At 39.1% G+C, this 546,199-nt stretch overlaps 1 protein-coding gene and 1 pseudogene across 2 annotated transcripts; both read right to left on the bottom strand.

Moving 5' to 3' along the window:
- Window positions 1-62,929: 62,929 nt before the first annotated feature.
- Window positions 62,930-340,892, bottom strand: APP (amyloid beta precursor protein). Of its 2 annotated transcripts, XM_029213881.1 has the most exons (18): window positions 340,640-340,880; window positions 283,327-283,494; window positions 262,358-262,487; window positions 227,865-227,977; window positions 225,594-225,787; window positions 185,713-185,906; window positions 168,392-168,559; window positions 165,834-165,890; window positions 154,671-154,804; window positions 149,523-149,597; window positions 148,658-148,816; window positions 131,355-131,483; window positions 130,385-130,484; window positions 91,023-91,244; window positions 82,241-82,294; window positions 75,281-75,381; window positions 72,376-72,522; window positions 62,934-64,161 (listed from the first exon to the last, which is right to left on the bottom strand). In XM_029213881.1, exons 1-18 carry the CDS (start codon window positions 340,694-340,696, stop codon window positions 64,060-64,062), a joined length of 2,304 nt encoding a protein of 767 aa, XP_029069714.1. In that variant the 5' UTR covers window positions 340,697-340,880; the 3' UTR covers window positions 62,934-64,059. The 2 variants fall into 2 exon arrangements, with proteins under 2 accessions (XP_029069715.1, XP_029069714.1); XM_029213882.1 differs by lacking the exon at window positions 82,241-82,294 and having other exon boundaries at window positions 62,930-64,161; window positions 340,640-340,892.
- Window positions 340,893-382,973: 42,081 nt separating this feature from the next.
- LOC114890441 lies at window positions 382,974-383,852 on the bottom strand (annotated as a pseudogene).
- Window positions 383,853-546,199: the final 162,347 nt, after the last annotated feature.

Below are 546,199 nucleotides of genomic sequence, written 5' to 3'. Positions count from 1 at the left end.
GCAGGTGGACTCTCAACCACTGCACCACCAGGGAAGCCCGGCAATGATTTCTTGTATATGACACTAAAAGCATAGGCAAAAAAGTAAAAATGGACAAATTGAACTAAATCAAAATAAAAAACTTATTTATATCAAAGGACACAATCAACAGTGTGAAAAAAGCAACCTATAGGATGGAAGAAAATACTTTCAAATCATGTATCTGATAAGGGATTAATATCCAGAATATATAAAGAACTACAATTCAACAACAATAACAAATATAATCCAATTAAAAATGGGCAAAGGGGCTTCCCTGGTGGCGCAGTGGTTGAGAGTCCACCTGCTGTGAACATTCCTGTACAAGTCATCTTAAGGACATGTTTTCATTTCTCTTTGGTGAAGTGTAGCAGTGGCATTGCCAGGTCTTATGTAAAGCGTATGTCTATCTTAATATGAAAGTGCCAAATTGTTTTCAAAGTCGTTGTACCATACTATATTTAAAATTTTTCTTTTCTTTAATTATGGTAAAATACACATAACTTACAATTTACCATATTAATCATCGTTAGGTGAATAAAGTTCTGGAGTGTCAAGTACATTCACATTGTTGTGCAACCAGTTTCCAGAAGTCTATTCACTTTGCAAAACTGAAACTCCATATCCATTAAATAACAACTCCTCATTCCCCCCTCCCCCAGACCCTGGCAACCACCATTCTACTTTCTGTCTCTATGAATTTGACTATTCTAGGTACCCCTTATAAGTGGAATCACACAGTATTTGTCTTTTTGTGAAGGGCTTATTTCACTTAGCATAAAGTCCCCAAATTTCATCCATGTTCCTTTCATTTTTAAGGCTGAATAATATTCCATTGTATTTATATAACATATTCTTTATTCATGTGTTGGTTGGGTTGCTTATACTTTTTTGCTATTGTGATGATGTTACTAAGAACATGGAGTACAAATATCTCTTCAAAACCCCGATTTCAATTCTTCTGGCTATATACCCAGTAATGGAACTGCTAGGATCATATGGTAAAAATATTTTTAACTTTTTGATGAGACACCATGCTGTTTTCCATATTGGCTGTACCATTTTACATTCCCACCAACACTGCACAAGAGTTTCAATTTCTTCACATCCTCATCAATACTTGTTATTTTCTGGTTTTTGATAGTAGCTACCCTAATGGGTGTGAGGTGGTATCTTATTGTGATTTTCATTTATTTGCATTTCCTTAATGATTAGTGATGTTGAGCAACTTTTCATGTGCTTGTTGATCATTTGTATATCTTTTTTAGAGAAATATCTATTCAAGTCCTTTGCCCTTTTTTTTTTTTTGCGGTACATGGGCCTTCATTAATAGCCCCAAAGTGGAAAAGGCCCAGGTATCCATCAACAAGTAAATAGATCAACAAATTGTGAAATTCACAATGAAATACTTATTAGTAATAAAAAGGACTGAATTATTGATACACATAATTTGGATGAATTTTTAAAACACTAGGCTGAGCCAAAGAAGCCAGACCAAGAGCGTACTTACTATATGGTTCATTTATATGAATTTCTAGAATAGACAAGACTAATCTATAATAGTGGGAAGCAGATCAGACCAGAGGGAAGGGACAGAAAATTGTGCAAAGGGACACAAGAAAACTGTTCAGGGTGATGGAAATGTCCAGTATCTTTTTAAAAAATTTTATTTTATTGAAGTATAGCTGATTTACAATGTTATGTTAATTTCTACTGTACAGCAAAGTGATTCAGTTATACATATATATATATTCTTTTTCATATTCTTTTCCATTATGGTTTATCACAGTATATTGAATATAGTTCCCTGTGCTATACAGTAGGACATGTTGTTTATCCATTCTATATATAGTAGTTTGAATCGGCTAATCCCAAACTCCCAATCCACCCCCCCCCCCCCCCCTCTCTCTTGGCAACCACAAGTCTGTTCTCTATGAAAACGTCCTATATCTTAATTGTGTTGGTGGCCATATGTGCAATTAGTATTGGAGGAATCAGGTAACGCTCTTTCTCTGTCAAGTAAGTGAAAGTCAGTTCCACAGATTCTGATAAAGTCAATGAGAGAGTGTAAGAAATTTTCTTCCATTTTCTCTTAAATGCTTGGTGTTTTGTAAGAATATTGATTTGTTCCCTGACATTTTCAGTGAGGTGCTTGAAGACCTCCCATGGAAGCAATTCACAAATGTGAAACTTCAGGGTTTGTGTACGGTTTTCCTGGGTATTTTTTGCTGTCATTTACCCTGAATCATGTTGTAATGGTCCAGCACGATGCCCATGTTCTCTGTAATCCTTATGTCCTTTTCCCCTTGTCTTCTTATCCACTCCAAACCTTGGATTCCTGCCCCTGTCTTCAATTGAGCTTCTTAGTCCAGAGTGACACCAAGGCTGACATAATTCATTACCAAATCCAAGTCCGTTGAAAATTCCCATTGTCTTGCTTAAAGTTCATCCTTCTGCACCTCAGAAAAATTTTAATTCATCTCTTCTGATCCCTTACCACAATCCATGCAGTGATTGTGCCAGGCATCCTTTCTCTCCCTCTCCTCAAATCTTTCTGCCAGTGACTTTGCTTCCAGTGTTACTGAGAAGATGAGGCCACCAAATGTGACTCCCTCGGTTACACGTGTTCAATCCTCCCCTTTTTTGCTTCTGCAGTTCCAGCTTTGCCAGCAACCTAGCACTAGGTAGAGACCCCTTTCTCTGTATTCACTCCTGGCGCCGTAGTTGTCAGTGGGATCCATTCCACATTTATGTTATTCATTGTCATCAAGGTTTTTATTCCTTTTTAAAAATCTTATTCCATACAAAGATATTTTGGAACTTTTACAGAAAGCCACTGCTTCATTTTACCAATTGTACCTATTACCACAACAACTGCGCCAATTTTCCTGCCCACCAACAATATGTGAGAGGGAGTCTCACTGCACCCAGCAGTACTATATTAGTCCATTCAGGCTGCTGTAACAGACTATTATAGACTGGGTGGCTTATAAACAACAGAAATTTATTTCTCACAGTTCTGGAGGCTGGAAGTCCAAGTTCAGGATGCCAGCATGGTCAGGCTCTGGTAAGAACCCTCTTCAGGGTTGCAGACTGCCTGACTTCTCACTGTGTCCTCATATGTCAGAAAGAAGGCAAGAAAGCTCTCTGGGGTCCCTTTTATAAGAGCACTAATCCCATTCGTGAGGGCTCACCCTCACGATCTAAATACCTCCCAAATACCCCTTCTCCTAATATCATCATATTGGGGGTTAGGATTTCAACATATTAATTTCAGGGGGACACAAACATTCAGTTCATTGTAAGTATTCAGAAAGACAGTCAAGCCTGGTGGTAAGAGCCTGGGCAGGGAGCCCAACTATTGGGCGTGGAGTCTGGCTAAGCCAATTACTAGCCACATGACCTTGGTTAAATTACTTACATTTCTGTGTCTCAGTTTCTTCAACTGTAAAATGAGGATAATAATAGTACTACTAATATTGAATTGTTGCAAGAATTAAATGATTGGCAGATGTAAAGCTGTATAATACTGTTTAATAAGTGCTACATTCACACATTAAATCTGTGTCCAGTGATTTCTGTTGTGGATGTCTTTGACAATAATGTTGAATATATATTCACATGTTTTTTTGTCATATTTTTTTTCTTTTAGGAAAGCCTGTTCAATCCTTTGCCAAATTGTAATGGTGCATCAATATTTTCTCATTGATTTTAAGCTCTTGATGAACTAAGACTCTTAACTGTTTGTATTTTTCTTTGTTTTATTATTTGAAAACTTCTTTTCACTCTGCTATTTGCCTATCAATTTGTTTATTGCATCTTATATCTTATTTTCTTCTATGCCTGGAAAATTCTTTCTCATTATTATATCAAAGTTTTTACTTTCTGTATTTTCTTCTTTTCCCCACCTCCAATCTGAACTCTATTTCAGAAACTAATATAAAGTTCTTTCAGCTCTTTGGAGGAGGGTCGCAGTCTGAAGAGTGCTCATTACTTGGTTTTGGGATTTTTCACATAACGGTAATGTTTCTAAAGAGAGAACTTGGAACTACACCTGTAAATCAAAGAATTTGTTATCCAGTCTCCTTAAAGATGAAGATATTACTAGAGAAGTACCATAATTGTCTGAAAAATATGTACATTTAAAAAGCCACATACAATGAATGTTAAAAAAGAAGCCTACTTCCTATGATCAAATACTGCTTTATGTAAACTTCTTTGGGGAAATCAGCCTCTAGGAATTGTTGCTGTTGGTGCCTTTGCTTCTCTTACCATTTGTAAAGCTGAATTGAGTGGAGCTTCTGTGTGATGTCTTATCTGTCTGACAGGAGATTCCTCATTATCTCCCTGGCCCTGTTGCAGATCAGTGCCTGGAGACAGACATATCACACATTTCTTCTAAGCTCTTGCTGTAGGTTGTCTCTAGGAAGTAATGAAAGTCCTGAATGTTCTCAGTGGGCAGGCTCCAGACCTGCAGCCCCTTGCCTTGAGCCCTCAGCAGCTGGCAGTGGAGTAGAAGCCATTATCCAAGAAATCTGGAAGGAGTTCATCTGTACTCGGGATCGTTTGACTTTTGCAAGATTTGCTAGCGTTAGCTAAGATGTTTTTATCTGAAAATCCTTTCTGTCTTATAATTCTGCTTCCTGAAGACTCTAAAAATAGCAAACACTGACAAATTATGTTTTTGTTGTGGTCTACTTTCTTTTAATCAGCTAAAGGGTATTTTGGGCTTCACCTGAGACTGTAGCTTTGCAGCTTTGTTCTCCAGAGCTGTTTCATCCTGGTGTTTGGGATATTCTTCTGGCCTTTGATACGAATCCTATTCTTAAACTGCTTTATCATGAAAAGTGTTCATTTTGCCCAGGTTTAGTCAGTTTAAGTGAATAACAGGCAGAAATGCTGCTGTCTTCAAAGAGAAATATTAGAGCAGAATGAGAATGAGGAAAGCCACCTTGCCAGAGCCTTTTTAATAAAAGTATTCTTTTGTGTGACTGTGAGCTGCTGGGTGACCTTGAGAGAGAACTGAGTGCAGAATAGATTATTCAGAGGTGACCTTGGTTTTCAAATTAATAATCAGTTAGTTAAAGAAACATACTCAAAACCCTTGCTCTTAGTAATCTTTAGATTGCAAATCTCATTATTCTACTTATAAGTCTAGCAAACTCTAACAATCACTCTTAAAATGTGTAGTGGGTAGGATAGTGTCCCCTCCAAATTCATGTCCACTCAGAACCTCAAAATGTGACTTTATTTGGGAAATAGGATTTTTGCAGTTGATATTTAGGTAAGAATCAAGACGAGGTCATACTGGATTAGGGCTGGCCCTAAATACAGTGAGAGTGCCCTTATTAGAGACAGAAAATACACGGAGAATAGGGTCATATGAAGACAGAGGCAGAGATTGGAGGGATGCTGCCACAAGCTGGGGAAAGCCAGGAGCCACCAGAAGCTTAAAGAGGCAGGAAGGATTATTTCCTAGAAACTTTGGAAGGAATGTGGCCCTGCTGATATCTTAATCTCAGGCTTCTAGCCCTCAGAACTGGGTAACAATAAATTTCTGTTGTTTTATGCCATATAATGTGTGGTCATTTGTTACAGAAGCCATAGAAACTAATATAGTGGTTTGATCCTTGGTTTCATTTACAAACTTAAACTCCTTTCAGCAGCTTAAACCACAGTTTACATATTTGATTACCTTTTAAGATACTTCAATTATCAAATAAACCTCCAACGTACTTAAATTCTTATAACTCTCATAATGGACTTGGAGGGCATTATGTTAATTGAAATTAATCAGGCAGAGAAAGACAAATACTGTATGTTATCACTCACATGTGGAATCTAAAAAATACAGCAAACTAGTGAATGTAACAAAAAAGTAGCTGACTCACGGATATGAAGAACAAACTAGTGGTTACCAGTGGGGAGAGGGAAGTGGGAAGGGGCAACATAGGGGTAGGGGATTAAGAGGTACAAACTATTAAGTATAAAATAAGCTACAAGGGGGGGGTCTTCCTCGGTGGTGCAGTAGTTAAGAATCTGCCTGCCAGTGCAGGGGACACCGGTTTGTTGCCTAGGATGACAACTGGATTGATTCTTCTCCATCCCAACTGCTAAGCAAAGCACAGTCACTGTATCATGGTTCCAAAGTTAGAGAAGATAGTTATCATTTCCCTGGTGTATTAGGGTTCACCACAGGAAAAGAACCAATAGCATATACCTATATGTCTATATCTATAAACATGTATTATATATATATATATATATATATTTATTTATTTATTTATTTATTTATTATGAGGAATTGGCTTATGCAATTATGAAGGGTAAGTCTCAGAATTCACCATATGCAAACCGGAGAATGAGAAGAGCTGATGCTATAGTTCAATCTACATCCAAAGGCCTGAGTACCAGGAGAACCAATGGTGTTAAGTCTCAGTCCAAGGCAGAGAAGACTGATGTCTGAGCTCAAGCACTCCTGCCGAAAAGGGGTAAATTTTCCCTTCCTCTGTCTTTTGTCTATTCAGATGCTAGTGGATTGGAAGATGGCCACCCATACCAAGAAGGGCAATATACTTTACAGGTTCAAATGCTTAGCTCATCTGGAAACACCTTCACAGACAGACCCAGAAACAATGTTTAGTCAATTCTCTGAGCATCCCTGATCCAGTCAAGTTGACATAAAGTGAAGGATGACACCTGAGATTGCCTGATATCTTTATCTTTTCCTTCCAACTACGAATAAAAGATTGCAGCTCAGACCCAGGACAGTACTTTACTTAATTGAATTTTACATTTCTTTGGTGCATACTATACTTAAATGTTTTCCCAGCTAGATCCAAAACACTTTGAACTTGAGGGAATTCCTCACCCTCTCCCTAATTTCCTTATCTTGTAAGGTCCCAACTCCTACTAGATACTAAAATGACATCTAATTGGATATTGGATATTCCCTCATGGCCTTGTTGGATAATACGGTCTCAACTCCTAAAATCATTCTAGTGCCACTTGAAAAGAAAAGCATTAGAAAATGTTCAGAAGCAATAAACTTTATCGGATGCTACAGAACTAATCTAGAGTGAAGGAAACACAAGAGAAGGAAAAGACCTACAATAACAAAGCCAAAACAATTAAGAAAATCATAATAGGAACACACATATCGATAACTACCTTAAATGTAAATGGATTAAATGCTCCAACCAAAAGACATAAACTGGCTGAATGGACACAAAAACAAGACCTGTACATATGCTGTCTAAAAGAGATCCACTTCAGACCTGGGACACATACAGATTGAAAGCGAGGGGATGGAAAAAATATTTTACATAAATGGAAATCAAAAGAAAGATGGAGTAGCAATTCTCATATCAGACAAAATAGACTAAAATAAAGACTATTACAAGAGACAAAGAAGGACACTAGACAATGATAAAGGGACCAATCCAAAAGAAGATATAACAATTATAAATATTTATGCACCCAACATAGGAGTACCTCAATACATAAGGCAAATGCTAACAGCCATAAAAGGGGAAATCAACAGTAACACAATCATAGTAGGCGTCTTTAACACCCCACTTTCACCAATAGAGAGATCATCCAAAAGGAAAATAAATAAGGAAACACAAGCTTTAAACAAGATGGACTTAAATGATATTTATAGGACATTCCATCCAAAAACAGCAGAATACACTTTCTTCTCAAGTACTCATGGAACATTCTCCAGGATAGATCATATCTTGGATCACAAATCAAACCTTGGTAAATTTAAGAATATTGAAATCATATCAAGTATCTTTTCCAACCACAGTGCTGTGAGACTACATATCAATTACAGGAAAAAAACTGTAAAAAGTACAAACACATGGAGGCTAAAAAATAAACTACTAAATAACCAAGAGATCACTGAAGAAATCAAAGAGGAAAGCAAAAAAGACCTAGAAAAAAATGACAATGAAACCACGATGACCCAAAACCTATGGAATGCAGCAAAAGCAGTTATAAGAGGGAAGTTTAAAACAATAAAATCCTACCTCAAGAAACAAGAAACATCTCAAATAAACAAACTAAACTTACACCTAAAGCAATTAGAGAAAGAAGAACAAAAAACCTCCAAAGTTAGCAGAAGGAAAGAAATCATAAAGATCAGATCAGAAATTAATGAAAAAGAAAAGAAGGAAACAATAGGTAAGACAAATAAAACTAAAAGCTGGTTCTTTGAGAAGATAAATAAAATTGATAAACCACTAGCCAGACTTAACAAAAAAAATGGAGAAGACTCAAATCAATAAAATTAGAAATGAAAAAGGAGAAGTAACAACTGACACTGCAGAAATACAAAGGATCATGAAAGATTACTACAAGCAACTATATGCCAATAAAATGGACAACCTGGAAGAAATGGACAAATTCTTAGAAAAGCACAACCTCCCGAGACTGAACCAGGAAGAAATAGAAAATATAAACAGACCAATCACAAGGACTGAAATTGAAACTGTGATTAAAAATCTTCCAACAAACAAAAGCCCAGGACCAGGTGGCTTCACAGGCGAATTTTATCAAACATTCAGAGAAGAGCTAACACCCATCCTTCTCAAACTCTTCAAAAATATAGCAGAGGGAGGAACACTCCCAAACTCATTCTATGAGGCCACCATCACCCTGATACCAAAACCAGACAAAGATATCTCAAAAAAAAGAAAACTACAGACCAATATCACTGATGAATACAGATGCTAAAATCCTCAACAAAATACTAACAAATAGAATCCAACAGCACATTAAAAGGATCATATAACATGATCAAGTGGGGTTTATCCCAGGAATGCAAGGATTCTTCAATATATTCAAATCAATCAATGTGATACACCATATTAACACATTGAAGGAGAAAAGCCATATGATCATCTCAATAGATGCAGAAAAAGCTTTTGACAAAATTAACACCCATTTATGATAAAAACTCTCCAGAAAGTGGGCATAGAGGGAACTTACCTCAACATAATAAAGGCCATATATGACAAACCCACAGACACCATTGTTCTCAATGGTGAAAAACTGAAACCATTTTCTCTAAGATCAGGAATAAGACAAGGATGTCCACTCTCACCACTATTATTCAACACAGTTTTGGAAGTCCTAGCCACAGCAATCAGAGAAGAAAAAGAAATAAAAAGAATACAAATTGGAAAAGAAGAAGTAAAACTGTCACTGTTTGCAGATGACATGATACTATACATAGAGAATCCTAAACATGTTACCAGAAAACTACTAGAGCTAATCAATGAATTTGGTAAAGTTGCAGGATATAAAATTAATACAGGAAATCTCTTGCATTCTTATACACTAATGATGAAAAATCTGAAAGTGAAATTAAGGAAACACTCCCATTTACCACTGCAACAAAAAGAATAAAATACATAGGAATAAACCTACCTAAGGAGACAAAAGACCTGTATGCAGAAAAGTATAAGACACTGATGAAATAAATTAAAGATGATACCAACAGATGGAGAGGTATACCATGTTTTGGACTGGTAGAGTCAATATTCTGAAAATGACTATACTACCCAAAGCAATCTACAGATTCAATGAAATTCCTACCAAACTACCAACGTCATTTTCATAGAACTAGAACAAAAAATTTCACAATTTGTATGGAAACACAAAAGACCCCAAATAGCCAAAGCAATCTTGAGAAAGAAAAGCAGAGCTGGACGAATCAGGCTCCCTGACTTCAGACTATACTACAAAGCTACAGTAATCAAGACAGTATGGTACTGGCACAAAAACAGAAGTATAGATCAACGGAACAGGAAAGAAAACTCAGAGATAAACCCACGCACATATGGTCACCTTATCTTTGATAAAGGAGGCAAGAATATACGGTGGAGAAAAGACAGCCTCTTCAATAAGTGGTGCTGGGAAAACTGGACAGGTACATGCAAAAGAATGAAATTAGAACACTTCCTAACATCATACACAAAAATAAACTCAAAATGGAGTAAAGTCCTAAATGTCAGGCCAGACACTATAAATCTCTTTGAGGAAAACATAGGCAGAACACTCTATGACATAAATCACAGCAAGATCCTTTTTGACCCACCTCCTAGAGAAATGGAAATAAACAAATGGGACCTAATGAAACTTAAAACTTTTGCACAGCAAAGGAAACCATAAACAAGATGAAAAGACAACCCTCAGAATGGAAGAAAATATTTGCAAATGAAGCAACCAACAAAAGATTAATCTCCAAAATTTACAAGTAGCTCATGCAGCTCAATATCAAAAAACATACAACCCAGTCCAAAATGGGCAGAAGAGCTAAATAGACATTCCCAAAGAAGATATACAGATTGCCAACAAACATATGAAAGAATGCTCAACATCACAAATAATTAGAGAAATGCAAATCAAAACTACGATGAGGTGTCACTTCACACCAGTCAGAATGGCCATCATCAAAATATCTACAAACAATAAATGCTGAAGAAGGTGTGGAGAAAAGGGAACCCTATTGCAGTGTTGGCGGGAATGTAAATTGATACAGCCATTATGGAGAACAGTATGGAGGTTCCTTAAAAAACTAAAAATGGAACTACCATACAACCCAGCAGTCCCACTACTGAGCATATACCCTGAGAAAACCATAATACAAAAAGGGTCATGTACCACAATTTTCATTGCAGCTCTGTTTCCAATACCCAGGACATGGAAGCAACCTAAGTGTCCATCAACGGATGAATGGATAATGAAGATGTGGCACATATATACAATGGAATATTACTCAGCCATAAAAAGAAATGAAACTGAGTTATTTGTAGTGAGGTGGATGGACCTAGAGACTGTCATATTGAGTGAAGTAAGTGAGAAGGAGAAAAACAAATACCATATGCTAACACATACATATGGAATCTAAAGAAGAAAAAAAAAGGTTCTGAAGAACCTAGGGGCAGGACAGCAATAAAGAGGCAGATGTAGAGAATGGACTTGAGGACACAGGGAGGGGGAAGTGTAAGCTGAGACGAAGTGAGAGAGTGGCATGGACATGTATACCCTACCAAATGTAAGATAGATAGTCAGTGGGAAGCAGCCGCATAGCGCAGGGAGATTAGCTCAGTGCTTTGTGTCCACTTAGAGGGATCGGATAGGGAGGGTTTGAGGGAGATGCAAGAGGGAGGAGATATGGGAACATATGTATATGTATAGCTGATTCACTTTGTTATAAAGCAGAAACTAACACACCATTGTAAAGGAATTATACTCCAATAAAGATGCTAAAAAAAACCAACTCATTTCAGCAAGGTAAGAAATGCTTTGTACAAAGTGAAAAGAAAGGCGTCAACTGTGAAATAAATATTTGCAACCCCTAAAAAAAAAATAGAGTTTTCGTTGGTCATATGATGAATTGAGTGTATGATTGCATAATTATATGCCGAGATCCTTCTTTTCTGCCTCCGCCAGAGTCTTTTGGTACAAATGGAGTGCTGTCACATTATTCACCTCAGTTTTCTGGCTTATTCACTCCCCTGGCAACTCACCACCTCATAGTTCTCACTGCCTCCTCACAAAATCTCCCCCTCCTCTGGAAAAAGACCACTCTTTTCTTTAGCTTTGGCATCCTCACTGAAGGTGGCTTCCCCAGAGGCTGTAGTTCATCCCTGCCCTAAGGAAGAACATGATTCTCCTACTAGATAGTTCCTTAGGTTTTCTTGTCAGTTGTAACTCTTCTTCTGGTGTTCCATGCAGATATCAGTATGCCTCTCTTCCCACTTCAGGGCTCCATTTTATCATCTGAGACCCAGAGCAGTACTATAAGCTGCTCTTAAAATCCCTGCTGGAAATCATTCCCTTCAGGAGTGTTCTATATGGGATCAGACATATCCCTGGGACTGGAAAAGAGTGTGTGATCCTGTTGCCCTCTGTCTCCGCAGGTCTTCTGTCTCCGTCCCAAGAAACTATGCCTCAAACATCACGGTCACAGACGAGATCAGCGTGCCCTGCTCAGCCAATCTTAGCCAGAGCCACCTAAACTATGGTGATGTGGATTATATATATATATATATATATATATATATATATATACACACATATATATATTATTTTTTTATTTTATTTTATTTTATTTATTTTTGGCTGCGTTGGGTCTTCGTTGCTGTGCACGGGCTTTCTCTAGTTGCAGCGAGCGGGGGCTACTCTACATTGCCGTTGCGTGGGCTTCTCATTGTTGTGGCTTCTCTTGTTGCGGAGCATGGGCTCTAGGCACGCAGGCTTCAGTAGTTGTGGCTCGTGGTCTCTAGAGCGCAGGCTCAGTAGTTGTGGTGCACGTGCTTAGTTGCTCTGCAGCATGTGGGATCTTCCCAGACCAGGGCTCAAACCCATGTCCCCTGCATTGGCAGGCGGATTCTTAGCCACTGCACCACCAGGGAAGCCTGAGATATATTTTTAAAAATATGTGATTATCCACTAAATGCTAAGGTCAGTAGACGGACGTTTAAAGAGATGCTGAATATTTGCATAGCCTCAATTATTAATAATAATGGGGAAAATAATAACTTTATGGTAGAGAGACCTGGCAGATACCAGCTTAACCAAGTGGATCACCTTTATAATAAGATATATTATCAACATACTATACCAGCTGATGTGATGCAATAAAAAGACACATCACCACTGTGTTTTACTTCCTCAAAACATGTAACTTCAATCTCATCATGAGAAGATATCAGACAAACTCAAACTGAGGGATACTGTGCAACTATCTGATTAGTACTTGTCAAAAATATCAAGGTCATGGAAAGCAAAGGAAGACCAAGGAACTGTCACAGATGAGAAGAGACCAAGGAGACGTGACAATTAAATGCAATGTGAAGTCCTGGATTGGATCCTGGAACAGTAGAGAAACGTTGGTGGGAAAACTGGTGAAATCCAAGTGGAAAATGTAGTTTAGCTAAGAGTCTTGTACCAAAATTAATCTCCCGGTTTTGATTCATGTTCCTTCATTATGTGAGATGTTAGCATTAGGGGAAGCTAGGTGGAGGGTATAAAAATATCTCTGTACCATTTTTTTTTTGCATTTCTTCTATAATTATTTCAAAACTAAGATGGTAAGATAATTGTGATTACAATAGCAAATTAGAATTTAAAGTAATATATTCTTGCTGCTTGTGTTGGTATCTAAGTAGAAATATATTATAATTAGGCTTATGGAACAGGACAGTTGTTCTCAGTAGTGTCACAATCACCTGGAGGTCTTGTTTAAACAGATTACTGGGCTTCACCCAGAAATTCTGATTCAGTAGGTCTGGGGTGGGTCCTGAAACATGTGCGTTTCTAACCAGATACCAGGTGATGCTGACACTGTTGGTCTGAGGAACCACACTTTGAGAACCACTGAAAGAACATTAGCTATCTGCTTCAAGTAAATAAATATGGGTGCGACAGAGACTCAATTGCTGGTCCCTTCAGCTCTTTCCCAGGCAGGTGAGGTATGGACCGGGGATGAGCCAGTGGGGCAGAGCCTGTATCCACGCTCTAACACAGATAGCCTTGAATCACAGGCTTGGCAAGGAGAAGCTGCCCGGGAGCTGGGAGGACAGAGACATGTGCACAAGATCTTTTTATTTTATTTTATTTTTTGGCTGCACTGAGCAGTGGCTTGCAGGATCTTAGTTCCCCAGCCAGGGATGGAACCTGGTCCCCTGCAGTGGGAGCACGGAGTCCCAACCACTGGACTGCCGGAAAATTTCCAAGATCTTTTTTTAAACAACAGAGCATCACAAGTATTTAAGACAGGAGACAAATATGCATTATTCCAGAACCCTACTAAAAAATGGTTGTGTATGCCCTATTAAGTAAAGTCACCATGTGATTTTTCTGTGCTCTGGAGCTATGCAGATAGATTTTGTTTTCTTCTTTTCAAGAATTCTATTTTGATGAAGGAGGACAGAGTAACTCTGTGGATTTATACCTCTAGTCATGGTATGGCTCCCATTTCTGAACTTTGACAAGAGCAGTTAGTAGTAAACCAAGGCCAGCACATAAAACATTACATTTTCTTCCTTTCAATTTAAAAAGACATAGCCCATTATAGAAAGCTAGAAAGGTATAAGAAGTATCATAATTTCTTCACTCTGATACAATCTTGACCTCTTTTTATTTTTTGTGACTTTCTAGTCTTTGGTGCTTTGATAATTCATTTAATTATAAATATAATTCACGCAGTTTTATATCCTATGTTTTCCCAATGAATTCAAGTCACAAATTGTATTTCTGTGTAGTCTTTATATTATCATTTTAATGGTAGCATTTCTATGTAGTTTTCTATTATCATTTTAGGGAATACATAAATTTCCAAATGATTGTGTCCTAATTTAATGCTAATTGTTTGATGCGAATTGTTAACCTAATGCTATGCACATTTCCTGGGAGAGGTAGACTCTGCCACTGAAACTAACAGCACTTGAGCTGGTCCAGAAAGCTTGGTTGATGAGAACACAGTGCCGATGAGACAAAGCTACCGCATAGCTCTAATGAAAAAACTGTCTCCCCTCGACCAGATTAGAACTTTGGATCCACTTAGCATGATTCCAATGCATGCCATCGGGTTACCAGGTTTAGACACACCCATCCACTATTGCTCCAGGATAAAAGTCAGTGTATTAGTTTGCATCTCTGATGATATGAAATTCATTTTCCTACAGAGAACATTTTTTACAATAGTAGCTGAAAATGGCTGAAACTTTATTCAGACATCAATCAATCCCAAAAACAGGAAGACCAAGACTTATGACATTTCCTTACAGGGCCATGGCAGAAAGAGATACAGAATGGAGTTTTAACATTCTAAGTCTAGATGGATATTCTAGAGAGACAATTCCTCTATATTTGACTGCTCTTTTTTTGAGGACTAAAGTCACTTGCCTAATAACACATCTTTTGGATCTGCCCTTTACCATAGAACTGTTCAAGGAATGATATATGATCCCAGGATCCACTGCTTGAAGTGAGCCACTGGTATAACTTTCTATCAGAGACCTTAGATTGCTTTGAACTTATATATTCACTAGTCAATTTATGTGATTATCATTTAAAACTGAACCTCAGTTTCCTCATCTCTCTTTTTTTTTTTAACATCTTTATTGGAGTATAATTGCTTCTCAGTTTCCTCATCTCTAAATTGGAGATAATAGCAGTACCTACTTCATAAATTAAATTAAATGAGTTTAATATAAGAAAATGCTTAGAACAAGGCTGAAACTATAAGCACCATGTAAATGTTAGCTATTACCTTTTTTTTGAGCACACTGCACAGCTCGTGGGATCTTAGTTTTCTGACCAGGGATTGAACTCGGGCCCTCAGCAGTGAAAGCGTGGAGTCCTAATCACTGGACTGACAGGGAATTCTCTAGCTTTTACTTCTTTAGGACTGTTGGCAGGGAACATATCTTTTTTGTGCACCAATATATCCCCGGTGCCAAACTACAGTGTCTGGCAAATAGTGGGTCTCAATAAATGTTTGTGAATGACTTAATAGCAACAGAATATATACATGGAGTGGCTGACAAAGCTCTTGTTTTGCCTTCTTGTCCTCTTCATTTCTTGTTTTCCCCAAACTCTGTAATTTAGGGATTAGGAACAGCTGGTTGCTTATGTTCATAGCCCAAACACAAAAAGAACTCAGCAGGTCTTAGAAGGAGGGCCACAATGTCTTATAACCACATAGCTTAGACGGTGGAAGTTTATTTCCACATTAGCTGTTTTCATCAATGAAAATTGCTTAGAACATTATTTTTGGAGTGTTAGACACTGAAAAGATTGACTGGAAATCCGTAATTTTCACAGCCATGCTCTTCAAAATTTCCTTTACTCTTAAAACTGCAGAATGAAAAGAAAAACAGGAAAATATCCGTATGTGTATAAGAAGCCCTTGCGTTTGAGAAGTATCCAGTCAAGAATTCAATACATTTGTTACAATAACTTATGATTCCCTTCTCAGGGTTAACTTCCTGTTTCTCCTAAATTGCAGGCACACTTGCAAGGTAAGAAAGGGGAGGTCAGTGGCGTTGAACTCTCACCCAGATCAACAGTCTTATTTCTGCTCGCTGGGACGGACGCCCTTGGTTCCAATAGTCCAGCTGCAATCCGATGGTTTAATTTGCAGTGAATTTCCCTAGAGTAACAATGTTAGGTTTCACAACCAGATTAAGGAATCCTATTAGTCTTACTCAGAAGGAGAATTCGATATGAATAGTGCTAGAAAATCCAGCCATCATTTGTAATGATTGCTGTATGGGAGGTTTTTAAACTCTCCATTTAGGGAGCCAGAAATGTATCTTTCTTTTTTTGTTGGTTTTTTTTTTTGCGGTACGCGGGCCTCTCACTGTTGTGGCTTCTCCCGTTGCGGAGCACAGGCTCTGGATGCGCAGGCTCAGCGGCCATGGCTCACGGGCGCAGCCAATCCGCGGCATGTGGGATCTTCCCGGACCGGGGCACGAACCCGTGTCCCCTGCATCGGCAGGCGGACTCTCAACCACTGTGCCACCAGGGAAGCCCTGCTGTAGCTTTAACAACAGATTCTTGCAAGCAAGCCAATAAGCACTTGCTCTAGGGTAACACACATGGACAAGCGGTTGGAGAAAGACCCTTAGGACTTTTCTCCCTTTTCACTTTTCCCTTCACATTTTGACCTGAGTGGTGAGAAGTGGGTTCTCAGTTGGAGGAGACTAAGTTATCTAAAAAGGAGTGAGGAGAAATGAACATAGCAGATAACTACTGATGGAGAGAAGCAATGTCCTGCCAGTTGAGAAGGTGAATAGAGTGTTCATTTATAAGATTAGTGGTGGCAGGAGCAGATACATTGGGGGATGGCCTTTTTTTTATTCTTGGTAGACTTAACTTGAGAAATAAACATGGCACACCAAAGGCTCCCTGCTTATATCCTACTTGTACATTTTACCCACTAGAAGCTTAAATGGGTTGATAATTTCTACTCGTGGTATGTAAATAGGCCAGAAGTTAAAACAATTCCAGAGATACTCTTATTGTATTCCGAAGGAGTTCAGGACCTGTTGCCCCAAAATATGCCACTTTGGTATATTGATTATTTTGAGCTATAGGCACTTGAGAAACAGTAAATGCAGCAAGAGACTTTCTCTGAACTCCCTTTCTCTGCCTAAAGACAGATCCTTCAAAAGGAATGCAGTTATAAATCTCCTCTCTGAGAATTTCTTCAACCAGGGAAGATCTGCTCTAATCACAGGAGAGGAGAGTAGAAGTGGAAACCACACTCAGACAAACTTTATCAAAAATTATCAGGTCTCCCACCTGTTTTTCTAAGGGCTCATTCATCTTTCCTAAAAATCATTTACTTTCCTTAAATGGTCTACATCACCCCTCCACCTATTAAGACAATATATAAGCTCTCATATATCACTCTTTTTTGGGGTATTTTTTTTTTCTGTGATGCCTCCATACATGTAGTACTAAGTTAATAAATTTATAAACATTTTCTCTTGTTAAAGTACCGTTGTCAGTTTATTTCATAGGCTCAGCTTTTGGACCTAGGAAGGTAGGGAAAGTCTTTCCTCCCTACAGTTCTACAGAAATGATTTCCTTTCACTCTCATTTTGTGTGACTAGAACCCTCTGGACTTGTACAGCATGGGAGCCCTGTGTGTAAACAACATAGAAGAATTAAACCTATTGGTTACATATACCATGATGTCAGTTATTTGATCAACTTTTTTATCTTAGTGATATTAACCCGTGTGGAATAGAGCTTTGATTGATGGACTAGGTAGTCAGTGCAAAGAACAATAGTGTAGATCAATCTTATCTGTCTCGACTCCCATTTTTAAAAAGCTTTTAAATGAATTTTTAATTGTAGTAGAGGTTTGGATTTACAGAAAAGCTGTGAAGGTAGTAAAGAGAGTTTTTGTCTATCCTCCACCCAGCTTCCCCTGTTATTATCATTTTACCTTAATATAGTACGTTGGTCACAATTGGTGAACCAATGTTAATATATTATTATTAACTAAAGTCCATACTTTCTTTAGATTTCTTTCATTTTTCCCTAATGTCTTTCTTCTGTTCCAGGATTCCATCCAGGAAACCACATTACTTTCAGTCATCATGTCTCCTGAGGCTCCTCTGGGCTGTGACAGTTCTCAAATTTCCCTTGTTTTTGATGACCTTGACAGTTTTGAGGGGTCTGGTTAGGATTTTGTAGAATATCCCTCAGTTGAAATTTATCTGCTGTTTTTCTCATGATTTGACGGGGGTTATGGGCTTTGAGGGGAAGACCAGAGAGGTAAAGTACCATTTTCATCATATCACATCAAGGTACCTACTATCGACACAATTTATCACTGTAGTTGTTGAATTTGATCACCTGGCTGAGAAGTATTTGTCAGGTTTCTCTCTTGTAAAGTTACTCCTTATTTTGACCCTTATTTTTTATTCTGGGAAACGATGACTGCAAAGGATACGATACGTTTTCTGGAATGCTCAATGGCTTAATCCATGTATTGAAGCTACTTTACTCTGGATATGGCTCTTAAGCTTAGCTGGCCATAAAAGTTGCATTGCCGTTTTTATTTTCTTTTAATTTTCTTTGGCCGTGCCACACAGCATGCAAGATCTCAGTTCCCCAACCAGGGATGGAACCCTTGCCCCATGCAGGGAAGCCCAGAGCCCTAAACGCTAGACCGCCAGGGAATTCCCGCATTGTCATTTTTAAAAATGCACACTCCCGGGTCCTACTCCTGAAAACTCTGATTCATTTGGACAGGGAGACCTTGGGCAGGAACCCACATTTTTAACAAACAGAGGTTATTTTAATATAGTGGTCTCTAGACTGCATACACTTTGAGAAAATAGACCTACACTGTAAAGGGAAATTAAGAAATTCTGGATATACTCAGAAATAGCCATTTCCATTTACGTGATGCTGGAATAGAGGAAAATTTCATTCTGAGTTGCCCTTTTTGGCATCACCCCAGGGCATAACATGCAATCAGGATCTAACCCAGTGCTTTCCCCCTCTTTAAAGCACATTTGTACCCCCGCTGGATGGGCAGTACCACTTTCCAACGTGCTGCGAGAGCATTTTGTTAAAACCAACATCCTATGTTAATGCAACTATTTGTGGGCTTACACAGCAAAAATAGATGAAGAAATACATCCTATATTTCAGTGGGAAGAAAAATATTATTATTAAAGAAAAACCTCAACTGACTAGCCACATTTTTATTCTGTGGGGATAGCAGAATTCACCTCATGGAAAATCATATGCTTTGCTTTAGAAAAACTACTTAGTGGGCCCTTTGGTTATAAAATGAAAAGGCCTGAACCAAGTCTGGGCTTAGAGAGGAAGTAACAGAGCAATTAAAATGGTGTCCTCCCTGGGGATGGAGAGAGTGACCTAGGATGGCAGCTGCTAGGTGGGCTTCCAGAAGGAGTAGATGTCAGATCCCTGGAACTTAGGGAAGAGGGAGAAGGAACCGGCTGAAATGACATGATGGAAGAATGGGAGGTTAGAGGAGAAAAAGTCATCGAGAGATGCCCTGGGGCGGGGAAAGGTAGATCAACTTTAGCATCAGGGTTGCTGATTCTACCTGCTGCAAATTATTCTCTTTTGAGAAAAGATAAACTGAAGCATAAGAAAAGTTGTAAGAGTTTGAGCAAAAGTCAATTCGAATTGGACAGCATCCAATGTAGCAGATAGAAAGGAGCTCTGACGAGCTGTACAAAATGAGAGACTTATTGGCAGAAAGGGGAGAGGTCAAGGAAGTTAGACTAGACAAAAAAGCGGGTGGGTTATTGCAAGGTCACCTTCCTTTAGAGGATGGCAGGGTCTATCAGGCAGGTGACCTCAGTAGTGCAGATCAGGAGATTCCGGATGAACTGGCTTAAGATTCCATTTCGAGAGAGCTGAAATTGTAATTAAGTCTTGATTTCGTGATGTGGAGCTTAGCATAAATGACTCTGTTTTGTGCCTGTTATCTTGTTTTTAACAATCCTAATCCTTCATGCCCTAGAGCCTCATGTTAGTAGGTCACCTTCTGGGGCTCAGGAACAGGGCAGATCAAAGAGACCTAAAGCAGCATCAGGAGGTAGATTCAGAGAGCCAGCCAATGTTGAGGATCCTGGGTGTGCTGTAGCACCCACATTTATGCATGGGCTTGGAGTTATTTGATCTGGACCCATTTAATGACTGGAAGACTGAAGGCCTTTCAGTTATGAGTAAGAGATACCCTAAAGGCTCCCTAGTTTTCCTGCAGATCTGAAAGAGGACTCTTGAAGGAAACTTTGGTAACAGATGGATATCTCCATTTCTTCCCTCAGATTATATTTGCTTAGTTCTCTGCAATTTTTATTGTCAACCCAGTGCTAAATTTTCAAATAAACTCGTGCTCATGAAGTGGATAGTATTTCATCATATATGATTTTGTTCAGTTTCATCTGGTCTAAATACAAAGTGGATAGAATTTATTTTTTCTATTGCTGACAGCAAAATTCTCTTGCACGAACCTATTTCCTGATACAGACAAACAGTGTTGAGTAAGGCCTGGTAGTCTAAGTATCCCCACAGTTGAGAGGGATGGATAAAATGACTTCTGCAATGTAAGTAAGTAACTAAGATAAAGGGTAAGGCAAAAGAAACCGATCTATCAGCTAGCAAAAACAAGATATAAACATGGAAATGAAAAGATACTTCTTTCCCTAAACCTATAGTGCTATGTATTATTTGAAAAGAGGAAGTAGCAGGAGAGGCAAATTTGTTTTTAATCCTTTGGGAAATGTTTGTGCATTTTTGTGTGTATGTGGGGAGAAGGGATAATGAATAAAGGAGAATATCACATTAGAATAACGTCTCATAAACTGGTTGCCCTATTACTTTTAGTCTCTAATAGCTGACAGGGAAGCTGGTGAGAATTTTGCGAGGATAGAAGTTTGACAGAAAGCAACAATATTCTCAAAATTTAATGTTTTTATTTTATTGTTTTAATGTTTATCTCTTTGGGTTTTATATTAGTTTCCTATTGCTGCTGGAACAAATCACCACAAACTCAGTGTCTTAAAACAACATAAATTTATTATTTTATAGTTCTGGAGGTTAGAAGGGTCACACTGGGCCAAAATCAAGGTGTCAAGAGGGCTGTGTTCCTTTCTGGAGGCTCTCAGAAAGAATCTATTTCCTTTAATTTTTCCAGATTCAAGAGGCCGCACACATTTCTTGGCTTACGGCCCCTTCTTCCATCTTCAAAGCCAGGAGTGCTTTGCATCACTTGGTCCTTTTTTTCTGTAGTCACATCTCCTTCTGATTCCAGCTGGGAAAGATTCTCTGCTGTAAGGACCTATGAGAGATCAGATTGGGTATACCCAAATAATCCAGGATAATCTCTTCACCTCAAAGCCATTAAGGTAATCATACCTGGAAAGTTCCTCTGCCATATACGGTAACATATTAACAGGTTCTGGGAATTAGAATGTCGACATCTTTGGTGGGAGCGGGGTAGTTATTCTGCCTACCACAAGTTGGGCATAGACTTCACCGTCCATCTCATCCCTTTTCCCACCAAAGTCACTGAAGAAATTTTTTAGTGCCAAGCCATGGACAGGCTTGTAGCAAATTAGAATTTCATGATTCCTTGCATTCAGTGGGGAAATAAAGTTAGGGATTGAGTTAAATTGGGATTTCTCTTTCACCAGTTATTCAAATCATCTCATCAGATAGCTTGGAGTATTACTGATGTTGAATAATTTGATTCCTCATTTAAATCTTTTCCTTGAATTAATCACTTTTTTTTTTTTTTTCGGTACGCGGGCCTCTCACTGTTGTGGCCTCTCCCGTTGCGGAGCACAGGCTCCGGATGCGCAGGCTCAGCGGCCATGGCTCACGGGCGCAGCCAGTCCGCGGCATGTGGGATCTTCCCGGACCGGGGCACGAACCCGTGTCTCCTGCATCAGCAGGCGGACTCTCAACCACTGCGCCACCAGGGAAGCCCGAATTAATCACTTTTATAATTGTTCTTTTCTACTTCAGCTTGAAATGCATACAATAGTCATGGCTAGTGTCTTGTGAGGAAGATTTGGGGTTTTTTTTCAACCTGTCACTGGAAGATACCTTTTGAGCTATCAGACCAACAAAGATCAGGGAAGAAGCACTCCTGGTAAGTTCTTCCCAGATTTAGAAAACCACAACAACCAGCATCCTCAGGAGAGGAAAAGTTGACTTAGAGGCAGGAAATTAAGGACTCTCTTTAGAGAAAGAAAGGGTCATTCAATAATCTAGAGCAACACAATCCAACAGAAATATAGTGCAAGCACATATGTAACTTAAGACTCTTTAGCAGCTATATTAAACACAGTAAAAAGGAATAGGTTGAATTTTTTATTATATATCCAAAATATCATTTCAACATGTAATCAACATAGGAAATTATTGATGAAATTAAAAACTTTTTTTTTTTGTATTAGAAATTTGGGATCTTCTGTGTACTTTACACGTATAGCACACCTGAATTCAGACTAGCTACATTCAAGTGCTCACCAGCTGCATGTAGCTGCTAGATAGAGTCTACCACACTGGACAGAGCCAAGTAGAAGCTTCTTTCATTTAAGAAGCATCTTTGAGTAAGCTTGTTCATTGAGTCTTCATAGCATTCCCTACTCTTCCTCCGATTCAAAAGCTTGACCCCCTTAGATCATATGGTGGTCACTACTGTCTGTTTCAACACGGATGTCCCACAGCTTTCTCCCCTGCCAATATTCACTAGAGAAACAGGAAGACAAGCACTCACTTCCCTAGTCTTCTTTGCAGCTGGAAGTGGCCATTTGACTATTCAGGTCAATAAGAGGTCAGAAGAATTACGATCAAGGGTCTCTGGGAGCTGGTACTGTTCCTTCCTTCTAGATGCTCTGAATGCCATGCCTGGAACTGTAACATCCCAGAGAATCTCCAAGACACATGCCCGGACACCATTAAATAACTGAACCAATGCTCACAGCCATCCCATCAGCACCCCGTTTCTTTCTACTGAAAAAAATCAATCCTTACTTATTAAAGTCACTGTTCATAGATTTCTCTTTAATGTGCATCTTATTTCATCCCTAAGTGATACAAACTCCTCTCTGGATCCTGCTTTGCACAAACTGCACTTCTTTGCCCCTGGCTTCCCACTAGTTCTGACAATGAGGGGCGCTAGAAAGAGGCTGAGAAGTAAGGGGAAGGAAAAACGACTCCTTTTTTTTTTTTTTTCTCCAATTAGGATCATCCTGAAATACCTAGGGTGGTTTCTATTTCCTGAATGAATAAACCCCTTGCATTCTCTTCTCCATGTGGCAGGAGGAATAATAATTTTAAAACATAAGTCAGATCATATCTACAATGGCTTCTAGTATCAATAAAAATAAAATCTAAAGTCCTTGCTCTAGCCTGTGAGGTTCTGCATATGTGCCTTTGTGCTCCATCCCTGACATTTCACGCTGCCATTCTTCCCCTTACTTTCTCAGTCCAATCACTCAGAGCTCCTTAGTCCTTCAAGTCAAGCCATCCTGACACATGCTGCCCTCACCAGCTCTGCACTGGCTTTTCCATCTGCCTGGAATTGTCTTCTGCCAGATCCTCACCTGGCTGCATCTCTCACTCGCTTCAGCTCTCTGCTCAAATACCATCTTATTGGCAAGGGCTTCCTTCAGCACCCATATCAGACAAACCTGTCACTCTTGATCCGTTCACCCTGCTCCATATTTTTCCTCCAGCACTTCCCCCCACCCTGATGTTTTCCATGCTTAATAGTTTATTATTCATCTCCCCCAACTAGAATACAAGTCTGTAATGTTAGGAGCTTTGACTATTTCATTAGCTGCTTTATCCCTATTATATGGAACAGTTCCTGAGACAGGAATCACAGGAAAAGGATGGGGGGGAAAGTGGAGATAATGTTAAATTTGGATGTGGTGATTTTCCGGTTGCCTGTTGGATATTCCTGTGGACATGCCCTGCTGACAGCCGGGGACATATGAGTCTGGAGCTAATAGGAGAGGTGAAGTTAGTTGAATTAGATTTGATTAAAGCCATGGGTTTAGAAAACATCCAGGAAGTGTTTATAGAAAGAGAGGGGAGCCAGGACGAAATTGCACAAGACACAAATATCAAAGAGAGATACAAAGAGGGACTTTGCAAGGAGATTATGAATGAAGGTCAGATTCAGATGGAGAGAAGTGGTGACTCAGAAACCACGAGAGGAGAAATCATCCAGGGGAGAGTGATGAAATGCCTCAGTGATATCAAGAAGAGATCCCAACTAAAACTGCCCTTTTGGTTTGGTATCTTAAGATGCTGGGTGTCAGTGCTGGGTGGGAGCTTTTGTGGAATGATCAAATGAGAGTTTTTAGAGAGCCAGATTGCCATGGATTGAGGAATAAACAAGAGATGGGGAACTATGGGCTTCCCTTTCAAGAAGAATCCCTTTGAAAGGAGAGAGAGGTTTTCTAAGTGAGGGAGAGACTGAGCCAAAAAAAATTGCACTTTTTTTTTTTTTTAAAGATGAGAGATGTAGGGACATGTCACACAGCATTGGAAATCAGCAAGTGTCGCTAAGAGCAGAGGTCAGGGCCAACTTAGGATGCCTCTGCACTCTGCATGGGACCATTTCCGGGCTCAATGTTGAGCAAATCTGGGTCCGCGGAGGAATCTTTGCTGAGTCTTTGACACCAGTGATGACAGAAGAAGCCTTTTGAGGAAGTGTCCTTTTGAGATACCTGTTCAGAGAGCCTTTGGACTTCCCTGCTGTTCTCCGAGGCAGGGCTGACCCCTGACACCCTTGTTATTGGGTGGAAACCGTCCCGCCTTCCAATTTTGCAGATATAGTGTCTAAAGAACTTGCAAAGACTCATATTTTCCTCTTTTTATGTCCTCCGTACGAGCTTCAGGTCGCATATTCAAATAATCTTGGAACAAACAGATTGGTAAAACCAGAATCCCCCAAGATAAATATGCAAACCAAGTTCTAGTAATTTCCAGAGTGGTGGTTAATAAAAATTGTTAAACGAGTGAACCTTGTTTTGTTTTAAACTCTTAGATACTCATCCAATTTGAGACCTGATAACCGTCTTAACCCTTTTTTATGAATATTGATGATATGCCTTGATAGAGAGTACACCATGAGTGTATAATAATTTCACAAATCTATAGTGGTGAGAAATATCTCTGCATAATGTATTGTTCACTGCTGATTTGAGGCCGAAGTGCGGTAAAAATCAGTTAGAGTGGTTGGCCCACACTTTTTTCCCTGGGCCCTTGCGACCGCACCCTGTGTGCGTTAACATAAGAACAGGGAGTGTGCATCTATGATCTTACTGGTTCGTCAGCAATCAGGTAAGAGAGCTCTGCTTTTCATGAGAGGAATAACAATTCCTTCCGAGGACTTTGCTGGAAGTGAAAACCAGCTTAAAGCCAAAACAAAACAAACAAACAAAAACAAACCCCCTGCCCCCCAGAGATCTAATTATGAAGCCATCCCTAGTAGAAGGTATATTAATTTCCTAGGGCTGCCAGAACAAATTACTACAAATGGGGTGTCTTGAAGCAACAGAAATGTATTCTCTTACAGTTATGGAGGCTGGAAGTCCAAAATCAAGATGTCAGCAAGGTTGGTTCTTTTTGGAGGCTCTGAAGGACAATCCGTCCCTTGCCTGTCTCCCAGCTTCTGGTGGTGGCCAACAATCCTTGGTGTTCCTTGGGGTGCAACTTGATCACTTCATTCTCTGCCTCCATCATCTCATGGTTTTCTCCCTGTGTGTCTCTGTGTTCCTGTGTCTTCACATGGCTTTCTTATAAGGACAAAAGTTATTGAAATTAGGGCCCATCCTAAAGCAGTATGACCTTCTCTCAACTTGATTACATCTGCAAAGATGTACTCTATTTCCAAAGATAATTTGCATCCACTTGTACCAGAGGTTAGGACTTCAACATATCTTTTGTGGGGGAGACTCAATTCTACCAACCACAGAAGGCTATTGAGAAATAGGTATTTAGATGAGCTCAGCAGAAGAGTCCACACTTAGCGTGCAAGGAATGAACTTTGTATACTAAGTAACAAATTATAACTTTTGCACATTCAAGCTTTGGTCAAAGCTGGGATCTCTCTGGGAAAATTAAAAATCCCACAGATTTCTTATATCCTGAAATTGTGGGTAGTGGAAAACAGATTTGTCCACTCTGTCTGGAACCAATAGCACTTTCTTTTCTTTTCAAATTGGATAAGTCTGCCTTGGAAACTGGAAAGACCAGTGAAAACCACTCTTAAAATTTCACAAAATTCTTAAAATTAGTCAAAATTGTAGCCATTTTCAATACACTGCACCTCGGGAGAATAACATCTTCTGAATCAGAATATCCAACTCTCAGATTGCCTTTTTATGTGCACTGAGGTTACAAAGCATGTTCCTGATGACCCCCATCCTCCGTGGTGCCTGAAACTCTTCAGAGTTTGTATAGCTTATTTTAGGAAATTTGCTTCGCCTCAGCCTTTTGCATTTGTGCCACTTACATGATGAATAGTATTCTGAGTGTTAAGGTCTTTCAAAATCAACCAAATATTTCTTTCCTTACAGTTAGAATGATTTGGCTCTCAGAGTTATGCATTACATTAGTTTCTTTTGGCTGCAGTTCATTTTATAATTTTTAAAATTCTTTACAATATTGTTCATCTGTGCTATTATTTTCCTTGAGTTCAAAGATGTCACAGCAGACAGAACTCTTTCCTGAGCTGAATTTCTGTCACTAGGGACCTGCATGTTTTTGGAGCTGTCTAGGACTAATAATTTTCACCGTACCAGCTGTCACATATAATTCAGTCTCCTAAATTCCAATACATTGGCAGAATGGGTGAGCAGTCACTTGAAAGAAGACTTTTCAGTATCAATCTTTTCCCTTTATATCAGCATTCAGAAATTCCAATTAAAACATTTTGGGAAGCAGAAAAAATTGGTAAGTAATGGAATTAGATAGTGCTTCCCACATTCCCCTTTCAATTTGATCTGCATTTAGATGGAAGTTAGGACTCAGTCCTTATTTCCTTAAGACTTGGTATGTGCAGAGCAATGCACTGGAAACTGTGGAACTGACAGAGGATCCCTGCCCTCAGGGACCTGATTGATTCAATTCCCAAGAGTAAACCAATGGTAAGAACAGCAGAATGTTGGTGAGTGTGTTAGTTTCCTTTTGCTGCTGTAAAAAAATACCACAAATTTGGTGGATTAAAAAAATTATTATCTTACAGCTCTGGAGGTGAGAAGTCTGATATGGGACTCGTGGGGTCTAAATCAGAGTGTTGGCATGGCTGGATTCTTTCTGGAAGGCTCTTGCCTTCTCCAGCTTCTGAAGACTCCTCACATTCCTTGGCCCATGTCCCACTTCTGTCTTCAAAGCCAGCAAAGGCTGGTCAAGTCTTTCTCATGTCTCATCACTGACACTGACTTTTTCTGTCTCCTTTTTCCACTTTAACAACTTTTGTGATTACATTCAGCCCACCCAAGTAATCCAGGATAGCTTTATTTTAAGGGCAGCAGATAAGCAACCTTAATTTCATCTATAATCTTAATTCCCCTTTGCACGTTAAGCTAACACATCTGTAGGTTACGGGGAATAGGACATGGACATGTTTAGGGGACCATTCTTTAGCCTACCACAAGGAGCAAAGGTCAGTTATGTGTCCTCTTCTGATCAAAAAGATAGGAGGCTTTGTTCAGAACTGTCCTGCTTAGTAAATATATTTTACTGAGTCATTCTGGCACTGGGTGGAGTGAGAGACAACTCAAATCTCACACTATGCCCAGTTTTTGCCTTATTATCTATCTCCTCCATCCTCCCCTAAATCTGAGCATGGAATTGTGTAGTCTTTTCCTTTAGTTGGTCAATCTTTGATTTTTACCTAGCAAAACTAAAAATTTGAAGAACGGGTATATTTCAAGTGGAAATATGATTAATTCTTAGAAATAGTTGACCCATTTGGATGGAAATGAACAGTGGAAAGAAGTTCTTTCAAATGTATTGCAAGAAAATACGATGCAGTAATGACATCCTCTATATATGTAATACCATTTTTACGAAGATCTCTGGTTGCTTTCTTATATATGGTTTCATTTATCTTTCTGCGGTAGATCTTCTGTACAAATACCTGCCCAGCAACCACGCTACCTATCACGTACACAGCCGTGGCCACAGTCCCACTTCACAGAATATGTTCTCAGCCCTGCTGAGTGGGCAACAGACCCCCGTGGCCTCACCCCCTGGGGGGGTGAACACCTACTCCATGAAGCCCATTAGATTTGCTCATCTAGGAACTTAGAATTGAAATTCAAACACTCTGTTTATCCAACACAAAGAGTGTCTTAATCTATGAACTTTGGTTAATAATAACGTATAGGGCTTCCCTGGTGGCACAGTGGTTAAGAATCCGCCTGCCAATGCAGGGGACATGGGTTCGTGCCCTGGTCCGGGAAGATCCCACATGCCACAGAGCGGCTAGGCCCGTGAGCCACAACTACTAAGCCTGCGCATCTGGAGCCTGTGCTCCGCAACGGGAGAGGCCACGACAGTGAGAGGCCCGTGCACCGCGATGAAGAGTGGCCCCCGCTTGCTGCAGCTGGAGAAAGCCCTCGCACAGAAACGAAGACCCAACACTGCCAAAAATAAATAAATTAATTTAAAAAAATAATAATAATAACGTATAAATATTGGCTCATCAGTTGTAACAAATGTACCACAATAGTGCAAGCTGTTAGTAATGAGAGCACCTGTGTGTGTGGGTAGGCAGGTAGGAGACCCGGGAACTCTCTGTACTCCCTGCCCAATTCCTCTGTAAACCTACAACTGCTCTAAAAAAATAAAATCCATTCATTGAAAAACCAAAAAGCGCTGTATAGCCAGCTTCTTTGAGGCTCTAGGTATGGGGATGACTTAAATTCGGGCTATGTGACATGAATGGAAGGTATAGGGAGCACAAAAGCTGTCAGCTATAGCAACACATGCTTCGAGGGCAGGAACAGATCCCGATTTCTGAAGCACATACAATGTAGGGTCCTCTTCTGGACAAACAAACCAACTAAGCCAAAATGGAGTGTGAAATAGAATATCTATTTGGAAGAGGCCCTGCAAGTGAGAGATCCTGCAGCTTAAGCTTCCCAAACTTTATGATTAACCTTCCTTGGCTTGTGTGTGTGGCCAGGGTTGGGGGCTGGGGTAGGAGAGGTGGCTGCAAAGAAAGGAGGCCTGGAGAGGGAGGAGGGGATGGAGAGAGAGGCAGAGGCTAGCCTCCCTGAGATATGGAGAGAAAGTGCATGAGCTCCACTTCCCTGTCTACGTTTCATCCTCTAATGAGACCCAGATTTGCTACCATCAACTCGTCCTTTCTGGTTTAAGTTAGCCTGTTGGAACCAACCAAGCAGCAGACCCAGAATCCCCTGGGAAGAGGGGAGAAGGCGGTTGGAAGTGGCTCCATTTTGTCAGTAGCCCAACTGAGGCAGAAGGCAAAGTGGGGACTGGCCCAAGGCACATACTTGTCTCCCCCGGAGCCCGCTTCTCCGCCCCTCAGTCCAGGCGTCCCTTCTGTCTCTTCCCAGTGGGGGTGGCACCTCCTGAGAGAGCCAGTGCCTTGGGATCTCATTACTTATTCCCTGCCCAAGTTACTCGTTCAGGGAGCCCTTGAAATTCAATCCTGTCACCTTCGGAGACTGAGAATAATGCATTTAGAGTGAACAGGGGTAAGTGTCATAAGATGACACTTTTGACAGTATGTCCAGAGGCGGCTGTTCATTACGGTTGGTTATTGAGACCCTCACCTACCTTCTACTAGAGTGATTTGCAATGAGGGTATTTTTTGAGACTTTCCCTCCAGGAAGTTTCTTTCACACTTTGATATGACAAAGGAAGTAAACAGCCTTAATGTAAGCAGATTTCAATTGTAGGCTCCTGAAGCCCCAGATTTAAGTTACAATTGGACAGTGTGGCAAAAGACACGTTAACACACATCGGAGACTTGTTAGAAAGAATGCATGCGGTGAGTGGTGGCCAATTATTCTGGCGTTACCCTGGCTGGGGCGTTTGCGTTTTGTTTTATGCTGTGGTGTTCTCGCTCGTGATGGCCACTGTGTATTTGCTGTTCAAATCCATGGAGGTAGTTTAATCCCTTTTCACTACGTGTATCTTGGCAGCTGCTAACTGCAGACTAAGAACAGAATCTCCAAGGGTAGAGGGAGAAACAATTTACATGACCATTTTCTGTGTTCTCAACGCACTGTACATAATAGTAAATTTGAATAAAATCTCACTTTTTTTTTTTTTTTTTTTTTTTAAGCAATCACAGTGCTTTCAGGTCAGTGCTGAGAATCTTCTCTATGCTAGCACAAAAGCCCGGAAAACAATCCTGCAAAGGAGGAATAATCTCTTTCCAAATGGAAGCAAGGGGAGATTAAACAATGTGCATCCAGTTGGAAAGTGGCAGACCTAGAACTCGAACCCAGGTCTCTCTGACTGCAGGGACCTATTGCCCATTCTGTTCAACCCTCCATCATAGTCCTAACCATTGCCTTCCCAAATGGGGTCCTTGAGCACCTAGACAATGTAATTCATCTTTGCACCTGTAATATCTATCTCAGTGCCTAGCTGTTCAATAAATGTTTCTTAAATAATTGTTGAATGAATGAATGAATGAATTTTAACCCCAGCTCTGACTGAGTGGCTAAGACTGGCCTCAAAAGTGATCATCTGGGCATTTTGGTGTCCTTTCTTGTGCTGGAGGTGCTTCTTTTTCTTTTTCTTTTTTTTTTGGAGGTGCTTCTTGAAAGTTAATGCATCTCTGCACAGAGCCCCAAGTAGCTTTGTGGCCCAGATCCTCCTTGGCAAGGGCCCATCTGTAGGAGTCAATGTTGGGCCTATCTAGGGAACAGATTAGTCTGATGTCACTGTCCCTTTTTGAAGGTCAGGCTGTTGCCTCCTTGTCAAGAGTGAGTAATTTGCTTTTCAGCTTCCCTGCTTTGGTACAGAGTGATTTGGATTTGTGGGTGAGTGAGTCAGCATTTGGTTAATCAACTATTCTACATGGCATCAATGTTTTTGAATTTTTGAAATAATTTTTGTGGATTATTCCCTGACTCTCTCCCATTTAGCACCTCCTACACCTTGGTAACTTCGTCTTCTGGCACTGGTTCTTCTTCAAGTTCTCTTCCACGTTCCCTTTCTGCCACCTGATAAATCTCTGGAGAAAAACTGCTTCTCAAGATTTCTCTGTCAAATGGTCTCTGGTAATGAGAATATAGCTGAGTTTTCAGACCGTTGCTATGGAGCAAGTGTGTCTTCTCATTGCTCTATTATACTTGAGCATGTTTCTAGTCTGGAATCTTAGGGTGACACTAAATTTGCACTCCCTAAAGGAAGTCTACTGTCTCTCAATTATATAAGCAAGCTTAATTGTGCTTTTTTTGGGTTTTATTTTTATCAGTTTTCATGTCCTGCTTTTGTCGTCCAGTATAACAGGTGGCCTCACATCTGTGGTTGAGATCCAAGTCCTAATTTCTCTCTTGCGTCCACACTGACTGTACTCTACTGCCTTTTATGTGGAAAGATGACACTCCAATCTTAGACTGATTCAAATAAGTAACACTGAAATGACCAGTGTGTGAAGATCACTGGTTCCTGCCATACTCCTCACATTTAGAGGCTGTCCTCTGCTTCTACTTCTAACTAGTTTTTATTTCATTAACATCATTGAGTGCTCGGGCATTGGTAGATTCTAGAACTCGACTTTTTTTTTTTCAGCAGAATCCTTTCTTCAGTGGAAATGATATAGAAACCTAAGAGTAAAACCAAATAACTGAGGTGGGAGAAAGGGGCTCAGAGCACTCCACTTCTCTCCTTCCCTGTGGGTGTCCCTCGGGCTCGCCAAGACAGCCCCTTGGGCTTGCAGAATTCAGCTGGAAACCCACTTTGAAAATTGCCACGATGATGAACAGACTACACACTGCCTTCCCTTTGGGAGCTCACAGTTGAGTGGGGAAATATTATGTACTTAATGCAGAACTAGCCGTCGCACAACTTGATAGTTGCTTTTAAAGGTAAGGTAGACCCTGGAAGGTGACACAGTATGGCAGATAAGACAGTGGGCATTGGACACGGGGTCACCATCCTGGTTCTTCAATTCTCTCAGTGACCTCAAGCAAATTTGCAAACCTCTCTAAATCCCAATTTCTGACCTCTAAAATGAAAACAATACTACCTATTTACTCTTCCCAGCGTTCTTGAAAGTCTTAGGAATAGAATAAGGTATAATGACTGGAAAGTACTTAACTCAGTGCCTGGCATGTTATAGATGAAGGTGTTGCTGAATATAGTACTCTTGAAAATAATAGTTAACGTTGAGTGATTTCTATGTAGTAGAGCTAGCTTTACATGAGTCATCTCAGTGTCTTCACTAAACTTGTTTGTGGGTATCTTACAGATAAAGACACTCAAAGTCTTGCTTAATGTTTTATTCATTTGTGCTTCTACTCATTCATTCAACAAATAGTTTTTGAGAACCTCTTAAATGCTACATGCTGGTCTACTTCTGGGGGACACCTCAGTGATCTCTGCTTTCATAGGCCTTGTGCTCTCATGGAGGAAACAGACAATAAGTAAACAGGTATATTCTTTGGATGGCAGGCCAAACAGAAGTAAATGTCTGAGAGGATGATCAGGTTTTAATTTTGATGTTTTTACCTGACCGTCAAGGTCTGGCTTGGCTCAAGGCATCACTCCTCTTCCATCCTCTGAGTGCCGAGATGATTAGTTTTTCCTGGAGTCTCTGGCTATGTCATATGTGCCACATTTATCAAGAGCTGTAATTTGAGCTCCCCACTTCAGCTCTTCACAAAGGACTTGCTTGGAGATTCTGTACTTGTCACCGATTCAGTCCATCCATATAAACCAATGTCAAGTGTCTTCTCCTCTGGGAAACTGCCCTAACTCCTCCAGGTCTCCCCTGCACCTAGTAATTAACCTTCGCTATTGCAATTATTTGTTCACATATCTCTCCTCTACTATTCTCTGTGCTCTTTGTGGGCAAGGGTTATCTTTATTTAATCCATATTTATATCCCCAGATTCTAGCACACATAGCACTGAGTTGTTTTAAGCTAATTAAGACAAACACCGATAGAAGATCTATAGATATATGTCCATATCTACAAATGTCCATACTACGGGAAAAATTACAGCTGAATCTTCCCATATGTTTATTTTTCTCCATCCACCTCCCCACATCCTCTGCCTCTGGCAACCACCAATCTATTCTCTATCTATAAGCTTTTTTTTTTTAAGGTTCCACATATAAAATAAATCATAGTTTGTAAGTCTTTCTCTGTGTGACTTATTTCACTTAGCACATTTCCCTTGATATCCATCAACATCACAAATGACAGATTTCATTCTTTTTTATAGCTGAATAATATTCCATTATATATAATACATATAATAATATATATATATCACATTATATATAATAATATAATTATATATATTTAACCACAATTTTTTATTCATTCATCTATCAGTGGATACTTAGGTTATTTCCATGTCTTTGCTATTATAAACACTGCAATGAACACGGGTGTGCATATATGGACATTTTAAGAATATTGATTCTTCCAATTCATGAGCACAGAGTATCTATTTATTTGTGTCTTCTTCAGTTTATTTCATTAATATCTGTAGCTTTCAGTATACGTATTGTTTACTTCCTTGATTAAATTTATTCCTAGGTATTTTATTCTTTTTGATGCAGTTGTAAGTGGGATTATTTTCTTTATTTCTCTTTCTTTATTTTTCTAGTTTGTCTACTTGAGTATAGAAATGCAGCAGATTTTTATGTATTAATTTTATATCCTGCAACTTTACTGAATTTGTTTATTAGCTTTTGCTTACATGTTTTATTTCTCAACATGTGTTTTGTCACCTGCTGTTTAGATGCTGAGGCAGGCAACTGAGACTCCTGGCTCTCTGTGGCTGGTAATGGTGGTGGTCATTTGGTATTACTAAATAAACCTTTGTTTGTTGCATTTATCTATTTGCATAAACTGATTATTATGTGCTATTAAGAAATATGCTCATTATTTCAAAATTCTTGCTGTGGAGTGTAAACATCTTTATTTAGATATAGATGATGACAGGCAATGAAACCTGCCCTAAACGAATTGGTTAATCAGTCTTGTTTCCCCTAGAGAATTATTTTTTTAGTGCTCTACTTATATCTCCTTTCTTCAGTTCAGCTTAGGATTGCTCTGATGAGATTAGTTATAATAATGACTAATTTAGATCAACCAGCTGAATCCCTACATACATGGATCAGGGATTATTTACTTGCTCCCTGAGCTAGTTTTGGAGAACAGTTTTGGAGAACACTGGATTGTTCACTGTCAGAATCTGTTCTTGGTTGAGGCAGACATAATGTAAAAAGTGCCCTTTGCCTCTGTGATGTTTGCTTCCCCAACCTGTTATGCGTGTTTCATCAAAAGAGTCATTTTGTATCTCCTATGAATGAAGTGCATTGATGATCTCTGTTTCAGACTGTAAAGGGCCAGGAAAGAGAGAAACTCTTCAGAGTTTACCCAGCTCTGTGTTGGAGTAACCCATAATGGACTTAAAAATGCCATTTGTCTATGAAAGCAAGCTACCACAAGTCAGAACCAGATGCAGATATGTGTACTACAGGCAGAATAATAAATCAGGCATCTTTGTAAACAAAAATTCTCTAAATATTTTCCAACATGGGTAAAGAGGAGAGTCCAAGAGCTGTGAAGAAAATAGGTGGTGGTGGGGGAGGACGTATGGAAGTCTGTGCTCAGTTTCTTTTTTTTTTCTTGAATTTTATTTTATTTATTTTTTTATACAGCAGGTTCTTATTAGTTATCCATTTTATACATATTAGTGTATATATGTCAGTCCCAATCTCCCTGTGCTCAGTTTCTTTGCTCTTGCTCCAAATATCTCAACTTTGGCCCCAAACTTATGTAACTCACATCACTAAACAAACTGAAGATTACAGAATTCTCCCTCCTGAGAGGGTGGTTTCTGGGCCTTGTCTCATCCCTCACCCCATCAACAGCAGCTCCTCAAATTATTCTTCCTCATCACATGCAGCATCCTCTGAGATGTATACTATTTAGCAACCCCTTTCTCCATTTCAGTTCACATCTGGTAAGGTTTTCATTTCCTGAATCATGTTTCAGTGCCCCTTATAGATTACAATCCTAGAAGAGGTCTCATGGCTCACTTAATCTCTCTCTGGATAAAAATCTCATTTATGTGATATATTTTATCCTTTAATTCTTCAAACCTGTATTTTTCACATTAAGCTTCTATCAGAGTAGTTGGTACTGAAGTCCTGAAAATCCTATACTCTGTCTTCAGTTGGCTCATGGACCCCCATCTCTGAAACACAGCAGACAGATCTCATCCTCTGTTGGCCCCATCTATACTCCACTGGGCCATAGGCCTCACATTTTCACTATGCAATATGGTCCACATGGCCTTGCATCCACAGCCCATACCCCCACCCTCTGGGATAACTTGTCTGGCTATGGGGCCATGTGACATAGCCCTGTTTGGACCACACACTTGTCATCTCCTCAAATGACAAAGGGGGAGCCTTTGTCATCCCCTCCTGTGGGGCTAGTTCTTCCTGCAGCTGAGCTGGATCCTCATAACAAGTTTGTATCTTCCTCTCAAACAGGGAAGCTTTACCCAAAACACTCCACACAGGCCACCTTCCTGCTGAGGCCTGCTGGAATAGCTGTCTTCTTCTCTCACAGTATAAACCATCTCAACTCCTTCAGCACCAAACCATGGACTTACTTACAATTATAGGACCTCCCTGCTAGGCCCATGTGCTCACCATGCTGCTTCAGACTCCAAGGACTAACTCCACCAAACCCCACACCTCTGTTAAACTCTATCTGGTTAGTCATATATTATCTCCCCAAATCTTAGTCTATTCTGCTTTGTTTACTACACCATCTCCTCACCACCAGATACAACTCCCTGAACCTATTTATTAAGTCCATGGGAACTCCACCTTAGGCGGTGACAACCACTGTTTATTCTCAAACTCTTTTTGCCTTTATCTCTTTCTTCTTTGCACCTCTCTTATCTCATTCTCATCTACTACATATCCTTCGTTTCCTCTCCCGAGCATGAACTGTGTCCTCTAATGATATTGCTTTATTTGCATCCCTCTCAAGTACAAAATATTTATTTATTCACACCTCACACTTCAGGTTAGAGTGCCAAGTCACTTGCTTCTTGCTTTCCAATGCCTAACTCAGTCCTTTATTCCTCTGCCCATTTATTAAAATCCTAGCTCCTTTTCGGCCTGTGGCATCTGGCTTTTCTGCCATTTACCCGCACTTTGCTCTCACTTTGGTTGGTTGTTAATTTTTCTACACTTGACACCAAAACTTCTTCTCTAATGCTATTTCTGTCATCATCCTTTGTGATGTCAACATGCCTTTAATTACTCTAACTTCTTAGTGTCTTTACCTCACTCTTCCTAGTACGTTTTCATCCACTCTTTCTTAGCCACATGGCTAGGAATGGTCATGATTTGAACCTTGTCTTCAACAGAAACATTGCTGTGAACATTACAAGTTTGAACATCCTATTCTCCAACTATAACTGTTTATATTTCTAGCTCACTTGCTTAAAATACCCCATGGAAACAATTATTTTCTCTCATTAGGATGTAAAAGTTAGTTTTCGCTACGTAACCAACTATTCCAAAACTTAGTGGATTTGAACAAGAGCCTGTTATCCAGCTCATGATTCTCTATGCTGACAGCCTGGGCTGGGTTCAGCTGGGAAGTTCTTCAGTTCTTGGCCGGGCCCAGATGACCTCTTGCCTATACTTTCTCATGCATCTGTGGTCAGCAGCTGTGATGACTATGCTGGCTGATTTATTATGGTCTCAACAGGGAAGACTGGGGCTACTGGGATAACTGAAGTCTCTCTCCATGTGGTCTCTCCTCCAGCAATGGGCTAGCTTGGGCTTGTTCATGTGTAATTTGAAGAGTTCCAAAAGCAAAACAAGAAGAAGCATTCAAAGCTCTTGAGGTCTAGGCTTGGAACTCACTTGTTCCTCACGTCTGCCACACTCTCTGGATCAAAGCAAGTCATAACGCTACCTCAGATTTAAGGAGTTAGAAAATAAATTCCACCTCTTGATAGAAAGAAATGCAAAACACTGTGACCAATTTTCCTATATAACATTTGGATCTTTTAATTCACTGACTCTCTTTTTATCACTTCTTGGTTTCACTTTCCTCCTTACCAGCTTATATGTTTGAATTCATCATTGTAATCACTTTTTTGAATCTACACTCAAATGACTTATTCCCCTCTCCATCCAGTACAGCCAAGTTCATAAAGCTACAGCCCTAGAAAACCATTCCCTTTTTCCTTGCCTGCATACATGATGCTGAATATTACTGGGAAAAAAAACCCAAACATGTAACTGGGCTAAATTTAGTATTTGTGGATGGAGATCTGCGTTGCTTTAATATTCACTCTTCTTATTTTCTTAAATAATCCATGGACCAGGGGGATTTGACGTTTTGTTTTCTCTCTCTCCCTGTTCTTCTCTACTGTAATAAAAAAAAACTTGGGCAGCATGAAAGGAAGCTGAACTCTTTTATCTTGTATCACTTCAACGTTGCCACGCAAGTTTCTCCAGAGGCATGCTGTAATTATGTTTGATTGGTTGATAATTTCTGAAAGGCAAAATAATGTTTTCAGCTGTTTAGATAAGCTTAAAAAAAAAAAAACCCTCTAAAATTTGTTATGTGTAAGGCCTGTCTTGGACCCGTGACTTTCCTTGGAGCTGACCCAGTGAGCAATGACCCTCAGGATGCAGGCAAGTTCACCACCATCAACAAGCAAATCATTCTTCTCTCTCCTGTGCCTTCAATCTGATATTTCATTCTACTAGAGAGTAAGAACATCTAGTCTCAAAGCTTATAGAAGTTGGTGGTTGCCTGGCAACATCATTCCCAGCACAAGTTTGTGGCTTTCTAAGCAGAGGAGAAAGAGGAACTTCCTTTCTCTCTCAGCTCCCTGGGAGCCTCTTGTTTTCTCTTATTATGCTGATCCCTGGCTGATTGAAAGCATATAAGATGATACATGTAAAAATCCTTTCAGACCGTCAAATGCGAATACAAATTTGGATTATTATCTCTCATTAAAACCCATTCTAATCCCCAACTCCTTAGTGCAGTATCTTTGCAGCCAGGATATGAATCACTGGTCTCCAATTTCTGGTATATTCTTCTGCTGCAGACGGAACTGCAAATGTCTGCCCCAACAAGCAAGTGAACTGCCCTCTAAATTCTTTTGTTCTTTCTCCTAGACATAAGTAGCATCTGTTTTTCAGCCTGTTCTTGGCCCCCTGTTTCTCACTTCCCAAAGCACTGCAAAACTGGTTGTTGGAATCTGTATTTGTGATTGCCCCTCTATTTCCCAGTGAGTTTGATCTAGCTAGTTGGCTTATTTTAGCTATTACTACACATTCTATTTGTTGAGCCACATTAATTCTTTCTCCTTATGTTGCATGCTTTTAAAACCTTTGTGTTGTGCGCTTGCCAAGCCAAAGCCAAGAGTTCTATAAAGTCACCTGAAAATTATAAAAACATTGAATTGTTGGGAGACAAATCTTCATAGATCTCTCACATTTCTACATGTCTTGTGAGCAGAGCTGCCTTTGTTCCAGGCTATCTTTTCAAAAATATTTGTCTTGGAAGCTAAAGATAGTATCTTCCTTTAAGGGAAGGTTTGCTTAATGCTCGTTGTAAAATATATGGGTTTCCTTTGTTTGGGGTTCTTCTTTAACACACTCTGTGGCTTATATAGGTACCACCTGGCTCTCTTCACATTGTCTTGTGGGAACTGGGTCTCCAGGAACTGATGCAAATGCTGATACTGATGCAAATGCAATGGCTACTGCCATTGCTCTGTGTAGTAGTCCTTTGTCTCTGACCCAGGACTCTTGGGTCTATTGCTTGCATCTGTGAAATTGTGGCAGGATAACTTGGCTGGAAAGTGGGGTAAATATCAGACCCTTTGCAGCTCTAGTGAGGATCTTAGTAGCTTGATGCTCATTAGTTTAGGAGATATGTGTGTTGGAACATATTTAAAACTGGTCTGAAGATACATTTCTTTTAAGGAACATGTTAGAGATTTTAGAAGCCTGAGATACCACATGAGTTTCTACCAAAGGAAGAGCAAATCTGCGGTTCTTTCCGTGCAATTATGGTCATAGCATATTATTAAAAACTTTTTTTTGAGATTTTGGTTTCCAGTAAAATTAAAATTCCTTCGCTGGTATTCAGTAACCAAGAAAATACAGATTTGGCTTACCTTATACTTCTACATATGCTCAAAGCTCCAGAAAACTCAAATGTTGAAAGTAACTAATCTACTTCACCAGAATAATATTTCTATCAGTGGATGACATGCTAACCTACTGGCCATCCCCCCAAACCCTGGTATTCTGTTAATCTTTCCTGTTCATTATCATCCATATCCAATCATTAGTGTTATAAATATCTCTAGTCTCTTAAATATGTTCCCTATTCTCAACTCCATCAGAGCTCTACTCATTGAATCATTGCAATAGTTTCTTAATTGGTTTCTCCAATTCCTGTTTGTATATTTAAAATCCATCCTCCAAACTGGGCTCAGACCATTGTGATCCATACAAAACACAAAACTAATGCCATTTAAAACGCTTTAGCAGGCCCCCTACTACAGAGAATTGAGTCCTGCACCTTTGGATGACCTCCATGACCTGACTCTATCATATCTTTGGCCTCATGATCATTTTATGTTCTGTCAGGGCAGTATGGCTAGTGAGTAAGAGCAAGGGCTCTGGAGTTGAAGTTGTATTCTGGTTGCTTCATCTATGAGCTGAGTGACCCTGGGTAAATTTAACTAATGTTCTATAATTTAGTTTCCCATCTGTAAAATGGGACTAAAAAGAGCACATACAAGTAAAAACTACAATTTTCTTTTTCTTTTTTTTGGCTGCGTCGGGCCCTCATTGCGGCTGCGGGCTTCTCTCTAGTTGTGGCGTGTGGGTTTTCTCTCTCTAGTTGTGGTGCCTGGGCTCTGTAGTTTGTGGCATGCGGGCTCTCTCATTGAGGCACGCGGGCTCAGTAGTTGTGGCATGCGGGCTTAGTTGCCCCGCAGCGTGTGGGATCTTAGTTTCCCGACCAGGAATGGAACCCGTGTCCCCTGCATTGGAAGGCGGATTGTTTACCACTGGACCCCCAGGGAAGTTCCCCAAATAAAATATTTTAAATAAAACATTCTGTAAGGTGTCTGGCACATAAGAGATGTTCTATAACTGGACCATTTGTTTCCATCATACGTCATGTTATTTTTCAACCCTTTGCCTTGCTCTGTTCTGTTTTCCTTTGCCTGAAATGTCCTCTCCTTCTTCATCTATGGCATAGTGATTTAGAGCAGAGGCTTTGGGATGACATTGAACTAGGTTTGGATTTAGGACACTTTTGTGTATTGTGTGACATTGTAAAGAGCTTAGCATGGTGCTCGAAAAATGATTATTATCTTATCTTACTTATCCTTCAAGATCCAACTCAAGGGAAATCATTCATGTGCCAGTTATTTGGCTATTTCTTTTAGCTCCCAACTCACTCTTCTGTAGTTGGCTTTGTGATGCTGGACCAGGACTCTGCTTTGCCTGCAGGCTCCCTGTTAGACTCTTCCTCTAGGGGATGGGAGAGGGAGACTGAAGGGCTGGAGGAGGAAGAAGGGACTGATTCTCCCTGTTTGTTTTCTGGGTGCTTCCCTCAGGCTGTCTGCTCCTAGGAGCCAGCAACACTCAGTCACCTAGCTGTGATAACTTAGAGTTCTCTTTTTCTTTTAATTTATTTTTTATTGAAATATAGTTGATTTACAATGCTGTGTTTAATTTCTGTTGTACAGCAAAGTGATTCAGTTATACACATATATGTATTTCATATTCTTTTCCATTATGGTTTATTATAGGATATTGAATATAGTTCTCTGTGCTATACAGTAGGACCTTGTTGTTTATCCATTCTATATACAATAGTTTGAACCTGCTATTCTCAAACCTCCAATCCATCCCTCCCTCACTCCCTCTCCCCCTTGGCAACCACAAGTCTCTTCTTTAAGTCTGTGAGTCTGTTTCTGTTTCATAAATAAGTTCATTTGTGTCATATTTTAGATTCCACATATAAATGATATCATATGGTATTTGTCTTTCTCTGTCTGACTTTCTTCACTTAGTATGATAATCTCTAGTCCATCCATGTTGCTGCAAGTGGCACTATTTCATTCTTTTTTATGGCTGACTAGTATTCCATTGTATATATGTACCACATCTTCTTTATCCATTCATCCGTCAATGGACATTTAGGTTGCTTCCATGTTTTGGCTATTGTAAATAGTACTGCTATGAACATAGGGGTGCATGTATCTTTTTGAATTATAGTTTTGTCTGGATATATGCCAAGGAGTGGGATTACAGGATCATATGGCGATTAGAGTTCTCTTCTACATTTTCACAGGGCAGAGACCAGGGTGAGGTCAGTGAGTCAGCTGCCTCAGGCATAGAATTCAAGGGGGCATCAAAATTCTCAGGAATCTAGGTAAACTATATTTGAATGCAATACTTTTCAAAAATCAAAATTAAATGTACAAACCATGATGAACAAAATATCAAAATTTTAGAGATCAATGTCGTGCCGAGGCATCTTAGAGCCTGAGGCTAAAGGAAAAAATGTGCTCCACTGGCTTTAATAGACACAAACTCATCAATAGTATCTTTAAAATATACCTTTTTGCTTATTTCAATTAAAAAAATTATTTATTTTATTTATTTATTTTTGGCTGGGTTGGGTCTTCATTGCTGCACGCGGGCTTTCTCCAGTTGCGGCTAGCGGGGGCTACTCTTTGTAGTGGTGTGCGGGCATCTCATCGTGGTGGCTTCTTTTGTTATGGAGCACCTGCTCTAGGCGTGTGGGCTTCAGTAGTTGTGGCTCGCGGGCTCTAGAGCGCAGGCTCAGTAGTTGTGATGCATGGGCTTAGTTGCTCCGTGGCATGTGGGATCTTCCCAGACCAGGGCTCAAAGCTGTGTCCCCTGCATTGGCAGGTGGATTCTTAACCACTGCGCCACCAGGGAAGTCCGCTTATTTCAATTTTTATTGAGAGAATTACCATGTTTGACCATTTCTCCTGTCCAAAGGATAATTTTGAATTAGCCCAAGCTGATATGAAATTGTAATAAATTAGGTCTGAGTATAAAAACAGCATTTAAATTTAAAATAATATTGTGAATTTTAATACACCAACTTTTCAATTTTTCATTATTTTTTCAAGCTACTTTAATGTTCTGGAAAAATTCACCATTTAGAAAATACATAAAAGCATGTATATTGGGGTGCACAAGTTTTCCTTTCCTTTTGCCTCAGGCTTCAATATGGTTCATACTGAATATGACTAATACTACTTTTTCACTTATCTGGTTCAGAATTTTATGTTAGTTAGCTATTTTTTTTTTTTTTTTGCAGTACGCGGGCCTCTCACTGCTGTGGCCCCTCCCGATGCGGAGCACAGGCTCCGGACGCGCAGGCTCAGCGGCCATGGCTCACGGGCCCAGCCGCCCTGCGGCATGTGGGATCTTCCCGGACCGGGGCACAAACCCGTGTCGCCTGCATCCGCAAGCGGACTCTCAACCACTGCGCCACCAGGGAAGCCCAGTTAGCTATTCTTTATATTAACTTCTCTCTGTTAAAATAGCTGATGTGATTTATCTTTCCTGAATGTACCCTGAATGATGCAGCCTCCAAGTATGAAATGACTTCTTCCTGTTCTCTTTCTCCCTTCTGAGCACTTTTCCACATTTGTACTTTGCTCACTTTCTGCATCACATGAAATCCAGTTCTCCCTCTCCTCCACATACATTCATCTCTTCCTGTCCAAATTCAATCCATTCTTCAAGATCCGTTCACATGTCATGAAGTCATTCTTCATCCCCCACAAAATGAATATGTTTTCTCATTCTGTTGGATCTTAGAGCCGTTTGGGCATTCATGCCATCACATTCTGCCTTGTCTTGTTGTTATTTGTGCATATTTCTTATTTCTCTGCCACTGCACTTCTGAATTTTAAATCTTTGAGGATCAAGGGCTGATCTCCTGGTCTTATTCATTTTTGAGCTTTGGGGCACTATGCACAAAAAGAGTGGGAGACATAGGTGGGTGATGAGATGCTGGGCTTCTGCACAGTGGTGGGAGGCAACATTATGAAGGGGAGCAAAATTTGCCACCCCAAAATGTGTCTCTTTGGTGCGAAGATTAATTGAGGCTGATTATTTTTTTTCTCTGTTTTGTTTTTGGCCGTATGGCTTGCGGGATCTTAGTTGCCCAACCAAGGATCGACCAGGGCCCTTGGCAGTGAAAGTGCCAAGTCCTAACCACTGGACCACCAGGGAATTCCCAGAGGCTGATTTTTTTTTTTTAACATCTTTATTGGAGTATAATTGCTTTACAGTTGTGCGTTAGTTTCTGCTTTATAACAAGGTGAATCAGCTATACATATACATATACCCCCTCCCTCTGAGGCTGATTATTTTTAAGTCCCAACAGACTCAGGAAGAACCTTTGACCTTCCCCCTAACTGCCTAAAAGAATGTGGATAGAAAACCTGTTAGATAACTATAATATGAACTAGGTGTGTAGACAGGGAGGAACCTAGCAAATTTGTTTGTTAAAATTCCTCTCTGTGTCAGTTGTCTTTGCATGGCCCAGCGAACACTTGTTTACCAAACATTTGCTTTTTCCTCTCCATGTGAATTGCTTTCCTCCCCTTCAGGTCCCAAACCACTACTCCAACGTGCTCATTTGTCTTTAGCATACAATTGTATTTAAGGTGAGGGTTCAGTCATTCTGGCAAGATACTCAGTTTTCCTGGGTCTCTCCCATGTATACATGTTATTAAACTTTTGTTTGTTTTTCTTCTGTTAATCTGTATCATGTTAATTTAATTCTTAGACCAGCCAGAAAAACCTAGAAGGGTAGAGGAAAAATTCTTTCTCGTTGACAACTATTAGATGTTTAATTTTTTTGTTTGTTTGTTTTTAACGTTCCCAATGCTCTAAAAGCTTTCTTCCTTTTTTTGCCATCTCAGTCTCGGTGCTCAAGTCTGATCCCTAAAAGGGGTAATTAACTCCTCTTCTTTGCTTGGCCTGCTGAGTAGAGAGTGCCATTTAAAAGTCAGGAATAACCTCTCCCCGGAGTTAGGAAGACAGTGATTTCTAGGAAGTAGAAGATCCCTATGCGACATTTATCTATGGGAGCCAACTAGTCCTGTCATAAATGCATTATGAACACGTCATTTTCCTCACAGCAGAGATGGGGTGTTAGCCAGACTTATTAATGAAGGGGCCAGTGGGGATATTCTGCTCACTTCTATAGCAATAAAAATACCTCCCACAAAATTGAAACATTAGGAACTGTCCATCCCCAGCCTTCTACAGGCCCCAGTTTTGTTCTTTTAGAAAAGTCAGAGCCCACTGAGACTGGGGGTATCATGTCAGAACTTTGTTTATTTATATAGCCTAAAGATGAGATCTTCAAAGTGGAAACTGACTGATTTCAGACTACAAAAAGAATTTTCCAAAAACAAATCCACAAGGTCAAGTTTCAGAGTCACAGAAGGGGTAATTTAGACAAACTTGGCCAACCACAATAGAAGATGGCATATTAAATTACTGCTGTGGAAAAGGAATTTGCATTTATAGACCTCAGGCAGGCCTGGAACCTCAGATGTAGTTTGAACTGAGAGCTTGCCCTGAGAAGCTTGCATCTTCATCATACTATCTGCTGACCCACTTCAAGCAGCTTTTCCCCGAACGGTGGAGGGAAGAAACAGAGTAATACAAATGGTGGAAGAGACTCTAACACCTTGGTGTATTTATGTACCCCTAAATGTGCATTACTTTCCCTGACGAGGGCCATGGCTGATTTAATTCTTCTTCTTTTTTTTAATTAATTAATTAATTTTTATTTTTGGCTGTGTTGGGTCTTCGTAGCTGTGCTCAGGCTTTCTCTAGCTGTGGCGAGCGGGGACTACTCTTTGCTGCGGTGCGTGGGCTTCTCATTGTGGTCGCTTCTCTTGTTGCGGAGCACAGGCTCTAGGCACACGGGCTTCAGTAGTAGTGGCTCGCGGGCTCTAGGGCACAGGCTCAGTAGTTGTGGTGCACAGGCTTAGTTGCTCCGCGGCATGTGGGATCTTCCTGGACCAGGGATCGAACCCGTGTCCCCTGCATTGGCAGGCGGATTCTTAACCGCTGTGCCACCAGGGAAGTCCCTAATTTAATTCTTAACCTGGCAGCATTATTTATTGCAGAATGGATGAGAGACCCGAAGTAACACAGTGTGTTCCTGGCCCTTTAAATTACAACTTCAGAAGCTCACTGGGATTTTCTTTTAGAGTAAGCACTTTAACCTTCCTTCATCACTAAGATGCTCTTTGCGTACCCTGGTGTAGTGTAGGTAAAGACAACCAAAGAAAATAAATCCGTACCTCCCTACGTTGATTTCTTTCTTATTTCACTTTTTCATTCATCTATTCATTCGTCCATCCATCCATCCATCCATCCATTAAAGTACTTACCAGAGCATACTATAATGCTAACACCATGCCAGGAACTGGTAAGTAGCACAAATAGGAAACACATAATCTCTGCCCTCCCTCTCCAAACCTTCAAGCCTGGTGCAATTAACATATTCACAGACTTTTGGAAGGCTCTCTTAAAGTGATAGGCCCTCAAATGAGAAGTTTTAGATTTTCTCCATGAGCTAAGTCAAAGCATCAAAAATTTGGACCTGAGAGTTTCATGCAAAAACTAAAGGTGCTTTTAAGTGGCTCCTTATCTTAAAAAAAAAAAAAAAAAAAAAAACAGCCAAAAACAACAGTGGTTTCAACCAGGTGTGATTCTGCCCTTCAGGGCACATTTTTCAACGTATGGAGACATTTTGATTCTCTGGACTGGGGAAGGGGTGCTATTAGCATCTAGTGAGTGGAGACCAGGAATGCTGCTAAACATGCTGCAATGCCTAGGACAGTACCTGCAACGTAGAATCATGTCTGCAGTGCTGTTGTAAAAACGGTCTTTTAAACCAATACAGCCATAAAAATTCATGTTTTTTCCTGTTTCAAATCAAGATGGATAACTTTATTTTGAAAAACAATGTTACACTTGCTAGGTTTATAATTTATATTTCACTTTCACAATGATAAGCCATAACTGGAATTTACGTAGACCTCGACTACAGAACTTTCTTTTTTTTCAACAGTCTTTTACTTACCACATCCCATGTTGGAAAAGACAGAATGTTTTTTTGTTTGTTTTTTTGTGGTACGCGGACCTCTCACTGTCGTGGCCTCTCCCGTTGCGGAGCACAGGCTCCGGATGCGCAGGCTCAGCGGCCAAGGCTCACGGGCCCAGCCGCTCTGCGGCATGTGGGATCTTCCCGGACCGGGCACGAACCCGTGTCCCCTGCATCGGCAGGCAGACCCTCAACCACTGCGCTACCAGGGAAGCCCATACAGACTTTTTAAACGAATGATATTTTCATACTTGGAGAAGAACAGCAACAGAGCTTTTAAAATACTTGATTTCCTTCCTTGTCATCCTAGCTGAAAGCTTTCTTCATTCTCCGTAGAGGTTGGTTTTAAAGGATATAAGCAAGTATAAATCACCTGCCTGACTAAACTTAACCTTCACACACTTAGTGGACTCTAGGTGATGGGCATTTCTGATTTACATTCTACATTTCCCCTGAGGGGTTAGTGAGTAATGAGCCAGTGGGGGAGAGGCAGAAAGCCCAATTGCGATCCCTGCTGGGTGACCTTGATTAAGTCCTATTTTTTGGTTGCAGGTTCTGTAACTCTCAAGTAAGATAGCTATACTCCCAGGACTTTTCTGAGAAAGAGGCAGAGAGGTGACTGGGGCAGAAGCACAGAATGTCTGCTGGGGCCATTAGAGGCAGGAAGTTGAAGATCAGGAGTCACCTGCTCACAAGCTAGTGCCAGGCAGAACTGCGGGGACTCAGAAACATTCCATCGGGCTTCCCTGGTGGCGCAGTGGTTGAGAGTCTGCCTGCCGATACAGGGGACACGGGTTCGTGCCCCGGTCCAGGAAGATCCCACATGCCGTGGAGCGGCTGAGCCCGTGAGCCGCGGCCGGAGCTCTGCAACGGGAGAGGCCACAACAGTGAGAGGCCCGTGTACCGCAAAACAAACAAACTTGACCTAAGTAGCAGTAGCTTTTATGTTAGTGACCCCCCTGAGAAATTGAGATTGAGATGGTTAGCTTTTTTGCAATGGCTTTGTTTTTTGAGCACGACAGAATACTTGCTTGCAATTAGTGTAGTAAAAGGGGATGTGGACTAGTCTAAAATCCAATAGCTTAGTCTTTGATGATCTTCACCCTCTTCACCTCCTCCCTCCACCTCCCCTTGGCACCTGGGATTGACCTGTGTTCTCAAGGGAACCTGACTCAGAACTAAGTTACGTGGTCTTTCTGGATCATCAGCTTTTCTTTACATTACTTTAAAATGTAAATGACTTTTTAGTGGTGAATAAATTTGATTTAGTGGTAAATAAATTTCTTCTGCCTGGGTTAAGGAAATCTGAGTGCCTACTTTCGTGACAAAACAACTCAGCAACCAAGTATGTTTGTTATCCTTTCATCTGAATGTTGCCTGCCCTAATTTCTTATGCTAAAAATGACATATCTAGTAACCCCAAGATAGGCCTTCTAAATGTGGCTCTCCCGAAAGCTAAATAACTTAATGATGCTTTTTCTTCTGGCTGAAGCCAGCGTTCTCTCAGGGCAATTCGTAATTGTTTTCTGCTAAAAAGCATGACTTGGTTTATTAGAATGGAACTTAACCCAGTTTAATATGCCAAGGCATGGACAGTCAATGGAATATACAGAATGATTCAACAATATGACTCAAAGAAAACAAAGGCCAGTGGGTTTCTGTCTTTATAAATCATACGTTAAACATTAGCATTCCAGAAGACAGCTCAGTGGTTCTTTGAAATAACCTGGAATTAGCAAACATAGCCCAATTTTTATCTGTCTGTCTCTTGTTCTAATAAATCAATGAATTATAGGTTCAAAAAACAGAGCAAAATCTCTGAAATCTCAGAGGTCGTGGCAACAATAGTCACAGTTGATATTGAAATAAACTGAATCGTATATATATGTTCATACATGTTTCTTTCTTTTTATTTATTTATTTTTTTTTTAAAGAGAGAAGGCCTACAGTTTCCAACACATTCTCAAGTAGCCCATGAACTAAAAGATATTTAGAGCCACCTCTCTGAGCATCTGTGTGATAACTGATATTTACCATTCTAACACTGGAATGTAAAGTCCACAAGGGCAGGCGTTTTGTCAGTTTTGTTCACTGCTCTCTCCCCAGTACCTGGAACATAGTAGGTCCTCAATAAATGTGTTAAATAAAGGAACAAATCACACAAAAGCATTGTAAGATCTCACTGTTCTATTAAATAACTAAACAAAGACCAGATTTTATTCAATAAGAATCAAATGTTGTTGATTGCCTTTTTTTTTTTTTTTAAATGGGTGATCCAAATCTGATTAAGGTCGGTTAAGCAGAATATTCAAATAGCTGGAAACTCTCATTTTGCAAATATTTGGCTAATTGGCAGTTTCTCCGCTTTTCATTCATTCATTGGCTCATGTTTAAGAAAATCTGTATTTTTTTCCTTTACAATTACTTGCTCATTTGTCACTTTTCTGCAAGTTTGGACAAGGCTAAGCAGTTCAGTCAGCCCTTCCCTTTCCCATGGCCCTCAGAGTGCCTCCTTGTGGCTGTCGACTGAAAAAAAAAAAGCACAACCTAAAAGTTGAGAATTATGTTTTATTTGGCAGACTTTCTGAGGACTTCAAGCCCGGGAGACAGCTTCTCAGATAGCTCTGAGGGACAGCTCCAAAGAGGTCATGGAGGAGCCAGGATAGATAGGAGTGTTTGCAACAATGACCAGGTAGGTAATCAAAACATCAAAATATTACTGTTCATTAAAGAAAACCATGTATATCAGTTAAGGAATGTACTGCTTTTCTACCTATGGGAAGATGCAAGAGTCTGGGCTCACTGAAATCATTCCTTTGATATGCACCTTAGCTATCTATGGCCAGTACCCACTTCTTTCTCATCCTGAGTTCCTTCAGGGATCACTGTAGGGACGGCTGTACTGGTTTGATGGCTGTGACATTCTTTGTTTACTGATATGGCAGGCAACATTTTCCATTCACGTGGCAAACCTTTTGAAATTTCACTCATTCATCCATTTATTTGTATATTACCTGCAAAGGTGTCAACAAGAATGTAATGATCCCTCCGCTGTTCAAGGATTTGGAAATGCTATAAAAGAAAATTTTTGCTTTTCTCTCCAACTTCTGCCTCCACTTCTTTTCTGGTTCCCAGATGAGTTTTGGTGCCACAGTTTTGGGCAACGGAACATGCATTTAGGGTTAGTTATAAATTTTAATAATTAGGGAATAATTGAGAATGCCAAGATATATGGTATGTCTGTATAAGAGTATTTAGAATAAAATGTATTTGTTTTCTTAACAAATACAATTTATTGATTTTTTTATTTTAAAAATCAAAGGATAAAAGATACAATAGTAGAGATGATAAAAGATTAGTAGTATAGAAAATTAAAAAGTTTATGTTAAAGTACTCCATGCAAATTGTTTAATGTTATTGCCATGCTGTAGACATTAATGAAAGTTCAAAATTAGTGTGTTGAGGGGAAATGAAGGGGTAGTTAAAAGTAAGCAAACTGTTAAGAAGCATATTACAAAGAGCATGTAAAAAGTGTGGACTTAAAAAAAAACGCACAACGTAAAAGCTGTGAGTCAAGTTTATTCATTGTCTTACTGAGGGCTATAGCCCAGGAGACAGCCTCTCAGTGCTGAGAAACTGTTCCAAAGAGATAAGGGGGGCAGGTCCGTATATATGATTTTAGCGAAGGGGGTAATGCAATCAAGTACACCTCTAGAAGACTGCTGCGAGTCGTGAGGAACAGACATCTTAGTTAACGGTTCTAGTGCTTTTCTAAGTATGGGAAGATGCAAGAATTGGGGTTCATAAAATTTTCTCTTGAAATATCTAACACTCTGAAGGCCTGTTCTGCCAGTTTTCCCAGAGTACAGAGTGCTTCATTCCTGAGCTCCGCCCTGAACTCCTTTCAGGTTGTGTTGAAGGTCGACTGCAGTGGCTAGTGATTTCATTCTTGTATCAATAGAACCAGATGGAAAGCAACTTTTTTTTAGTTGTGTAAAGTACAGGGAACCAAAGATGTCTATTTCCTTCCATTTTTGCCAAATTAATTTACTCTTACAAGCTGCTAATAAAATACATGCTAACAGTGAATCTAACTTTTCTTTCTCAGTCTCTGGGTTATCTGGTAAATTTCGTTGTTCTCCATCAACTGCTTCTTTCTTACTTTATGTTTTGTGTCATTTCAGTTTAAATTGATTCAAACTGGGACACTTTGAGGTTTTCATTGGCAATAGCTATTGCATCTCCATAAGAGTATTTAACTTTTTATAAATAGTGTCCACAAGGTTTATTATGATAATCATCCAAAAGAGAGACCAGCTCATAAAGACTCTGGACTTCGATACACCCCTACTAACTTCTTTTAAAAAATCTTGTATCATATAATACTGGTTTTTAAAAAATCTTTTACCTTGAAATAATTTTAGGCTTACAGAAAGTTGCAAAAATAAGAAAGAACACTCCGTATACCCTTCATCCAGCTTCCCCTAATGCTAACATCTTACATGTAATCCTAGCACAATTATAAAAATCAGGAATATAGTGCTCTTTCAAATTTAAAATAACGTGTCCTAGCTGATGGTGCCATTGTTACTCTTTTCTTTCTCATTGCATTAGATTTACACTTTGCCACCTCAGAAAAGGTAAAACCAAATTTTGGAGAGGGATCCACATATAATAGGCAGTCCTGGGAAATAGACTCATTCTCTAACCCTGTGCTTCTTTTAGCTGGATTCTACCTTCTCATTAGCATGGGCCTCCGTGATGTAGAATGCCACTGTTTTAGCCTGGAGCTCAGAATCTTGGCTTGTTGTTTCTGTATTAAGAACTCTCAAAATCTTCTCATGGGGGCTTATATGAATCACCTAAATCTATCACATGCCCATGCATATGCTCTACTTAATAAGAGGTATAGCTCCTTTTTAGTTAATACCATTCCTTTATTTAAAAAAACCATATATATATATATATATATAAAATGGAGAGTATATATGTATATTATATATACATTACATGTACATTATATATACATATATATGTATACATTACATTATACATTATAACATACATTATATAATGGAGATAATATGTTCAGCTTGGATATTTATTTCAAGGTGGTTCCAAACTCTAGCCTCTGGTTTGTTATAGTGATTTTCACAATGCTTAGATATGGTGACTATTTCAAATGGAAGGCAAAGAGAAATATAAATATTTCTTTATAAAAAAAGTCCAAGAAGATTCATATGAAGTGTCTCATTTCTAGCTCATGGGTTCTTGTCAGTGTATGTCTCCAGCTTTGTTTTGCTGTGTGTGCGTGCGTGTGTGTGTGTGTGTGTGTGTGTGAGTGTGGCATCTTACAGGGAGCTGTTGGTTTGGGGTCAGTGCCATCCATCCCTGTCGTCTCCCAAATCAGTGGCAAACACACAGGAGTGGTTTCGTGTTCTTCACGACAATAGACAAATCCTTCCTGGGATGTTCTTCCCTAGGGAGTACAAGAAAAATCCATTAGAAGTTTTGTGTTGAACTTTCTTGCTTACAGAGGTTTGTTGGCAGAAAATGCCTTGATTTTATTGACTGAAGAAATGAAGGAAAAAGCCGAAGGTGAAAAGTTCATGGATCAGTTTGCTATTCAGGGTGGAAAAGATTTATTTACAAGAGTCACTTATGGTGTCTCTAAGCTCTCTCTACTTACTTTACCATACTGCTCCCTCCTCACTCCAAAAAAAAAAAAAGGAGAGAAACCCTTTGCGGTCTGTTGTCCGGTTGTTTAAATACCCATTGGACACTCACAGCCAGTGAAATGATTAGAAATAGCTGGGTTCTGTATGTCAGGGGCAGTCTGAGCCTCTGGCCCAGCGGAATTTAATCTGAAAGGGCTCCGCGCTGGTAGTTGAGAACGGATAATTACTTCATTAACTTCTGGAAGGTCTACAGCATTTGCGTTGCTTTCTGAAGACTCCACTCCGCCACAGGGAGAGAAAAGACAAGATCTACCCAGGCCATTGTGCCTGCCAAGCTTTCCTTTCTTTCCACTACAGGAAACATTATACTGGTTGTGGGTAAGATCCAATATTTTATCACACTAAGGTGGGGAGACTTACCTGCTGGGCAGCCAGAGAAAATATTCTCCAGCCTTGGCTGGTCTGTAAGCCCAGAATTTTCATTCTATTCCCCTCAAACTTTTGCCACTTTTAACCAAGAATTATTTTGATCAGTGTTATGTTATTTTCTTTCCTTCAAGTGAATCCACTCATATATGAAAGTTAAATAGATTTATGTGCAGTGAACCATATATATTTGCCAGACTTCTCTGTAATTTTTAGGGAATTTTAGGAAAGATTTAGGGGATGGTACAGAGAAAAATATTATTCAAGAGACATTGGATTGTTTGGGAAAAGTCTCTGTGCAACTGAGGTCTGTTATTGTCAAAGTGATTAAACCAGCAAAGGCAACATACATTAAAACAAAAAATCATGTAATTCTGTGTCTGAAGCTAGCAGCAGGATGCTTTTCCATCCATTACTGTCATTGAAATATTTTCATCTTTTGCCGCTGGACATTAAAATGCGACTAATCCACCACCCACAAAATCCATTAGCATAAGCAATAAAAAATGAATGGTCAGATGACTCAGTGATAGCATTGAAATTAGTTTAATAAAATGTAGATATAATGAGACTACTGGTGTCAGAGCAGTTTGCATCATAATGGAATGAACTGTTTTGGACTTTAATTCTGGGTTCTTTTATATATGGCTATTGTGCTTTTTTTTTTTTAAATAAAACATCTGTGTTCTGTTACTTTTTTGTTCTGTGGGGTTTTTTTTTTCTTTTCCTCAAAGTTTTCTGATGTTAGAGTTTTGTCTACTGTTTATTACAGGGTAAAGAAAAAACTCCCTCAAGCCCTCTTTTGAGTGAATGAGAGAATTCTCATTGCTTCTCCTAGGAAAGCACAGGCGTTAGGCTGTCTGCCACTGTGGCTTTGCCTCTGACCTTCTAGATAACTGCTGAGAACCAAGCCCTTCCAGTCTTTTTTTTTTTTTTTAACATCTTTATTGGAGTATAATTGCTTTACAATCGTGTGTTAGTTTCTGCTTTATAACAAAGTGAATCAGCTATACGTATACATATATCCCCATATCTCCTCCCTCTTGTGTCTCCCTCCCTCCCAACCTCCCTATCCCACCCCTCTAGGTGGTCACAAAGCACCAAGCCGATCTCCCTGTGCTATGTGGCTCCTTCCCACTAGCTATCTATTTTACATTTGGTAGTGTATATATGTCCATGCCACTCTTTCACTTTGTCCCAGCTTACCCTTCCCCCTCCCCATATCCTCAAGTCCATTCTCTAGTAGGTCTGTGTCTTTATTCCTGTCTTGCCCCTAGGTTCTTCATGACCTTTTTTTTTTTCCTTAGATTCCATATATGGGTGTTAGCATACGGTATTTGTTTTTTCTCTTTCTGACTTACTTCACTCTGTATGACAGACTCCAGTCTTGACATCTGAAAGGCCAGACCAAGAAGGTAAGCACCTCCCAGCAGGGCAGGGACCCACAGCAGCTAAGACCCATGGTGCAGCTGCAGCTTTAACTGAGTGTCACCTACAAATTGGCTCTTGCCATTGGTACTTGCCATCTACCTCTACAAGGATTAAATTCTGAGCCGCTGCCGCTCCTGGCCTTCAACACCCCCTGAAAGTAGTTCGGGGTGGAGAGCAGAAATGAGGCACTCTGTGCTCTGGGAAAAACTGGCAGAAGAGGTCTTCAGATAGTTAGATATTTTCAGGGGAAGATTTTATGAGCCCAATTCTTGTATCTCCCCATATCTAGAAAAGCACTAACATCCTTCATGGTGATGTCCACTCCTCTTGACTAGCAGTGACCTTTACTAGAGTAGCAGAAACTTCTGCAAAAAATATGTACTTGATTGCATGTACTCCCCATTCACCAAAATCACATATATTCTGACCTTTCCCCCTACCTCTGTAGAGCAGTTTCTCAGAGCTACCAGAAATGCTGTCTCCTTGGGGCTTCCCTGGTGGCGCAGTGGTTGGGAGTTCGCCTGCAGATGCCCCGGTCCGGGAGGATCCCGCGTGCCGCGGAGCGGCTGGGCCTGTGGGCTGCTGGGCCTGCGCGTCCGGAGCCTGTGCTCCATGGCGGGAGGGGCTACAGCGGTGAGAGGCCCGCGTACCGCAAAAAAAAAAGAAATGCTGTCTCCTGGGCTCTAGTCCTCATTTTGCCCCAAATAAAACTTAACTTACAACTCTCATGTTGTGCAATTTTTTTCAGTCGATGTGAAACAACAAAGTTCTTCCTTTAAAAAAGTGGGGGAGAATCCCACCACGATATGTAGTTTCTTTCCTTACTTTTTCTTGAGTTTTTGCCTTTTAGACAATAAAACGGTTAGAACCAGATAATTTTTAAAAAATTTCTTCTAGTAAACCATCATTAGTGATTTTTAGTCCCAAGCTGGCCTCTTTGGCCCTTTCAACAATCGTATGCTCTGCTGTACATCATAGTGAAAACTAGGAAAAAAACCTCATTCTTTTGGCTCAACAAAATCATATTGGGATTGGGGTAGGGAATTTCACAGCATGAAGATAATATAGGATAGTTATCTCAGTCCCTATCTGTGTGGCCTATTGAGAGATGACTTTTTAACTTATTAGCAACTTGAAGTTGGTCTTATTCTGACATAATTTGAAAACAATAAATAATGTATTTAATGCCATTTTGCTGTGATTTAACATGAAATTGGCCTTGGCAGTCCAACATTTGCAGTTGTGTAGAGTAATGCCTCTGGCGGGTGATCTTTTCCTAGCAGCCTGTGTTTTCCTAGGAGAAACAGTGAGAATTCTCTTACTCACTCAAAAGAGAGCTAGAGGGAATTTTTTCTTTACCCTGTAATAGACAGTAGACAAAATTCTAACATCAGAAAACCGAGCAAAAGCAAAAATAAAACAAACCCCAAAACCAAAAAACCCAGAAAACCAGAACAGAAAAGTAACAGAACACAGATGTTTTATTTAACAAAACAAAACAAAAAACACCATAATAGCCATATATAAAATTCTGTTGTTCTTCATTTATTTTTTAAAGACAGCCATAAAATCAAGTGGAATGCACTCCTCTTCTCTTGGAGGTAAATATGCAAAATCTTTAGCTGGAAACAATTTTAGAGACTCGTAGAAGAGTCCCAGGGCCAGGCCCTGCATGCACGTTGGCCTCGGTCAAGGGATGCTCACAGAGTATGGTGCTGATGTCTCTGCTGAGTGTCCACTGTTTTCTGGATTATCTTTTGGCTTGAAGAAGATTCTCCTTCCATATATGCAGACCTTTTATGACCTAAGTTTGAAATGAGCCAAGAGAGACCAGACATGTGCTTATAAATCTCCATTGAAATTGGCTAGGTGTGATCTCCAGTAACTCATCTTTTTTGGCCCATTTCCTTGTACACAGTTTTGCTTCCTCAATTCCTAAAGCTTATTAAAGATTCTATTGAAACAGTTATACATATACATGTTAGAACCTGCTATCTTCTAAAGACCTTTTTTCTGTTCTTAATTTGGCACTGTACCCTGCTGGTGTCTTATACTGTACCAAATCTTATCTAATTTTTTTGTCTTATATCGTCCATCAAAGTTAGTATTTTAGCAGAAAAAAAAAAAAGGTTCTATACTGAATATTGCCTTTGGTTGGATCCTCCCAAGGTGTTTCTATTTCTCTGAGTTTGTTGTTTTCATCTCTCCTATTAAATATCTATATTTCATGGTGCAATTCACCAAAGCTTTTATCATAACTTCTAAGCTGAAGTAAAATTCTTCAATAATAGGTGTAATTTTCATCAAACAATTGCTTTCCTTTTCTTATTGTTGGAGCTCTATCACTTGATGTGAAAAGATTGCTGGCCGGAGATAAAACCCTCTGGTTTGGAAAAATGAATAAAAACGATGGAAGCAATTTAGGAGCTTGTTTTTTGACACACAAGCTGATGAGAAGCCTATCTTCTCTGCCAGGCCCTCCCAGCCCATTTCTGACATGGAAGAAAGTACCATAGGAAATGGACACAAACATAGACATTTTATTTAGACCCAGCCAACGTACTATGAATAATACTTAAAACTATTTAGTCTCCGAGCGTATCTTGAGAGAGCAAAACAAGATATACAGCTCTGCTGTTTCTCTCTAGTTTTTATATAATATTTGAGTAAGTTTTCCCCCTTCCTCTCATTTCTCCTCCTCCTTGCTCCTTCCTCTGTGCTAGTTGCCGAAGTGTGTCAACTCAAATTCATACATTTTTTTTTTTACATCTTTATTGGAGTATAATTGCTTTACAATGGTGTGTTAGTTTCTGCTTTATAACAAAGTGAATCAGTTATACATATACATATGTTCCCATATCTCTTCCCTCTTGCGTCTCCCTCCCTCCCGCCCTCCCTATCCCACCCCTCTAGGTGGTCACAAGGCACCGAGCTGATCTCCCTGTGCTATGCGGCTGCTTCCCACTAGCTGTCTATTTTACGTTTGGTAGTGTACATATGTCCATGCCACTCTCTCGCTTTGTCACAGCTTACCCTTCCCCCTCCCCATATCCTCAAGTCCATTCTCTAGTAGGTCTAAATTCATGGCTTTTTAAAATAAATACTCATTGAACAATCATCACATGTGAGACCCTGTTCTAGGCACTAAGGATTCATCAGTGAACAAGACGGACAAAAAAATCCCGCCTTTGTGGAGTTTCTATCGGAATGAAACAAGGGCAATAGCAAATAAAAGAGTAAAACATATGAGTCAGTACCAAGAAGAAAAATGGTGGTGGGAAGGGGTGTAGGAAATGCTGGGGGCAGGGAGGGAGTGTAGTTTTAACTGGCATGGTCAGGCACAACATCATCCAAACAATAACATTTGATCAAAGACTTAAAGGAGACAAGGAAATAAGATGAATCGTTAACCAGTGGCTTTTGACCTGAGCAACTGGGAGAATGGAGTTGTCATTTGTTGAGAAGGGAAATGCTAAATGAGGAGCAAGATATCTGGAGTTTGACATTGAATGCAACAAGGGTGAGACGTCTGTTAAATGTTCAAATGGAGAGACCAGAGGACAGCCTTGATGAATTGGGAATGACAGACGCAATGTCATGGAACTTCTGAGAGACGAGGGCATAAAAGGCAATACAGTTTCTGCCCTCCTATCTGGGTCGTTCACCCTGGAAACCCTGCCGCCATGCTATGAGGAAGCCCAGGCCGTATGAAGAGGCACCAGTGGAGGGGAACTGAGGCTCCCAGACCAACTCCAAGCTGAGAGCCAGCACCAACTCACCAGCCATGTGAATGCGTCATCTTGGAAATGGATCCTCCAGCCTTCAGTTGAGCTGCCCAGTTGATGCTGTGTGGAGGAGACCAGAGCCTTCCCACTGGGCCCTACCCAAATTACTGATCTGTGGCAAAGTAAAAATTGTTAGCGTACAAGCCATCGTTTGGGGTGGTAATGGTTGCAGACTTAAGAGTGGGACTACTTTTTTTTTAAAGCATTGCATCCCCCATCTCTGGCATTGTCTGAGTGCATACAGTAGGCACTCAATAACTGTTTTACATGAATGAATGAGCCAAATGAAGCAGCTGTGGCCATCTCACAAACAAAAAGAGGGAAGTTAGAGATCACTTTGAAAGATTCCTAGTTTGGAGAAACAAAGTTCAGTTTCAGAAAAACTCAGTTCATGGTGGTTAAGAATTGTAGTATGCTCTGAGGTGTGTAAAACACGTTATCCAAGAATACTTCGTTATCTAAGAAAACTTATTGACAATTAAAGTGATTTACTTTGGAAATTAAAACCTGAGTGATGATAGATATGAGACACTATGTGCTGGTTGCAGGAAGAGGTGGAGAACAGCTTCTGTTGTTTAAATAACCACAGTGGAGCGTCATATTCTGATTTGATCTGCAAATGTATTCTACAAAGTAAATATATATAATCAAAGCAAGGGATTTAATAAGTGATTTCTGCTCCAATTTTTCCTACATGCAGAAAATCTTACTACTATAGGGCCCTTATGCTTGTGAGTTAGGGGACAGAGAATAAGAGAATGGCCTCAGGGACCTTTCAAGAATTCTCTACAGGAGAGTTATCCCTGAGTGACCAGCCTAATAGGGAAATGGTATGTATGATGTGGCCAAAATTAGTCTCTCTTTTTTCATTTCAACTTGGTGATACATGACATTACCCAAGTCCCTTAGTCTTGTGGTATTTTGAGAGGGCACTCACATACTCTACTGATGGGAGTAGGAATTCCTTTTTTTTGGAAAGCAATTTGGTATTAGACTAAAGAGATAAGAATTAAAAATACCCTTCTACTGGGGAGGGAGAGAGGGAAGGAATGGACTGGGAGTTTGGGGTTAGTAGATACAAGCTATTACATTTAGAATGGATAAACAACAAGGTCCTACTGTATAGCACAGGGAACTATATCCAATCTCCTGGGATAAACCATAATGGAAAAGAATATTTAAAAAAATGTATACATGGGTATAACTGAGTCACTTTGCTATACAGCAGAAATTAACACAATATTATAAACCAACTACACTTCAGTAAAAAAAAAAAATACCGGGGCTTCCCTGGTGGCGCAGTGGTTGAGAATCTGCCTGCCAATGCAGGGGACACGGCTTCGAGCCCTGGTCTGGGAGGATCCCACATGTCGCAGAGCAACTAGGCCCGTGAGCCATGGCTGCTGAGCCTGCGTGTCTGGAGCTTGTGCTCTGCAACAAGAGAGGCCACGATAGTGAGAGGCCCACGCACCGTGATGAAGAGTGGCCCCCACTCGCTGCAACTAGAGAAAGCCCTTGCACAGAAACGAAGACCCAACACAACCAAAATTTAAAATTACTAAAAGCATATATGCAAAGGTATTAACAATACTTTCCTCTGGATGGTGGGATTATGAGTGAATCCTTCTTCTTCCTATATTCTGTATTTTCTGCAATTCACATGCCTTGCGTTTATGATCACAATGCATGTTATCAAAACAAAAAATAGGAATCTGGGCCTGGGACTCAGGGAAGGGGTCTAGGTTTAAGCTATTGCTTTGCACGTGAGGTATTACCAATACTTTCCAGGTGGCTGAGATTACTCAGAGAGAGTGTATAGGAAAGAAACCCGAAGACAGAGCTTTGGGGTCCACCAGCAACCAAAGCAGTGATTTTTATGATCTTTCCTGACTTGTGTAGTCACTGTAGGGGAGGGAGTGATCATGCAAAATGCATGATCTTAATTTGGTCTCAGATTTCTAAAAATAACATACAAAGCAAGGAAACAGTGGTGCAGCCTTCTCAAGAAACTTAACGATAAACAAGCTGCACTTCAAATTTCAAGGTCCTAGAAAATCGGTTTTGAACCTGCTAGAACTCCAGGACACTGTTCCCATGTGCTCCCACTGAGGAACTGACTGGAGGGTAAGCTCCATCCTACCTAAAGATGTCTGGGAATAAAAGACTGATGGAGAGATCCACATACTCAACTGCAGGGCTAAGACTAAAATGGGGGGCAGAGGTCATGGGCTGAAAAAAACATGTCAACACTTATGTACCGATAAAGTAGAACAAACACAATTAAAAAAATGGGAGAAGAGTGAGAAAAGGGGGAAAGGAGAGTAAGACCACTGATTGTTGTATAGATAAGTGGGAGGCAAAGAATGTCATTTAGAAAAGACAGGTAGCAAAAGGTTAAGAAAAAAGGGATTAAGAGCATTGGAAAAAATATAAATGTAACAGTAACTACTAGAATAAAAATACAAAGCTTCCTATAACTCCCCTCTGCCGACAGGCTAAGAGTCCTTCCCTCATAGAAGTAAATATAATACACTCAGTAACTATAGGAGATATGAAAGAATTGAGAGCAAACATAGCAGGCATATCATAAAACTGAATGGGCCTAACTTGTGTCTTAAAAGATTTTCAAACTGGCTCACATAGCAAAAACCCAACCCTGTGCTGTATACAAGACACACACTTAAAGCGCAGCAATTGAAAAAGCTAAAAATAAAAGCTTGGGCAAAGGTTTACTGGGCAAATGGAAACAGTAAGACAGCAGGGGTTGCAATCCTGATAGCCAAGTAGACTTTAAGCCCAAAACAAAAGAGATAAACAGAAAATTCAGAGTTATTAAATGGTCATTGAACATATGAAAGAATTTCCAACTTCACTCATAATAAATACATATGAATTAAAATTATATTGAGGGATTTCCTTGGTGGTCCAGTGGTAAAGAATCTGTCTTCCAATGCAGGGGACTCGGGTTTGATCCTTGGTTGGGGAACTAAGATCCCACATGCTGTGGGGCAACTAAGCCCGCACGCCACAACTACTGAACCCGTGCGCCTCAACGAGAGAGACAAAACCCGCACACCACAACTAGAGAGAAGCCTGCACGCCCCAATGAAAAGATCCCACACGCCTCAACGAAGACCCCGTTATTATAAAGAAAATAAATAAATAAAAAATAAAAAAAACCAAAACCAAAAAGAAAAAAACCTACATTGAGATTCTGTTCTTCATCCATCAGGCTTGCCAGGCCAAACTCCCTCAAAATCATTGAAATTTGGCCTGGGCAACTACTACTACAATTTTATTTTGTAACACTTAGTTTTGTGTAAATTATCTATGGATTAATCTCCAGACCATCTGGAGAATTCTTTCATTATACCTTAATTTGAGAATAAGATTATAAGGCATTATTCTTTTCCTCCATAATTATATACAGTATATGTATACATAATTGTGTGTGTATATATATACATATATATGCATATATATACTTAATTTCTTTTCATTAGCTTCAAAATGATCAAAGCTAAAGGTTGCAACTACTGGCATTAAAGGCTGGCTTGGGAGTAACATCGTATGTTTGAGAAGGTTTGGTTTCATTTCATTACTGTTATTTCATTACTGTTATATTAGGACTAATTTCCCCCCATTAGCTACCTCTCTTTGGGTCAGGCAAAATGGAACTGTTGCTTATGCACGTAAACTGTCAAGTTAAGCATCTTCATATAGCAGTCATGTCTAATTGCCCTGAACAGCAAGAGGGAGCTGAGTATTTTGTTCTCTTCAAAATAAGACACAGTCAGATGAGTTTTAATTGAGTCTGTTCATACTGCATAGTGACATGATGAAACAATTCTGATTAATTTTCTGTGCTTAGTGTTTAAAAGGTTGCTACTTAAGGCTAAAAGGTGCTGGCTGGTTCTCATGTTCCTGTTATCAAGCACAGCACAGCAAAAACACCAGGGTCAACGTGTTCTTAGACCTTTGGAATAGAAGTTGACCAGGCTTCTCCAATTAAAAATCATGTACAGGGCTTCCCTCGTGGCACAGTGGTTGAGAGTCCGCCTGCCGATGCAGGGGACGTGGGTTCGTGCCCCGGTCCAGGAAGATCCCACATGCCGCGGAGCGGCTGGGCCTGTGAGCCATGGCCGCTGAGCCTGCGCGTCCAGAGCCTGTGCTCTGCAACGGGGGAGGCCACAACAATGAGAGGCCCGTGTATCGCAAAAAAAAAAAGAAAATCATGTACAGTACACATGACATTGTTTTAAAATAGATATAGAGCAGAGGTTCTCAAATGGGGATGATTTTCCCCCCATAAGGGACATCTGGCAAGGTCTGGAGACATTTTTGATGATCATAACTGGGGAGTGCTACTGGCATGAAGTGGGTGGAGACCAGGAATGCTGCTGAGCATCTTACAATGTTCAAAACAAGGAATTACTCCCTACAAAATATCAAAAGTGCCACAGTTGAGAAATCCTGCTTTATTGATAGCTATCAGCTGGTCTTCTTTTATTTCCCTAGAGCTTTTCTCTTCATATCTTATTAAGGGCTGTTACAATCTGTCGGTATGTTTGTGTTCCCCCAAACTTCACATTGAAATCCTAATGCCCAATGTGATGGCATTAGGAGGTCGGGCCTTTGGGAGGTGATTAGGTCATGATGGTGGAGTCCTCATGAATGGGATTAGTGCCCTTGTAAAGGAGGCTCCAGAGAGGCCCTAGCCCCTTCCACGTAAGGACACAGAAGTCTGCGACCTGGAAGAGGGCCCTCACCTGACCATGCTGGCACCCGGATCTCAGACATCCAGCCTCCAGAACTGTGAGAAACCCAGTAGCTACCCAGTAGCTTATAATTTTATTATAGTAGCCTGAATGGACAAAGACAGGGACAAACTTGAGGACGAAGATATGGCAGCAAAATAGTTTGGACCAAGTAAAAACTGAATTAGGTCTATGAAGTATTTTACTAGCACTGGGAGTTGCCTGTTGGCCCCGACTTCCTGCTCAGACTTACAGCTAAGACACCACAGGTGTGGATGCCTAGCATTAGAATGTTCTTAGCAGTCTTCCGATGACTCAAGGATCAGAAGGTTGTTACCATGGAATCATTCACACCAGCACAATGGCGCTCCTCCAATAATGTATTTATTTACATGAAAACACCGTTTTATACAAATTGAAGACAAATCTCAAAGGGTTTGTCTAGGCTTGCCTTCCGCATTCCCTGATTTTGTCCCTTCCACTTTCATTTTTTGTTTTTTTTTGGTATCATAAATAAAGTGTTTCAGACTGGGTGAAAGAAACTGAATCTACCTCTTCTTCCCCACCCAAAATTACTTTGAATATTTAACATCCATAGTCATTCTTCAAAGAAAACTCTTGCCCAGCATCATTTTATTTAATTTATTTATGTAATACAGTGTAGAAAGCTATCATGGTCATAAGCAATGATCCTGTACAATCATCCTGCAGAAAATTTTTGGGGAGAATTCTTGGTAATTGGAGACCAGCAGAGCAATCCCATCCCACCCTCCCCCACCTGTAAAAGTGCTTACAATGAACAGGGATTCTTTTATTTATCAAAGATCCGAAGATACGTGGACAAAAAAAAGTTTCAATTCTCAATGCCTAATGTGTGCACATAAAACAGGCACAAAGAAATAAACGTGTATCCTCATAATTCCTATATAACAAATATAGCAGAAGCAGCAATCTGTACAGTAAAATGCCATTGTGGAAAAAAAAATCCTCTAACTCATTTGGAATACATAAAAATGTTTAACTTTAAAATGCATAGTGATCAGGAAAAGAATACTTAGGCAAGAGAAGCAGCTAAACTCCCACGTTCACATGAAGCATCCCCCATCGATTCTTAAAGCATATTTCAAAGTAGGACTTAACTGGGTCACAAACCACAAGAATAATATACAACTGGCTAAGGGGCTATGTGATAAATAATCAGGAGGGAATATATTCATGCACTAGTTAGATACAGCTAAATTCTTTACAGTACACAAAACCCATTAATAATGTAGTGGAGAGACCGAAATATGAAGAGAGAGAATACATTACTGATTTGTATATTAATTCAAGTTCAGGCATCTACTTGTGTTACAGCACAGCTGTCAAAAGGCGATAATGAGTAAATAATAAAACAGAAGGGTTTGTTTCTTTCCACATTATTCTCTAAATGAACACCGATGGGTTGTGAAGCAATGGTTTTGCTGTCCAACTTCAGAGGCTGCTGCGGTGGTGGTCTAGTTCTGCATCTGCTCAAAGAACTTGTAAGTTGGGTTTTCGTAGCCATTCTGCTGCATCTTGGAGAGGTGGCGCTCCTCTGGGGTCACAGCAGCGTCAACCTGCAAAGCAAGAACGAGGACAAATGCGTTAAGAAAAGCAATCTTTTAAGAGTGCACACGGAGAAGCAGTAAAAAGATAAGGGGCACTGTACTCTTTTCTTGCCAAGATTTGAGAACACCCACAATTTTCCCTCTTTCTTCACCACTTTGACATAGAGCAGAACGCCTGTGCCCACCAGTTATGCAGATGCTCCATCTATCACTAGGTGGCGCTTAAAACCTTGACCTGCTGGCTTTGCTTGGGAAGCGCTCATTGGTTGCTTCCCCAACTGAATAGTAACTGGATACATCTAGGGCAATAAATATTTTTTTCTTCCCCTGTTGGCTCGAAAAAAGACAAAAGGCTTCCAGGAAAGACTCCCTTACTTGAAAAGTGTGGTGTTAAGCTAGAAAAAAAAGCCAACAGTATTACGGAGAGAGATTCAGCAAAGTAGAAAGGAAGACTGCTGAATATCTCCCCGAGCTCGTTTTAGTTTGTCTCTGTGTTCACTAAATTTAAGATGTTAAAGAAAGACTCTTTTAATTAAAATAATGATATAGGTATATCAAAAGATATTAAAAGACACAGAAAGAACATGCTGTTCCAGATTATTATTTTTTAACGTAACACTAAGATTCTAAAAGTATGTCATCCGAAGGTTTAAAGAGATTCCCTCTGTGATATGGTGGTTCCCCTCCAAGATCAGGCCAGCAGTTGTAAACTTGTGTTCCTCCCCTCAGTGTCACTGTTAGGCCAGAGCTACACTTATTTACTCTATGCAGACTGGGCCAGGTGTGTGTTGGGGTGTGTGGGGAGATGTTTAGGTTTCTACTATATTTGCTGTACCTCAAATAGTCCACAGACGAGAGGAAGCAAATACTTAACTCTTTGCTGAATAAATGAAGGCTTAGTTTTGTTATAATTGCTTTAAAACTTCTGTAAAACCAGTGGAAGATGGAGAAAATCAACACAAATTTAATCAGAGTGAAGAAGCATGTCTTCCACAGGAAAGGGTAAGATGTGCTGTCCAGAAGTTGTTTTTTCTTTCAAAGGGATGTTTTCTATTCTGTACATGATGAGATCGGGGTCCCTTCATCATTTCCAGAATGCCGCAGGCCTGTTCTCCACTGTCCAGTGCTGCAAAGTGACATCTAGCTCCTGAAGCAGCTTTTCCCCCTGAACCCGACGAAGGACAAACACCAGAGAGTGGGTGTGTTGGTGCTAGGACACTAGGTCTAGGGGATGGAGGGCGACTGATACACCATGACTAAACCACACCAGCTAATGAATAATTTAGACCAAAAGCATGGTGCAGTCACTATGGAGGCTCCTCAGTAAACCAAACATAGAACTACCATATGACCCAGCAATTCCACTTCTGAGAATGTATCCAAAGGAAATGATATCACTATCTTGCAAAGATACCTGCACCCCAATGTTCAGTGCAGTATTATTTACAATAGCCAAGACATGGACACAAACTAAGTGCCCATTAATGGATGAATGGATCAAGAAAATGTGATACACACATGACGGAATATTATTCAGCCATAATAAAGAAGGAAATTCTGAAGTTTGCGACAAGATGGATGAACCTTGAGGGCATTATGCTAAGCAAAATAAGTCAGAGAAAAAGACAAATACTATAGGACTTCACTTATATGTGGAATCTAAAAAAACCCAAATCATAGATACAGTGAGCAGACTGGTGGTTGCAGAGTTGTTGAAATGGGTGAAGATGGTTGAAAGACACAAACTTCCAGTTATAAGTTCTGGGGATGTTATGTAGAGCATGGTAACTATAGTCAACAATACTGCATTGTATATTTGAAAGTTGTTAAGAGAACAGATCTTCAAAGTTCTCATAACAAGAAAAAAATTGTAATTATGTGAAGTGATAGTTGTTAACTAAACTTATTTTGGTAATCATTTCACAATATATACATATATCAAATTATCACGCTGCAAACTTAAAACTAATAGTGTTATATGTCAATATATCTCCATAAAACTGGAGTAATCTGGTTCCCCCAAGGTTACTTTGTATGACTCCACCTCATGGACCAATTGACACCTTTCAGTATGGTCATGAGTTGGAATGATCACCTTGGCTAATCTCAAGGCAGCTGGAATAAAAAGATGTAAAATTCCCCTCAGAGGACACGGCTCAAATGGATGCTGACCATCGCTGGCCCTGGGGGAATAATCACTGGTGTTTTCTCATCCCTTTCTCCTCCTTTGATCTGCTCTGTTGTCAACAAATGAGGTCACCTTGCTTTAACTGGCAATTGTGTCATTAGCCACTAACTTGTAAGTTAAAACGCCATCATTAAAGGTCAGCACCAATAACAAGAGATTTCATTCATTCTCCAAATCTGCTTGCAGGAAACAGCCTGTCTGCAGCCCTATGCCATTTGAATTTGGGCTTCTTTTCGCGCTGTGCCACCTCTTAACTGAGATTTCAAAGAATGTGGAGATTAAAAAAAAATCTTGCCAAGGAGATCTAGCACAAAGCTGCTATGTTTCTGAGTGTAGAAGAAAACATAGCGCTGCTTGATTGTTGGAGTATTAAACTTGTATCTCCCCCTGGAGCCAACGTCAACCCTCATACTGGCTGCATTCATCAAGGACAGGGGAACACCTGGCAACTTAATAGTTGATCTTCTCTTCAAAGGCCAAAGCCCAACTCTTTAAGAGAGCCCTGCCAGTAAATGCGAGGCTCAGAGGCTGTATGCAAGTCAGGCAGCTAACTTTCCTGTCTTTTCTTGGCCTCTTTTCTACTTGCTAATCCTCAGGACCCTTTGCCGCTGGGAGGGCAGCTGTTCTGCCAGTCCTGCAGTGAGGCGGCTTGGCCCTCAGGCCTCAGAGGGCTCAGGAGCTACAGGAGAAGGGACTGCCTTTACAACATGGCACCCAAGGAGTGTGGATTGCATCTTTTTATTCCCAACCCCTCGAGAGCTAAAAGTTAAACACAGTACTCATGTCCATGGATAAACCTACCACTGAAGGAAGGGCAGCAGGTAAGGGGGAGCCTTTCATCCCAACAAGGCTCAGCCATCTGTCACTCACTATTTCCCTTCAAACGGAGCTGGGGGAAGATGTAGCCAGTGGTGCTTATTCTGGAAGAAACCACAGAACAATGGAGTGGGGGACAGGATCCCCATCTGCTCCCTGGGGCAGGAACATGTGTCACTTGCTGAGATGAAAACCCACCCGGCACAGCACCTCTGAGCGTCCCCTCTCTGGACTTTCTGGACTTGATGGGAGTAATGACTGATCTGAAGTCTTCATCTTTGTTAGAGACCCCGGGCCCCTGTGCTGCACCCCAGCTTGGACGTCCACGGTCACTGCTGCTGACACACACTGAGAACTGAGCCCAAAGAGCCTGATTCATCTGGTCCTAATACGACCTTGAGTAGAACTTTTGACTACTGTTTGGCTAATGCCCTCTTCCTACCCCTTTCTCCCTGAACTTGACTCTTTGGAGCTGTTTATTCCTTCACTATATCCAGAAGAATTTACAGCTCAACCACTAGACTGTAGACATAAAATCTATTTGGGTCTCTCCTTAATTTCTAGATACCCCTGCCATCCCGTTTCTCGCGTAGGTACTTTAAGCTTGGAGGAGGGCCAGTGGACACTGTATTTTAATTTTATTATGTATAGTAATCAGCAGGATGTGTGTTGATGGGTGTCCCTTTATGCACGGCCCAACAACAGAATCCCGGCCCCTAAGACTTTCCATTTCAGGTCATCTAGGTGGACAAAGAATGGAGGATAAGATAAACTAAACATGCAAAATAACCGGAGAGTGTAAGAACATCAGAAACACCAGGAACATGGGAAGGAAAAGCACAAGCAAAGAGAACAGCAATGACGTTTTCAAGCTAATGGTTTATCCCTTCTAGTAACCTTGCAGTATTGGTTTTCTACTCTACAGTATACATGTTCATTTTCTTAATTATATTTCCATCTCTTTATAAGTAGTTCAGTGATATTTAGTGCCTACATCAAGTAATTCTTCAGGCATGCCCTGGAACTCTCCCGCTATGCTGAGGACTTCCTTTGACCTTCCAATTTCTCCTCCTGCAGTTCACTTCCAGCCACCTGAAGATTTTGAGTCCACCTTCACTTTTTCTTACCATTGCTTCCAATTGAACCTGACCAATCTGTCTGACTGCTATAGCGGTTGCTAGGTGCCTCCACTAAAAATTGACTTTTTGCCAGGAAGAAAGGACCCATAAGGACCTATTTTTATAATGTCACCAATCTGATAGCACATTCATTAGAAAGAGTCATATGCCATATCTCCATAAAAAGCTAAATAAGCAACTCTCTTCTTTAGATCATTCATGAGATGACTGGGGGTGGGGATGGGAGACTTCTGGTGTTCTAGTTATCAGATCTGTGAAAGAAAAATTTTTTTATGTCCTTCAATAAAGAGAATTTGTGCCCCCCTTCTTATTAAAGATGAGAAGTAGTGGACATACTACTCCAATATATATTTTAAAATATTCAGTGTCAACTGACACCAGTGTAGAAAAGGCCTGTCTGCTACTAAACAGAACCTGGGGTCAATGGGCTTTGCACAACCTGATTGCAGCAGGACAATGGTGGGTAATTCAGCAGGTGCTGGGACGCTCAGCCACCAGAGATGGTGCACACATTTGGGAAACAGAGCAACAGAAGGCTATCTTGTCACTGCTTGAAGCACAAATGAAGCACTGTCATCTCCTTGGGAAACCGTGGCTAATGACTTACAGACTGAATCTCTGGCCCTATGACTAAGCAAGTCATTAAATCAATATTTATTGCTTAGTTTTTCAAAACAAAAACTAGCAACTGCCCATTTCCACCGGGTAACGATTCTATTAATAAAAGTACTGGGCTTGCTTTCACTTCCACACCTCTGTGATCTTCTGCAGGAATCTTTTCCTCTAAGAAGGAGCGATTTCCTGGACACCAAGGCTTTTGTTGTGATTTCTCCTTCATGCACGGATGGCGTGAAGTGTGACTGTATTCTGTTCTGACAGACTTAGACCCATCCATTTGGGAATACCCATTTACTCATTTTTGTTCTTAGTGAAATAAGGTTACTCATTAATGAAATGGGTTAACCAGAGCTGGCAATAAACTTATTTCCACGTCCTTGAGGGTGACAGCCTGCTAAGACAGGCAGAGAAATGTGTGTGGGAGGATCACTTCGTTCGGCGTAGATTCTGAGAGCAATCATGTTGAAACCCCCCAGCACCCTGCATCACCCAGACCACATGAGGCACCCTAGGTGTCTAGGCTGGGTTGCAGCTCTCTGTGTCCAAGTGCAAAACCACCACAGCTAGACTATCACCTTCTTGAGGGCAGGGATGGCGACGAGCACCTTAGATGAAGTTAGCCTGAAGTTCCTCAAGCTCCGTGTTGAACACTGGCTCAACACGGAGTTTGAGGAAGGGTTACCTAAGGAATGGAGAGAAAGGAAGGCCTTTCTAGGGAAAAAGGGATGGTTTCCCGGCTCTTGACAACATCGTTACTTTAAGGAAGAAGGAAGTGAGAGGAAATGAAGAAAAGAAACACAAAAGGAGGTGGGGCAGTCACTCTAGAGGATCCTAGCTGCTCTCAAGTAGCTAACAAAATAAATACCAAGAGAAGGGCTGGTCGACTGCCTTCCCTACAAGGATGCCTTCTGGTTTAAAAATTTATTTTTCTTCAGAACTCATGTTAAAGCATCAACTGCTCTAATATTCCAAAACCAAGGAGACTTTTCTTGCTAACTAACCAAAAGAAACATTTAACCTAGGCAGCTGTAAGAAGGCTTAAAAGGTGACTAGTGAGAGACTAGTGAGCTTGGAGACAAGGAGATACCATTTTCTACTCCCTAAGGTTTGCTTAGACAACAGAGGCAGGAGTGGTAATACTATATATACATCAGTGATTCTCAAAACTGACTGCATGTCTGATTCAGCTGCGAACATTTTCTACACTCAGATTTCCAGCCTCTTATTTAGAAATTCTGTTTTCCTAGGTCTGGGGTGGGACCTGGGGAATGTGTCCTTTGAAATCAGTACCCGGTAAGTCTCATGCACAATCATGGCAATCACGGCAAAGAGCCCCTGAGATGCCTTGTTTTACCGCCCAGCATCACTGGCCTCTGTTATGGGCGGGACTGTGCCCTCCCCAAATTCTGATGCTAAAAACCTGATCCTTAATACTTCACAATATAACTGTATTTGGAGGGTCTTTAAAGGTGAAATTAAGGTTAAGTGAGGTCATTAGTGTGGACCTTATGCAGTTAATACTGGTGTCCTTACAAGAAGAGGAGATTAGGACACAGACCTGCACAGGGGAAGGTGATGTAAAGGCACAGGGAGGCCACCTATGAGCCCAGGAGAGAGGCCTCAGGAATTGTGAGGAAATACATTTCTGTTGTTTAAGCCACCCTGTGGCTTTGCTATGGCAGCCTGAGCAAACCAATATAGGCTCTTTGTCCTTTGGCACCAAAGACAGGCACTTTGATAAAAAGGAAGCCACCGCTTGGGTAGATTCATCAGTTCAAGGCCATTAAAATGTATGATTATATTAAAAAAATTTAAATGGGCTTTTGAATTATTCAAGTATGAAAACAGGTTTTGTTTTTTTTGCTCAAACATGCAATTAAAATGAAAAAAAATTGTTTTTTTTTGAAAAAAAATTGTTTTGAGTAGATATGAGATTACTGATGCTAATAACGCTACTAATAATACATCTTATACTGTTTCAAAGGACAGAAGCTCAGAAATACTATTATGAAGAGCAGTGCCCCACACTTCATGACGTTGTCATCGCTTATTTATGTGCTCACCCTCCTATCTGTCAATCATTCAGTTCTTATACATCTTGCCACCTATTTCCTGAATTCATTAATTTCACTGTTCTTTAGCACATCTACACAAGGATGGACATGGAGAACAAGACTCAAAACCAATTTCCATCAGCAGCTCCTGTAAACAAGGAGCCTGGATGTTCTAAGTGCTGAACTAAATGAGGTTTCTGGCTTTGCCACAAACTTAATTTATTTAAACTGTTCCTGCCCTCCTATAATCAAGAATGGTTTGGAGCACATTTCCTTGGGGTTAGTGAGAAGTTCAACTCACTGGAAATATCTGAACTTTGCTCTGATGGAAAAAGCAGTGGACAGGATGTGGGGAAATCTGTACTGTGAACTTGGCTCTACGGAATTTGACATTGAAAGGACATGTCTTCTGTCTGGGTCTGTTTTCTCATCTAGAAAATGAGAAGATCAATTAATTGATTATTGAGATCTCTTTCAGCTCTAAAAATTCTAAACTTCTCAAGATGTATTAATTCACTTTCCCTAACAGTTTCCTAAAAAATACAGGTACTGTGAGGTTCCTCCCTTAAACCCTGCATTTTAAATGCATATGAAGAACTTATTTGCACATTTAATTTTATTTTAAAATATTTTGTATCATGGGTTTAAGGCATCATATTTGAATCCCGCAGCTTACTCTATTTTGTTGGTGTAACTCGGTACCTCTGTGCTGTACATACTCTTGTTTCTCACAGGTTGGGGTGTTTGGACAGTCTCAAGTAGATGTAATTGTCACTTTGTGGGTCTTCTCTCCACCTCCAGTGCCACTGCACTAACACCTTGAAACTAAGATATTTCAGGTGGATGTGCAGGGTGACAGGTTAAAGGTCTTGAACAACCTTGTATATTTCACTCAGCCTTTTGGTACAATGTGATTTTCTGTGAGACTTTAAAGGTAAGACTCTTTACTGGAAATTATTTACTATTACCTGGCTTGAGTTAGAAATGAAATTATTTAAGATAAAAAAATCCAGGAATAAACGTGCTTAAATTTTTTTTTTTTTAAAAGCAGGCTTCCACTTCCTTTTTCATTTGTGACTTCTGCTGTTATTTTTTCTTTTAAATGTCTGTAATCACAATATCTGTAATCACAATATCCGTAAGCCAGGCATTACCATTAGCATTATTTTGATATTTCAACCCAAATTATAAGAAGTTGAGATAGCAGCATATATCTCCAATGTCTTGATCACAGTAGTTATAAGTTGGAATGAATAAAAACCAGAAGCAAGAAAATAGCTGCAACTTGAGCAGCAATATGGATTGTTTGTTCAAAGAGATACTTGGATGATTCTTCGTCTAACACCCAGCAAGATTTTCTTCATAGTCTTTAACTCCCACCTGCAAACATGCAGCCACGTTTACCTACCTCCACCACACCATGATGGATGGACGTGTACTGTTTCTTCTTTAGCATCACCAGGGTGATGACAATCACTGTTGCTATGACAACACCGCCCACCATGAGTCCAATGATTGCACCTTTGTTTGAACCCACATCTTCTGCAAAGAACACCTTGAAAACAAACGCAAGAGAAAGGATTGTAATTGCGGGAGATATCTGGATGAGGTATGTGAAAAGTTTCAGTATATTCGGTATATATTTTATGCCGTAAGTTTGAGTTGTTGGTCACTCAATTATTTGGTGCGTACTTGAAAAAAAAAAACACGTTCTACTTACTAAGAATGACATCTGTAGTCTATAGAATGATGTACAACATGTGGCTTCCCCAGTCCTAGGAAGTCCACTTCCCTCCATCCCCCACATGTCTCTAGAAAGGCAAAACAGAAGCCTGCAGGGACCTGAAACCCTTTGACAGATGGAACATTCTGTAAGAGGGGGACGGCAGCTCTTGGATCTATCAAAAACTGGAAAGGCACGGATCGTGATTATGAAAGGAGGTCAGTATTTTCCCAGTCACAGCAGGTTTAAACTGGGAGACCTGACGCATGACTGCTATGCCTTAGGTGCTTTTCCAAACTATAGATGCCCTCATTTCCTTAGAGGGACATTTTAAATACATAGGAACAAGCATTCTGAAATAAAGGCGTTAAACAGAAGAAAAAATGCATCTTGTTACCTACTTTCAGCCACAATAATTCAGTAAGACACTAATTAACCTTGAGAAGCATAATGCTTAAAAGGCACTTATTTCAAAGAGAAGAAGTAGTAGGCAACAAGATAGGAATTTTAATAGCCACACATTAACACATGCTTTCTTACTATGTTGTCCCTGGCAACTCAACTAAAAATGTTGTTTTATTCTTGATGTTTATTTGTGTTAAACATGAAAAGAATTTAGAGAATACTGTAAAGAAGAAATTTATTCAGTGATAAATTTATTACACTACATTCCTTCATACTGTTTATAAATGCAAGTCATTATTTTTTCAACTTTACTTGAATGGAATTATAAAAACACACTGCAACTTTTATCATTTTTTATGTAAGGAGATGATATTATGACAGATCATCTGGCCCAACTACGACTGAACATATACCACATTTGCTATGTAAATTAATAAAAACAGCTCCCTAAATAATTCTTTTAGTATAATCTCAAGACAGTAAAATGACGGACTGTCATGGCTAGAACTAACATCCTAGCAGTCTGAAAAGGCAACATGAAGTACAGCAAATAAAGCGAATTTCTAAGAGTTTTACTTATGGTATATCTGCAACAAAATTAGAAACTGTTCATAATTATTCCCCTTTCTAAACAAATATGCTCACTCAACATATTTATAAAAAGCAAATCATTAATTAGCTAACGATAAAAGTATGAGGTAATCAGAAATGAATGCAAGTCTAGACATCTTCCTATGTCTTTAAGAAAATACTGTAATTCTGTAACATTCATTGCACTAATTATAGTACATTATTTCATCAACTAGTTCAGTAGAGGGAGCTGATTCTCTCAATTGCTGCTTCTGCCATTAGTCACGGTCGTATTACAGGAGTTAGTGTAATTGCGGAGATGGGTTTTTATGACACACGCACCAGAAAACGCAAATCCACACATTAATCTTCAGCTGTCTGCCCCACCAGCTCCCAAATCCTCAACAGATTCCACAAGTTGTTATTAACCTCTTCAGCATCAGCCAGATCAAGAGTGCCCCTGATTCTATAATAACTGACACTGGATTAACTTGCCAACGAAAACCGCACTTCAAAAAGTTCACTGTGCTTTTATCAAAAAGATTATGGGAGTTAAAATGCAAATCTGAATCTCAAGTCAATTTTGAACTTGCCTCAATTGTTCAGAGTGAAAAGAGGCACACACTATACTTTATAGGGGTTTCTGCTGGAGTTTAATACTTGGATTTACAAATTTTATTTAGGAATAGTGGAAAGACAGTTTCTCCTTGAAAGGGAAAAACACATGTATACACACACACAAACAAAAACAAAGTAAGTGCCTGAGAGAGTCCTTCTCAAGTATTATTACTGATTTCAGAATTTGATTATCACTTTTGTTCACTACTGAATGTGCAACAAAATTGTCTTCTTTATTAGTTTAAGCCACTTACTGGGCTTATTTACTCTTAAGATGGGAGGACCCCTAGCATAATGCAGGATTGATTTATCTGAAGCTTTCGGTAAAGGTTTTTATGTAACCTTAAGGGAGATGGGTGCCTTTTGATTTACTCCAATTCTAACATTTGGGGGGAAAAAGGGTAATTTTGTCTGAAAAGGAAGCCACAGTCTTTCTTGGCCAAGCCTTCTGCTGAACACACTGCTGGGAACATAATGCAGTCTGGCTCACCTACCCCTCTACCTACCTCCAGGGAGTCCCAACCATCCCACTCCCGAGGAACAATTTAAAATGTGGGGAGGGGACAGAAAGGAGGGGTGAGAGAGAGGCGACGAAGCCCAGGGGAAGAGTTTACAAATGTGAAATTAAGCCAGCGGCCGTGAAGCTGTTCTGTGAACCCAAGCAGTGTTTACACGTGTTTTATTTGAGATTTCGATCCTTCACACAAGCCTATTATAAACCTGATTTCCTAGAAAACAGACAGGAAGTTAATTAAAATGGCTGCTAGAATACAAAGTAATTCCACTTTAAGCCCAACGTGGGCTCAGCTGCTTTCTAGACCTAAAGAACTACTATATAAAGAGCCTCTTTTTCTTTTCTTCACGTTTTCATGATGATCCTATAGGCAAGTGTTTTATTTTCATTTTAATCTTTTCCTTAACTGGATTTCTGACCCAAGAGGAACGAAAGTCATTTGACAAGACAGAGTGGCCTGAAGAGGTAGATTATGTCACGTACCAATTTTTGATGATGAACTTCATATCCTGAATCATGTCGGAACTCTGCATCCATCTTCACTTCCGAAATCTCTTCCGTCTTGATATTTGTCAACCCCGAACCTGCATGATACCATAAGCATTATACCATAATCAAAATACGCAGGCCAGTCCATTTGTTTTATCTATAAACAATAACATTACAACACAAAGCCTACCAGAAACTTCTTTCTAGGCCTGAAGTTAGAGGAAAATGGATTAATGACTTTCTTCCAGAAAATGACACCCTATATTTAAATCCTTAACCACTACCTATTTTAAACAAAAATAAATTAAAGATTAAAGAAATTTGCACTTCAGGCTTCTATTGCCTTTAAACACATGCTATATATATATATTTTTTTTTTTTTAATGGGGAAAAAGACAGAAGTTAAATGCTAGTTGGGAGGCTGGAAGGGATTTGCTCCTAGAATATACTCGCTTGGTTTAGGTGCTTATTGTTTAGCCTATTATATGTCTTTTTTCATGTGCTCTCATTCCTTCAGAAAAAAATAATAAAAGGCTTTAAAAATGAACATTAATTACCTGGCAGAACAAAACTGCTACTTTAGGACTTTGTTCCAATTACAAATAAATTATGTTCATGCATCTATGCAGTGAAGCACTGTAAAAATCATATCATTTATTTAGTTAAGTGATTTAGTTATAGATACATAATGTAAATGGTTCATCTGCTGAATAAAGAACTGCAGTACATAATGTTTGAAAAATGCTTCTGTGGGACTAACAATTTCTAACATGCTAACTCTTCTTTCTCTATAAATTGCTATATGATTCTTACACTAATTGTTATAATGAATTTAATTTTTCAGATAGTAATTTGAAGCTTAAAATCAAAACGCAAAGTAATTTTTAAAACAAAAGGTGAAATGACAAAGTATAAATATCGTTTCCACGTTGCAGCATTTAAGTATCAAAAGTCAGAATTTTAGGATGAGAATGGCTTCTAAAATCATCTCTTCTCCGGTGTTCCCACCCAGGGGTAAACTCTCAGCTCTACCTAAACAGAGAGGAATTATCAGTTTGCCTCCATTTTTCGGCAGCTTTGTCTACTAGAATGGCCTTTCTTACATTAAGCCAAAATCAGTTTCCTTATAACTTCCACTCTGTTCAACATAGAGCAAGCCTAAATCCCCCTTCTGCACTATAGCCTTGAACAGATCAGATACCCAAGGAGAGGCATCATGTTCCTGCTGATTCTTCTCTTACTTGGGCTACATGTTACCAAGTTCCTTCAGCTCCCATGGGACCTGATTTCCTGCTTTTGGTCTATCAACTCTTACATCTTGTCTACAAGGTGCTGTGAACCTTGTTACACATCTTGCTGAAATTGAAAAGCAATGTCCACAGCATATGACGTGCCAGTCAAACAGCACAGTCTACACAAAGAGAAAAGAGGATAATTTTACAAGATCCAGGGAACCTATGCTGGTTGTGACATATCACTGATTCTTGGTCAACTATTCAGAAAGCTTCCATTTAATAACCTATGTGAAAATGGACCCAAGATCAATGTCAGTCTCCACCCGGCATGTAGATTGTGATGCTGTCTTCTCTCCCTTCAGCTTGTCACAACTACATTTTTTAATCCCTATCTTCCAAGTCCACAAAGATCAGGGAGAGGGGTTCTACGATCTTGCCCTCAAGTTCTCCCAGCCCATGATTTATAGGAACTTGGACTTGAGTAGAGAAGTGTGGTAGTTTAAAAATATATCCACAAATTTGTGGATGCTCCTCCCAGCAAGAGGTGGGATTGGGCTTCCCTGGTGGCACAGTGGTTGAGTCCGCCTACCGATGCAGGGGACACGGGTTCGTGCCCCAGTCTGGGGAGATCCCACATGCTGCGGAGCGGCTGGGCCCGTGAGCCATGGCCGCTGAGCCTGCACGTCCGGAGGCTGTGCTCCGCAATGGGAGAGGCCACAGCAGTGAGAGGCCCGCGTACCACAGAAAAAAAAAAAAAAAAAAAAAGAGGTGGGATTTAATTCCCTTTTCCTCAGGTGTAGACCTGATATAGTGACTTGTTTCTACTGTTAGAATATGGCAAAAGTGATGAGGTATGACTTCTGAGACTGGGTCATACAAGGCAGCTTCCTTTGTATTCTCTCTCTTGGATCACTTGGTCTGGGGAAAGCCAGCTGCCATGTTGTGAGGACACTCAAAAGTTCACATGGTGAGGTACTGAGGTCTCCTGCCAACAGCCATGTGAGTGAGCCATCTTGGAAGAAGACCCACCAGCCCTAGCCAAACTTCAAGCCCTCAGATGATTGCAGCTGTGGCAGATGTCTTGATTGCAACCTCCTGAGAGACCCTGAGCCTGAAGCACCCAGCTAAACCATGTTTGAAATCCGTGAAATTCATTATAAGAAGGTAAATGTTTGTTTTTAAGTTGCTAAGTTATGGGGTTATTTATTGCATAGTAATAGATAACTATTACAAAGGGCTAGTGCCTTGTTTTCTCATCTTCACCTGTCTTGGACTTGCCTTTCTTTTAACAAAAGACCATCCTGTTTAATATACACATGAAAGACAGAAGCACAATCAAAGCGGGACAGTTTCCCATTCTCTCTCATCTTTTAACTGGTCCACTCACTGACTGTCCCCTGATTCCTAACCCCATCCCAAGAGCTGTAGGGCTCTCTATTCTTATTTATGTTCTTGCTTTAAAATGATTAGCATTTTCTAATAAGTTTCATCTTATTCTGACCTCTAATCTTCCTGATACAAATGTTTATTGGGCTGTGACACTAATGCTCTTTTATTTCTCATTAGCTGTATACTTTTATCTTTCTACAAACCCTTTTAAATCTGAGGTCCCTTTAGAACCAAAGTGATTTCTTTATACCTTACCCTCTTTCTGTCATCGGGATCTAACAGTGCAATAGTTAAAATTATATTTCTGAGATCTTAAGAACACTCTCTTGAATAGTCTTTCCTTCTAGAAAAACCCACACTCTTTCTGAAAGGACATGAAGATTACTTTTAATAGTCAAAAAAAATTCAAATTCATGTAGCAAGTCAGAACAACAGATAATTAATTATGGCACAATAGTTTGCAGGACTCAGCGGAAAGAGCTCTCCCTAGTTCATTTTTGTACAGCATGTATAGTCATTCACTGAAAAGCATTTCTATATATTAAGCAAATGTCATTAAAAGGGGAAAAAGTTAATAAGCTTTGCACCAGGAAAATGTCATTGATAATAAGCTGAAACTGCATATAGTGATATGTGATGAGAAGCTTTAAATAAATCGCAGGGACCTTCACTTACAGTTTTACCACATGCATTTTCCGAGTTGTCCTGATTCCACTCTAAGCTCTGACACCAGACTCTCATTCTCTAAGCTCTGACACCAGGCTCTCAGTAAGAAGGGAAGCATGTTCATTTGAAGAAGGAAAGCATGTCCTTCAGGAAACCTTTCTCAAAGGATCTGGTTTCCTTTATTAGGACTGGAGAAGCGTGGTTAAAATTATAGAGGAAAGGGTAAGTTTTCCACCCTGTGAAGAGTCTGCTAATGTACAGACATAGCTCAGAGATACTGCAGGTTTAGTTTCAGACCATCGCAATAAAGTGAATATTGCAATAACGTGAGTCATACTATTTTTGGGGGGTTCCCAGTGCATATAAAAGCTATGTTTGCACTATACTGTAGTCTACTCTGAAGAACAATGTGTGTACCTTAATTAAAAATACTTTGTTGCTAAAATATGCTAACCATCATCTAAGCCTTCAGCTAGTTGTAATCTTGCAATAGTAACATCAAAGATCACTATCACAGATCACCATAATATAATAACAACAAAGAAGTCTGAAATAATGCGAAATTACCAAAATGTGACACAGAGACACGAAGTGAGCAAATGCTTTTGGGAAAATGGCGCCGATAGACTTGCTCACTTCAGGGTTGCCACAAACCTTCAGTTTGTAAAAAATGCAACATCTGTGAAGAGCAATAAAACGAGGTATGCCTGTATTTGTCTCCTTTATTCTGGTCAAATGGTTTTACTTGTCCTTCAGAGTCTATTTCTCTCTGGAAATAAGCCCAGGGGAGTAGCTGTAATGGTCACCATCCCTAGAAATCACCACTGATATTAAAGGTGTTCCTTCCTTGACACTACATTCTAGAAGTTACTGTACCCTGTTATTTCAGATATGGAAGTCAAGGAGAAGTCATTTTCCTCAGTTGTGATTATACAAAAGCTCTTTCTTTACTTGTTTCAGAGTGACAGCAGTGATTATTTAAAAAACAATGACATCAATTGAATAACATGATGTGACAATCCTGGAAAGGGTTTCTAAGTTTGGAAAATCTAATGATATAATTGAGCACGTTAGACTCAAACATGTGGTCTCATAAAGTGCGATGATGAAGGACCGAAAGTAATGCTAGAAAACACAGGGGGAAACTGGTCCAAATGCTCAAAAGACTCACTACAAGCACAAAAATATAGAGCATACGTATGTCTTAAGACATACGCAGCAAATAGGACTGTTCATAAACATACCTTAGCCAGAATCTCCCTCACTTCCTATCTGAGCATTCTTTCCCCACTATGGCCCTCTTCTATTGGGGAACCCAAGCCTTACAATAGTATAAGAAAGGAAGTTTGGCCCAGGCCATTCTCTCATCTATCTGTATAGAACATTCCCCTCTTCTTTGACAATGCACGTGCCCAAAACCTATCTTAAAGCTCATCTCCAGCAAGTGCCCTGATTAACGTACCCCTTGGTTAATGTCCCATCTGCTCAAATCACAAACAAACATCACAAGGTGGTTTACACTTTATGTTACTTTGTATTTCCGTGCCTTTCTAATTCCATCTCATCTTTCTAAATACACAAAGTGTGGTCTTTCTATTCAAGCTCCTGAGAACAGGGGCCTTATTACTTAATTTCTTTTGACCCTCCAAAGCAGTTGGAGAGTCTTTGTGAAATATCAAAATGAGCTATTGCTATTGTTACAACAAAGACTTTAGAAGGAGCTTCTTCCCATCTGTATATTACCTCTAAGTATTCTCAAGCTCTTCCCTTAAAACAAATTGTTTTTGTTTAAGAATGTATGGAAAAGTCCTTTTCATTTTAGATTTTTTAAAAAAGGAAAAAAATCTACTTCAGTGGTGTTACCTCTTCCTGGGTATTTCAATAGGAACATAATTGCCCAGTGTGCTCAATGTAGCAACTTAATAAAATTGGTTGAATGAGCGCTTCTAATTCACATTTCATGCTTGTAGATGAAAAGCATCTCTTCCTTCAAAAATAAAGTAGGAAGTGCCATAAAAATAGGCCCAAGGCAAAGGACCAACCTAAGCTGGTTATCAGCTGCAGTTAGAATGGAACGGACCCTCACTCAGCCTTGGGCCCTACCAGTGGGCTGAGCAGGCTGGGGATGTGTCAACTGCTGGTTCTTTGAAATTTATTTGTGTGACACTGGCAATAAGGAAGACGTTAGAAGAGCTGAAACTGGGTCTGACTTACTATAATTTAGATTTCTCTGAAAAGCCCTACAGAAAGAGATTCATAAAATCAAGGAGATTGGCTGTCAAGATGTGTCACTCCACGGCCCCCGCTGCCCTATTAATTAGAGCGCAGAGGCATGAAGGTGCCACAAGGCAGACTCTGAATTTCTCGTCAGTGATTGTGGTGGGAAGCAGATGGAACCTGAGCCTGTACTGGCAGAGAGGGGCAGGGGCTGCTCCTGGCCCGGCTGCTGACTGCATCTCAACCTGGAAGCAAAGGTCAAACTCCTTGTGTTAACATCTCCATGTGAGGTTAATGCCCTGTTCCTAGTACCGCATGGGGACATTACGAAGATACAGAAGAAAACATTTATGGATACGTTTGCACTGTTGGGAGTAAAATCTCCCCAGAGTATATATAGATTTGTCAATTCAGTAACTTCTCTTTTTGATTCATTGAAAGCAATGGGTACTTATCAGTTGGGCGAGGTAGTGCACGGGGTCAAAACCAGTCATGTATGTGCTTTTGTTGGGTGTGACATTATTCTTAAAGCTAAATTTGAGACATAGGAAGGTGAAAATGTGTTTCTTCTTAATGCTTGGGAAACTACCAAAAAAAGAAGTGTCCACAGGGAGATCAGCTCGGTGCTTTGTGACCGCCTGGAGGGGTGGGATAGGGAGGGTGGGAGGGAGGGAGACGCAAGAGGGAAGAGATATGGGAACATATGTATATGTATAACTGATTCACTTTGTTATAAAGCAGAAACTAACACACCATTGTAAAGCAATTATACTCCAATAAAGATGTTAAAAAAAAAAAAAAAGAAGTGTCCATATCAGTGTTAATGGGAATTTTAAGTAGTATAAAAAATAAAGAACTTGTATGGAAAATTAGGCACATACTTCAGCTGTGTTTTAGACACTCATCAAGAATAAGTATATATAACCCACAAAAGATAAAATGGAAATACTTCTGGGCTCTAAAGATATTCCAATTCTGATATTTTTAGGAACTCATGTCTACTTGAGGAACTGACTCAAGTTTGAGCCCAGTTCAGTTAGAAATGGACCATCCGGATACCAAACAAGAAAGAAAGAATGAGATGTTCCAGCAGTAACCAGGTCGTCACCAGCTAGAGTCTGCATCTGTGTAGGTTTCCATTCTTGAGGACCAACAGGCTCTACAGAACCCTCTCCATCAGAAAAACAAAAGAAAAAACCAAACGTTGGAAGGGCTCCTTTTTATTGTTTCAAAAGGAACGCTCAGAAAGAAAAAAAATGATCACCTAATTAGGAACTTGGGAAATGAAGTGTAAGGGAAAGCAAAGGGGAGTTTTAAAAAGTTTGGTTTCCATGGTCATTTCAAACCCTGCTTCTCCATATCTGCAATTCAGAGGCTGACCCCCAAGAAAGGGGCTGCGTCTGCGCAAGCGCGAGATGCGGAGGGGCGGAAGGTCACCGGGATATACCTGGTCGAGTGGTCAGTCCTCGGTCGGCGGCAGGGCGGGCGTCAACAGGCTCGACTGGGCACAGGAAGCAAGATACACGGAAAGCAAACAAGACAAATCGAGATGGTAAGTCGTGGCTCCTGAACACAGCGCAAGGAAAAGCATGTGCAATACACAAGTTATATATATATATAAAAAAAAAGCAGCTAGAAAAGAACCACAGTGAGTTAATCCTGAGCATCAAGGATGGGAGGGGTACCCCTTCAAAAGGCTTATCGCTATTGATGTGCCAATCCTACTCCTTAGTTTTCTAATAAATGTGCTCACCAGGATAAGATACGCGGCAACATCAAAGAAGAGGGGGTGGGAGTGTGGGTTTTCCTCTCAGCGAATTTAGAAATAGTTTCTTGGCTTTTGATTAGAAATAAAATACATTATGCCCAGCGCAGTGGAAAATCTTAAAGATACCTCCTTTTACAACTATCCAATCTTATCTTTTTTTTAAATCTTATTTTATTTTACAGTTAATTAACTACAAAAGGACTCCATTAAATCGCCAGGAGAAATGCAAATAGGAATTTATCAGGAGAGGAACGTTTCACCACATAATCTGCCATTTAGCGAATCAAACTTGTTCCCAGTTTGAGGGTAGAAGAGGTAAACTAGAGTTTCCTCCCCCTCTCTCTGTATTTTTAAAGACTGGTTTCTATTTAATAGATGACATAGAGTTGAAATGTGTGAAGTGCAAATACTTCCTTTCATATTTGTCGACTTTCACAATTTTTCCTTTGCGAGTATTCTGGGTCTGACCCAAAGAAAACATTGCAGTCAGCACAATAGTGCCCACTGTTGTTGACCATTAGCTGGTATTCCCAAAGTGCTTCTGATTCTCAGAAAATATTAACTTGAACTTACCCTGGTCTTTGAAGAAACAGGCAAGGGAAAGAAACAAAGCTTTTAGGATAAATAATGGACAAGGGGCCAGTGAAGCCATGAGGGAGGATAAAGCCTCTTGTGTAAGGTCTGGGAAATATAAAAGTAAGAAGGTAAGGAAAAGTGAGCAGAGGTGTCCATGGGAAGAGAAGGTGTGCTCGATGGGATGGCATTTGGATCAAAAATTTCAGTAAGACCATACAGCTTACTCATGCACACAGCCCGGGCATTCAGAAATGGGATTATAAGCCCAAGTCGATTTTGAATGCCACACGTTAGCAGGGAACAGTAAGGGAGAAGAAAGTGGCAGCAAGCCAAGTCTTCAAAATAGGAGAAAATAATGTTGCTGAGAATACCAAGGCATTTGGATGTATCCAAAGAAAAAGGTGGTTTGGTCCTTTATCATGCAGCCTGGCAGCACCATAGAGGAGAAAAGGAGGGCGGAGGCATCTAAACCCAACATTTACAATGTAGGCGACTTGCGGCAAATGATCACATCTGAGGCTGTTTCTTCACAAGTAAAATAGAAATAATAACTTATCTTCTAATTGCAATGAGGAACCAAAAATTTTAAAAATCCATTTCAAAAACTCTCAAATACTATAAAACTCCATTTATTAAATATCCTATTTATGAAATATTCTATGACAGCTATTGTGAGGATGAGTAACACTCTATTCGTGTATCAGATTAAGACATACTTCCTTCTGCAACTCACAAATATATTTGAACAATACTGTTTCTCTGTATTTCATCCTTTTTCCCATCCGCAACAACGTATGGTGAGGGACTTTATTACTCCTTATAAAATGGTGTTAACTGAAGGATTATTGTACTTTTTGAGAGCTTCCTGATGACAAGAGCCCCAAATGGTGCTTCAGTTGAAGGTAAGAATGTACCAAAGCAAACTCACAGAGCAAAAAAGTAACTTAAAGTGATTACCTTCATCAATGGTTAAATCATTAGAAACTGTATTCCACTCAGGGGAAAGCAGTTGAGTTTGTGGTTTAAATTTGGACTGAAGATGTGGTGGTCAGGCTAGTCTCAGGGTCCATTTTAATGCCACCACTTGTTTTCTCTGCGCTCTTGGGCAAACCTCCTTCTTTCTGAGCTTCTGTTTTGTCACAAGGAAGCTGGGTTTTTCCAGGGCTCAAATGTGCACACATATGCCAAAGACCCTTACAAATGATAAAGTCCTATTCCATAATTACTCAAGGGAATATGGAAACACATCACATGCGCATAGATAAAGGTCTGAAAGATATTACCACAAAAAGCTGTCATTAGTTTATTCTGGGTGAGGAGATCATTCCTAGAAATTTCTCTGCCTTTCTGTTTCAAGGTTCGTGTATTATTTGAAAACAGTAATAAAACTATATTTTTCAGGAAGATAAACAATAATAATTTTAGTGACTTAAACTGTAGTCTGCTTTAACAGTGTGAGGCTGATTTAATATGAGTAAATATTCAAAAAATAAGTAACTCGTGTTCAGTGATCAGACATCAATAATTTAAAGATAATTTCATCACTGCAAAAAAGAATATACATTGACAAGAAAAAGGAGTGCATTACTCCCCAATCCAAAATAAATACTTTCTAATTTTTCAAATGGACCATTACTAGTTGAACCAGCAAGTAACTTCAATATAGTGTTCAAAACATGTTACTTTGGCTGTTTAGTAAGTTAAACATTAGAAACAGATTGTCTTAAAGAGTTAAAATAGGCAGAAATATGTTATTCTACTGCCATCAGCAGCTCTGAATCAAATAGTCCCCTATAAAAAGAGAGAAACAGAATGATGGAAGCGCTAGCACTTTTGAGTTTCTTAGCTCTGGCATTCCTTGTAATAGACCAGTTCTAAGCTAAATGCTGCCCAGCACAACCTCCCCTCCCCATCAGGCCTAAGGTGATGGAGTAATCAGCAGGAAATCAGTTTTACTCGTAGATAAGAGGGGCCTGAAAAGCCCTGGCTTGCAGGTTTGATGAAAGACATTATTTAATCTCAATTTCCCCATTTAAAGTGCTTTGTTCGTTGCTGCTTTATGGCTAAGTGAAAATGTACGAGAGGGCAAATTCACAATGCAATTACACAATACAATGTTACAAGACCTAGTGTGCCTCATGAAGAATATTATAGTGTTTTGTGTATGTATTATATACACAGACAAGCTGACTGCTGGCCGCAAAAACTTTCTGGTGGCCACTGCATTCTTCCTCATCTTCAGGCTGTTCTGGTCAGGCAGTCATGAAAATGCAGAGCAAACACAAATGCTATCAGCACAAAAGCTTTCAGCCAGATGATTTCACAATCCATGAGAAGAACTGTTTTTTAAACAACAGCTTCACTTCAGTTTAGCCATTTCAGTTTTGTGGCTCAACCGCAGAATAAAAATCCCCGAAGGCAAATCGCAGCTGGTCAAAGAGCCTAAAATATTGGAAAACTGTGTTTGTGATATGCTTATATTTTCAATATAAATTCACAGAATCCTTGAGTGTCTGACCCCCTCTGTGGACTTGACCGATTGTTCTTGAGGAAAACAAATTTTTGGTAAGCGTTCGAAGCTCTGATGATGATAAGGGTTGCATGAACAATGAAAGGAAATCCTTTGAGAATTTTAGATATTTTCAATAGCTTTGTGTGCAAGCACATGTCTGTAAGATTAACAAGGAAAAGGCTCTGGGGAGAGGGAGAAGAGGAAGATGGGGAGAAAGGGTAAGATTTTAGGACTATTATACGGCTTGTTATATTCATTAATTTTAAGGATATACTGTTTGGGTGATAGGGTGACTCTCTGAGACAAGCTGGTAAAACCTCTCTAATATGATCCTGGTTCTATTTAAAAACAAACAAAATAAAACCAACCAACCAACAAAAAACTACCACTGAACATTTACTACATTCTAGGCACTTTGCTAAGAGTTTTCCATACCATCTCATTTAATGCTCACACCCTGTCTCTGAGTTAGCAATTATTACCAACTTTATTTTACAGACTAGGAAGCAGCCCGAGAGGCTCTGTGACTTGCCCCAAATCACGTAGCAGCACTGGAATTTAAACTCTGATGCACATAATTCTGTAGTGTGGGATGTTGGGGAATGTGAAGGTGTTTTTGGTTGTCACTATGATGGGAGAAGGAGGGTGGACATTATTGGCTTTTAGTGGTTGGGGACCAGGGATGCTAGATGGCATGCACAGGGCAATCCCACACAAATAAAAATTGTCCTGCACCCTACACAGCTTCCTAAATTCCTGTTGGACATTTATGTATTTACGATTATGTGAGTCCAAAACCTAATTCAGCTTTATATATAAACACAATGCAGTTCTGCACAGTTCTTACTGTAGATCTTCCTGGAGCTCACCATTGGATAAAATGAAGAAAGAAAAACTAATTCAGGGCCCCTGTATCAGTCTGCATCTGTATTTGTCACATCCATAAGGGGGCAAACACCTGACTGCCATTGTTTCCACTGGTAGTCAAGCCTGAACACTCGTTGAAACACTTACTATAAATTACATCCATTGTCATGGACATATACACACTAACAAACGTAGTAAGGTAGATAGCTAGTGGGAAGCAGCCGCATGGCACAGGGATATTAGCTCCGTGCTTTGTGACAGCCTGGAGGGGTGGGATAGGGAGAGTGGGAGGGAGGGAGACGCAAGAGGGAAGACATATGGGAACATATGTATAACTGATTCACTTTGTTATAAAGCAGAAACTAACACACCATTGTAAAGCAATTATACCCCAATAAAGATGTTAAAAAAAAATAAATAAATAAATTACATCCATTGTATTGACTCCCCTACCAAACTCTGTCAGTTAAGTTTAAGATTCATTGTTAGAGAGACTTTTCAAAATGTTATAAAAGGAGTGGTGGTCTGATGATGGTGAAAACCAGAACTCAAGCTCTGAGATCTTAAATATTATTGCCTCCAATACTCTTATGTAAGATTTTGCTGTTTGTCAATAACATCCTTATTTAACAAGAATATTAGCTCTTTTTTTGTGTGTGTGTTACGCGGGCCTCTCACTGTTGTGGCCTCTCCCGTTGCGGAGCACAGGCTCCGGACACGCAGGCTCAGAGGCCATGGCTCACGAGCCCAGCCGCTCTGCGGCATATGGGATCTTCCCGGACCGGGGCACGAACCTGTGTCCCCTGCATCGGCAGGCGGACTCTCAACCACTGCGCCACCAGGGAAGCCCTGAATATTAGCTCTTTTGATGAGGCCTAGGCAATGTAATAGCTGTATCTTGGTCAGGGATCCAGAGGCACTCAGTCACGGACTTTGTCCAACTGGGCATCTACCTTGGCAATACTCAAGGGCCCTGGGGTATGTGTTCAGTCCATTGCTGTTCTGGGGTATCTCCAAAACATTTTTGTTCTTGACCTTCCAAAAACTGATCACCTTGGGGAAACTGATCACTTTGGGGAAACCCAGGATAAATCCAGTTTTTTTTGGATTATTTGGCAAGAGAAGGAGAAAAAAAAAAAATCACAGCTTGCTTTCTAACTTGTACCATCACTTCCTTGTTTCTTGTTTGATTTGAGGGAATTCTTACGGAGCAGAAGAACAGGAAAGCAGTTGAGAGTGCTGACAATGGCATCAGGGGTGGGATTTCAGGAAGTGGCTCTAGTGAAATGAAATAGTTCCTTTTTATATTTCTACGTAAAAGGAACAGTCAGTATTATCCCATTTTTTTTTCTAAACAAAATGGATCAGTTTGGCTACTATTTAAAAATTTTAACATAAGAAGCATGTTTAAATATTGATAGAAGGCGTATAATTTTTAGTGGAGATCATATATATGCCTATGAGTACACATAAAGTCAAGATAAAATGCTTAGGGCGTATAAGAGCAGATTTATTTAACTGCGGTATTACTTATACTATTAATATGATAAATGCAAAGCTAAATTTAACTCATTAAAGACACCAAGGAAACATGTAGGCTGATATTCATATATAAAGCAGTTGAGCTCTCAAGATTTGATAGAGAAAGGGAAATTCTGAAATTCAGGAAGTGAAGCACCTTCTGGAATGTTTATAACGTTTTGCTATTCTCTATTGTGGTCTGTGGTACCAAGCTCATTGCATTTCACTGTATTCACTAAATTTGAAGAGTTAACATAAAACAGGGGCTGGAGTGTCTTTTATCTTCATTAAACTTTGCACAGTTCACAATTCTAAAGGAAATACCAAATATGTCAACAAACATCCACATTAATGTCTGTAAATTAATTTTACTCTGCTGCTAACTTAGCTTACGTTGTTAGCTTTCTAAATCCCTTTCCATAAATTTTACCATAAATAAATTACAATTCGCAGTACAAATTCGTAGTACAATTTGTAGTACAAATTGTACAAATTACAATTTGTACAAATTTATCCTCTATTATTTGTGTGTGTGTGTTCATAAAAATGATTAAGGTAAACTCTAAAGTATGTTTTATCCTACTTTTCCAAAATCAATAAATAATGGAAAATATTAAATGGGAACTTTTCATTTATGGAAAATATATATTTAAAAGACATGTGAAAAGGTCTTAAATTATAAGAAATTGATATTTAATTCTTTATAAATTATAATTTTAGAATCACATTGGAGATGAACAAGTTCTCAATGGCAGAGGCAATTTTTGATAAAAATGGAGAATAATCTATGTGTTTAAATTTTTCCATAAAAAGCTAAAACTTGGACATAAATGACAAACTACACATTTAACATTATTTGGTATAAAAAGGGCATTCAGGACTGCAATTTTCTACCAAACAAAGTTTGTTAAGACTCCATACATGTTACCTATTTCTCCATCAATTAAACAACACAGTATCCTAAAGGAAAGGAAGAAATCTTGTGTGTGTTCAGTTTACAAAATGAGATTGGACATTTTTCACAAAAAATTCTCATTAGAGACTGACTGATGAGGATTTTAAATGACCAAAATGTATTTATCTTAAAAAATGACAAAACTAGCATTCTAGTAATAATACAATTTAATAGGGAAGTCACCCAGCTCTTTGATAACTAAATATCCTTAATTTCTTTTCCTCTATGTTAGAACCATTTTTATAAATGGTAGTCTTAATTATTTTTATATGATAAATAACACTGCTATTTATGGTCTGATATTATTACTAGAAGGTACCTTTTTCCAAATTAATGAAATACATTTGGGGTGATTACTCATGTTATGAAAACAGTCCATATAAAGATTTTCTGCAATGGTTCTTTAAAAAAAGCTTCTCGGGCTTCCCTGGTGGCACAGTGGTTGAGGGTCCGCCTGCCGATGCAGGGGATGCAGGTTTGTGACCCGGTCCGGGAGGATCCCGCATGCCGCGGAGTGGCTGGGCCCGTGAGCCATGGCCACTGAGCCTGCGAGTCCGGAGCCTGTGCTCCGCAATGGGAGAGGCCACAACAGTGAGAGGCCCGCGTACCGCAAAAAATAAATAAATAAATAAATAAATAAATAAAAGCTTCTCCAGTGTACTTATGGTCTAATATTGGATTTATATTTAGTCTGAGGAGTAAGTGATTGTATTTTGAGGTATCCATACTACATATATCCGTATTTATTACTGTCAAAATATTACCGTCAAAAGTTGCTTCTTTAACAAAGAAAAATCACAGACAAAATCCTATGTGTTCTCGGGCTTCCCTGGTGGCGCAGTGGTTAAGAATCCACCTGCCAATGCAGGGGACACGGGTTCGAGCCCTGGTCCGGGAAGATCCCACATTCTGCGGAGCAACTAAGCCCATGTGCCACAACTACTGAGCCTGCGCTCTAGAGCCTGCGAACCACAACTACTGAGCCCATGTGCTGCAAATACTGAAGCCTGCATGCCTAGAGCCCGTGCTCTGAAACAAGAGAAGCCACTGCAATGAGAGGCCCGCATACCACAATGAAGAGTGGCCCCCACTCGCTGCAACTGGAGACAGCCCGCGTGCAGCAACAAAGACCCAACGCAGCCAAAAATAAATAAAAATAAAATAAATTTATTAAAAAAAAATCCTATGTGTTCTTGAAAAACAAGCTCTTAGTATCTCGAAATCAAGGTGTTCCTATGTTCAAAATTTTATACTTCTGAACATGTAAAATGATATGGAATAAGAACTAAAAAATTCTGTCTCCTAAATAGATATTATTTGAAAATTTCTGCTAAGAAATCCCTGTGAATGAAAAGTACATAATCCATTGTGCAAGTCTGTTGACAGAGAAAATCTTGCTTTTCTGAATTATCATAGGAAGAAACGTTTAGGTCAATGTGCTTCTTAATTTTGACAGCTGCCTATATTTAACTTTCCAAACACAGAATTGTGTAACTCTTAAGCAAAATTACTTTTCATGACATAAGTGGTTCTTTATCTTTGCCTTTAACATTTAGTGTGATCTGAAACGTAATGCACTAGAATAAATAACCAATGAAGACTATTTTGGTGGCTTTCAAATCTCCATTTATGCAGGCCCCATCGAAATTTCTCTCTCTGGGAGTTCCCTGGTGGTCCAATGGTTAGGATTCTGTGCTTTCACTGCTGAGGGCGCAGGTTCAATCCCTGGTCGGAGAACTAAGATCCCGCAAGCCTCTCAGTGTGGCCACAAAAGAAAAAAAAATTTTTCTCTCTCCACTGAGTGAACTGTGATTTCCACAGTTTTATCACATGTCTGTTTTCTTCAAAGGTGTGCATTCTAGGCCACTGTCTCATAAACACTAATTGAATATTGTGCTTTCATTCCAGAAGCAACAAAATACCTCTCAGTGAGAAAGCACTTTTAAAAATTCATATCAAAAGTCACCTCTTAAGAACATGAGAGAGATTATACATACCAGACCGTTCTTGTTCCCTCCTGGGCTTCTTACCTTCGTTTTCTGTGTTGGCGGGCACAGAGTCGACCCCAAAAGGATGCCAGGGCTGGAGATCATCCAGGCTGAACTCTCCATTCACGGGAAGAAGCTCCACAGTGGTTTTGGTTTCAGTCAAAGATGGCATGAGAGCATCATTGCCATAACTGATCCTTGGTTCGCTGATCATGTTGGCCAAGACATCGTCGGAATAGTTCTGCTCTTTCTGAAGCAGCTCATCTAAACAAAACAGAGCCATGTCTTTGGTGAGTAACAGCAACCATCACAACAGAAGGAGCAGCAGCGGCTACCAACTGCTGTCTACCAGGCACAAGTGTAACTACTTGACATGCATGATCTTATTTACAGCCACAAGGTGGGTACCATTATCATCTCCATCCTACAGATGTGAAAACTGAAGCACACAGTAGGTAAGCCACTTACACAAAATCATAGCTAGCAATGCCCAAGGTGGGATTTGAGCCCAGGTAGAGTGGCTTAGGCCAAGGCTGATGCTCTGACCCGCTGCACCACTCCCCCCAGTGGTGAAAAACCTTGAGAGGTCAATGGCCATTCTCTCCTAGTCTGCTGTGATCACAGAGGAATGGAGAGCATGCTTTGGCGGGGTGTTTGCAGTGGAGTGGCAGCAGTATGCAAGGTACAGTTTCTTTCAAGCTGAAGGACATATCCAGCGAGTCCCTAGTCTTTCCATGAACATGTGTAAGGACAAGAAAAGCGTGATGGGACGCCTGCCTGCTCCATTCTTCAACAGTTCTCATTGTTTTGCCTTGAAAAAAAATCTGTCTTTCTCAAAGGCTCCCAGGTGCTGCACGATATATGTTCTGAGGCAACAAAGAAGGCCAGTTTTGGCTTTGCAGACGTGAAGCTCTGCTCCAGCCTTCTCTTCTGTGGGATAAACAGCCCCGCCTGCCAACATTTCTCATGGGCTCTCAAACCAAATATCCTGTCTTTCTCTGCTATGTCTTGTTTGCATCTCGTTTCAAAAAATACTATCAGTTACCCCTTTTTAAAACTGACTAAACAAAATCAACTTTATGGAACATAATCAACCTATCTGAAGTTCTTGTAGACCAGTGAAAATTCCCAAATTACACATTTCATTATTGAAATGCATTTTTACTGGAAAAAAGAGCTGGGAACATAACTCTGTACTGAGTGCAACTGCAGTTTTAAAAACTGAGTATCGCAAGATCTGTGATTCTCCTATTATGTTGCCAAAGATTCACCAGGTTTTTCTGTGTGACATATTTTTAACATTAGAGACTTATAAATAGCATGTGTGCTATCAACAATAACATTAATCAGAACTTTTCACTTTCCAATCATACCTCTGTCAAGAGTTTACTGTATTATATATTTCAAACCAATCACTGGTTAGTATTATTGATGTAGAAAATGAAAAAAGTAAAATCAGGATTTAAATTTGATTTGTAACATCTTACTATTATCCTTCACATTCTCTTCTAAATTCACAAAAAATTTATCTGAAAAATTAAAATTCTGTTCAAATATATCTATTAAAACAGTCTGACAGACTAGCATTAAAGTATGAGATTAATGTCCTTCTATGAAGTCAGTTTTATTGCAAGATATTTTAAATGATAAAATCTCAAGCAAATCAGTCCTCTTGAAGCCTAATTTGAGTTATAATATATATCTATTTGCTGGGGTACCATTCTAAAATTCAATATTTGATGCTTGCAATGACCTTTCCCATACAGATAAAAGGCCCGCATTACATTTCTTCCAATTTTTTCATGTCTTACAGAGTCATAGGTAATGGCTAATAACTTAGCCAATGTCTACTTTAATACATTAAATGGGTCTTTTATAGAAATCTTATGCTTGTGACTGTTAAGTAGTTAAAATGTAAAGAGAGGATCTTCTGGAATAATTATTGGTGCTTACATGTTCATCTTGTGAGGGAATGAATAACCTTTGCCAGCGGGATCAGCTCCTGGCCCTACCTGGCGCCATGTTGTTCTTGGTGTCTTTGTAGCATTTACCATCACTTAACCTCTTCCTCCATCTGGAAATTTTTTCTCTTTGCCTTGTATACTCAGTACTGAGCTTGTTTCCTGTGATTTCTCTGAGTAACTCTCTGCTCATTTTTTCTAATCTCTTCGTCTCTGTCATTTTCTTCTTGTATCTCTTTCCATCTCTTTCTTCAGTTCTTCATTTGGAAATCCCATCCACTCTTGAAATGCTAAGGACCCCCTACTTTTGGTTGAATCTGAAATGTATTTCCCCGGCTCTGACTTCTCCCTCCCACTCTAGTGTATATATTTCTAACAGTTTGCTGGAACTATTAACTTAGATCTTCCATGAACTTAGTATGTACAAAACGGGGGGGCTTCCCTGGTGGTGCAGTGGTTGAGAGTCCGCCTGCCGATGCAGGGGACACGGGTTCGTGTCCCGGTGTGGGAGGATCCCATGTGCCGCGGAGCGGCTGGGCCCGTGAGCCATGGCCGCTGAGCCTGCGCGTCCAGAGCCTGTGCTCCCACAACGGGAGAGGCCACAACAGTGAGAGACCCAAGTACTGCAAAAAAAAACCAAAAAACAAAAAACAAAAAACAAAAACTGAGCTCAAGGCTCTCCTCCTGCCTTCCCATTTTCTAATCATGGCAGAACTATTCTCCCAGCCACAGGCTTGAAACCTTCAGCACCATCTGTGACTCTATATTTTTGTGTCCCATACTTGAATTACTGACGGCTCCTTTTTAATTCCATTTTTGGATTCTCTCTTATTCATTTCTTACTCCCCTTTTCCATTACCCACCTCCCTTGAGCCATCATTACTTTTTGCCTGGATAATTGTGATAATTCTCTCCTCAGTGCTCTCCCTCCTCTAATTTTTATCCCTCTGTTTCCCAGATCTTTTCCTGATATTAAGGAATGGCTCCACCCTATTTCAACGGCTTCTCAGTTTCTAACGACTTAATCCCAAACTCCTCTGCCAAATGTTAAAGGCCCTCTGGGATCTGGGCCCACCTCATCTTTTTAGCCATGAGGCTCACAGCTCTTTGCTGTATACACCTGTGATATTGTGATTTATAATAAGAAATATTTACTTGGTCTTTATAGGCACAGAGGTACTAAAACCCTTGGAACTTCTTAGGTGATGTGACCTATAAAGGTGTCTTTTTACATTAATGAGGTGACTTCTGAAAAGCTCCTAGGTCACCTAAGGATGGGGGCTTGTCACCAGGGGAACTAACAACATGCTTAGAAGGTTAGAACTTTCAGCCTCACCCCCAATGGCCAATGATTTAATCAAACATGCCTATGTAATGAAGCCTCTGTAAAAACCCCAAAGAATAGGGTTCGCATTATTTACAATAGCCAAAGTATGGAAGCAACCTAAGTGTCCACCACAGGTGAATCGATAAAGAAGATGTGGTACATATACATACAATGGAGTATTACTCAGCCATAAAAAAGAATGAAATTTTGCCATTGGCAACAACATGGATGGACCTATAGAGTATTATGCTTAGAGAAATAAGTCAGACAGAGAAAGACAAATACTGTATAATATCACTTATATGAGGAATCTGAAAAATACAACAAACTAGTGAATATAACAAAAAAGAAACAGACTCACAGATAAAGAGAACAAACTGGTTACCAGTGGGGAGAGGGGAGGGACAAGATATGGATAGGGGTTTAAGAGGTACAAACTACTATGTTTAGAATAAATAAGCTACAAGGATATATTGTACAGCACAGGGAATATAGCCAACATTTTATAATAACTATAAATGGAGTATAAGCTTTCAAAATTGTGAATCACTATGGTGTACACCTGAAACTTATATAATATTATAAATCAAGTATACCTCAATAAAAAAAAGGGAAGAAAAAAATTAAGTGAATTTAGCAAGGCTGCGGAATACATGGTCAATATAAAAACTCAGCTGTATTATATACTCACAACAATTAGAAAGTAAACATTTAAAAAATATGCTATGTAAAAAAAAGAATAGGGTTAGGAGAGCTTCAGCATTGGTGAACACGCGATGTGGAGATGTGGGAGCATGCTGGGCTGGGAGGGGGCAGGAGAGCTCTGAGCTCCTTCCCACATACTCTGCCCTAACCTTCTCTTGTTCCTGAGTTAAATCCTTTTTTAATAAACCTGCTAGTTTATTAAAAATCCAGTAAGTAAAACATTTATCTGTGTTCTGTGAGCCATTCTAGGAAGTTAATAGAACCTAAGGAGGAGGTGGCTGGAGTCTCTGATTCACAGATGGCCATCAGAAGGCCAGGTGACAGCCAGGACTCGAGACTGGCTGTGGAGGGGAGTGGGGTGGGCAGTCTTGTGGGACTAAGCCCTTGCTTGACCTGTGGACTCTGACGCTACCTTCCAGGTAGTAGTATCAGGATTCGGTTGAACTGTAGGACACTCAGCTAACGCTGGAGAATCGCTTGTTGGTGTGGGGAGAACTCCACACATTGGAATTGGTGTCAGAATCACAATACCACATCTGAACGGTCTGGAATACTCTCAGATGGGACCATGCATTCCCCTCAGGACACCTTTGCTCTCTGTTCCTGCTACCTGGGAAGCCCATCTCTGCTTATATAAACTATAATGAACTCTTCAGGGCCCAGCTCCAATGCCGCCTCTTCTACAGCTCTCCTCCCAATAACTTTATGAGGTAGGCATCATTACCTTTACAGAACATGAATCTGAGGCCGGGAGAGGTGAATGGATTCTTCAAGATTCCATGGCCAGTAAGCATCAGTGCTGAAATCCAAGTCCTGGGCTACATAACACCAACCTCCCTGATTTAACCCCTACCTATCCAGGGTCACTCTTATTCTCATCACTGGACTGTTCATTTACAGAGTAGATGGAGAAACCAGGCATTATAAGCATGACTTCCATAATGTCTTCCACATTTACCTTGTAAGCTGACTTAAACACCATGAGCCCTATGGAATGGTTACTGCTTTTGTCCCCTCAAATAGGCATTTCCCAGGCATGGGAGCTGGGAGGAGTCCTGTACCCATCTCAGCCATGGCAGTAAAAAAGATAGTGTAGGGAACTGTCACAGTGGAAAATCTTACATCTGTGCTTCAGAAAATAGGCACGGCATTTTAGATTGCAGCAAATCATGGTGTGCCCCTTTTCTCTTTTACACTGTTGGCAGGAAATTTCCTCCAAATGGCTGCTAAAATGTAGAGCCCCATGGTGGTTAATTTTCCTGGTTTATTATATTCATTTTCAGAAAATGAAAGAACAAAACATTCAACAAACATTACATTTTTGGCAGACTAAGAAGCACTTAAGCTTTAAAAAAACTTTTGGTACCAAAGCAGAAATCCACTTTCCTATCTCTCTTTAACATAGGAGATTTAGAAACAACCACCTTTGGTCATCTCACTTGGAACAATGAGGTCAGTGTTGGGTTTAAGGGAAGAAAAGAGGGTGGAAATGATGGATTACTGTTAGCTGGAGTAGGATTCAATTTTCTGACCATAAAATGTCTAAGATGGCCACCTACTTCTTGACATTATTAAGGGCTCAGGATTTTACCAACTGTTAACACAATTGGCACCAGGCAATTCCTCTTATGATAAAAAAAAAAAAAATTCAAAGCCAAATATCATTTCATTGTTCATTCTGAGTGGGACTTAATCTTTGAATTTTGTGGCCAGACTAACTACACAGAAACCACACTTCTACTATGTTGGTGGCCCCGATGGATTATCTTTTTATCTGAATTAATTTAATATTTTATTACAATGCTTTGATGGCATATATTGGGATGTCAAAGCTTTTAGGCATCTACATTTGCCAACTGCTGTATTAAACTAAAAGGCACATTCCCCCCAAGACTCTTTATTTTCTTAAAGGCTAACTGATACTGCCCAAAATTGCAGCAGTTACCTCTGTAGTTAAATATTTTCTGTAATACCCAAGCATATGAGCCTTGCAGTTAAAAGTGGAAATATTTAACTGAATTCAATGGTGGTAATATTTAAACTACAGTGTAAACAATAAAAAGATGTTTAATTTCAAATATTAAACATGAAATGAACCCCACTGTATGTTGCCCTCTTAAAAATGTTTCAAGGATGTATATCAAGCATACTTATAGTAAATAAGAAAAAGAAAATGAAACACCTCACCACTTAGCTATCATTGAAAATATTTAAAATATTTTAAAGAAAGCAACATCAGGGCTTCCCTGGTGGCACAGGGGTTAAAAATCCGCCTGCCAATGCAGGGGACACAGGTTCGAGCCCTGGTCCGGGAAGATCCCACATACCGCAGAACAACTAAGCCCGTGCCCCACAACTACTGAGGCTGCGCTCTAGAGCACATGAGCCACAACTACTGAAGCCTGTGCACCTACAGCCTGTGCTCCGCAACAAGAGAAGCCACTGCAGTGAGAAACCCGTGCATCGCCGCAACTAGAGAAAGCCTGTGCACGGCAAGGAAGACCCAACGCGGACCCCCCCCCAAAAAATAATAATAATAAATAAATTTATTTTTTTTAAAAAAGAAAACAACATCAAAAGAGATCCCCCAGTGGTGATTTCAACTTCAAATGACTAACGTATTTTGTTTTTGTAGAAGCAATAGACTTCCATGATAATTCATTTTGAGAGAAATGGCCTCATAAAGGACTATGAATGGGAAACAGATGAATCCTAGATAATTCATCTAATGCTCTTCTTTTAATTATTAATCCACTAGGCAAACTCCTTCTAAAAGTTTAACTGCCATATTTTAGGTTTCAAGAAAATGAAGTTTATAAACATTAAATCAGTTCTTCTACAAGCTTCAGCTGTAATTACTGAACTACCTTTTCCATCCTTTAAACACATTTGGGGTGGGTGGGAAATGTCCTTCACATAGAGGAGGTCCAACCTCAGTCTTTTCCCTTGTGAAATACGGCTATTAAAGGTCTGACCTGGAGACCAGTGAACATGCTCAGGCTTGCTGGTTTTTCTACTGTATAGAACTGACCCTGCATCGCTATCTTCATTTTTCCCCAATTTTCTGATTCTTCTGGTTCCTAGTGGAAAAATACACATTTATCTGCAGTCTCTTCCCCAAGTGGAAATTTTCTATCAACTTGTCTAACAGAAGAGTCTCACATGACCAATTCTTGTATTTTAACAAATGATTACTTATGCATTTAAAAGCACTGAGGGTTACACCTCTATACCATGCATCCCTCCACCATGCCACCCCTGCAACTGCCACAGCTGCACTGGACGTATTTATAAGAGGGATGTAATTTTTTCCCCATCAAGAAGCTCTACTATAAATCTGCTGTCATCCATTCTAGGCATTTTGCCCACACCAGGACGATGAGATCAGATTTAATTTTCCAATCACAGTCTGTGCATGTCTGATACATGGCTTAGCATATAACTGCCACGCTGTTCATTATACTTAACATCACCATGGCCTCTGAAACTCCCTAAGCCTTGGTTCCTCATCCATAAAAATTAGGGGAAGTTGGATGGATGGTCTTTGTAGTTTCTCCACTTTGAATCCTGTTATCTATAATCTTGCTGTGTGGGCATCCCCTGAGAGCTTGTCGAAATGCATAATCTCGGGTTCCACCCAGAGCTAGGGAAACAATCTGCATGTTTAACATGATCCCCAGGCAATTTTTAAAAAACTGAAGTATAGTTGATGTACAATATTATATAAGTTACAGGTGTACAATATAGTGATTCACAATTTTTAAAGGTTATACTCCATTTATAGTTATTATAAAATAGTGGCTATATGCCCTGTGTTGTACAATATATCCTTGCAGCTTATTTTATACATATTACCTCTTAATCCCCTACCCCTACATTGCCCCTCCCCGCTTCCCTCTCCCCACAGGTAACCACTAGTTTGTTCTCTGTATCTGTGAGTCTGCTTCTTTTTTGTTATATTCATTAGTTTGCTGTATGTTTTAGGTTCCACATATAAGTGACATCATACAGTATTTGTCTTTCTCTATCTGACTTATTTCACTTAGCATAATACATCTGATCCCAGGCGAGTCTTAAGCACATTACAGTCTGACCACTGCCACGAGGTCTACAAAGGCATCAGTACAAAATGGCCTGTTATCCCCTTCCTACAAGACAAGCCTCAAAACAAAAACAAGGTGTGAAAGGTGAGTATGGCCAAGAAACAATATTGCCAGAAGAAACCTTGCTGCAAAACACCTCAAAGGCATGTTCATAAACCCAACCCACCCTATGGCCTTGAAGCTGTCATTCACGATAACATTTTTCTGAACCAGGAAGCCACAGGAAAGGAAAGACTAGTTATGAATTTCCTTTGTTTTGCCAGACTATTTGTCAGGCAGGAAATTACATAGGAGCCAGAGCAGGAAAGTGTTCAGGAAACAAACAGGTCATTGTTATTCAGACCCTGAGAAAAAGAATGCACTTTAAAAAGTAGAGGGCACCAGAGGACATACTTCACTGCTGTGCTCTCCCCTATAAAGACTGAATTTACGTCTTAAGCATGGACTGACTTATAGTTCAATGGAGCAGAAGTTGTTTGAAATGCTGATTTGGGGGAGAACCTATGTGGTCTTCAAGTGATTACTGCACACGGCTGGGATGTTTCTATCAGCGTGTGACTGGTGCGACAGCAATACTGTGATGGAATTGTGTCATGCTATGACATCTTGATAGCATGAGATCAACGGCACCAATGACGCCTTCCATGCCTGTGGCCTTTACATAGCTGTTAGCTCATTTGATACCCACATCAACCTTCATAATGGGATTACTACCCCCAATGACAGTTGAGCAAACTGTGACACCAACCTTGAGAAATACATGTAAAGTTATCAAGTAACTGAACTGGGATCTGAACATAAGTATCCCGATTCCTAGTGCAACCTTCTCACTATTCCATTGAAAAAAAAAACATTTTATGGAGGACGTGGCTATTTCACTTTGATTAGTAACAAATATTATAAAAATACATCCACATCTATCATCACAAGCGTCCTGTTCTGCATACATTATTTTTGATCGATTTGGAAACTGATGAATGTAATGATATCTTTTTTACACGTGAAGAAACCAAGGTAATCACAGAGCCGGCGTCCAAGGTCACAGAGTTTCTTGATGGTGGGGCAGAGCTGAAAGGCCAGGTGTTCCCAGCTACACAGCCATGCACTGCTCCCTTCTCTAAGTGAGGCTTACCTGTCACTCCTGTTTTGATGGTCCACCCTCAGCAGCAGTTTCTCCTCTCACCCATCTCCCACTTCTTTAGATTTCCCTTTCTCTGGTAGACTGGTATAAATATGATGGCCACATGAACTGTCATTAGGTTTCACCGATTCTGAGTCAAATTTAAGATATTTAGACTGCTTTGGATTTTGAGCGATTTAAATTTACAAGGCTGCCATATTTTCCAACATGAGGAAAAAATGAGATATATTATCACAAAGCAAAACTGTTCCACAAATCTAGTTTTTATTTTGACCTCCCAGAAAACTGGGTCAGTCCTCTTATTTTTAGCTACACTATCAACCCTGAAAATCTCTCACCGTCTCAAAATTCAGACTCCACGTCTGAATCTGGGTTTATTTTTCTTTAGCAGTTTCTTGGACAGAGATTTTAAATGGAGCATGCTTTGTCCACTTATGGCAACAAACTATCCCTGAAGGTGATACAAACGTGGCTACACGTTACTTGTGAGAACATTCCTTGTTGCAAGTGACATTCTCCTGAAGCATCGCTTGGCTCGCTTAAAATGGAGCATACAGAAGAAGTTCCTTTTCAAGACAAATTTCGTTTTGACTTTCAAACAACGCAGATCAAACAACTTAGACCTACCAATGGCCATCAGAAATCAAGATAAAAGTCAGTCAGGCTCCCTGGTTTCTAAAAACAGAGTAGAGTTCCTACTTCATGTTTACTTGTGGAACTTGAGCCAATGACCTGATCTTATTTCCAACCACAGTAGGAGTCTTGGTACCGCCTGGGTAGTCAGGAGCCTAAGCAATCCTGAGGGGAAAACTCTTCTAAAGTTTAAGCTAAAAACCAAGTTTACATATTACAGAAAGAATCTCAAAGTATGCTGTGTTGAGGGCATAATTCACATATATAAATGTGCCCTAGTTTTGAAGAAACAACGCATAGTGAAGAATTTCAGTGTAAAGGGCTGATCTGTAGTGCCAGCTTTAGCCTGTATGTGTATGGATGTTTTCCTCTGGTTAATACATATAGTGAAAATGCATATATGTCCATGAATGTAAGCAGATGCAGACTAAATGTCCTCTGCAAACTAAATTAAAATAAATGTGATTTTTATGTCTTATATCCCTTAAACAAAAGTCAATGATTTCTTATGGCCTTCAACCTAGCAAGACAGTTGTCTCTTCACATGTTAGAGGAAAAACTGGCTGTCTGGGGGTAGTTGAGAGATGTATACTTTTATGGCTAAGCTCAAGGAGTTTCAAAGTAATTATGATTATGTAGAATTTTCTCTTCAAAATTGTCTTTAAGAGCCTAACCCCTGCAACATCACTTCACTGTGATTCCTCCTTATATAAAAATGTAGTTTGGTGCTAATTATGAGTCATATACATTCAGTGCAAAGAAAACAAAAGAAACAAAAATTCACTTGCCATCCCACCAAAAATAATTTTTAACATAGTTTTATCCTTTACGGAATCAATTATTTCATCTCGTCCCCTCATCACTTTATTATCTAGTTGTTACGACTGTGGTCAAGGAGACAGAATTTTGTGAGATTACTGAAGAAGGCCCCTGGAATTGGAGTTATCAGATTTGAGGACACAGAGAGATGCAATCACAAGAATCCGTATTTCTCCAGTGCCATTCCAGAGTATGTATTTCTTTGTTCTCTGGTAGGTTGTTCTGCATAGTTCGTACAGTTTATTGTTTGTTTCTTTGTACTTGTAAGTTCTCCGCTATACGGTAAATTGGAAACATGAAATAAAACCTGAGGTTTGCTCTATCTGGGTCAGTATCACATTTCATTTTTAAAAAATTGCTCATGCTTTTAGTGAGCACAAGAAAGGATAATGTGGAAGATTATTTTAAAAAAGGACTCAAATGACTGTTTAACTGCTCTTGCATACATTTTTATAAATGCAAAGTCATTCTGGCAGCTGTATACAATCTGAGCACATACTCCCCTGGAGCCTTCGCTGTGGATGCTGGGGCATTCTGGGCACCAACCCACAATATCCCCCCTTTTGCTCCACCTCAGCTCTAAACCAACTAAGAGAGAGCAGCTGGAGATTAAAACATCACCTTTACTTCTGATAAAGGCCAGGCCCTCACCAGCCCACAGGATGCGAGTCACATATAGGGCACATGGCTTGTCAAGCTCTGTGCAGACTGCATTTCAGCTTCACCCTGTACCCCCAGCTGCACGTGACAAGGGGGGGAGTCTGAGTGATGCCCCTACCACTGTGTCCTGTCCAACCTGCGTACTGTAAGCAGTGGTCCTGTCTGATTGGCACCTTCTCCCAAACTTGTGAGAGAAGTCTTTCTTACCTGGGTAAGAGACACCCTGTGGGCAACAGTGCCCCTCTCAACAGCTAGTAATCATTCTCTGCTATGCTATGAAAACAGTGCACACTAATTGATTCATATCTGATAAATGCCTAATCGACGGAACTCTATACAGGCATACAATAGAAGCAATACTTCGCTTTACTGTGCTTTGCATTTTTTTACGGACTGAAGGTTTCTGGCAACCCTGTGTCAAGCAAGTCTATTGGTGCCATTTTCCCAACAGCATTTGCTCACTTTTTGTCTCTGGATCACATTTTGGTAACTGTTGCAATATTTCAAACTTTTTCATTATTATTATATTTGGATGGTGATCTATGATCAGTGATTTTTTTTTTTTTTTCCGGTACGCGGGCCTCTCACTGCTGCGGCCTCTCCCGTCGCGGAGCACAGGCTCCGGATGCGCAGGCTCAGCGGCCATGACTCACGGGCTCAGCTGCTCCGCGGCATGTGGGATCTTCCCGGACCAGGGCACGAACCAGCGTCCCCTGCATCGGCAGGCGGACCCTCAACCACTGCGCCACCAGGGAAGCCCGATCAGTGATTTTTGATGTTACCAATGCAAGATTACAGATTGATAAAGGCTCAGATGATGGTTAACATTTTAAGCAATAAGGTATTTTCTAGCTGAAGTAAGTACGTTGCTTTTTAGACATAGTGCTGTTGCATACAAAAGAGTACAGCATAGTTTGAACATAACTTTGACATGCACTTGGGAAACCAAAAAATTCACATGACTAGCTTTATTGAGATATTTGCCTTATTCTGGTGGTCTGGAACCGAGTTTGCAATTATCTCTTAGGTATGCCCGTATTTTGAAGGATGTAAGGTATCGGTTACCAAGGCTGGCTAGCTCATGGTAGAAAGTAACATTTTCAACATCCATACATAGGTGTTTTCACTCAAGGAGCCTAAGATTTATGCTGGTAAGTACAAGGGGTGCAGGCAGGGGTGGATAAGGTCAGCGCGAATCACAAGCAAGCATGCTCCTGTTCCTGTAGACAGCGTATCATGTTTGTATGCGTGGCAGTGCACCTGAAAGTTTATGCAGGTTGAAAAGAACCACATCAACCCTCTATGCTCTTCTGCACACTGGCCTATGTTTGTTTTCTTTAACACAAAATGGTTCTGCAGTGAACGTTTTTAGAACAGCAATGGTCCTTTTTCTTCTGCAGTAGTGGACTCACGGGATCCCTTAACAATATAGGGGGAACCAAGCCTGGCGATGGAAAGTGCTTGGCATCTGAAGCTTGGTGATGGATGGAAAGTGTCTGTCTTTGGGGAAGCATTAATAGAGCAGATGTGGAGAGGCTGAAAGGACTCACTTTAAGAAAATTAATCTGGAGTCAAGAAAATTAGAATCATTTTATTATTAATTAATGAGCTCATTCATTCATTCATTCATTTATTCACCTGTTCAGCAATCCTATGTATTCCAGGCCAGGGCAGGAAATAACTAAGGCAGTTTCTTTTTACTCAAAGCTCACGGCCTCAGATGGGCATAAAAGTAATTCCTATACAAATGCTATGGTAAGGGGTATAGACAGAGCAAGAAAGAAACAAACTGGGACTTTGGGGTGGGGGAGATAGTGATATTACAGCTTCGCTAAGGAAGACAGGCTACTGTTCTAGTATTTACAAGTGCATGGATCAAGGCACAGAGGATGGGCTGCCCAAGAGCTGGGACTCTTCTGGTTCCTGGGACACAAGGGAGGTGAAAAGGGAAGCAGCTTAGACAGAAGCTAGGGGCTTTACATTTGTGGGATACACACAGGGCGAAGGAATATACTGACCTGCATGAAGAGTAGGCCATTCGCAAAATCCAGACTATGGTTATTCCATGGGTTGAGTGGCCCGCAGTTCAGTAATAAGTAAATTATAAAGAAAAGAAAAGGATAGAGGGGAAATCTGAGGATTATAAAATCCTAAAGAGACATGTCAACATTAAAAAAAAGGGGAAGAAGATAGTGGGCAAGGATGTACACTAGTGATAAAAACTGAAAGATGTTTAAGGAAGTGATACAAAGAACAACAGTGTTACTTTGGAGGTGGTGGGAGGTGCACCAGGGAGGTTGTGACTGGGATAGGGTGGAGGTGCTATTGGGTGGCTGGTAATATTTTTATTCTTGACCTCAGTTTTGTCCATCAGAAGAGCAAATATGGGGGGAGAAAGACAGGTTCTATTTGGACACATTGAGTTTGTGATCATGGTGGACATCATGGTGGAGAGGTCTGGAGCCCCTGGAAATATGGGCCTGGAGAGCTCATGGAAAGACTGAAACAGGCCCACTGGGAAGCACTGGGATGAAAATGGGACTTTTCCCATTTTCCCAGGTATTTTAGTAAAAAAGCCCACATTAGATTCCCCCAGGGGATTTATCATACGTTGAATTCTGCTAGATAATGAACAGTTCCATCCACAGTGAAGTGTCACATCCTCACTAAAAATTCTTTACAGTGTTGAACTGCTGTGCTTAACAATAACATCAGATTGGTGGTTACTGTTAAGAATGACATGGAGCAAAGTATTTTGCATCCAGAAAGTGTCACAGGTCTTCCCCTCACCCCCTCTTAAATCCAATCATTTCAGTATGAGCACCCATGAGATGATGAAAAAAAAAAGAAAAAAGCAACCTTATTTTTTTTTTTCTGCAAAGAACACATGAGAAAACTGTGTAGGAGATAAAAAATAAAGTAGACCCAACCCTTTTGCTAATTTACCTTTGAATATGCTCTCCCTTCAGACAATGACGAAATGAAATGGGGGTGCTGTCATTGAGGCCAGCCATCTCTGCTTCAAGTTCCCTGTAAGCCACGAACCCTGGTGCCAGAGGTGTGTTCCACTGAACATGGTGGAAAATTACCCCAGATGACCACTTCCTCACCAAGAATGGATAACCCATTTTGCTGCCTGAGACAACTGTTTCCACGATATACTCCTTGCTGCCTTGTAATAGGGATCTTGCCCTAGTCTTTCCTTCTAAACTGTTTCTAATCTCCGCACTTTCCAATCTCAGCCCTAGACCTCGTCCATGCCCCTGATGCTTTTCCTGTTGAAAACTTACATGGAATTCTAGTAATTTCCCTTCTTCAAAAAAGTTGCTTAAAAATGTTATTTTCATCTCAGCAGAGTCCTCCTCCACCCTGCTCTGAAAAAGTCTCAACTCAGAAATAATAAAACAAAAAACAGACTTCATCTTAAATTATGATATACTATATAAAGAGTTATCAGTTTGGTCTCAGATTTCTATTCTTTCCCCTTTTACACAATCAGATTAAAAATATAACTAGCTTTCTCTGAATATACAGTATCAAAACATGATCATCTTCAATAATATGTAAATAATTAACCTCAAAATTTAGAGCCCTCTACACTAATTACCACAGGGCTCCAACAACCTTTTGTGTGTGTGTTTGTGAAATAAGCAGTCTTTATTCGAACATACTATAAGCTTCAACAACAAATTAAAAAATGATTCACCTTATGGTGCATTTATCCATGTCTTTTCATCTTCCAAGTGTAGTAAACATTAATTAACCTTGGCTAATTAAAACAGTCATGGTTTACAAATTTACTCATTAATCAGCCTCAAGCAAATGCAAAGGATTTAAAGCCTTTCACAATTGGAACCAGTTAAATATGGAAATTATTTTTTTTTAAGTGAAGAGGTCATAAAAAAACATGCAGTCCTTTGACTTAAATTTGATAGTGTTTTGGAAAGAAACTTGGACAATTTTTTGGATTTGTAGAAGTCAAAGGAAATTAAAAATAAAACTGCCTGGGACTTCCCTGGCAGTCCGGTGGTTAAGACTCTGCGCTTCCACTGCAGCAGGGGGCGTGGGTTTCATCGCTGGTTGGGGAACTAAGATCCCCCATGCCCGTGCGGTGTGGCCAAAAAATAAAAAAAACCTGCCTGGTATGGGTTGAATTGTGTTCCGCCTCCAAAATATATCGATGTCCTAACCGCCAGTGCCTCTGAATATGACCTTATTTGGAAATGGGATCTCTGCAGATGTAATCAAGTAAAGATGAGATCATACTAGAATAAGGCCCTCAATCCCAGATGGACCCTACAGGAGGCAGGTGGGCTCTTGGTCGTATTGAAAACGACACACAGGCAGAGGTTGGAGTGATGTACCTACAAGCCAAAGAAACGTCAGTGATTGTCAGCCACAGCAGAGGCAAGAAAATGGAATGAAACAGATACTCCCCTAGGCTCTTCAGAGGGAGCATGACCCTGTGGACACCTTCATTTTAGACTTTTAACCTCCAGAATGGTGAAAGCATAAATTTCTATTGTTTTAGGCCACCCAGTTTATGGTCATTTGTTCTGGCAGTACTAGGAAACTATTACACTACCCGTATAAGTGAATATTAACCATCTGCTAATGAGATAGCCATTTCTGACTATAAATAAATATGCAAGAGTAGAATGTAGATTTTTAGTGGGCCCTTTATTCAAGGCTGGGATAAGTGGATTGGAGAGGAGTGAAGAGCTCTATAATCTATCTAATTTGGCGCCATCAGTGCAGAGGTGTTTTCCCTCTGAACACCAGAAAGTGTTTCAATGGAGACCGAAAGGTTTCTCTGTTTCAGCTCTCAGCATCTCTATTCCCTTCTACAGGGAAACCATCCACTTCCTTTTCTGGACCCTCACTGGCTGCACGGGAATTCTGGGTACCAGTGTCAACACAAGCTCAGCAAGGCAGTGGAAGGGCCTCAGTTTCAAAAACCTTGTAAACACAGAGGTTATGTTATGTTCTTTCTAAGAAGCTGGAAGCTGAATTGTCCTTGGCAGCACAACGCATGGCAAATGCCTGGCAGGTTTCAGGTTTTATTAACTCTAGGGTGATGAAAGCATAACCATCTCTCATGCCAGAACTGAGTCTGCATATGCCAGTATGACGTAATTCATATCTCCATTCAGCAGCTAAATGGAGTGATGCTCAAATAGCTGGAGTCATCTATAACATTCAGCATATCAATTTTAACTTAGAGTCCATTCAACAAGCTGGATCTTAATGAAACTTCTCCAGGGGCCTAAAGTTTTACTTTTATTCTTGTAGGAAATATGGATGATTGGAATAGAATATTTTACAGAATTAATGTTTACTACAACTAGGTTATTTGCGACTTTTGGCTCAAGACATGAGAAAAGATGGCTACCAATACCTGGTTGTGGATTTATCCTGCTCTACTTTGTTATCCTATCTGGTCTGTCCTTATGCCTCAACACTGGGAATGCTTGGCTTTCGTCACTTAGAGATGAAGAGAAGAATATGGAGAAATTAGTAAAAGCACAACATTTAAAAATCCATCAAATCAATCCATGTCAAGTGTATGCTTTTTATATATCAAAGAGGTCTGTATTTGAAGTTCACAAAGGGAGAGTAGAAGGCTGCTGACATGAAAGCTGGTTTCAGTGACTTAGGGTAGAGAAGCAGGAAAAATGTCTTTCATGGCCTCCCTTGACTTTCTTTCTGAGGATGAAAGAACCCACATGCACTAAATAGATGATGGTTGCGGAATACTGAAGACGGGGTACACTGGATCTATCCAAAAACATGGTGTAGCCAACTATTATGGACTGGATTGTATCCCCCCCTCCCCCAAATTCATATGTTAAAGCCTTAAGCCTAATGTGACTGTATTTGGAGACAGGAGCTTTAAGGAGGTAATTAAGGTAAAATGAGGTCATAGGGTGTAGCCCTATTTCAACAGGCCTGGAACACCTCTCTCACTTGTGTACAGAGAAAATGCCACGTGAGGACACAGCAAGAAAGCAGCCACCTGCAAGCTAAGGAGAGAGGCCTCAGGAGAGACCAAACTTGCTGAGACTTTGATCTTGGACTTCCAGCTTCCAGAACTGTGAGAAAAAAAAATTCTGTTGCTTAAGCCACCCAATCTGTGGTATTTTATTATGGCAGCCTGAGTTGACTAGAATTCCCACCTAGTCATACCCAGATCAAAGGAAGATCAGTCAGAAGAGCTTTTTCAAAGGGATTTTGTTGCTTTCTTCTTCTTCTTCTTTTTTTTTTTTTTTTGGAAAGGTAATGGCTGAAGATGAGAAGAGGAGTGTGAATTACCAGTGGGTCACCAGGGATGTGCAGTGAATTTTATGTCCTGCCCCTTTCATAAAAATGACAAGGAAGTGATTTCTTCCAAATGTGACCCAGTCCAAGGTTGGAAAGTATACTTGACCTTTGGGGCTTTTCATTTTCCTTACTTTTTCTGGTCATTTGCCAAGAAAGTTCTCAAGTGCTAGCTGCTCTGCTACCTGCCTTCACTACAGGCAGAGGGAAAATTCCAAAGGACGATTTCCTCACACGTCTGGGACATTTCCAGTTACGTGGTCTACTTGCTTTGGGGGAAAAAACAGATGGTGTATGATTTTTATGCCAAGTCTCCACAGGAGATACTTTAAGCAGCAAAGGAATATAATTTGCATTCCTGTATAATCAGAGAAATACGTACACTGTTGCTTAACAGAATGAGATGCTCTCAGGTCTGGCACCTGAAGTTGGTACCCAGTGTGCCTTGTCTTGGTAATTATTTTTTGTCAGTTCGCTATGGAGACACACACTTCCTGAGCTTAATGTTAGGCTCTCTGACAATCCTCCAAGATTAAGCTTTTACCGTTTGTCATTTACAATGCTGACAACTCCAGGTGTATTTTGTCAATTTTCCCTTTTATCCCTTATTAAAATAATATCGCTTTCGATTTGAAGAATCGAAACTACTAAATCAGTAGTTTCTTTGAGTAAAATGTCAGTATCAATAATAGAAAGTGAAGAACCTAAAGAGGGAAGAAAAGATTCTGGTAGGTAGAGTAGTAAATTCACAATTTCTGAAAGCAATAAAAGAGCAAATGGGGGGCTTCCCTGGTGGCGCAATGGTTGAGAGTCCGCCTGCCGATGCAGGGGATGCGGGTTCGTGCCCCGGTCTGGGAAGATCCCACATGCCGTGGAGCGGCTGGGCCCGTGAGCCATGGCCACTGAGCCTGCGCGTCCGGAGCCTGTGCCGCACAGTGGGAAAGGCCACGGCAGTGAGAGGCCCGCATGCCGCAAAAAAAAAAAAAAAGCAAATGGGGAAAACATTAAGAGAGACAGCATTTGCTGACTGAAGCCTTCCCTATTCTTGTTCATTTCTTTTAGACACAGTTAATCAAAGTTAATAAGCTGTTTATGCCAATCCCTTTTCATAACTAATAAGAAGTCTTAACGTGGATAAAGAAAACAGCCACCAACCCTGTCACAACTAAACAAATTCTCAATGAATTTGAACTTCAAGGTTAATAATGCTTCACTTTAATATTTTAGATAGTCACTGCTTTGGAAATAAGCACCACTAGAAATCCACATGGCTAATTTCAATGACAGCAACTGCTATTCTTCGATGTTTAAGACCAACAGAAACATAATCTAAGCCTGTAAGAATCCTTGTATTTTTGGTACTTCATATAAACATGAGTTTTAAAACTTTTGAATATTTAAGAATCACCTGGGTAGGGTAAGGAAAATGAAGATTTTTGTAAATCAGAGGTGGAGCCCAGAGATCTGCATTTTTAACAAGAATGCCCCAACATTATTGGGCATCACTTGGCCCCAAGAGCACATGGCTTCCAGAATAACAACTTCCACAGGGAGTGCACTGGATAAGTTCTCAGGTGCTTTTCACATCCAAGGACTTACAGCAACCAAACCAGCAAATGCCCGATACTTTTCTCTGTCCATGGCAGATGTACAAAGGTGCAGAAATCACACAGGGCAGTGAAGGAAGCCTAAGCTATGAGCTGTTGAGTCAATACACTCATCACACTAGCCTGCTCTGTTAGTGTGGACCCATCTCTTTATTTTACATCAAAGAGATCTAGAAAGCAAGCAAGGTCTCTCTCATACATTCATACAATATTTGACTTACTGGACAGGAAATTAGGCCTTTTTTTTTTTTTTTGGATAACTTTGTTTCAGTAACTCTGCAGACAGTCTCAACTTAATTCCTCTCTTATACCCAAAAGAGGTACTTCAGGTATAAGAAAGCTTCTCCATCAAGATGGAAAGAAGGAACTGAAGTGTTGAAAATTGGTTTTCTGCCAAAAGGAAGGCAAGAGAAATAAAGCAGAGACTTAGCCTATAAACTTGAAATCCATTCCGGCAAGGCCTGAGTACTAGATTAAAAAGGTACTTCCCCCAGACCTCATCTATTCCTACTTTTCTTGAAACAGCTTCTGTTTTCTGTTTTCCTCATGGTAACTGCCATTGCCAACAGCAATCTGGAAACTGTTCTGATTAATTCTTAGCAGAAAACCGAGAGGCTATTCCTGTAATTATTATTATTATTCTCAAAACACTTAAATTTGGTTGGTTTGCTTCAAGTGTTCATTCTCAGTATTAAAAAAAAATTGCCAAGAACTTGTTTTGACAGATGACAACACTGTAAAAAACAGGAGGAGGGCAGCAATAGTGCTTTAGGAAGTATTTCTGTTCTTTATTTACAGAATAGCATAGAAATTGAGATCTCTAGGGTTATAGTAGACTATAAAACCTTGGAAGAAAAAAAACAGAGATGGTCTAACACTTTCACTGATCATTTAGACTCGGGATTTAAAACCATTTCCACCTAAGTTTCTTGAAATGCTACATTGCCAGCCAACGTCACGTACTGCAACTTCCCTACAATTTTAGGGGCACGGAACACCAAACTGAGAGAAATATAAACTGAAGAGGAGTCAGTTTATAAATATAAACTGAAGGGGGAGCCAAGTCTGCTGCATGTCATTTGTCCTTTCTTTATAGTTATTTTAAAGGCAGTGATGCTTATCAAAAAATATAAATAGTCCTGAGGGGTTTCAAGTGACAGTAGAAATGTCCCTCTCTTCTCCACAGGTGGGCCAGGATATCTGGAGGGATATGGTGTCAAATTAGAGAAGACTGTACGTTTTAATTTATTAGGGAGAGGCAAGCAGTTCCATAAAAAGATTATACCCATCTAATGATCAATAGCTTATGAAGTTCCTTTTCACTTGCCCCCATTATGACAGGGTATGACAGATTTAAAAAATTACCTATTTGATAATTAAAAAAAAATTATGTTTTGATTTTTAGTATTTAATCATGAGAAGTGTATCTTTTCATCTAAGACTATTCAGCAATTATGTATCTTTTTCTATAAATGGAGCTGTTATATTTATGAATTAAATACATTAACTTCATTTAGGTTTTCACCTTAAGTACTTTTTGTGGTATATGGTTTTTTATCATGTGGATTTAGGACATAACAGTATGGGTAAATCTAAATGGCTTACTGGTGGGCTAGAATAGATCCTCACCTATTTATTAACTTTTTGTAAGTTGAATACACTCTAAATCAGTAATTCTCAAAGTTCTGCATGCATCACAGTCACCTGGACAGCTTGTTAAAAGCTAGGCTGCGAATTCCTCAACCCAGCATTGCTGATTCAGAAAGTCTGGGGTGGGACCAGAGAATGTGAATTTCTAGCAAGTCCCCAGGGGACGCTGATGCTGCTGATCCAAGAATCACAAATCTTCTAACTGAAGAATTCCTTGAAGACACGTATTTGTAATACTGGCTTGTACCTAGTAATTTGTTTCAGGAGAAATGAATGCACAAGAAATTTGATTCACACCCTCAAAGAGATTATAATTAGTACAGGACAATTAGTTGACATGTACACATCAAAACAACAGCAGACACATGTAATATATAATGATCATTATAATGATCAGAGTACAGATGCTTTGTGTTAATTAAAGAATTAAAGGGAGAGGTGACACGAGAGTTGGGGTTTTGGAAGCTCAAAAAGATCTCAATAGGCCAAAACTGGGCAGGGGTATTGCAGGCAGATGGAGCAGAATATGTAAATGTATCCAGGGCTGTGGACGTAAGATCAGCCTTCTTGGAAGGTTAGGCTCATGAAGGAGAATAAGGGGAACAACTATTTACTTTGCCTGTCCAGGGTTATTTTATTATTATTTAAAAAAATTGAAGCATAGTTGATTTACAATGTCACGTTAGTTTCAGGTGTACAGCACAGTGATTCATATATATATATATATATATATATATATATATATATACACATACATATATTCTTTTTCAGATTCTTTTCCCACTATTTGCTTTGCTGTTCAGGGTTATTTTGAGAATCAAATGAGTCTTAAACAAAAAAGAGAAGAAAAGAGAGCACCTACCAAGCACCGGTGCAGTACCACGGACACCTAAGGGGACAGGAGGAACCCCCAGGGACCGGGTAGGAAGTGGGGCGAGTGAAGGGGGAGGAGAAGTGGAGGCGGGACGGGACTGGTGTCCCTGAGGGGCGGCTGGGAGAGGGGAAGGGATCCCACGTCCGAGGTGGAAATTGGGGGACCATTGGGAGGGCAGAGGATCAAAAGGGAGCATGGTCACGTTTCCCCTGCCCACATGGGCCCTGGGGAACCTGCTGAGATCCCGGGCCGGATCCTCTGCCCACCGAGGCCCCCTCTAGCTGTCCGGGTCCTGAGGAAGTGGGAGGGAGGGAAGGGGGAGCAAAAGTAAAGGCCGGACCTCCGGGACCAGCACTCCTGAGGGGTGGCTGGCGGAGGGGAGGACGTCCTACATCCAGTGGGACCAACCCATGGTTAGGGGTCCAGCAGGGACGGTGAGGGAGGGGTGCAGAGGAACAGAAGGGAATGGGGCCAGCACTTTCCCTGTCCACTTGGGCACCGGGGACCTGGCTGGGCTCCCGGGCCTACTCCTCTGCCCTCGGACCCTCCCTCCCGCAGTGCAGAGCCCAAGCCCTGCCCCTACACCCCAACCCGGGGCCCCACCTCTACACTCGGAGACCCCCTCTGAGACCCCCTCCAACCGCATTGGGCCTAAACCCCACCCACACACCCTCACCCAGGGCCTTACCTCCAAACTCCAGAACTCCACACTCCAGAGGCCCTCCTTTGGACATGCTGCCCCTCCCTTTCTATGCAGGTCCTAAGCAGAGGCCCCACCCCACACTCAAATGTCACCCCCCACCCACCTAGGTCCCGCCCTGCCCTAAACCCCGCCCCTGCCTAAGTTCCACCCCTGCCTAAACTCCGCCTCCATAGCCAAGGCTCTTCTTTTCTTTTTTTTTTCTCTTTTCCTCTTTTAGATTGGGGTTCTCTTTTACCTTGTTGATTCATTGTTGTTGATTTTTTAATATTTTTATTTTTCCTAATAAATCTTTTATTTTTCTAATTTTATTTTATTCTTTATACATTATTAGTGATCACTCCTTTTGGCCTGTTGCCCCCCCCCTTTTTTTTCTGCTGTGGTTTTATTTTAGCTTGTTGCAGTTGTTTCAATTATAGTTTTATTTTTTCTAATATATTTTTTATCTTTCTAATTTTATTTTGTTTTTTATTCTTTGTACGGCTCATTTTTTTCTTTCTTACTTCCTTTTTTTTTTTTTTAACCATGCCATGAAGCTTGGGGGATCTTGGTTCCCAAGCCAGAGGTCGGGCCCGAGCTCCTGTGATGGGAACTCCGAGTCCAAACCAATGGACTAACAGAGAAACTCAGATCCCAGGGAATATCAAGCGGAGTGAGGCCTCCTGGACGTTGTCATCTCAGTACCAAGACCCAGCTCTATATAACTGCCTGCAAACTCCAGTGCTGGACGTCTCAGGCCAAACAATCAGTTTGGCACGAATAATGCACCACCCATAAAAAAAAAAAAAAAAAGAAGAAACGGAAAATTAAAAAAGAAACGAAAAAAAAGTTACAGACGAAGGAGCAAGGTAAAAACCTATAAGACCAAATAAATGAAGATGAAATAGGCAACCTACCTGAAAAAGAATTCAGAGTAATGATAGTAAAGATGATCCAAAATCTCAGAAACAGAATAGAGAAAATACAAGAAACATTTTACAAGGATCTAGAAGAAGTAAAGAGCAAACAAACAGTGATGAACAACACAATTACAGAAATTAAAAATACTCTAGAAGGAATCAATAACAGAATAACTGAAGCAGAAAAACGGATAAGTGACCTGGAAGATAAAATGGTGGAAATAACTGCCAGGGAGCAGAATAAAGAAAAAACAATGAAAAGAATTGAGGACAGTCTCAGAGACCTCTGGGACAACATTAATGCACCAACATTAGACTTATAGGGGTCCCAGAAGAAGAGGAGAAAAAGAAAGGGTCTGAGAAAATATTTGAAGAGATTATACTAGAAAACTTCCATAACATGGGAAAAGAAATAGTCAATCAAGTATGGGAAGCACAGAGAGTACCATACAGGATAAACCCAAAGAGAAACACTCCGAGACACATATTAATCAAACTATCAAAAATTAAATACAAAGAAAATATATTAAAAGCAGCAAGGGAAAAGCAACAAAATAACAGACAAATGAATCCCCAAAAGGTTAACAGCTGATTTTTCAGTAGAAACTCTGCAAGCCAGAAGGGAGTGACAGGACATATTTTAAGTGATGAAAGGGAAAAACCTACAACCAAGATTACTCTACCCAGCAAGGAACGCATTCAGATTCGATGGAGAAATTGAGACCTTTACAGATAAGCAAAAGTTAAGAGGAGTCAGCACCACCAAACCAGCTTTACAACAAATGCTAAAGGAACTTCTCTAGGCAGGATACACAAGAGAAGGAAAAGACCTACAATAACAAACCCAAAACAATTAAGAAAATGGTAACAGGAACATACATATCGATAACTACCTTAAATAAAAATGGATTAAATGATCCAAAAGACACAGACTGGCTGAATGGACACAAACACAAGACCCGTACATATGCTGTCTACAGGAGACCCACTTCAGACCGAGGGACACATACAGACTGAAAGTGAGGGGAGGAAAAAAGATATTCCATGCAAATGGAAATTAAAAGAAAGCTGGAGTAGCAATTCTCATATCAGACAAAACAGACTTTAAAATAAAGACTTTTACAAGACACAAAGAAGTACACTAAATAATGATCAAAGGATCGATTCAAGAAGAAGATATAACAATTGTAAGTATTTATGCACCCAACATAGGAGCACCTCAATACATGAGGCAAATGCTAACAGCCATAAAAGGGGAAATCGACAGTAACACAATCATAGTAGGGGACTTTAACACCCCACTTTCACCAATGGACAGATCATCCAAAATGAAAATAAATAAGGAAACACAAGCTTTAAATAATACATTAAACAAGAGGGACTTAACATATTTATAGGACATTCCATCCAAAAACAACAGAATACACTTTCTTCTCAAGTGCTCATGGAATATTCTCCAGGATAGACCATATCTTGGGTCACAAATCAAGCCTTGGTAAATTTAAGAAAATTGAAATCGTAACAAGTATCTTTTCCGACCACAACACTACGAGAATAGATATCAATTATAGAAAAAAAAAACTGTAAAAAATACAAACACATGGAGGTTAAAAACAATATGCTACTAAATAACCAAGAGATCACTGAAGAAATCAAAGAGGAAATCAAAAAATACCTAGACACAAATGACAATGAAAACACGATGACCCAAAACCTATGGGATGCAGCAAAAGCAGTTCTAAGAGGGAAGTTTACAGCAATACAATCCTACTGCAAGAAACATCTCAAATAAACAACCTAACCTTACACCTAAAGCAAATAGAGAAAGAAGAACAAAAAAACCCCAAAGTTAGCAGAAGGAAAGAAATCATAAAGATCAGATCAGAAATAAATGAAGAAGAAATGAAGGAAACAATAGCAAAGATGAATAAAACTAAAAGCTGGTTCTCTGAGAAGATAAACAAGATTGATAAACCATTAGCCAGCCTCTTCAAGAAAAAAAAGAAGACTCAAATCAACAGAATTAGAAATGAAGAAGGAGAAGTAACAACTGACACTGCAGAAATACAAAGGATCATGAGACATTACTACAAGCAACTATATGCCAATAAAATGGACAACCTGGAAGAAATGGACAAATTCTTAGAAAAGCACAACCTTCTGAGACTGATCCAGGAAAAAATAGAAAATATAAACAGACCAATCACAAGGACTGAAATTGAAACTGTGATTAAAAATCTTCCAACAAACAAAAGCCCAGAACCAGATGGCTTCACAGGCGAATTCTATCAAACATTTAGAGAAGAGCTAACACCCATCCTTCTCAAACTCTTCCAGAATATAGCAGAGGGAGGAACACTCCCAAACTCATTCTACGAGGCCACTATCACCTGATACCAAAACCAGACAAAGATGTCACAAAGAAAGAAAACTGCAGGCCAATATCACTGATGAACATAGATGCAAAAATCCTCAACAAAATACTAGCAAACAGAATCTAACAGCACATTAAAACGATCATACACCATGATCAAGTGGGGTTTATCTCAGGAATGCAAGGATTCTTCAATATATGCAAATCAATTAATAAGATACACCATATTACCAAATGGAAGAATAAAAACCATACGACCATCTCAATAGATGCAGAAAAAGCTTTTGACAAAATTCAACACACATTTATGATAAAAACCCTCCAGAAAGTAGGCATAGAGGGAACTTTTCTCAGCATAATAAAGGCTATATATGACAAAGCCACAGCCAACATCATTCTCAATGGTGAGAAACTGAAACCATTTCCACTAAGATCAGGAACAAGACAAGGTTGCCCACTCTCAGCACTATTATTCAACATAGTTTTGGAAGTTTTAGCCACAGCAATCAGAGAAGAAAAAGAAATGAAAGGAATCCAGGGGCTTCCCTGGTGACGCAGAGGTTGAGAGTCTGCCTGCCGATGCAGGGGACATGGGTTCGTGCCCTGGTCCAGGAAGATTCCACATGCTGTGGAGCGGCTAGGCCTGTGAGCCATGGCCGCTGATCCTGCGTGTCCGGAGCCTGTGCTCTGCAATGGGAGAGGCCACGGCAGTGAGAGGCCCGCGTACCACCAAAGGAAAGAAAAAAAAAAAAGGAATCGAAATCAAAAAAGAAAAAGTAAAACTGTCACTATTTGCAGATGACATGATACTACACATAGAGAATCCTAAAGATGCTACCAGAAAACTACTAGAGCTAATCAATGAATTTGGTAGAGTAGCAGGATGCACAAGTAAGGCACAGAAATCTCTTGCATTCCTATACCCTAATGATGAAAAATCTGAAAGAGAAATTAAGGAAATACTCCCATTTACCACTGCAACAAAAAGAATAAAATACCTAGGAAGAAACCTATCTAAGAAGATAAAAGACTTGTATGCAGAAAACTACAAGACACTGATGAAAGAAATTAAAGATGATACAAACAGATGGAGAGATATACCATGTTCTTGGATTGGAAGAATCAACATTGCGAAAATGACTCTACTACCCAAAGCAATCTACAGATTCAACGCAATCCTTATCAAACTACCAATGGCATTTTTCATAGAACTAGAGCAAAAAATTTCACAATTTGTATGGAAACACAAAAGACCCCAAATAGCCAAAAGAATCTCGAGAAAGAAAAACGGAGCTGGAGGAATCAGGCTCCCTGACTTCAGTCTATACTACAAAGCTACAGTAATCAGGACAGTATGGTACTGGCACAAAAACAGAAATATAGATCAATGGAACAGGATAGAAAGCCCAGAGATAAGCCCACACACATATGGTCACCTTATCTTTGATAAAGGTGGCAAGAGTATACAATGGAGAAAAGACAGCCTCTTCAATAAGTGGTGCTGGGAAAACTGGACAGCTAGCTACATGTAAAAGAATGAAAGTAGAACACATCCTCACACCATACACAAAAATAAACTCAAAATGGATTAAAGACCTAAATGTAAGGCCAGACACTATCAAACTATTAGAGGAAAACATAGGCAGAACCCTCTATGACATAAATCACAGCAAGATCCTTTTTGACCCACCTCCTACAGAAATGGCAATAAAAACAAAAATAAACAAATGGGACCTAATGAAACTTAAAAGGTTTTGCACAGCAAAGTAAACCATAAATAACATGAAAAGACAACCCTCAGAATGGAAGAAAATATTTGCAAATGAAGCAACTGACAGAGGATTAATCTCCAAAATTTACAAGCAGCTCATGCAGCTCAATATCAAAAAAACAAACAACCCAATCCAAGAATGGGTGGAAGACCTAAATAGACATTTCTCCAAAGCAGATATACAGATTGCCAAGAAACACATGAAAAGATGCTCAACATCACTAATCATTAGAGAAATGCAAATCAAAACTACAATGAGGTATCACCTCACACAGGTCAGAATGGCCATCATCCAAAAATCTACAAACAATAAATGCTGGAGACGATGTGGAGAAAAGGGAACCCTCTTGCACTGTTGGTGGGAATGTAAATTGATAGAGCCACTGTGGAGAACAGTATGAAGGTTCCTTAAAAATGTAAAAATGGAACTACCATATGACCCAGCAATCCCACCACTGGGCATATACCCTGAGAAAACCATAATTCAAAAAGAGTCATGTCCCACAATGTTCATTGCATCACTATTTACAATAGCCAGGACATGGAAGCAAGCTACGTGTCCACTGACAGATGAATGGATAAAGAAGATGTGGTGCATATATACAAAGGAACATTACTCGGCCATAAACAGAAGCAAAATTGAGTTATTTGTAGTGAGTTGGATGGACCTAGAATCTGTCATACAGAGTGAAGTAAGTGAGAAAGAGAAAAACAAATACCGTATGCTAACACATATATATGGAATCTAAAAATTAAAAAAAATGATTTTTATGAATGTAGGGGCAGGACAGGAATAAAGACACAGAAATAGAGAATGGACTTGGTGACACGGGAAGGGGGAAGGGCAAGCTGGGATGAAGTGAGAGAGTAGCATGGATATATACACACTACCAAATGTAAAATAGATAGCTAGTGGTAAGCACTAGCTATCGTGCTAGTGGAATCTTAACCACCGTGCCATCAGGGAAGCCCTACATATATACTTTTGAAACCCTGTAATATTCCCTTGATATTATTAGAGTGGTGACTGAGAATTAAGGCACTTACCTAGTGATATATCAGTGGCAATGATAAAGTTAATTTTTTTTTAATTGACTAAAGCTGTTTGAGTAGAAAACTATAACTATTAACAACGTTTCATACACAAAAAGTTTAGAAAACTGCTTTTTGGTATCATGGAAAACTTATAAACAGCAAGAAGCTTATGTTATCTGGTCACAGTCATGACTAAAGAAAAAGTTTTAGTGTAATAGAGGAAGGTTACATTATGAATGATTATGCTTTCAAGTCCAGCTCCACACATGATACTCTCCTTATTGTGTATGCCACATCAAAAAGGGCATTTTGGCAACTTTCCTTTCTATCAAATATGTTGACTATCATTTGAGAGTAAACTCATTTTAATTATTTCAAGCCTCAGTAATCATCAACAAAACGAAGGCAGGTTTTTGCAAAAGAGTCACTAATTTAGAATTTCAAACACCAATTTCTCTCTCCACCTGTCCTGTCCTCTGCCCAAAACCTAGAATGTGAAATTTGCTTTGTTTCTAGAAGGTACCTAAATAAAAACAGCATAAGACGTTAATAAGTATAATCATATTAATATGATATGTTCCCTTTTGCATTCCCAGCTCTCCACTGTTCAGGTCCCAGGAAGTTCCTTCATAACTTGGCAAAGCTTCAGAAGCAACTCACTACAGCCCCAGAACTTCCCTTCACTATGCTAGCCTCTGAAAGAGAAGAAATGTATCATTTGCCAAGACCAGGCTGGCTCAGGCTCTTGCTTCTGAGAGGCATGAAACTTGCAGCTGGCCCTTCCTCCTGCTCTCAGATGACAATGCCTCTGGTCTCTACTGGCCTTAGGAGAAGCTTTATCAAGTTTAATGTTAAAATGGAAGCTGAACACACAGTTCCTCTATCTGCTCTCATGGGATGGGCAGACTTTTCTAACTACCACCCAGACCAAAAGCAAAGATACTGAGACATGCATAAGACAATACAAGTAGTCACCATTTCCTGTTCCACAGAAATAATAAGATTTAACTCATGCTTTTATGAGCACATGTAAATAAATATATTTGTAAAAAATTAAACACATTAAATAGGCTATTTTAAATTCACTGTCTCAGGTCAATGGATCTAGCAACAGTAGTTGAAATTAAGTAACACCCTAACTTTGGCCTTTTGACCACCTGTTTTTCACTCCAAGTCCAAAAGATTGTTTCTGAATAGTGTTTTGATTCATATGATGTAAACACTCCTTTGGACACATGCCTCATAATCTGGAATGGGTTAATAAATTGATCTCCTGTTTTTGATGAGACATTATACCCCAGTGTCTATGACTGATTTTCTAAAGCAGGCCATGGTATAGATGGTAGGAGAATAGTTAACAAAGAGTAACAGAGCTTACTCAGGGAGTACATTGCAAAATTTGTTTCTGAGTTGAAGAGCAAGAGGCAAATTAACATTCCTTCCAAAGTCTTTCTCACATGCAAATACATTCATCTCTCTCCCAGTTAGACTTTGTAGAAACAGATTTCAAAATTAATCTCAATTTGAATGCATCTCTATTTTCAGGGTGGCAAATATCACTACAATTTTTTTCTTCTCTTTAAAAATATGAACCTTGAAGGCAGCTGGTTGTGAAAAACAAAATAACCAGCCCTTGTTCCCCAGCGTAAAATCACTGGTTGCTCCCCAGAATCTACCAAAAAAAATCAGGATACATCTGTGGCAGGGTTCCCTGCCAGAAGTAGTCTAGGAGTTCCCATTGTGGTCTGACTTCACCCCCCAATCATTTTAGTTAGGATTTGTTTTTGGATTTTGATTCAAATTACAGGGCCATGTGCAAGAGCTGTTGAGTTAAGGAAAAACTCTGGAACTGCACTCGATCATCACAGGCACCAGCAGAGCTCAGTGTGAGAGGCACTGCCTCAGCCTTCACCCATTTGGTCAAGGTGCACACACACACACACACACACACACACGCACACAAACATATCAGACAATGGCATGAAAATAGACAAAACCCACCAATGTGTCACAGTTGTCATGATTTAAGGAAGAGTTCACAAAGAAATTTCCTTGAATCTCACCAAAATTTTGAGTAAAGGGTGACAGTGTGCTAAGTCAATTTTCCTGGGACTTCTAAACATTTACCCTCCTGAATGGGGTCAAAGCAGAATCATCTCATAGCGGATATCTCTTCAAGTAGTGATACTGTTTTCAAAGTTCATTTAAAAAAATTACAATAGAAATACTCCCTGAATTGATCTACAGATTCAAGGTAATCCCTATTAAAATTCTGACTACATTTTTAGCAGAGATGAGGAAAAAAAGAGTTTAAAATTCATATGGAAAAGCAAGGGACCCCAAATAGTCAAAACAATCCTGAAAAAGAACAAAGGAGGAAGACTCACATTGCCTGATTTCAAAACTTACTACAGAGCTACAATAATCAAAATAGTGTGGTATTGTAATAAGAATGTATATATAGAACGAATAGAATTGAGAGTCAAGAAATAAACCCATATATCCCTGGTCAACTGATTTTTGACAAGGGTTCCGAGACCATTTAAAGCAGAAAGAATAGTTTTTTTCAACAAATGGTGATGGGACACTGGATATCCACATGTAAAAGAATGAAGGGGCTTCCCTGGTGGCACAGTGGTTGAGTCCGCCTGCCGACGCAGGGCACACGGGTTCGTGCCCCAGTCCGGGAAGATCCCACATGCTGCAGAGCAGCTGGGCCCGTGAGCCATGGCCACTGAGCCTGTGTGTCCGGAGCCTGTGCTCCGCAACGGAAGAGGCCACAGCAGTGAGAGGCCCGTGTACCAAAAAAAAAAAGAATGAAGGGGGATCCTTATCTCACATTACATATAAAAATTAACTCAAAATGAATCAAAGATTTAACTATAAGAGCTAAACTATAAGACTCTTGGAAAGAAACACAGGTATAAGTATATTTGACCTTGGATTGAGCAATTGTTCTTAGATATAATACTAAAGCATAAGCAACAGCGAAAACAAATTGATAAACTGGACTTCATCAAAGTTTTACAATTTTGTGTGTTCAAAGGATGTCAAGAAAGTGAAAAGAAAACCTACAAAAAGGGAGAAAATATTTTCAAATCATATATTTAATGGGAGTTTAGTATCCAGAATACATAAAGACCTTTTACAACTCAATAATAAAAACGCAGAGCACTATTAAAAAATATGCAAAAGATTTTAATAGATACCGCCTACTTATTAAGACTGAAAACATAATCCAGAGAGCCACTGCAATGGTATGAAATAAACAATGTGGTTTATATGTAAGTCATCTAATGACTGCCAGGGTACACTGGGATCGCAAGAAATAAGATCAATATACCACTCTGAATTATATATATATTAATGTCTATAATCTATCTGCCAGAATGGCAGAGATTATGCTTATTTGTTTTAAATTAAACTTTTTGACATTCATTCTTCCTAGAAAGTGTATACTTTTTTAATAATGCTAAACGATTGACTTTTCCTTTAAAATTCTGGATCAGAAAATACAGAAAAAAACACATCTGTTTGCCAGAAGGGAATATTATAAAAATTACCCAGGGAAACTGATGTTGTTTCCCTGAATAATTTCCATGTCAATAATTTACATATGTCAAGTTATATACATCAACTTTTTTTTAATATTAGTCAGCATTTAAAAATATTTTTTTAAATTAATTAATTAATTTATTTGTCTGCATCGGGTCTTAGTTGCGGCACGTGAGATCTTCGTTGCCGCGTGTGGGATGTTCGTAGTGGCACGCGAGGATCTTTATTTGCGGCATGCAGGAATCTTCCCACTGCAGCATGTGGGATCTAGTTCCCTGACCAGGGATTGACCCAAGGCCCCCTGCATTGGGAGCATGGAGTCTTAGCCACTGGGCCACCAGGGAAGTCCCTACATACATCAAAAGGACCCTATCACTGACTTCCACAGATCATCTGAATGACATACACTATATTTATAGATTCAGTCATTAAACTCCTAAGAAAAGGACAGCTTACATATCATATCCAAAAAAGGTATAAAGAACTAAATGTCTGCAAAGCACTAAACTAGACACTATGGGTGAGTTAAATGCTTAAGGGCTGTAACCTCCTAAGACTATTTACAGACCAGTGGGGTTTGAGGTATGAACTCATTGGCATCGACACATCTATGTTTTGCTGTTTAGAGACATTTCAACATGGCAGGCAAAGCATCAGAAAACTGGGTTGCTGTTGTCATAGTATACTTTTCCGTTTTGAAGATTAATATGCTTACATGTAGGTCACTTGACAACGCAGTTTCATTTTCTCATTTATAAAATAAGTTGTACTATTTTGGAAGAGTAAATGTCTTGCTTAAGAGGGAGACAAAGATATACATTTAGAGGGTAGGCAAATAAACACTGGTCAAACCTGTAATTCAGGTAATAATACTGGAAAAAATACTAATAAGGAGCTCTGAGACTACTGTAAAACTAAAGGAAGAACATGTCTTTGGCAATTTATGATACAAATAAATGTTCTTGTTGCCAAATACTTAAATCAGTTCTAAAATGTAAAATCTACTTATACTTAAAAGCCATTTCCTATGGAAAATAAGAGTGGAGTAAGTTAATAGTTCTCTCACTTTATTTACTTTTATGATTTTTTTTTCTTCCTGATGCCCTCCCCTGACTAACAATTATACACAAGGATACTTAAAATTCTCAGTAGTAATGAATGTTCCATTTTGTTGGTCTGGAAGTGCCATAGATATTCTATTTTAAGTCTAGACTACTTTGGATTCATTAAATCCAAAAATCAATAGGTTTACTAGGAACAGAGAATGGAAACACTGTCCTTGAAATAAACATGCTGTATTTTTCCCAAAGAGCAGAAAAGTTTATCAGGAGGCCACACTCAAATTGTAATAAAAAATTATAAGCCTTCTTTCATTAACTTGAGTTTCTTGATCTCCTGCCACATATTTCAATCCCACCCCATTCACTATGGATTTGTTCCGCCAGAGATCCTTCCAACATCTGGTTTACAATAATTCATGTTTTTACTAATTTTGAAAGCTAAAAGAAAAAAAAAAAAAAACCCAGGGTATGAAACAATTAGGCCTTCCTTCCCCCTTTCCTTCCTCCTATCTTTCTCATTAATTGATCATTACAGCGTTCTGTGAAACAGCCAGCCCTGAGTTGAGAGCTGCAATGTTTTTAGCCTTGAGGAAGCTGTAAAATGAAGTACTCTGGTGAGTGCTGATAGAAGAATAGAATCCTTTTAGCACAGATTTAAGGAAGATTACAAAGGATAAAAAAATCCACTCATTTTGAAACAGCAAATTGACAAAGCAAAGCCGAGATGAACAATAGTAGAGATGAAGGAATTCTGCTTTTTTGAAGGGTTAAAAGATGATTAAGACAGAATATGGACATTGAAAAGAGGCATATTTTCCTTAAATTAATGATTATATCATTTGCTGAATAAAAAAAAAAAATGTCCTAAACAGCTGTTTTAAATGAGGAAGGGATTCTTTCCCCCTCTACAAACACCTTACGTCTTTCTTTACAGAAAGCTTCATAATTTGTATGCAAATACATTTTTTAAAAAAAGGAAAACATTAAGTAATAAATGATGTGCCTGGGAACTTGCACATAATAGTAATTCAAACTAAACTGAAAAATTATTATAAAAGAATAAACAGCAAGCTTTTATAAAACTAATAGAGTAGTTTTGATAATTCATACTTATTGGTGGAGCAAAGCAAATAAATAGCCTCAGACTCTGGTTGATGGAAGAGTCAAACCAGACAACATATTTAATAAATCAAGTGTCAAAGTATATAAATTGGGCAGAAAGCCAAATAGCAGAGGGTCATGGATAAGATATAGTACAATATTGTAAAATGTTATTAGTTACAGTCCTGAGAACTCTGCTTTATTCTTTATTTTGATACCTTTGCCAACGCACCCATTTTGTTGGCTTGATAAATCATAGCGTTAGAGAATGCTGCGGCCGAGGAAAGAGATTTGTTTTGTGTAGCACTAGCTATGCTAGGTGCTAAGGAAGGAGCTCAGGGTGGGTCTTTAGGGTTATGGAGGAGATCACCTGAGCCACCTAAGTTAAGGATCATCTACTTTGCAGCCTAGGGATTTGCTTCAACCTAGGCTATGATGACTAATACTACAGAGTACCAGGTCCTCTGCTGGATCCCAAGGATACAGACATGACCAAGACATGTCTTGGAAGATCACACAGGATTGGGGGCTGGTGGACATGTCAATAAACAATTAAATACAAAGTAGAGTATGGTATTAGAGGTGGATACATGGTGCTTTAGACACTGAGGTTTAGTAGAAGAAAATTCTACTGAATTGAGAGTAGGAAAGTGGGTAGCAGAGAGAGTATGAGCTTCGGACTCATGCAGACCTTGGCTCCAATTCCACTTTCATCACTTTACTATCTGTTAAGGGCAAGTTAGTTGAAGGTGCTGTCACTGAATTCACCAGTGTTGTCACTAGCGCATATGTTGCATTTGTGTGAATTATAAGAAAGCTCCACTTCACGTGGATGTGGCCCCACCCCAGAGGACTTGGCTTCGTCAGTGGGATGTGGAATGAATGTCAGTCTATGCTTTTTCCCTAAACCACCTGTCACATCTATATGTGGTGGCCCTGAACCTCAACATGGGTGAACTTTCATAAAGAACTCAGGCCAGCAACATCATCAGTAAGAGAGTCTCATCAGTTCGCTATATAACTGTCACTCAAACACCAGCTCTTCCCTCTGGCTCCCTACGCAAATTAGTCAAGGGCTTATGGGAGTGTGGACATTTCAGTTGAGTATTGAAGGATGCTGCTTTTGAAGCAAGGAAGAACCATGTGCAGGTTGTATTTTCATTTTAGCAGGGAACTCAGCCCTGAAGAGGAAGAATTTGGGTAGGAGGGGACCAAGAGGCAGGATGACTAGTTGAGAGTCCAGTGAAACTCATGTGAGAGGATAAGGATCTGAGCTAACAATGTGGATTTACAGAGCAGGGATTCCACATGAATATAGGAGGTAGAATATATAGGATTTCAGATTAATAAGCAATCATGGGTGGAGGAGAGGAAGGCATCATGGATATGTATAGGACAACTGGGATAACCCATAACTGAGATTGTAAAATGGGTCAATTTCAAGAGGGACACAATGATTTCTTCCTTGCACACATAGTTTGGAGTTTGAGAAACAGGTGAAATATAGGCATACCTCGGAGACACTGCAGGCTTGGTTCCAGACCACTGCGATAAAGTATCTCAACTTTATATCTCAACAAAGCAAGTCACATGAATTCTTTGGTTTCCCAGTGCATATAAAAGTTACGTTTACCCTATACTGTAGTCTATTAACTGTGCAATAGCATTACGTGTAAAAAGACGATGAACATACCTTAATTAAAAAATATTTTATTGCTAAAAAATGCTAACCATCATCTGAGCCTTCAGCGAGTCACTATCTTTTTGCAATAGTAACATCAAAGATCACTCATCACAGATCACCATCACAAATGTAATAATAATGAAATAGGTTGAAATATCACAATAATTACCAAAATGAGACTGAAGTGAGAAAATGCTGTTGGAAAATGGTGCTGACAGACTCACTCGACACAGGGTTGCCACAAACCTTCCATCTGTGAAAAATGCAGTATCTGCAAAGCGCAATAAAACGAGGTATGCCTGTGTTCTGAGTCTGGAATATGTCACTGGGACTCAGCAGACAGGTTGTTGTTATGGATATGGGATTTACTGGAGTTAACAGTAGAGCAGCATAAACAGATGGCTTTCTCAGGAAAGCACAGTGGGTGAAAACGGTCAGGGCTGGAACTCATGGCCCTGACGAATTCTAGGCTTTAGTCAGTCACACTTTACTGTTCTCACAAATTTGATGCCAGTTCCCACTTTCGCCCTTTTCTTTCTGGTGTGACTAGCTTCTTCCTCAGTTTCACCCATAATAGAGAATTCTACCCTCGTGGGAGCATAAACTACCTGAAGCAGATAAACCTATGTCACGAAAGATACTAGCAGTTCCTCAGGACTGGTGAAAACCCTTCATCTCCAGAGCAACTATTACCCTTATTTAACAAAACTATTGTATTTCTCTCCAGATGGTTTATTGTATTAAACATATTCTAACTGCCTGCATTTATAAGCACAAACTTTTATATAAACAACATGCATTTGTAGGTTCTTTTGGATCTTCTCCTTTTCCCAGCAGCTCTGAATTTTAGTATGCTTCTTACTTACACTGAACTGACTCCAAATCTAAAATCTGATTACACACAGAAAAGGCAGATGCATGCAAATCAGACTAATGACAAAGCATTTAATTAGAAATTAAATGTACAGGACATACACTGGAAGAAATCTGTGCAGATTCTATTTGGAAAGTAAGCTAAAAACCAACTTCTATTATGGAAAATTTCAAGCGCATACAAAAGTTAAGAGAATACTACAAAGAACTCCCGCTCAGCTTAAACAGCACTCAGCTTAAACAATTGGCACTCACAGCCCATCTTGTTTCATCCATAGTCCTACTTTAAAAGTAAGTTATTTTTGGGCTTCCCTGGTGGCGCAGTGGTTGACAGTCTGCCTGCCAGTGCAGGGGACACGGGTTCGTGCCCTGGCCCGGGAAGATCCCACATGCTGCGGAGCGGCTGGGCCCGTGAGTCGTGGCCGCTGAGCCTGCGCGCCCGGAGCCTGTGCTCCGTGGGAGAGGCCACAGCAGTAAGAGGCCCGCATACCGCAAAAATAAATAAATAAATAAATAAAAATAATAAAAAATAAATAAAAATGGAGGCAAGAAAGATTTTTTAAATGATTATCTTTCAGGATTCGGTGTTCGGTATACTCAGAATGACAAAACTATTTTTAAAAATGACATGCTCTTAAGCTTACTTAACAGTTTTTTTTTAAAGAAAAAAATTCTATGATTCTAGTTATCGGAATATTCTCCCTGCCACTGAGATTTGAAGTTTAGTGTGTGGTTCTACTCTTGGGGCATTTTGCAACACTCAAGACAGCTGAATCACCATCTGTTCTGTGGAACTGCGACTTATTAGTGGTCATTGCTTTCAGTAGTATTTTGCTGAATGAAAACGTCTGGTAATTTAATTAGAAAGAGTCAACCATAATTACTGGCTGAGAGTGAAATATTCTAGTCCTTTGCAATGGCTTATTCCTCTATAGTTTGGTATTACTGGCAACACCTCAGTTGAAGTTCCTTATGAAAATAAGCTTGATAAGATGGCTATAAGGCCAAAATACATTCATCTAGAAGATTTGAGATTCAGTTCATTAAGAACGTGATTTTTCTTTGATTTTGTCCCTTCTACAACTTATTGGAGGCCTTTCTTATACTTATTTAATACACAGTATTTTAAAGGTTCCTTACACATGTCTATCCTAATATATAACAAGAATATTCGTTTCTTAAAGAAAGGATCCTGTGTGTTAATACACAACACTGAACAGACCATTATTACCTGATAAGTGCCAAATACTTGGTAGTAATACAAACAACACTTGCAAGGTATTACTAAGTTAGAAAAAAGAAGAGTAGAACAGCACTGTTATGAAATGTAAAAATCGAGCCAAGCCGTGTTTTGGGCGCTTCAAAGCAGGAATTCCTGCAACTGGTACACCATCTACAACATCCTGGGTGTTCTGTTTTCAGATAACCTGCATCTGTTTTAAACCAAATTAAGCATCTATTTCCAACCCAATTAAGAAAGAACAGGACTCATTATGGAGAGGGATCCACCACACACATATTGCTTATTTACAGATGGTTTATGCACCATGTCGCCCAGATTCATACATCTGCTTTATGTTGAAAGATGCACTAGGGTAATTGCATCTAAGTACTTCTGTGAGGCAAAGTTAAACAAATATGGGCATTTTGGGGGTTTGTGGAGAATTATGTTATGCGATACTTCACTCCCTTTCCAAGAAAAACAGAAAAGGGAGAACTTACTCATACGAAATATTAAAGATGTCATTAGGAAAACTAGGGCCATAGGAGACAGTGGGCACACAAGGTCGGTTTCCTGGTTTTGATAATGCATGATGTTACGTAAGATGTTACTACTGAGGAAGGTGGGTGATGTCTACCTTGGACTACTCTGTATTATTTTTCCAACTTCTTATGAGTGTATGATTATTTTAAAAGTTTAATGAAAGATAGCGGGCATATAGTTAATTAAGTTTAAACAACAACGTGGTCCAGAGAACACTCATGGCTATGCAGGGTGCGGGGTATGCATCAAAGAAAGATGCACTACTGAATATAATAACCCAAAGTCAAAAGTCAGAGTTTTGTGGTTTTGCTGTGCCCCTTGAGATATGCGTGACATAGGCAAGTTTCTTAAATTGTAAGTTTGGGCTCCTTCATCTGAAAAATGAGGATATCATGGCACTCATAAGATTATGACAATAAAGAATTAAGAGATGAAGGGTTGTTTCTATTAAACTGTAAAGTACCAAAGCATCATAAGATTGACTAAATTAGAAAACTGTTGACAAGTATAATCCAACAACAAGTGGCTCATTATCACACAAATAGACCAAAGTCAAATTACATCCCCCTCGGCTTTTGTCAGTATGCAGTTAAGACCTGATGCAATTGCTAAGATGAGAGCAACTTCCACTCCCCAAGAGTTTCACTGTAGAAGGGAATCTGCTCTTTTTCCTTCCACATATTAAAACACTGATGATTCCTGGTGCAGATGAACTCAGTTCCCTGATTTTCTCCTACAGGAGGAAAATATGTTTATATGCACAGAACCAAAAAAAACAGCTCACTCACCAACTTCATCCTGAATTTCCTCGGCCACAGCAGGAACATTGTAGAGCAGAGAGAGAGACTGGTTCATGCGCTCGTAAATCACGCGGAGGTGTGTCATAACCTGCAGCAAAGGATGATAGCTCCAGGTAAACCATCTCTGGAGTAAGGAAGAGTTATTTTCCTTACCAAGCACTGCAGACAGATACAAACTTCCCAAATAAAACTGACAAAATGCTGCTGGAACTTTGAACATGAAAGGGCATCTTTATTTTTCTTATTCCCTCATTTTTTGTTCTCTAACTTTGGAGCTGCTTTAAACTTTCCATTATATTATATGCTTGTAACCATAAGATATAAAGCCAATTGAAAAGACCATTTCTGCCCAATTCTGATTCCTAATATTGAGATTCCTAAATAAGCTCTGATGCTCCATATATATATGTCTTTGCAAAGTTTCCAATAGATGGGATCATATGGATATTTAACATGAAACATAGATATTTCAAAAAATTCTTCTGTTTAAGGAAATGTAAAATTTCAGATTTCCAGAGGTAGATCCCAGTTGTCAAGTTTTGAAAATGGCAGAGTATAAAACTTATCACTACCAAGTTTCATTTAGTCTCACATTATCTCCAAGCATTACAGTAGAAATGGAGTTTATGATTGTCTTCTATAATTTAGTTGAACCAAATTTTAGCGGTTTTGGTTTATACAATTTTGTTTTCATTTTAGTCATCAGAGTTTGATGGTTCCTTAAGAATCAGTAGCAGTAGACACTCAAGATTTTTATATTCTTCGTTATTTTCATAACTCAGAAAGTGCCAAACCACATGTTGCCCTAGGACAAGCCTTTAGAATTTACCAGGTATTAAAGAACTCTTGCTATAGAGGTCCAACACCCATGGCTATTCTGGGAATACCTAAAGATCCAACTCAAAGGGCAAGAACACTGAATTGTCCAAGTTGCATGATTACCACATTCTGTGCTTACCTGGGACCGGATCTGAGCAGCTTTCTTTGGATCCACCATGCGAACATGTTCAAAATGCTTTAAGGTATGCTGTCTATCTTTCTGTTCGGCACGGACATACTTCTTTAGCATGTTGAACACATGACGAGGCTGTAGGGGAAAAAAAAAGTTCAGGTTTGTCCAAAATATTGCTTCTTCCAATGGCTTTGGGTCAGAGGTCCCGCTAATTCATTCCATGATGTGAAAGCACTGTGAGTCACATTTTTGCAATTCTCCATTCCCTTCTTACTAGGTAATTCTTATTTGATTGGTCACTTTTCATTTCTGTAACAGCATTTAGCATTCGACACATATCATGATGGCTATCCTTGTTAACATTTTCTTTTAAAATAGTGTCTTCTGCTACTGAAGGACAGTTAATTTTGGATCTGTCAGATTTAAGTTAGGTACTTTCCATTTTCCCACCCAAATATACAGGGGCATATGAGACTACAATTCTATCTGCACAGTCTTAATGGTCGTCTCAGCAGTAACTGTTGCACAAATAATCCCACCATCAGTAGTATGTAATAATCAAAATGAGAAAAATAATAGATAACCACTACTAACTTGCAGGCCAAGAAATAGCTGATAAGCTCTAAGAGACATCATATTTTTCTGGGAGAAAGGCCAATGTATTATTTTACTTTGGAGTTTAATTAAATCCTTTCCATGCCATCAGATTCTAATTCTTTCAGCAACAATTAAGTTGCTTCTTAAGTGCTTCTATTTTTTTTCTAATTGATTCCATTTCATTTTTATTCCAGTCTTACTTGAAAGCATTCATCCTCATAAAAAAAAGGGACAAGGTCTGCTTTCTCTATCCTTAACAATTCTCTTGCTACATGCATTCTACTATGTGATTTTTAAAAATGATTTCCAAAGACACATGTTTCTTCTTCATTAAAACAAACAAAGAAAAATTACCTATGCAAGTTCATATCAGAAATAGAATTTTGGCCATTTGGGTCTATCTAGTTATTATTAACCTGTGAGTCATGGGCACCTTGAAAACCAGTTGGAAGGTACAGAATTTATTCACAGAGATGGTGTATGTGTTTTCCAATACCTTATGGACTGTGCCTCCCCTTCTCCTGTTGCTTAGCTTAGGGCCACCTCCCTGACATGCCAGGTGGAGGTGGTACCCTTTCTCTGTGCTCCCATGAAATGCTATGCAAACCCTCATTATTGCATTTCTGACTGCTCTCTTCAACTGTGAGATTCTTAAGGGCTAGATTTTGTCTTTCTTTATCAGGAATCACAAAATATACAGTGCCTGACTCAGAGAGGGTGCTCTGTACTATACCTTCCATAGGCCACATTCCTATACTTATGAAAAACAAACAAAGAAATACAATGAAAAGAAAGTAAACCTGAGTTCATCTGCCTTATTTATTTCTTTTATCCTTTTATCCTAATGTGCTTCTCCATAATCTCCAAAAAAGGCAGATATCACAGCTTGAAACAGTTTTGGGCAGCACATCATTACAATTCTCACTGGTACTCTGAAATCTGGTTGACCCTACAAATCAGGGAATGGCCTTTTAAATCTGAAAAGGAGAAACGTAGTAAAAGAGATAAAAACCGACGAACTTCTTCGATAATATACATATTTAAAAGACAATAGGTTTTAAATATATATATTTTAAAAAGGTGATTTTGGGGTCAGAAATCAAAGGCCGAGTATTGTTGAATGCAATGGATATTTTATATGCAGGACTGTGCAATCAGGATATTACATACATGCTTGTTCCTTATTCAACACCAAGTCCTAAAGAAGTCCCTCTAGTTCTACTGCAATTATGCTTCCAGAATTGGAGACTGCAACTAATTGCATTCATCAAAGGTATCCCAGCCGACTGGCTGAATGTGCTTTCTCAGATGCTCTATTTCATTTCTTTCCTCTTGAAAAGGCTTTGTGGTTTTAAAGAAAACGGAATTTTTTTTCTTTAAGAGCTCAAATAAGAAAAAAAAATACTTCAATTGAACATAAAGATTGTTTTTCATCATAACTTTCTTTCCTTCTTCTTTTTCTTTTTTTTTTTTTTGTAGTCAGTCACCTATGTTTCTACAAGGCATGTTGTCCTCAGAGGACTGTCACCTCCAAGCATGGGCACTAGGATATAACTGCCCCAAACTGGCCTTGGCATTGCTGCTCTAAGCTGAATTCTGCCAACTGACACTTGGGTCTCCCCCCACTGCTTTTTTCCACTATCATCACAAACAGTATCGATTCCCACTTGCTATTATTAATGTTAACATTAATTTAAAAATAAACACGAGTCACAAAATATCTAAGCCTCATCTTCCTCATCTGTACCATTCAGATAACGATCTTTCATACGGTGTATGTGGGAATTAAAAATGTTGTTAGTTACTCACACAGCTGCTGCATCCACAGCTGCTACTCAGTACACGCTGATTTCTTCTACTCAGTCCCTACCTCCATCCCCTCCCCCTTTCCTTTTCTTCTAAGCAATAACAGTTCAGCACTTATTCACTGCTTATATGAATAAGATTGCGTTTCAAGTGCTTTATTCATAGTAACTCATTAAATCTTCCTATCAACCCTGTGACAGAGGTGCAGCTGCTTGCCCCACTACATTGATGAAGCAAACAAGGCACAAAGGAGGTTTAGGACTACGAAGCTGGTTCCATTTCGTTACAGAGCTAGTCAGGGGTACAGCAAGAACAGGTAGCCCAACATTGGCTCCGCAGCCCGTTCTCCTGATCGCTATGCGATCGTGCCTTTCAAGGAAACTCTAAAATGGACCACACCAAAGACATGTTCCACAAAGTAACCTATAGAACTGGAAACTGAAAGAAATCGCTGAATAGTTAGAAATGAGAGCCTGTTCTAGGAGTCCTTGCCTGGATTTCTAGCTTTCATAAGCTCAGATAATATTATTTTGGGACACGCTAATATCCGCTCTTTTAATTGTGCTGAAAATCATCCAGATTTGTTCAATCTTGGAAATACTGTCCTTGGTTTTTGGCATTCCGCTGTGCTTTAGCTAATGCCTCGGATGTAGGGAGGAGAAATAGCAAGATAGGAAGGTCCTCTTTCAATCTGTTTAGGATTACTGGAAAAAGATTACAGGTATTAATAAAAAGTTAGGCTTTTGTGACATTCATGGATTCTAGTTCTAAATCCATCCTTTTCTTCTACTAAGATGGATAATTAAATGGTGAATGTGTTCGAATGCTGAAAATAGCTTATCTCCTTTAATACCGACATTTCTTTATACGTTTCAGAAGTATATTCAGAAATATATTCCTAACTTTCCCCCCCAAATCCCTAGAGCTTGACAATGAAACAATAGCACACCAGGCTCTCGTGATGGCCCAGGCCTCTCTCTGCTGGGGAACAAAGCTCCTGTGAGGATAATAAGCCCTAGGAGCCCAGCGTAAGCCATGACCTCATCACTGTTTATGTGAGCTCAGATACACACTGCGTGTGCATCTATACAAACACCAGCCTTTTCTTCCCATTGACTACACCTCAGGACACCAGAATTCAGGAAGACACTCAGAAAGACACTCTGACGTCCCTCATTAAATGAATTACAAGGTTCTGTTTGGTTGACTTATTCACGTAAACATATTTCTAACAATCATGCTTAGAAATGAAAAATAAAAGAAATCAGATTAGTTTTTACGTTGGAGTAGACAGACAAATCACGTCAAAGGAAATGGCAGATGAGATACCTCATAAACAAATGCTATTTTAGTTAAGAAAGAAAAATAGATAACATTCCTTTGTACTTCTGTATATTCATTGGCTTTAGTTAAACAAAAAAAAAGAGTTCTGCCTTTGGTATGTGATTCATGCGTGTTTCATTCAAATACAGAAATAACTGCCTTTACAATTTTTAGCCAGAACGCAGAATTTCCAAGGCTTAAAACTATTTCTAGAGCTATTTCACATATCACAGAATAACAGGGAACCTCCATTGTTTCGGGAATTTTATTTCATTATGTTAGGACAAAGATGAATTTCTTAAAATTGTAATTAAAAACTCAGAACATTCATCTAGAAATGATAGGAAAAATACCTGCTATCTCTATAGAAATATATTCTCTTAAAGTAACTGCTATTCTATTGTCATGATCCTTACATTTAAGACAGGATTATTCAGGCGATTAGAAAAACAAGCTTAAGAATTCAGTGGCTCATTGTAAGCATACTGGCAGTAAGCAGAGATTAGGAAACATTTTAACCTCTATGCATATAATTTCAACCTTTCTCAAGTCTTTAACATCTTCTGTAACTAGTAATAACATTTTTTTCTGCCAAATTCCCCTCATTTCGCAATATTCTATGCACTAATACTGAAATCTAGTTATATTGCCATTGAATGGCTAATCTTATTATTAAAAATTATAGCAAAGAACAGAGATAATAAAAGGAAAAGATCTGCCCCAGGGGGACTAATTATATCCAATCCTTTTTTTATTGTCATTATTGTTTCCAAGTGTTTAGCCCATAATTACAAAGTATCTATTTGCATCAGATGTAGCACTTTTCAGTACACATTAAATTCACTTCACAATCACACTGCATTAAAAAAAATCATTTCAAAAAGAAATTTCGTAAAGGATTAAGAGTAGGCCCTACTAAAATGGATTATACTGAACCTGAAAATAGAAGATTTACATTTTGGAACATTAACCATTTCCCTCTCTTGGAACAAGAGTGTAACATATCGCTAGCTCCTGGCTCAGTTCCTGGCATAATTTGGTTGTCAGAAAAATGTTAATTAAATTAATGAATAACCTAGAGCTAAATATAACTTACACAAGTAGTTCCAGGGGCAAAATACATCCTTCACGGCATCTGAGTTGAAAATAACCATCTCTCAACCAAGAAGAGATGCATTCCCAATTTTTTGATACATACTGATCTATCCACCCAGTCTGTTGGGGTCCTTTAGGGAGCTGTTTTAATGGGGAACTCTTCCCAGAAAATATTTCATAGGCTCTACAGAATGTTCAAACCCCAGTGTCCACAAGATTCATATCCTTAATTTCAAAAGATGTTATAGTTTGTCTTCTTGTGGCTTGGGTTTTGATGTCAGGCTGATGCATGGAATTTTGAAAGAAATTTCACAGCCTTTCCCTCTAAAAGGTAACTTTAAGAAATTAATGTTCCCACTTCTCAGATGTATTGCCTTTTTCACTTGGTTCTTTTATGCAATTTCATAAACTTGGTGTCCATGGACTTTGGATCAATCAGACACATTTGACTGACTCAATGCCAATCACGTCTGAGTGGGTAGCTTTCTATTCCACAGTTCACTTGGAACTGTGGTACATTAAGACACAATTGTTCAGCTCCACTCTGCCTCTCTGCAGCGTTATGCTTGATGTAGAAATCTGGCATCTCATCATAACAGACACTTGTGCCTGAAACCATCTCCTGATGGGAGGGAATGATCTGTCAAGAGCCTTTAAAAGCCCTAAGCATAATCTTGTCAAGAAGGAAGTAAATGAGTCACTTTATGGGGAAGCACCCTAACCTTTCTAGTTCACAAGGGACGTATTCAGAAAACCCTCTCCTAAAGCATTAAATTGAACCCTAGTGGTTTCCAGCCCTGTGACTGGGGAAGTTAATCACCTACCAAGAAAATGCAATTCTCTCCTGTTTTCATAAGTAGGTTCAGGGCCATTATTTTCTCAGTTCTACATCTTGGATTTTGAGATATCTTGAGCACACAGATGTACAACGTACAAAATCTCTGTGTGCAGGTTTAAAAAACTCCCTTAAGAGAGTTTAACCTCTTTCCGCTTGAGATGGTCTCTTGGATGAGTTTATTTTGCCACGGTAGACCTTCCTCGGCATTTCACATGCACTCTCACGGTTGCAAGAAAAATCTGAAAAAAAAAACCCATTTGGGGAAGCTTCCACGGGAAACTTTGATCACAAAGGTTTAAAGCTAGGAGTTGAGCTAAAGTCCACTGCATATTCCTTTCTTCAGAAGAGCACATAAGTGATTTTTGTAATAGTTTAACATGACTGTAAGAAGGCAAATGACAATTCTATGTCAGGTTGAACATAGAAGTGTTGAAGAAGCAACAGAGGAAGTGGGAGTAGGTTCTCATGCCCGGCTCCATTCAATGTTCCTCCAGCTTTGGTAATATGGAGGCATTAGATATATCCCTTCCCAGCATATCCAGATTACTATTTGGCTCTGTGACACAGCACAGCTGTGCACAGGCAAAGCCATCTCCCATCCCATCCCTCCTCCACAAGGAGGCAGATGGCTTCCTAATAGGGACAAGGCACCAAAGCCTCTACAGTCTGTCCTAACAATCGTTCTCTTCTCAGGGAGGAAGATATCTTTCTACTTCACAGTCTCATCTCAACCTTCGATTAATCCTTTTGTTTTTCTAATTATGGCTAACAAAAAGCTAGACAATGCTAATTACAAAAAAGTAGAATGGTTAACCCCAATTTGCAAATACAGGAGAAAGAATCCTTGTAATTAAGTCACTTGTTCCAAGTTATAAGATGGCAGACTTGGTAATTAAAAATAGGTGTTTATACTGTACTATAAAATATGGAAGATAAGGGTGGTTTTAATCCTGTCGCTCACAAATTAGGGACCTCTGGACAGTTTGTCAAATCTGGTAGGTTTTAGTTTGTTTCTGGGATATTTTGCTAGTTCTCAGCAATAATTTATTTTGGTTACCGTGACATAAGAAATACATGTTTCAGGCTCCCCTGGTGGCGCAGTGGTTGAGAGTCCGCCTGCCGATGCAGGGGACACGGGTTCGTGCCCCGGTCCGGGAAGATCCCACATGCCGTGGAGCGGCTGGGCCCGTGAGCCATGGCCGCTGAGCCTGCACGTCCGGAGCCTGTGCTCCGCAACGGGAGAAACCACAACAGTGAGAGGCCCGCGTACCAGAAAAAAAAAAAAAAGAAATACGTGTTTGGTCTCTGACCCCAGTTCCTGACACAGAGCTCCTAAAACAGTTATAAAATTTGGTGGCAGGAGCATGTTTTGTCATAGTATTTGGTCTTAGTCCTTGGTTCCAGACACAAGAGCTTATCAGACCCTTAGAGAGATAAGAGTATCTTTTTGTATGCTAATGAGGTGACTCTTGGAGGATGGGAACTGGTTGCTAGAGGAACCAATATTTGGTCTTAGTCCTTGGTTCCAGACACAAGAGAACCAACCAAATGATTAGAGGGTTGGAGCTTTCAGCCCCATTTTCTGATCTCCAGGGAAGGGAGAGGGGCTGGAGACTGAGTTTAATCACCAATAGCCAATGATTTAATCATTCATGGCTACTTAATGGAAACCTCCCCAAGAAAACTCCTAAGCAATGGAATTCAGAGAGCTTCCCAGCTGGAGAACACATTGGGATGCCAGGAGGGTACCATGCCTGGAGAGGGCATGCAAGCTGCACACCCCTTCCCCCATACTGTGCCCTACAGTCTTTTCCATCTAACTCTTCCTGGGTTCTATCCTTTACAATACATTGCTAACAGTAAATAAGGTACTTATTCTGTGAGTTGTTCTAGTGAATTATCAAACCTGAGGAGCAGGTCATGGGGACCCCTGATTTATAGCTGGTGCATCAGAAATACAAGGTGAAAATCTAGGATTTTGCGACTGGCTTCTGAAGTGAGGGAGGGGGCAGCCTTGTGGGACTGAACCCTTAACCCGTGGCGATCTATGCTAACTACAGGTAGTTAGTGTCAGAATTATTTTATGGGAGGGAAAACCCCACACATATTTGGTGTCAGAGTACTAAAAGCAGAGGGACCGGTTCTTTCTTCAGTTACACAGACCCCAGCTATACATCAATGAAGACAGCATACAGAACTGAAATTTAGGATCTGGCCCAAACCCCATGATTTATGCTTTTGGACCAGCTCAGCATCCATTGGATACAGAGCTTGGATCTGCTGACCTGCGAGGAAAAAGCGCCAGAAAGTGTTTGGACTTGTATGTCTTCAACTCTCGTTTAGTCACGCAGTGAAACATGCTGAAGCCCTCAATGATGAACAGGATTATTAACGCAACCCAGATGGCAAAGCCTGCAGAGTTGAGTGAGAAATCGTAAACAAAAGATGTTTTAAGATACCACAGACCTTCAGAAAGATTTGTCAAATGGTCTGATCATCTGACAAATGCCAACCATGCCATACTCTTGACTTCTTAAGAGAGAACTACAATATGCTTCAATTTTGTATATTCATACTTAGATTTTGGCATTTTTGCTTCACAAATCCCCCAAGTGGCTACACCATGTTCAAAGATATGCACATTTATATTTCTTTCAATTTCACTCTCTTCTCATACTCTACCTAACCACAGTGCCTTGACCTCCTAGAAACAATATAAGGAAATTCAAGATAAAGCTTATGTCGGGAGAAAAGAAATTTTCCTCTAGCCTTCTGACTGGTCTAAGAATTAAATTGACGTGATACAGATTAAGAGGAGAAAAATGAAACGAAAGTTGAATAACATGGGAGAGACCCAGGAAAATTGAGTAACTCACCAAAACGGCTGAAACCCTCACCTTAAATACCATCTTCAGCTAAAGACAAAAGAGGATGTTGGGGGTAGTGGGTTGGGACTTCAAAGGGGAGGAAGGCAATTGACATGGAAAGGGAAAAAAATCAAATGTTTGATAAACAAACGTCAGCTGGGAATTGCAGAGACAACGGGACATAGAGAAGAACTTTTAACAGATTTTCCTCCCTGTCTACACACCTAGTTCATACTATAGTGATCTATAGTAACAGCTCCTTCCCTGGAACAGGACCTCTGTCTACATTCTTTTAGGCAGTTAGGGGGAAGGAAGGTCAAAGGTTCTTCCTGAGTCTTTTGGGCCTCAAAAATAATCAGCCTAAATTAATCCTCATGCCAAAGAGACACATTTTGGGGGAAAATTTTGCTCCCCTACACTTACAGAAATCCAAATATAACCTAGGATCTTTAAACTGATCCGTGGATAAGCTGCAGAAAATGAGTGAACTCCTTGAAACCTATGTGTAATTTTGTGTGCACACACACACGTTTCTAGGGAGAAGATCCCTTGTTGCTATCTGCTCTGTAGGGCAGATATCTGTAACGCCAGACAGTTAAGCAACCACTGGATTATTAAATAATGTGCTATGCATTTGTCTAAAACAACTAAATATTTATGTTTTCATAATGGGTTTTCATTTTCAAGAATGAATGAAAATAGATATTGACATATAAATATGTATGTGCAACCTTTGCTAGAACGAAATATGACATCCCAGTGCTGTATGTTTGACAGCATCAGATGGAGAGCTATTTCGACTTTGAAGACAGTGACTAAGTGGGGCTCTGCTGTGGAGGGAATCTGGGTGAGGAATAGGGTCTCAGAGGCACAGGACAGCTTTCAAGTGGATGCCTTGCCTACATACGTCTTAATTTTCTATTTAACTTAATTCAGTTAAAAACAGAAAACACTAGTGTCTCTCATTACACACTTCCTGCTGGTCTTTAGTAAGATCTGTCTATTCAGCTAGGTAAAGATTCAAAGCAAGGTAAGAGGTAATACTGAGAGGCTTTTCCGGAATAGCATGCAAACCACACAGCACAGTTTATAGGACTTTGTTTAATAAATGCAAATTCTCCCATTTGTCTTTCCACCCACCATTTGATATGGGGTCTGTCCTTAAAAGCTCTCAAGTTAACAAGTCCCCTTGTGCTCACCAATTTTTACAAACCTCAACTAAAAATAAATGAATGATGAATGAATGAATAATAAATATATAAGGTACAGGATAATTATATTCCTCAAAGATGATTTTCAAGCCAGTAGTCTTTCAAGTACATTCTGATCAGCTTTACAAAATTTTGATTATATTCAAAACTTGGGGACTTCCCTGGTGGCGCAGTGGTTAAGGATACGCCTGCCAATGCAGGGGACACGGCTTCAAGCCCTTGTCTGGGAAGATCCCACATGCCGCGGAGCAACTAAGCCCGTGTGCCACAACTATTGAGCCCGCGTGTCACAACTACTGGAGCCCATGTGCCTAGAGCCCGTGCTCTGCAACAAGAGAAGCCACTGCATTGAGGAGCCTGCGCACCGCAACGAAGAGTAGCCTCCACTCACTGCAACTAGAGGAAGCCCATGCGCAGCAATGAAGACCCAAGGCAGCCAAAAATAAATGAAATAAATAAATTGAAAAAAACAACAAAAAACTTGAGGGTAGGATGTTTGAAACTTCTTAGTACTCATCTCCCTCAGTGCCTTCACATATTAAGATGTCAGCAAATAACTTTTAATTTATTTACCATCCATTATATTGAGGTGTAGATGCAGTATATTTACCTTGGAGATATATATTATCTACATATATTCTATCAGTGCTTCCTATTTCTTTTGCAACCAGAAGTGATTAGCAGAAAATGAAGAACTGCAGGGAGAAGGGCAGTTAGAAATTATATAAAAATGAAAACAGTCAAGTTTAGCACCTCAGTTTCCGTTTACGTTATAAAACATATAGTTACACCAACATTCATACTGGCTAAAGACTGATTTAGGTGGTACCTCCTCATGCTGTCACTAGTTTGCCTGCCACGGCATACCAACTAATTGCTGCCCTTTATTTTCTCCAACGATTTGCTACTTTTTCTTGAACACGTATTGCTCTGCTGCTAGAATACACCTAACAGCAGTGAGCAAAATCTCAATTTAGGGAAGAAACCGTGCTCCTTCATGGTAAATCCCCCAAATCGTTCTACTAAAGAATTGTATGAAGACATTTTCAGGAATCTCAAGAAAATTTAACATTTGGCTGAAGTAATCTAGTATACTGTTGGTGGGAGTGTAAACTGGTAGAGCCATTATGGAAAGCAGCATGGAGATTCCTCAAAAAATTAAAAATAGAACTATCATACACTCTAGCAATTCCATTCCTTGGTATTTACCCAAAGAGAATGAAGACACTAATTCGGAAAGATGTATGCACCCCAACGTTCATAGCAGGTTTATTTACAATAGCCAAGAAATAAAAGCAACCTAAGTGCCAACTGCCAGATGAATGTGTAAAGAAGATGTGGTGTAGGGCTTCCCTGGTGGCGCAGTGGTTGGGAGTCCGCCTGCCGATGCAGGGGACACATGTTTGTGCCCCAGTCCGGGAGGATCCCGCATGCTGTGGAGCGGCTGGGCCCGTGAGCCACGGCCGCTAAGCCTGCGTGTCCGGAGCCTGTGCTCCGCAATGGGAGAGGCCACAGCAGTGAGAGGCCCGCGTACCACACACACACACAAAAAATAAGTGTGGTATATACACTTGCAACAGCATGGATGAATCTGGAGAGTATTATAATTAGTGAAATAAATCAGACAAAGACAAATACTGTATGTTTTCACGTATATGGGGAATCCAAAAAATAAAACAAATGAACAAATATAAAGAAACAAAAACAGACTCACAGATACAGAGAACAAACTGATGGTCACCAGCAGGAAAAGAGGGGAATAATGGGTGAAATTGGTGAAGGGGATTAAGAGGTAGAAACCTCTAGTTGTAAAACAAACACGTCCCAGGGATGTAATGTACAGCATGGGGAATATAGTCAATAATATTATATAATAATTCTGTATGGTATGCAATCTATAAAAATATATAATCACTATGTTTTACACCTGAACCTAATATAATATTGTAAGTCAACTATACTTCAATTAGAAAAAAAAAGAAAAGAAAAGAAATGAGAAAGGAAAGAGTGCAGGTGCTAAAGAAACTGCCCCCCAATTTTTCTGCTCAATTAAATGTTGAGAGTCTGAGTGTGAAGCATCAGATACAAACATGAAATTAATTTTAGTACGGATAAGATGGCTGCAATGCAGTATTTAGTATCCAAATTTTGTATGGATAAGATATCTCCTGAGACACTGGAAAAAAACCAAAACAACACTACTGGCACACAGACACACAGACATACATGAAAATGTTTCTTAATTCTTTCTTCCACATAGAAAATTCTTAAAAGTTGTTGAAGTCAGGATAGTAATTAGGATGTTGTCTAATGGAGATTTAGACTGAGTATCTGTAAAGACACCAAAAATCCCAGAATTACATAGAAAGCTTTGGCTTTTTGTCTCTTATCTTTAAAACATTTCAGTTCTTACTCCAGCTCCTAAATTTTTCCAGACCTAAGCCTACAATGGAAAGTTTATTTTAAACAGAAATTCCTATGCAGCCTTTGGTTTATCTATATGGGATCCCACTTAAGTATAGTTTCTCTTCAGATTACACAGAATGTTGAACAGTCAGGCAATAGCATAATCTTTTCTCCATCTATGAAGTAGACCTTGCCAGTTACAGGAGGGAAGGCTCAGATAGTATTTAACTCATTATTTCATGAGTTGCATCAATTTGAGCTCTGTGAAAGTAAGAAGCCAAAGTCCTGTGTTTTGTGATGATAATTTAGTTTAAAGCAGTACTTATGTTTAGTAGCTTAAAGGCCTCCAAGGGTGATAGAAGTTTAACCATGTGTGATGCCACTTTGGAGAAGACTTTAACTTTTCTGGAAAAAAAAAAGTGTAACTCCTTTATTTTTCCAAGGAAACTTTTAGAGAAGTGAAAATTTTGAAGAGCTGGTCCTTAGAAGAGTTACTAGCCCTCTACAGATTAAGAGTTTATCCTAGTGCAAAGACACAACTGCATTCTAATTTTTTTATTCCTGGGGGTTGAGAGAGGGGGGAAGAGGATGGACGGACATGGAGAGACTGTTTTAACAATTGTAATATGTGAAGTATATACGTATATAAAAATTCTAAATATGATTCAAACAATGCACTTCTAGGTTGGCCATTCAGTGTATCAGCCAGTAGGAATGTAATTCATCAAAAAGGAAATTTGGAACATAAAGCACACACAGACACAGGGACTCACAAATGAAATTCGTGGTAGACCAAGGAATTCCAGCTGCACAAAAACATCATCACATCATACTTCCAAGCTTGGGTTTAAAAAAAAAATGAAAGCATGGATTAAACCTAAGCTTCAAAGAGACTGTATAAACAATCCACGTTGCTCCAGATTCCTGTTTGTGAAGTTGGGGACTATTTGGCAAAAGTGGTCAGGGTTAAGGGGATAGTTGTTCTGACGTGATTATCAGCTACAGAATCAACAGAAAAAACACCTGACTAATTCATTTTCTTATATTCAGCTAACATTGAGTAAATATTTTGTATTTCCGGCACTGTGTAAGTATGAGGGAGATTTCAGAAATACTTATTTATGGCTCCAATACAAGACATGACCTTTCTCAGAGAGCTACTGGCAAGCTTCTGATTTATGTCTTTCAACAGCAATATGTAAAAGCCCTCAAGAAGGGATTTAGAATTTTCTCGCATTTTCCAAAGTGTGGAGCTAAGTGCCATGTCAAGCTATACATTAAAATTCAAATAAAACCCACAAAGACAATAACTTAACAAAAATGGCAGGTAATGCCAAGATTGCATGCCTGTAACTACCCAGTCCCAGTTTTTATTAGATGGGAGAGTTTTATGCATTTCTAGGTAAGAATTCAACGTGAATCCTTGGATCAATCAACAAATATCTGATTTTTTGACAGTTAAATAGTTCTTCTTAATCCAATTTAAAATTTTTATTTCAAATAAACATGTTGTCTAATTCTACACGGCGTGATCACCTGACTCTGGGCAAGCATGATTATGACCAAATCTGAAATTATCCCCTTTGATAACACAAGAAGCTTTGGCAAACATTACTCTTGTCACTGTCTTTCCTGTGATGGCTGATGGGACTGAACTGAAAGATCTGAAATATGCATTTGTTGAAGACTCCATTCAGTCCTCATCTTACTTTTAGCTCTATCAATGCCATTTAGCAAAGATCTTACTTCAGAAATCGGACTTTTAGCTGGAACACTTCACTAAATGTCAGCTGTTCAGATTCTGGTCTCAACGCCCACCACCCTGCCTTGCTCTGGCAAATGATGCTGATGGCCCCACACCCCAAAATAAAGTCCTGTTAAAAAAAAGACAGTAACCAAGGAACTCATTCTCCAGATACATAAACATAATTTTACTGAACAGTGCCAGGACAGATGTTTTTCTGAAGAGAAAATGAAAATGCTAATGTGAATATTCTTTTTCAAAAGCTTTCTGTTCCGAGAGGAAGCCTGGTCTGGTAGAAGGCCCTGCGGTGGTCACCTGTGACTCACAGCTCCACCCTGTCCATTACTAGTGGTGTCACCCTGAACTAGCCACTCAATCTCAGTGACGTCATTGGTAAAACAGGGTCAATACTATTTCGCCATCTGGAAGAGTACCAGAGCTCTCTTACGGTTCCTCAGAGCTTTCTGCTCTGAACCTTAGTATAGAAAGAAAAATCAAAATGATGAGGAGAATCAGTGCAAGTGGGTGTTTTTTTGGTTTAGTTACATAGTGTACACACAGACTGCCACTTCCAGCCAAGATAAGTAGTGGAAACTAGATTAACCCTGCTGCCAGTAACCACCAAAAAATGGACAAACTATACAGGACTATATTTCTGTAAGATATCAGATGCCAGGTGAAGGATAGACCACTGAGAAATAAGAAACAAATATTGTGAACTCTACAACTGCCCAAGCTTACTGCCTTGAGTTTCCAGGCTGTGGCTCCAGGCGTGGGAACCCAGTCAGAGCCTGGGAGATTCCAGAGAGCTGAGGATATGGGGTGAGAGTCTGAAGAGACGGAGGTGGCTGGCAGTCACAGGAAAAAATACTGGAGAGGAAGGAGTTGCTCAGAGAGAGAAACTGGAGATGATACCCTATGAGAACACAGCTGACTAATGATCAATGCACACACATGAAAGAAACATGAGGCCATGGGAAAAAAATCACCTAAAAGGATTAGCGGTAACAGTGTCTGGTGTTCACACAGGGTGAGAAATAGTACTTGTTTCCATGATCTAGATGGAAAAACTCAACATTCATGGTAGATTACTCAGAAGGATCTTGCTTCAGGATTGAGGAATCACTAGCCACAGGTTGATAACTACTCTGTTTCCAAGTAATTTACTACATTACAGAACAAAGCTCAGGAATAGTAATAGGTATCCAAAAATACTCAGCACTCAACAAGGTGAACTTCACAATGCCGGAAAGCCAATAACAAAATTCCAAAAGTTCAAAAATTAAGTAAAGATATGGAAAATATGAAACAAACATACAAAAATCCAGATTAAAATTCTAGACATGAAAACTATAATGTATGATATGAAAAACAGCCAGAGGGGATTAATGGCAGGTTGAAATATACCAGGACACATCATAATCAAATTGCTCAAAACTAGTGATAAAGGAAAAAACCCTAAAAGCAACCAGATAAAAAAAAAGATATATTACTTACAGAGACATAAAGAAAAGGATGATATAAGTATTTTTGTTGCAAACAATGCAAATAAGAAGACAATGGAGCATCAACATCAAGGCAATTGAAGAAAAACTTCAACTCAGAATTCTATCCCAGTAAAAATGTCTTTTAAAGGAAAGGTGAAATAAGGATATTTTCAGGCATACCCAAGCACAAAGAATTCTTTACGAATCTAAATGCATTAAAATAAAATCTAAAGGAAGTCCTCTGGGTAGAAGAAAAATGATTCCAGATGGACCTACACAAGGAACAAAGAACACCAGAAATGGTAAATATATAGGTAAGTAAATATTTTTCTTATTATTTAACTCTTTAAAAGATAACTGACTGTTTAAAAAATAACAGTAATGTAGTATGGAAAAAGTATGACAACAACAGCCCAAAGAGTAGGAAACGGGAAATGGAAGTACCTTACTGTAAGGTTCTTGTAATATAAGGGAAGTGGTATAACATCATTTGTACTGGTATAATACCAGTGTGAAAAGTTAAAGATGTTTTCTACAAACTCTAAATCAAACATTAAAATAATAAAGAGTTAAAGGTAAAAGCCAAAGGACACAAAATAGAATCATAAAATATATTCAGTTAATCCAAAAGGTAGCAGAAAAAAAGGGGGGAACGAGGAACAGACGAGACAACTAGAAAACAAATAGCATGATGATGGATTTAGGCATAATCATATCAATAACTTCATTAAATGGTCTTCTTAATTAAAGGGCAAGACCCAAGTATATGCTGCCTAGAAGAAATGTACTTCAAATATAAACAAATAGGTTAAACAAAAACACAAGGATGGGGCTTCCCTGGTGGCGCAGTGGTTGAGAATCCGCCTGCCGATACAGGGGACACGGGTTCGTGCCCCGGTCCGGAAAGATCCCACATGCCACGGAGTGGCTGGGCCTGTGACCCATGGCCGCTGAGCCTGCACGTCCGGAGCCTGTGCGCCACAACAGGAGAGGCCACACAAGGATGGAAAAATGATACACTATGATACATTAAAAGAAAGCTAGAGTAGCTTAATTAATATCAAACACAGTAATTTTAGAGCAAAACATATTACTAGGGATAAAGAAGGACATTTCATAATGATAAGGGGGGTAGAGAGGACATAACAACACTGAATGTTTATGCACCTAAGAACAGAGCCTCAAAATACACAAAGCAAAACCTGAGGGTATCACATGAGGAAGAGTCCAATCCACAATTATAGTTGGAGATTTCAATATTCCTCACTCAGTAATGGATAGAACAAGCGGACATGACGTACACACACTCATGCTCAGAATGTTCCTTACATCCAAAGTAAGCTCTCCCGTGAAGCCTATGCTTGCAGTGCTTGGTAAGCCTTTCTGGGCATTTATCCCTGAATACCACAAATAAACCCCTTTGCTGTGGACGTCATGACCAAAATAGGGCTCCTATCCCCAGAGAATATGGCTGCTGCTCTCAGCAGGAAATTTCAGTTCTAGTTCCTATTTTTCCAGTAAAAATCCTTATAACCCAGCCAAATCTCAGCTTTTCTTGATCTCAGTCACATCGCATGATAAGGGGGCTGGGCTAGGTTACACCTAAATTCCTTCCAGCTCTTGTGGTTCCCCGACTTCAACTATATCATGAACTGTCACCATCCAGGGATATCAACTCAAATCAGGTCTTGCACTGTGAGTCCCCAGGAAGCCTGTCTGACTCCTCGGTGGAAAGGTGTGTCTACTGTGCAGAGATGGCACTATGGAGGCAGCTGCTCTGTGACCCTTTAACCTTCAAGATAAAACAGACTGAGGTTGAACCTGTGAATAATGGTGCTCTTAGAAACTTCTCCCGATTTCTTTCTTATGGCCTTCAGTCCCCAGTGTCCCCATGCCTCCTGGCTGCTGTGCCCTGAGCTGTGAAGGGAAGCCTACCCGAGGCGGCACAGCCTGCAGAGCGGTGATGTAATTCTCCAGGGCCAGGCGGCGGCGGTCATTGAGCATGGCTTCCACTCTGGCCATGTGCGTCTCCACCAACTGCTGTCTCTCGTTGGCTGCTTCCTGCTCCAGAGATTCCACCTTTTCCTGGAAATGCTGCCGTCGCAAACAGAGGCACGTGACAATCGGGAACCAGACAAATAGGACGGAGCAGCAAATTCAAGTCTTTTAAAAGGGATATCATACTTTGTTGTGTTCAAAGACTTCAGTCATTCCAACATTTTGACTAATTCAGCATGTTTTATGGGTTCCCCTCCATTTCCCTGCTTTTCATCCCCAGACCTAATTTCTCAATGTAAATCATTATTTTATATGGTCACTGAAAACTGATTTGACTAACCGTAAGGTAGAATAAATGTATATCCTCTTGAAACTCTAAATTACATGAATATTTATGAAAGTCCTCTCTTACTCAAAGAACTTTAAGAAAATGATCATGATAACCTCATGGTTTACTGAAGGTAATTCTCAGAGTGGTTCCAGTCAAAAATTCAAATTATCATGTAAATTTGCCACGGGGAAGAAGTAGCAGAAGATTATGGCAACCAGAAAGATATATTGCTGATAAAAATTAGACTTTAAGTAACAATGTGAGTTTTAAAGAAATGAATTATAATGAGCTAATTGGGAGCAAAAGTAAGGCAGGGTTTAAGCAACTGAATTGTTAGACAATGATGAGCAGTAGTCCAAGTTGAGAGAAATATGAACGATCAGGCATGCGGTTCCAGCAGATGCTTGAAAAGGTGCAGGCACTACATCAACGAGGGTATGATGCTTGGTGGAGGATGGACTCAGGGTTTACCTGGATCACTGCTTTCTTATCAGCTTTAGGCAAGTTCTTTGCTTGACGCTCTGCCTCTTCCCACTCTCTCATGACCTACAAAAGGAAGAAATCATTTAAAACCATCAGTTCTTTCTTCAAATATAGATTTAATGAGCTAGATCACGGTGTTTTTTTTTTTCTACATTTGACATTTTAAACATGAAAAATATGATCACGTTCCATTCCTAGCTCAATAATATTTGACCTCTCACTAAGATGTATGTACTCTACCACAGCAGCACAGTAAACATAAATGTTCACCTTTATATGGCCCTTTGAAACCAAGTTGTCTTTCTCCTTTTCTATTACTTTCAGAAATAGCTGAAAGTCATTTTATTTGATGTGCACAAATGTCAACGATTCATAAAAGGCATATATTACCTGTACAAGTTCTTCCAACATTAAATTGAACACGTTGGTTTTAGTCTTTTGTGAAAGCAAGTTATAAAAATTCAAACAGTACGAAGGGGGAAAAAGCATATATAACACTTTATGCATGTGTAAACATGCCATGAGCACAGTACCAAGAAGTATATAATAGAGGAAGGAAAAGAAGATTTCAGTTGTCAGAAATCCTAAGATCCACCCCACTGAAGAACTGACGGGCAATTAGAACATTTTGCTTGTCAACTTGCCTCGCCAACAGCAAAGAATACTCTAAATTCCTCCAAAAATTCCAAGACAGTACACATTATAATGTTCTGAATGTAGCAAAAAGTATTCTTGGTAAGTAACACTAATTAGGTAACCAGGCTAATCTGTTTTGTAGGAAAATAAGACGTCCTCTTCTCATCCATGATGTTCACTCAGGATTTCTCTGAGAGAAGTTCACTCACTGATCTGAATGCAAAGAGGAAAAGTCTGCAGCTGTGGATGCTGCTGAAAGGAAACGATATTTGATTCTTACCACTTACAGCTTCCTTTTCCTTTTCAAGTGTACTACTCACTATCAAGTAGTTTTTTTTTTTTAAGTGTAGCTCATACCTGAGCAAGGTAATATAAAGAACAGAAAGATCCAGTAAACAAAATAATGGTCTGTTGACAGCTGTTTACTTGCATACTTTGTGGACATACAAAGCGCAAGAAACCCTGATTTCTGTATTATAAGAGTCTGTTATTTACAGGTATTTATTCCTAAGGAACTGATTGTTTTCAGACATCCTTGAAGCTTGGCATAAGTAACTACTGATAGAGAAGTTCTGTGAGAATATCACATCACATCATCATGTCAGTTTTTAATTAGATACTTCATTGTCAGTTAGCATCGATCCACTGTATAAAGTACAAGACAAGCCTCCCCATGTTGTGTGCATGAAATTATGGAGAAAAAAGAATGGAATGAATTCTCTGTTACAAGTGAAGAGCAAATAAGAAATAATCTAACACATTCACAGCAAAATTGGGGAAAATGTGCAGCTGCTATGAACAAGAACAGGATATAGAAGGAAAAGAAACATATTGCCCCAGATGCTTCGGTGGGTCCAAGAGTTAATGAAGAGCACCTGTGAGATGGGGGCTACTGAAGACTATTTTTGCTTTACAGATGTGATAAGCCTTGAAATAAAAATATTTGAATTTCCTGCTTCGAAAATGTTCATAGTGGCGGTATTCTACCACAAATTCTTCAGGTAAGGAATCTCAAAATTAGTTTGAGACAGAAGTCAGATGTCTTATTGGAATGTGAAAAACTGATTTCCTGCATTACATTTAAATCTTTACCATCTTCCTTTGTATATTCAGATCTTTCATCTTTGAGCAGGGGAATCCATGGAATAAATTAAGGAGATTTATTTAGCTAATGCATTGAAAATAAGCATTCCTATAGAAATGAAATAAAATTTTGATTTTCAGAGCAATTTAATAATATCCTCCATCCTTCCAAATAAAACAATTCACCTACACCATCATGCTAGGCCTACTTACTGAAAGATAAACACACACTGTGGGCTCAACATCTCCCTTTGAACAATGGCTTCCACTGAGGTCCACTGATAATAGAGTGCATCACTTCTGACCTGCTAAATACCAGATCCAGTATTAAGAGCTTTCCAAAATCTCTCTCCTTTAATTGATTTCTCACATGAGATTAGCCTTGGCCATCCCCATTTTTTTGTTTGTTTTTGCGGTACGCAGGCCTCTCACTGTTGTGGCCTCTCCCGTTGCGGAGCACAGGCTCCGGACGCGCAGGCTCAGCGGCCACGGCTCACGGGCCCAGCCTCTCCACGGCACGTGGGATCCTCCCGGAACCGGGGCACGAACCCGTGTTCCCCGCATCGGCAGGCGGACTCTCAACCACTGCGCCACCAGGGAAGCCCGGCCATCCCCATTTTTATGGATCAGGTTAAGTTACCTGCTCAAAGTTATGCAGGAAAAAAATGGAGAAGGAAGGATATAAACCAAGATCTCTGTGGCTCTAAAGACCATGCTTTTGTCCCCTGTGGCCCAATTAGCCATTATAAAATGGCAAATCCAACAGGTGAGCTAAGTTTATTTATATTTGGTGACAGGAGAAAAGGCCATTCCTAAGATGTTGATGCTTCTATTGTAAAAATAATAAATGTAGAGAAAGGTCAACTTCCATTTTGAAGAACCTTACTTTAAGGATATAGTAAAACTGTTAAAATCATATGGAATAAATGATCGTGCACCTTCTTGTATTTGCTAGATACTATTCATAACATAGAACAACAGAAATCTGTAAGTTCAGAGTTATGAGCCCCAGCAACAACAAAAGCCCCAAATTCTCTGTATCGTAAGAAAACAAATAATAAAAAAAACTGTAATAAAAATCATTTTAAAAGATGAAATTTTTAAATTAAAAATTCTCAGGATCTAGACTTCACAGTGGCCCCATATAGTCTTATAAAGCAATTTTCCACTGCATGCATGAAAGTATCAGTATCATCAGGATTTATATTCAAAGACTTTGCTGTTTCATGCAGAGAAAATGACAAGTAATACAGAGAGATTTAAGAGGCAGGCAAGTTCAAACAGTCTCCAGAATTCAGTACCATAGATTATGATGGTAAATGTTGATCTCAAGCATCTCATACGTCTATGATCCCTGGAATCTAAGAGACAACATTCTCTGCTCCAGGATAACATTCTTTAAATTATCTCAGATATAGGTAGTAACTAAAAGGTGAAGAAAGTCCATTAAAACATATATGAACTAAGTCATGGCTTAAATAGGTGCACTAAAATAAAGTTACTATTCTAGGACAGATCTATAATATCTGAAAGAGTAGTTAAAATCAGTGCTATTAACAGGCTCAAAATGACCAATAAATAATGGAAAAAATTCAGAATCTGTATTTTTTAAAAAAATAATGACTAAGTGGGTTCAAGATAGAAATGCAAGGTTAGGAAGGTACTTATATAAATGTATAGGGACTAAACGTTTACAATCCAGCTGGAGGAATAAGACTGGTGAGCAAGTATTTAGTTAAATGCAAAAGAGCAGTGACTGCTTGTCTCACTCTGAGGACTACGTGAGTGTAAGGAATGGCTGAGATGTGCCAGCGTGAAGAAGAGTGGGACACCTTTCCAGAGATCAATGCTGAGAGCAGAGAGAGGCCGTGATGGGTTTAGCATACGTTGAGCAGAGTGGTTTAAGGCTGCCCTTAAACCACTGACGGTAGCAGTTGAGGTGGGAGAGGAAGTAAGATGACTGGATTTGGGGTGCAGGAGGTTGGGTGAGGGGGCAGGCACTGGAAATGCCAAGCTGAGCGTTCAGTGTTTATTTTGCTATTTTTCTTTTTGGGGACTTCATTGTCCCACAAATGGATTTTGTGGGCAATAACAAGGTTCTGAGAGCTTCAGAAACAAGTAGTGAGACAGGATTTAAGTTTAAAAGATGCCTTTTCAGTGGCAGTAAGTATGGCAGCTGATAGCCGTCCTACTCCTTCTCTACAGTGATTACATATTGTGTGTATCTTTCCTAAAGGAAAACCCTATTTTTCTTTCTTCATTCACTCAGTTATGTTTCCTTGAATCTGACTTTTCCTATTATTTCTTCATGTTCACTCTTCAGGGTATAGGCTATGAGTTGGAACGGTGATTGGCAAGTAAGTGATGGATACATATTTGTTGAATGACTGAACGAATGAATAAAGAATCTGAGAAAGGGAACTTCCCTGGCAGTCTAGTGGTTATAGACTTCGCCTTCCAATGCAGTGGGTGCGGGTTTGATCCCTGGTTGGGGAGCTAAGGTCCCACATGCCTCAGGGCCAAAAAACGAAACATAAAACAGAAGCAATATTGTAACAAATTCAATAAAGACTTTAGAAATGGTCCACGTTAAAAAAAAAAAAAAAAAAAGAATCTGAAAAAGGACTAAAATCCTCAGTATTATCTACCTCTAATACAACATCTAGCACCTGGTAGCAGGCATAACTTAAATTGTAGTTGGTATTATTACATGTAAATTAGTTGTTTTGGAAACAATTTTTTGTTTCATAAAGAACATGATTTAGAAAAACAGGATTTGTAGCACAATGTAGTGAAAAGAGCATTGTACTAGGAGCAAGAAAGGCTTGGGTTCCAAATGCCTCTCTGTGTTACTTATATTGCTTTGTTCTAGAGTGGGAAGCTAAACGCTTGAAAGTTTACTTCATTATCTGTCATTTATGGGACTAGATGAAATGATCATTATGGTTCACTTTGGTTTTAAGCTCCTACAGTCCTATGAATTAACTCGGTAAGAAATGTTAGGTTCAAAGTTTTCATAATTTGGTATTCCATACAAAAATATTCATCTTTGCTAACGAACATTTTAAGTGATTTTAATTTACAACACCATTACAGGACTACGCTAAACAGAGTGACAAAACCATCAAGAAAGGTGTACACACAACTTAATTTGTGCTTATCAAATCTTACTATACTTACTATACCTGGGTCTTTCCTAGGTGGCAAGTTCAGGGAGAATGCAAAAAGCCCCAAATCGGTGCCCTTGTTTAAAACATTTACAATTAAAATGTTATGTCTTTAAGATCTGGATAAAATTAGAGCCTTACCCACCCCTAGGCATTCATCAACCATAGGGCCCCTGGGGAGACTCTGAGGCAGAGGCAAATCCAGATTTCCCCAGTATTGTACCACTGAAGGATGGAAATTCACATGTACCTGGGACATCCTCTCGCGGTGCTTGGCCTCGAGCCTCTCTTTGGCTTTCTGGAAATGGGCATGTTCATTCTCATCTCCAGGTGTCTCGAGATACTTGTCAACGGCGTCAGGGGTGCTGGCTGCTGTTGTAGGAACTATAAAGTAGAAGGAAAGAAGGCTTGAGGAGAGTGACAGACTATCCAGTCATTTCAAAGAAAGCCCTATTTTCCGTTTATTCCAGAACAAAGAACTTAGTAAAGAAGCACATACAAGATGTTAATGCTGTTTAAGAGACCACGAGACATTTTGCAGCACAGTAAGGATGTCTTTCCCCCCTTTCAAGGATAGGGTGAAGGAAAATCTTGAAAACAGTCCATTTTGCGATTACAGTATTATATTTAAAATTCTTTGCAAAACAAGCATGCATAGAGTAAAAACAGTTGGTGTTTAATACACACATGTTGCACCAAATACCTATGCCTTGCTAGATTAATGTTTGTAACCTTTAAAGTAAATGGTGGTATCAATATCACACCTTAAGATTCCTGAAAAACCCAAAGAAATCTCGAAATTAGCCTATGCAGAATAAATGCACTTCAGAGTAAAGATAAATCCTACACTATATATTTTAGATAGCTGGTGAGCAGTATTTGAAACAGTACCAAAAAACTCATAAATGTCAAGTTCATTTATGAAATTACAAAAAGATCTTTCTGCCTTCACAAATTTGGCAATAGTCAACCAATTCATTATACTAGTTGTCAAAAGGAAAGTGATTTCTATTTTGAATTCCACTAATACTGCTGAGCAGTATTACTGAATTGCAGCATATACTGCTATATTATGTGGAAAAATAAATACCCATACAACTGAAGAGCGTACTATAAAGCAAAAATGTCTGAAACTCATGAGCCAAGTGATTTATAATGCTTATACCAGCAGTTTTACAAAAGATCAGTAATGACTAGTGAGAATTCAGAGCATTTATGAGCTTATTAAAAAAAAAAAACAACAACATGAAAAGAAAACAAGATTTTGATTTAAACAAGAATGTCTGGGGACTTCGCTGGTGGCGCAGTGGTTAAGAATCTGCCTTCCAATGCAGGGGACATGAGTTTGATCCCTGGTCCGGGAAGATCCCACATGCTGCAGAGCAACTAAGCCCATGCGCCACAACTACTGAGCCTGCATGCCCTAGAGCCCATGCTCCACAACAAGAGAAGCCACCACAATGAGAAGCCTGCACATCGCAACAAAGAGCAGCCCCCGTTCGCCACAACTAGAGAAAGCCCGTGCGCAGCAGCAACAAAGACCCAATGCAGCCAAAAAAAAAGCATGTTCAACCAGAAAAATGAAATTAGGTGTTTGTTTTCACTATGTTCTCAGGTCGAATCAATTTATGTGTTTTATTCAAAAGATTACTCAACTATCTCCAGTGTTCTAAGTATTCTTCTTCCCTAATCTCATCTAAGATATCTGAGATACAATAACCCCAAAAGAACTTAAATGAGAAGAATTAATTGCTAGGTCATTTTGAAACTAAACGGTAAAGATAGGTGTCTTTTACGCATGTTTCAAGAAAACATCTGAAAATTCCCAATCTGAAGGCTCCAAGATTTGAACCAAAACGAGAAAGCTTTCTTGTTATATAATTAAATAATAAATTTAAAGAGAACTATTCATTCGGATTTCTTCCCTTCTACTTCAATCACTGTTTAATAATTCTTTCTTTACAAAATAAAAGCAGTTGTCAATGCAGACGTTGCTCTGAAGTGGAAGGATACTTCACTTCAGGGCATATTCCTGGAATTGCTTTCAAAATACCAGGGGATTTTGAGTCAACTGGTCTGGGATTGGCACAGGGCATACCTATTGAAAGACATCTGCTCCCCCCCCCCCATGGGTTCTGTGAAATAGACAAGGGGGAGGTGTATTTCAGCAGCACAAAGAAAGAAAGAAGCAAAGAACATGAACTGTGTAATCAGGCACACCTTGATTTCAATAACATCTTGATCTTAGGTTAGTTGTGACCCAGAGCAAGGAACTTAAGCACTCTAGGTTCCAGTTTATTCATCTATCAAGTGGTGACAACAGGCCAACATACTAGGAGTGCTGGGAAAATGAGAAGCTACACCATGTGGTAGTCACCCTGCAGAAAGGGTGGCACACATGGCACTTCATTCATGTTAGCACCCTTCCCTCCTCCTTTGCTCATTATTGCATCCTAATTCAAATCTCAGCACTTATCCTAACCATAGGAAAAATGAGCTACTTTTATTTCACATCCACTGAAAATGACTTACACACAGTATCATGAAGTACCATGGATAGGAAAAGTAATAGGTACTTTTCTAAAAAATTTTGGTATGACCTGCATAAAAGGCTGAAATTATTGAAAATGTATCCTAATATTTAAGACTGAAAAAAAATTTTCAATTAAAATTTTCTTTTGTTAAAAAACAAAGGTAAATGTTTTTCTGCATCAGCTTAAGCAACTCAATATGCATGTATTTTTAACTTAACCATGTCCACACTTGAAATGGAAGTGGTATTTAGCATTTTTCCCCATGATTTTAAACATTTTCTCATCTTTTCTGGTAGCAAATGAGAACAAGTTAAAGTTCTTTTGGCATAGGACAATCTGGCAGAATGATATAATTAGGCAAACTATATTTCACATTTTGAACAGATGAAAAGGTATAAATGTTTGGGGTCATATTTACAGATCAAGGTAACTATCAAGTTGCTGTAACCATAGCATGGCACACTCTTTGGAAAACTGAAATTGTAGAAGTTACTGTATAAGTAGAAAGATTCTCCAACTTTATGGTTTTCTCCGACTCCTGTGATTTGCAAATCTACTGGTTTATGGAGAGAAACACTAAAATCCTAGTCACTATAATCTCATTAGTCTAAGTTGAAATGTAGCTTTGCAATATTAAGAATAAAACAATAAGAAAGAACCGAACAAGCGAGGTATATTTAACAGGATGAAGAATATTTTAAGTATTAAAACTTACATTTTAGGAACAAGGAAATAAATACAAATCTTGTATTACAGATTTATTCCATTTAATTGAGAAATATTTCTCAGTAAATCCTTGTTAGTGGCCCCTGATACTTTCTTTAGTTGAGGACTTTAAGACAAGCTATCTCTATTTTTTTTTTTTTTTTTTTTTTTTGCGGTGCGCGGGCCTCTCACCCCTGCGGCCTCTCCCGTTGCGGAGCACAGGCTCCGGACGCGCAAGCTCAACGGCCATGGCTCACGGGCCCAGCCGCTCCGCGGCATGTGGGATCTTCCCGGACCGGGGCACGAACCCGTGTCCCCTGCATCGGCAGGCTGACTCTCAACCACTGCGCCACCAGGGAAGCCCTCTTTTAATTTTTAATTCAAACTTTGTAGTCATTCATACTAGCCCTCCATCTCAATTGGTTTAAGTAATTGAAAATTTCCCGTATTCATACCAATCAGCAAATTAGATCACTGACCAAAGAGAGAAGAATGATGGTATTTCTTAATACTTTAAAGTGAATTTAGTATATTATCACTACCTTGCAGCTGGTGAGGAGAAAGGGGAAAACGTTTTAAGTTTGTGCAGAGAGCTCAGCTTCTATTTCCCCGAATTTTCCTACATCCTAAAGACATGGTCATAGCAGGACTGGCTGCATTTTGTGATCATGACCATGGTAGGCCAGAGACATGATAACAAGGATGGGTGGGTAGGGGCAGGAAAACCTGTGCCCTAACGCCCTTACTCTTTCAAGGTGCATGCTTTGGGGAAAGGAGCAGCTCAAGGCATGTCAGGAATGTTCCAGGGCACAAAGGAACAGGAAGCTCTATATCATGAGTCACTTAAACTGCTTAGAAAGCAGAAACAAATCGAGTTTTAGGAGGGTTTATTTTTGTTGTGTTTTTTAAACAAAAAGCACAAAGCAGTTATCCTGTTCAGAGACCTTTGAGGTTCCTTAGAAACTGTGATACAGGCTCAGATTTCCAGGTTGGCCAAATAATAATACCCTCCCTTCATTAGCGTCTACTGCGCTAGGCACTTCACATGTGTTCTCATTTAACAGGTGGGGAGGAGAAAACATTACCCTGTTATATACATTTATTGTGTAGTAAGGAAATACTGTCACTTAACATACTCACATCCCCAGACACACACAAGTAAGTCTGAATTTAGGATGACTAAACCATGAAGAGGCTATAATGTTAATACTTAGAGCAGTAAGGGGCTAATCCATCGACATGTCTGGGGTACTGGAAAGGGTTTGGTTTGTTGATGACCAACCTGTACAGGCAAAAGATATGCTTTGTTATGATAACTGCCAGCCTATTTTCTAACAAACAGTTTCCTGCCTTGAATGCTATCTGGTAAATGACCACCAACCAACGTTTCAGCGGCAGAAGTAGGGTTATGAAGCAGGTCAGGAGAGAGAACCCACTGAGCTCGAATCTGAATGATCTTTTGGCCTCTGGCCTCAGCTCAAACATGTTCCTTTGTACCTCCTGCAAGCAGGCTCACTGGGTCTATTCACCCTTCCGCAGAAAACCAGACTTCAACATCTTAAGCTCTATGTTTTGACCTCTTCAGCTGGCAAATAATTAGCAGCAGTCTCACCATCACGGTGCATGGGCTTTTGACTTTTAAATGACCTTCATATTGATTTTCTTAGTCTAGTCTCATAACAGCCTTATGGAATATAGTTAAGACATAGACCTTTTAATACTGAGAATGGGTGTCTAATGTAATACCAAATGAAAACATGCAACAGAAACGCAGTTCCAATTCATAGCACGTTACTGCCTCAATGTGAACTGGATGACTAATGCTTTTGATATAAGCCTCATCTCTTTTGTCTTTTTTGCAATGCTGGGAGGTCAGAGGTATCTGAGGAGCTGCATAGCAGCTTGGATGTAGACTCTGATGCCTCGAGTGTGCTTGTTCATTTCTTTATTCCTCCTTTCACCAAATCAACAGGTATTACAGCCCCTAGCACCTGTGAGGCATATGGCAGAAACCAATGAGTGAAACAAAGACACTTGTCCTGGTGGAATTATATTCTAGTGAGAGAAACAAACAGGACACACACACACAACACACACACACGAAGACAACAATAAATCACATTGTTAGAATGTGACTTGTGTTATGGAGAAAAAGAAAGAAAGATCAGGGTTAAGAAAAGAGTGCCGGGGAAGGAAGGGGGACACTGCAGCAGTAAGTAGGTGGCCAGGCTCAGTCTAATTGAGAAGGTGACGTTTAGACAAAGAGCTGAACTGAAGCCTTACTTCCCAGTTACCTGCTGGAAGAACAGGCAAATGAAGAAACTAGCACAAAGGCCTTTGGAAGTGAGTATGCCTGGAAACGGGAAAATTCCAAGATGAGCAAGGTCTGTGTGACCAGAGCAGAGGAAGCAAGGGAGAGAGCAGTGAGACAGGCAGAAAGGAAATAGGGACAGATCATGAAGGGCCTTGAAGCCATGGTAAAGGCTGTCAGGAACCCATAGGGATTGTTTTGAGGAGAGAAAAATGTGATGTGATGTGTTTTAAAAGGATCGTTCTGTCTGTTAAGGGACAAAGCAGAAGATGATCTTTTAAGAGTAAAAGATGAAGATGAGCGTGGCTTGAAAAAGTAGCAGGAAGTTGGTAAGGGGTTCTCATGGAAGGTACCCCCCAATACCCACACAAAGAGACATGAGAAAGAGCACAGATTTACTTTTTTTTCTCACCCCAAAATTCTGTTTCCTAAACCACAGGGTAACCAGATACTAAGGGAGACATTGTTTTCACATGTTGGTGAAGGTTAATTTCAGTTTTGATAATGATGCATCAATGCCTGTCACAACATTTCCACTTCACACTATCATCTCCTCTCTTAGTGTCAGGCAGAGCTCTATTTTTTGTGGGGTGAGGATGGTGGGAGAGGGGAGCAGATTTGCTTTCAATTTGTTAGCAAACATACAAAATATACCACCATCATTGGCGACATGGTGCCAATGAAACCTTTTCATTCCTGTGTTTCCCCCAGAAAATTTAATAATTGTAAGGGGTGTTACATCAAATAAGGTAGAGACGGTTATGGTCTTAGAATGTGGTAGAGAGCACTTTTTTTGGCACGGATGGAGAATCTCCGTACCAGGGACACCATCAAATTTAACTGCAAATGCACCAAATGCTCATTTTAGTTCTGATTCTGTAATCACTGCATAGTGCCCCTTTCCTATTCATATTAAAGACAGCAAGAACGGGGCGTCAAAAGTAGGGACATGGTGAAAAATTGCCGCTATCATTTTGATATCCGTTTGTCTCCTCAATCTCTAGGGTGACATATAATTTTAAGGTCATAACGGGCTCAGGATGCAAAAGGAGAAATAACCACATCTTCAAACAGTAACAACTATGACTACCTCTCTAAACAGAGGCCATGAATGGCATGTAGTCAATATACTAATGTTAGAGTCTAACAAGAAAATTTGGTTGGTCTCCTGTCATCAGCAAAAAGGCAATTTATCTCTATAGCATTGACAACAGAAGATAAAAGTAAATTAAGACCCATACAGTCATTGCCTCATCATTGAAAATCCTATTTTATACAGAGCTAGTAATGCTGTCACATGAAATGGCTGTGATTTATATGATGGGTGGCAATGAGGATAATTTATATACAGGAAATACAAACCTGTAAAGGAAGATTTGATGCAAAAATTTCATCTCTCCACACGGCAGAGCTTATAGACTGACACCCCAACTTCAAAAAAGAGAAAAAAAGTCTCTCCATTTCTCTAATTGCAAAATAACTAAGATCCCTAATGCATTCTAAACTCAAGTATTTATCAAGTCCCAGTTAGATGAGACATTTATAAGGTGAAAATAGTCTGCGATCCTTATATGTGGTACCAGACTCTACAAAAAAAAGAACAAAGGCACTTTCCCCTGACATGCCCTTGTAACACACTTATTTTATAGTCAGTGCAGTCATAGTTGGCAGACTATCAATGCATCGTGTGGACATAAGTTAATAAGAATGTAATCTATGCTGCATTTACTCTAGTCAAGCTACATTTCTTTTTTATGTCTTATGGACATATGTACTGATGTGGGGATTTTGTCAAATATGTGAAATGAGCATGAACGAATCAATGCTGGTGTTATTTTTATTAATGTCTATATCCTATTTAGCACAATGAACCAAAATATAAGAGCAACTTCAAGTCTGAATCTAAAAACCATATGTGAGGCCATAGCAAAAATCACTGGCATCTAGGATGTCTTAACCTTCAGTTAAGGTTCATTGTTTTCTGTCAATTTGTCAGAGCTATGCTCTATTTCATTAATGGTGGATCATAAAGGGATGACCTGCCACCGTCACTTGATGCTCAACAGATGAGTTCAAAAAGTCAAAATCTTCAGTATTGTCCACTTTCATAGAAACTGTAACCATAAAAGTCACATGGAACTGTTAATCTCTATGGAGGTCTTAAGGATAAAACCAATTTCATTCTACTCCAAGCTTCCACAGCCATGTTCCCCTCCACTTGTGCATTTTAGTTTATATTGTTATTTAATTCCAGCACATAACTTGAGTCTCATCACATTGATAAAACTGTCAAGTTATTGAAAGTAGGGTATCTGGTTTAGTTTGCTGGTGTCCCTTGAAATACCTAGCTTAGTACCGGCATGTCCCAGGCTCAAAAGTAACAGCTTTATTAAACCAGGGGTTGGCCTACTGGTCTCTTTTGGTAAATAATGTTTTATTGGAACACAGCTGTATCTATTCATTTACCTATTGTCTGAGGCTGCTTTTACACTACAACTGACGAGTTGAGTACTTATAACAGAGACCATTGGGCCTGTGGAACTAAAAAACTGACTCTTTGGTCTTTTACAGAAAATTGTTGTTGACTCTTTTATTAAACTATCTAATTACTCTTCTTTGGAAATATTGTAGCTAAAGAACAGAACATATTCATAATGAGCAGTTTTTACTGTTCTTAGTAAATGAACTTTTTTTTTCTTTTTTGTTAGATGCTGGTTTGCTGAGCAAATCAATTCTTTTCAATCTTAGGGTTTTTCACTATGGTAGCTTGGTGGAAAAAAAAACATTATTTTTATCCTGACAATTTCTGGATACAAAAGATGTGGCTTCTCATACTTGTCAATACAATAGATTGTATTGGCACTGATGTGACACGTAATTTAATGCACCACCGCGTCTTTTAATTGTTTTTAATAATGCTTGGCAGTTTCATAAAAATATCAGAGTTCTATTAGTATCAGAGAATGTGTTAACGGGAACTAACATTTGCTCTTTCACAATCAGAAGAACAAGTATAGTTAAGAACAATGGTTCAAGTCTGCCCAAAGACTAGATGGCCTTGGTATTATGATAGGACACTGCAACTCTGGGACTAAGGTGGCACATTCCATTCAAAGGACACACAGTACGTTATTCACAGTGCCACAACTCACTGCAGGTAAAGGGGTCAAAGTCATTGGTCATTCTCTTTGGCCAGACCCCTTGGTGCAGTTGGCTGACTTGAAATTGGCAAGATGCTCTTTGAGATGAAAAGCATCTGTTTACCTTTGGAGATGCAATCTGATGAGAAGAACACCAGGGGAAAAAAAGATCATACTCTCATGATGTTTATGTTTCAAACATAAACTTATCAATAAATATTTCTGTACAAATTTTATTGTTCACAAACACTGCACTGGGCCAAGTGAATGTGAAACCTTTGTATCATCCTAACCCAAATGGGCAGACACAAAATTCATGTCAGAAGCAACTCAAGTTTCATAAGATTTTTAATTCCAAATGGGAAAGGGATTTTTGTAAAGGATTCAAATCCATAAATTTATGAGTAAAATGAAAGCTCTTAGCCTCATGTCTCTACCCTCTCTACCTGTAGTTTAGATTCTTACCTATGATAACAAAACCAAAAAAATCAAGTGTCCCTTAAAATTGCAATGCTCGAAATCGGTTTTTATGACAAAGATTTAAAATCTAGAAATGCCTAATTATAATAAGAAGTCTTGACAGGAAAATTATTGTATTTATAATGTAGACCATCACACATTTTCTCCACACAAGCAATCTTATTATCAGTTTAACTGAAGAGCTTTGTCTAGCTCATTTCACATTTATTATTTGACCAGAAGCAACTCAGACTGAGAAACCTAGAAGACCACCCACCTTTGTGAAAAAAGATATCCTCCGATTAGCCCTAGGTTGTGAAGCAGCCAAGGGCAAGCTCCAGCTGTCTAATCAGATGGGCTTGCTCACCTTTCTCAGTCTGGCTCATTTTCTCCAACGCCAGTCTGCTATCTGCATTTGACCTCCAGATGACTATGACTTTTTCAATTCAAATGTACAGCTTTGCTATAAATAAGAAAGCATAGCTGCACAGGCTATAAATAACTAGAAATTATATGCTTTCTCTAGTCTGTTTGTACTAGCATTGCAAAACCCTTCACTTTCTGTGATTGAACAGTCTTTGCAGGAAGACAAGAAAATACAGCTGGCAAAAATCACCCTCACCCTCCTATAATGGAAAGGTGTCATGATCCCACACACACTACAAGTAGATGGAGAAACTTACCGGGAAAGAGAAAATTACAAGAGATTGTCAATGTCTGTTTTGAAGAGTTGAGGACACAAGTACAGTACCTCACGAAAATAAATTTATCAAATGATGATGTTCATTCCCAGTAATTAATAGAAACAGACAATTCTTTCATATGCTTACAAATGACATAAAATGAAACAAAGTAAAAATAATGACTGTTTTGTAAAAGGGTGGGAAAGATTTAATTTACCGATACATGCTGTATTCATGGCATTTAGGAAAAAATGTTTTTAATACCTGTCATCCACTTCCCATGATTTTCTGTATTCTTAAAATGTGCTTCTGAAGCTCAAATGTAATTTTTCTAACCGGGAAAAGAATATCAGAACTAAATAGTTGGCCATTTGGAGCGCAGGGCATAGCCACACATGTCATTTAAGTCTCAAACCTGGTCCTGCCACATTTGTTGGCTGGGGACAAGTCGCCAAGCTCTTGAAGCCTCATTTTCTCGTATGCACAAAGGAAATGAGGAAAATGGCCACAAAATATTCTTGAGAAAAAGAAATGATCTATGAAAAATGCCTTGTAAAAATGTAACACGCCATGCAGCTCAATGTACTATCAAGCCCACAGTATAAAATCTAGAGTTCTCCTTAATTCTTCTATGTCTGCCCACTTGCCATACTTTCAACTATAGTTTATCTCTTTTAAGAAAAGATTGTTAGCTTCATCAATTGTGAGACTAGGTTTTTTTTCCCCAGGATGATATAGATAAATGCTAATTTTCACTATACCTAAGCTACAACTGAAATTGTGTCTCTTCCCCCAGAAACCATAAGCATCCGTAGTACATATCATCCCTAACCTAATGCTGGAGGAATCTATTCTGGGATATAATCCACATTTCAAAATGAGTATTTGTGTGTTTGACAACACATTTTTAAACAAAGCTAGACTGATAGGCCAACTGAAATCATCACAATGCACAGACGTTATAAGGTAGGTTAATATAATATTTCTTTAAAGGAAGCTCTTTCCCTACATTTTAATGATGAAATCAGAAGATGGGCACTTCCATCCCACTAGTGTGCATTCAGGGAGGGGACGGAGAGGTCTTGACTTCTAAAAGCGACCGTTTACTTCCTAAAGCATAACAGCTGTCTTGAAACACACCCAACTGAAGCCTTCGCATATGTTACTGGTCCATAAAGTTAGTATCATGCATGCACATTAAATATTTTTCTGGGAAACAAGTCACTTAGACACACAGGCTTTTGCTAAATCGTGCCATCTTGTGAGCTTTAGGAAATAAAATATTGATGCCAAATGAAACACAAAATAACATTGTATATACAATATTTTATAGAACCACATGAAATAAAAAGGAAGCTGATCAGAAATAGAAGAAGCTTAGTCAAAGCTCTTAGCCCAACAGTGGAAGCTATCTGGCAAAATTAGATGTGATTACAAGCAAGGCAATGGAAATAAACATTTGGTTAAAAGACAGGTGTTCAAGAAACATAAAACCATGCAAAGGTGAGGAGGCTGGAGCTACAGTCCAGCCATGCAACGTTCTCCTCCCTCCTCCCCTCCCTTGAGTGAATGACAACATACGTTTAACAGGATCTTGGGGAAGAGGTTCCTGCGTGGTCTTGAGTAAACTTTGGGACACTATGGAGAAAATAAGAGAACATAACTAAAAACAAAAATGGAAACATGGGAATGATGGATGAAACTCACTCACACGATTCTACTGACCAAAGGAAATAACAAAAACGAAAACATTGAATTAAAAACAAAAACTAAACAAATATCCTGAGCTTGGGCCCCAGCACGGAACCACGGTAAACACACAAACAAAAGATACTTTTCCACAAACACATCTTGGATTGTGGATATTCTGTCTCTGATAGTACATCCCATTACCCCGTGGAAGGATTTCTTGCTCCCATCTCCCTCCTTAGTGCCAGGATCACCAATTCCCATCCGTCCCGTCTTCATGGTATCTCTATTCTTTTCACCCATTCCAAGGGCAGCCCTGGCCGTCGGCTCTGGTTACTGATTGAAGCTTTTACTCTCCACTTACACCTGTCCCCTCTTCTAACTGGCCTTCAGCCTCCCGTGTTTGCTCTCTGGATACATTATTCTATAACCCACCTCCCCTGAAACTAAGTACTGACTGTTTGTCCATTACACCTTTGTTGGGAGCATCTATCTTTGGCAAATTTCTTGGCAAAGGGTGTGCCATCCAGAGCATCTCTAGAGGCTCCATCTGATCTGTGGTGCCCATGGCTCTTGCTCCCAGTCTGAGTCAAATCAAACTAATCAAATGGAGGGGGTGTGCAGTGAGGGTAATAGTGAGAGTTTTGGGAGGGCGGAGGATAATTTTTAATTTTTTTCTTTTGGCAGCACTGCGGGGCATGCAGGATCTTAGTTCTCTTGACTAGGGATTGGACCTGCGCCCCCTGCAGTGGAAGGGCTGCGGCCTAACCACTGGACCGCCAGGGAATTCCTGATAATTTCTAATTCTTGATGCAAATTCATCACTGCTAATAACTTTTAAAACCCTCTTTCTTATTATATATATGTATATATTTGTATATATACCCACACATACATATTTATATTTCAAAACATAAATCCACCCCAGGGAAAAGGAGAAAAAAGTTGGAAATCTGCCAGGAAATCTCCCACAGCAGCGAAACCAGCGAGAATCATTATAACAAAAGCCCTTTGTTTAAGAGGCTCTGGGCAACAGAATCCGCCACTGTCCTCCAAGTTACCCAACCTAATTAACGTTTTTGTTTGAAACTCAAGAAAGGAGTCTTTTGAGCTGGAAGCCACAATCTTCCCATCAGAGCCAGAAAAGAAGCCCTTGGGGTTACCAGTTCCTAAACCTGTTCTCACACAGGGTAGAAGTGGAGTCATCTCTCACCCAAGAGACCAACAGGAACTTTTCCAGTAGATTCCACTTAGATACTGGGCTTCACAGTAGAAGGTGTTGATATTGCAGACCCTTTGTTGTTTAGCTTAATCTTATGATCACACTGGAAAACAATTTATATAATCCCTGGGAATCCTAGGCAGGAAATGGTGGCTGTCGCTCTCACCAGAACAACTGGAAAAAGGCAGGAGTCTCTCAAAAGAGAAACATGCAATTATTGAGTTCAACCTTTAATTTATCAAGTTGAGTAACTATTCCTTGAGTAGATCCCACTTCCTTCTAGTGGAATAGATAGATAGATACATAGGTAGGCAGGTAGATAGATAGACAGGTAGGCAGATAGATAGACAGACAGATAGATAGATAGATAGATAGGGGATTTAATGTGAAAGGCTGTTAAGAAGAACAGAGGTCCCAAATGTTTGGTGTGTTACCTCTGGAGAACTATCTCTGTGGAAATAGTTTCAACTTGCATTTAAGTCATCATGACTTTATTTATTCCCCCTGAGTTATGAAAAACTTAAAGTGGAAGAGAAAAAGGCTTGGAAAATTATATTTCCTGAGCCTTAGTCACTAACGCTAAGTGAGGAGTTTTCTTCTGTCCATTCCAAGATAAGACACGAAAACTCGCCATTGCAAACGTCCCTGTGTGAGCTCAGGTGCCACTGGGGCATTTCTATTCTCTGGCATCTGAAGTACATGTGCTCAACTCAAGCCCATTCCCTCGCCACCACAATAAACGTCACGTGTTATGAAATGATACTCATCACGGCAGTACGCCTTGCCAGTGGCACGGAAGCGTCATCAGCCAGGCTTCCGGTGGTAACCCTTATTTACACGTGGAGTGCACATGCAGAGGCCCGAACACAGAGGTACACGGACAAACACGTAAGTATACATTTGCAGAAATAGCTGAGAAGACAAAACAGCAACTCCAGCTTGGCTTAAAGAGAAGCACTCAAAAGTCCCTCGAGACTGCAAGACGGATGCACCATAGCTAGTACAAGAACACATCCACGGCCATGCTTTATCAGAGAAAGACGGAGATGTGTGCTCATGATCGAACGTCCTGGAGGAGATGCCCGGCAATTAGAGACATTGACAGAAACGTGGTTAGTGGTAGCAACAGACCCATTCCCAAGAACCAGGAAAACCAGTCTGTTACAAAGAGCAGAGTCAGTGGCGAGAAAGATGAAAAGGTGGCCAGGCTGGAGGAAGGTCCACTTACTGACGCTGCCACACACGGCCATGCAGTACTCCTCTGTGTCAAAGTTGTTTCGGTTGCCGCCACATCCGCCGTAAAAGAACGGGGCGCACTTCCCTTCAGTCACATCAAAGTACCAGCGGGAGATCATTGCTCGGCATGGCCCCGTCTCGGCTTGTTCAGAGCACACCTCTAATCAGAGGAGATGTGGGGAACCACATTTAGCATGAAAAGGTACGGCTGGCTGTTCATGTACACATGTTTACTATTCTTAACGCGTTAGTCCTCCCAGTGGTAACTGGGCTGGGTTTATCCGGCAGCATCTGACAGACATTTACTGAGGAATTTAATTATCTACCAGGACTTTGGAATTACTTCTGAAACAAAGCAGTGCATGCTCGTCTGGTTTAATGAGTGTAGCTCTCAGTAGTAATAAAAGGATTCCAGCTTGAGGTGAACAGACCTTTTCGGTGCTTTCAGATAATATTAAATGCCTGAAGATGTGCGCACATCGAAATATTTCTTCCCTATAAAAAATAAACTTCTCTTTTAAATAATTTCAAGGCAACTTTAAAGGTAAAAGGATTACGTCTGGTTATGATGCAAAAAGTTTAACCTGTTGCAAACACCTGATTGTTTTCCTTGAATAAATGACTGCCTTGACTTAAAGTATAAACTAATTATACATATTCTGAATGTGATCCAGTTTTCAGAGAGACCCAGCCTGTCCACTGACTATATTTGAAAACACACATAAAACCTGTGAAAGTGGCTTCAAGTCGATTACGTTAACTCTAATTAAAGACAAATTCTTCTTTGAATATTTGTCCCTTGGCCAAAAATGTTTCAAATAACAAAACACAGTCAAACAACTCCCATTTGTTAATACATACCATACATTGTTTTACATTATAACACAGCTTACCTGTCAACATGCCTTGCCACCCTCACCAAAATCAGGTTCATAATCCCTGATTGACTGAAAGTGTAGCAACCTGTAGGATTCCATTCGTAAAGTTATTGCAATTAGAATTAGAACTCTACCTCCCATGTATATTCCATTTTTGTTAGAAGTCAAAACGATTTTCCTACTCGGTTTGCGTCCCACCCTAGCTAGGCTTACAGAGATCCTTCTGATACCTCAGCGCACTCAGATGTCTTGCTTATTCTTAGTTTTATTAACATGCCAGGGAAAAGCATCCTTCTAAAAGACAAAAATCCATGCATAACTCAGAGCTTCCTATTAGGAGTATTCAACAGACTACTCTAGGAAGAGTCTCATCAATCACTCACTCAAAGATCCACAATGTTGATGTAAAAGGAACTACCATTTTGCTTTTCTCTACACATACCACTCATTGTTCTTTTCACTCAAGGTCAAGAGGTGATGGCAAAACCAGAAGCTGCTGCCATCGTGATGATGTCAACAGAGTAGGGAGGGAGAGTCAGCACTGAGCCCAGAAGGCGAGTGTCAAGCTCTCTGCAGGAGAAGTGTCCTGTGTAATAGATGTCTAAGATGACTCTGGCTCTCTTTGGATGGTTTTAGGATGGAAACAACTGGCTCCAAGAGCATCAAGCTCAACATCACCCATCATTCTGGTCATCTCATTTGATAGTTACTTTCAAAGTCCATGCTTGCCAAGCCATGATGTGTTTCTAGTTAGTTTTCTTTATGGAATTCTCCTGTACGATAAAAATCTGCCAAACGGTTGACACAGCGTCCCATCCAGCTGGTAATTTGATTTATTCCCCAAATTAAACGACTAGCATTCTAACTTACAAAGGATTAAGTTAGTTTTGGTGTGTGTGTAGGGGGGTCTGATCACCTCTGAGTTACTGACAAAGCAGCTTCCGGGCTGCAGAGCTAGCAGCCATGCGTGCCCACATGAGGAGTCCCTGCAAACCACAGCTCTCAGCTGTCTCCACTCCTGGATGGTATCTTCCCTCTCTTTATCTCTCTCTCAGTTGTAAGAAACATGAACAGGTTGGCTTTACCCTCCTTTTCTATACCTCCCTCACCAATCTGTACATGTTCACGTGATGTGCTTTCCTGTTTCTAACACATAATGATACTCATCCTTGTACCGATTCCAAAAAGACTGCCAGGCAACCGTGTCTACACTGTGGTTGAAGTCAGACTGAAGTTGCAAGTGGCTTCTGCTACAAAGAAAGGCACAGAAACACGACCCTAAGTCACAGGAGCGTGGGCAACAAACCTCACTGTGTCTCAACGATTCATGCTGCTGCTCATGTTTTATACCTCTTACAGCATCAAATACGTATCTTCTGATACTTGCCTGCCACAGGTCCATTTATACATCACAGCTGTGCAGGGGCAGAAAACGTCTTTATGCTACAACCAATGTACTAAATAAAACTGGTAGAATTTCGGGTGGGTGCAAGTTAAGTAATGGGATCTCAAAGGAGTTAATCCATGACAGATATTTGCCCTTGTATGTGACCTAATACGATTTCTTACTTTTCACGAAAGCAAAACTTCCTGGTCTAGAACCCAGGTGATATTACAATATATTGTCATTTTCCTATACTACGGGTGAAACATTCATTTTGATTTTATTCATTTTTGTTTTTCTTCTGCCTCATTCTAAATGGCTCTGAAACCCTCTGTTACAGCTAATTGGTAGAGCCCCAGTGAAGAAGAAAAAGGATTCAGGACTCAAAATTCATTTATATATCAACTAAGCAAATAAAATAAACTACCTGAGGAGCCTACAATTCTTGTTGGAGTTTCCAGTTATAAGACCCTTGACTAATCAATCCCTAAAGGCAAATAATCTCCATTTGGAGTGTTTTGTTGGTTCTCCCTGACATTACCATGGCTGCTGGCACTCCTGACTTAAAATGGGCCCAAATACTTTCATGACTCTGGTGTGTGTGGACATAGTGGGGAGTAAGAATCAATCCCACGGTACTCACATACAAGAGGATATTCGAGATAACGTGGTCAGGAGTTGGTATAATAGCATATGATAATCAAATGTCATAATATATGCAGCAACAGACATATCTGAGCCTAGAGGAACAGGAGTGCGAATGTACCTGTCACTTTGGAACCTCTGATCTGCTGACACGGAGGAGTGTGCTCCAGATGTGGACAAGTGATAAAGGGTATCTCATTGTGATCCCTCCAATTATCAGCATTGCTGATCAGCCATCAACCTTGCATTTCGTAGCACTTTCTTTCTGGCAATGAGTAGAACATCAACGTCCTAGAGCAGTAAAGCTGATTTCAGAGGGAATTCTTTTTTTTTTTGCGGTACGCGAGCCTCTCACTGTTGTGGCCTCTCCCTTTGCGGAGCACAGGCTCCGGACGCGCAGGCTCAGCGGCCATGGCTCACGAGCCCAGCCGCGGAGCAGCATGTGGGATCTTCCCGGACCGGGGCACAAACCCGTGTCCACTGCATCGGCAGGCGGACTCTCAACCACTGCGCCACCAGGGAAGCCCTCAGAGGGAATTCTTGAGTGGGATGGATCACTTTTCATCTCTCACTCGTAACTGTATTTCTACTCTACTGTAGAGCACACAAGTGTTTGATCTCTCTGACCTTTTCTCTAACCCTTCTCTTTACAAAAAACATTGTCCATGTAATTTAAAAGAGAACCTTTCATTAGTCTGGGAGAGGTTGAGGGGTAGTCATGGGGTCAGCACTGGGGAAGCATTATGTTAATGCCTTTACACACGGTATTAGTAAGTATAAAGGAGATGACCAATGACTCTCCCAAGGGAGTGAGAAGAAAGAGCACATACTTGGGCTGAAGAAGTGTTAAGTGGTCAATGTCAAGTTCACAGCTGTGATATTATGCTATAAATGGGGAAAACGGGGTGAAGACTATTCAGGATATCTTTCTATTAATTCCTTCACTGCATGTAAATCTACAATTATCTGCAAAAAATGTAAAAGAAAAAAAATCTCACATTAAGAAACATATAAGAGGAACGTTGGTAGTTCAGTTTGCCTTGGAATTCTATCTTGTCTCTTTCCCTGAATCATTTATCGTTTCAGAGTAATTTCCCTGAAGGGCTACAAATTTCAGTTTGAGAAACGTTCCTTTAAATTCCTTTCTAGCACTAGAGAAATTACCAGGAAATCTATCCAATCAAGATCCTAACAAAGTAAAACAATTTTAAAGAGTTAAGCCTGAAATATATAATTTGAAAGTTCCATGACTAGATTCAGAGAAAAAGAAATCTTGAGACATTTTATTATTTTTTCAAGATATTTTAAATGCTTATGTTTACATTATTATTTTTCTGAATAGAGAAACTTTTTCCTTCCTAATCTTTCGGAAACACTGAAAAAATTCAGTGAAAAACATGCTTCATATTCATTACTATAATCAGCCAGTGGAAAATTATTTACAAAACCATCCACTAAATGTAGAGCATGTAAAATTAGACCTTATATAATTGTAACTTCAAACAGAATTCATCTGAAAATTAAAACTGCAGCTTCCTTTTCTCATCTTCATTCTCTTCTCAAAATCTAAAATAATAAATGAAAAGATGAACATTTAAAAATTATTTGCTAACTTTATTTTTTGAATTCCAAACCACCTTTGTTTCTATTCAAAGTAAATGTTACATATAATAATGAAGGAGAAAATTTGCCCAGAATTGAAGTAGGGATACTTCTCAAAGCGAATGTTTCAAGTTAGATAGAAACACAGGCAAGACTTAAACATCTAAGGAACTATGATCTTTGTTTATTCATATTTAATTCTTAGACTCTTAAGATCACACATAGGTTTCCTAATATTCACCTAGCTGAATTCTTCTGGCAAGGAAGGCTTATCTCTTCTTTTATAACAGCTCTATTCACCTTTCAAGACAAAGACCATTTAATAAACTGAAATGCTAGTGTACACACAACAGTATGAAAGTGTTCATGTGCTTAAAAAAAAAAGAGCATTAAGCATTTTATGTCTTTTAAGGTAGGTCCTTACTGAGATCTGTGCTGGTTTCAACACTAAATTCCATTATCTAAACATCAATACTATACAAATACAATATTTAATATTTTATTAAAATATCAATATATTATTAAAATATATAATATTTCCTACATTATATAAAATGATTATGCAATTCACTGTTCCAAATGAAATGCTTAACCACAAAAAATTAACTGAATAGATGTCAAATTGGAGCAAAATTTTTTATGGACCACCAAATTTAGAAAGCTAATTTTACACTTAAAAAAAAAAATTCAACATAAAGACAGCTGCGAAAGTGGCAACTAGGATAAGGAGAAAATCCCCATTTTCAAGAGTACAGTTATTATAATGCCTTCTTAAAAAGCAGAGCTAACAGAGTAGCAAGTAATTAGCTTTAAATAAAGCACTAACTAAAGAATAATCTCATACTGTAAAGCTTTTTATTATTATTTCATTTAAATAACTGAATTTCAATTATTCTAAGACTATAGGAATGTATGTGAAATAAAACCGTACATTATATGGAATGCATAAAGTTTAAATTTACAAATTTTGAGAAAGTAACCACTTGAATAATCAAACCAATCAAACTAGAGAGTTACTTATAGAAACCTAGGAATTATATATTCTGATATTGTTTAAAAAAACAAAAAAAGCATAATTCCTCCTATAATACAAGACTATGTACACAATTAAGGTTCATTTAGGATAAAAATGACTTAGCTGGCAGTTTTAAACTAGAGTAGAAACGGCAAATGTATGAAGACAAATATAATTTGGTCTTGTGACAAATCACTTGTTTAATATTAACAGTAAAATAAAATGAAACAATGACAGAAGTACAGAAACCTACTAAATATGCTTATCTTTGATATTTCAAATAAATGTTGATTTACCTGCCTAATCATTCAATCTGTTAATAATGAAAATGGCTGACCTCAATGCCGTTTTATAACTTCACTTTTCAGCCTCATTAAATCATTCCAACATGCTAGAAAACCAGTTATTTTTTAAGGATGTATTTTTTGCAAAAATAGATGCATGTACTTTTAATGGGTAAGAGTATTTATAATGTGCTTGCAAATAATAGCAAACAGTAATAAAAAAACATGTCCAATAGAAAATTCCCCTAATTGAACAATTGTGATCAGATATTTATTACCTACTAATCCTATTTTACTAAATAGAGGCATGTAAAATTAGGCAAGCAAATTTGAACTAAAGTCTTATGACAAATCTCACTTAAGCCCCAAATATGGGTTGAAATATATAAACAAATGATGGGAACAGATGTGCATGGTAATGAAATCACTGACTCAGAATGAAATGACGGGTGCTAATTTGTCACGGAAGTCTCTAGAAGATATCTGCAGTTGGCTTGCCTTTTTACTGAATTGTGTTGATTCTCTAAGGCTATCCAGTACATGTGTCATTCGAGTTACACCTGGCCCGATTCTCACTTCTCTCAATGATGAAAGATTACTTATAAAAAAGCCACCTGAAAAAGTACTTGTAAAGTGTTTAGACTAACCATACTCTCGTGTTGGTGATGCTGGTCACCAGCATTCACAAAAGGACACTGCTATTTTTCCTAATACCTTTGTTTCCTGTTTGTTATGGGAATAAACTTATTTGTCATCAAGCTGTGTGGTTAGTCTGAAGCACAATACAATATTATAAGAAGCTCTAAACTCTGATAAGACAAGATATCACGTCCTTTGCTGGAAATAAGAGGAAGAGGTTTTTCTTCTTGATTGAGAGGTGAGGTATGCTGGGATATCTGACTGTGTCCGGAAAACCACAAAAATAAAACTCTCTGATTTATACTGTTTGCTGACTTCCATGGTGTAAATACTCCCACCATTGCTATTTCAAGCTACCAATGGTAGTGGCTCACAAAATTCCTCAGTACTTGAATAATCAGCTTTTACAGGCTAGCAGGAGTCAGCTACACCATATCTATGAGAGGAAATAGGGGCACAGGTGAAACTAGGAACAATTATATAGTTTGGGAAATTGTAAGGATTTTCTAATTTGCTCAGTCATGAGAGTTGAATTTTTACAACATTACTCAGTAAGTAGACCTATCAGGATTCTTTCATACTTGGTGACGTTTGATACTACAGTAAGAGCAATGACACCATAGATAATGATGGTTTCACCACCATAGATAAGAATAATTTTCCTTTTCAGTTTCTTACTCTGTCTCAATCTAAATCTGCACAGTATGGGGGCATGTAATGATACTAGAGACCATTCCTCAAAGTGTAGCCAGCCAGTGGACCAGTAGGACCGGCATCACCTGGGACTCAGGACCTACCCCAGACCTACTGTCTTAGAATCTGTGTTTAGGAAGCACTTCAGGTCCCTTGTATGGGCATTAATGTTTGAGAAACACCATGATCAATCCCATCTTTTACAGGCAGTTAAAATGTCAAAAGTATCTATATATATATAAGATTCAATCACTTTCTAAAAAAGACCAGCGGGAAAGGATTAGTAAAAAGTTGCATAGGTTTTAGCTTATTAAAAGAAGGTACACATATTTGGGAAATGAGGGGTATAACATATTTTAATAGAGCTGAGAGATTCAAATGTATACATATACCAAAATCTTAATTTTAAGAGATTATCTATAAATATTTCTCTTACTCTGAAGTGCTGTCTCATGCAAAATCAAAGCAGCTTTGATACTTCTGCCTTAAATTTAACACCAACACAATATTTTTCTTACTCATATTTAAGTCTATGAAAACTCAGACTTCTCAGAAACCCAAATTTAAGTGATATTGTTCTTGTAACTTGTCAGAACGTTAGAAATATCAAATTTTTTATTTTTATTGGGGAAAAATAATTAAGAAAGCTGACATAAGATCGAGGATAGATCACTGAGCTTGGAATTTGCTTCCTTTGCACCACTTCTCTGTAAGAAAGAATTACATGGCATTTCTGTTACTGCAAGAAAACGATGTTTCTGGATATGAGAGTCAAGGATTGGAAAGATGGTCCTTTTCTGGGGTTCACCAAGCATGTCCGCCTCACCATGTTAAACTCATCCCTGTCATGGTACCCAGCAGAAAAGAATGGGTGGCTTCCAGCTGAAAACAGCAGTAACCCTGTTTGCTCTATGGATGGTAACCACCATTTGCTATTTTATGACAGGGGACCAGGTGAGAGTGAAGTTCTTGTGGAAGAATAAAAAACGAAACCCAGAAGGCAGTTTTCCTCTACCTCTCATTTGCCTACATGGCAAATATGCATACGTAATATTTTAAAAATAATAATTGTATGTTGATTTGTCTGTAAATATAAACTATGAGATTGTACATGACACATCAAATATGTTTTTATCTTACTAAATGAGTACTTATCAACTTTTTTAGCATATGTTTTACTTTACTTTTTCTTCTCAAATAAAAAAAAAGTTCACTGCTACCTACAATGTGCAAAGCATGGAATGAGGTGTTACGACTGACAGTAACATGAGACACAGTATTGTAGGGGTATTTCTCTGCTTGTGTATTTAAAGCCAGATATCACTGTCGACCTCAATGTCATAGCCCAGTGGTTTGCAACCAGAGAGATCCTGCCCCCATCCCCTCCCAAGGGACATGCATCAATGACTAAAGACGTTTTTGGTCATCACACCTAGTGGGTGCTACAGACATCTAGTGGGTGGAGCCAGGGATCCTGCAAAACATCCTACAATGGACAGGACTGTCTCCACAACAAAGAATTGTCTGGCTTAAAACATCGATAATGCTGAGGTCAGGTAACCCTGCCATAGTCCAAGTAAACACCAGGATTCATGCTGCGTTTTAGTAATTTCGCCCAATCACTCGACCAAAGCTACTGTGCAGCAGTCACCAGCAAGTCAGAAATCCTGGGTAACAAATGCTATGAAACTCCAGAAGAGATAGAATCATAAGAATTAGCCAAGAAGGTTGATCGTTTCTTCTATCACGAAACATCAGGAACTTAAAGTCACATGCAAGCAGCATGAAATTCCTGTCCATATTCTGTTCTCTGAAATTATACCCAACAAGAACATAAGTAAATTTAAGGGACAGAGACAACCCCACCCTCACAGTTAACACTGGAACTGTCTTACCACTATTAACTCAATATAGTGCACTTTTAACAAAGTGAACTATTCTAAACTCCTTTTACTGTTTCAAGAGTCTTCTAGTTTTGAAAATTTGCACTGCTGTCTTGAAGGCCAAGGGGTTTTCCTGAACATCGTTTTAAAAAATGTGATTTTATTCAAGTGTAGTTGATTCACAGTGCTGTGTTAGTCTCAGGTGTACAGCAAAGTGACTCAGTTATACGTACATATATATATATATCTACTTTTTTCAGATTCTTTTCCCTTATAGTTATTGTAAAATATTGAGTAGAGTTCCCTGTGCTATACAGTATGTCTTTATTGGTTATCCATTTTATGTATGTAGTGTGTATATGTTAATCTCAAACTCCTAATTTATCCCCACCCACTCCCTTTTGCCTTTGGTAGCAGTAAGTTTGTTTTCTATGTCTGTGAGTCTGTTTCTGTTTTGTATATATGTTCATTTCTATCTTTTTTTTTTAGATTCCACATATAGGTGATATCATATGATATTTGTCTTTGTCTGGTTTACTTCACTTAGTATGACAATCTCTAGGTCCATCCATGTTGCTGCAAATGGCATTATTTCATTCTTTTTTTGTGGCTGACTAATATTCCATTGTATAGATATACCACTGAACATCATTTTTGTATGAGATTCGTTCAGTCTTGCTTCCTCCTGACTTCTTACTCTTCCACTAACAGAATCCCAAAAGGTCAGATGTTGGAAGAGGTGGTAAGTTTTTATGGGGGCAAAATGATCCAAGGCTGAGAGAAAAAGGTGTTTAGGTTGAAATCCACCTTGCTTAAAAACTCCAGAAAGCATTTTTCTACAAGGCAACTAAATATTTCCATTAAAACGCACACTGTTACCTGCCCAAGGAATCAGAGTCCCTACTCAATCGGACATATGGATTAGCTAAAAATTAGCTGAAAATGACATGCATGTTTAGATGAACTGTTCTCCCATTTGCTGGATTTCTTTTACTAGGTTTGATGTTTTTCTTAATTGCAAACTCTGTGCTGTGGAAGTACATACAATTGTCAACATTTGCATATTTTTTTGAACAGCAACTGATTTGGGGAAAAGCATAAAAAAGACTAGAATTTTTAAAAACCTGGTTTCTGGACTTTAATTGAATTGGGCTAGAAATTTTTATTTTTAAGAAATTTAGACATAATTGTATTAAAATACCTTTAGCTGATTATTTCCTTTTCTAACATTGAATTGAAGAAGCTTGACACAAATAAAAGTGTAGAAGGTAAAACTAACTAAGCACTACTAGCCATGTAAAATTTCAAACAAAATTAAGTTCAAAAATATAATTTTCTAGGTGGCAATGCAGATCTTTGTGAATATACTAAACCACTGACTTCTCTACTCCATGGTATGCAACCTATATTTCAATAAATTTGTTACTAAAAATAGAAAATTATATATATATACACACCACACACAGTTTTTTCTATGGCTCTGTCTCTCACTCCTACATTTTAAGCAAACGATTTGAGTGGGCTTTCTAAATTGGGACCAATAAAATACATGGAAAGAAGCTTGTTAATGCCGCGCTTCACTCTGCCTCTACCAAAGCATATATCAAACACCTCAAAATCAATGGCTGTGGTGCCATGGGGCACAAAATAATAAGGCTGCCACCTGTCACATCTATACCCAGTGTTGATACTAGTTCTCTCAAAGTCATTAGAAAGGATGCTACATTCTGGTCCAGGAACAGGAGTGGATCTTACTTGCCTGTGGTCATAACACAGTGAGGTAAAGACTTCCTCCACAGGGAGCAGCCATTATCCCTTTGCCCTGTTCACAAACCCAAAATGGAGCTTAATTTTTATTTTGGGCCAGTGCGCTCCTATGAGGCGCCCAACAAAAGTATGTGAGTACACTTCTATGTTTGCAGCAAGTCAAGCTCACAGTTTTCTCCAAACTTTGTGAAAAGCTAAATATGAATGATAAGCAAGGATCGTATTTGTGAATTATGGGATACCTTGCAAGAGGCACATTCATTACAGATGGGTCACACCGGAGACGTGAGAATCAGGCTAAGCTTTGTTTGCTCTACCCTTGAGATCAATGCAAGTTGTTTTGATTTATTTATGGTACTTCTTGGATTCGTTCTATTTGGTGCTCCATTAACTGGCAAATCCCTATTCTCCTTTAAAAATCATTCAAACGACAACTTCTTGGCAATGCTTAGTGGAAACTTCTGTCCCTGGGTGAGCACTTTCCTTTCCCTGTGTGCCAAAGTTCTTCCCCAACCAGGTCAGAGAGACTGATTTCTCCCCAAGACTGAGTGTACAGCTATGTCTGGAAGCAACCTGAGTGAACCACCCTCTTCATATCCCTGTGCCCTCAGGAACCGGTGCAATGCCCAGTACCTAGGAGTGCCTGGTCCACGTGGGTGGAATGTACAGCAGCAAATCACATGATGCTTCTTAGAGATTAATGGTAACCAGAGGGAGAAGAACAATAGTTTAATTCTGTGGGGTCAGTCACCCCGCCCAAGGCAAGCAACATTTAGATCAAACTTTTCAACTTCATCATCATATGGTATGCTTAAATTGCGACCTCTATCAGTGTCTCTGTCCATTTAATAGATGAACTTCCAAGAGGTTTAAAATACCCTCAAGAAATGAAACTCCATCTTGAAATGCAGTGGCATTTAATACTATCTTGGTTCAATTTTCAGCCAGATATAAAATTTAACTGCAGATACTTAAATATACAATATATTCACAAAAGATATTTCAATCAAGAAACCAAGTTTAAGCTGGGTTTTTCCTTAACATATGTCCATAAATATCAGCTCTATGATACCAATAGAAATGGATACATCACAGTTATGCTTTTTATAATTACAAAAGACAGTCTGTTGGCTTACCTTTGGCATTCCTAATTAGTAGTAAACATTAGTTCTCTGGAGGATTAAAATGATGTGTATAACCAGGGCAACTACAGTAGCTTAGGTTAATTGAGCACTTACTGTCCACCAGGAACAGTGCCAAGTGTTTCCTGTGGATTACTTCATATATTGCTCACAAAATGGTTAAAATTAGGTAGGTATTATTAAATCCCATTTTCAAGAGGGAAGCAATGAAGCATAAAGGTTATTTCACTGATACAAATATACTAAGTTAGTAGGTTGTAAAGCCAGGATTCGACCCTGAGCAGCCTGTCCTTGTAAAACAAACTGAACACTTAGAATGTGCCAGGCATTATACGGTAAATACTTAACAGGAATCATCTAAAGTAATTCATATAAAAAACATGCAACATCATATCAGCATCTATAAAACACACATGAAAAGACAGACTTACCAAGGTTATGTAACTGGCCCAAAGCCAAAAAACTATTAAAAATTCTCTTTTTAAACACTTTACTAGTCTGTCTCTAACCATATGAAAACTACCTTAATGAAATTTACTTGGTATGGTAAAATATGAAATATAAAAACTTCTTAGTATGTTTCTAATGATCAGTATCAGAGGTTTCCTATAAAGGCTTGAAAAGTAAATATTTTCAGCTTTGCAGGCCACATGGTGTCTTTTGCAACTATTCAACTTCACCTCTGTAGCATGAAAGCAGCCATAGATAATATGTAAACAAATGTGATTGGTTGTATCCAATAAAACCTTTTGATTAGAAAATAGGTGATAGCCCGTTTTCAGCCCATGGCCACAGTTTGCCGATACATGGGCCATGGCCATAGCTTGAAATATTAATAATAATATCATTATTATTTAAATAAGAATTCTAAAATGTAGGAAATGCTCAGAGTGAAATAATAGTAAGATGAATATATGCTATAGCAAAGGAATACACATTTACAAGGGAACACAGGTGAAACTGAGCTAGTATGTATTTAAATATAAAAGGAAAAACAAAAAATTGACATTAGGGTGGTAGAAATACTCTGGTCCATCTGGGTTCAAATCGTGGCTTCACCACTTACCAGCTTTGTGACCATGGATAATTTTTAAAAAATTTCTCTCAGCTTTAGCTGCCTTGGCTTTAAATGGGCAAGTAAAATTTCTACCAGTCAGCACAAATTAATCAAGGATTAACAGACAGAATCACTGCCCTAAAGGGCAAGGGGAGTGGTGCAAACACAAGAAATTCCAGGCTGATCTGCCACAATACTGTAACAGTCAATTCCTCACCACACCTTCCACAGCAGCAAAGCGCTGAGCCATCAGCAGAGATGTAATGAATATGTATTTGCTGAATCAATGAACATACGGAAAAAAACAGTGTTACTCTGGATGGACAAAACTGGCTAGCTTAACTCACAGACTATGTCATTTATTACAATACTCATGTTTAATCGGAGTTTAAAATTCACGATTGAGTCACAGATTACCTGGATGTCTTAGGTTTAGGAAGTGCAATCCCTTCTCAAAACACAGAAAATTAGGAGTAAGTGTCTAAATACACTATTATTGTACTCAAATTGGTATTGGCTTATTCCACTAGGTCAAAACAACAGATCCAATCTTTCTCCTCTGGAATCAGTAACATAGTCAGAACTGACATCTTCTACTTTGGTATCAATGATTCTAACACAATATGGCATGCTGAAATGTCCTATATTTTTCTTCCCTCTGCCTATTTCTTTCAAATTTTAATGGGTTACAAAACTATTGAGTTTTTTTATGAAGTACATGGAAGACTCGTATGAGTGGCAGTATGTTGGTAATGAAGAATGTTCATTATTAAGTATGGTTGTAAATCACATTTTCTCTCGGGCACTGAAACATTAACACTGGACACTAGAGGGTAAGCCTCTTTTCAATCTCTCTGCTTTGCAAGTCATTTCCAACTTTTATTCTCAGCACAGGAGCAGGCTACTCGTAATTAGAGTTTTACAAAGTTAGCAATCACCTATTGGCATTGACATTGTTCTTCATCAGGGAAGAGCTGTAACTCACCTCCTACACCCAGGGTGTGCAGGGAAAAGGCTTTAGATGACTGGTCGCTTTAATGCTACCAACAAAAACTTCTTCTACTCCTTTATCAGAATTAGCTGGGAACACAGAAAACTCTCCGACATGGATGCAATATACCACATGTTTCTCCTCTTAGGTCTCCTTTCCCAGAAAGACTTGCTTCAATCATAGCTTTTGCCCATTTCAGGAGTCTTAGATGGATGCATGGATTCCCACTAAAGGCTCTTCTATCTCTAGCAATAACAGTTGGTACCTCTAAATGATCAGGTATTTGCTTTCGTAGGTCACTTTTAATGCTCTTCTTGACATCAGCATTATTAACTTATCTTTTAAGGCTAGTTTCTTTTATTTTTTTAATCTTTAGCCTGGAGATTTTTTTCTAAATTCTCTTTTAATTGCCTTTGTCTTTCTATAAAAATACCAAAACATATATGTCCCTCTATGTTCTATCTTAATACCTAATAATGCTACACATAGAGAAAAACTGAAACAAAAAGAACTGGACTTTTTCAGCATGTAACAAGACCATATTATCTCAAGAGAGTTCTGTCTTGGTTTGGAATACAGGCATAAGTTTATGTGACATTCTCTCACATACTGAATAAATTATGTCACTCCCTGTTCACCCATCCCCTCAATAGCGGTAACATAAAAACAAAATCTCTTCATTGTTTCTACTAGAAAAATCCTTACCACATAGCAGGTCCTGAATTGATCACCCTCAGTTAATACCCATACTTGCCAGCCTGTCATTAAAGGTCTCCATATTGTAGGCCCAACCTAATGTCCTGTAACCCTCTTATGGAAGATTTACCTGCTCTAGTTTAAACTGGACTAACCTTGTCTCCCAAGCATGCCACCTACCTTCCCAAGGCACCATACTGACTTTGTTATTCCTACTGACTCTAAAGTAGGCTACGAGAAAATCCATCAGTAGCTCTACCACCAGCCCTTCCAGTTCCCCTTCAAATGCCATCTTCTTCATAGACCCTTCCCTGATCAATCTCCTATTCTTTGAAGTAGGCTCTGGGCTCGTAGTGTTTTCACAGCACACTTTGTATTTCTTTGACTTATGTTTCCTACTAGGCTTTAACATCCATGAGGGTCAGCTATCCTGTGTATTCTCATCTCATGATTGATCCACTGAGCCCAGAAAAATGGCTCATCCCAAAGAGGTACTCCAAAAATGAATGTTGAATAATTGGACAACGATTATTATGCAAACAGCTATCTTGATGGAGAGCACAAGAACTTGAGTCCCACAGCAGAATACTAGCTGCTGTAATTTGTAGTCACACAACTTTTCGGTTTCAAGAAGAAGTAGCCCTGTAAAATATGTCTTTCCCTGCTAGGAAAATAGAAGCTAACAAGTTCATATAGCCAGATCTGCCACAAATCGTCCTAAGGGGTACACGAAAAGCATCCTGAAAAACAGTACCTCCAACAAAATATGCATTTAGTTAAATGTGTATCTACTCTACATGCTAAATTGAATAAGAAGTTGTCATTACGTAGGGAAGGATAAAGTTAAACAATCTATCTGGTACTATATGTATATTTTTAAAGAATATGTGATACCTTCAGTGGATTTTAAGCTAACCCTGAGTGTTCAACTCAGAATAATCTCAGTTTTAAAAGCTGCAAGTTAGGGCTTCCCTGGTGACACAGTGGTTGGGAATCCGCCTGCCAAGGCAGGGGACATGGGTTCAAGCCCTGGTCCGGGAAGATCCCACGTGCCACAGAGCAGCTAAGCCCGTGCGCCACAACTGCTGAGCCTGCGCTCTAGAGCGCGTGAGCCACAACTGCTGGGCCCACGTGCCACAACCACTGAAGCCCGTACAACGCAACGAAGAGTGGCCCCCCGCTCACTGCAACTAAAGAAAGCCCACGCACAGCAGCGAAGACCCAACACAGCCAAAAATAAATAAATAAATTTATTAAAAAAACAATAAAGCTACAAGTTAAAGAAATGCGGAACTTCGAAACTACTATGTTAAGTGAAAGAAGCCAGACACAAGTGACTACGTATGACCTCACTTATATGAAATGCCTAGAAAAGGTAAATCTGTAGAGACATAAAGTGGATTAATGGTTGCTGGGGGCTGGCAGTGAGAACAAGAATTAACTGTGAATGGGTGTGAGGGTTTGTACTGGGATGATGAAAATGTTCTAAGATTGGATTATGGTGATGGTTTCACAATTTGGTAAATTTATTAATGCCATTGAATTATACACCTATACACTTAAAGTGAATGAATTTTATATGTAAATTATACCTCAATAAAGTTATAAAAAATGCAGTGAAGGGAAGAAGATACTACAATGATCACCAGGAGTCTACTTGAGGCAAAAAAGTAGCCCATTTTAAACTCCAATTTAACAACAGAGCAGAAATCATTTTACTTTAATAAAAGTGAGAAAAAGACCTACAATGTTGTAGCGTTTGTGGATAGACTTTAAAAGTATTTGCAATACATTAAAACAATAATTCTGTCCACACTCATTCAATCTAATCCTAGGACCATCTTTTACTATTTGCAAAACAAATGCATACGCTTTAAGAAAGGCAACTCAACAGTTCACTAGCTTTGGTTGTTTAATGTAAACTGAATCCTTGCTTTTATTTCATGGAGACAAAAAGGAAGTCTTTTAGTTCATTCTGTTTACGACATTTCCAATAGGAGCATTAATGAAACAGAAAAAGAAAGTCTAAGATAGTAACACTACATCTACCCCTCACTGTCACTTCCCCCCAATAAAATACTGTAAAGGCAACACAAGTCATCCAAGTTAAATTTCACAGCAAAAAATAATGTGATACCAAATAGCCTTCTTTTGCTTTAACGAAATCTAATTGCAACTACTCACTCAACCAAAATTTATTGAAAAGTTTCTATAAGGCAGGCACTCTGCATCATATTAAGTAAAGCCCAGTCTTTGACATCAAGGACCTCACAGTCTAGATGTGAAAGTGGGTGTAATAAACATCCACTGTCAGGAGAATACCAAGGAGGTTGCCTAACTCAGCCTTTGTCAAATGACATGGTCCCCAGTTAGGTGGAGTTTTACAGAACAGTGTACCAAGTAGCATACACAAGGCACAGAACAGACTGTAAAATCAGCATTTCATGTTATTTGAAATGAACTGTTAGACTGCTTGTTCAACCAAAAAGAGTTCAACAAGCACAAGACAACTTGTTCTTATGAATTTTTATTTTTGGTTGGGGGACGCAATGGTGGTAGGGTGGATAAAAATTTCAAACTCTGGTGTGATGCTTTCCTTTTCCCCAAGAAAGAAAATCCAAGTAAACAGTGGATTACCTCGGACCACCTCTTCCACAGACTCCGTGGTGGTGGTCGTGGTAGTGGCGACGCTGGTGGTCCTCTCCGTGGCCTCTTCATAGGGCTCCTCCGCTTCTTCCTCTACCTCATCACCATCCTCTTCATCCTCGGCTTCCTCTTCCTCAACATCAGCCACCTCTTCCTCCTCTGCTACTTCCACGACTTTGTCTTCACTGGATCAGGAAGGAGAAATAACAACAATAGTCATTTAAACAAATTTCAGGAGAGGAAAACAAAAAATCAATGACGAGGAATTTTGGACATCTGAGAGGAAATTTGACATTGAATAAAAACACACACAAGGTTTGAAGCCAGCAGGTCAGAAATGAATTCCAGCTCAGTATAACTGCAACTTTTTACCCCTGAGCACAGCTCTTCTTAGTTTCTGCAGTTGCAAAAAAGAGAATACCCGGATTCCAACTGTATGACATTTTGGAAAAGGCAAAGTTATGGAGACCATAAAAAGACCAGTGGTTGCTAGGAGTCTGGGGTAGGAAGGAAGGGATGAATAGGCAGAGCACAGGGGATTTTTAGGGCAGTGAAACTGCTCTGTAAGATACTGCATCAGTGGATATCCACTAATACAGTGTATGTACAACATCATGCATTTGTCAAAACCCTAAGAACTGTACAATACAAAAAGTGAGCTCTAATGTAAACTTTACTGTAATAATAATGTATCAATATTGGTTCAAGCATACAATGCTAATGCAAAATGTTAATAATGCAGTGGGGAGAGCTCTCTGTACTTCCTGTTCAAATTTTTTCTAACCCTAAGACTGCTCTAAAGAATAAATCTATTAAAAAGGCTGGGGTGGGGGGAGACCAAAACAAAGTTTACTGTGTTACCAGGATTACTTCTCCTCCTGTATGTGAAAATACCCCACAGCACCTGCAGAGTAGATATTCAATAAGGGCAGGTGGAAATTCGTTCAAAATTACTATTGAAAGTTTAAACTGGAAATGAAAGGGGAAGAAGAAATTGGCTTAAATAAGCCTGTAAGCTCAATGGTCAGGGATGCCTACTGAAACTACACCTATGCTCCCTTTTGCTAGTTGTGTAAGCTTTCTAGAATATCAGATATCTCTTTGGCTCCCAAATTTCAGTGAGCAACAAAAGGGTGCACCTGAAAGGCTTATTAAAACACAGATCACCAGGCACCACCCTCAGATTTCTGAATCAGTGGTGGGACAGGGCCTGCGAATTTGCCTTTCTAACAATTTCCCAGGTGATGCTGACACTGATGGTTGGGGGACAATATTTTGAGGACCACTGAAATATGCAACACTGAGAATAATGGTAACAGATAGGCAGTAAGTCACAGTAAAATTGGGAAGGGGATCAGAAATAATATTTATGGCATTAAACATGTATATACTTAATCAGTGGCAAGTAATAAATCAGCAAATTTGGATGGCCAAAGAAGAGTATGTCTAGAACAAAATCAGAAGGTCCAAGTAAGATATTCTTGTGGCAGTCATATACCTGCCAGTACAGACATGGTCAAGAGCATCTGGAAGATGATAAACGAAGATAGGAATCTAGGTGTTAAACAGTGACAGTATCTCATGTGCCATCTGGCTGGAGAGGAGAAATAGATATTTCATCCTTGATCAGATCACAAAATCAATACAGGAAAAAGATCTAGATGTGTGGAGGACTTCACCTCCCCAGAGCATCTGCCACAGTTCTATTTAACAAGAAGCACTAGGGGAATAGGATTGAGAACTGCCATGTTGACATTTAAATTTTACCCCAGAGTTGATTCTTGCCCACAAGGAGAAGCTCATTGTTTGGGAGACATGACAGGAATCTGGAGAGTTTGTGTCAGCCACAACCTGGAGCCTTGGGATGCTAGTGTGAGTTCGGCATTGTACAGAAAATCAGATTTCAAACATGTTAGGGAAAGAAAATGGTAGGATTCCATGGTGTACAGGGACAGAAAGGAATATGGCAAAAGGCTTTCAAAGACTGAAAGTCTGACAGGAGAGCCACAAGTACTGAGGGTGAAAAAGAGAAAGATATGTAAAAAGTTGAATATAGCACTAGAAAGAATTCCCTCTGCGATGACCTAGAGAGGTGGGATAGGGAGGGTGGGAGGGAGGCTCACGAGGGAGGGGATATGGGGATATATGTATGCATATGGCTGATTCACTTTGTTGTACAACAGAAACTAACACAGTATTGTGAAGCAATTATACTCCAATAAAGATGTATTAAAAAAAAAGAAAGAATTCCCTGATTAACTCAGGATTTGAAGGACTTTTATAAGTTCTAAAAAAGTGTGTATAACCCCCCATCCCCCAAGTGGAACGCCTTCTAAATTCTGACTAAATATGACTTACAGATAATAAATGGACACATCAAAAGCAGTTGAAATATGTGGTTAAATAAGAGAATAAGGAGAAACCTATTTGGCAGAGTAAAATCAATAACTTATTTATAGATAAATTATTATTAATTGAACAAATGAAGTGTTAATACAGAGAAAACCCTAACCAGTTATTTTAACACTTCCATGAGACCGTGAAAAATAGGTAAGAAGAGGAAGAGAAACATTCGCACTGATAATCAGATGGTATAAGCCTTCATCTGCTTAGAGATAAGTGGGGTATGATCATTGATTTCTTGATTGCCTGATTTCCTGCACAAAAGTCTACCACTTAAGACAACATTTCAAAAGAATTCTAAACTCAACAGTTGCTTAGACGCCAATTTTACCCAGGATACTGCCTCTCTATTTTTCTACAGAATCTTGATGTTGTACTGCCAGTGAATAAAATAAAGATGACCTAATGCATGCCATCAGCCAATTTCTTGTGTTTGAGCTCTCTTCTGTGTTCAATCAAATCATAGGCACCAATATTCTTTAATTATCCAGATTAAGTAGACAATTCAGGTAAAACTAGGGAGAGAAATCAAATCCAATGAGTCTTCTCCTTAAATCATGACATGTGCATGCTGTCCTGAAGCACGGATGGAGTGACAGGGTCCAGGTATGTGACCCAGGGTTAAGACAGCACTGTGCTTCCAGGTGGGATGGTGAAAACATGACCCTGGGTCCCAGACATCTCTGTTATGACTTGAATGTTACATTTAAAACTCCAAACAGAAAACATGTGTATAAAAACAGCTGTGTTTAAAGTGATCTGAATTCTAGTATGTGTGGAGCCATGAAAAAGAGTGAAATAGATGCCCACCTTCCATCACTGCATCTGCCTGAGCAATTTACTGGCATCATAACAAGGAACAGAGACATATAATATTTCAGCTGGCTGAGGAATTAAATTACTTGGCCTAAGAGAACTCGCGTCCAGTTCTTATTACCATAGCTTTGATTTCTGGAATTAAATTTAGATGTCCACGAATTCAATGATCTATTTGGACACCATTAAAACAGTAGCACACAGTTATGTTTTAAAGATGTGGCATCTTCCCAAAGAAGGCGCAACATGCCAACATTACAACTTCCAGCTGCAGTTTTCATAAATAACTGGAAACACAGAAAGGGGAAAAAATATTTTCCACCTTTTTTTCAACTGCTGGACAGCTTTGTTCTGTGATGTGACCAAGGTGAGCCGGTTTTAGAGAGGTGATCGCAGTGGAAGAAAATGCGAGGAAGGGCTAGTTTATGGAAACGTGAGGCTGAGCGTTTCCTTACAAAGAAGCCACAATAAAATAGTCCCTTGAGAACACGGTGGAATATTCATTCACTCACACATTTTAGCATCTGTCAATTTAAAGCAGACAGCTTTTAAATTCCAATAATAAAAAATACTTCTAAAGCATGAGGGAACTATCTGAAAATGCTCATCATCTCAGGAGTATCTGAATTAAATAAGAAGGTTAAAGGGTCAAAGGGACATTATTTTGAGGAAATAAATCACTGATGCTAAAACTTCATGTGTCAGCACACAAGACTTCAGTTTGGTGAAGGATAGACTGCATCACAGCGGTAGCTCTTCTTGTATTTCTAAGTCAAGGCTGACCTTGATTCCACTTGCCATTGCCTCCCTGATAATCCCTTTAGATAGTCAAAGGTTTTTATTCATATTTTAAGTCCTTTCTGTTTAAGTATGCAAAACAATTCACCATTTGCATTCTCTAAAAAAGCTATATTTATTCTTTCATCATCTCTGTTAAGACTGATGTTTTTTTCCGCTTTGTAGGACAAAGGAGAGGAAATGGCAGAGAGAAAGCTGATTCCCATGGTTTATGTGAATTGGACAATCACGAGACCTGAACTACTTCAGTGATGAGGGGAGAGTGAAAACAGAACAGCTGTCAGCTCCCAAAATGTAAGGACCACCTGGGGGCCAGAAGGGCAAGTCTCAACAGGAAGACACTCAGACACTTCCGTGTTGATCTAGAACGGGGAAGAAAGAGTCTCCCAGGGCTGGAAATAGAGAAAGAAAATAAAGCAAAATTTTGAAAAAAGGAAACAGACAGTTCTTTCCCACCCATTCCTCTCCAGGTCTTAGTGCTGCCAGTTTAGCCTGGAAGGTACAAAGGCTGGATAAGTCAGTTTGTCCCAGGAGAAAGCAGTCTCTGAAATTATTGCTGTTAAATTAGGAAAATTGGAAGCTGCCAGAAAATGTGAGAAAGTGGGAAGCATATTCTTCCTGGTTCTGAGTAAATGTTTCAAGACGGGGGACAGCTAAGTAAGAAAAAGCCACTCTCTCTCCCACCTAAAGGCACCATTAGAAGCCAAACATATAAGACACAAGACACACCGCCTGATTCCATTTATATAAACTATGAAAACACTTACTCCTCGCCACTGATAGAACTCAGAGGAGTTGTTACACGTAGGCAAGGGGAAGTTTAGTGACTAGGAGGAAACAGGAGACAGGCTTCTGCGGGCTGGCAAGGCTGTGTTTTGATCTGGGTGTCAGCCATCTGGCTGTGTTCAGTTTTGAAAATTCATCGAGCTGTACACCTGTGTGACGTGCACTTCTCTTTATGTACATTACAGTTTAGCAAAAAGGGTTAAAAAGGAGAGGACACTGCTACTGTAATGCCTCACTCTTCTTAAATACTCTCACGACTGGCCTAGAATAAGAGCTTGTTAATTAATAAAATTGTTATCTTCAGAGCCTCCAAATCTGAAAAAATAAGCCTCCACTCCAAGCCCCCAACCCCCTATGGGCACAAATTATAAGGAGCTGAACACACACAAAAAGAGAAGATTATGATGCTTACAAATCTATGGCTCCTTCAGTCATGGCCTCACTGAATTAGTTAAGTGACTAATTCCCTAAATTAATTCATCAGTTTAGATATTTCGTAAATGAATTTGATGCTCATAGGATTCAATCCATCATATGTTGATGATTACTAAAAAAAAAGTTATCTACCTTGAATGTACTGTCCGAATCTCTGTTACCTATAGGTAATACCTAAAACTGACCCCCACTTTAGCAGTCTACTGAATTTCGGTATAGTTGTTTTGATGGCATTCCTGAGGTAGTGGGTATTATTAATTTGTCAATGAAAGGATCTCTGAGAATCTGATTCATCTCTCCTGAAAAATGCCCTGCAGCAGAAACTGTTTGAAACCTACCCCAAAGCCACTCTTAACTCCTTTCTCCATCCCTTTTTTGACCAGAGAAAGTAAGAAACCAAACACTCCATGCCCTTGGGGACAGGGAAAGGCCATGTGACCGAGATATTTCTGGATAATCAGATGCCAGAGGATACCTGCTTGGACTTTTAGGTGGGGCTTTTAGGAGGGTTCTTACTTTCCAGATGAGAAAATTCCTACTGATGATCAGAGCGCTTTTGTTTCTTTAGCCCCTGCTCTTCTACTTAGTCTCCGCCTGGAGGGGCAACAGCCAGCTGTCAATTGTTAGGTGATAAACATTAGGACGCAGAAGCTGATTTAGGATGGTGGGGTGGAAAGATACAAAAAGGTGGCATCTTTGTATCACTGCACCAGCCCAGCACTCCTACAACCAATGACTGGGTTTCTGTTACTTGCAGCTAAAGGCATTCCTTGCAGGCTGTTCACTAGCTTACTCTGGACCTCAGGTCACAGACTCCTGCTTTAGGAAGATAAGGACCAAATTGAGACACCAAAAATTCATGATTCAGGCATTAGGGGTGAGCTAGATAGGTCACAACCTTAGTCTAAACTAGGATGTATCATCATTCTTACACATTTAATGAATCCCTATTCCAGGAGAGATAATCTACACTAATTACTGAGTAATAGACGTACTGCATACTAAATGCTTTAGAAATTCCAAGGGGAAAGTGATTCTCCTGAGCTAGAGGTGTTGGATCTGGTAGGACGTGAAAAGTGGGTGTGAGGATGAAGAAGAGATATCCTAATAATGCACGAGCAGGAATAACAAGTACCTAAGCCTGACTACAACGGAATTTTACACAGGTTTTGGGTTTTAACAGCGATGCATGTTCAACTGCGGAGACCAGGTATTCAGATATTTTTTCTTCAGTCAGTGAACAGTTGGGTATTTGAGTTGAGAGAGATGTGCACCGATTGATAATCAGCAAAAAACAAAAGGGTAATGCACTAATTCGCCCATCCATCTGACCATTCCATTAAGTGCCTCTCAAAGCCACACACCAGCGATTCAATCAACAGCACTGACTGTGCTTTTACCAAGTGCCAGGTGCTATTCCAGGCACCGGGGGTAGATGAATGAACACGACAAAGCCTCTGCTTTCTCGGAACATATTTTAGTGGGGCAGGCACAATATGAGCAAATAAATAACAAAAAAATAATGCAAAGAAGTTGATTGAGAAAAGAAAGGCTAATGTGTTAACCAGTGGCTATAACAGATGTGTGTGTGTGGTGGGGGGGGCAGTGTAGGGGGAGCATTTCAGATAGGACAATCAGGGGAAGGCCACTGAGAAAGTGTCGTGGGCACCGAGACTTGGAATGCTGAAAGTCAAGGTGGGCGGATGGCTAAGATAGGAGTAAGAGAATGTGCAAAGGCCCTGAACGCAAGGGCAAGCTTAGCATGATCATGAAAAAAAAAATACAACAAAAAGCCAGTGAACCTGCAGGGAGTGAGGCAGGGGGAAGAAGCGTACGTTAGGGTGGTAGAGACAGACAGGTGGGGCATGACCCAGCAAGGCCATGCTGGTTATGGTCAGAAATAGCATGTTTATTTATATGCAATGGGAATGACTAAATCCGATTTGCTTTAAAGATGACTCTGGTTGCTGGGTGGAGAGTGGGCTATAGGGAGGTGAGAGCAGAGCTGGGAGCCTGGTTAGGGACACATGCTGGGAGCCAGAGATACACTGGGGCGCAAGGGTAAATCACGTGGGCTAACAGCCAAAAGGACAATGATATCATCATCTGTATAAATGTAAAATTGCTACTGTGATAACAATTACGGAGGGCTAGGAGACCCAAACAAATGAGATCTGAACAGATCTGGGGGTGTATAACAAGGCATCCACGAGGAAGGGCCCTGAAATGTGGCCTAAAAAAAGCCCCAAATTAATGAAGTCCAGAGGCTAAAGACAGCTGTCGAAAGGCAGAGTAGGTAGAACATGTGCAAAGGTCCTGTGGTAGAGGGGAGAGGAAAACTTGAGTGCCTGAAACAGAGCAGCTGACAAGAACACAGAGTGCTCAAAGAAGGACAAATGAGCAGTGGCGTGGAGCAGGGGGTGGCAAACTATGGCCCGTGACTTGTTCCTGGACATCTTGTGAGCTAAGGGTGATTTTCACATTTTTAAAGTGTTATAAGATGAAAAGGAAAAAAAAAAATCACACAGAAAAAAAAATATGTGGCCCTGCAGACCATATGTGGCCTGCAGAGCCTCAAATATTTATTATCTAGCTCTTTACAGAAATACTGCTGACCCCTGGCATAGAGGGTAGGCTGGGCTGGGGTGGAGATGGGAAGAATGGGAGGCTGTGCTGTGTCCTGATCTGAGGACAAAGGAGATACAAGAAAACAAAGAGAGAGGCCTCACGGGCTCTAGGGTGTCCAAGTTCTAAAATTCTACAGCAGAAGCAACGTGATCCCTGCCTCTCACCTTCTTCAGAGAGGGCAGAATGCAGGCTCCAAGGAGGCGAGGCTCTTCGGCACGGCAGAGTGGTTCAAAGTATGAACTCTGGGGCCAGACTGCCTGGATCTGAATCTCAGCTCTGTGACCAGGAGCAAATTACTTAACCTCTCTGTGCCTCCTTATCCTTGTTAAAACTTGCAATGTACTTAGAAGAGCACCTGACCCACAGCAAGTATCACATAAGAGAGAAATAAAGCCAAGGCCACAGGCACAGTGCCTTGGCATGGCATGTGGCTCAAGCGTATAAATGAATGAATGATGTCATGACTAAATCTCAAGGGGATAGTCCTCCAAAACACTCAGAACTGAAATAATCTATGACAATTACATGAAGAGGCTGACTTTCTTTATTAGAAAACATAAAAGAGTCAGATGTTAGGCAGTCCTAGGAAAGATCTTAAGAGAGGGAATACAAAAGTACTTAATCTTTAAAGTTAAGAAAAACGCTTACGCTACAGATTATATTTTCAGAATTCTATTATCACTTGGCACACTGATATGAATAGAAGACTATAGAATCCAGTGTTAAATTCATGGGTGTATTAACTACTCAGGTGCTTGCCAATTCCAAGAATAAAACTAATGGTATTAACTGTAAGATGCTAGACAGGAAAGAAAATGGAAGAAAGGTTATAAAAATGATAGTTTAGCATAAAATCAACTTTTCTTCATACCAGCTTTTAAATGTTACCCTGCTTAATTTAGTGAATGTCTAAAAAACAAGAACAGCAAAGAGATAAGAGAAGCATTAAAGCAAGGTCTGGTGTAACTTACAGCACTTGTTTAGAACATTTGAAAAATAATTGATCTTTTCTTCATTTTCTCAGTACATACTCATCAGAAGAAAAATATTCCAGGAGGGCTTCCCTGGTGGCGCAGCGGTTGGGAGTCCGCCTGCCGATGTAGGGGACTCGGGTTCGTGCCCGGTCCGGGAGGATCCCACATGCCGCGGAGCGGCTGGGCCCCGGAGCCATGGCCGCTGAGCCTGCGCGTCCGGAGCCTGTGCTCCGCAACGGGAGAGGCCACAACAGTGAGAGGGCCGCGTACCGCAAAAAAAAAAAAAAAAAAAAAAAAAAAAAAAGAAAAATATTCCAGGAATAGAGAAACAACTTAAATAATACCTCTAGGACCTAAGACAAGTCAAAGGATGGGCAATTTCTAGGAAGACGGGTACAGTTTCTTTAGTACATCGATGTCATGATATAAAAAGGGCTGCTCTGAATCCTAAGATTTAAGGATGTAAGATGCTAGGCCCGGTCCTGCATGGGATATGGTGTGGAAAAACAAGCAGGGGAGGTCATTCCTCAGGTTTAGGGAAAATATGACTACCTGATGATATTTTAAAATTATTGTTAATTTTGTGGGTGAAATGGTATCATTTGGGCTCTGTAGAAAAATGTTCTTAGATTTTCAAGATATAGTCTAAAGTACTTACTACACTTGCTGTCTTACCTTTAAGTCATAAAAATATGTTGCAAGGGAGAAAATGTTATTCTGGCAAGACTTAAGAAATATTAAGTTTGGAATATAATTATAGTAAGAAGCTAAATTGCTTTTTAAAAGACTATCTTGGAGGCAAGAAAAGCCATATATAATCAAAAGCAGGTTCTTTTCCTGACAGCTTCATGAACCAAGTAGGATTAAAGAGAAGCACCTAAGGTGATAAAAAACTTTCAGAGTCATTTTAAAATCTTGATACATGAAACAAAATCTTGGTTATTCAGATGCTATGCCAGAAAACTTTGAATGAGCAAATTCCTCATACCCAAAGATTAAGGTTGCTGGTACGTATAGGTGATCTGTGTACATTTTGGGTGAAGAGTTGGAAATATATGATCTTTAGCCATCTAACATATTTGAGTGGGTGCTAAGTTCCACAGGGTCTGTTCCAGACACTGAAGTTATTGCTGGGAATAAAACAAAAACTTCCCTGTCCTCCTGGTACTTATATTCTACTGGGGGGAGAGGTAGAAATATAAGAAACCAAAGCAAAAATGTTATCCCAGCACATGCCAGGTGACAACTATTATGGAGAAAATGAACACAGGAAAGCTAGGTAAGGTACACTGGAGTTGGTAGTTGGAGGACTGTTAACGTTTTTAGAGAGTAGTAAGTAAAACAGAAATAGACTCACAGACATGGAAAACAAACTTCTGATTACCAAAGGGGATGGGGGCGGGGAGAGATAAATGAGGAGTTTGGGATTAATATATACACAGTACTATATATAAAACAGAAACAAAAAGGACCTACTGTAGCACAGGGAATTCTACTCAGTATCTTGTAATAACCTATAATGGAAAGGAATATTAAGAAGAGTATATACATGTGTATGTCTAACTGAATCACTTCACTACACACCTGAAACTAAAACAACAATGTAAATTAACTATACCTCAATAAAAGAAATAAAAATAAATAAAGAGAGTAGTAAGAGAATATGCCCTGAACAGGTGCCCTTTCAGCAAAGGTGACGTGCCTAGCATCCTTTTCCACTGGATCTACATACATGGGCACTGATATAAAGCTATAGATGGTTTCTGCACAAAATGGCCACAAAGCCCTTTAGAAAAGCCACAAAGCAAGACACCAGCCTAACCTTTCTTTTGGGGACACCTTGTTAAGTACCTGCTCCTTAGAAAGGAGAGAAGCTCCCCGATTCTGTGGCTCCCCCCACCATCTCTCCTGTGAAAAAATAAGCGGTTCTACTTGGGAAGCAATAACAAGCAACTCTCCTCCTCTCTCCAGCACAAGCAGAAACTGCCTGGATCCCTCATCCTGCCCCAGATTCCTGAGATGGGGGTGGTGGTGGGGATTCCCAGGAAGAAAGAGAAACAGGCATACCTCGTTTTATTGTGCTTCGTAGATAATGCATTTTTTCACAAATTGAAGGTTTGTGGCAGCGAGTCTCTCGGTGCCATTTTTCCAACGGCAGTGGCTCAATTCACGTCTCTGTGTCACATTTTGGTAATTTTCACAATTTTTAAAATCTTTTCATTATTATTATATTTGTGATGGTGACCGGTGATCAGTGATCTCTGATGTTACTCTTGCAAAAAGATTATGGCTTGTGGAAGACTCAGACGATGGTTAGCGTTTTGGGCAATAAAGAAGTTTTTAATTAAGGTATGCACATTCTTTTTAAGACAGTGCGACTGCACACTTAAGAGACTACAGCACAGTGTAAACATAACTTTTATATGCACCAGGGAACCAAAAAATCTGTGTGCTTCCTTTGATTGTGATACTTGCTTTATTGTGATACTGTGGTGGTCTGAAACCAAACCCACAATGTCTCTGAGGTCTGCCTGTACATCTAACACCAATCACCAGGTGATACAAAGTGCCATTTATCCCTAAGGGAAAACAAGCCACAAGGCTCCCTTGCCTCTTTGTTCTGAGGGCTTGAAATAAGTATTCATTTTATTTTTGAAGTGATGACCACAGTACATTCAATTCACGCCCATCCTCTCATATAGATACAAAATCAAATAGAAAAAAATGTTTTTCTTTGAGATGAGAACTCTCAGGGTGTACTCCCTTAACACCTTTCCTGTATAACAGAGAGCAGTGCCCATTACATTACATCCTTAGCACTTATTTATTGCAATAAGTATTTTAAATTATACGGGAAAGACAAAAGGTAGAGCCAAGTATAGCCTGGCTTTCACTTTTCACTATTATGAAAGCCTTGATGAGCCCAAAAAAGGGCTTCTGAGAAATAGCAAAGATAATTGGTTTTAAGAGCTTATTTATGCCAAGGAGCTTCATATGGAAATGTCTATCCTATGAATATTTAGATTCCTGAACCCAGAGGCCATCTGGGCCTGTTTGTACTGGTACCTTGATTAGGCAGAGGAAGAGGGAGGAAAAGTACTACTTTGTCAACTAATACCAACGACAGAACAAAAACATAGTGTCCTATTTAGGAGTCATGGTCAAAGATCACAGATGTTCTAGATATAGTATTCAAGACAGAAATTGGACCTACAGAGTCAATTTACCAACGTGCATGTTGGGGAAGAACATTGCCACATGGAAGGAAGTGGGAAAGCCTATCTTGTTAAGAACGGCCTGGGCATAAGAACTGCTAAGTGTGTTTCAGCACCGATAATGCCTTGTATTTGAGGTTGGACGCTAAGTGGATTAGGTACATACAGATGCTATGAAAGTGTGGTCTTGGTATCCCGCTCCTCTGTGATTGGTTCTACCATCATTAAATTACTTCAAATGCAATGCTGCTGCCTGTGACTACTTTATAAACAATTCATAAAACCAAAGTGCTTCATTACCACTTCAACATGTATATGACTCCTTGGTCCCAATTTTCTAATAAGCTTTTTTTTTTTTTTTTTTTTTGCGGTACGCGGGCCTCTCACCGCTGTGGCCTCTCCCGTTGCGGAGCACAGGCTCCGGACGCGCAGGCTCAGCGACCATGGCTCACGGGCCCAGCCGCTCCGCGGCATGTGGGATCTTCCCGACCGGGGCACGAACCCATGTCCCTTGCATCGGCAGGCGGACTCTCAACCACTGCGCCACCAGGGAAGCCCTCTAATAATTTTTAATAAAATTCTCTTGAGAACTACTTGAGGTGAACCACCTAATACTCAAAGGAGGTACAAACACTTAAATGGAAAATAATGAACAGCATGCTGAAGGAAGAAAAAGATTAAAACCTTGATATATATTTTCCCTTATTTACCAGTAAAGTTTGAGATACCATAATTCTTCTGAAACTGTTTCTGAAACATAATTTAAATATAAAATTGAAGGTCTTCAAATATACAGAAGTTGAAAGCAAAATGATTTACTGCTATTTGAACATCTATTGAATTTTTATTTAAAATGTACAAAAGAGCCCAAATTAATCTACATTAATTTTTAGTCATTTTCCAATCCTAGGAGATCATATTTACTAATAGTTTTTGCTTCCCTAAAATAAAAAGGACTCCTGCATATTTCAAGTCATAAAATATCATTAGTTGTTTACTACCAAAATTTATTTTAACAATGTTCTCAATCTCATCTAGGACAGAAAGTACCTAAGTCATTATCTATTATTTTTGATTATAATAATCACAAGGCCTACACTACTTTCTAAAGACCTAATTAAAAAGGGACATGTTATAATAGCCATGATTATCAAACCAGAGGTAGTAGATTAGTCATTACACCCTAAGGAGAGCTCTTCTCTTTGACAGTGTGAGTGTGAATTGATTAAGGAAACACCAGCCCCACACTGGCCTGCCCGTACAATTCCAAGCCATGCATTACAAACAAGTTAACTGTACATTTTGCAGTTCAACATGCATCGATATCTATTCTTTAACTCAGTTCTGAAAGCAAGTACTAGGATACAGGTTATTCTAATTTTTCCCATGTTAGATGTAAAGAAACAGGCCCAAGAAAGTTTTATTAGGTTCAAAGCACACTTTAAACCTTCAAAGACACTTCTGAAGCAAAGATCATCTTATTCACTAACAAGTCCTTTCTTTCCTAAACTACTTGGGTGCATCTATTACTTCAGATTTCTGTCTCCACACAAAATGTTTTTTTTTCTTTTTTTAAATGCGGATTAGTTCTACCATCATTAAATGACCATAAATGCAATACTGCCCTTTCCTTCATGATGATTATCTCTTTTCCAGGTTGGTAGCTAACATGTGTTAGCATTTTTAGTATCTAACACATTAATCTCATGACTACTCGTGTTGGAACAGCTGACATAACAAGATAGCAAATTTCCACTGCAACCTCTACAACCACAGTAAGAGCTCTTCACATAGGCCTGGCAACAGGTTGCTAAGCAGAACACATTGGAAGACAAGTTCAACTAACAGTAAACAATGGTCTCAAATGCAAAAGAAAACTTCATTATATGCTACAAGGAGATACAATAGCAACTCATTTATATAATTTGAGTTACTACTGCTCTCAATAAAATGGTGCTCTCCTATAAACAGTTTTTCAAGTAACTTCTAATATAATGCTCTATTTTGGGATATCCACTGGCAAATCTTTTCCAGAATTATACATTATACTTTACTAAAACAATTTAGTCAATACACAAGCATTTATAGCCCATTATGTGCTCAGTGTTCAGTTCTCTTTACAACTATTTATATGGCACAACGTGTTTGGTAAAAGAGGAGATAAATTACAACAATGAATATCCATCTGTTGTATCTTCAAACGTGTAAAGATAGTATAACCAGATTGATGGTCTGTGTGTCCTTATTTTTTAATTTGATGACAAATGAAGAGAAATTAATAAAATGTAGAGCTAAAGAAACCACTACTGCTAGGATTATTTTAAAACATATAAACATTCATAATTTGCACTTTAGCTACCTTCAAAAAGCTTATGAAGATGCTATAAAATTCTATGATACTAGATTATGTATACAATTAAGAAACTGGGAAACCAGCTGGAGTCAATAAAGTATTACACGTATAATGTTTTTATTTCCTACCGGAATCTTACTGATTAAAAATAACCATAACATCTGATGCAAGTAAAATGATACCCATTTAAAGGTGTTTAAATATGATCAGTGATACAGTTTTAAAAGAGACAAAAATATGCTTATCTTTATGTGACGTGTGTGTTTTTTAAGTAAATAATGTTATCAACACTAAGGATATGTATAATGTACTCACACTATTTGGGTCAATTACAAACAAATAATAATTTATTTGTATAAATAAATATATATAATATAGAACACATACATATACAAAATAATACAAATGGTAGACCAAAATATTACTACTCATAATGTGAATACGAAATCATTAGTTTGAGCTACTATATTTATCTGGTAGTAATAAATTCATTGCTTTCAAATATTGTACATTCTAAAGTTTTAACTAGTGAATACTGTTCTTCTAATGTCTCACTCCATACAGGAAATTTGCTACAGGTTAACTGAGGAGACAATTTCATTTGCAGGTAAGTGAGGCTATTTTTTTTTTATTATTGGAGTACAGTTGCTTTACACTGCTGTACAGCAAAGTGAATCAGCCATACATATACATATATCCCCTCTTTTTGGATTTCCTTCCCATTTAGGTCACCACAGAGCACCGAGTAGAGTTCCCTGTGCTATACAGTAGGTTCTCATTAGTTATCTATTTTATACATAGTAGTGTATATATGTCGATTCCAATCTCCCAGTTCATCCCACCCCGCCTTCCCCCCTTGGTATCCATACATTTGTTCTCTATGCCTGTGTCTAAGTGAGGCTATTTCTGAAGGAAGGAAAGGATACTATTCCTTTAGGATCATTTCAAAACAAATGAAGCATCAATAAATCATGAACATTGAACACACACACACATATACTTCAGGTGAACACTGGCTTCAACTAAATGGAATAATGCCACCCTCTTCCATTTACATACAGAAAACACCGAAAATGTTACTTTGTAAATATGGAAGGTGAAAAAGGAAGCTGAAGTTAGTTCTTACTTGGGATAGATTTTGTTTACCTCTAATCAAAGGAAATAGTTTTGAGTACAGTCAGCTCTCAGTATCTGCAGGGGTTCGGTTCCAGGGTGCCCCCCAACCAGGATACCAAAATCTGTGGATGATCAAGTCCCTTATATAAAATGATGTCTGGTTGGCCCTTGAACAACAGGGGTTTGAACTGCATGGGTCCACGAATAACCGGGTTTCTTTTACTAAATGCATACTACACGATTCCAGGTTGGTTGGAACGGACTGTAAAGTTATATTGGGATTTTCCACTGCGCATAGGGTCTGTACCCCTAGCCTCTACCCGCCCCCCCAAGTTGTTCATGGTTCTACTGTATTTGCATATAACTTACATACATCCTCCATTATACTTTAAGTCATCTGCAGATTACTTTTAATACCTAATACCATGTAAACAGTTATAAGTACTAAGTAAGTGCTATGTAAATAGTTGCTGGTGCACAGCAAATTCGTTTTGTTTTTTGGGAACTTCCTGAAAACAACTTTTTTGTGTGAATATTTCTGATTCATGGTTGGTTGAAGCATCAGATGCAGAATCGCGAATATGGAGGGCCAACTGTATCTGGAAATTATTTTCCATATGATTGACTTCCTTCCAAAATAAACACAGGGTTATGAAAGTTTCACTAAGTTCTTTGTGAATGGGGTCTTGGTACTAGTTTAGATGGAGTGAGGGAAACCTCATGTACTTCTATTTTAGGGCTCCCAGAAGCCGACTTACATGTAACTAAGTTCAAGATAAAGTTCCAACATGCAATTGTTAGTTACCAGGGATTTGATGAGCCACATGGCTCAAGTGAAGGAAACATTTCTAGGCATAATATGCTGTTATGTGGATCTTGAGGCCAAAAGAAAACACACAAAAAAATACATAACTTTAAGGGCCCCCTAGACATGAACAATGGTGAATCCCATCTAAACTAGGGGTTCTACACTGAAGACAACAAAATCCAAATGTTGGTTTTAGCAAAGAATTAGTGTTTGGGGGTTACTACTGCCAGAAACCTGTCATAATCATAAGGATTCGTATTTATTTCTCTTCTACTGTTTTGTAATCCAGGAAATCTGGACAGTTTAATTAAAAGACATTGGGAGGATATATACCCAGGAGTGGAACTGCTAGGTCATATGGTAGTTCTGTTTTTAGCTTTTTGAGAAACCTCCATACTGTTTTCCACAGTGGCTGCGTCAATTTACATTCTCACCAACAGTGCAAGAGGGTGCCCTTTTCTCCACATCTTCACCAACATTTGCTCTTTGTGTTCTTTTTGATGATGGCCATTCTGACAGGTGTGAGATGATATCTCATTGTGGTTTTGATTTGCATTCCCTGATGATTAGTGATGTTGAGCATCTTTTCATGTGCCTGCTGGCCATCTGCATTTCCTCTTTGGAAAAATGTCTATTCAGTTCTTCTGCCCATTTTTTAATCAGGTTGTTTGGTTTTCTGAGTTGTATGAGCTGTTTATATACGTTGGATATTAATCCCTTATTTGTCATATAATCTGCAAATATTTTCTCCCATTCAGTAGATTGTCTTTTTGCTTTGTCTATTGGTTTCCTTTCCTTTAAGTTTAATTAGGTCCCATTTGTTTATTTTTGCTTTAATTTTTTGCTTTAGGAGATGGATCCAAAAAAATATTGCTGTGATTTATGTCAAAGAGTGTTCCACCTATGTTTACCTCTGGGGTTTTATAGTATCCGGTCTTACATTTAGGTCTATAATCCATTTTGAGTTTATTTTTGTAAATGGTGGTAGAGAATGTTCTAATTTCATTCTTTGACATGTAGCTATCCAGTTTTCCCAGCACCATTTATTAAAAAGACTATCTTTTTTCCATGGTGTATTCTTGCCTCCTTTGTTGTACATTACTTGAACGTAAGTATGTGGGTTTATTTCTGGGCTCTCTATCCTGTTCCATTGATCTATGTGTCTATTTCTGTGCCAGTACCATAGTGTTTTGATTACCAATTCAAAAAGATACACGTACCCCAATGTTCGTAGTAGCGTTATTTACACTTGCCAAGATATGGGAGCAACCTAAGTGTCCATCAACAGTGAATGGATGAAGAAGATGTGATATATATGTGCATACACACACACAAACAATGGAATACTACTTAGCCACAAAAAGAACAAAATTTGCCATCTGCAGCAATATGGATGGACTTGGAGGGCATTATGCTAAGTGAAATAAGTCAGACAGATAAAAACAAATACTGTATGACATGAGAATCTAAAAAATACAACAGGAAAAAGGAAGCAGACTCACAGATATAGAGAACAGACTACTGGTTATCAGTGGAGAGAGGGAAGGGGGGAGGGGAAATATAGGGCTGAGGGAGTGAGAGGCACCAACTATTGAGTGTAAGGTAGGTGCAAGGATGTATTGTACAATACAAGGAATATAGCCAATATTTTTTAACAATGGTAAATGGAAAGTAACCTTTAAAACTTGTATAAAAATCTTAAAAATTTTAAAAATTAAAAAAAAAATACATTGGGAGGATAAAGAGAAACTGTCCATGACTCAAAGGCATAAAATTCTCAGCACCGAATAATCCAACTATCCAAATAACGATTACAAATGGATCATTCCCCAGCACTTCTCATTCAGTGATATCTGGTTACTGGGGCAGCTTGCGCCATTAGGTCCCAGTAAGCACAGTGATCACTGCCAGATGTAGCTGGGATGGCAGCAACCCAACCCTGAACTTCAACGGTATCTCCTCTTCCAGCCATCACCTGCTTAGAAACCAAAACAAACCCCACTGGTTTGGCCAAACATCTATAATCTAGTTAAGGTTATTAAAGGCTTTTGTTTTTGACATACATGCGGGTCCAAGATTATTCAATACAGAAATTCAGCATTTTTAGTAAGACCTCAGAGCTGGCAGCCAGTTCCCTCAAGAGAAAATGCAAGCTTCTGCTTCTCTCCTATTCATCATTTTCAAATTAGTTTCCATATTTCAGTACAAGACTCGGTGATACAGTTACAGCCTCAAACAGTGCTAGATGCTGCCAATCCATCACTGTGAGAGTCATTTCTCAAAGCCACAGACTGTTTCATCAAATCTAGTCTTGACTCATCCACTGGCAAAGATTTAAGGCTGTAATATATCATTTGCATGATTCACTTTGTGACCCTCTTCCAAAGTTGTTAGATTTTTTCCCCCCTGTCAGCACTTACTACCACCTTCTCAAAATGCAAGGCAGTAAAGCAGCTGAAAGATTATATATTCAAAGAATTTTAACTCTAGACATCCAAATAAGATATAAAGCCAAATTAAGCCTCTCTCTCCCTCTCTTTCTCAGAACCAATTTTAAAGACAGAGAAAGTACTGATCCACTAACAGACACATTCTCACAACAGCCTGAGATGAGGTAAGGCTATGAATGTTTCCACATCCCAAGGTAACTGGAAGACAACATGGGCATAACTTACTCCATGATTCAATGACAACTTTTCACAAACCACAAATAACGTGTTTGTGAAATGCACTCTCCACGCTACCATCTGGTGATTATTTTCTGAGAAAAAGTTCTTGGAGCACACAGACCATAGGTAAATTGACTTTCAACTATACCTAGCATTGTGCCACCCACAAATCAAGCCTTAATAAGAGCTTTTTATGCTGACTGCCATAGTGACCATGATCAATATTTTATCCCTTATGTTCGAGCATCAGCTTGTGTCGGTCTCTGCTCAAGTTTCTGGGAAATGACTGGAAATGGTCTGTACCCAATGTTATTAGCAATTCTCTCTGCTTCTGGAGCAAAGGTGAGGGAGTCCCAGGTCCCTAGAGGGCTTAATAAATGGATTTTTTAAAAATCTCATAATCGTGCTCATGTAGCGGGTACAATAAAACACTCCCAGTGGTTGTGTCTAGGTCAACGTATTTCATGTGCCACATATTCTTACAGGAAAGATAGATCAAGACACCATGAAATCATATTCCTGTTATTTACACTAGAACTCCATTAACAGCTTCAAATGAAGCCATGGACACAACTGTCCTCAATTCAAAGTAAGCTTACCATCATTATGTTTTATACTTTGACATGTTACCTTGGGTTGGGGTTACTGGACTATCATTTCCCCCTCCATAAATAGTCAGTTTTAACATGATGGGCTCACAAGCTATATTATCAGCTCCATCTCTACCTTATTTGAATCTAATAATGTGACCAAACCAACTGAAAACATCAATAACAACATTAAAATGGCCTAGCTATTGATCAAAGGGAGATGTTAATTTTAATGTATATTTCTCTCCATTCATAACAATCCCATTCTTTATAAAATAGACATATCTCTGTGGAACATTTTACAGAGAAATAAGATGCTTCTCCTTTTAAAGGGAATCAGATTGAAGAGACCTCTACTAACCTAGAAGTAGAGTCTATAAATTCTCTGTCCCTCCATTAATCTCCCCCTCCCCCTCCCTCCACCCCCCCCCAATAAACAAATAAATTAAAGGCAAGAACTTGAAGAGAAATAGCTTGCTTATTTTAGGTACCCTAAGTTAGCCCTCTGAAGGTTCTGGCCTTTTTCTAGGCGTGTGACACAACGTATATATATATTTTTCACATTTCCCATCGTAAATATTAAACTAATCTAAAGCTTGAGACTATACATACTCCCAGCCCCCGCTTCCCCCATGGAAGGCTCGAAACTAGCGCAGATTAAACATGGAACCAACGTACACTATACTATCAGTAAACATCAAACATTTTTAACTTCTCTCAAGTATGAATTATTCAATCAAAATTATTTATTAGTCTGAAACTTTTTAAATCAAAAGTGAATAAACTAATCATTCTTAAAATTATAATTTATATGTGCTCAAGGTAGAATGCAAGAAATTTCGTTGAATGACAAAAGTGCAGATTATTAATGATATTTCTTTAATGTGGAATTAATGGAATGAGAATCAACAGAAGGGTTCTGTTGAATTTTACACCTGAAATATCTGTAACATTTATTTGGCAGAAGAAAAAAAAATGTAAATCCTCAAGAATAGATAAATCAGCACAAATCTATTCCTAGTTTTGGAAAAGCCCAAATAACATTCATTGAATCATTCTACAAGAAACTAATAGATATTAAAGAGCGGTGAACATTAGACAGGTTAATATATGCTAGGTGTTCAGAACACTGGTTTGCACATAGCAAGATTACATAATATCTATTACGATTATTATTACTTGCCCACAGACAAGGATATAAGAAGGCAATAAAATTTAGTCCATGCCGTCATGACACTCATAGTCTAGAAAAGCCTGAAAACTTGACAGTATGTGGAAGGAACATGTTATTATTAACAGTAAAAATCCAGTACTGGTAAGTATGCAATGACAAAGTAAATCCACCTGCTGTCCATATCTCACTGTAAATGGGCATAAACATTTAGATAAACTTTAAGTCCTGTCAAAACATTCATATCTTTTAACCCAGTTGTCCTATTTTTGGAAAAGTACTTTAAAGCAATTATAATATTATATAATATGGGAGGAAAATCTAGAAGCATTAAGGAATTCAAAAGCTTGGCTTCTATAACATAAAAAAAGGAAGCAAAAAATGTCTGACAATAAAGATATGGATGAATAAATTCTGAAGGAATATACATAATTAAAGGGTGTAAATATGAAAATTATAAATGTATTTTAAAATATTTAAAAATATTATTTTAAAAATGAAAAGTTTCTATTTCAAACAGAACTAAATAAAAACAAGAACAAATAGAAACATAAAACTTACAATAAAGTCAAATTATAGGTGATTTTCCTTGACCCAACTCCTTTTGAAAAATTATCATACTTTAAACATTTTTCTAATTAGATGTAAGGGAAAATATTTTAAGTGGAGTTAGTTTTTCAGGACTCTAAATACATCAAATATTTCAAAACATGATCATTTTGTCCCAGAAAGTATGCTGATATTAGTGTAGTCAAAATGGACAGTAGTGACACTAATAAAAGGGAAAAAATAATTGACATAATGATTAGAATTAATGAAGTAACTGAGTGCAAATAAGAAGACTTAATCATCCACTGTATTTGAGCACATTTTAAGCTCTGGATGCAGTTATGTCTGAAAGGTTTATTTTGACCTCAAACATGCCCATGTGCACAAAAGCTGCATTCAAGAGGCAGACTCCTGGGGTGTTTGCTTTTCTGTCCATAGGAGATCAGGGTGAGGCAAAAGCTTGGAATGGAAGTTGTGCTTTTTTGTTTTCTAAAAGAATAATATCCCTAGCTTTCCCGTACTAAAGAAACCTCTAAGCCAGTTTCTCAACCTCAGCTCTACGAACATTTCTTTGCTGTGGGGCTGTCCTGTGTATTTCGGATGCTGAGCAGTATCCCTGGTCTCTACCCACCAAATGCCAGGAACATCCACCCCCCTAATTGAGACAATTAAAAATGTCCGCAGGTATTTCCAAAGGTTCCTTGGGCATCAAAATCGCCCCCAGTTGACAACCATTGCTGTAAACCAATGTTTGTTTACTCATTTTTAAAATCACACGATGCTTGCCAACAGCTAAGGGAGGTGAGATGGTCTCATGACTATAATTTGTACTTCCTGAAATTTTTGCCTACTGATGTTTTTAATAAAGAGCTCCAATTTGACACTAAGGAACAAAAAATGCTTGCTCGTTCAAATAAGAAAGCCACTTTAAGAATGGACTTTTATCCAAAAGTTCAAATAAAGATGAATCTTACAACTCCAATTTCATTTCATTTTATTCTATTTTATTTACTTTTTGAAGCAATGGAAAGGTATTCTATTAGTAACTACAGTAAGGGTGCTAAGCGGTTGTAATAAATGTTCCTAAAGGCCCTAGTATTTTTTTTCCCCAATATTTCTAGCTTTAGAGACTCCTGATGCAATTTCACTTAATTCTTGCATGTCTGCAATGATATTCCTTGGTAGCTTTTGTTTTAAAGCCCCATTACCTTAACCTTGAGATACCAATTATGCCTGTGTATCCGTTTAACCTGAATGTCAATTCAATTCAACTCAAATATTTATTGAGTACCTAGCTTGTAGAAAATTAGGTCAAGTGTTTAATAAAGTCACACAGGTCTCATAATAAATGTAAACTCCTGATGACCCTTGGAATACCACCAGGGTCCACTGGACACAATTTTACATTTTAAGTTTCATTTTGAGCAGTTGTATCTACTTCTAAGGGTCAGTAATTCTAATTTTTACACTTTCTTAAAATATTTTTTTCTTAAAATATTTTTTTCAAATGGAATAAAACTCATTCTATCTTGTAATTACCATATCACTCAACTGGAATTTTTTTTGATGCTTAAGACTTTTTTTTCTGCAATTTTCTTATTTTTATCATCCCAAGAATTATTTCATCATTACTCACTAATTATTTCCCACTGTGTTAAGGAAGACCAGATAACATGAAAATAAAAGAATGAAGGAATTGCCTAGAAGGATGATGCAAGAGGGGAATTGTCACAGTTTTATTACTGTGTTCCCCAAATACTGCATCATCTTTCAAGAAGGAATAAAATAAATCTAGAGACATTCCCTGAATACAAGTGAAAATCAAAAATTTTCATTTTCCACATTGGCAAATACGAGAAAATTGACAGGAGATATTTCACAATTATTAAACAAACCAGAAGATGACTAAAATTGATCACATAAGCGAAACCTCAGACCATGAGCCTTCAGATGATGATGTCCTAGATGAATTTTCTCGAGCTCAAGAACTGCAAAGTGAGCAATGCATTTTTAAGAACAAAAAGAAAATATGGTATTCTCATCCAGTTAGTCATTGGATGACATCATTCAGTATTTTGCAACAAAAGCAGAAACTATTGCTAAAATTGCTAAAAACATGTGTGACAGTATTCTTTCCTCCTTTGTGATGTATGTGCAACAAATTTTATGATGTTTGTGAAGCAGAATATTTTTGATATACTTTATAAGCAGACAAATACCAAATGCAGGAGTATCTAAAAAGCAATGAGAAGTAAAGAACAAATGTAAAATGAATTAAAAAAGGACTGGATTAATGATTCTCATGGGTGTTTATAAATCCAAACTTGAAAATATTTTGCAATTATGGACAGAAGATAGTTGTTTTCTCTTCAACGAAATTATGAGCTCTTAAAGTTTTTGAAGTACTGATTTTTTTTTTTACAATTATCAAGGGAAAATGCAAGTGCAAGAAAACAACCACGAAGTACGAGGCTAGAGCTGAACAGAGATGTATTTGAACCTGGAATCAGTATTTGTAAGGTGGTTACAGTTCGGGTTCATGCATGGCAGATGAGCTGCTAGTTTTATTCAAAAGATACTGCCCATTTCAGAAATCCTTACCTTGAAAACCAGGAAAAGATGAAATAAAAATCTGGCTTAACTGTATTTATTTATTAATTTATTTTGATGTGGACCATTTTTAAAGTCTTTATTGAATTTGTTACAATATTGCTTCTGTTTTATGTTTTGGTTTTTTGGCCGCGGGGCATGTGGGATCTTAGCTCCCTGACCAGGGATTGAACCCGCACCCTCTGCATTGGAAGGTGAAGTCTTAACCACTGGACTGCCAGGCAAGTCCCTGGCTTAACTGTATTTAAATTTTAATTTAAATTAAGATATTTACTATATTAATTCTTATTAAAATTTCTAAATGAAGTTATTTCTTACCATCCCTTTATTCTTGTTTTTGTAAATCATCTGTAAAGTAATTTAAAAATATAAAAACTATAATAATAAAAAGGGCCCACTGTACCCAGAGAGTCAGTGATAGTGGACTGGCTTTTCAAGTACAGTGCAGGGCAAGGCAATCGCCAGAACTGATTCAGCTGACTGGGCTCAGTGAGCATCACAAGGTATTACATGTTCCCATGTGCACACACATGCATGTACACACACATGCACACACACTACTGAGGAAACCTTTATCAACTAAAGAAAACTCTCCTGAGCTACAAAATACAGCCTTTAAAGAAGCGCATGGTGAGATGTGGTCACAAGCAATCACTCATCTGGATCTATCTTAATGACTTTTATTTTAATTAAAAAGAAAAATATATCATCTAATTATCCAGGAAGATATATCAGGTTACCTGTGAGCACATTCTCACTAATGCCTGCAACTCTAAAAACAAGAAACTGTATCCTTAAGAGATTCTGTTTTGAAAAAAATGTAAGGGCATACTCCCTAGAGGCAATGTGTTGTTATAAAAGAATTAGAGGGTCTTCCTTTAAGTCATTTGCGCTACAAATTCATCATCCTCTGTGGATTATGTGGTTTCAGTCAGATTTTGCAGTTCCAGGTGGGGAAGAACTCACCCTCCAGGCCCTCACTCCCAAGGTTAGACTGGATATGTGATTGGTCTTTACACGTTAGTTTTCCAATGAATTTTCCCATGGAAAAATTCTTACCCAAGGTGGCTGGAATCTGTATACTATTAACATAAGTAAGCTGCATTACTGATCACTTAACTAGGTATTTTGAGGTGGCCTGAGAACTTAATCACTACAATACCGGAGAAATAAATACTGAGTTATTTACAAATAAATTTTGGGAACAGTGACTGATTTGTTTCTACTCAATCTTTTAGAAGACTTACCTCTTCTTCAATGAGGTCATAAAACAGAGTCATCCTATAAAGAATGTTTCTCTAAATGCCTCATTACCAATAGGAAAACACTCATCTCCTTCCAAAAGCAATCTCATTACCTACCAATCAACAAAGTGCATTAAGCTGTGGATCAAATTTCATTTTAGAGGAGCAGAGTTCCCCTTTCTTTTCCCCTCTTCAAGAAGTGTCATATGGTGTCCCCTAAGGACCTCTCAAGCAGGATGTGTTAAATAAATTCTTACTCTGATTCTACATTTCCAGTGTCACAAGACAGGCTTGTTCCTGGAACCAGGCAGCCACCAGCGGCAGGAGCCAGCTTGTGTGTGGGTCAGTGATGCAATACCTCTCTCGCTCTGCTTTGCCAGATGAGAAAGAAGGCATACATGCCTGCAAGGCTAACAGAAAAACACGTTCCAAAATGAAGTGATGCAAGTGACCTGATATCCTAATTACATTAAGTTCAAAACAATTCTTTTACTTTTTTTTTCCAGTTCTAATTTGTCTTTCTTTTTTTTTTAAATTTTATTTTGAAAACTGAAATATAGTTGATTTACAATGTTGTGTTAGTTTCTAGTGTACAGCAAAGTGATTGCTATATATATGTATATTCTTTTTCATATTCTTTTCTATTATTACAAGATACTGAATATCATTCCCTGTGCTATACAGTAGGACCTTGTTGTTTATCTATTGATATTTTATACACAGTTGTTTGCATTTGCTAATCCCAAATTATCCCTCTCTCCCCTTTCCCCTTTGGTAACCGTAAGTTTGTTTTCTATGTCTGTGAGTCTGTTTCTGTTTTGTAAATAAGTTTATTTGTAACATAATTTAGATTCCACATGTAAGTGATATCATATGATATCCGTCATTCTATATCTAACTTACTCCACTAAGTATGATAATCTCTGGGCCCACCCATTTTGCTGCAAATGGCATTATTTCATTCTTTTTTTATAACTGAGTAAAATTCTATTGTGTGTATATATTTATGTATATATATATCCACATATGTATATATATGTGGATATATACACACACACACACACACACACACACACACACACACACACACACACCACATCTTCTTTATCCAGTCATCTGTTGAGGGACATTTAGGTTGCTCCCATGTCTTGGCTATTGTAAATAGTGCTTCAGTGAACACTGGGGTGCATGCATCTTTTCAAATTAGAGTTTTCTCTGGATATATACCCAGGAGTGGGACTGCTGGATTGTATGGTAGTTTTAGTTTTAGTTTTTAAAGGAACCTCCATACTGTTTTTCAGAGTGGCTGCACTAGTTTACATTCCAACCAACAGTGTAGGAGGGTTTCCTTTTATCCACACTCTCTCCAGCATTTATTGTAGACTTTTTAATGATGGCCATTCTGACTGGTGTGAGGTGATACGTTATTGTAGTTTTGATTTGCATTTCTCTGATAATTATCAATGTTGAGTATCTTTTCATGTGCCTGTTAGCCCTCTGTATGTCTTTGAATCTTAAAAAAATCAAGTTACAAAAAAAATAAAAATTCCTAGTTCAACCTTAGAATGTATTACTGGGTGTATAAACCTTTCGTCTGAATGGAAAATAAAGAGTGATTAGAAATTTTAAGTATCTAGAGCTACAATGACCAAATGACCAACACCACTAGCTACATGTGACTACTGGGCACATGAAATGTGACAAATGACAATGAGATGGTCTGTAGGTGTAAAATAAGTGCTAACTTTGAGGACCTTGTATAAAAGAAACAAACGAAAAAGACTGTGAAGTATCTCATAGATAACTATTTCATATTGGTTACATGTTGAAATAATATTTTGAATATATTGGATTAAATAAAATGTTATTAAAATTAATTCACAAGTTTCTTTTTACTATTTTGACAGTGGCTATTAGAAAGTGTAAGAAGTACATTATGTGGCTCATATTATATTTCTATGGGCTAGATCTGAGCTAAAACACAAGAGATTCTGTAACATCCATTTATGGACCACAAAATCATTACCAAAAGCTATGAAAATTTTTTTAAAAATAAGCAATTCAATTTGGCTAATATTTCTTAAAGACCAATGTGCAAAATATATCTGTACATAATTTGCAGCTTGAATCCTAGCAGATAAAAGGAGAAATGATGACAATTAATTGGAAGAGAAATTGCAGTATAAATAAAAGAATACAAAGGATGAGCAAGGGTAGGAGAAGAAAGAGTATTTCAAGGGGAAGTCAGAGAAGACTTGTAAAGGAGGTATCTTTTGGGGGGAGAATTAAAAAATACATAGGATTTGGGCTTCCCTGGTGGCACAGTGGACACGGGTTCAAGCCCTGGTCCGGGAAGATCCCACATGCAGCGGAGCAACTAAGCCCGTGAACCACAACTACTGAGCCTGCACTCTAGAGCCCACGAGCCACAACTACTGAGCCCGAGTGCCTAGAGCCTGTGCTCCACAACAAGAGAAGCCACTGCAATGAGAAGCTCACGCACCGTAATGACGAGTAGCCCCCGCTCGCCGCAACTAGAGAAAGGCCGCAGGCAGCAACGAAGATCCAACGCAGCCAAAAAAAAAAAAAGTCAAAGTTATCTAGCAGTAACTCTAATACACTGCCTATTAAAAAAGAATACATAGGATTTTACACGTCCTGATAAGATGTAGCAACTTAGAGTTGACAAATGTCTTTGCGGTACATTAACACCATTTGACAAAAAAGAAATACATTTTCAAAAGGGGCAGAGAAGTGAAAACAAAAGCTCAGAGAAAGAAATGGCCAAGGGTTTGGGGGTTTCATTTAAGGCAAATGAAACCCCCACATTTTAGTGTAAGGCTAAAATGCAGGCTGGAGCCAAGTAATAAGAGTACTAAATGCCCTTCTGGGGAATTTACACTTTTCTATAGACAGCAAGAACCATCACTGTTTCCCAGCAAGTGTAAATAGGATTGAAAACGCAGAATAGAAACATTACTAAGGCGTGGAGTATTCCTGGGAAAAGAGTAAACAAAGGCTTGTGGGGCAAGAAGAATGAATTCCAAGGGATGGGAATAGAAGTTAAGGTCCTATAAGAACACAAGAAAGTACAAGGGTAACAGAAGAAAATAAGGCATTGATGTAGTAAGGAGTGATCAGCGAAGTTAGTCTAGTAGGAGGTAAATGATGGTCTGAACTCAGGAAGTGGCAGTTCAGGAAAACAGCATCGTTGCCGGTAGAGGTGAAGGAGCAAATGACAAGGGAGACTGAAAATAAAAGAATGGCTATGTGGATGGCAAATAAACATATGAAAAGATACTCCACATCATATATCACCAGGGAAATGCAAATTAAGACAATGAGATACCACTACACACCTATTAGAATGGCCAAAATCCAGCACACGGATGACACCAAATGCTGGCAAGGGTGTGGAGCAACAGAAGCTCTCATTCATTGCTGGTGGGAAGGTAGAATGGTACAGCCACTTGTTAGACAGTTTGTTGGTTTCTTATAAAACTAAACAGACTCTTACCATGTGATCCAGCAACTGAGCTCCTTAATATTTACCCAAAGGAGTTGAAAACTTAGAGTCACACAAAAACCTGCACACAGGTGTTTATTCATAATTGCCAAAACTTGGAAGCAACAAAGGTGTCCTTCAGTAGGTGAATGGATAAATAAACTGTGTAGACCCAGACAATGGAATATTACTCCTCACTAAAAAGAAATGAGCTATCAATCCATGAAAAGACATGGGGGAATCTTAAATGCTTATTAGTAAGTGGAAGAACACAACAAGAAAGGGCTACATACTGTACAATTTCAACTATATGATATTCCAGAAAAGGTTAAACTATGACAACAATAAAAAAAATCAGTGGTTGTCAGGGTTTGGGAGGTTGGGAGAAATGAATAGGTGGAACACAGAGGATTTTTAGTGAAAATACTCTGTATGACACTTAAAATGATAGATGCATGTCATCACACATTTGTCCAAACCCATTTGTACAATATCAGAAGTGAACCCTAAAGTGAACTATGGACTTTGGGTGATAATGATGGGTCAATGCAGGTTCACTGATTGTTAACACATGTACCACTCTGGTGGCAAAACTGATGATGGGGGAAGCTATGCACGTGTGGGGGCAGGGGGTATACAGGAAATCTCTGTACCTTCTGTTCAATTTTGCTGTAAACCTAAAATTATTCTAAAAAATAATCTTGAATAAATTTTTAAAAATCCAAGACAGGAAGTGGAGCTGATCAAGTATGTAGATGTAACATAATCATAAAAGGGAGGATGGGCAACCAAGAGATGGAGGAAGGTAGAAAGAGATGTTGAGGTAGAGGAGAAAATTCATTAATTTATTCAACAAACATGTACCAAGCACCTACCCAATCGCGGGTACCACGATGCAGAAATTCACAATGGATGACCGATGACTGTGAAGGGGTCATTTGAGGAGCATGAAGGAGAGTGATGCTAAGAACCAAGGAGAATGGAGTTGGCTTGGATCAATTGCTATGTGGAAGGTGATAGGTCATCAAATAGTGATAATTCGGTGTATCTAGTAACATTAAGATCCCAGCTGATGTTACAGCATGAATAAGAAATGGAATTAACTGGTGGGGTTATATGACATGATACATCAACCTTAGAAAACTAAGAAGCAGTTAAAGGGAGAAATTAATTTTTCCCAAATATGGAGGACTGATGAAAATATCTTCAGAAAATGTGAAGGGTATCAATAAGTCCAGGATATTCAAATGAATATGTAAAAACGGTTATCCATTGGGTCCATCCTGGTCAGAAAGAACCAAAAAAAGAAAGAGGATAATGGACTAAAAGTCTGAATTGGGGAGGTGATTATTATGAGGGAAGGGTGAAATCAGTAGGACATAATTAGTGTTGTAGGTCTAAGATCAGAAGATCATATTTAGAGAGTACTGTCAAATCTGGAAACCCTGTAGGTGCAGCATTTCTTAGTGATGACAGAGTTCAAGGGATGACTGTGTTGCAGACAGCAGAGATGGCACATAAATGAAGGTGACTAGGAAAAGCCAGCTACATTTCAACTGAATGTCAATTTGAACAGTGATATAACTGAAAACAGAAATAGGCAAGGTGACCATATGACCTGGTTTTGTCTAAGTCCTTTAGTTAAGACTGTGGTCCTAGTGTCAAATTTGGTTTGAATAACAAATTGTGTAGTTGCCCGAATAATAGGTAATGCAATAAATTAAAAGGAAAAAAAGTGTTAAAGAACAGTATACTAGTGCCCTACAGTTTGGTGATTGTAACAAAGAAGGCATATAGTAGTCGCATAACCAGAGAGATGGGTATAAAAAAAGGTACAGTTACTGACTGATGGTAATAAATAAATGAGGGACTTGAGGCCAGAATGGGAAGCCCTGTGGGTCTCTTACCAGGAATGGTGAGACGGGGTGTAGGAAAAGAAAGGGCCATTGAGAACTATTTCATAAGATATGATGTTAGTAATGCTTTCAGTTAGGTCAGTAAGTTGGAAGGAGTGTAGGAGGAAAAGATCAAAACACATTGAAATCTATTCCCAATAAAAAGTAGGTTTTAAAAGACACAAAAGATATGTTAATTGTGGAGGAGGGCCTGACAAAAGTCTGTCACTCTCAGGTAAAGCACAAATACCCATTTTTAATTATAAAAGTCCCTCATATATAAATCATCATGAATGGCGGGTCACTAACCTTGATACAGGGTTACAAGTACACAGCTAGCTCCATATGATTTTAACAGCAGTCATGGAGCTTTCTTGTTTTACTCACCATTATTTGGGTTGTTTACTAAGTACGGAGTCAATTCAGTAACAAGTGATCAAGTATCCAACAGACCGGAATAAAGAAAATGGCTGAACAACCTCAAATTTCCTTTTTAATACTGATTGCATTGGCATCATGTAGTAAGACCCCTGGTGACAAGACAAGAATCAGTTCAAGAAGTCACCCTTAAACTTTCAAATCCAGATATGACTGAGGAATAATAGGAAAAAGCTATAAAAATAATAATAAGTAAGCAACTCCAACTTTTAGACAAATTGGCAATTAAACCCAAACCAATGGACATTTCTACACCTGGCACATGGAACACAGGTGAGGGGACCAGCCATGGACCAGAATGCAATGCTCAGAAGATTTCCCACTGGCCAGTCCTACTCTCACTGATGTTTCCTGCCACGGGAGAAGAAGAATTTATACTAACTTCATCTCTTAGAAACATAAAGAAATATTGTAAGCATACAGTTAACTTATGCCTTATTTCTTTCTCCCGATCTTTAGAATTTGTTTAGCTTTATGCTTGCTACATTAAACTCAATTTTTCTAAACCGTGTAAAGAGGAAACACAAAAGAGCTTAACAAACAAGAGAGTCATGATAAAACTGGGCAAGAGCCACCAGAGAAGTCTGCATTATTAACTGATAAGAAATGAAAACTAGGGTACCTCAGTGTACATAGATTCTTATATATTTGTAAAATAGATTGTACTTCTGTAAAATTATTTTTAAAATTCTACAAAATGTTATTAAAAAATCTGTGCCTGACTATATAAAAATCAGAAAACTTTATATTAATTATTATAAGTCTTAAGTTCATATTTAATGTTTTATTTGGAAATCTGTAACACTAGGGAACATCTGAGAAAATACTGAAGGAAAAAGTGAAGTGATATGTCATCATCACCTTTGGGGGATGAGATAGGATGAAACTGATGGCTGAACCAGATGGCCTTTCTAACCAAAAGTTGCTGATTTTATAATTTTATGATCTGACTATAAATGTTTGCCTTCAATTAAAAAAAGAGTCTATAAGTTATGGAATTAAGATTCCAAAGAAAAAAATATGAAAATATATTTCTTAAAAATCACAAAACCAGACAAAGAACATTTTTTTAAACATCTTTAATGGAATATAATTGCTTTACAATGGTGTTATAGTTTCTGCTTTATAACAAAGTGAATCAGCTATATACATACATATATCCCCATATCTCCTCTCTCTTGTGTCTACCTCCCAACCCTCGTATCCCACCCCTCTAGGTGGACACAAAGCACCTGTGCTATGCGGCTGCTTCCCACTAGCTATCTATTTTATATTTGGTTGTGTATATATGTCCATGCCACTCTCTCACTTCATCCCAGATGAACTTTCCCCCTCCCCGTGTCCTCAACTGAATTCTCTACATCTGCGTCTTTATTCCTGCCCTGTCCCTAGGTTCTTCAGAACCATTTTTTTTTTTAATAGTCCATATATATTTGTGTGAGCATATGGTATTTGTTTTTCTCTTTCTGACTTACTTCACTCTGTATGACAGACTCTAGGTCCATCCACCTCACTACAAATAACTCAATTTAGTTTCTTTTTATGGCTGAGTAAAATTCCATTGTATACATGTGCCACATCTTCTTTATCGAGTCATCTGTCGATGGACACTTAGGTTGCTTCCATGTCCTGGCTATTGTAAATAGAGCTGAAATGAACGCTGTGGTACATGACGTTCTGAGTTATGGTTTTCTCAGGGTATATGCCCAGTAGTGGGTTTCCTGGGTTGTATGGTAATTCTATTTCTAGTTTTTAAGGAACCTCCATACTGTTCTCCATAGTGACTGTATCAGTTTACATTCCCACCAACAGTGCAAGAGGGTTCCCTTTTCTCCACACCCTCTCCAGCACTTATTGTTTGTAGATATTTTGATGTTGGCCATTCTGACCAGTGTGAGGTGATACCTCATAGTAGTTTTGATTTGTATTTCTGTAATGATTAGTGATGTTGAGCATCCTTTCACGTGTTTGTTGGCAATCTGTATATCTCCTTTGAAGAAATGTCTATTTAGGTCTCCTGCCCATTTTTGGATTGGGTTGTTTGTTTGTTTGGTATTGAGCTGCATGAGCTGTTTGTAAATTGTGGAGATTAATCCTTTGTCAGTTGCTTCATTTGCAAATATTTTCTCCCATTCTGACGGTTGTCTTTTCATCCTATTTATGGTTTCCTTTGCTGTGCAAAACCTTTTAAGTTTCATTAGGTCCCATTTGTTTATTTTTGTTTTTATTTCCATTTCTCTAGGAGGTGGGTCAAAAAGGATCTTGCTGTGATTTATGTCACACAGTGTTCTGCCCATGTTTTCCTCTAGGAGTTTTATAGTGTCTGGCCTTACATTTAGGTCTTTCATCCATTTTGAGTTTATTTTTGTGTATGGTGTTAGGGAGTGTTCTACTTTCATTGTTTTACACGTAGCTGTCCAGTTTTCCCAGCATGATTTATTGAAGAGGCTGTCTTTTCTCCATTGTATATTCTTGCCTCCTTTATCAAAAATAAGGTGACCATATGTGCGTGCGTTAATCTCTAGGCTTTCTATCCTGGTCCATTGATCTATATTTCTGTTTTTGTGCCAGTACCATACTGTCTTGATTACTGTAGCTTTGTAGTAGAGTTTGAAGTCAGGAAGCCTGATTCCTCCAGATCCATTTTTCTTTCTCAAGATTGCTTTGGCTACTGGGGGTCATTTGTGTTTCCATACAAATTTTGAAATTTTTTGTTCTAGTTCTCTGAAAAATGCCATTGGTAGTTTGATAGGGCTTGCACTGAATCAGTAGATTGCTTTGGGTAGTAGAGTCATTTTCACAATGTTGATTCTTCCAATCCAAAAACATGGTATATCTCTCCATCTGTTTGTATCATCTTTAATTTCTTTCATCAGTGTCTTGTAGTTTTCTGCATACAAGTCTTTTGTCTTCTTAGGTAGGTTTATTCCTACGTATTTTATCCTTTTTGTTGCAATGATATATGGGAGTGTTTCCTTAATTTCTCTTTCAGATTTCTCATCATTAGTGTATAGAAATGCAACAGATTTCTGTGCATTAATTTTGTATACTGCTATTCTACCAAATTCATTGATTAGCTCTAGTAGTTTTCTGGTAGCATGTTTAGGATTCTCTATGTATAGTATCATGTCATCTGCAAAGAGGGACAGTTTTACTTCTTTTCTGATTTGGATTTCTCTTATTTCTTTTTCTTCTCTGATTGCTGTGGTTAAAAATTCCAAAACCATGTTGAATGATAGTGGTGAGAGTGGGCAACCTTGTCTTGTTCTTGATCTTAGTGCAAATGGTTTCAGTTTCTCACCATTGAGAAGGATGTTGGCTGTGGGTTTGTCATATATGGCCTTTATTATATTGAGGTAAGTTCCCTCTATGCATACGTTCTGGAGGGTTTTTATCATAAATGGGTGTTCAAATTTTGTCAAAAGCTTTTTCTGAAGCTATTGAGATGATCATATGGTTTTTCTCTTTCAGTTAGTTAATATAGTTTATCACATTGATTGATTTATGTATATTGAAGAATTCTTGCATTCCCGGGATAAACCCCACTTGATCATGGTGTATGATCCTTTTAATGTGCGTTTGGATTCTATTTGCTAGTATTCTGTTGAGGAATTTTACGTCTATGTTCATCACAGATATTGGCCTGTAGTTTTCTTTTTCTGTGACATCTTTGTCTGGTTTTGGTATCAGGGTGATGGTGGCCTCGTAGAATGAGTTTGGGAGTGTTCCTCCCTCTTTTGGAAGAGTTTGAGAAGGATAGGTGTTAGCTCTTCTCTAAATGTTTGATAGAATTCGCCTGTGAAGCCATCCGGTCCTAGGCTTTTGTTTGTTGGAAGAATTTTAATCACAGTCTCAATTTCAGTGTTTGTGATTGGTCTGTTTATATGTTCTATTTCTTCCTGGTTCAGTCTCGGAAGGTTGTGCTTTTCTAAGAATTTGTCCACTTCCCCCAGGTTGTCCATTTTATTGGCATATAGTTGCTTGTAGTAATCTTGCATGATCCTTTGTATTTCTGCAGGTTCCATTGTTACTTCTCCTTTTTCATTTCTAATTCTATTGATTTGAGTCTTCTCCCTTTTTTTCTTGATGAGTCTGGCTAATGGTTTATCAATTTTGTTTATCTTTTCCAAGAACCAGCTTTTAGTTTTATTGATCTTTGCTATCATTTCCTTCATTTCTTTTTCATTTATTTCTGAGCTGATCTTCATGATTTCTTTCCTTCTGCTAATTTTGGGGGTTTTTCTTCTTCTTTCTCCAATTGCTTTAGGTATAAGGTTAGGTTGTTTATTAGAGATTTTTCTTGTTTCTTGAGGTAGGATTGTATTGCTACAAACCACCCTCTTAGAACTGCTTTTGCTGCATCCCATAGGTTTTGGGTCATCATGTTTTCATTGTCATTTGTCTCTAGGTATTTTTTGATATCCTCTTTGATTTCTTCAGTGATCTCTTGGTTATTTAGCAGTGTATTGTTTAGTCTCCATGTGTTTGTAGTTTTTACAGATTTTTTCCTGTAATTGATATCTAGTCTCACAGCACTGTGGTCGGAAAAGATACTTGATATGATTTCAATTTCTTAAATTTACCAAGGCTTGATTTGTGACCCAAGATATGATCTAACCTGGAGAATGTTACGTGAGCCCTTGAGAAGAATGTGTATTCTGTTGTTTTTGGATGGAATGTCCAATAAATATCAATTAAGTCCATCTTGTTTAATGTATCATTTAAAGCTGTGTTTCCTTATTTATTTACATTTTGGATGATATGTCCATTGGTGAAAGTGGGGTGTTAAAGTTCCCTACTATGATTGTTACTGTTGATTTCCCCTTTTATGGCCGTTAGCATTTGCCATATGTATTGAGGTGCTCCTGTGTTGGGTGCATAAATATCTACAATTGTTATTTCTTCTTCTTGGATTGATCCCTTGATTATTATATAGTGTCCTTCTTTCTCTATTGTAATAGTCTTTATTTTAAAGTCTATTTTGTCTAATATGGGAATTGCTACTCCAGCTTTCTTTTGATTTCCATTTGCATGGAATATCTTTTTCCATCCCCTCACTTTCAGTCTGTATGTGTCCCTACGTCTGAAGTGGGTCTCTTCTAGACAGTATATATATATGGGCCTTGTTTTTGTATCCATTCAGCCAGTCTATGTCTTTTGGTTGGAGCATTTAATCCATTTACATTTAAGGTAATTAACGCTATGTATGTTCCTATTACCAGTTTTTAATTGTTTGGGGCTTATTATTGTAGGGCTTTTCCTTCTCTTGTATTTCCTGCCTAGAGAAGTTCCTTTAGCATTCATTGTAAAGCAGGTTTGGTGGTGCTGAATTCTCTTAGCTTTTGCTTCTCTGTAAAAGTTTTAATTTCTCCATCGAATCTGAATGAGATCCTTGCTGGATAGTGGAATCTTGGTTGTAGGTTTTTCCCTTTCATTACTTTAAATATGTCCTGCCACTCCCTTCTAGCTTGCAGAGCTTCTGCTGAAAGATCCGCTGCTAACCTTATGGGGATTCTCTTGTATGTTATTTGTTGCCTTTCCCTTGCTGCTTTTAATATTTTTTCTTTGTATTTAATTTTTGATGGTTTGATTAATATGTGTCTTGGTGTGTTTCTCCTGGGATTTATCCTGTGTGGTACTCTTTGCACTTCCTGCACTTGATCATATTAGAGAAGTTTTCTACTATAATCTCTTCAAGTGTTTTCTCAGTCCCTTTCTTTTTCTCTTCTTCTTCTGGGACACCTATAATTTGAATGTTGGTGCATTTAATGTTGTCCCAGAGGTCTCTGAGACTGTCCTCAACTCTTTTCATTCTTTTTTCTTTATTCTGCTCTGCAGTAGTTATTTCCACTGTTTTATCTCCAGGTCACCTATCCGTTTTCTGTCTCAGTTATCCTGCTACTGATTGCTTCTAGAGAATTTTTCATTTCATTTATTGTGTTGTTCATGATTGTTTGTTTACTCTTTAGTTCTTCTAGGTCCTTGTTAAATGTTTCTTGTATTTTCTCCATTCTATTTCCAAGATTTTGGATCATATTTACTACCATTACTCTGAATTCTTTTTCAGGTAGGCTGCCTATTTCCTCTTCATTTTTTGGTCTTATAGGTTTTTACCTTGCTCCTTCATCTGCTGTGTATTTCTCAGTCTTCTCATTTCGCTTAACTTACTGTGTTCGGGGTCTCCTTTTTGCAGGCTACAGGTTCGTAGTTCACATTGTTTTTGGTGTCTGTCCTCAGTGTGTAAGTCTGATTCATTGGGTTGTGTTGTTTTTCTGGTGGAGGGGACTGGTGCCTGTGTTCTGGTGGATGAGGCTGGATAGTGTCTTTCTGGCATGCAGAATAGCTTCCAGTGGTATGTTTTGGGGTGTCTGTGACCTTATTATGATTTTACGCAGCCTCTCTCTGGGTGGGGTTGTGTTCTGTCTTGCTAGTTGTTTGCCATATGATGTTGAGCACTGTAGCTTGCTGGTCATTGAGTGGAACTGGGTCTTAGCATTGAGATGGAGATCTCTGAGAGAGGTTTCACTGTTTGATATTATGTGCAGCCGATTATGTGCAGCCAGTAGGTCTCTGGTGGACCAATGTCATGAACTTGCCTCTCCCACCTTAGAGGCTCAGGCCTGACACCCAGCCAGAGCACCAAGACCCTGTCAGTCACACGGCTCAGAAGAAAAGGGAGAAAAAAGAATAAAGAAAGAAAGAAAAAAGTAAAATAAAGTAAATAAAGTTCTTTAAAAAAAAAATTATTAAACATTAAAAAAACAGGTAAGAAAGAAGAGAGCAACCAAACTAAGAAACAAATCCACCAATGATAACAAGGGCTAAAAACTATACTTAAAAAAAAAAAAAGAAAAGAAAACGGACAGACAGAAACCTAGGACAAATGGTAAAAGCAAAGCTGTACAGACAAAATCATAAAAAAAGCATACACATACACGCTTGCAAAAAGAGAAAAAGAAAAAAATATATATATAAAATAAAAAGGAAGAGGGCAACCAAATCAATAGAGAAATCTACCGATGATAATAAGCTCTAAATACTAAACTAAGATAAACATAAAACCAGAAACAAATTAGATGCAGAAAGTAAATCCCGTTTATAGTTGCTCCCAAAGTCCACTGCCTCAGTTTTGGGATGATTCGTTGTCTGTTCAGGTATTCCACAGATTCAGGGTACATCAAGTTGATTGTGGAGATTTAATCTGCTGCTCCTGAGGCTGCTGGGAGAGATTTCCCTTTCTCTTCTTTGTTCACACAGCTCCTGGGGTTCAGCTTTGGATTTGGCCCTGCCTCTGCGTGCAGGTCGCCTGAGGGCGTCTGTTCTCCGCCCAGACAGGGTGGGGTTACAGGATCAGCTGATTAGTGGGTCTGGCTCACTCAGGCCGGGGGGAGGGAGGGGTACAGAATGCAGGGTGAGCCTGCAGTGGCAGAGGCTGGCATGATGTTGCACCAGCCCGAGGCATGCCATGTGTTCTTCCAGGGAAGTTGTCCCTGGATCATGGGACTCTGGCAGTGGCGGGCTGCACGGGCTCCCGGGAAGGGAGGTGTGGAGAGTGACCTGTGCTTGCACACAGGCTTCTTGGTGGCTGTAGCAGCAGCCTTAGCATCTCATGCCCATCTCTGGGGTCCGCGCTGACAGCCGCGGCTCGCACCCGTTTGTGGAGCTTGTTTAGGCGGTGCTCTGAGTCCCCTCTCCTCGTGCACCCCAAAACAATGGTCTCTTGCCTCTTACGCATTTCCAGACTTTTTCTTGGGATCCCTCCCAGCTAGCTGTGGCGCACTATCCCTCTTCAGGCTGAGTTCACGCAGCCAACCCCAGTCCTCTCCCTGGGATCTGACCTCCGAAGCCCGAGCCTCAGCTCCCAGCTCCCACCTGCCCAGGTGCCTGGGCAGACAAGCATTTCTGGCTGGTGAGTGCTGGTTGGCACCAATCCTCTGTGCAGGAATCTCTCTGCTTTGCCCCTGCACCCCTGTTTTTGTGTCTCCTCCGTGGCTCCGAAACTTCCCCCCCACCCACCCCCTGTCTCTGCCAGTGAAGGGGCTTCCTAGTGTGTGGAAACGTTTCCTCCTTCACAGCTCCCTCCCCGAGCTGCAGGTCCTGTCCCTATTCTTTTGTCTCTGTTTTTTCTTTTTTCTTTTGCCCTACCCAGGTATGTGGCGAGTTTCTTGCCTTTTGGGAGGTGTGAGGTCTTCTGCCAGCATTCAGTAGGTGTTCTCTAGGAGTTGTTTCACAGGTAGATGTATTTCTGATGTATTTGTGGGACGGAAGGTGATCTCCACGTCTTACTCCTCTGCCATCTTGAAGGTCCCTCCCAGTTAAAGAACTTTAGCAAATGTTTAAGTTTGTCTCTGAGTTCATTTATATAGGAAAAGATGACAAAACACAAAAACCCCACAAAAACAAAAAACAAAAACCCACAATAACAGAAACAAAACCAAACCTTTCTTAACAAAAATTCAGTTTTAGCTAATGAGTGATGAAATGATTCCTAAATCCCCCCTGCAAATTTCTAAATTACAGACCAAAACAAAATGCCATGTCGTTCACCCAGATCTCAATTCTCTGTAGTACTACTACCAGTGACCTATTATAATATCAGTGGAATTTTGATCCCAACTCTTGAGAGTAAAATAAAATAGTTAAAATTAACTCAGTGATGGCTGATCAATTATACTAAAATTAAATGGTAGGTCATAACCAGAACAGAACCTCATGGTTAGATTTTTTTTCCATAAAAACAAAATCTGATAGGAGTGGGCAGAGATTATTTAAATGAGAAACAGAAAGATAGACAGATTTATAGAAGAAATAAAACTATGTGCTAGATGTTCTGGCACCTACAAAAGACCAAACTTAAAGGCCACCTTACCTCCCATCTGCATAGTCTGTATCTGCTCCACCCCACCAGACATCCGAGTCATCCTCCTCTGCATCTGCTGAGTCAATATTGTCACTTTCGTCGGCCAGTGGGCAACAAACAAACTCCACCCCTCTGAACTTGTCAATTCCACAGGGCAGCAGCATGCCATAGTCATGCAAGTTGGTACTCTTCTCACTACAGGTCTACAAAAGGTAAGGAGAAAACGGTGAGAGTACTGGAATAGATGTGCTTCACTGTAGGAAAATCTCAATCATAACAACACACAGGCCCAGCATATCAAGAACCAATTTCACAATGGAAAGAATCATTTGCTTTTCGAGGGGATTTACAACAGAGTTTCTTTAGCACAGGCTTTTTTGGTACCCTTAATTTTTAACTTTGTTACTTATTTAATAAGGATATGTTGTTATACTATAGAAATTAATTAAAAAATAGGAATAGAAACTAATTGGGAGCTAAGATGTAGAAGAGGCTGCATTGTGAATAGTTATCAGAGAATCAGTGCTTTCTGGCTTCATTAGCATATCAGGAAGTAGTGATAGTTTCACGTATATCCCCCCAACCCACTTCTACCTCCCTTATGTATGGAAGCCTCTCTCACTCAGACCTATCGCATTCTAGAAATTCTAACTTTCTTGGCTCACTTCCAAAATAACAATCCTGGGAAGAGAAGAAATTATCCTCTGCTATGAATCAGAACTTAAAGTCAGTAGAGATTTCTCCTTCAATATCCTTTTGCTTTCCTGGGATTTGCTAAATTCCCACACATTTAAATTAACATAAAGCTTTGAAAGCATCCAGCGGTGACAGATGATAATTCAACACACATAGGTAAACAATGAAATTTTACAAGTGTATTTTGACCTCATAGGAATTAGAGTCATTTTGTTTCTTAGCAACAACAAAAAAAAGTTTTTAAACTCAAGAAGAAATGAAAAATGACGTTATCAGATGGGTACTGGGCTTTAAATTACTTAGTTTGTTTTCTTAATATCTGCTCTTAAACATTTTTATATAAAGACAAGGTCACTTGCCAGCAAATTAAAACATATTATTTTAAAAAAGGCAAAATTAATGCTGAATCATAAGTGGTGTTTTCTGCCTAATAGCGTTAAGGCTATGATGCAATGTTTAAATGAAGGTAGATCAGGGTTTTTCAACTTCAGTATCATTGACATTTTGGACCAGATCATTCTTCAGGGCAAGGGGAGAGGAAAAGCTGTCCTGTTCACTGAAGAATGTTTAGCAGAAGCTCTGGTCTCTGGCCACCAATGCCAGTAGTACCACCCCTTAAGGCAATAATGTCTCCAGACATTGGCTCATGTTTCTGGGAAGGGATGTGGAGTAAAACTGACCCCATTCGAGAACCACTGAGCTAGATAAAGTAGGCTAATTCTAGGAGACTGATCGCATTACAAAAAAACTATACAAATTTACTAGAAAAACCTCATAATATATCAAAGGGACAAAGCAGTTTTGAAGGTAGTAATATCAAAAAGTGACATTTGGGGAATTCCCTGGCGGTCCAGTGGTTAGGACTCTGCGCTTCCACTGCTGAGGGCTCGGGTTTGATTCCTGGTGGGGGAACTAAAATCCCACCAGCCACGTGGCACGGCCCCCCCTCAAAAAAGGTGACATTTTATGCTAATTTTTTTATGTCTCTTATCAGCTTTGCCAAAAGCAGGGGTTAGCAAAGCTTAGAATTGGTGCCATAGACTCATCTACTATGGATCAATGAAGGTGGCAGCATGGCATGGTGAACACAAAATTGGGTGGCACAACTTAGAAACTGAGCTTTCTAACTGTAGCTTTCAGGTTGGTACAGGACAAGCTATTGTTCTACCACTGTATTCCCAAACAGATAATAGAGAAAAAGGTTAAATCCTGAAAACTTGGTATATGACAAAAGAAAACAAGAGATAAATTAAAAAGAAATTTTAAAGGTATGTTTTAAGGTTTATAGGGAGTATAAAATTGTAGTTTCTAAATTATAAAACATGGCATAGACATAACAAATCTAACTAAATACAAAATACTCATGGACGGTTTTTTAAATAATAATAACTTATTTATCAACACATCTGTTGCCTCAAGATATCCTCTTAAAATATTCATGAAGTCTTTTATTTTTAACAATAATAATTTAAAAAACATATTTATCAACACAGCTGTTGCCTCCAAATACCCTCTAAAATGTCACTGTGCATAGTTCCTAGGAAGTCTTCACTTTAAAAGTAGAAAGAATGAATGGGTTGGTACCTCTTTGGCAACGGTGTGCCAGTGAAGGTGGGTTTCACAAACATCCATCCTCTCCTGGTGTAAGAATTTGCACTTGTCGGGAACGAGGAGGGCATCGCTTACAAACTCACCAACTGCAAGAAAGGAAAACAGCTTCATGTCATCCCGTCTGCATCCCAAGGGTCTTATCCCAGTGACAGTAACAAGGAAAGATGGGCTGAAAGAACTTCAGAGAGGTTATACGGCTTTTAGAATGGTGAAGTAATCAATCCAGGAAAGACTAGTACGTTTAGAATGTTGAGTCCTGCTTCCTTAAACAGCCAAGTTCCTTGTCACATTACCTTGATGGTTAAAATACTTCCTACATGTCTTAAGTGAAACTTTAACTTAACTAGTATGAATCTCTGACTGCAAATTAATCATACAAAAAATTGCCATTCTATTGCAACAAGGATTAAAAAATGACAGATTGACACTGCCTAGGCAATCACTGGGAAGAATCAAAATAAATGATTGTCCACTCCTCTTTCTTGGACATTTTAATCTCTTTGTAAGCTAATAGAAAATTAAGCATTTTTCTACTTCCTAAACAAACAAAATCTATATATATACATATGTGTATTATTATTATTTTTAATATATGCTTAGTGTTTTTATTTTATTTTATTTTTGATCATCAAGAAATTTAATTAAAGTAATGGTTACTTTTCAAGTGTATGGAATCACAGAGGAAAACAGAGAAATTCAACTAGATCCATAAAATTTTACTTCTTAAAAAAATATCTAGGGCTTCCCTGGTGGCGCAGTGGTCGAGGGTCCGCCTGCCTATGCAGGGGACGCAGGTTCGTGTCCCGGTCCAGGAGGATCCCACATGCCGCGGAGCGGCTGGGCCCATGAGCCATGGACACTGAGCCTGTGCGTCCGGAGCCTGTGCTCCGCAACGGGAGAGGCCACAACAGTGAGAGGCCCGCATACCGCAAAAAAATAAATAAATAAATACATAAAAAAATATATATATATATATCTGAAGCAAATACACATATGTGTATTATATGTCTATATACAATACACATATATACACATACACAGAGAGTTTAATTCAATTAAATTATGAAAACTCCTTAGACTTTTGCTATATATATTTTTAAAATTGTATATCATGCAAACTATTTTTAGCATTGCTGGTACTTCAGATATAAAGATATTATTGATACATAAAGTCCTATAAGAATTCACATTCTCATAAGGGTGAAAGTTGGATAATTACAACATAATGTATAAGCTGGGGGCTTAATTTTTTTTTTTTTGCAGTACGCAGGCCTCTCACTGTTGTGGCCTCTCCCATTGCAGAGCACAGGCTCCAGACGTGCAGGCTCAGCAGCCATGGCTCACGGGCCCAGCCGCTCCGCGGCATGTGGGATCTTCCCGGACCGGGGCACGAACCCGTGTGCCCTGCATCGGCAGGCGGACTCTCAACCACTGCACCACCAGGGAAGCGCTGTGGGCTTAATTTTTATTTGCTTTGTTCACTACAGATCCCCAGCTTTCAGCATAGATTCTGAACACAGTAGGCAATAAATGTCTTGATGAATGAAGAAATTAAACGCTGTAATAGAGATAAAGTGATGGGCCAACATAGTGAACATAGCTGCTTGAGTGTGCTGGGAAAGACCTCAAAATAGAAATAACATTAGAGATGAGTCTAAATGGATGAGCAGGAGTGTGACATGTAGGAAATGAATGGGAAGTTGCAAGATGTAAGGACAGTATCTATCTTGTTTAACGTCCTATTCCCAATCCATGGTCCAGTGTTGGCAAACATGACCATATTGGATGGATGGATGGTTGGAAGGATGGCAAAAGGAAACCTTCTGTGCAAAGAAAGAATAAGGGACAAAGCATATCTGTAGAAGAAAAAGAAGTTCACTGTGGCTGGAACACATGGTAAGTGGGAAAAAATGTCCAGAAATAAATAAGCTGGAGAAATATGGTGGACTCCAGTTTTAGAGTCTAAGGTTTTAGATGCCATTTTGGACGCAACATAGGCCAAAGGATATTTTAAACAAGAATGATGTACTCAAGTTTGATTTTCAGGTAAACTCTTTAATCAAGTGAAGGATGGACTAGCGTTTTGAGACCATGAAAGCAGGGAGACCACTGAGTAAGGTACTGCAATCCTTCAAGCAAGACATGCGAGAAGAGATTTAAAGCAACGACTACAAATGAGCAAGGAATACAAGTTGTCCACAGATCAGAAAGACAAGAACAATTTTTTTACTTTCATAGTCCGTTGCATGAAATTTTCTGAAATACTACATAAAGAGATAAATGTCCTAAGAAGGGGAAGAAAAAAACTTTTCATTCACTCCCATTATATAAAAGGGGCTTGTGGGATCTTAGTCCCGACCAGGGATTGAACCCGGGCCCTTGGCAGTGAAAGTGCAGAGCCCTAACCACTGGACCACTGGGGAATTCCCTAAAAGTGTTCTTTAAAACTCTCTTTCTGGGCTTCCCTGGCGGCGCGGTGGTTGAGAGTCCGCCTGCCGATGCAGGGGACACGGGTTCGTGCCCCGGTCCGGGAGGATCCCACATGCCGCAGAGCAGCTGGGCCCGTGGGCCATGGCCACTGGGCCTGCGCGTCCGGAGCCTGTGCTCCGCAACGGGAGAGGCCACAACAGTGAGAGGCCCGCGTACAGCAAAAATAAAAAAAACCCTCTTTCTATAAAGGTGCTTAAATTTTAGTCTGTTTCTAGCTGAAACATGCACGTCTCATGATATTTACGTATTTAGTTTAATAAATAATATTTAGATAAAATCTAAGCAAATCACAGGGGATAAACAGCGTCATCTTGTCATTCCTCAAATCTTTGAAACATTCGGTGGTGCCCACAGCATCGTATTGTGAGTCACAGAGAATGCAAGAATTAATGAGACACGTTGCTCCCAAGGGCTGTGTGCAGTTGGTGCTTGGTGAGAAAGGAACCCTTGAGTCCATGGAGTGGCTATTTCTCCATATGCATCACTACATCTCAGCTCCACAACAGCTGTGTGATGGATCTCTTATAATATAAATCTCATTTCCCAGAAACATGTCTAAGGCCGCCTACCTTCAGGAGATTATAACCTAGCCCCAGAGATAAACATTAAGCTATAAACTCTAAGAAAAGAAATGACATAATGCAAGTGATGTCACATTTTTCTTTTGCTTTTACATAGAATACTGTAAAACAAAACAACAAATAAAACAAACAAACAAAAAAAACCAAACTAAAACCAGATGAGTTGGGAGAATGGAAAAAAAAATCCTCATCCAAAACCAATCTACCTTTCTCCAAGTGGACTCTTCATGGTTTCTCAGGGCAGGCAATCAACCATAGCAAGAATACTTTATATCTGAGGCATCCCAATTTTCAAGGCCACAGGAGGCCAGAAGTGACCAGTGGCCTGAAGATGCCTGCCTGATTTATTAGCTCTGGTCTGTCAAGCCATACTGCCATATCTACAAATGTCTGAAATACTAAGCAATGTTTTTCTATTTTACAAGTAGTTATGGGGAAAGATTCAATGTCTGGCCCAAAGCTATTAAATCAGTTTATGAGACAATCAGAAGATATCAGATACTCCCAACTTTGTCCTGAAATAGTTCTTGTGGCATAAACTGGGTAATAGCTGCCAGACAACAAAGTGTCTTGTTTTACTTGACCTTAGGCCAATCTGCTGAGGAGTAGATTTTAATGCAAAGTCAAAGTCACTGAAAGATATTTACCCTGGTACAATCTAATGTTCATCAAAAGGACACATACAGCATTAATTTATAAAAGGATATTTGATTTTTTTTTTTAATTTGGAAAATGACACTTCATTTCGTAGTGTAAAGATGCTCTTAGGTTTCTAATATTGCACATAAGCCAAGAAATGTATGTCCCTCAAATGAGATTGTTTTTTTAAAGGACTAATACTGGTTATTTAATAGGCCCTCGGGACTAATGGCAAAATAGAAAACTCATTGTACTCTAACATCAAAATAAAATTCAGCAAAGACTGCATTTTACAACCTTGCTTATATTACTTTCATAACTGATGAAACATACTAGAATGTTACACATCAGAAATTTTAAAGTAATTAAACCACAAAAATCTGTTAAAATTTTTTAAATAAGGAATTAAAGAGAAGTAGTAAAAATATAACGAGTCCTTTTTCAGAAACGGGTTTAGTTTAACATGGTTTATGTTTCCTCTCTTTTTAATTCTAAAAGCATTATTCTTAAAAACCTATGATATGACAAAGGATTATGTGGGAACTCTCTGTACTTTCCACTCAATTTTGCTGTGAACCTAAAATTGCTCTAAAAAATAGTTGTTTAATTTAAAAAAATCTGATAGTATATATACCTGGAGTTTCCATATAGAGCCACGCACACTTTAATTTTTAAAACAAACCTTCTGTTTATTTGGTTTGATCCTCAGGTAGAAAAAAAAAATTAACAGAATTCAAGTGAAAGAGACCAAAATAAATTAAGTATCATAATGAGATAATTAAGTATCATAATGTTTTGGCTAATGCTGAACTTTAGGAATTTGGCACCATTTAATCCTAGTGGTTCAATTCAGTGTACACTGTGCATATTTACTGATAATCATACAACCTGGTTTCTTGTTTTAAAAATTCACAATTTATATTACACACACTGCAATTGAAAGGGAATTTTCACAGCTAAGGAACAAAATCTGTGCTTGGCTTCTTAGCTAAAAAGTCTTGGCAAGGTAAACAATAATGCCAAATTCAGCTGAGACTCTGCAAGCATCAATCCACTGGCTCTTTGGTGGTCTTTGAGAGGATTGGCTTACTTAAATTACCTCATTTTGCAGATGGGAGGGAAATAATCCAGGTCAAGTGGCCTGCCCACAGAGCCAGCTGGCGGTGGAACTGACCTGAAAATCTGAATCTCTGGACTCTCCATCCAAGTGTGGTAACTCAACTTGCTGCCATTTAAAGTCTGCTCGAAATGGGTTATTTGGCTAATTCCCTTTGGCTTTTATAAAAGTAGATTCACTTTTGGACTACAAAATACTTCAGTGTTGTGATCTACAATGTGGCAGTTTGACAATAAAACTGGATTTAAATTAGCTAGCAAGTCATGTGAAACAGCTGAAAATGCATTCTACTGCACAGAATAGAGCACAGGATAAACACAGAAGAGAATGCATGACAAACAGTGGCTTAAAAACACGATGGGACAGCTTCCCTGGTGGCGCAGTGGTTGAGAGTCCACCTGCCGATGCAGGGGACACGGGTTCGTGCCCTGGTCCGGGAAGATCCCACATGCCGCGGAGCGGCTGGGCCCATGAGCCATGGCCACTGAGCCTGCACGTCTGGAGTCTGTGCTCCGCAATGGGAGAGGCCACAACAGTGAGAGGCCCGCGTATTGAAAAAAAAAAAAACAAAACACGATGGGATGATTTCTCTGCAATAAGAAGTCTGGTATTGAGGCTGAAGCTACTGCAGATGTTCAATGCTGCCCTCAGGGACTAGGTTATTCCTATCTTTCTGCACTGCTGTCCTTAGCATGTTGGCATTTGTCATGATGTCTTATGGTCACAAAATCTTAAGACTTCATATCCAAGTTTCAGACAGGAACAGGAAGAAAAGGCCAAGGGATGAAGGTTTTTTGGTATGCTTTTTTTCCCTATTAAAGCTTTGCTGTCTTACATGGGAGGAACATCCTCCCCAGTATCCACATCCTATATACCATAGCTACGTTATCTGGCACACTAAGCTGCCAGGGAATCTGCAGAAAGTATTTTTGGCTGAGCACACTGTCACCATGAATTAAAAAAATCTGGAATTCTGTTCGAAAAGAAGAACTGGAAATGAATATTAAACAGGCAAGTACTATGAAATGTGAAGATAGGAATGTATTTTTCAATTTCTTCATGTTCCTTTTCAAGAGACAGATGATTCCAGGAAGAAAATAGAATAGAGCGAAAGTATTACAACGAAAACCAAAGAGACTGTGAATCCATGGCACAGGGAGGGAGAAAAGGGGGGAAAGGATATCAGAGGAAAGAACAGAATTTCTCAAAACTGAGGCTGCTAAGTTTTTGAGAGTCAGAGTGGGATTGAACAGATTGATTAAAAAAGATTCCAGAACCACACATATGTTCTTCAAGACACAGAAAGCTCAGATGAATAAACTGTGTTTCTATGAATTCACAAAGACTAAAATGGTGTTGGCTAGAAACATCTGAAGTCTTTGTATTTTGGCCCAAGGTGTAACCTCTCTTCCTTGTCTCTCAAGAGTTAAGGGAAAGGGGGCAGGAGAACATTCTAGCAATGGAATTCCTGAAAAATGGCAAAGCCTCAGTTTCCTTCCTTGTGCTATACTCTTCTATGAGAGATGAGATGTGGCCCAGACCTGGCTCCCGAAGGTAAGATTCAATAGTTCCAGTAATTCTGGACCCTGTGCCCAGCACTGGCCTAAATGCTTCCTGGACATCATCTCACATCACACTCAGAACCACACACCAAAGCAGCTATAATGATCTCACTTTATAAGAGAAGAAGGTGAGACTAAGATGTTACATAATCAGCCCAGCTCACACATGTGGTAAATGGTGGAGTTGGGAGTATGAGTTAATATTCAAAAAGCACTCAACTCAGTGCCCACAACAAAGGTGCTCAATAAATTATTTTATTAGTATTATGACTAATACCTTTTCCCCAGTATGTCATCGACCACTAAGGCTTCTCATATTAATACTAATTATAGTTACTTAGAACAGTAACAGCTACTGAAGGCAATGGGGTTTTATTTTCATTACACCATCTCCACCAAGTTATAGTTCTATAGATAAATGGTATTACATTTGAGTATTGCTTATAATGTGAGAGGAAAAAGCAGTGGTCATTAGGGTGGGGTGGAATCCCTAGGACAGGAGAAGTAGGGAATCCGAGTGATCAGTGCTTTCGCCTTTCGCACAGGACTCGCGCGCCCTGGCTGTGGGGGTGTTTCCTGAATCCCCTCCGTTGCTCACTGTCCTTCATTCACTAACTCTCCACTGCATACCTTCTATTTTTCCTTAGTGCTGGGAATACAGCAGTCGACTAAAGAGATGAAACTAAATGGGATTCTGGTGGGAAAGATAAAGCAAAAAAGTAAAAGAGAATGTCAGACGGTAATGAACATTACGGAGATAAGGCACATGAAGGGATAGAGGCTTTGGTGGAGGAGGGGGTAAAATTTTAAACAGTGTTCAGGGAAAGTCTCACTAAAAATAGGACATGTGAGTGAAGACCTGAGGAAGTGAGGTAACAAACCAACCAGATCTCAGAGGGAGGGACAAGTGTAAAGGCCCTGAGGCAGGAGCCTGCCTGGTGGGTTTACAGAATAGCAAGGGGACCAGTGTCGTCACAGATGAATGACAGACAGGAGGTCACTGAGTGGGAGCAGACTGCACGGGGCCTTAAACATTGCCCACACTCTGGCCAGCACCCTGAGGGGCACTGGAAGACTCTGGTGTGGTTTTCTAAGCGACTTATTCTTGCCCAAGTGGGCAAGATTAGAAGGAGGAAGACCAGGTAGTGAGCTGTGGCAGTGATCCAGTTGGGAGATGACAATGGCTTGGACCAGGATGATGGCAGTAGAGATGGTGGGCAGTGGTAAGAGTCTGGATACAGTGTGAAGATAGAATCTAAAGGATTAACTGAGGGGCGTAAGAGAAAAAGTGTCAAGGATCTAACTGGTTCCATTCCAGGAGCTAGAAGATGCTTTATACTGAAGACAGCAGAAAACGACTGGGCAAGACTCTCCTAATCTTTCCCAGGGCATGTGCAGACGAGTAGAACATTCCAGATTCATGTACTTAGTAACCTACACTACTGCATCCATGCACATCAAAGTGGGAACTGTAAACAAGCATTCACTCAGGTGATTTTTAATTTTACCATGTCAGACTCTTCCTCTGCTAACATTTTTATTGAATTTGCTCATTACATATTGATATTTTGTAACTTTCACATGTTAACAAATAGGCTGGGACATTTTTCTGGAAGGTATTTGTATTCAAGAGATGGAAAGAATAGTTACAGAAGCACCCAAAATACTTTTCAACAAACTTTTCATGTGATAGAACTGTTACGGTCTTTGCTTCAGAGAATGGGTAGTTACTGGGTTCTCAAAGAGGACTTGGGACAAGGGTGAATTACCCATTTGAAAAGATACATGCACCCCAAAGTTCATAGCAGCACTATTTACAATAGCCAAGACATGGAAGCAACCTAAATGTCCATCAACAAATGAATGGATAAAGAAGATGTGGTATGTGTATATATATATATATATATATTATGGAATATTACTCAACCATAAAAAAGAAGGAAATAATGCTATTTGCAGCAACATGGATGGACCTAGAGATTATCAGACTAAGTGAAATAAGCCAGACAGAGAAAGATGAACACCATATGATATCACTTATATGTGGAATCTAAAAAAAATATATACAAATGAACTTATTTGCAAAACAGAAATATACCCACAGACATAGAAAACAAACTTACGGTTACCAAAGGGGAAAGGTAGGGGGGATAAATTAGGAGGTTGGTATTAACATATACACACTACTATATATGAAATGGATAACCAACAAGGACCTACTGTATAGCACAGGAAACTGTACTCAATATTTTGTAATACCCTATAAGGGAAAAGATCTGAAAAAGAATACATATATATGTGTGTGTGTGTGTATATATATATATATATATATATATACACACACACACACATATGTATAACTGAATCATTGTGCTGTACACCTGAAACTAACATTGTAAATCAACTATACTTCAATTAGAAAAACAACAGGGCTTCCCTGGTGGCGCAGTCGTTGAGAGTCTGCCTGCTGATGCAGGGGACACAGGTTCGTGCCCCGGTCCAGGAAGATCCCACATGCCGCGTAGCGGCTAGGCCCGTGAGCCATGGCCCCTGAGCCTGCGTGTCCGGAGCCTGTGCTCCGCAACGGGAGAGGCCACAACAGTGAGAGGCCTGCGTACCGCAAAAACAAACAAACAAACAAAACAACAAAAACCGTGACTGTTGCTATCACCAACATTTCACAGTAACTCTCACCAGATAGCAGTGAGAACTGACAGATGGCAGTCTTCAGATCAGAACTGTTTGCCAGATGGCAGAAATTACATGAATCAAGATAAGAAAAAGGCAAAAGAAGTGAAAACTAAAAGTTTCCCCTAAATCCTCTCTCTAATTTTTTCAAGTGAATGGAGCCCAGTCTCACGTACATACACAAATGGCAGCTTGTACTAGATAGAAATAGTCTTTTACCCAGGCTCTGAATAACACTGGTCTTAAGATGATGAAAACAGTGCAAAGGACATATGTTAAAAAGACAAGAATAAAATAAACGTTTGTTAGCAATTTTGCAGCTTTTTAAAAGCCTCACAAAGGTATGAGCTAACAACTCTGATACTGTTCAGCAAGTGCACAATTGAACAATTGTGTAAATAGAAGGTGGATGGTGGGACCAGGTTTCCCACTGTTGGAGTGAGAATTTACAGATGAGCAAGGGGAGGAGGAAGAAGTATCCGTGTAATAACAGATTAGAGTTGGAGACATAAGGATGAACTGATATTTAGCTTAATATAGATACAAATGGTTAGCTATAGAAATAGTCATACAAGGAGGACTATACACAAATATAACGCCTCACTCTGTCAGTTGAGAGGACTTAAAAGCAAAGATGTTCCAGTAGCAATGAGCACACCTGACGCCCAGATCTCAGTTTTTAATATTATTCTCCAATAAAAGGAACCAGAGCTCCTTAGAGGAATAATGGATTCTAGGATTGGGACATAAAATATAGAAGATGAGCTGGAGCATCTTGTGGAGAAGAAAATAAAAGAAGGTATTTCAAATAAGCACAGGAGGGCTTCCCTGGTGGCGCAGTGGTTGAGAGTCCGCCTGCCGATGCAGGGGACATGGGTTTGTGCCCCGGTCCGGGAGGATCCACGTGCCGCGGAGCGGCTGGGCCCGTGAGCCATGGCCTCTGAGCCTGGGTGTCCGCAGCAGCCTTTGCTCCGCAGCAGGAGAGGCCACAACGGTGAGAGGCCCGCGTACCGAAAAAAAAAAAAAAAAAAAAAGCATAGGAGCTAAATGAATGAGCTTCCAAAGGCCAAAACTGGAACAATTTGAGTAATAATATATATGTGTATACATATATATATAAAATTAATAAAGTAGTGTTAGATTATAACACAAAATATAAAATATTTATTTATGAGTCAAAATAACTGAATAAATAAATGGGTGGAAAGAGGCAAATTCTGCCTGTGCAGAATTCCAAATCATCTATGCCCTTGAGGAGGTGAGGCATAATGGTCTTAATTGTGGGCTATGCCTAGTGATTTCCTTTTGAAGAGTTCAATACACAATGGGGAGAAAAGAGCATCTTTATAGTGGAGAAACCTGACAACCACTACCCCAGCCATGCGATCAAAGTCAACAACAGTTACGTATCATGTTGATAATAGGTGCCCTTGATGTGATATGATGAAAAGGGCACTTTACCTCTGTAGTCTTTCTTCCAAAAACCCATAACCCCAGCCTAAGCATGAGAAAATTGCAACAGAGGGACATCTAACAAAATACCTGACCAGTACTCCTCAAAACTGCCAAGGTCATCAAAAAGGAAGGTATGAGAAACTGTCATGGCCAAGAAGGGGCTGAGAAGACCTGGCAAGTAAATGTCATGCGGTGTTCTGGATGGGATCTTGGAACAGAGAAAGGACTTTAGGTAAAAGCTAAGGACATAAATAAGGTATGAATAAAGGACAGACTTTATTAATAATGTATCAAAATTGGTTCATTAACTGTAACTAATGTACCATATTAATGTAAGATGTTAATATTAAGGGAAACTGGGCAAGGTGGTGTATGGGAACTCTCTGGGCTATCCTGTCAATTTTTTTGTCAATCTAAAACTTAAAGTAATGCCTACTTAAAAATATTTGAAGCTTCCGCAACAAATTTTAATAAGGACATACCTATTTACATCTATATCAACATTGTGGCCTTCAAAAACTGTCCATGAAATTACTGTCAACTGAAAACAACTTGTGTTAAAAAAGATCTTTACTAACTTGGGTTTTTCGTCTATGTCATCTAAAATAACTAGACAAAGCTTAGTTTTAGATTTTCTTAGCAAATCTCTTTTTCAATAATTTGTGTAATGTGTGGCATTTAAATTCTTTTAAAAATTTCAGAATATTCACACATATATCAATAATAAAGGAAATTCTTTGCTTTTCAAGTTTAACCTTGTCTTAGAAATGTAAAAGTCACTGATCACAGAATTCAATTCCTCTTTACAGATTAGGAAACTTAGGCCTGATCTGGTTTCTGTCTAGTTAATAACAGAACCAGGTTCAACTTTGGGCCCTAAATCTATTGGAATGCTCACTATTTCAGCAAAGTGTTACAGTATTCCACAAATTCTTTTCCTGGTTTTGTTTTTAAATTTTATTGAAGTATAGTTGATTTACAATACTGTATAAGTCTCAGGTGAACAGCACAGCAATTCAGATATATATATTCTTTTTCAGACTTTTCCCTTATAGGTTATTACATAATATTGAGTATAGTTCCCTGAGCTATACACTAGGTCCTTGTTGGTTATCTATGTTATACAAAGTCATGTGTATATGTTAATCCCAGCCTCCTAATTTATCCCTCCCCGCCTCCTTTCCCCTTTGGTACCCATAAGTTTGTTTTCTGTGTCTGTGAGTCTCTTTCTGTTTTGGAAATAAGTTCATTTGTGTCTTTTTTTTGGATTCCACATATAAGTGATATCATATGATACTTGTCTTTCTCTGTCTGACTTACTTCACTTAGTATGATCATCTCTAGGTCCATCCATGTTGCTGCAAATGACAATATTCCACAAATTCTGAATCATGCCTTCCTCACCAAACCACCCAAGATTAGTTAAGTTACATGTGTTTTTTCTGTTGCCCCTTTTTTATTGATTTATTACTCATATTCTTGAGTTTTATTAATAATGGGCCTTTTTATTGCTTATATTTGTAATTATCCCAACATAATTCCATCCCAAAAGATGGAATTATGAAAATAATGGTTGTTAAATCTTTCCAGGTCGGGGGTTCTCAAACTTTAACGTGCTTCAGAGTCACCTTGGGATGCTTGACCAGACAGTAGTAGATCCATCCCCTTCTGGCCCCAAGACCTGGACCTGATCTGGGATGGGTGTGAAAACACACCTCCTCAGGGGGATTCGGATTCAGGTGGTTCATGGACCGCACTTTGAGAAATGATGTTTGGAACAGGGTTTCTCAAGCTTTAACGTGTACCCGAATCACCTGGGGATCTTGTTAAAATGCAGTTTCTGATTGGAAAAGTCTAGGGTGGGACTGATTCTACTTTTCTAACAAGCTCCCAAGTGACTGGATTCAGCGGTTCCTTCAGGTAGCAAGGGTGTCCTTAAGATAATCCATTATAACTCATTAAGTGTTTGTTTGTTTGTTTTTAAGTTACAGGTTATTGCATTATGAAACACTTTTTAGAATGGCTTTTCTTTTTCTTTTTAATAGTGGTAAAATACACATAACATAGAATTTACCATCTTAACCATTTTTAAGGGTACAGTTCAGCAGCGTTAAGTACATTCACACTGTTGTGAAACCAATCTCCAGAACTCTTTTCATCTTGCAAAACTGAAACTCTATACCCATTAAACAAGTCCCCATTTCCCTCTCCCCCAATCCCCTGGCAACGACCATTCTACAATACTTTCTGTCTTTATGAATTTGACTATTCTAGGTACCTCATATGAGTGGAATCATACTGTATTTGCCTTTTTGTGACTGGCTTGGTCTGTCCCTATTTTGAAAAAAATAATCAAACCTTCTACACTCTCCTTCCATAAGCCTGTGTTCTGTCCCACAGATTGGTGACATTGGCACCATCTTAAGAACTGAACACATTTTCACACATCCCTAAGAGCCAAGTCTCTCCTGTTTTGTCTTTTGTTTCTTTAATCCCAGAAGTTATCACAAAATAGGGTAGAAAGTGTTCTAGATTTGAGGCAGAGGGGAGGAAACTAACTACACAGTGACTCAGGGGATGGAATGATTTCCGTATGTGAAAAGGTGAGGCGAACAAAGCCTCCCGGCCAAAGATGTTCAAATAGGATGAGGAACAAGAATAAAAATTAAAACCCAACATGATTTGGTTGAACTTTAATGGATCATCTCTATTACCACTGAGTAATTCTGAATACCCGTCTGTACTCAGTTCCATGAAGGATACAAAAGAACTGAGACATAATCCTGCACCAGAAGAGCTTTGAGCAGCCCTGTCCAATGGAAATGTAATGTGGGCCATATATGAGGTTTTTAATTTCTAGTAGCCACATTACAAAAGTAAAAAGAAATGGGTAAAATTAATTTTATAATATACTTTCTTTAACCCAGTATACCCTAGATTTTATCGTTTCAACATGCAATCAATGTAAAAAATTATTACTAAGACATTCTACATTCTTTTTTTTTTTACCCCTCAGACTAACTCTCTGATATCTTATGTGTATATTCCACTTATAGCACACACCACTTTGGACTAGAACATTCCAAGTGCTCAATAGCCTCGTGTGGCTAGTGGTCAGTACTAGCTTAGCTTCAAATTTTAAAGATCACGAATATCTTTCAAAGAGTGATAAGTTGAACGTGGACAGGTTGAGGTTAGGAGGGAAACTGAATCTAAGGATACGTGTCTAAACAGAAATAAACGTAAGATTGAATACACTGAGAAGACTATATATCCAGTTCTATATGCCATCACAACACCATATATTTAATCACTGAAAGGGATAGTCAATTTGTTACTACTGTCTACCCTATTTACCAGCAAAATACCCTTTTTCCCTCATTTCTCCTTTTGCACTTCTCATATTATAATTTGTACTCATGAACATGCGATTAATTCAAATGTGGAAATTTAAATAAGGTTTCCTTTACACCTACTCATTTTTAGCCTAGTTCAGTCTTCTGTATTTTGAGAGATGAGATAAAAAGCTGATATTATAGAGATATCCTGCTAAATTCTCTTTTTCATCTCTTGAAAACGCAAGTATCCTCACTGGCTGCTTTCTCCTAACATTTTCTTGCTTTCTGACATTAAAAAAATTCATAGCCTGATGGGTTTTAAAGATGCAATTAATTGGGGTTATGTATGGGGGCTTTTAAAAAGCCACATAATTGCCAACAAAATACCAATCAGGCTGATGCATGGTGAGGCAAAAGAACCACCAGCTATTACCAAAACCTTAAATGATACAGAGAGGTAAAAATATACAGCATGTTTTGTCCACATACCTTACTCAGAAACCCATGTGTGAGGCAGGCTATAATCAAAAACAGGAAGAGGTGCTTTCACAGATAAACTTCTCAACAGAGTTGTGGACTGTCACTTTCAAGCCCCGGACTTGCTCTTTCCAACCCATCACCAACAATCTTGGGCAAGCCTTCTTTCAAGGTCAGCAGCAACAAATGCATTAGTCTCTTCTCAGCCCTCAAATCAGCTGTCTGCTCTCTACCATAACACCTTCTTCCTTAAATTCTGTCTTCTCTAGGAACACTTGCCCTCCCGTTCTCTATCTTAAGCTAGTCATCCTTTCCCTCTCATTGACTCCGCTTTGAGTTAACTCTGATTATAAAGTAAGACTCTGTCCTCAACCCTCTGCTAGTACTTTCTCACTCCTTAGTCATGCCTAAGGATTCAACAGCCTCCTCTACTCTCAGTGTTGACCTTTCAGTCAACATTTCCATTCCCTCGCTGGACACTCACATGGAGAGCATTGCTTTTAGCAATCGTATTAGAATCAAGTACCAACTGACCATCAACTCCTGGAACTGTACCCAAAGAACAATAAGCAATTCCTCACTGGGTCAAAATCTATCTTATATGGAAGCAATATAATAGAATAAAACCAACATTCAACTTTTTTTTTCACATACAATTCAATTTATTTGCTGTTTTACAACTTATAATTCCAAAGGCTTTACAATAATACATTTTCTTAACTTGTTTATTGGTAAAATAACTTTAGCAGTTCCAATCAAGAGGGAGATCACACATTCTAACCCATCATGACCATGAAATATTTAGCTCTTCCTTGTAGCTGGAGCTCAGCAATTTGTTTCCTCTATATCTGCTGCGTATTTCCTAAACTTTATAGCATCTTCCTTGAATCTCTGTTACTTTGCAAGGTACCTTGGTTTTTGATCTCTCACAGTTACATTCCATTGATTTATGAGAGGCTCTCTTGAACTCCAATCCCTCCTGCTCAGCCATGGTATGTTCCTTTCAGAGCCTGCCGTGAGGGGTTGGGGAGGGAGAGAGCTCTCAGGTGGCACCCTGATTATCGTACCAGCCTTGAGATAAAACCTTCCCTTGGAAGATGTCAGAGGGCCCTGTGGGCTAACTTCTTCAAGGAGACAGTCTACCTCATACATTCTAACAACTTCCTCTCCCAACTCAAGAGCCTTCTGAATCCTCAGGAAGCACAATGCTCAAGCCAGCGTTTTTCCTCAACTAAGAGACTGTCTTAACGTTTGAGAAGCTACTCAGGTCTTCCAGCTTCCTGCTTTCACAGTCTTCTTAATCTCTGCACACTTTTTGAAGTTCTCATTATACACCTCGCCAATCTCATCAATTGTGATTACTTCTTCTTTTGGCTTTTCCCATGATCCCTTTATTTTGCAGTAAGGAGAAGATGCTCCACCCATGGAGGGCATCTGCCCAGGGGGTTTCTAGAGCTGTGCATCGTTGGTACCACCAGCTCCTGTCAAACTGGGTGGCCTTAGCCACTTTGTTGACCTGGGCCAGCCGGGCAGGGGAGGGAACACACCCCTCAGAGTAGCTATTACTCTCTACCACTTCATCTTCATCCAGGTTCCTACGCTCCACTGACATCTGCTCTGCTCCCTTTCTACTGCTTTCTGGTGAAGGTTTGGGGGCATTTCTCAGACTGTGCATCATACCACAACATTCAACATTTTGAGGGAGCCGCAAATGGGGGCTGAAGAAATTCTACTTGGTTGTAAAACCCAGGTCCCCTATCCCACTAAACTATGCTTCTATTTTCTCCGGGAATATTTATCACCGATTTGTGTCCCTATCCCCACGGGCTGTACCTCTACTCCACTCAAACTATCCATATTTCAGCAGATGGAGCTCAGATCATATCAGATGTAAAAATGTTCTGAAATTCTGAACTCCAGTAAACCATTCTGAGTGAAAATATATATATATCCTTCTAGTTCTCCCCTCTCCTTTTCACCTCTACAGCTACTACACATGACCCCACATCCCAGACTCTTTATCACTTGCTAAGGTTAGCAGAGGAGTTTCACTACCTTCATTTCGTTTCCCTGCTGGTCTGGCCTAGGACCTTTAACACATTCATTCAACATCCGTGCTTACAACCAGCTACCACTCCGTGTGTTCATGATGCCCAGACTCGGTTGTTCCAGCCCACCTCTCTCCTAAGTGGGAGACCCCTAACACCCAATTGCCACACTGTGCTCCTTGAGAGCTTATTAAGTGTCCCTTCTGGATTCTCTTGTGTACAGACTAGACTTGAAATGTCTAGCTTTAGGAGACAATGGAGTTGTCTCCTAACACTCAGAGGAGTAAATGTTGCTCTATATTTCAGGAATGTTCTAATTCACAACTTCCCCCCCAAAAAATTATATCTTAAAAGATGCAAAATTGGGCTTCCCTGGTGGCGCAGTGGTTGAGAGTCCGCCTGCCGATGCAGGGGACACAGGTTCGTGACCCGGTCCGGGAAGATCCCACATGCCGCGGAGCGGCTGGGCCCGTGAGCCATGGCCACTGAGCCTGCGTGTCCGGAGCCTGTGCTCCGCAATGGGAGAGGCCACAACAGTGAGAGGCCCACGTACCGCAAAAAAATTCCAGCAAAAAAGATGCAAAATTATTTAGGGCAAGAGGAAGTAGATAAGGAGAGAATGACGCAGAAAAAGGCACGGCATTTAACAAAAGAGCTAGCCAGGAAATATCTAGGATGTGGTATTTGGAATTAGTACAACCTTTTACGGGTATGAGTACACTGTTCTAAATTCCCAAGGCTTTGTTAAAACATAGAAAAAAGGATTCGAATTCTGTCATTGTACCGGAAACACTATCGAGGGGAGAGGGACACAATATCTAACAGAATAAGAAAATATAAGTATACATGATTCATCAAGCGCTTCAATAAAAACATGTTTTAGAAATTACCCAGTTCTACTGAGTCATGTTTCAAATATCATGTGAACTTTTCAGTGGGGATGGATCCAGCTAAATTAGAATCTCTCCCTCTGTTACTGCTCCATGGTGGACTTAGGAACTGCCACTCAGATTTGTAAACAAGGCTTAGCTTCATTACTGTCAATCAGTTTGCCAGGGCTTATTGCTCCTGAGAGAACTGAAATAACTGAATTTCTAGACTTCCAAGGAAGAGGGTTTGGGGCAGGAAATTACTACATTAAAGCTTATATATATATTCCAAAAGGTATATAATGAACTATTTGGAGAATTTCCCCTGGAAGATTCTGATCCTACTCTCTAATCCACTGTCTTATGATGTCTTCTAAGTTTGGCCCAGCTGAGTTATCTGTCTACACTTGCTGAAACTCACGACTACAAGCAAAGAAATTACTGTGAACCTCTGTGGTAATGCAACATAAAGCCCACATTTTAACAAATAAATAATGGAATTGATAATAAGTGGATACTGGAGTCTGTTTAAAGATACTACAAAAACCCTAGAAAAATCTAAGGTCAGTTAAAAGATACGCACAATTTGAAACTATTGATCAGAGCCATCCTCAACAACATAAGTATTAAAAACTATTTCTGTATTGACCAAACCCCCCGTGTCGTATAACAGAATGTGAACAAGGCTATTCTTGAACCTAGCAATTTTCTTTTTATCACTGCAACTTCAGTCATGGATGTAAATGAAAATTTCTGCTCACTTTGCTACTTTTCTGCTTGACTGAGGTTTGTAATGAAAACGTCTGTTCCTTTCCAACAGAGTACAGGTGTCATTCCGATTTTACACAGCAGGCAGAGAGTGCATGCATTTGTTTAGATGCAAGATCATTTAAATCTGTGTCACTACGAGCTACAGCCCACTATGGATGTGGCTGTTTAAAATTCTCTTAAGCAATAAAGAAAATGATCAAATGAAGGTACATTCAGGCTTCAAACATTTTCAGACTGGTTCTTCCCATCTGAACACAGCCAGCCCTGTGCAGCCCTGCCCCCCCTTTCCTGGCTCTCCTCAACCAGAAAGCAGCAGAACTCTGCCAAACCCCATTCCATTACCCAAACGTCTTCCGGGTAAACAGTCCAAAGTCACATGACAACTCTGTCTTCAGCTGACTTTTCCAGGGAGCAAATACTCTGAAGAGCAAGAATTCCAGGCATGCAGAAGCTCAGCCTTTAAATCAAACTAAATCCGAGCTAGTTTTTCAAAGTAAGGCCCTGGTGCAGAGAGAAGGCACACAAAACATGTTGGAAGACGGCAAATCGCTCATTCCAGATTTAACATTTATAAATGAGGAAATTATACATGATTAAGGCTTCCAAATACAGGGGTAATTCCAAGGTATCTCTCACTCCAAATAATACCGTTTCTGTCTTTTACTCAAAATTGTAAAGATGACTAAAATGTAGACCAAAGGAAAATCATACTTAGAGTCTTCAGTTGTTTTAACCTAGAAATGTTCTGGTTTCGGGAAAATACTGAGGAAAAACTTTTGATTTTTGGTAAGAATATTTGGTTATCAGAATCATCTAAGAAAAGTGTAAGTGATTTGCTATTTTCTGGCCCAAAGCAGACTTTCTAACAACGCAATTAGGCTAACAGGTCACAGGATCTACATTATGTAAGCTCAAGGTAACCCATTTAATGGCTTAAAGTAGGGTTTACTCAAGGTCACCATTACATAAGGCAGGCATGTCCGCCTTTCTCCCAGTCAAAAGAAGCATAAGGTCAGTTCCCCCTCTTGGCCTGACACCCTTCCCACTCATGCCATTACATGATAATTCTAGATGTTTCTATTTTTTTTTTTTTTTTTTGCGGTACACAGGCCTCTAGCTGTTGTGGCCTCTCCCGTTGCAGAGCACAGACTCGGGACGCGCAGGCTCAGCAGCCATGGCTCACAGGCCCAGCAGCTCCGCGGCATGTGGGATCTTCCCGGACTGGGGCACGAACCCGTGTCCCCTGCATCGGCTGGTGGACTCTCAACCACTGCACCACCAGGGAAGTCCCTAATCTGGATATCTCAAAGCCTTAGCTTTTAAATTTCTATAACAGGGAAGAAGTTGGCTACTTATATAAATCTTAGAAAATGCATATTTCAAAGGCCATATATAGAAGGCCACCTCTTTGGGAAGACAGGGCTGAGGTATTGAAAAAGCCAACTGCACACCAAGTAAGTACAAAAGACATCTTTGGTAACAGTTCTCAAGTGCATATAAACCTTCATCAACTATAACAATAAGTAATAGGTGGTATGTGTGCTTTCTTGGAAATCTGAGCACTTGATAAGACTATCTTATTGTTCTTTAATCATTTAGGCAGCTGTTTAATTAATATTCCTACGCTGGGGCAGTTTTCCATGTTTTGCTTCCAAATGATTTAATTCTCTTCTTCCAGTTACAAATCTTAGTACGAATGGAAGATATCCTCACAGCATAATATGGTAAATCCAACACTGAGATCACATCTATATAAAAAAATATATATTTTGTACGAAATTTATATGTAAGTTAAAATAGCTAAAAATGTTTTTTTAGAGTCAAATTTTAAGAGGCGATTATGCTTAATTGCATATCTTCATTTCTTTAAAACATGTGAAAAATGAATACATGAATATTTCCTAGGGACTTAAGTTTGATTCATTTTATTCTTGCATACTAGTTGTCATTAACCCACAGAAAAAGCAAAATAAAACAAAGCAACAACAAAAGCCCTTGATGATGGTGATAGCCCAGCATGGGGTGTATTTTTGCGTCAATAGCCTGATGCATTAAGCTCATTCAAATGCAATTAATTCCTTTGCATGAAATCAAGGGTCCAGGAGATATTAATAAAAGTTGAAAACAATCCTACCTTTTGCCTAAAACAGATTTTTACCCCAAATGATACAATAAACCAACAGAGAAAAATAGGATAGGCATATCCCATGCTCATGTGCTCTGTGTTTACTCTGAGACTCCTAAATTCACCAGTTATTGATAAGGAAATCTGGCATACACCTTAGATGAAATGTCCAGGACAGCTAAGAGCCAACCAATACTCTGCACTCTTAGCAGTATGCTGCCTGCTCTTTTCCTGCAGGGACAAGGCGAATTATCAAGACTCTGGGAGTCATAGGAAGTCTGTTGACGAGTAAGTACTTGGAGGCCTGGCCTGGATTTAATAACTCAGGATTCATCAAGCCAGGCCTTTGGGAAACCAATGCACTGATGAGGTTTCCTAGTATGTGTATTGTGAGAAAATAAACAACCCAGGAGGACTCATATAAACACCAATATTGAGAAGGCTGCAGAAAAATGAGCCAGAGGAAGACTGGGAGTCAGCAGAGAGAATAACAAAGGCAAGAGCATAATAATAGTGTGGGGAGAAGGCAGTGATCAGCAGGGTTAGATACCACTGAGACGTCAGGAAGGACAAAAACATGTCTGGGCAAAGAGCTCATTCACTGGAGTTGAAGGGATGGATACCTCATAATGGCGAACTGGAGGGAGGTGGATGTTGCAAAGATAAGACAGGAATGGCTGACTATCGTATCAAGAAGCACAGCTGTGAATGGGTAGAGCAAGGGTGGAAATTAAAGATATGGGGTTAAGTGACTGACCTGAGGACCCAGAGGTCTTTGATGAACAGGAAAATATGAGAAGGCTAAAAGTTGCTGATACATAAAATAAAATAAAGGGTCTACTGACCAAAGGTCTTTATGAAGTCAATCTCAGATACAGTGAAGTTAAAGAACCTACTGAAGAAAATATATGCACTGGTACCCATGACTCAATTGAGAATTTTGACTAAAAATTTAAAATGAGAACAAAAATATAAAAAGAAACTAAAATTATTTAAATGGCAAAACAGGATAACTTCTTGGCATACTGAAAATGAGCCTACTGTATTAAATATGCTTAGATAATGCAGAATATCATAAGCCCCTGACTGACAATTAATTCTGTTTTCAATAAAGCAAGAAGAGTCACATGACCAACTCACAGGAAACCAGCAACCTGGAGCTGATGAAGATATACAATAAAGAAGGAGATGTTCAGTGACAGCACACACACACAAAAAAATTTCTCTCAAAGTAGTTAAGACTAAAAGGGGAAGATTTAGGGGAACTCCAGCTGGGTAACATTTTTGAAAATACATATACCCCTAAATTAATAAATCAATAGGATGGCCCAAATTTTAATGTCATGAGAAAATTTAAACCTCTAGAAGGGGAGTAATTAACATCTACATATCAAGTACCTACTAAGCACCACATTCACCTCATCATCTAACAAAGGCATTTCAATATGATAGGAATTAATGGTTAGTATACACATATATTATCCTAACTCTTAAGATACAATGTAAAAATGTGAAATAAGTTTGTAGCTTCCATTACCATTATAAATGATACTTAAAAGTGGGTTTCTGTTAAAATCGCCCTTTATTATTATTAGACTTAAAAGCTAAAGATAATGAAACTGCCATAAACTAATCTAATGGTATCTTTTATGCCTGAATACAGATGCCTCTGGTAATACTGGTGTCAAACTTTAAAATAAAACAGCCAGTTATTTTACCAGCAAAGTGAGTTTATTCAGGAATAGCAGAGGAATTGCAATTCGGGACAATCAAGCTATAGCAAATATCACAGGCAAGCCCAGCAAATGAAGGAGAGGAAGGTTACTTTATAGAGAAAGAGGAGGAAGTTGGGCAGGGCTGATCTAAGCAAAAGTCCATTGAAGGGAAAGGGAGAGTTCAGGGTGGTGATGGCTTCTCATTGGCTGAGTTGCAGAGTTTCCCATTGGCTGGGCTTGTTATTGGGCACGGAGGAAATCTTCCTTCCTCCTGCTGGGGTAGTAGAGACCTTGCTGCTCAGAAATGTAAAGCTGCGATGGGTGGTGTGTACATAAGAGCTCCCACTTCAGGGATGCCTGACTCCATTTTAAATGAGGTTCCTCTTTATTAATTTTTACACTGGCTTTAAACTAGACACATACAGATTTCCCAGAGATAAGAATTTAACGTTCTTTTATCCAGGTCCAAAAAAATCTTAGTTTCTACCTAATCTGAGATTCCTACGTTACTTCTTCGTTGTTAAATAAAACCTGCCCTTCCCCTACTGATAAATACTGGAATAAGTAAATGACATTTATTTCTGTAATCTTGGAGATTCTTTTAGGCATGTGAAATTACTGCTTTACGCCCTTAGCCTTCCCAGTGTTTACGCTATTTCTTCTTTAAGATTTCCTTCCTTTTAAAACATTCATCTAACTCCTCAATTCATTCCTTCAATATGCACTTATTAGGTACCTACTATGTGCCATGACATACTTAAAGCTCTGGGAATATATTTCAGTGAATGAAACAAAAGTCCCAATTTTCATAGAGCTTACATTTCTGATAAAAAACAATTATTTCCAAATTTACAAGCATTGCAGGAAGGGCTTATTGTTTATTCTTAGTATAGCTCTATGATTATTCTTTTCCCTCATTAGGCCCTCAAATCCACTAACTGTAAAACTTTCTCCCAATTTACTACCCTATTATGGATCTGCTATTTAAATTCAAAACATGTTGAGGTGCTGTGTGGCCAGGTTACTACAGTTTATGGAAATATTACTCCAAAGTATAAGGAGTTTTTTCTCTAATCCAATATACCATCTGTTAAAAGAACTGACATAATTAAAGGCTTAAAACCGCATTGACTGTTCAGATATTTTTTCTAGACACCACCTAAAAGAAAAAAATCAAATGAATTTAATATCTTTGCAAATAAAAATGTGATTCTGTGCTATTCCAAACTTAATCAACCATCTTAGTTCTGTTCTAATTTTCCAACATTATGTACCAATATTACCGACACAAACTGTTGTCCCCGGAAAATGTTTTCTAATTCATATCTCTTCATTTTCTCTACTTATGCCTTAGGATCCATACTATGCCTCATCCTCTTTCCAGAAACTTCTACTGTATGCTCCAGCCTTATCTCCTATTCTTACAGCAATCCCTTATCTTACTCACAGAAAAAGTTCATACCATCCGGTCATAAAGCAAATTTGAAGCAAGTGTAAAAATGAGTAGAGATTTCAACAGATTTGTGGTTAGGAGAGAACTTCTGGGGGAGAGGAGTTGAGTTTTGATCATGTTGAGTTTGGGTCCTTGAACAAACACCTGTCACTAAATCAGCAGAGAAGATCAGCATGTTTCCAGAGTAAAAACAATCACAACTACAAACCTCTACAACATCTAAAACAGTAAAATTCTGCCCTGAATTCTGTAAAATAGGTATAAGGATAATTTTATATGCATATAGCCATAAATTATGCCCATGGAGAAGCAAACATCTTCTAAGGAATTACACAATACACAACAAACTCCCCTCTATGAAATCACAGTTTAACTTTATCCAGCTCAAAGTTAGCTAAATAAGGACACCTCTAACACTACTTTCACTTGCAAATTCTAATCTTAAAAGAAAATTTCTAGATTAAAAAAAAAATCCCTGGAAGCCTAAACTCAACTTCTTCCTGCCATAGACCTACTTGATAAATTTCTCTGTAGCAAAAAGGGGTAATAAAAATCATTTATTACCATCTCATTTAGCTGTCTCTCTGCTATACACCCCCATATTTTTAAACTCTGTACTAAACAGCTATTTTCTTTGCTTTTTCCACTTTCAGTCTTCCTATTGTGAAGGTGTGTCTACCCCTTCCCTTCCCACCTTCCTTCCAGTATGGTTTTATCATGTAAATAGCATCTGTATCGTGACGCCTCAGTATTGTTCAGACCCTGGCAATGGCATATTCTTTCTTTTTCTCTTACAGCTGTTTGTTATTTTTTAACTTTTGGTTTTTCTTTTTCTAAAGTTAATACCTGCCCCATTTTTACACTTACTTCATTTTCTCTTGCACCCATCAGTACTGCATCTTTCCCGAACTCTGCAACAGAACTCTATAACCACACTAAGTACAGGCAGGCCCATCAGGTATTGCATCAGTGCTATGGTAGTTTTTGGTCTGGAGACCTCCCTCCTGGAAGCTTTTGCATTCTCCTCCAGTCTGGACTGGCTTCTCTCCAGACTGCAGCACAGCTGTTGCCTTGGGACTTCCCTTCACCACCAGGTTTCAAAGCTGAAGTCTGAGACTCATTGACAGAAGAAAAAAAAAAAAAGATTCCTGGGACACATCACATCACCAGCAAGAGCTGAAATTTATCAAGGGATGTGGAAGAGAAAGAAAGTTTAATGAAGCCACTCAGTGACTACCGTGATAAAAAAGAAAACTAACAGAATTTATCTCTAGACTGCTGAGTGAAACCAACACTAAGCACTCGCAGTGTCGAGTACTAAAATTTGAACATTGAAATACATCTTTACTCGGGCTTCATCTTGGCTGTCATCTTTATGTCATTTCTTACATTCATGATGTTTTCTTTTGTGCATACGTTTTGCCTCAATGCTCTTTGGTCAATTCTTTCATTACATACAAACATCAAATTACTTTTCTGAAATACATTAAAATACCTCAGAGAAATTATTTCCCCGAATTTCACTGTAGTATGCTTGATATAATGAACTCTTCCCTTCATAGTAAATACAGTTATACTTTAATGGGTACTGTTTGGAGATATTATAAAGATATGCTGTACCTAATTAAACAAGATCAAAACTAAAATTTTTTAAGTCCACAAAAAAGCATTTCTCAGTACTTTTTCCTAAAGAAGAAATACATCAAAAATTTCCTGTAATTTGTGATGGCATTAAGTCTATGTCTATGATATTTTACATATTATTTACATAATTTTAAAAATATAGTTTGCTAATTAAAATATAGTGAAAACTAGGATTTTGTGGTAAGAGTCTGAGTTAATTTACTGAATTCCAGTTGTTATGTTGGGTTTAAGCCACTTTCCCGTCCTAGGAACCATAATGATAGTTGTCTGTACCACTCTAGAGATTTTCTTACATTTTATATTCTCTTTCTGGTTACAATTATTCATGTGGTATAAAACATGGTACCCTGATTCCCCCCAAATCTTACACAACTGTCAGACAAATTATATTTTCTACTATAGTTCTTTGGAAAGTTATTTACTGGCCAAAACAGTAAGCAAAATCAAGAAAAGATCTCAAATGCGTTATTTGTTTTGGGAAATAACATGATGAAAATTGAGCTGTAAACACAAAAGGGAAAATCAGTTTCCTTTCTCTGTTGCAGGTAGGAAGTGATGGCAAGCAACACACCACCTAAAAAAGAAGTTCCCAGAATGAAAAGAGAACTTTGATGAGAGTCCATTTCTTTCTTGATTCCCTACCATAATCACTTCTACTCAATCACATCAGGAAAAAAGAAAAGTTCATGACAAAAGACACAGCTTGAGGTTAGCTGGAAACATTATGGCCCTTCATATTAAATTCATGTTAAAACAGCAAGCTAATGATTACCATGGTTACATTATGCAGGTGCAACCGGGAAGCAGCTGTTTACTGGTTGGCACAGAAAAGTAAATGTTTCAAGACCATCAGATCTGATATGACAGTACCGATTCCAGACACATAGAGAAATTAAAAACTCAAAATAACATACATCCACTCTAGCTGATGTGTTACTAAATCTAAAGCCATTTTTGCCCTTTTTTAATAAAGTAGGTGAAAATGTGACCATGTGAAATTTAAGCTACATGTGATTTTTTAAAATTTCTGGTATGTCAGCATCTGTCTGTCTGTCTCTTTATATATATGGAAACAATCTAAAAGCAATATAAAAAATAAAAGAAATTAAACACAGAATACATTTTTCATGAATTTGACTGCTGTTTATAAAAGCAAACAGTAAATAATGGGGGTCATAATTTACTTGTATGGAGAATCCATAATAATCTCAATTAAAAAAAAATTCATATCCCAGTATCTCTTGGAGAGAGCCACAGTACATATATACAACTCAAATAGTGCTGGTATTTCATATAAAAATGGCAACCAGAGCAGCAGGTGATTCCTGAGTCTCTACTCATCTTTTTTATTATGATTGAATTATTAGCTTAAAAAAAATGTTTTCTACTCTCAAAAATTCTAACCTCAGTTGCCGAAAGACAACAGTTAAGTATCATGTGCATATACATAAAAGGAAAGAGGTATATATTCGATGCCAGCCTGAAAATAAGTAGTTAGATATAAATTTAAATTTAAAATGATAACATAATAGTATTTACTATAAATGAAGGAAAACACTAATGCTTTTAAAAAACTAATACCCTATCATAACCGACTACTCCCTCTTCCTGAAAATGATGCATAGCCTTTAAGGTCCTACCTTCAGGACTTTGCTCATCATTGTCTAAATACCTAAAACATATCTCCATTCTTGCCTCCATCCTTGAAATCCTGGCACAATGCTACTTCTTGCCAAGCCTTCCTCAAAGTCCTTAGCCAGAAGCCCCTACTCCTACATTATAAACCCAGGAAGAGGGACCACATCTCACCTATCTTCAGGGTCAACCACATGCAGGTGGTCAATAAAACCTTACATAATGAATATATAAATTACAACTCTTACTAGTCACTTTTGTAGGGTTTATTTCTTTGTGAATAGTCAACTGACTGTTTCCCAAGTTGGAAATTAAGAGAAAAAATATTTTAAATAGTCTCTTTATTATTAACAAATAATAGAAATTATGAATGGTTTTTAACTCATTATCAAGAAAAATATCAGAGCTAAATATAGAGGTATCTGTATACTCAGGATCACATATCAGTTAAAAATTTTCCTCCATATTTTAATACATACAATTAAATAGTACATATCTTTTATAAAAGCAACTATAAGATGTGCAACACCTGCAGGTAATAACTGTTTGTAAAAATCAAATGAAAGCAAATATATCTACCACGATGTTTGTCACAGCATCATTTACAACAATCACAACAAAACAAGCAACCTAACTGCCAAAAATAAGGAATAGACACACTGTAGTGCCTGGTGTAATGCTAGATTAAAAAGTGTTTTCAAAGAAAATTAAATTTCATGAATAAAGTATAAAAATGTTAGGTGAAAAAAAAGCTGGCGACAAAATGGGAAACAGAATTACATAACTATTAAAAATAATAAAAACAAAACATATATGCCAAAAAATAGACTGAAAGAAAGCCAAATGGTTTTTTGGTTATTACTTTTTGGTAGTGGCCACATTTTCTAAACTTCATACAATGAACATGTGTTACTTCTGTAATCAGTGAATTTCAAGCACACAACTGCAACCTGCAGCACATATTACAAATGAGATGCCTATTAACCTCAGTATATATACTTTTCACTGCATTACTGAGAAGTGTTAGAACAATATCATGTCAAATAAACTGAGATTTATTTTTCTTGCCTATCATCTAGGACCCATGCAGATAACTGTGTATTTTAGTACAACACTGACAATGGAGCACACCCATAAAGTATAATGGCAAATTTTCGAAAGTTGTTGTTTTTTCCTTAATGACTCATATTACGTAATAACTCCTAAATATACCTCCAGTTAAAAAAGACAAAATCAAACATTTCACTAAGTAAATTATTCATGCTATCATAGCTCTTATCCCTACAAAACATAAGTTATTAAAAGTCCCAGAATAGGGACATAATAGCAGATACAACAATTAAAACGAGAAGAGGAAGCTAAATTGGCATTGGAGGCAACAAAAAACACTAAATTTCTCTTTTCTAAGTTTGATTTAAAAAAATCAATCTTTCAACTCATTCCCCTTCACAAACTTTCAGAAAACAAATCAAGCTGGAGCCAGCATAACTGGGACCAACATGGATCACTGATCTTGGCAGATGGCCTAAATGGAAGGAAAACATTTTTATGGGTTTTCCTGCTTAACCAAATGGGAGGGCCTTCACCTTCTAAGTCCTTCCCCACCCAGAAGGAATCTATAGGATAAATGTAGTCTTCCTATTCAACAATCCACCCTGAAACAAATGTAGCTTCCAGATGCAATTTTTTGAGAAAACAAACAAACACACACAAAACCAAAACATTAAGCAAGATCAAGGATCTTTTCTGGACTTCCCTGGTGGTCCAGTGGTGAAGAATCCATCTTTCAATGCAGGGGACTCGGTTCGATCCCTGGTCAGGTAACTAAGATCCCACATGCCGCGGGGCAACAAAGCCCGCTCTGGAACCGGCGCGCTACAATTACAGAGTGCATGCGCCTCAACTAGAGAGCCTGCGTGCCGCAAACTACAGAGCCCACGTGCTCTGGAGCCTGTGCCCCACAACTAGAGAGAAGCCCTTGTGCCGCAATGAAAGATCCCATGTGCCGCAACTAAGACCCAACACAGCCAAAATTAAAATAATAAAATAAATATTTTAAAAAAGGATCTTTTCTGAAGAATTTTTGATGATTAATGCTGCTTAAACTTGGTTAAAGGTAAGAAGGGAGACATTATCCTTTTATTTCGGCAGCATGGTGTTTCTAAAATATATTTTCCCATAAGAAGTTATTCCTACTATATAAAACTCCTAAAGCATATCTACCAATAGATAAAACAAATTAAGAATCATTCTGTGTGTCCTTTCAAGCCTTTTGACTCTTTTTTAGCCATCACTAAACTGAAGGTAGATACAAAATTTTATGTACTGATTTCATGGCCCAGCTTTTTCTGAACATAAAACTATTTGTTTATTATAAAAATTAATAGAAAAGGCCTTAAATAAAATAAAAATCACCTGTAATCCCACTGTTTGGAGATAAACACTGGTGAGATTTCTTTTCCATGCATATTTTGTTTTACACAGTTGAGAATCAGACTCTATAAACTGGTTTTCGAGTATGACTAATATTCAAAGTGGAAGATCACATAAAAAGAAGTCTGATGTCTCTACGAGGTGGGTGATTAGCCTTCCCTGATGAAGAAATGCTCAGGGATTCTGATCATTCCTTATGAGAGCACAGTGTAGACAATCCTTAAAAATATAGAATATTCAAGGGTTTGTATCCGTCTCATGTGCAGAGGCCAGGCTCATCAAGCATCGTTCCCACTGAATATTTATATAGCCCCAGCGCATACATCTTCCAGGACTTCATAAGGGATCAGATCTACAGAGTTCAGAGGTCATAGGACTGGAGGAGCCAGAGGCATTGACTAGCTATCCTACTGGATTATCGCGCTGGGGCATCTGGGCATTTAAAAAAATCCTTAGAGTCCACAATAAAAATGTTCTCCCATCCCTATCCCCATTCTTAAAGTTAGATGGAGTCTTACGTAGCAATCTTGAATGTTGTTCTGCTGTTTACTGTGTCTCAAGAGAATTGTTTAGGATAAATCCAAAAAACTACGCTGGTACAATATCTGTCAAAGTATCCAAATACATGCTTTTCACACTAAAGAAGATTAAGATAGCTGTAGATAATTGACACAAAAGTAGTCACCTAGAAAACAAAGTTTGCTTGCCTTAAAATTTTATTAAAACAATAAAATTCAAAATTAAAAGGAACTGAATAACTTTCATTTCTCATCTGACCATATCTGAATAGCTTCCTTGTCATTACTACTTGTAAGTTTGGAAAGCCTTGAGTATAAAATGAAATAAAATGAGATTCATGGTAGTAATTCCTTAATTTCTAATTCCTTTGGATTAAACTATTAACCCTACTTTGCCCCCATAAATCAACAGTAACTCTCCTTATGCAATGTACCTTGCCTTCACTGGACAGTGGCAAATGCAGAAGAGCATCAGTTTCAATAGCAGGTCTATAACACCATGAAAAGTAGTAATTCAAATGGAAAGGGGTTGAATGCTTTGCAAAGAAAATATTCTTGAGTAATAATGATGTGCTTGAATCCCATATGAGATAATTAATAAAATGTTCAAATGATTAAGACAGATCTTACCGTCTGGTGCCAGAGGCATAACTAAAAGCAAAGGGTGAAATGAGAAAGCCAGCTCACTCTCAAGGGGAATCATCCACTCCATGGGAGGAAAGGGGCAACAGCAACCTAATACGCTTTCTCCATCTAGACAAGGAATGCAAGACACCTTAGAGCAGGGATGCCCAAGGCAAATACATGGCTTAGAGAAAAATAACCCAGTGTGGCACCGGATCCTGCATCTGATAAAAAGGTCAGGAAGGCTGCGTGCTGAACATAACAGGCATTTTTCTCTCTTCAAGCTTTGCTTTGAATTTTAATATGCTTAAAGTTTAAGACAATCTTGTTTTCTAGGTAGCACCTTTCTAAGAATGAACTTTAGTAAAATAATCTCTTTTGTCTAAAGTATTTATTTAGATACAGCCAGAAATTTTAGAGGGTACTTATGGTAACGCTAAACAGTAATTTTTTGTTCAAGCAGCAAGTAATATATAAGAATGTTGCCTATTACTACCACAAAGTGGAAACCTGATCACGCAGAGAAATTTATCCTGGAACCATGGAGGTTCCAGTGACATGGCTGTGTCCTTTATGAGACACATTTACAGTGAGATTATTTTTAAAGTGTTACTTAGTGCCTCCAACTCATAGCCTTTCCTCAATGATTTGATTTTGTAAATCAGGTGGTTATTGGCTCTAGTACAATTCTCTTCTCATACTGTAAGGAACACTGGATTGAGAATTGAAAGACCTTGGGCTTTGGTCCTTATTCTACCACTAAATAGCTGTGTGAGTTACTGCAAGAAATTCAATCTCGCTGACCCTCATTATTTGTGCCTGTGAGGTGAGACTAATAAAACCAACATTGCCTGCCTCACAGAGGAAGTATTTCAGTGGGTGCCCTATACAAGTATAAAGAGCTTGACAGTGCTATGTGTAATAGATGTTAAAATCTAGGGAGGAAAAAAGAGGGAAGGGAGGAAAGAAGGAAGGAACAAAAGGGAAAGGGAAAGAAAGAAAATAGGAAAAACAATATATAAACTTGGGACTGTGCAGTATTAATGGAATTAAAATAATATATAAATTACACACTTATGTTTTCCCACTCCTTTTCCTGAAAACAACACACTGTGGTATTCATTGTGGCTATATTATACACCATCTTTTATAATATTATTAGTTGAAGAATGAAATTTTGCCATTTGCAGCAACATGGATGGACTTTGAGGGCATTATGCTAAATGAAGTCAGTCAGACAGAGAAAGACAAATACTGTATGATATCACTTATATGTGGAATCTAAAAAATACAACAAACCAATGAATGAAACAAAAAAGAAGCAGATAAAGAGAACAAACTAGTGGTTACCCGTAGGGAGAGGGAAGGGGGGAGGGGCAGGGGAAAAAACGGGGTTATTATGGGATTATATGAAATCATGTGTGTGAAACTTCTGAAAATTGTAAAGTCCTATAGAATTTAAAGAATCTTTCATTTGATTAAAAAAAATCAGGAAAAAAAGACTTTTGGAAAATTTGGTATCACCTAGGAATCAAGTAGTACCCACATTCCTCAATTCTAATCTAAGCTCAGTAACAAAGTAGAAAGCATTGTACGTTCTATTGATACTTGTCATGTTAGGGTCTAATTTTTGGTTCAGTGGAAAAATACCAGGGATTCATACAGGCCAGGTACCTACTGGAAATACTTATGATTATCTAGTCCCACTTGTAGTCAAGAAGCGGTAGTGTCGATGTGTTAATTTAATACCAGCTACTATTCCAGACCTGGGGAAACTGGCTAAACACATCACAAGTGACGTCTTCTGCAATTATGCAATCTGTTCAAAAGATGAAAAAGAAATCTGATACATGCTGATGCCAAAGCCTCAGCAGGAATCAACTCCTTCCCATCCTTTTACACAGCCTTTCAGGGAAAGAATTATTTTATCAGCTTTTCCATTTCCTCTTGCCCATCTTCACCCTGCACATTACAGCTCTGTAAATATTTGTGGAATATAGCTCTGTAAATATGGTGGAATGACGCATTTTGAAGTGGCCCTCTTTCCACAGTGGTTAACAAAATACGGTGAGGACAGGTCATTAACATTACTATCAAATAAGTGTTTTCTGGGTAAGATTAATTATCAAAAACCAAATTACTTAGGATGGAGTTTTCCCAAATGGTACATAACTCAGCTGATCATGATAAAAACATGTATCTGATAGTAATCATAGCATTATCACAAAATCTCCTGACTTCATATTTAGATCTGAACATATTCTAAGTATCTTTTGTTCCTTCTCACAGCGGTTTTTCCCTTGGAGTTTCAATACTCCTGCCGTAGGAAGAGAGCTTTCCAGAGATGGGGAAGTGTATGGAGTAGGGGCGGGGAGAGTGGCTGGCAGAGGGGATACAATCCATCTGGGGTCAAAAGAAATTTGCCACAGTAGTGGCACTATGGTCGTGAAGCATGATCTTAATGTGGATTACACCTTTTAGTTAATTCTGAGAATTCAGAATAGAATTATGAAGCAGGGAGATCTAAGCAAAATGTTATGAGTTTACTTCTGAAACACAGCTACAGTTGTGAGTGTTATATCAGCTGTCATCAGCAATAACACGCATCCAGAGACCTAGTACCTATTCCCAGTGAGCTTATATCATAAAGAAAATGTTATTTGAAACATTTCATAGAATGGGTAAGTAAGAACCAAAAGATTGGCCCACCTAGTTAACTGGATCCCGATCTACTTCCTAACTTATACTGAATGAAATGGTTTTTAGGTTTAACAACTAAATTAGACTGAAATATACAGTTCCTGAAGACAGCTGACCTCAATATTTCTTGACATTGGAGTTCTGTACCTAGTATTTAAACATTACTTATTTTCATCTTATTAAAACTTCACTTCTTGACCAGTCAGACAGAAATGGCTTAGAAGCCTTGTAAAGTATCTAGGAACAACAGATAAGGAGGAACAAGGAATCTCTTCAATTGCCAAATGTTTAAGAATCTGGTTTTCTACATTTTCTTTATCATAAATCAACCAGATGAAATATTCATTCATTGGGCATTAGCCCAGTTTTCTATTAATGTCTCAAATTGTGTGCAGGCATGAACAGTAATCAGTATGTTCTTATGACATTCATGTTTGACCCAAGTATTATACAGATCTCCAGAATCTGTCATCCTGACCCTCTAAGTTTGCTGCTGGGACTCTTTTTTAAAGACAGATCCCTTTCAGTCTTTACAACATGTCATTGGAATGAATATCCACATCCTCCACAGATAAATCGCTATGTCCTTATTTACAACTATCCTACCGATGAATAAACTTCGGGAAAACATCTAGATGCCAGCTATCAGATCAAAGACTGCTGATTTTCCCAATGCCTGGTTACATAAAAAAATCAACTAGGAAGAGACAGAACCAAGTCAGATTAAATATAGAGTATGAGAGTATTTCCAGAGGAAAAACTATGATACCACAAAAAACAACTCAGTTTTTAAAATAACAAATTAAAGTAAAATTTGAGGTCAGAAAGGAACACACATTTAAACCTTAGTGATCAAACTGTTCCCTCTAGTTTGAGGTAAGCAGGAAAAACAAACAAACAAACAAACTCTAATTCCCCAATTATCTTCAAACAGGAAGTGTAGTGGGTGGTTGTAGAAAGAGATTTTTAAGAAATTAGCAAAATGCACATTAGGCTCTCTTTTATATGAAGTCTATTGAAGAAACACACAAGGTCTTAATTCTACTAAGTCCAGTTAATTAGTGTGCATGAGAATCATCTACAGAATTTGGTAAAATTAAGATTCTTGGGGGCTTCCCTGGTGGCACAGTGGTTGGGAGTCTGCCTGCCGATGCAGGGGACGCGGGTTCGTGCCCCGGTCTGGGAGGATCCCACGTGCCGTGGAGCGGCTGGGCCCGTGAGTCATGGCTGCTGAGCCTGTGCGTCCGGAGCCTGTGCTCCGCAAGGGGAGAGGTCATAGCGGTGAGAGGCCCGCGTACCGCAAAAAAAAAAAAAAAAAAAAAGACTCTTGGGCCCCATGACTAGGCATTTTCACTCAGCAGTTATGGCATAGGTCCACAAATTTTTAATGATAATAAACACACTCGGTATATTCATTCTGAGGCAGGAAGCTCAGACATACTGCGTCCAAAATATAGTCCAATGCAGAGTGGCAATATGCTGAAGGAAGAGCCTGCATATCTGATTTAATAATTAGAGTATCCTTCCTTTTCATCCCCAAAGCCCATAGCCAATCAACGCCAGCTCCCAGGTCAGTCAGCTCACCTAAGCAGCGGTAGGGAATCACAATGTGGGCATGGGTCTTGCACTGCTTCCGGCCTCTCTTGCACCAGTTCTGGATGGTCACTGGTTGGTTGGCTTCCACCACATTGGTGATCTGCAGTTCAGGGTAGACCTGGGAGAGCATACAAAAAGGGTAAATCGTTACCTGAGACAGGGCTGGCACATAAGCACCCCTTGAACTGCCACTGTTATTCTAAGGTTTTCAAGCCTGCTCTAATTGTGATCTAGCTTGGGGAATTCAGGGTAAAGAAAAAGATCAAGAACCTATCATTCCATTCAAAACATTAAGCAATATAACTTTTACTTTATTTTACTGCACCCATTCCAGATTAACATATTTTCTAGGGGAGATAAAATAGAAAGGGAGGAGGGGGCCCTCTTAAAAGCATGGGGTCATTTCAATGCAAAATAAACTGGTGTGACGATGATACTCTGTAATACCCTAAATAAATGTTATAGTAGATACACCTGGGAATATTACCATGACTTAAATTCAACCCTCCCATGTCTTACTCAATTAGGCAAATATTTCACATACAGGATATGACACACAGCAAGCTTCCTACATAAAAATCTTTCTCTTTATTCAAAGTAATTTACATAAGAATAATTTATCAAACAGTTATCATGACTGTCATTTAGATAAAGAATTGCACTGATGAATCTCTTCCCTTGAAAATTAAAGCCCTTTGCTCTGATTACTGTTCTCAACAAACCATGGTGTTTACTGAGCACTTGGAAAGAAATGTGAAACTTGATGAACTAAAATATATTTGTGAAAATATCAAATCCCTTCTATTTATTAATAATAGTAGAGATTTGAAGGAAAAATATAAACATAAAAATTTATTTCTAAAATGGGCTTTCCCTTGCATAAATCTTGCATTTCACCAGGATTGCTGTTTTGCCAGTTAAATACAATGAGAGAGAAAAGCATACGAGAACTGAGGGTAGAACCAAGGGAATGGTTACAATAATGGGCCATGAAATCTAAAGTGGGAATATGAAGGTTGAGATGCACGTTTAAAAGGCTGTAGTATCAATGAGTCCTGGTGTGCACTACAGAATTTTGTCCTAAAGATACCAAAGAAAATGGGGTGGTTAGAAGCAGTACTTGGAGAGTCAGAGAGCTGAAATTAAGATTCTGGGGAAGTTACATTTATTGGTAATTGCAAGGAGTATAACATGAGTATCAGAGGGCATGGCTGAAAAAGAATGATAAAGGCAAGATCACAGGAGGAATGAAAATTAAAAAAACAGAAGCTGGAATCTTGGATCATCAAGGTTGATATTAAAATCACCTAAGAATGGGGCTTCCCTGGTGGCACAGTGGTTAAGAATCCTCCTGCCAATGCAGGGGACACGGGTTCGAGCCCTGGTCCGGGCAGATCCCACATGCCGCGGAGCAACTAAGCCTGTGCGCCACAACTAACTGAGCCTGCGCTCTAGAGCCCATGAGCCACAACTACTGAAGCCCATGCGCCCAGAGCCCATGCTCCGCAGCAAGAGAAGCCACTGCAATGAGAAGCCCGTGTGCTGCAACGAAGAGTAGCCCCCTCTCACTGCAACTAGAGAAAGCCCACAAGCAGCAATAAAGACCCAACACAGCCAAAAATAAATACAAATAAAATAAATAAATTAAAAATCACCTAAGAATTACAAAAGATGCAGTTGACTGAATGACAGAAGGTCAGGACCTAAAACCTTCAAAGATTGCCACTGCAGTAGAAAGAGCTCTCCAGATGCCTCCAACAGGTGGAGGAGAGGGGTAAATTAGTCCAAGACCATGTATTTCACAGTTTGGGTGGGGGACATTTTAGGGAGAAGGAAAAAATGGTTTGGAAGTGAAAATGAGTGAGAAGGAAGACATCCCTACCTCTAGGCACAATGCTATGAGGGTTGCAAGGGAAGAACTACCTGAGGAGGCTACAGGGGAAGCAGTGCCTTTGGGGAAATACCAGGTTTCAGAACAAGAAGATCCTGTCGAACAGTATGGAGGTTCCTTAAAAAACTACAAATAGAACTACCATATGACCCAGCAATCCCACTACTGGGCATATACCCTGAGAAAACCATAATTCAAAGAGTCATGTACCAAAATGTTCATTGCAGCTCTATTTACAATAGCCCGGAGATGGAAACAACCTAAGTGTCCATCATCGGATGAAAGGATAAAGAAGATGTGGCCCATATATACAATGGAATATTACTCAGCCATAAAAAGAAACAAAATTGAGCTATTTGTAATGAGGTGGATAGACCTAGAGTCTGTCATACAGAGTGAAGTAAGTCAGAAAGAGAAAGACAAATACCATATGCTAACACATATATATGGAATTTAAGAAAAAAAAATGTCATGAAGAACCTAGGGGTAAGACAGGAATAAAGACACAGACCTACTAGAGAATGGACTTGAGGATATGGGGAGGGGGAAGGGTAAGCTGTGACAAAGCGAGAGAGTGGCATGGACATATATACACTACCAAACGTAAAATAGATAGCTAGTGGGAAGCAGCCGCATAGCACAGGGAGATCAGCTCGGTGCTTTGTGACCACCTAGAGGAGTGGGATAGGGAGGGTGGGAGGGAGGTAGATGTAAGAGGGAAGACACATGGGAACATATGTATATGTATAACTGATTCACTTTGTTATAAAGCAGAAACTAACACACCATTGTAAAGCAATTATACTCCAATAAGGATGTAAAAAAAAAAAAAGAAGATACTGTCCACAGTGTGGGTTATGGATAGAGGAATTTTTCTTATGATTGCCAGTCACATTCAAAGAGAGCATGCCATGATCCTGTCTTTATTTGAAATGTTGATATTTTGTTCATTGTGGAGTTTGGGGCATTAATTTTTACTTTTTAGTGCATTAAAGGAGTTCCCTGGTGGCCTAATGGTTAGGATTCTGGGCTTTCACTGCCGTGGCCCAGGTTCAATCCCTGGGCAGGGAACTGGAAATCCCACAAGCCATGTGAAACAGCCAACAATAAATAAATAAATAAATAAATAAATAAATAAATAAAAGACAAAATGGTTATAATTTTTAAAAATAGTGCATTAAAATATTATTTATCTTGCTTCCTGATTGCCTCACTTGCCTCACCCTTGTCCCAACCCCGAGGTCAATCAATTAAAAAATCAGACACTGATAATGAATAAAAGCTGTGGTACATTCAATGGATTACCTAGCACTAAAAAGAAAGAAGCTATCAAACTATGAAAAGACATGGAGGAATCTTAGTTGAACATTACTTAGTGAAAGAAGCCAGCATGAAAATACATGTATGATTCTAACTACATGACATTCTGGAAAAGAAAAAACTATGGCGACAGTAAAAAGACCAGTGGTTACCAGGGGTTAGGGGGAAGGAGGGATGAAGAGGAAGCACATAGAGGATTTGGCGGGCAGTGAAATGATTCTATATGATACTGTAATGGTGAATACATGTCATTATACATTTGTCCAAACCCATAGAATGTACACCACCAAGAGTGGACCTTAAGGTCAACTATGGACTTTGGGTGATAATCACGTGACAATGTAGGTTCATCAATTGAAATAAACGTACTACTATTCTGCTGGGGGATGTTGAGAAAGGGGGAGAAGCTATGCATGAGTCAGGGAAGGGGGTACACAGTAAATCTTTGCACCCTCCTCTCCATTTTGCCACAAACCTAAAACTGCTCTAAAAAAATAAAACGCTCATCAGTGTAGTATAAGGCAAATTCAATGAGGAGGTACATGCTATGAAAACACACAAAAAAGGATATCTAAATCAGATCCTGGGCGGGTACTGAGAAAGTTATTCTTCCAAAACACTTGCCAGTAACTTAGCTCTAAATGGAAACAGCTCCTTCCCTTTATTTTATTTTGTTCTTAAATATCTTAACTCTTCAATGCATGCATTTCAGTCGTAGATAATGCTCAACTTGAAATGCCACTAAAATTTAATATCCCCAGGGTTTTTTCCTATATGATGAAAGGTGAAGAGTGGCTTTTTGTGCAGCAATATAATTCTCCCACCACCTCTCCTTGTTTATTATATCACAAAGTACAGCACTCATGAGTCATAAACTTTATGACACTAGAGAGCTTGCCATGAGGGACACAACATTATGTGCAGTAAAGTGTGCGTTACTATATTTTTCTAAAGGGGTTCTAGCTGCCACTTCACAGAAATATCACCCTGCTGAGGATTTTCTCAGGAGTTTTGTTTTCTATTAAAAAAACTCCTACAGGCACAGTCAAGTCATATTTTCTTCTTTTTAATTTAAAACCAAAAAGCTATCTGTAGGGTACAAATTGATAAGTTAAAAAAAAAAAAAAGGTCTCTTGCTCATGATGTGCTCCATCTTCAGTGTCCTAAGGTATTGCACCAATAATATCTGGTACAACAGAGCAGTAACTTATTCGGTGGATAATTTTCTAGCAGACAGAATTGCATACAGACCAGTTAAGATCAGTGAAGACACGGCTTCTCCCCTGAAGGTCACCAGAGAGCTTCACGAGGTGATCAGCCAAACACAAAATTCCCTTCCAGTTCCCACCCGGAAATCTAGGACATATGTGTTATTTACTGTGCTGCAACTCCTCTCTCCAGAACGTGGACAATGATAATTGTTAATAGGCAGTTGGGGGAGATTATAAAATCTGAACCACGTGACTCCCACACGTAGTTTGCCTACTGCCTTAACAATGGAAACGGAAGTGGCAACTTCCATGCTTCCAGCCACTTTTTTTTTTTTTTTTTTTGCGGTACGCAGGCCTCTCACTGCTGTGGCCTCTCCCGCTGCGGAGCACAGGCTCCGGACCCACAGGCCCAGAGGCCATGTCTCACGGGCCCAGCCGCTGCGCATCATGTGGGATCTTCCCGGACCGGGGCACGAACCCGCGTCCCCTGCATCGGCAGGCGGACTCTCAACCACTGCGCCACCAGGGAAGCCCCCCAGCCACTTTTATCCTGAGACAAGGAGTTATTAATTCGACTTTGCCAAAGAGTATAAAAATTTGCTGTTCCCAGTTCAGGAGGTGTATTTTAAACAGGGGAGGAACACCAAACATTAAAGTGACAAAACTTCCTCTGAAGCACATCTAGTCCCAGTTAATCACAGTGATTACCACATGCACAAGAAACCTCCAAGTCAGAAAGCAAAAACCAGAACACAAAAACACAACAAAAAACATACTCAAGTTTCTGACAAAAATTCCGAGTACTAGATCTTATTTTTTATTAAGCAGCTCCAGTATATCACCAGAGACAAATAAGCGTTTTTGTGTTACGAGACAAATAAGCATCTTATGTTGAAAAAGTAGCATAGTCTTCGGCAAGAATAAAAATTAAAGTAATTAGGCATGCAAATGTGCTCGTGGTTAGTTGAGTCCCTGACTTTTCACCATAATTAAGTATAAGCATAGCTCAATGTTTTACATTTTCTTTGTGCATCTGACATCTTAACATAGGAAATAAAGATATCTGAGATCCCTAACCTATTTAATTTGCATGTTTTCCAACACATGCAACTGCATGTATTGCTAACACAACAAGCATTGCTGATAATTTGCTAAAACAGCAGGCATTAGCAAAACCCGACTTTTATACAGCCCCCTTCCTTTTCTAAAATGTATCCTATGTGCATCCCAATTATGAGTGACTATTTTTTATTATTAAAAAATTTAGATGACAACAGCTGTATTAAGAAACACTTAAAGCAGAAACAAATCCAGCTTGTGCCAGTTACTTGAAAGGCAAACCATCCTCAGTTCCTACAAACCTTCCTGAATTACACAGGCAGCCGCTGAAGAAATACACACCCTGTGCCCCAAACACACTCTTCTTAAGACCCTAACACCACACTTCAGATGCCCAGGCCCCGTAGGGTCTCCCATGTGGACAAACCTCCTCCACTCACAGTGTAATAGATGTCAATCCTTCTCTCCCACTTCAGGAATGCTTTATTGTATTTATCGCAGTGCTCGTCACATTGGGGTTAGGTACACACGTGCACCACCTCCCCAGTGAAAATACACTTTCCAAGGGCAGGAAACACAATTTCCTCCTCCTTCTGTTGCTCCACCTTCATTAACGTTGGTTTAAGGTGATCAGGAGGCTGCCAACATGCCTGCCCCTCTCTGCAGCGCTCTAGCCCCCCATCCTCTGGAAGAGCACTCATTAGTGACCATATTTTAACTCTGCAGCTCCGGCCCCATAGCTGGTTACAGCCTGAGGAAAGCACACTGAGGACGGCATTCTCCTTCCTCGAGAGTTGTGAACTAACACATCCAGGCTCTGGTTAGATGAGGGAGGATACACGGCTGGCAGGCAGGGTAAGTCATAGCCAGAGATGGTGCCTGTCAAAACCCGCAGGGGAATGGGAACTAGGCCTCTGGAAGAAGCAGGGAAATAAGAGGTACAGAGAGAGAAGCTAAGATGCGACAGCTGTGTACCCAAGACAGAGATAGCGGACAAGACAGGGACCACCTGAGCACCTCTAACGCCAGCGAGGCGTGCCGCGTCTCCTTCAATAAGCCCCCTTTTAAACATAAGCTATTTTGGTAGCTTTATTTCCCTTCCGAATGAACAACACCCAAGAAAAACGCCCAGCTCAAAAGTTGGTTCACTAATGTTCCCTTCCCTGATCACTTCAACCTCTGAATCCAAAGCATTTTATCCGATCGCTTGTATTTGATCACCGACCACTTTCCACCTCCTATTACACTGATGTGTCTTCCTGACCCATTAGAACATACACTCCTTGAAGGCAGGGACAATATGATTCATTTTTGTGTTCCCTCAATGGTGGTCAACACTGTGATAGCACAGTAAGTGCCTGATAAATAGGTAATGATTATTTCTTGCTAAGTTCAGTCCATTAGACATAGGGAAATTTAGTATATATTAAGCTCCCATTGGGTATTATCAATGTATCTCTTAAAAAAGATTATCTGAATAGTATGATATTATAGTTGGATTATAAGCTTTTGAGAAAAATAAGCACTCAGTGCCTTCTAATATTATTCTTCCAAGTATGATGTAGCAACTTTTACCAGTGATAACGTCTTATATAAAAAGCAATAGATTAATGTTAATAAATGTTAATAAATACACAGCTGAGGAAGATACTTAGGAAGATTAAAAGCCAAGCTCTCACTTAGGCTAAGGAGGCCCATCTGACTGGCCCAGGCATCTGTAACAAGCAGTTATTTTGGCCATACAAACATGTTTTATCTTTGAAAGCAAATCTATCTGTACATATATTTAAAAAAAAATTTTAAGTGAACTGAAGAAATTTCAAATACTAACAACCAAGAGAGGTAGAGTAGAAACAATCTTAGATCCATATTAGAAGGCTGTAGTTGGTAACTTAATTGGTTTTCCTCACTACAGAAAACTACCTTAAAATTTGGTCACCATCAGAACATTTTCATTCTAAATTTTAAAAATCTAGAGTCTCCCTTTCTCTCCCTCTCTCTCTCCCTCTCTCTCTCTCTCTCTCTCTCTCTCTCTCTGTCTATCCAAATTGAAAATATATTAATCTCAGACAAGATGACATTTAAGTTGTTAAATACACAAACCAAGAAAATACATGGATGATATTTAAGAAAGCCAAGAACATATAGGTATATATACAGAAATATAAAAAATATTTAAGACATATATTGTTAGAGTCCTACAAAAACTTTCCTTTATTTGCAACATTAAGGACAAACAGAAAAGTGAAAAAAAAAAAAAAAAAAAGAAATATGTGGGCTTCCCTGGTGGCGCAGTGGTTGAGAGTCCGCCTGCCGATGCAGGAGACACGGGTTTGTGTCCCGGTCCGGGAAGATCCCACACGCCGCGAAGCGGCTAGGCCCGTGAGCCATGGCCGCTGAGCCTGCGCGTCCGGAGCCTGTGTTCCGCAACGGGAGAGGCCACAACGGTGAGAGGCCCGCGTACCGCAAAAAAAAAGGACAAACAGGGGAACCCTCGGAGTATCCTTTTGCAACAGGCCACCTGGGACAAGGGATTAATTCATTCCAAAAGTCATATTTACACACAACTAGATTCCAAATGACCAAGGATATTTCAGGAACACAAAATCAAATGTGGCTAATAAAAAGCTGTAAACAGAGTTAATGGTCAGGGTCATGGGAATTGCTCCTAATTCTGAAAAAATTTACTTACTGTTCTTTCTAGTCTTTCAACATTTAAAATCAATTTTTAATCAAATTCTCCAGTATATTCCTTTTTGAAAAAATATGCTAGAAATTATGTAGTGTTATTAAAATGGTGTTTTAAACATGTGAGTTAGAAGTCAATAAGTAACGTGTGTTCCTTTAGTTCATCTTAATCAATTTACAGCTGTGCAAAAGGGCTAAGCAACACATCTATCTGCACAAGGGGCTTTCTAAAAATAATGTGGACTCTGAAGGAGGTAAGATAGAGAACTGGGATTCCAGACTTCTCAAAGAACAAGAGTGACTAGATTTTATAATTATTGGAGTGATAAGCACAGGGGGCATTCATTATACTATTCTTTCTACCTTTACATATGCTTGAAATTTTGAATTAAAAAGAACTAAAAGTTAAAAAACTAGTCCAGTGGAAACAAAGTCAGACTTCTAAATTTACATTACAAGTGAAAAAACAAAAATATAAACAAATCAAGATCTTAATTGTAAATGCATGATGGCACCTAGGTAGCATGTATGAACAAATACATGAAACAAAAAATCAAACTCAAGAGTAAAATGGTATAGAGGTAGCCTAATCATAGGATATTTTCATCCTGTGAAAGTTTTACATATCAATTTCTTTTCCAAAGAACATATCCAAGAGGAGTATAAAAAATATATGTAATTGAAGGTTTATTATGTGTCTGAATCATTGCAAATGTTTTATGTGTAGCAGGTCATGTAAACCTCTATCAGTTGATAATGGCTCCATTTCATAGAAGATGAAATTGATGAAGTCAGAACACAATAATGAAAGTAGGTGACATCTCTGTTACGGTTTATCACAGGAAATTAAATATATAGTCTCCTGTGCTATACAGTAGGACCTTGTTGTTTATCCATTCTATATATAATAATTTGCATCTGCTAATCCCAAACTCCCAATCCTTCCCTCCTCCACCCCCCTTCCCCTTGGCAACCACAAGTCTATTCTCTATGTCTGAGTCTGTTTCTGTTTTGTAGATAAGCTCATTTGTGTCATAATTTAGATTCCACACATCACTTTGCTGTACAGCAGAAATTGACACAGCACTGTAAATCAACTATACTTCAATAAAATAAATTAAAAAAAGAAAATTTATCATAAACTTTAAAAAAAAGTAGATGATATCTCTGAGCGCTCAAAGAGTGCATTAATTCTAAGTTCTAAACTACTTCCACTTCAGAGTCTAAGCCAAAACAAAGCGTGTGCTAAACAATATATTTTTGTTTCTGGATTAAAATAACATAGTCTCTCCTTTAAAATTTTCTGGAACACGAAGAAAAATAACATCTTAAATTGTTTCTCAACATAAATTCTTGTAATAATGAGAGATATTGGAGACAATATCTAATTTAATTGAGAAAGAGAACTGGAAACTGAAGTTGTTCTCTGATTACAATGTTTTTTTAAGTTATTTAATTTATTTATTTTTGGCTGCATTGGGTCTTCGTTGCTGCGTGCAGGCTTTCTCTAGTTGCGGTGAGGGGGGGCCGCTCTTCGTTGTGGTGAGCGGGCTTCTCATTGCAGTGGCTTCTCTTGTTGCAAAGCATGGGCTCTAGGTGTGTGGGTTTCAGCAGTTGTGGCATGCGGGCTCAGTAGTTGTGGCTCGCGGGCTGTAGAGCACAGGCTCAGTAGATGTGGCACATGGGCTTAGTTGCTCCGCGGCATTCCCGGACGAGAGCTTGAAGCCATGTCCCCTGCGTTGGCAGGCGGATTCTTAACCACTGCGCCACCAGGGGAGCCCTCAGATTACAATTTAATGAGGTGCTGGGAAGCAAGATGTAGCTGATGAAACACCAGTGCAATAATGGAAAGTACGTGCAGTGCTGTGTTTTCACAATGATGACCTTATCTAAGAGCAAGGCACAGAAAATGTTTCAGGGCACCAGCCTATTTCCCAATAACGTGGCCCAAGTCTGTTTCTGACACTGTATGTAAATATATTGTCATATGCATACATTCATACTTAGAATTGGAAAATATTGCGCAAGAACTTTGTACGACGTGTAAGTCAGTCATACCAACGTGCTGAATATAAAGACAAATGAGGAAGGTACGGACACCAAAATAAATAGGACAGGACACGAATGTGAAAACACAAACAGATGTGTCCACGTACAGCCAAGATCCTCATTCTCTCTCTGTCAATTTATGTCTAATTTTCTAATTTTTAAAATGTCAAATCTATTGTTAATCAAGTATACTCCAATATAAAATAAAAATAAAAAAAGATATATAAAAAAACAAACTTTAAAAAAATGTCCAATCTATACAAGATTATTTGTTATTTGTACCTCAATAAAGCTAAAAAGAAAAATATATTACGGAAAAAACATTTTAAATAAGTAAATAAGGCGGCAAATATAAAAGTCCGTAGTGTTACTGCAAATATGTAATAACTGAGTATGTATTTAGGAAAGAGCTAGATAGTAACAAGGACAAATGTTAAATCAAACATTAATCTCATTAAATGAAAACTGTGTGGGAAAAAATATCCAAACTGGTTTCATCTCTTTTACCTCTGAATCCTATGGTTTATGCAAGCAATCCTTATAAGCATACAGACCAATAATGCAGAAAATATATCTGTACTCGTGGATAGATAGCTGGATACCTCTACTTAAAATTTTTCACTTAATATGAATTTTTGCATCTTTCAAATACCAAAACCACAATGCATAGGTGCCTGTCATCTATGGGTCAATTTTAAGCTCACAAAGGTAGACGGCACACAGAACAAAATAATAATGGCCAAGAATGTTCCACAGCTTCTACCATAGTAGTGTGTCTATGATATGCCCTCAAAGTTGGTTAGATTAAAAGGATCTCGTGTTGTTATTTTTTAAATTAATTTTAACTTCACATTACTATAGAATGAAGGCAGGCAGGTTGACAAACAAGTCTCATCTGGGAGTCCCTGTCATGTTATATATTTTAGAGTAGACAGCTGGGCAAAGGAAATGGCTTTGTTTTAACTCATCAGCTTTTGTTTGGTCCAGGCACTGGTGTGCTTTGTTCGGCGATCCTGTTAACTTATAGACAAAACAACTGTTCATTTAGAGCAAGAAGGTTAAAGAAACGGAAAACACATACTGTTAACTGTGGAAAAGAAAACACTTAGGAAAAAGAAAGTATACCCATAATCTAATAGAAAGACTAGAAGCAAAGCCACATTCACCTAAGTTTCCCAGCTGGAAATCTCTGCCAGCACTTGAGGCTTAACCTGTTCAAAGCTCCCTCCAGAGACTTGCTCCCAGTGTAAGTTAGTAGAGCCGTGGACACCTGCTCTAAGCCCCTGCCTCCCAGGATGTGTTCTGCATGTTAGGGATGCAGAGGGTTGAAGAGCCTGTGTTTTAAGTTCTCTCCTTAAAAGAAGAGGAAGAACAGTACTGGGACTTAACACAATTTCTTGTTGAATTGACCATATTTAACTTTTACAATACACTCCTGTGTGCTCCTATCATAAAAGGAGGACGTGGTCTTAGATTGGTTAGGCAGCTTTCCTGGACTGCTCAGGTGTCAAAGAGCAAAGGCTGCATCTGAATGAAGGTTTGATAGGGAAGCCCATGCTTTGCCTTCACTGCGCTTGACCCTAAGGGCTCCCTTATAACAGCATCTTGGGGTATCTCATATGTGCTCATCTATACAACAAGGATGGGCAGAATGATCTTTCCTATCCCTTTCACACTAGCATCTTGAGATTGGAATTCCCTTCTCTCCCCAATCCAGATCACCCTTAGATATAGGCTAATTTTTCCAAAAGTGTCTTGACCAGAAAACACTCCTGCTAAAAACAATCCCATAGCCCTTACTCATCTCTAGAATTAGATCCCAAAACCCAGATTTACAATCAAGATCCTCTACTTTACAGCCCCATTCTACATTTTCAGTTTCCTAAATTCTTTTCTCAATTTATCTAATTGTGTGTTTAGAAGCTCCTATGAGACAAGAATGTTGTCTGGCCACTCAGCAACACCTGACACGAAATCTTATCTTGAATCAGGAAATATCTGCTCAATTTGCCTGAATTAAATTTGGGACAGAATAAAACTCTTCAGATGAAGAACTGAAGTATACTTCCAATATTTTCTTCTCTCAACCTAAAGTCTTTGGTTTAAATAAAACAATGTTGTTTTTCTTCCTTTTTAAACCTCATTTCATTCAAAAGAAAGAGGACGACAAAATCTAAAAATTCTAATTTTTCTTCCTAGGCTTTATAATGTATGTTTCAAGGGGAATATTATCCTAGTTTTGATCTACTTATAAGACTTCTAGGTTCCTTAGGCCAATACCTGGGTAATGTAACAGTTCATTAAGGCAAGTGGCCACCTTAGGCTGTTAAATGATGAATAATTTACATAGTTATTTTCAAGTTGTTTCTGCGATGGCAGCACTTTCTATATCTAGTATAGAATGAAGGAAAGGAACTTTTTTCTACCAAAGGGCCACAGAGGACAATAATCGTCAAGGGAACATCTGTTGTCATCTATTACTGCACACAAACTATGCCAAAACTTAATAGCTTCAAACAGTAAGCATTTCTTATCTCACACAGTTTCTGGGCCTGAGGAGTCTGGAAGAGACTGAGCTGAGTGATCCCGTCTCTTACAAGGGTGCAGTCAAGATGTCAGCTGGGGCTGAGGTCAAACGAAGGCTTGACTAGGCTACAGGATCCACTTCCAAGTGGTTCATTCATTGCCTGGCAAGCGAGTGCTGGCTGCTGGCAGAAGCACCGAGGTCCTCGGCACATGCACATTCCTACAGTGCTGCTTGAATGTCCTCATGACATGGCGGCTGGCTTCCACCATAGCAAAAGTATGTAAGGTAGAAGCCATGTGCTCTTTATGATCCAGCCTCAAATGTCATACACGTCATTTCTGTAATATCCTCCTGCACACTGCGGGAGGAGACTAAGGACTACGTGTGGATGCGAATACGAGGAGGGAGGCAAGCACTGTTGGGAACCATCTTGGAGGTTAGCCACCACATAATAATTTAGAATTCCTCACAATTCTGTGAGTTGACTGAGTGATTCTTCACATGGTGTTGTCAGCTAGAGTATTGCAAGGAAGCCTGCAAAGTCCATCCTGGCCTTGCATACGTGGCTGGTGCTGGCAGCTGCCTGGGAGCTCAGGTAGGGCTATTGAATGAGGGCCTCCATTCTCTTCTACTTGGGCGTCTCCACATGGCTGCCTTCCCAGAGTTCAAAAGGAGACACTTCTAGGCTGAATTAAGGCTTAGACCCAGAACTAAACCAGCACCACTACCACTCTATTCTACTGGTTAAAGCAAGTCTCGTGTCCAACCAAGATTGAAGGGGAGGTTGTAACTGCTAGAAAACATAATTCATCAACAGTCAACAGTAGAACATATTAACACAGGGTCACATAAAGAACCATCTAGGGTTGCTTCCTGTTTTCAGGAAGTGTACTTAGTGATCATTTAGTACATTTAACTGAATATTTAAGGCCCTGCTATATGTTTATCACTCTACTATTGAGCATTATCATGGCACCTACATCTCAAATGGGTAAAAACAAACTGAGGGCAAATTTGGACTGAGGGCCAGCAACCCCTAACTCTTGCTTAAAAGTTTCTTTAGGATTCTATCAATGGAAAGAAACAGTCTCTGCAGGAGGAGACCACAAGGCCATTTCAGGAGAGGTTCTTTCAGTGTAGAGAGCAGGGCAGAACATCTGCCCTATTCACTTCCAATCTCTCTGCCAACAACAGGCTGTCCACAAGCAGTTACTAAATGACAAACCACATGCTCTGAGTCAGAGCCGAGTGTTGCATAAAATGCTTTGTAAAGCATGATCTCTAGAAACAGTAATTCTCAGTGACACTTTAGGCCTAAAATCCTTTTGCCCAAAGGAGCGAAAGTAAGTCCTAGTCTTAGCTCAGGCTGCCATAACAAATTACCGTAGACCCGGTGGCTTAAATAACAGGAATTTATTTTCTCACAGTTCTGGAGGCTGGAAGTCTAAGATAAGGGTACCAGCATGGTTGGGTTCTGGTGAAGGTTCTCTTCCTGGCTTGCAGATTGCCACCTTCTCTCTAGGTTCTCACATTATCTTTTTGTGTGAACAGTCAGAGAAAGCAAACTGTGCAAGCTCTCTGGTGTCTTTTCTTATAAGGGCACTAATCCCATCACAAAGCCCCCATCGTCATGACCTCATCTAACCTTGATTACCTACCAAAGGCTCCATCTCCAAATACCATCCCATTGGACCTTAAAGCTTCACCATATGAATTTTGGGAAAGACACAAACATTAAGTCTATAGCAGTCCTCAATACACATTTGATGAAAAAAAAAAAAAAATGAAAGAATAGTGCTGACTGTGCTAATAAAAAAATGTAAAGAAAATTTTTATATTTCAAATATGCAAGTATTTGAATGATGACTGGGCACAAACATAACTATTATGATTGGGGAACAGGAGGGAATTTATGGGTACCAAGAATGTGTATGCTATGAGATCAAACGCTGATTACGCAAACCTAAGTTTCAAACTACCTTCCCAATCAAACGTTATAAGGGCTTTACAAGAGCAAAGGTAAAAGACTCGATTTTTACTGTTTTCTCCCTAATCTTGCCCTTGACCAACAACAGGACCAAAGAAATCAGGAGGCAAAAATGCCAACATTAATAATAACAACAAAACAACCAACAGCAGGGAATACAAACTGAGAGGAACATGAAACTATGAAAGATATGGACTAGATAATTCACTATCAAAAAAAAAATATTTGACACATCATATTAAGCTAAGCACCAACAGATACGATGTGCAGCTATACAAGTGAGTTAAATTGGTTAGCAAAAGGTCAAAAAGAGGTCACGGTCTTGAGTTCAGTTGGTTTCATTCTGTCCTAGGACCACAGACTGCTCACAGCTGCCTCTCTGACTCAGACAGCTGTCTCTAAAACATCTGTGTTTTGGTCACAAGAGGGACTGAGAACATAAAGAAAAAAATGATTCATCACGATTGAGAGAAAGTAATCAGTAAATGAATAGCACTGTAAATGGTGACAGTAATGGGTTTTGTACATTTAAAAAAAAGGGAATTTGCACAATGATGCCAGAATATAGTGGATAAGCATCTTCATGGTGCTGAACAAAAATACTTGTCAACCTGGAATTCTATACATAACTAAACTATTGTTCAATAAGAACAACTTCTGGAAATAACTAAGTAAGATGACAGGCACCCAAAAAAATAGAGGAATCAAAATAAACATTATGGGAATAGAGACGCTTTGGTGAAAGGATTTGCTGTAAACACTGAATCCAGTTAAAGACAGAACCTACGACTGTGAGAATTGTGACAATAGAACAGACCATAATATTAAACTTCAAAAATATAAAAATAATATAGCTTACAAAATCTGTGAGAAGGGGAGTTTGAAAAATTATGAACATTATTTTCTTTGGCTTTCTTAGCAGGGAGTCAATTAACTGTCTAAAATAAAAATATGGAGCTAAAAGAAAATAAAGGAAAATAAACATTTTCCAATAACACACACAAAATTTCAATCCTACAAATGAAACTATTATTTCTAATTATAAAAGAAAAATTTTAGACTACCTACAAAGTGGAAAGTGGCAGAAAGACCCTAAAATATCAATAAGCAATGTTCTAGATAGTTTAGGATGCACCATTCAATAGAAAAAGTTGAACACTGTTTAAATGTTCTGAGTGAATACCTCTCCAACACCCACCCCCCAATACCTTCCCCAAAGCTGGTTAAAGTCATGATGTGAATTCCCTCAGCTACCTACTCTCCAACCTATAAAACTTTTAAAAGGCACTGTGTGTTTCTAAGCCCACTGTGTTGGGCTTTGGTCATTATCCTATTTTGCCCCCATGCCACTCTTCAACCTTTTTTCTGGCAAGAGCTCCTCTCCCCACACCAGTTGGCTCTGGTTGGGATGCCAAACAAGCCATACACCCTCATGACCAAGGTGGGCCAGTCCCAGTACATACTGAGTCCTTGTGGATATGGTGACTAGTCCAAAGATAGATGGGTGACTGAAAGCAGGACCAACGAGAACCCTATCTGGGAATTAGAATGCACACTGGCAGAATGGGGTTGGAAATCCAAACTGGAACAACAAACTCCCAGAGTTGCCATCTTCCCTGGCCTCCTAAAGGAAGCCATCTTTGCAGGAGAAAATGAGGTGAACATAAAGGAGAAAGGATAAGCGGAAAACAAGAGACCCCAACAGAGAAATTCCAGGCAGCACTGAGTCTCAGTTTCGATATCTGAGGACCCAGTTACTGGTTGCCTTTTTTAAAATTCTGTAAGCTATACCTACCCCAAGATCCTCTCCATCAATGGGAGAAAATATTCTCCATGTACGAGTAGATTTCAATCACCTGACAACATAAACTGCCTAATTAACCCACCCTGACTATTTCCCCATCTTTTATTCTCTTTTCTAAGACTCAGCCAGTCACTAGTTTTCTTATGATGGATCTACCTTTCCTACAGTTTAGTGTAAGCTTCCCTCAGCTAAAGTTCCTTCCCTTTAAAAACAAAGCCCAACAAAAAACAAAGCCTTTCCCTTTACCATGAATTGCCCACAGGCTCTTTGCCTCTTGGACTTTCCTCAGAGAGACCACAGATGGCATCAACACCCATACATGTTATTCTTCCTGGAACCTACTGTAATTCGACTCTTCCCATGCTATTCCCTTGAAATTTCTATCTTAAAGATCAATAATGAACTTTTATTTGCCAAATTAGGAGACTGTTTTATTATTAAAAATGTCCATAATTCAGAAAGGGGCAAAAGAGATTATGTACTGGGTATTCTAGCAGTGAAATGCAGGTGTTGTCTTCCAGAGCCTGGGGTGGTAGGGGAAAAGATGACCTGATTAAACAGGGTATGTTCTTCTGATTGACTCTCTATAGGCTACTTTACAACCCTGTAGGAGTAGATACTGTAGATACTTGATAGCAATGCAAATGTTTTCTGTCTCATGCAATGCAGATCAGATAATTCCTGTTCACAGCCACGTGAATGAAGTTTGTTGAAAAAGGATTTAAATCTCTTCAAGTCAAACTGGTTAACATCTTACAGGTTACCTCATCAATTAATGAATTGAGTAAAAGTTTTGATACGCATTCATTTTGCAAGGCAGTCATAAGTTGCCTTGTCAAAAATTATACTTCAGTCACTTCTGTCTGCATCACACTTGCACTCTCATCATCACCCAGAGATACAAGTCTGAAGGAGGAAGAGAGAACCACTGGACTCTAGAAAAGTATTCATATAATCATCTTGCACTAAAATATTTTTAATGAAAGACGTATTTAAAAGGCCCCAAATAAGCCTCTCTAACTCCCAAGCACCAGTAAAATTCTGGGGGAAGGTCTGGAGGGACTCTTCACTTCCACTTCCCTCTCCCACTTGCTAGATCATGGGATCTAAGACCCTTACAGCCCAGAGTCACTGGTGGAATGGGGCGGGGCAGGACAGCAACAGTGTTCAATGGAAATATAATATAATGGAAACATAATGCCAGTGTAATGTTAAATTCCACAGTAGCTACACTGAAAAGTAAAAAGACACAGTTGAAATTCATTTTAATAACATACATATTCACAATTTAGTAACATATACATGATGTTTACAACAGTATATACAAAATATTATCATTCCAATATGCAATCAATATGAAATTATTGATGTGATTATTTTATACTCTCTCTTCATGTAAATCTTTGAATATGGTATTTATTGATATCTTACACTTATAGCACACATTATAGCCACAATGCAGGCACTCGACAGCCATGCGCCGCTAGTGGCTACTGCCCTGGACAGCTCCAGAGTAGAGGCTCCAGTTGGGTCCCAGGGAACTGAGAAACTAGATATGAGGTCAGAGTGACAAAGCAAGAGGGTGGCTTTTGTTTTTGTTTATTTTTTTCAGGGTCAGAGTGCTCATATTGACCAGCCTTCTGACTCAGCCCTTCATGATGACTCACAATAAAGTGGTGATTGATAAGTTTATTTATTTTTTTTAAATTTAAAATTAATTCTTATTGGAATATTGTTGATTTACAATGTTGTGTTAGTTTCTGCTGTACAGCATAGCGAATCAGTTATACATATACATATATCCACTCTTTAGAGTGGATATATGTATATGTATCTTTGGATACATATACATCGAATATGTGATTCTATAGAATCAATCTATAGATTGATTCTATAGAATCAATCTTTAGATTCTATTCCCATATAGGTCATTACAGAGTACTGAGTAGAGTTCCCTGTGCTATACAGTACGTTCTTATTAGAGGGTGACTTTTGGAAATGCTAATGTACAGTCATTCTCTTTCTTTTAAAATAATAAACACCTTCCACGACACATCCTGGTGTTACAGAATAGAGATCAAATTCATTAAAAGGGTCCACAAGGCCTGATGGTCTGGCCCTTTCTTAACTTCTCTAGCCTAATGTTTGTCTAATCCATCTTAAGACTCTGGCCTGTTGTGTATCATTGTACAAGACCTCAGTGGGTGGTAAACTGAGATAGGCAGATATAACCAGAATTTCAAGACAAAGGAGAAACAACCAAAGGGCTCACTTTCCTCGCCCTACCTCCACCCCATGGTCACCAACAATCTGGCAAAGGCTGGGACTACGAAGAACCACTCTGTGGCGTGGCTTATCCCTGGGACAAACAACAGACTAGAACAGGAAGCGAAGTTACCCAGGCATTAGTGGGATCTCTAAGTGGAGTGGGAATAGGGTTGTTCTCAGGGTCATGAAGAGTAATTTTTATAGAGTCATCATACAAATGTAAAAACATCTGATTATTCATGACTGACACTGAAGAAAAACTTAGATGCCAACTACGATATATACATCAAAATAGCCATTCAACAGAAAATTATGTGGTCAACGTCATTAAGGAAATTTGAGTTGTAGCCTTTAAAAAAATTTATTTAACATTCAGAATGCATAATCTGCATGTGTATCCAGATAAGTAAAATGGTATCAAAAACCTAAAAGCATGCATGCACAGAGTTCCAATTTACCAACTCATAACTCATCTACAAAACTGTACTAGAGGAACTCTTCAATAGAATGTGAATATTATTTCCAAAAACGTATATTTTAGAAATGTCATATCCAGGCAAAAGTGAATTTATTAACAGTCCCTATATAATAAATGTTTTTTTAAATAATATAAAGGATGCCAATATTAGTGATTTCTACTTAAACATGAAGAATTATCTTTTCACATCATAGTTCACACTCCTTCAAGACAAAAGTTACTTGATATGCAATATATTGTGATAATGCAAATGCTTCTTTGCTTCTCAAAACACAGGAGTTAGAATTTAGATTGTCCTTTCTTATAGTGCTACCAATAAAAAAAAAATACATGTGGGCATATATGTATATGTTAAAAAAATATATATATATACACACACACACACACACACATATATATATTTCATTAAACACTCATTTTGGATCCAACAGGGCTAAAGAAAATTTTCTTGTACATAAAAGATTACAACAAAGGAAATGTTGCCAGGTTATCCATTGTTTATGTAGGGTAAGAAATTTTGCTTTGCCAAGAGGTGTAAGACTAATTCCTTTAAATGTTCTTAAAACACAAAAAGCCACATATTGTAGGAATATATAACTGTCTAGAAATGTGGGACAAAATGCCTTGGACTCCAGTTATTTTAAACTGAATTAATTAAAAAAAAAACCCTATACAATAATAGCAAGAAAACTAGGAGAAATTACACAAAGGCTGAAGATGTCTACAAATGGCAAGGGGGTGATTTCCAGGATCTAAAAGTTATATTAAAAAAGCAAAATACAGAACAGTGCTTATTGTAAGCTACCTTTTGTATAAGCAGAAGAAGGAAAAATATAAATTCTCTCTTTTTCAAGAAGGATAAATCAAGAATGATGAAAATATTTTTTAACAGAGGATGGATGGCAAGTGAGATTTCGGAGTGCAACTTCTTATTTCAATATTTTAACAATGTAAATGTTTTAGGTTTTCAAATCGTAAAAATAAGGAGAGAAAAACTAAAATTAAATATAAGCAAATAAATGATCTAAAATATATCAAATTGGTAACATAGAGGAAATTAGTTCTAGTCACTTTAATTTTATTTTTTAAAATTTTTTACTGGAGTATAGTTGATTTACAATGTTCTGTTACTTTCTGCTGTACAGCAAGGTGAATCAGTTATACATATACATATATCCGCTCTTTTTTAGATTATTTTCCCATACAGGTCATTACGGAGTACTGAGTAGAGTTCCCTGTGCTATACAGTAGGTTCTTATTAGTTACCCTATACAGTAGTGTGTATATGCCAATCCCAATCTCCCAATTCCTAGTCACTGTTAAACACAATACTTTGCATTAGCCACAGTGGGATATACTCTAAAGATAAAAGGAAGAGCCAAGGTATCTTAAACTTTACTCAGTTGAGTTTTTTCTCTTTTTTTTTTTTAAATTAAAGTATATCTGACATACAAGATTATATTTCAGTTGGTTTATTGATGGTTATTATATGACATAATTTTTAAAATATTTATGCATACTGTAGGCTAAAGCAAGTAAATACATTAATGGTATGGTGAATCATTAGGAACCAAGACATTCACTGCAATAGATAAAATACAAACATAACAGAAATTCAATTAAAAAAACGTGCATGTGACCCAACACGAACCGCTGGCCACCAGCGGAGACTTACTTCTTGGCAGTACTGCAGGATGCCCTCCTTGGTGCCAATGCAGGTTTTGGTCCCCGATGGATCTGACTCCCACTTGCCATTCTGCACGTTCATGTGCATGTTCAGTTTGCCACAGAACATGGCGACTTGCGGTTCTGCAAGCAGGCCAGCATTGCCATCAGTGGGCACCTGAAAAAGTAAGTTTTGGTTAGTTACAAAAATCCATAGCTCTGGGGTGGAGGCTGGGGGAAGGGCTGTAAAGAGAAACGTGGCCTGGAGCAATGCCAAAAATAGTTCTATTCCTCCTAATTCTCAATTATGAATTCCTTTGGGTTAAGCATTATGTATGCTACAGACACCTCCAACCACATATAATACAGTGTTGGTTTTTTAACATTGAAATGAAGAAATTAGCAGTATTGAGAAGAATTTATTCATTGAAAAGCTTATACATTTCCCCCATGGCAGATTTCATTGACAAGTTTATCCATTTTGCTTACTGCAAAGTCCTGACAATAAAATCAGATGTTTTTCTGAAATAAATAGAATCACTCTGGAGGAAACCATATTCTCATAATAACCTCCAAATGACTCACACAAAGAACAATGCCAAGTCCCTGCATGGTGACCAGCTCTGTGAGTAAGGCTGTATGTCACCTCCCAGAGCTGAGGGCATGGTATCAGTGGCGCTTTACTAATTAGCAAGTGACAACTTCATAACTTTTTGGACTGAAAAATTACTGTAGAATTTACCAAGCACAAACATGAATGAATATGTTGGCCATTCCATCAGTTTTCTCCAGAACATTCTCTGGTTATCACTCTGTCAGCTCTGAAGAGTACAGTAAGGTTGCTGGTGTCTCATCTCCTCAGCTACGCTGCAAAGAGGTGACAAGTCTCACCCAGGGCCCAGTAGAGCACCTACTGTGTAGCAAGCTCTCAACAGGTCTTAGCTATGACCACTGCAGGCAACATACCATTTTGCCAAAATAACTTTGAAATGGGTGCCGTTTTGTATTTCCAAACCCTTCTGCCCACCAGTATCACATTCATGTAAATATATACATATTTTTTTTGCCACACGGCACAGCTTGTGGGATCTTAGTTCCCCGACCAGGGACTGAACCCGGGCCCTAGGCAGTGAAAGAGCTGAGTCCTAACCACTGGACCACCAGGGAATTCCCCATATAAATATTTTTAAAAGGGAAAATGGAAGTTCTGAAATATCCATACTACCTCACTTAATAGCTCAAAAAGAAAAAAAAAATCAGCAAAAGATGAAAAATAAATCCACAGGAGTGCAAGTGTTATGCGAAACCAAGGTATCAAAAGACACGGTGGCAAAGTAATTCCTCCCTTGTTAAATACAGCTTTGGAGGAAATGTGTGAGATCCATGCTAAGAAGAGTTAACTTCCAACAGAAGCCATTCATGCAGCGGAGAACTGGGTGATTCTATAATAACTTGTATCATTTCTAAAAATTGTTCACAGGAGGGAAAAAAACAACACTAAAATTACACCAAGAGATTTCAGTTAAAGAAATAGCTTCCTGACACTTCCCCCCCAGAAATGTAAAAATAGATCAGACATCTGTCCGTTCTAGTCATCATCATATATATTTTGTCCATAAATCCATAAGAGGATTTTTGTCCTTTAAAAAAAATAATCTTGTACTGAACCTAGCTGAGACCTATCATAGACCTGAGTGCAAAAGCTGCTGGCACAATCTCTAAAACCACGTTTCATGTAACATTTTCTGCATTTCTAGTTCTACTTTATATGGCATGTTTAGTAAAATTCTACCTCTCTGCTGCCAGATGTAACAAACAGCAGCTGAGGCCACAGTATCGGATCGTCAGCAGAATAGCTAGGACCCCTCAACTCCCCAGTTTGGGGCCTTGCCCACCACCTGCAATTTCCAAGCCAGAAACTGAGAGGCTCATTCTCCAAGAGATGCAAAGAAGCAGCCTAAGCAGAATGTTGCATAAACGTAAGTTTCACAGTTTTCCTGAGGGAATAAGAGAAAATTCAATGCTTTGATCCTCAAAATCAGAATATAAATTTTGTCCATTTTACTGAATTAAGTAGTAAGATAATAACATTGTGAAAAAGTCAAATAATGATCAGATACCTATAGATAAGGCCCTATCTTAGATGCAATGAAGGACATAAAATACATTTATAATATATAGATAAATATATAAAATTTATTAATGTACTTGTTTATAAAATATGGGCTTTGCCCATGTTTTAAATTCCATTATCAAGGAATTTAAAATCTGATAATGAAATCACCATTGCATTCCCCATTGCACTTTATTCTGCTCAAATTCATTCCTGTCCCAAAGATTTCCAGTCTTAGAATCTTGGGGCCTTACCCCTAACTGAACAGAGGGACTAATGACCCTTTACCACTGTTGGTATTTATTTTGCTGAATAAATTCTACCTCCACCATCTTAACATTTCTCTGTACCTCTGACTCTCCACAGTGTGTTCCATAGTTACTATCTCCTTGTCTATGCAAAGGCCCTTCATTCTATATCCTCCCCTCAAGGAACAATGAAGTACCAATTTCTCTCCCCCATGGTAGCCAGCTTCCAAGATGACCCCTAATGGTCCCTACTCCCTGGATTCATGCTCTCGTCACGGCCATCCCATAATGTATCAAGGTTTGTCTGTAGCAACAAATAAAATAGGGCAAAAATATGTGTTTTCCAAGGCATGGTCATTAAGGGCACTAGGGTTTCTTCCTTGCTCTCTGGGATCACTTGCTGTGGAGGAGGTCAGTTGCCATGTTGTACAGACACTCAGGCAGTCCTGTGGAGAGGCCCATGTGATGAGGAACCAAGGTCTCCTGTCAACAGCAATGTAAGTGAGCTGGGAAACATCCTACAGCCTCATCAGCCTTCATCTGATGGCAGCCCTGGCTGACATGACTGAAACCTCAAGAGAGACACTCCCAAATTCCCAACCCACAGAAACTGAGACAGTAAATGTTTGTTGTTTTAAACCATTAGGTTTGAGGTAACCTATTACACAGCAGTAGATATCCAATAAGTTCCTCCTTTTCTCCAGCTCCATAATACATCCACAAATAGGCTCTGATCTCCCCTACTGAAAGAAAGCAAATAGAAAAAAATTACCTCATTCCATTCTGTTATCCTCTAGAGGAGGATGTCAGCACATTTTCTATGTAAAAGGCCAGAGAGTAAATATTTTAGGTTTTGTGAACCCTACAGTCTCCTGTAACTAATCAACTCTGTTGCTGCTATGCAAAAGCAGCCTCAGACAATATGTGAAATGAGTGTGGCTACTTTACGATAAAATTTTCTTTACAAAACAGGCAGTAGGCCAGATCTGGCCAGTGGGCCATAGTTTGCCTGCCTCTGCTCTAGGGGAACTGTCATCTTCCCATTACTTCCAATAAATTCTAGCAGGTGGTGATTTAAACACTCACTGATACCACCTTCTTACCTGCTTCTCAGGACCCTTGCAGTTTGGTTTACATTCCTACCATCCGAACAATTTTCTCAAAGGTTACATACAACCTCCTGAGAAAGGAAAGCCTTTTTCTTCAATACCTGTCACTTTTCATTTTCTTTGCCATACATGAATTCTTCCTTGGAAGTCTTTTCCCTTGGCTTCTGTCGCAATCAACTACCCTGGCTCTCTTTATTTTCCTGATTATCCCATTACTAACTCAAAATCCTTCAATTCCACAGCATAAGACATTCCTAAAGATTAGGCCATTGCTTCTCTTTTACCTACTTTAAGAAGTCTTGGTGTTTGCACGCTTTCACCTCCTAGCTGCTGAGAGGCAACTCCAATATAACAACAGCAACAATAATAAATGACAGCAGCTAACATTTCTTCATTCAGTAAGTTTGAGTATGTAACACATGCTAGGCACTGATGTATTGGGTTGGCCCAATAGTTTTGGGGACAAAGCAGTAAGTCAGGCAAGTCCTTATCCTGACAATAAGATAACCGATCAGTTTGCTTGGATCTGAGGGGTTTCCAGGATGTGAGACTTTTAGTGCTAAAACTGGTAGACTCCCCAGCAAGCTGAGACAACTGGTCACCCTACCTGACAAACACATCAACTGTTTCTCGATTGTTTCCTAGCTTGACTTCTTAACATCTTTCTATTTCTTCCATTCTTCACTTTGTTATCCTTCTGTCTTCTTGACTTTACAGTTATTTTGATGCCATCTCTTTGCATGTTTTTATGTTCCAACTACCAAATAGTGGTAATCTTTCTCCCATTCCCTTCAAATGAATTGATTATGGCCCTAACAAATTACTGGAAAACATCTTTAATTGCCTTATGATCTCTTCCTTTTGACAATGGGAGCTAAGACAAGAAAACAGATGCTTCAGTTCCTTTTGGATTTTCTACCAGATGAGATCTAATATTAACTTAAAAAAATAAGTATGATCATTAACATGACCTGTTTTCTTAGAATGGAGCTGTGTAATAGTTCAAACTTTGATTCCTCAATACTTAGGGTAACTTATTATGCTAGAAATTATAAAACTGGCTGTACGTATATATCTGTTACATTTGACATTACAAGAGGCCCTTCACAAATAAATACTTCAATCACAAAGACATGTTTCTTGGGCAAAAATTCTTTCCCGAGCCAACACCAGATCAGAGTAAGGCGCTGGGAGATAACAGATTGAACCAGAAGCTTTTCTATTCTTAATGAAGCCCACCTGCAAAGAATTTCAGGTTTTAAGAAACATATCCCTGGCTCAGTTAATTAAAACAAGACAAACAACCCAGGATCCTTACTGGAATCAAATAACCCATTTAAGAAACAAAGCCTAGCTGCTAGGAGCAGCCCACTCCCTGGCATTCATCCAGAAGGAAACCATCACCAGCCAAGGTGGTCACATGGAAGATAATACTTAGCCTTCCAAGGGCCCAACAGGTTTACTCAAATCCCTTTTTTCTGAATGAAGCCTCAAAAAATGGCCTAATACATCATACACAGGTCCTATTCAGGACGTGTTAAAATGGATGCTCTTAAAACTTAAATCTTTCAGTCTTAGAGTAAGTTATTTATAGCCAGTGAAAATGCATACCCTGTCAAAGTTATCCTAAAGATAATTATTCCTAACTTTACAAAAAACATTTCTCTTAATAAAAAGAAATATAAAAGCTTTAGTGGATGGGAAATATAACCACTTAAATAACTGTTACATTTTAATGTTGTTTTCATCTTAACACTATCTAAGGTAACTTAAGGTTACTTGGCAGAAATCCAAGACAACACCTAAAAGATTGGCACCCTGCTATAAACGGCCATTCATGGTCCCTGCATTTCTGAGAGACTGAAGATGAAGATAATTCTTGTAACCTGAATAACTTTGCACTGACATCATAAGACCAGAGATGCTTTCCCATGGGAAAACAGTGCTCAGTGACAACGGGCAGAATAACAGGCTGAAACAATGGCACATGCACACACTGCCTCAAAAACAACAGGCTATTTACAGAATGCTCCGAACTACAGAGACTCAAACACTACACCTAAAAATGCTGTCAATCTTTTAAAAACAACCGTTTGCAGCCAGAAGAATATTTTAGGCTCATACTATATAGACAAGCTACTCAAGTGAAAATGGACTTTCCAAAAGCAAGTTAGCTAGAAAACGGCTTTCCAAAAGCTTAAGGGGAAATTAAAATAAACAAATATACATATATACCTAATCTGGGCCAATCTGCAGAGGTGACCCCGAACCTACACCTAGAATCAATGCAATTTACAAGCGCAAAAGCAGCTTCTCAAACAAGTTCTCCTGCTGTCTTTCAAACTGGGTGTTCCCTTTCCCCCAAAAGTTTCTCTTTATTATCATCAAGGAGATCAAAATTCCTTATAGAGCTGGCTTGGCAACATTCCTCCCCACACAGTCCCAACTAAAAGGGAAGGGGGACAAGGAACTCTCTGTTTCACTGGCTGAAAAGTCTTGCTTGGCAAGGAGAAGGCACGGATCCATAGCTCAGTGCATCCGTGGATTTATGTAACTTTAAGGTTTGTGGCTAATGAAAACCATCTTGTTTCTGCATTTAAACGAACTTCTCCCTGGTCTGAATAGCTGGCTTCATATAGTCACTTATTTGGTACTATTTAATCAGTTCACAGTTTCCTCAGGGTCAGTTTCTCGTATAGTGAGTATCTTTTAAAAAGCACACAGCGATGCTATTTCTATTCCAGCTCTGGCTTCCTCACATAAATAATTTCCCCTTAGCCTGGGCATAATATAATTATACCCCATGAAAATGCTTTAAAAACATTCAAATATTCCATTTTCAATGTAATTATTCTGTAGAATCACAATCAAGAAGATTTGAGTGTGAACCCCTTTCAAGGCCCAATAAAGTACCTCACTTAATCCTTAACATAAACAAATTTTCATTCTCAAAAGGAAAAGACTATCTGTAGGGCTCTCCTTTAAAAGCCAAAAAACAAAACAAAACAAAACTTAAGCAGAACCAGAACACCTGAAATTGCCCATCTTATCTCTAACAGAGGAGAACTGAAATTAAAATCAGAATCACAGAACTGAAAGGATCTGTAAAATCACCCATCCCAACTCTAAGCAGAAGGAAAAGGCTCTGAAGGATTTGTCCAAGGCCACAGAATTATGAAGAGGCAGAGCTGGGTGCTGGACCTACACCATCAAGTTTTCGTTGATGCGACCAGGCTGACTCTCAAATTAAAATGGAAAATTGTAATTTTCCAAGGTTTTGCCCCTGTGCGTGTGTGCACGTATTTGTGGTGAGAAAGAATGCAGGAGCTAATCAAAGCATACAGAAAACTGAAATGTGATTACGGAAACTGTACACAGCTTCAATTTCCCTGTGTGGAGAGGCGGCCATGTTCCTCACATCCATTAGGTGCTGCACAATTATTTCAGAGCTCGAGTTTCAGGCTAAAAATGATGTGCCACAAAAGTGCGTGACAAAAGATGGGACTTTCCTGGTGGCGCAGTGGTTAAGAATCCACCTGTCAATGCAGGGGTCACAGGTTCAAGCCCTGGTCCAGGAAGATCCCACATGCCATGGAGCAACTAGGCCGGTGCGCTACAACTACTGAACCTGTGCTATAGAGCCCGTGAGCCACAACTACTGAGCCCGCATGCCACAACTACTAAAGCCCGCGTGCCTAGAGCCTGTGCTCCGCAACAAAGAGAAGCCACCACAATGAGAAGCCCGTGCACCGCAATGAAGATCCAACACAGCCAAAAGTAAATAAATAAATTGAAAAAAAAAAAAAAAAAGTGAGTGAAGAGAGTAAACATTCCTTTCAGAGAATTAATCCACATATTTCACTCCTTGAAATTTGACATTCTTTTGGGGACACTGTTGACCTGGCTTCAAATGACAAGTTAGAGCTCCTTGATGGATCCATGGCCTCTGTTAATATTGATAAAGCTAATTCTTATACTGGGACCCGAAAAATGAAGGCCATCCCAGTGGTGTGGTCCACATCACAAATCTAAACCTATACCAGCCTGCACGTAAGGTAAACACACCTGTCAAGAAATCGTAACAAACCAATCACAATCCTCCAACTCAGCTTAAGCTAGCTTGATTTACCCTAAAAATAGGACCTGCTAGCCTTATAAGGAAATTCCCTTCCCGACCTCCTAGACAATCATGCCGTTTCAGTGTTGACCCTTCTAAAGCTCTATAGACGCGATCTTGTCCCAAATCCCATTAGAACAGTGATCTACTGCTTATGAGGCACTGTATTCCCCCAATCCATGGATTGTCTTCCTTTGAATAATGGACAACAAACTCATTATTAAATTGTTTTAGTTTTGCCATTTGACAGTATGAAGCTTTTTTTCTGCTTAAAGGATAGATATTCTAAAGTTGACCCCAAATTTCTTCCAATTCATAACAAAGGCCTGTAAATAAATTCTTGCTGCTGGTGCACAGTAGAAAATCAGTTCTCCCAATAGAAACCTTTGTTATTCAACACTCGTGGAATTAATTACCAATGTTGAAAGCATGAATTTAGGTAGGCCCAAGAAAGAGTGATGCCCACTGCCTAGAGCAGATATAATACTGGAATTAAAAAAAAACAGAGCCTCATGTATGACGAACTCTTTGCCTATCGTTTTTGATCCAATTAATGCCCATTTAGTCCTAAACAGTAAATGTTCTATATTCTAACTGCATGCATATACACATATACATCATATATATACTAGACCATGTATAATTGTGTTTATTGTGCTCTGACATTGGTAACAGTCAAATTCTTTTCAACATCATTTTGATGTTTATCTCTTTAATTCTGTCTTGTAGTTTTACTGGCATGTTTCACATGCAAAAACATACAGTATCATGATCTTTATACTATTTTGACTCTCTCAATATTGTTATATCTCATCAGGCTTGATCATGTGAACATGGAGATCGGAAAAGAGTTAAGGGCAAAGACTGAAGCATCTACTTAGGCCTTTCCCTTCATTATCTCCTTTGACTCAGAAGAACCTAGATAATTCACTTCCACATCTACTTAGATAATCAGAGAGGCTCAAAACCTGCCGAAGAGTCTAATCAAGGCTGTTTACTCCAAAACCCATGCTTACTTTTTTTCATACTAAGCCAGGTGGCATTCCTGCTACTACTTCTCAAGCTTTTTTATTTTCAATTCTTGAATATTATTTTCAAATAACTTTTTCCCCTGATGATAGTAGTATTTTGCAGTTCTTTGTTACTGGTTCTTAAAAAATTAGTTTTAGACCAAGTAAAGGGGAAGCAAATCCAGTTTAAAAAATGTTTAATCTGCACGTCTTAAATTTAAATCCCTAGATGTTAACATCTAGTTACATTTGGTAGCTTCCTCTTTAAGAAACCTCCCCAGAAATGAAAACAAAAAACTTTCTCTTAAACTAGTTCTTTCCTTAAATCAGAAACAGCAAATTGAATTACCAAAGTAGGGGTCCAGGATCTCCAACATTCCAAATTGTGAACGCATGTTCTTCAAGGCTTACCTTATTTAATCTCTAATTTCTCAACAATGAACATATACCTATATATGCATATCCCTGTATATATACCTACTATATATGACCACCTGTGTAATATGTAGTGGTGGTGTTAATAGTAATAAACACATACACACACAGTTTATAGGTAGAGAGCAATTAGAGCAAATTTCAAATGACAGTGCTTTGCTAAAAATCTCACTGTAGAGTTACTGCACTTAAGTCATATTGCTAACAAGCTGAAGGATGTGGAAATTGGGGTCCTCAGGGATGCTGGTTTGAATGGCATTCTCTGTAAAGAAATTTGATGGTAACAACTGAACTATTTTCCAGTATGATTTCCATTCGTTCTGACAGCTAGGGCAGATAAGCTATTATTCAGCACATAATGCAACACAGAAAAATCAAGTTCTATTACTCCCCTCCACTTTAGATATGAGACAATTTATACATATTCAGTTTCTTAAGTTTTACTGTTTTCTATCAAATTTGGCCAAGCTTAGCCAAGATCAGCTGACCCATAGGCCTGTGAGCTATAAAAATGATTATTATTTTAAGCCACTAAATTTTGGGGTGGGTTGTGGCTTTGCAGCATTATTTATAGCAAGAGAAACTAATACAGGCATGTATTTGCCAGGAATAAGTAAAGTACTAAGTGATAGAATCAGGGCTCAAGATTATTTCAGAAGGTAAAAATTCAAGTTGAATTTTTAAAGTATACACAAGATCCTATATTTTGCCTGAAATAATTCTTTGAAGTAGTACAGGACAGGAAAGTCATAGCTGTGTAGCTGTTTCATAAGAAAAAGTTCCAAAGGTTTTAAGAGATGGAAAGAAAAGAAAAGAAAAGAAAAACAAAAAAAGCTAATGCAGTCTCATGCTTTACAAATACAGGGCCCTAAATATCATGGGAAATCTTGCTGTGTTAAATCACATCTAGAATGATGTACTCACATTTTTAGATAAACATTAAAAAATTAAAGGAAGGTTACCTTGGAGGCAAACACAATTTTATCGGAAGACTCTAAGGAACATAGGAAAGAATAAGGGTGGAAGAAGACATTAGAAGGAAATTCACAAGGAAGAAGCTATAAACAGGAAACCAGTGAAGAACAGTTGTTGGGAAGGAAAAGCCTCATCAAGGAGGCACTTAAATGGATGGATAACCAGCCATCAGGGTTTCAGAAGGGGTCACCTGCTCAACTGGGTTGGGACGTAGATGAGGTTAACAGTTTCCAAACGTTTTTAAGCAGTAGGATCTTGCGCTCAAATCATATTTTGTGTGAAACCCCACAGCTGGGTTCTCCTCTCAGAACCTGGATGTCATCCCCACCCAGCTTATTGAGGCACTGGTCTCCCAGAAAATCTGCTTTTCTACTTTTTCTATTGTTAGCCTATGGGTCTTATTACTTGGTTCTCAAGAAAAAGGTTATACAGTCCCTCAGTACCCGGAGGGGAATTGCTCCAGGTCCTCCCTCCCAGCCCCCGCCCTACGTGCCTCCCTACCAAAGTCCCCAGATGTTCAAGTACCTTAAGCAAAACAAAGTGGTACACAGTACGCATTCCTTGGAGGCCAAACCTGGATACCCAAGGCTGACTATACTGCCGTGCACCCTGAACTTGTACTGTCCAACGAGGGTTAGCACTAGCTAGTTCAACTGAGGAACTGAATTGTTCGCTTGAGTTCACTGTAATTAATGTAAATTTAAATTAAAAAAACGATTACTCAACCTTATTAATGAAAAACTTTAAAGCACGTTGATAACAACTTGGGTAAGCAAATCTACCTTCTGACTGTAAATTTTATACACTCTATCAAATTTTTCCAATGAAAAATCTCCAGTTGAGATTTTGATGACTTAGTATGAAAGATACATTATAAAATACCTCATTAATAATTTTATAAGCTGAAATGATAATTGGGTTAAATAAAATATATTATTACAACTAATTTTCTTTTTACATTTTAAAATGAGGCTCTTAGAAACATTTTAATGATATATGGGGCTTGCATTATATTTCTACTGGACTGTCAGACATAAGGCAGCACAAAATTTACAACACAACAATAAATTACATTTATGTCAACATACTACCCATTTGTCTTTCATTAATCTCATTGCACATTTATCACTTCCTCTCAGCCTTTTTTATTGGAAAGTACGGACTTCAATTAGTTCAAGTAGCACAAACCAGCACATTGATATTCAGAAATCTAACAAATATTTGCTATTTCATGTATTCAATGAGGTAGGGATCAGATAAGAAAATGGCTCAGCTAGGGCATGGTGAGCCATACTCTCTTGGTTTTACTTCCTAGAACTGGAAACGAAGGTCTGAGTTGGGGGGAAATAAGATGGTGCTCCAAACACATGCACTGAAGCTTTTAAGAAGACAGCAATCGACTGCTATCTTTAAATTTGACTGATTTTGTGGGCTTCTTAATTTTTCTTTCTTTTTCTCTATACCTCTTTAAGTGATAAACAATTTGCTTAAGTGCATCGGTTTTAAAAAATTAAATGTATTTTGTTTTCACTCTGTTTTTTTAAATTGAAGTATAATTGCTGTATTATACAATATTATATAAATTGCAGGTGTACAATACAGCGATTCACAATTTTTAAAGGTTATACTCCATTTATAGTTATTGTAAAATACTGGCTATATTCCCCATGTTGTACAATATGTCCTTGTAGATTATTTTATACATAATAGTTTGTATCTCTTAGTCCCCTACCCCTAGATTGCCCCTCCCCCCTTTGCTCTCCCCAATGGGAACCACTAGTTTGTTCTGTATATCTGTCACTCAATATGTTTTTAAAAGGAAATACTTTAATAAAAACAGTAATGCTACTAAATAGACCACACTCCTGCTCACATTTTACATGTGGCTGTGTGAATACATCTTATTCTAATTACACTTCTTCCAGCGAATTTCATCACCAAATACTCAAGCCACTAAGATCACACTCCACCAACCAGTATGCACTTGTTGAAATCCATGGAACACAAGCTATGGGTTCTTGCCACACATAGCCCAGGCCCAGCTCTCTCTGAGAGGTAGATGTGTGTGCAGAGAAGAGGGTGGGGTGAGAAATGGGGACACATGTAGTTCTGGAATGTGGGGTCGAGTACTTCTGTCATTTGATACCTCACATTGAGATCATACCAGATTTCACCCAGGTGGCACCAAACAAGTCCCAAAGTTAAAGTGTCAATGTCACCTGAGCTTAGTGCTTAGACACAGCCAAGTAAGTGGAATAGTTATGAGCTCTAGATATAATTTATTTTATTGCCTTGGAATATACTATCACCACATAATTTGCAAGCTAAATTGTTAGGACTATTCCTCGGGTGATTCCCCTTACTTCTTTGTTTTTGTAATATTTATTTATTTGGCTGCTCCGGGTCTTAGTTGTAGTATGCAGAAGCTTTTAGTTGAGGCATGTGGACTCTTAGTTGTGGCTCATGGGCTCCTTAGTTGTGGCATGCAACTCTTAGTTGCCGCATGCATATGGGATCTAGTTCCCTGACCAGGGATCAAATCTGGGCCCCTTTCATTGGGAACACGGAGTCTTAACCACTGGACCACCAGGGAAGTGCCCCCTCCCTCACTTCTTAATATGAGATATTGGATGTTGACATAATTGCAGTACCTCACTCAGCACCTGGCAGGTGCACTTAGCCTTTATCTTTTATGCAGTGTCATATTCTTCACAATCTAATGCCACAGCTCTCAAATGGACCTTTACTTTATCAACAGCACTTTATCTATAGCACTACAATGGATTTTCTAAAGCATATGCTTAAGGTACAAATAAGTGCAAATTTTACAGTTTTTTAGTTCTTTTTTCCTTCTCTTTATTTCTTTCACTTACTCACTACAATACTGACCCATTCGTGATGTATACAGCATAGAAGAAACAGAGCCCCAAGGGATCACGGGATGGAGAGGAGAAGACAACAGTGTTTGAACAAGTGGCAGGAGGGAAATAAATGGAAAACAAGCTTCCAGAAGAAGTGGATTTATAAATGGAGCCAGATCATCATTTAATTAGAACATGTACGGTAGGGCCAAACTCATACATCCTTATCTTAGAGTTACCCATACTACTTGGACAAGGGGAAAAAAGAGCATACTTCTTTACTCTGTCAGCCCAAAAATTCACCCCTATTTTCCTTTACAGCCTCAACTATGTTTCAGGCTTCAGGCCACTGTGAAACCGACATAGGTGGAGAGACTAAAATGAGGAGAGGTGGCTAATGGAATTCCTAGTCTTAGGCTTCAATGAGGCAGGCAGTAACCATATCTGGACCCCAGTACATTCCAGACTATCCATATCCCTTAATATCTTTATAATTTCTAATACTAAAATGCCATGAAATTACTCCTAAGTTTGAAGACCCCTACAAAGATGCTCATTTTCCAGGTAAATTAAGATATAATGCTGTCCTTCAATGTATATTAAAATCTCAAGAGCAGCTCTCAGGGGCATGAGGGGTGCTCACATGAACCTCAGAGCCCCGTTAAACACTCTAGGAAGTCATTTCCAACAGATTTCCTACTAGCCTGGGGCGGAGCAGTTGAGAGACAGCTAGCATGCTGTTATATGCCAAATTTAAGGTACTTGTAGGTTTTAGCATGGGCCCAACACAAACAAGGGCTTGTGTTTTATAAGATGGTACCAATGAGTCCTTGACATCAGTACATGGTTTTCAATTAACAGCGTGAGGAAGATCCTAAGTGGAAGAATGATAATCAACAACTTTCATGAAAAGGTTTCTGAAAAGTCTTCATTTCAATTTTTTAAAATTTATCTATTTAGATTTTTATTGGAGTATAGTTGCTTTACAACGCTGTGTTAGTTTCTGCTGTACAGCAAACTGAATCAGTTATATATCCCCTCTTTTTTAGATTTCCTTCCCATTTAGGTCACTGCAGAGCATTGAGTAGAGTTCCCTGTGCTATACAGCAGGTTCTCATTAGTTATCTATTTTATACATAGTAGTGTATATATGTCAATTCCAATCTCCCAATTCAACCCCCAATTCCCCCCTTGGTATCCATACGTTTGTTTTCTACATCTGTGTCTCTATTTCTGCTATGCAAATAAGTTCATCGGTACCCTGAAAAGTCCTTAAAGCAAGTCACACTGGAGGCGATCAGGTGAGCAGGAAGAGAATGAAGAGGAAATAAAACAATTTACTCGTGAAAGCTAACTGAGACAGAGGGATTCGGATGTTTACCATTTACTTCTCTTCTCACGTCTTCAAACATACGCACATATGCACACACTTTCACAATTTATGTTTAGAGAGGAGGAAGCCACCTACACCCTGCTGGAACAAGACGGTATAAATAAATGCATTATATGGGCTAAGAGTTCAAATATCTGTAAGGTGCATCAAAGAATTCCCGGTCTTAGACCTTTAACTTTCGTTTTTAGAATACTGATAGAATGATTTCAGGAAGAGAACATTATCTTATTTCTGATAAGCAGAAAGGATATGTACATTCTATCCTTTATGTCCTTTCAAAGTTGCGTAATATTTACTTATCTACCTTTTCCGTGTTTTTGCTACTGGGACTTTTTGGTATAGGAGAAAACTGCTTTGCAAACACAATAGAAATCAGAGAGAAGGTTAAGTTTATGTGAAAAATCTACGATAACTTTCAAACAGCATTCCTGCTCATTGTTCCAAGTGTTTTCTGTTAACTTATCACTTGTAGGGTAAACCAAGATTATTTCTCTTCCTCCAGGGTTATAACATTAAAGAACGCTCAAGGTTCAAGTTTCAGGCTGTTTGCTTGATAAGCACAGATAGATTATCCTTCTTATTAAGGCACCAAGGCACTTCTCAAAGAAGCTTTCCATTTCTAAAGCCCTAAGACTCACAATAAGATTTATTCAAATTGCCTTTTCTATCAGAATAAAAGCTATTAGGAACTGTAACACGAGAAGAAAATAATTCAGAAGAAAGGTAGCGGTGAAGACGATTTCTATTTTCTCAGCTACATAAAAAAATTGTTGCAGAAACAATAGAAGGCCAGGAGCCAGAAACATTGGAGTCTTACTTCTAATGTCAGTTGCAGTGACACAACATCTGAGTCTTAGTTTCTTTATCTCTAAGTGAGGACAGAACCCAGAGGGCTGTTTGGGGGCCCAGATATGATCTACACGGAGGCAATCGGAAAGGAGCAATGATAATATTGTGAGGTGCTGCTCCTATGAGGATGCAGTTGATGGTACTACCTGTAAGGATTCATCTGAATTTTCTCTGTTGGAGTAAAGATAATGTCTAAACGCTTCAAGTAGGTGGAACAAGCAGCCTAGTCCTTTTTTTTCTTTTTTTTTTTTACATAAATTCAAACAAGATGAGGATTACTTCACTGTCTACGTGAGATCTGCCTTGCTCTTTACTACTTGCCCTCCCCCCTCTGTCTCTCTCTCTCCCACACACAGGCACTCAATAAATATTTATGGAAAGCATTAAGGAATGCCTGGCATGAAAATAAAAACAATAATAAAGTCGAATGTAGAAAATGTAATTATTGACGAAGGCGTGGAACAATAATTCCACTTAGATACTTGTGAGATTTTCTTTTTTTGTGGCACCAGGAGAGTGATTTCCTCTTGTGGAGAAGGGAAAACTGCAGCACCCACACCCCCCTGCCTTTACCAACTCCCAAATGCCAGCTACAGCTCAACTTGTTGGAGACCCTCAGGCTCCTCTTAGAAAAACAAGAACAAAAAACAAGAGGGCACAAAAAGCAAGGTGGCTCCAAAGCTTCAGAGTTAATTTCCTGACTCTTTGAGAACACATTCCTGAGAAAAGTATCAGTTTGCAATTCAGGCAGGTTTTAAAAAAAAAAAATCAGAGGGCTTCCCTGGTGATTCAGTGATTAAGAATCCGCCTGCCAATGCAGGGGACACGGGTTCGAGCCCTGGTCCGGGAAGATCCCACAGGCCGCGGAGCAACTAAGCCCATGTGCCACAACCACTGAGCCTGCGCTCTAGAGCCTGCGAGCCACAACTACTGAAGCCCGTGCACCTACAGCCCGTGCTCCACAACAAGAGAAGCCACCGCAATAAGAAGCCCGTGCACCGCAACGAAGAGTAGCCCCCGCTCGCCGCAACCAGAGAAAAGCCCATGCGCAGCAACGAAGACCCAATGCGGCCAAAAATAAAAACAATAATAAAATAAAATAAATTAAAATTAAAAACATCAGATTACCTCACTAAACTCCAAAAATTGTACGAATAGTGTGAGCAGCCAGACTCCTTTAATAAAGCATCCAATCAACCATTTTAAAAAGTCCTGCAGCTAAAGTCCTCAGCGGCACTGAACTGATTCTCAGAGATTTCAGTGTAACTTAACACCTGAAGTGAAGGTTCGTGTGAAAAAAAATACACCTGAAAATACTACAGGGAAGAGACAGAAGCTATTTGTTGAACAGCTAGGCCAAATAGCATATGCTTTTGATCATCAAACACTTGCCCTTCCCACTTCAAATAGACAAGGTCCCAGAGTTGTTGGGTTCCTGGGTTAAGTTTCAGGAAAGTTCTGACTTGATGCCATATATTAAGATAAACATTTCCCTGGAACCAAACACATTCAAGGTTGGGGATGGAGGGGTGACCCAAACACTCCTGATTTCAATGGACATACAATGGTGGAGATGAAAACGAGGAGGCCCCACTCGCTCGTAAAAGTCGCTGATATGATAAAGCATTGACTGGTTTGATTTGGAGAAGGAGGAGAATGGAGTTTGCGTAGAATAGGCAGAACCAAAGACAGGAGCAGAAAATCTACATAGGATGAGTGTGGGGAGAGGAGATGTGAAAGATAGGACAGTGTTGGGTGTGAACAACCTTGAATTTGTAAGAAATATCCAAAGCCACAGGGAGCAACTGCCACGTACAAGTACGAGGGGGATATGTGGCTCCTGACACCTTTACTGGGCCCCCTTCATCTCTAACAAAAATCATTAAAAGTTACACTTTGGGGCTGTGATGGTATAAAGATGAGTGTAATTCAGGCTGGATTCATTAGTATATATTCATTATTATAGCTATTTCTATTCTGATTTTAAAAGAAATTAACTTGAAACATTTTCACCCAAGGCACTGTGTCTACTATGCATAATGGAGAATTGGCCCTGGGGTGTAGGGAAAAGGGAGATGGGCATAGTCAAGACCACAGCATGAGTTTAAGCATAAGAAGTAGAGCCCCAGTGGTGAGGACAGAAGATGGAAGTGGAGGTGGAGAAGATGCTGAGAAGTGTCAATTTCAGGATGAGAGCACATGGGCGGGGTATGAGTTTGCAATGCCTTCCCAGCTAACAGCAAGAGGCATCAGGCTAGAAGATCTGAGTTCATCCCCATGGGGTGGAAGAAGGAAGGAAGCAGTCATGCTAGTCACCGCTTCCCTGATTAACAAGCAACCTATTCCGCCACTACTGCTGTGCCCCCCCAGATCACACCAGGAGTTCTTATAGTCAGTCTGGTACATCCATCCATCTACATTTCCTTGCCTTGAGTGATAAGAAATTATTTTAATTTTCAAAACTAGCCAATGTGTAATGGAGCTGTGCAGGGTTGCTGTTCCATCACGGAACACTGTGCTTATGTAACCTGGGGACAAAATGATCTGGAATCTTTCATTGCTAGTCCATTCCCGAACCACAGGAATGTCTTTCTGACATGTCTATGGAAAAATAAGAGAAAGAGCTTGCAATACAATCTATATCCTGCCCTTGAGGAAGAGAGGCATTACATTGTGTTGGAAAGATTTAAGTTCCACGGAGAAATCTAACTATGGACAGTTTATGTGAGAAAGACTTTTTAAATGAATTTGTTCAAATAAACCAAAAGAGGCACACAGCTGTGATATCTCACACACACACACACACACACACACAAGGGGTGATAACTGCTTCTGAGCAAAATTCACATGAAAGTAGGGTCACACACTCATAACTAGGGTTCCAAGACCAAGGAATCCAGCCAGATCTTATCTCCTTGAGTGAAGACTTTCTAATCCTATCCAATCATTTCATAATGAATGAGCTGGACAAAGGGAAAGAGGGCTAAACCACTGGAATCCCTTTAAATAATTTATTATCTCTACTGGAATAAAAAGTGTGTGCTAACAGGTTACATACATCAAAAACCCTATGACAAATGACTAAAATTGTCTTGTTTCCAGAAACTTCTTTATGTCTTGTACCTGCAACTATGAACTAGTTTAATCCATCACTAAAAGAACTCTAGAGACCTCAAGGGACTTACAGGTTCAGGGTACCTGTAGGAGGAACCAGTTGAGGAAACCCACACCTGAAGGTACCATTATAAACCTTGGTATCAAAAGGAAAAGATGCTGTGTCTAGCACGTATCTGCTGTTTGGGGGGAACTTCCTAATTCTGACTCTTGATTTCCTTTATCTCTAAAATGGATATGTTAACACCCCACCTCACAGGTTATTATGAGGATTAAAATTCAAAGTGGATGGTAAGCAATTTGTTTTAAGAGCGAACCATAATGACTCCACCTGTGTCTAGCAGGAAGAAAGAAAAGAAGGAATTCCAGGATGAGAAGCTTCCAGAGACATCTCGTGAGACTGAACTAATGCATGTAGAGTCCTCGAAATCTCCTGAGAGTTACCCCACAAAGATGTTTGCTGTTTATTCAGGAATTCCAAGAGAGGATTTTCTGCTTTCAAGAAAATGCTGACTGTATAACCAGAGATGACACACTGGTAAAGAATGTCTTATGCTACCTGAAATAGACAATCTTTCCTCATTTATCTGCAATATGTCTGCCTGCCAAGTGGTCTCTAAGAGTGATGCTGCAGCCCATGTGTCATTCCCAGCCATAACCTGCAAGCTCAGTGTGGCAGATCTGACTCACCAAGTGTTAAATAGTATTTTTAAACCATCTAAGATATTTTAATTCATGCAGGTTAATGGCTATTTTAGCTCTTTTCAAAATCTCTAATATAGGTTCATGAAGTCCACTCAGTGTACTGTCAGTGAATCACAACAATTCTTAACAGGGTGAAGGAGGTGTAGCAAATTTCAAGATGTTAAGAATTTTTCGGTCTGTTTATTTAGCCACAGTATAAAAATTCATTTTTAATAGAAAGCTTCTTTTACATTAAGACATTTTTTTGTTGCAAGCTCGTACCAATAAATTATTAAAAATACATGTGTGTGTGTGTATGTATATATATATGTATATATACATATATACCACGAATAATGTATACTCCAAATGGCCTGGTGGAGTTCAAGACATGTTTTTCAAAGAATTAATGTACGCCTCAATTAATTTCTCAATGTTCTCAAAAAGAGTTTCCAAAAGACTTTAACGGTTATTTCCTGCTGGAGGGGAAATTCCATTGTCAAACACATATGGGAAATGGATCCTTCAAGATGGATATTGGAGGCTTTGAGAAAATCCTGTAATAATGAAGCCAGTTTGACTTTTTTTACACCAAGTTTTCCCAAACATATTTGGCCTTGAAACCCTTCCATTACAAATTTAACATATTTGGAACAGAGTCTGGAAAACATTGCAAGAGATTTGAAATGGATGATCAAGCAAAATTTAAGCAGGTCACTTTAAGTAAAACAAAATAAACAAAACTAAAAAGAAGTCTTGGAGGGAACAGAGCGGTGAGTGTTACCAAGTGCCTGCAGAACTCATTATAATAAAGCATCCGATTTGGCTTTAGTCAAAGTAATGATATGACATGTACAATGCAGAGCAAGAAAAGAGATGATAGGAAAGAAGCTGTGTTCCCCAATGCCCCAAATACTTCAAAAGCAAGTCATGAGCATTCAGGAACATGCAAAAAAGTGAAAATTTAAGAACTTTATAAGGTCCCAATAAAATTCTAGGTCTTTCGCCTTTTAAACTATACAGGTAAGCTGAATTAAGGGGGTCTGTTAAAAGTTAGATTTTCATTTTGTGAAATAAATGTGAGAAGGTTGATGACAGGTGCATGTGCTTAAATCACGTCCTGGGATTCCAAAATCACATCTGTAAAATTCAATAAAGTGATGCTAAATAAAAACAATGGGTGAATAAAGACTGAAAAGAGAAAAGGCAGAAGACATGGCTACCATAACTCTGAACTGCAGCACATACCCAAGAGGAGGAAAAATTAGTGCTTGTGTTTCCACAATATCCAGCATGCGAGTCACTACTGAGGTCACAATAGAGAATACAAATTACTTCTGACGTTCCCATTTTCATACAAGTGAGAGAGAGGTCAGCCCAGCTGCTAAATAGGGAAGACCTTATTTTTTACAGATTTTTTAACATGTGTTTTCTGATATTGTGGAGCTTATCTATGGTGATAAATAAAAAGCACCAGGTAAGTAAAAGGTAACTAATATAATACACCGAAACTCACTATTTCTTAAATAATGTTTTCTGCAAATATTACATGAAAAAGTTGTGCTAATTTTCACTGTAAAGAAGCTAGAAAGGAGTGGGATAGGGAGGGTGGGAGGGAGATGCAAGGAGGGAATATGGGGATATATGTATACGTATAGCTGATCCACTTTGTTATACAGCAGAAACTAACACAACACTGTAAAGCAATTATACTACAATAAAGATGTTAAAAAAAATTAAAAAAAGAAGCTAGAAAGCTTTCAACGTCACACAAAAGGCAGACTAGTTATGCTTCCAATCAGAAATGCATAGATTATAATTCATACGAAGGTTACATTCACAAACAAAACTAGACACAGAGCATTTTGTATGTAATGTTTAAGGCAGCAGAATTTGTATTGTTATTTTTTAAAATAAATGGTATAATTAGGCCCTTATAGTTAGTCACAGATTAGATTTAGGCAAAGTTTTAAACCATCCACAAAAGAAAATTTTTCTTGTTTTAAATTTCTGTTTGAAGATCGCCAAGTTTCTCAGTGTTTCTCTGGAGGTAGCAATGCATAACTTTTCAAAGGACAACCAAATCTCTGCAGAAAAGAACAAGGACTCTCTTCATAAGGAGACATGCTTGTCCCTGACAATAGTGGCTTCTAGCTGAAAAGCACACCAACTAACAATCGTCTTTGAATTTTAGGCACAGGCTCTGAGCAGCAAGTACCTCTCCATGTTTACAAAACTCATAAAATCCTCAAGAAAACTTGCTTTGGATATTCAGAATATTCCATAAGACAGTCTGTAACAGTAAAAATACTTAGCAATGGCTCAACTGTTTGACAACGATTATGGCCAAAGGCAAATTCCTATTTCTAAATGTGTCAGGTCTGGACAGCACAAATATGTGAGCCTGACACCCAAACAAAGACTTTACTTCTACTCAGCAATCTGTAGTTTTAGCAGTAATTCTTCCCTTTCTTCCTCCCTCACCGCCACAGAAAAGAACAAAGCAGGAAAAACATTTTTACTTAAACAGCCAACACCATCTTTTGATGGGAGTTCACTACTAAGAATAAATTCTATTATTTTCCTTTGAGTATACCCATTCTTGGGTAATATAAATAGATGTTATCACTAAAGTAGTGAAAAGGCCCATAAAATAAAATACTCATTTTTTTATCCAAGGAGCACCAAGGTTGTCTAGCACTAAATTTGACAGTTCACAGTGGTTCTATAAACTTTTTTTTCTTTGAAAACAATTGCGCCTAGGGCTTCCCTGGTGGCGCAGTGGTTAAGAATCCGCCTGCCAAGGCAGGGGACATGGGTTCAAGCCCTGGTCCGGGAAGATCCCACATGCCACGGTGCACCACCTAAGCCTGTGCGCCACAACTACTGAGACTGTGCTCTACAGCCGGCGAGCCACAGCTACTGAAGGACGCACGCCTAGAGCCCGTGCTCCGCAACAGGAGAAGCCACTGCAGTGAGAAGCCCGCACACCGTAACGAAGAGTGGCCCCCGCTCACCGCAACGAGAGAAAGCCCAGGCGCAGCAATGAAGACCCAAAGCAGCCAAAAATAAATAAATTAAAGAAATAAATTAAAAAACAACAACAACAAAAACAACTGAGCCTAGAACAATATACTCAGCCAGTCAGTCAAAATATTTGTTGGCTCCTTTTACTAAGTCAAGACAAAGATTATCAGACTCTTGCGGAAACATCAACTGTGTAATGGAGGCATGCTGAAATAATAAGAAAATGTCTACTGCATAAAGTAAAACCTCAGCATTTATGCACAACATTTTCGAGCCAAAATGAGCTACTCAGGAAAAACACTCAATCATAACAAGCTCCTCTGAATTATAAAGTTTAATTTATTGACAACTGACTTGAACTAATACCTAATTCATCTGAGAAATCCAACTAATTGCTATCATAAGTGAAAAATGTTACATAATATAAATGTTATACATAACACAATGTGGTTGAAAGACATCCAAGTCTGGAATCTCAAACTTTCAGAATGATAAGCCATGAAGCTCAAATTTGACACCCAATTTATACAGATGGGTGTCTACTTCACAAGAGATGGTGATAATTAATTCGTTTTTTCTGCTCACATCTTATTTTCTAAAACAAGGAAAAATACTAGGACAAACTCCTCACCACATTAAACAGCTACAAAAAAAACCCCAAGCTGCCCATCTAATCTTTAGATGACAACCGATGGTTCTAGTTTTGCCCCTAGATAGAGGATTAATCTTGCAAATAGGGACAATTAAAAACAAACAAACAAACTCAAGATAAAAATGCTCTGCTGTGGTAAGAAGTTATGCCTCATATATGGCATTTAAGGCTCACCAATCATAACGCAGTATAAGGGGAAAAAATTAAATTGATAATACATATGCCATATTCCTGAATTCTGATTTTAGCTCAGCCTTACAGTTAAATCTGCACCTTGTACCAATTAGATAATCTGACAAACTACAGCTCTTTCTAACCAAAATCTACAAAAAGAACATGGCCCCAAGTGTAATGAATTAGACTTATAAAATCCAAGATGTAAAAGTCACTCCTCTTTAATAAATTTAGCTCTTCCCCACATTAAAATAAAATCTCTCCAGGCTTCCCTGGTGGCGCAGTGGTTGAGAATCTGCCTGCTAATGCAGGGGACACGGGTTCGAGCCCTGGTCTGGGAAGATCCCACATGCCGCGGAGCAACTAGGCCCGTGAGCCACAACTACTGAGCCTGCGCATCTGGAGCCTGTGCTCCGCAACAAGAGAGGCTGCGATACTGAGAGGCCCGCGCACCGCGATGAAGAGTGGCCCCCGCTCCCCGCAACTGGAAAAAGCCCTCTCACAGAAACGAAAACCCAACACAGCAAAAATAAATTAATTAATTAATAAACTACCCCCAACATCTTCTTTAAAAACAACAAAAAAAAACCTCTCCTACTCCTCAACTACTCCAGGACTTTGCATTTCCATTATGCAGTATATTATTATCTGCCTTATTACCTGGATATTTGTTTAGCATCCACGGAGTATATTTTATCTCCACAAGTCCTGAATCTGCTGACACAGCACCGCCTTGCCCAAAGAACACACAAATATTTGGTTACTTCAACTTAGTTTTTAAAAAAATAATTATATAGTCTTTTGAGTTTTAAAACCATTTCTAAGGAACATACTTTGTGCTGACTCACAACAGAATCCTCCCTGAGTGCCTACGTTAACGTCTTAGTAAAAAGACCCCAAAGGTCAAAATGAATGAAGAATTGGCTTGATTTCACATAAGAAGTGAGTGAATGGATAAGTGGTCTTCCTAGTTCATGTATTCTATACTAGAAGTTCACTATGTATACTTCATTGCTGAAACAATGTCAAAGAGAAGATACAAAATCTGATAATTCCTGAGTAATCGGAAGAAACCTATCAATATCATATATGCAATTTTTATTAATACCCTGGCCAACATCTTGATTCTAGGACCAGCCTAATGTTTGTGTGATGCTAGATCCAAACTAAGTTTGAATGTCTTAATTATTCATTATAATTACTAGGGAGACTAGACTGGATTAGGTGCACAATCTTGTTCTACATCTTTTTGGCTGTTAACTGATTAACAATGATAATAAAGGAAAACGCCCCCCTTTCATTATCCAACCAATCAGAACCAACATAAGAAAATTTTCCTCCATCAAAATAGAGATCTATTTTTGGATGACTAGATAATAAATCTCTCTTCCTGGCTCTAATCTAGAACTTAACCTCGTTAACAACTTTGATTTCAGACATCTAAAAAAATGACATTCAATATTTTATACTGACTTCTCTGATGGTGGAATTCCTTTGTCGAATTTTCCAAAGGTGTTAAAGCAGTACAGCATTTAGAGGAAAAGCAATGTTTGCCTGTCTACGATTATTTATATAATTGCTTCTCTTTCTAGTTCATATTTTACACATTCTTAGAAGCATCATCCCAACATACTCTCTTAAAGAAAATTACTGAGAATAACAAATATGAAACCATCACTACTATTAATATCCATGAAAAGACAGCCTGGGCTGCAAATCAATGAAAAGAGCACATAGGGGCTTCCCTGGTGGCGCAATGGTTGAAAGTCCGCCTGCCGATGCAGGGGACACGGGTTCGTGCCCCGGTCCGGGAAGATCCCACATGCCACGGAGCGGCTGGTCCCGTGAGCCATGGCCGCTGAGCGTGCACGTCCGGAGCCTGTGCTCCGCAACGGGAGAGGCCACAACAGTGAGAGGCCCGCGTACCGCAAAAAAAAAAAAAAAAAAAAAAAAGCACATAATAAATTTAATTAACAGGTAATCAAGCAACATATTTTAAATGAGCAAGAAGGCCATTTTCTAAAGCAGAATTAAAAAAAAAAAACTCACTCTTAAAATTCTTCCTATGGAAATTTTCAGCCCTTATTAGTTAACACTAAGTGTGAAAGGTTTTCTTTTAAAAAAATTCACTTTTCACAGCAATTTTCTAAGTGTGATTCTAGAGGAAAATACAGAGTCCCACATTTCTTCCCTTCAGTTCCCTCCCCCTCACTCCAGAACATTGATAATAATTTTCCATGATTACTGTGTAAAATCTGTTGTGAATAAATCAAAATTCAGAATGAGACTATTATGTTTTTAACACAAGATTTACAAAGATTTCTCCCCAAAACATTGCTGACAACCTAAGTGTCCATCGACAGATGAATGGATAAAGAAGATGTGGCACATATATACAATGGAATATTACTCAGCCATAAAAAGAAACGAAATTGAGTTATTTGTAGTGAGGTGGATGGACCTAGAGTCTGTCATACAGAGTGAAAGAAGTCAGAAAGAGAAAAACAAATACCGCATGCTAACACATATATATGGAATCTAAAAAAAGAGAATGGTTCTGATGAACCTAGCGGCAGGACAGGAATAAAGACGCAGACGTAGAGAATGGACTTGAGGACATGGGGAAGGGGAAGGGGAAGCTGGGACGAAGTCAGAGAGTGGCATGGACATATATACACTACCAAACGTAAAATTGATAGCTAGTGGGAAGCAGCTGCATAGCACAGGGAGATCAGCTCGGTGCTTTGTGACCACCTAGAGGGGTGGGATAGGGAGAGTGGGAGGGAGACACAAGAGGGAGGGGATATGGGATATACGTATGCATATAGCTGATTCACTTTGTTATACGGCAGAAACTAGCACAACATTGTAAAGCAATTATACTCCAATAAAGACATTAAAAAAAAAAAACACTGCTGACCATTTTCCTGGAGTAAAAATATCTGATATTTCTTATTACCTAAATGTTTCCAAATATCTAAGGGATCTACAAAGGACTAAAAATAAAATTTTCACCACTCCACTTTCAATAAGATTCTCCTTCAAAATCGTCCTCCATTTTAACATTTCCCCACATCTCTCTGTATATACGAGTATCCATTTCCCACTATTTGTAGAGCTTTGCACTCACACTATTGCTAGTGAAAAGGCAGCAAGGGATATTATCCCTTATTATAATTGTGCTCTGTGCATAATCAGGTAGGAAGCCAAAGATAAAGCCAGGATTAGAATTATCTTCTTAAATTCTTAGCTTATTAACAAGTTGAATCTGGCAAATATGGATGATTACCTCTACAGTAGCACCAGAGATTCTCACTCAGGAACTCAAGACCTCCCCCATCTATCGGAAAGCTTACAGGGATTGCAAATAGCCACATTAGATACACAACTTCCATAACTTAGGACATTCAAGTACATATCGATATAAATCATTTAATGTTATACAACTTCCTAACTAGCAATCCTAGGACCATGAAAAAACATGCAAATTCCAGAAGAGTTTTCGGCTTAATCTAAATGCAAACTCAATCCAATTACTTCATATAGACCTCTTTCATTTTAACCACCACAAAAATCTCAATTTTTAAATTTCCCTATTCATATATCAGGAAAAATGCAAACTAGTTAGATAAGTGGACACACTTGGCTATTATCTCAAACTCATTCTTACATAAATCTTTTCATTTGCCACATGGGGAGTCCTTCAACAGAGGTTAAATGAAAGCCTTACCTGGAAGACACTGGAAGTGTAAGAGTTCTACCTGCCTTTCCCTCTTCCTCACCTTAGACCTCCATCTCCCCAATTTCACCAAACTAGGGGTGTCCTGCATATGCGGAATTGTCTGTTAGAAATAGTTTTGCCACATACACACATTTGTAATCCTCGCATACTGCACCCCATTGCCTCTCTGGATGAGAACACTACACACACATACACACCCACACCCCCCGCATACCACACACCACCCACTGTGCACACCACCACCCCACCCATCACACACAAACACATACACACCTACACACACCGCCCTCACATATCACACACACTACACCCACCGCACACAACCCTCCCACATACCTCCTCCACACCCACATACACCACATTCCATACCCTCTCACCCTGCAGGACGCCCCCTACCACACCACACACATCCCACTACACACAGATGCAATCACCAGACAATCATGATAAATCTTTAAAGAAGTAAATAAATAGATGATTTGATGATTCTACTCCATCATGGAGCTGTCAAGACTCTAGGGAATGTTATTTTTGAATGTGTACAAGCTTGTTTAGGCTCTTAGTAAGTTACTGCAATGTTTTATCCCCTTAGAAAACCTGAAATTTGAATTTAAGACAGAAGTTGACCTTCAATTCATCTTTGGCATCTACAGCAATTTGATTCACAAATGATTTTCAAAATGTGGATCTTTAAAGGACAGTTTATTTACCTCGATCTACGTGATCTGTTTTTTCAGGAACACTATTGTAGAAATTTGTGCCAATCACTTCCTTGTATCTAAGCTTTGAGTAACCTACAAGGCAGACACTGTAATCAGAACACAGGCTGGTTGTTTTCTTAAAAAATAAAGCTGGCTTCTAAGCTAGGGTCAAGTCTTGGCCCCGACTCCAAGGCAAATCTGTCTTCTGCTGCTAGATCTGCAAAAGATTAGAAAGACCCTTCCCTGAGAAACCACAAACTAGCCCCCTTAGACCATTGGTTTTCAAACTGTGTTCTCAGGAACCTGGGGCTCCTTAAAGGTGCGTCAGTATTTGAGAGGAGGCGAAATAAAAGAAAGGTCTTTTAAGTTGTCAATGAAAGCAAATGTTTTTTTTTTTTTAACCTATTTTATAAATTTAGGTCCTACCCAATCTATATTTTTGTTTGAAAGAATTGGTTATGTTGCCTTTTTTTCAAACCCAAGTGAAAACCCATGCCTTATACTTGGACTAAAAATATTACAATTAGAAGTAGAATTTTGTAACTATGTATGATTATGGATGTTAACTAAACTTATTGTGGTGATTTTTTTCCCCCAGTATATACAGGTATCCAATCATTATGTTGTACACCTGAAATTAGCATGTTATATGTTAATTATATCTTTTAAAAAAAGTAGAGATCACACTCTAAGAATGTTCACTGTCACAAAACAAGTTGCCGGGGATGGGCTGGGATGAGGAAGGCTCCTTCATCAAACCAGGAGAACACTCCCAGCAGGACCCCTTCCTTGCTGGGAATTTACAGAAACCTTTGGAGGCTGAGAGCAGAAACCAAGACACCAAAACCAGACAAACTTTAGGAGCTACAATCTCTCATTTGGAAACTCCAGATAGAACTAAAAAAAGGAAAAAAAAAAAAAAAAGAAGTATATATTTCTAAAATTCAAATAATATAAGTCAAAGTTAAAAAAAAAACACTTAGCAATAACATAAAAATATTCTAGTCACCCATCCCAGGGATAAATTAAAAACACAGGGGGGATCCTATTTCTGTTTATTCATTTAGTGGATATGAGTCACGGCTGTCTCTAGGACTTTACTGATGAAACAAAACACACATTTGTTCTATAAACAAAGGGCTTCCTAGGGAACTGTCATCCCCTGAAGTAAGAGTTGTCTGATAGGTATTTTTTTGTGGCTCTAATGAATATTTTAAGAAACTTATAAGGGCTCTAATGTATTTTACAATGACTGTCTAAACTAAGAGTAAACCATGTACTATTTTCTGGTGGCCTTTATCTTGTCTGTACTGTTTGAATTATATCAAAGACTTTTAGGAATCTATGGGTAGAAGTGTTTACAAGTAAACAATATGATGCTTGGGACTTGCTTTAAAATACCACAGAAAACAAACAAAAAACACGTGTGTGTTGGGGGCTGTGCTGAGCAGAGCAGTGAAATGTAGCCAGTTGTTGAAGCTAGATGAGATACAAGTCTGAAATTTTCCACAGTAAAAGTTGTTTTAAACCCTTTGGGAAAATGGCAAATTATGTAAAGTATGCACAAATATCATACATGTTCTAGGATCAAAATATAGGATTAAACCAACAGATTAAAAGAATTTATAAAACATCATTCTTTCAATTTCACAAATAATCTGTCAGTGGATAGTTTCCAATGGATACAACAATACAGTATCTGTTAACAGTTATCAATCGCAAACACAAAATGGAAGTCTAACTGAATTGAAAAGCAAACTGCCATTTATTTGCTTTGCTATTTGGTCCAACGAAAGGAAAAGGAAGGCTTTCTACAGCATTAGTGCCTACTTTCTTGGCAAGCAATAAGGTGTTTGCAATTTTATGTAGACTGGAGGAAAAGACTGTGACATCCTTACACTTTTGTATATATTGGATTACTCTGAATCATGATTTTAGATGGAGTCTGTACATTTTAATATGGTAGAAAAGGCTGATCAATACCTTGAACTGCAGCGGCTACAAGAAACGCCAGGATGCAATGTTAAGTAGGAGATGAGAAGTAAGTAAGGAAAGAAGGTGTGTCAATGCACAAAACCAAATAACAAATAATTGGAAAGAAAAACACAGAAAAGCCAAAGATGCACCCCTCCTTGACCTTGAAAAGAATGCATTTTATCACATGGAGATACCTTAATTTCAAAGGTTACTCATTATCAAATGATTATGTGAAAAATCATCCTTTACCTTGCCAAAGATACAAAACGTTGTTTTTCTAGAAGCTCAAGGTCAACAGATTGTAACTCTATATGTAAAATTATATTAGTGGTTCTCAAACTTTAGCTTCCATCGGAATCCACTAGAGGGATTGTTAAATAGATTGCCTAGCCCACCCCCAGACTACACTTTGAGAACTATGGGATATTCCATGATCATTTCCTGCAAATTACCAGATTTTAAAAGCAGCCGCAATTTCTAAAAAACTCAATATACAATTTATGAGAAGCATTTTATTAATCAGAATTTTTTTTTTTTTTTTTTTTGCCGTACGCGGGCCTCTCACTGTTGTGACCTCTCACGTGGCGGAGCACAGGCTCTGGGCGCGCAGGCTCAGTGGCCAGGGCTCACGGGCCCAGCAGCTCCACGGCATGGGGGATCTTCCCGGACAGGGGCACGAACCCATGTCCCCTGCATCGGCAGGCAGACTCTCAAACCACTGCGCCACCAGGGAAGCCCATATTAATCAGAATTTTCAAGCTGAGCAGGAGTGTTTTAGAAAGAGAATTTTCACCCTGGTTAGAGAATTGCATTTCACACACTAACAAATTAAACAGGTGTCAAGTATTTGCAAACCCTATCCCTACTTTGGATGTTACACATTTTTATAATATTGTAATTTGCAAACAGATAGTAATATCTGAGAACAGAGTTCTTAAATACAAACCTAAACACAGACTTAAAAGAATGCTTCCTTCACAGAACTCAAACAGCTGATAAACAGAGTGCCAAATCTTCTGATTGGACCGTTTGAATTTGAGAGAGAGCTGATCTCCAATCATCTTCAGTTACATCAGCGGCTGTGGAATGCTCCCTGCAATCAACAAACCGTTGCTGCAGTGACCACAACTGACCCGCGTCAGAGCTTCCCTTCTTGGCAGGGTGAGTCAACAGAGCGTCAGAACTAACCCAACTTCCACTTGACACAGCAACGCGTGGATCACAGGCACTGGGACCAAGTTAAGAGGTGATACGGAGCCAACAAAGGAAAACCACAGCCTGGGTATCTTAAATCAATTTCCTTTTGTAAATTTCTTCACACAAAGCCCAGTGTCAGGAGTAGGGGAGGAGGGGCAGAATCCTAAAGAACTATTGGCCAAAAATTCCATCTAATGGTTTACCAGTGATGTAATTCCCACTAACTCCCACCTCTAAATCAAACTTGTTGAAAAAACAGCTGGAGTCACAATAAAAATTCAAGATTTCAACAATTCAAGGTGAAATTCACATTTCAACAAATTCAAAGTCTACTGCACCTGTGTAAAAATGAGGATGGTATAAATCAATCAACATAGGAAACCTATTAGGCAGAAGATACATGAATTAACACCTTTAAAAATTCTGATTTAAGAAAAGTTGTGGCCTTCATGACCTTCTCACCAGGTTTTTGTGCTGGTGTCAATTCACAGGCTTTCCCTTAAACTCAACTTATCTATTGAAAAAATGGCAACAAATATTGCAAACATTATGGGGTGTGGTTGCGCTACAGATTCTCAAGTTGCTTTCTAGCTTTATCACAAGTCTAAGAAAACAATTCATTTATAGACTTTCTAGAGAAGAAAAAATAGGGAATTTGAAATCAGACTGCATAGGCTTAAATTCTAACACCTAACTGTGATCGTGGACAAAAGGCTATGATTTGGGTTCTTCATCTGTAAATCTGGGGATAAAACAGAACCTACCTCACAGGAACAGAGTAGGAATTAAATGAGCATGCAAATTGCTTAAGAAGCAAAAATAGGGATGCTAATGATGTCATGTAAATCTGAACTTGGAAATACCAACACAAAGAGTCTAATTAAAATTTTCAGAAAATTACATATCACTTGTCCATTACATGAGCCTTAGAAGTTTTTACAAGCCACAAATTACCTTGACTTAAATGTTTTACATTTAATATGAATAGCCTGACTGTGTTTTACAGTTTCCTGATTTTTGCCTGCATTTTAGGCATGGTCACATTACAAGAGAAAAGAAAGCAACAAAACCAAAGGAAAGATAAAGTGCTTTTAATTTTCTATTGAAAAATAGAACTGCAAGACAGGGTCGTCGATGACTGAGTTCTTTTACTCTGGGGATAAGAAATGATGCTGAAGGCAGAGGGTTAAGAAGGTTACACGCTGTCACTTATACACATGGGTGTGTACACTGGCAGAGCCACTGAAAATGTCTGGCAAATAGAAGATGTTATAAGCCAATCATCAATGCTGGCTTACAAAGTAGTAATAATAATAAATGTTTACTGAGCATATACTATGTCCTACGGGCTATATTATTTCTTTTAATCCTCACAACGATGCTAGAAGTTAGGTACTTTTCTAATTATTCCCACTTTACAGATAAAGAAACAGAGAGGTGTAAGGTGAGTTTTCAAAAGAAATAACAGTTAAGACATCACAGAGATTCACAAATAAAAAGCATTCAAGAATTCAGAAAGGCCTGTGGAAGGCCCTTGACCTGCACAGATGGCCGACACCTCAGAGATAACCAATTGTGTATACCCCATTAGGTCATATCTACATGGCTGTATGGAGCCCACGTGAGTTGCCTAGTCATACTATGTAAACTATGGACAAGGCTGCAAGATGAAGGAAAAGAAATGGTACCCAGAATCCAGATGTTAGTTCCCAAGGATGGGGTATTGCAAAAGAAGTTTTTGTAACCATTAAGGTGATTATGCTGGAGTTTCACTGTAACATGTTTGTGGGTATAAGTGGCTTGGTAAATACCCATTGGGTTTTAAAGCTAGAGACCCATCCAGGACAGGTGAAATACCTTGGCAACCAAGCTAAGAACGTTGAGAAACTAGGAAAACTCAAATTGCTCCACCAGACATCCCTAGCCTGATGCCTCGTCCTGATGAACTTTGCCAACAATATCGCTGCGGATTTACTGCAGTAACTAACACTTTTCTAAGATGGGAATATCATGTGCTTTTTTCACCGAGCTTCATACCCATTTTTCCACAGAACCATTTCAATCCTATTAAATGTTTCCCTATTAGATGTTTCAAAATTAAGATAATGTTACTCAACATCACTTAAGAAAATTAGCAAAAATAAATCCTACCTGTATTTCAGGAATAGGCAAAACTTGAAGTGAAACAGTCGATACTAGATTTTTATTAAAAGAGGTTGATTTTTTTAAATCACTGATGTTATAAGAAATTTTAAAATCTTTATTCAAGGTCAAAGACAGGTTTAGAAAAATTCAGTATTACTTTACTTGCTATAACCTCCAACTTTTATAACCAGTGTGGAATGGGAATGGATTTTGATAATAGTTTCGATCCATAAAATGAGTGAAAAAATCAACCTTAAGATGGAAAAAGAAATGCTTCAATGTTTAATATATAAACCAAAGAAAAGGATAAGTAACAGAGATGCCTTCAAAAATAATGAAGTTTTGAAAATCAAAAGTTACTGGTTATTGTTCTTTCAGACTTTACCATAGGAGTCATAGAGAGGTGCCCTGGTTAGGTTACTTCTACATTAAGTCTCAAGAGCCTGGGTTCCAACCTCAACCCAACTGTCTACCACAATTTGGGGCAAATTATGCAGTTTCACTGAACCTAATTTTGTTCATATTTTATTTTGAGATAGTACTTGCCCTGCCTTTCTTACAGAGCTGTAAAGAATATAAAATTAGTGAGTGAGTCTTTATACTACAAACGTCTTGGTAAATTGCAAAGAAGTTCTCCATGTTTCATATTTGGTTTACATTATCCCTGATACAACCTCAATTTACAGTTTTAATTCAGCATAATACTGCCAAATATTTTCTATCTTAAAACAATGTACATTTTATTATACTGCTCCATACCCACAGTCATTAAAACATTTATTATTACCTTAAGAGGGTCTATATTCAACCTTAAATTTAAAAGTCAGTTATAATTCCCATTTGTTAAGAAAGTATAAAATAAGATAAAGACAAATATTGTATCATGGTCAAGTCTTTTCAATAACTTTCTGGGTTAAAATGTAGAAAATATAACAAATCTCAAAATTAAGTTCAGTGGGGAGAGAATATTTCCATTAAATTGATAAGAATTCCATCACTAGTATTAGTATCAAGCTGAGAAGGAATATTATAAGCATCCACACTAGAAACTTTGCAGTGAAGAAGTTACTTCTTGATGTTCAATGTAGGGCAAATGAGCCTTAAGTAATAATTTCTATTTCCAATACTTTCAAAAGCAAGTTTTGATATAAGAAATCAGTTACCCGTGAAAATAAACAGATGAAATTCACTGAAATGACCTAGTTTTATAACACAATAAAACTTGCTATTTTCAACTTTATAAAAGTAATGTTCCTTAGAAGAACAGTTGGGAGGATTCTAGATATCACATCAAAATACATGTCTTCCTAGAATTAGAGATGTTTTAAATGGAATGGCATGGCTTGTCTGTGGAAGGAAGTCTCTGGGGACAACTGTTAGAAGCCAGTTGATCACCTACCAGGAATGACAGAACCAAGGAGTTATACATCCAAGATGTGGTGAGACATCTTGGTGGGACACCTCTAAAGTGTCTGCTTACGGTTAAAAAGATCCAAATATTACATAAGGTAACAATGATAAATAAATATGTACTACTGTCTCCTCCATTCCACCGTCTCACCATCTAGAGGCAAATTTTGTTAGATTTACTTGAATCTTTCAGATACATTTTATGCACAGAAATTTTGTTTTATATGTAAAACTTTCCTTAATGTAATTTATTATGCCTGTTTTCTGAAAATTTCTCTTTTCACTTAACATTATTTTTCATTTATGATGGCATAACATTCCGGTTTGCGCAACACAGTGAAAAAACAGGTTTGTTTAAGGGATACAAATAATGCTCAAACAACATCCTCATCTGTGGGCACTTATATACTATAGTTCTAATTCCTAGAATCGCTAAATCAAGGGGTATGCACATAAAGTTGTGAATGATTGCTCTTGATAATGCTCTTGTAGCATTGACAGTAGGAGAAAATGTGTTTCTTCACATAGTTGCTGACTCTGGCAAGACTTTAGTTTCTGCCAATCAGAAGGTTAAAAAAAACCCTTATCTTACTGTTTTAATTTGCATTTCTTTGATTACTAATGAGATTGAGCATATCTTTATAGGTTTATTGGCTATGTCTATTTTTTTTTTCCTGAATAATACTACTTGTTAAAATTCTTTGCTTCTTCCTTTTTTCGGGTCGATTTCTTTTCAATTCTTTCAGAGGTTCATAAAGAAGTATGTATGGATAAAAGTATATGACTGAATTTATTTCAAAATAACCCAGCGAGGAAGAGGAGAATGAGGAGGGGAGGTATTTACAGGTAAAACAAGATAACAGATAATAAAGTTGGCAATAAGTTATCATTTGAGGCTGGGTGACAGGTACCTGGGGATTCATCACACTATTCTCTTTTGCATATTTTAATTTTTTCATAATAAAAGTTCTTTAAAGTGCTTTTCTCATTTTTCTCTTATGATTTTCATATGTAGTATTTTTTAATATTCTTTTCATTATGTTTTATTATGGGATATTGGATATACCTCAGTGTACTATACAGTAGGCCCTACTTGTTTACTCATTCTATATATAATAGTCTGCATCTGCTAATTCCAAACTCCCAATCCTTCCCTTCCCCACTCCCTCCCTCCCTTGGCGACCACAAGTCTGTTCTCTATGTCCACAAGTCTGTCTCTGTTTTGTAGATAAAGTTCATTTGTGTCATATTTGAGATTCCGCTTATAAGTGATATCTTATGGTATTTGTCTTTCTCTTTCTGACTTACTTCACTTAGTATGATAATCTCTAGGTCCATCCATGTAGCTGCAAATGGCATGATTTCATTCTTTTTTATGGCTGAGTAATATTCCATTGTGTGATATATATATATATATATATATATATATATATATTATATATATGTATATATATACCACATCTTCTTTATCCATTTATCTGTCAATGGACATTTAGGTTGTTTCCATGTCTTGGCTATTGTCAATAGTGCTGCTATGAACACAGGTGTGCGTGTATCTTTTCGAATTATAGTTTTGTCTGGATCATATGTAGTAATTTTAATTGATTTATAAGAACACTTTACAGAATAAAGAAATTTGCCTTTTGTTACAGAAACTGTAAATAATCTCTATGGACAGATATCAACAACACCATTTATTGGATAATCTATCTTTTCCCCCTCTGACGTAGAAAACCACTTTTATCTTGCATTCATTTCCAATCTACAGACAAGTTTATTTCTAGACTTCCATTTTGTCCTTTAGGCTTGTCTTTGCATATGCTATGCAATTTTAACTTCTATATCGACATATTTCCTGAGTTTTTTTTGTCTATTCTTACTTAATGATTTTCCCAGATGACTTTTATAACAATTGTGTTAGTTTTCCTAAGTATCTACTATGCTTATAAATATCTCTCCCTCTAGAACTGCTTCTCTAACACAGTGTAGCTTGGTTTCCTCTTTGACATCAGTATGTTTTCATGTTTTTACCTGGGGTCTCATCTGTTGCATTCAGATTCTGAATTCACTTGACATACCACTAGCTCGTTAAATAATTCTTTTCTCAGTGCAAAATATATTTATTTAGCTACTGTGAAAGGTCAAACTGCAAAAACAGACTGGTGTAACATTTGAACACTACCATTTATATCGGTCTCATTTTTATGAATAAGCACCTGACTAGAAATTCAATAGAGGAGCATGTCATAATCAGTCTGAGGAGAAGAGCTTTAAATATAATACACTAATTTTAGTCCTAAGCGTTTCAGTTTTTCTTTATTGCTCTACAGCTTAATAGGAAGATGGGACTTCTTTAAGAGGAAAAATATTTTTTATATGGCTTGATCAACTTATTAGAAATAAGCAGCAGAGAGCATCTGCATTCACACAGCAACTGTTAAATTAATCTGTGTTAAGTCAGCCTCAAAGCACTTGGATGCAGCTACAGGATGTGAGTGTAACAGGATCGCACAGACTAACACCTGATAGGGCCTTACACTTGCTAGGTCAGAAGGAAGAAATGGAGAAGAGGGAATGTATATCCTTCTAGAATCAAAACATCAAACACCCCTGCAGTCTCTTGGGATTGTCCTGAAAAATTCAATCCCTCCCCAATCCAGATTAACCCCCTGAAATAAACTCTGAAATAAAACTCCCCCAAAACAAAAACAGACTGCTCCATTCAATTCATACTTTGTGAGTTAATGAAATTTAAGAGTCACCTGGAACCATCAAAGGTACATGGTGATTTTTTTCCTGAATCGAATGTTTCATGACATGAGAACAGAAGTGCACCGATCAAATGTGAAGAGAAATGAACATTCCTCATACATAGTATGAGCAACATGTGAGCAGGTCCCCAGAGATTTAAGTTGATTCTACCTAAAGCAAGAGCACCACCATTTCAGAAAGCTTCTGCAGGTGCTAGAAGCCACAAGTCCCATCAGAAAGATGTCTCAATTATCTCCTTCCCAGTCCCCTTTGATACATGACAATCTCTTTATTTTCAAAGGGGTTAGCAGAGATCTTTGAAAGAGAGCAGCCAGGAATTTTGTGGCTGCTTCCAGCTGGTCCCAACAGCCAAGACTGTCACTTGTGTAGGGTCACTGCTGAACATGCCAACAAGGGGCAGGACTGGGAGAGGCAGGAAAGTGGGCGGAGAAGACAGGGGCATCCCGGATGCGATGCACATGCTTGACATTCCTTTCCTAGTGGTTTTTCTTCGGGGTTCACAGACATCTCGGACTCGAACAACTTAACCAAAGTTTACGCAGGATTTAAAATAGGTCATTCCTTGTAGAGAACAGACTTGAGGACACGGGGAGGGGGAAGGGTAAGCTGGGACGAAGTGAGAGAGTGGCATCGACATATACACACTACCAAATGTAAAACAGATAGCTAGTGGGGAAGCAGCCGCATAGCACAGGGAGATCAGCTCGGTTTTTTGTGACCACCTAGAGGGGTGGAACAGGGAGGGTGGGAGGGAGACACAAGAGGGAGGGAATATGGGGATATAGATATACATATAGCTGATTCACTTTGTTATACAGCAGAAACTAACACCACTGTAAAGCAATTATACTCCAATAAAGATGTTAAAATAAATAAAATAGGTCATTCCTGTTTTCAGATGTTGAAAATGTTATCAGTGAAATGGTGAGATACCACAGCCTTCCAGCTATTTGATAGCACTGAAATGTGAAGCTAAACAGTGCAGTGTCACGGGCCACTGGGCCGCTTCCCCAGCCTCTGCATTTTCACGGGGTAAAATGGAGCTGACTTGAACATCGAGGATAGTTGTGAAGGATCAGAGGCGACGTTACAAAGAGACTTAAAATGAAAACTAGGGCCATTATTCACTCGGGGCCTGCTACTGTTCAGGCTCTATGCTTTGTACCTGATTCTAAATTGACTTTTCCTCCTGACCGACTTATTTACAGATACTTTGTAGATGTGGAAATTTAGGTTTAGGGAAGTTAAGTCATTTTCCTGCTCGTTATAACTCTATAATTAATTGAAGGAGTTGTGACTCAAATCCAAGGTCTGAATGACGCCAACGTCTACACTCTGAACAGTCTTATTTGGGGTTGAGAGAAAGGGAAGGAAAGGGATTGGGATGGAATGGGAAGGGGAGAGGGCATTGTAGAAGGTGAGAGGGCGCCATGTAGAGACATTGGTGCTTGGAATTTCGCGCAGGTGAGGCTGGAGGGAAGGGGGAGCCGCCAGGAACTGAAGGTGGAACAGATTAGTCTTATTGCTAAACAAGCAGCCACTGTCACCCTGGTCTGCTTCCGCAAGGAGCTAAATGCCCAGTTCAAGAGGAAATACCCGCTGAACTCCAGCCACTACTCCATTTTGCCAGAGGCAGAAGAGATAAGTGGTTAAGAATACAGACAGTGAAGATAGAGAGCTTGAACGTGGTCCAGTTTCCAGCTCCTTCCCTGCTGATGCTTCATGGGCTTGATGCATGGAATGGGGATAACTTAACAGTAGCTCCTTCACAGGCAGCTGCTGAATACATGAGAAGCACTTCCAACACTGCCCAGATCATAGAAAGAGCTAGATACCTGTTTACTATTGCAAAAGCCAAGGAAGCATCTATACTTACATATGCCAGAAATAGAGCTATTTATTCCAGAACTAATAAATCACACCAACATGACATGATTGCCGAATTTCTAATGCATGTTAGAAACAAAAACTAAAACAAAAAACCCGAAATAACTGTAAAACAGTATTTCTTCCCATTTTAACTTTTTAAATAGAGGCAAAGATAAATTATTACACACTCTTAAGAGCTTTCTTGAATGTTTAGAACACAGAATGTCTTCCATAAATCCCTCTTGATTGAAACATACATTCTTCTCCAAGACTGAGTAAATTCAGTATAGAAGACGCTGAACATTAGTTTCCATAAATGATTCATCAGTGTGAACCATCATTGATAAATTATGTACACATAATTCACGTAACAGCTCACATACTTCCTCAGACTCCTCACAGCCTTCGCATTTACCATTCCCTCTAGCTTGAATACTTGTAGGAGAGGAAAAACAGTTTCTTTCCTCTACCCTCTTAGGTTTGGGTCCCGGTTCAATTCAAATTAAACTGACAAAAGACAGATCAACAGAGAAAAAGCATACAAATTTTATTTGATGTTAACATTTTTACATGGGTTGTAGGGCAGGGAGGGTAAGAAGAGGTTCACATAAAGAAGTGACATCCCTAAAGAAGAGATTCGGTCCGAGAGATTATATACATTTTAAGAGAGAGCAGTTAATTGTGGAGACGTGACAAAGAAAAAGAGGTTTGGGCTTCTAGGGGTGGCATTTATTCACTGTATATTTACTGTGTTCTATTTATTTAAAATAAGTAAAAGTAAACAACATAGTCCTTGCTCCAAAAACCTATGATATGAAATATGGTAAGATATAACTGGTTAAATGTCCATGTGAATAGCAGTTAATAATCAAAGATTAATATGAGTCTGGCTGAATGGGTTCCACAACCCTACACAGGGTTCTACGGAAGTGACACTTCATCACACATTGTTCAATTTAAAGACAAATCTACTTATTTTTTGTGGCTAAAGATTCTTACTTTGGGGAACTTCATGGAGTAAATGTTTCTGACTAATTTTTTAACCACATAAAATCAGGAGAAACTTAAACAGCAGGGAAATGGAAGGAGGATGCTTTATTTACATCTGTGTAGTCACGTTACCTGATTAACGCTCCCAGTGAGTGGCTCTAGAAACTGAAATCACAATTTCACTGATGTCTACATTCGATCTCTGACTATATTTGTCTGTCAGGTCTAATAACTTCTTACAGTCAAACTTCTTCCTACAAAAGTGATCATGGAACTATTGAATAAGAGAACTGCTTGTCTGAATTACTAGGTCAGGTTTTCTTTATTTCTTCAGCTTCGTTAATCTCTAGTTTCTGTTCATCTATTTTTCTTTGAGTACTATATTATAGCTGACAGACCGCTGTGTTGAACACTGCTTGAGAGCAGCAATTTAGATCATTCAATAACTACTTAAAATATTAACAAGTATTTGGCACAGGGTCCCTCCCTACATCACTACTTTTATCCTAACCTCGGGTTGGAAATGCCAAATACAAAAAGCACATGTCCACTATTACAGAGCTCCTGTTGCCCTACACAGATTCATACATCCGTTAGACATTATACTTATGAACAACTGAGAATGGCATGAGATTTAATGTTAAGGAATAAAATGCAGGATTGGATAAAATGGAATCTACAGCATGATCTCAAAAATGCTTTAAAAAATGAAATAAAACACATTTGTGGGTGGTAGGGTCATGCATGTTTTTATATTTTCTCTAAGTTACCTACAATGAAGTCATAATACTTTTCTAACTCAAAAACTCTTATACATAGTTTTAAAAACTATGACACCCCCAAACAGTTTAAAGCTCTAACTTCTGTTCCTCTTGGTTATGTGTACTATGAAAAATATATGGAAAATGGCTAAAAAACCTGAATTTTTTTAGGCTTAAAGACATTTTTTTTTAAGTTTAATAATAGTCAACTGCCAAAGGAGATACAGATATCCCTGTACTTTTAACTCATTCCTGCAAGCCCTGAATACTCTAAGCATTGTCTCATATATCAGCATTTGCAAAAACGCAATTGTTTTCACCCCAGAATATGAAGAAAACGCAGTGCATGCTTAACTTAAAGATCAACTGCACCTTGTGGGTAAAGTCTAGCCGCAGTTGAGAAGTCCTAAGATTCAAATAGAATAATTGTCAAGTTTAACACTAAATTTAAAATCACTAAACCTAAGTCACTGAATAAATTGAAACTCTCTTCAGAGCACTCATAAAATCTACAACATCCAGGCTGATAAATATTTTAAAACAACTTCCAACTTTAAAAGTTCACTCTGTGCTTTCTCATACCATAAAACAAATACTTTACAGCAATGATCCCAGGAGTACATCAACCTCCTGCCTTCGCCAACCCACAATGCTGTGTGGTAAGTTTTCCACATTTGCTTGCATTTGGAAAATAACTACTTTACATGCCAGGAGTGCACTGGGCTTAAGTTGTCAAAAAATATCACACTTTAAGTATAATTGGGTAAGAACTATGGGCACACACGTGGGCAGCCTTCCAAAAAATGGAAGAAAAAAGAAAAAGAAAGCTTAACCCAGTGTTTCCAGGAAGAGACCTCATACACACAACACATTGTGCACAGTACATAATGCCTTGTTGATCTCCTTTCCTTTCACTGGGCAGTTGACATTTCAACCAGTGTTCAGAGTTACATACTATGAGTCCCGAAGGGTCCACCCAACTCCTACTCCAACAGTGCCCACATCAAAAAAAGACAAAATTGATCACTGGACCCAGCATCATCTCACATTACTATTCCCCTAAGAGATTCTAGATATCCCTGGTAATTTTACTTACCCTGCCTCAAAAGAGAGTTTTGTCTGGATCAGGCCATGCCTATCTCGGGTGAGCCAGACTTTCTTAAAACTCAATGTTTAACTGATAGCAACCACCTAACATTAGTACACATTTAAGTGGACTCTGCAACATAGAAAAGAAGGAAGAAGCAGGGTGATGAAGAAAGATTAGAAGCCAGAGGACAAGGATAGGGCTTTGACCCTTAATAGTCAAGTGATATTGGGCAACTCAGCCATCTCCAGATCCAAATTTCTTCATCTGTAAGATGAAGAGGCAGAGACAGGAGGTCTTTCGGATACTACCTGCTCCAAAAACTGATTTTTTTCCTAGACAGTAGTGAGTTGAGATGGCCCTTCTATAGCTGCACTGTCCAGTATGGTAGCCACATGTAGCTATTGACTACATGAAATGTGGCTGGTCTGAATTAAAATATGCTCTATGGGTAAAATTTTGAGGACATAAAAAAAAATGTAATATATTTCATTAATAATTTTTATACTGACTAAAAAAAATGTAATATATTTCATTACTAATTTTTATACTGACCATAAATTGAAATGATATTTTACATTTATTGGGTGCACTAACACATACTAGTTTTGCCAGTTTCTTTTCTCTTTTACGTGGCTACTAGAAAATTTTAAATTATACTTGTGGTCCTATTATACTTGTATTGAACTGCATTGTTTGGGAGTTGGGCCTAGGCGTTAAGTGAGGGCCAGAGGAATTCTAAGATGAAATGACATCAGGAGAGCATCTGAGTGGAACATTGCCATTCCCTGGCTCTTCACTATTGGGACTTGGAGCTTATCATTTCCACACAATACTTATAAATGGCTGTTTTAAAGCCTTGCTTTTGTTCTCTTGTTCTGCTCACCAACAGTGAATCAATAGCAAATAACACTGGGCCTAAAAAGAATCAATATCACTTCATTTACTCTAAGGCTAAATCTTAATTATCAACTGTAGGATTGTATTACAGGATTGAAGCATAATCCTAAATGGATGCGCCTTCACACAGGCACAACTGTTTTCCGTTTCCTTGAATTGAATATATATTTAAAGTAATAACTGAGTTTCCTTCACAAAGATGACCACAATCTTCTTGTTTTAAAACTCACATTCGAATTTAATAGGAACAACTAAAATAAACTTGCATGGATGGAGCAAATTTTATTGATATCTAACTAGAAACTTTTCCACTAATTCTTACAATCTGTATCAATTAATTTAATGTATTTTATTTTATTATTATTTTTAAGTTAATGTATTTTAAATCATCAAGGAAGCAGAGATCGTTTCTAGAGAGCTTGTTTACTTAGAAATACAACAGGCTATGAACAAAGCCAATAAAATATAAGATTCAGGTAAGTCGAGAATAAATATTCTTCTCAGAACATTTTCTTGGACGGCCAACTTTTTCAATTAGGAAATCTTAAACAAAGGAATCCATCGATTGATAATTGCCTGCAAAATCAACTACCAATTATTTAAAGCAAGCAACAGTCCCTAACCCTGAAATCCAAAGCCAACTAAAGGCATAACCATTTCAGACTGGCCTTAAACCATAGTCAGTAATTAAGTCAAATGTTTTCAGATATATGAAAGCAGAACAGAATTCAGAATAAAATATGCCCTTTGAGGAATTTTTAAATAATAATAAATAAAGTTTTAAAATAAATTTTCTATATAATCTATATGACCATTAGAAAACTATGCAGGAATTAAATAACAAGATTTTCTTATATTTTCAAATTCTAGCTAATATATTTAAAACAAATATTCAAACTTCCATGATATAATTTACCACCCACTCTTTTTAGGGGGAAAAAAAGGGTATAATTTAAAATTTGACCAGGATAATGTGAGAGAAATCTATGTTCACACAGATATCGGCTCCTCTTTCTGATTCTCATGATTAATCAACAACTATTTCAGACACTACACACTGTCAATTGTTTTTCTGAAGGCAGTCTCTTTAAATGATAAGATAAAATATTTTCCTTGCTAGACACTTCAAAAGAAAAGAAATGCCAAGATTTAAGACGATCAAACTTGAACTATGCTTTTGATTACTCTTAAAGAGAACCAAGGGTTCAAAAAGAAATAATGTAGAAAATAAAACCAAGAGTAGTTTTTGAGGAACCATGATATTTTAGACATTTCCTTAAGACAGAAACATGTACAATATGTCAAACTATTGGGACACATTTTAAATAAATCTTGAGGTGCTAGTAAAATGCCTACTATAAAAACTCAATTATGCCCTAACGTGGATAATTATATCAAGCCTGCTCAAGATTCTAAGTTTTTCTCCTTCATCTTTATCTCATCACATACTTTTGGTAAATATCTCCATTTGTCCACAACTAGAATAGTTGAAATGAATAAGAAAATAGATAAGTAGTTAAGATGAGTTTTAAAATGGCAGCCTCGTTTTTACTGATTTATTTATTAATTTTACTGATTTATTTACTAATAATTTACTAATATATTAAGGTTTATTTTCCTCTTTTCCACAGATTTTTCAATTCTGTTTTAATAACACAGGTGCACATAAGCAGATCTGAAAGGGTGTGTAGCAATGGAAAAGAAGTTGAACATGGTAGGGAAATCTAGCTCAAAAAAGATTCCCAGTATCATCCTCTTCTCTAAAAACCTCAAAGCTTGTTTTATCTGCTATTCCTTTCAAAGAACAAGCACAACAACAAGGGTGCTTTAGGGAAGCGTCTAGATCAAATGAAAGATAGTCTACCAGTGCGGAGAGTAAACTGATACTGCCATTATTATCCACAGAGCCACTGGAATTACACCTGTTTCCATCACTCTGATTGAAAGGATTTCCAGGACCCCAAGTTTAAACCACCTTGGGTTCAATCTGCCACAGTAAAGCCTTAGTTTTGGGGTGTTCCTGCCATAAAAATAAAACAGCATTCCCCATCTCCTCCTCCATCACTCCAAAGATGTGCTTCTTATGTGGTTAGCGAGCAGATAAGGAGAAGTGGGCAAATCCCCAAAACCTAATCTAATTGCTCAGAGAGAACCTTTCCTTTGGTTTGTTTATTAATCTACCCATTTTTGTCTATATTCCTTTGTATTGTATTTCCTCTACATCCTAGAATGCCAGTTATCACCCAATACCCTACCTCTGCTTTATCAGTAAGAGAACCTGGAATGTATTCCTGGTGGCAATACTCCCAGCTAACAGACCACATGTACCAGCCTCCCTTGCAGCTAGGTGCTACCATCTGGCTAGCAAGATGAAGCAGACATTTACAAGGACTTCTGCAAAGGCTCCTAAACCTAATTGAACCACAGTCATCAATGGCTACTCCCATTTTAGAAACATCTAAAAGGACCCCATTGCTGAGAAAATGAAGTTCAAACTCATCAAGGCATCCAAAGCTCTTAATCTCCTACTGTCCTCACACCATCTCCCTCACCCATATTCACATGGCTTCCTCTTTTTAACCTCTACACACTTGCTGCCACTTCTATCTGGAAAGCCCTACCATGATCCAATTAACCTCCACTCATGCTTGAAACCCAGTTCAAATGCTGCCAGTCTTTTCTATGAAGACTTTGTACCTTCTTCCATTGTGACCTTTGGCACACTGTACTTAATTATTTCTGCATCTCTTTCTTCCCCTGTCAGGCTGTGAATCCTTCAAGGAACAGACTGGATCACTTCTCTGTTTATACATAGCCCCACGAAGATTCTAGGGCTCCTGTCACCCTGAAATACAGAAGGCATCCAGCACATGTCCGAAAAAATGAATGATGTTTTTAAAAATTCAAAAAGTAGGGGAAAAATGCAGTGAGATAAAAAAAAATTAGGAATAATGAAAATCAAAAATCCAAGGGAGTGTCAGTAACACAGGCGCCAACCACTAACGCCCTGAGAAAATTTGGAATAGAGACAAAACAGGTGAACACATAATCCAAGTATCCAATTAAACATCCTGCATTAAACTTTCCCCTCATCTGCTAACAGAAGAATCAATCGACAGGCTTGGGTTTGAGTTTCACATGTTACATTTCTGAGATGAATGAGCAAACCAACAATGAGGTTACGTGTCAGATTTTTTTAAAAAGCATAAGTAATTTAACAGTGGCAATAAACGCTGAGAATGATATTTTAACCGATTTTTTTTTCCAGGAAAAAAACCCAATACTTAAGCTAAAATGTTTTTCTTTTTACTGGCTATTTATGAAGTCAATAATGCAACTAAGAACACACACACAAGAAATATTCCCAACAAACTCAATACTTCCCATCTGTGTCCTTACAGCACCACCCAGAAAACTCACAAAGATACAAATTTAACCTTTGAGTCCAGGCTCATGAAAGTGAAGTGAAATATTTAAATGGCAAATACAGACAAGGAAAGGAATTGCTTGGGAACTGGGTGGGTCTGCTTCCTATCTTGTTTATTTAAGTATATCCTCCCTGTTCATCATCTTTGTCCTGGATGTCTCAAATGGCCACGTTGATTAATTACTCAGTCCCAAGTTCCCGGTACTTGCACTATCTTAAGATAGCTCTCTACCCAGCAGCCTTTGCTTCTACTGTTTGAGGCATTCAATCACATGGTCATGCTCAGAGAATTCCCTCCTCTCATAATTCACTAAACAAGTATGCAGTGATTCCAAAATTGCAGTTTTGTCACAAATGTATTCTTGAAACTGGAGCCTTTCACAATTCCTCAAATCAACAGAAGTACACAAGCTGCCTTCCTGTTCCATCGTCCTATCAGTTAGCCAAGAACCTGCCCCGCACAAAACAACTATAGGATTTTCAAATTTAGTTTACTTTTATTGGATTGAAATTTTCTGGATGCTGTGGTGTAAGAGGATTTAACACTTGACACAAAACGTTAAAAACAAGCCTGAGAAAACACTGACAAGACACAAGGCTAATCATAATGACCTCAATTAGATTTTCAATGCCTGTCAAGTTAATAGTATATAGTGGCATTGGCTTCAAGACCTTGAACTTGAGAAGTACAATTCCTTTAGAGAAGAGAAGTAACAGAATTTCAATTTTTTTCTTAAAGGGCCATTTTGATCCTGGTTCACATTAAAGTAAAAAGTAAATATTAGCTGTAAAATGGCAAAAAAGCAGAAAACTGAAGAGACAATGATAATGAAATTTTCATTTTGATGGCCACTCAATTTCATTCCAATACACAATGTTTGCTTTCTAAATTCTACTATCTTATTCAAAGAAAATTATTTCTAGGCATTCTCTATTGAAAATGTCCCAATCAATCAGAGGATTGATGAAATATTTCACGAACAAGGCATTTTTCTGCTAGGTCAACTGAATGTCTGAAATAAAGAGTTGCAAATGAAGTTGTTGACAGCATTTATATAACCTTTTCACAATAAAATGTTTTAGAAAAGGCTGAAAAAAATAAATCTTATTTAAAAGGCTTAATTTTTTTCTGTACACATAGTTAGGTGTCATTTACAATTTTCATAAACATAAGAGAAGTTAATTCAACTGTCAAAAATCAAACAATTATCATTACAGTATAAAATTCCTAGAGTCCTGATTTTAAAGCATTTGTCAAATATTTCGTAAATACTAGATGTAAGGCACTGTAGTGAGTTATGAAACAAATTATAGGAAACAGTTTGTGATCACAGTCAACAGTCCCTTCTCTGCTCCACCATTTTTTTTCAAATAATAATAGTATTTATTATTCTAAATAATAAAAAAGCAAGTGATAATAACAGTAACACTTATTACAAGAAAAATAGCAATACTTATTGTAAGTAATAATATAGTCATTTTAAGCACTACTAATAGTGATAATAGTAATACTTACAGTAATATTTATAGTAATACTAATTACTATAATAGTAATGCTTATTATGTTACCAATAGTAATGCTTATTACTACCACAGCAATATTTATAAGTAATAGTGGTAATTCTTATAGGTACTAACAAAAATAGTGATAATAATGGTAACACATTACTATGAAAACAATAATAAACAACAATAGTATTACTTATCACTATAATGATATAATGGTAGTTTCCCAATTAATGAGATCTTATCACAATTAAGACATGACGTCAATCACTACATAGATGATTTCCCCCTATGCCAAACCTCATTTTGCCCTTCTCTTAAATGGTGATATTAAAAATCCCAATTTTGGGGTTGGGGGAGGGATAAATGAGAAGGTTGGGATTAACATATACACACTAATAACATAAAATAATCAACAAGGACCTACTGTACAGCACAGGGATCTCTATTTAATACTCTGTAATAACCTATATGGGAAAAGAATCTAAAAAAGAATAAATGTATGTATAACTGAATCACTTTGCTGTATACCTGAAACTAACACAATACTGTAAATCAACTATACTCCAATATAAAATAAACTTTTTTAAACTAAATTTATTTATTTATTTATTTTTGGCTGCATTGGGTCTTCCTTGTTGCGCATGGGCTTTCTCTAGTTGTGGCGAGCGGGGGCTACCTTCGTCGAGGTGAGCAGGCTTCTCATCGCGGTGGCTTCTCTTGTTGCAGAGCACAGGCTCTAGGCACGCAGGCTTCAGTAGCTGTGGCATGCAGGCTCAGTAGTTGCGGCTTGTGGACTCTAGAGCACAGGCTCAGTAGTTGTGGCGCACAGGCTTAGTTGCTCCGCGGCATGTGGGATCTTCCCAGACCAGGGTTCGAACTTGTGTCCCCTGCATTGGCAGAAGGATTCTTTTTTTTTTTTTTTTAATTTATTTTTGGCAGCACTGGGTCTTCGTTACTACGCGCAGGCTTTCCTCTAGTTGCAGGGAGCGGGGACTACTCTTCGTTTCGGTGCGCCGGCTTCTCATTGTGGTGGCTTCTCTTGCTGTGGAGCACGGCCTCTAGGCATGCGGGCTTCAGTAGTTGTGGCACATGGGCTTAGTTGCTACACGGCATGTGGGATATTCCCGGACCAGGGCTCGAACCCGTGTCTCCTGCACTGGCAGGCAGATTCCTAACCACTGCGCCACCAGTGAAGTCCCAGGAAGCTTTTTCATTTGGAGAAATCTCCAGGATTCAGGAACTCTGTGTGGACCTTCTATCTTTGGGCAAAGAGAGGGGGCAGTGTGCCTCTGGAACTCCTTTATACACAGGGACCATTCAGATTCGCAAATTTTGAACGGACTGAAGTCTGGCCACACCTACTCTTTGCCCTCCTGGGGCTTTCTGCCTCTGCTTACTTGACTTTCCTATGCTTCTGAGGCAGGAATAACTTCACCCTTCCCACTTAAATTTTTACATGTTGATTTGTCATAGCAGCAGTTCAAGAGTTCTCTAGGCAACTTGGAAAATACAGAAAAGCACAAGGAAGAAGCTGGTACTCTCACCACCTAAGAAATTGTTCTGTTCTACAAATACATATGTGGAGGACACGCCACGCATGTGGATAGGGATTCTGAAATAATGGGGTGAGCTGGATTTGAAACTGAGCAGGACCCTCTCAGGTAAAAATCCTTTCCCCCGTTTCTTGTTTGTAGGAAGTAGGCTTTCTTCAGCCTCCTACACCTTCCTGAGTTCCTGCCCCACCATTTTTGTTTTTAATATCTAACCACCAAAGTAGATCTCTGTCTCTGGTTATTGTTTTACATCACAGTGAATAAATAGTTCTCTCCTCCAGATATCTAAGTTTACATTTGGGTAGTGACCAGGTCAGAGAATTTTCCTGATAACACCACATAAAATATCACACTCACAGCAGATTTCCACCTAGCATTTGCTTATGATATCCTTACCACCTTAATTTTTTCCAAGTCCCCTATTACTTGCTATTTGTTCTGTCTACCCCTCATTATATTGTAAACTCCCCATGAGGGGAAGGACCTCAAAAATATTGGTTTAATGAAGGAGTGAATTTTCCTTTCCGGGTGTACCTATAAAAATCTAAGTTTCTGTATATGAAAATATGCTAGTAACTTCTCTATAGACATTTGATTTTAATTTTAAATTGCTCATTCATCTAATATATAAGTATCTGAATAAATTATTCTTGGAATGATCACTCTGCATGTTTGCAAGTTTCTATGGGAGTTTCTTAAAAACTCACCATTTGTATCTTCAAACCAATACACCGCAATGACAAAACTATTTGTTTTAAAAAAAAAAAAAGTAATTAAGAGCATCAGCATGGGGAATATTTGCTCTCAAATATAACTTTTCATATGATGTTTTTATGTTAGTCTCTGAAGAGTTAAGCAAAGATTTCAAAAAGTTTGCATCAGTTTTAAAGGCTCAATCTTCAAAGTGGATAAGGCCTCTTTTCTTCGAAAGATGAAAAAAATCAATAAATATGGTTACAAAACAGCACTTATCTATCTTTATCATGTGTGCCTATTAATTCCATTACAAAATAACTGAGTTGTGTTATTTATAAAAACAATAATTATGCTTTTGAAAAGCCATCCATTAGTTAGAGCAAACATAAAAAGTCCTTTGTTTGGACTAACCAAGCCTTAATAGACAATAATATTTTCTTCATTTTTGACTAAAAATAAAAACTATGTTGCCTTGTTAGTTTTATTGTAATCCAGCATATGCAGACAGGAGAAACAACAAATGAGTTTATGGTCACTTGGGGGTAAGACGTCAGGTCTAAAGTAGACAAATGTATCTCAAGTGTAGGATTAAACCTCTCATCTTTATTCCTGTAAAATGTCTCCACCGGGTCAAAATATATCAGTCATTAAAGCTTTGAAATTTAACAAAGCAACAAGAGTAACAATGCATTTCTTCACTTAATACAAATGACTCTTTTTGATAGAGCAGATCTCTTATTCTCATAAGCATCCTTTAAGGCTGAAAAGTAATTTATCAGTCCCAATCACCTAGGATGCCTTAAACATTCTTTAGTAAGATTGAATGTGGGTTTCTGTGGAAGCAAAATGAGAGCATAGGACAAATTATTAGATTCTCTATGAAAGAGACTCAAGCAAAGAACTATTGCACATCAACAAAATAAATCACCAAATTTTTTTTTTCTTGCTCAAACTTCTCAACTAAAAATCATCGCAACTTGGGAAGAAAAAATAAAGAGAGAGACCATCTGGAAATTAGAAGATACAAATATTGGGGTCCATCACTAATAAGACCTTAAGAATTCTAGAATTTGTTCATCTACAAAACAGGGTTATTGTTCTTTTCCCTTTTCTGAAATGTTCATCTTGCTTATTCCTTGCCCCTGCTCATTCACCCTACATAAGTGGTTGTGGTACCTGCATTCCTCACTGTATCCATTCTGGGCAGCATGTTTACTTCAAACATGGCTACAATAATTGCATCCTCTGACTTGAACTCACTTTTTTTGATTGAGCAGGAGAGTGATAAAGAAATACAGGAACTGGTGTGATTTAAAAAAAAAACAAAAACATAGATTCCTTGGGATTTTGCTTATTGATTCTTCAATGTGTTAATAATACCTTAACCACAGTATCACCAATTTGGGGCATTCTCAAATATCTTCAGCCTTATTTTGAAACTGAGATTAGAAACCTTTTATTTTATAATGAGCAAAATATGCTGACTTAAAAAACTATGCTTTTAATCAAGCAGTAGATCACTATAAAGTTTTAGAGTAGACCACCACAGAATTTATCATCATCTAGCTAGTAAAATAATTCATTTTATTTTGAAAACTGATTTCTTACAGAAGCGTTACCTTCTCAAGCAGTCAGCTTTTTGGTTTCCTGGTCCTCTGATGAAGATTATTTCAAGCTTCTATTCTAGGTAGCATCAAAATTCTTTTGCTGGCATTTGAAATCTTCCATTTCTGCCTAGATTGGCCAAACCTGTTTATTCACTTTTCTAGAAAAGGTTTTGTTGAGAGCTAAACCAAGCTTATTCACAGCTCTTTGCACACAGCTGATAATCAACTAATAGCTGAGTTAATAATCGAGCCAGAATATAAACTTGCTCAATTTTAGACATGTCTAGCAAGCTGCCAGGGTAAACACATTTAAAATAGGTCTTCCTCACTTGTGTAGCAACTGCTCATGCTTTTTACATATTTCTCTATATTGTTCAAGTTTTTCTATTAGCATGTATTGTTTTAATGCTTTTTAAAAAAGCCAACTGAAATATAAAATACATATGAATATTTAATAAATGAAATTTTATAATATATACTTTAAAAATGTTATTTGTGATAAAAATTTTATCTGCAATGTCTTTTTTACAATTTAAATCAGATTAATTCATTCTTCTCAGAAACAAGCTGCCAAATTCCTGTAACAGTCTTAACTGGTCGGTAAGTGCATTAGTCAATAAGTCATGAAACATCATGTAGTTTTTTTTTTTTTAACTTTCAACAATTATGATATTAAATGTATCTATTTTACATCATCATCATAAACAGTAATTGTAACTAACAGGTAGTGCTTATAAGGTGCCATCATGTTACACATATATTTACTCATTTACTCTTCCAAGAATTTTACATATATATATTTACTCAATCTTCAACAACCATAAACATTATTATCCCCATTTTACAAGGGAAGAAACTGAGGCATGAGCTACCCACAGTCAATATTTTGATCAATGGGAAATGCTGCCTTCCCAGAACACATGAGAAACTCCATGACTTGGTTGCTGGCCTGACATCACGTTGGTCGGAATCAAGGCTGTAAATGTAGGAACAGTTCCACTGTTTTCCATAGAGCTGGCTTTCAAAAGCCTTTCATTTTCCCCATTTCAACCACTACCTTCTTTCATAAAATACTACAATCCTAGCAACGCTCAAGCTAAATCTGTATTTTATGTTTCTTCCAGATGTAGCCACACGAAATAAGGAAAATGGCCTCTGAGCTCCCCATCTCAGCTAAGATTTCATATGTGAAACTGAGTCTTCTGTATCCCACTCTGAATAGTCAGCTAACTAATCTATTCAGCATCCCTTTTTCATATATCTATTAGCTCGTGAACACGTCCAGGCTTTTTCTTTTCTTTTTTTTCAATGACTTACTTTATTCCTAGAGCAGTCCATTCCAATCTAGTTTTTGGTGCATTTCTACTTCTAAAAAGGTACCAGGAAAGCATATCTATTAACCATTAATCTGAAGAGAAAAATTCACCAGATTTTTTTTTTCAAAGAAAAACACTAGTGTCCTCACTGAAACAGTTATTTCTTAAACTATCCACATTAAACTGAAAAAACAGTTACATAACATCTTCCCCTTCCTCTGGTTTTCATTTCAAAATTCAGTTTGAGGGTTCAGGTGCTATTTGCTTTCCTTTTACTAACAACTACAAGGAAAACTAAGAAATAGACATTTTCTGGCTTAAACTTGTTACTCATTCAGGGGGTCTGCTCATCCCTTCACTTTGGCGTCCTCTGCCTGCCACCCTCCATCTTCCTCCAGCCACTCACGAGGGTGTATCTGGATACGGGCTGTGACACACAGGGTGACAGCATCCCCAAGGATTTGCAGAAGATGGTGCTAGTGTCAATTCTCACTCCGTACATATGTAAGTGAGGTCCTACTATAAAAAGGAAACCATTTCATAGTCAAGTAGAAGATGAAGAGGTAGAAAACTGCCAGAAAAATCTACAACAAGCTAAACATTTTATTTTCCCCAGCCTCCTCATTGCTGCCCAGTGAATCACTTTTTTCATCATGTACTCATTCCCTCAGTCAAGGTGCTAATGAAGATGCCGCCTCAGAGCTCTGAGACCCTGCTTTCAGCCCCTCACCTTCGGTCCTTCACCTCCTTATTTGGAATTCCCTACTCCTCTCCAGAGTGTACCCTGCACCTTTGCTTTCTGTCTCAGCATCTGTCACAGTTCATGAGCACACACTTATAATGATTTGTGTATGGTCTGTGTATGGTCCCCACTAGACTGGAAGCTTCCTGAAGCAAATGATGGTTTTGTTCACCAGGCTAGCTTCAGGACTACAAGAGAGAGCTTGGTCCAAAAGGAGAATCAATTAAAAAGGTCCCAAATGAATAGATGAGAAACTAAGAAAATCAAATCCCACACTGGCTCCACCCACACCCTCAGGGGTGTAGGGGTGTGTGTGTGTGTGTGTGTGTGTGTGTGTGTGTGTGTGTGTGTGTGCATGTGTGTGTCTAGGAGGGGAAAGATGGAGAGAAGTATGTAAACAAATATGTAAAAGCAAAGACTTAATCTCCCTTCTCCCAACCTGAGATACAAATCTGGCTGGAAAGGAACCACCAAGAAATTCTCCAGGATTATCTCATCCCACTGTTCCTTTATTCCTTATATATAGATGTTTATACTGTTAATATTTTACTCAGTATGCCACTTAATCTGCACTTTCCTCTTGGTACTTAACACTTTCTGTTTTCTTTCATAATCATGTGCCCGTCTTATTTACTCTGCAAACTTCCTGGGAACAGGAGGAGGGTGAGGGGAAATAAGGTGTATGCAAGTCAATCTAAACCTTACTTCCTGGAGCTTTATTTTTAAAGTACATGTATAAGGCTTATCTTTGCATTTGTAAGTGATATAACTAGGCAGAAATTAGAGAAGTATATTAATCGAAGATGCTTCGTAAGTCTCTTAAGGTAATACATATCCCCACCTAGATCAAACGTGCAGAAAGAGAAGGTACATTTCTACTGAATTTTACCACACTCAATGGTAGTTTAGTGGCCACACGAAAGGCACATAATAGCTGTTTATTTCTAGAATGACTGACAACCTTCATCTTCATACAAATATCTGTATAGAAATCTCTAGTATGCCATGAAAAGTAACACAAATAGAGGTCCTCTAGCAACAAGGAGAAAGCCTTTTCCACAAGGATAACCTCTATGTTCTTCTCTTTTTTTCCTGTTCCATTATGGTTCATTACAGGATACTGAATATAGTTCCCTGTGCTACACAGTAGGGCCTTGTTGTTTATCCATTCTATATATAATATTACAGTTTGCATCTGCTAATCCCAAACTCCCAATCCAACCTCCCCACACCCCCTTCTCCCTTGGTATTCTCTACATCTGTGAGTCTGTTTCTGACCTCTCCGTTTTTCTTCAAACCAATATTCAATGGGTCATATTATTTCTTTCTTTTTTTTCAATCGGGCATTTCTAATTTAACCTTGTGATTTATTTAGTTATATGTTCCTCTTCATTTCCCCAACCAGAACCAGGGATCATTATTCTCTCTGGAGTACTTCTCTGCAGTACTAATGGCCTCCCAAGTACCCATCACATGCCTCTGCTGGTTAGGGTGACAAGAGAGCCGCTTGGGTGCCCTGCCCATGTCATGGCTTTCCACAGGTCAGGCAGAAATAGTGATTCCTTATACCTCACCATCAAATCTGAGCTTCACTATTCTGTGCTCAGGCATCTACCGTTAGGTTAGTTCTGGCCAGTGTGAGTAGGTATATATTATCTGTGAATCAGCACCACTATGAAAGCAGATACTTGTGATTAGGTTAAATCCCACAATATAGGAAAACAAAACTTAAGAGGAATCAAGTTTAAATAAATAAATGTCAGGGCCTTTTTAACTCATACTGTCACTGTACTAGGGAAAATCATCAATTCAGGTAATGATGCTTCCCCCAGAAGCTGAGGCCCCATTGTCATTGCCCTTATTCATTTCTTTTTTTGAGCCATCTGCAGCAGACCTATTTTCTAAGCCCTACAAAAGACAGTCAACTCATAATTACATCTTTTCAGTGGACAGAGATTTAGCTGCATAAATCCCCCTCAAACCTCATCAGAATGAATTGCCTACTTTTCCATTAACGCTTTGCAAAATGCAAACTGTGAATCTCACCTCCACCCTTTGAAGGAAGTGACAGTAACCAGTGAAAATGTCCAAAAGGATGGGAGGAAGAGCAAAAAAATGCAGTCAAACAGGCTAAAAAAGAAATCTGAATCATATTTGCCTACACGCTGCATACTTTTACACAGAGAAAAATATTGCTCAAAAGAGTTAAATATTTACTTTTTGGCAAAAGCTTCAACTATAAAGGATATGATATGCTGTTAATTACTTAATATGTGTCTTTTAATGTGTAATAAGACAATCAGGAAAACTGAAATAATCATTGGAGTAAATTTAAGTATTGGAAAAATCCCAGCTCCCTTAATTAAATGCATTTTTAAAATAGAAAACCAAATTCTTCAACTCTTAAAACAATCTGCCTTAACTAGCCCTGAGGTGATTCCTGAGCCACTTGTAGGAAAAAGACAGAAGAGGAAAAAGTTCAATGACCTTGTAAATTAGGGACTAAAAAGCTGTTAACGGTGTGACACTCAGTATAGTCTCAGTGGAATTACAGGAAAACATTTGTCCAGAAATTGCTTTCTTGGAAAATCACCATGAGGTAGGGGAAGAGGAGAAACAAACAAACAAACATCCGGGGAAGGGAGGTTACCAATAGTAAAATACAGAATGGGAACCCAAAGGATGCGAAATACAACCTTTTCTGCCCCAGCTGCCAAGCAAACAACTTCTAAGCATCTTCAGATAAAAAGGAAAATAGTCATTTTGCACAGGCGTTAGCTGAATGTTCGAGAGTTGGATCAATGGGGAAGACTTGCTATACACCTAGCGGTGGGTGGATTTCACCAGGCTGCAGCCTCCACAGATTTTCTTTGCTGCACTGCAGAGGCGCCATCTTCTCCGTCTTAATCTTCACCCAATTCTACCCTTTCATCTGCACCCTAAAAAAAAGACCCTAAGGACCCTCCACAGCAGGCTGCGTCCCCAGGGAAGCTAAACCAGAGTGCCCAGCGCTGCCAGGGAAGAGGCCGCGCCTTCATCAAACAAACGCCTCCTTTGATGCACAGGAGGGGAGTGCTCGTGCCTCCCCACCACCAGCCACTGCCCTTTCCAGACGCACACCCCACTCTCCGCGTATTTCTCCTCAAGGACTTCACAACCGAGCACAGAATCAGCAAGCCGCGGAGGTGATGGGAAGTGGGGGGGGGGGAAGTAGAGGGGCCCCGAGGCACCGCCAGAGCCCCCTCCGGGACAGACGCGCAGCACGGGGAAGAGAGTCAGGCGGCAGCCTCGGTGGCTCACAGACCAGCGCGGCTCAGCCCACCGCGCCCCGGGCCGGCGAGGGCGGGGTGTCGCGGCTTTTGTTCCCAGGGACCTTCGCCCTCACCAGGAGAATCGGAGGGTGCGAGCGAACGCCCACAATGTCCTGGTTTGGAGAAGGTGAGAGGTGGCTGCGGGTGTCCGACCCCTCCCATCTCTCTCAACTTAACACAAAAGGGAGACGCAGAAATGTACAAAGTTTGCCTGCGGAGGGTGTTGTGCGACCCTGCATGTTGGGGTCGCACTCGGGCGGCAGCCCCGAGCTGCCGCGAAGAGGAAGGAGGAGGAAGGAGGTCGGGCCGGGAAGGGGTGGTGGGGATGCGAAGAGAAGGTGAAACGGGGCGGAAAAGGCAAAGGGAAGCGGGGGGTGGAGGGTGCCCAGCTTCCCGAGCTCTCCCGACTCCTCCTCGCCAGGGCCCGAGAGAAAGGGAAGGGCAGCGATTAAGTGCCGGGGACAGAATCCAGGGACGCTGCGTTTTCGGTTTTCCCCACGTGCTCCCTCCCCCTATCTCTCATCTGGACGTGTCTCGCCTCCCCCCGGCCCCCGATTCAGGGACTGAGTCAGGGTCCGAGCTCAGGACAGCCTCCTCCTCTTCTCGCCCCCGACTGGCGCCGACCCAGGGGCCCGACGCCTCGCCCGCTCCCTCTCCGCTGGCCGGAGCGCGCGTCCCCAGGGCAGGGCTGGGCCGGAGGCGGGGATGCGCAGGGCGCCCGCAAGCGGGGGTGTTGGGCGCGGAGAGGAGAGGGGTCCCCTCGACTGCCCCCGGCTTCTCTGGATTAAAGACTCAGAGGGAGCGGGTCCCCTCCTCCCCCACCCACCCCATTCCGAGGCGCGGCACCCACCTCCAGCGCCCGAGCAGTCCAGGCGGCCAGCAGGACCAGTGCCAAACCGGGCAGCATCGCGACCCTGCGCGGGGCACCGACTGCGCTGCTGTGCGAGTGGGATCCGCCGAGCCCTTGCTCTGCCGGTGTCGCCGCCGCCGCCGCCGTGTCCTGTGGCCCCGCGCTCGCGCTGCTCAGGGTGCTCTCTCCTACCGCTGCCGAGGAAACTGACGGAGCAGCAGCGCGGCGGCGGGGCTCGGAGCCCGGCGAGTCAGCTGATTCGGCCCAGCCCGCTCGGCACCCGAGAGAGACCCCTAGCGGAGCCGCCGGGGAGCTGCGCCCGCTCGGCCGGGAGGGGCCCGCGCCCCCGGCGTCCACAGGTGCGGCGACCCCGGCTCCCCCGGTTCCTCGAGCGCCTCCCCGGCCGCCTGCCACCTGAACCCCGCGAGCAGTAGGAGGGAGAGTCTGGGGCCGGGAGAGGGACGGCGGAGGATCAGGGAAAGGTGAGTCCTAGGACGTCTGGGATGCAGAAAAGTCGAGAGCGCTCCGCGCCGTTACCCGTGAGCTTGACTCATCCGACCCCGCAGGCCTCTCGGGGGTATCGTATAAAGGGCTGCTGCTGGGGTGCGTTTTTATCCGCATTTCGCTTTTTGTCTCGGTTTGAAGAGGTGGGGGAGGCGTTTCTGGAAGAGAATGTGAACAAGACAAGCTTAAAGGAAATAGGATTTCTTTGCTTGTAAAGGGAGCAAAAGCCTCATTTTTTTCCCGTCAAAAGCAACCACGAGTAACCTGGAATTTCTATCTTTAGACCGAACCGAAGGAGAAAGGCGCCGGACCTGGAGAAGAAGCAGTGACCTATTTACTTCTCCTTGAAAGAAGGTTTTTTTTTTTTAAAAAAAAAACTTTTTTTGGTTTATTTTTTGTTTGTTTTGAGAAGGGGACGGTCATCTGAGTTTTTGTTGTTGTTGTTTTTAATCAGGCAGGGATGTAACATCATCTGAGATGTGGGTGAAGTGAAGTTAGGAGGGGAAGGGTCTGGAAAGATGATTCCCTTTAGACCCCCATACCTCAGAACTTCTGACCTCAAACTCTGTCCTTGTTCTTCCTCGTGTCTGTCCTAAATTACAGAAATCAGCCTTCTGGGAAGCCACTTTCTCCTAGGTTAAACACAAGCCATCCAATGCCGGGTTAGTATCCAGTGAGTCTAGAATGGGCTAGAACTGCCCAGATACATCTGCTCTTGACCTGAAGGAGCATCAGCCACCAAGGCACAGTCCAGAGTGGGGCTGGTGGGAGGGAAGGAAGCCACGGACTTCAGATGTGGGATCTTGGCTCAGCCAGGAGGATGCTGGCTTCTTTCCCAAGAAATCAGTACTTCTCTGCCAGCTCCCCTAGGTGTTGTCTTCTGTCTTTACTTACCAGGCATCCAAGCCTGACCCGTGGATTACTTTTTCCCCTTAATGACCTCTGAATGTCCTCAACAAATAATGATAAATATTTGTTACCGCGAGTCATTTGTTTACATGCTTTATGTCATTCACTTCCCATGAATGTCAATGAGGCCCTTACTGTTTTTATTTCCATTTATAAGTTAGGAAGCTGACACTAAGGATCTCCTTCCTAATCTGACAGCAAGTAAGTAACAAAAAGTTGAGACTGCAGGAGAGAAAAGCACCAGTGACAGCAAAACCCAGCTGCTTCCAAACACGTTTACCCACCACTACATTTCTGTCTGTCCCAGGTTTATAGGAACAATTGAAGGCATCTGAATGCAAGTAGGAGTATGACTCAAAAATGTGGAGGGGACAGGATCAGCTCCAAAATTTGCAGGGTCCAGTGCAAAACGAAAAGGTGGGACCTTTTGTTGCAAAATTAAGAATTTTAAGATGGCAACAGCAGAATGTTCAACCAAGCACAGGGCCCTCCTGAGCACGGGACCCTGTGTGACCCAACAGATTGCATGCCCAGGGAACCAGGCCTGGGAAGGAGGAAGCAATTTTTAAGAGTAAGGGACTTTCACTGAGCACAAAATTCAAAAATATAGAGGTGAGGTTATAACTATGAAAATACAAGTCCTTAGATTTGGCATTTTCCCTTCCCACTGTTGAAACATGCCCCTCCTCACCCATCCCTGGAAAAGATGTTCCCTAGGGGAAGATGACTAGCTGCTGACTGTGTCAGAATGAATGGACGTTCTTTACTTTTTCTCCCATTTCATCACCACTCAGAGATCCTGATGGCTTTTACTTTTCAGCCACTGTCTCTGTTCTGCGCTTTATGCTCTTTCCTGCCCTGAGGTATCTTCAGGAACCTCTGAGCAGTAAATCCAAGAACATCTCTAGTTAGAACTATAAGCGCTGGGACAGGCACTGACCACCCACTGGCTGGAATCTTCACCACATTCCCAGCCCGGCCTCAAATGCCTCAGCTTGGGGGACATTCACTAGCTCTTCCAACAATGCATTCTGTCTTTGGGCTGCTCTGATCACTAGAAAGTTCTTACCCCACTTAAAGCCCACTTCCCTTTCCTTTACCCTCCCACTCAGATGTCCTTGTTGCACCTCTGTGAACAAGCCAAGCCAGTCTTTTCCACACCACAGATCGTCACATAAATAAAACCAGCAGTTTTCATGCTGCTTCTGCCTCAGCGTCCTGTCTCCACTTCCCTCAACAGGTGTGTAGGTGGCACAATGGCACCTGTTTCTGGTTCCTTCTGCACTTCTCTAAATGTGTTCCGGTTTGTGTCTTTTCACAGTTCTCCAAGGGTGCTGTGGCCACTGCAGCATGGAGGAGCCTGCTGCCCACCTCAGCCTGTGGGTGAGTGTTGCGTTGCATTGGGTGGACTCAGATTGGTCACATTTGCTCCCAAATCTCCCGTCTGTTTTATGCAGAGTGCTGCTGAGTTGCATCTCTGTCATCTTGTGTTTAAGGTGTTATCTGTGCCCTGCAGATATCACCGAAAGCAATCTTTTATTATTAAGGTATAGTAGATGTGCAATATTATATGTTTCAGGTGTACAGTATAGTGATTCATAATTTGTAAAGGTGGTTATACTCCATTTATAGTTATTATAAAATATTGGCTGTATTCCCTGTGTTGTACAATATATCCCTGTAGCTTATTTATTTTTATCTAGTAGTTTGTTCTTCTTAATCCCCTACCCTATCTTGCCCCTCCCTCTTTCCCTCTCCCCACTGGTAACCACTAGTTTGTTCTCTTTATCTGTGAGTCTGTTTCTTTTTTGTTACATTCACTGGTTTGTTTTACTTTTTAGATTCCACATATGGGTGATATCATGCAGTATTTGTCTTTCTCTGTCTGACTTATTCACTTAGCATAATACCCTTCAAGTCCATCCATGTTGTTGCAAATGGCAAAATTTCTTTCTTTTTTATGGCTGAGTAATATTCCATTCTGTGTATATACCACATCTTCTTTATCCATTCATCTGTTGATGGACACTTAGGTGGCTTCCATATCTTGCCAATTGTAAATAATGCTTCTATGAACGTTGGGGTGTGTGTATCTTTTTGAATTAGTGTTTTCAGTTTTTTTGGATATATACTCAGGTGTGGAATTGCTGGATCATATGGTAGTTCTATTTTTAGTTTTTTGTGAAACCTCCATAGTACTGTTCTCCACAGTGGCTGCACCAGTTTACTTCCCACCAACAGTGTACAAGGGTTCCATTTTCTCCACATCCTTGCCAACACTTGTTATTTGTATTCTTTTTGATGGCAATCATTCTGCCAGGTGTGAGGTAATATCTCATTGTGGTTTTAATTTGCATTTCTCTGTTAACTAACGATGTTGAACATCTTTTCTTGTGCCTTTTGGCCATCTGCATGTCTTCTTTGGAAATGTGTCTGTTCAGGTCTTCTGCCCATTTTTTAATCAGATCATTTGTTTTTTTGATGTTGAGTTGTATAAACTATTTATATATTTTGGATATTAACCCCTTATTGGTCATATCATTCACAAATACTTTCTCCCATTCTGTGGGTATGTGTCTTTATGTTTTGTCAGTGGTTTCCTTTGCTGTGCAAAAGCCTTAAATTTAATTAGGTCCCATCGTTTATTTTTGCTTTTATTTCCTTTGCTTTAGGAGACAGATCCGAAAAAAATATTGCTACAATTTATGTCAAAGAGTGTTCCGCCTATGTTTTCTACTAGGAGTTTTGCAGTTTCCACCAAAAGCAGTCTTAATCTGAGCCAGAAGGTGGGCCCTGTATTAGTCTGCTAGGGTTATCATAACAAAGTATCACAGTCTGGGTGGCTTAAACAACAGAAAATTATTTTCTTGTAGTTCCGGAAGCGAGAAGTCCATGATCAAAGTGTCCATAAGGTTGATTTCCTCTGGGGCCTCTCTCCTTTGCTTGTAAATGGTCACATTCTCCCTGTGTCTTCACATGGTCTTCTCTCTGTGTATATCTGTGTGTTAATTCCCTCTTCTAAGGATACCAGTCATATTGGATTGGGGCCCACCCTAAAGACCTCATTTTAACTTAATTACCTCTTTAGAGACCCTATCTCCAATTATAGTCATTTTCTGAGGTACTGGGGGTTAGGACTTCAATATATGAATTTGGGGCAGGGGGAGGGGCACACAATTCATTCTATAACAGGTGCTCATTTAGAGCAGCTAGGACTTGTTCTATAATCCTGTCACTAATCTTTGACATTTATTACCAATGATCAGTGGTTCTTCTGCCCTTTTCAATTGGAAGATCATTCAGCTCAACAGAAAAAAGTAGAAATTTAGTGGACTTCCCTTGTGGTCTAGTGGTTAAGACTGTGCTTCCAATGCAGGGGGCACGGGTTTGATCCCTGGTCAGGGAACTAAGATCCCGCATGCTACTGCAGCTCAACCAAAAGGAAGGATTCTGCTTTTTCTCCCTCCCATGCTGCATCATGACCCCCAGCAGCTACCTTAATCAAGATCATCTGGTTCTGAAAGTAAATAAAATGTTCTTTTACATTTTTCCTTAGATATTGTTATCAAAGCCTAAGTTTATAATGACAATTAAAATCTATATTAGTTTGCCAGAGCTGCCATAACAAAATACCACGGACTGGGTGGCTTAAGCAACATAAATTTCTTTTCTCACAGTTCCAGAAGGTAGAAGTCCATCGAGGTGCTTGCAGGGTTGGATTCTGAGGCCTCTCTCCATGGCTTACTTATGGCCACTCTCTTGCTGTGTCCCCACTGGGTTTTTCCTCTATGCCCACACATGCTTGGTGTCTCTTTCTATATGTCCTAATAACCTCTTCTTATAAGGACATTGGTCAGATTGGATTAGGGTTCCACTCCAATGACCTGATTTTAAGTTAAGTATCCCTTTAAAGCCCTATATCCCTCATACAGTCACGTTCTAAGGTACTGGGAACTAGGATTCAACATATGAATTTGGGGGGAACACAGTTCAGTCCGTGTCAGAACCCCTAACATTATCCTCACATTTAAGCTACTCTCCTATCTGTTCTTGAGAGTGTATTCCTGCCACCTTTTATTCACGTCCTTTCGAAACCAGCCTGCTTCCTAGGTAACCAGAGTGGTTTCTTTAGCTGCCTCCTGGTTGAATATTTGGATAACTTGGTCACTCCGGACTTCCAATAGTGTTATAAATCATGGTACCTTCTAGAGATGTGCTGCCTTGCTGAGTATTAGCTGTGATGGCAGATACTGTGACATATTTGAGCATTTCACATGCTTAACAGCCTGTCTTCCCTTCTAGAAATTCATGCCAATTCCTCTCTGTGGACAGACCAGAAGTGGATCTTGAGTTGCATTCTCTCTCTTCTCTTTTTACCTTCTCTGAGATGGAGGGAATTATATATTTCCTTATCTTGACTACAGCCTTCAATATCCACAGACGTCTAAACTGTACATAGCATTCAAGCTTTTCATGATAAAATTCTTTCTCACAATAATGGGTACAGTTTTTCACATAATAAGATTTTCTTTCTTTTTAATAAACAGACATAAAGAAAATTTTAAATGAATAATTAACCCTTAACATACCTGTATTTAACTGCACATAGCTAACATACCTTCACCTATACAGAAGATGCAACATTTTATTTGCCCTGTTTCTTAAGTTACTGCTTCATTCATGGGTCTTTACTTCGCTAATGCACCTGTGAAGTGTTCATATATCTTCAAACAATACAACACCTTAAAAATTAGTCCTCTGCAATCACTACACAAAACTACTTCAGAGACAGCCTTCAGATTCAAATAAGAGATAGTTTAGAAATAAGTGTATTTCAGTAGTAACTCTATGGAACAATAATATTAAATGTTTAACCAGAGACCACTATTGGAAGCTGGCTTACATAACTTGTTTGAAGAATGATGGTAATTCCAAAGTTGCCGCAAGAACTCATTTAAAAGAATATTCCTATATTTTATGGAATAACAAGGAATAACAAGAGTGGAGAAAAAAGTAGACCATACATGCCAATCCCAGAGGTAAGAAGTGAGAAGATCAATCCAGTAGCAGGGAGATTTAATGGAGACCATACAGGCATTACACCGGTTTGCTTCTTTAGAGAACTTTAGTAATAGAGCAGCAGTATGCGATGGTGTAAAGGACTCAGGCTTTGAGAAACCTTGACTACTACATCTCAGTTTTGGATATAGTTGTGGAACCTACCAGAGCCTTAGTTTCTAAAAATGCATCCCCTCATCAGGTTGTGTGACAAACTGAGAAGGTGGCCAGCACAGTGCTTAGTTTATAATAGAAGTCAGTTCTCTTTTCTTTTTTTTTTGCAGTATGCGGGCCTCTCACTGTTGCGGCCTCTCCCATTGCAGAGCACAGGCTCCGGACGCACAGGCTCAGCAGCCATGGCTTATGGGCCTAGCCGCTCCGCGGCACGTGGGATCTTCCCGGACTGGGGCACGAACCCGTGTCCCCTGCATCGGCAGGCGGACTCTCAACCACTGCGCCACCAGGGAAGCCCAGTTCTCTTTTCTTGAGAGAGCAGTTCACTTGAGTGACCGGGACAGTCCTGACTTTGACGTTGCTAGGGGCTGTCAGTGAGCGCAGTGACTGTCAACCCAGTGTTACTTAGGTGGATCCGCAAGTAATGTGTTGCTAATAAAAGTTCCATATTTGTGAGTGATTTACTTTTTTGACACAGAAAGGAGAGCAGACTCAAGGTTACTCTTTTATCAGGCTGCTCATTTGTATTCCAATAATGTAAGCTTAGGCAATATGCTAAGAATTAGGATAAACCTTCACCACTCCCAAGGGCATGTGCCAGGTACGTGAAAGACAGGCATCCTGTCTGCAGGTGGCACAGTGCTTGGAAAGGCTGCCTGCCAGAGGTGCTGAGAGGACTAAATGGGGCTGGCCACCTCCTGCAGGATGGAGGACCATATCATGTGATCAAGAAGAGTCACTCCCCAGAGCAGCTGCTGGAAGTCACAGCTCTCAGTAGGATTGCTGTGGCCTGTGTCATTCAACATTGGTGACAAACATTGAGGCTGAGGGCTGTTATGCTCTAAGGCAACTAGACCTCTTTGTCTCCATACATCATGCCTAGGGATTGTCCTTCATGGTTTCCTTTTTAAAGAGAGAGAAGTTCTAGAGTCTTTGATGAGTTAAGGCTGTAGCCAGAGAAGTGTTACCTAAACCAAAAATGATTGGGAAGATTCCAGGCAGATAAAACTTGAGTATTCCTGAACACATTTTCTAAATAAACAATATCCTGAATGACAAAACAAACACGCAAACTGGGCTTCCCTGGTGGCGCAGTGGTTGAGAATCTGCCTGCTAATGCAGGGGACACGGGTTGGAGCCCTGGTCTGGGAGGATCCCACATGCTATGGAGCAACTGGGCCCGTGAGCCACAACTACTGAGCCTGCGTGTCTGGAGCCTGTGCTCTGCAACAAGAGAGGCCGCGATAGTGAGAGGCCCGCGCACCATGATGAAGAGTGGCCCCCGCTTGCCACAACTAGAGAAAACCCACGCACAGAAACGAAGACCCAACACAGCAAAAATAAATAAATTAATTAATTAATGTAAAAAAAAAAAAAACACACACACACAAACCAACTACCAAATAAATAAAAGCTTCACAGTCATTTGTCCCTAAGTAAACACCCCAACTTTGCTATATCCAACTTTGCTATATCCCTCAATTAATATTTTCTGTCCTATGTGTAATTTATTCCAGTTAAACTGGAATAAATATAACTCCTAGGAATGAAAGTGTTTGGTATTGCTGGATCAATCAAAATTTTTTACACTTCCACTGTGGATGGAGTAAAATACTGATACATTCACTCCCCTTAAAGAGCTTATGTTTATGTGAGAAAAATATCTGGGGGAATAAAAGCCATAGTGAATGGTGACTGTATTTAACAGTACTGTACTATGTATTTGAAAGTTGCTGCGAGAGTAGATCTTAAAAGTTCTCATCACAAGAAAAAAAAATTGTAACTATGGTGGTGAGGGATATTAACTTATTGTGGCGATCATTTCACAATATATCTGTATATCAGATCATTCTTATACACTTAAAACTAATACAATATGTCAATTACCTCAATTAAAAAATTTTTTTTAAATAGTGAAAACCATACATCAGTAAGTACAACTTGAGTGTATATATATGAATTCATCAGAAAAAAAGTAGAATCATAGACCTGTAGTATTGGAAAGGGTTAATATGGGACATCAGGAAGAGGTTTTATTTTTTTTGCAGGGGATTTGATATCACCATAAAAAGGGAAGAAAAAGGGGCAAGAAGGAAAATGTCTTAAGGAAGGGTTATGCGAATACATCAAGAGTGTTCCTGATGGGGCTGTTAAGTGGGAGTTAGCTGCAGGGAGGTGTTCATGTTTGGGGAGCTGGGGAACTTCGGTCAGATGGACTGGACTTCGGTAGGCTGCTTGCTGCTCACTACAGGTTTCCTCATCAATCGGACATATCCTCACATTTCTAGAGAAAGGTCTGTCAGTGGGGAAGTGGTAGGGTAATTTGGAGGATGAAAACGTTGCAGTTGGGAAGAGTGAGAAGGGAATGCCAGATGTTCCAGGTGTGACCATAAAAAGTGTGTGAGGACATCATGGTAGGACACTTTATGACTGATAAGGCGTCAGGATTACTGTGTGCCAAGCTGGGGACTTTACATGCAGGATCTCAGGGAATACTTGTCAGTTGTGTTGGGGTGACCCTCCATGTCACAAATGAGGAAGTGAGAGGGGTTCAATCAGCCAAAAAGGGATGGAAGAGGGAGACACCTGCTCTGTCTTACCTGGACATCACTGATGATGGGTTTTTTTTTAATGAGGGAAATAATAAATTAGATTCTTTGTGTGTTTGTTTGTATTTAGGGGTCAGAAGTACGTACAGTAAGAAGTACCTGAAGTGTGACAAATAAAAACAAGGGAAGGCGAGTGAGAGATGAACACTGGAGGTGTGACTGTGGCTGTTGTCTGTGACAATTGATGATTTATCCCCAGCCGATGAGCTGTTGATGATTCAGATGAAGTTAAAAAAAGAAGATATGTTTTTGTGTTTACTTATAAGAACCAAATAGTCACTTGGAGGTTTACTGTTTGTGAGGTGAACCCTAGATACCCCTGTAAATGCAGTGTGAGAAAGAAGTGAGCTATATTTCTATCTCGAGATTGTTTTCCAGTACAGGAATGCATTGGAATAGTCCTTTCTGAAAAATGAAGAATAGTATCACCTAGCACAGTTTCCAAACTGTGTACCGTGGAACCCTAGTACAGCAGCATGTTACTATTTGTTGCGTTCATACAGGAAAAGAGCCTGTAATCAAATAAGTTTGAGAAATAAGCAGTTAAATAAAATGAAGCAAATATCTTTTCTTTAGAATGCCTACAACCGTTTACAATGCTGCTTTGCATTTTGAATTTTAAAGAGGGTATCTCCTAATGCTGAATCCGCCCCCTCCCCTGCTTTTGTTTTGTTTGCTGCGTGGACTCCTGGTACCAGTGTTGCACAAAGCAAGCTTTAGGGAACTCTGCTTTGAAGGCATTCTAATAGACTCTCGGATTTTTTTTTTTTATTTATACCCTTGCAGAAATGAAGGTTTATAGTGTACATTTTCACCAAAGCAGATGGGTTCTTTCCCCTGAAAGGTGTTTCCACACATGACCTTGAAGATAAATTAATAAAGGAAAAAAAAGTAGAAATATTAGGCTGACAGACGTTTTAAAGTAGGGCATAACAGATGCCATAAAAAACATTCTGAAAGTTTAAAGTAGGAGTTAAAATGTGTGTTATATGGAAGATACCGGATTAGAGTCTTTGAATATTTATAATACAAATGTGCAAGTATATGACCAGCTTCTTCCCAGTTTGGGAGAGAAATGGGACAGAATCCAATTCGCATGTGAGACTGCTTCTCTGTAAATTTTCTTACGTGAAAAGGAGGAGGTATTGCTAAGTTTACAAAGATAAGGCTCAGGATAAGACTTGAGTTGACTGTACTGCCTTTAATCTTTCGGGATAGGGGCCCTTAAGAAGTGTCTAGGACCTCTATGCAGATGGGTGAAGAGTTTCAGTTAGGAGAGTTGAAGGAGACAGCTACTGGATTAATTTTTAAGAAGCTTTTGCTGAAATTTCTCATAAAGTATACATGGAAAGCAAAGGCATAAGGAGATACAGAACTCTCGGTCAAAAAAATAAATCTGAACTTCCATCGTTTTTCTCCGTTAGTCTTTACTGAAAAATTCATTTACCATTAATGGTGTCAAGGGGCCCTGTCAGCCCTCATTATTGTACCAAAAAGAAGAATAAGGAAAAGGCTTAGGGAGCCCAGTCTGAAAAGGAATGTTGTCATTTCTGTTTTTTCAACTCTCAGTAAAAACAGGTTCTGTTATCTAAACCTCACGGGACCAAGGGTCCAAATAATCCACCTTGTTCTGATGAGCTTGTGAAGCCTGGGAAGAGATACTGATGAAATAAAGAGGGAAACCAGGCAGGTCTGCTTTCTTTCACAGAGGAAGAGTAAAATAAGATGGAAATAAACGGGGACAATGGTGAAAACACAGATCTTGGTCTCAGATAATTCTAGAGTTGGAGCATCTACCCTGGATTAAATCTTGGAGAATATAAAATTTGGTACTCATTTGGGGCCTACATAAGAAAACAGGTCTCAGATTTGCTTAAAGTCCATTGTACCATTTCAATCCCAACTACTTGGAAGCTACTGGGAATTTTTTAAAAAAATCAGATTTGGTCAACAATGCTTGGTACTTTTCCACCGAAATCTCTAAAGAGCCCCCAAAGCCACGTGCAGGGCGTGCCTAGCAGAAGGTAGACCAAGATGTTAGATACGGAGCTGGAATAACTCAAGTCTTTACTGCTGCCTTATTAGTCTCAGTTCAACACCTGGGAAACATCCACAAGAGATGTTTTTCAGTCAAGATGAAGCAGCTCAGGCAAGCACAGCAATGCGCATTCACTCACAGGCTTACTTCTGTTTGGAATTAGTCTTCAGTGATAATCGTTCCATGTATGACTGAGTCTCCAGGAACCACAGCACAGCACACCCCAGTGCTTTATTAGTCCCTTGGGAGTGAGAAGCAGTTTTCTGTATAAGTAGCAGTTTCATCCCGATTTTTCAAGCTTGGAGCTCCCTCACCTTTCACACCCTTGAAGAGATGTTGGATGACTGGCCCAGAGGAACTTGTTCTCTCATTTCTGAATTCCTCTGGTAAGAAATAATTTGATTTAACATGATTTTCCTTCAATCCAAATGTGCCAGGGTGCCTCGTCCCCCTCCCATGATACCCTGTGACCGTCTTTCATCTCAACTCTCTTCCAGTTTCTAAGATCTGAAAAAGAACCTAGAATTACAGTGTTTAGAACAGAAGGGACGTAGTACTCATCTAGGCCAAGCCTTTATTTACTCATTCATTTTTATATGCAAATTATTTTTTAAATTTTTATTTTAAATATTGGACTATAGTCTGTTCACACAGTTGTGTTAGTTTCAGGTGTACAGCAAAGTGATTCAGTTATACATATACATATATCTATTCTTTTTTTTTTTTTTTTTTTGCGGTATGTGGGCCTCTCACTGTTGCGACCTCTCCCGTTGCAGAGCACAGGCTCTGGACGCGCAGGCTCAGTGGCCATGGCTCACGGGCCCAGCAGCTCCGCGGCATGTGGGATCTTACCGGACCAGGGCACGAACCCGTGTCCCCTGCATCGGCAGGTGGACTCTTAACCACTGTGCCACCAGGGAAGCCCCATATATCTATTCTTTTTCAAATTCTTTTCCCATTTAGGTTATTACAGGATACTGAACAAAGTTCCCTGTGCTATACATCAGGTCCTTGTTAGTTATCGATTTTAAATACAGTAGTGTGTATATGTCAGTCCCAAACTCCTAATTTGTACCTCCCCCCACCTTTCCCCTTTGGTAATCATAAGTTTGTTTTCTATGTCTGTGGGTGTATTTCTGTTTTGTAAATAAGTTCATAGGTATCATTTTTTTTTAGATTCCCCATATAAGAGGTATCATATGGTATTTGTCTTTCTCTGTCTGACTTACTTCACTTAGTATGATAATCTCCAGGTCCATCCATGTTGCTGCACATGGCATTATTTCATTCTTTTTTTTTTTTTTTTTTTTTTTGCGGTATGCGGGCCTCTCACTGTTGTGGCCTCTCCCGTTGCGGAGCACAGTCTCCGGACACACAGGCTCAGCGGCCATGGCTCACGGTCCCAACCGCTCCACGGCATGTGGGATCCTCCCAGACTGGGGCACGAACCCGTGTCCCCTGCATCGGCAGGCAGACTCTCAATCACTGCGCCACCAGGGAAGCCCTATTTCATTCTTTTTAATGGCTGAGTAATATTCCATTGTGTATATGTACCCAAGCCTTCAATTTAGTGAGGAATTACCGGTGACCCAGAGAAGTGAAGTATCTTACCTACAGTCATGTGACAATTTATTGGCAAAGCTTGGCCCTTGTCTCCCTGATTTCCCATTCTCATTTTATCTTGTGATACTTCCCAGACCTGGCAATCTCACCAGACCTGAGTCACGAAAACAGTCGGGCACTGAGACCAGCCATACTTTGTGAAGTGGTGATGTTTTTCCTCATCTAAAGTTGATTTATCTTTCTAGAATCTTGGAGTTGGAACCCAAGTTAAAAATCACCTGTTTGACCCACTCGTGAACGCAGGTATCTTGCCTGCAATATTCTTGAGGTAATTACTTGGTTTCTGGTAATTACTTGGTTAAGTAAAATAAGGTTTCTGCTTCCTTATTTTCTATGATTGGGAGCCATCTTCTGGAAGCATAAACGTTTCACTGGAATTTTTTTGTTGTTATATTGAGCTAAAATTTACCTTCTCTTCATTTCTATCTGTTGGTCCCAACTTGGCCAAGTGGAGGAATGCTAAATGCAAAGAGTGAGTTTGGGGTCATCCACAGGACACTCCTTCAGAAGTTTTAGGTCATTTATCCCCAGTGTTCCCTTAGGCCTCTCTTCTCTTTTCTAATCAAAACATTTGATTTTCTGAACAGTGGCTTATAGGATATCATTGCCAGATCCCTTATGATGCTGAACTTTGGAGGTATTCCTTTCTGCAAATGAATATATTTTATTTATTGATTCATTCAGCAAATACTTAATGAGTACCTATTAAGTGGAGGGAGATCAAAGAAAAACAAGCAGGTAAATAAGAAAATATATAGTGTGGTAAATAATGATACAGGCTATGGAGACAAATTAAGCAGAATCAAGGGGAGATGGAGAATCTGTGTGTAGTTAGGAGGTCTGAGGCTTGGTATAGGAATAACCTCACTGATAAGGTGACATTCATGTGCACATGCAAAGGAATTGAGAGAAGAGGAAGGCTTGCAACTGTTTTGGGGCAAGAGGATTCAAACATGAAGAATAGCTCCTGAAGCAGGAATAAGCCTGACTGTTGGAAAAGCAGCAGGATGACTCTTGAGGCCCTAATGTAGAGAATGAGGGAGGATAGTGGTAGGAGGTGAGGTCACAGAGGTTGTTACAGGCTGAATTGTGTCCCTACTCCCTAAAAATTCATATTATGAAGCCCTAAGCCCCAGTACCTCTGAATATGACTGTATATGGAGATAGGTCTTTAAGGAGGTAATTAAGTTAAAATGAAGTTTTTAGGGTGGGTCCTAGTCCTATATGACTGATATATTTATATGAAGAAGAGGTTAGGGCACGGACGCACACAGATGGAAAACCATGTGAGGACACGAGGAGAAGGTGGCCATCTAGAAACCAAGGAGACAGGCCTCAGAAGAAACCAACCCTGGGGACACTTTGATCTTGGACTTCTAGCCTCCAGAACTGAGAGAAAATAAATTTCTGTTGTTTAAGCCACCCAGTCTGTGGTGCTTTGTTATGGCAGCCCTAGCATACTAATACAGAGGTGAAAAGGGCCAGATAATGTAGGACCTTGAAAGCCATTGTAAGTACTTTGAGTGCAACAGGAGCCAATATGAGGCTTTGCAGAGAGTAAGGGCGTGATTTGTCTCCTGTTTTAAAGGGATCACTCTGGCTTCTGTATTGAAAGTTGTCTATAGCGAGGCAAGGACAGAGGAAGGAAAGTCAGGTAGGAAGTTATTGCAAAAATTTATATGAGGGTGGGAGGTGGTAATATGAGAGAAGTTTTGGAATATATTTTGAAGTTCGAGCTGAGCTGATTTCCTCATGGATTGCATTTGTGATGTGAAAGAGAAAAGACTCCAGGATGACCCAAAGCTTTTGTCCAAAGCAATGGGAAGAATGGGGTTAACGTGCACAGAGATAGGAAAGACTGTAGGAGTAGCAAGTTTTAGAGGGAGAACAGGTATTAATGGGGAAGTCCAGGAGTTTAATTTTGGACACATTAAATATAAGGTATTTAGAGTAAATACGGCACCAAGTGTTGGTGGAATAGGGCTGACAAGTAGAATTATGAACAAAAGCAGGGGTCTTTTGCAAGAGAGACTGACCTGGAAGTATGCTATTGCTTGCTCAGCTAGAGCAAGAATTTAAAAGCTCCCTCTTCAGGCAGACGGCCAGACCCAGGAGAACTCTGTCATCGTGCAGTCCATTAGGGCAGGATTTTAAACAGGAGTCTCACATCACTGTTCGACACTGGAACACCAGATTGTGTTGTCTTTATCAGACAGTCCATTCTCTCCTTCCTTATTCCCTCTCTTATACTGGTTTTATGTATTGCTCTCTACCACACTAGACTTCGAGGACACAAATTGGTGAATAGAGCACAGATCTTGTAAATCACACATGTACCTTACACCTGGCTCTGTCAGTTCCCACATAGTGACACCATGACAATTAGCTAAGCTCTGTCCCGTATCTTCCTCTGTAAAATGAGATAATACAACCTACTTCCTGGGGTTATGGTGAGGCTTAGAGATGACATATGCTAAGCGTTTGGCACATAATGGGCATGCAATAAATGCAGGTTTGGTACTGAAACTATGGATGTGGCTTGGACAGGGACTTTTATATGGTTCGGCTGCTTATACACAACAGCAAAAAAGAAGAGTTCACCGTGCAGTAGTGGACTAAAACAGGCTAAGTGTTAATGAGCTCTGACTGGGGCCTTGGAAATTGGCTGGGTAGAAATGAAGTCCTTAATATGGAACATCTTCAGCAAATGCCTGAAATGAAATGGATCTCGTTAACATACTGGGAGGATTCTTATGGGCAGCCTTTAGTCTGAGATGTTTTCAGCATTCTCTCTCTGTCTCTCTCCCCCCGCCTTCATTTTTATTTTTATTTTTTTATTATTATTTTTTTCTTGCGGTACGCGGGCCTCTCACTACTGTGGCCTCTCCCATTGCGGAGCACAGGCTCTGGGCGTGCAGGCTCAGCGGCCATGGCTCACGGGCTCAGCCGCTTCATGGCATTTGGGATCTTCCCGGACCGGGGCACGAACCTGTGTCCCCTGCATCGGCAGGCGGACTCTCAACCACTGCGCCACCAGGGAAGCCCCCCCACCACCACCGCCGCCTTCATTTTTAAACAGCTTTACTGAGGTATAATTTACATATCATACAATTCACCCCAAAACATAAGTGAAGTGTACAATTCAGTGGATATTAGAATATTTACAGATATGTGTAGCTATCATCACAGTCAATTCATCACCTCTAAAAGAAACTCCATAGCCTTTAGCTGTCACATCCCCTACACTTCCTCCCCGTGCCCTAAACAGCCGTTAATCTACTTTCTGTCTCTATAGTTTTCCCTGTTCTGGACATTTCATATGACTGGAATCATATAATATGTGGTCTTATGTAGCTAGCTTCTTTCATTTAGCATAATGTTTTCAGGGTTTATCTATGTGGTAGCATGTATCAGTACTGTATGGCCAAATATAATATTCCATTGTATATATACATACTACATTTTATCGATGTCTCAGTTGGTGGACATTTGGGTTGTCTCCTGTCTTTTGGCCATTATGAATACCACTGCTATGAGCATTAATGTATATTTTTTGTATGTGTGCAGACACAAGTTTTTATTTCTCTTAAGTATATACTTAGGAGTAGAATTGCTGAATTTCAGCCTTCTCTTTATACTCATCACTGGGAAGGTTAAGAGTTAGTGATTCTACCATCATCTCCCTGAAACACTTTCCCGTGACAGTCCTAAATTTTCTGCATTTTATTCACTTAGTTAATAATTACTGAGAAATGACTGCAAATCAGGTAACATTTTAGGCACCGGGCAACTTTGGTGGGCTCTTTGGTTTCTAGACTCTTCAAGATCTAGATGGAACCTGACAGTAGGGTAATTACTTTTTTTTTTTTTTTTAATCTATTTATCTGCGGCTGTGTTGGGTCTTCGTTGCTGCGTGCGGGCTTTTCTCTATTTGCGGTGAGCAGGGGCTATTCTTCGTTGCGGTGCGCGGGCTTCTCATTGCAGTGGCTTCTCTTGTTGCAGAGTATGGGCTCTAGGCACCCGGGCTGCAGGAGTTGTGCCTCGAGGGCTCAGTAGTTGTGACTCGTGGACTCTAGAGCGCAGGCTCAGTAGTTGTGGCGCATGGGCTTAGTTGCTCCACGGCACGTGGGATCTTCCTGGACCAGGGCTCGAACTGCCTTGGAAGGCAGATTCCCAACCACTGCGCCACCAGGGAAGCCCAGGGTAATTACTTTTATCTGTAGAAAATGTAATTGAAGACTACCTTATGCAGGAAAGCAAAAATAGCACTTAACCTGCATCTTTCTTGATTATCTAAATAAACATCATTATTTCTCTTTTTTTTTCTTTTTTTTTTTTTTTTTTGCGGTACGCGGGCCTCTCACTGTTGTGGCCCCTCCCGTTGCGGAGCACAGGCTCCGGACGCGCAGTCTCAGTGGCCATGGCTCACGGGCCCAGCCGCTCCGCGGCATGTGGGATCTTCCCGGACCGGGGCACGAACCCGTGTCCCCTGCATCAGGAGGCGGACTCTCAACCACTGCGCCACCAGGGAAGCCCAATATCATCATTTCTTAGCTCCTCTTATAAAAACTGTCCATAACCTCTTATAGAAGCTTGTTGTTCACACTGCTTATTTATACATTGATATTTGTATTCATTAATCTCCTCATCCATTCATTCCATACAAATTTAGTAAGCACCTACACTCAATCATTATACTATACTTAGTTGATATAAAGATAAGACACGCACTGCTCTTTGGAGAGAAATATACAAAAATAGGTTGTTATAATACACTGTGGTATTGATGAGATGTTCCTAACCCATTTTGGGGTTCCTGGGGAAGGCTTCCTGAAAGGTGAAAATGTACAGCATGGATATAGAGACAGGCCAGGGTAAGGTGGGGAACTTTCTAGGAAGAGGGAACAGTGAAAGGAGATACAGAAATAAGAAATATCATGGTACAAGTAGTTTAGTATTGCTGGATCATAAAGTGCGTCTGAGATCAAGAATCTTCACAGGGAAAATATAATTACTTAATATGTAGCCTGCCAGTGGGAATGAATGATTATGCAATAATTTACAACTGCCCGATAAATAGCTGTGTGACATAAGATAAGCCATTAACATCTCTGTGCCTCATTTGTTATCAAATGTTGAGTGGGAAACAGATTTCATGAATATCTCCTTTCTAAAGTGACACATAAATTGCTAAAAAGAAAGTCTTAAAGAACACTCTAATGTTGTCCCAAATACAGCCAAGTCCTGGAAAGATAGACCTATACGAGATAAAGGAGGTATGTCATAGATAAGATTCCAGATTAAACAGATTGAAGAACTCTGCAAAAAGGAAACAGATGAATTTCAGACCTGGCTTGGTGCCCCAGTTGTGCTGACTGCCTACAGAAGAAAATTCCCAAGCCCCAAATTCAAGTCTGCACTTATCCTTCCCAAACTCCACCCTCCATATTCATGAAAAGGGCACAACTATTATCTGACCTCAAATCCTCTCCTAATACTTGTTTTGGAATTTTTGATGCTCCTCTGCAGATTGTGGATTGTGAGCCTATGTAGCTATCCCATAGTATTCACAGTACTCATTTCTTCACAAAGTGGTTGCTGCGTTCTCCTGTGAAATTTGGCTATTCTTAGGTCTTCAAGATGATATATGGGGCTCTATCAGGGCCTGCATCACATTTTATTCTTATATGTATTGCTAGCAGTGGTCACTGGTTCCCCTTTTCCTTTTAGAAAGCTATACATTGTTATCTTTGACCTTCATTTGCTGCTTCTAGCTCAAGGCAGCCATACAACAAGCAAATAGAAGAGAAAGAGCCTGACACTCCAAGTGCCAATGCAACACTTTAAGTTGGGTTTGTGCCAGCCTCCAGAGCCTTTGCCCTCATACTTTACTCCATATTGGTAAAGCAGCAAGGGAGACCAGGGGGTAACCTTGGCGCCCATATGTAACTGTCCCCAAACACAGGCTGTAAATGCACAGAAGCACAAGAAGGAAGGAGAAGGGCTGTTGCCAATTCTTCCATCCAGTTGGTCCACCTGAGAGGTAGTCTAGTCTTGCTTCTTTAATAGTCAATCCTGTGAAAGAGGAACAAGCAATCTATGGCATGGAAAATGAACAGGGAAGAAGGCATGATGAAACCTGCAAGACATTATATGTAAGGGGCATAGAAAGAAGAAATGGAGACACACTGTGCTATTAGAGAACAGGTGTCAATTAAGTAACTAAAGTCTATGGTTCCCAAGTTGCTCTAAGATCATATATTGCTCCTTGGGAAGGGCCATTGCTAAAGTGGGTCCATTGCCATTAATGAAGGGAGACCTTACCCTGGTGAAAGGAAAGCTCCCACCTGTGCTGGTAAATCTGCTGTTGACTTACGTGGCACAGAAGCTTCTGGAATTACTACCATTTGTGACATAAAAATTTGAGTCATTTAAATTTTTTTCTTTTATGAAATAAAAATTTGCATAATCTAATGAAATTTGCACAGTAGCTATCATTCATGGAATGCAATTTCCAGCACTGAATTCCTAGGATAGGCTGCATTTGGAATTTAAAGTTTTATTACAAGCACCATTTAAGCTTTCTGTTTTCATCCGCTTTGTAATTTTTTAGTTGTCCAGTGGTGGGCTACCAAATCACTGCAATTTTATTCAGTAAAATGTCTACATATTGAAAACATAGTTCATGTATGTATTACTAAGACAATAAAACAACCACCAAGCCATAGGAAGTTCTTTTTTTGGGGGGGAGCTGGGGTCAAATTAAATATCAGGAAGAAACCCTCTGGGAGGCTTGCATGCCCACACCCAGCTACTATGTGTGTTAGCTGCTAAAAGCCACAGCTGCTCCATTTGATAAAGAATTGACCTCCATAGATGGGACCCACCTTCATGGATGTTGCCTGGAGGGAAACAGCCTTCACCCCCAACCAGGAGCAGCACACACCCACTTGACCGGTAAGGAAATATGAACGTCCAGCTCCTTTGCCTCAAGGTGGGACAATGTTTGTGGTGTCACTCTTGTTCCAAAACTATGGGATCAGGCTGAGACTAGACTTCAGCTGAAACCACATCTTTGCTTTGCTTTCCCCCTGTGTCCTATCCTGCTTCCTTCACTTCCTTACAAGTTTCTTCTGAAACACTCCCTCAAAGAATCAGTAACATAAGGATTCTTATCTCAGGCTCAGCTTCTTGGAAACTCAAAGGAAGACTATGTGAAAACGCTCACTAGTCCCAAAGTAGGATAACTATTGAAAAATGTTAAAATAAAGTGATACAAACCATTTTCAGAAAAAGGACAATTACAAAGTAATAAAGGATATCCATTTAAATATATAAAAATATGCATTGATGTTTGGAATTTTTGACATGCAATGACAGAGTAATGTGAAAATTGTATGCAATTATTGACATTCAGTTAGTAGAAGCATAGAAAGTCAAAGGTTAGCCATAGATGACTCCTGTCGAGAACAAATGTGTATGTCCATGAACCTGTATTTAATGGCCATAACCTTGTCAGCTACATCCGGTTTGACATGTACAGAAAGATATGTGATAATGGGATTGATTAATTCATTAGCATTATGAATCACTCAAAAACAGAATCTTTTAACACATTTTATTAAAGATTGACTAAAAACTGTTGGTTTGGAGAGGACGAAGATTACAAATGTTTTAAATTGGTTTCCCAAAGGGCAAGGAAATTGAAGCAATCCTTTTGACCCTAAATGATCAGGGATGGAATACACATCTCCCCTATGGTGTTGTGCTTGGGTGGCCAGTATAGCCAGAGAAGTTTATGTAAGTCCAGAAAAGCATGATACTGGGAAATGAACAGAAAGGGAAATGCCGAATGCTGAGCCAGGCACTGGACAAGAAGTTCTGTTCTTGTTTTTCAAAAGAAAAAGATGATAGATTTGAGATTGAGGATCATTCATTGATTGATTGAACCAGTATTTAGAGAGCACCTCTTCTGTGCTGGGGTTCTGTGTTCGTTGCTGTGGTTCTGTGCTTGTTGCTGTGGTTACAGACATGAAAAGGCAGAAATGACCTCCCAAGCCAAGTTTGCTGTGTTGTACTCATTCCTGGTCTGACTTCCATGCTTTTTGCAAATGATTTCTGGAGTTTACAGCCTCGTTCTACATTTGTGTGGTTTCCTAGGGCTTTCAAATATTTAACCATGTCTAAGTTTTTCCCAATTACCTTAAGCTCTTCAGTTAATTCACATTCCAGAATTCTCATAGGGAAAAATGGATCTCTCTCCCTGTGCCCCTAAAAAGCCCCAACCCTACAATTATGATAATTTAATGGTGAATAGTGTTCATTAAATATTCTGTGTCTTAACTGTATTTCCCAGAGAAAATGAAAATGCTACTTATATCTCTGGGAGTCTTATGCTGAGTATTGGCATCCAAGTTGTAAAATTCTTCAAGATTTTTGGACCCAAGAATCCCCACTTGTGAGAGATCGGGCCATCTTGTGTCATGCATTAGAATTTAGTGTGTTAATTTATTTATCCTATTCTATCCCTAATCCATCAGTATTTCAGTAGTCACAGCAACTAGTATTTGTAGATATCTTTTCATTATATCTGGTTTGTCACAACTTTGAGGATTTTATTTAAGTAAATTAAATATCTTAACAGTTAGTATGCAGTTAGGATTCTGAATATGTAGCTAGACTGTAACCTTCTAAAGAACAGGAGTTTGTTCTATTTTGCTAAATAGCTTGTTATAGTTTGATGAATATTTTGACTAACTCTGGAGATGGATTGATGGGGCTAAATTTCCCAAGTACTTTAAAGAAAATTATTTATGATGGCTCTTTCATCTGTTAATGGAAGAGTGTTATCTTTCTCTCAATGATTATAAGGATTTTGTATCTTATTTTTAGAATAGAAATATGTAAAAAAAACTTGGACTTTGGGAACCAAGTACTTTGAATTTCCATAAATGACTCTCTTTTCATAAAACCATACTGTATGAGAACTCGCACACTATTGTGCCTTCATTTAGTGTGTAAACAGATTCTTAATATAAGTTATACCTTTATTGATGGAATCTTACTAGTGTGTTTGTGCCTGTGTCAACTTAATTCTCATAGAGCCTCTTGGGATTTATGTGTTGTTGGATTTTTAAAAATCCATTGGAAGCAAGTGCATTCTCAATATAAGAGTAGTACCTAGTTAAAAGAAAAGCAATATTTTATCTGATGTTACAAAGAGCTCTTCATTTTTAACATTCAATCTCTGAGAAAGTTAACTTGTGAGGAATAAATTATATTACTTAGCAACCTTCTATTCATTTCACCACATTGTTAAAAGCTTATATTCTGCAAATAATTCACATAATGAAACAATGGACATAAATTATATACATTAAGAAAGATTGAAAATTCAAATTGTTATAACCTGATTCGAAGGTCATTTGTTCTAAATCAGTACGTAGATTGTTAATTTCTAAGAAAATGAATTTCTAAGTAAATTTCTAAGAAAATGAATTTGTAAGTAAATTGTTAATTTATAAAAAAAACTTTGATAAGGTTTTATTTAGGGGTACCTCGAAGTAGCAAAGGTATGTTTTAGAGAAATTCTATATTTTATAGATTCCATTCACTGCTTCTACAATACATATATTTCTACTATGTTTACTGATTGATTGGTATCCTATAAATAGTTTAAATTTTTAACATGGCTCATATTACTGGGGTTGGTCCTCAGGTGTGTATATCAGAAAGCAAAACACAGAGATGGCTGAAATTGGGCAGGCTTTTATCACTCCTAAAAAGAATACATTTTCTTAGCAGGTGCAAAATTGAAACTATAAATTGAGGCAACACCGAAATAACAAGTTTGCATATTGTGGATAATTTCTGCAATACTGTAAAAAGTTTCTACAAATTTAAGACAAGATACTGATAATTTGTTAACATGTCTGAGGCCCTATGATAAACAAAAATCCATGAAAAACCACAACAAAAATACTGTGAGAAAATAAAAAAAAATTAAGTTGGTTGCTTGCAATTTAATTAAGACAATATCTTGAATGAAAATGAAGAAGACAAGTTGAAAGGAACATTAGAAATTGTCTTGCTTGATATTCTAATTTTATAGGAGTGGAAACTGAGACATGCTGAGCTTAAGTGATTTATCCAAAATCATGGTTAGATTGTTCCAGAGTCTGCTCCCGACTCTCTTCCAGTCCACTTTCACGCCTGCCACTGCTTCCTATGACAGAAGAACATGTGCCAGATAATTGTAATTGCTTAAGCAAAACCACTTGGAAAAATAGTGAACTGTAATCACACATGGGCCGAAACAACAGTATTTAGGAGAGGAAACACCATTCTGGAACATCCATCTCAGACTTGGCAAGCTGGAATGACAATCTGCAACTTTATTTTCACCACTTATCAATCACTGGTATAATGAGGCAAATGCTACCAGAGAAATTTAATTACCGAATCAAATTATTTAAAAATATATATACGTTTAAATCTTGTACAAAGGAAAGAGGTTGTATTTTCTTCAACCATAAAATTCTCTCCTTCTTCCTTTTGATTTGATGTAAGTCAGTCAAATCTGTATGGAAATAATCCAGAGGGGGCAAAACAAGTCTAACAGATCTCATTTTGCAATACTATGAATCTAAATAGACCTATATTCCACTGAATGATTTTCCTCAACTTCTCCTTAGCAGTGGGTAGAGGGACAGATAATATCTGAGTCTAATTAAATTTGTTCATTGAGTGCTTTCTAATTTTTTCCATTTCAGTATTTGTATCTTCCTTCTCTGACAGTGAACGGCTCCAATTACACTGAATATGTGTACTTATTTGATCACTACATAACCAGGCTTCTATTGACCCTGCTATTCCCTGCTCTGCATGGAAGCTCTCCTCTCTCCCCTTGGCCTCTGACACCCCATGCCAGATCACCCTTCCATGAAGATGCTTCTTCACTCTTCTAGGCTATGACACTCTACTCTGGGTAGTGTTTCTACACAAATGTCCTCACTCACTTCAGTTTCTGGCATCCTGAGCTGGGCCATTCAGCTCTCCACAGCCCAATCCCTGCTGGCCTGTTTGCCTACTTTGCTGAACCCTATGCCCTACTTACTGGATTTATGATTAAATTGTTCAAGAAGGAAAGGAAGAGAAAGGGAAAACAACTCATTAGATTTTAAGATTAAATGTCAAACTTCTAAAATATTTAAGTGACTCAGTATATTATTAAAGGAGAAGGATGGAGTATATTTCTGGAAAGTTTGGTGGGGTTTTTTTGGTATTAGTTTATAAAAAGAGTGCTGGACAAAGACTAAGAAGACTAAGCTTTGCTCACAAAGTTAATTGCAGCACCTTGGAGAAGAAAGCCTTGATTGATAGCTTAAAGTTGATGGAGGTGAGCGACCAATACAATTTCTGCCACAGACAAAGCTTTAGGACCTAGTTCCCTTCCTTCAGTCAAGATTCACTTAGTCATACTTTTTTACCCTTTGCAATGGTTACTTTTTCATTTCTTTGTTGCTGAGAAATGGTTCTGGATTTTGTGATTGCAAAGGACCTACTTTTCTGTACCATCAATGTTAATGCTCTTAAATAATATTTTTTTGGACGTGTTAAGTCATTTAAGTCTTTATTTTTAAATTTTCTAGGTCACAGAGTACCAAACACATTTTATGTGAGGGATGGGGACCCAATTCCTCAAAATATAACTGCTAGTAAGACAAGAACATAACAAAGTTAGCCTCGTCACACAGAAGCAGGTCATGGGGTGTCCAGGTGGAACCACAGGGGTCATTTGTCCAGGGTCCCTACCATTTCATGTCCTTGATCAGTGGTCACTTCTTTCCTGAGTATCAGCCTATCTCTAAGATTTGTTCTAGTCAAGCAGAACAGAATGCCTTTAATGTGATAAACCCTAACGGCCCCTACAGAATTGTTGCTGTCCGTCATGTCAAGTTCTCCTTTGGAGAGAGTTTTGACTTTATGGATCATTGATTTGATAAACCAGAATGAGCCCTTTACAGCTCTCGTGTTTTGTCAGGTGGCTGGATTTATCAGGGTTGAATGCTCAATGAAACTATCTTTCCTGGAGTCTGAACACCTAGAAGGTGACCAGTGTCTCTTCTTGATGACCTGATGTAGTTACTTGTTTCTGTCCTTCATTCTGTGAAGGAGAGACTTCACTTTTTATCTTACTTTTGGAATACCATTGCTGAGAAATGTGCTTCTGTTTCACTCTGTGGAATGCTAGGAAGTGATTTTTTTTTTTTTTTTTTTTGCTGTACGCGGGCTTCTCACTGTTGTGGCCTCTCCCGCTGCGGGGCACAGGCTCTGGATGCGCAGGCTCAGCGGCCATGGCTCACGGGCCCAGCCGCTCTGCGGCATGTGGGATCTTCCCGAACCGGGGCACGAACCCGTGTCCCCTGCATCGGCAGGCGGACTCTCAGCCACTGCGCCACCAGGGAAGCCCTAGGAAGTGATTTTTAGGCATTCTTCATGGAAGCGTTAATACTTATGAGACAAATGGCTTATTATTGAACTTGGAGCTGGAAGACCTGGATTTGAATGCTGACACTGCTTCTTATTAGCAATGTGATCTCAGTTTCCTTATTTGTAAAACTGGTGTGTTTTTTTTTTAACGTCTTTATTGGGGTATAATTGCTTTACAATGGTGTGTTAGTTTCTGCTTTATAACAAAGTGGATCAGTTATACATACACATATGTTCCCATATGTCTTCCCTCTTGCGTCTCCCTCCCTCCCACTCTCCCTATCCCACCCCTCCAGGCGGTCACAAAGCACCGAGCTAATATCCCTGTGCCATGCGGCTGCTTCCCACTAGCTATCTACCTTACTACGTTTGTTAGTGTGTATATGTCCATGACTCTCTCTCGCCCTGTCAAAGCTCACCCTTCCCCCTCCCCATATCCTCAAGTCCATTCTCCAGTAGGTCTGCGTCTTTATTCCTGTCTTACCCCTAGGTTCTTCATGACATTTTTTTTTCTTAAATTCCATATATATGTGTTAGCATACGGTATTTGTCTTTTTCTTTCTGACTTACTTCACTCTGTATGACAGACTCTAGGTCTGTCCTAAAACTGGGTATTATCATTATCTTACAAAGCTTTTTCTGAGCCTCAAATAAAATGATTCAAGAAAGTGCCATGCAAATGCAAGGCATTATTAGTATTTTGTAAAAAGTCATTTCTTTAAAGGTAAAACAATTCATTATAAGGAAAAGTCCAAATGAAAGCAAAGTAATAAATAAAATTATCTTAAGAACTGTTGAGAGAATTTTGGTTTTGCAAATGTAAATTTGTTTTCATATTTAATAAATGCAAATATATTTACTCTTAATGTTTAGTTACTGTAAGTTCTAAAAAGTTTCAGAAATGTTCACTTCAAAAAGTCGTTGCCTTGCTTTGAAAGAAAGTTTAATTTCAAGGACAATATACCTACTCTTTCCCCAAATCATCTGTAAGCAGTAAGTCTAAGAGTATTAATGTAAGGGGAGGTATTAAGTCTTTATTCAGAATGCACAGCTGATTCCAAGTCAGCTAGCATATATTCTAAGACAACGAAAATGAGGAACAATGATTTAGAGACTCCAGAAGACACAATCAGATATTACCATAAAGTGGACCAACCACTGTAACTCTTTCAGCCAATATGTATTAAAATTCTCTGTCGTAGGAGAACTGTATTGGCCCCAGCAGACTGGCAGACATTTATCTCCCTCAACAAACCTGGTGTATTAGACAAAAGGAAGAAGTATATTTTGACGATCATCATCCTAAATAAGGGGACCATGAAAACAGACTTAGAGTCTCCCTGAAAGTCTCCCTGAAAGCAGAGCATGAGACAAATATGTGGGTACACATAGTTTACCTGGGAGTTAATCCCAGGAAGCGGAGGTGAGGGAGTGGGAGAGTGAGACACGAAGTGGGGAAAATAGTGAGTTATTGGACTGGCCACCTCTGTGGACAGTTGGTGATCAATTCTGTCGGAGCCCTTTAAGAATTCACCTTAGAGATGTTCCAGCGAAGGACAGGGAGGTTGGCTCCATTAATTCCTGTCTCCTGTTGGTTGAGGGCTGCCCCTAGAGGCTCATTTGCTCTATGCACTTCCAAGCTGTGCTTAGTGGGGGGGAGTTGTGGGCTGTGCTGCCCTGTGTGACATCAGAGAAAGCCCCAAATCTGAGGGGTGCCACAGTGTGGCTTGAAATGGATGCTGGTCACTTGCACAGTATTGTCCTGCACTGCTGTGCTGAAATCTGGTGGGCCAGGCGATGTGGCCAAGTGTCTGCTACAAGGAAGAGAAAGCAGAGAGTGTAAGAGAAGTCGTTATGTAATCATTTATTATAGAGGTGAGATAATGTTGTAATTGTAGGACCACTGGCTGTATGGAGTGGAAAATGAGCATTAAAAGCATTTCTCTGGAATTCATCAGAAGAGAGAATGCTGTGATTCTCATGGTTAATGCTGAGTATCTAAATGGATATATTTCTGTAATGGCTGAAATCTTACAAGCTATTTTTGTTTGCAGGAAACAGGTTTTCAGAAGCACAATGTCATATGTTCTAAGTTCATTAAGCAACATCTGATCTGTGATTTTGTTACCAAATGCAAGTTCATGTGCCTGACACACAGTGAGGTCAAACAAACCGAAATGTCGGAGTTTGGAGCAGAGAAAGGTTTATTGCAGCCCATGCAAGGAGAACGGGTGGCTTATGCCCCCAAACCCCTGAATGCTTTGAAGGGTTTCAGCAAAGCATTTTTAAAGGCTAGGTGAGGGAGGGGCCTGGTTGGTTGGTGCAGACTTCTTGGTATCGGAATCCTTTGTTCTTGCAGCTGTCCAGGTAGGTCAGGTCATGATGTTCCTGTAAACCTCCAACAAGACAAATGTTAATCTCTGTTCTGCAGCTTTTTATCTCTATATGAATGGAAAAGTGTTATACCCTTACAGGTCAGAGCCTTGAGAATCGGTGATCCTATGTATTTCAGGCTATAGGCAACATTCTTAACTTGAAGCAAAAGCAATAAAATACAAAGATTAAAGTAAAAGAAACAGATCTAATATGGCGTAAGATTTGTTCTTCCCTATTACAATTTGCTATCCTGGATGAACGTACCCTCAGAAAGGGAGTCTTCTGTGCAAATGGCCATTTTTCAGAGAAAGTTCCCGTTGCATGGAATACCATATTGGAGTTTTGGTTTGAGGCAGCCTCTTGGGGGCTTATTATTATGTTTCAAACTCATCATACCAGAGAAACCCAAATCATTGTAAATTGAAGGGTTATTAGGTTAATAAGCATTTCACTGAATCTGAGATTTTGAGTGACCCTCATATAATCTGCATCCGTTCTCTTAACAGAGGCTCAAAGGAATTTCATAATTTACCTAACATCAGTTTGTGAATGGACAGGCTAGGACCAGCTCCTCTGTCCCTCCTGGAATTCAGTTCAATATTCTGCAACAGCATCTCAGATAATACGCACTTGCCAATTTGCATAATCAATCTTTCACTTTTGTACCACGCAGGGTCACTGTTTAAGTACACAGTGATACACTTCCTGACCTTTAGAATTTTAATTCACTGGGCTTAGTGAAATTCCCCAGACACCTTTAAGAACTTCTGGAAAGGAAAATGAATGCAGGCTTTTGGAATGTTTTGAATACCAAAAGCCAAAACTGCACAAGTAAATGACAAGAGTTTAAAAAGAATGCCTTAACAGCTGGCTGAATAAGTCAACCAAAGTTGAAACGTTCACTTAACTTGTCTGTGAAATTTTTCTTCCTCGGAGTGAGGAACTCCTTGGGGGGGAGAGGGTAGCAGGTAAATATTTTCACCTCTTGCTTCCTCTGCGATCAGAATGTGCTGCATAGTTATTCATATGCTCTATATGTAACATAACACAAAACTAAACTTTATAATCCTAGGACGCCCATGGTGTGGGATTCAGACTGCCGTGATCATCCCACATACTGTCAAAGAAACTTCTGCAACAAAATAATGTGCCAGCCTCTGAAGTTAGATTTCATGAAGGTACTTCATGACTTAGGCTTATACTTTTGTGGCTGGGGAAATGGAATCCCTACTGTTGCCAGTGAATGTAAGGTTCTTTCTTTGTCACGAACGAATTTGGAGACAAAGTGATAGGTAAGAATCAGATTTATTTAGAGCGAAACACACTCCACAGAGTGTGGGCCGTCTTGAAAGGCAAGAAGCAAGAGGCAAGAGGCTTCGAAATGTGGCATGGTTAATTTTTATGTGCTAATGAGTGGGACGATTAGTCCAACTATTCGGGGAAGGGGTGGGGATTTCCAGGAATTGGGCCACCGCCCACTTTTTGACCTTTTATGGTTGGCTTCAGAACTGTCATGGCACTGTTGGGTGTGTCATTTAGCATGCTAGTGTATTACAATGAGCATATAATGAGGCTCAAGGTCTACTGGAAGTTGAGTCTTCTGCCATCTTGGACCTAGTTGGTTCTCACTAGTTTTCATCATGTACTATGGCTATGTCATTCTTTTAAAGGTTGTGCCCTGCCCCCTTCCCTCCTGTTTCACTACTGTTTCCTCCTGTTTGGCATCAGCCTTCCGGCTAATGTCTCCCTGTGGCTAGCCAAGGGCTTGTCCTGTCCCATTTGGGAAGGAGGTAGAACCTCATTTTCCCTTATACATCTTCTATGATTCACTCAGAGTCCTTGGAATGGTCCTTCTGAAGTATCTTAAGTGAAGAACTAATCCAAACCCCGGGTGTGGGGGGGAATGATGCAGATTCTAAGATGCTCTGGGTCACCTGGATCCAGATGTGGGTGTCTGTGGCAGTGCGTGATGCCCAGGGATGAAGGAGACCTGTTACTGTATTCAGAGCATCCCTGAGAGTGCATCCTGGCCTCCACTTGAGGGGAAGACATCAGTAGGTAACAGTGTTCCTTCAACTTCTTCCTTCTGCCAGGGATGCCCTTTTCTGGCCACAGGCTCCTGAGGGAAATGAGCAGTGATAGACCCAGGACAGAGAGACAACAGAAACAGTGAAGATTGATGTGGGTGGGCTTCCCTGGTGGCACAGTGGTTAAGAATCCACCTGCCAATGCAGGGAACGTGGTTTTGATCCCTGGTCTGGGAAGACCCCACATGCTGCAGAGCAACTAAGCCTGTGTTCCACAACTACTGAGCTTGCGTGCCACAACTACTGAGCCTGCTCTCTAGAGCCTGTGAGCCACGACTACTGAGCCCGCATGCCACAACTACTGAAGCCTGCACACCTAGAGCCCGTGCTCTGCAGCAAGAGAAGCCACCGCAATGAGAAGCCCGCACACTGCAATGAAGAGTAGCCCCCGCTGGCTGCAACTAAAGAAAGCCCGCGCGCAGCAACCGACACCCAACGCAGCCAAAAAAAAAAAAAAAAGATTGATGTGGAGCTGTTTCCTGAAAACGTTAACAGAAACTGTAGAGCATGATTTATTAAAACAATCAGAGTGAAAATGCTTGTATATGGACCTCATGTGTTACAATTATTATTTTTATAATTAACGTTCATATTTATTGAATGAGAGCAATGTACATGGTTAGATAAGTGCTAGAACTAATGCTGGATAATAAACTTTAAAAAAATATGTTCATAATGGAAAATTTCAAACATTTTCAAAGAGAGAGGAGTATAATGAACTCCATGTACCCACTGTTCTCTCCAACAATTATACAATTATCACTCAACAGCTAATTTCATTTGACCTGCACCCACTCTCCACCCATTCTCAAATTGTTTAGAAGCAAATCCCAGATATAATACTTCATCTCCATGAGGTTTATCTTTAATAGTTTTGATATATTTTTTTTAAAAAGACCTAATTCTAATAAAATTACTACACCTAAAACTTAATTCCTTAGCATCATATAATGTTCAATCTGTGTTCAAAATTTACTAATTTCTCCATAGTCGGTTTGTCTGAATAAAGATCCATGAGACTCACACACTGCACGAGGCTGATATGGCCCTTAAGTCTCTTTCAATGTGGTGGTTCCTAGTCTCTCTCTCTTTTTTATTGCTTTTTTATTGTCATTGTTATTAAAAAAAATAGTTTGGTTTTAAAGCAAAACGTTGTCATTTCAGTTCATACATCAATGTTACCGTGATTGGTTTATTCGTGGTAAAAAGTGATTAAAGAAGACAATTTAGGTGACATAAACTTTATTTACTACTCCTTTCAGAGAACTGCAGAATGGGACTGAAGGCAGGAAGCTTTTCCAGGATAAAGAATAAAGAACAAGGCAGAGAAAAATAGAAATTATCCAATTGCCTGGGGCCACATAGTCAACCTCGTTTGGGGATTGGCTGACCGGATATTCTGTGTTTCTGGTCAACGGGAGCATTTATAGGGATGCAAAGGTTATCTAAGTTAAAGTTCTCTGATAGGGGACCCTGGACAGGAGTGGCTCCATCTTGGACCTAGAAAATTATTTCAGCATTTGAAACCTGATTTCATTATGCTGTTGCTCATAAGCCCTGCTTTTCCACCATCCCATACACTCCTGGAGGGCAGTGTTTGTTTTCCTCTGTGTGTGTGTGTCCCAGGCTTATCTGCAGGCATTGCTTCATGGTGAGAATCTTTTCATCTGACCCTGTGTTATAATACCCTAATCGTTTTGACTTACAGTTATGGATTAAACTTCCTAGTAAACCACTTGTTTGTGCATAGGCCAAAGCAACTACAAGTAAATAAATTGAAGCAGGTTCCCACAGTGGGTAAACGTGTGGGGTTTGGGGCAACCTGGCCCTGAGTTTGAAATCTAGTGACACTGGCTGGCTATGTTCTTTTGGGCAAGGACTTAACAGCACCTGCTTTCGGTTCCCTAACCCTCAAGGGAGTGTGAGGATATTGGTATTAGCTGCCACAGAGCAGTATTGTTGGGGTTAAATGAGGTGATGTTTGAAAATTCTCAGCTTGGTGCTCCCCACGCAGTAAGCACTGAGTAAGTGAGAGTGTGATGAAGCTGTGGTACTCTACTCCCACCATCATTTTGGGGGTATGTTTTATTTTTTACGCTTTTGAAAAAATACAGTTTTAGATTTATAGTGTAACTGAGCAGATAGTACTTAGAGTTCCATACACTCACCCAGCTTCCCATTTTCCCCATTATTTCCCCTATTATTAATATCTTGCTTCCAGGTGGTTCCTTGGTTACAATCAATGAACCAATATTGATATGTTATTATTAACCAAAGTCTGTAGTTTCTATTAGGGCTCCCTTTTTGTGTTGCACAGTTCTCTTGGTTTTGACAAATGTGTGATGTCATGTATCCACCATTACAGTTTCAAACAGAACAATTTCACCATCCTAAAAATTCCCTGTGCTTTACCTGTTCATCACTCCGTCCCTCCCCCCAAGCCTTGGGCAGCCACAGGTCATCTTACTATTTATAGTTTTTCCTTTTCCAAAATGTCACATAGTTGGAATTATATGGTATGTATCCTTTGCAGGCTGGCTTCTTTGACTTAGCAATATGCTTTAAAGTTTTGCTTTTTAAAATGCATTTGATTTAGTTATGGGAAGGATTACACGGTGTGTGTTCTATGTGAAGACATGGGAACTGCTTTTGAGTTTCATCCACTTCCCTGACACAATATGAGGCAGATTGGACGGTGTTCCCTTCGAACATTGAGCAGAGGGTAGGAACTGAAAATACCAGGATTCTGGATCCTCTGTAAGTATACTGTTTGTTAAGCTGATGCACATGTGGGTGTAGTGCAGTGGTTCGTATAGCTGGTCTATGACTGGCTGCAACCAGAAAATAAAGAGTCCTCTGGCCCTGGGAGTTTCTAATTCTATGGGGTTGGAATACTTGGGAATCTGTATTTTACTGGGCTCCCCAGGTAATACTTAGAGCCATTTCTTTGTTAGTAAAGTGAACCCTGGCTTTGGCATCAGAGGATTTGGCTTCAAGTTCTCACTCTTCATTAAAGAATGAAACATTTATTTAGCTCCCACTGTGTGCCAGACCATGAGCTAGGTTCTGGGTTGCTATAATGAGGAGGTCAGCATTCATACTTTGCACCTTAATGAGCTCATACTCCAGAAGAGGCAGGCATTAATCAAAGAATCCTATTTATCAATGTTATTCATCCACTCTGCTAGATGCTAGAAAGAAAATACAGAATACTATGAGAATGTAACAGAAGGGTCTAACTTAGTCTGAATGGGGTCAGTGGTTCACTTTTCCCTGAGAAAGTGACCTTCGACTGAGATGTTATCTGTGAAGTGACGACAGGATGTCTGCCACCAGGGCACACAAGGTCAGTATGGTTCAGAACACCAGGAGAGAGGGCCGAGGTTGTGGAATTAGCCACTCAGCAGCTGTTCTTCTGCAGACAGACAGCCAGGGGCTCTGGCTCTCCAGCCATCCTCTTACTCAACTGCACTGAAATTTCTCACAAATCTCTAAAACATGTTTTATGATTCAGCCAATTGTGTTTATCAGAAGCTCAAACAATCAGGTTGTAAATAGGCCTCTCTTAAAGAGTGTTAGAATGTGGTTCTTAAAGCTCTCTCTATTTGGGTGGGACCAATTATTCATTTACGAAAACATATGCATAGAAGAGAAAAGCATCTGATTTTGTATCATGATTACAGAAGAACTGTGTAGTGCTTGAGCATTTATCAAGTGTTTTTACTTGTGGTGTCATTTCTTCTTCACCATAGCCTGAGAGATATGGATTATTACCATACCACTGTACAGATGTGGAAGCAAAAGCTGAGAGAGATGCAGAACCCTACTGCAGTCACACAGTGAAGAACTGAGTGCAGTGGTTGGCTATAAGTCAATGGCAGCTAGGACCACTTATTAGTACCATTGTGTCAGTTTTGAGCCCCAGGTATATGCTCATGTATCGAAAATACACAGTTCAGACACATCGACTTCCCAGGACCTTTCTTCATCCTGAAAGTGAGTTTCTATAGAGGACTGCCTGTGTTTCTTCTCCTACTCTCCAAAGCTAACAAGATCTCCTCAGAAACCTGCAGCTCAGTCCAAGGCGAAGCAAAATGAATTGTCCTAAAGTTATAGATGTTATTAAGATTTCTGCCCATATGAGCTGGAATTTTGCTTTATTGCCTGATAGATCTTTTTTAATATGAACCATATTTCTACTCTTCCCCTTAGAGATTGCTGCTGGAATTGGACCATGTGGGAAGCCCTATAATCAGCAAGGTTTTTTCCTATACATTGGAGACTGTAGCTGACAACATAGGATTGTTTATTTTAGAGGTTGCAAGACTACTTACCTCCCTCCTGATATCTTTCTTCCTATCTTATTATAGTGCGTGCTGTTTCTAACTTTGAGTCATTCCCTGAAATTTGTAAGGCCTTGTATATAGAAATCCCCTGTAAAATAACATGCTACCTTAAAAAAGTAACCCATTAGCATCCATTAAGGCTTAAATGTTAATTGTAACCATGAAGTTTGAGAGTTATGGGTAAATGATTTACTACTAAGAAGCCAAAGGCCTCTAGATACATCTGAATCCAAGGACAGAGCCAAAGTTTGAATGATTCTAACAATGCAAAAATATCAGTAAATTATGGGATATTCCTCTCCTCCCCTTTATCTTACCCTAAAGTACTACCATTTCATGATATATTAAGTGTTAATCATGTTGGATACTGTGAGATCATCAAAAATGGTCTAAAATATAGTAAGTCTCTACTGCCTTTTTAAAGCTTTTATGGGAGAACTGGTTTTCTCTGTTTTCCCCTGAGAATTTTGCTTGGCTGTTGTGTCTGTTCTAATGCTACAATAGTTGGTCTTAGGTTTGAACAGTGCGGTGGAACCTCATTTTAACCAAACAATATTTTGGGTATATGACCCCTATTTTTAATTTTTATTATATTTTGTATTCTAATAAATTATTCTGAATTTTCCTTCCAAAAATTGAAACCTCTTAAGGTCTAGGTTTTGCCATGTTGAATTCCAAACCCTATTAGTTGGCTAAGACTTTCTATGACCTGGTTGAATTGTCAACAAAGGTAGTAGATTTCTGATAAACTGAGTATGTTCTTATTCTCTCTAACAAAAAAGTGGAGGAAGGAACATCTTTGCATGCCCACATCACCTGGCACCATCATTTTAACTTTATTCATTAACTTTATTTTGCAATGTGTGAGATCCAAGAGAAAATCTCCTTCTCTTAGCCCTAGTTGGGCTTCCAAATAAAATATTAGTCTGTTAGTTCATTTTGCTGTATCACATCAAAGTTTTGTCACGGTGCTGATGCTAGCTAGGATCCTGACCAGATGGGAAATGGATGAAGTGCATTTTGATGGAGGAGACAGGGAAAAATACAGAGCAGGGGAAGAAGGGTTAGGCTGCTTTGGTTGGGTGCCTCAGTTGGTGATCCTCAGGAGCCAAGAAGCTCCAGTTTCCCACATGTTGTTTGGATATTGAAGCTAGAAGTGATGAAGGCATAGGGGGTAGGATACAAAGACCAAATTCTTCCAGTTCACAGCTTCATTTTGAGAACAGCCCAGAGCAAATAAAAGGAAGCAAATTCTTATTGGAATAGAACTTCAGCACTCCTGTTGTAAAGGCCAGACTCATGCAGATATATCCTTGGGATTTTCTTCTTTTATTTTTTTTGTGGTACGCGGGCCTCTCACTGTTGTGGCCTCTCCCGTTGCGGAGCACAGGCTCCGGACGCCCAGGCTCAGCGGCCATGGCTCACGGGCCTAGCCGCTCCGCGGCATGTGGGATCCTCCCGGACCGGGGCACAAACCCGTGTCCCCTGCATCGGCAGGCGGACTCTCAACCACTGCGCCACCAGGGAAGTCCCTATCCTTGGGATTTATCATACATAGACTTGGTTCCATTTAAGCAATGCTCCAGCAATTCGAGAATCCAGGAAAACCTCAAACACTTTAGACTCAGCTGGAAAGCCTATGACAGCCACACTGTGAGTACACGCATGAACCTGAGGGCTCATCCCAAACTGAGTGGAGGATCCTCTAGTCCAGTGACTCTTAATCAGTAGGCATTAGACCACCTATGTCGGAAATTGATGTATGTTAAAATGCAGATTCCTCGGCTCAACCTCCGGCCGACTGGAACGAAATTTCCATGAGGGGAGGTCTAAGAATTTGCATGTTCACAAACATGCTAGAACCTTCTTATTCTTACTTACGGCAGATATCCCTGGGGATATGTCAAACCCACCATGTGGGAATGAAGGCAGAACTTTGAGCCTGCAGCTCAAATGGGCTGGGATATTTTTGGTAGAGCTTCTATTATAGATAAAACAATAGTCACATCAGTAGCAAAGGGCTTCAAAAATGTTCCAATGTCCATGGATGGCATAGTTCCCTGTTGTTCTCAAATCCTGATATGTTCTAGAGAAATTTCATTTTTTTCATCAAGTCTCACAGCTAATAAATGTGCTGAGGCTCTGAGTGTACTTGTAGTTCTTGCATTGGAATGTAATCTAACTGAATAAAATTTCATAGAGCTGTTTGGATAACATAGTACAACAAATAGATTCGTGTCTGTGCATTTACAAAAGTTCACATTTTGCATATTTATATGTTTTATTATTTAACAAACATGGGCTAGGCACTGTCCCAGTGCTTTAATTATAATCTAATGTGATGTTGTTATAATTATAGTATTAAATTATAGTAATTTAATATAATATTTTATCATTTGAACAGTATTTACTTTTCTTTTTTATACAGCAGGTTCTTATTAGTTATCAATTTTATACACATCAGTGTATACATGTCAATCCCAATTGCCCAATTCATCACAACAACCCCCCAGCCCCCCACAGCTTTCCCCCCTTGGTGGCCATACGTTTGTTCTCTACATCTGTGTCTCAATTTCTGCCCTGCAAACCCGTTCATCTGTACCATTTTTCTAGGTTCCACATATATGCGTTAATATACGATATTTGTTTTTCTCTTTCTGACTTACTTCACTCTGTATGACAGTCTCTAGATCCATCCACGTCTCAACAAATGACCCAATTTCATTCCATTTTATGGCTGAGTAATATTCCATTGTATATATGTACCACATCTTCTTTATCCATTCATCTGTCGATGGGCATTTAGGTTGCTTCCATGACCTGGCTATTGTAAATAGTGCTGCAGTGAACATTGGGGTGCATGTGTATTTTTGAATTATGGTTTTCTCTGGGTATATGCCCAGTAGTGGGATTGCTGGATCATATGGTAATTCCATTTTTAGATTTTTAAGGAACCTCCATGCTGTTCTCCATAGTGGCTGTATCAATTTACATTCCCACCAACAGTGCAAGGGGGTTCCATTTTCTCCACACCCTCTCCAGCATTTGTTGTTTGTAGATTTTCTGATGATGCCCGTTCTAACTGGTGTGAGGTGATACCTCATTGTAGTTTTGATTTGCATTTCTCTAATAATTAGTGATGTTGAGCAGCTTTTCATGTGCTTCTTGGCCATTTGTATATCTTCTTTGGAGAAATGTCTATTTAGGTCTCCTGCCCATTTTTGGATTGGGTTATTTGGTTTTTTTTAATATTGAGCTGCATGAGCTGTTTATATATTTTGGAGATTAATCCTTTGTCCGTTGATTCGTTTGCACATATTTTCTCCCATTCTGAGGGTTGTCTTTTCGTCCTGTTTATGGTTTCCTTTGCTGTACAAAAGATTTTCAGTTTCATTAGGTCCCATTTGTTTGTTTATGTTTTTATTTCCATTACTCTAGGAGGTGAATCAAAAAAAGATATTGATGTGATTTATGTCAAAAAGTGTTCTTCCTGGGGGCTTCCCTGGTGGCGCAGTGGTTGGGGGTCCGCCTGCCGATGCAGGGGCCGCAGGTTCGTGCTCCGGTCCAGGAGGATCCTGCATGCCACGGAGTGGCTGGACCCGTGAGCCATGGCCACTGGGCCTGCGCGTACGGAGCCTGTGCTCCGCAACGGGAGAGGCCACAGCGGTGAGAGGCCTGTGTACAGCAAGAAAAAAAAAAAAAAAAAAAAAAGTGTTCTTCCTATGTTTTCCTCTAAGAGTTTTATAGTGTCCAGACTTACATTTAGGTCTCTACTCCATTTTGAGTTTATTTTTGTGCATGGTGTTAGGGAGTGTTCTAATTTCATTCTTTCACATGTAGCTGTCCAGTTTTCCCAGCACCACTTATTGAAGACTGTCTTTTCTCCATTGTATATCCTTGCCTCCTTTGTCATAGATTAGTTGACCATAGGTGCATGGGTTTATCTCTGGGCTTTCTATCTTGTTCCATTGATCTGTGTTTCTGTTTTTGTGCCAGTACCATATTGTCTTGATTACTGTAGCTTTGTAGTATAGTCTGAAGTCAGGCAGTCTGATTCCTCCAGCTCTGTTTTTTTCCCTCAAGACTGCTTTGGCTATTTGGGGTCATTTGTGTTTCCAAAGAAATTTTAAGATTTTTTGTTCTAGTTCCATAAAGAATGCCATTGGTAATTTGACAGGGATTGCATTGAATCTGTAGATTGCTTTGGGGAGTATAGTCATTTTCATAATATTGATTCTTCCAATCCAAGAACATGGTTTATCTCTCCATCTGTTGGTATCATCTTTAATTTCTTTCATCAGTGTCTTATAGTTTTCTGCAGACAGGTCTTTTGTCTCCCTAGGTAGGTTTATTCCTAGGTATTTTATTCTTTTTGTTGCAATGGTAAATGGGAGTATTTCCTTAATTTCTCTTTCAGATTTTTCATCATTAGTGTATAGGAATGCACGAGATTTCTGTGCATTAATTTTGTATCCTGCAACTTTACCAGATTCATTGATTAGCTCTAGTCTTCTGGTGGCACTTTTAGGATTCTCTATGTAAAGTATCATGTCATCTGCAAACAGTGACAGTTTTACTCGTTCTTTTCCAAATTGTATCCCTTTTATTTCTTTTTCCTCTCTGATTGCTGAGGCTAGGACTTCCAAAACTGTGTTGAATAATAGCAGTGAGAGTGGACATCCTTGTCTTGTTCTTGATCTTAGAGGAAATGCTTTCAGTTTTTCACCATTGAGAATGATGTTTGCTGTGGGTTTGTCATATATGGCCTTTATTATGTTGAGGTAGGTTCCCTCTATGCCCACTTTCTGGAGAGTTTTTTATCATAAATCGGTGTTGAATTTTGTCAAAAGCTTTTTCTGCATCTATTGAGATGATCATATGGTTTTTATTCTTTAATTTGTTAATATGGTGTATCACATTGATTCATTTGCATATATTGAAGAATCCTTGCATCCCTGGGATAAATCCCACTTGATCATGGTGTATGATCCTTTTAATGTGCTGTTGGATTCTGTTTGCTAGTATTTTGTTGAGGATTTTTGCAGCTATATTCATCAGTGATATTGGTCTGTAATTTTCGTTTCTTGTAGTATCTTTGTCTGGTTTTGGTATCAGGGTGATGCTGGCCTCATAGAATGAGTTTGGGAGTGTTACTTCCTCTGCAGTTTTTTGGAAGAGTTTGAGAAGGATGGGTGTTAGCTCTTCCCTAAATGTTTGATAGAATTCACCTGTGAAGCCATCTGGTCCTGGACTTTTGTTTGTTGGAAGATTTTTAATCACAGTTTCAATTTCATTACTTGTGATTGGTCTGTTCATATTTTCTATTTCTTCCTGGTTCAGTCTTGGAAGGTTATACCTTTCTAAGAATTTTTCCATTTCTTCCAGGTTGTCCATTTTATTGGCATAGAGTTGCTTGTAGTAGTCTCTTAGGATGCTTTGTATTTCTGCAGTGTCTGTTGTAACTTCTCCTTTTTAATTTCTAATTTTATTGATTTGAGTCCTCTCCCTGTTTTTCTCGATGGGTCTGGCTAATGGTTTATCAATTTTGTTTATCTTCCCAAAGAACCAGCTTTTAGTTTTATTGATCTTTGCTATTGTTTTCTTTGTTTCTATTTCATTTATTTCTGCTCTGATCTTTATGATTTCTTTCCTTCTGCTAAATTTGGGTTTTGTTTGTTCTTCTTTCTCTATTTCCTTTAGGTGTAAGGTTAGATTGTTTATTTGTGATTTTTCTTGTTTCTTGAGGTAGGCTTGTATAGCTATAAACTTCCCTCTTAGAACTGCTTTTGCTGCATCCCATAAGTTTTGGATTGTTTTGTTTTCATTGTCATTTGTCTCTAGGTATTTTTTTAATTCCTCTTTGATTTCTTCAGTGATCTCTTGGCTCTTTAGTAGCATAGTGTTTAGCCTCCATGTGTTTGTGTTTTTTACATTTTTTTCCCCTGTAATTCATTTCTAATCTTATAGCATTGTGGTCAGAAAAGGTGCTTGATATGATTTCAATTTTCTTAAATTTACTGTGGCTCAATTTGTGACCCAAAATGTGATCTATCCTGGAGAATGTTCCATGCGCACGTGGGAAGAAAGTGTAATCTGATGTTTTTGGATGGAATGTCCTATAAATATCAATTAAATCTATCTGGTCTATTGTGTCATTTAAAGCTTCTGTTTCCTCATTTATTTTCATTTTGGATGATCTGTCCATTGATGTAAGTGGGGTGTTAAAGTCTCCTCTATTATTGTGTTACTGTTGATTTCCTCTTTTACAGCTGTTAGCAGTTGCCTTATATAGGTTCCAGTGACCTCCTCCTTGAGTTTGATTAATGTACTAGAGCAGCACAGAACTCAGGGAAACATTTTACTTACTAGATTACCTGTTTATTTTATAAGGATATAACTCAAGAAAAGCCTGATGGAAGGGATGAATAGTGCAAGGAAAGGGGAAAGGGTGAGAAGCTTCCATGCCCTCACTGAGGGCCACTTTCCCCAAATCTGTACGTGTTCACCAACCCAGTAGCTCTCCCAACCCTGTCCTTTTGGGGTTTTATGGAGGCTTCATTACCTAGGCATGGTTGATTAAATCATTGGCCATTGATGACTGAACTTAATCTCCAGCCCTTCTCCCCTCCTGGGGTGGTGAGGCTGAAAGTTCCTAGGCTCTAATCATATGGTTGGTTGCCCTGGCAGCCAGGCCCCATCTTTAGGTGCTTTGCACAAGTCACCTCATTAACATAACAAAGCACCTTTAGGAAATTCTGAGAGTTTTAGGAGCTCTGTGTTAGAAACAGGGACTAAGACCAAAAATATATTTCTTTTTTTTCTTTTTTTTTTTTCTTGAGAAAGTAGTAAGGATTTTTGTTGCCAAAACAAGTTAAGAGAAACAAGCATAACAGAAGACACAAATCAATTAATTGCTCTGATCATTTTAGACTCCAGGGCATCTCTGTGGGAAGATCAGCTCAGCTCCTTGTGTAGACACCATACTGTCCAAAGCAAAGGACAGCAGGAATTTGAGACAGTGTTCAAGACAATGATTGAACATGTACACAGTGAGGAGAAATGAAAAGGTGGTTTCCCTAGTTCCTTTCCTCAGTGAGCTACGTGTTTATAAAGGTATGAGGCTCATTTGGGGGGAAAATGATTGCATACAGAAAGTTTTTTAATTCTGCCACCTCCCAGGAAAAAAATTTTCAGGCCCTGGCTTGAACAAGAAACTCAAAATAAGGTGACACTAGTTTCATATGAACCGCAAGACTATACTCAAACTGCAGTTGCTGCCTCCTTTAAGAAAGTTTAACATCCATTTATCTATACCAAACCAGTAGACTGAATTTTCTCCCTTAGGAAGTTTTCAACCAAAAGGGAGTTAAATTAATCTCACTTTAAAGTGCAACAAAGGATATGTAAGGCTAGTGTTTGTTCTGTGACACACAAAAGCGAAGCATCCCTCCAACAGCACTGGCCCAAGAGGTACTACAGTAAGAACTGGCTGCAGGACAAAGTGATCCATGAGGTCTACCAAAAATCAAGGAGATTCCGGTTTCAGCAGAAAACAGAGGGGATCCCTGCCAAGGCTGGCTCTTAACTACACCCATATCTCAAACAGAACTTGGGTCCCCATAACTGACGAGGCTGGAGCACACAGTGCCAGCATAGCTAAGAGGGCTAAAGTTGTCTAAACCAGTCAGTGAACGCCACTACGCCATGATTTGTCCATGCACACATGGATAGTGGTAAAGGAATCAAGAAGCCTTGGTTTTGGAACAACACAAACATTATTTACCTAGTGAGTAATGACCAAAGTTCTTGGGTAGAGTAAAGATACAAAAATAGGTAATGAGGTCTCCATACATCACTGCTGAGGTTTAGCCTAACTTTAAACTAAAGCAGTACAAAATGGCTGCTTCTGCACAAGGACAAACTTTGCACTAATGTTTCTCAAAAATCAGTTATGTCTCCAGCTCTAGCCTCAGTTTGAGAGATATTTTAAAAGACAAAACAAAACTTTTCCTATGTCAGAGCCAAGGTAAAGGGGAGCTGGGCTCAAGACACCCTCTATCCAGAGTCCCTGGAACAGAAAGAGCTCTAGAAGCCACTGGGTGTGAGAACATTCAAGTCCTACGGTTTGAGATTGTGGGCCCGCGGCAGCTGTCTCTTCCCTTCTGTCACTGGGATGTCCATTTTGGGTGGCTTGAACACTGCTGGATCCTCGGCCATTCGGGTGGCCTGCATGCAGATCAGTTCCACTGGAGAAGGCTTCTGGGCTCCTTTGTAGGACTGGATGGCAAAACCTCCGGAATCAGACTTCTGGAGGGATCTTGGTCCAAAGAGGCTCCATTTATCTGCCGAGCTTCTGTCTTTTTCCCCGCTTCCAGAATCCATGGTGCTAAGATTGGGGCCAGGTAAGGCTGTGGAAGAACCAGAAGTGAACCAGCCTCTGGGCTTCTGCTTAGGGGAAGAGCGGGAGTTGCTGCTTGGGGTGGACTGGGTGGAGGCCGGCTGCTTCTCCTCTCTTGTTATCTCTCCACTCTGGAGCTTTAGTTTGTGGAGTGCTTCTGCCACTCGAGGGTACTTGGTCTCCTCGGTGGTGAGGCCCTTGTGGGGAGTGTAGCCAGCATCTCTCAGCCCTGCCTGGTGCTCAAAACGCTGAATACTCTCCTGGGTCTGTTTTGTGATCAGAGACCTCATGATGACATGGGTAGCTTTAGCCTTCACCACGGGGACCTTGTCCGCACCGTCAGTGGCCGATGGCAGGGCACGGGACGAGACACTGACCTCTCCTTCCTCCACCTTGGCGAGGTGCTGATACTTGCACTCTGGAATCACTGGCTTCCAGGGGATGCTGTCCATGTCTGATGGAGGAGGAATCATGGGCGGAGAGTCCTCCAGGGCATCATCATAGCTGAATGCCCAGTGGTACGTCCCGATGGGCAGGGACATCTTGCCTAGAGGCCCCCTAGGCTCAAGGGCAGGCATTTCTGGTTGTCTCGAAGCCATTGAAAGACTGGGATCCAGGTGCTTTTTCTATACCGAATTCAGAGCTGAGTCCCTGCCACCAGAGTGAAATGATGTGAAGATTATGCCGACAGGTATTAAAGAGGAACATTGTCCAGCTGCTGCAAATTAGCAAAGCTGCTCGGGAAGAGTCCATCCATTCCAGAGGTTCTGTTTTTCCACCTCCGCGGAGCCGCCTGCGGCCCGAGCTCCGGCACTAAAGAGGCTCCGAGGACCCACGTCTCTCGAGAGGCTGTGGCGCATTCATGACCCAAGCCATGGTGTGAGCGGCGCTGTGCCCGTGGCAACACAGAAGGCCCCAAGCACCAACCAGGGAGGGACCCAAAAATATATTTCTTATTATGAATCACAGCATCACATCATTTACATGAATGCTGAGTGCTGACTTGACAGTAATAACATTTCTTTTGAAAATTTCAAGAATATGATCCTTAATGAAGCAACAACTAGAAAAGTTAAAAAGTTCACACCACTGTCAGAAAAAAATGTGGCCTTTTTCCATGTTAGTTATAGAATTCTGGCTTAAAAACCCAGGGAGGAACTGATTGGTCTCAGGATGTTAGGAGGTGAGTTTTGGTGGACAAAATGATTTTGCAAACAGATTACTGTTTAATCATTCAGATGGCTCTTTTGAGTTACTTTAAGATCTGTGAGGTAGATGCAGGAAGTAAGTTCAATAGCTTGTCATTGTAAGCTGGACCGTTTTACAGAATATTGTATTAATTTTTTTCAAAGGCAAATGCAGTCAGGGTATAATGTCATAGCCACTTTCTGGAAAACTATCCAAACGTACATTTTTTCAAACACAATTGTAAGCTGTGGTTGATGTGGCAGCCCTATAGCTGAAGTGGACTGATTTCTGTATAACTAATTTCTTTGTGGCGTTTAACCTGGCCATCCTTGGGTTCTACAAACCTCATTGATCAAGTTTCCACCCTTTGCTCGTGTCCTGTAATGTCCCAGGAAGTGGTGTTGAGAGGAATGAGGAGTTTGACCCACTTGGAGCTGAGTCGCCATGTTTACTGAAGCTAACAGTGATTTGACACATCCAAGGAAACTTTTCTCCCTGCCGGAACCATTTCCCATCATGTCTCAAACTTTTCTCCATTCTACTAGGAAAGATGAATTCTACTTTCCTCTGAGGTAGTAGAGGACAGTCAGGTTGCTGCCAAAAGACAGCTCTTCACACTCTTGAGAATGTGAAATGAACTAGTGTGTGGCCTGAGAGGCTGAAATTTGGCAGAATTGGCAGGTGTGAACGTTCTTCTTCACCTCGTGCAGAGTCATCTGGGGGAAGGAGACGGAGGGTCCTGATATGAGCTGTTTGCCGTTGCACAGTGCCGGCCACTGCATGACACTCTATACCAACAGAGAAGATGTGTGCCCCTGTGAAAAGAACTGACAGATATGATTTGGTTCTGGGAACTGAGCCACATGACACCATGCTGGAAACGAAGTCATTAGCTGTGATCTTGTAAAGATTCTGGCATTGTGAGATAAAGTGGTTTGATCACCAATGTGTCACATAATGAGGCTTTGGAGTAGCTTTAAAAGGCACTGTAGATCGATATGAAAATGAAATGTTTTACATCTAATGAAAAAATTCTACTCGGAGAAGAATATATTCAACCATTTAAAGTCTCTGTGTGTGTACATGCATGCATGCATATGTGTGCGTATGTGTGTGGTATAGACAAAGAGAAAATCCACTTAGGAGAACTTGTAAAGAACCTACTAAAAATCGTATGGCCAAGACATAGCCTTTAATTTTGGAACTACTGGCTGTAAAAATTGAAGGAAGTAAGCATCAGTGAGTGTAAAAGATGACAGCCAGAAAATATCACTGTGAGTTACCATATCAATAGAGCAATGAATTACCAGTGGCACAGAGGTGCTTTATGAGCCTTGGCAGCCAATTAGGTAAGAGTGGTTTCTCCTGGCATAGCAATTTGAAGTGGTTATTAACTATGTATACTGAAATTTGATGGGCTAAAAAAAAAGTTTAAAAAAAATAACTTTCACATTGAATTGTTCCCCCCACTATGCTTTAAAAAAAACCCAAAAATCTCACGATGAGCTGAAGTAAGAGATTTTAATTCCCAAACAAAGATGACTAAACTGAAAGTATAAAACCTTCTATTTTTAGTGGATCCTGACGTTCTTTACTGTTTGCATTCCCAGTTTCCAGATAATATGTTCTCCAGTTGACCAGTTATTGTGCAGTAAGTAACATTTCACTATGTCAGCAAACAATGGCATGAACTGAAACAGTAAAACAAAATCTACTTGGAAAAAAACTAACATAGAAACATGGAAGTCTAGAAGTAGTCTAATTCCTTAGAAAATAAAAGACAATAAAAGTGGAGTTAAGATAAAAAGACAACACTATAGATTTTTCTTGGCTATATAAGTGCATATTCTTGTTTGTATTTTTATCTAAATGATTGTGAAAAATCACCAGTCGGTTAACTGAATGGAGAAAAAGAAGATGTCAGGTTTTTTATTTTATATATATATATATATATATATATATGTATATTACATTGATATATATTTGGGTATTTAACATATATTTAGTTCAGTATATATCTACCTCTTTATATATAAAATTATATTTTGACTTTCCAATTGATTCCAACTGTATTCTAAAATAATTATTTAATATATATCAAATATAAGCATATATTATTTAATGTTATATATTATATGAATATGTCAGATATGCATATATATTAAATATTTATTTTTAAGCCTGACCATTATGTTCATTAACCAAGGAGTGAAGCAGAATTCTATATTGCTATGTAAATGTGCCACAGACTTTGACATTTTAAGTATTTTCCTTATATTTTAAGTGTGCTTATCTTGAATTACCTGCTACTGGGGCACAGGGTTGGCTGATACCAGAATACACATGAAATATATTTTAAAAAATTAAATGAACACTTTCTATCTTTTAAAGCAATCCATTCTATTGTGCTAGACTATACATAAGGATTAAAAATATATTTATGGTTATTGAACTCGGTTTTGTCCCTTGTCATATCTGCTTGAAAAATTAATTCATATAAATTTTCTGAGCATATCTATTTGTAGAAGTATTTTAAAAAAAATAAGTTATATGAATTCCAAGGGAAGGACAACATAGATGAAATAGAAGATGATAAAGCAAGTGGTTCCTGACGTCCATTTGTTGTTCTTTTCACTCTTTGCTGAATCACACTTATGATACAATTACATTTACAATTAATTTAAAAATAAAGTTAAATGTCTAATTTTAGAATCTTAGAAAGTAGAGGCCAAAGGAAAGCACTCTCATCACAATAAACAGGAATAGTGGAATCTTCATCCGTGCAATGTGGTAGCATTCATATCATCACTAGCAGTTTCTAACTGTCAGCATACAATTTTGCCAGTGGATATAAATCTGCTTCCTTGCTTTCTACGTCAATCAAAAATAGCATCCTGGCATTTCATTTCGTGTTTCACAGACTGGAGATTTTTAGCAACCTGAGGACATGTGGCTTGAAAGCATGAGCAGTGTTGAGAACTGTATTCTCTTCCAGTCTTCATAGCTAAAGGGAGTTAGAGTTGAACAATTCCCAGTGCAGCAGAGAGAGCTAGAAAATACTAAATTCACAGGATACGGTTTTGCCATAGAAAAATGACTTTGGAGGTTTCCCTGAGTTAGGAGGAAGGGCAGCCAAGCTAGGGATTTGGAGTCATCAGAAATCATGCTGCCTTCCCCTCAGAGATTTTTCTAAGTAAAATAGTTAATTAAAATCTCAGGATCTCAGTTTCTACATCTGTAAAATAAAAGGTCTGAAGAGAGAAACTCTAAGATCCCTTTCAATGAAGAAATTTTATCTTTGTATGACACTATCTGTAATTACAAAGATGTATAATCCTATGGAATTTACAAATTAATTTCCCAAGTGAGGTATTTATTAGCTCTTTTGATGGCTGTATGTCATTCTTCCTGTGACTTTGACATTTCTTGGTCTATGTGTGACATCTGACCTATTACTGCTACATCCTGAATCAGAGCTTTGGCTGAGCAGAGATGTCCAAGTACAATCCTTATAACCCAGGGAGTCTCATAATTCCCCACAGGGACATTCCAGGGACCTTGAAGAATTTATGTTTGTGTTGGTAAATTTCTCCACATGGCATCTCTGGGAGCAGTGAAGGAAATGTACATTCTGACAGCTGCAATTTCCTATTGCCAGTGGCTGCTCAGCATTACTGCAGTCATAGGTGTCTGGAACTCAGAAAGTACAAAGGGCGTCATCATAGCTTCCTATTACTGGTCATGCTCATGTGATCAGTACTCTACAGAGGGCACTTAGAATGGACTAGCACTTTGAAGACAGAGAACTAGGTTCAAATCCCAGTTGCAGCAGCTGGCTGTGTAACCTTGGGGAACTTGACCTCTTTCCTTCATAAATGGGTGTGATGGATTACATGAGGTCATATTTGTAAAGCACCTAGTATGGTACTGAAGAATTCAAGGAGTGTTCTCTTTGTGCTGCCCTTCCATGCTGTGTTTACTCTGCTACAAATAAAATCAATTCAACCTGTTAGACTGTCAGCAGCTTCAGAACTGGACTTCTCTTCTGGCTTGAGGCATGCCACCTGCAGTATTTTCCACCAGAAAATAGTGTACTTAAAAAAATACTTGTCAGTGTAGATTCTGAATATATCTTTGCATTTATAAAAACAAAAACAAAGCAACCAGAACAAAGAACATGAACAAGCCATTTACAATAGAATAAATACAGATGGCCAATAAATATGGAAAAAATGGTCCAACTCATCCATCACAGAGAAAGCCACAATTAAAAAACACAACAGTTTTTTTGAGATATATTTCATACAGCATACAGTTCACCTATTTATAGTGTAAATTTCAGTGTTTTTTTTTTGTGGTACACGAGCCCCTCACTGCTGTGGCCTCTCCCGTTGTGGAGCACAGGCTCTGGACGCGCAGGCTCAGCGGCTATGGCTCACAGGCCCAGCCTCTCCACGGCATGTGGGATCCTCCCGGACCGGGGTACGAACCCGTGTCCCCTGCATCGGCAGGCGGACTCTCAACAACTGTGCCACCAAGGTAGCCCAATTTCAGTGGTTTTTAGTATATTCACATAGTTGTATGTGAATATCACTACAATTAATTTCAGAACATTTTCATACCCCCATCCCGGCCCTCCTCCTTTCACTCCACCTTACCCCGGGCCTCCAGCCCTAGGCAACTACTGATCTACTTTTCTGTCTCTGTAGATTTGTCAATTCTGAACATTTTATATAGACTGGAATCATACAATATGTTGTCTTTTGTGACCAACTTATTTCATCTTGTAAAATGTTTTCAAAGTTTATCCATATTGTAGCATGTATCCGTACTGAATTCCTTTAAAAAAATTTTAGAATTTATATTTTTTTAATTTTTTTGTTGTGGTAAAATATATATAACATAAAATTTGCCATTTTAACCACTTTTAAATGCATAATTCAGTGGCATTAATTACACTCACAATGCCATGCAACAAACATCAGTACCTATTTCCAAACTGTTCTTTACCCTAAATAGAAATGTAACCATTAAGCAGTAACTCCCTATTTCCCCCTCTGCCTCCAGCCCCTGATAACCTCTAATCTCCTTTCTGTCTCTATGAATTTGCCTATTCTAGATATTACATGTAAGTGAAATCATGCAATATTTATCCTTTTGTGTCTGACTTATTTCACTTAGCATGATGTTTTCAGGGTTCATCTGTGTTGCAGCATATATTAGAACTTCCTTTCCTTTTATGGATGAATAATACTCAACTGTATTGATATACCACATTTTGTTTATACATTCACTGTTGATGAAGACTTGGGTCGTTTCTACTTTTTGGCTATTGTGAATACTGCTGCAATGAACATTTGTGTGCAAATATCTGTTTGAGTCCCTGATTTCAATTTTTTTTTTTTTTAAAGAAGATGTTGGGGGTAGGATTTATTAATTAATTAATTTATTTTTGCTGTGTTGGATCTTCGTTTCTGTGTGAGGGCTTTCTCTAGTTGTGGCAAGCGGGGGCCACTCTTCATCGCGGTGCGCGGGCCTCTCACTATTGCGGCCTCTCTTGTGGCGGAGCACAGGCTCCAGACGCGCAGGCTCAGTAGTTGTGGCTCACGGGCCTGTTTGCTCCGCGGCATGTGGGTTCCTCCCAGACCAGGGCTCAGGTCCGTGTCCCCTGCATTAGCAGGCAGATTCTCAACCACTGCGCCACCAGGGAAGCCCCTTTCAATTTTTTGGAGCATATACTTAGGAGCGCAATTGCTGGGTCGTCAGGTAACTCTTTTTGAGAAACTGCCAGACTGTTTTCCAAAGTGGCTGCACCAATTTACATTCCCACCACTAGTGCATGAGGGCTCCAAGTTCTCCATAGCTTCAGCAATACTTGTTATTATCTGTCTTTTTGATGATAACCATGCTAGTGAATATGAAGTAATATCTCATTGTGGTTTTGACTTGCATTTCCCTGATGGCTAATATCTTTTCATATACTTATTGGCATTTGTATATTCTTATGCTGCTAGTACAAGTGTAAATTGATTTTTCAAAAAACAACTTTGGACGACAGGTGGCAATTTTGTTCTTTTTGAGCCAACAAACCCACTTATGGGAATTTACCTGAAGGAGATAACTAGACACGCATAATGTACACTTAAGTTACTGCAATTATTTTTATAATAAAGAAAAATTGGAAATACACTCAGCAAAAGAAGTTTTTAAAATAAATTATTTCATAAAGATGGTATACCATGCAGCTATTAAAGTGATGATACAGTAATAAATATTTTGACATATAAAATACCTAAGATATATTATGGAATGAACAAAGTGGATCACAGAGTAACATGCAATTTTACCATTCATGTTAGTGCTCGTCTTCTTCTCTTTCTATTTATGTACATAGGGAGACATCCAGCAGGATACCCGGTAAAAGTAAATAGTGCTTACCTCTAAATACTGGGATTTGGGATTACATTTTTATTTCTCCTTTGAGATTTTCTTTACTGTTAGAACGTGCAAAAAGTTCTGGTATCATAAGAATAGTAATAAAGCTACTTTCAAAGGAAAAATAATTCTGCTGTGAATTGTGCCTCTTACTCTCTCCCTTACTATTGGGGAGCGTTCTGCTTTGACCTCGAATGCCTACCTTCAAACCGCGAGAGAATCTCAATGAACTATAGCAACGTAGAGAGCTGGTGGAACAGAAATGCCTGTGCCTGTTTTCATTGAATTTCCTTGCAATAATTACACAAGTTTAATTACAGCAAATAAATTAAAATCAATACACTGGAATCAATATGCACAAAACAAAATGTGCTTGTTTTACAGGTCCTAATAGGATCCCAAGTAGGAGCCATTCACTCACATATATTTCTAGCACATCAGCCTTTGAATGGAAATTTGTGAGGGATGATGAGGGAAAAATCTAGAACATTTCCCCATTCTGGCACCCATCATTAGCCAAGAGTTCAGTTCATCCAGGCTTGTTCAGCATTGTTTGTGCTCTGTCATGCCTTTGTATATGTTGTTCTATATTCTACCAGAAGGCCTCTCTCCATCTCAGATTCCTGAAAACGTCCCACTGTTCCACCAAGACAGGCTTTGTTTAACACCTGTGTCTTCCAAGAATATGTAAGTGATTGGAGGTCAGTTTCTTGTTTATCTGTCTTCACAGCTCCAGAGCACAGTGCCTTTGCTCTCACAGCAGGCTTGTCATAAAATATTGACACTTGCCAGTCATGGATTTGTCTGGAAAGTTGCTTTAATTGTGTCCATCTTTAATTCTTCCATGTGCTTCTTCCATGTGCTTCCCCCAAGAAGTGGAAATGTCCTCTCAACCCCTTACAATTACATTGAGTAATTCATTGTTTTCCTTGAAGATACCCTTCTTGAAGCACTCCATTTTCTAGCTCCAGTGTGGACTGGTGATTGTCTAGACTAGCTTCGTAGCTGTTGTCCTGGGATCTCCCTTCACTATCATCCTGGGAATTCTCTCTTCCCTCTCCTGGATTGGACCCAGGGCTGGTTTCATGGGGTCTGGGTCCTGTGCCATTACACTTAGAAGGGTCTGCATTTGGCTTAGTGCTCAGTTGTCATCATCTTGAAATTCTTAATAAATTTTGAACAAGGGTTCTTGTGTTTTCGTTTTATACTGGGTCTCATCCTGCAAATTATGTTGCTGGTTCTGAAATGGACCCTGAGTTTCTGGTTTTGCTTTCTTAGTAAACTCTTTGATGTGGAAGAGCACCTATTCTGGTAGCTTCCTGAGTAAAGCTGAATAGGAGGTAAATGTTTCTGGGAATTTTGCATGTCTTGAAAAAAATCTTTATTTTACTCTCATACTCTAGTAAGAGTGTGGCTCAATATGGAGTTCCCAGTTGGAAGTCATTTTCCTTCAGGGTTTTGAAGGTATTGCTTTATTTTCTTCTCGTGTCCGGTGCTTCTGTTAAGAAGGAAGATGCCCTTCTAATTCCTAACCTGTGTGTATGACCTATTTTTTTGTCTCTCAGTCACAGCTTTGCTGTCTACTTTTTGGTATCCAAGCTTGATTGCTGTAATCTCCTCTCCTCATCTCCTTATTTTTGCAGGTGAATTTTTTTTTTTTAATCATCACTTTAGGGCTTCCCTGGTGGCGCAGTGGTTGAGAGTCCGCCTGCCAATGCAGGGGACGCGGGTTCGTGCCCCGGTCCAGGAAGATCCCACATGCCACGGAGCGGCTGGGCCCGTGAGCCATGGCTGCTGAGCCTGCGCGTCCGGAGCCTATGCTCTGCAACGGGAGAGGCCACAACAGTGAGAGGCCCGCGTACCACAAAAGAAAAAGAATCATCATTTTAGCAGTATTTTGCGAGAGAACAGAAGATGTAAACACGTTTTCAATCTGAGCCACATTTCAAGGGTTGTGTCACTTAGCAAGTTTGCCCTTTCTCTTGGTATGCAGAATTAGATGCTAGTGGTGGGGAATAATTTGCATAAGAAGCCCCAGTGCCTTCTGGAAGAAATACTAATCTCTCTTTTCAAAATTCAGTGTTAAGGAAAACCTTTGCAGTGATCAAGGGCTGCAGACAAGAAAGAGCACCAAGAACTCCAGAGAGAAGTTCGCCTTGAGAAAAGAGTAGACTGTACCGGTGACCCAGTGTGCTACTTATGCTGCTGGAATAAGGGTTGGCTACATGAGGCTGAACAAAAAAAACATCTCCTTGTCATCCAAGAAGATGTAGCAAACCAGTTCTCTATTGTTGAACACTAATGCGTGTGGTTTTCAGTTATTATGAATAGTGTCATCAATATCCTTGTACATACATTTTTCACGTTTTTCTTTTTTACCCTCACATTTTATGTGTTGCTTTGTGTCAGAGTGCCTCCAGAAAAGTTACTGCCTCCTTGGACTTAGTGAGATTTTATTTAAAGGAAAGGATTTCTTTATAAAGACCTAAAAATGTTTTCCCCCCTTATTTCATAAATAGAAGAAACATTAAGGTTATTTGAGCCTCTGGTTTTATTTGAGTATGAATATTTGTTCAGGTTCAGTTTCCACTTTTGGTGGAAGTGGAATGCATTTGTAATATGGTTATAATACCTAATTATTCATATTCCAGAAAGAAGGATGTATTTTTTATGGCCTCTGAGATTTCATTCTCACCCAGGTCTACATCTATTTATAAGTATATATTTTACAAGCATTTCTCTGGAAATTTCAGCCATGTGGAAGTAGTCTGATGATAGAATTAAAGAAACTTTTGTTTGCACTTTGTGCTTTTGAGGTTAATGGAAATTTAAAGTGGGCAGCTGTTGGTCTGCACCCTCGGGAGCTTCCTGGGTGAAATCCGAAATTGGCCCCCATACCCAGAGGGCAAGGAGAGGCCGAAGAAAGAGGCGGACCAATTGTGATTGGCAGGTGGCAGTTTTACATTTGAGGCTTGGGTGGCCAGCAAGATAAGAAGATCACTGCACCCACCTGCCAGAATCTTAAAGAGTTTATATAGAGGCCTTAATGGGGTTCAGTCAGGTAATCAGTCCAGATGGTCTCAGTAACACATTACTCTCTCAAGGGTAATCCTTGAAATGGTTCCAGCTATAGCAACGGTGGGCAGAATGTATATTCCAAGGACAGGGGGGCGAGTGAGGAGCCTCTGATTGCCCAAGTCCAGCTCTTGGGTCAACTGGCAGCCACGTCCTCTTGATGACCTCCCCCCAAAGCAGCAGAGCCCTAGAGAGAAAGCAAAAATAGCAGGAGTTCTCGCCCACTCCAGTTTTACTGAGATGTAATTGACATATGACATTGTGTACGTTAAAATATACAAACATAATGATGTGCTATATGTATGTATGGTGAAATGATCACCATGTAAGTTTAGTTCCATCACCTCACGAAGGTACAGTTTGTTTCCTTGCCATAAGAACTCATAAGATTTACTCTCTTAGTGACTTTCTAATACACAATACGGTATTACCTATTAGCTGTAGTCACCATGCTGTGCATTACATCCCCGGACCTTATTTATCTTATAACTAGGAGTTTGAACCTTTTGACCACCTTCACCTAACCCCAACCTGCAACCACAAATCTGATCTCTGTTTCTATGAGTTTGGTCTTTTTAGATTCCACATATAAGTGAGAGCATGGAATCGGGAAGAACAAATCTGACTCCATACTGGATCTGTTTCTTTTACTTTAACCTTTATATTCTATTGTTTTTGCTACAAGTTAACCACTAAAGGGATGTTGCCTATAGCTTAAAGTATACATAATGGCCCATCTCTGGGAACCCTGCCTCCCATGTCTGAGCATTAAGCTAAAATACCTTTGTTTAAGCTCACAGGAAACATCCTGACCAGGCCCACCTATGAATGGCTGCAGGAAGGAAGAAATTAACAAATCCCCTCCAGAGTCGGGAGGGAACCAGGAAATATTTGCAACAATTTATCACCTTTTTTTTACTTTACCTCCTCACTTTCCCCTCTTTGCTTTATAAAAGAAATTACCATCCAAACTTGGACAAGATGATTCTTTGGGACACTAGTTCACCATTTCCTCGGTCTACTGGCTTTCTGAATAGCGTTGCCATTCCTTGCCCTACCACCTTATCTCTCGATTCATTGGCCTGTCCTGCAGTGAGCAGTATGAGCTTGGACTCAGTAACAATCATACAGTATTTGTCTTTCTCTCTCTGACTTATTTCACTTAGCATAAAAACACCAGGTTTACCACCATTCATACAAATGCTAGAAAGTGGTATGTTTTCATCCACGTTCCGGTATATTTAGACTGAATGATATATAAGTTCAGGTAGATAATTTCAAAATATATTGACGTCAATGCACAAGATTGACTCCAAAGGTGTGTGATCTTTTCTACTGTTCTACATGGCTTTGGATGGCTGAACATCCTCCACGAGAGGCCCTGACAGTTGGATACGTGGCCGTGGTGGGAGGAGTACACCTGAGGGTACCTGTGCTCAGGTGGCACAGTTTGTAATGCAAACCTTCTTGAAGGTGACTATTGATTTCCTGCCAAATGTAAGGGCAGAACACTTAATAAATAGCAGCATTTTTTGCTGAATTATCTTTAATTAAAAATATATCACTCAGGGCTTCCCTGGTGGCGCAGTGGTTGAGAGTCCGCCTGCTGATGCAGGGGACAAGGGTTCGTGCCCCGGTCCGGGAAGATCCCACATGCCTCAGAGCGGCTGGGCCCGTGAGCCATGGCCGCTGAGCCTGCGCGTCCGGAGCCTGTGCTCCGCAACGGGAGAGGCCACAACAGTGAGAGGCCCGCGTACCGCCAAAAAATATATATATATATATATCACTCATACCAATATAGCTTTAAAATTTTTTCAGAAACATATATATATATATATATTACTTTTCAAATGTTTATTTCATTTTTTAAAAACTTTTTATTTTATATTGGAGTGTAGCCCATTAACAATGTTGTGATAGTTTCAGGTACACAGAAAAGTGACTCAGCCATACATATACATATATATTTTTAAAGAGCCTGGAAGTTACCTTCAGCTTCACTCATATTTCCTCACCCTCCTCAATGTCCAGTTGAGCATAGCAATTCAACTTCCAAAAATATCTTGCAAGTCAGTTATTTTTTTTTCCATCCTATGCTACCATTGCCTTAATTTATGTTCTACTATGAATTCAAGATCCCAGCAGCTTCTAAATAGGACCCCTGCTTCCAGGGTCGTCCTTATTTAATAACTCCCCACTGTAAACTCATTCAGTCATTCTCCTACTTGAAAATCTTCATGGATATATTATTTACAAAGGGTTAAGATAGTACAAAGATGGTGAGGTTCTCTGGGGCTAGTAAGGATGGCAGCCTACCACCCCTGGACCAGAGGAAGTAAGTAAGGAAACAGTGACCCTGAGTGAACTTGTGACTTTAGGGCAGGCATGCTGCCTTTTGATAGAAGAATATGGTCACTGCCAAACTGTAACTGGGCAGGGAGGGAACTGGGGAAATAAACACCCCACCTATCTCTGCACGCTCTATGATCTCCTGCTGGAACTAGCCATTGCCCAACCCTGCCAAAAGCTAGAAGGCAAGCAAGGGAGCATGGTGATGCTGTCCACAAATATTAGCTCCCTGGGGTACAGATCAAGTGGAGAGAGGATGTGGGGGGAAAGGGCAAATTGCTGAAGGCAATTCAGCAGAACAGCTTTTTCTGATTCCCCCAAGCTGAACTCATTTCTCCCTCATTGAATTTCCAAGGACATTTTATTCATTCCTTCACTCAGGCACCTGTGATATTATATTTGTAAATTATTTCCATGTTTAGATGATAAACTCCTTCATTTAAAGGCTCTATCTTTTTTTTTTTTTGACATCTTTATTGGAGCATAATTGCTTCACAATGGTGTGCTAGTTTCTGCTCTATAACAAAGTGAATCAGCTATACATACACATATATCCCCATATCTCCTCCCTTTTGCGTCTCCCTCTCACACTCCCTATCCCACACCTCTAGGTAGTGACAAAGCACCGAGTTGATCTCCCTGTGCTATGCGGCGGCTTCCCACTAGCTATCTATTTTACATTTGGTAGTGTATATGTGTCCATGCCACTCTCTCACATTGTCCCAGATTATACTTCCCACTCCCTGTGTCCTCAAGTCCATTCTCTACGTCTACGTCTTTATTCCTGTCCTGCCCCTAGGTTACTCAGAACCACTTTTTTTTTTTTTTTTTTTTTTTTTAGATTCCATATATATATGTTAGCATATGGTATTTGTTTTTCTCTTTCTGACTTACTTCACTCTGTAAGACACTCTAGGTCCATCCACCTCACTACAAATAACTTAATTTCGTTTCTTTTTATGGCTGAGTAATATTACACTGCATATATGTGCCACATCTTCTTTATCCATTCATCTGTTGATGGACGCTTAGGTCTCTTCCATGTCCTAGCTATTGTAAATAGAGCTGCAATGAACATTGTGGTACATGACTTTTTTTTTTTTTTAAACATTTCTTTTGGAGTATAATTGCTCCACAATGGTGTGTTAGTTTCTGCTTTATAACAAAGTTAATCAGCCATACATATACGTATATCTCCATATCATCTCCCCATAGTGTCTCCCTCCCACCCTCCCTATCCAATCCCTTTAGGTGGTCACAAAGCACCGAGCTGATCTCCCTGTGCTATGTGACTGCTTCCCACTAGCTATCTATTTTACATTTGGTAGTGTGTGTATATGCATGACTCATTTTGAATTATGGTTTTCTCAGGGTATATGCCCAGTAGTGGGATTGCTAGGTCGTATGGTAGTTCTATTTTTAGTTTTTCAAGGAGCCGCCATACTGTTCTCCATCGTGGTTGTATCAATTTACATTCCCACCAACAGTGCAAGAGGGTTCCCTTTTCTCCACACCCTCTTCAGCATTTATTGTTTGTAGATTTTTTGATGATGGCCATTCTGACTGGTGTGAAGTGATACCTCATTGTAGTTTTGATTTGCATTTCTCTAATGATTAGTGACGTTGACCATCCTTTCATGTGCTGTTGGCAATCTGTATATCTTCCTTGGAGAAATGTCTACTTAGGTCTTCTGCCCATTTTTGGATTGCCTTGTTTGCTTTTTTGATATTGAGCTGCAGGAGCTTCTTGTAAATTTTGGAGATAAATGCTTTGTCAGTTGCTTCATTTGCAAATATTTTCTCCCATTCTGAGGGTTGTCTTTTCATTTGTTTATGTTTTCCTTTGCTGTGCAAAAGCTTTTAAGTTTCATTAGGTCCCATTTGTTTATTTTTGTTTTCATTTCCATTTCTCTAGGAGGTGGGTTCAAAGGATCTTGCTGTGATTTATGTCATAGAGTGTTCTACCTATGTTTTCCTCTAATAGGTTTAAGTGTTTGGCCTTTAACATTGAGGTCTTTAATCCATTTTGAGTTTTTTTTGTGTGTATGGTGTTAGGGAGTGTTCTCATTTCATTCTTTTACATGTAGCTGTCCAGTTTTCCCAGCGCCACTTATGAAGATGCTGTCTTTTCTCCATTGTATATTTTTGCCTCCTTTATCAAAGATAAGGTGACCATATGTGTGTGGGTTTATTTCTGGGCTTTCTGTCCTGTTCAATTGCTCTATACTTCTGTTTTTGTGCCAGTACCATACTGTCTTGATTACTATAGCTTTGTAGTTTAGCCTGAAGTCAGGGAGCCTGATTCCTCCAGCTCCGTTTTTCTTTCTCAAGAATGTTTTGGCTCTTCAGGGTCTTTTGTGTTTCCATACAAATTGTGAAATTTTTTGTTCTAGTTCTGTGAAAAATGCCACTGGTAGTTTGATAGGGATTGCGTGAAACTGTAGATTGCTTTGGGTAGTAGAGTCATTTTCACAATGTTGATTCTTCCAATCCAAGAACATGGTATATCTCTCCATCTATTCATATCATCTTTAATTTCTTTCACCAGTGTCTTATAATTTTCTGCATACAGGTCTTTTGTCTCCTTAGGTAGGTTTATTCCTAGATATTTTATTCTTTTTGTTGCAATGGTAAATGGGAGTGTTTTCTTAATTTCACTTTCAGATTTTTCATCATTAGTGTATAGGAATGCAAGAGATTTCTGTGCATTACTTGTGCATCCTGCTGCTTTACCAGATTCATTGATCAGCTCTAGTAGTTTCCTGGTAGCATCTTTAGGATTCTTTATGTATTGTATCATGTCATCTGCAAACAGTGAGAGCTTTATTTCCTCTTTTCCAATTTGGATTCCTTTTATTTCTTCTTCTTCTCTGATTGCTGTGGCTAAAACTTCCAAAACTATGTTGGATAAGAGTAGTGAGGGTGGGCAACCTTGTCTTTTTCCTGATCTTACTGGAAATGGTTTCAGTTTTTCACCAGGACGATGTTGGCTGTGGGTTTGTCATATATGGCCTTTATTATGTTGAGGAAAATTCCCGCTATGCCTACTTTCTGGAGGGTTTTTATCATAAATGGGCATTGAATTTTCTCAAAAGTTTTCTGTGCATCTATTGAGATGATCATATGGTTTTTATTCTTCAGTTTGTTAACATGATGTATCACATTGATTGATTTGCATATATTGAAGAATCCTTGCATTCCTGGGATAAACCCCACTTGATCATGGTGTCTGATCCTTTTTATGTGTTGTTGGATTCTGTTTGCTAGTATTTTGTTGAGGATTTTTGCATCTATGTTCATCAGTGATATTGGCCAGTAGTTTTCTTTCTTTGTGACATCTTTGTCTGCTTTTGGTATCAGGGTGATGGTGACCTCAAAGAATGAGTTTGGGAGTGTTCCTCCCTCTGCTCTATTTTGGAAGAGTTTCAGAAGGATGGGTGTTAGCTCTTCTCTAAATGTTTGATAGAATTCTCCTGTAAAGCCATCTGGTCCTGGGCTTTTGTTTGTTGGAAGACTTTTAATCACAGTTTCAATTTCACTGCGTGTGATGGGTCTGTTCATATTTTCTATTTCTTCCTGGTTCAGTCTTGGAAGGTTGTGCTTTTCTAGGAATTTTTCCATTTCTTCCAGGTTGTCCATTTTATTGGCATATAGTTGCTTGTAGTAATCTCTCATGACCCTTTGTATTTCTGCAGTGTGAGTTGTTACTTCTCCTTTTTCATTTCTAATTCTATTGATTTGAGTGTACTCCCTTTTTTTCTTGATGAGTCTGGCTAATGGTTTATTAATTTTGTTTATCTTCTCAAAGAAACAGCTTTTAGTTTTATTGATCTTTGTTATCTTTTCTTTCATTTCTTTTTCATTTATTTGTGATCTGATCTTTATGATTTCTTTCCTTCTGCTAACTTTGGGGTTTTTTTGTTCTTCTTTCTCTAATTGCTTTAGATGTAAGGTTAAGTTGTTTATTTGAGATGTTTCTTGCTTCTTATGGTAGGATTGTATTGCTATAAACTTCCCTCTTAGAACTTCTTTTGCTGCATCCCAAAGGTTTTGGGTCATCGTGTTTTCATTGTCATTGGTTTTTAGGTATTTTCTTATTTCCTCTTTGATTTCCCCTGTTATCTCTTAGTTATCAAGTAGTGTATTGTTTAGCTTCCACGTGTTTGTATTTTTTACAGATTTTTTCATGTAATTGATATCTAGTCTCATAGCGTTGTGGTCAGAAAACATACCAGATACGATTTCAATTTTCTTAAATTTACCAAGGCTTGATTTGTGACCCAAGGTATGATCTATCCTGGAGAGTGTTCCATGAACACTTGAGAAGAAAGTGTATTCTGTTGTTTTTGGATGGAATGTCCTGTAAATATCAATTAAGTCCATCTTGTTTAATGCATCATTTAAAGCTTGTGTTCCCATATTTATTTTCAATTTGGATGATCTGTCCATTGGTAAAAGTGGGGTGTTAAAGTCCCCTACTATGATTGTGTGACTGTCGATTTCCCCTTTTATGGCTGTTAGTATTTACTGTATGTATTGAGGTGCTCCTATGTTGGGTGTATAAATATTTACAATTGTTATATCTTCTTCTTGGATTGATCCCTTGATTGTTATGTCATGTCCTTCTTTGTCTCTCGTAATAGTCTTTTTTTAACGTCTATTTTGTCTAATATGAGAATTGCTACTCCAGCTTTCTTTTGATTTCCATTTGCATGGAATATCTTTTTCCATCCCCTCACTTTCAGTCTGTATGTGTCTCTAGGTCTGAAGTGGGTCTCTTGTAGACAGCATATATACAGGTCTTGTTTTTGTATCCATTCAGCCAGTCTATGTCTTTTGGTAGGAGCATTTAAGGTAATTTAAGGTAATTATCGATATGTATGTTCCTATGACCATTTTCTTAATTGTTTTGGGTTTCTTATTATAGGTGTTTTCCTTCTCTTGTGTTTCTTGCCTAGAGAAGTTCCTTTAGCATTTGTTGTAAATCTGGTTTAGTGGTACTGAATTCTCTTAGCTTTTGCTTGTCGGTAAAGGTTTTACTTTCTCTGTGAAATCTGAATGAGGTCTCTGCTGGGTAGTGTAATCTTGGTTGTAGGTTTTTCCCTTTCATCACTTTCAATATGTCCTGCCAGTCCTTTCTGGCTTGCAGAGTTTGTGCTGAAAGATCAGCTGTTAACTTCATGGGGATCCCCTTGTATGTTATTTGTTGTTTGTCCCTTGCTGCTTTTAATATTTTTTCTTTGTGTTTAATTTTTGATAGTTTGATTAATATGTGTCTTGGCATGTTTCTCCTTGGATTTATCCTATATGGTACTCTCTGTGCTTCCTGGACTTGACTGACTATTTCCTTTCCCATATTAGGAAAGTTTTAGACTATAATATCTTCAAATATTTTCTCTGTCCCTTTCTTTTTCTCTTTTTCTTCTGGAACCCCTATAATTCGAATGTTGGTGTGTTTAATATTGTCCCAGAGTTCTCTGAGACTATCCTCAACTCTTTTCATTATGTTTTCTTTATTCTGCTCTGTGGTAGTTATTTCCATCATTTTATCTTCGAAGTCACTTATCCATTTTTCTGTATCAGTTATTCTGCTATTGATTCCTTATAGAGAATTTTAAATTTCATTTATTGTGTTGATCATCATTATTTGTTTGCTCTTTAGTTCTTATAGGTCCTTGTTAAACGTTTCTTGTATTTTCTCCATTCTATTTCCAGGATTTTGGGTCATCTTTACCGTCATTACCCTGAATTATTTTTCTGGTAGACTGCCTGTTTCCTCTGCATTTGTTTGGTCTGGTGTGTTTTTACCTTGCTCCTTCATCTGCTATGTGTTTCTCTGTCTTCTCATTTTGCTTAACTTACTATGTTTGGGGTCTCCTTTTTACAGGCTGCAGGTTCATTGTTCCTGATGTTTTTGGTGTCTGCCCCCTGTGGGTAAGGTTGGTTCAGTGGGTTGTGTAGGCTTCCTGGTGGACGGGACTGGTGCTTGTGTTCTGGTGGCTAAGGCTACATCTTGTCTTTCTGGTGGGCAGAACTGCATGCTGTGGTTTGTTTTGGGGTGCCTGTGACCTTATTATAATTTTAGGCAGCCTGTTTGCTAATGGGTGGGGTTGTGTTCCTGTCTTGCTAGTTGTGTGCCATAAGGTGTCCAGCACTGTAGCTTGCTGGTCGTTGAGTGGAGCTGGGTCTTAGCTTTGAGATGGAGATCGGTGGGAGAGCTTTCGCTGTTTGCTATTATGTGGAGCTGGGACGTCTCTGGTGGACTAATGCCCTGATCTCAGCTGTCCCACCTCAGAGGCACAGGCCTCACACCCGGCCAGAGCACCAAGACCCTGTCAGCCACACAGCTCAGAAGAAAAGGGGGAAAAAAAGAAAGAAGGAATAAAATAAAATAATATAAAATAAAGTTATTAAAATAAAAAATAGGGGCTTCTCTGGTGATGCAGTGGTTGAGAGTCCGCCTGCCGATGCAGGGGACACGGGTTCGTGCCCCGGTCTGGGAAGATCCCACATGCCACAGAGTGGCTAGGCCTGTGAGCTATGGCCACTGAGTCTGCGCATCTGGAGCCTATGCTCCGCAACAGGAGAGGCCACAACAGTGAGAGGCCCATGTACTGCAAAAAAAAAAAAAATTATTAAAAATAAAAAGCTTAAAAAGTAATGGAAAAAAAAGAACGAAGAGAGCAACCAAACCAAAAATCAAATCCACCAATGATAACAAGCGCTAAAAACTATAGTAAAAAAACAAACAATCAAAAATACAGACCGAGAGAGCCCTAGGATAAATTGTAAAAGTAAAGCTATACAGACAAAATCACACAAAGAAGCATACACATACACACTCACAAAACGAGAAAAAGGAAAAAAATAATATATATATAGAAAAATAAAGGAAGAGAGCAACCAAATCAATAAACAAATCTACCAATGATAATAAACTCTAAGTAGTAAACTAAAATAAAAGTAAAAACAGAAAAATATTAGATGCAGAAAGCAAACCCCAAGTCTACAGCTGCTCCCAAAGTCCACCTGCTTAATTTGGGATGATTCGCTGACTATTCAGGTATTCCACAGATGCAGGGTACATCAAGTTGATTGTGGAGATTTAATCCACTGCTCCTGAGGCTGCTGGGAGAAATTTCCCTTTCTCCTCTTTGTTCTCACAGCTCACAGGGGCTCAGCTTTGGATTTGGCCCCGCCTCTGCGTGTAGGTCACCTGAGGGTGTCTGTTTCCCACCCAGACAGGACAGGGTTAAAGGAGCAGCTGATTAGGGGGCTCTGGGTCACTCAGGCCAGGGGGAGGGAGGGGTACGGATGTGGGGCGAGCCTGTGGTGGTAGAGGCCGGCGTGATATTGCAGCAGCCTGAGGTGCACCGTGTGTTCTCCTGGGGAAGTTGTCCCTGGATCACGGGACCCTGGCAGTGGCGGGCTGCACAGGCTCCTGGGAGGGGAGGTGTGGATAGTGACCTGTGCTTGCACACAGGCTTCTTGGTGGTGGAAGCAGCAGCCTTAGCCTTTCATGTCGGTCACTGGTGTCTGCGCTGATAGCTGCGGCTCGCGCCCGTCTCTAAAGCTCGTTTAGGCAGTGCTCTGAATATCCTCTCCTTGCGCACCCCAAAACAATGGACTCTTGCCTCTTAGGCAGTTCCAGACTTTTTCCCGGGCTCCCTCCCGGCTAGCTGTGGCTCACTCGCCCCCTTCAGGCTGTGTTCATGCAGCCAGCCCCAGTCCTCTCCCTTGTATCTGACTTCCGAATGCCGAGCCTCAGCTCCCAGCCCCCACCCATCCCATTGGGTGAGCAGACAAGCCTTGCGGGCTGGTGAGTGCTGGTCGGCACTGCTTCTCTGTGCGGGAATCTCTCCGCTTTGCCCTCTGCACCCCTGTTGCTGCACCCTCCTCCATGGCTCCGATGCTTCGCCCCTGCCACCCCCGTCTCCGCCAGTGAAGGGGCTTCCTAGTGTGTGGAAACGTTTCCTCCTTCACAGCTCCCTCCCCGAGGTGCAGGTCCCGTCCCTATTCTTTTGTCTCTGTTTTTTTCTTTTCTCTTTTGCCCTACCGAGGTTCGTGCGGTTTTTTGCCTTTTGGGAAGTCTGAGGTCTTCTGCCAGCGTTCAGTAGGTGTTCTGTAGGAGGTGTTCCACATGTAGATGTATTTCTGATGTATTTGTTGGGAGGAAGGTGATCACGTCTCACTCCTCTGCCATCTTGAAGCTAAAGTCTCTACCTTAATTATCTTCATATCCTTCGTATTTAGCTTTATCTTACAGAGTGGTGCCCAATGAATGTTTGCTGAGTAAAGGAGTAAAAGATGGCGGGCACTCCCATACTGGGTGTCTTCGTGAAAATAGTGGCTGAAAGGAAATCCCACTCTTGCCACTACATTTCATATATGCTATCTTTTGACTATTTCAAGTCAGCTTGAGTCAGGGAGTAGAGAAATGCAGAATGCAGATATGGGGTTTGCTTAATTAGAGGAGATGTGACTATAGAAAGCACTTTGTGAGATATACTATTCAAATATTACTAGCATCATTTTCATTATTATGGAGTAAAAATAAGGAGGAACAAAAGAGAACCAACAAAGAGCAGTCCGTGGGGAGAAGATTAAATCCTTTGTTAGTCACTATTACCTGGAGAAAGTTAAAACAGACAGCAAAGGTGCTTATGCAGCTAGGGCCAGTGACCAGATCGGGGTCATTGAGGACTACTTTGTGTTCTCTTCCTGACTTATTTTGTAATATTTGGTAAATCACTTAACCTTTCTGCAGTGCCAGTTTTTCCAATCCATTAAGTGACTATTATAGTATATTCTCCCTGCTGATGTGCAAGGATGTTTGGGTTACTCATTCAATAATTGTTGTAAAGCACTTTGAGTCCCTTAGAGAAAGCCAGGATCACAAGATTTATCTGGTATTATTAATTGGAAAGTCTTTTGGCATTAGTCGAGTCTCTGATTCCTTTGTAGTTCAACTGCTTTTCTGTGGCTTTCCCAATTCCAGTCAATTTCCCTTTATACAATTGCAAGTGTGCAATGATGTCCTGTCCTGTATTCCAAATGATGGTGCTATAATCAAATTAACCTGTTGGGTAGATGTAAAAAAAATTAGAAAAGTTTGAGGATTTTTAGCCTGCCTTAAGGTGACTAAGGAAAATACTTAAGGTGGTTTGAGTGAAGAAAGATTATCCATGAGTGGCCAAAATCAATCAGTTACATGACTGAAGTGTTAAGTCCATGGCAAATGACATATGACATATAACACATGATGTTTTGGGCCTGCTAAGGCAAAAGAGCAACTTGTTCCAGGATGAAAGAAACTTCTTAGTTTATATTGTTTGACACATAAACTTTTGAGTCTGTTTGGATGTTGGTGATCCAGTGTTACAGAATTTTCCACCAAAGGATACAAACATTACGGATAATATCAGTGTCTCTTTATGGAGTAACTAAGAGATTGTACGAGGGCCTCTTCCATATGCTTTTGGGAGAATGAGAAAATGCGTGATTCTTTGAAATTTTCAGTCTTATTTTATTCTTTCAGGTTGAGGAGTGATATAGGCTTTTGTTTCATTATGGCTTTTTGGAATTTTTTTTTTATTTAAAAAAATCCAGAGCATATAAATATTTATCTCATGGCTTAAGCTTTCATGACTCTAAAGAGAAGTTTAAAATTGGATTGTACCTTTAGCCCTGCTCTCTCTCCCCTGAGAGCTGGCCTTATACCTTGGAGCAGTAGGTTTGCATATCGAAATGCCAGCTTGACCTAGCTACCTGAAAGTCCTTAATGTCAGGCTTGCAGCAGAATTCATTAATTTATCTTCACAAGTTGGTAATTTCCTGTTATTCTCCTAAATGTTGCTAATTTCAGGTACACCCTTGCCATGAGGGGACTCTAGATCCCCAGTATTTTTAGCATAACCTGGCATGTGTATTATCATCATATACTGTCCTTGCTTTTCCAGAATCCATAGAAATGGTAGCCACGTGAAGTAGGCAGGTGTCATACCAACTCAGTTTACAGTTATCGAAGCAACTATTGAGTCAACAGAGAAACTGCGGGCACAAGATAAACATTTACATTTTCAATTATATGATGCTAACTTTTCTTCAAGATGTTGGAGAGAGCATTAAAATGGAACAGAGGACAGAGTGTGGCAGGAGCACAGGCCCACTGGGTCCCTCTCTATTTGCGGTGGGTCCCTTATTTATTTCCTATCTTATTTTTATCTTTCTTATGTCATTGTTTTATTAATCTCATTTATACCCAGTGATTAAAAACTAGGCAAAGAAATTGTTCCCAATTAGAGGCCCTGGAGAACCATCTATAATCAATAGATAAAACTTGCTTAAGGCCAAGACACTAGTGGTATTAAGTTGTTGCTCTTGATTTGACTTTGAAAAAGTACTTTAAAAATAAATGAGATAGGACATGGTATATGTGCTTGTTGTAAAATAATTCAAACAGGAAAATTTTGAAGTAGTTGTCCTTCAGTGTCATACCTGCTCTCCCCCTAGCCATGCAGTATCACTGCCTTTGAGGCTCCAGCCCCCTTTCCCTGGGCTAAGTCTGTAAGAAGCTTTTCAGAAACCTTTGCATACACACACATGCGTGCATACTCTGTGCATATGTATCAATCATATCTTTATATTACATTATATGTATCATATGTCATATCTTCTATATAAGATATATCTTTCTAATTTTGACAAAAAATGGATCTCATTCCATGTACCATTCTGTGGTTTCTCTCTTGTGCTTAATTATACATTGTGGGCATATTTCCATTTCAGTATGATCAATCTACCACATTCATCCTAATGGCTGCAAAGTATTCCCTTGAGATGTACCCTAATTTATTTAAACAATTCCCAACTGAATGACATTTAAGTTGTTTCCAATTTTTAACTATTGTCAATATGCTGCAATAAATATATTCATACATATAATCTTTGCATTTTGGGGGGAGCATATGTGCAGGATAAATATCTAGAAATGGAATTTCTGGGCCAAGAATATATGCATATGAATTTTGAGAAATATTGCTAAATTGGAAAGGGCTGCATGAGTTTATTTTTTCACTAATACTGAGGGAAAATATTTTATTATCTGAGTCTTTACCAACTGGTAAACTGAGCCAAACCACAGAGGGCTGGTCTGGCTTTGAAGACTGGCAAGGAAGAATGGGACTCTGATTAATGTTGCCTTTATTTCGGTTTACCACTGAAATGGCAAGCAAGCAAGGCAAAAGGTATTCACTAGACCAGAGCCTCTCAAAGTGTGGTCCCTGGCCGGGGAGCATCAATACCTCCTAGGAACTTGTTATAAATGCAAGTTCTCAGGTGCCACCCTAGACCTCCTGAACCATACATTCCCACACCAGGACCCAGCAATCTGAGTTTTAACAAGCCCCCCATGCGATTCTGATGCTCACCAAAGTTTGAGAATGACTGCAGTAGAGCTTGCCCAAAGCTTTCTTTATGCCTCTTGGAGGTGAACCTGGGAATCTCTGGTTCAGATTGAAGGTGTCCAGGACTGCATACTCTCTTCATCTCATACCATTTGGGTGAAGCAGGGGTCACGGTACCACTCAATGGAGTACTTACTCCCATAAATGGCAATTCCTGCTGCCCTTAGCCATAAAGTTCTATGTCCTATTTCTTACTGCATTAGGAGGCATGCAGTGGACATGGCCAAATATTAACAAAATTTTGGCTACTCGTCTATGTGAAAAATGGCACCTCATCCCTATTTAATATTAATTTCTTTAATTGTAAGTGAAGTGAAATGAGCATCATCTCATTTGATAGGCCATTTGCACTTTTTTTCCCCTTTACTATTACCTCTTTATGTTCTTTGCCATATTTTCTATTGGTTGGTTGTCTCTTCTTTATTCCTTGTGAGGACAACTTTAAGTTTAAGGAAATTAGCTCTTTGACATTTGTGTTGCCAATTATTTTTAACTCAGTTTGTCATTTATCATTTGAATTTAGTTAAAGTAAATTTTTGCATCACAGATAGTTAAATTTTTCGTGAAGTCAAATTTAATAGTTTTTATCTTTCTGAATTTTGAATTTTATGTAAACTTAGATAGATCTTCCCAACCCTAGGATAATTAAAAAAATACTCATATTTTCCTCTAAACTATATGGTTTTATTTTTAGCACATAAGTCTTTGATGTGAACAGAATTTATTATTACTTAAGGCTTGAAGTATACACGTAAACATATTTTCCTAAAGCTTAAAAGTTATCCCAGTTTCATTTATTAAATAATTTGTCTTGTCTCCAATGATTTGAAGTAGCTTATTAATCATATTCAAAATCAGAAAGTATATATGGGATTATTTCTAGAGCCTGTTCTATTGAGATTGAAATTAATTTATAGTTCAATTTAGGGAAAAGAAAGACTTTTAATTTTAATACAAAGTTTTCTTAACCAAGAACAGAGTACACTTTTATAGTTACTCATTTTTCCTTTTTTCCTCAGGAGTGATTTAAAACTTTCTTTATATAGGTGTTGCATATTTTTTTAATATATTTGTGAATTCCTAAATGTGATGTTTCCCCCATTATAGTTTTTACTAATTATTTGCATGTAGGAAAGCACAATCAATATCTTTGTGTATTAATTTCATAGCCAGTCATCTTATTGAGTTCTCATATGTTAGTGTTTGAAGGATTCCTATGGGCTCTTCAAGGTGGCAATAATCATCTACAAATAATATAAAGTATCCTATCTATGAGATTAGACTTTTATTATAAAGTGTGTTTTATAGGAGAATATGACCTTTCTAATTTCCTGCTTTTAAAAATATCACCTTTTATTATTCTAAAAACTAAAAATCATAATCAAGTAAGTTTAGAAAGCATGAAGCCAAATGTTAAACAGACTTTTTATTGCAAGATTTCTCTGAGCTTTTAGACTTCCGCAGCAGAGACTGGCTAATTGCTGTCCACTTCTCTTTTCTATACCTAGACACATAGGATTGCCACATTTTCCTGATGCTTTATTATTAAGGTTGGGGCCATGTGACGGGCTGCATCCAACAGAACATGGTCAGAGTGATATGTACCATTTCCAGGTCTGATCATCAGATGTCCCACCTCATTTTCCTTACTTGCTTCACTCCTTGGGGAGCTGAAGGCAAAGTGTCCATTAGGGACCCCCAAGGAAGCTGTGGATGTTGGCACCAAAACAGGGAATGAACCACATCTTAAATCACTACATGGAAAGCCACTTAGCAAGCATATAATCGTATTATATCTAAGTGAAACATTGCTTGTATTAAGCCACTGAGATGTTAAGGATGCTTGTTACAGCAAATCTGTGATAGCCTTACAATTGCCTTTCTTCTGCCAAGAAATTAATATTTAATAAATTACTTTCCTATTCAAACATTTTTGTGGGCTTTATGTTAACCTTCTGAAAGATTTGAACATCTTTATTCAGCTTTAAAAGCCCTCCTCCATCTGGGTGTAACTTGGTATCCTTCTTCTCCGCAGGATGAAACCTCTGCTCCAGCAGATCCACTGTAAAGCAAAAGGTCATGTCCATGCTCCTTTCCATGACTAAATCCCTCTACATCATACTCATCCATCAAGGTTCAGCTTGAAAACCGAATCCAAAGGTATGGTTTAGAGCGTTCTAGTTCCTAGTGCTCTCCCTCAGCTTTAAATTGTTTCCTTCCTTTCATTTTTTATATTCACATTTTATTTTGTTAAATGATAATTCACAGTGTTTGTTTGTTTGTTTTGGCTGCGCCGGGTCTTGGTTGCAGCACGAGGGATCTTGGCTGCGGCGTGTGGGATCTTTTTTTTAGTTGCGGCATGCGGATGAACTTCTTGGTTGTGACGTGCGAACACTTAGTTGTGGCATGTGTGCAGGATCTGGTTCCCCCGCAGGGATGGAGCCCGGGCCCCCTGCATTGGGAGCGTGGAGTTTTGCCCAGTGGACCACCAGGGAAGGCCCTATATCCACATTTCAAAAATGTGGGTATAGGGACTCTGTCAGCCAATCAAAAAAAAAAAAGCTTATTAAGCATCTATTAGGTATCAGGTACCATACTAGGTCCAACAAGTATAGTAGGAAACAAGGATCTGATCCCTGCTCCCCATGAAGCTAACATTCTAGAAATAAACTATGATTTCCCAGAGGGGACAATGCCTTACTGACATTTAACATCTAGTATGTAACATAATTCATTGACAGTACTCAGAACATTAAAGTGTCATTGCAGTTATTGTCTTGGTATGCTAATGACTTTCCCTTAATTATATATTATCTTGCATTAAAAAAATCACCTTTAATGAAGTAAATATACATGCAACAAAATTTGCCAATTTTAAGTTTGCAATGCTGAGTTTTGACAAATGTATACAGTTGTATTTTGTGTAGCTACACAAAAATAAAGTTTACGACAGTTGCGCAATAACCACCACAATCATGATCTGGAACATATCTTTCACTCCTGAAAGTTCCCTCCTGGTCCTTTCTAGTCAATGGCCTCTCCCTCTGCCTGCCTGCTGGCAACCACTAAATGGCTTATTGTCATTGTAGTTTTGCCCTTCCTAGAATTTTGTGTGAATGGAGTCACACAACATGCAGTATTTTTGTGTCTGGATTTTTTCACTTTGTATTCCATTGCATGGACATACAGCAATTTATTTATACTCAATAGTTGATGGACATTTGGGCTGTTTGCAAATTTTTGGTTATTGAACACCGTGACTATGAACATTCAAATACATATTTTTGTTTGGGCATATGTTATTTCTCCTGGGTAAATACTTAGGAGCGAGATTGCTGAGTTGTATGGTAAGAGTATATTTCACTTAATAAGAAACCACTAAACTTTTTTTCGTGTGGATGTACCATTCTGTATTTCCATCGGCAATGTATGAGTGATCCAGGTGGTCTACATTCTCACCAGCATTTGATATTTTAAGTTAAGTTGGGGTTTTTTGTTTTTTGTTTTTAATTCTAGTGAGTGTTTTGTGGTATATCAGTGTGGTTTTAACTTGCATTTTCCTAATGGCTAATAATGTTGAGCATCTTTGTATATGTTCACTTACCATTTATCTATCTTAGTTGATGAAGTGTCTTTTCAAAAATATTCCCCAATTTTAAATTTAGATTGTTTGTCTTATTGAGTTGTAAGAGTTACTTATATATTCTTGAAGCAAATCCTTTATCAGCTATATGCTTTGTAAATATTTTATCCCGGTCTACAGTTTGTCTTTTTATTTTCTTAACAGTGTCTTTATAAGACACTGGCGCAGTGGTTGAGAGTCCGCCTGCCGATGCAGGGGACACGGGTTCGTGTCCCGGTCCGGGAAGATCCCACATGCCGCGGAGCGTCTGGGCCCGTGAGCCATGGCCGCTGAGCCTGCGCGTCCGGAGCCTGTGCTCCGCAACGGGAGAGGCCACAACAGTGAGAGGCCAGCGTACCGCAAAAAAAAAAAAAAGTCAAACATAAAAAGTATAGATAGTAAGTGACAGTTAGTCCCAATCCTTCACCCCATCCCTATCTAAAAAGTAACTACTGTTTAATGCTTTTCTATGTCTACTTCTTGACTTTTTCCTGTGCATGCTTATACATAAGAATTTTCTGCTTTATCCCCATCCTTCACCCCATCCCTATCTAAAAAGTAACTACTGTTTAATGCTTTTCTATGTCTACTTCTTGACTTTTTCCTGTGCATGCTTATACTTAAGAATTTTCTGCTTTACTAGTGTATCTTGGTGACCTTTTTATGCCAGTACCTATTTTTCTACTACCAAATGACTTATTGCATGCTGTGGTTGTAATATTGTTTATTTAACCATCTACTGTTCTTGGCCACATATTTACCCTAAAATGCTGCAATGAACAGTCTTCTACATGGATACTGCAAGTGCGCTTATCACATATAATCCTAGAAGTGGACTTTGTAGGTATAAGAAAAGGCACAAGTAAAATTTTCAACAAGTCCTTTCCGATGTCTTCTTAATGAGAGTCTGTTTCCCTGCACACACCCTTGTCAAAATGCAGTATTATCCTGCTTTTTCACTTTTGTCCAATAAGTTAAAAATATTAACTCATTGTTCTAAAAAAATGCATATTACAAATTACAGTGGAATTTCAGATTTTTTTTTTTTTTAACGGTACGCGGGCCTCTCTCCGCTGCGGCCTCTCCCGCCGCGGAGCACAGGCTCCGGACGCGCAGGCCCAGCGGCCACGGCTCACCGGCCCAGCCACTCAATGGCATGCAGGATCCTCCCGGACCGGGGCACGAACCACGTCCCCCACATCGGCAGGCGGACTCCCAACCACTGCGCCACCAGGGAAGCCCTCAGCATATTAAAAAAAAATACTCATTAGACACATTTTTCTTTGTGAATTCCTTTGCCTATTTTTCCAAGGCCTTTTTTCACTTCTTTACTGATTTCTAGGGGCCCTTCACATTGGTTATTAATACTTACCTATTACAAATGTTGATATTGTCCCACAGTCAGTATCTCATCTTTGAACTTTATTTATAATTTTTATATTATTCAAACTATTTGAATTTTTATATGGCCAAATCTTTTAACTTTATGACTTTTATTGTTTTTGCTTATGAAAGCATTCCCCATTTTAAGATTAAGACATAAAACTCTCATATATTTTTACTAATACTTATATCATTTTTAATGCTTTTAATGTTTTATTGAGCTTAGTTTTTAATGTCTGTACATAGCTAGCCTGTTATTCCAACATCACTTATGAATTATTTTCTCCCCGATTTGAAATATCACCTGCCTTATCTTTTCAGATTGATCTCTTTATCTAATTTTGGACCAGTGCCACACTATTTTTCATATTTAGAATGATCATGTAAGTCCCTCCTCATTATTCCTTTTTTCCAAACTTTACTGGCTATTTCACTTCATTTCATTTATTTCATAAGACATCCCTTTAGAATTTTGACTGGGAATTGTATCAAATTTATCTATAAATTTGGAGAGATCTTATACATTATTGAGTCTTCCCATCCAGAACCAGTTTGCCCTTCTATTAATTTAGAGCTTCTTTTTCTTTCTTCAGTAAAAATTTACAGCATTCTTCATAAATGTGTTGTACATCTCTTGTTGGACTCTATTATAATAGGTAATATTTTTCTTTGCTATTATGATGGAATCTTTAAATGCATTCTAATTGGTTATTTCAGAGGTATAAAAGCTACTATTAATTCTCATATGTTGACCTTGTATCCACCTAACTAAACCCTCTGTTCTAAAAGTTTATTAGCAGAGTCTTTTGGGTATTCTAGATGGACACTCACATTGTTTGATAGTAATAATAGTTCTTATTCTTTCCAATATTTACACTTAATTTTTTTATTATAATAAAGTTTTTTCAGTAAAAAACATTTTTCCTGTAATAGGTATTTATTGAGTCCAGAGTATCTCTTTTACAGTGTTAAATTCCTTAACTATTTAGTGTTTCTTGTTTTCTCTTATTTGTGGTTAAGGTTCTAGATTGAACATTTCGTTGCTTTTGGGGTGTATTTTCTCAGCCCAAATGAGAATCCCTGTTTGTCTGGCAGTTGACACAACTCTGATGACCTCTGGTGAGTCTACAGGAGAAGAAGACCAAAGGGAGGAGGGGAAAGTGTGAAGGAGGCTTGACCTTTGGGAATGAGACTGCTCATACCTCCTGGTAGACAGAAGCTCTCTCCCTTTCTTTTGCTCAATAGCCACCCTGGTTGTCTCACACCTCAGATTTCTTAGGAGGGGCTACTCATAGCTCTAACCTGGGGACAAATACAGTAAGTGGGTGAGTGGGGAGTTGCTGTCTTATCTGTGTCACTCATTAGTTAATTACCTAAAACACTATCATACTCTCCTTCCTGCCTCCACTGCCTTTGACAGTGGCATTATTCTGGAGTTTTCCAGGGAAAGAGCACTATTTGCGGATGTGTTGTTTGTCTTCTGAGAGGGGTTCCTCAGCTCTTTTGGGTTATGTTGCCAAGGTTTTTGCTGTTGCTCTATCACTGCTGGAGATCCCTCATTTTTCTAGTCTGCTGGCAACCTTATTTCCAATGTTGTCATGAATTTGCTAACTTCTTTTTTGGAGGGAATTTCCTTTTTGAATTGTATTTATGTTAGATCCTTTGGATTAATTCTTATCCTTGATTAGGAATAGCACTGTCCAGGCCTGCTAATTTGCTCAAGAACTTAGTGGAGATGTGTTGGGGAGTGACTGGGAATGACATCTTATTCAATATTTAAAATAATTAAACAGCCTTTTTTTTTTTGCTGTAATAAGTTTCAGTGTATAACATGTAGAAAATACAGAAAAATAAAAGGAAGAAAGAATAATGCATAATCCTATCATGACAATTACTGTTAATATTTAGACATGTTAACCTTCAGTCTGTGCCTTATGCATATTTTAACATTCTTGTGATTATATTCTCTATAGCATTTTGTATTTATTTTCAACTTACGTCTTAGCACATGTCTTCTATATTATTAGAAACATTCATGATTAAATCCTTACTTTAATAATATCATGGGATATAATCAAATGGATCCTCCAAGGGTGATACTTCCCTGTGTTGGGCCATTTGGGTTAATTTGGTATATGGCTCTTTATTTTTAAGAAATAAATTTGATTTATATATATTATTTAATTTTTGAGATAAAATTTATAGTGAAATGTACCAATCCTAAATGAATAATTTGATGAGTTTTGATAAACGTTTACATTCAAGTAACCATAACCCCAACCAGATACAGAATATTTACTTGACTCATTTTAATAATGCAGTGATTAATACCTACAAGAAGCTTCCGTATATTTAGATTATTAGGCTATGCTCCTAGAAGCGAAATGATGTGGGCTCATTTTATGAAATTTTTGATGGACATTTTACCCAAATGCTTCCAAAGGGTGGGCCCATGCCCATTCCCACCAGGCAGTGGAGAGTGCCAGCATTATTCAGCCCTTTCTCTGTGACCCCCTTGACACGTTTTGACTAGCCCCCAGCAGGAGAGTTCCACCTTTTCTTCCTGAAAACACATTGTGGCTCTGTCATGACAATACCCACTTCCATCCGACCATGGCTATGTGTGCATATTCATGTATAAAAAATTGCTATTTCTGCTTCCAGTGGGCTTATAACACTCTCCACACAGGCAACCATCTCTGCAGCCTGGCAGTGGTTATCAGTGGTACCACTTATTTGTGCCAGTGTCTTCCTGATGGAATCATGTCTCAGATCTTCTCTGTCTTCTTTCGAAGAGACACTGTGTTTCTGATTGCATGGGCTCTAAAACTCATGAGTCCCGGTTAACTTCTCTTGCTCCAGTTGACGCCAACTCCTGTCCATTTTGCTTTCCTAGATCTTCCCCTCTTTCCATTTCCATTCTCAATGCCTTATTTTAGCCTTTCAGGACCACTTGCTTAAACAATTTCAGTTGATTCCTTTCTCCCTAACAAATCTGTCTGGGTCATGGCTGCCAGATCAACCATCCCAAAGTGTTTGATTATGCCACACTGCTGCTCAAAATATCTTCAAGAGTCTCCACTCAAAATCCTTATCCTGGCATTTCAGGTCTTCCACAGTCTTCCAACTTGACTTCCATCTTTTTCATGAAATCTGTATTCCAGCCAGACCAAACTACTTGTTATCCTCATATTTAACATAATTTTTGATTGTTCTCTGCTTTATTCAAGTCCTTGCCTTTTCTGGAGTGCTTTTTGTTCCTCCATGATTTAAATTTCCAAATTTTCTCTTTCCTTCAAAATCCAGTTTAAGTGTCACTTCTTTCACAAAATCTCCCCTGTTAACCCCAGCAAAATAGTCTCTCTCCTCTCTCATCATAGTATATTATTATTACATTTTTGTTTTGTGTATTATTTTCAGTCTGGAATTATAACAATTCATTGACTGTCTTAACTTTTTTGTTTAGACAGAAACTTCCTTAAGGGCAAGTTCCAGGTTTTAAAATGTTCGTGTATGTTTTCAGTGCACAATAGCAGAAGCTCAGTAAATAAATGTTTTCTTTTCCAGCTTTGTTGTGGTATAATGGACAAATAAAATTGTAATATATTTAAGATATACAATGTGATAATTTGATATGCTGTTGGAAGAGGTCATCAAGAGGGTATTACAGCTGGTTTAGCTGTGAGCCGGACCAGGACAATCAGAGGTTGCTCACCTCCTCCCCGTGTCCTTGGAATGTACATTCACCCACTCTTCCCACAGTAGAAATCATTTTCAAGGACACAGCCTTGAGAAAGCAAGGTGTTGTTGAGACCGTCTGGACTGTGTGTGTGACTGAACCCCATTAAGGCCTCTATATAAACTTTTAACGTTCTGGCGAGTGGGTGTGAAGATCTACTCATCTTGTATCCGGCCAAGGCAAGTCTTGTATGTAAATTCTCTTGCTTATTATTATTATTTTTTAAAGTTCATTGTATATTTTAATCACACACAAAAAACATTTAATACATGAAACATGGGTTCTAGCCTTAGATAATTACAAACAGCCTTCTTGTTTCCATGACAATATTTCAGGGCAAGGGACACATCTTCATCTTGCATCGTTATCCCACGCATTGCAATATTTAAAACCTTCCCCAGGGTCTTCCCCACTCCCTAAATTTAAACAGGCTTCCCTATTAAATCATGTCATCATCATGACCACCAAAATCTCTCCCCAAAACCTTCCCAGATGCCACCTCATGGAAGATATCTCCCTATTTAGAACCAGAAATCTAAATCTTCTATCAGATAATAATTTACGTTTATGTTACACATTTTTCCACAACTCTGTCCCCATCACAGTGCTGTACACAACATACTGGCTGCATTAAGGAATGTTTGAGTAGTAAATGAAAATGAAGCATGAATTATAATCACCACCTGAATTGTATTCTTGAGTTCAGTGGTTGAAAGTCACACAGACTTGCATCTAAATCCTTGCTCCAGATTATATTAGCACTTTGACTTTAAGCAGTTTACATGTCCTCAGTCTCAGATTCTTCATCTGAAAATTGGTTATGATGGGAGTAGGGCAGTTCTTTTAAAATTTAATTTAATTTAATTTTTTTGTACCACAGGTTCTTATTAGTCATCAATTTTATACACATCAGTGTACACATGTCAAACCCAATCGCCCAATTAATCATACCACCATTCCCACCCCCCGCAGCTTTCCCCCCTTGGTGTCCATATGTTTGTTCTCTACATCTGTGTCTCAACTTCTGCCCTGCAAACTGGTTCATCTGTACCATTTTTCTAGGTTCCACATACACGTGTTAATATACGATATTTGTATTTCTCTTTCTGACTTACTTCACTCTGTGTGACAGTCTCTAGATCCATCCACGTCTCAACAAATGACCCAATTTTGTTCCTTTTCGTGGCTGAGTAATATTCCGTTGTATATATGTGCCACATCTTTTAATCCATTCGTCTGTCGATGGGCATTTAGGCTGCTTCCATGACCTGGCTATTGTAAATAGTGCTGCAGTGAACATTGGGGTGCATGTGTATTTTTGAATTATGGTTTTCTCTGGGTATATGCCCAGTAGTGGGATTGCTGAATCATATGGTAATTCTATTTTTAGTGTCTTAAGGAACCTCCATACTGTTATCCATGGTGGCTGTATCAATTTACATTCCCACCAACAATGCAAGAGGGTTCCCTTTTCTCCACACCCTCTCCAGCATTTGTTGTTTGTAGATTTTCTGATGATGCCCGTTCTAACTGGTGTGAGGTGATACCTCATTGTAGTTTTGATTTGCATTTCTCTAATAATTAGTGATGTTGAGCAGCTTTTCATGTGCTTATTGGCCATCTGTATATCTTCTTTGGAGAAATGTCTGTTTAGGTCTTCTGTCCATTTTTGGATTGGGTTGTTTCTTTCTTTAATATAGAGCTGCATGAGCTGTTTATATATTTTAGAGATTAATCCTTTGTCCATTGATTCGTTTGCAAATATTTTCTCCCATTCTGAGGGTTGTCTTTTCATCTTGTTTATGGTTTCCTTTGCTGTGCAAAAGCTTTTAAGTTTCATGAGGTCCCATTTGTTTATTTTTGTTTTTATTTCCGTTACTCTAGGAGATGGATCAAATAAGATCTTTCTGTGATTTATGTCAAAGAGTGTTCTTCCTATGTTTTCCTCTAAGAGTTTTATAGTGTCCAGTCTTACATTTCGGTCTCTAATCCATTTTGAGTTTATTTTTGTGCATGGTGTTAGGGAGTGTTCTAATTTCATTCTTTTACATGTAGCTGTCCAGTTTTCCCAGCACCACTTATTCAAGAGAGTGTCTTTTCTCCATTGTATATCCTTGCCTCCTTTGTCATAGATTAGTTGACCATAGGTGCATGGGTTTACCTCTGGGCTTTCTATCTTGTTCCATTGATCTGTGTTTCTGTTTTTGTGCCAGTACCATATTGTCTTGATTACTGTAGCTTTGTAGTATAGTCTGAAGTCAGGCAGTCTGATTCCTCCAGCTCCGTTTTTTGCCCTCAAGACTGCTTTGGCTATTCAGGGTCTTTTGTGTCTCCATACAAATTTTAAGATTTTTTGTTCTAGTTCCATAAAAAATGCCATTGGTAATTTGATAGGGATTGCATTGAATCTGTAGATTGCTTTGGGGAGTATAGTCATTTTTACAATATTGATTCTTCCAATCTAAGGATATGGTATATCTCTTCATCTGTTGGTATCACCTTTAATTTCTTTCACCAGTGTCTTATAGTGTTCTGCATACAGGTCTTTTGTGTCCCTAGGTAGGTTTTTTCCTAGGTGTTCTATTCTTTTTGTTGCAATGGTAAATGGGAGTGTTTCCTTAATTTCTCTTTCAGATTTTTCATCATTAGTGTAAAGGAATGCTAGAGTTTCCTGTGCATTAATTTTGTATCCTGCAACTTTACAAATTCATTGATTAGCTCTAGTAGTCTTCTGGTGGCACTTTTAGGATTCTCTATGTATAGTATCATGTCATTTGCAAACAGTGACAGTTTTACTTCTTCTTTTCCAAATTGTATCCCTTTTATTTCTTTTTCCTCTCTGATTGCTGAGGCTAGGACTTCCAAAACTTTGTTGAATAATAGCGGTGAGAGTGGACATCCTTGTCTTGTTCTTGATCTTAGAGGAAATGCTTTCAGTTTTTCACCATTGAGAATGATGTGTGCTGTGGGTTTGTCATATATGGCCTTTATTATGTTGAGGTAGGTTCCCTCTATGCCCACTTTCTGGAGAGTTTTTATCATAAATCGGTGTTGAATTTTGTCAAAAGCTTTTTCTGCATCTATTGAGATGATCATATGGTTTTTATTCTTTAATTTGTTAATATGGTGTATCACATTGATTCATTTGCATATATTGAAGAATCCTTGCATCCCTGGGATAAACCCCACTTGATCATGGCGTATGATCCTTTTAATGTGCTGTTGGATTCTGTTTGCTAGTATTTTGTTGAGGATTTTTGCATCTATATTCATCAGTGATATTGGTCTGTAATTTTCTTTTCTTGTAGTATCTTTGTCTGGTTTTGGTATCCGGGTGATGCTGGCCTCACAGAATGAGTTTGGGAGCGTTACTTCCTCTGCAATTTTCTGGAAGAGCCTGAGAAGGATGGGTGTTAGCTCTTCCCTAAATGTTTGATAGAATTCACCTGTGAAGCCATCTGGTCCTGGACTTTTGTTTATTGGAAGATTTTTAATCACAGTTTCAATTTCATTACTTGTGATTGATCTGTTCATATTTTCTATTTCTTCCTGGTTCAGCCTTGGAAGGTTATACTTTTCTAAGAATTTTTCCATTTCTTCCAGGTTGTCCATTTTATTGGCATAGAGTTGCTTATAGTAGTCTCTTAGGATGCTTTGTATTTCTGTGGTGTCTGTTGTAACTTCTCCTTTTTCATTTCTAATTTTATTGATTTGAGTCCTCTCCCTCTTTTTCTTGATGAGTTTGACTAATGGCTTATCCATGTTGTGTATCTTCTCAAAGAACCAGCTTTTAGTTTTACTGATATTTGCTATTGTTTTCTTTGTTTCTATTTCATTTATTTCTGCTCTGATCTTTATGATTTCTTTCCTTCTGCTAACTTTAGGTTTTGTTTGTTCTTCTTCCTCTAGTTCCTTTAGGTGTAAGGTTAGATTGTTTATTTGTGATTTTTCTTGTTTCTTGAGGTAGGCTTGTATAGCTATAAACTTCCCTCTTAGAACTGCTTTTGCCACATCCCATAGGTTTTGGATTGTCGTATTTTCATTTGTCTCTAGGTATTTTTTGATTTCCTCTTTGATTACTTCAGTGATCTCTTGGTTATTTAGTAACGTATTGTTTAGCCTCCATGTGTTTGTGTTTTTTACGTTTTTTTCCTTGCAAATCATTTCTAATCTCATAGCGTTGTGGTCAGAAAAGATGCTTGATATGATTTCAGTTTTCTTAAATTTACTGAGGCTTGATTTGTGACCCAAGATGTGACCTATCCTGAAGAATGTTCCATGTGCACTTGAGAAGAAAGTGTAATCTGCTGTTTTTGGGTGGAATGTCCTATAAATAGCTATTGAATCTATCTGGTCTATTGTGTCAGTTAAAGCTTCTGTTTCCTTATTTATTTACATTTTGGATGATCTGTCCATTACTGTAAGTGAGGTGTTAAAGTCCCCCACTATTATTGTGTTACTGTCGATTTCCTCTTTTATAGCTGTTAGCAGTTGCCTTTTGTATTGAGGTGCTCCTATGTTGGGTGCATATATATTTATAATTGTTATATCTTCTTGTTGGATTGATCCCTTGATCGTTATGTAGTGTCCTTCCTTGTCTCTTGTAACATTTTTTATTTTAAAGTCTATTTTATCTGATATGAGTATTGCTATTCCAGCTTTCTTTTGATTTCTGTTTGCATGGAATATCTTTTTCCATCCCCTCATTTTCAGTCTGTGTGTGTCCCTATGTCTGAAATGGGTCTATTGTAGACAGCATATAGATGGGTCTTGTTTTTTTATCCATTCAGCAAGCCTGTGTCTTTTGGTTGGAGCATTTAATCCATTCACATTTAAGGTAATTATCAATATGTATGTCCCTATTACCATTTTCTTAATTGTTTTAGGCTTATTTTTGTAGGTCCTTTTCTTCTCTTGTGTTTTCCACTTAGGGAACTTCCTTTAGCATTTGTTGTAGAGCTGGTTTGGTGGTGCTGAATTCTCTTAGCTTTTGCTTGTCCGTAAAGCTTTTGATTTCTCCATCGAATCTGAATGAGATCCTTGCCAGGTAGAGTAATCTTGGTTGTGGGTTCTTCCCTTTCATCACTTTAAGTATATCATGCCACTCCCTTCTGGCTTGTAGAGATTCTGCTGAGAAATCAGCTGTTAATCTTATGGGAGTTCCCTTGTATATTATTTGTCATTTTTGCCTTGCTGCTTTCAATAATTTTTCTTTGTCTTTAATTTTTGCCAATTTGATTACTATGTGTCTCTGCATGTTTCTCCTTGGGTTTATACTGTTGGGACTTGCTGCACTTCCTGGACTTGAGTGGCTATTTCCTTTCCTGTGTTAGGGAAGTTTTGACTATAATCTCTTCAAATATTTTCTTGGGTCCTTTCTCTCTCTCTTCTCCTTCGGGACCCCTATAATGCAAATGTTGTTGCGTTTAATGTTGTCCCAGAGGTCTCTTAGGCTGTTTTCATTTCTTTTCATTCTTTTTCTTTATTCTGTTCTGCAGCAGTGAATTCCACCATTCTGTCTTCCAGGTCACTTATCCATTCTTCTGCCTCAGTTATTCTGCTATTGATTCCTTCTAGTGTAGTTTTCATTTCAGTTATTGTATTGGTCATGTCTGTTTGTTTGTTCTTTAATTTTTCTAGGTCTATGTTACACATTTCTTGCATCTTCTTGATCTTTGCCTCCATTGTTTTTCCGAGGTCCTGGATCATCTTCACTATCATTATTCTGAATTCTTTTTCTGGAAGTTTGCCTATCTCCACCTCATTTAGTTGTTTTTCTGGGGTTTTACCTTGTTCATTTATCTGGTACATAGCCCTCTGCCTTTTCATCTTGTCTATCTTTCTGTGTGTGGTTTTTGTTCCACAGGCTGCAGGATTGTAGTTCCTCTTGTTTCTGCTGTCTGCCCTCTGGTGGATGAGGGTATCTAAGGGGCTTGTGCAGGTTTCCTAATAGGAGGGACTCGTGTTGGGTAGACCTGGGTGTTGCTCTGGTGGGCAGAGCTCAGTAAAACTTTAATCCGCTTGACTTCTGATGGGTGGGGCTGGGTTCCCTCCCTGTTGGTTGTTTGGCCTGAGGCAACCCAACACTGGATCCTACCTGGGCTCTTTGGTAGGGCTAATGGCAGACTCTGGGAGGGCTCACACCAAAGAGTACTTCCCAGAACTTCTGCTGCCTGTGTTCTTGTCCCCACGGTGAGCCACAGCCACCCCCAGCCTCTGCAGGAGACCCTCCAACACTATCAGGTAGGTGTGGTTCAGTCTCCCCGGTGTCACTGCTCCTTCCCCCTGGGTTCTGATGTGCATACTACTTTGTGTGTGCCCTCCAAGAGTGGAGTCTCTGTTTCCCCCAGTCCTGTCAAAGTCGTGCAATCAAATTCCACTCTCCTTCAAAGTCTGATTCTCTAGGTATTCTTCCTTCCCAGGTTGGGAAGCCTGACACGGGGCTCAGAACCTTCACTCCAGTGGGTGGACTTCTGTGGTATAAGTGTTCTCCAGTCTATGAGTCACGAACCCAGCAGTTATGGGATTTGATTTTGCTGTGATTGTGCCCCTCTTACCGTCTCACTGTGGCTTCTCCTTTGTCTTTGGATGTGGGGCATCTTTTTTGGTGAGTTCCAGTGTCTTCCTGTCGATGATTGTCCAGCAGCTAGTTGTGATTCTGGTGTTCTCGCAAGAGGGAGTGAGAGCATGTCCTTCTACTCCACCATCTTGGTTAAGGCTCGTTGCTTATTTTTTTTTTTAAACATCTTTATTGGAGTAGAATTGCTTTACAATGTTGTGTGTTTCTGCTGTATAACAAAGTGAATCAACTATATGTATACATATATCCCCATATCCCCTCCCTCTTGTGTCTCCCGCCCACCCTCCCTATCCCACTCCTCTAGGTGGTCACAAAGCACCGAGCTGATCTCCCTGTGCTATGCGGCTGCTTCCCACTAGCTATCTGTTTTACATTTGGTAGTGTGTATATGTCCATGCCACTCTCTCACTTCGTCCCAGCTTACCCTTCCCCCTCCCTGTGTCCTCAATCCCTTGCTTATTAAAACTGCCGCATACTAATCTTCGAGTGGTCTACCCCTTTCTTTGGTCTCTCCTTGCCCTCTGTGTACTGGTGGGGAGGAGGGGGAAGCTCCTAAATTTGGGAAGCAACATACACATATAAAGTGTGAAAGGATTCCCACCAATGAGTTAATTAACATGTCCATCACCTTGCATTCTTACCTTTTTTGTTGTGTTAGAACACTTAAATACCTAGGTTTTAGTCTCTTAGCTCATTTCAATTATACAGTACAGTATTATCAATGATAGTCACCATGTTGTATATACTCAGACCTTACCATATAACTGTTTGATAGCCTTTTACCAGCCTCTCCTTATTTCCCCCACATCCCAGCCCCTGGCAACGACCATTCTACTCTCTGTTTCTATGAGTTAAACTTTTTTTTTTTTAAGATTACAAATACAAATGACAACATGTATTATTTGTCTTTCCCTGTCTGGTTTATTTCACTTAGCACAATGCCCTCTAGGTTCATTCATGTTGTCACAAATGGCAGGATTTCCTTCTTTTTTTAGGTCAAATAGTATTCCATTGTGTCAATATCTGTCACATTTTCTCTATCTATTCATCTGTCGAAGGATGCTTAGGTTGTTTCCATACCTTAGCTCTTGTGAATAATGCCACAGTGAACATGGGAAAACAGCCAGCTCTTTGAGATAGTGATTTTGTTTCCTTTGCATGTACAGAAATTTCTTGAAAATATTGTGGATTTGGTTCTAGACCTCCAAAGTAAAGTGAATATCACAATAAAGAGAGTCATATGATTTTTTTCATTTCCCAGTGTATTTAAAAGTTATGTTTACACTGTACTGTAGTCTGTTAAGTGTACAATAGCATTGTGTCTAAAAAAATGTATATACCTTAATTAAAAAATACTTTATTACTAAAAAATGCTAACCATCATCTGAGCCTTCAGCAAGTTGTAGTAGTAACAGCAAAGATCACTGATCACAGATCAGTATAACAAATAAAATAATAATGAAAACGTTTGAAATACCGAAAGAATTACCAAAATGTGACACAGAGACATGAGGTGAGCAAGAGCTGTTGGAAAAATAGCGCCAATAGACTTGCTGGATGCAGGGTTGCCACACACCTTCAATTTGTGAAAAACACAGTATCTGTGAAGCATAATAAAGAGAAGGGCAGTGAAACGAGATCTGCCTGTATACCCAGGAGTGGGATTCCTGGATCATATGGTAGTTCTCTTTTTAATTTGTTGAGAAACCTCCATGCTGTTTTCTACAGTGCCTGCACCAATTTACATTCCCACCAACAGTGCTCAAGGGTTCCACTTTCTCCAAGTCCTTACCAATACTTGTTAGTTCTTGTCTTTTTGATAACAGAGATCCTAACAGGTGTGAGGTGATACCTTATTGTGGTTGTGATTTGTGTTTCCCTGATGGTGCAGGCTGATTAGAGGCTGGACCCTCAGGCAGTAACTGGGAAAGTAAGCAGTCAGTCTCCTTCCAGGGAGAAACTGGGCTATGGGCACTTTTGCCTGCTCCCTTTGCACTGAGTCCAGGTGTCGAGCTGCAGTGTGTGTGTGTGTGTGTGTGTGTGTGTGTGTGTGTGTGTACTTGGTTACTCCGTCACCTGTTTAAGAACTGCTTCCTTGTTTGCTGTAGTCCTGTGGGACTTGTGCATGCGAGTCCTGTTGGCTATCACCTGGGATGTTTGGAGGCCAGGCCCTCAGGTGGCTGCTATAAAACTCGGAGCACTAGGTATGTGGACAAGCATCTTCCAGGGAGATACTGGACACTTGGTTTTATTGTTGGGGCAAACCGGAGCGGGGAGAGGGGAAGTGCCCACCAGCCCGCTCAGTCTCTGGGGAGGATCACAGTCATCACCCAGATGCCTACTCATTAGAAGCTAGACTCTCAGGCAGTGGCTTGTAAAATACGCAGTCAAACCCTTCTCGGGGAAGGTCGGGTGGGGGCGGGCCTTTTTGTCTGTTCTCTCTGCGCTGCGGTGAGTTCTCCTGTGTCCTGTTAACAACTCTTTCTTGGTTTGCTACAGTCCTGTGGGACTTGGTTGAACAAAACGTCACTGGCTATCAGAAGTAGGGGACTTGGGTGTCATCCCTCAGTGGGAGGCTTAAAAGTTGGGGAGCCAGATATGGGGTCCAAACCCTTGTCTCCTCAGGAGAAGCTGAGAGTTTGGGATTCCCTCCCAATTGTATGTTGCTGTGCCAGGTGAATTTATGGCAAGAGTGTATCTCAGCCTTTCCTACCTGTTTCGATGTATTTTCTTTTTTCTTTTTTAAATTTATTTATTCATTTATTTTTTGCTGTGTTGGGTCTTTGTTCCTGCGCGCAGCCTTTCTCTAGTTGCGGCGAGCAGGGGCTACTCTTCGTTGCGGTGCGCGGGTTTCTCATTGCGGTGGCTTCTCTTATTGCGGAGCACAGGCTCTAGGCACGCGGGCTTCAGTAGCTGTGGCACGTGGGCTCAGTAGTTGTGGCGTGCAGGCTCTAGAGCGCAGGCTTAGTAGTTGTGGTGCATGAGCTTAGTTGCTCCGCGGCATGTGGGGTCTTACCGGACCAGGACTCGAACCCGTGTCCCCTGCACTGGCAGGCGGATGCTTAACCACTGTACCACCAGGGAAGTCCCTCGATGTATTTTCTTAGTTGTCTGATGTGTAGCAGTCACTTGGCTAGTGCCTGAATCTCTCAAAGGGATTTGCTTTGTGTGTGTAGCTGTACATTTGGTGCATCCGTGGGAGGAGGGAAATTCAGGAGCCTCCTATGTCACCATCTGGGTCTGGAGTAGTAAATAAATGTCTGTTGACTAAGTGAGCCATAATGGGGAGAGGAAATGGGATTTGGACCAAAGATATAACTTATTTTAATTTCTCGGGAAAGCAGCATCAATCTAGCATTTGTCCTTTTAAGAAAGGAGTTACCATTTGAGACAAATAGCAAGCTCTTTAAAAAAATTCAAGGGCTGATACATTTCTGTGGGATATTCTGGTTTGACTTTCAAATCACCTCTGGGTCAAGGCAGTGGAGATAGTTTAGAGCTTAAAATAGAAACACATAGGTCAGTGGAGAGGTAGATCTTCTTGTATTGTGGCAAAATGTACAGGAAAATGGAATTAGCACCTGCCTGCAGTATTTCACGCCCCCCATGCCTAAAGGTAAACTTTCTGTTGTCTTAACCTCTTTTGACCTGGGATAGCCATATTACATAAATATTTATTAAAATAGCTCAGAGCACTACCTTTTCATCTGCTAATATGGTAGATTTTCAGGATAGGGTCCCTTTTTTTTAACTTTTTATTTGATATTGGAGTATAGTTGATTAACAATGTTAATCAGGTGTACAGCAGAGTGATTCCGTTATACATATACATGTATCTATTCTTTTACATATTCTTTCCCATTTATATTGGGATCTAATATTCGCTAAACTTAGTTTGTGTGTGTCTGTGTGTGTGCGCATGCGCACTCCACATCCCATAGAGTCATCTCAACAACTCTTTCTTTTTTCTGGCTTCGCCTTGCGGCTTGTAGGATTTTAATTCCCTGACCTGGGATCGAACCCGGGCCCTTGGCAGTCAAAGCGTGGAGTCCTGATCACTGGACCGCCAGGGAATTCCCTCAATAACACTTTTAATGTAGTTTTTGTTTATTTTTTACCTTCCTCTTTAATTCCCTTCCACTATCACAATTAAAATATACAAAACTCTTACTGTGCAACATATGCCCATTATGTTGCCAGCTCTTCTACGATATTTGTAGAATATGTCAACACTCTATAGTGATTGGCATTGTTTTGCTATCCTACTTATTATCAAAGAAATGAAACAAATGTCCCCCCAAGCGAATAATCTAATCCCCTCAATAACATTTACAAGATGGAAAATGTATTCATGACAAGAGCTGAGCATAAGGGAAAAATGTGCCAGGGACTCATCGTGGGGGACAGCGGAGATGTGCTGCCCCCAACTTTTCTCACTTCCTCACTCTCCACCTGCACCACCCATCTGAATAAATTAACCTCATGGAAAGGGAGGGGCCAGCAAAGAGCACACCTGCACACCTGCATACTGCACCGCTTAGTGAGGGGGTGCTAGGGAAGCAGTTTTTGAAAAACAGGGGAGGAGAATCATCATGGTTTGTCTCCTCATGAAATTTGCCCAGCAGAACAGATGATGCATTTGGGTATAACATGCTCTTCTTCTGGCACTTTTCTCCTACATCTCAAGGCTTTTGGAATTTTGCTGCAACTTATCCTTTTAAGAGGCTTTTCCTCTCACACATTTCTCCATTGAATGTTAGTCCTGATAGGGGAGAGATTATGTTTAAAATGTCCACTCAGGACTGATTTGCTTAGACTCAGGCCAGTCAGGACAGCCAGCCCCTCTAGCATCTTCCCTCACTCCCCTCCTTCATTCTGAGGGCTGCATCCCTCCTGTTCTTCAGATTGTCTGAAGTTGGAAGAGGGTTTGGCGTTGTTCAGCAGGCTTGGGTCAAGCTCAGAGGGCACTTGGCTTTTTCTGGAAATGGCCTGTGGAATCACATGAATTTTGAAGGTGTAGAAAGGCAAGGAAAAATGTGATGTGGATGTGATCGTGATGTACTGTCCGTGGAACTCCCTGGTCTCCTAGAATTTTGGGGACGTTTTGTTTTGAAAAGTGGGTGGGCATTCAAGGCTAGCAAGTGAAATCTTCACCCAGAAGAGTCCATTAGCAGAGGCCATCATACCGACTTACATTGTATAGTGCTTCTAACATTTAACCCTTACCACCCGAGGAAGTAAATAGTATTATCTTTATTTCTTAGGTGACTCAACCAAAGCTCAGAGAAGTCACACGTGTGATAAGTGATAAGTAATGGTGTCTGAAGGAAATCTGGAGCTCTCACTGTTGTCTATAGGTTTTTCTAGTATGTAATCTCCCTAGCAAGGAAAAAAAAATCCTTCTCTAAAGTACATGGCCTTGCTTTCTCTGAAATAGTGGATAGTAAGGAAGCAGGATGGGGGTGATTGGTGACAGTATTTGTATACACAGAAGGAGAGAGAATACTTCTTTAGATTCAGGGTCTCTGGTGTAAATAGAGCTGCTTCTTTGATTTTATTTCATAGCTCCATTATACTAGTGAGTGTTATAAATGTCCTAATCCAAGATCTCATCTCCAGTTCCCTGCCGTAAGCTCTAAAACAAAGAGGGCTTATCATTTGCTTTAATAGACTTTGCTCTGTATGTACCCAAAGACAGCAAAATTCCAATTAAAAGAGTATCGATTGCTCATAAATTCATGCCAGCCATTCAAAATCAATGGTCTCTGAACTTCTTCCAATGATTTTTATTGTGAGCCCTCTTGGCCCTTATACTTTGCTTATTAAATGTTCCACTGTAATCGTATGCCCAATTAATATGGACGATTCCTTCACTATTAATATATAGCTTTCGGATTTTAGTCTAGTTAGCATTGTTAGCCATTGCAGATGAAAGCCAGTGGACTCTTACAAACCCAAATGCCTTCCCTTGCCTGCCTTCAGAGATAATTTATATGCCCTCATTCCTCTGAGCTTAAAGCAGGTAAACACCTTCAGTTAAGCTGAACAGAAAAATAGCAATTCTCTGGAATAGCAAGAAAACAGAACAGAAAACCCAAACCAGGAAAATAAAGCAGAGAACATGAACTATGTCATAGGGAAGTTATGACTGAATCAACGGGGGATATAATTTCATCACCTGTGAGGCAAAATCACGACCAAACGTGCTTAGGGACACAGGCTGTTGTACCTCTGTGAGGGGCTCCCCTAGAGCATCATGCTAATTAAATCTGAAAGAGAGACACTTCGAGAAGCAACCAGGTGTCAGCCTGAAGTCTGGCAGTGGAGTAAGAGAAGCTGGGTGAGCTCAAGGAACACATTTCAGAAGACAGATGTGATCACTGTGTGAGGCTGGGGGAAATTGATCTTCCAGTTCAGTGGCTGGCCCGGGACTGTGAAATAACCTGTGGCCCATCAAGATATTTTTGTGACTCATGCTAATACTTCAGACTCCAAGGATTGCACATCCCACTTCTTCCCACTGGTGTCACAGTTAAAGGCCATTAAGGATAAGCAATCAAGCAGATTCTGCCTACTTTGGCACTTCTATTCTGAAGAGAATTGTTCATTTATTTAACTAATGTCTGCTTTCTGCATGAGGGGGACTCCTTCATGGCTCGGTGTGGGTGGGATAGAGGGCAGAATCCTAGGAGAGAAGGGTATCCAGTGGAATTATTCTTTAGGGACCAGGAAACTCAGGATCTAATCTCAGCTCTGTCACAAATTGGTTGCAGGTTGTTTAATTTCTCTGTGTTTGTTTGCTTCTCTATAAATAAAGTTGTACCAAATAGCCATATCCCTTCTAGATTTAAATTTTGTTCTACTATAAGATCTAGGATAGTATCCTCCAACTGTTTTGCTCTTGTACTTCCTAAAATAATTTTTAAAAGGTGTGTACCCCCCCATATTTTTAAGTCCACATGTCATAAGTTTAGTTACAAAGGATGTAGTTTCTAACATACTGTATTTGCATAAGGGTTTTTAATGTATTTTAATCAAAACTGCGGACCTGTAGATTTAGCTTATCCGGCTTATGGTACATACTGCCACATCATCTAATTAGCAAAGCCAGTTCTTATTGTCAAATCATTCAGCCAAGTCAGACTAAGTTTTCATTAGAAAAGTCTGAGTTTATTTTTTTCATTCAAATACATTTGTTAACATGCAACCTGGTGACAGCCATCTCATTTTAGAATACAAATTCTAGGATGATTAAATAAATAATTCGATACTCAAAAAACTAGTTAGCTAGCTAGCTAATGCAGGAAGCCTTACCATGAGTATTTCGTAATTTGTACTTTAAAGACGGACCTTCAAGAGCAATATGGTCTCCCAGTGTTCTTTTGCTTGGTGTCAGGTTGGCTAGTAAGCTTCGGGGCAAGATATCATGGTAGGTCTCAGGATGAGTGAGAGGTATGCCTTTCTTTTGTAAAGTCAGAGAGCAGTGATTTTGAGATGAGAGGCAGAAAAGGAAAACTAGCAGCCGGCAGGCACATTATTGGGCAAATTTATTGTAGAAAGGATACATGTGGAAGTTGAGGACCTGGAAATGGATTCACGTAAAACCACCATGATGCATATCTGCTGGGAAGTCTTCATGTCGCCCTGCCAAGGAGCATAAAGCCCAGATGCACAGAGGAGGGGTAGGAAGTATGACACTTTCCATTGTTATTTCACACCAGCTTATCAGTCGGGCCAATATTGCAAATACTGTCCTTTGTGAGGGTCAGCAATCCTCAGACCTGGTGCAGACTCCCCTTTGAAATGAGTTGTCCATTACAAGACTTTCTATGATCAAATTTCCAGGTGTGTTATCAGGATATTGTCACCTTATCAGCTAACATTTACTGAGACTAATTTGCAGGTGCTTGTGGGAATATAAAATATAATTTATGCAATCTATGCAATTTCTGGTTCTCCAGAAATCAGAATGTCTATAGTCAAAATAAGGTACTGGTTAAAAGTGATGACTTTGGAATCATTTGCCCTGGGTTTGAATAGTGTCTCTGCAATTTTACTTGTGTGATCAGGGATAGCTTTAGTTTTCTCATCTGTTAAAATGGAGAAAAGGATACCTTTCCCAAAGTGCTTATTCTCTTTTCTCCATCTGTCCTCTTCCCCGACTCCCACGTCCATTGTTTCATCTTCTCTGCTCCGGTCAATTCTTTGGGAAGGAGATGCCTGCAGATCACATTATCAGGGTTTCCATACCAGTTGGTTGGCTTCCATTTGTTGCCAAAGTGAGGCACCAATGGAGATCAGAGGGTGAAGGAAGAGAGAGGTGGGCTGTCTCTTCCTGGCTCTCATCCTGCTCTGGGCCATATTTTATGCAATAGCTGAGTCCCTTGGCTACTGTTCTGCCGATGGTCCTGGCTTCATATTTCCAAATCTAGCCCTCTCATACCATCCTCACCTCTCGTGTCTTGAGGCCTAGGGGTGGTAACGTCTTCTCACTATTTCCGGTCTCTGACCATATCATGAGAAAGACTTTTTAGCCATTTGAATTGGATTCTGATTCCTGATGGGACCCCAGATGATAAAAGGTTATTATTCTTTCATTCTCCAACAAATATTTATTGAGTCTATGATAACTCAGTAAATTCTGTTGTGTTTATTGCAGTAGCCCTAGGCATATATATGGGATCAATAAATATTTGTTGAAAGAATACTTACCATATAGACACTATACTGGGTCCTGGTGATTAAATGGTGAACAAGACAGACAAACTTTCTGACCTAATGAAGCGTTTTTTCAACTCATGAGGATTGAGTGAGATCACATGAAATAGTGTTAAGCCTGACACCTGCTTACTGAGTTAACCCATCTGAGAAACAAGCTTGGCCTTTTTCCTCCTCTGTCAGCTGGTCGTAAAGGACCCTTCCATGTGGCCAAAGGTGTGAACTGAGGGAGAGGTGACGAAGTGACAATTGTGGATTACATAATAGTCTAGGTCACCTGATTAGGTAGCTTACTTGTGTTTGCTGGCTGAGTGTGCATCTAATCCATTTTACAGTGGACTGCTGGACCTGCTCAACCTTTATTGTTTTATAATTCAAAAAATATTTTTTTTATTAAAAAAACATTTTTTTTTGGCCGCGTTGCTTGACTTGCAGGATCTTAGTTCCCCGACCAGGGATAGAACCCACACCCTTGGCAGTGAAAGCGTGGATTCCTAACCACTGGACCACCAGGGAATTCCCCCTGCCCAACCTTTTACCTTAGTGGATGTGACAGAACCCAGGTCTTGATGCTCCAGCCACATGATCCCTTGGGGTCCCACAGTCAGATAATAAAAGGGCAATGCTAGAAGCTGCTTTTGGAATGGTGTATAGTTTTTACTGGAGACTGTATGGCTTGCTCTAGACTGCTGTGGGCCTGCATTGTGATTCTGCTATTTGAAACAGTCATAAACTCCACATGGTTCCTTTTCCATCACACAGGCCTCTGAGACCATAGGGTCTGCCAGGTTATATGACCCAAGAGACAGGGCTGAATGATAACAGACTGGACGTGCTCTTGGCTTCTCTGAAAGCTACCAGCCTTCCTTGTCAGCTGTCAAATAGATCAAAATAGTACTCCCAATTGAGGAAATGTGCTGCCTCTAGAACCTGAAAACGTTTATAAGGCAACATGCCTCTGTCTTAGGAGGTTCAATGAGCAATAATTTGCCCTTAACTTCAGAAGTGATGTTCTGGCAAACCCCCGGCCCCTGGACTCCTGGACACATCATTGATGTGGTGGCCTCCTGAGACTGCCATAGGATTTATGTTCTATACTCTGTCACATGTGTCTTAACCAAGGGCTCCACTGTATGTGCCACTTCCTGTTCATCTGGTTTGATTAATATAATGTCATTTATATAGTGGACCAATGTGATGTTGTGCAAAAAGACAGTCCAGGCCTCTTCGGACCACATTATAACAAGAGTGAGAGGATGTATATTATTATTAGATGTCTACCATAGATGTATACCATTTTCTGTTCTGTGTGAATACAAAATGCTTCTAATCCTCTTCATGTTAGGGAGAGAAAAGAATGCAAAATTGTCAGATGAAACGTAGCATACCCTGTGTGTTAATCTGTGGTAGCAAAGGTATCCTATCTAGCACAGCAGCTGCCGTTGGGCTCATGCTTGTTTAATTCGGTGGCAGCTTGTTATCCTCCACCATAATTAATTTGGTGTTTGAGAAACCTGACTAGTGATTAAATTAAGAACTCACGAAGACCACCATCCCTGTCTTCTTCTTCTTCTTTTTTTTTTTTTGCAGTACACAGACCTGTCAGTGTTGTGGCCTCTGCCGTTGCAGAGCACAGGCTCCGGATGCGCAGGCTCAGCGGCCATGGCTCACGGGCCCAGCCACTCTGCGGCATGTGGGATCTTCCCGGACTGGGGCACAAACCCGTGTCCCCTGCATCGGCAGGCGGACTGTCAACCACTGCGCCACCAGGGAAACCCCTATCCCTGCCTTCTTTAAACTGTGAAGGTGGCAGTGCCTCCCCACCACTGTGCTTTTGTTTTGATTTACTATCTTGGTCAAGGAGGGAGCAGTTTCAGACCTTTCACTTGGCCTTCTCCACTATGATAGCTTACAACACATATTAAGGCACCAATGTGATATATTTGGAGTCTGGTAGAAATGACCACTGGATGGGTTCACGGAACGAGTGAATGAACTATGAGAGGGACCTAGGCTAGGACTTCTTTCATTACTGGTCTTTATGTGCCCCAACAAGGGGACTGTGGTGATGCTTTGGATCCCTGGGTATCAATCCAATTTAGAATCTTTCAATTCTTGAAAGGTCTGGGCATTCCTTTGTCCTCAATTCACGGTTACCTAAGTAAATGGCATTAGCCCCTTGGAAGAAGGACTTGGGAACTTACTACTGAATATACTTACTATGGTGTTTCAGACTCTTTGTTCAAAGGGTAACTGGTCTTTCTATAGTCAGTGGGTTGTAGGGTCTGAGAACAGGCTCATGTCTGGAAATTGAGCAAGAGATTCCCAGTTTTTATTGAGATGGCTGCTCTCAGCTTCCTGATCATCTTGATTATGTAAGTTCAGAAGGACTCTCATCTCCTACCCATTTTGGCTTTAGGAACATTTCCATTGTGCTCTGAGAGTCAGGCTTCCTGCTGTTATTCCAACCTTGCTTCTTATTGTGATAATTGTGCTCACTTGCTTCCCAGGATTAGGTGCTGCCACTTGGTCTCTGTTATTTCAGGATTCTGTCATCTCCGTTGCCATGAGGGAGCCTGGTTCTGTTAAGAACAAGTTTTCCCATTAACCCTATTCATGACTGGCTTCGTGAACGTGTGTCCTGTGCAGTTGCACATAGCCCTACACTTGGAAGGGCCCCACACTTCGTTTAACGCTCTGCTGTTGCAGGCTTGAAATTCTTTTTAAGCAAGGGACTCCACATTTTCATTTTGCACCAGGTCCTGCAAATTAGGTTGCCAATCCTGGCCCTACTCTTCAGAATATGGCCGCTACTGAGCTTCCCGGTAATGCTGAAAACTTTCTCACCAGTGCATTCTTACTGCATCAGCAAAGGGAGTCTTCTGTGTGCCTACTTGCAGAAAATAGTAGGCTTTATGTAGTATATCTACTTTACCGTGCCCACCTTTCTGAGTACTTTGATTCCTTATCCTACCCACTGCTATATCGATTCTGGCATTTCTACTTCACTGAGTGTGGGCTATTGCTTTGTCTAAGTTTCCAAGAGCCAGCCTAGCTGTGTAGAAGCATTGTTTTCCAGGGTCCTTGCCAGATCATTAAATCTGTATTCTGAAAGAGGATTAATAAACTTTTCCTAATCCAACTTCACATCCCTCTCCTTTATCCCTTGATCCAACATTCTTTTAGAATCCATATTCACAGCTGTACTTTCCAAGTTTCTGGTCGTATGTTTTAACCAGCTCCTGCAGAGCCATAGGTACATCCACTTCTGCTTTGAATCGGTGCTCAAATCACCCGTAGTTACTCATTGCTTCTTTTTATGAATCAATGGACCTCAACAGCCACCCAATTCTATTCTTATTGTTGCCTTTTTCCTCCTCTCTCTCAAGCACTAGACACACTGCATTGGCTAGTGCTTTGCCTTCCCGTGCTATCACATCCACTGTACGAGTGAAAGTTTGAACAATTGCACTGCTATAGCATGCCAGATCCTATTTACTACCTTCCACTACCTACTGACCTCATTGCCAGCCAGCTGGCAGGTGATCCAGCTCCCAAATCCCAATTTAGTGTCTTCTTCCTGGAACCACTCCTGGCATCAACCCACTTAAACTAGGTTCCTTGGAAAGATTCTGAGATAAGGAGCTGCAGACAGCACTAGAAGGTTTGTTGGGGAGTGTTCTTGGGAAATACACTAGTAAGGAAGTCAGGGTGATAAGATTGAGAAGACCAAGAAGCTGACCTCCAATACACTTTCAAGGGAGGCTTCAGCTAATACCAAGGGGAATTTTAGAGCTGGGATGGTCCTTCAGGTTCTCCTAAATAGAGGAAAGGGAGCTTGGCCTTCAATCCCCATAGCAGCTCGTCATTAGCTGTGGGACCACCTTCTCCAGGAGATGTGATCTGGGGCCAAGCAGTTCCTGTGACAGAGGCAATTCCCAGCGTGGGATGCAGCTGTGAGCCCTCAGCCACTGGGAGTTGGGTGGGCCACCCTCAAAAGAGGATCTGGACAGAGCACTACTATGCTGTAGCCAAATCGCAGTCCAGATACTAACGTCCTCCTGAGACTGCACAATATGAACTAGAATGGACACATCTGAACACTAGAATTTGAACACATTTTATTCTCTTGCATATCAATTTTCTGTTGACAGGCTAGATATTTCCAATGTAACAACAAAGACATTCCGACAGTGGTCACAGCAATGGTAAAATTGGACACGTAAATAAATATTAAAAACTTTTGACAGTTTTAGCTACATTTAGCTTAACATTGTGTTTATGCTTGTTACTTGGCACAGCTTCTGTTGTTCCTGAGAGTATCTCAGAATATGCTTATTTAATTTCCTTTCTCTGCCATTTTTACTTCATTTGTTCCACCACATTGACTTTCCTGCAGTTAGCTGACAGTATAAATAGAAGCAGAAGAGCTCAGAAATCTACCCCAAATGCTACCCCAAGCATGGTTAGTAATTTCAAATACCGTGGCTTCTGCATTACATCTTCTTTCCCTTTTATTCCTAATGATGCTTACCTGCTTTGGTTCTCAGGAAAGAGTCTACGTGGAAAAATTTCAGCAATTCTTGTCCTAGAGAGTCTTGAAACAAAAACTGATATCCACTGTCAAGCACGTGGAAAGTCTAATAAAGACAGAGAAGCTGCTCAACTTCACCCCAAATGAAAGCTTTAGTTGAGCTGACTTGGAATCTGCTTTGCAGATTGGCTATGCAATTTTGATATTTCATAGTTTTGTTTTCCCTTCAAAATCATGCTAAGGTCATGGTCTCTCATGAAGTTTTATTTTTAATAATCTATTTTTTTCCTTCTTACAAGTCAAAGAACACAATTGCCTGAAATCGTTTTCCATTGGATTGGGACTTTAACTGGCTGATAGAAGTAATTGCTTAAGGTGAAAGAACATTTTTTTCTTGCTTGAGGTAGATGAGCCCAATACTGTTTATGATACAGGTAATTGTTAAACACTATTGGCTGGTGACCTGTGACTCCTCATTCACTTGTCCCCTTTGGGAAGGAATAGGGTGCTCTCCTTACTTGGGGCTTTGCTCTGCTCAGCTGTATCATCCTCCAGAGCACATGCTCTGCATCCCAAATGTGTCACCAACAGGTTCCCTATTATACAGGGTAGGCAGGTCAGAGTCACTGGCATCTGTGTAAATGATGAGTTCTGTTTCCTCATAAATAACCTGAATATTCATGTCCTATTTGAGATTCTAGAGCCTTCCTCTTCATGTATGCAATAAGAGCGACACATATACCTATCTTGCTGTGGTGGAAAATAACCTCAAATCTCACTCTCAATGTTCTTGTTGCCGAAAAATGATTTCCAATGTCAGATCACTGCACAGAAGGTAAAGAGTTATCTGAACTTTTAAACAACATAATATAATTTTAAAACATTCCACAGAGCAACTGAAGCAAAGGATGGTGATTCAATTAGTCTTTGGAAGACATCCTTAAATTCATCTCCAGAGCAATACTGAGAAGGAAGACAGATTCTCCTCATTCTAACTTTTGAATCCTAGGTGAGGCTATTTGCAATCATGAGCTTTAAAATCAGACAGTGGCCACCACATGTTTCCTGGGAGTATCTGTCTTCTGCACAGGAATCCCTATTTTTTAAATAGAGCTATGTGAGGGCTGGGCCTTAACTGCCTCACCCCCATTAAACCAGAACTCTCACAACCAGATGATATAGGCACCCCTCAAACACAAAGAGGGAGTGAGCACAGGCAATGTTTCTGAGGCTGTTCTCAAAACACATCATTATCTGGCTTTTCTGTTTCAATAATTTGTAAGCAGGCTGCCTACTCTATAAACAGACCAGCAGGAAAGCAGAAAGGCATGTGAGCTATTGAATCTCCACTACCTGGGGCTTGGGAAACATCAATTTTACTGCGTTGAAATGTGGAACTGACTCTGAGGGAATGCCATTTGGATTATGACCGTTGGACAAGCCTGGGCTACTTTAAGGAATGTGGAGAGACACTCATTTCATGACACTTACTTGCCTGGTATCCCTATGAGAAATGTTAGCTAATGGTTTTTAACCAATGTTTCCGGCAAGATTTGGGAATAGAAATGTGAACAGAAGCTCAATATAGTTATTTATTGCTCTGTCCTGCTATGAGCACTACTTGTTTCATACATGATTACAGTAAAGGTCTCAGGCTGAATCTAAGCCATGCTCACCCTCGGATTCCTATATATTTGGGTATATCTTGAGTCCTGAAGGAGGCTTTGGTGGGTAGTGGGTATCCTAAGAGTAGCATGAGTCTATCACTTGTACTCTGGATGGACCAATTGGCCTCATCCCAGACCCTATGAAGAGGGATTGCAATAAAAAAGAATATGTATAAAAGAACTATCTAAAACCTCCAAAAGATATTTAATGCACAAAAGCATTGCTTTGAGGCTTTTATTGCAGAGTATAGCCTTAGAGGAAGGTGAAGAGTACTTGGCTATTGCGGGTCAGTAGGCACATGGACCCAGCATAGAACAAAACGAGGCCATGTAGCATCAGGCCAGACCTGCCTGGACTTGGCTGTAAGGGGAAGCTGGGAAGGCCACGAGCCACACTGTGTGGGCACTGACACCCTTGGTGTCCACATGGACAGCGCTGTGCTCCTTAGACAGAGACTTGATGGCTGCCTGGCAGCTTTTCTGTGTTTTCTCTGTGACCAGAGATTCTCAACTAGTGGCAGTTTTTTCCTGCCGGGGACATCTGGCAGTGTCCAGAGACATTTTTTAGTTAACACAATCTGGGGGGATGTGGTGGGAGGGTGAGGGAGTGTTGCTACTGCTGTCTGGTGGGTGGAGGCCAGGGATATTGCTATACATCCCACAATACTCAGGACAGTCCCCACCTCCCCTCCAAAACAAATAATTATCCAGTTCAAAATGTCAGTAGCACCAACGCCTATGACTAACTTGCACCTATGACTGTATTACTGTAGTGGTTTTGAGCAAGAAAGGACAAATATGGAGGCATCTCTGGATAAATGAGAGGATCTGTTCCACAGGCACGTCTCAAACATCCTGATGGGGACTCCAAGCCTTGTGAGAGGTCTGCAAAGGGAAGGTGCTTCTGCCGAAAATGAGGGGTGTGGAGCCAGATAACTGTGATCTGGGAAAACGTGCAATACATATAAATATCTCCATAGTCATGGTGCCTTTGTAAGCTTTCAGATCCTTTGAAAGAGCTGTACCTTATCCTTAAGGTCACAAGTACCAGATGTGTGAAGTATTGCCAATTGCTTGGCAGTTTTATTCCTTTTTAAATTCAGTCAACATGTGTTGATTGTCTGTTACACTGCAGGCATTCTAGACATAAGGGAGATAAGAATAAGACAGACTCAGTTGCAGTCTTCCTGAAATTAAATTCTAGTGGAAGAAGTTGACTGAAATGAATAAATATTCAAATAATTAATTACTATTGTTTTAATGGATCTATGGGAAAAATACACAGTACTATGAATGTATATAAGGGAGATCCTAACCCAGTTTTGGCCTTCAGAAAGAATTTTCCCTGATGAAGGGATGCCCTTGCTCAGGTTGCTTGGGCTTCCTTATAGCGTGGCAGCTGGGTTTCAAGAGCAAACCCCAAGAGACCAAGGCTGAAGTACATGCAATTTATGACCTAGCCTTGAAATTCACATTGTGTCACTTCTTTCATACTCTTGGATAAGGCAGTCACAAGGATACAACTGTTTCAAAGAAAGACACTACAGCTTCATGTGAGAGATGCCATGATCATATTGTAAGAAAAGCAAGAAAGATAGGAAATATTGCTACAGCCATCTTTGGAAAATACAGTTGGCTGTAAGTAAAACAAGAGCAAGTCAGTACAAATTTGGGTTTAAATATCTTCTCTTTTTTGAACCAGAGGTAAAACTCTAAAGAAATAGAGATCACATAAAGATATCTCTAAATATAATGTTAAATCAATAAAAAATAATCAGCAAGTGAAAAGTTACAGATTCTAGGAAGCTTGGCTGGTGAATACAATAATAATTTATTAATCTTAGTCTTAGGTTCAGATTTTAGATTCTTTGGAAGATTATTTAGGGTCACGTAGGCCCCAAATGTATAGGTCCATCTAAGGTCTCATAGTTGCCATTAGGGTGCTCTAAGACTAGAGTAGTTTTGTAAAAACAAAAGGTTTTGTTGTTAGATGATATTTCTTGTGTGTGTGTGTGTGTGTGTGTGTGTGTGTGTGTGTGTGTGTGTGTCTGCCTGTTTTGAAGCTGTTGTCCAACAGAACTTTTTTTTTTCTTTTTCTGGTTATAAAAGTCTGTTTCTGTTGAGAAAAAAGCTGCGCAAGTTCAGTGTATATAAAGAAGACACTCTGGTATTGGTTGGTAATTGAACAAAGCTCTGGGCTGTGGAGCACACCTTGCTTTGATGTCATCTCTCTCCATTTATTAGAATGAAAATGTCTTAATCTTGAGCAAACAAAATGGAGAGCTCTGAAGAGATGCATGTATACTCCTGAAGAACTGGAGGGAAATCAACATATTCTAGCAGAATATTCTCCCTATTTTACCTGAGATCAGTGGTTTATGAGTTTTTATGATCATTGCAATCATAATTTTCCATTGAATTATTGGCCACTCTTAAGAGATTTGAATTTCACAGGTTGAGCCAATAGTCCAGTAAAGTTATTGCTGTTTATTTTGCAGACTGTACTATCTTTTTCAACATGAAATTTTAAGGATTTCTTAGATGATGTTATGGGATTGATTCTTGTGTTGAGTTTATAATAAAGTCCTTCAATGACAGTGCTTGACTGAAGAAATTTTCATAATTATATTGACCTGAGAAAATGTGCTTGCCAGAGACACCGCCAGTTTATCACAGAATACAAATATTGTTCATCATGGGAAAGCAAAGGATGAGGCCAGTGTGGTCTGCAGAAGGCAGGAAATATGTGCCCCAGACGATATGCAGACTAATTTTGTTAAGTAACTCTTGCAGGTCACGTTCCCAGAAAACAGATTCTGAAGCAGAGGTTTGTGGCAGGAGGTTTATTGGGGAGTGCTCTTGGGATCAGTAGCTCTGGGAGAATGAAGGAAGTAGGATTGGGCAGACAGTGAAGTTGAACTTGAATGTGGTTCCAACAAAGGCCTCAGTTGATCCCATGGGATGTGGAGGAGCTGAGAAGGTTCTAGAGTGTTCTGAATAGAGGCAAAGGGGGCCAGGGCCTTAGATCCCAATACCAACCGTCATTGGACGTGGGCTGACCCAGAAGAGGGGGCAGAAATTTGGGTGAAGTGACTTTTTATACACAAGCAATGCCTGGAGAGAGGCTCAGCTGAAAACTCTGAGCAATCAGTAATTGCAGCAGCTAGAACGTGTCTCAGTTCTGGAGTGGGTGCATCACAGCATCTATCATAAAAGGGTTTTTTTTGAGCTACTGAAGGATACACCATAAGCACCATAAAACCTAGATTATCAAATGTAGGTGATGAAGGAAGCTTTATTTCAGGGAATAAATTGCCATTCAAAATTCATCATAATCGAGCCCAAGATCCATCATACTAGTTCTCATCACCTGGTGATACTGATTAATTACATGGCAGTGAAATGTTAGATTTGTATCATTTCCAGAAGTTTCTGTGTAAGATGCTTCAAGTTTCTGCAAATTTGCAACAATTCTCATACTTAATTGTGAGTACAAGAGGAGAATGAATGCATTCTGGATGATTTTTATTAATAATCATAAAGATAGTTTAAATCATCAAAGATGTTTGTTTTCAAGGCCCTTCGTCCTGCTTCTCAAGGCCAAATTGCTAGAGGCTAGAGCTAAACAACTGTGTTGTACTATTTTCCCTCTGGATAGGAAATTGCAACTTGCCATATCAAGAGGGGCATCGCAGACGTCTCCTAGGAAAGAACTGGTTCACATCCAGTAGGAACCAAATGCTAGGCATTAATGACAGAATGGCCCAATTATAGAATCTTATCCATAGGGAGACAGTATATAGTAGTTAAAGTTAAAAAGTATAGATGCTACTTGGTTCAGAGCACAGCTCTACCACTCTTTTGCTTGGTGCCCTTGGGAAAATTAAGTTCTCGGTTACTCAATTTTCTCATCTCTAAAATGGGTATAATAAATAATACAGTACTAGGGTTTTAAAGATTGAATGACTAATATGTGTGTACGGCAAATAGTAAGCACTTTGTAGATGTTTGTTATTATAATATTCAGTTGTGGTTTTTTTGAGGAAAAATATGAGGGACCCAGCTTTCTCTGTATTAAATTATTGCACCATTTTTTTGATGCTGGTGGTGTACCTTTGCTGTTGGAAAAAGCCAAATATTGTTGGTTGTAATGAGTCAGAATCTTTGAATGACCTTGTGATTGACATGTGAAGAGGGGTGGGATAGGGACGGTGGGAGGGAGGCTCAAGAGGGAGGGGATATGGGGATATATGTATGCATATGGCTGACTCACTCTGTTGTACAACAGAAACTAATACAGCAAGTGAAGCAATTTTACTCCAATAAAGATGTATTAAAAAAATCTTATTCTAGATCTTTTAAAGAGGGTTAGATTGAAAATTTATTTTTAAGAAAAATCTATATGTCTTACATTTTTGGTATATTATCTCACTGAATCTTCATACCAATCCTGAGACTGGTGCTGTAAATTTTTCCTTTCTACATATGGAGGAAAACAACACAAGAGGTTATGAGAAGAGACTGGAGCAGAGTTTGGGATCTGAAAACAAGTCAGTGTGATGTCATTGCAGTGCTGGAGTGGGGGTGGTGTCCCCCTGAGGTGCAATTGAGGTTGGATGGCATTTGTGCAGAATATGGATGGCCAGCGTCCTTTCCTCACTGTGACCAGCTGCAAAAGTGAGCTCATAATAGCAGAACCATTAGCTTTGCCTTCTCTGAGACCATTTGCCTTTGGGTTACTTAGTTATTTTAGTAGAGCAAAAAGCATGAAAACCCCTTTGGTCATATAATTACTAAATTACTTGGCATGTCTCCCCAGGAGTATAAGACAAAGGTATCCTTGCAAAACAGTGGCTTTTCTTTTCTTCTCTTTTTTCTTTTCTTTCCTTTTCTTTTCTTTTCTTTTCTTTTCTTTTCTTTTCTTTTCTTTTCTTTTCTTTTCTCTTCTCTTCTCTTCTCTCCTCTCTTCTCCTCTCCCTTCCCCTCCCCTCCCCTCCTCTCCTCTCCCCCTTCTCTCTCCCTTCTTTCCTTCCTTCCTTCCTTCCTTCCTTCCTTCCTTCCTTCCTTCTCTTGCTGGTTAAAAATTGAGTTATACAAGTAAGAAAAGGTATTAATGTTTGCCAGAGGTCACTGGGAATCAATATATTTTTGTTTCAAGACAACTTGTATTGCAGTTGCATCATGGATACTTGGAGAAAGAAGAGCAAATAGCTAAAGGAAATAGCTTTGATTGTGAAAATTGTCTTCTTCAGGGCCTGTTTCTAATCTTTTCTACTATAGAATGTTATGTTGATTTAGGAAATTAACTTTGCATTTAAAAAAACTATAATTTGGGATAGAACTACATTTAGATCAGAGACAAAGATAAATATGGGGTTTTGAAATTTCTAAAATCTTACATTTGAATAGTTCTTATAGTTGCTCAGTTAACATACTTCCTTTTTCTATAAATAAAATGGCTTGCAATGTTTTTTCTGTTCCAGGAAGTCTCAAGCTATCCCTGAGGACTAAATCTTGAGAGAAATAGAGGAGCAAAATTTCTTTTTGTGAATTTGTAAAGAATATTCAATTATTTAAAAATATACTGATCTAGAAATCACAAAAGAAATAAGGTTTATATTGTATTTTAAAAATAAAACTGACTTAGTGGATTTGCATGGTCCTTTGCTCTAAATTAGCTAAGGAAAATCAGGTAGAGAATGACACAGTATAATTAAAATATAGGAGGGGAATAACCATGAGTCAGCCAGGATAAGAAGATTAAATCAAAAGAATAAAGAAATGAAAAGATCTTTTTGTATGTATAAAACCCTTTTTAAAAAATAACCATGTGACTGGAAGAGAATAACAGTGAAACATTTAAGTGGGAGTATGTGGAAAAGAACAATTCTAGGTCAAAAATAGTCTACATACATAGTAGTTATCTGAGCTTTCCGTAGTACGTATACTAATATCAGTGGCTCTCTATTGGTTCCTTTGAATACAAAGTTAATAGAACATATTAAAAACAAACATTTACCCTCTCTCAAGCCAATAAAAATGTGAGACAATTTTTCTACTAAGTCATTTAGCACTATGACCAGATGGTTAAAGATCAATTTTAAGAGTTGATTTTCAGATTTTAGAGGAAACTGCTGTTGGTTTTCTCTTTGGTGCACTTCATTTGCATATGAAAAATGCTTCCATAATATTGTAGTTCATTTACTGGTTGAACAGCTTGAATATATATTGTGGCTTTACGGTGCCAAAACAACCAGTTGATCTGATAAAATTATAAGTAGATTTCTGGGTGGAGGAGAAAGTAGTAATAAATCTGTTATATGTCAACTTGCAGAAGAAAGAAACTATTTGCCTACTCCCCAGTGCTCCTCAACTTTGCAGTTGGTTGAATTTACATTGTGCAGAGAAAATGTGATGGTTAATCCTGTTAAAAAGAGTAAGTTACTTGTTGCTTTAATTAATTGATTTTTAAAACTGCCAGTAAAATTCTTGAAAAATGATAGACCTATATAAACACAGTCTGAATACACACTTATAAAATTTAACTGATGTTGGATGCCCACTCTCTCAAGGTGTCTTGTTAAAATAGTGAAATAATGATTCAATGCTTTAATCACTTTTTAAAAATGATTGGTTGACCATATAAGCAAAAAATATCTTTCATCCTGCATACTTGATTACATAGATCTGTTATTTGAATGAAGGAACAGACTTCTGGTTAATACTATCTAAATGATTGTTAGGCAGGTACAGCCTCTGTTTAAAGGTGACTTTGTCTGTAGTGGACATTATTGTTGCTTCTCCAGAATCAATTCCATCCTTCCTTTACAATAGAGGAGCCACTAATCCAGATAATTGGCATGAGCTCTAGCTTTAGAACTAGACTCTAATTGTCTTAGCCCATAGTGCAATCCCATCCCCCTGCTCACGGTGATAGGTTCAGATTGGTTCACATGATATGAGTTGTTCCTATCAGAGTGAAGCCCTGATTGGCATTTATTCAAAGCTTGGGAGAACAGAAGTTCTCTCTCCTTCTGGATGGTGTAGTGTCTTGATGTGAGGGCTGGAACTGCTATACATACTTTGCTACTATGAGGAAAGCCACTCTCAGGATAAAGCTGGCACACCAGGGTGGTAAATCTCAGTGAATGACAGAGAACTACAGGCATACCTTGGAGATATTGTGAGTTCAGTTTCAGACCACCACAATGAAGCGAATATCATGATAAAGCAAGGCACACAACTTTTTGGTTCCCCAGTGCATATAAAAGTTATGTTTACACTATACTGTAGTCTATTAAATGAGTAATAACATTATGTCTAAAAAACAATGAACATGCCTCAATTAAGAAAATATTTTATTGCTAAAAAATAAAGCCTTCAGTGAGTTGTAATCTTTTTGCAATAGTGATCAAAGATTACTGACCACAGATTACCATAACAAATAAAACAATGAAAAAGTTGGAATTATAGTGAGAATTACCAAAATGTGACAGAGGCACGAGTTGAGAAAATGCTGTTCGCAAAATGGTGCTGATAGGCTTGTTCGATGCACGGTTGCCATAAACCCTCAATTTGCAAAAAAACACAGTATCTGCAAAGTGCCATAAAGCGAGGTATGTCCTTTTCAAAGCTACCAGAAGCCTAAATGTCCTCTGGACTGCATGAGCCAGTGAATTTCAGTTTAAGCCAGTTTATGTTGGCTTCTCTGTTACTTGCAAATGCAGTTATCCCAAGAAATCCAACAATGCAATAGCACCAAGGCCAAGGACTCCTATCAGTCTTGGTTCTACTCTTCCCCACACACAAACACCCATAAGAGACTCCTTTTCTCTTCCAAAGCTGTTTCTAAGTTGTGGTTTGGGATTTAGACAGGATTAATGTAAGGGTAAGTTCTCCATACTTACATACCTTAGCTTTGGAAAGCCTTCAAATATTTGGATGCTGCAGAGTTATTTTATTTTATTTATTTTTATTTTTTATTTTTTGCATTACACAGGCCTCTCACTGTTGTGGCCTCTCCCATTGCAGAGCACAGGCTCCGGACACGCAGGCTCAGCGGCCATGGCTCACGGGCCTAGCCGCTCTGTGGCATGTGGGATCTTCCTGGACCGGGGCACGAACCCGTGTCCCCTGCATCGGCAGGCGGACTCTCAACCACTGCGCCACCAGGGAAGCCCCTACTGCAGAGTTATTTTAACTTTTTATTTTGAAATGATTATGGATTTATAAGAAGTTGCAAAAACAGTACATAGAATCCCTTGAATCTTTCACCCAGCTTCCTACAGTGAGTGATAACTTATACAACTATAGTTCAATATCAAAACAAGAAAATTGACATAATTTAATATGACACTGAGCAGTGTTTATTTATTTGTTTTCTTTGGAATAAGCTTTGAAGTTCTCTTGCCTCAGAGAATTTTTCTGGAAAACTCAAATAACATATTGTCTGAAATTTACTGGATAACTTTGTTGAGATGCACCATCCAAATCATTATAAGAAAATTCTTGCAAGTTTAAAAGAAAGCTGAATTATTGGTAACTAAATGGTTTATTAATTGTTATTATAGCTGGCATATTCATTTTAGTAGGTTAAATGCATGACGTAATATAGTTATATTTATTTGGTTTCTACATGTTTATCATAGAACTTTCTAGCTGTGTGACCTTGGACAAGACAATTAGCTTCTCTTGGCTCCTGGATTTTATCATCTGTAAAGTGGTAATACAATAATATGTTCCTTTCAAGATGAAACAGGAAAATGGGTACAGGGAATTCCCTGGTGGTCCAGTGGTTAGGGCTCGACGCTTTCACTGCTGGGTTCAATCCCTGGTCAGGGAACTAAGATCCCACAAGCCGAGAGGTGCAGCAAAAGAGTACAAAGCTGTTAGCTCATTGTCTAGTACATAGCAGGTACTTAATACCTGGAATCTAGTATTATTATCAATATCACTTAGATACAGATATACATATATGTATATATATACATATATATTGCATGTATATATGCCATGTGTATGTATGTATATATATGCCAATATGTACATAAACAAAGAACTATATCCATTTTATAGGGCTCAGGGTATTATTTAAATATTTAAACAAATACATTGTTAATAGTTGTAGCGCTGTTTTTTGACATATTGCTAAGCACTTCTGTAATTTATCTGAGTTTACATCCTTGGAGAAAATACAATCTGTGATTATATTTTTCTTATGAAAAAACTTGATCCATTTTTTGTGAAAGTTGGGGGAGGTGTTTATGTCAGACATCAAACCTCCAGCAAACAGCTGGGTGCATTACTAAAATACTGGTCATGGTGTTTATACCCCCATAGGCAAAGCTAAGAGTATCTTCTAGGTAACAATGACTGAAGTTCTTCAAATTGATCTTATGTTCTACCAGTTTCCAAGATGATTGAGTGCTTTCATGAAGAGATGCTTAACAAACTAAGGAAGTTCTCATTTTTTTTGCCTCATGTGCCTCTAACAGTGCTTTTCAAAGGGTGGTCAGTGGAACACCCCACATTGATATCACATGGTGATTTTCAAGGGACTAATCTAGCCCTCTAAATGATTTCTGAGGGAGAAGCGTAAGAAATCTGCTTTTTGACACACATCTCATCAGATTCCCAAGTGCATAAAAGTTGAAGAATGCTACTCTGGTGCCATATATCTACTTTCCTTTAAATAAAAGCATAAAGAGTTCTAAAGAACACAAGAATGAATGACACCACAAGTACTAATAACATGAAAAAGCAATAAGGCAAAAGAGATAGTACAGGATAAAAGAAATATATAAGAATACAAAAAAATATTTTCAAAGAAGCATCTCAAGATAAAATCATCTTAGAATGAGTCACCTAGATATATTGCTATTTCTAAAAAATAATTTTTAAATTTAAAATGTAACATTAGGGGCTTCCCTGGTGGTGCAGTGGTTGAGAGTCCGCCTGCCGATGCAGGGGACACGGGTTCATGCCTCAGTCCGGGAAGATCCCACATGCCGCGGAGCGGCTAGGTCCATGAGCCATGGCCGCTGAGCCTGCGCGTCCGGAGCCTGTGCTCCACAACGGAAGAGGCCACAACGGTGAGAGGCCCACGTACTGCCAAAAAAAAAATAAAGTAACATTAACATACAATAAAACAATTTTTGGAGTACAGGTATATAAATTTTAACACATGATAGGTTTGTATTATCACACCATAAGCAGAATAAGAACAGTTCCACTACCCTCCTCCACCCAGTCCTTAGCAAATATTGATCAGTTTTATGGCACTATAGTTTATGTATTTTTAAAGAATGTCATATAAATAGAATTATACAGTATATAAACTTTTGGAACTGACTTCTTTCACGAGGCATACTGTACTTGAGATTCATTAAAGTTGTTTGATATATGTGCATTGATACTTTTTATTCCTGAGTCATATTCCATTCTAAGGATCTATCACAGTTTGTTTATTCATTTACATGTTGAAGGACATTTAGATTGTTTCCAGTTTTTTGGTGATTACCAATAGAACTACTATAAATATTCACGTACAGATTTTTGTGTTAATGTAAGTTTTTATTTCTCTGGTGCAAACTCCCAGGAATGAGATTGCTTGATCATATGGTAAGTATATATAACTTTATAAGAAACTGCCAAGCTGTTTTTCAGGGTGGCTTTACCATTTTGCATTCCCATCAACAATGTACAAGCGTTACTGATGCTCTGTGTCCTCGTGAGCACTTGGTATTGTCAGTATTGCTTATTTTAGCCATTCTAACAAGTATATGACAATATCTTCTAGTGGTTTTAATTTACATTTCCCTAATGGCTAATGATCACTGTTGAACATCTTTTCATGTGCTTACTAGCCATCTGTATATCCTCCTTAGTGAAATATTTATTTAAGTCTTTTGACTTTTTCTAAAATCAGATTATTTGTTTGCTTACTGGTGAGTTTAGAGAGTACTTTACATATTCTATTTAGATACAAAGCTTTGTCAGGTACGTGATTTGCAAATATCTTCTTCTGGTCTATAGCTTATCTTTTCATTCTCTTAATAGTGTCTTTCACAGAGTGAAAAATTTTAATTTTGATGAAGTCTGATTTATGATTATTTTTGTTGCATTCATGCTTTTGGTGTAATATCTAAAATTTCTTCACTTAATTGAGGTAATGAAGAAAAACTATTTAAAAAGTTTTATAGTATTACATTTATATATATATCTGTGATTCATTTTGAGTTAATTTTTGTGTGAGGTATGAGGTTTAAGTTGTGGTTCACTGTTTTTGCTTATGTATGTTCAATTGTCTTAACTGTTTTGGAAAAGACTGTCTTTTCCCCATTTAATTACCTTTACACTTGTGTAAAACAAATCAATTTGTTCAAGAGAATAAGAAGAAAACCCACAGAGTGGGAGAGAATATTTGCAAAAGATATATCTGATAAAGGACTGTTATCCAAACTATACAAAGAACTCTTAAAAGTCAACAGTAAGAAAGTGAAGAATCTGGTTTAAAAATGGCAAAAGGCCTGGACAGACAACTTGTCAAAGAAGATGTACAGGGCTTCCCTGGTGGCGCAGTGGTTGAGAGTCCGCCTGCCGATGCAGGGGACACGGGATCGTGCCCCGGTTCGGGAAGATCCCACATGCTGTGGAGCGGCTGGGCCCGTGAGCCATGGCCACTGAGCCTGCATGTCTGGAGCCTGTGCTCCACAGCAGGAGAGGCCACAACAGTGAGAGGCCCACGTACCCCATAAAGAAAAAAAAAAAGAAGATGTACAGATGGCAAATAGGCCTATGAAAAGATACTCAACATCATATGTCATTAGGAAATTGCAAATTCAACCAATAGTGAGATGCCATTACACACCAAAATCCGAAACACTGAAAACGCTAAATGTTGGCAAGGATGTAGAGCAATAGGAACTCTCATTCATTGCTGATGGGAATGCAAAATGATATACCCACTTTGAAAGACAGTTGGTAGTTTCTTACAAAACTAAATATACTCTTACCGTACGATCTAGCAGTTGTGCTTTTTGATGTTTACCCAGATGAGTTGAAAACTTATGTCCACACAAAAACATGTACACAGATGTTTATAGCAGCTTTATTCATAATCGCCAAAAACTTGGAAGCAACTAAGATGTCCTTCAGTAGGTGAATGGATACATAAACTATGGTACATCCAGAAAATGGAAAGTTATTCAGTGATAAAATGGAATGAGCTATCAAACCATGAAAAGACATGAAAGAATCTCAAATGCATATTACTAAGTGAAAGAGGTGATCTGAAGATGTATCTACCTTATGAGCCTAATTATATGACATTCTAGAAAAAGGCAAAACTATAGAGACAGTAAAAATATCAGTGGTTACCAGGGGTTATGAAGAGGGAGCAATGAATATGTGGAGCAGAGGACTTTTAGGGGAAAAAAAAAAGAAAAAATCAATTGACCATTTATGTGGAGGTCTATTTCTGGATTCAGTTCTGTTTTATTGGTTTATGTGTCTATCCCTCTACCATTACCATACTATAGCTTTACAGTAGGCCTAAAATTCATACTTCCAGTTTTATTCTTTCTCAAAATTGCTTTGACTTTGTTTGCCCACATGAATTTTAGAATCAGGTTGTCTATATCTACCAAAAAATCTTGCTGGGATTTTGATTGCTGTTGTGTTTTATCTGTAGATCCACTTGGGGAGAGTTGCGTTCTCTTACTTTGTTGGGTCTTGAGTTCCATGAACATAGATTTTAATTTTTTTTGCAGTTATTGTAAATGTGTGTATTTAAATATTGTTTTGGATTGCTTATTGTTTATTGTTAGTAGATGGGAATATATGATTGAGTTTTGTATGTTGACCTTGTACCATGTGACCTTGCTAAATTCACTTATTAGTTCTAGGAAGTGTTTTGTTTTTTTGTGTGTGGGGGGTTGTTTTTTGTGTTTTTTGTTGATCCCTTGAGATTGTCTATGTAGAAAATCATGTTGTCTGTTAGTAGAGACAGTTTTATTTTTTTCCTTATAATCTATATGACTTTTTCCCCCTTACTGTTATGGTTAGGACTTCCAGTATAATATTGAATAGGAGTGGTGAGAGTGGGCAACCTTGCCTTGTTCCTATTAGGATGAAAGCAGTCAGTCTTTCATCATTAAATGTAATGTGGAGGTAGGTTTTTCATTAATTAATGCCCTTTATCAGACAGAGGAAATTTCACTCTATTCCTAGTTTGCTGAGGGATTTTATAATGAATGAATTTTGAATTTTGTCAAGTGCTTTATTTTGCATCTGTTGGTATAATCATGTGATTTTTTTTCTTTAAGCTGTTAATATGATAGATTACATTAATCGATTTTCAAATCTTGAACCAGTCCTTCTTTCCTGGGATAAACTCCATTTGGTCAGGGTATATTCTTCATTTTATATATTACTGGATTTGATTTGCTAAAATTTTACTGAGGATCTCTTTGTGTCTGTTTCATGAGGGGTATTGGTCTGAGGTTTTCTTTTCTCACTGTCTTTGTTTGATTTTGTTATCAGGGTAATACTGGCCTCTAAAATGAGAGGTGTCCCATCCTCTCCAGTTTTCTGGAAGAGACCGTGTTAAGTTGGTATTATTTCTTCTTGAAGTATTTGACATAATTTACTAGTGAAGCCATCTGGGCTTGTAGATTTTATTTTCAAAAGGGTTTTATCTAGAAATTCAGTTCTTTATGAGATACAGATAACAGGATTATTCAGGTTGTCTATTTCATCTTGGATTAGTTTCTGAGGAATTGGTTTATTTCATCTTAGTTGTTGCATTTATGTGCATAGTTGTTTGTAGTATAGTCTTAGGATAATTTTAATATCTGCAGGGTCAGTAATGATATGTTCTCTCCCATTCCTTGTATCAGTAATTTCTCTCTCTTTCTTTGTCAGTCTTGCTAGAGGTCTTTTTAAAATATCAACTTTTGGTTTCATTGGATTTTTTTTTTTCTGTTTCATCAATTTCTGCTCTCATCTTAATTACTTTATTATTTTTCTTCCTCTGCTTGTTTTGAATTTGTTTCACTTTTCTTTTTCTAATTTTTTTTTTTTTTTTTTTGCGGTACACGGGCCTCTTACTGTTGTGGCCTCTCCCGTTGTGGAGCACAGGCTCCGGACATGCAGGCTCAGTGGCCATGGCTCACGGGCCCAGCCACTCCGCGGCACGTGGGATCTTCCTGGACCGGGGCACGAACCCGTGTCCCCTGCATCGGCAGGCAGACTCTCAACCACTGTGCCACCATGGAAGCCCTCTTTTTCTAATTTTTTAAGTTGGAAGTTTATATTACTGAGTTGCGACCTTTCTTATTTTCTAATACAAGCAGTCCTTGCTTTGCCTGCTAGTGCTGGGCTGCAAAAATGACCATGTAAGCTGAAATGGTACAAAATAGTCTTAATAATCATAGAAAAGTTTTAATTTTTTTCCATGACTGTTAACAATTTTCGTAAATACATTACTTTCTTCCTCTTGGTTACAAGTGTTTGGCAAATTAAAGAAAATAACCAATGAAACTAATACTTATTTAATATACTGCAATTTAAAATGTTATAAATTTTGAGAAATGAAATGTTTTATTTATCAAAACTTAAAGTATTTTGAACTTTTCTTTGTGTGGAGCAAACATCTTGTCTATGCTTTGACAATTTGTCTTATTGCTTTCTAAGTTTGGATTATTTTCCAATAGTTTATCCTTTGGGTTCCTAATGTTGTGAACTATTTCCATAGTTTCTTTAATGTGATGTTTTGTCAATGTCATTTCCTTTGAGACTTCTTTGTCCTTTTGGTTGCTTTGTCTTGTTTGTCAAACTTTCCTTGTTTGTCAAAAAGTTCATCTGCACAGAGTTCCTCAGGCTCCTCCAGAACCTCCTGAACAGCTACACTGTCAACATTTCCACAGCCAGCTGTTTCTTCTATAACTCCATTTATGTTGGATTCAAATTTCATTTCACTTCTTAGCTGCACATTCTTCTTTGTTGGCCAGTTTCCTCTTTTGATTATACATTTTAGAAAATGTCAGATGGGTTTATCACTGGGAATAAAGGATTCAACACAACTACACTTTTTGCTGTCTGTGCATGAACTAAGTAATAAGCTTATAGTGGCCAATTATTGATAGACGTTGAAAGAAGTAATCGGTCACTGATCATGATGCTTTTCTGTTACTTACACAGTGATTTGTGGACTAAAGAGCTAGAAACAAAGCTTGTACTTTATCCAATTATTCACAGTAAATATATACTAAAAATGTAGTTTTTAGTAACTAAAATTTGAACAGTGTTGTTGGGAGGCTGATATTATTTAGTTAAACTGTGGTAACAGAAATTCATATATACTGAAACTGTCCAAAGCTAGGGCTGCCTATATAAGCAATTATTGCTATAAGTTTCCCTCTGAGCACTGTTTTAGATGCATTCCACAAATTTTGGTACATTTTATTTTTATTTTTGTTCACTTTAAATTGCTTTATAATTTTCCTTGAGATTTCCTCTTTGGCCTATGGATTATGTAGGAGTTTGTTATTTAATTTCTAAGTGTGTGAAGTTTTTCTTGTTATAGTTATGTTATTGATTTCTAGTTTAATTCCATTATTTTCAGAGAACATATTTTGTATGATTTAACTGCTTTAAATTTGTTCAGGCTTGTTTTCTAACCCAGGATATAGTCTATTTTTGTATCAGTTCCAGGTGCACTTGAAAGAATGTCTATTCTGATTTTGTTGGGTGGAATGTTTTACAAATATCACGTAATTACAGTTGGTTGATGTTGGACAGTCTTTTTGTAACCTTTCTACTTTGACTTTGACTTTTTGACTTTCTACTATTTCTATTGCTTGATGGGAGAGGAGTTTTTGTTTTTCCTACCTTTATTGAGGTATATATGACATATAACATTGTGTAACTTTAAGATGTGTAAAGTGATAATTTGATACACTTATATTGTGAAATGATTACCACAGTAGGGTTAGTTAACATCTCCATCACCTCACATAATTACCTGTTATTATTTTTTCCTTTTGGTGATAAGAATATTTAAGACTTATTCTCTTAGCAGTTTTCAAGTATATAATACAGTATTGTTAACTGTAGTTACCATGCTATACCTTAGATCTGTAGAACTTATTCATCTTATAACTGGAAGTTTGTACCCTTTGACCAATACCTCCCCATTTCTCCCACCCCCCAGCCCCTGGCAACCACCATTCTAATTATGAGAGGAGTTTTGAAGTTTCTAAATATACCTATAGATTTCTCTATTTCTTCTTTTAGTTTTGTCAGTTTTTCTGTATTTTGAAGCTCTGTTCTTATGTACATACAGATTTAGGGTTGTTTTGGCTTTTTGGTAAACTGACTCTTTTATTATTATGTGGTTTGCCTCTCTATCCTTGGTTATTTTCTTTGCTCTGAAGTCTACTTTGGTATTAAGTCTACCACTCCTGCTTTATTGTGATTAGTGTTTACATGTTTACATGTGACACTAGTGTTACATGTGATTAGTGTTTATATTTTTACTTTTTAAAGTGCATAGTTCATTACATTTGAATGAGTGTCTTATAAACAATATAGTTAGGTCATTAAAACAAATCCATTCTGACAATTTTTGTCTCTTCATTGGTCTGCTTAATCATTTATATTTAATATGATTGTTTATATATTTGGGTTTAACTCTACCATTTATTATTTATTTTATTTCTTCCTTTTTATTCCTCTGTTTTTCTTTTCCTGCCTCCTTTTGTTTTTTTTAATGTTTTTAATATTTTGTTTTAGTTTGTCTATTGTATTTTTTACTGTGTTTCTTTATATGGTTTATAGTTTGTTTAGTGCTCTAGGGATTACAACACACATACTTAACTTTTCATAGTCTACTTAGAGCTAATATTTTCTACCTCAGATGGAATTGAGACAACTTACTACCATATAGGTCTGAAAAAATTCCTTAAAAAAAAGGTGGATCATTGATTAACTATGTATTGCAGACCCATCCTTATAACTCTTCTTATTTCTTAGAAAGACATTACCCAATATATAAATATCTAATAAGTTATAAAGTAATAATAACATATTTTATTCTAAAGTCTAAAATAATTATAATGTAACTATTTTAGAAGTGATGAATTATATTTTAAATAATTTGATGTGTGAAGAGTAGAGATTTATTAATATTGAACATATTTATGTGGATAAAATTAAATTAAATTTTTATTTTCAGGTTTCTTTTTCCCCTCCAAATGACTAAATAAATGAGTGAATTAGCAAACATTGAACATAGAAAATAAGTGACAAATCAAAACTTGTTCACAGAAAACCTATTACTTGTGATGCTACTTATAATTAGTTTCTGGAAAAAGAAAATCACCCAATCATTGTTTTTTCTACATAATTAATGAACAAAAATGTTGTCTACCTCTTAATTTCTAACAATATTTTAGAGCAGGAATGAAAGGGTTACTTTTATTGCAACAGTACCAGGTAATATTCATATTCTACTTTTTTCATATTTTAAGTGCTACTTCTCGACAACTGTATGAAGTAGATTTTCATTTTAAACATGAGAAAACCAAAATATGAAGTTAAGTAAGTTTTTCAATTCATACAGTTTTTTTTAGCATCTTTATTGGAGTATAATTGCTTTACAATGGTGTGTTAGTTTCTGCTTTATAACAAAGTGAATCAGTTATACATATACATATGTCACCATATCTCTTCGCTCTTGCATCTCCCTCCCTCCCACCCTCCCTATCCCACCACTCTAGGTGGTCACAAAGCACCGAGCTGATCTCCCTGTGCTATATGGCTGCTTCCCACTAGCTATCTATTTTACGTTTGATAGTGTATATATGTCCATGCCACTCTCTCACTTTGTCCCAGCTTACCTTTCCCCCTCCCCATATCCTCAAGTCCATTCTCTAGTAGGTCTGCATCTTTATTCCCATCTTGCCTCTACGTTCTTCATGACCATGTTTGCTTTTTTCTTTAGATTCCATATATATGTGTTAACATACGGTATTTGCTTTTCTCTTTCCAACTTACTTCACTCTGTATAACAGACTCTAGGTCCATCCACCTCACCACAGATAACTCGGTTTTGTTCCGTTTTATGGCTGAGTAATATTCCATTGTATATATGTGCCATATCTTCTTTATTCATCTGTTGATGGACACTTTGGTTGCTTCCATGTCTGGGCTATTGTAAATAGAGCTGCAATGAACATTTTGGTACGTGACTCTTTTTTTTTTAAATTTTAATGACTCTTTTTGATTTATGGTTTTCTCAGGGTATATGCCCAGTAGTGGGATTGCTGGGTCATATGGTAATTCTATTTTTAGTTTTTTAAGGAACCTCCATGCTGTTCTCCATAGTGGCGGTATCAGTTTACATTCCCACCAACAGTGCAAGAGGGTTCCCTTTTCTCCACACCCTCTCCAGCATTTGTTGTTTGTAGATTTTCTGATGAAGCCCATTCTAACTGGTGTGAGGTGATACCTCATTGTAGTTTTGATTTGCATTTCTCTAATAATTAGTGATGTTGAGCAGCTTTTCATGTGCTTCTTGGCCATCTGTATGTCTTCTTTGGAGAAATGTCTATTTAGGTCTTCTGCCCATTTTTGGATTGGGTTGTTTGTTTTTTTAATGTTGAGCTGCATGAGTTGCTTGTAAATTTTGGAGATTAATCCTTTGTCTGTTGATTCGTTTGCAAATATTTTCTCCCATTCTGAGGGTTGTCTTTTCGTCTTGTTTATGGTTTCCTTTGCTGTGCAAAAGCTTTTCAGTTTCATTACGTCCCATTTGTTTCAAGTTCATACACTTTGAATGGAAGAGGCAGGATTTAAACCTGAGTATTTTGGCTTCAGAACCACAGTCTGAACTGCCATATCATCTGGTCTCTAGAGGAGAGGGCAGTAGTATCATAGTATTATCTTGAGAATTTTTAGAATATAAAACTATTGTAAAAAAGAAGGCCAATATATTATGTGGTGTGTGTGTGTGTGTATATGTATGCACATATGTGTATAATTTTTGCTCACAGTAACTCCCAAATTCGGTTAAGGAGTTTTTTATTGGTTCCATAATGGGAAAAAGATCCCATTAGGCATTAGTACATTCTAACACTTTGATGTTTACTTTCGGGCTTCACTTTGATCTCTTTACACATAGATGCATATACAAATAGCATGAGACAACCATCAAGTGCTGAATGCCACCTCTGAGAAAGGTCACAAGATTACAGTCTTACAACTTTAATGAGCACAGTCTCAACTGGCAACATTTTGCATATCATTATGATCTCTTTGTAAAGTGGATATTTCCTTGAGCAATATTCTATTTTTTTGAGCTTAAGAACTACTGTACACCAGTAATCAAGACTGTTATTTTATTCTTTTATGCCTTATTTCTTTCCCACTCTTCAAATGTTGTTTTCTATAAAACTGGTCTGAAAAGAAGGTTCGAAAAATCAAATTATCAAATGTTGCAATGTTCTGAAAATCAAAATCAGCTTTGCTGATTATAGAATGTGCAAAAGGTATTTCTCATTATAGAAGTATGCTTTTCTTATTCTGCAGTAGAAAAAAAATGAAATATGTTAGCTAATCTTTAAATAATTTAAAATTTCATACATGATGTGGAATGTCTTAACGAGGAGTGCAAACTTTGCATGGGAAAATGTTTTGTGTGCTTTGTGACAACAGAAGGTAGATTTTCTTCAACTATTCCTTATAGAATTCTTGTCTCTTTCTAGATATCGACAAAACAAAAAATGATAGCTAGTCTCTTTGTAGCATTTAAATAATGATTTATTAATATTTCATTTTTTATTTTCTACCTATTATTCCTCTAACTCTCCCTTAATTATTTTAGTGTATTCTTTGTTGGAATTTTAAAAATTGGCTTTAATTTAAGGGTGTACCCAATGCCATGGAAGGAGAGTTTCCAGAGGTTGGTAGAGTTATGCAACTTATTATTTTAATAGGCATTTAGAAAATGAAATCGTGGTACAGATTCTTATGTACACAAATAAGAGTTCTCATATTTTATGTGCTCTAAAAATATGATAATGCTGGAAAATGCATAGCAATGGTAGTCCCAGTTAGACTGACCTTCCATTATAGCTTCACTGGCTGCAAAGACAGTCTGTTTACATGGCCTCGAAGAACCTCACTTACCACACCACTGCTAAACCCTGAGCCCCAGTGTTTTCAATGGTGTTATTACAATCCAGTGAAATCAAAGATGAAGTTATGGCCATAAAAAAAATCACACCTATGTATATTAATAGATCTGACTTCAACAAAAAGAGCTGGATTTTGTGCAATTTTCTATTGTACCAGAAAGACAAAGGTGGAAAAGTAATTTATGTTAGGAGATTGAGAGAGACAGCTAATCTGATCTATGATTTTGTTTTAATATAAATCATAGATTGCTAATAATAGACACATCATTTCTTGGTGTAGATTTATTCTCTTTCTTATGTTTTCATCAGGGCTTTCAGCAAATATGCTCTTCTTCACTTGATTTCCCAATATACTCCTGGTTCAGTGACTTACATAATATGAGTTATTTAAATTAGTAAGAATTATTAATGAGTAAGCAATCTTGATATTTCCCCCAGTCCTCAGAATAATGCACGTTATTTCCCCTCTGTTTTAAAGAAAATATGGAAGATGTGGATATTCAGTTGAACAACTCACCCAGATAATACTACATGACAGTCAGTCAATAAGGACCTTCAAAAAATACGAAGGAGTACAAATTCTATCATTTCCTTTGACCATTATTTAAATCAGCAAATATTAACTGACAGCATTTTAATTATAGATATGTTTTATGCATATATACATATATATGTATATATATATATATATATATAATAACTTCTTTGCTGGCAATAGTTGGAAAAATCAGAACAAAGCAGAAAAATATACATGCAGATTTTTAAAACTGACAAAGCTGAGACAACTGTTATGTGTTTACTTAGGCCAGAGTATGCCCACGTGATGCTCTGTACTAGGAACACAAAAATGAATTAGGAGTGATTTCTGTTCTGGAGAAGTTGAGAAGGTGTGGCGATGGGGAGACAGATGTATGAACAATTAATTTGATAACTGTAGATATATCAAGTTGAATGGAAGCACAGAGGAATTAATTGGTTATGCAGGCTAGATAGCTGGGAAGGATAAAGAGGAAACATCATAAAGAAAAGCACAGAAGTCTGAATGTTTATGTCAATGATCTGAGGTTGGAGAATCATCCTCAGTGTGCCTGAAAAACAGAGTCTGGGAAAGAGAGGTGAAAGAAAACCCAAGCAATGGATTGTGAAGACCCTGGTTGCCAGGCTGAAGGGACCTTGCTTTATTGGAAAGGATGAGGTGGCTGAGAAAGAAGGGTGGCTGAGATGTAAAAATTGGTTTTGTTAAAAATACTGAACTTGAGTAACAAAAATATATCAAAAATATCTACATGATGTGGAATGTTTACTGACAAAAGTTTACATCAAATTTTATTTTATTTTGGACTACATGGCTTTTCATTACCACCCCCTGCACACACACAATAATTCACTTTCTACTTTCAAGCAGATAAAGGTTTATTTAAAAAATACAAGTTTACTTTTCTTGACTGACCAATTTTGTGACATTTGCACATGAAATGAAATAAAATGTTTGGCCACAACAAAATATTTTTTCCACATTAGCGTTTGACAGGAAATTGACATGGATTATTCAACAACTATATACAAAGTTGAGAAAGCAACATAATTTCAAGGAAAAAAAATCTCTTTATCAAGAAACATTAAGCTCTTAAGGGAAATGAACATATGTTCCAAAACCATAACTTTGTCCTAAAGAAAATTTTAAGAATGCTAGTTTTCCCATGATGACGTTATCCAGAATTTTAATTCCCTCATTAAAAGAAGATTTGCCATAATTAGGAAACAAATCAAATAATCAAAGCATTTAGAACAAGATAAATTGAAGTTTCTGAAAAGAAAAATATTAATGTGCTTCAGTAGATATTTGAAGGCCTTTGTGTATACATGCAGAGCTTTAATGGGAAATTTATTCAAATACTTAAGATGGTAAGTAATGCTCACATGTAAGTATATTTCATTCCAAAAATATCACTGTTTTGGGGGAAGTTTGGAACAAGATTAAATAATTTAACTTAAGACTTAGAAACATTTTTGACTGAACAACCAAATCCTCTCTCCCTTAAAGAAAAGGGGTGTGGAGAGAAAAAAGTTGGATTTGTCAGAACAAAATAAAGTCAAAGATCACAAAGATTTATACGTCTGTAAAAGGAAAACCTTCAGAATCCTTCTGCAGCCCTAAAGAGCTCTAACATGAATTTGGACATCTGCCAATGGGCTTGCCATTGGCAAGGGTGCTCTGTGTCTAGACACCTACACAGATAGGTAAGATTCATACTGTTGCATCCAGTGTCACACCTCACAGACCTAGCAAGTAAGTGCAAACCTAGCACATAAGAGACAACAATCACACTCAGAAACTACTTCTTGGGTAGCTGGTATTTCTTAGTTTGTGTCCTGGGCAGAAAGCTCCATTACAGAACTCCCCTGTCAACTCAGACATAGTAATCGTTCTTTCAACAACAATTTGAGGGCTTCTGTGTTTTGGGTGTTGAGGAGAAAGCTGTAAACAGCACAGACAAGGATCCTTCTCTCAGATAATTTATATAAGAAACATTAATGAAAAAGTACAGAAAGAAATAAGGTAATTACAGATTGTGACAGTTGCTGTGAAGAAGATCAATAAAGTGATGCCTAAGAAAGTAATCAGGGAGAGGCTGTTTTAGAGAGAGTAATAAGAAGAGTCAATAAAAAGTTCCAGTTGAATCAAAGACCTAAGGATGAGATTGTGCTAGACATCTAAAAAGCCATGGAAGAAGAATTCCAAGGGAAGGGCAATACCCCCGAAGGGCAAAAGGGCTTTTCATTTATTCAACAGGTATTATAAACATTTCCTAAATGCCAAGCTCAATGCCAAATGTAAAATTCATGTCCTTGATCTAACAAGGTATTTTAGAGAAGTAGGGAGACACATATGTAAGCAAGTGAGTCATTGGTGAGTTAAGGGGGTAACGTTTGGATTGAGAGGTTCAGGAAAATGCTACATTTTATTTGGGTTGAGGGGAGAAGGGAGAAAGAGGAAAGGCAGCTAGCTAGGAAAGAGTTAAAAATATTGGTGTGCTACCAGCTGATTCTGTTTGTTTGAACCAGCCAGCTAGCAGGCAGGTTGAGTAAGTGTCTTCTGTTATCTTCATTAAGACCCTGAAGAAGCAACGTAATGACCAGTCATACATTCAGATTATCTACAGGTATCCATGGCAACAAGTACTAATTGGCTTGCCCTGGGTTCATCTTTCCTGAGAGACTGTCGCTCAGATACCTCTTGGTAGAATTTCTAGTCCAGGAAAACTTAAGTGAAATGACAGAAAAGAAACTCATGACCTGATAGCTTTTGTTCAGTAACTTTCGTAGGAAATGCCTGGTGCAGTGAGGACTCATTATTTTGGCCATGTTAGCCCTGATGTTATTTATGTTTCAGTTTAGCTTCTGTAGCTCACATGTCATTTGAGACAGCTTGACCTCTGAGAGTCAGATGAAATTGGCTAGATGCCCCCTCCCAGTGGTGGCTGAAGACCAGGAGACAAAGCAGCACATCAGGCTTCCAGGGAGAAATGTGGCTAAACACTTTTCCTAAACATTTTTTGTCTCAGAGACTTATTTTGCTGAAGAAATTCAGGAAATGGCTCATTTAGTCATTTTGAGAATTCTCATCCTTTTCCTCATCTAGTTGTTCCAGTGAGGACCATTAAGCACACAGGCATTTGTGTGTCACCAACTTTACCGAAGCCACAGGTAATGGAAAGGGATGTTACACTTCAGTTTTAGATCTGTTGAGTTGAATATCCAACTTTCTGTTTCTGTGGAGTCTCTTGGGCATTTCCATCAACTCAGATTCTAAGCTTTTACCCCGTTTCTTGTGTCTCTTCTCTTCTTCCCTTTTTACTGCCCAACTCCAACAAAATGATGTAAAAATGTTTGCTAACATTGCTGTCAGTCAGGGCTTGCCATTACCAGGATGGGTGGCTATTGGGATGCTGTGACTCAGAAAGCTTGCCTACCCCAGGGTATTTCTATCATCGGTCAGACAAGGGTATCTGCAGTCCTCACTATCACAGCCATTCTTTTGTCTTATTCCTGACCGCTGGAAGGGCCTTTTTCATCTGAGTCTGTCTCCTGAAAGAAGGAAACCTCATAACCGATTTTCCTGCCTCATCAGCCGTTAATATATATATATTTTTAAGTGCAAAGTAGTTCTCCATATTGGTTGGAGACTGGGGACAGATAAGTAGAGGAGTGGGAGAGTTGCATAGTCAAGCTACTTCTAGGAAGGCAGCATGATCTATCATGAGTCAACCTTGATAGCTGGGGCAAGAGTGAGGGTGTGTTCAGGTACAGGACAGGAGCTTTGCAGGCATAGAGTAGAAGGAGGAATTCCATAGAAGGATAGATTTCCACTCATGTGTGTGGCACATAAAGTGCAGAAGACAAAATCTGTTGGCTTTCCAATTTTATTCAAGGCTGGCTCTTATTCTATAACTCGGACTGAATCAGTGGCCCTGCCTGACCTTAGAGGTATTTTGCAGACAGGCTCCCCTGTGATCTTGATGAAGTGAAGTAGCTTGGTTAACTCTATTATAGCTAGGGGCAAGAATCTAAATATAAAGTTTGCTGCCTTACTTTTCATTTGCCCTTAAAAATTTTCACAATGAATATAATCTATAGTTTTTCCCTCCAAAAGGACTCAGTAGATCACTTTACCTCTTTGATATTGATTTACTTAAAATTCTAGTTTTAAAAGAGGGAGGTTAGTCCTTAGTTTTCCCAAATACAGCAAAAACCATTAGTGAAAAATGTAAGGGATCCAAATTAAAAGAATACAGATTATTTGGTATCTTATTTATCTTCAGAACATTTAGCAATTCTCTTCCTTTAAACAAAGAATCGTTAGATTAAGAAGTAACTTATGTATAAATCTCTGATACTGATTTTAGGATTTTTTTTTTCTTTTTTTGCGGTACGCAGGCCTCTCACTGTTGTGGCCCCTCGCGTTGCGGAGCACAGGCTCCAGACACGCAGACTCAGCGACCATGGCTCACGGGCCCAGCCGCTCCGCGGCATGTGGGATCTTCCCGGACCGGGGAACGAACCCTCGTCCCCTGTATCGGCAGGCGGACTCTCAACCACGGTGCCACCAGGGAAGCCCCTGATTTTAGGATTTTTAAAGTTATGGTAATTCTGTTTTGATTTTCCCATTAAGTCATAAATTTGGGGAAAGCTAGTACTGATTCTTTTATTTATTTAAAGAGAAACAATCATTTCTGAATTTACATCTAAAAATTTAAAACATACTGAACAGTATAAAAACAAAATAAAAAGTGCCTTGAATTATCTACCACTACTCAGGTAACTACACTGATAACTACTCAGAATTATCAATTATTAATATATTGTTCTACTTCCTTCTAGTGTTTTTCTATTCAGGCATATTAATGCATATACGGATATACACTGCTGTACTTATATATGGTATATGTGTATATGTTTATACCTAAACCAAATTTGTCATATGCTGGATAGTTTTAAATGATACTTTGTCACCTAACAATATGTCATTGAGTGTTCTTCAAAAACATGAATTTTGAGGCATGCAGAGGGTAAGAACATATGGATGCACCACATTTTATTTTACTACCCTATGTTTTGGAGCATTTCAGTTGTTTCCAATTATTTGTTATTAGAAATGAGACTACAATGAATATTTTTTTTGTTTTTTTTTTTTTTTGCAGTACGCGGGCCTCTCACTGTTGTGGCCTCTTCCATTGCGGAGCACAGGCTCCGGACACTCAGGCTCAGCGGCCGTGGCTCATGGGCCCAGCCGCTCCGTGGCATGTGGGATCTTCCTGGACCAGGGCACAAACCCGTGTCCCCTGCAACTGCAGACAGACTCTCAACCACTGCACCACCAGGGAAGCCCTACAATGAATATTTTTGTTCATAAATTTTCTACTCACTTTTGAGGGAATTACTGGATCAAGTGTCATGAATGACTATTTTTACTTTATTTTTTAAATTGAAGTATAGTTGATATACAATATTATATGTTACATGTGTACAATATAGTGGTGCACAAGTTTTAAAGATTGTACTTCACTTACAGTTATTGTAAAAATATTGGCTATATTCCTTGTGTTGTACAATATATCCCCGCAGCTTATTTTATTTTATTTTTCCCATAGCTTATTTTATACCTAATAGTTTGTGCTTCTTAATCACCCACCCTATATTGCCCCTCCCCACTTCACTCTCCCTACAGGTGACCACTAGTTTCTTCTCTATATCTGTAAGTCTGCTTCTTTTTTGTTATATTCACTGGTTTGTTGTATTTTTTAGATTCCACATATAAGTGATATCATGCAGTATTTGTCTTTCTCTGTCTGACTTATTTCATTTGGCATAATGCCTTCCAAGTCCATCCATGTTGCTGCAAATGGCAAAATTTCCTTCCTTTTTATGACTGAGTAGTATTCCATATGAATGACTATTTTAAAATAATGTTTGGTGCATATTTTCAGGTTTCCCTCTGGAAGGGATATATCAGTTTCTCCCTTCATAGTGTACAAGGGTACGATCTCATTGTATTCTCACTGACACTGGGCAGTATAATGCTAAGAAGAACTTTGCCAATTTGCTGGGCAAAATGGTCTCTAATTGTTTTAATTATTTTTATCTTTGTTATTTCTGATTGCCACATTGGTAGCTCCATAAGACATATTAATTTTCCTTTCTTTTATTTTAACCTTGAAAAACAATGGTAATAGTTGCCTTGTGGGGAAATTGGGACATCTAAATATGTATGAACATGTTATATAAATATTAGGAATTACTATTGTTTTTAAGCCACATGGCAAGAATGAGAAATCTTCATTAAGTGGGAGTGAGTTGTAAAGAACATGCTTCATGCTTTGTTGTCCTCATCTGAAACAGAGGACCTTGGTGCCCATGTTGCATTTACTCAGCTGTCTTCTGATTTTAACCACAGCTGTGGTGGACAGACTGTGGAAGCTCAGACTCTTCTCTTTCTGACAGGATCTTGCTGCAAGCACTTGCATCTGTCTCTCTGTAGTCCTCCCCAGACCCTTCTTCAATGCACGGGCCCCCCAGCTGGCTCATATTGGGAAACCCAGAGGTGTAGGGATGGCGGAGGGATTCGTGTCCAATGGGAGATGGGAGCCAGTGGGAAAATGTTCCACTCTCTCATCATTCAGATGATCAGTTCTGGGAGGCATTTCATGAGTGCTTTCTCAGCAGTTCTGGCAGAATCCCACTCTTGACACTTGTAACAGAGACTTCATTAAAGCACCATCTCTCTAGTGGTTTTCCTCCTTCACTGCCTGACTCTCTTTCTTTCCTCACTTCTGCTTCCTAAGATCAGCTTCCAAAAAAACTTAACTGTAACCAAGTCCTTATTCTAGGCTCTTCTCTTAGGGGAACTCTAACTAAGGCATCATCCTTTTGCCTTCTTCCCCAGCAATGCTGGACTTTCCCCCCTTCCCCTGTAGAACATTCAGTTAACTAACTCAGCCATTACATACTGAATACTGACCATGTGCCAGACAGTACTGTCTTGAGGGATGTGGATGCAGACTCAGATGCTGCTGTCATGGAGCGACATTCTAGTGGGGCAGGCCGAAAGTGACACAACAAATAAGTTGTCTTCATGAGACTTCATAAATTCCAAGGAGAAAAAAGTAAGGGAGATGTCTGGGGGAAGGGGTGAGTTGTCATTTTAGATAGTATTTCTAGGGAAGACCTTATTGAGAAGGTCTCCTTTGAATAAAGATTGGAATAAGGTGAGGAAGTGAACCATGTCAATATCTGTAGTAAAAATATTCCATCTGAGGAAACAGCATATACATGGACCCTAAGATGGGAGCATGCCTGGAGCATGTAGGAATATTAGGAAGCCCAGTGGGGCTGAAGCAAGTTGAAGGAGGAGTAAACTTCACAAACTTAGCTAAAATATAGACTTCCCACTCTAAGATGGTATGGTAGGCAGAATAGTATCCTTCCCAAAATGTCCATGTTTTCATCCCCCAACCCTCTGACTATGTTATATTCCATGGCCAAAGGGAGTTTGCAGTTGTGATCAAGGATCTTGATGTCATTTGCAGCAACATGGATGGACCTGGAGATTATCATACCAAGTGAAGTAAGTCAGGCAGAGAAAGACAGTTACCATATGATGTCACTTATAGGAGGAATCTAAAAAAAAAAGAGACAGATAAACTTATTTACAAAGCAGAAAAAGACTCACAGACATAGAAAACAAACTTATGGTTACCAAAGCGGAAAGGTTAAGGGGGAGGGATAAATTGGGAGTTCGGGATTAACATATACACACTACTATACTTAAAATAGATAACCAACAAAGACCTACTGTATAGCACAGGGAACTCTGCTCCATATTCTGTAATAACCTAAATGGGAAAGAATAGATATATGTATATGTATGACTGAATCACTTTGCTGTACACCTCAAACTAACATAACATTATAAATCAACTATGTCCAATATAAAATAAAAATTTTTTAAAAAGAAAAAAAATTAAGGATCTTGAAATAGAAAGATTATCCTGGATTATTTGGGAGGGCCCTAAAAGTAATCACAAATGTCCTTATAAGAGAGAGGCAGGAACAATTTGAAGATCCTACACTGCTGGTTTTGAAGTTGGAGGGAGGGACCACGAGCCAAGGAAGGCAATACCTATAGAAGCCAGAAAAGGCAAGAAAGAGATGCTCCTCTAGAGCTTCCAGAAGGAGTTCGGCCCGGCTGACAAATTGATTTAGCACCATAAGACCCAATTTTGAAATTCTGACCTCTGTAACTGTAAGATAATAAAATTTGTGTTCTCTTAAGTCATGCAGTTTTTTTTTAACATCTTTATTGGAGTATAATTGCCTTACAATGGTGTGTCAGTTTCTGCTTTATAACAAAGTGAATCAGCTATACATATACAAATGTTCCCATATCTCTTCCCTCTTGCACATCCCTCCCTCCCACCTTCCCTATCCCACCCCTCTAGGTGGTCACAAAGCACCAAGCTGATCTCCCTGTGCTATGCGGCTGCTTCCCACTAGCTATCTATTTTACATTTGGTAGTGTATATATGTCCATGCCTCTCTCTCTCTTTGTCACAGCTTACCCTTGCCCCTCCCCATATCCTCAGGTCCATTCTCTAGTAGGTCTGTGTCTTTATTCCCGTCTTGCCCCCAGGTTCTTCATGAACTTTTTTTTTTTCTCTTAGATTACATATATATGTGTTAGCATAGGGTATTTGTTTTTCTCTTTCTGACTTACTTCATTCTGTATGACAGACTCTAGGTCCATCCACCTCACTACAAATAACTCAATTTCGTTTCTTTTTATGGCTGAGTAATATTCCATTGTATATATGTGCCACATCTTCTTTATCCATTCATCTTTCGATGGACACTTAGGCTGCTTCCATGTCCTGGCTATTGTAAATAGAGCTGCAATGAACATTGTGGGACATGACTGCTTTTGAATTATGGTTTTCTCAAGGTATATGCCCAGTAGTGGGATTGCTGGGTCGTATGGTAGTTCTATTTGTAGTTTTTAAGGAACCTCCATACTGTTCTCCATAGTGGCTGTATCAATTTACATTCCCACCAACAGTGCAAGAGGGTTCCCTTTTCTCCACACCGTCTCCAGCACTTACTGTTTGTAGATTTTTTGATGATGGCCATTCTGATCAGTGTGAGATGATATCTCATTGTAGTTTTGATTTGCATTTCTCTAATGATTAATGATGTTGAGCATCCTTTCATCTGTTTGTTGGCAATCTATATATCTTCTTTGGAGAAATGTCTATTTAGGTCTTCTGCCCATTTTTGGATTAGGTTGTTTGTTTTTTTGATATTGAGCTGTATGAGCTGCTTGTAAATTCTAGAGATTAATCCTTTGTCAGTTGCTTCATTTGCAAATAATTTCTGCCATTCTGAGGGTTGTCTTTTCGTCTTTTTTATGGTTTCCTTTGCTGTGCAAAAGCTTTTAAGTTTCATTAGGCCCGATTTGTTTATTTTTGTTTTAATTTCCATTTCTCTAGGAGGTGGGTCAAAAACGATCTTGCTGTGATTTATGCCATAGAGTGTTCTGCCTATGTTTTCCTCTAAGAATTTGATAGTGTCTGGCCTTACATTTAGGTCTTTAATCAATTTTGAGTTTATTTTTGTGTATGGTGTTAGGGACTATTCTAATTTCATACTTTTACATGTACCTGTCCAGTTTTCCCAGCACTGCTTATTGAAGAGGCTGTCTTTTCTCCACTGTATATTCTTGCCTCCTTTATCAAAGATAAGGTGACCATATGTGTGTGGGTTTATCTCTGTGCTTTCTATCCTGTTCCATTGATCTATATTTCTGTTTTTGTGCCAGTACCATACTGTCTTGATTACTGTAGCTTTGTAGTACAGTCTGAAGTCAGGGAGCCTGATTCCTGAAGCTCTGTTTTTCTTTCTCAAGATTGCTTTGGGGCTTCCCTGGTGGCGCAGTAGTTGAGAGTCCGCCTGTCAATGCAGGGGACTCAGGTTCGTGCCCCGGTCCGGGAAGATCCCACATGCCATGGAGTGGCTTGGCTCGTGAGCCATGGCCATTGAGCCTGCGCTTCCAGAGACTGTGCTCCGCAATGGGAGAGGCCACGGCAGTGAGAGGCCCGCGTACCACAAAAAAAAAAAAAAAAAAGAAAAGAAAAAAGACAAAGATTGCTTTGGCTATTTGGGGTCTTTTGTGTTTCCATACAAATTGTGAAATTTTTTGTTCTAGTTCTGTGAAAAATGCCAGTGGTAGTTTCATAGGGATTACATTGACTCTGTAGATTGCTTTGGGTAGTAGAGTCATTTTCACAATGTTGTTTCTTCCAATCCAAGAACATGGTATATCTCTCCATCTATTTGTATCATCTTTAATTTCTTTCATTAGTGTCTTATAATTTTCTGCATACAGGTCTTTTGTCTCCCTAGGGAGGTTTGTTCCTAGGTATTTTATTATTTTTGTTGCAATGGTAAATGGGAGTGTTTCCTTAATTTCACTTTCAGATTTTTCATCATTAGTGTATAGGAATGCAGATTTCTGTGCATTAATTTTGTATCCTGCTACTTTACCAAGTTCATTGATTAGCTCTAGCAGTTTTCTGGTAGCATCTTTAGGATTCTCTATGTATAATATCATATCATCTGCAAACAGTGACAGCTTTACTTCTTCTTTTCCAATTTGGATTCCTCTTATTTCTTTTTCTTCTCTGATTGCTGTGGCTAAAACTTCTAAAACTATGTTGAATAATACTGGTGAGGGTGGGCAACCTTGTCTTGTTCCTGATCTTAGTGGAAATGGTTTCAGTTTTTCACCATTGAGAACAATGTTGGCTGTGGGTTTGTCATATATGGCCTTTATTATGTTGAGGAAAGTTCCCTCTATGCCTACTTTCTGGAGGGTTTTTATTGTAAATGGGTGTTGAATTTTGTTGAAAGCTTTTTCTGCATCTATTGAGATGATCATATGGTTTTTATCCTTCAGTTTGTTAATATGATGTATCACATTGATTGATTTGCATATATTGAAGAATCCTTGCATTCCTAAGATAAACCCCAGTCGATCATGGTGTATGTTGCTTTTAATGTGCTGTTGCATTCTGTTTGCTAGTACTTGGTTGAGGATTTTTGCATCTATGTTCATCAGAGATATTGGCCTGTAGTTTTCTTTCTTTGTAACATCTTTGTCTGGTTTTGGTATCAGGGTGATGGTGGCCTCATAGAATGAGTTTGGAGTGTTCCCCCCTCTGCTATATTTTGGAAGATTTTGAGAAAGATAGGTGTTCGCTCTTTTCTAAATGTTTGATAGAATTCGCCTGTGAAGCCATCTGGTCCTGGGCGTGCGTTTGTTGGAAGATTTTTAATCACAGTTTCAATTTCAGTGCTTGTGATTGGTCTGTTCATATTTTCTATTTCTTCCTGGTTCAGTCTCAGGAGGTTGTGCATTTCTAAGAATTTGTCCATTTCTTCCAGGTTGTCCATTTTATTGGTATAAAGTTGCTTGTAGTAATCCCTCATGATCCTTTGCATTTCTGAAGTGTCAGTTGTTACTTCTCCTTTTTCATTTCTAATTCTATTGATTTGAGTCTTCTCCCTGTTTTTCTTGATGAGTCTGGCTAATGGTTTATCAATTTTGTTTATCTTCTCCAAGAACCAGCTTTTAATTTTATTGATCTTTGGTATCATTTCCTTCATTTCTTTTTCATTTATTTCTGATCTGATCTTTATGATTTCTTTCCTTCTGCTAACTTTGGGGGTTTTTTGTTCTTCTTTCTCTATTTGCTTTAGGTGTAAGTTTAGGTTGTTTATTTGAGATGTTTCTTGTTTCTTAAGGTAGGATTGTATTGCTATAAACTTCCCTCTTAGAACTGCTTTTGCTTCATTCCAAAGGTTTTGGGTCATCTTGTTTTCATTGTCATTTGTTTTTAGGTATTTTTTTTTCTTCTTTGATTTCTTTAGTGATCTCTTGGTTATTAAGTAGTGTACTGTTTAGCCTCCATGTGTTTGTATTTTTTTACAGATTTTTCCTGTAATTGATATCTAGTCTGTTATCAAAAGAGGAGATAACTGCACTGACACACATACCCTGCTCCCAAGTGTGGCCAAGGGGAGGCTGATTGTGGGGTATGGGGCCTTGGGGTTGAGCTTCAGTTGTTGAGCTGGGATTTCTACATGCGAGTTTATGAAGGCCTTTGAGGTGTGACATGGAGCTGGGGTAGGAAGGAATGGAGCAGGCCTCAGGCCAGAGGCTGGGGGCTGGCTCTTCCCTCACTTCATGTTCTGGCAAATTACCCCAAAATTTTGGAGAATTCTAAATTTGAACCTGGGCTCCCAGGTTGTCAAGCAGGAGGATTTGTCAAGGCAGAAGTGTAGGACTTATTTAACAGTGTATTAACTTGATTTAACTCTTTAAAAATCTTTTAAAGATAGATGGACTAGGGGCCTCTGTTTGTACTCTTGCCCTGAGCCCTGCAAATGTGGGGGCTTTAGCTGACCACTTGTCCCTGTTGGATCATTTCTGGATAAATTTAGCAGAACTTTGCGTGGCACAAGATTCACTTTGGGATACCTTGTGACGTAAAAATTTTCCCAGTTGAAATCCTTAAATTTAATTTTTCGTATGATAATTCAGTTTACTTGGTGTAGAAAAATATAATGGGGCATAGGGAATTTCTCTTTAGGAATTATGGTCATATTCATTTCACCCATTGGAGTCAGTCACATGGTCCCCATTGCCTTTGCTCTGATGCATATGCTTTGCTATTTTTACTGGGTTATTTTCCAGTATCCTGTGGGCCAGTGAGAGCCATGCTGGGAAGCTATCACATTTTCATGGCAAGACAGACCTCCCAGCTGCTAAGCTCCTTTAGGGTAAGAGAGGAGCAGCCCTCTCTAAGATGGAGAGACCTTTCTGGAGACATCTATCCCTTGGTGCACATGGACCATTTCCCATCTCAGCTGGAATCCAGTCTAAGGTAGGTGGTTTATTCCCCTTTACTGTCTCATATAAACTAGAGCTCTTGCTCACTTGCTCTTCATGTTTCTAGTAGACATGTATTGTTTTTGCCTGTCCTGAAACACTTCCCCCTTACTTTATACATATTCCTCCCGCTCACTCCTTGGGTCCAGGAGAGCTGTCAACCACAGTGGCCTACTCTTCTTCCCCTGCTCGGTAAGTGCGGGAAGGGAGTGTATGTAACACTGGCACATCTGGATAATCTTTGCCAGGTCTTTAACTTTGAACAGAGTAACAACTTAGGCTAAAGGGGGTTAAAACTGACTTGTTCTAGAGGAAGCATCCAGAAGAGACATGTTACTGCTACTGAGCTCTCTTGGGCTACCCTTACCTATCCTTACTTAAGCTTGCTGGGTTGGCTTTCTTTCTGATTTTGTGAGCTACCCAGAAACTTTCTAACAAGTTCTTTTGTTTACCTAAGTTAGCCAGAGTTGCTGGCAAGGAAAGAGTCCTAAGTGTCACACTATTCTTTCCATTTGGAACGTCTTCCCCCAACCCAGCCCTACTTCCAGCTTCATGCCCTACATCTATCCCATTTTACTTTCTTGACTTGACGGGATAGCCTACTATTTCCCCCTAGAATTTTTCCTCGCTGATTGCCTGATGGCAAATCAGAAATTAGTTTACTGTAGTGAACTTTCAATATCAGAACTACAGTTGGATTTTTCTCTCCTAGTATCTCTGTTAGCCCAGTGTGATGATTAAATCTAGAAAACTAGAACTCATAATGCTTTATGCTGATGTTGTTTGCTATCTTTAACCTTTAGAAAATCCATAAATTGGACAAAAAGCTAAAGTAAAATTAGAGCAGTGTTAAATTGTTCTGTTTCAGGGTAGTGTGTGTATCAGAAATTGATTGTCACAATAATTCTCTTTAATAAACAACAACAATCTCAGTGGGATACAACAATAAGTGTTTATTTAGCTTCTAGGTCTGCAGGTTCAGCCGATCAGCCCTGGACTGGGCTCATTGCATGTGTTTACAGTCAGCTATAGGTTGGGTAGGGGCTCTGCTGAGCTTGGCTAAGCTCTCTTCCACGTCTGTGTGGCTTCTAAGATGGTCCTGCTAGGACGACTGGGACAACTCAGCTCTGGTCCTTGCATCTCTCATTCTCCTCCTGGTACAAGAGGGCTTGCTGGGGCATGCCCTTTTTATGGCAGTGGCAGAAGTAAGCTCAATCATGCAGGTGCCTTCCATGCCTTTGTTTGTGTCACACTCTTCATAATCTTATTGGCCTAAAGCGAGTCAAATGTCTGAGCAGGATGGGAGACTGCTATAGAGTTACAGACAAAGGGTATAGCTATAGGGATGAATGACAAACTCGGGCCATTATTACCTTTGATCTACCACAGGAGTACACTTTATTTCTTTTTTTCCCCTTGCTTTCCTGCATTTTATGATCTTTCTACAATAAAGCCTACAGTTTTTTTTAATAAAGGAAAATTTCCAAACTAGAGCAGATTGAAATTTGTTGAAAACTTAGAAAGAACTGTATATATTATGTACCTTTGGCTATTTCATTGGCTAAAGTACATAGTAATTTATTACAGCTTACCAAAGCAACTAAACTGCTTGAGTACTCACGTTATTCTCACATTGGGTAAATACATCTTTCCCTGTTTCTATTCACTGTGACTAGAGCTGGTAATTGAGTGCTGAAATTTATTTCTCTTATAGACTTGAATGTACCAGTAATACTCTGGTGAGGATTAAGTGCTGTGTGCTGTCTTGCTAGGGACTGAACCCAATGAACTGCTTATTTCTGTAAGCTATTTACAGTGAGTTTGGAATTTCATAAAACTAGAAGACAAAGCATGAGAACCTACTCATTTATCTTCTTTTTACATCAACTTTTTCATGTCCAAGTTATTGTCATGCTTTTAGAGGGACATGAGGTGTGTAACTTAGGTTTAATTGAAGTAGTTCGTCGTCTTTACACTGTACCTTATAGCTGAAATGTTCAGATTCTGATCATGGAACATAATTTACCATGACTGTGGTTCAATTATCAAGTCTGAAAGAAAGCCCACCTCCTCAGAGAGGTCTTTCCAGACTATCCTGTAAAATATCTATTCTCTGCTATTATTCCCTAGCTCATTCTTGTTAGTTTATTTCACACAGCTACCACCACTAATAGTTATTTAATTATTTGACACTTTGTTTGTTTTCCCACCTCCTTCACCTGAATGTAAGCTCCTTAACAGCAGGGATCATACCTGTCCTGTACATAGTGGCACTCCTAATGCCAAGCACAGTGCCTGGAATGACATGTGTATTATATGAAGGAAGAGCCATCATAATTTAAACATTTACATTTAAGAACCATATGTGTTAATTACCCAACTCATAATTTTTTTTATCTTACAGTTGTAAAATAAAGGAAACAAACAACCATGGTGTTCTCTTGCTAAAAGTAGTTGTGAGGCCCCATCCAACAGTACCTTCAATATACACCTGATTAGTTAGAAGTAATACCAACTCTTTGGTAGCAATGGTGGTTATAGGGTCAGAATCAGAAGTACCGATGACTTTCAAACATTCACAGTGGAACAGCTGTCTAGGATTCATGGACATTGGTGCACAGGCACAATAAACCTTCCTGATTTTGAGGAAAATCTGTAACTTGGAATCTACTCAATAAAATATCGCTCCATCATACAGGCTGACTTGTAGGGACGTGTTCGTGTGGGTGTATTTGCATGGTTAAGATTACGTGAAGATAGATGAAAAGGTCACAAGCTGGGTGGCTTAAACATAGAAATTATTTTCTTACATTTCCAGAGGCTAGAAGTTTGATCAAGGTATCTGCAGATTTGATTTCTTCTGCGAGCCATGAGGGAAGAACCTGCCCCAGGCTTCTCTCCTTAAGTTATAGATGGTCTTCTGCCTGTGTCTTTACATGTTCTTCCCTCTGTATGTGTCAGTGTCCAAATTCCTCTTATAAGAACACTAGTCATATTGGATTAAGGCCCACCCTAATGACCTCTTTTCAACTTAATTATCTCTTTTTTTTTTTTTTTTGCAGTATGCGGGCCTCTCACTGTTGTGGCCTCTCCTGTTGCAGAGCACAGGCTCCGGATGCGCAGGCTCAGCGGCCATGGCTCACGGGCCCAGCCGCTCCGCGGCATGTGGGATCTTCCCGGACCGGGACATGAACCTGTGTCCCCTGCATCAGCAGGCGGACTCTTAACCACTGTGCCGCCAGGGAAGCCCCAACTTAATTATCTCTTAAAAAAAAATTCAATTAATTAATTTAATTAATTAATGAATTTATGTTTGGCAGCATTGTGTCTTCATTGCTGCATGCGGGCTTTTTCTAGTTGCGGTGAGCGGGGTCTACTCTTCATTGCAGTGCGCAGGCTTCTCATTGTGGTGGCTTCTCTTGTTGTGGAACACAGGCTCTAGGTACACAGGCTTCAGTAATTGTGGTGCATGGGCTCAGTAGTTGTGGCTCGCAGGCTCTAGAGCACAGGCTCAGTAGTTGTGGCACACGGGCTTAGTTGCTCCATGGCATGTGGGATCTTCCCAGACCAGGGCTTGAACCTGTGTCCCCTGCATTGGCAGAGGGATTCTTAACCGCTGCGCCACCAGGGAAGCCCTTCAACTTAATTATCTCTTTAAATAAAGGCTGTATTTCCATATATAATCACATCCTGAGGTTCTGGGGTTAGAACTTCAATGTATGGATTTTGGGGGGAACACAATTCAGCCCATGAATACTGGTCTCCAGCAAAGTCTGTCCCTCTTGATATTGTGCAACCAGTTTCACATAGCACAAGGGCCATGGCCCCATCAGCAAAACGAGTTTGTCTAAGCCAGTGGATCTGGGCTGAGTCTGTAACTCCTACCTGTCCAGAGAAATGGCATCTTCTCAAAACCAAATCTGCATATCTGGTCCTTTCCATTGGCCCCTGAATGCATATTCCAGTTGCCCTGTATCTTAGTCTGCATGGGTGGTGACTGGATATTCTGCTTAGCTCTTGACAAACTTCTCTCCTTTTGATGGAGGCTCTCACCTGGGGTTGAGCATCAGAATCACTTCACCTTCTCTTCTAGAGCTTCTTCCATAAAGAGGAAAAGGAAAAGGTATAACTTCTAGTAAAACAAACAGAAAACACTAGTTGAGCCTTACCTCATCACCTCCCTAAGCAATAATAAAATAATAATAATGATAATACCATTTACTGACTATTCACTAAATGCCAGTCATAACTCTACAATGTAGATACCACTTCTGTCCATGCTTTTTGGATAAGTAAACTAAGTCTTAGGATGTCAGAGTAGATTATTTACTAGTCACACAACTAATAAATAGTTGACATAGTATTTGAACTTGGTTATGACTTAAACTTAAGCACAGTTTGTTATACTGTTAGCTATTCTCCCCTAACTTGCATCCATAACCAAGTAGTATCTCCTAATCCAGGTAGACTACTTTCTGGCACCCTTCCCCATTTTGCCAGACCATTTGGAATCCCAACGTATCTTGAGGAAGATGCCTCCATGATAGGACATGGCTACTGGCTTTGGTAAATGTCTAGCCCTCAGCCTCTGCGGTTCTCCTTTATGTTCTTGTATCTGGTTTGCTACATCTTGTCCCACTACCTATGTTTTCCATTTTAAAGGCCATCTTCTAAAACACCGATAAAATATTCAAGGGAACTAAAATTTTCATTTACAAAATAATGAGTATTTTGTGCTATAATCCAAAGTTCTTCCAATAGTTGACTCTTAGGAAAATCTGGTTCTTAATGCAGACATGGATTTTTAAAAAAAAATTTTTATTGGTGTATAATTGCTTTACAATGGTGTGTTAGTTTCTGCTTTATAACAAAGTGAATCAGTTATACATATACATATATCCCCATATTTCTTCCCTCTTGCATCTCCCCCCCTCCCACCCTCCCTATCCCACCCCTCTAGCTGGTCACAAAGCACCGAGCTGATCTCCCTGTGCTATGTGGATGCTTCCCACTAGCTATCTATTTTACATTTGGTAGTGTATATATGTCTATATATACACTACCACTCTCTCACTTTGTCCCAGCCTACCATTCCCCCTCCCTGTGTCCTCAAGCCCATTCTCTAGTAGGTCTGCATCTTTATTCCCACAGACATGGATATTTGCAGCAGACTTCTGCCCAGTTACAATATTGGTAATAGAAAAGCCTTTTTAAGTCCACACCTAATAATATGCTATTGCAGGAAAATGCTTCTTAGTGGTTTTCATAGAATCTTGTGTTTTGCACAACAATAAAAGACAATTCTCCATTTTTGTGCAGCTATTTAACAAATAGAAATTCTCATTTTACGTTTGAGAGGACAAAAAAGCAGTTAAGCATATTTGGTTTGTGATGATCACTTACCCAGCCGGTGAAAACCAAAGTTGTTTCTTATACAATAACCACTGCATTTAAAATAAATGACAGAGATGAGTCTCATTCTATGCAAAGATAAATACTTGTATGAAAATCGAATTTTTGTAAACGGAATTACATTTTAAATATACACTACCCATAAATTACTTATAGCTTTTTTCTTCTGTTAGTAGAATATCTCTTTTATATAAATAATTGCTCAATATTCACTAATATAAATTCATATACTTAATTACAATAGGGAATTCATTTGGAACATATATAGTATACATATAAAGTACATATAAAGTACACATATTTATAACATAATTTTGGAAAGAATAGAAAAAATGCATGTTTGTAAAAGACACGGCTATTTCTAAACTTGTAGACGTAATGTTTGATATTTGAAAAGTAAATGTATTGAATTATAAAAAATATATATTATTATTGCTTAAGGTGGGCTGAAGTTAGCCATCATAGGAGAGAAAACAGAAAACATAGTTTCTTAACTTCAGTTAAGGACAAATTTTATATTTTTAGTCAAACATTTCTACATTTGTTCAGCTTGTTTCTTAGGAAATTTCTTGTTTATTAGGAAGTTTTACATGAAGAATTTTATCCTCTATCACATGCTATCATATTACATAGGTGTTACTGTTTATGTCCTTGAAAATCATTCATGTTCATTGCATTAAGCAATGTTCTTTTTCTCTTTAACTGCTAGGTAATTATTCTACTGTTAGACATTTGGGTTGTTAGGTTTTGGTGATTATGAAGAAGGTTGCTAAGAATTCTTGTTTTTTTTTTTGGTGGACATATACATTCATTTCTCTTGGATATATATGTAAGAGTGGAATTATTTGGTGATAGTATATGTTAGGTATATATGTAGTTTTAATAGATACTATCAAGTACTATTCCAAAGCAAATTTATTGTAGCAATTCACACTCTTACCAAAAATGTATGAGAGTTTTACTTGCTCCATGTCCTTGCCAACACTTAGAATTGTTAGCCTTTTCGGCATATGAAAAGATGCTCACATTGCTAATTATTAGAAAAATACAAATCAGAACTACAATGAGGTATCGCCTCATACCAGTCAGAATGGCCACCATCAAAAAGTCTACAAACAATAAATGCCGGAGAGGGTATGGAGCAAAAGAAACCCTCCTACACGGTTGGTGGGAATATAATTAGTACAACCGCTATGGAGAACAGTATGGAGGTTCCTTAAAAAACTAAAAATAGAGCTACCATATGATCCAGTAATCCTTCCTGGGCGTATATCTGGAGAAAATTGTAATTCAAAAAGATACATGCACCTCAACGTTCACAGCAGCACTATTTACAATAGCCAAGACATGGAAGCAACCTAAGTGTCCACCAAAAGAAAATGGATAAAGAAGATGTGGTCTATTTATACAATGGACTGTTACTCAGCCATAAAAAGAATGGAATAATGCCATTTGCAACAACATGGATGGACCTAGAGCTTGTCATGCTAAGTGAAGTAAGCCAGACAAAGAAAGGCAAATATCTTATGATATTGCTTATATGAGGAATCTAAAGAAAAATGATACAAATGAACTTATATACAAAACAGAAATAGACCCACAGACATAGAAAACTTATAGTTACTGAAGGGGAAAGGGGGGATAAATTAGGAGTTTGGGATTAACATATACACACTACTATATATATAATACATAACCAAAAAGGACCTACTGTATAGCACAGGGAACTATACTCAATATTTTGTAATAACCTATAAGGGAAAAGCATCTGAAAAAAAAAGATATGTATGTATAACTGAATCACTCTGCTGTACACCTGAAACTAACACAACATTGTAAATCAACTATACTTCAATAAAAACAAAAAAACAAACATAAAAAACAAAAGACAAACAAAAAAAAGAATTGTTAGTCTTTTTAGTTTTTGCCATTCAGGTAGGTGTTTAGTGGTATCTTATTTGGGGCTTTAATTTGAACTTCCCTATTGAGTAATGTTTAGCATCTTTTCATATGCTTATTGGCTATTTTGATAGACTCTTTCATAAAATGCCTTTTCAAGGTTTTTGACTGTTTTTAAATTGAAAATCCCCCTTTTTTTAAAATTGAAAATTCCTTTCTATTTGTACTTGGGCAAATTAGGGGAAGAAATAGTCACTCCTTCATGGGCGGAATTTAATTTTTTTGTGCATTGATTTATTCCCAGAGAACTTTAAACCTTGATACACTTTGTGTTCATCTTTGTATACACAGTGGATTTTGACTCTGGTTCTTAAGATAGTTTTCCTATCTTAGTTTTAGTCCCCCAGATGCTATTGTTATACTGTCTGTTATCAGAATGCACAATAGCATTTTGGATGGGTATATAAATTACATATTCCTACAGATTGATTATTAATTAAATATTAACTACATTAATATGATTACATTATTTAAGAATTAGTATTATAGCAATAATATTATTAATAATAATAATTAATGAGGGGGAATAGAATAAATGATTTACGTGAAAGTGGACACACAAGATTAGTGTTAGAGCCCCCAACTACTCAGATTTCCATTTTTCTTTCAGCTGTATTTTGTGACCTCTGTAGAGATTGTTCCATATATTTCTACTTTTAAATTGTTCTTGATTTATTTTCTTAACACACCATAAATGTTATTAGAGAACAAAACCATTGTAAGTAATTAAGAGAATAAACTGTTTCTTCATTGTTAGAGTATCATGGTGTGTATTTATGCCCTGGGGCCAAGAGACCCATCTACTATTTTAAATAATGTGCTCAGAACATTTAGTATTACATATTATGGAAAAATAAACTGCTGAGGAATAAATAATTGGCTTTTAAGATTAAAATGCTTTATCTTCCTAATTAAAAAGGTTGATACTAAAAAGCCAAAGCTAAATTTCCTTAGCTTCTGGAGTTTTTTGTGTTGTTTTGTTGCTTTAATGGGAGAAAAAGAGAAATTGCCTAATGTTGGTTTAAGCGTATGGCATTATCTTGGGAGCAGTCATAACATTTTAATAGAAAGTGTAGAACATTAAAAATAGGATTTTAGGTGCTACTTTCTTGGGCTTAGTTGGAGGACAGAACAATTACACAGTGGTTTTATGATCACTCCTGATGTGTAATATTTATTTTTATTTGCTCTTCATTTATATTTAGTGCATGTTGTAAAACTACATAAGACTATCAAGTAATTTTAGAAGTTATAATGGGAAACAGTTCTTAATGATGATTTTTTTAAAAAAGATTCACTTTGAAGTGTATTAAAGACACATTCGGCTGAGTAAAGCAGCCTCTATGCATCATAGATTTAATTCAGACACATAATACAACCTTTCCATGTGCTTGTAGAAATAATACAAAGATCAATAACCTGAAAGGAGCCAGAGGCATGAAAATACACGGTAGATGAGGCTCGTTTTGTACGAGACAAGAGAAGGAATATTTAAAGCTAGTGACAGGTTAATATGGTCTGCTTTACATTTTGCCTGCTGTATTACCAGAGAGTTGCATCTGTTCCCAGAACTTTAATCAAAACCACTGAAGGAGAAAGCTGGACATTCAGAAAAATGAACCTAGTGGCTGACTAAAGACTTTCAGCAAAATAATATATTCTGTATAGCCTGTTATCTCTCTTTATTTTATAAGGACCTCATCTTTGAGTTGTTTTGGGCAACTGTATACCTACCCAGACTGTGAAGTTATGATAAATGATTATAACATCATGATACCAAGAAAACTTCCTTAATTTTTGCCTTTAAAAATTAAGGTTCTTCATATATTTGGCATTTAGAAAATACGTGGTCAGTGGAAATCACTCTAATGAGGCATTTAAAAGTAACGTATTGACCTCATGATGTTTGCATGTCAGACATGAGAAAAGAATGCTCTTAAGTATAATAGTCGTTTCCATTGATAGCATGGGTTGAGGCCATTGGTCTGGCTGGCTATGTGAGTGTCCTCTGACTTCGTCATATTTCCATGGGTCCTTTCCAAAGCTTTGCAAGAAATATGAGAGAAATCAAGAGCTAGGAGAGGACACTTGCAAGATAACGCAGGATGTTTTTTTGTCAAGGCTAAATAGCAGGGACAAACTCAGATGCCCACAGGGATTGGTCAGGCTGAGTTTAACAACTCAAATTGAGTGACAAATAGCAACACAGACCTCAGAGTCAAGAAGTGGTTGTAACTATGAGAAACCAGAGTGCTTATGCTTGGTTAAAGAGGCAGCTATTACCTAACTCTAATCAATTACATGAAGGTCTATTGTTGCAGTGTGATAATTGTATTTTAGAGCTATAATCACCATGACTTTCCTTATGGACCAAGTTAGCACTGAATTCATGAAACCCCAGGGGGTTTTGTACTTGTTAAAAATGTTGTTACTTTATTGATTGACCATGTGGGTAAAATAGCCATAATTTCAGTACAGTAAACCTACTGTCAAAGTTGAGATCATAAAGCAGATGTCACAGCCATGGTTTGAACACATTCCTTTTGAGAACATTAATACCTGCTATGAGTCATGAAACTGGAAGAGTTAGAAAGGTGAATAACCCATCTTCACAGTCTAGCACCAGTGGATACAATTTAAATGCAGTCAGAAAATAAAGGTCATGTAATTTAATGTTTCTTACAATGTTTATGTTATACTTTGAATAAACTGATTTCAATATTTATTTTGGTTTCTAACTACGTGACAATTCTAAATAGCTGAGCATTTTCTCTTAATTTTAACTCTTGAATTTCTAATTTCTTATGTACTGTCAATGTGAAATTAGAATACTGACGCCATTTATGCTCAGTGCTGGAGTGTTTATATACTGAATAGCATTTGGATTAGGAGGTTACATTTGTACTTCCAAGGAAAGTATAGAAGCTTTTTTTTTTTTTTTTTTTTTTTTGTGGTACGCGGGCCTCTCACTGTTGTGGCCTCTCCTGTTGCGGAGCACAGGCTCCAGATGCACAGGCTTAGCGGCCATGGCTCACGGGCCCAGCTGCTCCGCAGCATGTGGGATCTTCCCGGACCGGGGCACGAACCCATGTCCCCTGCACCGGCAGGTGTACTCTCAACCACTGCGCCACCAGGGAAGCCCTAGAAGCTTTTTAAAATGTTAAGATGAAAAAAATTTCATTCTTTGTATTTTCTCAGTTACGGCCTTTCCCTACCTCCAAAGTGAGTACCAACAAACATCCTTTCTGGTCTTGACACCAGTTCTGACTAAGATGGAGAGTAAATTTGGAGTTTTCTTTCCACCCGGAAGTAGAAGGTGATATAATTTTACAGACATAGTCCTGGTAATCTTTTTCCTTAGACAGCCTGTGCATTCCTCTGTTGAGGTAGCCCAGGTCATGGGGTTGGGTTTGGCACCTCTGTGTCTCTAGCACTCCAGTTTCCTGTAGTGCTTGGACCCTCCCCAACTGAGAATTCCAATCTATGAGGCCCTGGAATTTCCCAGGTGATGCTGTATCATCCTTCCAGTACTATCAGCTACTTGATCGTCCTCCCTCCCTGAGCATCAACAGGAACTATTCTTGTCACTTATGCTCCTATTGGCCCATCCCACCCTTTGGATTGGACCTTCTTGAACAGTCATACCTGTGTGAACCAGGCTGACTTCTCTACGTGACCCTGAACAAAATATATTAATTTGTTGGTTACTCCTACAGCAGAGTTGAGTATCCAGTGGTCTCAAATGTGGACTTTCCCTCTTCCCCTCTCCAGGTGAAAGTGAGGTCCTAGTGTTTTGTGGTGGAGACTGTCTGAGACTCAGCAATATTTGCATAACAGTCTAGAGTTTTAGAAGTTCTTTAGTATCAGAATTTGAATCCCGGAACTACAGCCAGTTTCACCTTCCAGAACATCATACAGTGTCACTTCCATGAGACTGTCTTAGAATAATAAGCACCATCACAAGGTCAAAATTACTGATCAAGGAAAAACATAATTATTAGATAAAGCTATTGTTTTCCTTGCTTACATCAAAATGGTCTCCAGGTAGCCATGAGATATGCTCATATAGAATTAATTTTTGATTAAAAAAGATAGATATGAGTTCTGGTTTTCATTGCTTCCTTGTCAATAAAATGTTTCCGTTGGGAAAATCTGAAGTTAAATACACAGTTGCTGCAAGTATTGCCATTTTGGAGCTTGTCAATATTTTGCACGCTGGCATCATCACAGTAGGACTCACATTTCTTATTCATTGTTTCTTCCTTTTCAAACAACTTTATGTCGCATAATAAGATGGTTGTTAAGGACTTTAAAGCGTGAATTGAAAGCTTCACAAATTATTATTATGTCTTTAACTGAAAAGGGAAAAATGTGGAAAGTATGAAAAAACAGGTAACTCTTGCCTTTAAGTTAAAATTTTGGGAGCCTTAGCCTTGTAGCACTGCTCTTGGCTAATTTAAATAATCTACAGTAAGACTGAATTAGAAAGTGAGCCCTTCTCTGGCACACAGGGGGAGTGATTATGGTGATTAACTAGAGGCATTTTCCTTGAATTGAATTCTTGGCTCCAGCATAGATTTTATTGGATTACCTTCCTAAGCCACCATCCACTGTGTTATGAGCATACATCACTCGCTGTAGCTAGGCAGCTGTGAAATGCAGCACAGTATCTACTCTGCTGAGGAAAAAATTCATTTTCAAACTTTATTTTATATTCTTATGACTGTGGATAAAAACATTCTACACTCCCTGGAAGTCAGAATTTCTCAGTTTCATTTTCAAACCTGAGTGATCTCCTCTTCTCACACTCCCACAATTATGTTCTACATTTGGAAGATTATTGAGTGTACTGTCAACTGGTCTTTAAAATACATTCTTCAAATCCTGTTCATGCTTGAATAATGTCATCTCTATCTTCAGCATGTATTAATGACTGAATAATAAAAGATATTTACCTAAAAATAGGTTATATTTGAAAGCTACTTGATGCTATGCATATGATATGAGCTGGCATTTTAAAAATGTAGCATATTTATATTCACATAAGTAAAAATTTGTGAAACTAGTGGTATTAGTAAGGATAGGATGAATTATGCTGCAGTAACAAATTAGCTCTGAAATCTAGTCTAAGACACACAATAAAGGTTAGAGACAAAAAGAGATTTATATAACGATTACACAAAGACTGTTAAGGCTCAAGCAACTCTCCAGGGTCGCTCCTTTCTATGTCATGACTCAGGAACCCAGTCCATTTGCTTCTTGTGGCTCTTCCATTTCAACACATGGCTTCCAAGGTTGCTTCCTAAAGCAAAGAGAGGCTCGTGAAGGCCACAGTTTGAAAATCAACTAAATTATTTCCACTTAAGTTTCATTGCCTAGAACAGGGTTTCTCAACCTTGGCCCTATTGGCATTTGGGGCTGAATAATCCTTTGTTATTGGCAGGCTGTCTTGTACTTTGTAGGATGTGTCACAGCATCCTGGGCTCTTTATACTAGTTGCCAGTAGCACCTTCTACAGCTATGATAACCACAGATGTCTCCAGACATTACTAAATGTCCCCTGGTGGAGTGGTGGGGAGTGAGGGAGAAAATTGCTCTCAGTTGAAACCCATTGAACTAGAACTAGTCATTCAGCTCTAACTGCAAGATTGTTGAGAAAAATGGTCTTCTTGTGTTTGTAAGAAGGAAAGGAGAACCATATATGAATATGCACTAGTAGTCTATAACACATTAGCTAATAGAAATAGAGAAATTTCAAAATTTTACTATATATCTAAACATATATGAAAATGTTAATATGTTTCAGTTTCAACATGAAACAAATAATATTGCATGTTCAAAGTAAATTTAACAATTTTAAGGACTAATTAAATTTTATTAAACTATAAAAAGCAGTGAAAATACATTGAAAGAATTAGTAAAATAAGTTGAAATTATAATTTTTTTGTATTTGATAAGAGACTTAAAACAAACATTAGCTATAATGTAAATATGAGTGTTAGAGAGAACAAATTAGTGTTACTGTGAAAACTTGTTTAGCATCTCTGAGCATATATTTAATGTTAAGATAATTTCTTCTTTGGCATTAAAATAACCATTTCTAGGACAGACCAGTTAAATGTATACTTGTTCACACATTTTGGGAATCTTCATAATCTGCTTTGTAAATATGTTGCTAAACTGTATGCATTAGTCATGGAATAAAAAATATATATTATTCATAGGATAATTAGTCAGAATGCTTCCAGGTACAAGGATAGAAACCTGGTGGAACCATCTTCTGGAAGAGACAGAAAGAGAGAGAGAGAGAGAGAGAGAGAGAGAGAGAGGCTGATTTATTAGAAGGAGTTTTTGTTGTACAATAGCAGATGTTTGTTTCTTGTTCATGTTACATTCTAGTTGTGTCTCTGTTCCACATACATTCTCATTCTGGGAACTGGGCTGAAGGAGCACCCCTGACTTCAGTCTTGTGGAAAGGAAAACAAATAATTGTAGAACCTGGTGGTAGCTCATAAAATGTTTGCCTGGATGTATCATAAATTACTTCTGGTTGTATTCTGTCAGTTAAAGCAAGCCACGTGGCCAAGGCTGATGGCAAAGGTGAGGGAAGTATCACCTCCCACAGGGAGATATTGCAAGTGACATGACCAAGGAAGGGACGTAGAGTCCTCTTACAGAGAGGGCCACAGATCATTGTGAGCAATAATAGAATCTACCACAGATGTTAAGATGAATCATTGAAGAGGGAGACAGACCTAGAACTGGGGGCACAATTGTAACCATCTCTGCTTCTTCCAACTATGGAAAGGAAGATGAAGTGAACAGCAGTCCTAAGTTTACATTCTCCTTGTTAGGAACAAAAAGGAGAAGGACTTCTCTCCAGGAATTAGCTCTGAACATCCCTGATGGGCTGATTTGTTAGAAAGAGCTTTTACTTTACAAAACCATGACTGATTGGCTACACCCAAGAATCCACTCTATGTGGTTAAAAGTAGAGCACTGAGATTTCAGTTTGTCCATAATCATGTCTTGAGTGGGGGAAAAAATGTTTCCCTCAAGGAAGGCAGGGGATGCTGTTGCTAGAAGTAGGTGCAAGTGCTGGGAAGTCCAGAAGAGATGCCAACTGTGTGGGCATTACTGAAAGGTAGTAGGCCATAATATAAAGAAACAATAGAAAAAGGTGAACTTTTCAATCTTCATTTAAATTTTCACTTCCCTAGTCCCATAGTTACACAAAAATCTTTGCCACAATCAAGGGGTTGCAGAGAGCTCAAAAATCAATTTTGGGGAAAAATAATTCCCCAAATCCTCCTTATAAATCTTTGAATAGGGATCCAGAACAATAAAAGCTTATTGCTCCATTACAATAATATTGCTAACTTGGCAAAGAAGATAACTTAAACTTGCTTTACCCTTGTTCTCAATTATTATTGAGTTTTTTCAAAAACTCTTTTGATATACTGAGATTCCTTAATGTAGTGAGTTGGAAAATGATCAGTGAACCAACAATTATACATTGTAGCCATTTCTAGATATGTCTGAGATAAAGAGAAGCTCAAATTATAGTCATTGACTTTGAAATGTTTGCAGATTAAAAGTAGAGATAGACGCATTCATGTGAAGAGATAATAGCAAATAGCAAATACCAAGAGGGTAGAGAAAATGAGTTGTTCATAGCCAGGGCTCTTTCAGTAGTTGGCTAAGGTAGTATAAGAAAATGAGAGCCCTGAGATCACAGGGGCAAGGCAGAAAATTGGCGATAATTTAATATAGTACTCATTGTAGTACAGGCTCCATTCCCAAAGGAACATGTCTATCCAGGCAGGCAGGTGAACTGTGGTGTCAGAAGGATTTAGCAGCAGGTTCTGAAAATTTAACTTTACATTTTAAGGCAGTGGTTCTCAAGCCAGGGCAATTTGGCCTTCTCGGGAAGATTTGGTAATGTCTGGAAATAATTTTGGTTGTCACACCAAAATGGGAGGTGGTACTACTGGTATCTAGGAGGTAGACATCATGCATACACATCCTACATTGCACAGGACAGCCCCTCACAACAAAGAATGATCCAGCTTAAAATGTCGATAGTGTTAAGTTTGAGAAATCTTGGCATTGGAAAGGTCCGTGGTGATGAGGTAGATCTGGACTAGGGTGAAATGTAAATAAAAGAAGCAATATATATCGGAGTCATTGCAAAGAATGAACTCATGGGAGGATGTGTCTGATTGGGTAGATCCCATAATAAATTTGTCCTGAAATTTATCTATTTTCATTTCTTACATTTCAATTTGGGCCCATAATTGGCAATCTTTTCATTGACTGTGGGAATACTAACAATGCTATAACAGTTGGAAGGAAACTTAGAGGTAATTTAGATCTTGGGTCAAGAAAACTCAAATGTCTTCAGTGCCCAGACTAGTAACAAAATATGTGGCTCAGGTCAGGTATAAAACTAAAGGGAGGCTCTGTGAGCTGAGAGGACCCAAAAGAAACAACACCCTGGGAGCAATGAGCATACCTACAACCCAGATCTTGGTTTCTAATACCATTCTCCAATAAAAGGAATGAGGGTTCCTGGAGAAACGGTTGATTCTAAGACTGGGGCAGGAAATGTAAAACATAAATTTTGAGCATCTTATAGTATTGAAAAGTAATAAAGATCTAAAAAAAAAAAAAAAAGTCCAAACCCACGTTGATGGGGTGTGTCAAAGAAAAGGATCCAACTGAAAAAGCTTCAGATAACAAATGCTAGGACAATCCCCAAAGTATAAAATAAATATCCATGAGTTCATATTGATATAAATAAGTGATTGAATGAATGCATTTTAAAAGGGGAAAAGACACAAATCTCCCATACAGAAAAAATGGCAAATAATTTGTGGAGATATTCCACCTCAAGGAGCAGGAGTCTAACTACCCAACTTCTTAAGTGTGGGCTGCACATAGTTACTTCCTTCTAAAGTATACAGTGTGGACAGGAAGAACAGGAGTAACTTTCCAGTGGAAAAGCCTAACAAATACTACTTCAGCGAGGTGATCAGATCAATATCAGCAGTCATAAATCATGTTGATAGTATGTACCTTTGATATGATGTGATGAGAATGGTACTTTCCTTCTGTGATCTTCCTTCCCAAAACCTACAACCCCAGCCTATTTATGAGAAAAACATCAGACAAATTTCAATAGATTAGCATCCTACAAAATACCTGACCAGTACTCCTCAAAACTGTCATGGTCATCAAAAACAAGGAAAAGTGTGAGAAAATGTCACAATCCAGATTAACCCCAAGAGACATGGTGACTAAATGAAATATAGTATCATGGAGGGGATCCCAGAACAGAAAAAGTGTTACTGAGTCTAAACTTGTACTGCTTACAGCACAACAGGCCAATAAATTGAGAGATGAGTTATTGGGGCAAGGGATAGTGACTTTATTTGGAAAGCCTGAAGACCGAGAAGATGGTGGACTAGTGTCCCAAAGAACCATCTTACCAGAGTTAGAATTCAGGCTTTTTTTGTACTAAAAGGGGAGGGGATATGGCTGCCTGTTGCAAACTTCTTGGGGCAGGAATCCTTGTTCTTGCAGCTGTCCATGTAGGTCACAATGTTCCATAAACCTCCAACAAGACAAATGTTATTCTCTGTTCTGCCACGTTCTATCTCTATATGAATGGAAAAGTGTTAGGTTTTAAAGGTCAGAGCCTTGAGAATGGGCTATCATGTATATTTCAGGCTGTAGGCAATATCCTTTTGCAAAAGGTGCAGAGGCAGCATGACTAAGCACAGGCAATAGAGCACAAGGGTTAAAGCTAAAGGAACAGATCCAATATAGAGTCAGGTTTGTTCTCTGTTACAAAAGACTTGAGGCAACAAGTAAGGAAATTCAAATAACTAAGGATTTTATTAATAATAATGTATCAGTACAACATTGGTTCATTCCTTGTAACAAATGTACCATACTAATATAAGATGATAATAATAGGGGAAACTGTGCAGGGGATATATAACTCTGTACTATCTGGTCAATTTTTCTGTAAATATAAGACTATTCAAAAATGATGTCTGTTAATTTTAAAAAGATTAAAATGAAGGAGTGGGGCTATGATGTACCAGAAAGTGAATGTCCTGCCCATCTGCATTCTGCAGGCTGACAAAAGACAATGGATTTGGCTTGCAAAGAAACCTGGTCCATAGATGTCAAATTTGTTACCCCTAATCCAGTCAACCTCTTTCATTTTGCTGATAATAGGATCAGAGTGCCATCATCAGTGAAAGATTTACCAAAGTCACACAACTATCAGTTACAAAGTCAGGCCCTGGAAGCAAACTGCCTTTACTCTGGGCAGTGCTGTTTCCTCTCTAAGTAACCTGTGCTATGGGCCTGATGCTGTATCAGTGAAAGTGGCAGACAGTAGTGACCAGCCAGTTCATCTTTGCTCTTCATTTCTAGATATTTGTGAATAGAACAACACTGAAATTTATTACACAAGAAAAACAAAATTCAGGAAACAATTCTAAACGTAGCTAGCTATTAGAAGAGAAATTTTAACCTTTGTCAAAAATTTTTAAGAAACAAAGGAATAACATAATTCTTTATCTTGTCATGAAGTTCACAGTAGCCAAAATTGGTGAACAAAGAATAGTAGGCTTGGGTTTTTTTTTTTTTTTACAATGGTAATGAGGATACAGTAAAAAATCTGGGGATTTACAAAAATCTGTAATTGTTTGAATGTTACATGATGAGATGTTTAAGTAGGAGTCAAAATGCAGACTAATTCCTTACTTGGCCAAGCTATAGTTTTCATGACTATGGACATGACAGAACCTAATGATAAAGTTAGGAAAATATTGCTGTGGTTGAATACTTCGATGTTATTAATGCACTTTAGATGAACTGATATTCTTATAAGTGAGAAATGAGCACAGCATAGGAACATAAAATAGATTTTTTAGAAGTGTTATTAACCTTTTAACAAGGGAGTATTCTACATTAATTATCAGTTTGAAAATTGACTATTTTTATTTTGAAGAATTGGCTATAATTTTAAAGACTTCTAAAAGCCAAGTATTGATATCAAGAAAGGCATATTTAATAGAAAGAAAAATGTGTTTTTTCTTCAATCATCAAATCAAACCCTTGGCATTTGATAGTCTGGCCCAAGTTCCCATCTTCTTCTTCTTGTGTTAAAAATTGGTAATATTTCTGAGAACTTGCTATGGACTAGCTCATTTGATCTTTAATATCAATACAATCCTCAGAGGAGGAATTATAGTTTTATGACTTTAAAGATGTGGACACTGAAGGTGACTGCTAGTAAGTGGCAAAACTGGGACTTCTATACTTATCTTCTATGTTCTACTGATGTACTTTAGTTTTTTATAAAAATGAAAATCTGATCATGTCATAACTACTTAAAACCCTGCAAAGGCTTCCCATTTCTATCAGGAGCAAGGCTCAGGAAAGTCTTCCTTTATGAATTCTTGCTACTTATCACCACCCCACAGAGGAGATCAGGTGGCCTTGTTATATGTTTCCATATAACAAATATCTCTATAAAATAAATAGCTTGTAATTTTTATTTTATAGTGCTTTAAAATAAAATCTTTTATTTTATTTACTTTATTTTTTATCACACATCTCATTGTGTATTTGTTTGATGATCTGTTCAACAGCATTTATCCCATAGCCAGTAAGCTCTTCCAGGACAGAGACCATACAATTCATCACCGCCTTCCGAGCACTTGGAATAGTCCCTGAGACACAGTATATGATGGAGAATATTTATTGAAGGAATTAATGGTAAAGGGCAATCCATTTAAACAGGACAGCATAAAATTTAAATAGAGTACCTTATACTACTTGTCTTACTCTGTAGCCCATGTGGGGGACTATCTAATATAGTAACACTTTTTTTTACTTTTCAGAATTAAGTGTGTTTGGATAGAGTTCTAGATAGAATTGTTTTGGACTGAAATCTATTTTTCATTCAATGATATGAAGGTGGGGTCGAAGTACAATATATCAAAGTTTGTTGTACACATTTTTCTATTTATTATTTGTTTTGGCATTACCACACCAAGAAATATCTGATCATTGTAATCATTGGCCTTACTATTGTCTAATGTGTTTTTGGTTGTTTACCTTTTCGTTATGGGAGTTTTCAAATATACATATATGTACATATATACACATAAATATTTTCATATAAATATATATATGTTCAAATATATACATATATTTTCAAATATATGTGTATATATATTTGAAAATTCCCATAAATTTCCATTAAAACTTCCATAAAAATTCCCATAAAATCCCATAAAAATAACTTTTTTATTATGGGAATTTTCAAATATATATACATATTTGGTATACATACATATATTTGAAAATTCCTATAATAAAGTATAGATAGATGTACATATCTATACATATCTATCTGTACAGAGAGAGAGAGGAGTAAAAAAAAAACCCTATATCTAATTATGTAGCTTCAGAATTTATTAATATATGGCCATTTTTGTTTCATCAATACCCCCATACATTCCCACTTCTAGATTTGTTTGAAAGCAATTCCCAGACATGTCATCTCATTGTAATTATTTCAGTATGTATCTCTATAAGGAAAGGACTCTTAAATATGTTACATCCATCATACCATTATCGAAAAAACTCGATATTTCTTTAATATCACCAAATACCTTGTCGGTGTTCACATTTCCTCAATTGTCTTATAGAATTTAAAAATTATTTTTCAGTTTATTTGAACTGGGTTCTAAATAAGATCCATACAATGCAACTGGTTGGTATCTCTTTTAAAATATAGAATTCCTTTCTATCTCTTTTATTTTCTTGAGTATTACCTAGAGTCAAATAAATTACTCTCACTTTGGAAAGAAATAGTTTAGCCAATAATTTTTACCCAAAGGTAAATTCTGTGCTTGTATCCACCCTGAAGAATTTTTGATTCTATTAAATAACTAGTGTTCCTAGTTGTTACTTGCAGCATTTTAAATTAGAAATCAGTTAAAATGATCCTTGTCATTCCATGGCTGATGGGAAGGACTAAAGAAAAATATGGAATACCCAAAAAGAGAATTATTACTGCCTTTTAGAGTGTCAAAATTGATAGGATTTTTGATGTTTTCTCTACTGTTGACTGAAGCAGAGTGTGATGGAATCACTTACAAAATGCAGAAATAAATCCATCTAGTCCAAGAAGCTGACTTAAGTACAAGATACAATCGTGACTATTTCCTCCTCTGAGAACTGCATGAAGAGTTTAATGATTGAGAGAAGGCAGAATAAGACAAATCTTTTCAAGAATATTTTAAAATAATTTCATGTTATGGTGATTTTGGATATTGTATATTTGCTTTGTCTGTATAGCTGACATCTCCCATTTTTCAAAATCTGCATATGGCTTGGTTTGTGCTAGTCAATTCCTTTATCACACTGATCCATTTGTCATGTACAGGATTGCTTACCCTTAGAATTTTTGAGGATTTCCTTTACTTATTCTGTTTCCATAATGCACTGCCTTTAATAAACAGAGAATTTGCTACTGACTCATCACAAGTATCTTTTCCAGTTGCGGTAAAGAGATAATGCTTAAATTAAAAGCCATTATATCCATGAGAGCTATTTAGGATTCCAGCTGTGGCTTTGAAACAAAGCAAAGGGGTGTATCCTATGTAAAAATCAGATACTGAACGATGAGCACTGAGTTCTAGTCAATTCATTCATTTGTACTTAGTAATCATCCATTATGTTCTAGGTCAGTGGTTCTCTGACTTGACTGCCTTTTACAATTGCTTGTTAATCTTAAAGCAAGATGAAAGAGTGATGCTTGAATCTCTTGCTCCAGAGAGTATGGTTTAATTGTCCTGGATTGAGCTGGGGCACCTATCTGTTTAAAAGCTCCCTGTGTTTCCAATATAGATTAGGTTTGGGCAAAGTTGTTCTAGATACTGTATACAGTGGCAAACCAGGAAGTTGATAAGGAAACTTATGTTCCAGAGTGAAAAAGGAGGACCAAAAACAGGTGACTAAGATGAATTCACAGAGTGCTCAGTTCAACAAAAAAGATAGAAATAGAGGGAAAGGTAGAAGAGAGGTACCGAGGAAGAGCTACTTTAGAAAAAGTAGTCAAGGGAAGCCCTTTTTGGACAGATGAGAATTGGATAGAAACTTGAATGAGTTTATAATGCTCAAGAGAAGAGGAGAAGAGAAGGAAAGTTATTTCTTTAAAGATGAGTCAAAATATGTAAATCTCATCCATGTTAACATTAAGAGCTTTATTTTTCTCAGAAAGTTAAGATTCAGGACTTGACATTTTAATAGTTTAATATTATTGGACACTTACCTAATTTCACACACTATACTAGGCACTGGGGTTGCAAAGATGAATAAGGCATGAGAAACTTTTAATATAGTGCCACACAAATGAACATATTTGATGGAACATGGACCGTGCTGACATAGAAGTAATAGCGAGAGAGAGCCTGTGACCCACCAGTGGGTTTCAGGCTCCCTTTAACACATTCAAGGGACTACTCACTCAGGCTGTTTTCTATTTAGCACTTCTTTTTACCTTAATTTTGACTTTTGCCTTCATATTTTAGAAAGCTGGTTTTAAATGAAAGAGCTGACTTTTGTTAAGCAACTGTACTGATCTTTGGGTAGAATTGATCAATTGAGTAAATTAGTTTAAGAACATTTGCTTCTCTTTAACTGTGAACTCTGCTAGGTACAGTAGTGATTCAAAATGAATAAGATGTAGTTAGTTACTTGGATGAATTTAAGGAAAAGCAGGCAAAACAGGAAAGAGCGTAATCACTCACAATACAAAATTATAAGTGCTATATAATAAGGTGTGCAAACAGTGTGTGGTTGAGTGGAAAATGGAGTGAGGAACTTACGCCAATAATAAACCTTGTTGACATTCAGGGTACCTCAGGGGGCTACAGTGCTGGCTTTATTCATATTTATTCTACAAGATGATGCAACTGAGAGACTGGTTCAAGATGGCAGAATAGAAGGATTTGCACTCACTTCCTTTTGCAAGAGCACTGGAATCACAACTAACTGCTGAACAATCATCGAAAGGAAGACACTGGAACTCACCAAAAAAGATACCCTGCATCCAAAGACAAAGGAGAAGCCGCAATGAGATGGTAAGAGTTGCGCAATCACAATAAAATCAAATTCCATAACTGCTGTGTGGGTGACTCACAAACTGGAGAACAATTATACCACAGAAGTCCACCCACTGGAGTGAAGGTTCTGAACTCCATGTCAGGCTTCCCAACCAGGGGGTCCAGCAACGGGAGGAAGAGTTCCCAAAGAATCAGACTTTGAAGGCTAGTGGGATTTGATTGCAAGACTTTGACAGGCCTTGGGGAAACAGAGACTCCACTCTTGGAGGGCACACACAAATTAGTGTGCGCATCGGGATGCAGGGTAAGGAGCAGTGACCCCATAGGAGACCGAACCAGACGTACCTGCTAGTGTTGGAGGGTCTCCTTCAGAGGCAGGGGGTGGCTGTGTCTCACTGTGAGGACAAGGACACTGGCAGCAGAAGTTCTGGGAAGTACTCCTTGGCATGAGCTCTCCTGGTGTATACCATTAGCCCCACCAAAGAGCCTGTAGCCTCCAGTGCTGGGTTGACTCAGGCCAAACAACCAACAGGGAGGGAACTCAGCCCCTCCCATCAGCAGAGGAGCAGATTAAAATTTTACTGAGCTCTGCCCACCAGAGCAACACCCAGCTCTACCCACCACCAGTCCCTCACATCAGGAAGCTTGTACAAACCTCTTTGGTAGCCTCATCCACCAGAGGGCAGACAGCAGAAGCAAGAACTACAATCCTGCAGCCTATGGAACAAAAACCACATTCACAGAAATACAGATAAAATGAAAAGGCAGAGGACTATATACCAGATGAAGGAACAAGATAAAACCCCAGAAAAACAATTAAATGAAGTGGAGATAGGCAACCTGGCAGAAAAATAATTCAGAATAATGATAGTGAGGATGATCCAGGACCTTGGAAAAAGAATGGAGGCAAAGATCGAGAAGACGCAAGGAAGGTTTAACAAAGACGTAGAAGAATTAAAGAACAAACAAACAGATGAACAATACAATAACTGGAATGAAAAATACACTAGAAGGAATCAATAGCAAAATAACTGAGACAGAAGAACGGATAAGTGACCTGGGAGACAGAATGGTGGGATTCACTGCTGCAGAACAGAATAAAGAGAAAAGAATGAAAGGAAATGAAGACAGCCTAAGAGACCTTTGGGACAACATTAAACATACCAACATTAACATTATAGGGCTTGCAGAAGGAGAAGGTAGAGAAAAACGACCTGAGAAAATATTTGAAGAGATTATAGTTGAAATTTTCCCTAACATGGGAAAGGAAATAGCCACCCAAGTCCAGGAAGTGCAGAGAGTCCCAGGCAGAGTAAACCCAAGGAAAACATGCCCAGACACATAGTAATCAAATTGACAGAAATTAAAGACAAAGAAAAATTATTAAAAACAACAAGGGAAAAACAACAAATAACATACAATGGAACTCCCATAAGGTTAAAAACTGATTTCTCAGCAGAAACTCTACAAGCCAGAAGGAAGTGGGATGATATATTTAAAGTGATGAAAGGGAAGAACCTACAACCAAGATAACTCTACCTGGCAAGGTTCTCATTCAGAAACGATGGAGAAATCAAAAGCTTTACAGACAAGTAAAAGCTAAGAGAATTCAGCACCACCAAACCAGCTTCACAACAAATGCTAAAGGAACTTCTCTAAGTGGGAAACACAAGAGAAGAAAAGGACCTACAGAAACAAACCTAAAACAATTAAGAAAATGGTAATAGGAACATACATATCAATAATTACCCTAAATGTGAATGGATTAAAAGCTCTAACCAAAAGAAACAGACTTGTTGAATGGATACAAAAAAAAGACTGATATATATGCTGCCTACAAGAAACCCACTTCAGACTTAGGGACACATACAGACTGAAAGTGAGGGGACGGAAGAAGACATTCCATGCAAATGGAAATCAAGAAAAAGTTGGAGTAGCAATACTCCTATCAGATAAAGTAGACTTTAAAATAAAGAATGTTACAAGAGACAAGGAAGGACACTACATAATGATCAAGGGGTCAATCCAAGAATAAGATATAACAATTATAAATATATATGCACCCAACATAGGAGCACCCCAATACATAAGGCGAATGCTAACAGCTATAAAAGAGGAAATCAACAGTAACATTATAATAGTGGGGGACTTTAATATGTCACTTACACCAATGGACAGGTCATCCAGACTGAAAATTAATAAGGAAACACAAGCTTTAAATGACACAATATATCAGATAGATTTAATTGATATTTATAGGACATTCCATCTGAAAACAGCAGATTACACTTTCTTCTCAAGTGTGAAGGGAACATTCTCCAGGATAGATCACATCTTGGGTCACAAATCGAGCCTCGGTAAATTTAAGAAAATTGAAATTGTATCAAGCATCTTTTCCGACCAAAATGCCATGAGATTAGAAATCAGTTACAGGGAAAAAAGCATAAAAAACACAAACATATGGAGGCTAAACAATACGTTACTAAATGACCAAAAAATCACTGAAGAAATCAAAGAGGAATTCAAAAAATACCTAGAGACAAATGACAATGAAAACACGACGATCCAAAACCTATGGGACGCAGCAAAAGCAGTTCTAAGAGGGAAGTTTATAGCAATACAATCCAACCTCAAGAAACAAGAAAAATCTCAAATAAACAATTTAACCTTACACCTAAAGGAACTAGAGAAAGAAGAACAAACAAAATCCAGAGTTACTAGAAGGAAAGAAATCATAAAGATCAGAGCAGAAATAAATGAAATAGAAACAAAGAAAACAATAGCAAATATCAATAAAACTAAAAGCTGGTTCTTTGAGAAGATAAAAAAAATTGATAAACCTTTAACCAGACTCATCAAGAAAAAGAGGGAGAGGACTCAAGTCAATAAAATTAGAGATGAAAAAGGGGAACTTACAATGGACACTGCAGAAATACAAAGCATCCTAAGAGACTACTACAAGCAACTTTATGCCAGTAAAATGGGCAACCTGGAAGAAATGGAAAAATTCTTAGAAAGGTATAACCTTTCAAGACTGAACCAGGAAGAAATAGAAAATATGAACAGACCAATCACAAGTAATGAAATTGAAACTGTGATTAAAAATCTTCCAACAAACAAAAGTCCAGGACCAGATGGCTTCACAGGTGAATTCTATCAAACATTTAGAGAAGAGCTAACACCCATTCTTCTCAAATTACACCAACAAATAGAAAGATGTACCATGCTCATGGTATGAATAGATGAAGATGTGATACACACACACACATGTATGTGTGTGTATTATTTTTTTCTCTCTTTTTCCCTCTCTATGTGTGTGTGTGTATTATTCAGCCAAAAAAATGAAATCTTACCATCTGCGACCGCAGGGATGGTTCTAGAGGTCATTATGCTACATGAAATGAGTCAGACAGAGAAAGACAAATACTGTATGATATCACTTATATGTAGAATCTAAAAAACAAACAAAATAACCCAAACAAAATAAAGTAAAAACAGATTCATAGATACAGAAAACAAACAGATGAATGCCAGAGGTAGGGAGTTGCAGAGGTACAATAAGTGAAGGGTACAGATCTTCAGTTATAATATAAATAAGCCACAGGGATGTAATATACAACATAAGGAATATGGTCAATAATATTGCATAACTCTGTATGGGGACTGATGGTTACTAGGATTATTGTGATGATCATTTCATAATGTATGCATATGTCAAATCACTATGTAGTACATCTGAAAGTAACATAATATTGAACCTCAATTATATGTCAATAATACAAAAAATGGAAATACATTTCATAAGGCTATAGCTACCATAGATAATGATTCTTCTGATGGATCAGGATAAAATCAATTTGAAACCTTCTGAAAAGGATTTACCATTCTAGATGCCATTAAGAACATTTAATGATTCATGGGAAGAGGTCAAAATACCAACATTTTGAGGAGTTTTGAAGTTGATTCACCCTCATGGATGACTTTGAGAGGTTCAAGACTTCAGTGGAGGAATTAACCACAGATGTGGTGGAATAGCAAGAGAACTGGAATTAGAAGTGGAGCTTGAAAATGTGATTGAATTGCTGCAATCTCATGGTAAAACTTTATGGATGAGGAGTTGCTTCTAATGGTTGAACAAGAAAAGTGATTTCTTGAGATGGAATCTATTCCTGGTGAAGATCCTGTAAAGATTTTTGAAATGACAACAGAGGATTTAGAATATTATATAAACATGGTTGATAGGCAGTGGCAGAGTTTGAAGTGATTAATTCCAATTATGAAAGAAGTTCTACTGTGGGTAAAATGTTATCAAACAGCATTGCATGTTACAGAGAAATTTTTCCTGAAAGGAAGAGTCACTGATGCAGCAAATTTCATTGGTGTCTTGTTTTAAGAAATGGCCACAGCCACTCCAACCTTCATCAGCTACCACTCTGGTCAGTCAGCAGCCATCATCATCAAGGCAAGACTCTTTACCAGCAAAAAGATGATAACTCGCTAGAGCTCAGAAAAAGGTTAATATTTTATAGAAATAAAATATTTTTAAATTAAGGAATGTACATTGTTTTTTTAGACATAATGCTATTGCATACTTAATAGACTACAGTATAGTGTAAGCATAACTTTTATATGCACTGGGAAACCAAAGAAGTCCATGCGACTTGGTTTATTGCTATATTCGCTTTATTGAGGTGGTCTGGAATAGAACCCGCAGTATTTCTAGGGTATGCCTATAATTGATAGCTGGTTCTTAACAAATTGACTAGATTCAGTTGGCTATTCAAATGGTCAGTTTTCCTATCAAATCACCAATGGCAGTTTTCACAGAACTAGAACAAAATAATTTTTAAATTTGTATGGAGACACAAAAGACCCCGAATAGCCAAAGCAATCTTGAGGAAAAAAAAAAAAAATGGAGCTGGAGGAATCAGGCTCCCTGACTCCAGACTATACTACAAAGCTACAGTCATCAAACCAGTATGGTACTGGCACAAAAAGAGAAACATAGATCAATGGAACAGGATAGAAAACCCAGAGATAAACCTACACACCTATGGTCAACTAATCTATGACAAAGGAAGCAAGGATATACAATGGAGAAAAGACAGTTTCTTTTGGTGCTGGGAAAACTGGACAGCTACATGTAAAAGAATGAAATTAGAACACTCCCTAACACCATACACAAAACTAAACTCAAAATGGATTAGAGACCTAAATGTAAGACTGGACACTATAAAACTCTTAGAGGAAAACATAGGAAGAACACTCTTGGACATAAATCACAGCAAGATCTTTTATGACCCACCTCCTAGAGTAATGGAAATAAAAACAAAAATAAACAAATGGGACCTAATGAAACTTAAAAGCTTTTGCACAGCAAAGGAAACCATAAAAAAGACAAAAAGACAACCCTCAGAATGAGAAAAAAATATTTGCAAACGAGTCAATGGACAATGGATTAGTCTCCAAAATACACAAACAGCTCATGCAGCTTAATATAAAAAAAAAAAAAAATCAAAAAATGGGTGGAAGACCTAAATAGACATTTCTCCAAAGAAGACATACAGATGGCCAAGAGGCACAAGAAAAGCTGCTCAACATCACTAATTATTAGAGAAATGCAAATCAAAACTACAATGAGGTATCACCTCACATTGGTCAGAATCGCCATCATCAGAAAATCTACAAAGAATAAATGCTGGAGAGGCTGTGGAGAAAAGGGAACCCTCCTGCACTGTCAGTGGGAATGTAAATTGATACAGCCACTATGGAGAACAGTATGGAGTTCCTTAAAATACTAAAAATAGAATTACCAGATGACCCAGCAATCCACTACTGGGCATATACCCAGAGAAAACCATAATTCAGAAAGATACATGCATCCCAATATTCATTGCAGCACTATTTACAATAGCCAGGTCATGGAAGCAACCTAAATGCCCACTGACAGATGAATGGATAAAGAAGATGTGGTACATATATACTATGGAATATTACTCAGCCATAAAAAGGAACAAAACTGGGTCATTTGTAGAGATGTGGATGGACCTAGAGACTGTCATACAGAGTGAAGAAAGTCAGAAAGAGAAAAATATCATATATTAATGCATATATGTGGAATCTAGAAAGATGGTACAGATGAACCAGTTTGCAAGGCAGAAACAGAGACACAGATGTAGAGAACAAACATATGGACACCAAGGGGGGAAAGGAGGGGTGGGATGAATTGGGAGATTGGGATTGACATATATACACTAATATATATAAAATAGATAACTAATGAGAACATGTTGTATAGCACAGGGAATTCTACTTCAGTATACAGTAGAAACTAACACAACATTGTAAAACAACTATACTCCAATTAAAAACAGCAACAACAACAAAAAAATGGTCAGTTTTTTTCACTAGTGCAATCAATTATTTTTCTTCTCAAAGTGACTTGGGATAGTTGGGTATAAATTTTTGGAACTGACCTGAAGGCTATAGTTAAAATTAGGAAAGTGTGTGTGTGTGTGTGTGTGTGTGTGTGTGTGTTTGTGAAGTATATATATACATAGCACACATATATATGTATAGTAAACTAGAAATGTGTTGACCTTAAGCATAGTGATTCAAATATGCATTACACATTGTGCTTTTTTAGCAACTTTTGATCTCTTGTTCTATTCTTGGTGACAATGCAGTTTTACCAACGATGTCAAAGCCCAGCTTCCAAAGCCACTTTTTTTTTTTACTTTTTTTTTTTTTTTGCGGTATGGGGGCCTCTCACTGTTGTGGCCTATCCCGTTGCGGAGCACAGGCTCCGGACGCGCAGGCCCAGTGGCCATGGCTCACGGGACCAGCCGCTCCACAGCATGTGGGATCTTCCCGGACCGGGACACGAACCCATGTCCCCTGCATCGGCAGGCGGACTCTCAACCACTGCGCCACCAGGGAAGCCCCCCAAAGCCACTTTTAGAGTGACTGTTTCACATGTTTCTGATTGCTTCTCTATTTATGCAATGAAATATTTTTGGTTGTAGGTCTTTTTAAAAAATTCCTAAAATAGAATTTTAGTCTACATATTTATTTACTTTCCTGAAGGTAGAACTCAACAGCCAGTTTTTTTTTTTTTTACATTAACACACACACAAAATAAAATAACTTCATGTAGCCTTTTCCACTGAAAAAAATATTCAACTTATTCTAAGTGCTTGACCCCTGGCAAGATTCTTTTGGATATGAATAAGAATAAGACCTTATACTTGCCCTTGAAGAACTTATTGTTTAGTTGGGAAACAGACACCTAAATGGTTGACCGTAATATACCATAATAAGTGTTATAAAGTAAGAACAAAGTGCTAGTAACAGCCATAAAACCATATGTAGTTTTAGCTATATATAAATATCTCTCTGAGATATGAATACACATTAAATTCTTTTTTTAAAAATCCTAGTAGGCTGCATGATGATATACAGTAATGCTTTTTAATATTTTTGGAACATATTCTCTCCACAAGGCATATATTTTCTAGACTCTAGAGAATTAAAAGTAAAATAGTTATGAGAATGGAGGAATGAGGAAAACAAGAACAGAGAAGTCTCTGTAATTTGGAGGAGGAGGGGGCAAGATGAGGGTAACTAAAGAGACAGAGCTTTAAGCAACCATGTGGGTGACGGCCTTCTGGTCAATGGCTGGTGAAAGACAGAACATTGATCTTGGCAGTGAAGCTGCAGTCATTGTGAATTCTGATGGTCTTGCCAAGAGTTATAATTTCATAGCTCAGTGAGATTATTTGAGCAGGAGAGTTTGAAGATACATATATAAACCTTTAGAAGAAAGAATTTATACATTTTTGAAGATAGTAGATAGGTAATAATAAGAGATCTGAGCAGATTGCAACATTTTCTGTAGACTATTGAACTTTTCCCTATCCACGTTGAGTGGATTTTTTTCCAAATTTACTGTCACATCTAATCTTTAAATAAAACATGGACAACCCTCTGCAGAATAACAGCAGTTACTTCACACTGTTCTTGAAGACAAGTGCAAAATACTTGCTTTTGTTAACAGCTGTGATGAACAACATCTAAAAAAATATTCAGAACCCTAAAAACAAAGTCCTGATGCCATTTTGATAATCATGACGAGCAGCATGAGAAGAGGTGGAGTGGGGCTGCTCTGACGGCTTCCTAGCTCTCAGGCTGTGTCCCACAGATTATAATTCTAATTTGAGATTAATTCCTTTGCCCTATGTGTATTAGGAAAGTCACACTTTTCTCAGTGAAACACAAATAGCCCCATCCTAATCTCATGACTTTCGGGAAAAAGAAAGGTTAAAGAGAAGGTGGGATGACACTAAAAATTCATCTATTTATTCATTTATTCAACCAATACTAATTTTGGGAGTTTCAATAGCATATAGGCCCTAATGGGGTAAAAAATTTCTGGATTTAGATAACTAGAGAAAGGAGGCCAGAACAATGGGAGATGGTGATTTGTAAAAAAGTCATTGCTGAGGTGAGGCTGTGAATGGGGTGCTCTTATTAGCAGTGATAAGATCTAGTGCAGTGCCTTCTAGCACTTTTTCCTGTCGTGGTCACATAGAAAGTGGTAACAGTTTATAGCATATCTGTACAGTATCTGGCCTGAAGCCAGTAGTGATTGGCTGAGGGCTTTGCAGGATCACACAATTCTCAGCATCTTTGAGGGCAGAGTAGCTCTCTGCTCAGGAGTTCTGATCTATGATGACCTTGGGAGTGGGTGACTGGGTCAGAGAGAGGAACAAGGAACTGGGAAGCTGAGGTGTTGGAAGGATCATGCATATAGTTCTAGAAATCACCAAAGATTGAGACAGAGGTTGTATAGGAGAGAGGAACAAGATGAAATTAAGAATAAAAAATTTCAAAGATGGCTACAGATAAACAGAAGCAAGGAAGATGAGTATCTGATTGTACTAGTCAGCTAGGGACACCAGAACAAATACCATAGGCTGGGTGGCTTAAACAACTGACATATCTTCTCACAGTTCTGGAAGCTAGATATCTGAGATCAAGGTGTCCATCAGCAGAGTTGGTTTCTACTGAAGCCTCTTTACTTGGCTTGTAGATGACTATCTTTTCCCTTTGTCTTCACATGGTCTTTACTCTGTGAGAGTCTGTGTCCAAATTTCCTCTTATAAGGACACCAGTCATATTGAATTAGGGCTCACCCTAAAGTCCTCATTTAACCCTCATTACCTCTTTAAAGACCCAGTCTCCAAATACAGTTGCATTTTGAGGTACTGGGGGTTAGGAATTCAGCATATGAATTTGGAGGGACACATTTGAGTCCATAACACTGATAATTACATGTTATTGATGCTGGAGACGGGGGTTAGGAAAAAGAGAGTAGAGTTGTCTGAAAGAGGCAACAAAGAACAATGAGGACACCTACCCTACCTGCAGACCCAATGTTATCAAGGCCACCCCTTGGAGCAGCAGGAAAAACTGTATCCTCAGGGTTACAAAAAAGTGAAGGGAAGATTCAGAGAAGAGGGTGAATTTCTAGGGGATTTTATGTCTGGGAATGTGGTAACATACATGCTTTACTAACTTAAATCCCTGTTTCTCTTGTGGACCGCAGATACTTCTAGGAGTCAGGTGTCATATACACGTTTGTAAACAGTCTACTTCTGCTCCTCCACTCTAGCTCATTTGGGGAGTATCCTTCCCCCAGAGTTCTTGAGAGTTGCAGTTCTTACCATCTCAATAGGGGGGCCCTGGGCTTTCCTGGTGGCACAGTGGTTGAGAGTCCGCCTGCCGATGCAGGGGACACGGGTTCGTGCCCCGATCCGGGAAGATCCCACATGCCGCGGAGCGGCTGGGCCCGTGAGCCATGGCCGTTGAGCCTGCGCATCTGGAGCCTGTGCTCCGCAACGGGAGAGGCCACAACACAACAGTGAGAGGCCCAAGTACCGCAAAAAAAAAAAAAAAAAAGAATAGGGGGGCCCTTAATGAAAATGCTGATGTCTACACTTTCCGCATCCCTCATGATGTCAAAGTGGTGGTGTTTTCCCTTTTGTGTACAATGAGCCTGAAATAGACCGTGCTTCCTCCGCAAAAAAATAGAGGGTATGCCCCTCCTCTACACTTGGAATGTGCTTTGTCCCCTAGATGGTGTTCCTTTGTGTCTCATGAGCCCCTTGGAAAACAGTGCCTTCCTCCATCTTTGACTTGCAGCAGGTGTTTTCATTTGTCTCAGACAGTGGTCTCTGGACCCACGCTGGGTAACAGAAACTGTTCAGTCCTCCTCAGTGCTTCCTTTGCTTTTTACCAGGTCCTTGTTCCTGTCTCTCTTAGCCAAACACCAAGGGCTATGAGCAGATGAAATCATAGACACTGGGATCTCTTGGACCTGAAAATGAGTTCATCAAACACGTCCAAATGTGCTTGAACACTAAGCAGCAGATACTGCTTCACTCTATGCTTGGAACTCTTTCTTCTGCCAGCTCCTTTCCACCATTCAGGTCTCAGTCAAAAACTACCCCTTCTGGGAAAAGCCTATTCTGACCACTCTATTTAAAGAAGTCCTCTCACTTCCCCTCCACAGTCAGTCTCTAACACATGAACCCACTTTGTTATCCTCCTGTGACAAACAATATCTGGAATTATTCTGTATTTTTATTGTTAATTTCTTTTGCCCCCCCCACACCATTAGAAATCTCTGCATCTTGTCTGCTGGTGTTTAGAACAATGCCTACCACATGTTATTTGCTCAACAAATGTTTGCTCCATGAATAAATTAATGAATTGATGCATCGAAGCTGCAATGGCATTGCATCTGGTTTTATCATTCAGTTTTTTAAATTACAAATTTTGTCTTCTTAAGTCTGATTTATTTTGAGTCTGTTTCAATTTTATTGAATGCTAATTTGCATTTGAGAATCTGGTCTTGACGGAGTACAAATATGCCCTAGAACTGATCTGATTTACTAACAGGACACAACAATCAGTAAGTCCTGAGACCTTGCATTTTTTCTGTTACCATCTTTTTCATTCTCCTTTCTAACTTTTTTGTCATATGGATCTCTTGGTTGTTTCCTCAGCAAGTAGCCAAGAGGTTCTGGAAATATTCTTCAGGCTGCCGTTTTTGATGTTTCAGTGCCCGGAGGTAAATGAAACCTTATGTGTTAGGCAAGAGCATCTTTTTACAGTTCCATCAGTGACTGCCTTCTTTGTGTGATCCAACTGGGGTTCAGGTTGGGTGTGGGCTGTAGTACTTACTCTGATAGCTCAGTTGCTGAGCTGGGGAGCCTATTGTTGCCATTTCATTTTAATCCATGCCCTAGGTTTCTGGGCGTTTGCTCTCAGCCTGCTGTGCCTTGCCTCCAATTGCAAATCCCCTTGTCTCACATGACTAGTTGACAGCTAGCACTGCAGACAAGTCCCAGTGCCTCATTCCATCCTGATTCCTCAGTTCAGATCCCTTCAACAGTGGGGCTGGCCAGGAACGGGCTTGAGTTGACTTTCCATCCTTTTTACTTAAATGCTTTACTCCTTCTGCATGGAGCCAGTGCTCCTTCTGTGAGTTAGATTTCTCAACTTAACTATTCTGTGCTAGCTGGGCCTTTCATTGAAAGCTTTATCTCTTCATATGATTTCCCAGCATATTTTTCTGCTTGTGTATTATTCCAGCTGCAAATTCATCCAGCTGTGTCCTGTAGACACAAGTGTTCACAGAAATCAAACATAGAGAGATACCAAAGAAAGAATACATTAAAAAAACTTAAACTCACAGCTTATTTTCAAAAGATTGACCTTAATAGAATGTTAGGCTTCCATTGGGTATTCAAATAACTGGAGCAAAACCTAATATTATGCAGACATTTATCATAAAGAATACCAACCATCAAATTAAGTCCCTGAATAATAAGAGCTTCATACAATAATACCCTGTAGTTATATGATTAAATTATGGTCATTCAATGTGTTTCCTGATACCAACATGAAAATGGGCTTTTCCTGTGCAATGGAAAACTGAGTAATTTATTTTGGTCATTGATAGGATAGACCAGTATTTATCTTCATGGATCTGTGTTGGATATTAACTAATTGTAAAAAAAATTAATGCCACTATAGCAAAGAAACACTCTAATATAAAGAGAAGGTGCATTGGACCAAAAATCAAGAGAGTTATTCTATCTATGGAAGCACCGTTTGGAGAAAGACCAGGAAAGTAATGCTTCAAGTTAGGGTCCTGGCCAAGGACCACTCTTGTTTGGGGCACTGTATGCCCATGAGAGCACCTTTGGGTGGATATTTCACAGTTACAAATATAATCATTATTAATTCTCAAGGCTGATTAAAATGTGTGTATCATATGAATCATTGTGGGGATATCAAATATTTAAACCAAATCAAATATATTAACCATATATTTTAAATATAATGAAAAATTGTTTGTCTAGGTTCTTTAAAATTAGGACATTTTTGGAATCAATAAATCACTTTAAGACTTCTGAAATGCTAAAATGTATGCTCACTGTATAAATGTATGCTCACTATGGGCTCTGTCTATGGAATAGAATGCAGTTCTTCTTTCTGCTTTTTACCTACTGGTGGCTTTGGTTTAATTTTCTTCAAGAGGGAGGCATGAAAAATAATGTTATCTAATGACTGGAGTTAGGATGGTTGAATGTTCTGACGTTGGCTTCCACTGCTATATTAAGTAATTGGATCAAGAGGTGCCTCTTAAGATAATGTATATCAAGCAACATATAGCTTGATATAGATCAGGAAATTTCATCTCTTGTGCCTATGAATAAGAAGTTATTTATAAGGAATAGGGTAAAAGAAAAGTCTTCATGTCCCCAATTGTCCTTCCCCAGTAGCCAGCCATGGGACCTGAGATGCTCTCATTGTAGATGCTCCCTCTGGGTGCTGATTCCATACGGCCTGGTAAGACCATGAGATGAAATGGCACCAAGGGTCTAACCTGGTATCCATAAGCACCTGGAACTCAGAAATCTTATCTTATACTTTCTGCTCTTCCTTATAATACCAAATACCATGTTAAGCACACAGTATGCTCAATATTCAAAAAAAGCCATTATGATATTCTTCATGGTCTTTACAGTTATAAAGACACTAAGATGGTGGCTATGGTCTAAAAGAGAAAATATTTTTAAAGATTGTGAGAAAGGATAAAAGGGTTCTCTGCATTAAAGTTCATGCATTCATGCATTTATCAAGCATCTATTGAGCACATAATATGCATTCTCAAATAGCAAATATATAGTTGCTACACAAGAGTGACAGGTGCTACTCTAGCTGCAGGCTCGTGGAGTGCTGATATTCTGGTCATACTCACAGGAAAGCCTGCACCAGATGTTAAAGCATGAAAATGCTTCTTTGCTGGTTGAAGGTCACTGTTGCAGGTCCTCCAAATGACACTTGACTGCCCTGGCTTCCCAGACCACTTCTTAGGATCCCTTGTGCCTCACCTTCATCCAGCAATTAAGATTTGGTATTTGACACATTTGGAGGTCTCTCTGACACTCTTCCCACAAATCCCCCAGCACAGCTGCCATCACCTATTCTAACCGGTTGATATGAACTGTTCTTATTTTAAATATTCCCCCTGTATACCTGGTGGAAGTTCAGTGCTCAATACAGGTGACTGAGCCAACCCCAGCACTCTCAAATTAAGCCCCTAGGTGGGATCTAGGTAAGTCAAGAATTGTGTTAGAGGGGCTTCCCTGGTGGCGCAGTGGTTGAGAGTCCGCCTGCCGATGCAGGGGATGCGGGTTCGCGCCCCGGTCCGGGAAGATCCCACATGCCACGGAGCGGCTGGGCCCGTGAGCCATGGCCGCTGAGCCTGTGCGTCCAGAGCCTGTGCTCCGCAACGGGAGAGGCCACAACAGTGAGAGGCCCGCGTACCACAAAAAAAAAAAAAAAAAAAGAATTGTGTTAGAGGAATATGGCTGAAGGGTATGGTCTGTTCTTTGGAAAACAACTCACCAGTTAAATAAGGAGACTCTTAGCAAAGCTAAGGCAGAAACTCTAAGCCAGTGGGTCTCACTCTTGGCTGTACATTGGAGTCACCTGTGCATAAGAGAAAGACAATAAAGCAAAACAAAACATCGAACTGATATCAGAGTTTTACTCCAGAGATTCTAACTGAATTGGTCTGGGCTATGTCCTAGACACAACTTTTCTTTTTGATGTACCCCAGGGGATTTTAATGCATAGCCACCAAAGTCAAGAACTACTGCTTCAAGCAGAAAATAAAACAAGTTAGAACACCTAGCCTTGAGAATAAGTATAAAAGGCTTGAAAATAGAAAAAAAATAAAGATACACTGATAACAAGGTGTTGTGTGTATGAAAGAGAGAGAGTGAAAGCAAGAGAGCATAAACTAAATAAAAAGGATACTGTATAAATGACCTCATAGATATACTTTCTTAAGGTTTTCCTAGATTCTAGCAACAGTAATATCATTATTTTTGGTTTTCTTTAATGTATCTCTGGGTGGTTGACAGATTTGATAGTTCTGATTATAAAGTTACTTGCCTATAACATTACATGGCATTTTGAGTATTATAAAAACAGCTCAGCTCACTAATTGCTGCTTCCTTCCCTCTTTGCTTCTTCTTTCCCTGACTCCCCACGGCAGGCCCAAGTAGTGTTTCCTGTTCCAAGGTCCAGGCCTGAGGCAAACCTGAGCTGCCTGTAACTCCAAACGTGTTACAGTTGTAATAAATGTTCATCCTCTAAATGTTGGCCCATTCCTTAGAACTGGGCTTCTGTCTTGAATTCAACTTTGCAGTGTCAATCCCTTCAGCCAAAGACCATAAGGAGCTCACCTGCAATTGGACAAATTGGGTTTATCACTTGCTTCAGCGAGGGAGAACACACAGCATAGGAAACTATGGGGTGTCTCTGTAAGAAATGAGAAAGACCCTCTTACAGCAGGGTCCCCAACCCCCGGGTACCAGTCCGTGGCCTGTTAGGAACCAAGCTGCACAGCAGGAGGTGAGTGGTGGGTGAGTGAGTGAAGCTTCATCTGTATTTACAGCTGCTCCCATCGATTGCATGACCACCTGAGCTCTGCCTCCTGTCAGATCAGCGGCGGCATTGGGTTCTCATGGGAGCTTGAACCCTACTGTGAATTGCACACGCGAGGGATCTAGGTTGCACGCTCCTTATGAGAACCTAATGCCTGATGATCTGAGGTAGAGCTGGGGCGGTGATGCTAGCGCTGGGGAGCGGCTGCAAATACAGATTATCATTAGCAGAGAGGTTTGACTGCACAGAGACCACAATAAATCAACTGCTTGCAGATTCATATCAAAGTCCTATCAGTGAATGGCAAGTGTTAATTAAGCTGCATCAGGTGGCAGGCTTTAAGTCAGAATCTGACACTTATTTTAGTCCACTCGTGGCCACCCATTATTTTATTTACCACTTCCATCCGTGCCTCTTTCCCAAACTATGCACTTGTCTCAGTCACAGTTTTGGTAAGCCCACAAGCTAACCCTAGACAAAATGAGTAAAACACAAACGTTGCTGGAGAGCTTCTTTGAAAAGGGGGAAAGACCCAGTGATGAGACAGCAGAAGACTCTAAGACTGCCAACAAAAAAAAAGCTGCATTTAAAAGAAAATACCAAGAGTCCTACTTAAATTATGGGTTCATTGCAACAGGTGATTCACATTCTCCAAGCCTGCTTTGTATAATATGTGGTGAGGCCATGGAAGCCATGGAAGCTTCAAAACTGCTTTGCCACATGGAGACCAAGCACGCTGCATTAAAAGACAAGACCGGAGTTTTTCAAAAGAAAAAAAAAACATGAACAGGAAGAACAGAAGCAATTATTGAAGGCCACCACTTCATCAAATGTATCTGCACAGAGAGCATCATTCTTAGTGGCTAACCACACTGCTAAAGCTAAGATGCCCTTTACTATTGGTGAAGAGTTGATCCTGCCTGCTGCTAAGGACATGTGTTGTGAACTTTTAGGAAAGGCTGCAGTTCAAAAGGTGGCACGTGTTCCTCTTTTGGCTAGCACCATATCTAGATGAATCGATGAAATAGCAGAGGATATTGAGGCACAATTGTTAGAGAGGATTAATGAGTCACCGTGGTACATAATCCAGGTTGACTAGTCTACTGATGTTGGCAACAAGGCAACAGTGCTTGTTTTTGTGCGATATATTTTTCAGGAGGATGTGCATGAGGATATGTTATGTGGCACTTTTGTTGCCAACCAACACCACAGCTGCAGAAGTGTTCAAGTCTTTGAATGATTACATATCAAGAAAACTGAATTGGTCATTTTGTGACAGTATATGCACAGACGGAGTGGCTGCCGTGACTGGACGGCTTTCTGGTTTCACTACTCAGGTCAAAGAGGTCGCTTCTGAATGTGAGTCTACGGACTATGTCATCCATAGAGAAATGCTGGCTAGCCAAAAAATGTCACCTGAACTTAACAACGTTTTGCAGGATGTGATCAAAATTATCAACAACATTAAAGTACATGCTCTTAATTCATATCTGTTCATGTAGCTCTGTGCGGAGATGGATGCAGAGCACACGCATCTTCTCTTATACACAGAAGTGAGATGGCTTCTAAAGGTAGGTCACTGGCCAGAGCTTTTGAGTTATGAGAGCTTCTCCAGAGATTTATTTTAGAAAAACAGTCACCACTGGCAGCACATTTCAGTGACACAGAATAGGTTGCAAAACTTGCTTACTTGTGTGACATATTCAACCTGCTCAACGACTCAGTCTGTCACTTCAGGGGGGAATGACAACTGTGTTCAAGTTGGCAGATGAAGTGGCTGCATTCAAAGCCAAACTGGAATTATGGGGGCGACGAGTGAACATTGGGATTTTTGACATATTTCAAACATTAGCAGAGATTTTGCAAGAGACTGAGCCAGGGCCTTCTTTCTCCCAGCTGGTGCATGATCACCTATCTCAGCTTTCAAAAGAGTCTGAGCATTACTTCCCAACCACAAAAGACCCCCAAACTGGGAAGGAATGGATCCATGACCCATTTGTGAATAAGCCAGGTGAATCGACTTTGTCCGTGCTAGAAGAGGATCAACTGCTTGAGATCGCGAATGACGGTGGCCTTAAACATATGTTTGAGACAACTTCAAATCTCCATACGTTCTGGATTAAAGTCAAGGTGGAATATTCTGATATTGCCACAAAAGCACTGAAAAGCCTGCTTGCATTTCCAACGTCCTGTCTTTGTGAAGCAGGGTTTTCTGCAGTGACAGCAACAAAAATGAGATTACAGAGTAGACTGGACATAAGTCACACACTTCAGGTGTCACTGTCTCCCATCACCTCCAGATGGGACCATCCAGTTGCAGGAAAACAAACTCAGGGCTCCCACTGATTCTACATTATGGTAAGTTGTATAATTATTTCATTGCATATTACAGTGTAATAATAATAGAAATAAAGTGCAGAATAAATGTAATGAGCTTGAATCATCCCGAAACCATCCCTGTCCCCTGTCCGTGGAAAAATTGTCTTCCAGGAAACCAGTTCCTGGTGCAAAAAGGTTGGGGACCACTGTCTTAGAGGATCTGGGCTATGGTTGAGTGATATGAGGGAAGGTCTAAAAAACCAGTGGGGGTCACTCTAGATTGGATGCTGTCAGAGAGCAGGGCCAGTTCTACAATCGGGTATCAAGAAATCTTACATATAGGGCTTCCCTGGCGGTGCAGTGGTTGAGAGTCCGCCTGCCGATGCAGGGGACACGGATTCGTGCCCCAGTCTGGGAAGATCCCACGTGCCGTGGAGCGGCTGGGCCTGTGAGCCATGGCCGCTGAGCCTGCGCGTCCAGAGCCTGTGCTCCGCAACGGGAGAGGCCACAACAGTGAGAGGCCCGCGTACCGCAAAAAAAGAAAAAGAAAAAGAAAAAAGAAATCCTACCTATAGACAGGGCAAACTAGTAAGAAGGAGCAGCCACTCATGGTGGCCAAGAGAAGGGGTGTTTGGTATTTTATGGGTGGCACAGTGACCTCGGTTTTATCTGCACTTAGACAAGGTTATGAAGTAGGCTTGTTTTGTCTTACTTTATCTTGGTCTCAGAGAAACCTTGTCTGATGTTCGTATTCTGTGAGATTGTTGGTGTCCAATAGGAAAATAACATGACCTAGCTGTGTGTGCAAGGCCACCTTCTGGATGTCCGGGGCTGCTTTTTTTCCTTTTCTTTTCTCAGTAGTCTGCATGGTTATACTACCCAGAATCTCAGTTTCTTTCTAAAACTAGGACAGGGCCAGAACCCAGGTATGTTGGGGCAGATACTATCCCCATTTCTAGGCAGTCCTTTTTCACTGAGAATGAGGGCAATGGTGGTGGTGGTGGTTCTCTAGCAACTGGTTAGGGTGCTGTGGATAATGTTCCAAAATCTTGGAATCTGACTTCACATCATAGCCAGGGAACCTCCTTCCCAATAGCTGAACAGGGTCCACTGGTATCACTGCCTGATTCCATCAGGCCTGTTCTGACAACCCTATTGAACAAGCCAGTGATTCTGCTGGCCCAGCCTGTGCAGCTAGGGTAATTGTATACAGGTTGTGGTAGTACCCAGAATTTCCTTCTTTTTCAGCACATGGCCTTCTAGCAAAGCAATGCTCTCTATCCTACATGTCTCACATTTAAGCAAGTCGACATGGGAAGAAAAAAATTTATGCTGACTCAAAAATTTTTCTCTTTGAAACTCTCCTAACTTTGTCCTCTTTTTGTCTGACAGTCCTTCAACTCTGTTATTGATTACATGCTTGCTGAATGAATAAATCATCTCCCATATGCTAGAACTCAGTAATATGTAGCCCTTTCTTTTGTTTAGGAAGTTTGAAATATTAAAAACAAATGTGGATTATATAAAAAAAGACTGGGGAAGGGGCATGGAGCAGATATGAAAAAAAGAAGGCCATGAAGAAAATATTGTAACATTTCAATGAAGCATGAGAAATGAAGGAGATTCATAGGCTTTAACAGTTGCCTAAGTATTCTAGTGTAACTTCCTGCCCAAAGCATAAATGTCCTCTGATTCTCTGACATAGTCACACAGTTACCCAGGAATGTTGGATGGTCATATCATAAGGGAAATTAAATAGGAAAACAATAAAAATGTATGTAATAGGAAGAAATTAAGGCAATATTAGAATGATTCTTGCAAAGAGAGAAGATGCAAGGATTTTTCCATTGTTGTAGAAAGAAACTCTGAAATGCAAAGAAAAGCCCAAATGACTTGCTCAAGGTTGCCTGGAACCTCAGGGCAGACTGGGGGGGTGGATTCTTTTCACACTCTATCTACACTACCATACGGTCTCTGTAGCAGTCTGCCTCTAGACTAAAGTCAACCTGCAGCACAGTTAGCACTGTGCTTCTGCAGAGACTTGAAGAGAGCAGAATCACCATTTCAGGAGGAAGATTTATAGCTGTACTTAATGAACCTGAGTAGTAGTTTTTCTAAGTACGCAAATATCTTTAGTATGGAGGAACAGAATTCAGTTTTGATAGCCACCTTGCAATGTTGACTGTAGATGCTTTGTTAGTGACAAGTCTAGCTAAAAAGGAACTACTAGAATGTTTATGAACTGCCATGAAAAAAAATCTCTGCAAGATTCACATTTGGACTACAGTGCAATAAAAGTAATCTTACGGATTATTCAAGGGAGGTGTCTTGGAAACTGGCTACTGTGAGGATTCTGAGAATTACCTGTATAAATAAAGTCAAATTGGGAGGAGGGACCATTCTGTCATTACATAGGAAAAGTCATTTTAGTTTTTAGGAGATTACCTAAGATGTACTAAAATGGAGACTATCACTTGCTTAATTTTCTTGAAAAACCATTACCATAGGACAGTACAACAAAACAGCACTTGTCAATAGCTGGACTGAAAGCCAGAGGAACAGTTACACACACACACACACACACACACACACACACACAAAATCTCTGCAACATATTCCTAATTATTATATTTATACAGGTTTGAAAGAAGTTAAAGGTAACTACTGTTATACCGTAATAGATTAGACCTAAAAATAGTAAGATCATACCAATTCTAGCATTCTAGAGAATTGAAACCAAAGTAAAATTGAATCACATCTTTTCCACTTTATCAGACCTTAATGATACACCTGATCTAATGCAGGTCTTTGTTTTACCTTTTATCCCATGACATTCTGTCTACCTTGAAATGATGATGGCATTCTTCATGAGGCCCTTAGATTAAACCCAAATCATGAATTTTTGGTGACAAGTGGATGGATATTTGGGGCCAGGAGGAAGTAAATGGTGACAGTAATGTTTTCTGCGCAGACATAGCTTAGGGAATGTTTTCTTGGGAGAGCGTTCTTCACTTCCCCCAGTGAGTCATCTGACCCACTGCTTCTTCATGTAGGCAAACACACCATGGCTCAGAATAGTCTCAAGATAATCCTCCACACCACAATGGCCAGCCTTCATTTACTGTTTTCTCATGCTCTCCCAGGACAACTCCAAGAAGAGTAGAGAATCCAATTTATCGATGCCACATAACATCTCCAGTCAAGGTGTGGACAAGGCGTTCCAGTGAGTAATATGGCACCTTACTTCTATAAACGCCATGTGTGTGACTAAGGCGTTCTTGAGACAAGGCCAGGACAAACAGCCCTCATCAGTCATATGATCTACGTTGTGTTTGCAAACACAGACCTTGTTGGGGCCTGCAGCTCCCCACTCGCTGTCTCCCCTAACGGTCAAACCCCTTCCAAAACAAGCTTTCCCCTGTCAGGAAGACCAACTTCTCTCATCTCAGGGGCTGCGATCCTGCGGAGCCTTTATTCTCACCAGCTGGTTCTGACTGTGGCAGAAATGTTGACATAGCAGATGGTCCTGATATTTCTGAAAACCAGCAACATCTTTGCCATTTCCACCCCCAAACTCTTGGCTACTGTTTCTCCTTCAAGTGGTATGGGTCCTTTTTAGCAAACCTGTATATTCTGATGATTTTTCTTCAATATCAGAACAGGAACACTATGCTATACAACCACCGTTCTAGAATATGGACAGAGGCAGAATATTAGGGGTCCCTCAGAGAAAACCCATAAGCTGAGATAAATTTTATTTGGCATGATGGATTCTTACATGAATTTGAATGAGCAAATAGTGAGTAGATTTTAGATATTTGAGGTGTGAAGTATCAGGCAGTGAGATGTGGCTGATAGATTGTGCTAGAAGAAATGGAATCTAAAGGTCATGCTGTTTGAAACCTTTTAAAGAAGTAATATGCCATTGAATAATGTTTATCCTTATTGAACACAAGAGGACTTGAGAGAAGCGTGAATATAATTGGGTTAAAGAATATTACTCAGCAGTGTCTCTGGGGCCAAAGCAAAATGAAGGTACCATAACAACTTGATGATCTGGGACCCAATCCAGCCGTTCTGAAAAATTAAAGCAGACTGATTTATTCTTCCTTGCTTGCCCCATGCAAGCAGGCAATGTGAACAGTCTCTTAAACTCACTAAATAATGGTATAAAAAAACCTCTGCTTCATTCGGACTGTATCAGTACAATTTTTGGAAAATGCTCCTTCTTCTGGAAAGGAGTGCACAGATGGGAAGGAGGCATGAGTAACGGTGCCTCCAAAAGGTTCAGCCAGCTTCTTGTGAGTCAGCATCCCTCCCAGGCCTGTAGGACTCACTGGTTAAGAGTGTCTTTTGGGTTGGCTAATAAAAGATGGGTGAGGACCCTGACTCCAGAATGTCACAGACCAAACCCGGTTCACTAGGTATAAGTCTTTTCTTCTCATGATAGCAGTAAACATCACATCAGCAGAGATGTGTTTAGATAATCAATTTCTTTGAATGACAAAAGCAGAGTCCTAAGGATGAGCACAGAGCCATATGGATGAAGGGACTGTATAAAAAGGAGGGGAGGAGAGACATGGACATAGAGAACAAACGTATGGACACCAAAGGGGGAAAGGGGAGGGGGTGGGATAAATCGGGAAATTGGGATTGACATATATACACTGCTATGTATAAAATAGATAACTAATAAGAACCTACTGTGTAGCACAGGGGAATAAAAAAGGTACAATCTGTTTGTAGAACATATATTAAATTAACCTTAAAAATGCGTTCCAGTATACGGTAGGTGCAGACAAATACTGTTAGATTCCACTTATATGAGGTATCTAGAATAGTCAAATTCATAAAGTCAGAAAGTACATTGGTTGATGCCAGGGGCTGGGGCTTGGCAGGGGGGCGTGGAGAGGGGGAAAGGGGAGTTAGTGTTTAATGGGGACAGAGTTTGAGTTTAGAAACGTGAAAAATTTGGGAGATGGATGATGGTGAGAGTTGCACAACAGCGTGAATGTACTTAGTGCCACTGACCTGTACAGTTAAATATGGTTAAAATAGTATGTTTTACATTATGTGACTTTTACCACAATTAAAAAAAAAGGATGGGAGGAATTTGTGAAGGTGAACATGGGATGTCCTAGGTAGGGCAAGTTGAATGAAGAAAACCAATTTGAATGTGAGGTGTATGAGAGTGGGATGGGAAGAAGGCATACACATTACACAATGGAGCAGAGAGTGCCAGCTCCATGGGTCATCATGAGAATCTGGGGGGTGGGGGAGTACTAGGTGCATGATCTAATTTCCAGTTCCTGTCTGCCCTGATGATAACATTAGTAGGGTCTCCAAAGTAATGCACTTCCTGAATTAAAAGATTCATTTCATAATGGAGAACAGCTCACTTGACAGAGAATATTCTGGTAACCCTACCATCAATTTGGCTTACTATCTCTAAGCACAGAAGGACAAGTATAATTAAAAGACCTTAGATAATGTGGAAAATATTTAACAATTTGATGGATGGCCACAAAGCAATCAGAGCAGACACAGTCATAGAGCTAGAGTACAGGGGAGGTCAGTGGGACCCAAGGGTGGTGGAAGGGTGGGGGGGGGGGAGGGAGTTTTAGGATAATTCTAAGGGTACCCAAGAATTTCTATTTTAATAACCAGTCATACCAGCCAAATACAAGCCCCAGAGACAACCAACATTTCTATAGGTCATGCAGTGAAATCTATTTGTCTATAACAGGTTGGGAGTCTATTTCAGAAACAGTAATAAAGTTTATAGAGCCAAGGAAAGAGCCCACATCTGAGACCCTTCTCACCTGCAAAGACTTCTTACTCTTTTTCAGACTGCATCTGTTAACCAAATGAGACAAATAATAAAAAAGGGATCCTCCCACACCTTTTCTCTTCAATACTAGACGGGAACTTCAAGAAAAAGTGCAGAGAGTCAGCAAAGAATTCAAATATAGATTGCATTAAACACAGGAACATTAAAACACGGGTCAAATTGATCTGGGCCTTCCAGATTAGCCTCTAAATTCTTAAAGTGTTCACTAGTAAATACATATTCAGAGGAGATGTTAAGCCCAGCTGGGGATGCATAATGGCCTTTGATCCAGGTTATTACTGGGAACTGCAGAGCCCTTGACGTATTTGAGAGTAGTGCTAATTCCTAGAGTGTGTTTGGATTTCAAAGACTTTTGGAAACACTTGGTAAATACATGCAAGCATATTATATGTGTATGTGTGTATGTGTAACTGTCCTTGAAAACAGGCATCCAATTGGTTGCTTAGTGACTGCATTACCTGGGCATTTTTTTCCTCAAAAAATAGGTGGTCAAAATTTTAGGAAAATGTGCTCTACACGAACTATATAGCACAGTGATACGCCTATGAATCTTAAATATTTATTACTCTTTCCTACTGTAAAATACATTTATCCATCCACTTTCCTACCTACCATAAATGGTCCTGTTTTTGTTAGACAAAAAGTAGTCTTAGTGATCTTATAGAAAGAATAAAAAATTCTACATTAATTTTGAACATTGCTTTAGACCAACATCTCAGTTAGGAGAAATATTTAATATATGTTTTTTTCACAAAGGAACTTTCTTTGTATTTAAAGCAAAATATTTGATAAAACATGCCACATATGAAAAATATGTATGGAGAGGTTGGGTCAAGTTTGAAATAGAATTATGGTAAATCCTGCCAATTGGAGGTAGATTAGAATATTAGAAAAATTGTTTTCCAGGCTTTCTGTGGTTTTATTTAACAGACACCTCACCTGAGTTCTAAATTTATTTCTCAAAGCAGCTAAGCTCTTAGGAGAAAATTATACTGCAAGGTAAGAATTTATAAGGAAACACACAGATACACCCTCACAAATCACACTGAGTGTGGTCCCACCACAAATCTACCACTAGATCATCTACTAGAATTTCAGGTGACGTAAGTAAAAATGTACAATTAAAGTGATTCTTTCAAAATCATAATGAGTAACTAATAAACAATTCCTATAATACAGTTTTAAAATTCACCTTTAGCCAATGTTAGTATTACAAATATCCATCTACCACCCTCTTGAATTTCACCAAAAACACTTTGGCTTTGTTTTGCAGCAGACAATTTAAGACATTCAATCGTATTTGTTCTACTTCTGCTTTTTCCTTGCTCTATTTCAAGGCAGAGTCCAGGCTTTGAAATTTCTTGCTTCATGGATAATGTTAGCCTGGCAGAAAACACAAGCAGTCAAACCCAAAGCTTCTTTTTTCCTTTTATATAAAAATCTCAGCCCTTTAGAAGTGATGGAGTGCCAGAGTTGGTGAAGAGCAAGGGAGAGGATTTGGAAGCAGGGAAAGAGCTAAGTCAGAATGAAAAGGGGAGAAAGGACCACAGGCTGCTGGTGTTGTGGACTCAAGCTCTTCAGTCTAACAGCACCAGGGAGAGTAAGGAGTCCTCAGGAAGGAGTGGCTCTGTTTTCTCAGACTCACCCAAATCCCTATACTCCCAGTGTGACCCAGGGGCAGGTTACAAGACACAAAGGAACCATACTAAACGTACTCAGAAGTAGAGTGAAAATTGAAGGATCTTAGAAGGACCATTCCAAAGACTAGAACTTTGTTTTATTCTTATCTTTGCCTCATCAGAGCCTCATCTGTGTGTGTGTGTGTGTGTGTGTGTGTGTGTGTGTGTGTGCGCACGTTCATGCACACATGGAGGTGGGCTTTGGAGGCTGGGGCTAAGCATGAGTAGGAATTCCAATGGGATGGATCACAGTTGAACTAAGCTGATTTAAAGAAACAAAGTTATGATATTTCTCCCACTTAGTGTGGACAAAATTCATCCCTATCAGCGCTGACCATTGAGGACTATGTACAAAGAACTGAACCTTTTGGCTTGAATATAAATGGAAGCCATTGGTTTTCCAGGAAAATAAATACATTGTGCTTATTATGTTTCTGTCTCATAGCATCACTTCATGTCAAATTGTGGACATACCTGTTTCCTACCTGGCCAAATGAGGTCATTTATTGTTTTGACACTTTCATGCCCTAAAGAGGGGCACTGAATGTTACCCTTTGCTAAAACTCAAAGCACACTGGTTCACTCCACAGATATTTATGACCAGTGTTTGCATACACTGTGTGTAGTGTACACCATGCACTGACCTAGGTTTTGGAATATCAAGATAAAAATGGCATACTGTCTGGCTCCCAAGGCACTCAGAAGTCCTGTGCTGACAATTTGTTTTACTCCCAAATTTCTTATCATACGAGGGAACCCTGGTTTTTTTTTTTTTTTTTTTTTTTTTTTTTTGTGGTACGCGGGGCTCTCACTGTTGTGGCCTCTCCCGTCACAGAGCACAGGCTCCGGACGCACAGGCTCAGCGGCCATGGCTCACGGGCCCAGCCGCTTCGCGGCATGTGGGATCTTCCCGGACCGGGGCACAAACCCGTGACCCCTGCATCAGCAGGCAGACTCTCAACCACTGCGCCACCAGGGAAGCCCAGGAAACCCTTGTATTTGACAGAGACCAGCCAACCAACAGTGTGCCACATTTGATTGTTTAGCCAAAGGAATGTTCATTAGTTAGTCCTACTCTTCTTGAAGATAAATTTGCAACTGGAGTACTTAATGCTTCCCATTCCCCATCTGAATATCTTCAGATTGCATATAGCAGCTGTGATGAATATGAGCACAGGCTAGAAACAACACTGTATTTCACAAAAATATCAGCAAGTCTTTATATTTCAATAGGAGCTTACAAATCTATGCATAATATTATTTCAGGTAAATTTACCTGACATGGATTGGCCAGCTCTCAAATATTTATTATACTGGTCAATATCTTTGTCAAATGTCTCTTCGTCTTCTTAGACACAGATGGAATTACTGCCATCTACAAATAACTTCTGCTCTTTTTTAGTCATTCAATAATCTGCATGCCATAATCAGAAGTGCCAGGAAACTGGACCAAGTGGTAGGGGTTAAGAATGAAGGCAACACTCTATACTTTTGTTAAGTTCAATACCTTTTCTTGATTATATCAGCATTTCCCTAGCTCCTTTAATTTAAAGAAATACATTTTTTTGGGGAAAACATATTTAGTTATGATTCAGCAATATAGAACATGCAGCAAAATGTAGAAATATTTTGTAAGTGGTACCCTAAACCACGCTTTTGTCCTGAAGATTTTATTTTACTCTGCAGCACTCATTTCCTCTGTTTCAAGATGTCTGTAGCAGAAAGAACAACTCAGAGATTAAACCTCAGTGTTATTCTAAATGCAATCATCTGAAAAATTTAGATTCTTTCAACAGTGACTGCCTTGAAAAATGAAAAACTTAGTCACACGACTGGTTTTTTTAGTCTTGAGAATATCAAACAGTTTGTTTGACTGACTTTCACTAAATTGACTCTTCAGTCACTGTTGAATGATGTGCCCCTTAGGTAAGACAGCCTGGGAAATTGTTTCCAAAGCGTTTGGGATTCACAGCTTTTTTCACCCCAATTTTCAGCACAGCTTTAAGACCATCCACTTAGCTACCAGGCATCTTCTAGGGCACAGGCTTTTCCATACAAAGCGTTGATCACCTCTTCATCCATTGAGACCTCTCCAGAGTGGTACTTCAATCTCTTACTGTAAGAGCAATTGTCTTATAAGTTACTTTCATTGCTTTAATCCCTGGGATTTCTCATTTTAGTACCAAATAGAGGCCAGCATGTTTACTTCCATTCTTTAGCATTTTCATTCGCCTACAGTCACTGTTCAAAGGTAACCTGGAAATCATTCACAGGGAGAAATTTATGATGTAGTGCATGACACTGTAGTTCTGTGCCTTGCATGATTACCATAGCTCACAGAACATTAGTCTTAGTTGGTGATCAATAACTGCTTATGGAATAAATGAAAAAAAGGAATGATTGAATGACTATAACCAAAAAAAAAAAAATCAATGGGTAATAATGAGTCTAGGAGTTCCTAAGTAAACAGATACCCTAGGAATAACTTAAGTATTTTTAGCAGATTCATTTTTTCCCAAGTAAGAAATATTTTCTATTCCAATGTTAACCAACTTAGGACATCCTATTGTTTCACCCAGTGTCCAGACAGAAGTTCACACTCTCAAAGGGACCACTGAAGGGAGCTTAATGATGTGGGCAGGGTTAAGTAACAAAGGATAGGGCAGTACCCTAGAGCCAGCAAAAGCAGGGGTTCTGAGGGGTCTGGGGTGGGAAGCAATTAGTTACTGGAATACAGAGAAAATAGCTAGATAGAAAGGGCTGCCCAGAAGGAGCTGGGGCTTTGGATAGAGGGTCAGAGCCAGCCTGTGATGACCTGGCAGGGAGGTTGCTGCTGGAATAAAAATGCTTGCTTCATTCTTCACTAATCCTTCAATTTCTTTGCAAATGTCTCCCATTGGCTGAACTGAAAGTTGGAGGGCAAGGAAGCCTGTTGGTACAGTCCCCAGAAGTTAAAGTCTTGGGGCTCAGAGCAGGATGGAGAAGGGTGGAGAGTGGATGGGGTGGGGGGCAAATCAAAAATACCCAGATGCCTTCTCTATTAGCTGAGGTGGCTAATTGTAGTCTACAATGTATTGACACTTTCCTTTATATCTCTGTATGTGCAGGATAATCAGAAATGGGGAAAACATAATGGAAAACATGAGTTTCAAATACAGAAGTCCAACAGAAAGAAAAAAAGTATTGCAACAGAAAACTAGGACTACATTCTATTTTAGATTTGTAATGGTATAATTTATAGAAAATCAACATTAAACATTATTAATGTCCCTCAAATTTGTTTGACAAAAGTCTAAAAATTAGACTTGATGAAAGTGTAAAAAGATAATTTTTTTGTCATTTATATTTAGGAAAAAAAGTCTTCAATTCTGTCTTCAAGAAAAAAAAAAGCATTGGGTTATCTAAAAGTGGAAACTGACACACGGATTCTTTAAGGGAGTGCTTTCAGGAGAAGTCTTCAAGGACACAAGGAAAGCAGGCTGGTGCAGGAGAAGAAGCTAAACAAAGGTGTGGTTATCTAGCTCAACCTGATTCCACGAGGGGCTCTGGAGCATGAATAGCACCAGAAAATTATCCTGCAAGGATAGAATCAGTCCTTAGGAGCAAGCTATTCTGCTGGTGGTGGAAGCATACCTCCCAGGCATTTGCAGGCAAGGGTGATCTCCTTGGCTGACACAAATTACCTGTAAGAGGGTGCACCTGTGAACCACTAGAAATGAACACCAGCTGCTGGGGGACAGGTGCATTGGCTCAGTAAAGAAGGTCTGGGTGGGGTACCATCACCTGGATACATGTAAGCTTGCAGGCAGAATCCTGACCACCTACGAATATTCCCAAATTCTAACCTTAGGGGCTGAATATATCTTTTGTCACATTGCAGAACACGGTAAGTCATCCTGCCTCTGAGAAAATCCTATAGAGCAATTAGGTAATTGGCAAAGATAAGTTGACCTGAAAGAAAATGCTGAAATAGAGATTTGTTTGCAACTATAACAGTCTCTTGAAGCTTCGCAGCAGAAACCCTCTCCCCATACATCTTTTTTCATTCCCCATTTCGTTATTTCCTCTACCTCCTTCTTTTTCGTTTCACACATCTAGGAGTTGTTCTGAGACCCATTTTTATCTGGCTTTCATGGTTACTAACATGCTCGCTGAGATAAGTGATAAGGTTTAATCAGGAATAACACTAAAAATACTTACAGCATATTTGCTTATCAGTGAGTAGTAGCCAGTCAGAACATACCATGAACGGAGTTTCCCTACTGGGCCAGATGTTAAACTTTAGGTGTCAGGTCATTAAGAGATGGAGATACTGGAGAAGGGGCTGAGGCAACAGAGGTGGAGTGGTAGGGCTCTGGGTTAGGGGATGCTTAGGGCATAAACTGATTTTCAGCCTGTTAGGAAGTCATTCATTATGGTTATACCAGTTCCTACTGATTAAATATCAGACTGGGAGAATTGTTTCTGATATTGTTTGTTGTCATTGTTATTGTTGTATTGCTTTAAGTAAAACATTAATAACTGTGGCTTTGAACCTATGGCAGTCCTGCAAATCCCCAAAGAAGTCAGAAACTCATAAGACCAGTCCCCAAGACCATTATAATCACAGCTGTAACTTAACCCCAAATCAAGATTCCCATGAAGCTTTTACATCTAGTGTAAAACAAAAAGTTAAATGGGAAACATAGAAACATACTGTTGTGAGTCATTATGTATTATAACTTTTGACAGCAAGGTGGATAAGAGCTTCATAATCAAAAGCTATAACCTTGAAGAAAATGAATAGATAGCAGGCTATCTTAGCTGACATGTAAGTAGTCAATGATTTTTCTATTCATAACGTTTTAAACTGTGGCACTTTAATGCACAGTACTGCTAATTTATTTTTTTCTGGCCCCGTTTGTACAGTCTCTTAAAATCCATCACAGTTGAGAACAGTGTCTAGACAGTTATTATGATACAATCAGAAGAAAAGCTGGCAAATAAAAAAAAGAAAGTGAATAGAAGTGCTGATTAAAATAACAGTACAGTTTATATGAGGCTCCTTTTAAATTTGTATTTTCTAGGTTTCATCTTTGGAAGACTCAAATGACACTAAAATTTTGTAGCACTGGAAGTCAGCTTCATTTTACAAGTCTAAAAGGGAAAGAGTAGAGTCGCATTTATTTCTCCGTAGAAAGATTTCAGCAAACTAATTAAATAAATATTATGGCAGTGCATTTGAATAGTTTTCTTATCAGCGAGGAAAGAAAATGCTCAGGTATTTTATGTCACTGTTGAAGAAGGGCAAGGAAGCCATTGTTGAATAAATGGTTTTGTCAAATCTATATCTGATTTGAGGAAGTCAACTTGTTTATGGGAACTAAAAACGTGAAATACACACAATCCAGTCCCTGAACACAATCTTTCCCTTTAAGTTTCCAGAAGAATTCCTATTTCAGTTTTAGAGCCATCTGTTCTTGTCTTTTGCCACTGAGTATGTGGATAGATAATTTCTCAGGGTGCAATTAAATGAACATGAAGAAACTAGTTTATGCTATAAAGGGATCTGAAAAAGCTAAAGCATAAATGATAACATCTGTGCAAGGTATGGAGAAAGGGAGCAGAGAGAAACATGCAAATTAGTCACACACTGTCAACACAGAAGTCCAAGTTCCAAGGAAATAAACCGAATGGGAAGATGATTTACAGGACACAGACTCATCCCTGTCAAGGGGGTAGAAACAATAAATAATTGGTCAGGTGCATTCACGTGGCATGGGAAAGCAAAAGCAATGCAATCAATTCTGTAAAAACAAAGAACAAAAACAACCCAGCATGAATGAAAGACTAATTAAAACTTTCCAATCTTAGATTTGAATGACTCAATTTGCTAACAGCGAATTTTGTTAAGTCCAAAGTATCATGATGCAGATTGTCTTTTCTTCACTGGGCTCATGGTTTTCCTTCCTCTTCAGCCTCTGCATCACTACCCTCCCCCAACCCCCCACCAGTGAAACATTGGCAGGTGAGCATTGCGGCAACCCTTTTCCAGAAGGTGGGCTCCAGTCCCTCATACAGGAAAGTCCCAAGTTTGGCGAGGTGTGAAAATGTTTAATTTCAATAAACGCCTGTAGCTGAGGTTGCGTTCCACACAAAGGATGCCTTCTGGACGATTAATGCAACTTTTACATCCTCTTCAATTTGGCTCTAAAATATCTCTTTCAATATCTCTTTCGGTTCTCTGCTTGAGAACTTTTAACTTTTCCGGATGGACTGTTTTAAGTGTTTTTCACCACTTCAGATTAACGTTGAACAAGTTCTTCATTAAGTCTTTGTTTTGGTAGAAAATCCAGGATAATGTGCCCTTGGTCCTAAGCCTCTTAATTTTAGGGTTATTTTGACCTTCGAGCACTGCAATGTTTAGACCTCAAGTCCTAAGCTAAGGATTAAGCCAGAAGCAGGAGTTTCGGCTCGTTATTTCTGTATCCCCACTGCCTCTCCTCCTCACACTGACCCACCTTTCTACCTCTTTCAAGGCTCCACTCAACTCCCACTTCTCTCTTTAAACCTTCCCGAGTCACGCTAGTATTTATTAGCTACCCTGAACCACTCAGCATTGCACTTGGGAGCCTTCTCGCCTACTGTAGGGCTGTGGTTCTCACACCCTAGGCGGCATCCGCATCACTTGGAGGGCTTGTTAAATATGGCCGAGCCCTACCCCCGAGTTTCTGATTTAGTACATGTGAGAAGGGCGGTGAGAATTTGCATTTCTGACAAGTTCCGAGGTGAGGCTGATTCTGCTGGTCCAGGGACCACACTTCCAGATTCTCTGCTGTAGGGAGTACCCTTGCCTGCTTCTCTGCTCGCCGCATTCTAACTCATCCTCAAGACTGCTCTTCATATCATCTCCTTGAAAACTGCCCCCCGGCAGGTTTAGGTTTCTTTCAGCCTGGCCTCTCACTCACAAGTTGTCCTATCTCAATTAAGGGAGGGTAGCTGTATTCGTTTTCTAGGACTACCATAATGAAGTACCACAGACTGGGGGGGCTTAAACAACAGACATTATTTATTTTCTCACAGTTCTGGAGGCTGGAAGTCCAAGATCAAAGTGTTGCCAGGTTTGGTTTCTTCTGAGGCCTCTCTGCTTGGCCTGCAGATAACTATCTTTTTCCTGTGTCCTCACATGGTCCTTCCTCTGTGAGGTACATCCCTGATGTCCCTCTGTGTGTCCTACTCTCCTCTTCTTATAAGGATGCAGTCAGATTGGATCAGGGCCCACCCTAATGGCCTCATTTAACTTAATCACCTCTCTAAAGGCCCCATCTCCAAATACAGTCACATTCTAAGATACTGGGTCAGGGCTTTAACATCCAAATTTTAGGTGGACACAATTTAGCCCATAAGAGTAGCAAATCCAGATGTCTAAAGAAACCCAGAGACTTATGCAAATGTGTGCATGTGGTGGGATGGAAGATACGAGAGAAATGGACAGTGGCTTCATTGCCAGCAAGGCCGTGACCTTCCCAGAGGATCATAAACGTGTTCACAGAGTGTATACACTGTTCAGACAGGGCTGCACTGCCACCATGCTGGGGACGAGACAGGACCATGCTATAAACACAAAAGTGACTAAGGCTCCCCCTCTTCTGTCTACTACATACCCATGACAGCTCTAAACCTCAATTTAACCCTCCCACCTCCTAGATAAAACTTAATAAGCTAATCAGTCATGAAAAAACCCCACCTCCCAACAGCCTCCAGTCCACAGCTGGTTCTGGCTTCCTTCAGTCCTCCTGGGGCTCCTTTCACACAGGCCTACACCCCGTAAGAAGCTCCTCCCACCTCTCCCCGCAACAGCCCTCAGTTCCTCGGGTTTTCACTCCGTGCTGCAGCAAGTTCAATAACAAACTCTTTGACACAGCTCTGTTCCCAGTGCTGTTCAGTGGGCTTTACAGACAGTGGGAATGGTGTGCCTGGCTCGAACCTAGAACGTGTTTAGAATGATGCACCCCTTCTAAAGGTATTCAGAATAGACAAAATGTAACATCACGTGGGACAGATCACAGAGGCTGTGGGCGCTTTGGGCCAGCAGAGCACTAACAGCTCGCAGCCTTTGCTCCAATGTTCAGGTCTCCTTCTTTGAAATCACTAACTTGTCCAGCTCATCAGTTTTTCTCTCCCTTCTTTGACACACTAAGAGTCCGGTATGGAAGGAGCAGCAAATATTCACATTATTTCTTATAACTTACAAAGCATGCTTATAACCCTTGCCTTACTTAATTTTCACAACACACTTGTAAGCTAGGTACAGTAGATCTAGATCCAGCGGGGAAGGGGGCAATATAGGGATAGGAGGGAAAGAGGTATAAACTATTAGATATATAATAAGCTACAAGGATATATTGTACAACAGGGGGAATATAGCCAATATTTTACGATAACTAAAAATGGAGTATAACCTTTAAAATTTGTGAAAAACTCTATTGTACACCTGCAATTTATATATTATACATCAATCATACTTAAAAAAAAAAAAGAAGAAAGTGGTCCTTATAGATGTAGCTGTCCCGATCAACCTCATATCAGTAATGTGACCAAGTTCATATGGTAATTAAGTAAAAATTTGCTATACTATGCTACCTTGACCTCCCAAGAGCTTGTAATTGAGCAAAAAGGTGCTTTCCTATGCTCTTGTGTGTTTATTTTCCTTCCCATCTAGACCAAAACGTCCTCAAAGTTAGAGACCATGTTCTGTATTTCTCTGGCATCTCCTACAGCTGGATCTAGTGCAATGCCGAGCACATAGCAGACTCTCTATAGGAGGTCACTGACTGAATGAAATTTGTGAACATTTCTCAGAAGGGGACAAAGGGAAGACATTGTTTTAAAGCAAAGCCACTTTTTAGTCTTGGTCTCATAATTGCAATACCAGAGGCTGTTACTTTAATTCTTCAGGGTGCTTGGCATCAAAACATTTTTCAAACTTGGCATTTTTTCTTTTCCTGCCATGGTTTCTGCATTGAAAATGGTTGGGAGGTTCAAACTTCAATTGCACATTCACTCCCTGGAGTTGTGTGGAAATTTAGAAAACACATGGAGAGCATGTGGTAGATACAGTGATGTGCTGTCCAGATCCTCCTTTAAGGAAGGATTTGTTGCTCCACCTGTTGGGATGCTGTTGGCACCAGCCTTTAGCTGTCAGCCCCTTCAGAGACTGCCTGAACTACAGTGAGCTGCCCGGCCCAATGGTCGCACACTTCCCCGAGTGGTCCACATTTAGTGACTGATCAGGGAGGGTTTAAAGTCCTGGCCATCTTGACCCATCTCAGGACAACTCTGAAGGGGCATCTGGCCTCAGAGCTGCCCATGACATTGATTGAGGCTGTCATGGTCAGCATCATGACTCAACTTCTGCCGAATCTTGCTTCCTTTTCCTTCTTTGCTCGGGTGTTGAAACTTAGGGCTCTCCCATGCAAACGTTCTGCACATTAAACTCTTAGGGTCTGCTTCTTGAGGAACCCAGCTTGAGGCAGAGGAGATTGGTGAGGGACAGGGAGGGCTTAGCTGGTCCGTGTGAAGACGATGAACTTGCTGTGAACCCTCAAGAACATAAATTGTAGGATGTGTTTGGCTGTGGTCTATTGAAGCTGACTGCATTACACTGAGAAGCTCAGATGACTCTTATGGCTTTGCTAAGCACAATGTATACCTCCTACCCCCTGAGGGTGACGAAAAGGCAGCTCTCCAGGCTGGAGGGGGCTCCTCAGGGCCCCTCGGGGCCTCTCAGTGTTCACTCAGCCGGTGAATATCTTTCCACAGCCTCTTGCCTTAAAGCTTAGTAGACAGTTTACTTGCTTTTATAATATTCATGTGATCTTGATCATTCTCAATCCAATGAACGGGGTAGGTGTGCATCATTACAGCCCTCATGTGTTCTAATGGTGCTGGAAATCTCTGAACTTCTGATTGTGTTCATGACATTTTCTTTCATTTTCACGCAAGTTCAAGCCTGGTAATAAAGACTTTAGGTGGACATTGGTCTGCTCTCCGAGTCTTCCTTTCTGCCCTGGAACTAAAGGCACAGGCCTTCTAATTAGCATCATTTTGGCTTTGATGTCCACAGTGGCAGCTAGGAGCTCCATTTGCTCTTATAAGTGTCCTGTCACTTAGATAAATTTAGGACACTCCTTGGCTCCAGGCCTCCCTCCAGACTAATTTGATATATTGCCTCAACAAATCCCACCAGCCCTGCCTGATTTGGAACTGAGGGTGAAGATAGTTTATAGGGCCAATAACAATAGAAATGTCCTCTCCAAGACAGGCAAGTAGTTTCCTCTCTGTTCCAGTCCAGTACTATTTCCCTTAATCTTCTTAATGCCTGAGAAGCTGCTGCTTCCTCTGGCCTTAAAGCTCTTTTCTCCCTTGAAGATTAATACACCAAAGAAATAATGGGCTCTCGCAGGCCCGTTAGTTCTGCCCCTTTGGTCAGGCACCCTATTTTCTTTACTTTCATTTGGCGTTATGTTAAAATGGCTTAGTGTTGGAACACATGATTCATGGTCACTGGGTTGACCTAAGACCTCAGGTTGCCTCATCAAAGGGTCCGTTAAGACAGAACCAAGCTGGCCAACTGAGCCTGACTGGGTCTCTTGTCCACTGGGTGGGGCTGCTGATGACCCGTTAAGCTACTCACCCAACTGTGTCCTTGATGGACTCTCTGTTGGTGCCTGACTCAACTTTATTCCCATATTCCTCACATTTCTGCAGGGTTCGTCTCTTACCTTTCTTCCTACACCACGTTTCCTATCTTTCCACCCTTCCTTAACTGCCCTAGAAGAGACCTCATCTGAGTTTCTGGACCTCAGTCCAGTCAGCTGACATCTTCCGTCTCTGAGTCCTGCCCCATATCGGGTTAGGGAGCATTAGATCTAGGCTGGGGTGAGTGCCCTCCTTTAGTGACTTCAGTGAAATCTCCCTCATTTTACTATTTAATCAATGCTTTCATTCTTATATTTTAACAAACCTTTTCTATGTAGAACAGTTCCTGAATTTAATAGAGAAAATTCACAGTTCTGCTGTACCTGTCCAGCTACTCTAGTATTTTCTCAGCTGTCTTCTTGGATGCAGACCTGCTGTGCTCTGCTGTCAGTGCTTTTGATGGAAAAAGACCATCAATTGGATAGTCTCTCTCAGTAACCACTCCTTCTAGGGTTCTGCTATTTTTTTTGGTGACTCTATAATGAATGGGATTTTAGGAGTAACTTTATGGTGCTCATCTATGTGGTACATGGATAACTTTAACTATAGAGCATTATTTTTACTATTTAAGATTTTTTTTCTCCCCTTCCAATTTTTGATGAATTGCTTCGTTTAATTCACAAAGGGTATGTGCTGTTTAGATTTTTGAATTAGTTAATCATCTTTTCAGTGATCTCCTTTATATTAGCTATTAATGTGTAGATTCAAATGCTGTCAGGAGTTTATGAAAGTTCTTCAAAAGTCCCAGAAGGTATATTTCAGAAGAAATTGGGGCTGAGGGTGGAACACCTCTGATTTCCTTCCAGTTGTGTGATCTGATCAGTATGGCCGTGGTCCTTTCTTTTTGGCTATCTGGGCCTTAGTTTATTTATGAACAAAATAAGCATTTTGTACCATATGGTTCCTAAATTCCTTTCCAGATTCATTTCATTTTCATTCTATGTGTCTGTGATGATGGGAAAAATTTTAAAGTTTTGGGTTATTCATTTCAAATCACATTTGGATATGCCATTTTGAAAACCATTGCAATTCCTGTTGTTCAGAAATATTTTTCCCACACCTCGATTGGAGAATTGCTTGAGGAAAAGTCTCTCAAATGAGACTCAGATGGAAAAAGAAAAGGGAGAAGGGAGAATTGAGCCTAAATAATTGTATGAATACTTCCCAGATTGTAAAGAGCTCTCCTTCAGCAGGCCCTGAATGCTGGGAGAAGAAAATTTCTAGAATAAAGATTTAAACTAAGTATTGGGTAGATTTCCCGGTTCCAAAAGTGGGGTAAGTGTAAGGATTCTACTGTTGATCTTTTCCACCGCAGGGAGCTCATTGCTAAGGCTTTCTCCACCCCAAATGACAACCTTGCCCCTTTAACTTTGAATCCTCCCCATAATCCTTTCTTAATAATATTTTCTGTGTAGCATTATATATATATACATATTTCTTTATATATTTATATTTGTATATTTTAAATTTAGCCACCAAATAAAAGAGATATACAATATGTATCCAGTATATGTATTATATAAATATATATGCATTAGATATCTCTCTGTTTTGGTAGCTAAATTTCAGTAAGTACAACACCCTGTTATTTATTCTAGCAGAAAATAAAAAGCTTTCCATGGGATAGAGAGTTGGCTTTTATGGACATTTATTTTCTGTATCACATTCTTTTTCTCCGCTGCCTTTTAATCTGAATCCAGGCAGACATTTCTGTTTTGAACTTCTGATAACTAAGGACATTACTTTTTATGTAATCCCTTCCAACCTTATAATCCAGTTGAGAACGCTCACCTGACATATTGAGCAATAATTGATTCCCTTAATAGGCATTTCCACACACCAGTCTCTCTCCTTCCCAGACACTTTTTTTTATCTGCCTGAATGTGTTGCTTTCAGCAGCTGCCTATAGCTTTTCCTTTTATGCCTGATTTACCTCTGTCTGCTCTTGTATTTTTCGTGACTGCCACTTCACTCCTAGCCCTCTGTCTACTGTAATCTTATTTTCAGTGTCTTTGTCTCCAGCTCAAGAATTCACATTTTCTTACCTCACTGCTTTCTTCTCACTAAATCATAATTTTATCATTTCTAAATATCATAATTAATGTTACTCCCACCTAAAGCTGGACAAAGGCATATACGCTGATATTTTGGACATCTATGTGTATATTTTAGGAAGGGATATTTCTTCCATGGGCTTTGGAAAATTAAGCTTTTCTCCAGTGCCAAAGGACTGACTATCTCAGTGAGATAATGTTTTCAAGACACCTAGCTTAGGGTTAGACTTCTAGATGTTACTCTCTAAATGGTGAGTCCCTTCCACCCTCATTGTGGAATTTCATAAACCACAGCTGGTGAATTGGGGAAGATACTTTGCTCAAGAAAGTTCACTTTCCTGAATCCCTCATATTATATACCCTTAGTGCCTGTTCTGCCTATTCACCAGGCCAGCCATGGTGGAGGGTGGCTTATTTTGGAACCTTATAGCTGCATGTGATAGAAAACAAAGTCAAGCTATGTCAAGCAAAAAAGGGTATGGGACAGTATTAAGGATTCTCTTGCAATCCAAGGTCTAGGATTCAGGAATGCCTGGAGTTAGGGTTAACAACATTCTCAGGACCCTCTCACTTTGCTGTTTATTCACATCACTTTATTCTCCCCAGCCCCTGTCCCTGCAGATGTGCTTTTCACTTTCCCCTGGCATGAAATAAGGATTTGCGTTTCCACAAATCAAGGCTTTCCAGAGGGAGATTGACACTCTCATTTCCAGGTCCGAAATTCCTGTGGAAGGAATCAGTATTCGCCCACCTTGTGTGAGGTCCTCACTCCTAGGCTTATCCAGGAGGTTGAGGTCTTAAGAGAAGACAGAATTAACCAGATTTAGAACAAGGGCTCACCTCTCCATCATGATTTGTGGCCATGACATAGACTCACATGGTTTTGATGGGGGACTTCTGCAGGAAATATTCCACAGAGAGGACAGACAATTAAAAACTGTCCCAGGTAACTAACTCGTTCATCTCTTCTGCTCTCTCCCAAGCCTCCACCATCTCCCCATTTCTTAGTCTCAACCTTGCTTTGTATTTTGCTGAAAAATAAAAACAATCAAAAGAGAATTTCAGGGACTTCTCTGGTGGTCCAGTGTTTAAGACTTCGCCTTCCAATGCAGGGGGTGTGGGTTCGATTCCTGGTTGGGGAGCTAAGATCCCACATGCCTCGTGGCCAAAAAACCAAAGCATGAAAAAAAAAAAAAAAAGAAGCAATATTGTAACAAATTCAATAAAGACTTTAAAAAAATGGTCCACATCAAAAAAACAAAAACCTTAAAAAAAAGAGAATTTGCCATGTTCCCTTAATAAATCTAATACTTACATCTTTTCTTTGCCTTAATCTCCAGTAACCATGGTTGATCTGTCCTCCCTCATTTTATCTAAAGCCAATTCCTCTATTTCATCATTAGTTTCCATTTTCTCTCTACTTCCCTACGACTTCTCTCCTCCTGTGTCATCATTTCTACTCGCACTGTGTCATTTCTATTAGCTTTCAAAGGAACCATAAGATCTTCCATTTTAACAACCCTCCCTTAACCCATATGTTCCTGCAGCTATGACTCCATATCTCTGCTCCTCTTGAGAAAAAACCCCTTAGAAGGGTTATTTATATTCTGTATTTCTAGTTACTCTCCTTTTGTTCTCTCTGGAACCTCCTCTTGTCAGGCCCTTTTCCCCCTTACTTCTCAAAAACTGTTATTGTCACTAATGACTTTAAAATTGTCAAGCTCAAAGGTAAATCTCAGCCTTCATTTTATTTTAATCACCAGTAACATTTGTTGCAGTTCATCATTTCTTCCTTCTTAAAACACTTTTTTTTTTTTTTACCATGTAAGCAGGGGGTAAATTCTATTTATTGAAATATAAGAACTCAACACATTCTACATAAAGCACTACAAAATCCACCAAATGTTCTTTGGTTGAAATACAGATGATAAAATTTGAGATGCGTTCTGGTTTTTCTGATATATGAACTGAAGGTTTTGCTTTCCACAGTTTTTACAACTGAGGCTAAATGTTTAATAAAGCTGGGCGTGCAATAAGCCAATGCTCCTGCAGAGAGGAGTTAACCATGCTTTTCTCAGCTATTGGTGAATATTCATTTATTTCTACGACATAAGCCCCATTACTCATGATCTATAACTTTTGCTGCCATAAAGACTATACTCCTAAAGGATTGGTGGTCCTTTATCCTAATCCACAAAGAATAAAGCAATTCTTTTCTAAAATACAAAATGTTCCCCTGTCGTAACTCTAATGCAGGAGAATGATGTCCTGAACCCCTACTGTGATAAGTTATATCACTGTTACAGTTCCACCAACACAACATATCCTGATTTAAATTTACACCGTTATGTCTTTTAGTGATTACATCTTCCAGTGATTATATACAAATGCCGTTATTCTTTCTAGGCATCTCAAACATACCACATAAAGTTAAACATTTTTATCTTTCATCTTCCTCTCACCTTCAAACCACAGAGGGGATAGACAATTAAATACTTTCCCAGACAACTAGTTCTCTCTTCTCTACACTTCCTCTTCATTCTTTACTCTCAGATCATCATCTTGCTTCTTATTTCACTAAAAAATCTACTCTTGCTGACTTTTCCAAATCAAGGAAAGGCAGCTCTTTTCTCTCAGGTACTATTCAAAACTACTTGATGTCAGTGTGACTCATGTTTCTCTTTAAGAACTCATGTTCAATCTGTCAGGAGATTCAGTCGACGCCACAGGATTCAATAGTTTTTCGGTTTTGTTTTGTTTTCTTTTACCACCATTACCACCCTACTCTAAGAAATGTACAATCACTTCTTGATTGGTCCACCTTAAGTAGATAATTGATCTCCCAGTGCTTGTCTTTGTTCCTCTTTATTCTTTTCTCCTCAGAGCAGCCCAAATGTTTATTGTCTGCTTTTCTTTCTAGGGTGTCACTGCTGTGAGAACAGGAACTTTTTATGTTTTGTTCGCTGCTACTTCCCCAGAACCAAGTACAGCGCCTGGCACATAGTAGACACTCAAAGCAATGTTACTTGAAAGAATCTACTAATCTGTAAGCTTGCCAAACCAGGACCTTTGCGTATCAACTTTTGTATTTCTTGTGCATCATGCGCTATTAGGCAAAGGGCAAGTGTTCAAAATATATTTGTTCAATGAATCACTGAGTTACTGGGGAGTCATACAAGTAAAGCACAAATTCCTCTCTCTAGCTCTTTTCACAGGTTGTCCTTTTGGTCCCGTCATTGAAAGTGCACTGTAAAAAGTCAAAGGGATAAATCTCTCCAGAATTAATAAAGGATCATTTGTTAGGATGAAGATCTGTGGATCAGAGTGGATTAAAAAAAAGGCTGGGGCTTCCCTGGTGGCGCAGTGGTTGAGAGCCCGCCTGCCGATCCAGGGGACACGGGTTCGTGCCCCGGTCCGGGAAGATCCCACATGCCGCGGAGCGGCTGGGCCCGTGAGCCATGGCCGCTGAGCCTGCGCGTCCGGAGCCTGTGCTCCGCAATGGGAGAGGCCACAACAGTGAGAGGCCCGCGTACCGCAAAAAAAAAAAAAGGCTGGAGGCAGGGATTCCATTGAATAGGGAGCACAGAAGCAAAGCTACCTGGGTGGTTGTTTGCAGGGAGATAAAGACACAAACTCTCTATATGAGAGATTATAACGTCTCTCTCTGAAGCAAAATGGGGGTCTATGAGACTTGAGAAGCTGAAGAACTAATACCATGGGACATTAGCATAGTAAGAAATGGCTGGTTTTCCTTTTTTCATCTATTTACTCTTATCTTCCCGTTTACTCCATTCCTTCTTCCCTTCTTTCTTTCCTTCTTTTCCTTCCTTCCTCCCTCCCTCCCTCCCTCCCTTCCTTCCTTCCTTCCTTCCTTCCTTCCTTCCTCTACTTGCTTTGAGCATTTGCTATGTGCTAGGCATAGGAGGAGGTGAACACACAGACAAGACCCATGTACCAATAGAGTTTATGGTACTGGATTGGGGGGACAGAGAGAGAGAGTCAAGCTAAGAAGCACAAAGAGAAGAAGATGATAAAAGCTTTGATATAGTTACAGAAAGATGTAGGTACACCCAAGATGCGATTCTCATAGATTTGGATAAATGAGATTATGTGGAAAAAGAACATTTCCTAGCAGATTTTGAGATTTGATCTGAGTTTTAAAGAATGAATAGGAATCTTTTGGCTGATAAAAAGAATAAACACATTCAAGAGCAGTGACAGCAATGTGGATATGCTGAGGACATAGCAGGGTATGTTTTGGAAACTATAGTTGTCCCCATTCATGTGTTAACGTGAGGTCGGTTAAGGAGATGAAGCGAAAGGAAGGCAGAAGCCAGATTATGAAGTTCATAGAAACTAAAATGAAGAGTCTGAACTTATTCTGGGTGCACTGGAATGTAATTTTAGGATTATAACCAGGAAAGTAAAACAATCAGAATTTTGTTATGATAAGGTAACATTAACAAAGATAGAGTTTCTTTACTTATTGGGGACTTTTTATGTGCCAGGCAATGTTTAAGAGCTACTTGCGTAGTATGTCATTCAATTCTCCTAACAAACCTCCAAAAAAGTATAATTAGGCTCATTACAGAGGTAAGGAAATGGAAATTTAGAGAAGTTTCCCATAGGGATCTGGTTAGTGTGGGATCAGAATTCTCAAACCTCTAACTGAAAATCCTGAAATTCATTTTTCCCTTTTATTTTTTAATTTTTCAATATTTATTTTTTTTATTTTCTTCCAGTTTTATTGAGATATAACTGACATACAAAACTGTATAAGTTTGAGGTGTACAGCATAATGACTTGACTTACATACATCATGAAATAATTATCACAGTAACTTTAGTGAACACCCATCATCTCATATAGATACAACATTAAAGAAGTAGAAAATTCTTTTTCATTGTGATAAGAGTTCTTAGGATTTACTGTCTTAACAGCTTTTATATATTATAACACACAGCAGTGTTAATTATATTTATCATGTTGTACATTACATCCCTAGTACTTATTTTAGACCTGGAGGTTTGTACTTTTTGACCACCTTCATCCAATTCCCCCTACCCCTACCCCCCCAACTCTGGTAGCCACAAATCTGATCTCTTTTTCTACAAGTTTGTTTGTTCTTGAAGCATAATTGAACTACAACACTATATTAGTTCCCGGTATACAACACTGTGATGCGATATTTCCATACATTTCAAAATGATCACCCTGATAAGTCTAGTTACCATCTGTCACCATACAAAGATATTACATAATTATTGACTATATTCCCCACACTGTACATTTCATACCTGTGACCCATTTATTTTGTAACTGAAAGTTTTTACCTTTTAATCTCTCTCACTTATTTCTCTCTTAATCCCAGTCCCTGGCAACCCCTCTGGCAACCATCTGTTTGTTCTCTGTATCGATGACTCTGTTTCTGTTTATTCTTTTATTTTGTTTTTTTAGATTCCACATATAAGTGAAATCATATAATATTTATCTTTCTCTGTCTGACTTATTTCACTTAGCATAATACCTTCTAGTTCCATCCATGTTGTTGCAAATGGAAAGATTTCCTTCTTTTCTATGGTTGGGTAATATTCCATTATTTGTATATATACGTACCACATCTTCTTTATCCGTTCATCTATTGATGGACACTTAGATTGCTTCTGTATCTTGGTATTGTAAATGATGCATCAAGGAACTTAGGGATGCATATATCTTTTCTAATTAGATTTTTCATTTTGGGGGGCATAAATACCTAGGAGTGGAATTGCTGGATCATATGGTAGTTTTTTTAAAGTTTTTTGAGAAATTTCCATACTGTTTTCTGTATTAGCTGCACCAGTTTACATTCCCACCAACAGTGCCCAGTGGTTCTCTTTTCTCCACATCCTTGTCAACATTTGCTGTTTCTTATCTTCTGATATTAGCCATTCTAACAGATATGAGGTGATATTTCATTGTGTTTTTTTTTTTAACATCTTTATTGGAGTATAATTGCTTTACATTGTTGTGTTAGTTGCTGCTGTATAACAAAGTGAATCAGATGTATGTATACATATATCCCCATATACCCTCCCTCTTGCGTCATCCCACCCCTCTAGGTGGTCACAAAGCAGGATGGTTTTGATTTGCATTTCCATGATGATTAGTGATGTTGAGCATTTTTTCATGTGCCTATTGGCCATCTGTATGTCTTCTTTAGAAAAATGTATATTCACTACTCTGCCCATTTTTTAATCGGGTTGTTTGTTTTTGTGACGTTGAGTTCTTTGTATATTTTAGATAGTAACATCTTATCAGATATATCTTTTGCAACTATCTTCTCCCATTTAGTAGGTGGCTCTTTCATTCTGTTGATAGTTTCCTTCACTGTGTAAAAGCTTCTTAGTTTGATGTAGTCCCATTTGTTTATTTTTGCTTTTATTTCCCTTACCTGAGGAGACATATCCAAAAAAATTTGCTAAGACAGATATCAAAGAGTATAATATTTTCTTCCAGAAGCTTTATTGTTTCAGGTCTTACATTTAAGACTTTAATCCATTTTGAGTTTATTTTCATATTTGGTGTGAGAAAGTAGTCCAGTTTGATTCTTTTGTGTGTAGTCTTCCAGTTTTCCCAACACCATTTATTGAATAGGCTGACTTTTCTCCATTGTACATTCTTGACTCCTTTGTTGTAGATTAATTACCCATATAAGTGTGGGTTCAATTTTGGGCTCTCTATTCTGTTCCATTGATCTATGTGTCTGTTTTTGTGCCAGTACAAAACTGTTTTGATTACTGTAGATTGTAGTACACTTTGAAGTTAAAAAACTTGACATTTTTAATCACCATTCTCATAGTTGTAACTAGAATAGAGGTGGAAGGGAGATAGTGGCACCGTTGATGTGGGCAGATGCATTAGTATGCTATTTAACTAAACCTGGAGTGAAATGCTGAGAGTGTGGACTTAAACAATGGCAGTGGAGATTGAGGGAAAAGATGATTTTGAGACAAATGAAAGAGATAGAATTTGTAGGACGGTGACTAACTGGATGTGGAAGAGCAAGTAAAGGGAGAATGTTTAGATGTCGATGAGGTTTATGGCTGTGGCCACTGGGTGGAAGGTAGGGCCATTCTTAGAAGGCTTGAGAGGGTTCAGATGCCCATGTGATGCACAACTTGGACAGTCAGTTATACAGGATTGAAGTCCAGCAGAGTGTTACGAGCTAGAAGACAACCGTCGGCACATAAACATGGATCAGCTGACCAATGGCTGGTTCGTAGACCGATTAGAGCAGGGGGCTTAGAATAGAGCTGTGGAAACCTAAACATTTCATAGATTACAAAGGAGAAGGAAATGTGCAAAAGGTGTTTGAAAGGGATCAGAAGGAGAAATGGGGTTAAAGCTGGAATAGAGAGATATCCCAGATGCTGAGGAGGAGGGATGCTGAGACGGCCAATGATGGAAAGTATCACAACAAGGACAAGTAAGAGAAGAACAGAAATATGTCCATTTTATTTGATGATGTCAGGGTCATTGTGCAACTTATCAAAAGTAAAATCAACTTGTTATTGAGGAAGCTGGACCCATGTAGCCGATAGAGGAGTAGATGGAAGTGAGGGATTGGAGCAGCCAGGGTATAGGCTGAGGGAGGTGTGGGATGGTGGTTAGAGCAGGATGGGAAGGATTTGGGGGAGGAGACTGACTCCAAGGAAATGTTGGAATGATTTTTCTTGAGCAGCAATTAATTTGAGAGCCCTAAGAAATAGATTTTTGACTTCTTTCAAATGTGCGTATGAGGGGAGATGCTATTTATATGTCTCCTAGCTTTATTCAGACTTGCAACCTGCACGAATACTATTAACTCTTTAAGTATCAAATATTTTTTTCTCTCTTTATTCCCGCTTTACCTCTTTCTCTCTACCTACGGAAGCACAGTTGCTTAGAAAATAGAAGTTCTGATTTTAATTCACCACCAGTACATTTTTTTTTTTCAGTGAGTTCATATGAACAATCCCCACCGCCATGCTGCCAGGGGAAGATTTTGAGCTGGAATAGGATGCTTATTTGACACAGTGCTGTATCCTGAGTTCTCAGCAATGTCAACCTGACTTTCTCTTTCCCTAAGTCTTGATCCTTCCCTTAGAAGAGGCCGAATCCTCGATTCCAGTTTTAGTTCCCTTTGATTGAAAGATTAAACAGTGTCATATTTCAGGTGTTTTAATACAAGAATCAGAAAACAGCTTCTCCCTTTCTTGACCAGAGTAGGGGCACAGGCATTTATAATCCTATAAAGGGACCATGGTGAACGTTCTGTTCATCTTTATGTTCAAAATACGTTGGAGTCCATTGATTTCAGAAGCATTTCATTGCAGTGGGGGTGGGTGGGGGAGGGAGTGAAAATAGTGGGAGTCGAATGGATGTGGAAATTTCCTCAGATGGAGTTATTTTTTATACCTCAGAGACTGAGGATGCTGGAGGATATAGAATTGAAGGTTGGCTCTGCCCTTTGGTATACTTTTCACAAGGGTCAGTGAGGCAGTCTGCACTTTCTTCACATCTGAGTTCCTGTGACTTCACTCTTACATAGTATCAAATAGCCTGGAATGAATGGCATTTCCTTGTTCCTCCAGGGGATTGCCAACCCTCCCTGGAATCTCTGGTTGTTCTGGTAAGGAGGACTTAGACCAGCTGGGCACCACTGAATGTCTGAGGACTCAACAAATCACCATTGCTGGTTGTTATGGATATTCAGTTGTGGTTAAAAAGCTGCCGTTGACTGGGCTGAAACCTTCAGATCAGCCCATCAGTGAGTAGTGTTTGGGAGCCTTGGCTCAGCTTGACAAATATGTGGCAAGCTCTAGTGAGTGAAGTTGTTTGTTACATGTGAGAGTTGAAGTTTGCCAGCCCTCCTGTTTCCCCAAGAAGCTCGGGGCACTGAAGCCACTGGTTACTTGCACGCTTGACCACACTAGCTAATTATTAAGAATAACAACTGAAATTTGTATCATGCCTTCTATTTATAAATTACTTCCCCACATGTTACCTTATTTGAAGTTCATAACAACTTTGAGCAGAAGGTAATTACTACCGCTAATTTAAAGATGGGGAAAACAAGGCTCAGAATGTGTAAGAGATGTAACTAGAATCACAGAGCCAGTAAGAGGCCAGAGGGAACTTGGTTTCCCATCTTCCATGGCTTTGCTCTGCCTGTAGTTGCTTTTGCCCTGTTGCTAGCAATCTTTCAAAGTTTTGGCAGCCAGTGAAGTCAGTAAGTTCCTGGAGATAGAGCAAGGAGATCCAAGGCAAAGAGAACTTGGAGGTTGCTGGAGAGTGGGTTTCTTAGCACTGGTCAGCCTTGAGGTCAAATGCACTAACAAGTGCACCAAATAGCTTTGCCATCCCAGGGCATCTTGTTCCTCGAGGAATTAAAACCCCATCACTTCCAACCAGAACCTGGATGAAGTGCATTTTTAGGTCTCCCAGTGCACCATATGAAGGGTCTAGTGAATTATATTTTTATTTTATTTTATTATTTTATTCTATTATTATTTCTATTTTATTCTATATTTATTTATTTATAGAAGCCTAAATATTTTTTTTCAGATTTTACACAAAAGTCTATAAAGGAAGAAAAAAACTAAGAATAATTGAAACAATACATTTCCAGTAAAGTTTTTTTTCTATAATTCAAGCATATACTTTTTCATAGGTCAGTCTTCTAAAGGAAACAGGATTTTTTTTTAAAAAAATGGAGTAATCTTTTAATATATGCTCATTAAAAATAGTGTATTGGTTAAGCAAATAATGGTACATCCACATGAGTCACTACAGAGTTTTTAAACTTGATGGTGCTGAAAATATCTAATGAAACAGAAACATAACAATATATTGTTATGTTTAAATAGCAGCATATACAGCAGCATGAAGAAGGGCATGTGTGTGTGTGTATTGTAGGGAGAGACGGAGAGGAGAGAGAGTGACAGGACTGGGAGGATAGATACAGAACCTTAGCAGTTGCTACCTCTGATTCAGGGATGTGCTAATTGGGTCATCTGGGAAGCAGACACTGTGACAAAGTTAGGAGTGCAAAAGGATTATAAGGAATTTGACAAATGGTGCTAGGAAAACTGGATATCCACATGCAAAAGAACCAAGTTAGACCCCCTACCTTATACTACCACACACTACGAAAGTTAGCTCAAAATGATCAAAGACCTAAATATAAGACTTAAAACTATAAAACTCTTAGAAGAAAAGAGGGGAAAAGTTTGATAACGTTGGATTTTACCAAGACTTCTTGGATATGACACCAAAAGCACAGGCAACGAAAGTGAAAATAGGTAAATTGGACTCTGTCAAAATTAAAAACATCTGTGCATCAAAGGACAATCAACAGAGTAAAAAGATAACCTATGAAATGGGAGAAAATATTCACAGACTATATATTTGAAGAGAGGTTAATATCTAGAGTATGTAAACAACAACAACTCAACCAGACACACACACAAAACATACAATCCAACTTAAAAATGGAGAAAGGACTTGAATAAACAGTTTTCTAAAGAAGATATACAAATGGTCAACAAGCATGTGAAAAGATACTCAACATTACTAATCACTAGGTAAGTGCAAATCAAAATCACAAGATACTACCTCATACCCATTAGGATGGCTGCTATCAAAAAATAAAAATTAAAAATAACAAGTGTTGATGAGAATCTGGAGAAAATACAGCACTTGAGCACTGTTGGTGGGAATGCAGAATGGTGCAGCCACTATGGAAAACAATATGGTGCTTCCTCAGAAAACTAAAAATATTTTTACCCTATGATTTGGCAATTCTGTTTCTGGGTATATATCCAAAAGAATTGAAAGCAGTGTCTCAAAGAGATATTTGCATACCCATGTCCATAGCAGTGTTATTTATAATAGCCAAAAGGTGGAAGCAACCCAAGTGTCCATGAACAAATGAATGGATGAACAAAATGTAATTTATACATACAGTATAATGTTATTCAGCCTTAACAAAGGAATGAAATTCTGACACATCCTTGAACCTTGAGGACATCGTACTCAGTATTTGTCAAAAAGACAAATACTGCATGATTCTACTTACATGAGGTCATCTAGAGCAGTCAAGTTCATAGAAACAGAAAGTAGAATGGTGGTTGCCAGGGGCTCGGGAAGGGGAGGACCGGGAGTTGTTAAATGGATACAGAGTTTCAATCTCAACAATGTGAATATATGTCATACTGTTGAACTGTATACTTCAAAAGGGTTAATAAGGTAAATTTTATGTTGTGTGTATTATTTCACCACAATTGAAATAAAAAGGTGGATTATTGGGGAGTAACACCTGTGTAAGAAAAGGGGAGGAAGGAATATTAAGTAGGAGAACCACCAGATTGTGTTGTAGGCAGTCTCTATCAGGCCAGTAGGAGCTCAGGAGCAAAGCTAGCCCATTAGAAGGGGCTGCATTGGGCAGAAATGATTAGTCCTTTGCATCACTTCCTTGACTTTGGTTACCATGAATTTGGCTACCATGGCCTTGCTCAGTCATTGTTTGGGGGTTGCCCTGAGATGAGCAGGACCTCAGCTTGGAAGCTGAGGCAGGTGCTGAAGGAGTTAACCTTTGGAGGTTGTCAGCCAGTCGCATTCCCTGAAGCTGGACAACAATTCCTTCTTTGAACATCATCTGAGTGACACGTCTCTATGACTGCCCCATGGGACTAAGAGTGAGTTTTATTTTCCTTTAGTTTGTATTTATATGTACTCCACATTTCTAACAATAAATGTGACTTTTTAGTCAGAAAAGAAATATAAGTTATTATAATATATGACAACTAATTTTAACTGTTGAGCAATTAGTTCCATATTAAATATCCATTTCAGATTGTTACATTCAGATCCCTACCACGTAAACACATTCCATCATAATAAATCGAGTTATGAATCCACCTGTGAATCTGAAATAAAATGATTGTTCTGTCATATCAGTTCATACTGTAAATTGGATATTGGCATATGAAATGGGCATCAACCTTAGATATTGCCTATTTTTAAATAATTAATTAATTTATTTATTATTTATTTTTGCCTGTGTTGGGTCTTCGTTGCTGCGTGCAGGCTTTCTCTAGTTGCGGAGAGCGGGGACTACTCTTGGTTGCGGCGCGTGGGCTTCTCATTGCGGTGGCTTCTCTTTGTTGTGGAGCACGGGCTCTGGATGCACAGGCTTCAGTAGTTGTGGTGCACGGGTCTAGTTGCTCTGCGGCATGTGGGATCTTCCCGGACCAGGGCTCAAACCTGTGTCCCCTGCATTGGCAGGCAGATTCTTAACCACTGCGCCACCAGGGAAGTCCCTAGATATTGCCTACTTTAATTGTATCCTGTATTTCTACCAGAGTGTAAAAGATGTTCAAACGGACCATTGGAAAGATATTAATCACAATACACAAACCTTGGAAAGCATCATTTTATTTCTGTTGAAACAGTGGGGTCCTCCTGGCAGGCTTAAGGCAGAGGTGGAGACTTTTAAAGCAGGCCAGGGTACCTGCAGGAGGACATTCAGGTATCAGCATACAATAATGCTTGTAAAACATTTTCAGATCCTCACATGAAAGGAAACTCCTAAGGATAAGATGCAAGTGAAATGACAGCTCTTTTAACTTTAAATAATTTATGGGTTATATACCTGCATCCTGGGTAAGCTGGTGTCAAGAGGGCTTCATTCACAAAAGAATAAAATTTATCTAATTTCAATGAGGGGAAGGTGAACTAAGGGAGCAAGAAAATTATAGAAAGAATTATAGATCCAAAGACTGAGAGAAATGCAGGGCTTTCGGCCTTTCTACATGTCAGGAATGATGGCACTGAGGTACTGAGAATTCATCCATGCAAAATTACTTGAGTAAAAAATTTCTTTCTCCTACAAACTCACAGAATGGAGGCTCAATATATTGCCAGGAGATAGAAAACACTGAATAATCACATGTAATCAAACTAAAGCTATTTCTGCTGTACACTTCTGAGACCTGGCTTTATGTCTAATTAAGCAACTGAAATGATTTATAGACTTTAACATTCACTTTAAAAGTGGGATTTGAAGGGCAAGTCTGTCTTTCTAGACTTTACCTGTTCAAATAGGAATCTTAAGTCACCAGTGGTGAAACTCAATAAAATCTCTAGTTAACAATGCGCCTGGGTTTGGATAAAGCTAAACCGATCGCATTACTAAAACTTGGCAAGATTTTCAAGTTTTCTTAACCTCCTGGCATCTTACGAGGGCTTTTCTGTTTGTTCTGTTTCTGTTTTTTGTTTTGCATGCATTTATTGCATACTGACCCCATGCAGTTAAGTACTGTTCTACGTGTTCATGATATAAGCAGTGAATAAAACCAAACAAAAATCCCTGTCTTCAGGGAATTTCAATTCTAGTGGGAGGAGGGGGAGATAAGCAATAAATAAAATAAATAAGTTGACATATTAGAGAATGATAAATGACATGGAAAAGAGCAAAGTAGGGAAGAGGTACAGGGAAAGAGGGTGAGGAAAAGTGCAATTTTAAGTCAGAAGAACAGGAAGGGCCTCGCTGAGATGGTGACATTTGAGTGAAGACTTGAAAGAGGCTTGGGGGCGAGTGATGTACATATTTGGAAAAGAGCGCCCAGGCAGAGGAAACAGCAAGTGCAAAGGCCCTGCATCAGTCAGAGCAGGAGACAGATGATACGATCAAATTGGATATTTTGAGGAGAGTTGAAAAAAGTGATTATTTTTTAAAATGTGGGCCCTTTAGATTGCTTCCGTGTCTTGGCTACTGTAAATAATGCTGCTATGAACATTGAAGTGCATGTATCTTTTCAAATTAGAGCTTTCGTCTTTTTTCGATATATGCCCAGGAGTGGGACTTCTGGATCATATGGTAACTCTATTTTTAGTTTTTAAAGGACCCTCCATACTATCTTGTAATAAACTATAACAGGAAAGAATCAGAAAAAAGATATATATATATATATATATATATATATATATATATATATGTATATATATATATATAAAACATTGAATCACTTTGCTGTACACCTGAAACTAACACCCAAAACTAACACTAAACTTTACACAATATTGTATAAATCAACTACACTTCAATTAAAAAAAACCGTGGGCCGGCTGTAAGGAAATGATAAGGGACAGCGTGATTTCCCGAAGCTAGAGATGTGGGCACTATAATCGTCACTAGTCCTGAGGGGATGACTGGGCAGTGGTTTGGGAACCTTGGAATAAGAGGTTGCGTGGAGAGTCTGCC

The sequence above is a fragment of the Monodon monoceros genome, unplaced genomic scaffold (genome assembly GCF_005190385.1).
Source record: "Monodon monoceros isolate NGI ecotype Baffin Bay Population unplaced genomic scaffold, NGI_Narwhal_1 Super_Scaffold_11, whole genome shotgun sequence".
Taxonomy (NCBI): domain Eukaryota; kingdom Metazoa; phylum Chordata; class Mammalia; order Artiodactyla; family Monodontidae; genus Monodon; species Monodon monoceros.
Note: the sequence above shows the minus strand (reverse complement) of the source record. Positions and strands in the feature narration are given on the sequence as shown.

Excerpts from the sequence above, each read along its gene's own strand:
- APP (XM_029213881.1), bottom strand. The coding sequence starts at position 340,696 with ATGCTGCCCGGTTTGGCACTGGTCCTGCTGGCCGCCTGGACTGCTCGG. Across the intron at positions 185,907-225,593 it reads ACAGACTATGCAGATGGGAG|TGAAGACAAAGTCGTGGAAG; the intron begins GTAAGGTGGCCT and ends TTCCTGATCCAG. Across the intron at positions 154,805-165,833 it reads TCCCCAAGATCCTGTTAAAC|TTCCTACAACAGCAGCCAGC; the intron begins GTATGTTGTCAT and ends TCTACTTTATAG.